At 49.4% G+C, this 576,716-nt stretch overlaps 1 protein-coding gene and 1 pseudogene across 3 annotated transcripts; both read left to right on the top strand.

The window, feature by feature from the left end:
* The first annotated feature begins 109,925 nt into the window (after nucleotides 1-109,925).
* LOC146788775 (protein eva-1 homolog C-like) lies at nucleotides 109,926-565,900 on the top strand. Of its 3 annotated transcripts, XM_085630331.1 has the most exons (8): nucleotides 109,926-110,158; nucleotides 295,730-295,938; nucleotides 310,008-310,131; nucleotides 333,397-333,537; nucleotides 423,218-423,361; nucleotides 429,034-429,105; nucleotides 479,107-479,196; nucleotides 561,972-565,900. In XM_085630331.1, exons 1-8 carry the CDS (start codon nucleotides 110,053-110,055, stop codon nucleotides 562,361-562,363), a joined length of 1,278 nt encoding a protein of 425 aa, XP_085486457.1. In that variant the 5' UTR covers nucleotides 109,926-110,052; the 3' UTR covers nucleotides 562,364-565,900. The 3 variants fall into 3 exon arrangements, with proteins under 3 accessions (XP_085486457.1, XP_085486458.1, XP_085486459.1); XM_085630332.1 differs by lacking the exon at nucleotides 479,107-479,196; XM_085630333.1 differs by lacking the exon at nucleotides 295,730-295,938 and having other exon boundaries at nucleotides 109,946-110,158.
* On the top strand, nucleotides 405,357-405,475 carry LOC146788776 (5S ribosomal RNA; annotated as a pseudogene).
* Nucleotides 565,901-576,716: the final 10,816 nt, after the last annotated feature.

Here is a 576,716-nt window from a genome sequence, read left to right as displayed (position 1 = left end):
ATCCAGCAGGGTATCTCTTCCTTCGCTTAAGAACCGGCCCCATAGCCCAGCTCCCCAATCCTTCTGCGGGACTCGGTGGGAGGTCATGGCGACTTCGTAGGCCTTGAACCACTGCTGGATATCGTCATTCTTGTAATACTCCTTCACCACATCCTTGGGGATGTGGACTTTGGTTTCTAAAGTGGGTGCGGATGATGGATTACCTGAGGGTCGTGACTCCTCAGTTTTAGCCCTCAGCTCGATTTCCTTTAAGCTGCGCTCATGTTCTAGCTGGAGTTTTTCTTCCTCGTGCTCTCTCTGGCGTCTCTTTTCCTCGAGTTCCCCTTGTAGCCGTAATTGCTCGACGGCTAACTTTTTCTCGGCCAGTTTTATTTCTCCCTCGATTTTCAGCTTGGCCAGTTCAAGTTCGTGGTTGCGGCCTCTCTCTCGGTTGGCTAGTTCCTCAGGGGACAGGTTCCCCTCTGGCCCGCTGTTTCTCACCGGGACGCTTCGTGGTTCATGGGCGGAATCTCCTTCTGTTTGGGTCAGGGACGCCCCTGTCTCGACCCAGGTCTTCAATACTTTCTGGAAGTCTTCCTTTGTGCTTAATCCGGTGGTAGCGATTCCAAGGTCTTTGCAAAATTGTTTTAATTCTCTATGCGTATAATAGTCCAATTGATCCTCTCGGAACGTCGAGCTCATTTCGGTACCTGCGGCACCCAGGGAGGTTTCTCCTTCCATCTCTGTTTGGTAGTGCGTCAGTCGTTTTACTGCACGCTCTCTTTCGGTGTCGGCTCGGATCCCGTCGTCTGCCACCAAATGTTGGAAAGGCGTTCGCTGGAGAAGGGTTCGATACACGTCTTGCCCACCCCTTTGACCCACCTCTCCCAAGTAGGCCGAACCAGGCGCGCACACCCTGAGCTTACACTACTAACAGAGGGACACCACAACGTATTTCTTTGTAAGACGATAGATTCTTTTATCGAAGGGTTCAAGAGATCTTTATGATCCAAATTGCACGTAGTACATCAGTGCCACAAGAGACTACAAATCGGTGGTAGGGGAATGGGGGTAGCGGGACAGTCTTTGAATATAGTGTCTCTGCCAAGTATCCTGCGGACAGCTCACAATCCTCGAGCTGGAGGGTATTGTTCCTCTTGGCGATGTCTTGCCAATCTTCCCGGAGGGGAGAGCCGCGAGTCACTCAGCAGGCACAGGTAGTTCGGAGTCGGGGAGCCGCGAGTCTCTCAGCAGGCCCAGATGGTTAGAGTTCGGGAGCCGCAACCTCGTCAGCAGGGCTCGGATGGTTCAATGGTCGGGGGCCGCGAGTCACTCAGCAGGCTCAGATGGTTCAGAGTTCAGGGAGCCGCGAGTCACTCAGCAGGCTCAGATGGTTCAGAGTTCGGGGGCCGCGAGTCACTCAGCAGGCACAGGTGGTTCGGTGCTCGGGAGCCGCGACAGCGTCAGCAGGGCTCCGGTAGTTCCAGGTCTTCTCTGCCATTCGTCCCTCCGGCACCCCTTATTATACTCCCCAGGCCCTTTGAAGTCCGGAGTCCTCGCAGAGAGGGGCCTTGGTGACTGAGGGGGGTTCGGCGGGATTTCCTGCCGCTCGTGCCTTTGGTCTTTTCAGGTGGTTCTGGGAGGGACCCCAGACGCTCGGCAGGCGAGGCGCCTACGCCACAGGGGCCGGGTGGCCGATCGAGCCCTCCCGGTGGAAGGCGATCCGAGGTGTGACTGGCTGGTGCCTCTCGGTCTGGCTCGGGGGGTTCCTGCTCCCTTGGTCGGACATGCGTGGTAGGGTGTCGAGTCTGAAAGTGGCTCTGGCCGGCCCTCGGGTCTGTGTGGCTGGGGCGGCCGAAGTCGGAGATGCCGTGTCTTGCGGTGGTTGCAGGTTGGCTGGATGGTCGGGAGGGCCTACGCCGTGAGGCCGGTCTCACACCAAGAAAACCAAGACACCAACCTCGCCCTAAAAGAACACATCACCAAGAAAACCAAGACACCAGCCTCACCCTCAAGGAACACACCTAGAAAACCAAAACACCACCCCGCCCTCTAGATACACATCACCAAGAAAACAAAGACACCAACCTCGCCCTAAAAGAACACATCACCAAGAAAACCAAGACACCAGCCTCACCCTCAAGGAACACACCTAGAAAACCAAAACACCACCCCGCCCTCAAGATACACATCACCAAGAAAACAAAGACACCAACCTCGCCCTAGAAGAACACATCACCAAGAAAACCAAGACACCAGCCTCACCCTCAAGGACCACACCTAGAAAACCAAAACACCACCCCGCCCTCAAGATACACATCACCAAGAAAACCAAGACACCAGCCTCACCCTCAAGGAACACACCTAGAAAACCAAAACACCAACCTCGCCCTCAAGATACACATCACCAAGAAAATCAAGACACCAGCCTCACCCTCAAGGAACACACCAAGAAAACCAAAACACCAACCCGCCCTCAAGATACACATCACCAAGAAAACCAAGACACCAGCCTCACCCTCAAGGAACACACCTAGAAAACCAAAACACCAACCTCGCCCTCAAGATACACATCACCAAGAAAATCAAGACACCAGCCTCACCCTCAAGGAACACACCTAGAAAACCAAAACACCAACCTCGCCCTCAAGATACACATCACCAAGAAAATCAAGACACCAGCCTCACCCTCAAGGAACACACCAAGAAAACCAAAACACCAACCCCGCCCTCAAGATACACAGCACCAAGAAAACCAAGACGCCAGCCTCACCCTCAAGGAACACACCAAGAAAACCAAGACACCAGCCTCACCCTCAAGGAACACACCAAGAAAACCAAGACACCAACCTCGCCCTCAAGGAACACACCAAGAAAACCAGAACACCACCCTGCCCTCAAGAGACACAAAACCAAGACACCAACCTCGCCCTAAAAGAACACATCACCAAGAAAACCAAAACAGAACCAGACATTTCTACTAAAATGATGAAGCTATTCCTGCCTGAAAGCAACTTCTAAGCAACCATTCTACCTCTGTACGTTCACATCTGGATTGTGGCAACGCCCCGCTCCATGGCCTCCCAGACTCCATACTGACTCCTCGTTGTACACGCCACAGCAATCCTAATCAAGGGCATTAGAATACGACCCCATCACTCCCACTCCAAGTGGAAGTCCATTGGCTCGCTGTACCAGTCCACACCACCTACAACACTAGCCGCATCACAAGCCATCTTGACTAGTGCCACTGCATACATGACTGACAAACTCACCACCTCTCGTGGCTCTCAGCAGGCCCACAGCCAGGAAGCAAACAGACTGGCAAAAAAGATCTGCAGAAAAGACACAGAGAACAAGGCCTCGGGATTTATTTATGCACCCAGGCTCTGGAACGGCAACCCTGTACCTATAAGAACAACCCTACCCTGCTCCAATTTAGGAAGAGTACATCACAGTGCAGTAACAGTTCACTTCTGCTCTCAGGACACAGCTATGGGCTGTAACTTTGACTCTGTGTGGCGCTCCGCTGCCTTTTGACTAGCTTCTGCTGTACAAGTACCACATAAAGACACTTCAGAAAGGTGAAATGTGGGCCAGCATTCTGTGATTCACAGCAGCCTAGAGCTGACACATTAACCTACTGAGCTGCATTGACTCTTGGTTCTTATTTTGAGGGAGCTTTACGAATTACACAGCTCTCTCTTGGTATGATGCATGTGTGATGAAGTCTGAAGCCAGGACAGGTGCACAGCTCTTAGTGCAGCAGGTGCAGTGGCACCGGGGCCCTGGTGTGCAAAGATCTCACTGAACCCCAGTCATGGCTGCCTTAGTCCCAAACAAGGAGTCGGAGGCCGGTTTTTCTTGCTTACATTAGGATTCATGGAGCCCTTGTTTCTTCACTGAGCCCGGAAGCGGCGGATCTGTGATAGGCAGGCCTGTCAGTGGATGTGGGTGACGCTGCTCATCACTGTAGCAAGAAACACCCACACACACCACATATCAACACACCATCAACCACAGTACAAATTAAAATAGACGCGCCCAATCTGACAGTTCCAGATTCTGTAAAAAGTCTATTCTAGGACATGCTGCTCTGCCCTCATACATGTCAACCTCTTAACTCAACAAGCATAGGTCTCACCTTTATAATGTGAGTACTCAGCTGTTGGTTTTGCCAATGTTTATCTGTTAAGTACTGTCTAAAAAAAGGAAAAGAAAAACAATTTCAAAATACCGGAGGAAAAGCAAACCCATATGCAGTTGTATCTCAAAACTGTACTTAGAATTCAACGTTTCCAATCTTTATCATTGGCATGGTCTATTTTTCAAATAGTTTTCACCCGGGGAAACTCTGGGCAGAATTTAAAAAGAATACGGGTTTGTAATGGAAAGGGAAATGCTTCCCAGGGTCTATTTTACTCTCCACAAGATTCAACCATTTGCTTCCTTGTGGTAGCTCAGGGGTCAGATTTATGAGTCTCCAGGAGAAGTGTCAAGCTAAGTACACTTTGGGGCAGATTTACAAGCCCCTTGCGCCTCTTTGCACCGCCATTGCGTCACTTTTTTGACTCAATGGCGGCGCAAACAATGCGCCCTATTTATGGTGTGACGCATCTTGGGAGATGCGTCGCGTTGTAAAGCACTGCGTCACATTATACCTGCGTCAGGTATAATGTATGCAGGGGGGCGTTCTTACACAGGAAAGCCTCGTAAAAGTGACGCAGTGAAATCTACAAGATTTCACTGCGTCACTTTTAGGACGCCACTGCGTCAAAACCTTACGCCTGCTTCAAGCAGGCCTATGGAGTGACGCAGTGTAGTGAGAATAGGCCACAAAATGCATTGCTGGAGTTGCGTCGTGCTTGCGACACGACTCCAGCAATGCGTGACTTTTGCCCCAACAGATGTGTCAGAATTCCTGACGCATCTGTCAATCCTTCTGGCAAGGTCGATGGTTTAAGGCACTGAAACGCGTTGACGGAACACACAAACACGACCCACAGTGCATGGACGATTTCAATATATTGAAGATATTTATCTACTCCCAGTGACACACTAACTGGGAGTGTGTCTTCTCATTGCTTTTTAAATTCTCCACCTTTGACCAATGTTCTTTTGTATATTTGTCTTTTATGTTATCGTTGTTAATTTGGTACACTGATTGTGTTAGCAATCATTTTTTTGCGTGTCTTTTTGATGAATATATAATTAAATGATCCATGTATTTTTTTTTATTCCAGTGGTATTAAATTCGTTTGATTGGGGTTCCTGAAAGGGATTTTATGCATTTTTAAGTGACTCAGCAAGGGGAATCCTCCAAATGGTTCGGTTGCTTAAACCCTGTCCCCTTGTTCTGAGGGGTTACTCTCTGTTTTTCACATTTGTAGGTATAAGTCCTAATAACATTGCCATCTGGTTTTACTTTAAAGGGTGAGTCCGGCGCAAGTGTTCTGGTGAATGCCTCTTGGGCATTTCCGCTGAGTCTGCAGGGACCCAATGGCAGCGGTGCAATGTTAAGTGATATTTTGCTGCCTGTGGGTGAGGAAATGCGTGCTCGGGCACTGTCACTGGTGACTGCTGGTTGTCGTCAGGCACTGGCGACTGCTGGCTGTCTTCAGGCACTGATGACTGCTGGCTGTCTTCAGGCACTGGTGACTGCAGGCTGTCTTCAGGCAACAGTCTCTGCTGGCTGTCTTCAGGCACTGGTGACTGCTGGCTGTCTTCAGGCACTGATGACTGCTGGCTGTCTTCAGGCACTGGTGACTGCTGGCTGTCTTCAGGCACTGATGACTGCTGGCTGTCTTCAGGCACTGGTCACTGCTGGCTGTCTTCAGGCACTGATGACTGCTGGTTGCCGTCAGGCACTGGCGACTGCTGGCTGTCTTCAGGCACTGATGACTGCTGGCTGTCTTCAGGCACTGATGACTGCTGGCTGTCTTCAGGCACTTATGACTGCTGGCTGTCTTCAGGCACTGGTGACTGCTGGTTGTCTTCAGGCACTGATGACTGCTGGCTGTCTTCAGGCACTGGTGACTGCTGGTTGTCTTCAGGCACTGGTGACTGCTGGTTGTCTTCAGGCACTGGTGACTGCTGGCTGTCTTCAGGCACTGGTGACTGCTGGTTGTCTTCAGGCACTGGTGACTGCTGGCTGTCTTCAGGCACTGGTGACTGCTGGTTGTCTTCAGGCACTGGTGACTGCTGGCTGTCTTCAGGCACTGGTGACTGCTGGCTGTCTTCAGGCACTGGTCAGTGCTGGCTGTCTTCAGGCACTGGTGACTGCTGGCTGTCTTCAGGCACTGGTGACTGCTGGCTGTCTTCAGGCACTGGTGACTGCTGGCTGTCTTCAGGCACTGGTCAGTGCTGGCTGTCTTCTGACACTGATGACTGCTGGCTGTCTTCAGGCACTGGTGACTGCTGGCTGTCTTCAGGCACTGGTGACTGCTGGTTGTCTTCAGGCACTGGTGACTGCTGGTTGTCTTCAGGCACTGGTGACTGCTGGCTGTCTTCAGGCACTGATGACTGCTGGTTGTCGTCAGGCACTGGTGACTGCTGGCTGTCTTCAGGCACTGGTGACTGCTGGTTGTCTTCAGGCACTGATGACTGCTGGTTGTCGTCAGGCACTGGTGACTGCTGGTTGTCTTCAGGCACTGGTGACTGCTGGTTGTCTTCAGGCACTGGTGACTGCTGGTTGTCGTCAGGCACTGGTGACTGCTGGCTGTCTTCAGGCACTGATTCAGCAGAAACAGTGCTCACAAGGAACTCATTTTTCAATCGACTGATAACCTACTGCAGCAATTAATGTATCCTGCTTGACTTAAACTAAATTGGTGAACGATAATAGAATCAGATTTTAGTCCAATAAGGCATTTCAATATTTAAGCAGTTTGTACATTACAACCCACAGGACAATAATGATTTTCCTCCTAACTTTAGCCAAAGTGAGTGTTATTTATTATTCCATAGTAATTTTTATAAATTTTTACACAAAAAGAGCATAAGAAAAATATTTCCTGTCAGTGTATTTACATTATATACATTTACGTATTTGAAGGTAAATAATGAGTCCCAGTGAAATAACCAGAACCAAACCCGTGCGGTATAAAGAGTGTAGTAAAAAAACGTGTAGTGATGGTTATTGGTGCATAAAACAGGAGCCAGTTTGAAAATATAGTACAATCAATTCTTTGTATTTGTTGAGGGCTCTCGATTCAGTCAATTGAAAACTACCAATCGGGCATCTCGATTCAATCATTGGAAAGCCTGCTCGACATTCTACCCCTGCGCCCACAGGTTTTATACCCATCACTATACTGAATCCTGTCCTGTCTTTAGTCCCCAGAATTCTTGTCCTGAAGAGACCCCGTATCGCGAGAGGGTCGATCGTCGTCGGCTTTTTAAAAAGGGAGAGCCCTCAACAAATCCAAAGAATAACACTCACTTTGGCGAAAGTGAGGAGAAAAACATTATTGTCCTGTGGGCTGGAACATAAAAACTGCCTAAATATTGATATGCCTTATTGAATTAGGGTCTTATTCTATTATTGTTCACCAATTTTGTTTAAGTCAAGCAGGATACATTAATTGCTGTGATAAGTTATCACTCGATTGAAAAATGAGTTCCAATTTCAATTCAAATCAATAATCTTTATTCGGATAGAGGTGCATCCATGAAAGCATTTTATCACATAGCTAAAAATAAAATCGTACATAAACAAACATTGTATTATAAGTGATAAAAACAGTGTTCATTGAGAGCTCACTTAATTTAAGTCATATAAAATCATTACAGACAACTTAAGAACTAATCTGCACATAGTATCCATTTAAGTCATATTAAACATAATGAGAATATATTAAAACACCTAGTCCTTGGTATAATGAGTCACTCGCAGAACTGAAAAAAGCTTGCCGAAAAACAGAGAGGGAATGGAGAAGATCCTATGACCCTGCTCTGAAAACTCGGTACTTTACTGAGCTGAAGTTCTACCATAGAGCTATTTGCAGAACACGAGCCGCATTTTACGCTCAAGAATTTGCTACCAGCCCCAACCCATCAAAACTGATCTTTAAGGTACTGAAGGACCTTATGAAAAACAGATCCACCTCAGAGGTGATTTGCACAGACTCCCACTGTGATAAGCTGGCCTCCTTTTTTGTGGAGAAAGTGAAAAAAATCTACCAAGGTTTTGACACACTCCACCAGAACCGAGAGGTTACTGTCCCCGATACGATGGGATATGAGACCCTTGCTATGCTACCTGAACTGACTATTGAGACCTTTGACAGGCTTAGCCTCAGGGTCAAGTCAGGTTCTCCCTTGGACCCGTTAAAGCCAGCCTTTATCAACACACTTTCCCCACTGTGCCGTGACCCCATATTGAATCTTATCAATATGTCATTGTCCAACGGAACGGTACCCACGGCATGGAAACAGGCAGTGGTTACTCCTATACTAAAAAAAGCCAACTCTGACCCCCGGTTGCCAGAAAACTATCGACCCATATCCCTGTTGCCTTGGATTGCCAAAGTAACAGAAGCCCAAGTCAACTCTGTTCTGTCTGAGCATCTGGCTCGCAACCAGATATTGGATCCCAGTCAGAACGGCTTCCGGTCGGGACACAGTACCGAGACGGCATTACTCTACATCACGGAACATCTTCGCGAGGTACTGGACTCAGGTCGTACTGCAGCGCTTTTACTATTAGATATAAGCGCTGCCTTCGATACTGTGTCCCACCATATACTGATCCAACGCTTACAGGAGGCGGGAGTGACTGATCTCGCTCTCCAGTGGTTTCGGTCTTTTCTATCAGATCGTTCTTTTAAAGTGGCCATACCACCTGGCCAATCTGCCACTTATCCCCTGGAGCTGGGGGTACCACAGGGATCCTCGTTGAGCCCTACTATGTTCAACCTCTATGTGAAACCGTTGGCTGGTGTCGTTAAACAGTGGGGTCTTACGATGGCCTCATATGCGGACGACACACAGCTAGCGGTGACACTTAGTGGAGACCCTGAGGTGGAGGCCCCCAGATTCCGAGCGGGTCTGATGGCAGTAGCAAGCTGGCTTCGCACCAACTGCCTTCAGTTGAATGCCACCAAAACAGAGGTGTTGGTACTAGGGAAGCACGCTGAGCTATGGGGTAACCAGTGGTGGCCATCAGAGTTGGGTGTCACTCCCATTCCAGCTTCTGGAGTGAGAAATTTAGGCATCTGGTTGGACTCTGCGCTCACCTTCAGGGACCACACCAAGAAGGTGGCTGCCACGTGCTATGGCATTCTGCGGGGAATAAGGCCGGTTTTAAAGTACTTTGATCCCCCTACCAGACAGCTTGTGGTCCAGGCCTCTATACTATCTCGGCTGGACTACGGCAGTTCACTGCTGTTAGGGGTGAATCAAGCGGAGGCCTCTAGGCTCCAAAGGGTACAAAATGCCGCGGCACGGGCCATAGTGGGCCTCCCTAGACATTGCTCAGTGTCTGGTACCATCACGGCCTTACATTGGCTCCCGGTCAGACAGCGAATCCAGTTCAAAGCGCTGTGCCTGACCTTTAAAATTTTGAAATCTTCTTCGCCGCCGGCACTTGCCAACCTACTCACGCCCTATATTCCTTTGAGATCCTTGAGATCGGAGGGGCTTCACCTGGCTGTCTGTCCACGCTTTAAATTGAGCAGTATGGGTGGCCGCTCCTTTAGGGTGCTCGCGGCAGGTTTATGGAACTCGCTTCCGGTATACATCCGAGCTCTTGAAGACCTGCTCGCCTTCAGGCAGGCGATTAAAACTTTCCTGTTTCCCGTGTTTGTTTAATTTCTTTTTCTTTTATTGTGTGTTATGTTATAGTGTCTGTCAAAGCGCCAGGACGCCCCTTTGCTGGGGCAGCTGTGCGCTATAAAAATATAAATAACATAACATAACATAACATAAAAGAATAGTTCAAATAAAACAACCTTCATAAAGTGCATATTGTATTACAAGTGCGTACTGCAGTTTTATAAAAATTGCCAACACGGATAGTTAATTCATCATTTTCTAATTTAAAGATTTCCATGTACGCTGTATCTAAATGCATAGGCGAGTTTTTCTTAAAAACGGTATCAAAAATCATTTTGCGTAGTCCATATAGAAATTACAAGAAAATAAAAAGTGAAGTGTTGCTTGCCCGCTCCGACCATCACAGGGGCATGGTAATTTACCTGAGTTGGCATTATGCCCCAAAGCGAAGCAAAGTAAGTGTTTCACTGTGCCAGCCCTTAAACGAAAGAGGAGTCCCCTCTCCCAGCGGCCTATTGGTTTTAAGAGGTAACTAAATGGCATGTGTGAGACATCCTCAATTGACATGTGGGTTGCCACAGACGTTCTCAGGGCCTCCCGTTCCTGTCTTGCTCTCCTGTAGTGTGCTTATAGAGCCCAGAGAAGGACTTTTTTGTTCATGCTGTCTGTTTGAGTAGGATTTGAGAACACCTGTGCATGATGAATAGATCTCAGGCTCTCCCTCACCGCAGCAAGCCACGGTATTTACTTTCCCTTCTTGCACTTGAGGAATCTCTTATTATCTCTCTGGTGAGAGATGCTGCTGGGATTTTCTAGATTGATGACCAAAATATAGAGCCTTTATATAGTCCTCCATATCGTGCAAGTTTAGTTCGCTGAGGCAAACATATTGTGATGTGGAGATCGGTGGTCCCAAGAGTTTTCCGAAAAAATCTATTTTCTTTGCGCTGGATGGAATTACTCTTTGTGAACCCCCAGACCTCCACATCATATGTTACTGTTTGTGCTTAATTTATTGTGAAACATTGACATTTGAATGTGTACCTGGCTTCTAATCTCATAAAGAGATTAGTAGAGTGTGTCTAGTGATACATACATATATATTTGATACATATACCTGTGTGGTGTCCTTTCATTTGGTAATTCAAGAGATTATAAGGTAAACCAAGCTGCTTTACATTCCTCAAAGACTTAGCCTGAAGGCTGCTCTCCACAGCTACCACTAGGATAGCTTTCTTTAAAAGGTTGTCTTAAACCTATCTACCATAAGAGTCGGATTGGACTGGTGCAAGGTGGCCACTATAACTAGTGACCAGCATATGCCAGGCCAACTTCTCACAATCCTCACCCAAGCTTTCAGGTCCTTATGCAGGTAGGGTAAAAAATTAACTAAAACGTCATCCAAACCATATTTTAAGAGAACAGACCATAGACGGGACCGGTTAACAAAATCAAAGGCTGAGGTAAGATCCAAAAAAGCCAAATATATTGGGGATCGATGGGCTACATTATACATCCCAATAATTAAGCTAAGATTTAGGCATTGTTCAATTGCGCCTATTTTACTTCTAAATCCTACCTGGCATGGCTGCAGAATGCAATCCTCCTCAACCCAAGTTTTAATCTTATTATATAAAATACTCCCTAAGATTTTCATCGTGTTATCTATAAGGTACTGATCACTGCTGGCTATCTTCAGTCACTAGTCGCTGCTTGCTGTCTTCAGGCACTGGTAGCTGGTGGCTGACTTCAGGCACTGGCCAGTGCTGTGTGTCACTACTGGCTGTCTTCAGCTACTGGTCGCTGCGGGGTGTCTTCAGGCAGTGGTCAGTGCTGGGTGTCTTCAAGTACTGGCCACTGCAGGCTCCCTTTAAGCACTAATCAGTGCTGACTGTCTTTAGGCACCGATCACTGTAGGCTGTCTACAGTCACTGGTCACTGCTGGCTGTCTTCAGGCACCAGCCACTGCAGGCTCTCTGAGGCACCGGCCACTGCAGGCTCTCTGAGGCACCGGTCACCGTCTGTCTTCAGGTACTGGTGACTGCAGATTCTCTTGAGGCACTGGCCAGTCTTCAGACACTGGTGACTGCTGGCTGTCTTCAGGCACTGGTCAGTGCTAGCTGTCTTCAGGCAATGGTGACTGCTGGCTGTCTTAAGTGACCAGACACTGCAGGCTGTTTTCAGGAACTCGTCACTGCTGGCTGTCTTCAGGCACTGGTGACTGCTGGATGTCTTCAGGCACTGGTCAGTGCTGGCTGTCTTCAGGCACTGGTCAGTGCTGGCTGTCTTCAGGCACCAGTGACTGCTGGCTGTCTTCAGGCACTGGCCAGTGCTGTCTGTCTTCAGGCACTGGTGACTCCTGGCTGTCCTAAGTCACCCGTCACTGCTGGTTGTCTTCAGGCACTGGTCAGTTCTGGGTGTCTTCAGGCACTGGTCATTCTGCCTGTCTTCAGGCACTGGAGACTGCAGGCTGTCTTCAGGCACTGGTGACTGCTGGCTGTCTTAAGTCACCAGCCACTGCAAGCTCTCTTGAGGCACTGGTCACTGCTGGCTTTCTTCAGTCACTGCTCACTGCTGGCTGTCTTCAGGCACTGGTGACTGTTGGCTGGTTCCAGGCACTGGTGACTGCAGGCTGTCTTCAGGCACTGGTGACTGCTGGCTGTGTTAAGTCACCAGTCACTGCAGGCTGTCTTCAGGCACTGGCCACTGCTGGCTGTCTTCAGGCACTGTTGACTGCTGGCTGTCTTCAGGCACTAGTCAGTGCTGCCTGTCTGCTGGAACTGGTGATTGATGGCTGTCTTAAGCCACCAATCACTACAGGTTCTCTTGAGGCACTGGTCACTGCTGGCTGTCTTCAGTCATTGTTCGCTGCTGGCTGTCTTCAGGCACTTTTGACTGCTGGCTGTTTTCAGGCACTGGTGACTGCTGGCTGTCTACAGGCACTGGTGACTGCTGACTGTCTTCAGGCACTGGTGACTGCTGGCTGTCTTAAGCCTCCAATCACTACAGGCTCTCTTGAGGCACTGGTCGCTGCTGGCTGTCTTCAGGCACTGTTGACTGCTGGCTGTCTTCAGGCACTGGTGACTGCTGGCTGTCCACAGGCACTGGTGACTGCTGGCTGTCTTCAGGCACTGGTGACTGCTGGCTGTCTTAAGCCACCAGTCACTGCAGGCTGTCTTCAGGTACTGGCCACTGCTGGCTGTCTTCAGGCACTGTTGACTGCTGGCTGTCTTCAGGCACTAGTCAGTGCTGGCTGTCTGCTGGAACTGGTGATTGATGGCTGTCTTAAGCCACCAATCACTACAGGTTCTCTTGAGGCACTGGTCACTGCTGGCTGTCTTCAGTCATTGTTCGCTGCTGGCTGTCTTCAGGCACTGGCTAGTTCTGGGTGTTTTGAGGCACTGGTGACTGCTGGCTGTCTTAACCTCTTCAGTGCCCATGACGAGATAGTCTCGTCATGGAGCACGGTTGCGCTGTGCCCATGACAAGACTATCTCGTCATGAACCCCACCCACTAGTGCAACGCCCGGCACAGGAGGGGGAAAGGGCGTGGCACTGAAGGGGTTAAGTCACCAGTCACTGCAGGCTGTCTTCAGGCACTGGTGACTGCTGGCTATCTTTAGGCACTGGTGACTGCAGGCTGTCTTAAGTCACCGGTCACTGCAGGATTTCTTCAGGCACAGGTGACTGCTGGCTGTCTTCTTTTTTTTTTTTTAAATCTGTTTTTATTATTTTACAAAACAACGCATGGCAATCATACATCAATGGTTAACCTCTGTGCCTTACATCATATTAACTGTCCTAGTGTCCCCACATTCTCACTTGATTAACCATTATTTCTTTACAGTTTTAGCATAATATTGGTCACTTCACTGCAGACATTCTCGATGTGCTCGTGCATGCGTTATTAGGAGCAAGTTGTCAGCCACTTAATGCCAACGTTTGATAGTGCGCGCCATATAAATAACAGTAAGCCATCGCAATCAAACTCCCTCCCCCCTCCCTCTGCAGCCGGTGTGTCCAGGTCACTAATCGCATATTTCAATATTATTATCGGTTCCTTCGTGTCTTGTGTCGGGATATTTGGGGGACAATACCTACTGTTCCCAGTGCATCTCATAGTATCCCAGTCATTCACCACAAGACTCGGCCAATAGTTCAATTCCTGCTCTTTGAGTAATCAAGGGAACCCATCGGAGCCTCCCCAGCAAGGCCCACCTCCGAGTCAGTTTCGGGTATCTGTAGTGCTATTACTAGGGCTTCCCACGCCTTTGCTGCTTCCATAGCCTTCTCATTATTAGCGCGTATAGCCTGTTGCAATCTAGCTGTGCTCTCACTCTTGGCCCATTTAAGTAGCTCCGATTTCCACTTCCCTATACTAGGCCCTCGCCTTGACTTCCACTGGGCCGTGATCTCTCTCTAAGCTAGCAGTAGGCCCAAATCCAGAACCTTGCTTGTGATTTTTGTTTTGGGAGTATGCGGAAACCAATGCAATATACAGGTGCCCATGTCAGTGTCTATGTGGCGCTCTGTAACTCCACAAAGCAGTTCGACTTCCTCCTTCCAGTACGTTCCTAACTGTCCGCAACTCCACAGCATGTGATGTAACTCCGCCCCCTCTAAGTTGCAGCATGGGCACTGGGCGGTATCTATCTGAAAATACCGATTAATCTTGGCCGGAGTCAAATAAGCCCTATGCAATATAAAGAAGTGTATTAATTGAAATCTGACATTCCTAGTACTCTTCCAGGCCCTCCGAATCAATTGCACCTGCGTTGTTTCCGGTATTTCCTTCCCGAGATCCACCTCCCACTTTCTCTGTAATTCTTGCAGGGGTTGCAGGCTTTCTGTGACCAGTCGCCTGTAGATACAAGTAACTGCCTCAAACGTCCCCGCCGCCATCACCACATATTGGCACGCCATAGAGGTCCGTGGTTCTAAAAGCCCTTCCTTCCAATGGCGTTGTATCGCCGAAACCAGGGCTGCATGCAGCAAATGATACCCTCACGGCAGGTCATACCTGACCTGCAGCGTTTGAAAAGGCAGTAATACCCCGTCTTCACACAAATCACCCATTACCTGGACACCCGTCGTCTCCCAGTGTGCCAGTGCCGACCAATCCCCCGCATACGGGAGGGTAGTACACATGCCCAAAGGAATCTCCAGAGCATACGGGCGACTAATGCCGGCTCTACGCTGGCTCCGGTTCCAGCACTGTCTCACCGTCCGCTCCTCAGCGGTAAGTGACCCAAGGTGCAGCTGTTGATGTAATATTGTAAATGAGAGCACGTGACGTGGAAGCCACCGACCCTCTGGACCATCTGGGCTCCGAAACTCTCGAGCCATCGCCTGAGTGAGCCACTGCAGCTGAGTCGCCAAGTAATAAAGTTCGAAGTCTGGCACCCCTAGACCCCCATCTGCTCTTGGTCTCATCATTGTAGGCAAAGCCACCCGCCTTCTGCCGTTTCCCCATAGGAAGCCGCTAACCATGGATCTAAGCTGCCTGAAGATTGCCCCCGGTATCCAAAGTGGCAATGCCCTAAAATAATATAGCAGGCGGGGGAGCGCCACCATCTTCAGGAGTGCCACCCTGCCAGCCACAGAGAGCGGGAGAGCACTCCAAAAAGTCAGGTTTCCTCGCAATCCACCTATGGCCCTTCCCACATTCCCTTCCAGCAAATCAGCAGGGGTATGATATATATTGGTCCCAAGATAGGGTGAGCAATTTGGTTCCCACTGGATTCCCGCTACCTGAGCAGGGCCTACCGCTGATTGAATCACTGGGAAGAGACAAGTCTTCCCCCAGTTAACCCTCAGCCCCGAAATCCCTCCGAACACCCGCAGCAGGCTTGTCACCCCTTCCAGCGCCTCTCTTGTATTGGCTAGGAAAATAAGTAGATCATCGGCATATAGGGATATATACTATTCATCGCCCCGCAAGGCAAAGCCCTGGTAGTGCCGCCCCATTCTAGCATGCGCAGCCAGTGGTTCAATGGCCAACGCAAACAGCAGTGGTGACAATGGACATCCCTGTCGCGTTCCCCGACCTATTGAGCAGGGGGAGGATATCACCATCCCCGTCCGCACCCTTGCCGTCGCACCACTATACAGTAACCTCGTCCATCCCACAAATGCCTCCCCAAGGCCGAATGCACGCATAACTCGGTACAGATAAGGCCACTCCAGGCTATCAAATGCCTTCTCTATGTCCACCGATACTGCTGGCTGTCTTGAGGCACTGGTGACTGCTGGCTGTCTTCAAGCGCCAGTCTCTGCTGGCTGTCTTCAGGCACCGGTCACTGCTGGCTGTCTTCAGGCACCGGTCACTGCTGGCTGTCTTCGGGCACTAGTGACTGCTGGCTGTCTTCAGGCCTTGGTGACTGCTAGCTGTCTTCAGGCATCAGTCTCTGCTGGCTGTCTTCAGGGACTGGTGACTGCTGGCTGTCTTAAGTCACCAGTCACTGCAGGCTGTCTTCAGGCACCGGTCACTGCTGGCTGTCTTCAGGCACTGGTCACTGCTGGGTGTCTTGAGGCACTGGTCACTGCTGGCAGGCTTCAATCACTGGTCACTGCTGGCTGTCTTCAGCCACTGGTCACTCTTCTTTGTCTTCAGGCACCGGTCACTGCAGGCTCTCTTGAGGCACTAGTCTCTGCTGGCTGTCTTCGGGTACTAGTGACTGCTGGCTGTCTTCAGGCATTGGTGACTGCTGGCTGTCTTAAGTCACCAGTCACTGCAGGATGTCTTCAGGCACTGGTCAGTGATGGCTGTCTTCAGTCAGTGGTCACTGCTGGCAGGCTTCAATCTCTGGTCACTGCTGGCTGTCTTCAGCTGCTGGAGGTGCACATGGGTCTGTCTGTTTTTTTCTGCCATGACTAAAGTTGTGAGCTGGGTCACTTCTCAAGAAACAACAATCTTAAATTAAGGTATAAACGATTTCTAAATGATTTGAAATGTATTTTAATTGTGTAAAGGTTAAGTTCTCGAGTTGGTGAAGTTCCTTGTCACTGTGAAATTGAATGTATATGTTTATATATTACCCCGCAGCTTGAAGCAGTGTCATGAAAGATGTCTGAACAGGCCCTGCCATGAATAGAAGGCAACAGTGAGTAAAACTTACTCTTCTGATCAAATGGCCGCTGAAGGCCTCCCTCTGCTGTTTTCAGCACAGACAGAAGGTGATGCTATTACAATCTTGTATGGAATCCTCTCAGCTCCTTTCCATGAGTGCATTCTGTTGGCGTGTTCGATGTCACGTTGTTATCTCGCTCCCTCAAGGGTGAGCGGTCTCTGTGTTTGAATCAGTGGCCGCCAAAGTAACTTGGCTTTATCTGGGAGCAGCCCCGCGTGGCCAGGCTTCCTTTGTTAGTGTAGGTGGAGACTGCTTATCGTGGGTGGGAGTAGAGACAGTTCTGATAATCTAAGGAAGTAGCATCATTGTGAAGCGGCCAAGATGACTTCCCTTCATCCGCCCAGGAGGGGCCACCCAGGGGGTAGGGACCCCTCCTGTGGATGGTTCCACGCAGGCTCCTTTGGGGGAACCTCTCATCTCCGAGTACATCCCAGTGCCTGGCAGGACTGATGCTCCAATAGATTTATTCCATTCAGAGATACGAGCCCCCACCTGCACCGCAGCCAGGCACTGCTTACATCAACAGTCATTATTCAATCCATCAATCAAACATTTATAAAGCGCTGCACCTCACCCGTGAGGGTCTCGAGGTGCTGGAGCTGATGGCTGCTGTGAGGAGGTTTGCTCATTCACACATCCAGGTTGTTAGTTGTCTTCTAAATTGCTCATCTGATGGTGTGGTCCTGAGGTTCAAGGGGAGTTGTTCCAAGCTTTGGCTGCCAGGTGTGAGAGGGACCGCCCTCTGCTATCGGCTCAGTGAATCCGTGGGGTGTAAGAGGGAAGCTGATCGAAGGTTTTCCGGTCAGTAGGTGGACGGTCAGGCATTTATTGATGTAAGCTGGTACTTTGTTGTGCAAGGCCTTGTAGGCATGGGTCAGCATCTTGAACCGACATCTCTTCTGAATCGGGATCAGTGTAGCTTCTTGAGATGGGGTGTGATGTGGGTTCCTCTGGTAAAATCCAGCTTCAGTCTTGCTGCTCAGTTCTGTATTGTCTGGAGTCTCTTCAGGAGACGTGCAGTAATTCCTACGTAGAATGTGTTCCCATAGTACATCCTTCCGGAGACGAGGACCTGCATGACGGTCCGTTTAGTGTTTACTGGGAGCCACCTGGAGATCTTGCAGTGCGTGTGAATGGCGTGGAAGCAGGAGGATGAAACTGCATGTACCAGTTCCCTGATAGATAGCTTGCTGTCCAAGATGATGCCGAGGGTGTGGGCGTGCTCTGTCAGGGTGTGCCGCGTTTCGCGGGCCACCATGTGTCATTCCATGGCGAGGTGTCATTCCCAAAGATGAGGACTTCTGTCTTATCGATGTGGAATTTGAGACAGTTATCCTTCATCTAGTCGGCGACGTTCAACATGCCTCTGTGGAAGTCGGCTCTGCTGCTGGAGGGGTCTTTGGACAGTGAGAGGATGAGCTGTGTGTCAGTGTGGGAGAATATGTTGAGTCCGTGCGTTCTGATGGTGTCGGCAGGGGGGTTACCCCTCTGGAATCCTCACAAATCATCTATGGAATGCTCCAATATCACGACAGTCTCAGCCTAGCTGAGCCTGGCTAAGCGCAATGTGGCAGAGTGTCATCTAATAATGAAGACGTACCCATGGCCAGTGAGGGCTCATGCTCAGGAAGTCTCACCGAAGCCATTTTGACTTGTCCTAAATGTCGAAGAGGAGTCAGATGCGCAAGCTGTGAGCAGGGCTTTATTGGGGATGAAAAAACTGAGGGGGGGTGGGGGGGGGGTGTAAAAGGGGTGTGGCAAACACAATTAGGTGCATGGCCACAATCATGAGAACTAGAACTGTGTGCTTAAATAATTCAGGAATTCGCATTGAACAAATGATGATAAAATATTACAAAGTTACCTGAGACCTGTGCACAACAAAGTCAGGCAAGAGACACAAATTAGCATGTTGAAAACAATGGTGTAGGCTGTGTGTCATGGCACAGACTACAGAGGTTTAATGGCTGCAGCATGGCAGCCTTTTAAAGAGACACTAACCCTACCATTTTTTGATTTTCATGTTCAAACAGGATGTTTATTGCACGGTTTACATTTACCTTCTGATCCTGACCAAAACAGACACCGAGTACACACCCTCCCTGGACATGCATGCAGGGGGACCCCAGGGGGAGCTAAGCCAGCTATGTAATGCCTTAAATTCTGATATTTAATTCACGTCACGTGCGTCTTGCACCACCTACAGGCGCTGGATGAGGTATCGGGGTACGCCCTGGTTCAAGATATTAGCCCAGTCCAGTCTTGACGTCACGAAGGTTTGGACCACTATTTTCCTGGTATGAGAAGGCAGAGGTGGGAGGACTTTTTTTTAGCATGTGGAGTGTGCCAAAACAAGAGGCAACCAATGCTTGAACCTGGGACCTCATGGCGAGGGCACTATCCATGAGAATGCCCAGATTTTTAACCATCATTTGGGCTGAAAGGGGGGGAGGCGGCTCCTTCGCGCACCATAAACTCCAATTGCTCACTACAGGTTGGTCGAAAAACAGACAATCTCAGATTTGTCAGGATTGCATTTCAACTGATTCACTTTGAGCCAGTTGAACACCTTCGTGAGGCAAGATCTAATATTATCTCCATCAAAGTCGACTCCTTTTTCACAAGTGAAAATCAGTTGAGTGTCATCCGCGTAGGATGTAATCTTAGCACCGTTAGCCTCTGCTATGGATGCAAGAGGGGACATATGTAGATTGAAGAGGGTAAGGCTGAGAATGGAGTTCTGGGGTACTCCTACATTCATCCTATATGCATGGGGGCTGAAAAAGGGGGTATCCATATTTGCTGAGATCTGCCTTTCAAGACTCTCATGTGGTCCCGTGTCGAAAGCCGCCGACATGTCAAGTAGTTTAAGGACGGCCCTACCTCTCTGATCCAGTTTTTTCTTTATGTGCTTTATCACTTCCAATAGGGCAGACTCTGTGCTATAATTAGCCCTGAAGCCAGATTGAGACATATGAAGCAAATTATGGCTTTCTGCATGATCTGAAATCACTCTGTTAACGTGTTTCTGTAAAACTTTAGAGAGGGCCGGGAGGAGGGAGATAGGCCTATAGTTAGCCGGATCATTCTGATCGGCACACCGTTTTTTTAAGAATGGTAAGATTTTTGCCTGCTTCCAGATATCTGGCACTTTGCCAGTGGACAGGGATAGATTAAGCACCTTATTGACTGTGGGATTGATAGTAGGAGCTAAAGATGCTAATATTTTAGCTGGGCATGCATCTATTGGGAAGCCGGACTTGAGGCTTTTGAGGTAAATAAGCGACTCGCCCAGTTGTATTTCAGGGAGCGCTAGTAATGCAAGGGGCTGCAAGGAACCAGACTTTTTGTTCAGAGGTTGATATAAGACCTGGTCCTCCTCTATAACTGTAGAGAAAGACTCTTAAATTGCAGCAATCTTATTGTGGGCGGATGGAGCCACCTGCTTGGTCCAATCGGCTGAAAGCGGGAAGTCTTTCTTAACCGCCATAGGGGAGGGAAGAGATTTTATAATATTGAAAATGTCCGTGCTCTTGTTGCAAACAGTTTCAATCTTAGCCTTCAAATAGTTCTTCTTGGCCTCTTTCACCGGAGAATAATAGGATTTTAAGGCGACCTTTCGAATCATCCTATCCTCTGGTGTGTAGTATTTATGCCATTTCCTTTCAAGACCTCTACATGTACTTTTACTAGTTCTTAGGGATTCCTTGAACCATGAAGCGGGTGGCTAGTCCTTCTTGAAGTACGAGAAGTCAGAGGGGCAACAGCCTCTATGTTGGACCTAATCCAGGATTCTAGTGCAGGGGCATCAACTCCAGGGTTACCAGAGAACGCCAGGACAGAAAGTTCTGGAGCCTCCGCCAGCACCGGAAGGGATATTTTGTGGAAGGCTCTGAATTTGTGTTCTGTCCTTGTTGTTTTGGGCGGAGAACCTATACCTCAACTAGGTATCTTAAATTTGATAAGGAAGTGATCAGACCAGGTAATGGGGGACGGTGGGTCCACCACCAATTCCGTGTTGCAAAATATCTGGTTGAGAATATGGCCCATGTTATGTGCGGGAGCAAAGATAAAGGGGTCAGATTACAGGCTAACATTGTTTCAGACAGATAGATTACTGAAGGATTCCATGGCTTGTCCATATGTAAATCAAAATCTCACAAAAGGAGGATCTGGTTATATCTGAGGACAAGAGGGGTAATGACTTCATTAAGTGAAGTAATAAAGTTGCCATTCGCCCCTGGAGGCCTGTAGATCAAGATCCCGGCTATGCATTGTCGGGGGGATAAGGAACAAAGGAAGCCCAAGCATTCTGCACCCACAATTTTTTGTTCAAATTTCTGTATTAGTTTTACAATTTTTATGTATTCCAACAATCAAATTGTTTGTCCTCAAATATTCCATGTAAATGTACATTGTAGTGGTTTCAATAACATATTAGCTCAACAAATTAAGAAAAAAGGGGGGTGGAATATAATAACAGGGTGGTAAGGTGATGGTGGGAAGGGAGAGGGGGGAAATCGCTTCTCACAAAATTGCCTTATCAAATGTGGTTGGTGTAGCCATTGCAGTGTTGGTCACATAGCTTGCCATCCCTCCCAGCGCCTGCGGTCCATGTAGTAGTGTCTCGATGTTATTGCCTGTTGTCTTGGGTGGCTGTCAGGGGCTCATGCTGCTTGCTACGTCCTTTGGTATCCTTCTGGATTAGTTCTCAGGGTGGGAGGTGGTGAGGGGGGAAAGATAGGTGAAAGAGGGGGTGGTACCAATACCATTATTGGGGTCTTTCTGTGTCGTCTCCTGGATTACTCGACCCCTGGGATATATCTTGTGTTTCCAAGTGTTCTTGCCATGCACCTCGGAGGTCTGTGAGAATTGCGTCACAGGCTTCAGCCAGTGGTGTCTTGCATATACCTATGGCATCTTCCCGTCGTAGGGCCACAGCTTTTGCCTACGCCCAACATATCATGGAATTGTACCATGCCTTCGCTGACGGGGGTCAGGCGACTTCCAGTATTTAGTGATGAGTCGTTTTACCCGTATAAGTCCTAAGTCAATGAATCATGTTGTTACTTTATGTTTCTTGCACCGGCGGTATAGCCCCAGTATACACACCTCCCAACTCCAGTCTAGATCTCGCTCTGTGCAACGTGCCATGTATGTGGTAATGGTCTCCCAGTAGGTGGTCAGCTTGTTGCATGCCCACAGCATATGTACAAGGTCTCCTCCTACCAGTTCACAGCCGGGGGCAGTGCGCGTCAACCTGATTAAATATTCTATTAATCAAGGCCGGTGTCAAATATGCTGGTTGTGTTATATAATATTGTATGATCCTAAACGTAGCATTCTTCGGTATGTAAGTGGGGCCATCCAGTATGGTTGTCCATTCCCGATCCGTGCTTTCCCTCTGTAGGTCAGCATCCCAGTGCCCGCTCAATTTGTTGAGTGGGGCTGCTGCGTGCGTTCGTAGGGACTCCGCTAGCCACTTAACAAGATGTCAGCCCATCCCCATTATGTGGAGATACTGTAATGTCAAGTGCGTTTTCGGTTCTTCCGACACACCGCCCCAGAGTGACCTCAATGTCCGGATGAGCGCTGCATTTAACAGAAATTGGCCCCTCGGCAAGTCAAACTCTTCAACAAGTGTGTTAAAGGGGAGTAGGTGCCCATCTTGATATAGGTCTCCCACTGACTGAAGCCCTGCATCCTCCCAAGTGGTCCATTCTGTCGCTGTGATCACTCGTTGTTGTCGCGGCATGCCCAATAGTGGGATAGAGGGCACGCAAGTGGTGGTTGTTTGGTGAGCTGCAAGACCCGTCGAAAACAGGCGTATGCTACGCTCTCTAGCTGCTGGGTTGGATTTGGGCATTCTGCACCATCGATAGGGTCTAACAAGAAAGAGATGCAGTCTAGCGCTTGTTTAAAAATAATGGCCACGCCAACCCCTTTCCCCTTCAATTGGTCTTTCCTCAGAATTTTATATCCCATGGGTATAGCCGAGTGTTAGAAATGAGGGGGCTCTGGTTGACCAATCAGGAAGTATATAAAAATAAGTTTTTATGTAGATTCAGCAGATTCAAATACAAGGCCCAGTAACGTTGAACTGATGGGGCCACAACTCTTGGAAATACGGTAAAGTCTCTTTGTTACGGAAAGTTCCTTAGGCGAGCACAAGGTAACTGTGGGCCTCAGCGCACTTCGTGCTGAGGCGGCGCCCGGGAAGCACACGGCAGATGACAGGGAAAACAGAACGTTGCGGACCCTGGATCCGATGCGAGCTCGCGGTCGAGTTCGTAAGTACAGTACCTTGTTTCTTGACGCGAAGGCGGGTGCGGGAATTAAAATAAACCTTGGGGAAAGATGTACCTTATTATTCCGAGTTCAGGCATACTAAACTCGATCTTCTACCATGTTCCCTGGGTCTGCTAGGATCATAGGGTGTAACAATCCCAGCCGCCCATACTGGCCTATGAGAACAGGGTAGCCTTACAGTAGTGAACAACAAGATGGCGGTCATTCACTACTAGGACATGCCACGCATCCAGGCTTGTTCTACCTTAGGCTTACAACGCACCCTGCCCGTGGGCCTACCAGAGGGGTGACTAACATGAAGTTAAGGGAAGGTTTAGGGACCGGCAAGTGTGGGCACTTGCCAGTCAGCATGTCAGTACCAGACTGCACGCAGGTTCTGCGATGGCAGACCTTAGACATATTTTACCGACCGCTTCTGTGGGTGGCACAACCAGTGCTGCAAGCCCACCAGCGGTGTTTGCATTTACATGCCCTGGCGCTCCTGGCGCACTTTACTGGGGTCTGACAGTAAACCAAACAATCCAATCATGGAATCCAACCAACATATACAATTTACCTAGGGAGCACTCGCACCGCGACCCTGGTTGGCAGTGGCACAGCGTGCTGAGCGGCCAACACCATAAAAACACATGAGGCACAGCGATGAAAAGAGGGAGGGAGACTCACGCCAAGGTGCCAGGTCTAACACCGAGGCAATAATGGGATTGGAGGTCTTGGATAACCATGTTTCTGTGAGGAATAAGAGATCCGGGCAGTCATCTAACAGGAGGTCATGGATTTGTGCCTCATGTTTTGCAGCGAGAGTGCGTTAAGTAGTATTGCTCTAAGATGCTTCGCATATTTATTTGTGCAGCTACCCCAGCGGATACAGGGGGAGGCCTGAGAAGTCTCATTTATGAACAGGGAAGGGTCCAATTGCAAGCAGGGCAATGAAAGTTGCCCAATTGTCTACATCAGCGACTACACACCGGCATGATAGGGGTACGTTTAGGTTAAAGATTTCATCACACTCGTAGTGAAAAGTAGGACGCATACCTGGGAGAGCAAAGGCATCACAGCCGGTGCCGGCCACCTCCAGGACGCTGACGGGCTTCGGGGACCTGTGTTCACTATAGCATGGATTAAATAGGCGGTACGCTGTCAAAACTAGACTGTGTAACTTCCAGGAAGAGCCGGGGTGGAAGTGATGCCTAAGGCCATTGCTTAATTTGAGTCGGTGCTTTCCGGTGCTGAGCACCGGCACTTAATTGGTTTCTGGTGCTCAGCACCAGCACCTAATTGTCAACACCACACTTAGGGCAGTCTGCCACAAGGTGGTGCTGCTCATGTAATTTAGAGATGAGTGGTATAACAGTTGTTTAAGAAAACAATGTACATTAAAACAAATTGCTAATACCTGCCTCCCCAGCTATTCCTTTCGCTTTGGGGACCTGGAATAATCTGAACTGTCGCATTTACATGTGAGAGACATGGTTAGTTGTTGTTTTGGCAACGGTGACAGGGGTGATGGGTGATGCAAGCTGCAGTGGCCTCCTGGTCAGAGCACTGGCGCTTAATATTTTACAAATTAAGCACTGCCTAAGGCACTACAGCTGTGGCGGAATGGGACAAGCGGCCAACCGGTAAGTGAAAATTACGAACACTTAAACAGTGTTGACTGGAGTCTCTCCTCCACGCCACGCAGATTACAATACAATCTGTGAAATCTCCGGAATCCCAGATCATGCCTTGCATAACCTGTTTCCTTATTACTACATCCAGTGCTTTAAATGGGCCGGTACTTACGGGTACTGAGTTCCGGCACTTCTCCTCTGCCAAGGAGAGTACCGGTACTCATGAAAGATAAGGTCACTGATGCTAGTGCTGCTGAGCTCGAGGGTATCAGAGCAGGGAAGATCTGTAGGGCATTGTGACGGCCAAAGCGCCTCCCTGCCTCTTACCTGAGCCACTGCTGAACCATTCAGCAGCTGCTGTTCGAAAGCCTCTCTTGTTCTGAGGCACACTGAATCTTAGCCTCACTAGTGCTGTTGATGGCTTCATTGCATTGGATGTATGACGTTACAACGCACACTTTTACAACGCATGCACTTACAACGCATTTTTTACAACGCATAATCCATTACAACGCATCACTTTAAGACGCAGGACACTACAACGCATTTTTAAAAAATACCTTTACAACGCATTACCATTACAACGCATACTACCTTTACAACGCATACCATTACAACGCATAATATTAAATTACATTTAAGGTAAGTATTAGATAGTATAGGGGTAAAAATTACTATTCTAACTCCAGGGGGTGCAACAGTAAGGTAAGTGTTGGATAGTGTAGGGGTAAAAATTACTATTCTAACTCCAGGGGGTGCAACAGTAGGGTAAGTGTTGGATAGTGTAGGGGTAAAAATTACTATTCTAACTCCAGGGGGTGCAACAGTAGGGTAAGTGTTGGATAGTGTAGGGGTAAAAATTACTATTCTAACTCCAGGGGGTGCATCAGTAGGGTAAGTGTTGGATAGTATAGGGGTAAAAATTACTATTCTAACTCCAGGGGGTGCATCAGTAGGGTAAGTGTTGGATAGTATAGGGGTAAAAATTACTATTCTAACTCCAGGGGGTGCATCAGTAGGGTAAGTGTTGGATAGTATAGGGGTAAAAATTACTATTCTAACTCCAGGGGGTGCATCAGTAGGGTAAGTGTTGGATAGTATAGGGGTAAAAATTACTATTCTAACTCCAGGGGGTGCATCAGTAGGGTAAGTGTTGGATAGTATAGGGGTAAAAATTACTATTCTAACTCCAGGGGGTGCATCAGTAGGGTAAGTGTTGGATAGTATAGGGGTAAAAATTACTATTCTAACTCCAGGGGGTGCATCAGTAGGGTAAGTGTTGGATAGTATAGGGGTAAAAATTACTATTCTAACTCCAGGGGGTGCATCAGTAGGGTAAGTGTTGGATAGTATAGGGGTAAAAATTACTATTCTAACTCCAGGTGGTGCATCAGTAGGGTAAGTGTTGGATAGTATAGGGGTAAAAATTACTATTCTAACTCCAGGGGGTGCAACATTAGGGTAAGTGTTGGATAGTGTAGGGGTAAAAATTACTATTCTAACTCCAGGGGGTGCAACATTAGGGTAAGTGTTGGATAGTGTAGGGGTAAAAATTACTATTCTAACTCCAGGGGGTGCATCAGTAGGGTAAGTGTTGGATAGTATAGTGTAATATTATGCGTTGTAATGGTATGCGTTGTAATGGTAGTATGCATTGTAATGGAATGCGTTGTAAAGGTAGTTTTTAAAAATGCGTTGCAGTGTCATGCGTTGTAATGTCATGCGTTGTAATGGATTATGCGTTGTAAAAAATGCGTTGTAATGGTAGTGCGTTGTAAAAGTTGCGTTGTAAAGGTTGTTCCCCCATTGCATTCATTTAAAAGCTCCTTCTGTTATGATTTAGGGCCTATTCCCAGCAGGTCTTCACACCACCCTCTATTAGCATATCCAGATGTTAATCTGCAGATATGCGAAGTTTGAAACAACCATCAACGGAAATGTAAGCGCAAAATGAAAACTAGATAGAAATGTCTATCACCATGTTTCGCCCCGCCTCCAGCGCCGCCTACTAGCCACTCCCCTAGCTTAATTTAATGAGTACCTGCACTTATTCTTACCCTTTTAAAGCACTGATTGCCACTCGCTTCCAGCTCATCCCCATAGCCTCAGACTGATCCTCAATCCCACACCATCCCCTCAAAGGCTCAGCCCTGATATCCCTCGTTGCTCCATTCCCCATCGTCAGTCCACGCTCCCCTCTTCCATCGCCTCATACAGCTCATCCCCATAGCCTCAGACTGATCCTCAATCCCACACCATCCCCTCAAAGGCTCAGCCCTGATATCCCTCCTTGCTCCATTCCACACCTTCAGTCCACTCTCCCCTCTTCCATCGCCTCATATTTACAGATGGAATAGACTAGGGACTGGATTGAGATCTCGGCGGACGGTTAGTTCATCACAACGGTGACGGATATCCCGTCGGCCGAAAGATAAATCCCACAGGATGTAATGGGATTTATATTTCGGCAGACGGGCTATCCGTTACCGTTGTGACAGAGTAACCTGGCCGCCGAGATCTCATCGGGTCCAGATAAAAATAGCAGACATTCTGTGGGTGCCTTTGTAGAAATATGTGTATATTCATGAGAGTTGGGTCATTTTTATGTGTGCAGCATGAGAGGTGTGCTCGTGTAAGTGCTGAGTGATGGTGATTAGTGTGAGTGAGTGCAGTGTGAGTGGTGTGAGTGTAGGATGAAAGGTTGCCAACGTGAGTGCAGGGCAAGCAAAATCAGTGCAAGGTGAGAGGAGGGCACATGAGAATCCTGGGTGAGAGGAGTGCACGCAGAGTGAGAGGAGTCAGCGCAGGGTGAATGGCGTGAGCAGTGTAACTGCAGGGTGAGGAGTGTGACGGCTGGGTGACCAGTGTGCCTGTATGAGTGCAGGGTGAGCTGCCGGAGTAACTGGTGAACGCATGGTGAGAGGTGTTAGTGCGGGGTAAGTGGTGTGTCCCTGTGCGTTCTGGCAGACCATTGTGCCTGTGCATGCAAAGTGACCTGAGTGAGTGATGTGTAAATGGAGTGCCCATGTGAGTGAAGGGTGGGAGGAGGGAGTGCAGGGAGAGTGGTATGAGTCCAGGGTGAGTGATGTGCCTGTTTGAGAGGTGTGAGTGCAAGGTGGGTGATGTGCCTATGTCAGTGACAGGAGTGTCTATGTGAGTGCATGGTGAGTGATGTGCCTGTGTGAGAGTAGGGTGACAGGAGTGTGTGCAAGAGGAGTGATGTGAGTGCAGGAGAGTGATGTGATCATTTCAGTTTGGGTGCAGGTGACAGTGCAGAGTGGGAGGAGTGAATCATTGGTGAGTGATGTGATTGTTTGTGATTGAGTGCAGAGTGAGCGGTGAGAGTGACAGTTGAGTAGAGTGTCATGTGAGGTCAGGGTGAGTTGTGTACTAATGTGAGTGCAGTGTAAGTGCAGGGGGAATTGAATGGCGTGAGTGCAGTATGATTGCTGTGAGTGCAGGGTGAGTGAGAAAGTTAAGGGTGTGCGGTGAAGATGATGGGTGAATTGTCTGAATGCAGGATTTATTCCCAGACACTCTGAGTAATTTGGCATGTTATGGATGCATTAGCCCCCGCGGCGAACGTGGCGCGGTTTGGCCTGAGCTCCAGGGGCCCCCCTCAGCACAGTACACTGACTGGGTCAGCACTATGCTGGAGCGGGGCCCCTGGCGGATGCACATCTGGGATGTCGTCCACGAGATAGAGAGGTGTGCCAAGTAGGGTGATAACACAGCACAGTTCAGAAGAATGTTTGAGTAGGTTGTTTGGGAGTAGAAGGCTAGAAATGGAAAACGGGCAGGTTTGATGATGAAAGTGTGTCAATGGGGCAGAGCTCCATGCATTAAGATTGAAGGATAGAAAGCCAGCTTCCTCGGGGCTGGGCCGGGTTGGTGTGGATTGGATACGATTATTTCTTCATGCACTTGGCGTCAATGCACAGAAAGGGGTGGTTTTGGGTGTACTGCCTGCCCAACAGCGCAGACCCGACAGGGGAGCTGCACTATGCTCCATGTTCATTGGTAACAAAACACACAAGATGATGGACGGAATGTTGCACATTGGCAAAACATTCACCCCCAGTCACAGATTTGGGTTTAATCCATCGTTATTTTGCTCACCACGCCACCCCAGTTCAGACATGGCCATATGCAAATCAGTCTGACCCTGTGCCTCATGGGAACAGTCCAGCCCAAACTGCCAAGCCATGTCTTCCCTGGACCGGAATCAAGCATCCTAGGACCGGTTTATTATTATTATTATTTAAAATCTTATATAGCGCGCAGCTACCCTTGGGCATCCCGGCGCTTCCCGACAAACATCCAATCCAAGATGGAGAACAGCAATGGCACGTTATCCAGGGAATAAAAAGGTTTTAAGACCTTTGCGGAAGCGCAGTGTGCAGGTCTCAGCGCGTAGTTTAAGCGGGAGCGAGTTCCAGAGCTTTGCTATATTAAAGGAGAATCTTCTTCCCCCAGTGCGGGCCTTTTTTACTCTAGGGACAAATAGGAGGTGTTGCCTCTCTGAGCGCAGCGTTCTGCTTGCTTTGTAAGCCGTGACAAGATTCTTTAGGATGAGGGGGCCTTTCCCTGAAAGGATTTTATGAGCCAAGCAAAGTGCCTTAAAAGTCACTCTCTCCCGCACGGGGAGCCAATGCAATGCCTTTAGTGCCGGCTTCGCAGATTGCATCCTCGGGATGTCCATGAGCAGCCTAGCCGCCGCGTTTTGGACCTGTTGCAGGATCTTGAAGGTAGATTCAGGGGCGCCCAAGAAAATAGCATTGCTATAGTCAAGTCGAGATGTTATGAGACCCTGAATCAGCAACTTCCTTGATGTTAACGGAAGAAGAGGGAAGATTTTCCGAGCCGACCTAAGTAAGGCATAACACACTCCTGCTGTTTTCTTGGCGTGGGTACGGAGTGACAGGTCCGGTTCTAACCAGACTCCAAGGCTCTTAATAGCTTCCTTGGGGGCAGGAGGTTCACCCATACAACCAGGCCAGCTAAGTGGGGGAAGGAGGGTAGATTTACTCCCCAGCAGCAGTAGTTCCGTCTTTGAGCCGTTTAGTTTGAGGGAGGACTCTCCCATCCAAGTGTGGACATCCACAAGACAGGACTTCAAAATGTCCGGGTTGTCGGCCAGATGGGACAAAGAAACGACTAGCTGCGTATCGTCAGCATAACTGACGATTTTGATGTTATAAGGGGAGACTACATCCTCCAGCGGGGCCATATAAACATTGAACAATGTAGGGCTCAACGAGGAGCCCTGTGGCACTCCACACTGGAGGGGGATTGATTTAGATCTCTCCGATCCATCCCAGACCTGGTACGTTCGATCCGATAGGAAAGAACTCAGCCACTGCAGAGCCATCCCAGACACCCCGACCTCAGCCAGCCGCTGTATCAGCAACTGATGGCTCACGGTGTCAAATGCTGCGCTGTGGTCCAGGAGGATCACTGCCACTGATCCTCCTGTGTCTAGGATCCGTCTGGCCTCATCCACGACCGCCACTAAAGCTGTGTCGGTGCCCTGACCCGGGCGAAATCCAGTTTGAGATGGCCGGAGAAGACCATTCAGCTCCAAAAAGGCAGACAGCTGCTTGTTGGCCAGTCGCTCAGCGACTTTGCCAAGGCCCGGCAGCAATGAAATAGGTCTAAAATTCGAAAGGACCGTATGATCCAAATTGGATTTTTTTAATAGAGCCCTAACAACTGCCATTTTCCAAGTGGGTGGGACCAGGCCCTGGGTGAAAGAGGCATTCATTAGATCAGTCACGGGGGCTGCAATGGCCGCTGTTGCCTGTTTAAGAAACTTCATAGGGACCGGGTCCATGGGGGAGCCACTTTTAATCAGCGATAGAGTTTTGATGACGTCGCTCACTAACACTGGGCCGAAGGTGTCCAGGCCGGGAGCGCTAGCTCTATCCTGAGTTCCCCCAGTTCGTTTGCCGTGGTCCTGCGATAACCTGGGCTGGGGAAGAGAGATTAGAATTTTCTCGATTTTCGTGTTAAAGAACTCCGCAAGTTCCGTGCTCTTTTGTTTATCATGCATGGCAACCGGCTCCGGAACTTTGAGCAGTTCTCTGAGCACTCTAAAACTTTCCCTGGAGGAGCTAGAGGCGGATTTAATCCGATCTTCAAAGAAAAGGGCTTTCGCAAGTCGTACAGCTGACTTGTAGCCCCTCATTGCAGCACGATATTCTTCTCTCCTATGATCGTCCCAGTTCTTCCTCCATAGCCTCTCCATCCTTTTACATCCTTTCCTAAGGGTGCGTAGTTCTACCGAATACCACGGAGCCGAGCCAACCCGTTTCTCCCTCTTTTGGACTCTCTTTTTCGGGATCAGAGTATCGAGGGAGGCGGATAGCCAGTTGTTAATGTTGGAGTCGGCCGTGACTGGATCCGACGCGCAAGGAGGGATCGTCTCTTCCAATTTCGAGGTCCACTTCTCCACCGACAGTCTGGACCAAGCTCGGTCCACCAAGAAAGCCTGTTTGGTACGTATCGGTAGTGGATCAATTAGCCAACAGGCTGGGACCAAAAAATGGTCTGACCAAGGGAGAGAGAGGGCGGGCTTTGCCGTGAGGCGAGGGATGTTCGAGAACATCGGATCGAGTAAATGTCCTTTTTCGTGAGTAGGCCCAGAATTGATTAGATTCAAGTCACACTCTTTTAAAACGCTCTGGAGATCCAGAGCTGTTTGGTCAGTGGGCTCGTTGAAGTGAAGATTCAAGTCGCCCAGCACCTTAAAATTGGCCGTTGATGTGGCCAGAGTCGTAACTGATTCAACTAGGGAGCTCACGAAATTGCCCACGACACCTGGGGGACGGTAGATCAGCAGGCCCGATATGGACACAGTCGGGGATATCCTGAGGGAAAAATGGCAGCTCTCACAATCCGAGAGTTGGCCATTCTGTGCCCTACAAACAAACAGACTCCTGTAAATAATGGCAAGGCCACCTCCTCGCCCTTCTGGTCTATCTACATGACAAATCAGGTAGCCTGGCGGAAGGGCCTCCACAATGTCTGCATCGGAACTAGGGGTCAACCACGTTTCCGTTAGCAGCAGAACGTCTAGGGCAGAGTCTTGGATAAGCAGATTGACTTCTGTCGCATGACGCGGGAGGGATCTGCAATTCAAAAGACCTATCGCCAGGTCATTTTTACCTGTAGGGGCCAAGGGATTTCTCCTTACCTCATTGACGAAAGAGGAGGAAGAGCGCCGCGAACGAAGTTCCTCGCTGTTAGGCAATGCATACCGAAGAGCCATAAGTTCTGTGCGATCGTAGGAACGAATCGCATCCTTAGGTTTCGCCATAGTATCCTGCCCTGTGCCCGTCTGGGCCCGGACGGGCACAGACGGGCTGGACTCTGGCGTGACTCCGGCGCTGAGACGGCGCTTCCGCTGCGCGTCACCGCTGCGCGTTGTCATAGCAGCTTTAAGTAGGGGCCCCGCCTCCTGTGTCTCCAACTAGAGCACACACGGAAGTGGCGCCTCTCCAGAGTCCTCTACACTACCCCCAAGATGGCGGTTTCGGGGTTTCACCCCTCTTCAGCCAGGATAGCTTGAATCCAGTGGCTCAGTGAGCACGGGACCCACGTCTGAGCATACCCATGTTCAGTGGTGTCAACGATACTCTAGGGTCATTGTGATCCTCTGTGAAATACCCCAAAAATGGCAGCCTGCAAAGTGTGTGAAGTAAATGTGCACTCTGTTATTGGCACACATGCTGTTGAAGTGCTGTTTATCACAGCCTGGAAAGAAGTGGAAAGGTGAGAAGCAGCACACTGGTTCATAAATCTGTGGTTGCCGGCCAGGGTGTGCATGCCTTTTTCTGAAGGAATACAAGCCGAAGCCTGCTATTGTGGAAAAGCAATAATATTTAGAGATGTCAATTATAAATCTATAACTTAATGTGCAGACACACAAAACTCCAGCATTGTCATTATCATAAAGAAGGAACCCTCTAGGAATATTATTATAATATTGCATTGACATGTTATTAATTGTCACTACATGCCGTTCAAAACATTCCTCACTGGCTCTCAAGGTGTCACCTTTCAGATACATGTAATGAATAAATATCTATTTTGTGCTAAGTATAGAAATGAATTTGATTTATGATTATTGTATATATTGGCTTCAGTTACATTCTTGAGAAAGGTTTTTTTTATCTGTGCAACCCATGTTGGCTGTATGTAGAGTGGTGCTATGAAAAGAAAACAATAGGGAATGGGATCAAATTGAATTAAAAGAATTGTTATATTGAAGATAATAAAACTGAAAATTGTTAAGCATTGAAGCAGGCCTCTGTAGTGTTGCGCTCTAGTGTTTCCGTGGTCACGTGACGGAAGACACTAGCATCGCGGGGCTGGATTTCGAGAAGGTAGCCAGCCCTAGCCAGAGAGCTGGAGCTTCTCCCCGGCGCTCTCTATTAATTAAATATATACTTAAAAAGTATAACGTGTCTGTCTCGTTTATAACCCCAAACGCCTCTCCACAAATTGGCGACGAGGCTTGGGAGACACGTTCACAGCCTGGCCACGACGCGGCAATCGAACACATGCAGCGGCGAGGCATCGAGAGAGAGCGTGGCAGGGGAGCCGCGGGAGCCGGCACATGGACGCGGTAAGCAGCGCGGCAGGGGATAAGTGGAGTGCCACACCAGCAGCAGGCAAAGCAGCTGTGCGGCCTCACACCCTTGCCAGAGGGAGCGGCAGAACTGTGAGTAAGCGGTGCCCCTCCCCCGCAGTGGAAGCGTTGGAGCCAGAAGCGGGGGGTGCGTGCACCAGCATCCACGCGGAGGGTGCAGTGGAGACCAGGAGCAGGGCACAGCGACCCCTCCCACAAGAGCAGGAAGGGTGCTACAACAAGGGCCAGATCACAGGGTCCCACAACAGCCACACAGCAGACCCCGGTCCCAGGGAGCAGCAGCTAGTGGAGGGTGCCACCGCTGACAGGGAGACACATCTAGTCTCCAACTCTAGGGGCGTGGACTGTACCCAAAGCCACCGCCCAGCCAGTCTCGAGCACCGGGTCCCCCAATGACGAGGGCATAGGCTGCAAGGAGAGGGTGAGAGCTACTCAGCACCAGTGGGCACCACAGACCAGGACAAGGCGAGAGCAGACCAGCCTGCCACGGGGGGAGCAAGTAGCCAGGAGGCACCATCCTATACCCCGTTCAATGGCCAGGAAGGAGGCAGACCCACATTGGAGGTTGGGGAGACCAGAAGCAGCTACGCCAGGCACCCACGGACCGGTGGGGGAAAGGCACGCTGAACGACAAGTGGACAACCATCCTGGCGCACCAGGTTCAAGGCAACGTGGCTGAAGACCTCGAGGCCCAGGTAGACGCGGCGGATCCGCAAGACCAAAGTGCGCCAGGGAGCCCTCCACACAGAGCAGACGACGGCCCATCCAGACAGCAAGCCGCCATGTGTGCCCAAACCTTCTCCCTCACAAACCTTGTCCCCTTCCTACCGAAACCGGGGGAATAGGCCATGAAATGGGAGGATTGGAAGGAATACTTCCTGAACTATTGGTCAGCTCTGGAAGACGAAGGCGGTGAAGTTTTTCTGAGCAAGCGGAAAAAGAAGATCCTTTTGCACAACTTGTGTCCGGAAGGCATCAGAGTGTACATGAACTTGGTAAAGAAGACCAGGGCTCAAGAGGACGATGATGTGTTTCAACATGCCATTGAGGACTTGGACAGCCATTATCAGTCAGTGGTGTGCATTGCAATAGACCGCTTCAACTTCTTTCAACGGAAACAGAACATGGGGGAATCAGTGGATGACTACGTGGCGGCGTTGAAGAGACTAGCGATCACCTGCAAATTCGGAGTCCTCCACGATGACTTCATCAGAGATCAAATCATCATGCGCACGGTGAATACATCCATACAGGAGAAGTTGTGGGTCAGCGGAGAAGCGCCCCTCAAAGAAATAGTGGCCATGGTTAAAAAAACGGAACTCTCAAAACGGTGCATGGAAGCCGCAAAGAAAGAAAATGCCAGCAAAGCCATGGTGGGAAAAGTATCGGATGCCACCCCTCAAGAGCGCAAGCAGCCATTCACGGGAAGCTCAAGACAGTCCAAAAGGTATGCTTCCAAGACACCTACGAACCGGAAACCCCAAGGGGAAGACAAGAACTCTTGCTACAGGTGTGGCAGTCAAGCACACGCCGCCAACGACAAACCTTGTCCCGCCTTCAGAGCCAAATGCCTATACTGCGGTATCATGGGACACTTCGAGAAGGTCTGCAGGTGCAAACCCAAGAAACCGAGTGTCAAATACGTGGCCCAAGACTCAGAGACTGAAGAAGGAGGGGCGAAGACGACGACGAAAGTGTCCTGTGCATAGACGACCAGGTCTTAGACATAGACTGTTCACGCACGCGGAAGCCGCTGTGCGAAATTTCAATAGGGGGAGTCCAAGTAGCAATGGTGGCCGACTCGGGTTCCCCATACACCATCATATGACGCAGCATCTGGGACAGAGACCTCGCGCAAACCATAGGCACACACCTCCTGGCCCTGGACATCCGCCCAGTCACTTTCACAGGGGAGCCCATCCCCATGGTGGTGTACCGTCCCCTCCAATTTGAATTCAAAGGCCACACGGAGGAAGGAAAACTCTATGTAGCAGAGAAAGGACCCTCAGTCTTAGGATGGGTGTACCAGGGAGAACTTGGAATCCAACTGAACCCGGGAGGCACAACGCAAGTCCTGGTGACGTCCCCAGCGCAAGCATATGAGGCAGACAAATGGAAGGCGGAGTTCCCGACGGTATTCGGAGGCACCATCGGCAAGTTGACGAAGTTCACTCATAAGATCTGCCTCAAGGAAGGAGCGAAACCAGTGAGCCACAAAGTACAGAATATTCCATTTCAGAGCAGGGAAGCGGTACAGCAAGAGTTACAACGCTTAGAAGATAATGGAATTATTGAACCGATCGAGAGCGCAGAATGGCTGGTGCCCCTGGTCGTAGCCAGGAAACCCAATGGCAAGGTACGCCTCTGCACCGACTTGCGGGAGCTCAACAAAAACATCTTAGTGGATAAATTCCCATTGCCCAGGATCAATGAGATGTTAGCCCTGACGAAGGGCATCAAATGGTTTTCCACTATAGACCTGACCTCTGCCTACCATCAGATCATGCTGCACCCCACCTGCAAGAAACTAACCTTGTTCATTACACCTTTTGGATGCTACCAGTTCCAGCGGATGCCATTCGGCCTAGCGTCTGCCACTGCGGTCTTCCAAAAACGAATGCATCAACTTTTCCGACACACAGACGGGGTGCAGTACTTCCAAGACGACATCCTAGTAATGGGCAAGACCAAAGCAGACCATGATGCCAAGCTCTCCACAGTACTGCGCATCCTCAGGCAGAATGGCCTCCCCGCTGAATGGGACGAGTGCAGGTTTGGAGTGTCATCTGTCACGTACCTGGGACATGAAATAAGTGACAAAGGCATTGCACCAAAACAGGCTAATGCGAAGGCTATAAAGGACGCATCTAAACCCAGGAATAAGGATGATGTGCGTCAGTTATTAAATGAGAAAACCGCATTCACTTGGTCGGAAACAACGCAGGAAGAATTTGAGCAAATCAAAGAAGACATACACGGATTTGACCAACGGGCGTTGTCCATTCTCACCACAGACACGAGTGACAGAGGGTTGGGAGCGGTCCTGATGCATCAATCCGCAGATGGTGAAATATCGACAGTCAGCTTTGCATCCCGGTCCTTGGCCCCGAATGAAGAAAAATTCAGTGTGGTAGAGAAGGAGATGCTAGCAGCAATTTGGGCAATGGAAAGATTCCGCCAATTCCTGTGGGGCTCCATATTCCTGCTCCGGATGGATCACAAGCCATTAGTGAAGGTACTTAACTCAAGTGGACATGCAACGACCACGCCTCGCGTAGCAAAAATGACCTTGCGGCTCTTGGATTATGTGTACGACGTCCAATACATTCCTGTCTCCAAGAACAAAGTGGCCAACTTCCTCCGCAGGGCAGCAGCAATGGAGAATGCACCAGTGTCAAAGGAAGAAGATGATTACACCATAGCATTCATGGAGGACCATGGAGGACCAGGAAGCGGTCATAAGTGCACAAGAATGGAAGATGGCATACGAGGAGGACACAAGCCTCACTGCAATCAAACAGTTCATAATCATGGGATGGCCGGAAAAGAAACACTTAAACACTGAACAGCGGAAATTCTATGAAGTACTAGAAGAGCTGTCAGTAGGAGACAACGAGACATTCGTGCTCAGAGGAGACAAAGTGGTACCCCCAGGACGACTGGTAACCCGGTTGCTTACTATTCTGCATGAAGGACACTTGGGAATAGTGAAAACAAAACAAAGAGCTAAACAAGCATACTGGTGGCCGGAGCTGGTTAGCCAGGTGGAGAGGCATGTAAACAGTGCAGCAATGCAGACAAAACACAGACCACGATGCGACCCCCGTTAGGCAAGTTCTCCAACCCTGCCAATCCATGGGAAGAATTGTCAGTGGACATATTGGGCCCCATATTAGATGCAAACAGTGTACCCAAGTATGCCATCGTGCTCGTCGACCGGTACTCCAAGTAGCCGGAAGATAAGATATGTGAGACTGTGGACACCGATGCAGCACTGGCCTTCCTCACATCCACATTTCTGAGAGAAGGGATTCCACGAGTCATAACTTGTGACTATGGACCCCAATTCACGTCTGAGAAATGGAACGCATTCATGGAAAGGAACGGAATACAGATAAAACACACCCCGATATACCATCCAGCAGGGAATGGCCTGGCCGAAAGATTTAAAAGGGTCATCATGGGATCCATCCAAGCAGCCATCAACGTAGGGAAGAACTGGGAGAAGGAACTCAAGTGCACTGTTTGGGCCTACCGAATCACTCCCACTAAGACAGGGTACAGCCCATTCAAAATATTGAGAGGCCGGGACCCATTCACCAAAGACAATGTGGCGTGGAAACAACGCACAGTACAAAGCAGATGGTCTCCGGCGGTAGTGCGCAGCAATCTGGAAAATGCGCAAAAGATCTGCATGGACCACTACAAGAAGAAGCCCAATGTCAAAGACGCAACACTGGAAAAGGGGGAATGGGTCAGAGTGAAGCTCGCTCAATTGAGGAGAAAAGGCGACAGCAAGTACAGCGCGCCTCTGCAGGTCAAAGAAATGTACACCAGGTCAGCCTTATTGAGTGATGGGACGATATGGTCCCGAGACAGAATGTCCAGGTGCAACAAGGTTATGAAGTGGGCCAAGACAGAAGAGACCCCACTGGATGAAAGTAACTACGGGAACCTGGAGGAAGAGGAAAATACCGGAGACACAGAAACACCTAGCGGGGGCACAGAAGGCACCAATACAGAAGAGGCGAACACCACCACGACACAGGTGAATCCAGGAGACGCTGAGTGGTGGGCAAGACAAATAGAGCAAGGTGCGAGCGGCACTGGCACCAGTGCCCCAACACAGGAAACAATCAACGCTGCCCCACACGGTGGCAGTAGAGACATGAGGGAAGGCACCCCGCCGAGACAGACACGCACAGGTAGGACCGTGGTACTGCCCATAAAGTATCGCGAGTTCGACATGAAGACCTAATCACATCTTGGACTGAACTATCCTAGTCCTTACCCAGTAGTTTTGTATTCTTTCGTTGTGTTGTTAAAGGGGGGAGATATGTAGTGTTGCGCTCTAGTGTTTCCGTGGTCACGTAACAGAAGACACTAGGAACGCGGGGCGGGATTTCGAGATGGTAGCCAGAGAGCTGGAGCTTCTCCCCGGCGCTCTCTATTAATTAAATATATACTTAAAAAGTATAACGTGTCTGTCTCGTTTATAACCCCAAACGCCTCTCCACTGCCTCTAGTTCTCTAATGATTACAAGAATTGTAATATAAGAGCAGAGAGCGCCTACAACATTTTTTATTTTGTCTAACGGGGCACCAGGGTAGAAGCTGGTATCCCGAGAGTACACCGTGCTGGACAAATCTCTCTTAATTCCCCAAAATTTGGGAACTTAACAATGTGCTTGTGTTTCTTCTCTTCTGGCAGCGGCGCATCCTTATTCGACGTCATGCCATGCCTGGCATTTCAGGAGCGTAGCAGGGGCCCCTGTGGCCCCTGCAGTGGAGGCAGGGCCTCAACTCTTCAGTGGGCTCCGGCATAAGGCCGATGAATATCTGTGATATACGAGAGACTCACATAATCACATTGTGTAGGGTGTGTGTGTGTGTGTGGGGGGGGGGGGGGTCATTTTGCGTTACGCCCATGTACGGACGGTCGATCCCCTCGGATACTGCGCCTTTGTACTGCAGTCAAACACGTGTCTGCTCTTTCAGAAGAAGGAACCGGAAGGGAGGGTCTGAAGGAAGGAGCACACTGGGAGACTTACAACAGCAAGAGGTGTGTGTGTCTAAGGGAATGTTTTGTGCTCTCTTATTTTGTGTTTGTTTAGAATCGAAAAATAATGAGTTCGCTAGTATTTCCTTTTAATTGCAAATAAAACAGTTTACAACTAATGCCACTTAGATTCAGTGGCATAAAAGGAGGGTGGTCATTTATGAAAGTGAAAGCCGTTCTAGCTTGTAATCGTTTTTGGAAATACTGTCTGAACGTTATTTAAGGTCTGTTGGCGCCATCTACCTGTCATATTTATAACTGCGCCAAGCTATCTGAAAGGGTGGAGGTCTGCCGTCCATATAGAGATGATCGCAGTCTTCTTAGAGCGCGTACACCGGCCATAAAAGGCAGACGCTGCATGTATGAACATGCTTTCTCGAACCACAACTGTACAGGGTACATTTCTCACTATGTGCATGAGTCTGCAGTCTGCAGCCGCCCCCCCCCCCCCCCCCCCTCGCATCAGAGGCTTTAATCAGCCTGTGGGATTTGTCCAGTAGCTTTGACACCCTGAGACCCTTTCATGGGAAAAGGGGCCCTCCTTTCCCACGAGGCGCCCCCATGTGGTCATAATGCAGCACGGCCTGCCCCGCAGCCCCGACTGGTGAGCATGAAAGACCGGGTAGGGACCCAGCTCTTCTTTCCACCGAGAAAGGGTGTGAAAGCACACACCCTGAGAAACTTCCTGTGCAGCTGGAGTTTTGGCGCGAGCCTCAGATCTGGAGCTCTGGACTGCTCCTGACCCTTGGCAGCTCTTTATTCTAGCTCATCTGCTTCCTGTTACCTCATTTCCTGTTCTGCTGCATGGCCTTCTACCCACCATCCTTTCTAGTGCCCGTTAACCCTCTCCAGTGGTAAATGTGAGACAGTGGTTGCAGGTCGATCCCACGGGCACTCAGTTTGGGGGACAGGAACTTATTTTTCCTAATCAGACATTTGATCCACAGCAAGGGAGAGATGAAACATAAGAGGGGTAGCTAGGAAGAAGAGAAAGAAGAAAAAACACTGATAAAGGGGAAAAGCAAGAAGCTGCACGAGTGACACAAAGGGCCAGGGGAGTCCAGTGGTGGATGACAGAGGCGTGCAGTAGAATTCAGACTAAGCAGCCTTGGCGTTCTGTGCGCCAACATTTGATAGCACCGGCCACGGAATTCTGAGCAAACTTATGGGCCCCTGCACTTACTCTTGTACAAATTAAGCACTAACTCTTCCTGGGTACAATTTACACTGGGATCATTCCAGTCTCCCACCAAGTATCACTGCATCATGAAGTCTTGTGAACTGAGTTCCTTCACCAAAAGCTGCCCATCTTCTCATTGTCAGGGTGACCACACTACAGGCTGCAGCGACTTGTACCGCAAGTGCCTTAAACACCCCTGGGACGGTGGAAAAGGGGTGTACCTATCTCTTGTTGTTGGGAAGTGGACTTGTTTCCATGTTGTCAGTTATGATCCTTTATCCTTTCAGACCCTGGAGGCTGCTACGGCGGGTCACCCTGCCCATTGGCAGAAGCCTCTTGTTGGCTATATATCTACTGCCACGGGTGTCCCTACCCATAGCCGGAAGCCCCATGTTGGCTATAACTGCTGCTGCTAGTGTCCCTGCCCATAGTCGGAAGCCCCTTGTTGGCTATAACTGCTGCAGCGGGTGATCCTATCCATAGCTGAAAGCCCCTTTTTGGCTATAACTACTGCAGCACGTGTCCCTACCCGTAGCCGGAAGCCCCTTGTTGGCTATAACTGCTGCCGCGGGTGTTCCTGCCCATAGCCGGAAGCCCCTTGTTGGCTATAACTGCTGCCGCGGGTGTCCATGCCCATAGTCGGAAGCCCCTTGTTGGCTATAACTGCTGCCACAGGTGTCCCTACCCATAGCCGGAAGCCCCTTGTTGGCTATAACTGCTGCTGCAGGTGTCCTTACCCATAGCCGGAAGCCCCTTGTTGGCTATAATCGCTGCCACGGGTGTCCCTACCCATAGCCGGAAGCCCCTTGTTGGCTATAACTGCTGCCGCGGGTGTTTCTGTCCATAGCTGGAAGCCCTTTTTTGGCTATAACTGCTGCAGTGTGTGTCCCTACCCATAGCCGGAAGCCCTACGTTGGCTATAACTGCTGCCGTGGGTGTCCCTACCCGTAGCCGGAAGCCCCTTGTTGACTATAACTGCTGCCGCGGGTGTTCCTGCTCATAGCCGGTAGCCCCTTGTTGGCTATAACTTCTGCCGCTGGTGTCCCTGCCCATAGTTGGAAGCCCCTTGCTGGCTATAACTGCTGCTGCGGGTGTCCCTACCCATAGCCGGAAGCCCTTGTTGGCTATAACTGTGGCTGGTGGGTGTCCCTGTCCATAGATGGAAGCCCATTGTTGGATATAACTGCTGCCGCGGGTGTCCCTATCCATAGCCGGAATCCCCTTGTTGACTGTAACTGCTGCTGTTGGTGTCCATACCCATAGCCAGAAACCCCTTGTTTGCTATAGCTGCTTCGGGGGGTGTTGCTACTCATAGGCAGAAGCCCCTTGTTGGCTATAACTGCTGCAGGAAGTGCCCCTACCTATATTTGGATGCCCCCTGTTGGCTGGTAATACCCGTAGACACCAGAGAGTTTAGGATCTCCCAGTTGTCCAGAGTGCCGCAGCCTCCTCTACTCTCCAGTAACATTCTAAAGCTGCCAGTTAAATCTAGGCACAGACGTCAACGTTTCGAGTATTCACGGATGAATGTCCTCCTCGTGTACTAGTGCCGCGAGGCCCAACCAGCTAAACTCAAACCAGAAGTAGAGACCCACGGGGAGTGAGTGTTTACGAATGTGTACGAGCAGCAGTGAGAGGGGCGAGCTGCTCATATATATATATATATATATATATATATATATATATATATATATATATATATATATATATATATATATATATATATATATATATATATATTACCTACTGGCGGTCACCAGTAGGTAGTTATAGTTAGGACCCTGTTTCCATAGGAAAACCGCAACATTCTATTTGGAATAACTTTGGCGCCGGTCGACGAATCCTCGCGAAATTTTCAAAATAGGTGGGGCGCTACGCTCCGCTCCTACCCTAAAAGTCTCGGGGGGATTCGTCAAGCGGGGGCTGAGAAAAAAGGGGGGTCCCAAAACGCGTTTTTCCCATGCATTTTTCCATAGGACCTTTAGACACAGCTACAGCCCGAACGGCTGAACAGAGTTACTTGAAATTTGGCAGAGAGGTAGTCCTCAGGTCAAGGAAGTGCCTTTTGTAGGTCTGGTGTAAATCTGTTCAGTAGTTCCTGAGAAAATAGCATTTAAATCAATATATATATCTGTGGCAGCTTACGGTGCGCTTACGGTGCGCTTACGGTAAGCTTACCGTACGCGTACGGTGCCGTGCGCGTGCGCGAATCTGATTGGCTGTTAGATCTTAGTAAACATTCGAATCGGTCGAAACCAGGAAGTGGCGCCCGCCATTTTCTCTCTCGCACTCTGAGAGGGGGTTGAAAAACAAAGGCCAAAAACATGTAAAGGAGCTGTTTAGACAGCTCCTAAGCACCTAGCCATTGTGCCAGTGAATATATATATATATATATATATATTCACAGAAAAAAACATAGGTTTCAGGCACGTTATAGTTAGGAATTAGCATTTAAAAACCTCAGAAATTCACTAAAAAAACCATAGGTTTCAGGGGTGTTATACTTAGCTGGACTTTTCACTTGTACAAAACCATTGAAATTCCCCCGTTATAGTTAGTTCAGCTAACTATAACTCGCGCGCCCGCAATGCACTGCTGATGACGTCACATATTACATCACTCATGACATGGTCAGTGACATCACTCATGACATCACTGATGACATCTCAAATGGCATCACTGATGACATCATCCTTGTGATAGAGTGGCAGACCTCCTCTCACCCTAATATAACCTTTGATACACACATTCAAAAATAGAGACTAAAATTTTCAAAACAATGGACATACCAATACAAGTTACAACAACCTCTTCAGTAATTTTAAGATCCACATACACATCCACTCATTCACCAACAGTCCTATACAGTCACTCATACATGCTCATCATATGTACTCATACACCTATACATCCTGTTACACAATGCCACTCATCCATAGAGTTACTCACACACATAGTCACTCATCCTAACTATATATATATATATATATATATATATATATATATATATATATATATATATATAAATATATATATATATATATATATATATATATTCACTGAAAAAACCATAGGTTTCAGGGGTGTTATAGTTAGCTGGACTTTTCACTTGTACAAAACCATTGAAATTCCCCCGTTATAGTTAGTTCAGCTAACTATAACTCGCGCGCCCGCAATGCACTGCTGATGACGTCACATATTACATCACTCATGACATGGTCAGTGACATCACTCATGACATCACTGATGACATCTCAAATGACATCACTGATGACATCATCCAGTGAATGTGTGTTTTTCTGAAAATTAATTATGTTTTATATATGTATATCTCAAGGTCGATGGAAGAGTAAATGGGTATATAAGTGTCTAAATGGATGATTTGTTTTTGAAAAATTGATTGTGTAACTGACTGATTAAGTGTATCATAGTGAATACATGGCTTAGTGAGTAATCTTTAAATATGTAAATATCTGTATCAGTCTCTCACTTTGTGTATAAGTGGCTGCATGGGTTGGTGAGTAGCTACATGGGTGTCTATATAGGTTATTAGTTGGTTTTTTGAGTATCAGTCTGAGTGTCTGCATGGTTTGGTGGGGGCATTACGTAGTGCATAGGTGCATGAATGAGTGACTCACTGTTTGTATGTGTTGAAGAAAGCATGTGTGCAGGACTGTATGGGTGGATGAGTGTGTGTATGGGTGTGTTAGTGAGTGAATGACTGTCTCAATAGTGTCTTTATGAGTAACTACATATGTTTTAAACTAGTATATGTGACTATTGGTGTATATAAGTGAGTATATGTGAGAGTGAGAGATTGAAAGAGTTCCTGTATGAATAAGTATGTGTTTCTATAAGTGATTGTTTAAAAGACTAAGTATGTGTAAGTTTCCGTAGAAGTAAGTGTGGTGGTGTGTGTATAACTGTATATGCAAGTAAATGTATGTTTGATTCTTTATTAGCATGAGTGACTATGTGTGTGAGTAACTCTATGGATGAGTGGCATTGTGTAACAGGATGTATAGGTGTATGAGTACATATGATGAGCATGTATGAGTGACTGTATAGGACTGTTGGTGAATGAGTGGATGTGTATGTGGATCTTAGAATTACTGAAGAGGTTGTTGTAACTAGTATTGGTATGTCCATTGTTTTGAAAATTTTAGTCTCTATTTTTGAATGTGTGTATCAAAGGTTATATTAGGGTGAGAGGAGGTCTGCCACTCTATCACAAGGATGATGTCATCAGTGATGTCATTTGAGATGTCATCAGTAATGTCATGAGTGATGTCACTGACCATGTCATGAGTGATGTAATATGTGACGTCATCAGCAGTGCATTGCGGGCGCGCGAGTTATAGTTAGCTGAACTAACTATAACGGGGGACTTTCAATGGTTTTGTACAAGTGAAAAGTCCAGCTAAGTATAACACCCCTGAAACCTATGTTTTTTTCAGTGAATTTCTGAGGTTTTATAAATGCTAATTCCTAACTATAACGTGCCTGAAACCTATGTTTTTTTCTGTGAATTTCAAAGGTTTTTTAAATGCTAATTTCTAACTATGCCTACAGAGATAGGACATGTGAAGAAAGAAGAAAAAATGCACAGAAAGAAAAAAAAGTGCAGAAAGAAGTAACAGAAGTCCTCAAAGACAAAGAAAAGTGCAGGAAGAAGGATAACGTGCAGAAAGAACAAAAAGAAGAGCAGAAAGAAGCCTTGTTGCAAAATCATCCTGTACCCTCAACTTTTTCAGACGGATACTGGTGGTAACTGAGTCTGACTAACCAGTCCTAGAGCCAGTGCTATGTTAAAAGACACTCAGAACACAGTGAAAACACCTACATACACTAGGGAACATTATGCGTTGGGGTCCCCCTGTGATTAGCATGACCTCCTCTGTAAGCCCCTAGTATATAATAGGGCAGGGGGATTAAAACTACCTCTTAAAACAGGCCACAGGGCGTTTTTGCACACGTTAACTCAGACCCCGTCCCCTCCCTTCACCACTGTGTAAACATGCCCTGTGTCCGTTTTTAGTTGGGAGATTAAGTTAATTTGAATCCTGAGGGTCCCTAGGGTCCCTAGGGTCCAACTAGCCCACTAGGTACCTCCAGTAAGTGCCACAGAGCTGCGTTGCAGAGAGGTGTAAAAAGTGGCACGGCCTGGACCACCTCTCTGCAATGCAGCTCAGTGGCGCTTACTGGAAGCACTTGGTGGACTAGTTAGCCCCCAGGGGCCCTCAGTATTGAAGGGAAATTATATCCCCAATTTAAAACGTGCCATAGTGCGTGCTTGCACACGTCACCTCAGGCCCCGTCCCCTCCCTTCACCACTGTGTAAACGCGCCCTGTGGCTGTTCTAAGTTGAGAGATTAAGTCCCCTTGAATCCTAAGGGTCCCTAGGGTCACACTAGACCACTAGGTACCTCCAGTAAGCGCCACAGAGCTGCGTTGCAGAGAGGTGTAAAAAGGGGCTTGGCCTCAGAACACCTGTCTGCAGCGCAGCTCCCTGGCGCATACTGGAGATGCCTGTTGGGCTAGTTGGCCCGCAGGGACCCTCAGTATTGAAGAGGAATTAATTCCCCAACTTACAACTCGCCAGGGGGCGCGTTTGCAGAGTGCTGCAAGGAGGGGGCGTGGCCTCCGGCACGATGCCAGTCTTTTATTTATTTTAATTTTTTAAGAAGGCGGGCTGTGTGGTTCCCCTTCTTATTCTAATTTATTGGCCCTGATGACCCCATCCCCCAGGGCCTGTCTCCTAATTATATTTTTTGACCCCAATCCCCAGGGCCGGCCACTGTTTTTTATTATTTTAAAAAAATATATATTTATAGACACACCTAGGACATGCTGGACAAACCGTACGTACCTATCACCATGACGATTTGCGTGATATTCATGAAAAGGCGACTATGCATACAATGAATCCACGTGGAATGTATTTACACCACTAGTGAAGCTCTGACATGTCTGATGCCCTACCGTGCCTAATCCCGGTAGAAACCCTTGTCGTTTATTTATACAAACATGGGTAGCTATTGACGGGCACATTTAATACACATGCACACCAAGCCATTCAAAGGGGATTCGACAAAAATGCGACCAAAACTATGCAAGAAACCCCCCTCACGGTTAATAAAACACACATCCACTGCCGGATGTGTAATACTTTTTATTTTACTCTCTGGAAAGGGGACGAACATCACTTGAGAGTCACAGCGCGCTCCTGGCAGAGCCCAATGCTGTGTTACACCCACCATTGCCTGCTGAGTGCCACACACCTCTGTGTTGTATTCCACTAGCTAGTGCATATGCTATGACACTCTCTAGCCCATGCGCACTGTAACACCACCCCGTAAATATGTCATGCCACACTTGTCTTCGCACGGGTTATATTGCCCCATCTAACGTGCCTTCCTTGATGCCTATGTTATAACGCACAGTGCTATGCCATACATATTACAATCTGGGATCCATATCTTTGTCACAGTGCATATGCAACGTTACACTCCCCAGCACATATTTTATATTACAACTTTAGAGACTAGTTAGGTTACACAACACTGCCCTGTGCATATTACACTCCAAGGCGCATATCGCATAGCACGCGCTAGTGCCTGTGCTATCTCGTGCTCTCCAATGAATCTGTCATTGCGCACAATGTATTGCATATTATATTTCACGCCCGGTTCATCTTATATCACACTTTTTGGCGCATAGTTTATACCATACACTATATCTAGTTTTCATTTTCAATCGTGCTCTTAGGACTATGTTCTATATAACACTGTGTTCAACTACCCTTTTCACGGGCATTACATTTTGCGATAGGGGTGGAGGGTCAGGGGGTGTTTCTGCCAAGTGAGCCCGGAGTCACAGTCACAAACGTCCTCTTCTTCCTGAATAAAAGTGAGATTATGCTGCATACTTGTTCATATTTTAAGTAGTTCGCACAGACACACGGTTTAAAAGCAATAAAGTTCCTAGTACCCGCCTTCTCTGAACAGTTAGCTTGCTGCCCCATCCCCCTCCTCCCTATCCTCTGTTGTGTGAATCCATGGACTAGCCTCCTCCCTCCTGCCATGCATGGTCTGATGTGCTGCCACTGCCCTCAATTTAGTATGATGTACCAGTCCACTCCTCCTGCCCTCCATTGCCCAATTCTATGCCCCATCATTGACCTCCTGCTTAAACTCTATGTTTAGCTTGCTGCCCCTATTCTCCTTCCCCCTGCCCTCCGATGTCTTTGTGCATGCCCCTGCTCCATCCTTTTTGCCCACCATGTCCCATGGACCTGCCACTCCTATCTACTCTGAGTGTTCTTTTGAGCTGCCACTCCCCTCCCACCTGTCTAGCATTGTCAGATGACTGTAACCTGTCCCTGCCACCTCCACCCTGCCTGTCCACATGCCATGCCCCTATCCTCTTCCTCCTGTCCTACATGTTCCATTGTACTGCCATACCCTTCTGCCCTCCCTGGTCTGTTGTGCTGCAATTGCTCCTCCTGCCTGCCCCGTGCGGTCTGTTGTGAGGCCCCTTCCCCTGAACTTTCTTGTCTGTGCGCAGGTCCTGACCCTTCCTTCTATCCTCCATCGTCCTTTGTGCATGCCCCTGCACCCTCCTTCTTGCCCATCATAGCCATTGTGCTGCCACTAACCCTCCCACTTGCCATGCATGGTCTTCTGTGCTGCCATGGCCTCTCCCACCTTCCCTGTGTGGTCAGTTAGCTGCCCCTGACCCCCTCCCACCTTCCCTCCATGGTCTGTGTGTATGCCATCACAGTCTCACTATTGCTCTTCATGGTGTGTCTTGCTTCTAGTGCCCATCCTGCCTGACCTCCATGGCTATCTTGCTGCTCCTGCCCTGCCCCATTGCCCCAGCCCTCTGTTTACATGTGCAGACCCCTACTCCCTCCCTCCTGGCTTGTCTGTTCCATTGTAATGCCCCTGATCCGTCCCTCCTGCCCTTTATGGTCTGTTATGCTGCAGCTTTCTCTCCTGTCTGTCCATTATGGTCAGCTAGCTACCATTGCCTCTTGCCCCTCTGTTCTCTGTTGTCCATGTGCATGGTCCTGTCCCCTCCCTCTTGCTTTCTATGGATTGTTGTGCTGCACTCCCCTCCCGCATGCCCTGTGTGGTGTATTGTGCTGCTGCAAACCCTGATGCCTGCCCTGCAGGGTCAGTTTGGTGCACCTCTCCATGTCCCTCCTGTCCTCTGTTATCCAAGTCCATGTCCCTACCCCATTTCCTTCCATGATCCAATGTACCATACTTGCGAACATTTTGAACTTGGTAAGAGGGAGATTTTGAAAAAAAAACTGGGGTATTGATTTTCCCCTGTGAGTTACATAGAAAAAGAGGAGATTGTAGACAGGAGACAGATCAAATAAAGCCCATTTGAGCTTAAAAACATTGGACGTTTCCTGGCTGAATCGGGTCTGTTGGCATGTATGGTTGTACTACCATTGCCTCTTCCTTCTGCCCACAATGGTCTATTACATTGCCACAGCCTCTCTTGCAAGTCCTGTATTGTTGGTTTGTTGCCCCTGCCCCCCTTTCCACTGCCCTCCATAGTCTGTTGTGCTGCCACGGCCCTTCCTGCCTGCTCAGTGTGGTTAAATTGTTGCCTTTGCACCCTCCTACCTGCCTTCAATTTTCAGAGTCCATGCCCCTGGCCTCTGCCTCTCAACAGTATCCTAATGAACAACTTGATTGCTAACATTCTATATTTATTACAAAAGTGTGGAACGCCTGACGTCATCTTGATGTAATCAAAACTGTAATACCTAGAGCATTTCCTTTAGAAATTACATATATGAGAGGGTCGTATTGGCATCAAAATTATGGTTAGTGCTCTAAAAGACTAAAATAAGGACATATTTTCTGAGTTTTCAAATAGCGACAAAGCACTTTAAAATTATTTGTTATCGTTATGTTTTTTTATCCAGTTGACCACTTGATTAAATGTTGCACTTAGGGGAGAGGATGTGGTGTTACTTCCAGAACTGCAGACTTTGCAACTGGGGAACCAGGTTGGAGTTTCTGCTTCAGCTCGACATTCTGTGATTCTGGTCAACTCACTTAGTCTCCCCATGTCTACAACCAAAATGAATTTGTTCTTGTGTGATGTAACCAATGCTCATGTAAAGCACTCCAATACCTGACAAGTCTGCACTACATAACACTGCAAAAACACAAAATAATAAGTGTTTTGCACACTTCTGTCATTGGGCTATATTTGGGCTACATCGGGGTGATTTTGGGCTACATTTGGGCTCTTTTGTCTCCGGTGGCCATCTTGGGAGATTTATTTGTTATGAAGTTTCCTAATTTCCTCATGTACTGCAGTCTCCTCAGTAGGAAATGCTTTCAGTTTTTTACTTTGATTCCATCATGAAGGTATTCAGATATGTCACACATATGCCATAAATTCTGAATGTTAGCACTCTAGTTGCTCATTAGATCACTGTAGTAAAACTACTGTTCACCATGGAAGTCTGCTCCTGGTATTAAAAGTGCATGTTTCAGTCTGCATGTCAGAATTTTTTAATGAAATAGAAGAGGATTTGAGAAGTCACTCAAAATGTGCCCTAATTTTTCTTTCTGCAGCACTAATCATACTTTCTATGGCAAAATGAAACCCCTCATTGTGTTCCTTTTTAAATTAAATGTTTTAAGTGTTACCAGTTTATTCCAATCAAGATGGCTTCAGGTGTGCCATACTTTTGTCATAATGAAGACAGTAAGTGCTCTAGTTGTTTTTAAGAACACTCTGGGACATTCTGTCATTGGGCTATACTTGGGCTACATCTGGGTGATATTTGGGCTACATTTGGGCTCTTTTGTCTCTGGTGGCCATCTTGGGAGACTTATTTGTTATGAAGTTTCCTAATTTCCTCATTTACTGCAGTCTCCTCAGTAGGAAATACTTTCAGTTTTTTACTTTGATTCCATCAAGAAGGCATTCAGATGTGTCACACATTTGCCATAAATTCAGAATGTTAGCACTCTTTTTGCTCATTAGATCACTGTAGTAAAGCTACTACTCACCAGGGGAAACTGCTGCTGGTATTGAAAGTGCATGTTTCAGTCTGCATGTCAGAATATTTTAATGAAATAGAAGAGGATTTGAGAAGTCACTCAAAATGTGCCCTAATTTTTCTTTCTGCAGCACTAATCATACTTTTTATGGAAAAATGAACCCCCTCATTTTGTTCCTTTTTAAATTAAATGTTTTAAGATTTACCACTTTAATCCAAGCAAGATGGCTTCAGGTGTGCCATACGTTTATCATAAGTAGGACTGTTAGCGCTCTAGTTGTTCTTTGGAACACTCTGGGAAGCTGCAGTAGAACACAAAGGAATCAACTGACAGTCTCTGCCCTTGTTGGATGTACATGTTTTACTGAGAATGTCAGACTTCATTCTCACATGACTGAGAAAGATAATGTGAATTTACAGAAAATAAGCTCTCAGTTTAGCTTATAGATCACCTTCCAAACCTCTGTGGGAAAAGCATGAGAAAATATTTTTCTCTCAATCATGATATCCCAGCAGAAGACTATTTCACATGGTGAAATCACCTTAGAACATACCACAATTCCTAAAATGAGTATGGTACCATCAACAAATGATTCATAATGTAACTAAAGTCTTAAAACCTTCTATTAACTGCAATGCTTTTTAATGAGGTGCTATCATGTATATTGGTCCCAAGATGGCTGCCAACACTTCTTGGATGAAGTGCTGACAGCCAATCAGATGTCAGGATGAGATGTGTGGTTAGGCTCCGCCCACATATATATATGATTTTACTTTTGATTTTCTCAGGAACTACTGAACATATTGACTCCATATATGCAAAAGGCACATTCCTGAGCTGAGGACTACCTCTCTGCCAAATTTCAAGTAATTCTGTTCAGCCGTTCGGGCTGTACCTTCGACTAAAGGTCCGATGGAAAAATGCATGAGGAAGACGCGTTTTGGGACCCCCCTTTTTTCTCGGCCCCCGCTTGACAAATCACCCCGAGACTTTCAGGGTAGGAGCGGAGCGGAGCGCCCCACCTATTTTGAAAATTTTGCGAGGATTCGTCAACCGGCGCCAAAGTTATTCCAAATAGAATGTTGCGGATTTCCTATGGAAACACGGTCCTAACTATATATATATATATATATATATATATATATATATATATATATATATATATATATTCACTGAAAAAACCATAGGTTTCAGGGGTGTTATAGTTAGCTGGACTTTTCACTTGTACAAAACCATTGAAATTCCCCCGTTATAGTTAGTTCAGCTAACTATAACTCGCGCGCCCGCAATGCACTGCTGATGACGTCACATATTACATCACTCATGACATGGTCAGTGACATCACTCATGACATCACTGATGACATCTCAAATGACATCACTGATGACATCATCCAGTGAATGTGTGTTTTTCTGAAAATTAATTATGTTTTATATATGTATATCTCAAGGTCGATGGAAGAATAAATGGGTATATAAGTGTCTAAATGGATGATTTGTTTTTGAAAAATTGATTGTGTAACTGACTGATTAAGTGTATCATAGTGAATACATGGCTTAGTGAGTAATGTTTAAATATGTAAATATCTTTTTCAGTCTCTCACTTTGTGTATAAGTGGCTGCATGGGTTGGTGAGTAGCTACATGGGTGTCTATATAGGTTATTAGTTGGTTTTTTGAGTATCAGTCTGAGTGTCTGCATGGTTCGGTGGGGGGTATTACGTAGTGCATAGGTGCATGAATGAGTGACTCACTGTTTGTATGTGTTGAAGACTGCATGTGTGCAGGACTGTATGGGTGGATGAGTGTGTGTAAGGGTGTGTTAGTGAGTTAATGACTGTCTCAATAGTGTCTTTATGAGTAACTACATATGTTTTAAACTAGTATATGTTGCTATTGGTGTATATAAGTGAGTATATGTGAGAGTGAGAGATTGAAAGAGTTCCTGTATGAATAAGTATGTGTTTCTATAAGTGATTGTTTAAAAGACTAAGTATGTGTAAGTTTCCGTAGAAGTAAGTGTGGTGGTGTGTGTATAACTGTATATGCAAGTAAATGTATGTTTGATTCTTTATTAGCATGAGTGACTATGTGTGTGAGTAACTCTATGGATGAGTGGCATTGTGTAACAGGATGTATAGGTGTATGAGTACATATGATGAGCATGTATGAGTGACTGTATAGGACTGTTGGTGAATGAGTGGATGTGTATGTGGATCTTAAAATTACTGAAGAGGTTGTTGTAACTTGTATTGGTATGTCCATTGTTTTGAAAATTTTAGTCTCTATTTTTGAATGTGTGTATCAAAGGTTATATTAGGGTGAGAGGAGGTCTGCCACTCTATCACAAGGATGATGTCATCAGTGATGCCATTTGAGATGTCATCAGTGATGTCATGAGTGATGTCACTGACCATGTCATGAGTGATGTAATATGTGACGTCATCAGCAGTGCATTGCGGGCGCGCGAGTTATAGTTAGCTGAACTAACTATAACGGGGGAATTTCAATGGTTTTGTACAAGTGAAAAGTCCAGCTAACTATAACACCCCTGAAACCTATGGTTTTTTCAGTGAATTTCTGAGGTTTTTTAAATGCTCATTCCTAACTATAACGTGCCTGAAACCTATGTTTGTTTCTGTGAATTTCAAAGGTTTTTTAAATGCTAATTTCTAACTATGCCTACAGAGATCGGACATGTGAAGAAAGAAGAAAAAATGCACAGAAAGAAAAAAAAGAAGTGCAGAAAGAAGCAACAGAAGTCCTCAAAGACGAAGAAAAGTGCAGGAAGAAGGATAACGTGCAGAAAGAACAAAAAGAAGAGCAGAAAGAAGCCTTGTTGCAAAATCATCCTGTACCCTCAACTTTTTCAGACGGATACTGGTGGTAACTGAGTCTGACTAACCAGTCCTAGAGCCAGTGCTATGTTAAAAGACAATTAGAATACAGTGAAAATGCTGCAGATCGGCGCATATAAAATCTCCCTACTTCCACGGACAGAGTAAATCCACAGTCGCACGCACATACACTCATCATACGCTAGGGCCCATCACACTGAAATTCACACTATTACTCTATCCACACTGAATATAGGAGAGAAACCTAAACCAATCTGCATCTAAACGAGGTCAATGCGACCATAAGTTATTGTCCTGAGTCATGACTTTAAACATAGGGAAAACATTCGAAACTCAATAAATGACAAAGAAATAATCACCCGACACTGAAATTCAAACAAATGGTTGTTTATCTAAATTAGTTCAAATGAAAGTCAATCAATAGCAAAATCATTATTCTCATAGTTAATTCTGAATATCCGTTGAGCCGCTGAGCAGAGCGAGCAGGAAAGGATGTCACTTGGTAACATTTAGAAAACCTCCGCTAAGGAAAAATCACAAAAATAAAAACACGGAAGAAGGAAACTCGAGTTTGCAAGCGATACTTTTATGAATGCTCTTCCTTGGTACCATAGCAGAACCACCGCAGATTTATCATTGTTCATTGTGGCTTAATTCTTCTCCAAGGACAATTGGATTCATGCCCAGAGCTGCTGTCCTCACGGAAACTTTTAATTCAGGCGGAGGCTGTGGTCAGGTGACTTTCAACCATGTTCAGCAAGGCCTCTCGTCAAAATTCAACCACTCGAGCGCAGGCTGTAAATAGCAGCCATCTTTGTTTAGGCCAAAACGGACCATCTTAATTAAAAGAAACACAAAACGTTACCACATCATAATGATTATACAGTGTTAATCCCCACTAATACCCTTATGTGTATGTAGTTACCTAGCCGTTTGCAACATAAAGAAGCATTAGCACATGTTATTTTAAAAGCGCAAACTCGAAACAAATAGCACTTTTGCGACACTCATTTAATAAAATTGCACATTATTATTAAGCAACATATATGCATTCCCACGTGTAGTTTCTCTCATTAGTAATGTTGGTTAATTAAGACGTTTAACAAAACAAATAATTAGTGATTATAGATTAGTAATTTTAATCATAACATATAAACAAAACTGGAGCTTAAAACTCAATACATTTTCAACAGAAAACTCTGCTCCAGCAATCCCCCCTTTGGTGATATATTATCACCACAAAAACCAACCCAAAAAAAAAAATTTAGTCCCAATTTTTAGGAGAAATTGAAAATGTCTTTTATGACACAACATTAAACACCAGACTCTCTCACATCATCCCTCTTCGACTCCAAGTAAACACTCTCCCTCAATTCTTCTAATTCTATTTCTTGTGGGTCTCTCTTTGACCTCTTTTGTTTTTTTTCAGCATTTCCTCTAATTATTCTCTTTTTCCCTCCCCTGTTTTTACAACGCAAACACCCCAATCTTAGTAACAATAAAGCAACAATTACGCATGTCAATGGAAATAATATTTTACCAATAATGGTACTACCTATCTTAGCAATAAAACTCTTAACAGCAACTATCTTATTAGCTATTTTAGTCCAGATACTCTCAGCTTCCAGTGGTACTAATTCCTCATGCAAATCAGTAATATTTTTGATATAGACCTTTAGATCTTTGCTTTCATCAGGAATGTAAGTGCAACAATGTTGAACTTTCAGCATTCCACAAACTCCACCCTCCTTGGCCAATAGAATATCAAGGGCAAGTCGATTTTGCATAGACATGGCACGTACGGCAATCATCTCCGTATTTACCAAAAGAAACCCTCCAGCGGTACTTGTCGATAAGCGATCCACCACTGTTGACAGTTTCCGAATCCCATATGCATTTAAAGAAATTCCCACTGCTGGAATTAAAGCTCCAAAAATATCACCTACGATTTCTGACCAAGTTTCTCTCTTAAAACGTGTTAGTAAATTAATATGTTCTACATCTTCTATTCTATCTATATGAAAAAAAATCTTTGGAAAGACCAGGCCCACATAACATGTGCCATACCAATGGTCAGGCAACTTGTAATAAGCCTTGTTCCCACAAACATAATACACTCCCGGGAAAACTGGATCTTCTCCACCTTTAAAACCCCATCCTGTTGCAATGAAGTATGTATCATGACATTCACTAGTCCCAACAAAGTAATTATCATATTGGGATTTCCTTCTGGTAATGCATAGTTTACCCTTCTGTGGTGCATCTAAAGCCAAAGTTGGACTGGCCCCATTCCTCAATTCCTTTCCCATCTCAATATCCCAAATTGTCTCACTCACTTCATATTTCCCTGCCTTTTCATGCATGCTCATTCTCCTTTCCTCTACCATGTCTAGGAAAGCCTTCTCCTCTTCTTTCAAACTGCAAGTTAAATTGTTTCTAAAAATGTAATCTAATGTTAATTCTTCTTTCTCAATAAAAATCTCACCAAAAATGTTAGCTTCTTTAGCTGGATTCAGCTTTTTATTCATAGGCAATTGCCCAAAAATGTTATCTTTGTTAGACATCTCATAATCTATTTTCCCTAACAAATAAAAAACACTGCTTAGCACACTACATGAAATTCCATACGTAGCTGGTAAATGGTGATAAGTAACACCCTCTGAAACGGATGCAGGTAATTGCATACAAACGTAGCAATCCCTAACCTCCATTGTCTTTACGTATTCGTACAACAACTTTGAAATAACATTGCTAGAAAAACCATTAATTGACCTATCTTTATGTAAATAAATGTTACTAATTCTAGTTGGAACTACTTTCTGTGAACTCTTCTCTAGATTGGTCACATTCTCAGTATGTATTTCAAAAGTACCTATTGTAACTCTAAAAGTAACTAGTAAAGCTAGTACACCCCATAATAGCATTAATAATCCAGTACAGCAGCAGCACATTCTACACCATCTTTTCAAGAAGGCACATCTACTTTGATTATTTTCTGTGTTAGCCATTTTACTACTTTGGCAGTGTCTTTTGACTTAGCCTCTTCTACTCCACTACTGAAACACTAGAGCACTAGATTATTTCAAACAGCTAATTTCAGATTTTCTTCTTTTCACTCTTCTCCAAGTGACTCCTTCAGTTCACTCAATTTGGATTTTCATCACTTTTCACTTCTTCTTCAGCAACATCGAATTGTATCAGATCTTCAACAACATCCTGAGCATCCGACTCTTCTCCAATGTCAGTCAAGATAACTTTCAGGATTCCAACAGTTTTCTCCTCAACCACTTCTCGTACGGTCCCCTCTGGATTTCCTTGACTCTCTGTCTCTTCACCTACAGACAGTGCCACGTACGTCCATTCCGGTGACCTATACTTCTGGTTAGGTTTTCTGATTCTCTTGATCTCCTCTGGTTCTTTTGAGACCTTTTGTTTTTCACCCTTTGCTTGATTCTGACTAGACACCTCGTTCACCTGTTCAGCTTTCGATGAACTTGAACTTGCGCTTGCTCGTGTCAGTCTGTACCTCAGCCTCTTTATTCTGTTAGGCCAAAGATCTCCTCTTACAACCCTCTTTGGTCTCACTTCTTTATTATTTCTTTCTCCGATCCAAGTTCTCTTTCTCAAAACTCGACCCTCTGATTTCTCATTTTCACTCTCATCTGATTCTGTCTCATTTGCCTCTTGTTCTTCAACAATTTTCTTTCGCTCCACAGTCTTTTCCACCACCAATTGAGATTTCCCTATTTCTGTCCCTCTCGGGTCTCCGACACGCAATCTTCTTGCTGTCTACTTGTCCCTTCACCTGGCTTATCAGGAATGTTCCCTACACCTCCTCGGGGGTCTTCCACAATCTGTCCCTCTCTAACTTCTTCTGACCCTGCTTCTTCAGGTGTAATCTCAAGTGGATTTTCAACCTCCTCATCTGATTCAGGAGTAGTCTCTGTGGAATTGCTCTTTTCTCTTCTTTCTTCTCCACTACTTGTTGGAACTTCAGGCACTCTTACAGAATCCGATCTCTCCTCTGAGACTCCCAATGTTTCTCTTGAAGCCTCTCTTGGAAAGAAAAAAGAATCACCTGACTCTCTTTCTCCTTCACCCCTTTCAGGATTCTTTCTCCTTCTCACTGGTTCAGTTTCTGCATCATCACTGGAATCTGACTCTTCAAATTACTCCTTACCAGTCCCATCTTTTGGATTTGGAACTCTCAGAGTATGACTTGCATGCACCCAGTTTTTCACACCAGCACCCTTTACTGCAGTCGTCGTAGTCAGAATGACTTGTCTTGGCCTTCCCCACCTTGGAACCAAGCAATTTCTTCTTCTGTGCACCTTAATCCTCACCCAGTCCCCTGGACTCAGATCATGGGCTTGCTTCTTCTCAAGTGTGGTAGCGTCTTCTCCAACCTGGTGAAACACAGAATGAACTGCGTCAGCCAGGCCTTTACAGTAATCCAAAATCATGTCATCAGTTATTGTCATCAACTTGTTGACAGGCACGAAAGCATGTCTCATCGCACGTCCCATTAAGATTTCGTGCGGACTCAAACCTGTGGTTCTATCTGGAGTAGACCTAATAGTCATCAGCACTAGAGGCAAGACATCAGGCCATTTCATTCCAGTGGCTAAACACATCTTACCAATTCGGTTTTTTATTGTGCCATTCATCTGCTCAACGACACCAGAAGCCTCTGGTTTGTATGCACAATGTAGCTTCTGCTGTATGCTCAATGCTTCACAAATTAAACCCATGAGCTCATTGTAGAAGTGTCCACCTCTATCAGACTCAATTGTCACTGGGAACCCGTACCTAGGAATCAACTCTCTTAACAGTAACTTTGCAACTGTTATTCCATCATTTCTCCTAGTCGGATAGGCCTCCACCCATCTTGAGAACAAACAGACTACCACTAGAACATACCTCAATCTCTTCACTTGGGGCATTTCAATGAAATCTATTTGCATTCTGGTAAAAGGACCTCCTTCTCTGCCTATCGTTCCTAGGCTCACCACTGTCTTTTTCCCAGTATTGAACTGCTGACAAATCAAACATCTCTGACAGATGCTCTCTGCAATTAACCTGAACTTTGCATTGTACCAGGTTTGCTTAAAAGACCTAATCATTGCGTCCCTCCCCAGATGTCCCTGGCCATGATACATTCTTGCCATTGTCGACAACATGGAATTGGGCATGACTGGTCTACCATCTCTATAGATCCAAACATGATCTGTCTCTCTTGGGGCACAACCTGCCTTGATCCAATCTCTCATTTCCTCATCTCCTGCCTCATCCTGCAACTGTTTCACTTCATCCCACGTTTCTAGGACATTAGTAAACATCACAGAACAAAAAGACATCTCCCTTTCTCGTGCCCTATTAATCGAATGATTGTTCTTTGCACAATACTGTGCTATGTCATTGGCAAAACGATTACCAAGAGTAACAAAATCATCTCCTTGTCCATGTGCAGCACACTTCACAACTGCTAGTTCTTTAGGCAGCTGTATCGCCTCAAGCAACTTTCCAATCACTTCAGCATTCTTTATTGGAGTCCCACTCGACGTCAAGAAACCTCTCTGTAGCCAAAGCTGGCCAAAGTCATGAACGACTCCAAATCCGTACTGACTATCAGTCATCACAGTCACTCTCAGATTTTTCCCAATTTTGCAAGCTTTCGTCAATGCCACCAATTCAGCCACTTGAGCAGATCTTACTCCTTTCAAAGGCGAAGCTTCCATAACTTCTGAAACCTTGCACACTGCATATGCTGCACTTAGCACACCATCATCAGTTCTCAAACATGATCCCTCCACAAATAGCACATGATCATTCTCAGGCAATGGCAAATCTCTTATGTCTGGTCTTGGTTTCGTGCAGTAGTCAAGCACATCCAAACAATCATGATCAACATCATCTCCCACATTCACATTTTCAGCATCCGGTAACAACGTTGCTGGATTCACATTTATACATCTCTCAAGAGTTACATTTGATGCTCCCAGAATGATTTTCTCATATTTAGTCAATCAACTATGTGACATGTACTGAGTCCTGCTTCTTGTCAAAAGAATTGCCACATCATGAGGTACGAATACCCTTACAGGATATCCCATTATTATGCCCTCACTCTGTTCCAAGCTTCTGCATGTAGCAGCTACTGCTTTCAGGCAACCTGGCAAACCCACAGCTACGGGGTCAAGTGTCGATGAGAAGTACGCAATCGGCCTTCTCAGTTGTCCATGCTTCTGAATGAACACTGAAAGTGCACATCCATTTCTCTCACTGCAATACAACTCAAACTCTTTCTCATAGTCTGGCATTCCCAAAGCAGGAGCTTCACACATTCTGCTCTTCAACTCTTCAAATGCTGCCATTTGTTCTCCATCCAATTCCAATGGGTCTCTCACCTCACTTTTAGTCAATTTAATCAGTGGCTTTGCTATCAGGGAGAAATTACTTATCCACTGACGACAATAACCCACCATCCCCAGAAACATCCTCACCTCTCTCTGGGTCATTGGGGCTCTCATTCCTCTGATAATTTTGATCCTGTCATAGGTCACTTTCCTTAGACCCTTTTCACTATTATGTCCAAGATAATGCACCTCTTTCTTGCAAAATTACAATTTGGCTGGAGATACCTTTAACCCTCCATCTGCCAGATGATTCAGTAAAGCTATGGTATCTACTTCACAAGCTTCACGTGTCTTCGATGCCACAAGTAGGTCATCGATATACTGCACTAGTACTGAGCTTTCGGGCATGATCAAACTCTCCAATGATTTTTTCAATAACTGATTGAATATCGAAGGACTCTCTGTATACCCCTGTGGGATACGACACCATGCTAAAATACGCTGGCCAAACTGAAATGCAAAAATCGGCTGGCTGTCATGATACAATGGAATTGAAAAGAAAGCATGACACAAATCAATCACTGTGTACCACTCAGCATCATGAGGAATCTGATACAAAATCACTGAAGGATTTGGCACAATGGGACAACATGCCACCACAATTTTGTTAACCTTTCTCAAATCTTGTACAATCCTGAACTTTCCATTTGGTTTCTTTAGCCCCATTATCGGTGAATTACACGGGCTACTCAGTAACTCTCTCAAAACACCCTGTTGAATCATCTTGTCGATTATAGGAGTAATTCCCTCAAGTATCTCCGGTGTCAATCTGTACTGAGGAATATTAGGATAAACAATCCCCTCTTTCACTGAAATCTTCACTGGATCTACATTATTCATCAATCCCACATCTTCTCCAGTAAAATCCCAAACTGCTGTTTTCACTGTGTGTCTCAACTCCTGAGGCAAATCATCTGGGTTAAACACAGCATATGTACCAACAATCTCACTCTCTCTATTATCTAGTCATCCGGTACAAAACATCCTCATCTGGTGTCTCAAAAGCTATTCCATCCTGAGTACAAAAAATTGTACAATTCATCTTGCACAATAGGTCCCTACCTAACAAGTTCACTGGACTAGTGTCACAGACCACAAACCTGTGCATGTCTGAGAATTTCCCTATTCTTACCCTTACTGGTTCGGTAAGACGAGTCTTAATCTGTGTATTGGCTACACCAACCACTTGGATTGCTTCGTCCGAGAGAGGAAGATTTCTAATATCTGCTGACCTGACAGTTGATCTCGTCGCTCCTGTGTCTACCAAAAAAGTAACACTCTCCCCATTTATTTTCCCATCTACAAATGGTCCTGCCTGGTCTATTTCTAGAGTTGCACCAAGTATGCACTCTTCCTCCTCTCTTCGGCACCGTCAATAGTCCCCTTCAGACTCACTCCCCTCATTCTTTAACCAGTACTGCTGTACCAGGTTAGAACGTCTCGGTTTGTTTACCTGCTCATCATTGTAGAATCCTGAGTCCTGGTTATACTTTTGGGACCCTCTACTCTGCGGCAAGGGCGGTTTTGGCTCTTGGCTCTGCTGTCTGACAACCTTCTGCTGTTGCTGCTGATGATTACACCCCTCGTTCTGCACCTGTTGATTTAAGGTTTTATTCTCATTACTCACTAATGGTGGATTGGTACACTCGGATCTCCAATGCCCCAATTGTCCACAGTTGTGACAAGGGAACTTTTTCTTTGCCTCCTCAAGATTCCCCTTTCCTTTTCCCGCATATCTGGGCCTATTTCCTGGATTATTTGCCTGTTCCACCAACTGTGCTTCTTGTCTCTCAGCAACTTTCACCTGTGCCCACATTGCCTTTTCTTTCAGCTTTCTCTGTTTTGCTTCAATCTCATCACTGAAGTACTTTGCATGTCTCAAGATTTCATCAATCTTTTTACTCTGCCAATCAACTGTATGCTCACGTATTCTTTCACTGATTTCAGGTCTCAGGCCATATACAAATCTGTATACAAAATGACTCAAATCCTTATCACCCAGGTGTTCATCTCCACTGAACTGTTTAAAAGCCAGTATCAGCCTTTCGTAAAAAGCATGAACTGATTCTTTTGCTTCCTGATGTGTTCGATCTATCTTAACCCAGTCTGTCTCTTTCGGGGGTACTTTATTTTTCAGGAACACAATAACCTGATCGTATTTCTTCATAACCTCTGGATCTGGTGCTCCTGTTTTCGGATCTCTTGGATACTCCTTAGCAGGCCAATCTACAACTATTTTACACTCTGCCCACAAGTCTGCTGGAACAATTATATCAAACAGACTACTCAGGTCAATCCACAGCACTTTTGACAATTTCACAAACCTGTCTACCTGCCTATACCACTCGACGGGCTTTTCTCTCAGTCGAGGGAAATCATTCGTAAACGACAAAATATCCTGTCTAGTCCATGGGACATGTACATATCCTCCTCCAGGAATCTCTCTCATAGGATAAGCATCCACTGTTTTCTCTTTTTCTCTCATGGGAAAAGCTGAGTAAGTCCTATCCACTGAATCTTCCCTTTTCTTGTACCATCTATCCTTCCATTTTTCCACATCACCCCATTTACGCAATAAGGCAATCATTTCCTTAATCTGTCCTGTTCTGCCAGCACCATTTAGATTTTCAATATCTTTGTCCGTAAAATCCATCCTGTAAGACTTCTGCAAAGCTTTCACCTTATCCATGTCAACCCCTTGTTCACTCGCTATTGCTCTTAACCTGTCATGTGTACTCTTAGCCCTCCAGGTGATACTCTTACACATGAATAACAACTCTCCATCATGATGGTTTTTCAGTATATCTGTAGGAATTGTTCCCGCAATAAGCTCCTCCAATTCTATGCGCAACCTGGCTACATCAATTGCCTGTGAATCTTTATCCTTCTTTTGAAGAACTTTCAACCAATCATTCAAATCTTCAGCTGTTATTTCAGTAGACTTTTTCACTGCACCCACTTGTTCTGCCATCCTCTGTGGTTCCAAAATCGTTCCTCCCAAACAACCAGTATTCAATCCTGAATTAGGATGTACATCTAATCCTCCACTACATGTGTCATGTCTTGACTGTCTCAAATTATTTCCTCCCGTTCTCATTCCTGATTCCTCCAAAGTGCAAGTACCAACCAAACCATTTCCAACATAGGAAACTGTCAAACCACTTTCACCCATTCTCTGTTTATCAAAAATAGGCACAACCGGACCTATGGTTACAGGTACTGTACCAGCTTCTAGATTTTTCGTCAGCTCTCTAATTTTCTCAGTCAGCTCAGATGTGGTTCTGGCTAATTCTCTTGTTTTTTCGTCACTGTCTCGATTCTCTCTCTCCCGCTCTCTCTCTCTCTCCCTTTCCGAGAAAGAGCTACCACTTTTCAGATCAGGTGTCACAACCTCAGTTTTAATAATCCTCAAAGTATCTCTTACAGGAGTAGCAACTGGCGTACTTTCTTCTGGTTCTGGTCTATACGGAGGTGGTCTCTTGTAAATCATGTCATCCAAGACCTCATCCTCATAATCATTAGCCCCATACCTTCTCACTTCTGCATTAGGCACCCTTTCTGTAGCCTTCCTCTCTTCCTTCTCATCAACGGTCCTCATAGGATATAATCCCTCTGACATACTAGCATCTCGCCATCTCCTCATTCGATCATGATGAGTTTCACGATCATATTTCCTCCCGAACATATACCTATAGTTGCCTCCACTCCTCTGCTTTTCTCGCTCATGCACCTCATCTTCCCATTCCACCAACGCCTCGAACTGTGTCGGCCTTGGTCTAGGCTCTAGACACATCATCTTTTCCCGTAAATTTCTCAACACAGCCAGATTAAATGAACCATGTTCCGGGAACGCTAAAACACCATCCTCTTTAGTATACTTAGCCCAGTTATCTAACCAAATACAGGTATGATACCCATATTTCGCAACCATGAAGGATGCAGGAGTTCTCGTTGGAGGTAGCAATTCACCTTCTCTAGTTATTATGTTTTTATCCTTGTCGAACCACCTTTTAATTTTACCGAACAAGGATTTCTTCTTCTTTTCCTCAGGTTGGTAATACATTTTAACGTTTACCAATATTCTCTAGTCCCTTCCGCAACTGTACGATCTTTTGTCCAATAACAGCGCGACTCACACTAACGCACCAATCCTGGAGCGTCTACGTCACCCTGTACTCCTTCCAATCCCTGCGCGGCTCACACTAACGCACCAATCCCAGCGCGAGCACTGTTCTGATCCACTACCCAATCACAGCGCGGTCTGTATGACGTCAGTGGTCGCTGCAGTCGCTTCTGCTCTGTCTCCTGTCACTCGTCTACCCCTCCTTTACAAAACCTTTTCAGTAGACTTCGTCTCAGATTCTACAAAATGTATTAGTTACAACATATAAACATCTCCATTGTCTGCTTCGCTAACCACAGAATAGTAAAGAAAATTCTTTCTCACAAGAATCCCGCTTCTCTCTAGAACAGCGCTTACCTCTGCTCCACTACGGAATAATTACTTTCGTTGACACAGTAGCACATCTACTTGTCGATGAATCGAAACCATCCTCTGCTACCAGGAAACTGCTGCAGATCGGCGCATATAAAATCTCCCTACTTCCACGGACAGAGTAAATCCACAGTCGCACGCACATACACTCATCATACGCTAGGGCCCATCACACTGAAATTCACACTATTACTCTATCCACACTGAATATAGGAGAGAAACCTAAACCAATCTACTTTTAAACGAGGTCAATGCGACCATAAGTTATTGTCCTGAGTCATGACTTTAAACATAGGGAAAACATTTGAAACTCAATAAATGACAAACAAATAATCACCCGACACTGAAATTCAAACAAATGGTTGTTTATCTAAATTAGTTCAAATGAAAGTCAATCAATAGCAAAATCATTATTCTCATAGTTACCTATTCTAGCTAAATGGGTCAGGACAGGTCTCTCAGTAAAGTCTCTCGAGCTGCCGTCCTCAGCATAGGTTCAGGAAGATGTGGCCTCAAAATCCCGAATGCAATGACCGCAAAGAACGCAATGAACACGGACCCTCTCTAGTCTAGTATATTTATAACAAAAATAACAAAATAAAAGTTACAAACAAATTCTGAATATCCGTTGAGCCGCTGAGCAGAGCGAGCAGGAAAGGATGTCACTTGGTAACATTTAGAAAACCTCCGCTCAGGAAAAATCACAAAAATAAAAACACGGAAGAAGGAAACTCGAGTTTGCAAGCGATACTTTTATGAATGCTCTTCCTTGGTACCATAGCAGAACCACCGCAGATTTATCATTGTTCATTGTGGCTTAATTCTTCTCCAAGGACAATTGGATTCATGCCCAGAGCTGCTGTCCTCACGGAAACTTTTAATTCAGGCGGAGGCTGTGGTCAGGTGACTTTCAACCATGTTCAGCAAGGCCTCTCGTCAAAATTCAACCACTCGAGCGCAGGCTGTAAATAGCAGCCATCTTTGTTTAGGCCAAAACGGACCATCTTAATTAAAAGAACCACAAAACAACGTTACCACATCATAATGATTATACAGTGTTAATCCCCACTAATACCCTTATGTGTATGTAGTTACCTAGCCGTTTGCAACATAAAGAAGCATTAGCACTCGTTATTTTAAAAGCGCAAACTCGAAACAAATAGCACTTTTGCGACACTCATTTAATAAAATTGCACATTATTATTAAGCAACATATATGCATTCCCACATGTAGTTTCTCTCATTAGTAATGTTGGTTAATTAAGACGTTTAACAAAACAAATAATTAGTGATTATAGATTAGTAATTTTAATCATAACATATAAACAAAACTGGAGCTTAAAACTCAATAAATTTTCAACAGAAAACTCTGCTCCAGCAAAAACACCTACATACACTAGGGAACATTATGCGTTGGGGTCCCCCTGTGATTAGCATGACCTCCTCTGTAAGCCCCTAGTATATAATAGGGCAGGGGGATTAAAACTACCTCTTAAAACAGGCCACAGGGCGTTTTTGCACACGTTAACTCAGGCCCCGTCCCCTCCCTTCACCACTGTGTAAACACGCCCTGTGTCCGTTTTTAGTTGGGAGATTAAGTTCATTTGAATCCTGAGGGTCCCTAGGGTCCAACTAGCCCACTAGGTACCTCCAGTAAGTGCCACAGAGCTGCGTTTCAGAGAGGTGTAAAAAGTGGCACGGCCTGGACCACCTCTCTGCAATGCAGCTCAGTGGCGCTTACTGGAAGCACTTGGTGGGCTAGTTAGCCCCCAGGGGCCCTCAGTATTGAAGGGAAATTATATCCCCAATTTAAAACGTGCCATAGTGCGTGTTTGCACATGTCACCTCAGGCCCCGTCCCCTCCCTTCACCACTGTGTAAACGCGCCCTGTGGCTGTTCTAAGTTGAGAGATTAAGTCCCCTTGAATCCTAAGGGTCCCTAGGGTCAAACTAGACCACTAGGTACCTCCAGTAAGCGCCACAGAGCTGCGTTGCAGAGAGGTGTAAAAAGGGGCTTGGCCTCAGAACACCTGTCTGCAGCGCAGCTCCCTGGCGCATACTGGAGATGCCTGTTGGGCTAGTTGGCCCTCAGAGACCCTCAGTATTGAAGAGGAATTAATTCCCCAACTTACAACTCGACAGGGGGCGCGTTTGCAGAGTGCTGCAAGGAGGGGGCGTGGCCTCCGGCGCAATGCCAGTCTTTTATTTATTTTAATTTTTTAAGAAGGGGGCTGTGTGGTTCCCTTTCTTATTCTAATTTATTGGCCCTGATGACCCCATCCCCCAGGGCCTGTCTCCTAATTATATTTTTTTGACCCCAATCCCCAGGGCCGGCCACTGTTTTTTATTATTTTAAAAAAATATATATTTATAGACACACCTAGGACGTGCTGGACAAACCGTACGTACCTATCACCATGACGATTTGCGTGATATTCATTAAAAGGCGACTATGCATACAATGAATCCACGTGGAATGTATTTACACCACTAGTGAAGCACTGACATGTCTGATGCCCTACCGTGCCTAATCCCGGTAGACACCCTTGTCGTTTATTTATACAAACATGGGTAGCTATTGACGGGCACATTTAATACACATGCACACCAAGCCATTCAAAGGGGATTCGACAAAAATTCGACCAAAACTATGCAAGAAACCCCCCTCACGGTTAATAAAACACACATCCACTGCCGGATGTGTAATACTTTTTATTTTACTCTCTGGAAAGGGGACGAACATCACTTGAGAGTCACAGCGCGCTCCTGGCAAATCCCAATGCTGTGTTACACCCACCATTGCCTGCTGAGTGCCACACACCTCTGTGTTGTATTCCACTAACTAGTGCATATGCTATGACACTCTCTAGCCCATGTGCACTGTAACACCACCCCGTGAATATGTCATGCCACACTTGTCTTCGCACGGGTTATATTGCCCCATCTAACGTGCCTTCCTCGATGCCTATGTTATAACGCACAGTGCTATGCCATACATATTACAATCTGGGATCCATATCTTTGTCACAGTGCATATGCAACGTTACACTCCCCAGCACATATTTTATATTACAACTTTAGAGACTAGTTAGGCTACACAACACTGCCCTGTGCATATTACACTCCAAGGCGCATATCGCATAGCACGCGCTAGTGCCTGTGCTATCTCGCGCTCTCCAATGAATCTGTCATTGTGCACAATGTATTGCATATTATATTTCACGCCCGGTTCATCTTATACCACACTTTTTGGTGCATAGTTTATACCATACACTATATCTAGTTTTCATTTTCAATCGTGCTCTCAGGACTATGTTCTATATAACACTGTGTTCACCTACCCTTTTCACGGGCATTACATTTTGCGATAGGGGGTGGAGGGTCAGGGGGTGTTTCTGCCAAGTGAGCCCGGAGTCACAGTCACAAACGTCCTCTTCTTCCTGAATAAAAGTGAGATTATGCTGCATACTTGTTCATATTTTAAGTAGTTTGCACAGACACACGTTTTAAAAACAATAAAGTTCCTAATACCCGCCTTCTCTGAACAGTTAGCTTGCTGCCCCATCCCCCTCCTCCCTATCCTCTGTTGTGTGAATCCATGGACTAGCCTCCTCCCTCCTGCCATGCATGGTCGGATGTGCTGACACTGCCCTCAATTTAGTATGATGTACCAGTCCACTCCTCCTGCCCTCCATTGCCCAATTCTATGCCCCATCATTGACCTCCTGCTTAAACTCTGTGCTTAGCTTGCTGCCCCTATTCTCCTTCCCCCTGCCCTCCGATGTCTTTGTGCATGTCCCTGCTCCATCCTTTTTGCCCACCATGTTCCATGGACCTGCCACTCCTATCTACTCTGAGTGTTCTGTTGAGCTGCCACTCCCCTCCCACCTGCCTAGCATTGTCAGATGACTGTAACCTGTCCCTGCCACCTCCACCCTGCCTGTCCACATGCCATGCCCCTATCCTCTTCCTCCTGTCCTACATGGTCCATTGTACTGCCACACCCTTCTGCCCTCCCTGGTCTGTTGTGCTGCAACTGCTCCTCCTGCCTGCCCCGTGCGGTCTGTTGTGAGGCCCCTTCCCCTGAACTTTCTTGTCTGTGCACAGGTCCTGACCCTCCCTTCTATCCTCCATCGTCCTTTGTGCATGCCCCTGCACCCTCCTTCTTGCCCATCATAGCCATTGTGCTGCCACTAACCCTCCCACTTGCCATGCATGGTCTTCTGTGCTGCCATGGCCCCTCCCACCTTCCCTGTGTGGTCAGTTAGCTGCCCCTGACCCCCTCCCACCTTCCCTCCATGGTCTGTGTGTATGCCATCACAGTCTCACTATTGCTCTTCATGGTGTGTCTTGCTTCTAGTGCCCATCCTGCCTGACCTCCATGGCTATCTTGCTGCTCCTGCCCTGCCCCCTTGCCCCAGCCCTCTGTTTACATGTGCAGACCCCTACTCCCTCCCTCCTGGCTTGTCTGTTCCATTGTAATGCCCCTGATCCGTCCCTCCTGCCCTTTATGGTCTGTTATGCTGCAGCTTTCTCTCCTGTCTGTCCATTATGGTCAGCTAGCTACCATTGCCTCTTGCCCCTCTGTTCTCTGTTGTCCATGTGCATGGTCCTGTCCCCTCCCTCTTGCTTTCTATGGATTGTTGTGCTGCACTCCCCTCCCGCATGCCCTGTGTGGTGTATTGTGCTGCTGCAAACCCTGATGCCTGCCCTGCAGGGTCAGTTTGGTGCACCTCTCCATGTCCCTCCTGTCCTCTGTTATCCAAGTCCATGTCCCTACCCCATTTCCTTCCATGATCCAATGTACCATACTTGCGAACATTTTGAACTTGGTAAGAGGGAGATTTTGAAAAAAAAACTGGGGTATTGATTTTCCCCTGTGAGTTACATAGAAAAAGAGGAGATTGTAGACAGGAGACAGATCAAATAAAGCCCATTTGAGCTTAAAAACATTGGACGTTTCCTGGCTGAATCGGGTCTGTTGGCATGTATGGTTGTACTACCATTGCCTCTTCCTTCTGCCCACAATGGTCTATTACATTGCCACAGCCTCTCTTGCAAGTCCTGTATTGTTGGTTTGTTGCCCCTGCCCCCCTTTCCACTGCCCTCCATAGTCTGTTGTGCTGCCACGGCCCTTCCTGCCTGCTCAGTGTGGTTAAATTGTTGCCTTTGCACCCTCCTACCTGCCTTCAATTTTCAGAGTCCATGCCCCTGGCCTCTGCCTCTCAACAGTATCCTAATGAACAACTAGATTGCTAACATTCTATATTTATTACAAAAGTGTGGAACGCCTGACGTCATCTTGATGTAATCAAAACTGTAATACCTAGAGCATTTCCTTTAGAAATTACATATATGAGAGGGTCGTATTGGCATCAAAATTATGGTTAGTGCTCTAAAAGACTAAAATAAGGACATATTTTCTGAGTTTTCAAATAGCGACAAAGCACTTTAAAATTATTTGTTATCGTTATGTTTTTTTATCCAGTTGACCACTTGATTAAATGTTGCACTTAGGGGAGAGGATGTGGTGTTACTTCCAGAACTGCAGACTTTGCAACTGGGGAACCAGGTTGGAGTTTCTGCTTCAGCTCGACATTCTGTGATTCTGGTCAACTCACTTAGTCTCCCCATGTCTACAACCAAAATGAATTTGTTCTTGTGTGATGTAACCAATGCTCATGTAAAGCACTCCAATACCTGACAAGTCTGCACTATATAACACTGCAAAAACACAAAATAATAAGTGTTTTGCACACTTCTGTCATTGGGCTATATTTGGGCTACATCGGGGTGATTTTGGGCTACATTTGGGCTCTTTTGTCTCCGGTGGCCATCTTGGGAGATTTATTTGTTATGAAGTTTCCTAATTTCCTCATGTACTGCAGTCTCCTCAGTAGGAAATGCTTTCAGTTTTTTACTTTGATTCCATCATGAAGGTATTCAGATATGTCACACCTATGCCATAAATTCTGAATGTTAGCACTCTAGTTGCTCATTAGATCACTGTAGTAAAACTACTGTTCACCATGGAAGTCTGCTCCTGGTATTAAAAGTGCATGTTTCAGTCTGCATGTCAGAATTTTTTAATGAAATAGAAGAGGATTTGAGAAGTCACTCAAAATGTGCCCTAATTTTTCTTTCTGCAGCACTAATCATACTTTCTATGGCAAAATGAAACCCCTCATTTTGTTCCTTTTTAAATTAAATGTTTTAAGTGTTACCAGTTTATTCCAATCAAGATGGCTTCAGGTGTGCCATACTTTTGTCATAATGAAGACAGTAAGCGCTCTACTTGTTTTTAAGAACACTCTGCGACATTCTGTCATTGGGCTATACTTGGGCTACATCTGGGTGATATTTGGGCTACATTTGGGCTCTTTTGTCTCTGGTGGCCATCTTGGGAGACTTATTTGTTATGAAGTTTCCTAATTTCCTCATTTACTGCAGTCTCCTCAGTAGGAAATACTTTCAGTTTTTTACTTTGATTCCATCAAGAAGGCATTCAGATGTGTCACACATTTGCCATAAATTCAGAATGTTAGCACTCTTTTTGCTCATTAGATCACTGTAGTAAAGCTACTGCTCACCAGGGAAAACTGCTGCTGGTATTGAAAGTGCATGTTTCAGTCTGCATGTCAGAATATTTTAATGAAATAGAAGAGGATTTGAGAAGTCACTCAAAATGTGCCCTAATTTTTCTTTCTGCAGCACCAATCATACTTTTTATGGAAAAATGAACCCCCTCATTTTGTTCCTTTTTAAATTAAATGTTTTAAGAGTTACCACTTTAATCCAAGCAAGATGGCTTCAGGTGTGCCATACGTTTATCATAAGTAGGACTGTTAGCACTCTAGTTGTTCTTTGGAACACTCTGGGAAGCTGCAGTAGAACACAAAGGAATCAACTGACAGTCTCTGCCCTTGTTGGATGTACATGTTTTACTGAGAATGTCAGACTTCATTCTCACATGACTGAGAAAGATAATGTGAATTTACAGAAAATAAGCTCTCAGTTTAGCTTATAGATCACCTTCCAAACCTCTGTGGGAAAAGCATGAGAAAATATTTTTCTCTCAATCATGATATCCCAGCAGAAGGCTTTTTCACATGGTGAAATCACCTTAGAACATACCACAATTCCTAAAATGAGTATGGTACCATCAACAAATGATTTATAATGTAACTAAAGTCTTAAAACCTTCTATTAACTGCAATGCTTTTTAATGAGGTGCTATCATGTATATTGGTCCCAAGATGGCTGCCAACACTTCTTGGATGAAGTGCTGACAGCCAATCAGATCTCAGGATGAGATGTGTGGTTAGGCTCCGCCCACATATATATATGATTTTACTTTTGATTTTCTCAGGAACTACTGAACATATTGACTCCATATATGCAAAAGGCACATCCCTGAGCTGAGGACTACCTCTCTGCCAAATTTCAAGTAATTCTGTTCAGCCGTTCGGGCTGTACCTTGGACTAAAGGTCCCTATGGAAAATTGCATGGGGAAAACGTGTTTTGGGACCCCCTTTTTTCTCAGCCCCCGCATGGCGAATCCCCCCGAGACTTTCAGGGTAGGAGCGGAGCGGAGCGCCCCACCTATTTTGAAAATTTCGCGAGGATTCGTCAACTGGCTCCAAAGTTATTCCAAATAGAATGTTGCGGATTTCCTATGGAAACACGGTCCTAACTATAACTATCTACTGGCGACCGCCAGTAGATAATATATATATATATATATATATCAATCAAACATTATAGTCAGATGTGATAAAAATATCAGTTTATATATTTTTTAAAACCTTAGAAATTCACTGAAAAAGACAAGGTTAAAGTGACTTTATAGTAGCTGAATATCTCAATGACAGCGTTAACATTCTGAACTAAAAAAACACAGAAATTCACCAATTATAGTTAGCAGACATAACTATAACTTGCACCCCCTCATGGACTACTTATTAGCTCACATATTACATCACTCATGACATGTTCTATGACATTTTTTGTGACATCACTGATAACATCTCAAATGATATCATCGATGACATCACTGATGACCAGGTCCTGTTGCCAACCCACCTGGAGGCTGCCATCCCTGCCAGGCAGCCAATCTAATGCCCAGTCAGCCTTTGCTCGAATGTGGTTTGAGGTTGCCCGCAGAGCCTGGGTTGCAGACAGGCCCTGCATCCGACTCCCCACAGGCAGTCAATGTGAGAAGGTGGCCTGATATATGCTGTCCACTAGTTCTAGTGGGCACCTTGTATCAGTCCAAACAACCTTTTATGGTGATAGGTTAAAGACAACCTTATGTGAAAGCTATCCTAGTGGTAGCTATGGAGAGCAGCCTTCAGGCTAAGTCTTGAAGGAATGGAAAGCAGCATGTTTTACCAGTCTATAATCTCCTGAATGATCAAATGAAAAGACAACCACACCAGGTATATATTCAAAATATATGTATTTAAGATAAATCACACCCCTCTAGTCTCTTTATGAGACTGGAGTTCGAAGTACTTCAGTTACAAGTGTTTAAGCATCAGTAAAAGCACAAATACACGTTTGGGCCCTAGGGGCGTACCAAACCATATACTAAAATAGTGGTATAAGAACCACGACTGAGATAGGCAAGGGGCCTATCACCTCTAGAATAGCTGGGACCCCAAGGAACCACCCAAGGTAGGGTCGTCGGGGACCCACGGGAGCCGTATGCAGTGTGGAAACACAACCGCGGGTTCCTATTACTTTCTATGGGGAATGTCGCGGTTGGAATTTTAAAGATTAGGGACACTTCAAATCGAACTAGGACCAAACCCTTTTGTACTTAGACAGTTCTAAGGCTAGCACCCTCGAGTGTACCGGAGTACTTGAGTTACCTCACCCAGGGAAGCTGGGTGCATAGGTGTATTTTAGTGTCGGGTCGCGTCGTCGATTCCAATGGAAGCCTGCAAAGAACTGCTGCTGCCGAGAAGAAGAGAAGTGTCCAGAAAGAATCCAAGCCTGGATCTAGGATGTAAGGAACCTGAAAGCAGAGGGGACAGAGCCTGGGTCACTTGCCAGTGACCTAGGGCAGGATGGACCAATGCCCACAGATGTCGGGTGCTTCAGGTGAGTTGTCGAGTGTCTTGACTCTTCAGCCACGAGGTCCAGGAGGCGTCGACGAAGTCTACAAGCAGGATTCGAGCTGTCCCATGAAGTCTGTCGAGTGCTGCGGTATCGGCGACCAGAAAGGACCCAACAAGCCTTGGCAACTGCAAGTCTCAGGAAATCAGAGAAAGGACTGCGGTGCAGACCAGCAAGGTCTGATGGTCTCACCCATTAAGAGTAAGTAAGCACAAGTTTGGAGCAACCAGAAAAGCACAAGTAGAAGTGGAGTTGCCTTCGCGGGGACCTGCTAGCCAACGGGCTAGTGATTGCGAATGAGCCTCGAGCGGTTGCACTTGGAGCTGGCCCACGGGTCACTCGCGGAGTGGAGGCCAACAATCTTCGGTGCAGGAGGTGCTCAAGGATAGGGCTACTCGGAGCCCAAAGCACAACTTTGAAGATGACCAGGAAGGTGTTGTTGCTGCAAAAGTTTACGGTGTCCAGGGGTCACGGTTCCACGTTACCCACGATAGCCACGGGCCTCAGCTTTGCTGTGGACTCAGGGTAGCCTCGGGGAAGTCTGGAAATCCACCTCTGGGATGCAGAGACTTCGGCTTCTAGCAGGAGCTTCAGTAATGCAAACCGGTCAGTTGCTTCTTTGGTGCCTGCCAAGCAGGGGAGTCACTCCTTGACCCCAAGGGAGATTTCTTCCGTCTTCTAGTTGTGATAGAAAGTCGAAGGTCCAGGATATATGTTTCAGAGGTTCATCCAGGGTAATCTAAAGTCCTAGGGATTCCTATACTTATACTAAGTTTAGGGGATGGACTACCTCTAAGGCTCCACCTATGGGTGGGCCTGGGGTGGGGGTGGTTACACCCCTTCCCTTTGTCCAGTTTCGAGCCAGAGCAGGGGCTGAGTGCCCCTGCAACCAGTTTGAACTGGGCTATGCACAGGGACACCTTGTGTGCCCCAGGCAGTGTCTCAAAAGCATTCACTGAATGTACCCACCCTGCCCCAATACACATCAGCCTGTCTGGGGAGGTGGTTACACCTCCCTGTGACAGGAACCCTATTGTCCAGGCCTCCCCTGCCAGAGTTTCCCCCAGCAACAGGAGGCCAGACCTATGTCTGTGGCAGTGGCATCCATTTTGTGATGCCAGGGCTTTGAAAGGATTTAACCGGGTTTAGTCAGTGTGAACATGTCTCTCCCTCTAGAAGGGTGGAATGCTACCCCTGCCACCAGAACTGGCGGGGGGGGGGGGGTGGTATTCCCAAGCGTTTGACACCAAACACGACATGTTTTGAGGCAGCCATTCCAAAGTTGGCATTTACCGCGAAGTTATAATGCACTTAAGAGTATATGGTATGGCTGTATCACAGAACAGGCATAAGGAAGTATTTCCGAATGCTGCAGAGGGGCTCAGCTCATGCTTGGGCACCCTCTCACATAAAACCAAGCACTCTGCCTTCAGGATTGTCAAGGCCTGCCATAGGAGTGGCTTATAGGTTTATATGTGTCTGTATAAGGTAGTGATATAGGTAACCTATACCACAGTAAGGGGTGCAAGCACACCCTTACCCAGGTTGCAGTAGCAGCTATGTGGTGTCATTTTGGAGTGCTTCCTAGGGGTGGCATAATACATGCTGCAGCCCCTGGTAGGCCTCTGAGGTACCTATGCCCTAGGTACATAGTATACCATATACTAGGGGCTTATAAGGCACTCCAGAATCCAATTAGATATGTACCTAATGTACATGGAAACCATTTTAGAGAGGAAGCAGCTAGGCTGTGGTCCTGATTAGCAGGGCCACAGCCAGACTAAAGTCGAAAAAGAGTGAAACACCAGCAAAAAGTCGGGGTACCCATGTGAAGCAGATCCTACTCTCCTACAGTCAACCCCACGGTGCACACCGCATTTGGACATGTGCAGTGACTGGCTGACCATAGGGCTTGGTCTGCCACCAGACCCTGTGGCTAAATCTCCATCAGGCTGCCAACCACAAGCTACGCACAACCTTTGGTATGTGCAGTTTAGGGTTCACCTTTGGGCCCCTGGGACCCAATCCCCTGAGACTAAGACATATATATTAATGGGAGAGGGTGTGCAGCTTCTCCTCTGACCCCATTCCCCGGGGCCAGTTCCAATAAGAAAGCAAGGGTGGCCACGTTGCCCCCTTCACAAGCCTTAAAAGAGCCCGGAGACCCAATCACCAGGGGCCAGATCCAATTAAAGAGGGGAGGGGTCATACTGCTTCCCCCCTCATCGAGCCTTCAATGCAGTTAAAAAGGGGAGAGGGACTCGCTCCCCCATCCGCAAGTCCCATTTGGCCCTGGGGACTCCCATGCCCCGGGGCCGTTTCTAATTTAAAAGGGGAGGTCCCCATCCCCAGCCCTTCTTAGACCCGGGGGACCAAATCCCCTGGGTCCAGAGGTGGGTACCCCATTGCCCACCCAAGGCACCCACATACCATATATTGGGAGCTGCCGGGGAAGCCACAGGCCCCGTGGCCCCACATGGCTCCCCACATGGTGCGGGAACCAGCATTGATCCCGCCAAGAGGGAGCAGCTATCTTTGCGTGCTCCCTCCGGGTGGCACCAATATGTGTTCTGTTTCCCTGCCCACATTAGTGCAGGCAGGGAAACAGGACACAAGCGTTCTCCCACCTGGAGGGAGCATTTTTAAATCTCCTGCCAATTTGGGAGCAGAGTTCTGTGTTTGCTCTCATTAGGAGATTTAAAAATGCTGCCCCCCAGACCGGAGCAAATACAAGTTTCCCTGACAGTGCATTTTTCTGATGTTGCTGCCTGCCAATCCGAGCACTCACTCCATCGGGAGTCTGAATCCTGCGGGAGTGAGATGGCCCAAGGGAAATAAAAGTTCCCTGTGCCAATCAGAACACAGTAATTTCAGATTGGTGGTCCCACGACACTCTCGCAAGTCTCTTGTTGTCCCAACTATCCAGATAAAAAATATTTTTGAACCTTAATTTGTCAAAAACTACTGACTCAGACACGCTCTGTGGGAGCTAATTGGCCCAGGGAGAAGCAAGCCTCCTGGGCCAATCAGAATGCTCTATTTTTTAACTGGCACTCCTTCAAGACTGTCGCAGGAGTCCCTCGGACCCAACTGTCCAGATATACAAATATTTTATACTTTAATTTTTCAAGAACTACTGAACGGATTTACACAAGATCACAAAAAGCACAATCTGTGGACCAAGATCGAGCTTCTTATTGAATTTGGTGTAATTCTGTTCAGCAGTTTTTTTGCGAAAAAGCTTCTGACAAAAGTCTATGGAAAATGCTTGGAGGTTTGTGTTGTGGGGCCCCCCTTTTTACTTAGCCACCGCTTGACGGATCATCCCAAAACTTTCCATGCACAAACAAGGCAACAAAGAACACTTTTTGGGGTACATTTTGAGAAGATTTGTCAAACGATGCCAAAGTTATAAGCAACGCAAAAAAGACATTTGCTATGGAAACGCTGACCTAACTGTATCTACCCAGTGGAGACCGCCCCAGGGCAATATCGACAGAAGAACCATCTCCGAAATGTCAGTGCTCGGGTAGAACTAATCAGTAGCCTTGTCCTACAAAGGTCCCCGTTGATTCGCTAAAAGTAGCCCCGTCTTCATCCTCCTTTGTTCAGTGTCTGGGTCTAAACCCTCCTAAAGGAACGCAGGCAGCACACGTCCACTCCATGCTAAACCAGGGACATGGAAAATGGATCACTCTGGCCCTAGTTCTCAGACTTACACAACACACTAAGTCTTATTACCATAGAAGTGTTCCACACGTGGTGCACATGCATGCTCTCGATATGCACTCAGGACGTCAGCACAAGGTTCTGGGTTTCACATAACAACAGAGCTTTACAGAAGAGGGGTCAGTAGACCGTGCTTCCCCTGACACAGACAGGAGACATTGGTGGCATTACTGATTCACAGAACACGGCCTGCTGCCATCATCGCTTTGCGTGACTTACCCACGGCAGGAGCAATAGTCCTTTGCCTATGATGAGGGCACGTGTGGGGCATCCCTCCCGCAGACAGGACGGGTCCTGGAGACTGTAAGTAAGTAAGATATGTCAAGTTCCTTGCGATGACCGAGCACAGACTGTTAAACTCACTAAAACCAGCGATCAACTACACAGACAACAAGTAGGAGGTCATTAGGACGCCAAGGAACATGCTGCCCTGTATCAGGGAAAAATACTGCTGGACAATTTCTCTGGGTTTTCTACTGTACGTTTTAAAAAATGATGATTATAATGAACAAACTTTTATGCTTTTTTAAAAAAAAAATATGTAAAATGTTTGCACTGGTTTTAATTAACTATGCATAATAAACTTACTTACTTACTTACTGGAGACTGACGCTTGTGCCCACTGTAAGATCCTGTGATATCAGGGCCAGGATAAAACTCAGGGTACCAGTTTCACAAGCAGGGATGTGTGTTAGGGATAGGTGAAATCTAAATGATGCTGGCGTAACTTGCGTACTTTGGGGAATTTTACTTACGCTTGTTACTTGAAATCCTCAAAAGTGCTCCATTACACCACTTTGAGTATTTCTGCGCCATTTTCAGTAAAAAATTACAGTGATCGTGAAATTCGAGGTAAAAATGTACTGTGAATATACGCAACAACATGACGCAAAAGACTGTTATTCATTGTGCTTTTGTTTAAATGTGTTCTTGAACCAAAAAGTCATGTGAAGGTGCATTTAATGCTAAAATATAGTGCAGAGTGACTGATGTGCTTTTGGGGTCATTATGCATATTAGCATGTCATTTTGCATAGTTATGCAAAGGCACTTGTGTGAATTTCGCAGACCCCTGCTACATGCCTGTCTATATGCCAGCGGACTCTCAGGTCCCGACCCTCTCCGTGGTTTATTCCCTTCCACGTGCACACCACTGAGTGGCATGTTTCTGGAATTACTTATCTGCCCTCCAGATCTCACCCGTTCTCATATTTGTTTACCTAAAAATTGTGTTTATTATATAACATCATCCTACAAATCCCAGCTAAATTCACCAGCGAGGCATATTCCGGTCATTTAAATGCCGAGAGGTCCAGACAGCTGGCACTGATGGTGGCCTGTACATGCTGCCCTCAGAACTGTCCAGTTTTTCTACCTCCAGTTGTTACTGAAGTCATCAAAGCCCAGTGGCCGAGGGGCGAGGAGCAGCGCCGTCCCACCTCTTAGCATAAGTGCCTCATAGGATGGTTTGAGAAGGACCCCTGCTTTCTACATCAAATCACAGCAGTTCTCAAATACCGCGTGGCAGCAGCAAGCCATCAGGCTGAGACAGTGCGCCCTCCATGGTCTGACTCCTGCATCGCAACACGCGTGGGAGCCCGCACGGGTGCCATTCTCATACTAAAGAGAGTGCGACAACGGGTGGCCAGAGGGGGCTTCCGTTTGAAATAGTGAAGTCACATCAGTCCAGCCCTCAAAGCCCGTCCATGGTATCTGGTACCTGGGAGAATTATGTTCAAACCCCGGCATGCTTTTCAGGACACGGGGGGAGGTTTGGACCCAGCTACCCACTCTTATGAACACTACCCTAAACCCATCCAGGATGAACAGAGTCCAGGGTGTTCCACCACTGAACTCTCTGAGGCACGAGCCAGCACCCTTCACACCATGGCTTTTGTGCGTTCTTCCTGGTTTGTCATTGTTTCCATGGGTGGTCCCCCCAGGCCCTGGCATTGTTTCCATGGGTGGTCCACCCTGGCCCTGATATTGTTTCGATGGGTAGTCCACCCTGGCCCTGGCATTGTTTCCATGGGTGGTCCCCCCAGGCCCTGGCATTGTTTCCATGGGTGGTCCCCCAGGCCCTGGCATTGTTTCCATGGGTGGTCCACCCTGGCCCTGATATTGTTTCGATGGGTGGTCCCCCCAGGCCCTGGCATTGTTTCCATGGGTGGTCCCCCCAGGCCCTGGCATTGTTTCCATGGGTGGTCCCCCAGGCCCTGGCATTGTTTCCATGGGTGGTCCCCTTAGGCCCTGGCATTGTTTCCATGGGTGGTCCCCCCAGGCCCTGGCATTGTTTCCATGGGTGGTCCACCCTGGCCCTGATATTGTTTCCATGGGTGGTCCCCCCAGGCCCTGGCATTGTTTCCATGGGTGGTCCCCCCAGGCCCTGGCATTGTTTCCATGGGTGGTCCCCCCAGGCCCTGGCATTGTTTCCATGAGTGGTCCCCCCAGGCCCTGCCATTGTTTTCATGGGTGGTCCACCCTGGCCCTGACCTTGTTTTGATGGGTGGTCCACCTTGGCCCTGGCATTGTTTCGATGGGTGGTCCCCCCAGGCCCTGGCATTGTTTCCATGGGTGGTCCCCCAAGCCCTGGCATTGTTTCCATGGGTGGTCCCCCAGGCCCTGGCATTGTTTCCATGGGTGGTCCCCCAGGCCCTGGCATTGTTTCCATGGGTGGTCCACCCTGGTCCTCACTTTGTTTTGATGGGTGTTCCCCCCAGGACCTGGCGTTGTTTCCATGGGTGGTCCACCCTGTCCCTGGCATTGGTCCATGGGTGGTCCACCCTGGCCCTGGCATTGTTTCGATGGGTGGTCCACCTTGGCCCTGGCATTGTTTTGATGGGTGGTCCCCCTAGGCCCTGGCATTGTTTCGATGGGTGGTCCACCCTGGCCCTGGCATTGTTTTGATGGGTGATCCACCCTGGCCCTGGCATTGTTTCGATGGGTGGTCCCCCCAGGCACTGGTACTGTTTCGACGGGTGGTCCCTCATGCCCAGGGCATGTCAATGATGGGTACATTGCACCCCTTGTATTCCCACAAGGGTTTGGTGATGGGGCGACAAGTAGTCCTCTGTTTACTTCCAGCTTGTCATTGAGAGCCAGTGTGTGTTACCGGGTGCATTTACTTTGCCAATAAAGCGCCATTTTAATTACTGACGTGCGGCTCTTTTCTTTAGGACCTGTGTGTGTCTCAGATGTCCTAGGCTGCCATAAAGAACAGAGCTCTACCCACTAATGTCCCTTGCATGTTGTAGTGTCGCGGTCTAGTCGACGCGCGCACTACGTGGTGACGTTGATGTGCGTAGCGGCCGTTCGGACGCTACTGCGCATGCGCGAGGCATAGCGCGCGAGTGAGAGACGCGATCGGAGCGTATTGCCCGGCGCTCTCTCGGAAAGTGATCTAATTGTAAAATAAAGGTTCCTACAACCTGCAGAGCGCTTCCTGAGAGTCATCGGGGGAAAGCTACAGATAGCCAGGCACCCAGATACATTACAGTGGCGACGAGACTGGGACAAGGAGAACCCTACGTGCAAAAGGTGGGAGGTGCCCCCCAATCTGCATCAGAGAAGAAGCCTACCAGGAGGGATACCACCCTACGCGGTAAGAAGACCGGCGGGGTTGAGGACAGACACCTACACACCGGGAGAGCGCGGCAGAGGCAGATAAAAGCCGGGGAGTGGCACGTGGGCAGCAAAGGAGCCAGCCACGAGGTAGAGGATATCGCAGGCGGACAGCGGAACCGCAGAGGAGATCCTGGCGGAGTCAGGGGACGACGGAGCAGCTAGCTCGAACGCAGTCCCAGGTACCCGAAGCAGGGGAGCGGGGACAGACGCACCAGGTAGCCCAAGGAAGCAAGTGGACGCCAAAATGAGTGCACAGTCATCGACTCTGACGACGCCGATTCCATTCCTACCACGCCCGGGAGAACCCATAATGAAGTGGGAAGACTGGAGGGAGTACTTCAAAAACTACCTGGAAGCGCTAGAAGATGAGAACGAGGAGGCGTTCTCTAGTGCCAGGAGGAAGAGGATACTTCTACACAACCTGGGACCAGAAGGAATACGGGTGTTCCAAAACCTCACACCGACCACCAGGCAAGTAGGGGACACAGACGTGTTCGCCCACGCCATAGATGACTTGGACAACCACTATCGGCCAGCGGTGTGCACCTCCATCGACCGCTATAACTTCCAGCAGAGGAAGCAAGAAGCTGGGGAATCCGTAGATGACTACGTAGCGGCGCTGCGGAAACTGGCGATGACGTGCAAATACGGCGGACTGCAGGATGAATTCATCAAGGACCAGATTGTCATGCACACGACAAGTAAGTCAGTACAGGACAAACTATGGGCGAATGGAGATGCGACGCTGAACGAGGTGATCGCCATAGTGAAAAGAGCGGAGCTAACAAAGCGCTGTGCGGAAGCGGCCAAGAGAGAACCGACCCCCAGACTCACAGTCAACAAGGTGGACGACGCGGACCATCAGACACGGGGAAAACCAACGACGGGGGAGTACAGAGGTGCGACCAAAGGGAAACCAAAACCCGGACAGACAGGGAAACAAGAAAAAGGCGAGGCCATGAGATGCTACAGGTGCGGCAGCGCGAGCCATGCTGCGCACGACAAACGGTGCCCCGCATTCAGAGCCAAGTGTGCGTTCTGCGGCCTAGTAGGTCACTACGAAAAAGTATGCCGTAGGAAAGGGAGACAGCAGGCGGTGAAGTTTGTGACACAGGACGAGGGGGACGAAGAAGAAGGCCGTGAAGAAGACGAAGAAGTCCTGTGCATTGAAGACCAGGTACTGGGCATAGAGGGGAGAAGAACGCGCAAACCCCAGTGCGACATGATTATCGGAGGAATACACATCACCATCGTGGCGGACTCAGGATCTCCATACACGATCGTCCAACGTTCAGTATGGAATGAGAGGTTCAGACCCACGTGGGGCGCGCAACTAGAACCCCCCGACATTCGACCCATCACCTACACAGGGGACCCGATCCCGATGGTAGGGTTCAAGACGCTGAAGTTCCAGTTCAAGGAGCGGAGCGCGCTCTGCAAGCTATACGTCGCGGAGAAGGGACCGTCAGTCCTGGGCTGGATGGACCAAGGAGAGTTGGGCGTACAACTGAACCCAGGAGGGGACACCCAGGTGATGGTGACACTGCACGGAGAAGAGTCGACGGCGGAAAAATGGCGGAGCGGCCACCCGAAGGTTTTCGGAGGGAAGATTGGGAAACTGGAGAAGTTCTCCCACAAAATCGCCCTCAAGGAAAACGCCCGGCCGGTGGCGCACAAGGTCCGGAACATCCCGATTGCAGTGAGGGAGGCGGTGCAACTGGAACTCCTCCGACTGGAAGAAGGGGGAATCATTGAGCCCATCGACAGTGCGGAGTGGTTGGCGCCTCTGGTGGTGGCTATGAAACCGTCAGGCAAAGTGCGTCTCTGTGTGGACCTCAGGGAGTTGAACAAGTGCATAGTGGTTGAAAGGTTCCCCTTGCCACGCATAGAGGAAATGCTGGCCCGCACGAAAGGAGTGAAATGGTTCTCCACCATTGACTTGCAATCGGCATACCACCAGGTAGCGCTACACCCGACAAGCAAAAAATTGACGTCGTTCATCACGCCGTTTGGGTGCTACCAATTCTGCCGCATGCCCTTTGGTCTCGCCTCGGCAGCGGCGGTATTCCAGAAGCTAATGGCCCGCCTATTCAAGGACATTGAGGGAGTGCAATACTTCCAGGACGACATCCTAGTGATGGGGACAGAGCTGGAAGAACATGACAGGAAGCTGTCGGTGGTATTGAAGATCCTGGAAGAGAAGGGCCTAACGGCAGAGTGGGAGAAGTGTCACTTCGGGATGAAGTCAGTCACCTACCTAGGGCACGAGATAGGGGCGCAAGGAATAACACCGAAGAGAGGGAACGTGAAGGCCATATGCGAAGCACCACCACCCACCTCCAAGGAAGAAGTACGGTCATTCCTAGGGATGGCGGAGTACTATAGTAAATTCGTCCACCACTTTGCCACAAAAACCCACCACATGAGGCAACTCACGAGAGACAAGACGGCGTTCATCTGGACAGAGGAGACGCAAGAGGAGTTCAACACAGTGAAACGGGAAATCGGCGGAGCGATCCCGTTGCAAGGATTCGATCCCCAGGGACGGTCAATATTGATGACAGACGCGAGTGAAAAGGGACTTGGAGCGGTGCTCATGCAGGAAAGACCAGAAGGCGGAACGGAGATGATCAGCTTCGCGTCCCGGACGCTGACAGCGTCGGAACAAAAGTTCAGTGTGATTGAGAAAGAGATGCTGGCGGTAGTGTGGGCTATGGCGAAGTACCGTCAGTTCCTGTGGGGAACCAGATTCCAGGTGAAGACGGATCACAAGCCTCTCGTGAAGGTACTGACATCGGACGGCCATGCCAGCGCCACACCCCGGATTGCGAAAATGACACTGAAACTCCTGGAGTACAGGTACGACGTGGAGTATATCCCGGGCTCCAGAAACAAGATAGCGGACTACCTCAGCAGGGCATCAGCGATGGACAGCGCCTCCAATGACAGGGAGGACGACGATGAGATGGTGGCCCTGATGGACGACCCGGAAAAAGCCATCAGCAGGCAGGAATGGAAAAACGCGTATGAGGCGGATGGTGATATGGAGGACATCAAGGCGTACATCGTGCGGGGATGGCCAGAAAGAAGGAGACAAAGATCAAAAATCAGGCAGTTTTACGAAGTCAGAGAAGAGCTGTCGGTGGGTAACGACGGAGTGTTTGTCTACAGAGGTGACAGAGTGGTGCCACCGGAGAACATCGTACCTACCCTGCTAGCCATACTACACGAAGGCCACCTGGGAATTGTGAAGACAAAGGCCAGGACAAAACAAACCTACTGGTGGCCAGGGATGGACACGCATGTAGAGAGGCACGTGAGAGACTGTGTGCAGTGCCTGGGGGCGGACAAGACACTTAAACCCATGAGACCACCCTTAGGGAAATTCACGAACCCCAGCAACCCATGGGAAGAGGTAGCAGTGGACATCCTGGGGCCAATACTGGGCGACCAGGGGATCCCCAAATACCTATGTGTACTAGTGGATAAATACTCGAAATGGCCAGAAGTACACATCAACGAGATCATGGACACGGACGAGATACTACGCTTCCTCAAGGCGGTGTTCCTCCGGGAAGGCATACCCAGGAGCATTATCAGCGACAACGGCCCCCAGTTCATCTCCGACAAGTGGGTCACGTTTGCGAACAGAAACGGCATAATACTCAGACACACCTCGATATACCACCCATCCAGCAATGGACAAGTAGAGAGGTTTAACAGGGTGCTGATGGGCTCCATACAGGCGGCCATCACGAGAGGCAAAGACTGGGAGAAAGAAGTGCTCAGCACGATATGGGCGTACCGTATCACCCCCACCGGTACGGGGTACAGTCCCTTCCAGATCCTACGGGGAAGGCAACCCTTCACCAGAGACAATGTGGCGTGGCAGGAGAAGACTATCACCAGCAAATGGTCTCCAGCAGTGGTGCAGCACAACCTGCAGAAGGCACAACGCATCTATACAGAACACTACAACCGCCACAAGAGGACAAAAGAGACGGCGTTGGAAAAAGGGGAGTGGGTCAGAGTGAAGCTGGCAGTCCTTAAGCGGAAAGGAGAAAGCAAATACTCCCCACCCCTCAGAGTAGAAGAAGTGTATGACCGGGCGGCACTGCTCAGCGACGGAAACGTGTGGTCACACGAGCGCATGGCCAAATGCAATAAGATCTTACAGTGGCCCCGAGAGTACACGGAAGGGGAAACCCCGACAGAAGGGCCGATAAGAGACACAGACTCATCCGAGGGAGGCCACGGAGAGAACATGAGCGGTGAACAAGAGAGAGAGAGAGACAACTCTGGGGGAAGACCCTTGGGGGAGACCACCGAGAAGATGGCGAGCTAAAAGAGAGAGAGGGCCAGGGCACTCCGAAAGGTACCGATGGAGGCCCGGTCGCAGAGGGAAGCCGAGAAGGACATTCCACTCCGGTAAGACACACCCGGGGGGGAAGAGCAGTGGTGAGACCATCTAAGTTCAGAGACTTTGAAATGGACTGACCTCCTGGTCGGGGACTGTGAGTGTGTGGTAGGAAAAGGGGGAGATATGTAGTGTCGCGGTCTAGTCGACGCGCGCACTACGTGGTGACGTTGATGTGCGTAGCGGCCGTTCGGACGCCACTGCGCATGCGCGAGGCATAGCGCGCGAGTGAGAGACGCGATCGGAGCGTGTTGCCCGGCGCTCTCTCGGAAAGTGATCTAATTGTAAAATAAAGGTTCCTACAACCTGCAGAGCGCTTCCTGAGAGTCATTGGGGGAAAGCTACAGATAGCCAGGCACCCAGATACATTACACATGTTCATTTCTTTTCCTGTCATGATTTTATTGCTGGAGTTAGAATCTTTTTTTTGATTTTCACAAAGTGATGATGTGAAAAAACATCGGCTTTCTTAAAGATGTGATAAGTGTACAGCCCCTTTGTCATAAGTATCTTCTGTTTAATATTTTTCTGTGTGTTGGGATGAAAGAGGGCCCCCGGCAGGGCTCTGGGGAGTGTGTAGACATCTCGAGTTGCCCATGGCACGTTCTGTTGTGTTTTAAACTCCTGGCCCGACGCAACAGTCAAGCATGTGTACGGACGGTCTCCCGAGCCACAAATGCCGCCAAGAGTGCCGCTGACCGCGGCCCCCGCAGGGGGCCAATCGGCGCCTTAGTGGCCCCGGGGCACCGGTCACCCCTCCCCTCCCACTGGGGGGGGCGGGGACGCAGACCGGAGCCCCCCTCCGTTGGCAGGGCCGGAAGTGACGCGCAATGCGTGTCACTTCCTGGCCCAGGTGTGAGGGGGAGGCTATTTAGCCTTCCCCCACCCTCACTGGCGACCTCTTTGTTGCCCACCTCGCCTTTTCCTCACCTCGCTGCATCGGTCCGTTGTCCGCGCCGTCTTCGTGCGCCTCCGGCCCCCACGGCACTCTTGATTGTCGTCGCCTCCACGCTTCTTGTTCTGGTGAGTCTTGCTGCACCCACTCCGCCCCGGCCCTGTCCCTGGGCAGTACCAGGTCGACGGGGCCCTGTGGCAAGGATCGCCACGGGCGCAGGGGGCGCAAGATGGGGGCATGGGGGGTTGAGAGGCGGGGTTGGGCTAATGAGCACGCGCTGTTGTGAACACGCTCGGACCGTTGCGGAAGATGGGGAGTGCGGGCCACGCATGGCTGATGCCATTGAGTTGCGGCCCCGGCCCCTTTGGTTGATGGTGGTGCCCTGCGGCCTGCCTGCCCCTGGGCGTTGAAGAGCCGGGGGCGGGCCCCGGGCCGCGTCCTTTCGTTGCATCAGGGGAAACGGGGCGAGTAGTGCAGGGCTGCCCTCGGAGGGCGGCGCCGCCCACCGGTGGGGGTTGCGTCCAATGAGCTGCTGAGGCTCGTGATGCTGACGACTGTATTGCCGGAATCGAAGGGGAAAGTGGTCCGCGGCTGCGTGGCCGCCTCTGGTGCAGTAATACAGAGGGGGCGAGACGCGAGGTCGCGTCCACATTCTGTGAGTCACTTAATCACGAATTCACTCAATTTCCCGCGCCTAACTATATGTATGTAAATATGTATTTAAATACGGTGCTATGTAAAGCGTTCGCTACGAAGAGTTGGCCTAACGGCTAGGGCGCTCGACCTCGGACCTCGGGAACTAGGTTTGAGTCTCGGTAATGCCTGCTGAACTTCCTGTGCTTTGGGGCAAAACACTTAATCACCCGTGCCTTACAAAGCGTGAATGTAGGTCCTCATGTAACGTAACGGGTGCTATGTAAGGCGCTGTAATACTTGATTGGTTTGGGATCAAAACTCGGCAAATATTTTCAATGCCTTCGGGTCGAGCTCGCGCTATATAAAATATGCATAAAAGCGTAACCTATACATGAACCGCGCCTCATGGCTTCAAGGTCCGAATCTGGTTTGTGTTTTCGCGGCTCAGGGCCGCTTTCGCATCGCGAGATAGGCCAGCCACTGATTCTACTAGGGCCTGTGTAATGTGACGCGCCTGGTTCGATCCCTGGTTCGGCAGACACCTTCATCCCCAGCGAACGGATAGGGCCCAAGGGAGAGTGGGGAGTGGTGCCGGTTTCTGAGGCTGGGCGTTTGGACGGGAGCGGTGGGAGCATCCCTGTCCCATGGTGTGTCCTCCTGTGCGGGACCTTGTCCGCCCGTCGTGGCATCTCCTCACCCCCGCCGCACTGACTCAGGGGGTGCGAGGTCTTCGAGCTTCGGAGCCGCGTCCGCATCGCGCGTCGATAGGCCACCCTGATTCCGCTCGTAGGGAGCGAATGCGTCTGTCGGCTTTTACATCGGTGCTCGGGTGCAGCGCTTTCAGACCTTCGCGATGTACAACTATAGTTGGGTTTTGATTTGAATAGCGAATGGCCCTGACAACGATACAGGGTACTTAACCAGGGGCGAGCCGCGAGGTCGCGTCCACATTCTGTGATTCGGGGCAAATCACTTAATCACCCCGTGCCTAAATGTGTATGTAAATACGGTGCTACGGGCTCCAATACCTTCGGGTCGAGTTCACGCTAGATAAAGAATATATGCATAAAGAGCTACATGTAGTCAAGGACCGAGGCTCAGGTCCTCGATCTCAATCTGGTTGGTGTTTCGAGTCTCGGGGCCGCGTTCTGTGATTCGGGGCACATCACTTAATCTCCCCGTGCCTAAATATGTATGTAAATACGGTGCTACACGCTCCAATACCTTCGGGTCGAGTTCGCGCTAGATAAAGAAGATATGCATAAAGAGCTACATGTAGTCAAGGACCGAGGCTCAGGTCCTCGATCTCAATCTGGTTGGTGTTTTCGAGTCTCTGGGCCGCGTCCGCATCGCGCGATGATAGGCCACCCACTTATTCTACTCGTGGGGGAGCGATTGTGGTCTGACGGCTAGATTTCCAACTTTGGTGCAGGGAACCAGGGTACGAGCCTCGGGGTCGATGCCACATCCTGTGATTCTGGGCGAATCACTTAATCTCCCCGTGCCTGAATGTAACCGGTGCTCATGTAAAGCGCTCTAATACCTTCGCGCTATATAAATCTACATTAAATACATAACATTTGAATGGTGCTTGGCCCTGACAATGATACAAGTGACCCCAAGGTACGGGGCAAAAGTACAAACTCTTCTCTCAGGTAGGCATTGTCGTACAAGGCGTATTAGGTCCCCGGAACATTACGTCACCTGCCTTCCGCCTCGGGACCCTGACGGCACTACAATACGTGGGCAGGCTTGGGGGGGTACTGAGAGTACGTTTGCATGGCCATCGGGACATGCTTGCCAGAGAACCAGGTCGAGCGCCTCCTATACCTTGTTTCAATTGCGCCCGGGTGGCGCATCTAATCAATAAAAAAAAAAATATATATATACTCACCTCTCCATTCTCTCTCCTAGATCGTGCTTGGTGTCCGGTTGACCGACGGAACCCGCTCGTGACTGGACAAGGGTGTAAGTGGCGCAGGGGGCAAATTACTGATTCCTTCGCGCTGTTGAAACATGCACAATTAGAACACTAGGCGGGCTCTCCCCACGTTGCCTGTGATATGTGTCTTATCCCCGGTTTTGAATGAGGGAATGGAACTCTTGCTAGCCGGGGCCATCCCTTAAGTCCCATAGATTCTTGAAAGCTCCATTAAGGTCCTGGGGTGTATTGCTTGCTGGCGGTGGACCTCGCGCACGTTAGTTGGTATGAGAGCGGCCGGCCAATAACCCGCGCACCCGGCGCACGGTGGGAGCGGGCATGAGTGTGTGTGGGTCCTCGGCCTTGGGACGCTTGCTCGCAAAGTCACAGGTTCAAGTTACATTGATTCTGTATCGGTTGGCGTACCTTTCGTTTGGTCCGGCAGAGCACACAGGTTAGTGATCGCCCGCGGGGCATACTTCACAATGGCGGTCGCCCTCGCGAGTAAATTAAGGGGGGTGCGGCCGGCTTGAAGCCGCATACCCTGTGCCGTGGGAGCCGGTAGGAGACTAGCGTGGGTTCACAGCCCCAATGCACCAGCACTGCAAGGCTGGGAGCTGCCTGGGTCCCCGCTGATCGCGGGCGGTGCAACACCTGTGGCGCTCCCTGGTAAAGGGTATCGCCCCCCCTCCCGTCGGCTATGCTGCCGTTGAGGGAGGGGGGGGCATGCAGTGGGCTGCGTGCGGCAGGCGCAATGGACCTGGCACGGGGATCGTTTAGTATGGTACGAATCTTGTAAGCTCCCCGTGCTGGAATGTGTAATGTAAATAGGGTGCTCAGGTAAAGCGCTCCAACACCTTCAGGTCGAGTTCGCGCTATATAATTCTGCAACATGTATTGCTGACTTCCTATATGGCAGATAAATGACACAAGTGCGTGCATTGTTCACATACGCGATTATGGGCATTAATAAACCCCCCGCACCTCAATGGAAAATCTGCTGCGGTGCTCGCGTGATCCGGTTTGGGGAGTGGGTAATATGGTACGAATTTCTGAAGCACCCCCTGCGTGAAGATGTAATGTAAATACGGTGCTCATGTAAAGTGCTCCAAATGCCTTCCGGTCGAGTTCGCACTATATAAATATGCATCATGTAATTCCTAAGGGCCTGGATAGCTCAGTCGGTAGAGCATCAGACTTTTAATCTGAGGGTCCAGGGTTCATGTCCCTGGTCGGGCGTCTGCTTTTGGCTTCCGATAAGGCAGATACATGATACCAGTACATGCACTGTTCACATCAGGCGATTACGGGTATTACTAATCCCCCCACGCACCTCAAGGGTGAATATGGTGCGGTGCTCGCGTGACCTGGAATGGGGTTCGTGTTCTATGGTACGAATCTCTCACGCTCCCCGTGCCTGTATGTGTAACGTAAATACAGTGCTCATGTGAAGCGGTGCAATACCTTTGGCGTCGAGTTCGCGCTATACAATATGCAACATGTATGTGCTGGCTTGCTATAAGGCAGACACATGATACAAGTGCACGTATTATTCACAAGAATTGCTTGTGCCCACATTCGCGCGCATTAGATGATTACGGGCATTACGACTCCCCCTGCACCCGAATGGGTTATTCGGTCGGTGCTTGTGTCCGGCGCTCGAATAATTTCGCGCTCATTACGGTTTGAGCTAATCACTAATCGACCGTGCCCGAATAGGTATGTTAATACCTATGGCTCATGTACTGCACTCCAACACCTTCGGGCGGGTCACGCTGGGACTCTGGGCAGATAATTTAATATCCGCGTGCCCGATGATGCATGTATATACAGTGCTCACGAACGGCGCGCCATTACCTTCGGATCGAGTTCACGCTGGGTTGCGACGCTGGGTAAATCAATGAATATTGCCGTGCCCGATTATGTATGCGAGCTGCTGGACCTGGTATGCTTGGGTTCCCGAGGGTTGAGGACCTGGCGGCTCATGATCTCACTCCCGTGCCCGAATATGTGTGTAAATATGTTGATCATGCACAGCGCTGCCATACCATTCGGGTCGAGTTCGCGCAATATGAGAGTGCTAATTACAGCGAGGGTCGCGCAGTACGATCCTGACCACACGTGTCCACGTGTAGCTCGTCTCCAACCTTTTGCTGAAAGGGGGCTTGGGTCGTTTGTCGTTGTTGTTGTCTCGACACCCACCCCCATTGCCTTCGGCCTCACGCTCCCAAGTGCATCAGTCCTTGGGTAGGTCGGACCAGAGTCGGGATAGTCCTAACGTAGAACGGTCATTGCCATATTAGTAACAGTTAAACACGGGTCGCTGCCGACAGTCTATAAGAGGTATGCTTATGCCCGCAACTCTGCCCCGCCAACATGCTTATGTGGGCCGCCTTCAACTGTCACTCATAGTGGCACTGACATGGGGGAAACCACACATAACTAACTGTAACCTAGACACCCAGGTGGGTGCCTAGTCGGGCAGGGCAACGCAACCGAGATGGAATGGTAGTTATTATCTAATGCTAAAGGAAGTCTGGATTGAGCCACTAGATGGGTGTAGATATGGGTTTAGCTCAGTGCCCCATTCGCATTGAATACGGGGACGCACTGACTTAGCACCACATAGGTTACCAGCGTGATTGACCAGGTGGTTGCGGGTGCGCCGCTCGCGAGCAGATTTTAACCCATGGTTATTCGGTGTCTTGGAGTGTACCTCTGTCTCAAATCCACCGATAGTTCATTGTTAAGCCGATTAGCCTGCAGCACACTGAGCTGGCCACCATAACCAAGAGTTAGGCCTGCAGGAGAAGTAGCGGAAAGAACCGTATAGGAATAGGTCCAGGTGTACTTTGGGGGGCATTCCACTGCAACCAAAGACAGATTTCGGGTTGCTTCAGTGAAGACCTTCCACCCGCGCTTTAGCCAGGGCGGCTTGTGGGTGATATAGTTGTTATATAGCAAGGGTGCGGTCGTTCAAAAAGTTTGGTAAACACCACGTAGAGCCTCATGGCGTCAGGGCATTATGGACCATGCAGCATTCGCAACATTCAGAATAGGGCCGGTATTTGCACCAAAGTTTCCGGTTGGTTCCCACAGACTTGTCCGCCCCAGAGGTTACCCTTTAGGGGTAGAACCTGAGACTAAGGGGGCATCTCCTGCTCGGGCGTCACAAATAAGCGTTAGCTACGCGGGGATGGAGTACCATGCAGGTCCTGCCACCACTGGGTTCCCTCCAGTCGATGGGATCATTTTAGGTGGGCCCACGAAGTCTACGGTTCCTGGGAAGCTTCCAGCCGTGGGCAGTTAGCAACAGATGAAAGTATAAGCGTGTGGGTATCGGACATCTGCTTTCTGGGAGCACCGTGCCCTGGGAGCACGCGCGTTGCCCTAATTCTGAGGCCTACCCATAAAGGGGCCGAGTAGCAAAACAAGTAAATAGGCTCCATAGGTGGGCCTCGGGCCTCACAGCTGGGCCCAGGGAAAATAGGGCTTTTCTTAATGTCTAGAGGACCATTGCGGTTGGGGGTACCCCCCACCGGATTCACTGGTCGCGTACCGCAGATGCGGGAGACTGGGATCCGGGTTTACGGACACGTTACCGCGCTAGGGGTGCTGCCAGCAAACATAGGGTGCTGCTGGCACAGTAACTGGGGTGTCAGCGGGGCAATCGCAAGGGGACAGTATGTCAATAGTACATTTGACACGCCCAGGGTGCACTAAATCTCCACTTCAACGGAGCAGGAATTTGGCACTGCTGGGGATGCTCTGGGTTTGTGGGGGAGGGCACCCCCCGCCACCCTCCTTCTGAGGAGCATGATGGGAGGGGCGTAGTAGGACTTAGTCAATCCTCAATGCTTGAACTTTACTGACAGCGCGCAATGTTTAAGCCAGACAGATTCCCGAAGCTGGTATACCTAGGGGGTTACATCACTGAGGGATCTGTAGGGGCACAATTCCCATAAGGAATAGGGGATGGTGGGCAGGGGCGAGAGTCGCCCCTTGACCATGGTCACGCGCTGGCAGCCAGGAGCACTCCGGTGCTCCAGGTTTAGCAATCAGAGGACTGGCCAAAGGTTAAGTAAAAACCCTTCTCGCCTTCATAGCCAAAGAGGGCAGGCCCAGAATTGTGAAGAGGGTAACCTGCCCGCATGAGGGGCGAAATAGTTCTTGGCATATCTCCCCAGGCCTTGGGGGCATAGATGGGGCCATCTACACCAGGAGCTATAGCTCACTGGTAAGTCTTGGGCCTGTGGATATAAGGGATCTCACAGGGTTTGAGTCCTGCTAGCGCTGTCACACTGTCTTGAGGTGGCAGAATTTCAAACTCTTCTTTCTGCTAGGATGGTTCCCTTCCAGCTAGTTGCAGGAAGCCCTAGATAGGAGAGGTTGCAGGTAAGACTATAGCAGGTGGTGGGGGGCCCTGGCTGCGACGGTGAGCCGCCTCCAGGGCTGTGGCGGAGTTACAGGGCGATCTGGAAGCAGGCCGGTACAAAGGGTACCTCTGCGCGGCACCATAGGGGGTGCCTGAGCCAAAACCGAGGAGCCTCAAGGGAGGTCCCGGAAGCCGTGTCGGCGCCCCGCTAGTCCTGCGGGCGGTTGTGGGCCTGAACAACCGGGGGCTTGCTATGCGACGCTCCGCCCCGAGAGGGGGGGGCGTGAGTAGAATTACCAACGGCACGTGATCGTAGAAAGAATCACCTGGAGGGCAGCACCGGCGGGCATCGCTCCCGCGCTGCCCGGTTCATCAGGCGGGCAGGCGACCCAGTTGGTTGCCTGCCCTTGGATCACCCGTAAGATAACCCACCCATTACATATCTTGGAATTATGTAATAAACCTGCAGCATTTGTTACCCAACACCAACTGTCTCGTGTGTGTCATTGGGTAACCTAATTTGGGGGAGGGGGGACAGCGGGGTGCCCCTGGGGGTACTATGCCGCTGACCGCGGCCCCTGCAGGGGGCCAATCGGCGGTCGGCGCCTTAGTGGCCCCGGGGCACCGGTCACCCCTCCCCTCCCACTGGGGGGGGCGGGGACGCAGACCGGAGCCCCCCTCCGTTGGCAGGGCCGGAAGTGACGCGCAATGCGTGTCACTTCCTGGCCCAGGTGTGAGGGGGAGGCTATTTAGCCTTCCCCCACCCTCACTGGCGACCTCTTTGTCGCCCACCTCGCCTTTTCCCTCCCTACCGCTTACCCGGCAGAGGCGTGGGTGGGGGGGGGGGTTTTCTGAGCGTTGTAATGTTTTCTTTTTTCGTTGCAGGCGGAGTTACAGGGCGATCTGGAAGCAGGCCGGTACAAAGGGTACCTCTGCGCGGCACCATAGGGGGTGCCTGAGCCAAAACCGAGGAGCCTCAAGGGAGGTCCCGGAAGCCGTGTCGGCGCCCCGCTAGTCCTGCGGGTGGTTGTGGGCCTGAACAACCGGGGGCTTGCTATGTGACGCTCCGCCCCGAGAGGGGGGGCGTGAGTAGAATTACCAACGGCACGTGATCGTAGAAAGAATCACCTGGAGGGCAGCACCGGCGGGCATCGCTCCCGCGCTGCCCGGCTCATCAGGCGGGCAGGTGACCCAGTTGGTTGCCTGCCCTTGGATCGCCCGTAAGATAACCCACCCTTTACATATCTTGGAATTATGTAATAAACCTGCAGCATTTGTTACCCAACACCAACTGTCTCGTGTGTGTCATTGGGTAACCTAATTTGGGGGAGGGGGGACAGCGGGGTGCCCCTGGGGGTACTATGGGGCTCCGTGGTCTGGAGGGGTACCCGATGTGCCCCCTCCTTTACGATGCATGCCACTGCCAGCTCACTGCTCTGGAGGACTGACAGGCGTGGCAGCAACAAAAGACCTTTGTGCACCTATCGTTTGTCAAGGAGATTTGTCTACTGGTCTCTCCTCGGTTTTTAAATGAGTCTGCCAGTGCCCTGCATCTGGGTCCTTCACTTTGTCCATGTGTGTCATGGATGACGTGCGTGCGTGTCTGTATAGTATGTTGGGCATGGATGTAGCTTGCCCTGAACTAGTATTATGGAGGTTAGAAAGGTGGCCTTACCATAACCGTATATCGCAGCCAACTTTTCACTCAGTGCTCAGTTCTACCAGTTCTGAGGCTGTCCGCGGCCCACGCAGGGGGCCCCCATAGGAGGGCAGCCATCTTAGTGCCACACAAGGGCAGGGGGCCCCCATAGGAGGGCAGCCATCTTAGTGCCACACAAGGGCAGGGGGCCCCCATAGGAGGGCGGCCACCTTAGTGCCACACAAGGGCAGGGGGCCCCCATAGGAGGGCGGCCATCTTAGTGCCACACAAGGGCAGGGGGCCCCCATAGGAGGGCGGCCATCTTAGTGCCACACTAGGTCACAGAACCCGACAGGTCTAGTATTCGCACCCTCCTGGGGTCCGGCGTTATCTGTGTCATTTCAGGGCACCAGTGGGCGGGGCCTGGTATATCTACTTCCCCCGCCCACCACAAAGCCTATTGGCGGTGAACCACAAGGGTTACACACACTTGGCAGAAGCATCCGATGTCTCTGGTATTTTACCAGACGGCATAGGGGCATCCATGACTAGGGCCTTCCCATCAGTAAGGGGCCGCCATGTGCAATAGTGGGGCAGGCACCAAGAAATGACGGTCTTGAGGGGTCATGGTGGCAGGGCATGTACACACACTATACATCAATGGGAGTATCGATGATCAGGCATGCTTCTTCCTCCCTTAGCGGCAAGACTCGGCCAGCAGGACTTTCAGGCACTGAGGCAGGAATACTCAAAGTACGATCTGGGCTCACAACCAAACTGGGCTCCAAGAGAACAAACATTGATAACGATGCTAAGTAACCCGCTGCTGCAGTCCATTGTGGCTCGGTGTCTTGCTTCAGTGACATGCAAGTGCGAGAAGGGAGAAGTATCTAGGGGACACTCAGTGAGGCAGAAGGGTCCTTGCAGGACCCACAATGAGGTGGGCTGCTTTAGGTCATAAACCTGGACTTTCTTACCCACCTCAGAGACATGTAGAGGTACAGCCGTGATAACATTTTGTGCTCAGTAGGTCTGCAGGACCAAGGCGGGGTTGTATCTTTTCAGAGGGATGAGATATAAGTTAAGTACCTATTGGCTGACAACAAAGCACTATAGGGTAGGCGGCGCACAAGAAAACGATTCTAGTGGAACCATTAGATTCCCCCCCTAATGTCAGCAACTGTTCACAATGCCAGCAGATAAACAGCCGGGGACGACTGGGGGGCAGGGTACAGATTAAACTGAACATGCAGATTTCTTGTAAGAACGGAGGGACTCATGGCAAATCGATGAGGCCGCCCTGGCATAATGTCACATATATCTATGCTCATATATACTTGAGCGGTCACAGCATAGAGGGATAGTCACCAACATTGAACGGGCTAGTGGGTCTGCCTTATCATGTCTTTGACACACACTTTGTGCGATCTGGAGCTTCTACAGGCAGAGTACAAGTTGCACCGTCATATTAGTTCAGAACACACCAGTCAAGCTTCAGTTAAGCACTCCGCTTGGTGGGTTTCGGAAGTGTCATTCAACGCGAGTGCTGTGGTTCCAAATGCTGGGGATACACTAGGTTAGAGGACATAAAGGCCACAAGATAGCACAAGATTGGCTCCATTTATTTGACAAAGGGCAGGGAACTGTACAAAGGGTTCTCCTCCTGTCATCCCCATTTGCTGGCTGCTGGTACACTTTAGCAGAAGTTTGGAATTGGACGACTTATGCCAGGGTTGGGCATCAGCTTGGCGACACAGCACCCAAATAGCTCTATCGGTGAGGGGCCTGCATGCAATATGGGCATGGAACAGGCAGAATACAGGGGGTGCAGGCCCCCCCCCCATAGCACATTAATGGGAAGGGTGGTTGACTTGCATTGCTATAGTTGTTTACATGTGCCCACATATGGGCAGAAGGGTCAGTAGTGGCAGGAAAGTGCAATAGAGTGGGTTTTCAATAGGTCTTCCTCTTGTCCGTAATAGATGTGTACCCGGTAAAGAGGGAGGATGGATAACAGGTTCATGCAGTTAAGCAATCCTGGTGGGCTGCGTAAGTTGTCACTCCAAAAGGGTGCGGGTTGTGGAAGCTGTCAAGGCAGATGCCAAAGGCATTTCACTGGTCATACACGGGCAACAGAGTACAGTGCGAGGAACCCGCAATTACAGGGGGTGTTTAGACAGGGGCTGCGTAAGTTGCCGTTCCAAGGAGTATGTGTTGCAACTCCAATAAGGTGCAGTAAGAAGGGGTCGGTGCACAAATGCTGACAGTAACTACAACACAGCGTGCGTACAAGAAGAAACTGGTTAATGACCACTGCTGGTGCGGTACACGGTTATCAGTTCGCCCCCCCTTTGGGAAAATTCAAGTATGGGGGTAAACTGGGGCTTAGTCAACCCTAAACGTAAGGCACATATGGCACGTAGTGCTCACTGGATTAAGTCAGACATCCCAGGGTTATGAAGAGCAGTAGCTTTGGAACTTAAGAAGGAGCAGATACATTCCTCATAGGTTTTACTCCATGCCCTCAAATCCAGAAGCGTTGCCAAACCCTTTTGACACCCTGGCATACCGTTAGCAAAAGCTGCTATGGGCTACTACTTGTGTGGGTACACAGCATCGGTCACAAGACTCCACCCTGTTACCGCCCAATGACCCTCTCCAGGGGGTCCATATTTCTCTTGGTGCCGCACATGGTCATCAGGTTGAACACCTCAAATATGGACTTGCCATGCAAGGGGGGTAACCAACGGCTTAGTCAACCCCCATATGGAACTGCAAATAATGGCACTCAGTCCACAATGGCGTATACCACCCAGAAGCCTGGTCATGTGGAGAGCAGTAGTTTTAATTTTCTATGATAATATCTCTGGCTGGCGCTGTACTCCCATACAGCGGAGGTCAGTGGGTAGAGAGAAGGGTATTGTGTGGCCACAATTAATAACTGTTAACAATTATTCTGATGGCCTGGCAGGCGAACTCCACCATGTTTACCAGCCAAGCCTTATACCAGGGACTGGGCGGTAATGGGTAAACACACAAATCAGCAACACCTAACAAGCAGGCCCTCATTGGCACAAAGGGCATCATAGGGATTTCGCCCTGAAAAGTGGTTAAAGTAGGGGTCTGTTGTTTGCCACCCCGGGGAGGCCATTGAACATGCCCACGGGGGTAAGTAAAGCTGTGGTTAAAACAGAGAACAGTTGTTCTCAAGTTTAGCGGAGGCCATCAAACTTGCCTACCGAAGGGTAAATAAGCGATGCACAATCCCACCAAGCATGAGGGCTTGGTTGAACTCCAATTCAAAATAAAATCAAATCAGAAGGGCTCGGTGAATTAGGCATGGTCTCTTTAGTGCATACATCACAAGGTTCCCCCGATAGGGCCGGGAAACCCCTGCAGATGTAGATGGGAATTGTCCTGCTAGAAGGACTGATAACCTGTCAGAGGTAGATGGAAATTGTCCAGGTCTGGAGGGGCCATTGAAATTTCTTGCAGGAGGGTAAACAGGGCCATGCGCAAATCACGGAACAGAGGGATTTTGGCTTTATCGGACACGTGCTCTTGCATGAAAGGATCATATGATGTTTCAATGTGGATGGGGTCCACCTGTCTAGAGAGGGCATGGACCTGTTTCTGTTGGACCTGGGTGATGCCCTAGAATCAGCAGGGTGCAAGTAAGAATGCCTGCCTTAGTGGGGGCTCCTGGGTGTGATGGGTGCCACACCCAGAGCTTTGGCGGAGTTACAGGGTGATCCAGAGGCTGAATGGTACATAGGGCTACCCTCTTGAGGAGAACATGAAGGGTGCAAATGCCAAACAACCCCAGGAAATCCTTACGGCAGGACCCTGGAGGAACGACTGTGCCCCGTTAGTCCTTCGTGTGGTTGTAAATCTGAGCAACTGGGGGCTTGCCTGGATACGCTCCGCCCCCTCAAGGGGTGTGAGTAAATGGGTGGACTGGTGGTCCACAGGATGTAAGGGGGAAATTCCCCCAAAATGGTTAGCACCGATTGGTTAGGCCACGGTGCAATTTGGCTCTTCAGGTGGGCAGCGCAGCTTAGGGGAATCACTGCTGCCTGCCCTTGGATCGCCCATAAGTTGACCCACCATGTTGGCATATTTCTTATGCAAAATAAACCTGCAGCAATGTTTTCTCCAACAACTAATGTGTCTTGTGTATTCTTTATTATGGTATTGCTGTGTTTGAAAGTGTGGTGTGTTGCCAGATTGGCACTATGAGGCTGCCCGCGACCCACTCAGCGGGCCCCCATAGGAGAGCGTCCACCTTAGTGCCACATAAGGGCACAAAACCTGATAGGTCTAGTGTTTGGACCCTCCCAGGGTCCGGCGCTACCTGTGTCATTTCAGGTGCACCAGTGGGCAGGGGGCCTGGTATATCTACCTCCCCCACCCATCTGGTGATTCTTTTTGCGCCGAGACACCACATCGTCTTCCTCCTTACCGCTTACCAGGCCTGTCGGCTGGAAGGGTGACTAGGGTAGGAAAGTTGATAACTTGTTATTTTGCGTTGCAGGCAGAGTTACAGGGTGATCCAGAGGCTGAATTGTGCATAGGGGTACCCTCTTCAAGAGCACAAGAAGGGTGCAATTGTCAAACAACCCCAGGAAGTCCTTACGGCAGGACCCTGGATGAACGACGGCACCCCGTTAGTCCATTCGGGCGGTTGTAAACCTGAGCAACCGGGGGTTGCCTGGATACGCTATGCCCCTCAAGGGGTGTGAGTAAATGGTTGGACTGGTGGTCCACAGGATGTAAGCGGTAATCCCCCCAAAATGGTTAGCACCGATTGGTTAGGCCACAGTGCAATTTGGCTCATCAGGTGGAAAGGGTAGCTTAGGGGTGTCACTGCTGCCTGTACTTGGACCGTCCGTATGTTGACCCACCATGTTGGCATATTTCTTATGCAAAATAAACCTGCAGCAATGTTTTCTCCAACAACTAATGTGTCTTGTGTATTCTATATTATGGTGTTGATGTGTTTGCGAGTGGGGTGTGTTGCAGATCTTGGCACTATGCCTCTCTGTGACTTGGAAAGACTCAGTGCCAGATTACAAGTTTGGCGGTGTACCCCTATCCTGCGGAGGCAGTGGTACCCCCATCATGTGGCGGCAGCGGGACCAAGTACTTTGCCAAACAGGTTGCCTCCCCACCTGCCTCATTTCAACTTTCCCTTGTGGCCTTACTGCGGTGGAGTACTGCCGGCAGGACATGTTGGCATGAGCAAGTATACAACAGTGGCCAGACTGCTGACTGCTAGACACACGCACAACATGATACCAGCCAGTCGGCTGTATGTTGTCATCTGAGACGTGCTGTTGTAAATAGAGTTCATTTGACTCAAAGGAATGGTAGCGCATTACATGTGTGCCAGTGCCCGTACACACTGGCACAATCACCCTTGGCACCATTTTAGGGCATGGTTGTATCTCTCCCAGGAAAAGGTTGGCAGAAAGACGTTTCATATTCAGGCGGGCAACCAGACCGACAAAAGGCAACTGCGGTTCAAGAACCACCAGGCTTGTTCTCAGGCCTGAGCCTCATGCCTCAGATCCTTGATGAGAAACTTTTAAATAACTTGCTGAGCTCCGAAAGTTTACATTATTGTATCCGTTTGAAGGTCAGTTGTTTACTATCTCACAGTTTTAATTTTTACACCCGTTCGGCCACCCCTTCTGGCAGTCTGACACCTGGCCTTGGAATGCGATGTGTGCTTCGGTGGGCTGCTGGGAGCCGTGTTGGTGGGTGCGTCCAGTTGTGTGGTCTGTGCAGGAGGTGGGGTATCCTCGATGCAGCGGTGCTGCCCTGCTCCTGGAGGGCGATTGCCTAAGATGTCCATGTACTGTTGTAAGGCGTCGGTGTCGAAGGTGTGGAGGTCCTCTTCAGCATCACTGAAGAGTTGTCTGGTCTGTTCTGCTGGAGGTGTTGCCTGTCCCTCTGCAATGTGAAGGGGGGATGCTTGTTGACATTGTGTTGGCATGTATGTTGACGCATTGTGCAAGTTTACATTCAGACTGCATGACAGTGTACATTGTGACTGTTTGGGGGAGCAGACTATTTGATGCTGGACAGTGGACATTTGGACTACATGACATAGGTGAGGCTGTACACGTACATTTTCACCTCACAGTTTCCTGCTATGTCAGATGTGATTGGCCAATTTCTACGCACAAGCGGACCCAGTTGTGTCCTCTCTTCTGCAGTGTAAGTGTTGCACTGTGTACCGCGTTGTCGTCCATGTGGATGTGCTGTCATTGCTATGTGTGTGTGCTGCATTGTGGGAGAGTCGTCCCTGCAGCTGTGATTTTGCTGCCCCTTATCCCTTGGAGTCGGTGTGCCTTTGACTTTTGTGCTTTTAAGGTGCTGTGATGTTGGCGACTTGGGTCATTTGGGCTTTTGGTCGGTTTTGTACTCTTGTGCATTGTTTGTCTGTATTGTTGACGTCAGTGGTTGTTTGTGCACGTGGATGTGTCAGAGTGTGACCTGTTTTTTTCCGGATGTGGTCCACACTCAGCCACCTCAGTGTTGTGGCGTGCACAATATCATGGTGATTGTACCCCAGGCATGCTGATCGTCATGTAGTGTCAATTGCATTGTCAGTGTGGCTCACAAATACGTATCTTTGCTGTGTTTCGCACGGGTGCATGTGTGTGTTGTGGAATTGGCGATGTGTGGGGTGGGACCCCTTTGGGCATTTGGTGGACGGGGGCCTACTTGATGTTTGTATATGTGTGCTGCAGTGTGCCACGGGGATCAGGGACATGATCCAGGGTCATTGTGGGTGTGTGGTGTGCTACACATCATTGTGCCTGTGTGCCATTGTGCCCGTCTCCCCCATCCCCCTAGTCCCTGGTAGTTACTCACCTTGTTGATGTTGTGTCAGGTCATGTCGAGCTGTGTCTGGAATCCCGACTCCTTGCACCGTCTCCACACTGATGACTGTGGCCACCATTTGCTCCAGCTCCTCCTGTGGCGCAGGACTCCCACCTCCAGTCACCATTGCTGCCTTCCTGTTGGCAGTGGATTTCTACTTGGTTTGGCTTTTCACATCATGCCAGCGCCTCTTGACCTCCTCGACACTCCGACAGCATTCAGGATGGAATGTCATTTTTCCGTCTGTGTTGCCAATGACACGGTGGAGGTGCTGGACAGTTGTTGTTAGTGTTCTGTCACCTCCTTGACGAAGATCCAGTTGTCATGCGAACTGTACCCCAACTTCTTCTTCCTCCTCTCATTGGCCTTCCCCAACCACGAGGTTCCTTGCTGGTGGTCTGTGGGGCTTGTGGGGTTTGCGTTGATCTGGGCACTCGGTCTGGGTGCATCCATGGTGCTACGCAGTTTATTTTGTTTTTGTTGTGTTTTTCTTGTTCTGCTTTTATAGTGCATGTAGGAGAGTAGGATCTGCTTCTTATAGTTACCCCCACTTTTTGCTGATGTTTTACTGTTTTCGACTTAATCTGGCTGGGATCCTGCTATCCGGGACCCCAGCCTAGCTGCTTTCTCTCTAAATTGATTGCATGTACTTTAGGTACACCACAGATTGGATTCTGGGGTACCCTTACAAGTCCCTAGTATATGGTATATTACATACCCAGGGCATAGGTACCCCAGAGGCCTCTCAGGGGCTGCAGCATGTATTATACCACCCCTGGGAGACCATTCAAAATTACACCACAGGTCTGCTACAGCAGCCTGTGTAAGGTAGTGCATGCACCCCTTACTTAGATATAGGTTCACTATATCTATACTAATCACTGCACATATACACCTATCATTCACCCCTATCGTAGGCCTTATCAATCCTGAAGGTAGGTTACTGGGTTTTATGTGAGAGGGTGCCCATGCATGAGCAGAGCCCCTCTGCAGCCAACCATATACTCTTAAATGCATTATAACCTCACGGTAAATGCTAACTTTATAACGGCTGCATGGAAACATGTCGTGTTTGGTGTCAAACTCCTTGCAATCATACCGCCACACCAGTAACTGGTGTGGGAGGTATGATTCCACCCTACTAGAAGGAGAAATATGACTACACCGGTACACCCGTTACCAGCTTTACAAACCCTGGCATCACAAAATGGATGCGGCCAGCCACAGACACGAGTCTGCCCTACTGCTGCTGGACAAAACTCCGGCAGGGGACGGCTGGACAATAGGTTTCTTGTCACAGGGAGGTGTGGCCACCTCCCAGAGAGGCTTTAGTGTATTGGGGCTGGGTGGGTGCACTCAGAATGCTTTGATGTCTGCACTGGGGGCCTATTTGGTGTCCCTGTGCATAGTCCAGCTCAAACCGGTTGCAGGGGCTATCAGCCCCTGCTCTGGTGCGAAACTAGACAAAGGACATGGGTGTAGCCACCCCTCTGTCCTGACCCTCCCATATGTGGGTCCCCAGAGTTTGTCCCACCCCTTCCTTGGGTATAAAGTAGGAACCCCCGGCTACAGGACTTTAGATTTACCTGAACGAAACTCTGCTACAGAAACCAAGTACTTCAACTATCTACACTTTGTTGGATGACCTAAGAATCTCCCTTGGAGTAAAGGAGTTACTCCCCTGCAAGGCAGGCACCAAAGACGCATCTGACCGGTTTGCATCTATGCAGCTCCTAAAGGACTCCGAAGATGTTGCAACACAGGAGGTGGGTTCCTAAGCTTCCCTGAGGCCGATCTGTGCTTTCAGCAAACCTGAGACCCGCAGCCCTCGTGGGAACCATGCAACCCGAACTCCCGGACGCCGTGCACATTTGCAGCAGCATATGCTTTTGGCAATCCCTGAGGCTGTGCTTTGGGTTACTTGTAGTCCAGACCCTGAGCAGTGATTCCACTGAAAATTACTGGCCTACACTCCACGAGTGTTCCGTGGGCTGGTATTTTGTGTTTCCTTTCGAGGTCCCATCACGATCCCTGGTCCGTCGACCTGTGGGTCCCTGAGAAGGGTACTTTAGCTTTCAGTGGGCATTCCTGGTTGCTCCAGACATGCCCTGACTCTCCATTGCTTGGAGAGTCCCCAGGACCTTTCTGGTCCACACAAAACATCTTTTCTCTGACAGCGTGGGTTGCAGTTGCCAAGCCTTGTGGGTCTCCAATCCGGACACTGACCCCCCAGCACTCGACATCCTTTATGGGACAGCTCGCCTGCAGACTTTGGTTGTCGTCAACATCTCCTGGTCCCCGTAGCTGCAGTGTCAAGATTCACCTCTTCGAACATGAAACACCCGACATCGGTAGGCATTGGTCTACCGAGCCCCTGGTCACTCTGAAGTGACCCAGACTCGGTCCCCTCAGCTTTCAGGTTCTCCTCAGCTCCGATCCAGGCTTGGATCACACCAGACACTTCTCATCTTCCCGGCAGCAGCACTTTGCAGCATCACACCATTGAAAACGACGAAGATTCCCAAAACCATTTGACACCTATGCACTCAGCTTCCCTGGGTTAGGTAACATGAGTACTCCGGTGCTCACATGGGTGCTGGCCTTAGAACCTTCTAAGTTTTAAAGGGTTTGCTCAAAGTCCTCTCCTAAGTGTCCTTACTCTTTAAAATTCCAACCGCGACATTCCCATAGGATTGTATGGAATTCGGGCTGTGTTCTCACACTGCACACATCCCCCGTGGGTCCCCTGTGTCACTACCTTGGGTGGTTCCTTGGGGTCCCAGCGATTCTATGTGCTCTAGGCACTGTGTCTTCTTATGGCTCTCCTTTCCAGACAAAGGTAGAGACAAGTTCCTCACTGTTAGAGAAGAGGATGCTGATAATTACAAAGTCTTGAAGAGTGCTCTGATTAATGGGTTTGGCTTAACCACTGAATAATGCAGGTTAAAGTTCAGAGATACTCAAAAGGCACAGACTCAAGACTGGGTTGACTTTGTAGATTGTGCTACTAAGGCACTGGAAGGCTGGTTACTTGGCAGTAAAGTGTGTGATTTTTAAGGATTGTACAATTTAATTATGAGGGAGCAGATCCTTAATAATTGTCAAAATTAGCTGTTGCATCAGTACATGTTGGGCTCTGATCTGACCTCTCCCCAAGAATTGGGCCAGAAGGCAGACAAATGGGTCCGAACCAGGGTGAGGCAGAAGGTTCAGAACCAGGGTGGTGACTCCAAGAAGCAAGATTCTAAAAACTCTGATATGGGTGGGGAGAAGGGTAAAGACCAGAAGTCTTCTCATGGGCCCTAAAAATCTGCATCTGGTGGGGAGTCACAATCCAACAAGGGAAAAGGCAAGAAGAAACCATGTTGTCAAGTCTGTAAACAGAAGGCCCATTGGACAAGTGATTGTACCATGTCCAAGGACTCAACTCCAGCCACCATTGCCTCTAAGGCAACTGTTTCCCCTAGTTCAGCTCCAAGTGGTGGTAGTCAGAATAAGGGTGTAGTAGGGATCTGAGATGGACTCTGGTCTATTCATAGTTCCTACTCAGGCTATACTGATCTGTGATGGAGGCATGGATATTGCCTCCCTAAATGTCAGTCCCAGTAATCTGGGCAAATACAGACAGCAGCCTTTGATAAATGGAAAAGAGGCCTTGGCATTCAGGGACACAGGAGCAAGTGTTACCATGGTGACAAAAGATCTTGTGGCTCCTGAGCAAATCATACTTGGTGAGATGTACCAAGTGACCGATGCTAGCAATGTCAGGACAGACCATTCCTTGGCAGTTGTTAATTTCACCTGGGGAGGTGTTACTGGCCCTAAGAAGGTTGTGGTTAGTGCAGACCTCCCTGTTGAATGCTTGCTGGGCAATGATTTAGAAACTTCAGATTGGGCTGAAGTGGAGCTCAGGACTCATGCAGAAATGTTAGGAATCCCTGCAGATGTGTTTGCTATGACCAGGTCACAGGCAAAAATGTCTAACACTGAACAGGCCCTGGATCCTGGAAAAATGGACCAGGTGCCTTTCAGGAAAAGGAGCAGTAGGGGTAAGGCAGTATCTTCCCCCCTGACTCAGAATACAGATCAGTCTTTTGAGAGAGATGATCTTAGTCTTGAAGAAAGAACTGTCCCAGAGGAGCTTGAGCCTGATCAGGTTGAGTTCTTGGGGACAGGGTGCCCTTCCTGGGCAGATCTGAGCCAGGAGCAACTGAGCTGCCTCTCTCTTGAACCCCTCAGACAGCAAGCTGCTGCTGAGGCTGCTGGGAGTGCTAGTGGGTCCCATAGGATCTACTGGGCTGATGGACTCCTTTACTCAGAGAGTAGAGACCCCAAGCCTGGTGCCACCAGGAGGTTGGTTATACCTTTGAAGTTTAAGGGCTTCCTATTGACACTAGCACATGACATCCCTTTAGCAGGTCACCTAGGCAAAAACAAGACTTGGGACAGAATTATCCCTCACTTTCATTGGCCTCTCATGTCTGATGACACCAAGGAGTTTTGTTGCTCCTGTGTCACCTGTCAAGCCAGTGGTAAGGCAGGTGGTACCACAAAGGCCCCCCTGATCCTGTGGTGGGGGCTCACTTTGAGAGGGTTGGGATTGATATAGTTGGTCCCATGGATCCTCAAACAGCATCTGGGCACACATTTATACTGGTGGTGGTGGACCATGCCACTAGGTATCCAGAAACAATTCCCCTTAGAACCACCACAGCTCCTGTGGTGGCAATAGCCCTCCTGGGAATCTTTTCCAGAGTAGGTTTCCCTAAGGAGGTAGTATCAGACAGAGATGCAATCTTCATGTCTAGTTACTTGACTGCTATGTAGAAGGAGTGTGGAGTAAATTACAAATGTGCCACCCATTATCACCCACAATGCAATGGGTTAGTTGAAATATTCAATAAAACCCTCAAGGGCATGATTAAAGGTTTCCCAGAAAAGCATAGGCACAGATGGGACATACTTTTTCCCTGCCTTCTCTTTGCCTACAGAGAGGTTCCACAGAAGGGCGTTGATTACAGCCCATTTGAACTTCTGTTTTGACATCCAGTTAGGGGTCCATTATGTCTAGTGAAGGAGGGATGGGAGTTACCTCTCAAACCCCCTAAACAGGATATTGTGGACTATGTACGTGGTCTCTGCTCCAGGATGGCTGAGTACATGAAGATGGCAACTAAAAACCTTGAGGCTAGCCAGGAATTGCAAAAGGCCTGGTATGACCAAAAGGCTGTGCTGACTGTTTACCAACCAGGGCAGAAAGTATGGGTGTTGGAGCCTGTGGGCCCAGCAGCCCTCCAAGACAAGTGGAGTGGCCCTCATACAATATTTGAGCAAACAGGAGAAGTAACCTACCTGGCGGACCTTGGAACTCCCAGGAGCCCCCTAGGGTGCTCCATGTCAAGAGGCTAAAACCATACGTTGACAGGGCTTACATGGGCTTGCTCATGGCTACTGATGAGGGACAGGAGGAAGAAAGTGATCCACTCCCTGACCTGCTCTCACAGAACCCTGATGATGGTTCAGTTGATGGTGTAGCCTTGGCAGCCAGCCTCACTGTCCAGCAGCAAAATGATTGCAGAAAAGTTCTTAATCAGTTTAGACATATGTTTTCACTGACTCCAAGTAAGACTACCTGGTGCACTCATGAAGTGGACACTGGGGACAGTCTGCCTGTTAAAAATAAGATTTACAGGCAACCTGACCATGTCAGGGACTGTATCAGGACTGAAGTCCAGAAGATGTTGGATTTGGGAGTGACTGAACCCTCAGATAGCCCTTGGGCTAGTCCAGTAGTCTTGGTACCCAAACCTCACACCAAAGATGGTAAGAGAGAGATGAGGTTTTGTGTAGACTACAGAGGTCTCAATGCAGTCACTAGGACTGATGCCCATCCAATCTCTAGGGCAGATGAGCTTATAGGTACTTTGGCCTCAGCCAAGTTTCTAAGCACATTTGACCTAACAGCTGGCTACTGGCATATCAGACTAGCTGATGATGCAAAGTCAAAGACCACATTTTCTACCCCTAGTGGGCACTACCAATTTGTGGTGATGCCCTTTGGTTTGAAGAATGTACTTGCCACTTTTCAAAGGTTGGTGAACAAAGTCCTTACAGGCCTGGAAGCCGATAGTGCAGCATATCTAGATGATATTGCTGTCTTTAGCTCCACCTGGGAGGATCACCTGGTCCACCTGAGAAATGTTTTGGAGGCCCAACAGAAAGCAGGCCTAACTATCAAGGCCACCAAGTGCCAGATAGGGCAGAGTCAGGTTGTATACCTGGGCCACCTTGTGGGTGGAGGCAGGTATCAAAATTCAGACCGTCGTGGACTGGGTTGCTCCAACCACCCAGACTCAGGTCAGAGCTTTTTGGGCCTGATTGGGTACTATAGGAGATCTGTCAAAGGTTATGGATCCATAGTGACCCCTTTGAATGACTTAAGTTCTAAAAGAATGCCAAAGAACGTTCAGTCTTGACTACTCCAAACAATTCATTGTCCAAACAGATGCATCTGAGTTGGGGCTAGGGGCTGTGTTATCACAAGTGAATGATGGGGGTCAGGATCAGCCAGTAGCTTTTATTAGCAGAAGGCTGACCCCCAGAGAGAAACGTTTGTCAGCTATTGAGAGGGAGGACTTTGCTGTGGTTTGGGCTCTGAAGAAGTTGAGGCCATACTTGTTTGGCACCCACTTCATTGTTCAGACTGACCATAAGCCCCTCTTATGGCTAAAACAGATGAAGGGTGAAAACCCCAAACTGCTCAGGTGGGAAATTTCCATACAGGGGATGGACTATACAGTGGAACATAGACCTGGGAGTAACCATGCCAATGCAGATGGACTCTCCAGATATTTCCACTTAGATCATGAAGATCCAACTGGTCCTACACAACTCCCCCCCCTTATGTTGGGGGGGGGGGGGGTTGTGTAGGAGAGTAGGATCTGCTTCTTATAGTTACCCCCACTTTTAGCTGATGTTTCACTGTTTTCGACTTAGTCTGGTTGGGATCCTGCTATCCAGGACCCCAGTCTAGCTGCTTTCTCTCTAAATTGATTCCATGTACTTTAGGTACACCACAGATTGGATTCTGGGGTACCCTTATAAGTCCCTAGTATACGGTATACTATATACCCAGGGCATAGGTACCCCAGAGGCCTCTCAGGGGCTGCAGCATGTATTATGCCACCCCTGGGAGACCATTCAAAATGACACCCCAGGTCTGCTGCAGCAGCCTGGGTAAGGTGATGCATGCAGCCCTTACAGAGATATAGGTTCACTATATCTATCCATATCACTGCACATATAAACCTATCAGTCACCCTTATGGCAGGCCTTATCAATCCTGAAGGCAGGGTGATGGGTTTCATGTGAGAGGGTGCCCATGCATGAGCAGAGCCCCTCTGCAACCTTCAGAACCTTTATTCCGGGGTTGTTTGTGATGCAGCCAACTCTTCCTTCCTCTTCTCTTCCTTCCTCCCTCGTGTCTTTCCTTCCCTCCTCTTGTTGTCTCTTCCTTTCTCCATCATGTTTTTCCCTCCCTCCTCTCGTTGTCTCTTCTTTCCTCCCACGCGTCTTTCCCGCTCTTCTCTTTGTCTCTTCCTTCCTCCCTCGCGTCTTTCTCTCTCTCCTTTCCTCTTCTCTTCCTTCGTCCCTCAAGTCTTTCTCTCTCTCCTTTCCTCGTCTCTTCCTTCGTCCCTCGCTTCTTTTCCTGGCTCTTCTTTGCCCCTGTATCTTACTTCTCCTCCTCCTGCCATTCCCCTTTTCTACCTTAGGCTGCTGGATACTTTCCCTTCTGTATCACCCTTTCCACTGCCTTCCCTCCTCTCGCCTTCTCTTCAGACATGTCATCCGATGAGGAACCCTGAGAGCAGCTCTATCCATCCATCACTCCGTCCCTCTGTCTATCTATGTCCTCCTTATTCTCTCTTTCTATCTCTCGTTCTCTTTTCTATATCTTTGCCTCGTAATTTCTTGCTTCCTTTTCTCTCTGCCCTCTGTCTCCTTCTCTTGCCCGAATTCTCTCTCTCCCTCTTTCTATGCCTTCCTCACTATCACACACACACACACACACACACATACTCTAGTTCTCTATCTTCAGCCCCCTTCCTTCTCTCCCCCTTGCTCTCTTCTCTATCTCTCCGTTTTCTCTTTCTTTCTTTCTTTCTCTTTCTATCTCTCTATCTTTTGTCTCCTCTCTCCTCTCTCCTCTCTCTCGCTGTCCCTCTCTTACACACAATGCAGTTCTCTCTCCCGGCTCCCTAGGAGCAGCGCTCCCTGTGCCCCAGCTGTGATCCTCGGCCTTGCCTCTGGCTCACGTGCCCGGGATGGGCACGGAGCTGTCCATTGTCCTGGCCATGCAAAGAGCCGATTGTTCCTTGGTGAATGGAGCTAGAGGCAGCGGCGGGGCAGCCCCGGGCAGAGGAGGCGCAGGGGGGCAGAGCCCAGGCAGGGCAGGGTTCTGTTAGCAGAGACCTGGGCAGAGCAGTGTTTGGAATCGCAGCTAGGGCAGGAGCAGTGCTGAGGAGCCACCCCGGTCAGGGTGGCAGTGCCAGGTGCAGTGAAGGAGGAGAGACGCCCTCGCCATGACGGCGGCGTGTCTGGCGGCCCAGGTGCATGCTGGGGGGCTGCTCGTCCTCCTCGGGTTCCTGTACCTGCCCCTCGGGCTTCGAGGCGCCCCGGAGTTCGAAGGTAAGAGGCGGCGCAGGTCGCAGGTAGAAGTAGGGGTAGATAGGGCAGATGAGCTGTGTGATCTTGGCTCACGGTGCCAGCTGAAGGAGTAAAGAAGCGCTCGGGAAAAGTAAACTACACCTCCCTAGCTCCCCCTCGGCGGGGCCCAGCGGTGTAGCCTTTTCTTTGTAAATGACACCTGCACCCCTGGGCATAGGAAGTGTGGGGGACGCGGGGGCTATATCCCCCCAGATTTTGGAGTGGGGGGGACACGGGGGACAAGGGTGGGGGGGACGAGGGGACAAAGGAATTTCCCCTCTCCCTTCTGTTATCGCAGGGCCATTAGCACGCGAAAGCGCTACCTAATGGCCCTGCACTTGTCCTGCCTGGAGTCAGAGGCCACCCGCCCTCTGCCTTTTGTTATGCTGCAGGAAGGCTCAGCCGTTCTGGGAAGGGCAGAGAACGGATTAAAAATAAACGCTGTCTCTTTTCCTTCATGGCAAGGACCGTGTCCACTCCTCCTGATCTGCCTCTGGCGGCTGCCCTCCTCTCTTTATTCCTCCATCTCTTTCTGTCTCTGTCTCGCTCCTGCTTACGTGCTGATTTCAAGAGGCAGCTCTTAAGGTCCTCTCTCTTGCCTCTCCTTTTCTTTATTTGTTCCCCTGTGAAATTGATCCAAAAAAGGCTGAACACTTTGGCTGTAAATGTCCTCATTTTCTGACCGTTTTCTATTGAAAAGAAAAACCTCGGAATGGAGAGAAAAAATAGTTAAATACCTAAATAAAGCAATACAGAGTGGACAGCAGACAGACCAGACTGTTATTTACACCCACACACATTAGCGCCACTTTACAGAGTTTGCCAGTGAAAGCGCTACTTTCTTTTTATCTTCTTTCTTTGAACAACATTGTTTCCCCAGGGTGGGTAAGTGCACCATTCCTAAAGGGACTGCAATACCTGGTTGATGAGTAGTGTGGAAACGTTTAATACGATCGTTTTCAACTTTTTAATTATTTTAGCTTATAAAATGCGGCTCTGTGTTTGGGGATGTGGTCTTTTTTAAACCAAACTGCATACATTTTGAAAGGATATAAGCAATGGACATTGAAAGGGGTCCCTTCCTGGTCCTGTAGCCATGTCTTGAACTTTTCAGGCAAAATCACTTACTGATTTCTGAATAATGAGTTTAAAACCGTTAAGGTAACCACGTTTTTTTCAGATTACAGTTCACATACTTTGCTTATTCTTGCATTCCCTATGAGTGTTTGTTTTTCCAGGGTGTTATTCATTTTTTTTCAGGCAGCATTTTACTGTTGTCTAGTGCATAATTTGAATTTAGTCGCAGCACAATTGAGTTGTGCTGAAGGCAGTGCGAGTTTCTCTCAGTGGGGCAGTGTTCAGTGTGGGAGAGAATGTGGCACTCTGGCCAGAGCTGCTGAATTTGGAACTGGAGAACCATGTTCAGACCTTCATGACCAGTTCACCATACCACACTCCTGACAGAGCTTATTCCGATGCTACACCTTAGAAGGCCCGATAGACCTTAGAAGCCCAGGTGTCTTAGCACCCGCAGGTGGACCTGTCCACCACAATCCATACTGCAGTTCACTTCCAGTCTTACGGGCAGGCATATGAAGAAGCACATCCTAGATCGACAGTGAATCTGTCACTGAGGTCACAAGACCCTTGAGGCCAGTCCACCTCACCCATTGGTACCTCCATTGGCCTTTTTCCAGCACTAGCAGTGCAACTTGCCAGGGGTTGGCAATGTAGGATTTGCATGCACACCAAACTTAGGGGGTGATTATAATGGCAGTGGGACCGCCACGTCACCCCGTCGGTGGCGGTCCCACCGCCATTGGTGACTGCATCACAGCCCGCCATATTACAATGGCGGGTGGTTACCTGGCGGTCGGAAAGACCAACCGCCACGCACCCGACGGGCTTCTTGAGCCCGCCGGTGTGGTGGAGGGGCTCGTGGTTCCTACAATGCTGGTGGTGCTTACCATGCACCGCAGCAGGGATTTCGATGTCCCTTACCCGCCAGCTTATCAATGGCGGTTCACCTGCCATGGAAATGCTGACAAAAGGGACATTGGGGGCCCGTAGCAGGCCACTTTACCCCTGGCCCTCAGACATGGGTCCTGGGGGGAATATTTAACATGTTCCTTTTTTTTTTACTTTGCGGCGGATGATGCAGCCAGCAGCACCTGCTGCAATGTAAAAGATAGGCACTGCGGACACCGTAGTGGCAGTCGCATTGTAATGCCTATCGTGGGGCCTCCACCTTGAAGGCCAGCGGTCCCATTCCCCGATTCGATGGCGGTGGAAGTCCGCCTGCCATCGTAGTCAGCCCCTAAGTTTGCATTTTATGAATATGATTCAGCGGGAAATAAATTGATGTTTGCAATTTAATTGACTTTGGTTGGCCTCTTATCTATGAGATTTCCCTGTTGAATGTGCCTTTACATTATACATTTTCGGTTGTATGAATTGATTGCATACTACACTCTCCTACAGGTATTCATTTGAGTGTCATTAGGAGTGTCTGGGACCAATTGTTTTATTAGGAATTGTTTTTTTTACTAACCTTTGCAAAGGGCCCTAAACTTCACAGCAACACAAGTCACATTTCTTTTAGTAATTTGGGATCCGTTTGAGCTACAAAATTGTTTTGGAGGAAATCGTTAGATTATGCAGCAGATGATGTATTATGTGGCAAATATGATACAGCCATAGTTATGGGGAAAACATTTTTCCACTAAATTTTGCCCCAACATTGTAGTTGATCAATTTGTAAGTTCCCCAAACCCAAAAGTCGAGTTTGGGCACAATTTGCATTTTAAAAGCAGCCCTATAACACAGGGCTACTTTTAAACTGACCTCAGGCTTCAGCAGTGCACACATGCAAGCGCGGAAAGGGCTGCTGGCCTCTAAACTGCCATGCCTTATTATATTCTAGGGACTTAAAAGTAGTTCTAACCCCCCTGCCCTATTATGTACTAGGGCCTTATAGGAGAGGTCATGCCAATCATAGGGGTACCCTAACCCATAGTGCACCCTAGTGTATGTAGGTGTTTTCACTGTATTTTTAAGTGCCTCTTTCAGAAAAGCACTGGCTGTTTAGGCAGAGGCCAGGGTCAGTCAGTCAGGTACCACCAGTACCAGTCAGCAAAAAGTTGGGGAGTGCCCAGGGCGGCTTTGCAACACTAGAGAAACACAAACTCAGAATGTAAAACATAACACCATGGTTGGGGGGTTCTCTTCAATAATCAGAATTGATTTCTATCCTAATGAACCCATTTTCCAACATTAGGATAGGGAAAGACTGGGGAAAAATTATAACGTTCTAATCTATACATTGAATTTTTTATGCAGCTCTTTGATGACGGTTAATAGCTCACTGTTCAATGTTAGGATTTTAACTTATAAACTTTAAATACCAAAAGAATATCTCAGACAAAAGCAGTAACTCACTGACCTATTGAATTAAAACTTTCACTAGACAAGCCTTCGATCTCTCTAAAAAAAAAAAACATTAATCACCAAAGTTATCTTCACATTTTTATTGTTGCCTGAAAATTGCTGGAGACCAGGAATGCAGCAGCAGGTACTTTTCAAACCCTAATGCACTTGCAAACACGACGCCCCCACCCTAAGTCAGCGGCCTTTGTTTGCTTTGTGCATTAAGATGCAAGATTCATATATATGTTTTTTTTTAACATTTGGTCTCATTACTATATGAATGTAAATAACAATAAAGCATATATGTAAACTGTGACTACATGCCTGCTTTTCTCAATATTTCACTTTGAAAGTATGCGATTATATTTGTTTAACGGGCGGTGATTTGTATAGGGTCACTGGAAAGTGCACAAGGTTGTCCCTGTCCCCCCCAGAATATTAGTGTCTCCTACGCCCCTGGCTGCACCCACCTGCGGGCGCCCCCACCTGTCTAGCTAAACCCCCAAACAACTACCGATCAGACCTCCGTGTGCCAGTCCACCCCCCCTCCCCCCCCTTTCACTCCGCAGAGCTCCAGGTCCACATGGGTACAAGCAGGGGCGCACGCACACTCAAACCTCAGGGGGTGGGGGGCATATTCCGAACCTGGGTCACAGTGTCTTGCTGGGGCTCCCTTCACTGCTCTTGTATGCTGGACAATATGGGGTCATTTTTGGGTACAATAACCACCCGTGGGTGCGTTTGCAAGCATGCTCGGCCACGGGTCCAGGAATCTTCCTCTGGGTGGGCCAAGGGTCCGTTCGGGTGCGCAAAGGTGGGTCGACATGTTGTCCGTTCTGGAGGAAGCCAACAAGCCCTGGATTTTCCTCACATCTTCTTCCACACAGGCACACAGTGCGCCTAGAGAGAGTCATTTGAGAGTTAGAGCTGATGCCTACACCCAGCAGCCCAACTCTTCTCGTTCCCAGCAGCCAGGCTCCAGCAGCAGGGTTCCCAGCAGGGTGTAACAGTGGTTCAAGCTTAAGGGGTCCCTGTTGCCACACCGAGGCCTTGACATTTCGCACCAGGAAGGCTGACACTTAAAGCTTGATCTGGGCTTGAGCCTGAGGTCCTGTTGGAACTGCGAGCCCATGACGAGCCGAGCTTTCATCTGCCTTCTGCCGGTCACCCTCATTCTACCCAGGATGTGGCGTTGCGGCAAGAGCGTCCAACTTTGGAACTGAACAAGCTAGCCCGAGTCTCGGCGATGGCTCAACATCCTGTGATTCTGGGCAAATCTCCAGGGCCTAAAAGAAATGAGAGTGACCTCGTGTGATGTAACTGGTGCTCATGTACAACGCTTCAATAATTCCAGGTCGACTTCACACTATATAAAAATAGCAGATAACCGCACAAAGAGGTGAAAACAAAGCATTAGCGTAAAAAGCAGCCACAAATAGAAAGCCGGCTGATTTGTAGAAAGTGGAAACGTAAAACCTGGATAGATTGCAGCACTGCAGCGCTATAGTGTGACACATTGATCTCGAAGTTTCCAGGTGTTAAATACACTTTTTTGAATTTTGAAGAGTCTGTATCATATTTTACGTGATGTTTGTAGTATGTGTTGCAGAGCAAACATTTCCAGGGCTCGCCTTGTGCATGGGCTCTAGGAGCCAAGCCAGAGCCTTCCCTCGGCTCGCCCTGTTAATGTGTTGGCTCGCACACCCACACCCCCAAACCACACCGCCCAATCTCAGTTTTAAAGACATAAAAAAAAACTAATTTAGACGTTCCGACCAGGCGCCTTCTCCTTGGCCTCTTCTGCCGTGACTGGGTGGCCCAAAGGCAAAGTTTGGGTGGGCCTGGCCCACCCGGCCCCCCTGCTAGAACCGGGCCTGCTCGACCATACATCGATCTTAGTTTAATGTCCTTTAGTGGGGTTTGAGGGGTCTCCATCAAGGACTTTTAGCAGAATAAAGGGTGTAAGTTACGTTTCAATGTACGTTGGGTCAGTAGAGCCAGCAGTAAGCACAATTTCAAGAACAACAAGCATTGGCATAGCCAATAGGTCTCGCTTTTGGGACCTTAAACGTATTTAGTTATGCAGCACAATATCATTGGTGCAACAACATCAACTGTAGCATGGCTAAACACTTATAAGGTCCCAAAGGCGAGACCTATTGACTATGCTAATGCTTGTTTTTATGTTTCAATTGAGTAGAAGGGAGATTGTGTCTTTCCTTCTCGTTCTACCATCCCCAATATCGATGCCAGGCAAAAATCTTACAATGGCGTCACATCAGTCAGTTAAAACAAGTTACTTCAACAAAAACTGGCTACAGCAATATGCTTTCCAAGTTTACACGTCATAGAACCATGCCTGAGGGAATGCCCGACTAGTTAATGGGTCCATCAAGTCCAAGACATCCTATGCACGGGTAACCCACTAATTGCTGTCTGTTCACTTAAATATCCCGTGGCCACTCCTGGTGAAACGTGAATGTGTATATTGTGCACAGTAGTGCACGCTCAGTGAAGCAGAAAAGCATCATTCAGGAATAGGCTGCGGTGTTACAGCTTCTAGATTGTAACGTCTCTTATGCCAAACTGTTGATGCAATCACTGGCATACATGGAAAAGGTATACGCAGGTATGCTACGAAGAGATGGGACAACATGCACCGCTTCTGTCAAAGCCAAGGCAGAAGGGGATACCTTGGCGGCCAGCCAAGCAAACCCTCTGATACACCATTGTAGTGCATTTCACCAGCTCGAGTAGCACTGTGCCAAGCAAACCCTCTGATACACCATTGTAGTGCATTTCACCAGCTCAGGTAGCACTGTGCCAAACAAACCCTCTGATACACCATTGTGGTGCATTTCACCAGCTCAGGTAGCACTGTGCCGAACAAACCCTCTGATACACCATTGTGGTGCATTTCACCAGCTCAGGTAGTACTGTGCCAAACAAACCCTCTGGTACACCATTGTGGTGCATTTCACCAGCTCAGGCAGCACTGTGCCAAACAAACCCTCTGATACACCATTGTGGTGCATTTCACCAGCTCAGGCAGCACTGTGCCAAACAAACCCTCCGATACACCATTGTGGTGCATTTCACCAGCTCGAGTAGCACTGTGCCAAACAAACCCTCTGATACACCGTTGTGGTGCATTTCACCAGCTCGAGTAGCACTGTGCCAAACAAACCCTCTGATACACCATTGTGGTGTATTTCACCAGCTCGAGTAGCACTGTGCCAAACAAACCCTCTGGTACACCATTGCAGTGCATTTAACCAGCTCAGGTAGCACTGTGCCAAACAAACCCTCTGGTACACCATTGTGGTGCATTTCACCAGCTCAAGTAGCACTGTGCCAAACAAACCCTCTGATACACCATTGCAGTGCATTTCACCAGCTCAGGTAGCACTGTGCCAAACAAACCCTCTGATACACCATTGTGGTGCATTTCACCAGCTTGAGTAGCACTGTGCCAAACAAACCCTCTGATACACCATTGTGGTGCATTTCACCAGATCAGGTAGCACTGTGCCAAACAAACCCTCTGATACACCATTGTGGTGCATTTCACCAGCTCAGGTAGCACCGTGCCAAACAAACCCTCTGATACACCATTGCAGTGCATTTCACTAGCTCAGGTAGCACTGTGCCAAACAAACCCTCTGATACACCATTGTGGTGCATTTCACCAGCTCGAGTACCACTGTGCCAAACAAACCCTCTGATACACCATTGTGGTGCATTTCACCAGCTTGAGTAGCACTGTGCCAAACAAACCCTCTGATATACCATTGTGGTGCATTTCACCAGGTCAGGTAGCACTGTGCCAAACAAACCCTCTGATACACCATTGTGGTGCATTTCACCAGCTCAGATAGCACCGTGCCAAACAAACCCTCTGATACACCATTGCAGTGCATTTCACTAGCTCAGGTAGCACTGTGCCAAACATACCCTCTGATACACCATTGTGGTGCATTTCACCAGCTCGAGTAGCACTGTGCCAAACAAACCATCTGATACACCATTGCGGTGCATTTTACCAGCTCAAGCACCACTGTGCCAAACAAACCCTCTGATACACCATGGTGGTGGATTTTACCAGCTCAAGCAGCACTGTGCCAAGCAAACCCTCTGATACACCATTGTGGTGCATTTCACCAGCTCGAGTAGCACTGTGCCAAACAAACCATCTGATACACCATTGTGGTGCATTTCACCAGCCCAAGCAGCACTGTGCCAAACAAACCCTCTGATACAGCATTGTGGTGCATTTCACCAGCTCGAGTAGCACTGTGCCAAACAAACCCTCTGATACACCATTGTGGGGCATTTCACCAGCTCGAGTAGCACTGTGCCAAACAAACCCTCTGATACACCATTGTGGTGCATTTCACCAGCTCAAGCAGCACTGTGCCAAACAAACTCTCTGATACACCATTGTGGGGCATTTCACCAGCTCGAGTAGCACTGTGCCAAACAAACCCCCTGATACACCATTGTGGTGCATTTCACCAGCTCAAGTAGCACTGTGACAAACAAACCCTCTGATACACCATTGCGGTGCATTTCACCAGCTCAGGTAGCACTGTGCCAAACAAACCTTCTGATACACCATTGCGGTGCATTTCACCAGCTCAAGTAGCACTGTGCCAAACAAACCCTCTGATACACCATTGTGGTGCATTTCACCAGCTCAAGTAACACTGTGCCAAACAAACCCTCTGGTACACCATTGCGGTGCATTTCACCAGCTCAGGTAGCACTGTGCCAAACAAACACTCTGATACACCATTGCGGTGCATTTCACCAGCTCAGGTAGCACTGTGCCACTGTGCATTGTGGTGCATTTCACCAGCTCGAGTAGCACTGTGGCAAACAAACCCTCTGGTACACCATTGCGGTGCATTTCACCAGCTCGAGTAGCACTGTGCCAAACAAACCCTCTGATACACCATTGTGGTGCATTTCACCAGCTCAAGTAGCACTGTGCCAAACGAACCCTCTGATACACTGTTGTGGTGCATTTCACCAGCTCAGGTAGCACTGTGCCAAACAAACCCTCTGATACACCATTGTGGTGCATTTCACCAGCTCAAGCAGCACTGTGCCAAACAAACCCTCTGATACACCACTGTGGTGCATTTCACCAGCTCAGGTAGCACTGTGCCAAACAAACCCTCTGATACACCATTGCAGTGCATTTCACCAGCTCAGGTAGCACTGTGCCAAACAAAGCCTCTGATACACTATTGTGGTGCATTTCACCAGCTCGAGTAGCACTGTGCCAAACAAACCCTCTGATACACCATTGTGGTGCATTTCACCAGCTCGAGTAGCCCTGTGCCAAACAAACCCTCTGATACACCATTGTGGTGCATTTCACCAGCTCAAGTAGCACTGTGCCAAACAAAGCCTCTGGTACACCATTGTGGTGCATTTCACCAGCTCAGGTAGCACTGTGCCAAACAAACCCTCTGATACACCATTGAGGTGCATTTCATCAGAGCAGGTAGCACTGTGCCAAACAAACCCTCTGATACACCGTTGCGGTGCATTTCACCAGCTCAGGTAGCACTGTGCCAAACAAACCCTCTGATACACCATTGCGGTGCATTTCACCAGCTCGAGTAGCACTGTGCCAAACAAACCCTCTGATACACCATTGTGGTGCATTTCACCAGCTCGAGTAGCACTGTGCCAAACAAACCCTCTGATACACCATTGTGGTGCATTTCACCAGCTCGAGTAGCACTGTGCCAAACAAACCCTCCGATACACCATTGTGGTGCATTTCACCAGCTCGAGTAGCACTGTGCCAAACAAACCCTCTGATACACCATTGTGGTGCATTTCACCAGCTCAGGTAGCACTGTGCCAAACAAACCCTCTGATACACCATTGTAGTGCATTTCACCAGCTCGAGTAGCACTGTGCCAAACAAACCCTCTGGTACACCATTGTGGTGCATTTCACCAGCTCAGGTAGCACTGTGCCAAACAAACCCTCTGATACACCATTGTGGACATTTCATCAGCTCAGGTAGCACTATGCCAAACAAACCCTCTGATACACCATTGAGGTGCATTTCATCAGAGCAGGTAGCACTGTGCCAAACAAACCCTCTGATACACCATTGCGGTGCATTTCACCAGCTCAGGTAGCACTGTGCCAAACAAACCCTCTGATACACCATTGCAGTGCATTTCACCATCTCAGGTAGCACTGTGCCAAACAAACTCTCTGATACATCATTGCAGTGCATTTCACCAGCTCAGGTAGCACTGTGCCAATCAAACCCACTGATACACCATTGTGGTGCATTTCACCAGCTCGAGTAGCACTGTGCCAAACAAACCCTCTGATACACCATTGTGGTGCATTTCACCAGCTCGAGTAGCACTGTGCCAAACAAACCCTCTGATACACCATTGTGGTGCATTTCACCAGCTCGAGTAGCACTGTGCCAAACAAACCCTCTGATAGAAGTGTGGCTCACTGGTTAGAGTTGGCAGACCTGGAAGCAGAGGTCAGCCCGGGACCAGGGTTCAATACCCAGCTTGGCTGGGTCTTGAGTCCATAAATTGTCCATGGACTCGATAATTCTCGCTCCAGTGCATACTCGATTCATGGGTTCACACTCTGCGACTCTGGGCAATAGCTTGCTTAATCTCCACAATGGCCCCTCGCGGCGGGATGCCTGGCTTTCACCTTGTGGATGCCCTGCTGGGTTATCTCACAGGGGAATACCAGGACGGGTTCCCTAAGCAAGCGCTTAGAGACCGGTTGGTGATTTGCGCTATATAAATATCTGCACATTTACATTTACATTTACACCATTGTGGTGCATTTCATCAGCTCAGGTAGCACTGTGCCAAACAATCCCTCTGATACACCATTGTGGTGCATTTCACCAGCTCGAGTAGCACTGTGCCAAACAAACCCTCTGGTACACCATTGTGGTGCATTTCACCAGCTCAGGTAGCACTGTGCCAAACAAACCCTCTGATACACCATTGTGGTGCATTTCACCAGCTCAGGTAGCACTGTGCCAAACAAACCCTCTGATACACCATTGCAGTGCATTTCACCAGCCCGAGTAGCACTGTGCCAAACAAACCCTCTGATACACCATTGTGGTGCATTTCACCAGCTCGATTAGCACTGTGCCAAACAAACCCTCTGGTACACCATTGTGGTGCATTTCACCAGCTCAGGTAGCACTGTGCCAAACAAACCCTCTGATACACCATTGTTGTGCATTTCATCAGCTCAGGTAGCACTGTGCCAAACAAACCCTCTGATACACCATTGTGGTGCATTCCATCAGCTCAGGTAGCACTGTGCCAAACAAACCCTCTGATACACCATTGCAGTGCATTTCACCAGCTCAGGTAGCACTGTGCCAAACAAACCCTCTGATACACCATTGCAGTGCATTTCACCAGCTCAGGTAGCACTGTGCCAAAAAACCCTCTGATACACCATTGTGGTGCATTTCACCGGCTCGAGTAGCACTGTGCCAAACAAACCCTCTGAAACACCATTGTGGTGCATTTCACCAGCTCGAGTAGCACTGTGCCAAGCAAACCCTCTGATACACCATTGTGGTGCATTTCACCAGCTCGAGTAGCACGTGCCAAACAAACCCTCTGATACACCATTGTGGTGCATTTCACCAGCTCAGGTAGCACTGTGCCAAACAAACCCTCTGATATACCATTGTGGTGCATTTCACCAGCTCGAGTAGCACTGTGCCAAACAAACCCTCCGGTACACCATTGTGGTGCATTTCACCAGCTCAGGTAGCACTGTGCCAAACAAACCCTCTGATACACCATTGTGGTGCATTTCATCAGCTCGAGTAGCACTGTGCCAAACAAACCCTCTGATACACCATTGTGGTGCATTTCACCAGCTCGAGTAGCACTGTGCCAAACAAACCCTCTGATACACCATTGTGGTGCATTTCACCAGCTCGAGGAGCACTGTGCCAAACAAACCCTCTGATACACCATTGTTGTGCATTTCACCAGCTCGAGTAGCACTGTGCCAAACAAACCCTCTGATACACCATTGCAGTGCATTTCACCAGCTCAGGTAGCACTGTGCCAAGCAAACCCTCTGGTACACCATTGTGGTGCATTACACCAGCTCGAGTAGCACTGTGCCAAACAAACCCTCTGATACACCATTGTGCTGCATTTCACCAGCTCGAGTAGCACTGTGCCAAACAAACCCTCTGATACACCATTGCAGTGCATTTCACCAGCTTGGGTAGCACTGTGCCAAACAAACCCTCTGGTACACCATTGTGGTGCATTTGACCAGCTCGAGTAGCACTGTGCCAAACAAACCCTCTGATACACCATTGTGGTGCATTTCACCAGCTCGAGTAGCACTGTGCCAAACAAACCCTCTGATACACCATTGTGGTGCATTTCACCAGCTCAAGTAGCACTGTGCAAAACAAACCCTCTGATGCACCATTGTAGTGCATTTCACCGGCTCAGGTAGCACTGTGGCAAACAAACCCTCTGATACACCATTGTGGTGCATTTCACCAGCTCGAGTAGCACTGTGCGAAACAAACCCTCGGATACACCATTGTGGTGCATTTCACCAGCTCGAGTAGCACTGTGCCAAACAAACCCTCTGATACACCATTGTGGTGCATTTCACCAGCTCGAGTAGCACTGTGCCAAACAAACCCTCTGATACACCATTGTGGTGCATTTCACCAGCTCGAATAGCACTGTGCCAAACAAACCCTCTGATACACCATTGTGGTGCATTTCACCAGCTCGAGTGGCACTCTGCCAAACAAACACTCTGAAACACAATTGTGGTGCATTTCATCAGCTCAGGTAGCACTGTGCCAAACAAACCCTCTGGTACACCATTGTGGTGCATTTCACCAGCTTGAGTAGCACTGTGCCAAACAAACCCGCATTTGTCAGAAAAGTTGGAAACCAGGAAGAGGGAGCCCCGGAGACGCCGCGCTTCAGGTAAGTGGTGTTTAATTTTCTTTATTATAAATTAATGTTATCTTTTATAAAGGAGGGCGGGCGGGAGGCGGGTGGTGGGCGGCAGGCAGCTACGCTTCGACCTTGTGTGCGTAGGCGCTGCCTGCTTCGCCTACTTCGAAAACTGCGAAGCAGGCAGCGCTAAGTACACTACGTGGGCGAAGCGTAGTTGTCAGCCCAGGGTTAAAAAACATACACAGACAAATGACAAAAGAGACAAACATGTAAAGATTAGACATAGTCTTATGGGATTGTCATCGTTGGACGTACAGATACTTGTGCTCTGTGCGATGCACTTAATTGGTAACGCTGGCCATCTGTGCTACTGTGAGGACAGAAAGTGCATATAACATGAAAAAATTCGATCTCTAAAACACAAGCATATAGCTGCCTATCATTAAAGGATATGGAGAACCCAGGACGGTCATTAGAGTTAAGACAAAACCTATGTGGTAGAACACTATGCGCAAAAGACTTAGGACACAGTGTTGTTGGGCACTAGATAAACGAAAGATGAATGATATCTCACTTGAGGTGTAGTCAATCTCTACACCATGGGTCTCAGGAGGGGGGAGGAAGCTACAATGGCACACCCTAGGGATAGGAAATAAAGAAAAGGGGGAGAGGAGTAAGTTAAACCTAGAATAGCAGTGAAAATACCAACAAAATTCCTACCGTCCGCCCTTTTTTAGAGAGGGGCCGGAGAGGAAGAGGGAAAAGGAGAGGGCAGAATCCAGTTCAGTGGGAACAGGACGACCCAGTGGGCAACAACACTCGCAGCAAGTCCCAACAAGAGAGCACAAGTGCCCAGGGAGTCTAATTGTCAACCTTTCCAACGTTTCGCTATCTCCTTTAGAGACACAAGTCCTTGAGAAAGGCCTGGGTTTTGTACCCACTGCTCGTTTCGACAAGTTTCGTCTCCATTGCGAGCTTGCCAATTTCTTCAGGAAACTGAAATTGAAAGCTTTTTTTGAAGGTAAAGAAGAAACTGCTTCAGACATCAGCCAGGTAGACACTGGTTTAAGGAACAAATCAACTTTCACACCACCACCTCCTGCAATACCAGCAGAAATTACTGCTTTTGAGCAGGCGGTCTCTTGGGAAATTGAGAATCTGGATGAACCTAAACAATTTAAGAACTTAAGTGCCCTGGAGTTCAAGGCTCTTGATAATCTCAAAGCAAACTCCACATTTACAATCATTCCCGCTGACAAAGGTGGGGGTGTTGTAATATTAAATACAGTGGACTATGATAATGAATGCAAACGGTTATTGAGTGATAATAAAACTACCAACCGCTTACCACAGATCCTTCTGGGGAGCTTAAAGCTCGCATCTTAAATCTTGTGAGAGAGGCAGAGGCCAATGGCCACATTACGAGACATGAGGCAGAATTTCTGACTACAGGGGACAGCGTGGTGCCCTATTTTTAAGGCTACCAAGAATCCCCAAAAATAAAATGCCCCCTCCAGGACGCCCCATTTTCTCGGGCATTGGCTCTCTACTGGAACCACTGTCGCGTTTTTGCGACCACTTCTTAAAACCTCTGATCCAACAAACCCCCATCTATCTTAAGGACACCAAAAACCTCCTCAATCTATTACGAGAACAACCTATGGACACTGAAACCACTATACTTGTGACCATGGGCGTCCGCAGAAATGTTTCCGGGGGGGGGGGGCAAAATTATAACTTCATACCATCCTCCGACATGATTGAGCACAAGTTATAAATACATTTTTTAAAAATCTAATAAGACAAAGAGCTTAAATAAACAAAGAAACCCATAGGGGGCAAGAGAAAAATCTTGTGAGGTGCCACAGCAGACGACCTGGCAACTACAATGAAACAGAGGGAAAAACTAAAAATGGCCGGAAAAAAACAAAAAAAATCTAAATCAGGTTGATGTGGTCTATAGAGATAAACATCCTCAAACCTTTCAATGATGATACAGTGGACGATTGTGTCAAATTCAAGAGCTAGTAGGATCAGCCTCGCTAAGCCACATCGTCTCAAACAATATTAATGAAGCAACTCATTAAGTACCAACGCCATGACCGGTTCCATCTATCTACTTGGACAGAAACTCAGAGGAGTGTCCAGAGCATTGGATTTTTCAAGATGGCGGTAAGTTGTTCGGACATTATTTGCTTTGTCTATTTTTTCCAAAGTGGGTAACAGCACCATGAGATCAGAGATATAAACATTTGGAACATCCAAACCATCTTTTGAAGGCAGAGGGCTAACACCACTGGATTTCCAAACTTTGGGGACAAGTCCAGCTGTGAACAATGCATTGGGAAAGCCAGGTTTCAACATGGACAGAAGAATGCCTACCTCCTCTTTAGAGTCTGTGGAAAAGCAAGAGAGGGAGATCTCAGTGCAGAAGTAAAGGCCGGGTGCAGGAAAACTGAAACAAGGAAAGCAGGGGACTGATAAATGGGTAGGTTTTAGGTGTACTTTGCAAGTCATTGAACATGGAAGTGGCAGGGCTACATGTCCTCCAATGCACACCTCTTTAGAACAGAGGCAGAGACCAAAAGGCAAAAAATAGGGATGGACAGAATGGAGTTCATGGGTTTGGTGAGATGGAGTTCTGAGAGACTTGGGAGTTACATTCAGCTGGGAGTAGGGGGGCAAGAAAATGGAGGACAAGCTTGATACCGTATTTTACGTTATTCTTGAGCTTTGCTCATTCTAGCGAAGAAACCGTGTTTTGAGGTCACTTAATAAAAAGGTGATGTGGTGAGAGTAAAAAAGTACTGTAGATGGAGCAGGGGAGGAGGGGGGGGGGGGTTATGAGGTAGCCCCAGCTCTTTCTGGTGTTGCAAATCAAGGACACAGATGCCCAGGGCTAACAGATACATTTAGGAGAAAAGTAATCTGCTAAAGAGGCAGGGCCGGAAGCAAAAAATCATGCTGGGGATTGATGAGGGAGGATGAAAAGGTGGAGATCGACGAATACCGTTGCTTCTAGTTTTAACAAAAAGGGGGTGGGGTAGCCAGTCAAGTGAACATTCTACCTCTTAATTTGTCTTGAGTGTCCGGGTCAGACATAATCCCCGGAATCACTGAGATATGGCAGTGCTGGCCTGATACTGGTAAGTTTGAGAAAGGACTAAAAGATCAGTGTGAAGAAGGTGTCTGGCAGGCCTAAGAGGAGACCAATATGCCAATGGAAAGTGGACAGGGTCTAGAACCCAAAGAGCTAGGTAAAGTGGTGTGGTGAGAGAGCTGAGAGTCACATACAGGCTAGGTTATTGCATAGTAGAAGGAAATGGTATGATGTATTAGTTTTTGCTGTTGACCGTTCAATTAATTTATAAACTAAAGGGGTAGGGAATTATTTTTAGTTTTTTCTTGTCTCAATAATAACACAAACTTTATTCAACTTTAAAGTTTGCCCGTGCTGATTTCATTGCTCCTTTTCGTTCTTCAATGACAAGCCAATTAGTTTGATCCCAAAGAGATACTTCTCCAGGTGCTAACCCAAGATAAGTGGCTTCAAATATGCACACCCCATGTTGACACCATTGCATACACACACATACGTAGTCTCCACACCCATTCCTGCCTAAAGAGCTGCACTTCACACCGACAAGGCCCCTATGGAGCTGCAGGTTACATTTTGTTAAAAATAGTGACACCTCACACAGATCCGGAAGCATAGCGCTTTGCAGACACTTCTTCAAAAGAACTGCATCTCTCAAATACACCAAGGAAGACTTCTTCCTTTCTGAGACACTGCCCGTTGGTGCTACATATGTAAGGCGATAAGATGCCTGCAAGTTACGGGGAGAATATCTTTTCCAGACCTAGGCTTTGCTTTTACATTATTAGCTAGTGTGTTTGACCAATTGGTTGAACTAAAATTAACCTAGACTACAGCTCCCAGAATGCACTGGTATGACAAATCAAAACTGGAAAAGTTGTGCCCTGGTGAGAGTCATCTGGTCACCCTGTACATATGACTGACCCTGCCCCGAAAAATGTATATTTGCAGACAGTGCCCAACCAACACAATGTCACCAAAGCTCTGCATTTCACGCAAACAAAGACCCACATAAAGGGTGAGCCTCACACCAATGCTTATTTCTTCCAAACAACATTAATATCGACACCCGGTAAAATAACAATGCCTCAACATGGAGTACTTAATACCAGCACAGTACTCCCAGAGACGTAGCCAACACAAGTGGGTTTAGCTGCAACTCCCCGAAGAGGCGCTCCTCAGAAATAACCCCCAAAGCACACACAGAAAAGAGCGAAACGTTAGGGTATGTGGTGGATGTGTTGTGCAGCTAATATTATGACTGAAGTGTAAGCCAGGTAAAATATAGATGTAGGGCTCATCCCCAAAAGTTCAAGAAGGGCTCAGACACGCAACCACTTGCAGTGAAATGGCAGCAAAACACGCAATATTGCAACAGATTATAGCCGGACCAAACGATGGGGCCCGTTCAGAAACTATTAGATGGAGAGTATGAAAGCTGAAGCAGGCCCCACTTGAACGGACAGGATTTTTAAAAATAACCTTTATATTTGTCTGCATGTGAGGTATGGTGTCTGATAAAAAAACAACTAGTTAAAAAAGAGCTGTACTGCGCAAGCACTTTTAATTTCTGACAGGCAGCTGAAAGTTTGACAACCATATCTCAGCCCTTACTGGTCTTAGCCGGCTCCATTCGAATATCAAAATTAAATTAAATTCCAAAGCTCAGCACACAGCCTCACACTCATCCAAGGGTTAATGAAGCCACTCAGTGCTGATTGATTCTGGAAGTTTCCATGTTCGGACCATGCAAGCATGATCCGTGTTTTTCAGGCGCTGTGGAAACAGTTTAACTCCCTGCCTTCAAATCTTTGCACTCGCACCACGCACTTAATCTAAGCAGGGAAAAGCAGAGAAACTGGTGGCCCGGCCTACTTACTATAAAGTTGTGACACGTACATGGATCAAGGCTGCTAAAGGATAAATTAAAATGCGTGTTGGTATTCTAGCAGCAGGGAGCTTTCGACGTTGATAGTAAGTACTCTGTATGTTGTATGTGTATTATAAATGTTTCACTAACGTTATGTTTAGTAGTGTTTTTATTTAGGCTAAAATAGGTTGAATTGAAAGTGAGGTGGAGCGCTGGTGACTCAGAGGATACGATGACCCTTCGGAGATGAGGGTGATGGAGCTCGGGGTGGGGTTCGTCCCAGATGGAGGTAGGGTGACCAACAGGCATGGGTGCAAATTCAGGACAGTGAGTGTAAAAATTCAGGACAAAGGCTCAAAATTCAGGAAAAAAATTCAGGACCGCCGGTCAAAATTCAGGACAAAAATGTGATACAAAAGGCACGTAGACACATCAGAGGAAGTCGCGCAACAGTATATAAGTTAGTAAATAGAAGTCCAATGTAAGTACAAGTTAAAATAAGTTTGTTGGGTTAAGACAATCACGTTCTTTTGGTATGCGGGCAGCTTTGAGCAACTGTGCTGGTCTTTTTGTGCTATTCCATATCATCACAATCTATTTATGTGGTTACTGCTCTGGGTTGTCCAGTCTAATGTTCTGTTTACAGTTCATGGTTCTAGACAGGCATGTTTGGTGACAAAAGTGGTCAGGAAGATTTGCTCAGATGGACTTTGTTACCAGCATCTCATATATGAGTGCCATAAAGCGGCACGCATAGGATGTAGTTAATAGGGACCTGCAGTGCCAGCCTAGAGGGCAGTCCTCCGAGTGACCAGCTTTATGTGTCCGATCACTTTAGGTATTCCATGACTGTTCAGCTGGTGATGATTGATTTAGTGGCTGGTACAGACTGAGTGATGGACAAGACCCATAGCGGACGGGTCTTGTGTGAGGGTAAGAGCATTAAGCAGGAAAAGGGAGTTCCTAACCAGCCTCCATGAGCTATAATTGGCTGCACACTGCTGAGCGTTATAGTATTATTGCCAGAACAGTAAGATAGAAGTTGACATCGCTATATAACGCCCTGGTTAGCCATATTTCAGTCCTCCTTGCTTTACCTTTATATTGAAGATTGTATACTGCTTGGGCTGTTTCCTTTCTGTGAGCTCTAACTGCAGATTCTCAATGATGCACAGAAGTGTGCTACAGACTCGAAGTTGTTAAGGCATTATTGTAGGTCAGAAGGAGGCTCCATCTTTTACATACAGAACAGGTTCCTTGAAATGGCGACAAAATACCAAGATGCAGTTTTACTGATAAAACTATATAGCGCTCAAACAATAATGTGTGGAAAGTTGGTTTCAGTAAATATGTATCATTTGAACATCACCAAGTGAATTGTCTTGATTGTTTTGAACCTATTAAAATTTCCAGCACACTTCTGAATTACAAACAAGTGGTCAATTTGTGGTTTCCTAACTGCTGATATGTTTTAAAATATTTGCACAGTTCATTTGCAGGTATTAAACAGATGTTCTGTGTTACAAAAAAAGCTGACAGCTTAGTCTTTGGATTCACACGCTGTTTACGGCCACAACAAGACTGTCAAGTAGTCCACTTTACTATTCTGTCTTTGACTGCAAAGTTAGAGAGCGGTCAAGTAGGCGTTACAAGGGTGGTGCAGGGGCGTTCCCATGCATTGCAATGTAAATCCAGATTTATAAAGACTGGTTTATGCCAAAATGGTGTGCCTATCTGAGCTGGGCGTAGTGAGAAGAAATATCTTTATTCTTCCTCGTTACTTGTATTCTGCAGCACACAGGCAAAGAGGAAATAGCCGCAAAGGATAGCCTTCCCTTCCGGCACAAATCTTACTTGACGACAATGTTTTGGCACGAGGCAGCCACAAGGGCCCCAGTACTAGAAGAGAGCAGAACTGCACCATATATTTGAAAACAGGGGGCTCTTGCGCTCTCTCCATTCAAGCAACACAGCGCAGAACTTCACTGGCTGAGCCGTGCTGCATGAAAAGTTAGTAAATATGAACCCATCATGAATTTGGCACAGGTTTTCACACGTAAATTTTGTCTTGGGCATTGTACAGCACTCCGCTGTCTTTTTGGTTAGGGTCACACTACAGAAATAACATGTACATACATACAGATAGAAAATCAAAGGTTGTTGGGAAAAAAGGCTATTTTTCAAAGAATGGTGGAGAAATGCATCCAGGGCTCAAGCTCGGAGCATTTGTCTGGCAGGTTACAGTGGGGCCCTGCAAGGTTTAGGGATCAGTGCACACCGGTTTTGCTATGTTAGACATTTCTAATTGTGCCCTTTGTTCTTCATTAACGGGAAATGGTGAAATAAAAACTGTACAGAAACATAGGTTATATTAAAATAAAATCCCTCCGTTCATAGGTTATGCCTTCCTCTAGTCCATCCTACATTCAACCCTTGAAGTGCTTTTACCTCATGGCCTGGGGCACAGTTTGGCTGCATAAATGATGGCTATGACCCTGGCAGGGCCAGCTTTAGTGCTTGTGGCTCCCGGTGCGACAATCTTTGTTGGCACACCCTCCTCTGAAAGAAGTGGCATAACGCAAAACTATGGGGGGCCCCCTGCAGAATTAAATGTGGGCCCTCTGAGTCTCCCATATCTCACATAGGAACATTGGCTTTAGGCTGTACAAGGGCTCCTGAAGGTTTGGGGTTCCCTTGAAGGGTTGCCACCTCCCCCACACTGCAGGGGATGCAGAGGCCTTCAGCCTTCATTGCACCCCTTCACCAAAGACCTCTCTCCCAGAGACCCTCACTATCAACCTCCAATGGTGCCCCTCAACTCCATATAGACCATATCTTCTGTGTATTTCATTTCTTTTATAGTGCTAGTCAGCCCAATGTAGGGTGTTGAGCTCTTTAGCTCACACACATTGTTCAGAGACAATGACTCATATATGTATGTAAATCAATGTATAGGAAATGTTAATTATGACAATGGGGGCTGCAAGGTGTAGGAGTCACATGTCATCAATACTGGTAGGTACTATTTGCAGGGCCTCTGGAATTATGCAGCAGAGGAGGGCCAAATTATGCTGCAGGCTTGACTAAATTATTTGGCAAGAAAAGGGGAATTCTGCAGCTGCAAATTTTGTGATAATATAACTACATTATTTTCTCATGTTTGCACTTTTTAATACTTTCTGGGCACAGTTTGGACCTCATTGGTACCCGTATAACACCCAAATATAGCAATATGCACAAGAAAGGCGACCAGTCAACCTTTCCAAAGGGCCTTTGCAACCATTCACGTCGTCATCTTTTAAAATCTCACACAGAAGATAGGCATCCCCCGTACAATCACCATTTTGGGTGAGAACAATAAAAACATAACTCACAAGATTTTGCGCATCACTTTAGCTACATGTTTTTTGTTGGGTAAAGTGGGGGAAAAATATGCGCTGGTGTCTAGCCTTTTGGCTTTGTCAATGCATGTTATTTTCTCGTGATTTTTGTACAACTAGATTGTTGGCAAAGTTGGTGGTCCCTTGAAAATATATATTAACAAAATATTGGCTAAAAGCTAAATCTTTTTCGGTCTCTAAAAGCATGCATTGCCGTAGTGGTCCATGGCACAGAAGGAGATTTCTCTGTATGTGGAAGCGCTCCGCGTGAAACAGTAGAATGCAGTCACTCGTAATTAAATTAGCTAGTGGCTGACGTGTGAGGACATAATTCCCCGTGCTGTATGTGGTAATAAGTAAAAGAAAAATAATGTGAATGTCACAACAAACGGCTGTGAGGGAAGAGGGCTGACTGAATGCCCCTATGAGTAAATATATTTTACATAGCCTTTTAGTAAAATCTTAAGGTTTTGACTAATGCCAGATCTAAAAGAAAAAAGATCTTATCAACTTTAAGATGACCACCTAGGAGCTTGTATGCATTTATCTTCGAGTACAAACAGCTTTCTTTATTCTTTCTTGTATGTTGGTGGTCATGTGCAGAGTATATTGTGTAGACCAAATTGAGAATTTTGAAAACGCAGTATTTCTCCGATTGATGTCCAGCAAAGGTTTCGATGAAGCCCTAGAATTAACACCTGGTTGCAGTGTTTGAGGATCTAATTTCCGTTTGCTTTTTTTTTTTTAACTGTTGAAACTAGTATTTATTTTTTGCAAAAATATTAAACATTCCTTCTGAACCGAGTTTCCCAGCCTCATGCAGTTTTGCACAACTGGACTACTGCAATGCAATATGTGAGAACATTTACATGTATATGTAAATGTTCTCACATATTGCATTGCAGTAGTCTAATTGTGCAAAACTGCATGAGGCCGGGAAACTTGGTTCAGAAGGAATGTTAAATATGTACAAATAAAAAATAAATACTAGCTAAACAGTTAAGGCTAAAAAAATGCAAACGGATCTAATAGTAATAGTAGATTTTTTTAATCAGATGTGGGTGGAATAATCTACTGGCTCCAAGCGAGTCACTCGCCTTGAAGACACATTAAATGCAGACGGCCCATTGTCATTCTTTATGTGATGATCAGCAGCAGACAGAATGACAATGGGCCTGTCCACAGTCTTCTCGAGGTCGGGGAGGGGCTGCTACAGTCTCTAGAGTTCAAAGAGAATTGCGAGAGGCCCCAAGTGAGAGAACGTTTAAACTCCTGGGGCCTCTCTGCAGGGGAACAGCACAGCTTGCTCTAATCGTGATAATTACGGACCTAAGACCCTAGGTGGAGGGAGGTGGGTGGCTGCCTGCTCAGAACACATGGGCGTCCACTACTGCAACGTGCGCTGCCTGAGTGACAATACCACATTGTCACTGGGCCAGCACCAGACGGCCCGGCGATCCGGGGGGGGGCAAGCGCCCCCTCTTGTTCCCTCCTGTGGACGCCCATGCTTGTGACTCTCGATATCGAGATTTTGTATACTAGCATACCCCAGGACGATACCATCAGAGACTTGGGTGAGGCCCTGGATCATACCACCTGGGATTATCAAACACCCAAATCCTTCATTCTGGAATGTGCCCCTCTAGCATTGAAAAGAAACTTCTTTGAATACCAAGGGGACATCTTCTTACAGACAACTGGCACTTCGATGGGCAGTACCTTTGCCCCTAGTGTGGCGGGCCTCTACGTTCATGATTTTGAGCGCAGACACATCCTAAGTACTGGCAACCCTTTTTCCTCTTTCATTAGTTTTTGGAAGAGGTATATAGACGATGTTCTTCTGATCTGGCAAGGCACAGAGAATGATCTTATGGCTTTCCTTGAATGGATTAATACTCTGGATCTAAATGTGAAATTCACCCACACTAGCAGCTCACATTCTGTAGTGTTCCTGGATGTAGTCATCTCAAAATCCAATCGATGTCTTACCACCTAGACTCACTACAAACCCACGGCTAGGAACAACCTCCTAGAATTCTCAAGCTTCCACCCGAGGTCCCTGAGGGAAAACTTACCCTATGGCCAATACCTCCGGGTGAGAAGGAATTGCAGTAATCTGGACAATTTCCACAAACAGGCATCGGATCTGAAACCAAACTAAAACATAGGGGTTATCCAGACAACATTCTTAACAAAGGCTACAAAAGAGCGCGGAACCAACCCAGGGAGGCGTTACTAGAAGAGAACCCAAAAGAAAAACAAGAACTACCTTTGACATGTGTAACAACTTTCAGCAGTGCATCTAACACTGTGAAGAAAGTGGTTAACAAACACTGGAGTATACTTACCAGCAACAACCGACAGTGGGAGAAACCTCTTTTTTCCTTTAAAAAAGGACACAGTCTCAAAGACAACCTAGTCCACACACGCCCAAGAGAAAACCCGGTGAGAGATCTTACTATCACCGAGGCTTGGGGCCTACCTAAGGTCATGGGTCACTATCCCTGTGCTTCCCGCACTATCTGCCATCTCACCAGTCATACCAAAACTCTCAATCTTGAACAAGGAAAGATTTGGACACAGTGAGCCCACACCAATTGTAATTCAACCAATGTAGCTTATTTGATTACTCGTCTGTGTGGACTACGTTATGTGGGCATGACCACAAGCAAAGTAAAACTGCGTGTAGGCGAGCACCGGAGCAATATCCGCTGTGGCCGGATCACAACCAAACTAAGTGACCACTTCATACAACACAATCACACCGCAAACGACCTCAGGTGGACAATAATTGAGCAAGTACAATCAGAACGTAACACCCAGAAAATCCTTTTTGAAAAGCAACAGAGGTGGGTGTACCGGCTGGACACTCACCGCCATGGCTTAAATACAATATCCCCTAGGTTACAGTTTTGCAACACTAATTTTGACTAATTATGACTAGCCCTTACCTGTGATAGAGAGTATTTTTTTAGTTCTACACTCTCTACTCCCTTGAATACCTCCAGGTGCCACCTGACATCTGGTGCCCATGCAACTAACTGGACGTTTATCCTTATTCTCTATTCTCTCTCTGCTCTCTCCTCTTCCTCCTCTCTTTTTCTCCCCCCTGTTTTTTCTTTTCCCTTCTTCTCTCTTTATTTACACCCATCTGGATCCTTTCTTGGCACATTGACAAGTGCAAATAAACCCCGTATGAATATTAACCCCTCAGACTATCTCTGCACCGTACATCTGACGGGCATACGTCTTTCCCCAATGCCCTGGTATTTTCTCCCCTTTTTTCTCCCCTTTCCTTTGCACCCCTATTGGGTTTAATCACTGAACATAGCTCAGCCTCTCCTTTGCACATTCTAGTATGGATCCTTAAACTCGCTCTGAGCGGCAACTTTCACCGACGCGCATCCGATACTATGACGGGCGTGCAAGCGATTCCTAAAGGCTTGAGGAATCCCTGTTGCGGTCACTCCTTTTGAGTCTCCTGTCTCCATGACAGCGAGGACTCCTGTAGACTGATTGGCAGTCAGTATTCCGTCATCACAGCCTCCGTGAACACGCCCCCACTGCCTCGCCTCTCGAGCACGAGGATTATTCCGCTTCCTCATAAACACGCCGGTTTCCCCTTCATTCGCCATCGGGGTCCGGTTTCAGAGGGATCGCTTAGGTGCCAAGCGGGTGCCTAGCTGAGCGGGTGTGAGTTCTACGACCAGGGATCAAAGATAAGTACCGGGGGTTTTTCTCTGTTATTCTAGGTTTAACTTACTCCTCTCCCCCTTTTCTTTATTTCCTATCCCTAGGGTGTGCCATTGTAGCTTCCTCCCCCCTCCTGAGACCCATGGTGTAGAGATTGACTACACCTCAAGTGAGATATCATTCATCTTTTGTTTATCTAGTGCCCAACAACACTGTGTCCTAAGTCTTTTGCGCATAGTGTTCTACCACATAGGTTTTGTCTTAACTCTAATGACCGTCCTGGGCTCTCCATATCCTTTAATGATAGGCAGCTATTTGCTTGTGTTTTAGAGATCGATTTTTTCATGTTATATGCACTTTCTGTCCTCACAGTAGCACAGATGGCCAGCGTTACCAATTAAGTGCATCGCGCAGAGCACAAGTATCTGTACGTCCAACGATGACAATCCCATAAGACTATGTCTAATCTTTACATGTTTGTCTCTTTTTTCGTTTGTCTGTGTATTTTTTTTCTTACCCAGAATAAACTCGGTTCCTCTCCAATGCGGGAGACACCATATTATTATTTTTCACACTTATGACCTCTGGTTAAGGTGGGCCTTAGCGTGCCCATATCGCCGAGGTTCTCACATCTTTCTTTGGTCCTGACGAATGCCTGTTTAAACATAACGCTTAGGCAGAACATGTTGACCACATCATAATGACCTTGGCTGAACAATTTATTCCGCTTTTACGTCCTGCACTCTGTTTTTATATATGTCTGTTTGGCTTTTAATAAAGTTTATTTTTTGACACAAACTAGACATTTTTAACAATCACTTTCACTACTCACCACCCACACACTACCAGCTCCGCAGTAATTCTGGCGTCGAAGCACACTGGGGTGGCATTCGGCCTCTCCCGGTGGGGCCCGATGATGAAGCATGACACCAACCAGGTTGGTGAGTGAGGGCTTTATTAAGAAACCTATTTGGATTCTACAGTTGTGCTCTATCGACAGACTCAAGGCACACTCTTTCGTTGATTTGATTACTTGTAGCCCAGACCACGAGCAGAGAATCCACCGAAGATTGCTGGCCTACCCACTCCGAGTGACCCATGGGCCGCCATTTTGTGATTCAGCTCGAGGTACCTTCGCGATCCCTTTTCCATCGACTTGTGGGTCTCTGAGAAGGCAACTCTGATTTGCCTTGGGCTTCCCTGGTTGCTCCAGACGTGCCCTGACTCTCCATTGCTGGGTGAGTCCCTTGGACCCTGCTGACCGCACCAAAGCCATTGTTCTCTTTCTGCGTGGGTTAATGCTGCTGAGGCTTGTTGTGTCCAATCCGGGCACCGACGCTGCAGCACTCGACATCCTTCGTGGGACAGCTCGAAGACAGGTTGTCTTTAACCTATTGTGAGAAGTTGGCCTGGTATATGCTGTTCACTAGTTATAGTGGGCACCTTGCACCAGTCCAAACAACCCCTTATTGAGGATAGGTTAAAGACAACCTTTATTGAAAGCTATCCTAGTGGTAGCTATGGAGAGCAGCCTTCAGGCTAAGTCTTGAAGGAGTGTAAAGCAGCTTGTTTTACCAGTCTACAATCTCTTGAGTGCTGTGGAAATGTGGATTTTCCTAATCAGTTATGTCCCCTATCTTGGACCCCAACGGTTCTATGTGCATGTCACAAGGACATGTATGTTCTCTCCAGCTCCAGTTTCCAAAACGCAAACATATGTGCGTCCACCGTCAACATGTTCTCTGTCAGATCCGCCATCGATGGGCTGGATATTCGATTCCTAAGTATGAAAGGCCACCGACTTTATATGGCTAAGTTACTCTATTTTTACAGTTCAGGCAAGTAGGCCCGATTCTGTCCTCAAAGCCTTCCCTGCTCTCTGTCTCTGACAGCTTCAGCTTGAGCTCGCATCTGTATCCATGAACTTTGTCCTACTCCCTGTGCAGCTAACGGTGCCTGCCTCGGCCAGTTTTCGCCTGCCTGCCAAGAAGCTGTATTTCACCTTCGAATTATCTACTTTGCTCCTCAGCCGATGCATTCCTGTCCAGTGATTTAGGTAAACATTTCCTTTAGCTACCAAGCAAAGGACTCAGCCTTTCCGTCCTCCTGCAAGTGATTCATAGCCCTGCTGCCATGGAGAATTTTCTGCCCCTCGCATCTCATATAGACACTTAGACGCTTGTACACGCACACAGTCAGTATAGAATAGATTCTGTCCGAGAGTCTCTTCTTGTGGATAACATAGTTCTCTAAACATAGGATGTTAGATATGATTTGGGATTAGGTTGACTTGACCCCCCAGACTTCTCGTCTCCACATGTAAAGCTAAACGTCAAGTCCCCTTCACCCCCTAGTTGCACGTCAATCACACGTCATACTGCTGCGCACGCATCTATGTTAAGTATTATCGTATAGATCCACCTATGTAAGATAACCAGAGCCAATCATGTTTCTTTTCGCTCCTTATTACGCCTAGTTTCGATTACGTACCTGTTATGTCACTTTTCTTATCAAATGTTACGCCTTCTACATTCGTTTCATTGTAATGTACTTATTATAAAAATACATGTCTATCAATAAAGTATTGTACTTCACTTCCTGAACCCTCGTGGTGACGGAACCTGAAGGCCGCGACTCGAGTCGGCCATTTTTGATGGAATAAAGCCCATTTAGAAAACCTCTTATACCACGGATTCTGCCTCTTGTTATTTTGAGCTATTTTACTTTACTTAAGATTCCGTATGAAATTCAGTATTAGGTAACAAAGAATATTTACCACATAATGGCGCCCGAATAGGGACACTTTCTCATCTCACGCGCCGGCGGTGCGTTGCAGGCCCGGTCTCCTGCCACAGCTGGACGGACCATAAACGCGTACCAGCAGGATTTCCTGTAAGCTCCCTCCGGTCAAGCGGGGGCGACTGAGGCTGCGATCAACCCAGACGAGGCGGTGAGAAGTGCGAAGTATCCCGACCAGAGCCTAGCTGAGAGAGCAAGATCCGAGGTATACAGAGGCCCACCAGGTTTTCGAAGTCCCGATGTCCAAAGGGTCCGCTGTCCGCAGTCATCGAGTCCCGTTCTTTCTCTGAGGCCTTCCGTTTCAAGGAGCTACTCGGTGAGTACCATCGCCGGGGAGGCGTGTTGACGCGCACATAGGTTGTGCCGGTCAAGACGGATTTGGGTACACAAATCCGGTCTGCACTGTTTAGCAGTGTATATGTACTGTTTAGCAGTATATCAAGTATTCCGAAGTATTCAGTTTTTGTCAAGAATTCTGCTTGGTGATTAGTTATGCAGACTGTCATCATCGTCGGTCATTTTTAAAATGTTTAATGTTTAATGTTTAAAGTGTTCAAATGTCTTGCATATTGTGGTATGAATGATTGTTCATTGTTCACCGTTCATTATTGTGTTTTCCGTATTAAGTGAATTCAAGAGTAAGTATCAGATCAGTTGTCGAAATGCCGCTCTTCTCGAGGTTAAGACAGATTACTACCAGAAAAGGGGTGCTCGAAGAAGCAGTTCCTATTCCTCCTAGGGACACCCCAGGGCATTTTATGTACCATAAGCATGGCTTAGATGCCATATTGTTTCTTGATCTATGGGTAGATTATACCAAGGGATTGCCGGAAAGTCAAAGGTGGCCCGCAGCGGGAACCTGGGATGCAGAGTGCATCATGAAAGTGGAAGAAGAGTTATGGAAAAGAAAGGTCAGACAGTCACAGAAAGACGCCGTTGAATTATGGCGTAAAGAATCTCATAGACGTACAGAAAAAGCACGTAGACAGGAAGAGAGGAGTAAAGAAAGTTCAAATAAAGTTCAAGAAAATCTATTAATCGAGGAAGGTATCCGAGTGAAATCAGAACAAGTAGATAGACAAAGAAACGCTCTTATGAGTGGTATGTACCCCCTCCTAGCCGAAGGACTACCTAAGGCTGTTCCAGAGACGCCAAAAGACTTGCCACCCCCATTATTTCCAATTAGGGTACATCCAAAAGGGCATCCCAGAACCGCAGAAGATGTTTTTCTTTCCTCATATCTAGACGACGCAGCTCCCGAGTATGCTAACCCCACACCACATAGACCGTCTGGCGGAGGGGTTCAACGTCAGGATCAGGTATCTGTCCCCGTGCAACAGCAAGTCCCGACGCAAGCTTCGGCAAGCACATCTGTTTCCGCATCTGTCTCCGCAATCGATTCTACAGTGGTATCGACGCCCATAGTTGCTGTGTCACGTTCGACGAACCCATTCACACCCGACGCCCCAGATGGGGCCACGGGAGGTGCTAGCAGTACCTTTACACCGCCCAGAATAAATAAACTTGTTTTTCAAGAATCAGCACATTCACGTACACCCAAGTTCGTAAGTGAACGTACGCTTAAAGAACTCCTTGTAAATTGTAGATATGACCCGGTGGTTGGTAAAGAGGATGAAATGGTCCTGGCATCATTACGTATCAGGCGAGCCGCAGAGTATTTAGCGAGGTTACCAGGAATGACTACGCATCTAGATAACATATATCATTTTGTTCAAACAGGACGAGATCCAGGATGTATTAACAGAGCTATGGAATTCCAGAAAGTAGAGATACAGGGGGAACTGCTACGTTTCCTCATAAACTGTGTGATCAGAAATCAAGACCGACCGGGGGTAGACCCGAATACAATGCTTACTCTTACAAGATGGAGCCAGAATATATCAGAAGGGAGACACGATAAGAAAAATTGTATAATAGCCATGTGCCGAAAAATCCGTAAAGAAATAGAGCGTATTCATGAAGAGAGATTGGGAACAGACGAGTTCGAGCAAGATGAAGTGTCCGAATCAGGGAATCCCGCAAGACAGTCAGAAACCATAGCATATGTAGGCAGAGGAAGATCCTGTGAAAATACTAGATATTTTTCTGATCCCATACACTCTGTATGTCCAAATAATAGCAGAACGTATCCGACGCCTGTAATAAATCTGAAGTCTCCTGAACATTCGTTTCAAGCCGCAGATAAAATACTACGAGAACGAAGGGGTTACCACCTCCTCGATTCCATGGATGAGCAAGAATTAGCCAGATCAGCTGTTCACTGGATTGACAGTCCTGAAAAATACGGTGATGAGACCGTAGCACACACGTTTTTTAACCTTAGTACAGATGAACAACGTTTAGCTGGAATCTATATGATTCAGCAGCTTCTTATACTATATAAGAGCCAACATGCTGACCCTGGTCCTTTACCTGATATATTAACGGAACTACTCACGAACAGATGGAGAGGTTCTGGTAACAAGTTAATTAAAGAAATATTAGTGTCACGTAAACAGTATGTCCTTTTTGTAAGTCCGGATTCTTTCTCGCTGCCCCGCAGAGAAGGAACGCCGTATTATATGGATAGACAAAATCCCTTACGAGAAGTGCACCCAATAAAAGGCGAAGACAACGAGTTTCACCGTGTGTTTGTATACACACCCATATCAAAAATTGAATTGTTAGAAATGAAGAAAGTAGTACCAAGTCATGACAAAGACCCAGCGGGTTTCCACCGAGAAATTAAGGACATGTTGCTGATGGGAGAGTATACCTATCCTGATATTATGACGATATTAAAGGTGCTCTTACCTGCTGGCATTTATGAAAAACTGAAAGAAAAAGAGTGGGAAGTGGGAGACCAAAAGATAGATTGGACAGCATTAGAAACGGAAGAAAAGGCCCGAGCTGCAGGTTCAGGGCTCGGGGATAAAGTCAAAGCATTACCAGGTCTACTAGTACAAGTACTGCCACGTTTATTAACTACGAAAAAGGAAGATTGGGGTGCAATCACGGCCTGTAAACAAAAGCACGATGAAGACACAAGTGACTATTATGCCCGATTTGAAAAATGTTTTGGAATAAATAGTGGTATAAAAACAAGTAGTGAGTCGTATCCACATTTATTTGTGACAAAATTAGTAGAAAATGCTTTACCTCCAGTAAAGAATAGAATATTGAAATTCGAGAGTACCTGGCAAAGTAACACTCCGTCGCAAATGCTACAAATGTTACAGTATCATCACAATAGAATTAGAGATGAACAAGAACACGAACAAAGACGCATGAAAGATACAAAAATGAAAATGCTAGTGTCTCAGACAGTACCGGCTGAAGGACATAGAAAGGGTACGACACAGTCCGATTCAGCAGGACCGGTAAAAGGAACATGCAATTATTGCAAAAAGCCAGGTCATTACGTACACGATTGTCCAGTTCTAAAACATAATATCGCCATAGGTAAAACACAAGAAAGATCACGGCCACATAGACAAGATCAGAATGAACAAGGAGCTATGCCGCATTCCCAGGCCATGCCAGCCGCACAACAGCCAATACAGTTTGTGCCAGCTGCACCACCGTTGCCTGCTACTGCCACACAAACCACAACACGACAAATGTATCAGACTGCACAGTATGAATATCCTGAGTATCAGCGTTACGCATGAACCAGCCTAGAGAGGGAAGTTGACTTACCGCTTATCGAGATTCCTGTAGATCAAGAAGGACCTTATGTACATAGTGAATTATTAGGTCAGGATAGAAAATTCTTACTCGATACAGGGGCAAGTCGAACAACTATAAAACGTAGTGAAGTTCCAGGGGCACCCCTCTCAGGCTCTCAAAATATTTCCCTTGGTTTTTCAGGCAAACCTATTGTTAATGAAGTGTCACAGCCTCTGCCACTCACGATAGGACCTCTGACCCGAACTACAGATTTATTGCTTACTAAATCATGTCCAGAAAACCTATTAGGAATAAAAACGTTAAAAGCCCTAGGAGCTATAATATGTTGTTCTCCGGAAGGAGTAAGATTGTTTTTACGTGATTTTAAAGGTCACTATGTATCTAGAGACATGGATCCCCGATTACAGACTTTACCTACACGTCTATGGGCACAAGGCCCTACTGATGTTGGTTGCATGAATATTACACCATATCGAGTCACGCTAAAGGCAGGAGTGGTGCTACCACGAATGCGACAATACAAGTTACCACCAGATGCTGTAGTGGCTTTACTACAAATCATTGACGAGCTCATTACCCAAGGAGTAGTTGTGGAGACAGACTCCAATATATGTAATTCACCGATAATACCGATTCTTAAACGAACAGATCCGAAGGCCCCGCCAGTATATCGATTGGTTATTGACCTGCGCGAATTAAACAAATGCATTGTGCCACAATTCCCTGTGGTCCCAGATATCTCGTCATTACTGACAGCTATTGATTCCGAAGCGACATTCTTTACTGTAATCGATCTCAAGAATGCCTTCTTCAGTGTCCCAATAGATCCGGAAAGCCAATATTTGTTCGGATTTAGTTTAAATGGACGTAGCTTTAAATTCTCACGCGCACCTCAAGGATTTACAGAAAGCCCCAGCATCTATAGCCAAGCATTGAAACGAGAACTTGACAGTATCCACATGCCAGTTAACACGGCTCTGTTTCAATACGTCGATGATCTGCTGATCACCGCAAGAAGCGAAGCTGAATGTGAAAAAGCGTCACTGACAGTTTTACAATTTCTAGCCGAAAAAGGACACAAGGTTTCCCCTTCTAAGCTGCAATTCTGTGTCCAGCGAGTTGTTTATCTTGGACACTCGCTGGACAAGGAGGGAAGGCAGCTTACACCCGACCGTATTCAGTTGATAGTTACCATGCCAATACCTAAGACACAAAAGGAGGTGCGGGCTTTCCTAGGCCTCACTTCATATTGTAGACAGTGGATCCCGCAATATGCATTCCTAGCAAAACCACTCATTCAGTTGACAACCCAGGAGGCAGCCACATCGACTGTTCTCCCTTGGACTCAGGAACATACACAAGCTTTTGAAAGCCTGAAGAAAGCTTTATGTCAAGCACCTGTTTTAGCAACGCCATGTTACAGAAAACAGTTTACACTCTTTGTTACAGAACGCGAAGGTACTGCTTTGTCAGTACTCACACAGGAACAAGCAGGAGCACACAAACCATGTGCTTATTTTTCTAGTACATTAGACCCAGTAGCTCAGGCTTTGCCTGCGTGCCTGAAATCAGTAGCAGCGACAGCTTTAGCAATCAGACAAAGCGATGCCATAGTATTAGGACATCCATTAACAGTTCAAGTACCACACGCAGTAGAGGTTCTTGTAAATAGAACACAAACACAACACTTGACCGTAGCACGACTTACAGGGTATGAACTGACACTGTTTCAGCCGCATATAGAAATAAGACGCTGTAACACATTGAATCCTGCCACACTTTTGCCAGTAATCGGAACAGACCCACTAGCCCATGACTGTATTGAAGTCATTACTGTAACGACAAAACCCAGACAAGACTTGACCGATGTTCCATTGTCAGAACCAGACTTGACATTTTATGTCGATGGTTCATGCATGAGAACAAGTACAGGAGAGTTAGTAGCCGCTTATGCAGTCACAACCGATACTGAAGTTGTTGAAACTAATCGTATAAATACTTTGTCAGCTCAAGCCGCAGAGCTCATCGCTCTGACACAAGCCTGTATTCAAGCCACGGATAAAAAAGTCAACATATACACTGATTCACGTTATGCATTCGGAGTTGTACATGACTTCGGCGTGCTGTGGCGAGAGAGAGGTTATTTAACTTCTCACGGTGCCCACATTCAGCACGGACCCCTCATTCATGCATTATTAGATGCAATACATCTACCCACTGCAATATCAATTATGAAATGTAAAGCCCATACAAAAGTTACTGATACCATTTCCCAAGGCAATGATCTAGCCGACAGAACAGCTAAACTGACTGCTCAAACTCAAACCCCCGATATGACAAAGACAATAGTCCCGACACCGACACATTGTATGACAGTTAAAGATCCTACTCTTGACGTAATTGACATACAGACACATGCTACACCAGACGAAATAAAGAAATGGACTGAATTAGGAGGGATCCAAACGGACCAAGGATGGATGATGAAGGAAAAGTCTGTATGGTTCCTTCCTGATTCAATGGTCCAAGCCATAATTAACACTATACATAGTCCAGCACATCTAGGAGAGAAAGCTATGCTAGACAGCATTCAACACATTTGGTTTAATAAGCATTTACGAGCAGCAGCCAAACAAAAGGTCCGTACCTGTATGATCTGCTGCCAGTTCAACCCAGGAAAAAGTGTTCCCGTAGAACAGGGTGGATTTCAGCCTCCTGATCACCCTTTTGAAGTCCTACAGATGGATTATATCCAGATGGAACGATGTCGAGGATTCAAATATGTTCTCGTAGTTGTTTGCGCTCTGTCCCGTTGGACAGAGGCGTACCCGGTTTCAGATTACACTGCCCCGACTACTGCCAAACAGTTGGTTCGAGAATTCTTCCCACGATACGGTTTACCACGTGTTGTCTACTCAGATAACGGCCAGCCGTTCTCATCCGAATTAATGAAACACGTTTCACTTCTGTTAGGTTATCAGTGGAAATTCCACTGTGTCCGACATCCCGAGGCAGCAGGTCTCGTAGAAAGACATAACCAGACACTGAAAATCAGACTGTCCAAAATATGTAGAGAGAAAGGTGTCGACTGGATAGTAGCATTACCAGTTGCACTCTTTTACATGAGAATGGTAGCACACTCTAGAACAGGGCTATCCCCGTATGAGGTGATCTTCGGTAGACCGCCGAATATGTGGGGGACGCCTATACCACGCAAAATAACTGATATTGACTGTAATATGCTGACAGATTACTTGGCTTCCTTGATGTCTGCACTACAATCTTCTCGTTCACAGGTAGCTGCAGCTTTTCCCGACAACACTGAGGCGAAACCCCATGACGTTGTTCCGGGTAATCTTGTCTTTGTGAGAAATTTCGACAGGAAAAATCAACTGGAGCCCAGGTGGAAAGCACCCAAGTTGGTCCTGTTGACCACAAGAACAGCCGTGAAGATCGAGGGACGCAAAGGTTGGATTCATTCAAGTCACATAAAACAATTTCATGGACTACCTTCAGATATAGACACTGTGCCCTGCACTCCCTCACAGACTGATTCAAAACTTCCTTTGGTGGAAAAAACTGAAAGCGAACTTTACAAAGTTAAGTTAAGGCCTAGGACGTCGAGCAATTTGATTGTTTAAGTCCTCTCCAAGGTGAAGCGGTTGAATTGTCTCTGACATGTATCCCCTGGACCTAAATAGAGGAAATACCGGAAAAATGTTGAAACGACAGGCGTATTGTAAATCACTGCGTAGCCACTGCATAGTGACATTATTAATTTTGTTTTTATTAAGTCTTTTAATAATTATTACAAGTATGTTGTTGCACATATATTACCCTATTTCTAGACATGTTTATAATGTTGCTGCTGAACATTCTTTTAGTGACTTACCTCCGCATGAATTGTCTTATAGACTTGCGCTGCGCAATAACACCTTCATTAGCATGTTACATCATTCCCATCAGACTAGTAATGCCACCAATTGTTGGGTGTGTGGCCGACTCCCTCCCTATCAGAATAACAAAGGAGTTCTGCCTTTCTTTCCACATCCGTTCACACACAATGGCTCCTGTGGAGCATGGTTTAGTTTATTAAATTCCATAGACCCAGACACAGCAGTTTATCAGCAACATTGGATATGGGGAAATCTGAATCTAGTTTTATTCAAAGTCTGTCATCCTAATAAGGAGGGTCGCCCCAGTAGAACAGGAACTGATCTAGAAAATGAAGTGTATAAATTAGGTAATTTTACACCTAATCTTATGATTTTGAATGTCAAATCCGAAGTTGAACTAATTCTGCCCACTATGTCAGTATTTCCAGTTAAGGGTGAATTATGTGTGAGAAAAGTTGGTTCCATACATATGGGCCATAGCCAATGCGTTACTACAATAGAATATAGTGATCAAGGTAAATCGTCATTTAGAGCTTCTCGCCATTCTTACTTTATATGTGGTCAGACGGCATATATGCTTCTGCCTCTAGATTGGGATGGTACCTGTTACATAGCATTTCTTCTGCCACCTGTTTTCCTAGCTCCCCCTGATTATTATCGAAATGTTCATTTAGTACACAAAAGAGAGCGTAGAGATCTCCCAGTTGTCGATTATACTGAGACGGCATGGGACAAGTATGTAGATTTCAATAAAGGTATCTTTCCCTATATAGGTACCGTATCAAATAGTAAGCTGATACGCAGACTCACCAAGACTCTCGAAGCTGTAGTAAACGAGACTATAGCCGCCCTAGGCAATCTGACAGAGGAACAATCAGTGATGAGAATTGTTGTTCTCCAGAATCGTCTTGTCCTTGACGTCATCCTGGCCGATAGGGGCGGAGCTTGCAGGGTCATCGGATCCAGCTGCTGCATATTCATACCAGAAAATTCGCCATCTGTATATAAAGCTATAACGCGCCTTCATAAGATTGTAAGCCAGATACACGAAAATCCAGGCACTTGGACGTGGTCCGGGTGGTTTTGGAGTGTGATATCAGCCTGGGGATGGAGAGTTCTATCCTTCCTAGGTATTGGCCTTCTTATGCTCTTCAGTTGTTGTTTATGCCTGCAATGTGGACCAGCGATTTGTGGTCTGTGTGCCACATCATGCATTCCATATCAAAATTCTCGTTCAAAATGCCGGAAGAAGAAGGAAGAAGAAATGATGCTCCATGAGCAAATCGATGGAATGATGAAGATTGATATCTCTTGAAGGGCAAGTAGGGGACAAGGAGGGAATGTGGAAATGTGGATTTTCCTAATCAGTTATGTCCCCTATCTTGGACCCCAACGGTTCTATGTGCATGTCACAAGGACATGTATGTTCTCTCCAGCTCCAGTTTCCAAAACGCAAACATATGTGCGTCCACCGTCAACATGTTCTCTGTCAGATCCGCCATCGATGGGCTGGATATTCGATTCCTAAGTATGAAAGGCCACCGACTTTATATGGCTAAGTTACTCTATTTTTACAGTTCAGGCAAGTAGGCCCGATTCTGTCCTCAAAGCCTTCCCTGCTCTCTGTCTCTGACAGCTTCAGCTTGAGCTCGCATCTGTATCCATGAACTTTGTCCTACTCCCTGTGCAGCTAACGGTGCCTGCCTCGGCCAGTTTTCGCCTGCCTGCCAAGAAGCTGTATTTCACCTTCGAATTATCTACTTTGCTCCTCAGCCGATGCATTCCTGTCCAGTGATTTAGGTAAACATTTCCTTTAGCTACCAAGCAAAGGACTCAGCCTTTCCGTCCTCCTGCAAGTGATTCATAGCCCTGCTGCCATGGAGAATTTTCTGCCCCTCGCATCTCATATAGACACTTAGACGCTTGTACACGCACACAGTCAGTATAGAATAGATTCTGTCCGAGAGTCTCTTCTTGTGGATAACATAGTTCTCTAAACATAGGATGTTAGATATGATTTGGGATTAGGTTGACTTGACCCCCCAGACTTCTCGTCTCCACATGTAAAGCTAAACGTCAAGTCCCCTTCACCCCCTAGTTGCACGTCAATCACACGTCATACTGCTGCGCACGCATCTATGTTAAGTATTATCGTATAGATCCACCTATGTAAGATAACCAGAGCCAATCATGTTTCTTTTCGCTCCTTATTACGCCTAGTTTCGATTACGTACCTGTTATGTCACTTTTCTTATCAAATGTTACGCCTTCTACATTCGTTTCATTGTAATGTACTTATTATAAAAATACATGTCTATCAATAAAGTATTGTACTTCACTTCCTGAACCCTCGTGGTGACGGAACCTGAAGGCCGCGACTCGAGTCGGCCATTTTTGATGGAATAAAGCCCATTTAGAAAACCTCTTATACCACGGATTCTGCCTCTTGTTATTTTGAGCTATTTTACTTTACTTAAGATTCCGTATGAAATTCAGTATTAGGTAACAAAGAATATTTACCACAGTGCCTAAATGAAAGACAACCACACCAGGTATATATATAAAATATATGTATTTATTAATAAACACACCCCTCTAGTCTCTTTATGAGATTAGAAGCAAAAGCACATAAGTTACACTTCAAATATTACAGTAAAGTAGCACCAATACACGTTAGGCCCTAGGGGCGAGACAAACCATATAGTAAAAAAATGGTATAAGAACCACGACTTAACTAGACACAAGGCCTAGAGCCTATATAATCACTGGAACCCAAGGAACCACCCAAGGTAGTGACACAGGGGACCCACGGGGCTGTGTGCAGTATGAGAACACAGCCAAGAGCTCCCGTTAGCTTCTATGGGGAAGGTCGCGGTTAGATTTTTAGAGTTAAAGGACACTTAGAAGTGGACTAGGACCAAACCCTCTTGGACTTAGACAGTTCTAGGGTCAACACCCACGGGAGCACCGGAGTACTCGAGTTACCTCACCCAGGGAAGCCGGGTGCATAGGTGTCTAATGATGTCGGGTCGTGTTGTCGTTTTCAATGGGAGCTGGCAAAGAAGTGCTGCTGCCGGGAAAATGCGAAGTGTCCGAAGAGATCCAAGCCTGGATCGGAGATGTGAAGAACCTGAAAGCAGAGGAGATAGAGTCTGGGTCACTTGCCAGTGACCAGGGGTTCGATAAACGAATGCCCACCGATGTCGAGTATTTCAGGTGAAGAATGTGAAGCTTGACTCTTCAGCCAGGAGGATCAGGAGGCGTCGAGGACAACCAGAAGCTGGATTCCAGCTGTCCCATGAAGGATGTCCAGTGCTGCAGCATCGGTGCCCGGATTGGACACAACAAGCCTTGGCAACAGCAACCCACGTAGAAAGGAGAAAGATGCTTCGGTGCGGACCAGCAAGGTCTGTGGGACTCCACCAGTGAGGAGGAGTGAGGGCACATCTGGAGCAACTAGGGAAGCCGAAGGAAAATCAAAGTTACCTTCACAAGGGCCCACCAGTCAACAGACCTGGGGTCGCAAAGGGGCCTCGAGTGGAATCACAAATTGGCGGCCCACGGGTCACACATAGTGGGTAGGCTGAAAATCTTCTGTGAATTTTCTGCTACAGGGCTCAGCTTTGCTGGGTATCAGCCTCTGGGAAGTCTGGAAATCTACCTCGGGCTTTGCAAAGTCTTCGGCATCCGGCGGGAGCTTCGGAGATGCAGAACGGACAGATGCTTCTTTGGTACCTGCCAAGCAGGGAGTAACTCCTTTACTCCAAGGGAGATTCTTCAGTCATCTGGCATTGAACAGATCGTAGAAGGTCCAGGATTCAGTTTCAGAGTTTCGTCCAGGAATATCTAAAGTCCTGTTGCCAGGGGTTCCTATCTTATACTCAATAGAGGGGTTGGACTAACTCAGGGGACCCTCCTATGGGATGGTTTGGAAAGAGGGGTGGCTACACCCATTTCCTTTGTCCAGTTTCATGCCAGAGCAAAGGCTGGTAGCCGCTGCAACCGGTTTGAGCTGGACTATGCACAGGGACACCAAATGTGCCCCGAGTGCAGGACTTCAAAGCACTCTCAGAGTGCACCCACCCAGCCCCAATACACTAAAGCCTGTCTGGGAGGTGGTAACACCTCACTGTAACAGGAAACCTATCATCTAGGCCTCCCATGCCGGAGTTTCGGTCAGCAGCAGGATGCCAGACTCGTGTCTGTGGCTGAAGCATCCATTTTGTGATGCCAGGGCTCTTTTAAGCTGGTACCAGGTATACCGGTGCTGTCATGTCTCTCCCTCTAGAAGGGTGGGATCATACTCCCACACCAGTTACTGGTGTGGGGGTATGATTCCAAGGTGTTTGATACCAAACACGACATGTTTCCGTGCAGCCAGTCCAAAGTTAGCATTTACAGTTTGGTTATAATGCACTTAAGAGTATATGGTCAGGCTGCATCACAGACAACACCGGAGAAGAGATTCCGAAGCCTGCAGACGGGCTCTTTACATGCATGCATCCTCCTCGGGGACCTGAATTTCCACCTCGAGAACAACAACGACGCCAACTCCGCCACTCTGATCGAAAAACTCGCCAACCTCGGCCTCAGACAACTCGTCACCGCACCCACCCATGCCGCAGGCCACACGCTGGATGCCGTCTTCTCCACAAGCACCCACGTCGCCTTCGACCACACCTCCGAATCCCACTGGACTGACCACCGCTGCATCCACTTCACCTTCAAAAAACCAACCACGCACCATCGCACCCAACAGCTGCCTCGCCGCTGCTGGAACAAAGTCACCGAAGACCAGCTGATCACCACCCTCGCCCAGAACCCACCTATCAACCCCACCTGCCCTGACGCCGCAGCCCGCAACCTCAGACAGTGGATCGATGACTACGCCAACACCCTCGCCCCACTCAAGAGACCCTCCAACAGCTGCGCCAGCAAGAGAGCCACCTGGTTCACCGACGAGCTCCTGACCTCCAAACGCGCCTGCCATAAGCTGGAGAAGAAATGGCTCCACAAACGAATGCCAGAAAACCACGCAGCCCACAAGGACGCCACCCACAGACATCACCACCTCATCAGACTAGCCAAGAGATCCTCCTTCAAAGACCGCCTGGATAACAACGCACACAACAGCAAAGAGCTCTTCCGCATCGTAAAAGAACTCTCCAATCTCAACGCCAATGCCAACGACATCCCGCCCTCACAAGAACTGTGCGACTCACTGGACATCTTCTTCCACCGCAAGATCGCTAACATCCACGACAGCTTCAACACCACAACCGCACCGACGATGCATGACTCCACCCCCCCCCCGCGAACACCAACAGTGCCAACCGCCTGACCTCCTGGGCCAACACCAACGATGACGAGACACGCAAAATCATGAACTCCATCCACTCAGGATCTCCGTCAGACCCATGCCCACACCACGTATTCAACAAAGCAGACGCAGCCATCGCACCCCAACCACGGAAGGTCATCAACATCTCCTTCGAAACAGCGACATTTCCGGAAAGCTGGAAGCACGCCGATATCAACGCCCTCCTCAAAAAGCCCAAGGCAGACCCCAAGGACCTCAAGAACTTCCGACCCATCTCCCTGCTCCCGTTCCCGGCGAAGGTCATCGAGAATATCGTCAACATTCAACTGGCCCGCCACCTGGAAGACAACAACATCCTGGACCCGTCCCAATCCGGATTCAGATGAAACCACAGCACCGAGACAGCCCTCATCGCCGCCACAGACGACATCAGACGCCAACTGGACAACGGCGAAACATCAGCCCTCATCCTCCTGGACCTGTCAGCCGCATTCGACACGGTCTGCCACCGCACCCTAAAGGCACGCCTCTAAGAAGCCGGAATCCAAGAGAATGCCCTTGACTGGACTACGTCCTTCCTCTCCGGCAGAACCCAGAGCGTCCACCTCCCACCTTTCCGGTCAGAAGCCACCGACATTATCTGCGGCGTCCCCCAGGGCTCATCCCTCAGCCCGACACTGTTCAACATCTACATGGCCCCCCTCGCACAAGTGGCCCGCCACCACAACCTCAACATCATCTCCTACGCCGACGACACCCAGCTCATCCTCTCCCTCACCAAGGACCCTCACACCGCCAAAACCAACATCCACGAGGGTATGAAGGCAATCGCCGACTGGATGAGGAGCAGCCTTCTGAAACTGAACTCGGACAAGACGGAGGTCCTCATCCTGGGACCCACCCCCTCAGCCTGGGACAACTCCTGGTGGCCGACCGCTCTGGGGACAGCACCGACACCCACCGACCACGCACGCAACCTAGGATTCATCCTCGACTCCTACCTCTCCATATCCAAGCAGGTCATCGCCGTCTCCTCCTCCTGCTACAACACCCTACTCACGCTCCGCCGGATCTATAAGTGGATCCCGACTGAAGCAAGAAGAACAGTGACACAGGCACTCGTCAGCAGCAGACTGGACTACGGCAACGCACTCTACGCAGGAATCCCAGCCAAACACCAACGGCGGCTACAACGGATCCAAAACGCCTCCGCCAGACTGATCGTCAACGCCCCCCGCCGCAGCCACATCACCCCCCTCCTGAGAGACCTGCACTGGCTCCCCATGGACAAGAGGATCAGCTTCAAGCTCCTCACCCACGCACACAAAGCACTCCACAATGCCGGACCAGCCTACCTGAACAGCAGACTCAGCTTCTACACCCACACCCGCCAGCTCCGCTCCCCCAGCCTCGCCCTCGTAGCTGTCCCCCGCATCCAATGTACGACCGCCGGCGGCAGATCCTTCTCCTACCTCGCCACCAAGACCTGGAACACCCTCCCAACCCACCTACGACAGACCCAAGACCTACTCGCCTTCAGAAGACTCCTCAAGACCTGGCTCTTCGAGCAGTAGCACCTTGAGACCCTCAGGGGTAAGTAGCGCGCTTTACAAGTACCCTGATTGATTGATGGGCACCCTCTCACACAAAACCAAGCACCCTGCCTTCAGTATTGATAAGACCTGTCATAGGGGTGACTGATAGGTTTATATGTGCAGTGATAGGTGAGATATAGTGCATGCACCCCCTTACCCACGTTGCATTAGCAGACCTGTGGTGTCATTTTAGAGGGCTTCCCAGGGGTGGCATAATACATGCTTCAGCCCCTGGTAGGCCTCTGGGGTACCAATGCCCTGGGTACCTAGTATACCATATACTAGGGACTTATAAGGGTACCCCAGAATCCAACCTAAGGTACTAGGAATCAATTTAGAGAGAAAGCATATAGGCTGGGGTCCTGAATAGCAGGGCCCCAGCCCGACTAAAGTCGAAAAACAGTGTTAAGGCAGCAAAAAGTGGGGGTAACCATAAGAAGCAGATCCAACTCTCCTACACAACCCCCCCCCCCCCAAACGCAGGGACATTAAACTAACCTTGACCAGTTGAGTCTACATGTCCTAAGTGGAAATATCTGGAGAGTCCATCTACATTGGCATGGTTACTCCCAGGTCTATGTTCCACTGTATAGTCCATCCCCTGTAGGGAAATGGACCACCTTAAAAGTTTGGGGTTTTCACCCTTTATCTGTTTTAGCCATAAGAGGGGCTTATGGTCAGTCTGAACAATGAAGTGAGTACCAAACAAGTATGGCCTCAACTTCTTCAGAGCCCAAACCACAGCAAAGGCCTCCCTCTCAATGGCTGAACAACGTTTCTCTCTTGGGGTCAGCCTTCTGCTTATGAAAGCTACTGGCTGATCCTGACCTTCATCATTCAACTGTGATAGTACAGCCCCTACCCCCAACTCAGATGCATCTGTTTGCACAATGAACGTTTTGGAGTAATCAGGACTTTGCAGAATGGGAGCAGTGCACATGACCTGCTTCAGGTCATCAAATGCCTTTTGACACCTAGCTGTCCACTGAAACTTTTTGGCCATTTTCTTGGAAGTAAGGGCATTCAATGGAGTCACAATGGATCCATAACCTTTCACAAATCTTCTGTAATACCCAGTTAGGCCTAAGAAGGCTCTCACCTGAGTCTGGGTAGTGGGAGCATCCATTATGGTCTGGATTTTGCTCTGTAGTGGTTGAACCTGGCCTCCACCTACAAGGTGGCCCAGGTACACAACCTGACTCTGCCCTATCTGGCATTTGGTAGCCTTGATAGTTAGGCCTGCTTTTTGCAGGGCCTCCAAAACATTCCTTAGGTGGACCAGGTGATCCTCCCAGGTGGAGCTAAAGACAGCAATATCATCTTGATATGTTGCGCTATAGTCTTCCAGGCCTGGAAGGAGTTTATTCAACCACCTTTGGAAAGTGGCAGGTGCATTCTTCAAACCAAAGTGCATTACCACACATTGATAGTGCCCACTAGGGGTAGAAAATGCTGTCTTTGGCTTTGCATCATCAGCTAGTCTGATCTGCCAGTAGCCAGCTGTCAAGTAAAATGTGCTTAGAAACTTGGCTGAGGCCAAAGTATCTATCAGCTCATCTGCCCTTGGGATGGGATGGGCCTAAGTCCTAGTGAGTGCATTGAGACCCCTGTAACACACAATACCTCATATCTCTCTTTCCACCTTTGGTGTGAGGTTTAGGCACATGGACTACTGGACTAGCCCAAGGGCTATCCGAGGGCTCAATGACTTCCAAATCCAACATCTTTTGGACTTCTCTCCTTATACAGTCCCTGACATGATCAGGTTGCCTGTAGATCTTATAATTCACAGGCAGACTGCCCCCAGTGTCCACTCCTAGAGTGCACCAGGTGGTCTGACTTGGAGTCAGAGAAAACATATGTCTAAACTGGCTGAGAACTTTTCTGCAGTTGCTGGACAGTGAGGCTGCCTGCCAAGGCTACACCATCAACTGATTCATCATCACGGTTCTGTGAGAGCAGGTCAGGGAGTGGGTCACTCTCTTCCTCCTGTCCTTCATCAGTAGCCATGAGCAAGCCCATGTCTGCCCTGTCAACATATGGTTTTAGTCTGTTTACATGGAGTACCCTATGGGGACTCCTGTGGGTTCCAAGGTCTACCAAGTAGGTGACCTCCCCTTTCAGTTCAACAATGGTATGGGGGCCACTCCATTTGTCCTGGAGAGCTGCTGGGGCCACAGGCTTCAACACCCACACTTTCTGCCCTGGCTGGTAAACAGTCTGCACAGCCTTTTGGTCATGCCGGGCCTTTTGCAATTCCTGGCTAGCCTCAAGGTTTTTAGTTGCCTTTTTCATACACCCAGCCATCCTGGAGCGGAGACCAAGTACATAGTCCACTATGTCCTGTTTAGGAGGTTTGAGAGGTAACTCCCATCCCTCCTTCACCAGACACAAAGGACCCCTAACAGGATGGCCAAACAAAAGTTCAAAAGGGCTGTAACCAACCCCCTTTTGAGGCACCTCCCTGTAGGCAAATAAAGGCAGGGCAAGAGTATGTCCCATCTGCGCCTAAGCTTTTCTGGGAGTCCTTTGATCATGCCCTTTAAGGGTTTGTTGAATCCTTCAACTAAACCATTGCATTGTGGTACTGTGAGTGATAGGGTGTGGTGAATTTGTAATTAACTCCACACTCCTGTGGTAAATATTCTTTGTTACCTAATACTGAATTTCATACGGAATCTTTAAAGTAAAGTAAAAATAGCTCAGAATAACAAGAGGCAGAATCCGTGGTATAAGAGGTTTTCTAAATGGGCTTTATTCCATCAAAAATGGCCGACTCGAGTCGCGGCCTTCAGGTTCCGTCACCACAAGGGTTCAGGAAGTGAAGTACAATACTTTATTGACAGACATGCATTTTTATAATAAGTATATTACAATGAAACGAATGTAGAAGGCGTAACATTTGATAAGAAAAGTGACATAACAGGTACGTAATCGAAACTAGGCGTAATAAGGAGCAAAAAGAAACATGATTGGCTCTGGTTATCTTACATAGGTGGATCTATACGATAATACTTAACATAGATGCGTGCGCAGCAGTATGACGTGTGATTGACGTGCAACTAGGGGGTGAAGGGGACTTGACATTTAGCTCTACATGTGGAGACGAGAAGTCTGGGGGGTCAAGTCAACCTAATCCCAAATCATATCTAACATCCTATGTTTAGAGAACTATGTTATCCACAAGGAAGGACTCTCGGACAGAATCTATTCTATACTAACTGTGTGCGCGTGTACAAGCGTCTAAGTGTCTATATGAGATGCGAGGGGCAGAAAACTTTCCATGGCAACAGGGCTATGAATCACTTGCAGGAGGACGGAAAGGCTGAGTCCTTTGCTTGTGAGCTAAAGGAAATGTTTACCTAAATCACTAGACAGGAATGCATCGGCTGGAGAGCAAAATAGATAATTCGAAGGTGAAATACAGCTTCTTGGCAGGAAGGCGAAGACTGGCCGAGGCAGGCACCGTTAGCTGCACAGGGAGTAGGACAAAGTTCATGGATACAGATGCGAGCTCAAGCTGAAGCTGTCAGAGACAGAGAGCAGGGAAAGGCTTTGAGGACAGAATCGGGCCTACTTGCCTGAACTGTAAAAGTGTAGTAATTTAGCTATATAAAGTCGGTGGCCTTTCATACTTAGAAATCGAATATCCAGCCCATCGATGGCGAATCTGACAGAGAACATGTCGACGGTAGACACACATATGTTTGCGTCTTAGAAACTGGAACTGGAGGGAACATACATGTACTTGTAACATGCATATAGAACCGTTGGGGTCCAAGATAGGGGACATAACTGATTAGGAAAATCCACATTTCCACATTCCCTCCTTGTCCCCTACTTGCCCTTCAAGAGATATCAATCTTCATCATTCCATCGATTTGCTCATGGAGCATCATTTCTTCTTCCTTCTTCTTCCGGCATTTTGAACGAGAACTGTGATATGGAATGCATGATGTGGCACACAGACCACAAATCGCTGGTCCACATTGCAGGCATAAACAACAACTGAAGAGCATAAGAAGGCCAATACCTAGGAAGGATAGAACTCTCCATCCCCAGGCTGATACCACACTCCAAAACCACCCGGACCACGTCCAAGTGCCTGGATTCTCGTGTATCTGGCTTACAATCTTATGAAGGCGTGTTATAGCTTTATATACAGATGGCGAATTTTCTGGTATGAATATGCAGCAGCTGGATCCGATGACCCTGCAAGCTCCGCCCCTATCGGCCAGGATGACGTCAAGGACAAGACGATTCTGGAGAACAACAATTCTCATCACTGATTGTTCCTCTGTCAGATTGCCTAGGGCGGCTATAGTCTCGTTTACTACAGCTTCAAGAGTCTTGGTGAGTCTGCGTATCAGCTTACTATTTGATACGGTACCTATATAGGGAAAGATACCTTTATTGAAATCTACATACTTGTCCCATGCTGTCTCAGTATAATCGACAACTGGGAGATCTCTACGCTCTCTTTTGTGTACTAAATGAACATTTCGATAATAATCAGGGGGAGCTAGGAAAACAGGTGGCAGAAGGAATGCTATGTAACAGGTACCATCCCAATCTAGAGGCAGACGCATATATGCCGTCTGACCACATATAAAGTAAGAATGGCGAGAAGCTCTAAATGAAGATTTACCTTGATCACTATATTCTACTGTAGTAACGCATTGGCTATGGCCCATATGTATGGAACCAACTTTTCTCACACATAATTCACCCTTAACTGGAAATACAGACATAGTGGGCAGAATTAGCTCAACTTCGGATTTGACATTCAAAATCATAAGATTATGCGTAAAATTACCTAATTTATACACTTCGTTTTCTAAATCAGTTCCTGTTCTACTGGGGTGACCCTCCTTATTGGGGTGACAGACTTTGAATAAAACTAGATTCAGATTTCCCCATATCCAATGTTGTTGATAAACTGCTGTGTCTGGGTCTATGGAATTTAATAAACTAAACCATGCTCCACAGGAGCCATTGTGTGTGAACGGATGTGGAAAGAAAGGCAGAACTCCTTTGTTATTCTGATAGGGAGGGAGTCGGCCACACACCCAACAATTGGTGGCATTACTAGTCTGATGGGAATGATGCAACATACTAATGAATGTGTTATTGCGCAGCGCAAGTCTATAGGACAACTCATGTGGGGGTAGGTCACTAAAAGAATGTTCATCAGTTATATTGAAAGCACGTTTAGAAACAGGATAATACATATGCAACAATATGCTTGCAGTAACTATTAAAAAACTCACGGAAAACAAAATTAATAAAGTCACAATACAGTGGCTACGCAGTAATTTACAGTATGCATGTCGTTTCATTATGGTTCTGGACTCTTCATGATTCAGACCTAAGGGATACATGTCGGGACAGATTCAACCGCTTCACCTTGGAGAGGACTTAAACAATCAAATCGTCCGACAGTTTGGGTCTGGACCTAAGTTTCTGCTTATAGAGTTCGGTGCTACTGGCCTCAGCCAAGGGTAGCTTTGAGTCAATGGGGAAAGACGCACGGGGAGGACTGTTCATGTCAGGAGGAAGTCCATGAAATTTCTTGATATGGCTGGAATGCACCCAGCCTTTTCTTCCTTCGATCTTCACAGCTGTTCTGGTCGTCAACAGGACCAACTTGGGAAGTTTCCACCTGGGCTCCAGTTGGGTTTTCCGATCAAAGTTTCTGATGAGGACAAAATCACCGGGAATTACATCATGGGGTTTCACCTCGGTGTTGTCGGGAAAAGCTGCGACTACCTGTGAACGACAAGATTGTAGTGCAGACATCAAGGAAGCCAGGTAATCTGTCAGCATATTACAGTCAACATCGGTTATTTTACGGGGTATAGGCGTCCCCCACATATTCGGTGGTCTACCAAAGATCACTTCATAAGGGGATAGCCCTGTTCGAGAGTGTGCTACCATTCTTATGTAAAATAGTGCAACTGGTAAGGCTACTATCCAGTCAACACCTTTCTCCTTACATATTTTAGACAATCTGATTTTCAAAGTTTGATTATGTCGTTCCACGAGACCTGCTGCCTCGGGGTGTCGGACACAGTGGAATTTCCACTGATATCCCAACAAAAGTGAGACATGTTTCATTAATTCGGATGAGAAAGGCTGGCCGTTATCTGAATATACAACACGTGGTAGCCCGTACCGTGGGAAGAATTCTCGAACTAACTGTTTGGCAGTAGTCGGGGCCGTGTAATCTGATACGGGGTACGCCTCTGTCCAACGGGAGAGAGCGCAGACAACTACGAGAACATATTTGAATCCTCGACAACGTTCCATCTGAATATAATCCATCTGGAGGACTTCAAAAGGATGGTCAGGAGGCTGAAATCCACCCTGCTCTACGGGAACACCCTTTCCTGGATTGAACTGACAACATATCATACAGGTACGAACTTTTTGTTTAGCTGCTGCTCGTAAATGTTTGTTGAACCAAATGTGCTGAATGCTGTCTAGCATAGCCTTCTCTCCTAAATGTGCTGGACTGTGAACTGTAGCTATAATGGCTTGAACCATGGAATCAGGGAGAAACCATACAGATTTCTCCTTCGTTATCCATCCTTGATCTGTCTGGATCCCTCCTAGTTCAGTCCACTTCTTTATTTCTTCTGCTGTGGCATGTGTCTGTATGTCAATTACGTCAAGTGCGGGATCCTTAATTGTCATACATTGTGTTGGTGCCTGAACTATTGGCTTTGTCATGTCTAATGTGCGATTCTGAGCAGTCTGTTTAGCTGTTCTGTCAGCTAAATCATTGCCTTGAGAAATGATATCAGTAACCTTCGTGTGTGCTTTACATTTCATAATCGATATAGCAGTGGGTAGATGTATTGCGTCTAACAAGGCATGAATGAGGGGTCCGTGCTGAATGTGGGCACCATGGGAGGTTAAATAACCTCTCTCTCGCCACAGCACGCCGAAGTCGTGTACAACTCCGAATGCATAACGTGAGTCAGTGTATACATTAACTTTCTTATTTGTGGCTTGAATACAGGCTTGTGTTAGAGCAATAAGTTCTGCTGCTTGGGCTGACAAAGTATCTATACAATTTGTCTCAATAACTTCAGTGTCTGTTGTGACTGCATACGCGGCCACTAAATCTCCTGTACTTGTTCTCATGCACGATCCGTCTACGTACAACGTCAGGTCTGGATCTAACAATGGAACGTCTGTCAAGTCTTGTCTAGGTTTCGTCTTTATTTCAATGATTTCAACACAATCATGAGCTAGTGGGTCTGTTCCAATTACAGGTAATAGTGTAGCAGGATTCAATGTATTACACCGTCGGATCTCTATGTGTGGTTGAAACAATGTCAGTTCATAACCGGTAAGTCTTGCTATGGTCAAGTGTTGTGTTTGTGTTCGGTTCACAAGAACCTCTACTGCATGTGGTACTTGTACTGTCAATGGATGTCCTAACACTATGGCATCGCTTTGTCTAATTGCTAAAGCTGTCGCTGCCACTGATTTCAGGCATGCAGGCAAAGCCTGAGCTACGGGATCTAATGTACTGGAAAAATAAGCACATGGCTTGCGTGATCCTGCTTGATCCTGAGTGAGTACTGACAAGGCAGTACCTTCGCGTTCTGTGACAAAGAGTGTAAAATGTTTGCTATAACATGGTGTTGCTAAAACAGGTGCTTGACATAAAGCTTCCTTTAGGCTTTCAAAAGCTTGTGTATGTTCCTGAGTCCAAGGGAGAACAGTCGATGTGGCTGCCTCCTGTGTGGTTAACTGAATGAGTGGTTTTGCTAGAAATGCGTACTGAGGGATCCACTGCCTACAATATGAAGTGAGGCCTATGAAAGCCCGCACCTCCTTTTGTGTCTGGGGTATTGACATGTTAGCAATTAACTGGATGCGATCTGGTGTAAGCTGCCTTCCCTCCTTGGACAGCGAGTGACCAAGATAAATAACTCGCTGGACACAGAATTGCAGCTTAGAAGGAGACACCTTGTGCCCCTTGTCGGCTAGAAAATGTAAAACTGTCAGAGAAGCCTTTTCACATTCAGGTTCGCTTCTCGCGGTGATCAGCAGATCATCGACATATTGAAGCAGTGCAGTATTGACTGGCATGTGGATACTGTCAAGTTCTCGTTTCAGTGCTTGACTGTAAATGCTGGGGCTTTCTGTGAATCCTTGGGGAGCGCGTGAGAATTTAAAACTGCGCCCATTTAAACTGAATCCGAACAAATATTGGCTTTCCGGATCTATTGGGACGCTGAAAAAGGCATTCTTGAGATCAATTACAGTAAAGTATGTTGCTTCGGAATCAATTGCTGTCAACAATGATGATATATCAGGGACCACAGGGAATTGTGGTACAATACACTTGTTTAGTTCACGCAGATCAATAACCAATCGGTATACTGGTGGGGCAGTAGGATCAGTTCGTTTAAGAATCGGAATTATCGGTGAATTACATATATTGGAGTCTGTTTCTACAACTACTCCCTGGGCAATCAGCTCATCAATGATTTTCAGCAAAGCCACTACAGCATCATGCGGTAACTTGTATTGTCGCATTCGTGGTAGTACCACTCCTGCTTTCAGTGTGACTCGATAGGGTGTAATGTTCATGCAGCCCACATCCGTAGGGCCTTGTGCCCATAGATGTACTGGTAAAGTCTGTAGTCGGGGATCCATGTCCCTAGACACATAGTGACCTTTAAAATCACGTAAAAACAACCTTACTCCTTCCGGAGAACAACATATTATGGCTCCTAATGCTTTCAGAGTTTTAATTCCTAACAGATTTTCTGGACATGATTTAGTAAGCAGTAAATCTGTAGTTTGTGTCAAAGGTCCTATCGTAAGTGGTAGAGGCTGTGATACTTCATTAACAATAGGTTTTCCTGAAAAACCAAGGGACACATTTTGAGAGCCTGAGAGGGGTGCCCCTGGAACTTCACTTCGTTTTATAGTTGTTCGACTTGCCCCTGTATCGAGTAAGAATTTTCTATCTTGACCTAATAATTCACTATGTACATAAGGTCCTTCTTGATCCACAGGAATCTCGATAAGTGGTAAGTCAACTTCCCTCTCTAGGCTTGTTCATGCGTAACGCTGATACTCAGGATATTCATACTGTGCAGTCTGATACATTTGTCGTGTTGTGGTTTGTGTGGCAGTAGCAGGCAACGGTGGTGCAGCTGGCACAAACTGTATGGGTTGTTGTGAGGCTGGCATGGACTGTTGCTGAACTGGCATGGACTGTCCATGCTGCATAGCTCCTTGTTCATTCTGATCTTGTCTAACTAATCGTGGTCTCTCCTTTGCAATGCCTGTAGCTATATTACGTTTCAGGACTGGACAATCGTGTACATAATGGCCTAGTTGTTTACAGTAATTGCAGGTTCCTTTTACAGGAACTGCAGAATCACCAGAATGTGTCACACCCTTTTTGTGACCATCTGCTGGTACTGTCTGAGAAACTAGCATTTTCATTTTTGTATCCTTCATGCGTCTATGCTCGTGTTCTTGTTCATCCCTAATTCTATTGTGATCATACTGTAACATTTGTAGCATTTGCGACGGAGTGTTACTTTGCCAGGTACTCTCGAATTTCAATATTCTATTCTTCACTGGGGGCAATGCATTTTCTACTAATTTTGTCACAAATAGATGTGGATATGAGTCACTACTTGCTTTTATACCACTATTTATACCAAAACATTTTTCAAATCGAGCATAATAATCGCTTGTGTCTTCATCCTGCTTTTGTTTGCAGGCTGTGATTGCACCCCAATCTTCCTTTTTTGTAGTTAATAAACGTGGCAGTACCTGTACTAGTAAACCTGGTAACAGTTTAACTTTATCCCCGAGCCCTGAACCTGCAGTTCGGGCCCTTTCTTCCTCTGCTAATGCTGTCCAGTCTATCTTTTGGTCTCCCACTTCCCACTCTTTTTCCTTCAGTTTTTCATAAATGCCAGCAGGCAAAAGCACCTTTAATATCGTCATAATATCAGGAAAGGTGTACTCTCCCATTAGTAACATGTCTTTAATTTCTCGGTGGAAACCCGCTGGGTCTTTATCATGACTAGGTACTACTTTCTTCATTTCTAATAATTCCATTTTTGATATGGGGGTGTAAACAAAAACACGGTGAAACTCATTGTCTTCGCCTTTTATTGGGTGCACTTCTTGTAAGGGATTTTGTCTATCCATATAGTACGGCGCTCTTTCTCTGCGGGGCAGCGAGAGAGAATCCGGACTTACAAAAAGGACATACTGCTTACGTGACACTAATATCTCTTTAATTAGCTTGTTACTAGAACCTCTCCATCTGTTTGTGAGTAGTTCCGTTAATATATCAGGTAAAGGACCAGGGTCAGCATGTTGGCTTTTATATAATATGAGGAGTTGCTGAATCATATAGATTCCAGCTAAACGTTGTTCATCTGTACTGAGATTAAAAAACGTGTGTGCTACGGTCTCATCACCATATTTTTCAGGACTTTCAATCCAGTGAACAGCTGATCTGGCTAATTCTTGCTCATCCATGGAATCGAGGAGGTGGTAACCCCTTCGTTCTCGTAGTATTTTATCTGCGGCTTGAAACGAATGTTCAGGAGACTTCAGATTTATTACAGGCGTCGGATACGTTCTGCTATTATTTGGACACACAGAGTGTATGGGATCAGAAAAACATCTAGTATTTTCACAGGATCTTCCTCTGCCTACATAGGCTATGGTCTCTGACTGTCTTGCGGAATTCCCTGATTCGGACACTTCATCTTGCTCGAACTCGTCTGTTCCCAATCTCTCTTCATGAATACGCTCTATTTCTTTACGGATTTTTCGGCACATGGCTATTATACAATTTTGCTTATCGTGTCTCCCTTCTGATATATTCTGACTCCATCTTGTAAGAATAAGCATTGCATTCGGGTCTACCCCCGGACGGTCTTGATTTCTGATCACACAGTTTATGAGGAAACGTAACAGTTCCCCCTGTATCTCTACTTTCTGGAATTCCATAGCTCTGTTAATACATCCTGGATCTCGTCCTGTTTGAACAAAATGGTATATGTTATCTAGATGCGTAATCATCCCTGGTAACCTCGCTAAATACTCTGCGGCTCGCCTGATACGTAATGATGCCAGGACCATTTCATCCTCTTTACCAACCACCGGGTCATATCTACAATTTACAAGGAGTTCTTTAAGCGTACGTTCACTTACGAATTTAGGTGTACGTGAATGCGCTGACTCTTGAAAAACAAGTTTATTTATTCTGGGCGGTGTAAAGGTACTGCTAGCACCTCCCGTGGCCCCATCTGGGGCGTCGGGTGTGAATGGGTTCGTCGAACGTGACACAGCAACTATGGGCGTCGACGCCCCTGTAGAATCGACTGCGGAGAATGTGGAAACAGATGTGCTTGCCGAAGCTTGCGTCGGGACTTGCTGTTGCACGGGTACAGATACCTGATCCTGACGTTGAACCCCTCCGCCAGACGGTCTATGTGGTGTGGCGCTAGCATACTCGGGAGCTGCATCGTCTAGATATGAGGAAAGAAAAACATCTTCTGCGGTTCTGGGATGCCCTTTTTGATGTACTTTAATTGGAAATAATGGGGGTGGCAAGTCTTTTGGCATCTCCGTAACAGCCTTAGGTAGTCCTTCGGCTAGAAGGGGATACATACCATTCATAAGAGCATTCCTTTTTCTATTTACTTGTTCTGATTTCACTCGGATACCTTCCTCAATTAATAGATTTTCTTGAACTTTATTTGAACTTTCTTTACTCCTCTCTTCTTGTCTACGTGCTTTTTCTGTACGTCTATGAGATTCTTTACGCCATAACTCAACAGCGTCTTTCTGTGACTGTCTGACCTTTCTTTTCCATAACTCTTCCTCCACTTTCATGATGCAGTCTGCATCCCAGGTTCCCGCTGCGGGCCACCTTTGACTTTCCGGCAATTCCTTGGTATAATCTACCCATAGATCAAGAAACAATATGGCATCTAAGCCATGCTTATGGTACATAAAATGCCCTGGAGTGTCCCTAGGAGGAATAGGAACTGCTTCTTCAAGCACCCCTTTTCTGGTGGTAATCTGTCTTAACTTCGAGAAAAGCGGCATATTGACAACTGATCTGATACTTACTCTTGAATTCACTTAATACAAAAAAAAACACAATAATGAACAGTGAACAATGAACGATCATTCATACCACAATATTTGAACACTTTAAACATTAAACATTAAACATTTTAACAATGACCGACAATGATGACAGTCTGCCTAACTAATCACCACGCTGAATTCTTGACAGTAACTGAATACTTCGGAATACTTGATATACTGCTAAACAGTACATATACACTGCTAAACAGTGCAGACCGGATTTGTGTACCCAAATCCGTCTTGACCGGCACAACCTATGTGCGCGTCAACACGCCTCCCCGGCGATGGTACTCACCGAGTAGCTCCTTGAAACGGAAGGCCTCAGAGAAAGGACAGGACTCGATGACTGCGGACAGCGGACCCTCTGGACATCGGGATTTCGGGAAACCTGGTGGGCCTCTGTATACCTCGGATCTTGCTCTCTCAGCTAGGCTCTGGTCGGGATACTTCGCACTTCTCACCGCCTCGTCTGGGTTGATCGCAGCCTCAGTCGCCCCCGCTTGACCGGAGGGAGCTTACAGGAAATCCTGCTGGTACGCGTTTATGGTCCGTCCAGTTGTGGCAGGAGACCGGGCCTGCAACGCACCGCCGGCGCGTGAGATGAGAAAGTGTCCCTGTTCGGGCGCCATTATGTGGTAAATATTCTTTGTTACCTAATACTGAATTTCATACGGAATCTTTAAAGTAAAGTAAAAATAGCTCAGAATAACAAGAGGCAGAATCCGTGGTATAAGAGGTTTTCTAAATGGGCTTTATTCCATCAAAAATGGCCGACTCGAGTCGCGGCCTTCAGGTTCCGTCACCACGAGGGTTCAGGAAGTGAAGTACAATACTTTATTGACAGACATGCATTTTTATAATAAGTATATTACAATGAAACGAATGTAGAAGGCGTAACATTTGATAAGAAAAGTGACATAACAGGTACGTAATCGAAACTAGGCGTAATAAGGAGCAAAAAGAAACATGATTGGCTCTGGTTATCTTACATAGGTGGATCTATACGATAATACTTAACATAGATGCGTGCGCAGCAGTATGACGTGTGATTGACGTGCAACTAGGGGGTGAAGGGGACTTGACATTTAGCTCTACATGTGGAGACGAGAAGTCTGGGGGGTCAAGTCAACCTAATCCTAAATCATATCTAACATCCTATGTTTAGAGAACTATGTTATCCACAAGGAAGGACTCTCGGACAGAATCTATTCTATACTAACTGTGTGCGCGTGTACAAGCGTCTAAGTGTCTATATGAGATGCGAGGGGCAGAAAACTTTCCATGGCAACAGGGCTATGAATCACTTGCAGGAGGACGGAAAGGCTGAGTCCTTTGCTTGTGAGCTAAAGGAAATGTTTACCTAAATCACTAGACAGGAATGCATCGGCTGGAGAGCAAAATAGATAATTCGAAGGTGAAATACAGCTTCTTGGCAGGAAGGCGAAGACTGGCCGAGGCAGGCACCGTTAGCTGCACAGGGAGTAGGACAAAGTTCATGGATACAGATGCGAGCTCAAGCTGAAGCTGTCAGAGACAGAGAGCAGGGAAAGGCTTTGAGGACAGAATCGGGCCTACTTGCCTGAACTGTAAAAGTGTAGTAATTTAGCTATATAAAGTCGGTGGCCTTTCATACTTAGAAATCGAATATCCAGCCCATCGATGGCGAATCTGACAGAGAACATGTCGACGGTAGACACACATATGTTTGCGTCTTAGAAACTGGAACTGGAGGGAACATACATGTACTTGTAACATGCATATAGAACCGTTGGGGTCCAAGATAGGGGACATAACTGATTAGGAAAATCCACATTTCCACACTCCTTCCACATTGCAGTCAAGTAACTTGAAATGAAGTTTGCATCCGTGTCAGATACTACCTCCTTAGGAAAGCCTACTCTTGAGAATACACCCAAGAGAGCTCTTGCCACTACAGGTGCTGTAATGGTCCTTAGGGGAATTACTTCTGTGTACCTGGTGGCATGGTCCACCACCACCAGTATAAACCTGTGCCCAGATGCTGTCTGAGGATCCATGGGACCAACAATGTCAATCCCAACCCTCTCAAAGGGAACCCCCACCGCAGGTAGTGGTATCAGGGGGGCCTTTGTGGTTCCACCTGCCTTCCCACTGGCTTGATAGGTTACACAGGAGCGACAAAACTCCTTTGTGTCTAAAGACATGTGGGGCCAGTGAAAGTGAGGAACAATTCTGTCCCAAGTCTTGTTTTGGCCCAAAAGTCCTGCTAGGGGAATATCATGGGCTAGTGTCAGTAGGAAGCCCCTAAACTTCAAAGGTATTACCAACCTCCTGAAAGCACCAGGCTTGGGGTCTCTACACTCTGAATAAAGGAGTCCATCATCCCAATAGATCTTATGGGTGCCACTAGTATTCCTAGCAGCCTTCTCAGCAGCTTGCTTTCTGAGGGGTTCAAGAGAGGGGCAGGTTTGCTGTTCCCGGTTTAGATCAGCCCTGGAAGGGTCCCCTGTCCCCACAAACTCAACCTGGTCAGGTTCAAGCTCCTCTGGGACAGTTCCTTCTTCAGGTCAAAGATCATGTCCTATATTCTGAATCAGGGGAAAGGCACTGCCTTAACCCTACTGCTCTTCCTCTTGGGATGCACCAGGTCCATTCTTCCAGAATCCAGGGCCTGTTCAGTTTTAGACATTTTGGCCTGTGACCTAGTCACAGCAAATATATGTGCAGGGATCCCTAGCATTTCGGCATGTGTCCTGAGCTCCACTTCAGCCCAAGCTGAAGTTTCCAGATCATTGCCAAGCAAGCACTGTACTGGTAGGTCTGCACTTCCCACAACTTTTTTGAGGCGAGTTACCCCTCCCCAGGAGAAATTAACAACTGCCAAAGAATGGTCTGTCCTGACATTGCTAGCATTGGTCACTTGGTACATTTCACCAAGTATAATCTGCCCAGGATCCACAAGATCTTTTGTCACCATTGTGACACTTGCTCCTGTGTCCCTGAATGCCAAAGCCTCTTTTCCATTTATCAAAGGCTGCTGTCTGTATTTGCCCAAGTTACTGGGACTCACAAAGGGGGACATATCCATGCCCCATCACAGACAAGCACAGCCTGAGTTGAAACTCTGACTAGGACAGAGTACACCTCAGAACCCAGGGTTAACCCTACTACACACCCTTATTCTGAGTATTACCAGCACCAATTGTAGCTGCACTAAGGGGGAACAGTTGCCTTAGGGGCAATGGTGGCTGGAGATGAGTCTTTGGACTTGGTGCAATCACTAGTCCAGTGAGTTTTCTGCCTACAGATCTTGCACCAGGGTTTCTTTTGGCCTTTTCCTTTGTTAGATTGGGACTCCCCCCTGAAGAAGATTTTTGGGGACCTTGTGAAGACATCTGGTCTTTACCCTTCTCCCCACCCTTGTCAGAGTTCTTAGAATCTTGCTTCTTTGGGTCACCACCTTGGTTCTGAACCTTCTGCCTCGCCCTGGTTCTGACCCATTTGTCTGCCTTCTTTCCCAATTCTGGGGAGAGGTCAGATCAGAGTCCACCAGGTACTGATGCAACAGCTGATTTTGACAATTAATAAGGATCTGCTCCCTCATTATTAAGTTGTACAATCCTTGGAAGTCATGCACCTTGCTACCAAGCAACCAGCCCTCCAGAATGGGAGGTTATCATACTTGGAGGGAAGAAGCCCACTGGCTGCTGGCAGGGACCCACTGGTTCCTGGCCTTAAAGAGATTACTAGTGAGGTGTGGTGTATGCACTGCCTACGCTAGAGTGGCCTACTAAACTCTCTTGAGTTGTAAAAAGAGTGTGCTAAGCTCTTGACACATAACTCTAAATTCAGGAGAATTTACTGTATTCTAAGCTTGTATTATATGTACCTTAGGTACCTTTAGTGGTTTTCAGTTAGGCACTCAATTGAGATTATCTGGTAAAACAATAGCAAGCTGGAAACCCACACGCTGCACACCAATGTGAGAAGTTGGCCTGGTATATGCTGTCCACTAGTTATAGTGGGCACCTTGCACCAGTCAAAACAACCCCTTGTTGTTGATAGGTTAAAGATAACCTACACATTAGGCCCTAGGGGTGAGCCAAACCATATACTAAAAGAGTGGTATAAGAACCACGACTTAACTAGACACAAGGCCTAGAGCCTGTAGAATCGCTAGAACCCCAAGGAACCACCCAAGGTAGTGACACAGGGGACCCACGGGGCCGTGTGCAGTGTGAGAACACAGCCAAGAGCTCCCGTTAGCTTCTATGGGGAAGGTCGCGGTTAGATTTTGGACTAGGACCAAACCCTCTTGGACTTAGACAGTGTTAGGGTCAACACCCACGGGAGCACCGGAGTACTCGAGTTACCTCACCCAGGGAAGCCGGGGGCAAAGGTGTCAAATGGTGTTGGGGTCCCTTGGTCCCTGTGAAGGTAACTTTGATTTTCTTTGGGCTTCCCCAATTGCTCCAGATGTGCCCTCACTCCTCCTTGCTTGTAGAGTCCATCGGACCTTGCTGGTCCGCACTGAAGCATCTTTTCTTTTCCTGCATGGGTTGCTGTTGCCAAGGCTTGTTGGGTCCAAACCGGGCAGCGACACCGCAGCACTCGAAATCCTTTGTGGGACAGCTTTAATCCAACTCCTGTTTGTCTTTGACGCCTCCTGGTCATCGTGGCTGCAGAGTCAAAAATGTGACTTGTGGAGTGTGGTCGGCTGCCGGAGAAGATGGCCGCATCATAGGACTTCATAGGATTTCGCCTCCACTTGTCCACGTACATCCTGTCCAATATCCTGCTACACGGGAAACACAACAAGCGGGTGTGACACCGGGACCTAAAGACTCATCTCCGGGAGGTAGAAGACGGCGGTCACGGTAAATGGGCGCCGGCGAGATCACGGCATGGTGAGATGTGGGAGCCTCTGTGTGGCGTGAGCATGAGGCTGGCCGCAAAGTGGCAATTTCGGCATCGCAATTTCGGCGAGCCTGGGCCACTACTGCGGATGGTTCGCTTCCTCCCCACAGGCCCGCACCATAGTATGACGCGCCAGCTCCAGCGGGGAAGAGTGTAATAAGAGAAGGGACCCGAGACACCATCCCTCGGGCAAACTCCCTCCTGGCTGTGATGTAGTGCCTAATTGGGGGCCTGGAAGCATGCAAACTGAACCCTTTGGCTTGAGTGAGGCGGGAGCACTCAGGAGTGGACTGCTGGGAACTGTGAGGTGAGGCCTGGCTTTGGGGGACAGCGCGATCAACATGGGGGTGTAAAGGCCCAAGAGTGTGGTTTGGGAGTGAACTTTTCCGGCCCATAATTGTGGACAGTAAGAGACTGTGGAGAGATGGCGCAATAACCCGGATGAGACACAACCCACGTGCTGTAAAGGCCTTAAAACAATGGCGACGTACAAGCAGCACACGTCCCTTTCAACCATCCACCACTACTGGTGAGCCTCAAAGGGGAAAACCGACAGGCCACGTGAAGTTTCCACAGTAGGCTGCGGCGTGTACCGCCACCACTTTACAGAACTGGCCAAAACCCTGCAACCCCGGAGGTGATAATGGCAACCAGCAAAGGGGGGCACAGTTCGCACCAGCCCAAGATAGATACGTTTTCATGGCAGAAATTGCAGGAGGGGGCAAAGTCAAGGCCCGGATCGGACCAGGATGCACAGAAAAAGATGACGGAGCAAGAATCCCCCACGTTGCATGATGTAATGGTGACGATCACCAGTGGGCGCACCTCCTTGGATGGACACCTAGACTCGGTCTCTACGGACATATTCCTGCTCCGGGCACACCTCAGAAAGATTGACTCCAGGGTCAAGGAGGTTGAGGACGTCTCTCGTGACCTAGCTGCAGATACGGCAACTCTCAAGAAGCAAGTCTCGGAGCTGCAAACCTGCACGGAAATCTTAACAGCATAGTTGGATGACTACGAAGGTAGATTGAGACAAAATAATATTTGAATTTTGGGCATGCCAGAGAAAGCTGAGGGACCAGCAGCGGACCTTTTCGTTGACTAATTGGTAAGAAACACCTGCAGCCCAAAACACTTTCCAACTACTTTACTATATAGAGAGCGCACCGTGTGCCGGTAGGCAGGCCTATGCCAGGTGCCCCCAACCCCCCAGACCTATCCTGGCTTGGGTTTTCAACTTTAGAGATCGGGACAGTATTCTCAGCACGCAATGCTCCGCCTCTCATGTATGAGAATAGCAATATACAATTCTTCCCAGACTATACCGCTAAAGTGCAAAGGCTCTTTCCTGGAGGTCAAGAAAATCCTCATGGAGAGGGAACCCAAATATGCCAAGCTGTTTCAGGCAAAATTGAGAGTCGAGGTGGATGGAAAAAGCTGGTTCTTTACAGAACCGGGAGAAGTTTGGGATTGGCTAGATGGTTGGAGGCAAGTGGGAGACCGAAGACACCTGAACCGGCAGGAGCGGCGAACAGGGAAGCCACAGAAGCGTCAATATCCTACCCAGGAAAATGAGGACCAACCAGCCACGAACAGAATCTAATTTGCACATTGGAACTTAAGGACTGCACTATGTGAGTGATAGAAACATGGGATCACACATTCCGCTGCTCTGCAATGGGACCTATTGGCGCTGTCCCGGACATTCTTACAGACTAGCGGCCTGGTACGAGAGACTGTCACGGTACGCCTGAGGGAAGACGGACACAACGATCAGCACTGGGTGGAGAAAGGAGTTGCTGAGTATAATAACAACTGTATATGTGTATCCCCGGTAGCACATTGTATGTTTGGGCATGGGGAGGTGGTGGGGGCAGTTCGGCTCACGACTCCTCCAACACTGGGATAGGAGGGCGACGGGCATTTTGCACTGTTGGGGAGGCGGGTATATGGTTACCGTCATGCAGGGAGGTGCCGGGCATGGGGGGGGGAGTTGTGAAATTGTAATTTCTATTGTTTATACACAGCAGGGTACCACAACACCGTTGGCACGTTCAGAGTCAGACACATGGTAGGTCTCCGAGATACTAGAGCAACCCCGGGCACGAGTGGAATGCACCCAGGCCATGAGCGAAACTGCTCGGTCCGTCATTGTTGGGGAAAATATAGATGGCCTGATGAGATGGTGTATGAAACGGGAACAAATGGGGGGGGAGGCTGAGAATTTAACATCGTTTTTAATGCTCTCCTGGAATGTAAATGGGCTTGGAGACAAACTCAAGAGAGGGATATTGCTCCAATATATCAAACGACAAGCCCCAGACATTATGCTTCTCCAGGAGACCCACCTGATGGGGAATGCATGCGAGGCACTTAATAGATGGGGTTATAAGCTAGTGGTACACTCGGGGTTCACATCTGGCTCCGGAGGGTTGGGGATTACGTTGCGCAATAGGTTTCCCTTTACGGTGACGGATGTACACACTGATCCTCAGGGAAGATTCGCAAGATTTATTGGATCCTGGGAGGGCACAAGCATAAATTTGCTGGCGGTTTATATTCCCCCTGCCCTTCACAACATTGCGCTACCGGATATTAGCAAAAAGATTCTGGAATTTCCTGAAGGGGCACTGATAATAGGGGGATACCTGAATATGACCCTTAATGATCAACTAGATGGACTCCCAGCCCGTATTAACAAACGCTCACGCAATACCATGGCGGAATTCCTGACAGCTATGGGGCTAATAGATGTGTGGCGTGAATCCCACCCCAATGAACAGCAGTTTACGTTCCATTCCGGAGTGCATAAGAGCATGTCCCGGATTGAACAGATATTAACCGCTGCAGGAGATATACAGCATTTCTCGGAAGTCAAACACCTAGCTAGGGGAATCTCGGATCATGCTCCACTGTGGGCAAAGTACAGCCTAACCAAGAAATTCATGAGACGATCCTTATCCATTAGCCCGTTGTACCTGGCCATTCCACACATTAGAGCAAACGTCGAAAAAACAACTGAATACTATTTGAAAGAGAATGTTGGGTTGGTAAAGTACCACAAGATTGTATGGGAAGAAAATAAGGCAGTCATAAAGGGGCAGGCTCCTTCCCTTGCGGCCGGACATGAGAGGGAAAAAACGGCCAGTTGGAGGCAATTGAAATGGAAATATTGACTCTGGAAAGGTCCCCCGCCTCCTTGCTCCAGAAAGATACCCAACACTCACTGGCTCTGAAGAGACAGGAATACAAGAACTTAGTAGCAGAGTCAGCCAATAGTAACCTCCGCAAGGTACAACATAAAGTATATGAACTGGGGGATAAGGCAGGTAAGTTACTTGCCTGGCTAGATAAGAGGGAGAAGGCCGGGAGATGGGCCATGGCCATAAGAAGCTTGGAGGGAGAGTGGCTATGAGATCCGCAAGATATCACGGAGGCCTTTGCAAACCACTACGCGCAACTCTATTCCCCAGAGGCACGAGGCACGAGGCACAATAGAGGATTCATTGGACCTAATACAAGATGTCCGAATCCCAGTTCTCCCAGAGGTGGACAGGGAACAGCTCGGGAAGATTTTACAGTGGAGGAAATAGTGGATGCCATACAGAGTATACAATCCGGTGAAGCCATGGAGCTTAATGATATCCCAATAGAACTCCTCAAATTGTCTGCCAAAAAGGTGGCACCCCATCTCTTAAACATGTTTCAAATGTATGAGATGTATGCCCGTTGACAACCACTTGGGCCAGAGGGGTGGTATATAGCAGATGGAGCCACAACAAGAATTTTTCCCCCAGTCCCATACGTTTTAGGACCGCAAACATATAAGGCCACTCAAAAGTGTCGAAGGCCATGCGGGCATCCAACGATAGTATAGCCGCGTCCTCTTGTATGGTCTCTCTTCGGCCGAGAACAGCATGTAGCCGCCTCAGGTTTAAGGCGGTATTCCGGCCAGGCATAAAACCAGACTGGTCTAGATGCACAAGCCTAGTATCCACTGGGATCAATCGGCAAGCGAGCACCTTGGCTAAAATTTTAACCTTTACGTTCAGGAGGGAGATTGGTCTGTGCGAAGAGCACTCCTCTACTGGCTTGCCAGCCTTATGAATGACCACTGTAGACGCCCATCTTTGGTCTTTGGGAAGTTTTCCCACCTACTTACTTTCCTGGTAAAGATTGCTTAACGAGGCACTATATACTAACCCAAAGAAGCAGCAACTCACAGGGCCGACAGCACAGATAGTCGCAATCTGGCATAGAGTAATGAAACAATTGGTGTGGGGTGACAGGGTGACGCTCGAAACACCACTATGGTGGGCAGAGAACCTGGGGAAGCTGGGCAGGTGCCAAGGGTTTCGTGAGTAGGAAATCATCTGTATCTCAAAGGTTAAGGATCTGTGGGTAAGGGGGGCAATTATCCCATTCTCAGAGCTCCGAAAAAATATGAACTAGCTGATTTGGAGTTATTTCAATATTCCCAAATAAGACTCGCGCTCAGGGGGGCAATGGTAGGGGGGGGGGGGGTCTTGCAGTAGGCTTCTCCTCTGAGGGACAGGCTAATCCCTGAATATATGCCGAGCAAGGCCATATCATTGACATACAAAAAAATCCTTAATAACCAACCAGACCCGTTGCTAATTCTCTGTGAAAAGTGACAGGCAGAGGTTGGGGAGCTGGAGGAGGAAGATTGGAGGGAGGCACTTTTATCGCCTCGAGAGGTGGCAATATCATCAAGACTACGACTTGTTCAATTAAAAATACTCCACAGGTCACATATCACATGCACTGCACTGGTTAAAATGGGCAGACTTGAAGATGCGGGCGTAGAAGAGCATGTGGTGGCATTGGCCCCTTTTTCCACATCATTTGGGAGTGTGCATCCATCCAAAGATACTGGAATGCAATAATGACATGCATGAAAGAAGCATATGGAGAAACAGTTGTCCAGACCCCCACAGTGTTCCTCCTGAATGTGGGGGAACCTACTGACCTTGATCGTGCTGGGCAGCTATGGACTACTATGGGATTGATGATAGCGAAACATAATATTGCGCGGAGGTGGAGGGTGGCGGAGGTGCCTACTCTGGCTGAATGGAAGCGGGAGATGGATCGGTGTATGATGGCTCGGTGTATGATGGCAGAAGCGGAAGTATACAAAAACAGAGGTTGCCCCCGGAAATGAGACTGAGTCTGGGGAAAGTGGAATGCTTTCCGGGGAAATATATGCAACCCTCCAAAAGCTTGTTGGGTGCTGGAGGGGAGAAAGATAGACGGAGGGGAAGATTTGATTACTGTTTCAAGATGTGATGAAATGGGCCATTGATGTCTTGCCTACGAAGTGCAATGTAAACCTGTACCCGGGAGGGCTAAAAGTGAGGTACTGCTGTGTAATTGTATTTCTCAAATGTTTAATAAAAAGATTATTTAAAAAAATAAAATGTGACTTGTGTTGCTGCAAAAGGGAGGGCTCTTTGCAAAGGTTGACTGATCACCTTTCTCACTGCTGCATTTGTATGTTACACAGGTACTAACCAGGCAAAATCTTGCCAGAGACTGTTAGCATGTGTAAAATTTTCAAAACAATAAAGTATCAGTAAACATACTACCTTACGGTGCAGCCTTTTTTTGGCTGCATAATTTAGTCAACACTGCTGCATAATTTTGTTCTCCATTGCTGCATAATTCCAGTGGCCCCCAAATCAGGCAGCACATGTCAAAAGTGCTTGTGCAGAAAGCAGAGAGACTGTGAAGTTTGCGAACTTAGTTTGGTTTGAGTGCAAATCCTGCATTGCCGAGCCCTGATGAGTTGCAGCTAATACTGCTGAAACAAGGCCAATGGAGGTACCAATGGGTGAGGCGGACTGGCCTCAAGAGCAGGGCAGGGCCGGCCTTGGCACTGGTGGTGCCCTGTGCATTGATGTTTGTTAGTGACCTACAATGACCACCTCTACCACCCTTTAACAGAGCCCCTCAAGTCTCCATACCCACTCTCTCAGATGCATTTAATTTGTTTTACAGCGCCACTCATACAAGTGTAGTGTGTCAGAGCACTTTACATCACACACATTACACAGAGACATTTATATGTGTGTAAATCACATAAGATAAAAAGAGTCACATGAAAATCATACTACTAGGCAGTATAGTTTAAAAGTGGTTGGTCTGGAAAAACACAAACTCAGAATTTAAAACATAATACCATGGTTCGGGGTTCTCTTTAATGATCAGAAGTGATTTATATCCAAATGAACTCTTTTTGCAACATTAGGATATTCTATGACTTGGGGAGAAACCATAAAGCTCTAGTTTATACCTTGCAATTTGCATGTCTTTGCGCACCCACTGCCGCTGTCGCCTCCTTGCTGCCCCTCTGCGACCTCGCTGTCCTCGAGCACCCACTGCCGCTGTCGCCGCCTCGCTGCGCCTCAGCGACCTCGCTGTCCTTGTGCACACACTGCCGCTATTGCCACCTCACTGCGCTTCTGCAACCTTGCTGTCCTCGTGCAACCACTGCCGCTATCGCCGCCTTGCTGCCCCTCTGCGACCTCGCTGTCCTCGAGCACCCACTGCCGCTGTCGCCGCCTTGCTGCCCCTCTGCGACCTCGCTGTCCTCGAGCACCCACTGCCGCTGTCACCGCCTCGCTGCGCCTCAGCGACCTCGCTGTCCTTGTGCACACACTGCCGCTATTGCCACCTCACTGCGCTTCTGCAACCTTGCTGTCCTCGTGCAACCACTGCCGCTATCGCCGCCTTGCTGCCCCTCTGCGACCTCGCTGTCCTCGAGCACCCACTGCCGCTGTCGCCGCCTTGCTGCCCCTCTGCGACCTCGCTGTCCTCGAGCACCCACTGCCGCTGTCACCGCCTCGCTGCGCCTCAGCGACCTCGCTGTCCTTGTGCACACACTGCCGCTATTGCCACCTCACTGCGCTTCTGCAACCTCGCTGTCCTCGCGCACCCACTGCTGCTGTCACAGTCTCGCTGTGCCTCTGTGACCTTGCTGTCCTCGCGCACTCACTGCCACTGTTACAGCCTCGCTGTGCCTCTGCGACCTCACTGTCCTTGCACACCTACTGCCACTGTCACCGCCTCGCCCTGCTACCTAATGCTCCTACTGCTGCTCCATAAAAGGTTGCCATTTTTATGTAATTTTGCTGCCATTTTCACTTCCTCCGGGTTAGTTACACGTCCCCTCCCGGACCTCTCTGCCCCTCTTCTCAGCCCTCCCCTTCTGCTTGTGTTTGCCCATCGAGCGCCTCTCTCCGTTTTCATGATCCCCTCTGAACCCTATAATGTATATCAAAGTGTTATCTTCCAAATTGTGGGGCAGATTTACAAGGAACTGACACATCGGAATAGATGCGTCAGTTTCCATTTGTCAGCGTCAAATGTCTTTGCGCCAGCATGGATGCACCGTATTTACAATATGAAGCACCATGGCTCAAGGATTAACAGATGCATCAGAAATACTAACGCATCTTTTGGCCCAAAAGTCACGCATTGCTGGAGCTGTGTCACAAGCACGACAAAACTGTAGCAATGTTCTTTGTGTGACCCTGGGCGGTGAACTGTGCTCCACTCGCGGAGGTTGCGGAGTTTTCCGCACTCTGTGTCTCGCGTAGTTCGCCGAGTTCCGAAAAACTCCGATCCACATAGCGTAGTGGAGTTTTTTTCCTCGCTCACATTCCTCAACGTCAAGTTGGCGAGGGAAAATCAACCTCCCGGCGAGATTTTTCCAAGTTCATGATCGTCAACATCAAGTTGTCAAGCGCGAGCAAGGAAAATCAACATCCCGGCGAGATTTCTCAACGTGGGGGGGTCAGGTTTCTCATTGCAAGTGGACGCGTATGCTTGCGACAGCTCACTTTGAGACACTGCCCGTTCACGTTGAGAACTGCTCGAGTAAAAATGTACTTGAGTGGCAGAAATGGAAAGCAGGAACCGCTTGCGCTGCGAATGGTGCCGTTGACAATGATTGCGAGCGGTGGACAAGCATCCGACAAATCACATAAGATAAAAAGAGTCACATGAAAATCATACTACTAGGCAGTATAGTTTAAAAGTGGTTGGTCTGGAAAAACACAAACTCAGAATTTAAAACATAATACCATGGTTCGGGGTTCTCTTTAATGATCAGAAGTGATTTATATCCAAATGAACTCTTTTTGCAACATTAGGATATTCTATGACTTGGGGAGAAACCATAAAGCTCTAGTTTATACCTTGCAATTTGCATGTCTTTGCGCACCCACTGCCGCTGTCGCCTCCTTGCTGCCCCTCTGCGACCTCGCTGTCCTCGAGCACCCACTGCCGCTGTCGCCGCCTCGCTGCGCCTCAGCGACCTCGCTGTCCTTGTGCACACACTGCCGCTATTGCCACCTCACTGCGCTTCTGCAACCTTGCTGTCCTCGTGCAACCACTGCCGCTATCGCCGCCTTGCTGCCCCTCTGCGACCTCGCTGTCCTCGAGCACCCACTGCCGCTGTCGCCGCCTTGCTGCCCCTCTGCGACCTCGCTGTCCTCGAGCACCCACTGCCGCTGTCACCGCCTCGCTGCGCCTCAGCGACCTCGCTGTCCTTGTGCACACACTGCCGCTATTGCCACCTCACTGCGCTTCTGCAACCTCGCTGTCCTCGCGCACCCACTGCTGCTGTCACAGTCTCGCTGTGCCTCTGTGACCTTGCTGTCCTCGCGCACTCACTGCCACTGTTACAGCCTCGCTGTGCCTCTGCGACCTCACTGTCCTTGCACACCTACTGCCACTGTCACCGCCTCGCCCTGCTACCTAATGCTCCTACTGCTGCTCCATAAAAGGTTGCCATTTTTATGTAATTTTGCTGCCATTTTCACTTCCTCCGGGTTAGTTACACGTCCCCTCCCGGACCTCTCTGCCCCTCTTCTCAGCCCTCCCCTTCTGCTTGTGTTTGCCCATCGAGCGCCTCTCTCCGTTTTCATGATCCCCTCTGAACCCTATAATGTATATCAAAGTGTTATCTTCCAAATTGTGGGGCAGATTTACAAGGAACTGACACATCGGAATAGATGCGTCAGTTTCCATTTGTCAGCGTCAAATGTCTTTGCGCCAGCATGGATGCACCGTATTTACAATATGAAGCACCATGGCTCAAGGATTAACAGATGCATCAGAAATACTAACGCATCTTTTGGCCCAAAAGTCACGCATTGCTGGAGCTGTGTCACAAGCACGACAAAACTGTAGCAATGTTCTTTGTGTGACCCTGGGCGGTGAACTGTGCTCCACTCGCGGAGGTTGCGGAGTTTTCCGCACTCTGTGTCTCGCGTAGTTCGCCGAGTTCCGAAAAACTCCGATCCACATAGCGTAGTGGAGTTTTTTTCCTCGCTCACATTCCTCAACGTCAAGTTGGCGAGGGAAAATCAACCTCCCGGCGAGATTTTTCCAAGTTCATGATCGTCAACATCAAGTTGTCAAGCGCGAGCAAGGAAAATCAACATCCCGGCGAGATTTCTCAACGTGGGGGGGTCAGGTTTCTCATTGCAAGTGGACGCGTATGCTTGCGACAGCTCACTTTGAGACACTGCCCGTTCACGTTGAGAACTGCTCGAGTAAAAATGTACTTGAGTGGCAGAAATGGAAAGCAGGAACCGCTTGCGCTGCGAATGGTGCCGTTGACAATGATTGCGAGCGGTGGACAAGCATCCGACACTGTGCAATCACTGGGAACGGCATTTTTCTATCGTTCTCCGCCGCTTGAGGAGGTACGCGTAGTGCGGTGGAGTTTTTTCTTTGCACTTCGCGGAGTTCCGCGAAGTGCAACTCCGCAAACTCCGCCCAGGCTTAATTTTGAGGCCTATACTTACTTACTGCGTCACTCCTTACGCCAGCTTCAAGCAGGTATAAGGAATTGACGCAGTGGCATCCTAAAAGTGGCGCTGTGAAATCTTGTAGATTTCACTGTGTCACTTTTACGAGGCTTTCCTGCGTGGGAACGCCCACCCTGCATACATTATACCTGACGCAGGTATAATGTGAAGCAGGGCTTTACAACGTGACGCACCTTCCTAGATGCGTCACGTTGTAAATAGGCCACATAGTTTGTGCCTCCGTTGTGTCAAAAAAAGTGATGCAATGGCACTGCAAGGAGGTGCAAGGGGCTTGTAAATCTGCCCCTGTGTTTCAAAGGCAGCGACCCTGAGCTGTGCTGTTTGATTTGTGAAACTGTTTATACACATACTGTGTACTGCTGCTTTTAAGGGCTATTTGTAGTCCATGAGAGGAAAGCTTGTTTTTGCTGCTACAATAACGCCTGCGTGTTTCACACCGTCTCTTCTTTAGTGAACCTGTTTCGAAAGATGAAAGCAATAAAGTCTACAGCGTTGTTAAAACGCGGCAAGGGCAACTCCTAGTGCCAGAGAACGCTTTATCCATTCGGTGCAGAACTAGTGCACGCGTGCTGTTGACTCATGAAGTTTAACTCAGCTGATCTACCTTTTGGGTGTAGCTGTTCCCATTTTTAAACTCTACACTTGATTCATATTTTGAGGTATCCCTGCTAACAACAGGGCTCCACACTCAAATGGTAATTTTTGTTTTATAGAGTGCTTCACCCGCCGTTAGCTGCGTCGGTTTCAGAGAGCTCAAGTGCTGGAGGATGTGATGGGTAGGAGTGGGCTGAGAGTTTGTTTACACCCGCTGTCTGCCCGCTAGATAGCCCCTGAGCTGCACGTAAGCTGAGGGTCTGAGGCTGGACAAGGGAACAATCCTGTGATGTCATTGTGGGTGTCAAAAGATGTGACAATGTTGTAAAGCGCTCTGAAAGACTCAGGTCTATAGAAAACTATTTAAATGAATAAAGATCATTTTTTACGCCGCCCTTCCTTCCATCGCTCCTCTTCACTCTGTTTTGCGGCTCCGCTCCATCTCCTTTCCAGAGGCTTGACCCAGCTCCTCTGATAGAGTACAAAGCAAACGATTAGAACTAATCGCCTCTATGTGCGTGATCTGTCCCCTCCGCGCACACACACTCCCGTCCACATGTGTCAGATGTTGGTGGGCTCTAAAGAAAGTCTCCGCAGGGTGACTGACCCACCTCACGCATGGAGACGCTGTGAGACTGCCCCTTCTGAACTCAGTCTGCAGCTCCATACCTGGTGCTTCAGTCAGTGCAGGTCGCACTGTGAGATGCCATCACTGTCCCTCCCACACCAGGGCAGCCCTTCTCACTTTATTAGGTCTCGCCTGTGAGACTGAGGGGTATATTCACAAGAACGTGTGATAACTACCGCAAGAGTAGCCGAACGCAACTCTCAACATCGCAGCCCATCGAGGGAAAATTATCCCATGTCAACGTGGAATTCACAACAAGGCAGTACCATGTGATAGTCTGCCTAAACCGAGGACAATGTCCGCGATACAACCATCTTGATGGAGATAAAAACACAAACCACAACACCAAAAATACCTGTGATGGGCCAAAGCGCGATGAGGAAATCAGGAATAAGCAGCACCAGGCCTGCAACACACACCTGGCAGGTGGGAAAAATCACCATAAAAGTAGAAAAAATACCTAAAGACAAACTGACCAACACTCAAGCACCATGGAGGCAGCCAGAGCTGGCACAGAGGACGAGCGCAACCCCACTAGCACCCCGGACGACCAGCCCGGGACCTCGGGGACAGGGAAAGGCAAGGACAAGAAGAAGAGAAAGATGAAGTTCAGTCCGCAGGCGAACAGGATCATAGTCACGGAGGTGATGGAACACCATCAACAACTCTTCGTCACCTCCAACGTGTCATTAGGCACCAAAACTGGAATATGGCGGGACATCGTTAACAAGGTGAATGCCGTCGGAGAGCACAAGAGGACAATGGGCGAGGTCAAGAGGCGATGGAATGACATCAAGAGAAAGACCAAGGAGAAACTCGCAGCCAACCAGAAGGCAGCAATGCAGACTGGAGGTGGGGGCCCAGCGCCACAGCTCATGCTGGATGATAAGGAGGAGCTGGTGTCGACAGTCATCAGTGTGGACACTGTGGCCGGAGTCGGGGGACCGGACACTGCTCGACAGGACGCAAAACAACCGCAACAGAGTGAGTGACCATGAGGTACTGGGGGGACGGGTGAAGATGGCCACGATGGCACACATGCACAATCAAGCAGAGCACAGTGCACACCCTCAATGACTCTGGGTCATCGTCCAGATCTATAGACAATGTGCAATGCCATGCTGTCTGAATGTCAACATGTACCATGCGGCTACATACATCTGGACACATTGCAATACACCCTCTCCCCTTCAAATTGCAGGGCCACCGTCAACACCCCCTGCAGAGCAGTCCCAGCCACTCTTCACTGATGATGAGGTGGACAACCCCAGCATCAAAGCACAAGCCCTCCTGAACATCATTGACATCATCTGCGACTCACCTTCCAGGATCAGGGATGACCAGCTGTATCGAGGAGACCCTCCCCACCACCCAAACCACCCAGCAGGAGGCACCCATGGCGCCAGCAGTCTCCCAAAACCCCCAGGAACAACACACGGTCTTCCAACACCGTGTGCTGGAGGCCCAGAGGGAGACGGCTGAGCAGGTGCGGGTGGGGTTCGACCTCATGGCCACCAAAATGGACGCCATCCATGGGTGTCTGGGCCCACTCCATGGTCTCCAACAAGCCCTGACTGACATCGCTGGGGTCCTGACACGGAGAGAAGAACACCTGTCCACTCAGAGGGGCACCAGTGATACCAGCCGTGAGCTGCCACACATGCGGAGGCTCATGGAGGACATGATGCGGATGGAGGCGGAAAGGATGGCAGCCACCGCTGTACATCAGCGAAATGTAGCTGGGATCTACCATGCCCTGCAGATCATCATCATGGCATTGCTGCTGCCCCCACACCATCGACATCTCCACCCCCTAGTGTGCCATTGCCTCACAGTGCGGCAGACGTATCCACTCCGGCACCTGATGTGTCAGTGGCACACAGTGACTCAGCCGGTACTGCAACACCCACAGGTGGGGCAGAGCAAACATCTGGGGACGAAGACGCAGATGGGTTTGTGATCAGGAGGCACTAGCATTCATATCCGCCACCTGGCCTGTTCCTGCTTGGTGCCGCACATGGTCTCATGACCTTCCACTGACCCTCGATACACTTCGATGCACTCACCTTGGACAGCGACATGGACTGCCATATCTGTTTGATGACCAATGACATGGCGACCAGTACTGCGGACTGTACCCTTCCTCTTCCGCAGTACTTGTCATCCCCGGATGGACTCTGTCTGGCCCTCCACGGGCCCATATTGTGTAGTGTGCTCGGCATTGCCCTGTACTATGTGTCATGTCTTTCATCATTCATCTGTGAAAGTGTGGATGAATGTAGGGACAGTGATGTCCCTTGCGTCAATGATGCTCATCCTGTGGAATGCCAGTCAGAGGGTGCTACATTGCATATTGTGTACCGGGCCCCGTGAACACTACAACAGGGACACATGCATCAGTCACTTCCATGTCCGGACATGGACAGAACCACGCCCAGAGCCCACGAGTCATTTTTGCAGGCCCAGCGCTAGTCTGGCGTACGTTAGGCCAGACCACTCCGCTTACGCTCCGAGGGGGGACCTCATTGCTACCCATCGCAGGCGTGCACGCTGGTGGTGTGCAGGTCACTGGTCTAGTTGTCCGCATGTCACAGCCACTCCCTGAGGGCAGGTTTGCACGCACACCACACCCATCCAGCACAGGCATCACAGGCCATGTGTCTCCGCCACCATAAGGGGCCGACGACGTCACATTCCCCTCTGCCGGTGGTGACTGGAAGACGGACGCTCCACGGTTCTCAATCATAAAGGGCCCATGAGTTGTTGTGGACAGGGTTAGTGGCACCCGAGGCCTTGCGGCCATCACGGGCCTACCACCACGTGGTGCTGACTGGGGTTGAACAGGGTTAGTTGCACCCGGAGCATTGCGGCCGGCACAGGCACCCCGCCACGGGACGGTGACTTTGGGTGCACTGAGTCAGTGGCACCTTAAGCTGCTGAGCGGGTGTGCAGCCTGCGATGATGCCCCGTCCCGGCGGTCCAGAGAGCTCAGGTTTTGTGTGCCCTGTTGGTCCGCAGAGTTGGCCAGCGGGCAGCGTGGGCCTACCGCCACATGGCGTCGCTTCCGAGATCCCAGAGTTAGTTGCACCCATTGGGCTGAGCAGGTGTGCAGCCTGCGATGATGCTGGGTGCACTGGTATGTCCAATGCCATGGAGTAATCAAGACCCAGCACCAAACGTGAGACCTGGTGGCCTGCGGAGCGGGGCTGCATGGTGCTAAGGGTGCGATGTCCATGGGCCCCGGGCTTGTGGCTTGCAGCGGCACGTGGTGGGACCCCCTGTCTACACGCTGGTGGCGGAAGGTGAGCAGTGAGGTCTGGGTGTGCATGGGCGGGCATGCTCTGATGTGCAGCGGGATGGGCTGGGGTGCCTCTGCCTGGGTGTGCGTGGGCGGGCAGGCGATGTTGTCTTTTGCAATTGTGTGTACTGTGCCAATCATGTATCTGGACTCTGTTTCAGATGATGGCTCTGTCTCAGATGTGTGACCTGGTGTACTGCTATACATACCGGTAAGTGGTTGGAGACCCACCGGTGGCAGCAGGTGAGCAGTGTGATCTGGGTGCGCAGGGGCGGCACTCTCTCTCTCTCTCCCCCCTCTCTTCTTCTTCTCTCTCTCTCTCTCTCTCTCCCTCTCTTCTCTCTCTCTCCCTCTCTCTTCTTCTCTCTCTCTCTCTCTCTCCTTCTCTTTTTCTATCTTCCCCTCTCTCTCTCTCCCTCTCTCTCCCCCTCTCTTCTTCTCTCTCTCTCTCTCCCCCTCTCTTCTTCTCTCTCTCTCTCCCCCTCTCTTCTCCTAAATGGGAGGTAATGGGCGCCCAATTGCCTCCAGAAAAGCTACTCAGGCACCCGCTGGGCCGCTGGCAGTATCCGTAACAATGCACAAACAACGCGAATCGCCCCCCCCCCCCAGACTGCTCAAAAAAGCAGCCCAAAGCTGGAACTAGGTTACCGGCCCCTCGGGCATTGCCCGAGTGCCCGTGTTACCAATCCAATGCTGCTGTCCAGCTATACTCATTACAAGTTATCTGGGCCCATGCACACTGGAACCCATGGCAGATCCGCGCGACTTTATTTTGATTTGCGGATGTATTTTCGATTGGCCCCTGCCTAGTCTGATTTGATGTCTTAGCTGGTTCATCTTTAACAGCCCCTGTCTCACTCTCTTTAATGAGTAGAAGAAACGGGATCCCTCCTCCACCGCCAACTATCCGAGGACCTGCACCTGACTTAGGGTCCCCTGCAAGTGTTGCTATATTTTACAAGTAAGCAGTCACAAGTGCAGTTATCTTTAAAGCAATTGAGTCAGGATTTGATTGGTACAGCAGGTGCAGTGGAACCGGGGCCAACAGTTGTCAGAACTCCTCTAAACATCTAATATTGCTGTTTGTTATACGTAAACAGGCATTTGTAAGTGCAGTTATCTAACAAGCACGAGGGTCCTGATTTCAATAGTCCAACATGTGCGGTAGCACCGGGGCCAAAAGCTCCAGGCAAACCACTAAGCACAAAGTATTGCTATATTTTACAACTAAACAGGCAGTCACAAGTGCAGTTATCTTTCAGGCACTAGGGCCATGATTTGAATGGTGCAGCAGGTGCAGTGGCACTGGGCTCAAAAGTTGTCAGAACTCCTCTAAACACATATTCATTTTTCAAACTTGTACTATTACTTACCCACAATATAGCACTAGTAATAGTACAATATATCGCCTTTTTGTACATAACAAGTCATAACACTTTAATAGACCTTCCGTAACTTATATTGTACAACTACTCAGCAAGCTACAACTGACAACAAAAAACAGCCTATTAATAATCATATAGATGAAACCTAATGCATTTACCACTGCTTGTTTAAATTACTATTGCCTCTCAAATTTGGATTTGCACGTGTTGTTGGTTTAAAAGCTGGCTCACCGGGGGTGTCTTGTGTGACATGGTGCTGATTCAGCCGGCCGTATAGACGTTTTCAGAGGCATGTACATGATGGGCGACTCACGTCATGAAATGCGAATAGCTCTGCTCATTAAAGACACACACTCTCTGATCACCTTCTAAGGCCATCGGTAAACTACAAATTGTGCATTGTATTTCTGGAGTGTTTTGTGCCACAGATTCAATTGCAAATGCTTGTTGAGCCCCCGCCACTGCGACCGTCACGTGACATACTGGAGGAGCCCTTCCCAGCCCAGCCCTTCACACGCTTCCAACAAGCATTTACAATGCAATGGTCTCGGCATTGGTAAAGTTAGAGCTATTGGCATTGCTCATGACATTATTTTTGTTTATGTTTTTGTTTTTAAAACATTTAAAGAAATGGCATTGTTATTTACAATGTCAATAGCTTAATCACTCTCAAATGCGAGACCTATTGCATTTGCACCCACACACAGAGCCACCTACACACACACTGATTAAGCTATTGACATTGTAAACAACAATGCCGTTTCTCTACATGTTTTAAAAACAAAAACATAAACAAAAATAATGTCATGAGCAATGCCAATAGCTCTAACTTTACCAATGCCGAGACCATTGCATTGTAAATGCTTGTTTTAGTCTGTAAGCACTATTTTCTTGAATGAGTTTCTCCTACTGCAAACACGACATGCTTTCCTGAAACATTCAGAGCGCCAGGCGCACAACACCCATTGGGCTCACCGGGCTTCAGCCCCCCCCACCCCGTCATGTGTGTTAGCCCGGCTGAGACGGTCTGGCGTCCTTCTAATTGCAGCCGGACCCGAGTACTTCACAGGTCTTTAAAAGACCATCTACTCGTTAATGAGGCTTTTGTTGTGTTTTCACCCCTTCTTACAGCCACTCTGCCTATGGCTGGAAGACTTAGCCCCCCCTCCCCCCCCCCGAAATCTCTTTCAGCCCCCCCCTAAATTTGGCTCTAGTTGCCCGCCTGCAGAGCGCCATGCGCGCTTTAACTTTCCAAGCAGCCCAGGACAGTGATAGCTGTTCTTTGAATAGGTCTTGCTTTTACAAGAGTTTGAGCTATTGGTATTGTAAATGACAATGCCTTTTATTTATGTTTTAATTAGCAAAACAGATAAACAATAGGCATTGCCACTTACAATGCCAATAGCCTAAACTCTCACAAATACGAGACCTATTGCATTGTAAATGCTTGTTTTGTTTGTTGTTGAGGGGTTGGACTGGCCTTCATGTCACGGCGTTTTAACTTAATCTGAAGTCACTCTCGAATAAAACTATATCAAACTGAGCTAGCGATTCCATTTGGAAACAAACTTGAGGCGTTCAGTGAGTCCTTGCACCTCGCGCTACACTGAGCGCCTGCAAAGAAATCATCCCGGAGCCGCAGAGCATCACGGGAAGCCACATTCTACCTTCACTTTATTAAAAGGTGTCAGGGGCGCTAAGGCGGGTGAGCTCCCAGTGTGTTTGTGTGTGAGGGGGGGGGGGGCTGCCTGTGGCCTATATAGAAGCATTGGCCTAGTGAAGCTGTGAGGGGACAGCTGCAACCTGTGGTCACACCGGCCGTTTATATACTCACATCTTTAAACTGAAGTGTTATTACCCCAGCGTTACCTATGTTACCCACTTTGACGGATGAAAGGCTGAGTCTGCCCTGCAATAATTGCAATTTGTGACTTGTAGTCAGTGTCACATATGCACTATACTCTCAGCTGAAAAGTATGATTGAGGGACTCGGGTATGGACTTTCTCCTGAGAAGTGTTACACTCAGCCCCAGCAGCCTGCCAGCATGCACACGCCCTTCCTGGCCAGAGAATTGGTCACTCTACTCCCATTCAGAATCTTGGCCTCTCTGCTGAGATTTCACATGTCCCACGGCTACTAAGCCCATCCCCCATGTCATGTTTCGTCCAATCGAGACTTTTTAGCCAACTGAACATTGCATTGTGGGAAATGTGTGTGCGCGTTTTTTTTTTTTTTTTTTGTTTTTTTTTTAAGAAAACAGTTATGAGCACCGCAGCATGCAAAGTGCTGCTGGCTGTAGCAAAGACAGAGTGAAAGTGCCTCTCAAGAGACGGGGCCTCTTGGCAGCGATACTACAGAGTTCGGCCGCACCCCAATCATCCCCCCCCCTCCCTCCGGGGCTGGCCGAGAACTTTGCCAGGGTCGGTTTGGGTTCCCAGTCCGGCCCTGTCCAGCACTGGTGCCCTCGGGGCCTGTTTTACCCTCGCTACAGGCAGCCCTGACTCTGGGATCTCCCTGCACATATTTAACCCATTCTGTACACGGTCGACTATTCCGTGTTCCCCGCGGCCCATTAAAAGGCAGGAATGCGCAGGAATCTGTAAAAACACCTCTCACGGCAGGGGGGACACAGAGAACGGAAAAGGCGTGAGGGTGAAAGTGCGGAGGTTATATACAGTGACAGAAAAACAGGAGAGAGGAGCGATAATGTTAAATGGAAGAAAATAGGGTGGAAAGGGAGATGCAAAAAGGAAAACGGAGGTAGAAAGATGAGAAAACTATAGCGTGATGGAGCATGAAAGTGTCAGGGAGGAGAGGAAATGGATGGCAGAGTGGTGAAAACAGAAACGGAGAAGGAAGACAGCCAGTGGAGGGAAACCCTGAAGAGTGAAGGAGAAAGTGATGGGTGAAATACAGACATAGAAGCCGGGCAATGGGTGAGTGCCAGCCTTCTTTAAAGGTTAACAACTTTTATTAACGTGTGTATGGGCTGTTGGGGGGGCTCACTCTTTAGGATTGAGAGAGAGAGGAGGACTCCATGAGGGGCTGATGACAATATGAATGGATAACAAGCCGAGGGCTGATCAGTCTGTGACAGTAACTGGAAGACACCGGAGCTCGGGCACAGCACTGCGGGGCTGCACCAGGGGAAGCACAGCCTGTAGCGCCCGGTTTTTATTCGGTTGGGTATTTTAGCGGCGATACTTTAACCCTGCTGCGGACACGCCGGTCTAGGCGCCCGCTTCTATAAATAACGCCGGCGCGAGGCATGCACCATCTGAGGACCTGGAGGCCGGGGATGCGAGAAGATGTAGCCGGGATGAGGTGCCGGTGCATCCCAGCGGGTAACAGAGGGCGGAGGACAGCGGCCAGAAGGTACGGATCTCCGAATCAATGAGCTATGTTAACAAGGCAGAGCAAAAGGCAAGCACACCACTGCCTTTCTCCGAGGCAGAGCAGAAATGCCTCGGAGAAACGCAGTGGCGTTTTCGGATTCGGGGGCGTGTTTTGCTTTTATCTCCTCTTGCCATTGGCTGGAGGAGATAATTAGACTTTCTGCAAAAAACACGCCCCGCGATCCGAAAAGGATGGGGCCTGATCGGAGTGACGGGACCTCTTCTCCAATGGCTGGCCAGCATTGAAGAAGCCAGCCAATGGAGAACAGGGGAGAAGAGGGGCGGGTTCAATCCCCTCTTCTCCAAGTCATTAAATCTCGGATCGAGACTGCGCAAGCGCAGCCTTCGAGCCGAGACCTAAAAACTCTTAAAGAACATTGTGTGAGCTCCAGTCAGTTCATGGTTTAACCCTTCGCCGGGCTCGCGCTTGCCACATCCAGGGTGACATATAATATGTTTAACCGCATTCTTCGGTGCCAGAAAAAGCAATAAAACTAGCCTGATGATACACAGATCTTCCTACGTCATGTGCACACCCACACCTGTGGTGTATCCTGAGGGCCCCCGCAGTGCCTTGTGCGAAGGTGGTGGGTTCCCTCATCTCCAACTTTCTTCAAAAATTATATTTTAATTGTATCTAGGCATCTGTGGTATCCAACAATCTGTCTCCTCTGCTTTTTGGCTAGGTTCGAGCTATAAACAAATCACATATATTCATGCCGCAAAGTGATGTACAGTGCAACGACGCAGGCTACGTCAAGGTATTTAAAGATTGAAGGGCACGGAGGTTTTGTCCATAAAACAGAGTCGACAATGCTCATGCATTTTTTGTATTGAAGATGCTTTAATGACTGACGCTCTTTCGTTTTATACAGTTTCTTAGACAGGGATTTAAGTGGGATGAATGATGGTGGGTCTCGAAAAGTGGTCGTGTCCTTTGTGATTGAGGGCGTGGCTTATAAACACATATAGTGTGCCGCCCGACTGGTATTTTGCTGTTTCTGTCAGTACACCCAGTTATATATATAAATCCAGGGCTTTAAGTGGGCCGGGTCTCGCCGGGTCTGAGCACCAGCAGTTTTTTAAAGGGGGCCTTGAAATGGGTCTCTATCAGGCCCTGTTTTGTGCCCTGGCACAGGCGGTCCGTTTTTTCTCAGACTGCAGTGACAGCAGGCACATCGATGTGCGCTGCTCACTTTTCACTAGCGGAGAAGTTACGGCATGACGTCATGTCAGGTGAGCATTGTAGGGCAAGGGAAATCCTTTAAAGAGTCATTTTCTCTCTAAATTTCCCTTCTCTTTTGAAACTCAGGAGCAGCAACATCGTCCTGGTGTCACGGGCTCTAATTGGAAGATTTGTTCGATATTACATACAAGCCATAGTTGCTGCTTATTTATCTTATGCATTTAACAACCATTGACAAAGCCAATAGTCCTGAGTTGTAGGTATGATGTTACTTGTTGTATCATATATCTGGATGCAATGACAGTAACAGAAAATACAAGTATTTACCTTACATATTTTTAAGCCATGCCCTTAATTACATTGGCCACGCCCCTTTGAGAGACCCCTCAGTTTTTTCATCCCACTTAAAGCCCTGTCTAAATCTCTTATGTAACGTGCTCGGTTCTATTGTACAGAGCTCTGACACCTTTGGGTAAAGTCTGCGCTATATAAAACTGCAACAAATAAATAAGTAAAATATAATACAGGTAACATTACACCTAAAACAAGCCAGGACTATTGGCTTTGTCAATGTTTGTTAGCTGCATAACCTAAGAAGCAATAATATGGCTTTGTTGTACATAATACTGAAAATGCTTTAAGGGCATATTATCAAGCCAGGTGATAAAATTATCGCCGCTTTAGCGGCAGAAAACTGCCGCTAAAACGGCGATAATGGGCTTGATAATACACTCTATGGAATTCCAATTGAAGCCCGTGTTAGATGTGAAGGACATCTAACCTGAGCTTCAATTGGAATTCCATTGAGCATATTATCAAGCCCATTATCGCCGTTTTAGCGGCAGTGTTCTGCCGCTAAAGCGGCGATAATACGCCTGGTTTGATAATATGCCCCTTAGTTCGTCGAGACAGTGAAAAAACGACGAGTCTCTTTGACAGCACAAGAGAGGCAGTGGAGGGTGGCGCTGCTGCAGAGTTAAGATTTTTTTCTGCACCCTTAGGGTGAGGGCAACAATGGAGAGGCCGTTAAGGACCCGTCTCAACGCCTGCTTTTTAGAACTGCCGGTGCTCAGCACCGACGGGACCCGGCCCACTTAGAGCCCTGATCTTAGAACAGGAAGAGAGGATTTCGCGGAGTTTCCTCGAAGCCCTGCAGCCTTCCAATAATCACAGAATATCCCTCCTCACTCCTTTTCACAGCTGCTCATGGTGGTGGCCTCTTACTCCAACAAAACAGACAGTTTGATGCACAACAGCATCACCTGCTGGCCGAGGGACGTGTATGCAGAACCCCAGGCAGCTGCAGCCTCGAACAAGCATTTGCAATGCAATCGGGGTCGCCTTTGGGACCTTATAGGTATTTAGCTATGCAGCACATTAGCCTGGGGGCTGAAACATCTACTGTTGGGACCCAATCCCACTCTCTGAATACTTCAAACCTTGAATACTTCTACGTGAATAATGATCAATACATCTTCAAACTGGAAATAAGGATTGCTAAAGTGTGAAGTAAAAATGGCTACTGCCCAAAAGTCATGTTCTCACCACACTCCCATGCATAGAGGACACCTCCTAAAAGGCCTAAGGCATCAAGAATAATGTAGGTGTCAACCACTCATCTGTGTACAACTCCTCTTCGGTAGAGGTGTCCCTGGTGCAGCAGAAACCATGTAGTGTGGATGGTGGACTAAGAACAAGTACATGCAGGACTTGAACTAGACAGAGGACAGTAAAATGAAGTCCCGTCAGCCCTGCTTCCCCATCCTCCCCCTGCAGTGTGTTATTGAAGCACCACTGTACCGTGAATCATGAACTTGGACTTCTGTTTCTACTCAAACTATTCAAGAGACTTATAATAAAAATGGGCACTGTCTGAGGTATTATCTCTTTCACACAATGTCCTTCTTTTAGCTGAAATGTAAGTCCTCAGCATTTCATGAATACACAGGAATCAACTTTCATTGTAAACTCCCTTGCATGTCTACCACATGTGGGATGAGCATCTTGTTGCTATGTCCTGGGCCAGCTACGTTTGGGGACGAGGTCTGCGCTTTATAAACACCAGCCATAACATTAAAAGATAAAGAAAAACACCCCACTCAAATGATTGCTTCACGTTACATCTTAAAGCTCATGACACAGTGTATGGCGCAGTGCAAGAGGGGAAGGTGCGCCAGTAAAAAAGTCCGGGTCCAAACAGTATCTTTGATATTTCCTTTTTAATTTTCTTGTAAAAGACTCACAGCCAACGCGTTTTGTTCCACACTGGAACTTCTTCAAGGCAAAAAAGGATTCTTTTTGGCAAAAAGAAGCGAAATGCAATGTAACGGTGTCCCGCGTGCATGAGTAAATTCTCACAATCGATATTCAATAAGTTGGATGTTTATAAAAATGTCACCAACGTCAATGATAATAACTTCAAATTAATAGTGGTCAAGGTGTTGGCTCCATAATACGAGCACGATAGAAAGGATTCCAATATTCTGGGAAATCCAACAACCCCAAAAAGTCCTGCGGAATCGTAGCAGCAAATCGCCGTTTTTTGCCTTGAAGAAGTTCCAGTGTGGAACGAAACGCGTTGGCTGTGAGTCTTTTACAAGAAAATTAAAAAGGGAATATCAAAGATACTGTTTGGACCTGGACTTTTTTACTGGTGCACCTTCCCCTCTTGCTCTTCTTTCCCATAACTGGCCTACAGTGGAGTCGATCTACGGCGTACTCCAGAAGATTTGTGCACAGGAACTGAACTTTACCTTGAACGTCAGGATTTTGAGTGCTAAACTTGTAGTCAGCCGTAGTTTGTTTTTTGTGTATGGCGCAGTGCCGAACTCACCAAATGACTCACCGAATGACTCTTATGTGTACTAAGACACAATTCAGATAATTCTCAAGCTACAGAACTGGGTCTCGAACTGTTGGGTTTTAAAAGTTAATGCAGGCGTTGGCGCCGCCAAGATCCCAACCCATGTCAGTGCCCCCTCTGTCAGTGGCGTAACAATAATTGAGGGGGCCCCCCTGCAAGGTACGTGGAGGGGCCCCCTCCGGGCTCCATCAGGAGCTCTCCGGCCGAAGTGCAGTGCTGTGGGGGCCCTCTGGAGCTTGGGCCCCCGCACTGCGGGGGATGCGGGAGATGCGGGGGCCTGTGTTACGCCCCTGCCTTCTGCCCCTGTGACTCTGAGTCTTCTCACGACAGCTCTACCCTCCTGTCTGTCTTTAGTGCTGAGCATGGGGAGCCGAAGCGCTTGAGTGCACGGGGTTTTGAAGTGCAGCACACGGCGGGTGTTGCTGTCCATGGCAGGGATGACGTCATCCTCCCGGCAACTGGTAAAGCCTCCTAAATATCATAGTCAGTACTGCAATATTCTTGTCCACCTTACGACGAGTCCTAAACAAGCATTGGCATAGCCAATAGGTCTCGCCTTTGGGATGTATAAGTGTTTAGCCATGCAACGGTTGATGTTGTTGCACCAAGGATATTGTGCTGTATGATTAAATACTTATAAGGTCCCAAAAGCAAGACCTATTTGCTATGCCAATGCTTGTTTTCACTGCTGTGCATGCCGCACCCAGGAGGTGGCACTGATCAACCCTGCGCTTTGTGGTCATTGTGGCCTGCAGGTGGTCGCGCCCTGGGCTGGTCAGCGGATGCACGATGTTTTTTCCATCCAAGTCTAAGAGGAGACCGTTATGTTTCATATAGGTACCCCAATATAGGCTCAGGGAGTCCCTTAACCTTTTACCTATATTCTCCCTACCATCACACTACATAACAGCCCGTCGCTCTGCACCCCTGTGATTCCCCAGCATGGCCTCAATTCGAAGATTATTGCAGCTATCGGCTGGCTTAGCCCGTCCTGGCCGACCTGCCTGCTCGGTATTGGTGTGGGCAGTGTACGGGTGTGAGGTACACGCAGAGTTCATTTTAAACTGCATATAAAATAAAGGCGGGCACACACTTTAAAATGAAAGACCAGTGCCATTTAAATATTCAGCAGGATATACATTCTCTCACCTTACGAAGCTTCCACCTTTTCTATTAAAAACACTTTCATCACATCCACCATTCTATGTAGAAAAATTAGAAGAAAATTAACGTTGTCCGTTTTCTATTTTGTTTTACGTCTGGAATCTTACGTCGTTCGGAATGCTGCGTAGTGTTACGTAAGTTACAGTGAAGTGCCGGCCGCAGAGCTGTGCGGCGTTTCTTGTACTTTCACTTAACATTTGTAATAACACGAATGTGCCCTCTGGCATTGCTGCGAGCTGGAAGATGAGCCTTACTGCCAGTAACACGCAGCCTGCTTGGGGCCAGGATTCTTTATGTGTCGTCTTGGTTAGAGTCTTTCCATTTCTGTCGCTTTGCAGCATTTTTAAGAACTTCTTAGTGTTACTCATCGCTCAGATAAATGGGTGTAATATCTGTTATCTACGTTTCCCTCATCTTCATTGCTTGGTTTTTGCTCGCGAGAAAGTGTCACTCAGTCGTTGAAGGTCACTCATAATTACACCGAAATGATGAACATGTCACACGGAAGCAATCTGAAGACATGGCTTCTGAGCATATGACTCATCCCGCAGAGCAGGAGCTGGGCCGCGGCAGCTCCGCCACCGTGGAGCACAGTGGAATCCCAGATGCCTGTTGTGCAGCCCGAGTACCTCTAGAGGGCGCCCAAATCTCACAATGAACAAAATCAAAATAAAACTCAGCACGCACGTTGAAGTCGGCCTGGAGACGTACGAGCCATTGATCCGGACCCATCCCAGCGTCCTTGGCATCTGCCACGTTTGAGGATAGTGGAAGGACATTGGAAATGTCATTGGGCAGTGCAAGTCAATAGAAAACACAAGAAAGTGAGGAAGCAGCACTGGAGCCTGGAGACAGGTGAGACAGCAAGGACGGTCCGCCTCCGCCCTCTTTAGCGTCCAACCCCAATCCCCACGTATGCAGGAGGAATCAGCAGTCCGGTTAGTTAGAGCCAACGGATGGAGGTACCCCCTGCTGAAAGAGGGCAGTGACAGCCCCAGTTAACCCTTCAACGGAGCACGAGCCCCATTCAAGACAGCATCCACAAAGAACCCTCTGACTCCACCCTAGGTGGGAGACTTCCAAGTCTACAATATCCCAATTCTATGCACGCAGGGAGACCGCAAAGAGAAGACCTTCGAGCAGCCTCTAAGCGGGGCTGCAGGAACAGGCCCTGACGGAAACCAGGGCCTAAAAATGCAAACAGCTGCCAGACACACAGTTCACACACTAGCAAGCGGGGGAGGGGGGGGGGGGGGGGAGGCATGAGTGCAATCGGGCCACCAACACTCAATGACTCAGGCTCTGTACAAACGCAAAGCTTGTAGCACAGAGAGGCCCAGCTCTGCAGGAACAGGCCATAGCAAAGGACAGTAACATGTCTGACATTCGCCCAAGGTGTGCAGGCGAAACAGAGGGGCCAAGCTTGCAATGCCACCCAGCCAAGGAGAGACTGCAGTGGGCAGCCCAGGTATGGCCTGACACCCAGGAGCAGCCATGCACAACGCTGTAGGTAGAGAACTACCAAAGACTGCACAACTATTGTTGGGCTGCACGACATACATGCGGGACCATCGAGGCGCCACCGCACAAGACAGTCTTCACCGGCACAAACAAAACCTCCGTGAAACCAGGGAATCCCCAGTGAGAAAGAGACCCAGAGAGAGGCAGCGCTGAGGCTTCCCACTGCCCACAGAAGAGGGTCCCAGAAGAGAAGAAGAGTGTCAGGCAGCTGAGAAACCCTCGCAGCAAAGGGCCAGTCACACAAACCCACCCCCGGAGGGGGGAGCTCGATGAAGGCCTCGGAAGAGGAAACATGCGACGCGTGACCAGTCGCATCCACCTGCACAATGTGCCTGGGTCATTCATTACTTTAGCGTGAGGGCCTCGCGCCCGAGACTTTACACGTTCTAGCATAGAAAGGCTCCTTTAAATTTACATTTTGGGGGGCCGATTTCAAAATGCCGTTGATCATGGGGGAACAAATTGGACTGTGCACTTCGATTTGGAGAAGTTGTCTAGAAGAAAATCATCCGTCTCCCGTTTGACTTGCTTGCTTGCTTGCCAACCTTGTTAAAGGGGCATGCCCTCTGAGCGACCTCCCCGTAGGCCGCGGCGTCATCAGAGAATCAGGCCCCGACTGGATAATGGTCTAGATAGGATTACGTTGTGATTATCCTGTGCACCGACAGTGGGACAGTGGGGCCTTTGCCTGGCGGCTCATCATAAGGGCCAAAGGCACCATAGCGAATGCCTGGCTGTGAATCTGAAACGGGGGAGGGCCCTCTGGTGACTCTGGCGGAAGAAGTGGGGCAGGAATGCTTGGAAGTGGGGCAGGAATGCTTGGAAGTGGGGCAGGAATGCTTGGAAGTGGGGCAGGAATGCTGGGGGGTGGAGATGGGGATGGCCTATGCAATAGGGAAATTAAGTTGAGTCTCCTTTTCGAGGAAGGGGCTCTATAGGGGGCGGTGCTGATTTCTCGGTTGACAAGGAGACTGGAGGAGATGCTGGGCCACCGAGAGACTTCTTCAGAGACAACATGCAAATTCCCAAGTCCAACAGTAGATGGCAGCAGCATGTTACACATCTTAATGTGCAGCCAAACATGCTACGAGCATTTTCAGCCTCAGTTAGCTTCCTGTATGTGCATCAACAGGGGTTTCACACGGAATTCAGTATGACGGTTTACCAGTCCAGATGAGATCTGCCCCTGCTACAGGCGCCGTGTACAATTACAACCAAACAGATTATCCTTAGAAGTGGTGGAAATGAAATTAACTGAGGAAGGTATGAAATATATGCAACTCTTTCCCGTAAAGCTGAAGGTAATTAAAAACAAGCATTGGCTGTGCACGGGGCCGCGAGACACGATATGTGGTGGGGGAGGGGGAGAAGCGGGAGTTGTGTGCGCGCGTGGCCAATGCTACGAAAGTCATCGCGATCACGAACGCTGTGAAAGCGAAAGTGATCGCGATGACGCGCTAATGGCGTTCCTAAGTGCTGCTTGCTGCCCTAGCGTATGGCGACAGCGCACGTGCATGCCCACGTGCACGCAAGCGCTAGGCCAGCCAGCAGCACTTAAAAAAGCCACATACAAAATGTCTCTCCGAGCCAGCGCATGCGCTGGGATCAGCGAGACCTAAAAACGAGAGGAGCATTTCAGGATTTTGTATGAAAGAACAATAATCAAAGATCAAACACACCCAACGGCCTGATGGCGAGACCCGTTAGGAAAAAAAATAAAGGTTTGATGTAGCAACCTTCCTGCGCCTGTGTGCAATGATGGGCAAGGAGCTCAGTGCTTGAAGGGGACACTCACAGTAAGGAAGCGAGAAGGCTACAAACAATGAGCAAAGACGCCGAATGACCAAGAATACAGTAAAAACACCTTTGGGTCCTGGGCCTCTTTCCATGCTTGTGGTGAAAACGTCTGCGATACCGGCCTACACTATTGTGTGATAAAGACATTACATACTGCCCGTTATAAAAGAAAATGGCGGTCCTTTTGTGCCACTTATATCCAGTCTTACACAGGGGACAGCTCTTGTTTCCTGGTGGTTTTCTGCAAGTTGGACACTGTGTACTGATGTGAAGTGGCTCTCTTGTTGTCTTGAACATATTCTCTTCCAAGACATTTTTAGGTCTCGGCTGGAGATAGCAGCGTGCATGCGCTGCTCTCGGCATTCGAGAGCTTCTTGGAAACAATCCAGATTCCGAAGCTCTCGGAGGCGGAGTTGATGCCCCGCCCATCTTTTTAATTGGCTAGCGTCAGCTTCCATTCAAAACGTTGCCTTTTGATTGTAAAGGAGGCTTTTTAGTCCCTCCTTGTTGCCGCCTTGTCTCCCTTTGGCCGCGCCCACCGGGATTTGATCTTCACATTCGTATCCCCGTATCCCGTAGTGCCGGCGCGAGGCCGAGAGCTTCTTGGAATCAATCCAGATTCCGAAGCTCTCGGAGGCGGAGTTGAAGCCCCGCCCATCTTTTTAATTGGCTAGCATCAGCTTCCATGCAAAACTCTGCTTTTTGATTGTAAAGGAGGCTTTTTAGTCCCTCCTTGTTGCCGCCTTGTCTCCCTTTGGCCACGCCCACCGGGATTTGATATTTACATTCGTATCCCCGTAACCCATAAGAGTGCCGGCGCCGCCTGCGCTCCTTGCAGTCAGTCTCCTCTCTGGCTGCCGCAGCGGCTCTCCCTCACCCTTTCAGTCCTTTGTGAGTGTGTGGCTTTTTTTTTTGCTAACTGTGCCTTATTATGAATCCAATCCGAAATGCAAGCTCTGCCAGTAATTGTGCTCCGCGATATATTCATTCCCGTTTCTACGGGCAAACAGCTCTTGATTGTAAGTGCTTCAATTTGAAGGAGGCTCTTTGGCGCGCAGCCTCTGTATCCTTGTGTGACCCTCTGCCACAGAGAAATCATGTGTCATTTAAATTAAATGCTTCTCTCGAGCTGGAAGGTTACATTTTTTAATGAAATTACTGTGCGTAGACGGGAGAAGAGTGACACGGGGAAATGAAGATATGAAACGGCCCCCCAAGAGTGTAATTAGGAGTCAGATCACAAAGTATGGAGAATAGAAAGAGGCATGAGAGGGAATCGAGGCTAGTCAGCCTGGGCAGTCGACACACTCGACATACGGAAGCACCGGAAGCAGGCTTCTAAGAAAATCTTAGGACCCTCACACTTTTTAGGTCTCGCCTGGCATAGGCTGCGCACATGCGCATTCCCGCTGGTGAGATTTAATGATTTGGGGTATTTTCGGAAAAGGGCATTAAGCCCCGCCCCTCTTTTCCATTGGCTGGCGTTACCGTTTATGCTAAACGGTGGCCAGCCATTGGAAAAGAGCTGTTCCTGATGTTTTCGTTCGACTTTTTCGCCCGTCCCACTTGGACGGGCTCACCTGCTTTCCTTTACAAGTAAAAGGTTTCTTATTTTTATGGGGCCAAACACATGGCCCCATAAAGATAAGAAAGCTTTTACTTCAGAAGAAAAGCAGGCGAGCTTGTCCAAGTGGGACGGGCGAAAAAGCCAAAAGTAAACGTCATAGGCTGCTTGCTTTTTTATGTATGCGCCTCACGACTCCACCACCGGGGGTATGTCTCACACCTGGACGCACGGTCTCACTCGTGCCCCGCCTCAGTAGTCTCATCGGGCATCCAGACTTTCCCGATAAAGGGTGAATTTATCGTCTTTCACACCCCGCTCCCGGGAAGCTTTGGACCACGCAGATCATGGCCCCGTTTTGGACAACAGAGAACTGCCCTTTCTGGTATCACGTTTATAATTTTACAAATGGGCTTCACCTTCCTGGTCGATAAAAGAAAGCTTTGCTGCCGGAAATGGTCAGCAGGGAACCCATGGACCATGCATCAGCTGTTCACGCCTCTCTGATGTCTCTCTCTGACAAGCTGCACATGGCATGCCCCGCTGGTCTGTGCAAGGAATGCGGGGCTTAGCTCTGCTAAGACCATCACAGACCTTTGTGCTTGTGGGCATCCGAGGGGCAGGTCAAAGGTGAGGTGAAACTGAGCTGCCCTCACCCCGCAAAGGAGATCACAAGTTCCGGAATGCCAACGATAACATAGCTGGGAAAGCCTGCACCCCCAACACCCTGCTCTCCCAGGGGGAGATAATTAAGGCAGAACTGTCCTGGAGGTCTTAGAAGCACCCCCACCCCACCATACACCCCCACCACAACTGGCCACATGTCATGTGAGTCGTCTTCAACTGATCCCCTTGCTTTTTTAGCCAATTGTATTTGGGAGTCTTGGATTGTAAGTAGGAGCCCCGAAGCCCAACATGGCACGTGATGTTGCCAGAATGGTAAAAAAAGACCGACTAAAGGTAAGCCTGGTGACCATGCGGCTCTCTCGGAGCTCAGCACTCTGAAAGAGGCCAACATTTGCATGGGCAACGGTAGTCGAACAGCTGTTTCCTTCTAGAGTTGCCAAGGATTGAATGGGCGCGATTGTGGCCTAGTCGGAGAGAAGCTGACCTTGGAACATTTAACAAAAAAAAGAATGTGATTCTGTACTAATCAGTTTATCTCTTTGTGTTTCAAAATATAAAGGCGTGCAATGTAAATATGTAAACAAGCACTGATAAAGCCAATCGGTCTCGGCATTGAAAGGCGTTAGCCAGCTCTTTGGCTTTGCCAATGTTTTTTTAAATACAGTTTAGCACATTTGTCTTAAGTATTGTCCATATCCAAGTATAGGAGGTTGGTAAACAGACCATGTACGTAATAGATAGTTGTGTTAGAATATATAAGAATAATAACAAACATCTGGAAACGAATTATGGACCAGTTGTAGCATATAATGGCAAGGAATACTTTATTAATTGAAAAGGTTTAGGGTAGATGAATCAACTTTCAAACACATTTAACCGAATCTTGGCAGACTGTACATTTGATGTTTGAATGGCTTTGGGAGATATTTAAACATCAGCTTTAACATTCTCCCAAAACAGAATAACAGCTCATGATGTTTGTCTCATGTTTCGTTCGTTTTGTTAAAACAATGGAAGTTTAGGGTGTGAGTGGCAAGCATTGGCATAGCCAATAGGTTTCGCCTTTGGGACCTTATAAGTATTCAGTTATGCAGCACAATATCCTTACTGCAACAACATTAACGTTGCATGGCTAAAGACTTATAAGGTCCCAAAGGCAAGACCTATTGGCTATGCCAATGCTTGTTATTATTATAAGCTCCGGGCGAGCCCCCTTTTAGCTAAATCCGGCTTCCAGCGCACTGTGCAGTCATGGCCTCGAAGGCGAGTTTTTCACTTTGTAAACACTGGCCAGTAAGACCTCGCGTGCAAACGATGTGGCTCATGGATAATTAGCTGGCAGCTGGAGATGTTGGATATAAAAAGGGGACTGCACCTTATGATGACGTCATTCTGTACTTGTTGCGAACTGGCGCGCCAACTGAGTATTTCGTCACCGACTTACATTTGTCCATATTTGATGTCAAAAGTTTGCCACTGTTTTTCCCCTCAGAAAAGGGAACCAGTTTCTCTTTTATGGATTTGCAAGTGTGTAATATTTAATTTGTGCGGCAAAGAGCATTGGTGTGTGGGTTAAAAACTACTCTTATTGGTGCGACGAAAAATAGCAGTTCATTTCCGGTTCCAGTCATTTACATATTTCACATTTGTTCTGATATTTTAAAAAGTGCGTACAATCGGGCTGAAACGCATTATTGGTCATTTAAAAAAACAGAGGAGTAAGAAACCTCCTTGGAAATCCTGGACACCACAGTCTGCACGGCTCAGCGCCTTCTCGAGAAAAAACCCCCACAAATCCCTGTGCGTCGGTGTTTAGCAGAGAACGCCAATTCTATGTCAGTACCGGAGGCTCCGTTTATGCTTCTAATTTCTTTACTAGAAATCTCAGCAGCCAATCAGATAACAGTAAAATTAAAATAACACTACAATACCCATGAGCATACTGGGTATCACCTTACAAACATAGAGTAACCACTATAAAAGGTCCACAAGAGAATACCATATCCTCTTTCTTTGCTGCTCCGTAGCCAGTTAAGTGCTTTCCCAATTATTCCTTACATTATGGTGTTTTCTAGCTGTTGCATTTTTGATTGCCTTGTGTGCTTTGTTGCTGTTATCACCGCGTGGCATCTGTAGTGCATCATGCTTCTTTGAATCGGTGCTCCGGCGTCTCCGATCGTATTTTCCTTTCAGGGTGCCTGTATGCTGTTGTTGCCACGTGGTATACGCGGCACGTTGTGTTTTCATTTGGTGCTCCGGCGTCTCCGCTTGCGCGTTCGTATCGGGAGCGTATGTTCACCTCCCTGGCTCGGGGCGCTTTGCGCCCGCGTTGTTTTTACAATTTGTGGAGTGGGAGTGCAGGGCTAGAGGACATTCGTACTGTTAACGCGCTGTCCTCTTTCTATAGCGAGCAGGCGGCCGTTTCGCGCATGCGCGGTGGCTATTTTCTTTGTTTTTACCGGCGTATTTGCCGGTTTTGCTCCTTTCTGTAGCACGGGAGCAGCGCTGGATTTGCTCTATTGCCCACAAGCCTGTCGCAACCCTATCCTACGCCCAAACGAGCAAATTGACGGCTTTGGGCTGTATAATTTTGCATAGGCATTGCCTAGAGTGGTTGTTGGCAAGCCCTCCCTCCACATTTAATTTATATATTTTCACAGTTCATTTGTATCTGTGCAGTTGGCTTGCCTGGGGTGTTCTCCACTCCCCCTTATTTTGCCTGTGGCAATTCATTTGTTTACTGTGTTTCTCTTCCTCCAGTGGGCAATATTTACACTTTCAGTGTTATCATGGATGAATGTTATGATGAGGAGGACTATTTCTATGGTGAAGGGGCCTCTGGGTCCATAGAGCAGGATTTGGTTGAGGCACTTGATGTGGGTGTCCAACATTCAGTTACTAAGGCGCTGGTCTGCGCAATTGAGCCTTTAAAGCGCCATCTTTGCTCGTATGCTTTACAACAGGGCTGGCTGCCTTCTTCTTCTTCTGGCTCTATCTAATGATCATTCCTATGTTCATTCCTCCAAAGTTGTTCCGGTATCACATTCTCGGCAGCGAGACGATGGGGACACTTCTTCTGCCGCGTCTTCAGACCATGACGTTTCTCCTCCTCCTGCTAAAAAGGCTCGTAAAGAGCATTTTGTTGATGCACCTACTCATCCACAACTCCTTACTTTTGACCCTAATGATATTGTGCATCCTAATTCATCTTCCTGGCTCCCATCTGCAGAGGTAGCGGATTATGTCCAATCCCATATTTGCCAACCTTTGGACAAAGATGTGTGGACGCGTCTGCGTTCGGAATGTCCTCGGCCTGACTTAGCGGATAAATTGGCAGACACTCCTGAGGTAGACCCCTCCATGATGACCTATCTCAAGAAGTACGCTACAGATCCCAAAAAGGGAATTGATAGAGCTTGGCATTCTTGTCAAGACAAGTTGTTAGACTTGCTTGGTCCCCTCACAAAAATTTTGGATCTGGGTTTTCGAGCTAAGGAGTCCGCTTCCGCCATTGATACTGATGATTCAATTGGTTGGGCTCAGAGGGCCATCTGTCATCTGGGTAACGCCAACTATCCAATGTCCTGCGAACGCAGGCGTTCTATTCTTTCGAAATTGGATCCAAAATTGGCAGAATTGTCCTCTTCTGAGTCTGGGCCGTTGGCTCAGGGTTTACTGTTTGGGCAACCTTTTCTCAAAGAATTGACCAAATTTGTTGCCACTTTCAGTGGTCTAGATAAGGCTCAGTCCTCCCTTTGATGGGCTTTTCGCCCGGTTTTTGGACGGGCCGGACGATATAGGGGACGATCGTTCTGCTGCGGTTTTAACCAAGGTGCCCAGCGTGGCCCTCAGACCCAGCGTGGAGGTTCTCAGGACTCAGGCTATAACAACAGGTCCTCCTTCTATCCCACTCGCAAAGGACGCAGCAGTTCCGGAAAGGATGTTATGGTGGAAATCAAGGAGGACATCATGATTCCTCAGCTTCAGGTGAGTTTGATCTCAGCTTCAGAAGTGATGTTGGGGGGCAGAATTCAATTTTTTCTCCCCAATTGGCAACTGATCTCGAGCGATGCATGGGTTGGATACTGTCAAAGGTTACAGGATAGAGTTCTTCAGTTTTCCCATTCAACCTCATCCTCCATTGCCCCTAGTTTTTTCCCTTCAAGATCAGGCTGTCATTTCCGTGGAAATAGACTCTCTTCTGAAATAAGGGATCATAGTTCGGACCACCCGTCATCCTCAGGGCTTCTCCAGCAACATCTTTCTGGTTCAGAAAAAGGGGGGTGGTTCCAGACTAGTTCTCAACCTCAAAGACTTCAATGGCTGGGTCGTTTACCGACACTTCAAGATGGAGGGCATCCATCTTCTGCGGGAGCTTCTTCAGGAGGGGGACTGGATGGCCCGTCTAGATCTGAAGGATGCGTATCTGTCAATTCCCATTTACGGTCCTTATCGTTGGTTTCTGCAATTCCAATGGCAAGGGGTTTGGTTCGAGTACACGGTTCTCCCTTTCGGCCTCTCGTCAGCACCTTGGTGCTTCACGAAGCTCCTGAGGTCTGTTGTGGACTCTCTGAGAGCCCGGGGTGTTCGTCTGATCATTTATTTGGACGACATTCTCATCATGGCTCGCTGCCCTCGCCTGTTACAGACTCATTTGGAGTGGTCAATAGATCTTTTACAGTCACTCGGATTTCTAGTGAATCCACAGTAGTCAGTTTTCATCCCGTTGATGGAATTCCTAGGTTTTCTAGTCAATTCCCTCACTTGTCAACTCCTCTTGCCCAATCAGAAGATCAGATCCATCAAGAGGGAGTTGAGATTGATTTTACACAAACAGGTTGTATCATTGAGGTCTGTAGCTCGGATAGTCGGTCTGCTAGCCTCCTCGATCCAAGCTATATTTCCGGGTCCTCTCCATTACCGAGCACTTCAGCGACTCAAAATCCGCCATCTCCAGAAAGGCCTCAAATATTCAGATCGGATTCCTCTTTCGGAGGAGGCGAGGTGGGAGATGATGTGGTGGTTAGAACACATGGAATCTTGGAATGGTCGAGCCCTGTTCGGAGTGTCTCCAGAAGTGGTGATAGAGTCCGACGCCAGTCTGTGGGGATGGGGAGCCCGTTGCGGTCCGATAACTACGGGGGGCCGGTGGTCCCCAGACGAATTGTCTCTCATATCAATTGTCTGGAGCTTCTGGCAGGGTCATTTGCGATTTGTTGTCTGTCTCCACGCATGACAAACTGTTGCATACTTCTCCGCATGGACAATGTGTCAGCGGTTCGGTATGTCAACAAATTAGGGGGAACGAGGTCCAAGATTCTAGCAGAAATCGCCAAGGATTTCTGGCACTTTTGTCTTCAGAGAAACATCACAGTGATTGCGGAATATCTTCCGGGGTGCAACAATCTGATTGCAGATTGGAATTCTCGTCACCTCGGAGATTTCAGCGATTGGAGGCTTCATCCTCGTGTATTCAGGCTCCTAACCCGCTTTTGGGGTCAGTGCCAGATCGATCTGTTTGCCTCTCGACTCAACAAGCAACTTCCAATGTTTTTCAGTTGGCGCCCGGATCCGGAAGCTCTGGCTACAGATGCATTTCTGCAGGACTGTTCGCCTCATCTATGTTATGCCTTTCCCCCATTTGTGATGATCCCCAGGGTCTTAGCACGCACAAAGCATTACCAATCGGAATTGATTCCGGTCACTCCTCTTTGGAGGGCTCAGGCTTGGTTCCCGGTTCTTCTGGAGATGATTTGTGCAGTGCCGCTCCTTCTTCCCCAGTGGTGGAATCTGTTGCTGGACCCTCTCAACAACCCGCATCCACTGATAGAGTCAGGTCAACTCCTTCTAGTTGCTTGGCAGGTTTTCGTGGATCGCTGGAAAATCCCAGGCCTTTTGCAAGACTCTACCAGATTTATCAGCTTGGCTTGGTCTCCCAAGACTCACAAACGTTATGCCGCCGCCTGGAAACGATGGTGTAGTCGGTGCGATCAATGGGAGGTGGATCCCGCTTCAACAGATATCTCTATGATTGTGAATTTTCTTGCATCCATTGCTTCTTCCAGTCTTGCTTTTAGAACGGTTAATAATTTTGATCTGCCATTTCTGCAGACCATGTAACTATCAATGACAAACCTCCTGGTGAACACTCTTTAGTTTGCAATTACTCAGGGGTATCAGGTTTGTAAAACCGCCTCACCCTAAATACGTTGATTTATGGGATGTTTCTTCTGTTTTGCGATTCTTGGAGGCTTGGCTCTCCAATACTAATCTATCCCGCAAACAGCTTTCAGCAAAATTAACTATGTTATTATGCTTGGTTTCTTGTAAACGTGTTTCTGATATCCGTGCTCTTGAGTTTCACCAGAAGGTGTCACTTTTGCTATCTTTAGACGCACTAAGTGTAATACTGCCTCTGTTACTTACCCGAGTTTTCCCAATAATCCAAAACTTTGTGTAGTGCAATGTATTAAGGATTATGAGGTAAGTACTGCTGAATTTCGAGAAGATATGCATGGTCAATTGTTGATTGCTCTGCAAAAACCTTTTCGCCCGGTGATCCCGGCTACATTGGTATTGATGTTCAAAAATGTGGTGCACATTCGGCTCGTGGAGCTATGGCTTTCAAAGCTTTTTCTAAGGGAGTTAGTTTAATGGACATTATGAAGGCAGCTGATTGGTCCTCTGACTCTATGTTCAAGACCTTTTATTATAAACCTATTGTGGATATTGCATCTGTGGTGGTGGCGCAGCTTTGAACAAGCATAATCGGAGCCTCCGGTCCTGACATAGAATTCAAAATTTGCGAACATATGTGACAATTTTCAATTCTATTAAGGACACGGAAACGAGGATTATCCCATCCATGTTTTCTGTATTTCGAATATTGTTTACATTGTTTGCATTTATCGCATATGCATATTGTATATTACATATATACTCCTTGTTCCCCCCCCCCTCCTTTTTTATTGTGATTTTTCTACCATGGGGGAATGGTATATTTCAGTGCTTGATCTTTTTTTCTTCCACGTTCTTCATGTTGGAGTGATTTTTTCACTTTACCTGTTATTTCATCAAAGAAAGAGGATATGGTATTTTCTTGTGGACCTTTTATAGTGGTTACTCTATGGTTGTCAGGTGATACCCAGTATGCTCATGGGTATTCTAGTGTTATTTTAATTTACTGTTATCTGATTGGCTGCTGAGATTTCTAGTAAAGAAATGAGAAGCATAATCCTCGCCTCCGTGTCCTTAATAGAATTGAAAATTCTTGTCACGTATGTTCGCAAATTTTGAACTGTCCGTCTCAGTTTGAGGGGCAGAGAAAGGGGCCATCAGGTGAAGAAATTAACAGGTCTTGTTCCGTCCCAGTTTGCACCATTGATTTGTGAGTGCTGGGGGTGGGGTAACTTTCAATGGAATTCGCTAGCATACCCCAAGTTGCAGGCCCTTGCGGGAGAGGGTGGGCACTTGGACTAAGGCTCTAATTGGTTCGTCGGTTAATGATTTGCTAAGAGGGAGGAACGGCAGGGGACCATCAGATAGATACAGTTTCCCCAACACCATACGAATGGATGAATTTATAGGAGAACAAATGTTTTACTGTTTTCTGTTTGTTTTCTTTTTTCAATTTTTATTTAGTGCCAACTCGCACTAAATACATTGGAGCGCTTTACATGAGCACCAGTTACGTTTCACAAGGATACATTAATTTTGGGTGGGCAGGGGGAGATTAAGTGATTTGCCCAGGATCACAGGATGGTTCTTTTGCAGATTTATATAGCACGAACTTGACCCGAAGCTATTGGAGCTCTTTCCATGAGCATCAGGTACCTTACACAAGGACCGATGTTGAGCAGGCGTCATTACTAAACACATTTACGTACAAGATAGACGTGCACGCACAATGTTTTCTAATATTCGCCTGTAAGCAGAGAACAGTTCCATGTTGTAATCTGCCCGGACACGGGCACTGGGGGTAATAATTGTAGGCCGCGGACACACTCAGGCCACTCGAGCCTGGATCGGAGACCGCGCCCCCGAGCGGGCGGCTCCTTTTATTGGACCCCGCAGGCCACGCCTGGCCCGCGGATGCGGTGTGACGTCTAGTTACACCACTAGACCATAGAATGTTACATCCCTATCTAAATCAGTCAATGAAAACACAAAATACAAACTCAGATCATTTAGACAGTTCAAACAGTTCAGCTCAGCTCACAGAGGGGTGGTACTTGCGTGCTCTCCGTTGGCAGCCGATGGGCACCTTCAGCAGGCAAAGTCCTTCAGCCGCTGGCTGGGGCGAGGATTGGGCCTCAGGCTGTACCTTTGCGGAGAATCTCACAGTCGCGGACCAGTGGGAGGTCCGCTCTCTGGGACTGAGTTGGGTGCTAGTATTATGGTGGCCTTGGTGGTTTCGGGTGTCGGTGTAGGTGTACTCCCGGGAGTGTCTCAGAGTGTCCTGGGGGCACCTCTTTGAACCAGGACACATTTCGGGACACCTCCTCTCCTCCCTTTTGGGCTGTCACCATGGTCCCTCGCTTCGCAGTGACTGTCCAGGGCCCCGGTTCATAGTTCGTTTTGAATTTTCCTCCAGGGCGGCGGTCCTTCAGAAGAACGGTGGATCCTGTGCAGAGTGTCCTCGGCGTGGCATGGCGGTGAAGGCTTGACCGTTGGTTTCGTCGGGCTCTTCTGGCTTGTACGGCCTCGGCCTCCATTGGGGGCGGCGACCAACCTGGGCATGTAGGGAGTAAGTCTCTCCGTGGGCCGTGGAGCATCAGTGCCCATGTGGTAAATATTTAAATTACCTGTACTATTTTTTATGCGGTAAAGTCTAGTAAGAATAACTCAGTCAAAATAAGAGGCAGAATCCGTGGTATTAGAGGTTCTGAAAAGGGCTTTATTCCTTACAAAGGAATCATAGTTCGAACCAGGCAATCTTATTCCATCACCACGAAGGTTCAGGAAGGGATAGGCAATACATTATTGACAAGTAACAATATATATATGAAAAGCATTGCATTAAGACAGATGCAGGAGGCGTAACAGCTGATAGTACAGATAAGAATACACATACGTAATGAAAATGGGCGTAATAACAGGCGTATACTAGAAACGTCATTTAAAATGATGTCACAAGTGGGTGGATCCATAAGAGAATCCTGCAGTGTCAGCAGAAATATTTGGCAGAGATGCGCGCGCAGCCGCATGACGTGTGATTGACGTGCAACTAGAGGGTGAAGGGGAATTGACATTTAGCTCTACATGTGGAGACAGAAGTCTGGGGGGTCAGGTCAACCTAATCCCAAATCGTATCTAATATCTTTGTTTAAGGAACTGTTTTATCCAAAAGGAAAGGTCTCTCGGACGGAATCTATTCTATACTGACTGTTAGTGCATGTACGAGCGTCTATGTGTCTACATGAGATGCGAGGGGGCAGGAATCTTCCATGGTAACAGGGGCTATGAATTACTTGCATAAAGACAGCGAGGCCGAGCTCTTTGCTCGGTAGCTGGAAGGATGTTTACCTAAACTACTAGACAGGAATGCATTGGATGAGGAGCGGAGCAGATAACTTGAAGGCTGAATACAGTTTTTTGGCAGGCAACAGGCCGCGTCAGGCACCGTTGGCCGCGCAGGGAGTAGGACAAAGTTCATGGATACGGATGCAGGTCCAAGCTGGAGCATTTCAGAGGCAGAAGCAGGAAAAGGCTTGATGGCAGAATTCAGGGCCTACTCGCCTGAACTGTAAAATGTGAAAAGTGAACCATATAAAGTCGGTGGCCAATCATACTTAGGAATGGAATATTCGACCCATTCATGGCGGATCTGAAAGAGGACATGTTGACGTTGGACGCACATGTATTTGCGTCTTCATAGCTGGAACTGGAGGGAACATACATGTACTTGTAGCATGTACATGGAGCCGTTGGGGTCTAAGATAGGGGACACAATTGACCATAAAAATTCATATTTCCTCATTCCCTCCTTGTCCCCTACGGACCCTTATGAAATATCCATCTTCATCAATCCATCAATCTGTTCATATAGCATCATTTGTTCTTCTTTCTTCTTCCGGGATCTTGAATAAAAATTCGAAGGCGGGATACACGATGTGGCACACAGACCACAGATCGCTGGCCCACATTGTAGACACAAGCAGCAACTGAATAGAATGAGAAAGCCAATACCTAGGAAGGATAGGATCCTCCATCCCCAGGCTGACAACACGCTCCAGAACCAACCGGACCAAGTCCAGGTGCCTGGATTCTGGTGTATCTGACTTACGATCTTATGGTGTCGAGTTATGGCTTTATATACTGACGTCGCGTTTTCTGGTATGAAAACACAGCAACTTGATCCGATGACCCTACAAGCTCCGCCCCTATCGGCCAGGATGACGTCAAGGACAAGACGATTTTGAAGAACAACAATCCGCATCGCAGACTGCTCCTCTGTTAAGTTGCCTAAGGCGGAAGTAGTTTCATTCACTACTGCTTCAAGGGTTCTAGTTAATCTACGTATCAACTTACTATTAGTGACTGTACCTATGTAGGGAAAGAAACCTTTATTAAAATCTGTGTATTGCTCCCATGCTGTTTCGGTGTAGTCGACAATCGGGAGATCTCTCTGCTGTCTATTGTGTACTAAATGGGTATTCCTATGGTAATCAGGCGGGGCTAGGAAAACAGGTGGCAGAAGGAATGCAATGTAACAGGTACCATCCCAATCTAGGGGTAGGCGTATGTATGCGGTATGACCACAGATGAAGTAGGAGTGACGAGAAGCTCTAAATGTAGATTTGCCTTTATCACTGAATTCTATTACAGTGGTACATTTACTATTGCCCATGTGTATTGAACCATTCTTTCTTACACATAATTCGCCTCTAACTGGAAATACTGACATAGCGGGCAAGATTGGTGTAGCTTCGGATTCAACATTCAGGATCATGAGATTAAGTGTAAAGTTACCTAATCCATATACTTCATTTTCTAGATCAGTTCCTGTTCTTTTGGGAAGTCCCTCCTTGTTAGGGTAGCAGACTTTAAGTAAAACTAGGTTCAGGTTTCCCCAAACCCAGTTGTCTTGATAAACTACTGAATTTGAATCTAGGGAATTAATCAAACTAAACCATGCTCCACAGGAGCCATTGTGTGTAAATGGATACGGAAAGAGAGGCAGAACTCCCTTGTATTTCTGATAGGGAGGGAGTCGGCCACATATCCAACAATTTGTAGCATTGCTGGTCTGATGAGAATGATGTAACATACTAATGAATGTGTTGTTGCGCAGCGCAAATCTATAGGACAACTCGTGCGGGGGTAATTCGCTAAAAGAATGTTCGGCAGTAGCATTGAAAGCACGCTTGGAAATAGGGTAATACATGTGTAATAATATACTGGCAATGATAATCAGAAGACTTAGAAAAAACATAATTAACAATGTCACTATGCAGTGACTACGAAGTGATTTACAGTACGCATGTTTCTTGAGCTGTTTCTGTCTATTTCTCTCTCTATTTCGGTCTAGAGGATACATGTCAGAGACAAATTCAACCGATTCACCTTGGAGAGGACTTAAACAATCAAATTGTCTGACTTGCTAGACCTTAGTTTCAGTTTATAGTTTTCTTTTTCAGTCTTGTCAACCAGCGGGAGTTTCGAGTCAGTCTGTGAGGGAATGCAGGGCTGATAATTCAAGTCGGATGATAGTCCATGAAATTTTTTGATATGGCTCGAGTGCAACCACCCTTTACGTCCCTCAATCTTCACAGCTGTCCTTGTGGTCAATAAGACGAGTTTAGGCGACTGCCAGCGAGGCTCCAGCGGGTTCCTTCTGTCGAAGTTCCTTATAAGCACAAGATCTCCCGGAACCACGTCATGGGGCTTCACCTCAGTGTTATCGGGAAAAGCTGCAGCTACCTGTGAACGACAAGATTGTAGTGCAGACATCAAGGAAGCCAGGTAATCTGTCAGCATATTACAATCAACATCAGTTATTTTACGGGGTATAGGCGTCCCCCACATATTTGGTGGTCTACCGAAGATCACCTCATACGGGGATAGCCCTGTTCGAGAGTGTGCTACCATTCTCATGTAAAAGAGCGCAACTGGTAAAGCTACTATCCAGTCGACACCTTTTTCTCTACATACTTTGGACAGCCTAATTTTCAAAGTTTGATTATGCCGCTCCACGAGACCTGCTGCCTCGGGATGTCGGACACAGTGGAATTTCCATTGATAGCCTAACAAAAGTGAAACATGTTTCATTAGCTCAGATGAGAACGGTTGGCCATTATCTGAGTACACGACACGGGGCAAACCATACCGTGGGAAGAATTCTCGAACTAACTGTTTGGCAGTAGTCGGGGCAGTGTAATCTGAGACGGGATACGCCTCTGTCCACCGGGAAAGAGCGCATACAACTACGAGGACATATTTGAATCCTCGACATCGTTCCATCTGGATATAATCAATCTGGAGGACTTCAAAAGGGTGATCGGGGGGTTGAAATCCACCCTGTTCTACAGGTACGCCTTTTCCTGGATTGAACTGACAACAAATCATACAGGTACGTACTTTCTGTTTAGCTGCTGCTCGCAAGTGTTTATTGAACCAAATGTGTTGAATACTGTCTAGCATAGCTTTCTCTCCTAGGTGCGCTGGACTATGTATTGTGTTAATGATGACTTGAACCATTGAGTCGGGGAGAAACCATATAGATTTTCCCTTCGTCATCCATCCTTGATCCGTTTGGATCCCTCCTAATTCAGTCCATCTCTTTATTTCTTCTGGTGTTGCATGTGTCTGTATGTCAATTATATCAAGGGCGGGATCCTTAACTGTCATGCAGTGTGTTGGTGTCGGAACTATTGTCTTTGTCGTGTCAGTTGTATGAGTCTGATTCTGAGCAGTCTGTTTAGCTGTCCTGTCAGCTAGGTCATTACCCTGAGAAATAATGTCAGTCACTTTTGTATGGGCTTTACACTTCATAATCGATATTGCAGTTGGCAGATGTGTGAGAAGTTGGCCTGATATGTAGTGCTCACTATTCTAGTGATCACTGTGTATCATTCCAAACGACCCTTATTGATGATTGGTTGTAAGTCAACCTTTTAGACCAGCTATCCTAGTAGCGTGGATACGAGCAGTCTTTAGGCTAAACTCTAGAGGGCGTGTTAAGCCAGCTGTTTACCATCACATATACCCCTTGAACACCAAGCGAAAGGACACCACACAAGTTGTTATGAAAATAAAAGGATATTTATTTATAACAAGACTACCCTGGCTCTTTATGAGTCAGGGAGCTAAGCACACTACAAAACTCTTAGGAAAATACTTCAGTTGCACAATTTACACAGATGCCCGAGGGGCACGAGAAACCATCTACACTAACAGTGAAATGCGAATGGTTAGAGTCTGGAGGTACTGATTCCGGAGTGATCCGATCAGTGGGACTAAACGAAAAAGGAACTGGACACTTGTAGAGCGAACCTGCGATGGAGCACCGAGATGCTCGAGTTACCTAGCCCGGAGGCTGCGGCTGGGTGAAGTTCGGCAAGATGTCGGGAGTCCTCGTGTAGTCTCAGGAGCCTGAAAGAAGAAGTTGCTGGCAGGCGACCAGTGACGATGTTCGGAGCGATCCAAGCCTGGATCGGTGATGAAGGAAACCTGAAAGCAGAGGGGACTCAGTTCTCAACCGCTAGCCAGCGATCGTGTGGGTACCAGGAGGGTACCGGCTGAAGTCACCTCGACCAGGTGAGTGGGTGACGTCGGACTCGGCTGTTCCTCGGACCAGGAGGCGCGGCGGCGACCAGGATGGAGGGCGAGCTGTCCCACGAAGGTGTCTGCTGTCGATGATGCTGGGCCCAGGCAGGGGCAGCGGATCTTGGCAGTGGCAACCCAAGCGGGGGAGTCAAGATGGCGTCGGGAGTGGACCAGGAGGGTCCGTGGTACTCCTCTGTTGAAGGGGAGCAAGAGCCAGTCTGGAGCAACCAGACTAGTGATGAAACAATCGTGGTGCGTCGTGAAGAGGGCCACACGCCGGTCGGCAAGTGGTCGAACAACGCGGTGAACAACAAGGAGCGGAAGGGCCCCCACGCAGATCTCGGGGATGCTGGGGAGGCAGACTTCGATGCTGGAGCTGCTCAGGGTTAGGGCTTCTCAAACCCTAGGTGCACTCACTCGAGGGTCCCTCGGTGGGCGTGCTAGATAAGCGTCGTGCAGGTTCTGAAGATAGCCGGTCCCGCAGGTCTCGTCACACCTACGACTCTCAGCTGGGCTGATGAGGTAGGTAAAAGGTCAGAGATGGCAGGGACTCGGGTCTCGTCGAGCTGGGCAGTCTTGATCCGTAGGAGAGACTTACAGCAAACCGCAAGCGCTTAGATGGTGCCTGCTGGTGCAGGGTGGCTACTCCTTAGCCACAAGGGAGAGTCTTCAGAAATAGTCAAGAGTTCCTTTCGTGGAAAGTAGTTCGTGATTCGGAGTTATCCGATTATCTGATTATCCGATTTGGGAAGGGGACTCGCTCCTACCTTTATTCTAAGAAAAGGGGCTGGCCCGTGACTAGGTTCTACCTATGGGTGGAGCCAGGAGGGGGGTGGTTACACCCCTATCCTTTGTCCGGCTTCGCGCCAGCTCAGGGGCTGGTGTGCCCCCGAAACTGGTTTGAGCCGGGCTATGCACAGTGAGCACCGGGGTGCCACTTGCAATCACCTCCCTTTCAGCCCTGCCTACCTGGGATACACAAACCCTGTCTGGGACGGTGCAAACACCGCCCTCGACAGGAAACCCTTTGTCCAAGCTCCCCTTGCTGGAAGGTCCCCCAGCAGCAGGAGGTCAGACTTGTGTCTGGTGGCAGCATCCATTTTGTGATGCTGAGGCTTGAGTCAACTTTAACCGGGGTTCAAGGTTACTTCCATGTCGTGTCCCTCTAGAAGGGGGGAATGCTAACCCCGGCACCAGGACTGGCGAGGGGTTCGTATTCCCATTCGTATGACACCTTACTCGACATGTATAGGTGATGCGATGCCAAAGTTAGCAAATAACCGCAAGGATTATAATGCATTAAAAGTAGTTGGCCCGCGTCACCATGGAACGGCTATTAGGACTTGGTTCCGCAAGCCGTCGACGGGCTCAGCTCGCGCCAGAGCACCGTCCCACATGATTCCCTGCACTCTGCCTTCAGGATTGATAAGGCCTGCTATAGGAGTGACTGATAGGAATCCATGTGTCCATTTTAGGGTTTAGGTGTAGGAATACTACACCTACAGCAACGGGTGATTACACCACGTGGCCCCAGCTGTCGTGCAGCCAGTTGTGTCAGATTTGGGCGGCCATTCCAGGGGTGGCATAATACATGCTTCAGCCCCTGGTAGGCCCTGGGTACACCGATGCCCTGGATACCTGTGGTATGCTGAGACAGGGACTGACAAGGCGGCCCAGTTCCAATTGGTGGATGCACCTAACGTACATGTGTGTTAATTTCGAGAGAGAACAGCTAGGCTGTGGGTCTGATTGGCAGGCCCACAGCCGGAGAAAGTCGTAAACCAATGAAGCAAAAGCAAAAAATCTGGGTGATCATAGGATTGCAGACCCTACTCTCCTACATGACCCCCCCCCAAACTTTGGGACAATAAGCTAACCTTGACCAGGTGAGTCTTCTTGCTCTAAGTGGAAATACCTGGAGAGCCCATCTGCATTGCCATGATCAGTGCCAGGTCTATGCTCCACTGTGAAGTCCATCCCCTGTAGGGAAATGGACCACCTAAGTAGTTTGGGGTTTTCACCCTTCATTTGATTTAGCCACAAGAGGGGCTTATGGTCGGTCTGAATCTTGAAGTGAGTGCCAAACAAGTATGGCCTCAACTTCTTCAGGGCCCAAACCACAGCAAAGGCCTCCCTCTCGATAGCTGACCAATTCTTCTCTCTGGGGGTCAGCCTCCTGCTAATAAAAGCTATGGGCTGGTCATGACCATCAAAATTCAGTTGCGATAGAACAGCTCCCACACCCAGCTCCGAAGCGTCTGTTTGGACAATGAATGGTTTGGAGTAGTCTGGACTCTTTAGGATAGGTGCTGTGCACATGGCCTGCTTTAGGTCATCGAATGCCTTCTGACAGCTTGCTGTCCACTGAACTTTTTTGGCATCTTTTTACTTGTCAGGTCGTTTAGCGGGGTCACAATGGATCCATAATTTCTGACAAATTTCCGGTAATAACCAGTCAGGCCCAAGAAAGCTCGAACCTGAGTCTGGGTGGTTGGAGGAGCCCAGTCCTGGATGGCCTGTATTTTGCTCTCCAATGGTTGAACCTGGCCTCCACCTACAAGGTGGCCCAGGTATACAACCTGTGTCTGCCCTATCTGGCACTTGGTGGCCTTGATAGTGAGGCCTGCCTTCTGCAGGGCCTCTAACACTTTCCTCAGGTGGACCAGGTGATCCTCCCAGGTGGAGCTAAAGACAGCGATATCGTCCAGATACGCCGCACAGAAGTCGTCCAACCCAGTGAGAACTCGATTCACCAGCCTTTGGAAGGTGGCAGGTGCATTTTTCAAACCAAAGGGCATTACCACGAACTGATAATGCCCACCCGGGGTAGAAAATGCTGTTTTGGGCTTGGCCTCCTCAGCTAGCCTGATTTGCCAATACCCAGCTGTCAGGTCAAACGTACTTAAGTAGTTGGCCGAGGCCAACCGGTCGATAAGTTCGTCTGCTCTTGGTATCGGGTGGGCGTCGGTCTTAGTGACCGCATTGAGACCTCTGTAGTCCACGCAAAACCTCATCTCTTTCTTACCGCCCTGGGTGTGAGGTTTCGGCACGAGCACTACGGGACTAGCCCAGGGGCTGTCCGAGGGTTCAATGACTCCCAGCTCCAACATTTTCTGCACCTCTGTCTTGATGCAGTCTCTGACATGATCAGGTTGCCGATAGATTTTACTCTTTACGGGCAGACTGTCCCCAGTGTCGACTTCGTGGGTACACCACTTGGTCTGACTGGGTGTCAGAGAGAACATATGTCGAAAGGATTGAAGAACCTGTTTACAATCCTCTTGTTGATGTCCAGAGAGGCTGCCACAAAAGACAACACCATCTACTGATCCATCGTCAGGGTTCTGAGAGAGCAGGTCTGGGAGAGGGTCACTCTCCTCCTCCTGTCCCTCATCTGTGGCCATGAGCAAGCCCATGCCCTCCCTGTCGACATATGCCTTGAGCCTGTTTACATGGAGCACCCTGTGGGGGCTCCGGGGAGTTCCCAGGTCTACCAAGTAGGTGACCTCTCCCTTTTGCTCAATGATCGTGTGGGGCCCAGACCATTTGTCTTTGAGTGCTGCTGGGGCCACTGGCTCCAGCACCCACACCTTCTGTCCAGGCTGGTACACAGTTAGGACAGCCTTTTGGTCGTGCCAAGCTTTCTGTAATTCTTGGCTCGCCTCCAGGTTTTTAGACGCCTTTTCCATGTACTCCGCCATCCGCGAGCGGAGACCGAGCACATAGTCCACAATGTTTGATGCCGGCTTTCTGAGAGGTCTCTCCCATCCTTCCTTTACCAAACAAAGGGGTCCCCTTACAGGATGTCCGAACAGAAGCTCAAAAGGGCTGTAGCCAACCCCCTTCTGCGGGACCTCTCTGTAGGCGAACAAGAGGCAGGGTATCAGGACATCCCATCTCCGCCGAAGCTTTTCAGGTAGCCCGTGAATCATCCCTTTTAGGGTCCTGTTGAATCTCTCAACAAGCCCATTGCATTGTGGGTGATAGGGTGTGGTGAACTTGTAGTTGACACCACATTCCTTCCACATAGCAGTCAGATATCCCGACATGGAGTTTGCACCTCTGTCTGAGACGACCTCCTTAGGGAAGCCCACTCTGGAGAATACTCCAAGTAGGGCCCGTGCCACCACAGGTGCCGTAGTGGTCCTAAGGGGAATAGCTTCAGGATACCTGGTGGCGTGGTCCACCACCACCAGTATAAACTTGTGCCCTGATGCTGTCTGGGGTTCCATTGGTCCGACAATGTCGATCCCCACTCGTTCAAAGGGTACCCCCACCACTGGTAGTGGTAGGAGGGGGGCCTTTGTCGTGCCACCTGACTTACCACTGGCTTGGCAAGTGACACAGGAGCGGCAAAACTCCTTCGTATCTTCGGACATGTGGGGCCAGTGAAAGTGTGGAACAATTCTGTCCCAAGTCTTATTCTGGCCTAAGTGACCTGCAAGGGGAATCTCGTGGGCCAAGGTGAGAAGGAAACCTCTCAGAGACAAGGGGATGACCAGCCTCCTGGTCGCACCAGGTTTGGGGTCTCTTGCCTCAGAGTACAGGAGTCCATCGTCCCAGTACACTTTGTGGGTACCTGTGGCGTTCCCTGCAGCCTCAGCAGCGGCCTGCTGTCTGAGGGGTTCAAGTGAGGGGCAGTCTAACTGTGCCTTCCCCAGGTCTTCCCTGGAGGGTCCCCCTGAGCCCAGAAACTCAACCTGACCAGGTTCAAGCTCTTGCGGCTCAGTTTCCCTCAGTTCTTTAAGGTCAGCCTCCTCGGAGACTTGATCCACGACCTGGGGCAAGGGGGAAGGCGAAGCCTTACCCTTACTGCTCCTTTTCTTGGAAGGTGTCTGGTCCGTTCTTCCAGGATCCAGCACCTGTTCAGTGGGGCATCTTTTGGCCTGTGACCTGGTCACAGCAAGGACATGTGCTGGCAAACCTAACATTTCCATGTGAGTCCTCTGCTCCACTTCTGACCATTGTGACGTTTCCAAATCATTGCCCAACAGACATTCTACGGGGAGGTCTGAACTAACCACAACCTTTTTCGGGCCACTTACCCCTCCCCAGGAGAAATCAACAACTGCCATACTGTGATTGGTAGTGACGTTGCTGGCATTGGTCACTAGGTAACTGGTACCTAGCATGATCTGTCCAGGGTCCACAAAGTTAGGCGTCACCATGGTGACACTGGCACAAGTGTCCCTGTAGGCCTGAGCCACTCTTCCATTTATCAAAGGTGTCTGCCTGTATTTGCCCAAAGTATTGGGACTGGCATCAGGGGACATATCCATATCCCCTGTACAGACAAGGACGGCCTGAGTGAGCGTGCCGACTAAGTCGTCACTCCCCTCGGTTCCCAAGGTTAACCCAACTAATGCCTTGGGAGGCGCACTACCACTGCTGACTGTACTAGGGGGCGCAGGTGCCTTAGGGGCTGCAGTGGTAGGAGTTGGCCCTCCTTTCTTGGTGCACTCACTAAACCAGTGAGTCTTACTTTTACAGTATTGGCACCACCTTTTTGACTGGCCTTCTTGAGTCTTCTTCTTCTGTGAAGCCTGACCCCCACCCTCTTTGGTTTGTTGGGGACCTGTCGAAGACTTCTGGTCATTTTGTTCGTTCTTGTTACTACCCTTCTGGTCTGCTTTCTTCTGACCACCCTGGTTCTGATTCTGGTTCTGCTTGACCCTTGTTCTGACCCATCTGTCTGCCTTCTTTCCCAATTCTTGGGGAGAGGTCAGATCCGAGTCGACAAGGTGCTGATGCAACAATTGGTTCTGACAGTTGTTTAAAATCTGTTCTCGCATGATAAGATTGTACAATCCTGTGTAATCAGTCACCTTGCTACCCAGCAACCAGCCTTCCAAAGCCTTAGTGGCACAATCGACAAAGTCAGCCCAATCCTGAGACTGAATTTTCTGGGTGTCCCGGAACAGCACCCGGTACTGTTCCGTGGTTAAGCCGAACCCATCAATCAGTGTGTTCTTCAGGACTTGGTAGTTGTTAGCATCCTCAGCTCTTGTAGTGAGGAGCTTGTCCCTTCCTTTACCTTCAAAGGAAAGCCACAGTATAGCTGCCCACTGACTTGGGGGGACGCACTGGACAGTGCAGGCCCTCTCCAAGGCAGTTATCCACTTGTGGATGTCGTCCCCTTGTTTAAAGGGGGGCACTATTTTACTCAGGTGTCTAGTGTCTATACCCCTGTCTTTCTCTCTATTGAGAATGCTGCCACCAGCGGGATCTAACCCACTTAATTTCTGCTCTCGGGCCAAGGCAAGTCTTTCTTTGGCGAGGGCAAGTTCTTCCCGCTCGATCCTCAGATTGACCTCCCGCATCTTCGCTTCATGCTCCCTCCTCTGAGGGGAAGTCATTCCTCTCTGAGAAGGTGCCTGAGAGACATGTGTATGAACCGATCTGCCAGATCCTCTGGAGAGAGACCTAGCTCGTCCGTTCCCAAGGTTAAGCCTGCTTGAGCGTGGGCCCGGGGCTCCCCCAGTTCCATTCTCATGCCTGCTTAAGTTGGTCCTTGTAAGCCTGCCGACTACCACTGGACCTTTGTCTGCCTCGTCTCCCGATAACTCGTCCTCGTCCTCCTCCTCTGTGTGGAGGTCGAGGTCTGGGTCACCGAGGGTTCCCTCTAAGGGGGGCATGTTCCCATCTGCACTGGGGGGACCTGGGTTAGAGGACCTCCTAGCATCGTACGCCTCTAAGAGACCTATCAGTATTGCGATGGTAGGGTTAGAACCCTGGTTTAGCTTCCTGGAGGCACACAGTTGTCTCATCTCCTTGAAGCTAAGAGTTGCATATCGTGACACGACCTGTGGAGGGTCACTGACCACTAGGGGAGTCCCTGCAGACTCTCCGTGGACCGACATGCTTTTCTAGTGAGGTGTAAGTGTTGCACCTACCTACCTACACTATGGGTTTACCTACTGATCCCTTGCTAAGAGTTGTAGTCAGGGTGTGCTAAGCCCTGTTACACTACAACAGCCGGTTCAGTAGAACTCGGAGTATTCTAAGTTAAGTTATATGTACCTGGGTACTTATGTGATCTTTCACTGCGATATTCTTAGGCTACGTGTGTGGTAAAACAACAGCAAGCTCAAATCCCAACCGCTGCTCACCAATGTGAGAAGTTGGCCTGATATGTAGTGCTCACTATTCTAGTGATCACTGTGTATCATTCCAAACGACCCTTATTGATGATTGGTTGTAAGTCAACCTTTTAGACCAGCTATCCTAGTAGCGTGGATACGAGCAGTCTTTAGGCTAAACTCTAGAGGGCGTGTTAAGCCAGCTGTTTACCATCACATATACCCCTTGAACACCAAGCGAAAGGACACCACACAAGTTGTTATGAAAATAAAAGGATATTTATTTATAACAAGACTACCCTGGCTCTTTATGAGTCAGGGAGCTAAGCACACTACAAAACTCTTAGGAAAATACTTCAGTTGCACAATTTACACAGATGCCCGAGGGGCACGAGAAACCATCTACACTAACAGTGAAATGCGAATGGTTAGAGTCTGGAGGTACTGATTCCGGAGTGATCCGATCAGTGGGACTAAACGAAAAAGGAACTGGACACTTGTAGAGCGAACCTGCGATGGAGCACCGAGATGCTCGAGTTACCTAGCCCGGAGGCTGCGGCTGGGTGAAGTTCGGCAAGATGTCGGGAGTCCTCGTGTAGTCTCAGGAGCCTGAAAGAAGAAGTTGCTGGCAGGCGACCAGTGACGATGTTCGGAGCGATCCAAGCCTGGATCGGTGATGAAGGAAACCTGAAAGCAGAGGGGACTCAGTTCTCAACCGCTAGCCAGCGATCGTGTGGGTACCAGGAGGGTACCGGCTGAAGTCACCTCGACCAGGTGAGTGGGTGACGTCGGACTCGGCTGTTCCTCGGACCAGGAGGCGCGGCGGCGACCAGGATGGAGGGCGAGCTGTCCCACGAAGGTGTCTGCTGTCGATGATGCTGGGCCCAGGCAGGGGCAGCGGATCTTGGCAGTGGCAACCCAAGCGGGGGAGTCAAGATGGCGTCGGGAGTGGACCAGGAGGGTCCGTGGTACTCCTCTGTTGAAGGGGAGCAAGAGCCAGTCTGGAGCAACCAGACTAGTGATGAAACAATCGTGGTGCGTCGTGAAGAGGGCCACACGCCGGTCGGCAAGTGGTCGAACAACGCGGTGAACAACAAGGAGCGGAAGGGCCCCCACGCAGATCTCGGGGATGCTGGGGAGGCAGACTTCGATGCTGGAGCTGCTCAGGGTTAGGGCTTCTCAAACCCTAGGTGCACTCACTCGAGGGTCCCTCGGTGGGCGTGCTAGATAAGCGTCGTGCAGGTTCTGAAGATAGCCGGTCCCGCAGGTCTCGTCACACCTACGACTCTCAGCTGGGCTGATGAGGTAGGTAAAAGGTCAGAGATGGCAGGGACTCGGGTCTCGTCGAGCTGGGCAGTCTTGATCCGTAGGAGAGACTTACAGCAAACCGCAAGCGCTTAGATGGTGCCTGCTGGTGCAGGGTGGCTACTCCTTAGCCACAAGGGAGAGTCTTCAGAAATAGTCAAGAGTTCCTTTCGTGGAAAGTAGTTCGTGATTCGGAGTTATCCGATTATCTGATTATCCGATTTGGGAAGGGGACTCGCTCCTACCTTTATTCTAAGAAAAGGGGCTGGCCCGTGACTAGGTTCTACCTATGGGTGGAGCCAGGAGGGGGGTGGTTACACCCCTATCCTTTGTCCGGCTTCGCGCCAGCTCAGGGGCTGGTGTGCCCCCGAAACTGGTTTGAGCCGGGCTATGCACAGTGAGCACCGGGGTGCCACTTGCAATCACCTCCCTTTCAGCCCTGCCTACCTGGGATACACAAACCCTGTCTGGGACGGTGCAAACACCGCCCTCGACAGGAAACCCTTTGTCCAAGCTCCCCTTGCTGGAAGGTCCCCCAGCAGCAGGAGGTCAGACTTGTGTCTGGTGGCAGCATCCATTTTGTGATGCTGAGGCTTGAGTCAACTTTAACCGGGGTTCAAGGTTACTTCCATGTCGTGTCCCTCTAGAAGGGGGGAATGCTAACCCCGGCACCAGGACTGGCGAGGGGTTCGTATTCCCATTCGTATGACACCTTACTCGACATGTATAGGTGATGCGATGCCAAAGTTAGCAAATAACCGCAAGGATTATAATGCATTAAAAGTAGTTGGCCCGCGTCACCATGGAACGGCTATTAGGACTTGGTTCCGCAAGCCGTCGACGGGCTCAGCTCGCGCCAGAGCACCGTCCCACATGATTCCCTGCACTCTGCCTTCAGGATTGATAAGGCCTGCTATAGGAGTGACTGATAGGAATCCATGTGTCCATTTTAGGGTTTAGGTGTAGGAATACTACACCTACAGCAACGGGTGATTACACCACGTGGCCCCAGCTGTCGTGCAGCCAGTTGTGTCAGATTTGGGCGGCCATTCCAGGGGTGGCATAATACATGCTTCAGCCCCTGGTAGGCCCTGGGTACACCGATGCCCTGGATACCTGTGGTATGCTGAGACAGGGACTGACAAGGCGGCCCAGTTCCAATTGGTGGATGCACCTAACGTACATGTGTGTTAATTTCGAGAGAGAACAGCTAGGCTGTGGGTCTGATTGGCAGGCCCACAGCCGGAGAAAGTCGTAAACCAATGAAGCAAAAGCAAAAAATCTGGGTGATCATAGGATTGCAGACCCTACTCTCCTACAAGATGTATTGCATCTAACAGAGCTTGAATAAGGGGACCGTGCTGGATGTGGGCACCGTGAGAAGTTAAATAACCTCTCTCTCGCCAAAGCACGCCGAAGTCATGAACGACTCCGAATGCATAACGTGAATCTGTGTATATGTTGACTTTCTTATTTTTGGCTTGAATACAGGCTTGTGTCAGGGCGATGAGCTCTGCTGCTTGAGCTGACAAGGTATCGATACAATTCGTTTCAATAATTTCAGTGTCTGTTGTGACTGCATAAGCGGCCACTAACTCTCCTGTACTTGTTCTCATGCATGAACCGTCTACATACAATGTCAGATCTGGGTCTGATAATGGAATATCGGTCAAGTCTTGTCTGGGTTTCGTCGTAATAGTAATGACTTCAATACAATCATGTGCCAGTGGGTCTGTTCCACTTACTGGCAAAAGTGTGGCAGGATTTAATGTACTACAACGTCTGATTTCTATGTGTGGCTGGAACAATGTCAATTCATAACCCGTCAGTCTTGCTATGGTCAAGTGTTGTGTTTGGGTCCGGTTCAAGAGAACCTCTACTGCGTGTGGTACTTGTACTGTCAATTGATGTCCTAACACTATGGCGTCGCTTTGTCTGATTGCTAAAGCTGTTGCTGCGACCGATTTCAGGCACGCAGGAAGAGCCTGAGCTACGGGATCTAATGTACTAGAAAAATAAGCACATGGCTTGTGTGATCCTGCTTGTTCCTGCGTGAGTACTGACAAAGCAGTACCTTCTCGTTCTGTAACAAAAAGTGTAAAACGTTTGCTGTAACATGGTGTTGCTAAAACAGGTGCTTGACATAAAGCTTTCTTTAAGCTTTCAAAAGCTTGCGTATGTTCCTGAGTCCAAGGGAGGACAGTCGATGTCGCTGCCTCCTGTGTTGTCAACTGAATGAGTGGTTTTGCTAGAAATGCATATTGAGGGATCCACTGCCTACAGTACGAAGTGAGGCCTATGAATGCCCGTACCTCCTTTTGTGTCTTGGGTGTCGGCATGTTAACAATTAACTAGATACGGTCGGGTGTAAGCTGTCTTCCCCCCTTGGACAGCAAGTGCCCAAGGTACACAACTTGCTGGACACAGAATTGCAGCTTTGAAGGGGACACCTTGTGCCCCTTGTCGGCTAAGAAATGTAAAACCGTCAGTGATGCTTTTTCACATTCAGGTTCGCTTCGGGCGGTGATCAGCAGATCATCGACGTATTGAAGCAAGGCAGTGTTAGCTGGCATGTGGATACTGTCAAGTTCTCTTTTCAGTGCTTGGCTATAGATGCTGGGGCTTTCTGTGAATCCTTGAGGTGCGCGTGCGAATTTAAAACTTCGTCCATTTAAACTGAATCCGAACAAATATTGGCTTTCCAGATCGATTGGGACGCTAAAGAAAGCGTTCTTGAGATCAATTACAGTAAAGAACGTTGCTTCTGAATCTATGGCTGTTAGCAATGAAGAGATATCTGGGACCACGGGGTATTGTGGTACAATGCATTTATTTAATTCTCGCAGATCAATAACTAATCGATATACTGGTGGTGCTTTTGGATCAGTTCGTTTAAGAATCGGAATTATCGGGGAATTACATATATTGGAGTCCGTTTCTACAACCACTCCTTGTGCAATGAGCTCGTCAATGGTTTGCAGTAAAGCCACAACAGCATCTGGCGGTAACTTGTATTGTCGTATTCGTGGTAATACTACTCCTGTTTTGAGTGTGACTCGATATGGTGTAATGTGCATACAACCTACATCAGTGGGGCCTTGTGCCCATAAATGTGCAGGTAGATTCTGTAACCGATGATCCATGTCTCTAGACACATAGTGACCTTTAAAGTCACGCAAAAATAGTCGTACTCCTTCCGGAGAACAACATATTACAGCTCCTAGAGCTTTCAATGTTTTTATACCTAACAAGTTTTCTGGGCATGATTTTGTGAGCAATAGATCTGTAGTCCGTGTTAATGGACCGACCGTTAATGCAAGCGGTTGCGATACTTCATTAATAGTGGGCTTTCCTGAAAAACCAAGGGAAATATTTTGTGAGCCTGAGAGGGGTACCCCTGGGACTTCGCTGTGACGAATAGTGGTTCTGCTTGCCCCTGTATCGAGTAGAAACTTTCTGTCTTTCCCTAATACTTGACTCTGTACGTAAGGACCTTCTTGATCTACGGGAACCTCAATAAGGGGTAGGCCAACTTCCCTCTCTAGGCTATTTCATGTGTAGCGTTGATACTCTGGATAGTCATTTTGTGCATACTGGTACATCTGTTGTGTCGTGTTTTGTGTTGCAGCAATAGGCTGTGGCTGTTGTTGTGGTTGTTGTTGTGGTTGTGGTGCGGTCTGTTGTGGAACTGGCATAGGCTGTATATTCTGAGGTACTTGTTGTTGGATCTGATCCTGTCTAGGCGGACGTGGTCTCTCTTTCGTTATACCCGTAGAGATATTATGTTTTAGAACTGCACAATCGTGTATATAATGACCTGGCTGTTTACAATAGTTGCATGTCCCTCTAACAGGACCTACTGAATCATTGGACTGTGTCGTACCCTTTTTATGACCGTCAGCTGGAACGGACTGAGCAACAAGCATTTTCATTTTCGTGTCTTTCATACGTCTTTGTTCATGTTCTTGTTCTTCTCTAATTCTATTGTGATGATATTGTAACATTTGTAACATCTGTGACGGTGTGTTACCTTGCCAGGTACTCTCGAATTTTAATACTCTACCTTTAACTTGGGGCAGGGAATTCTCAACTAATTTTGTCACAAACAGATGTGGATACGACTCACTACTTGCTTTTATGCCACTATTAATACCAAAACATTTTTCAAATCGGGAATAGAAATCACTAGTGTCTTCATCTTGTTTTTGTTTACAGGCTGAAATTGCACCCCAGTCTTCCTTTTTCGTAGTCAATAGACGTGGTAGTACCTGCACTAATAATCCTGGTAATGCTGTAGTCTTTTCCCCAAGCCCTGAACCTGCAGCTCGGGCTTTTTCCTCGTTTTCTAATGCTGTCCACTCTATCTTTTGGTCTCCCACCTCCCATTCCTTTTCTTTGAGTTTCTCGTAAATACCGGCAGGCAATAAAACCTTTAATATTTTCATAATGTCAGGATAAGTATACTCTCCCATGAGTAACATGTCTTTTATCTCACGGTGGAAACCTGCTGGGTCTTTGTCATGGCTAGGTACTACTTTCTTCATTTCTAATAATTCAATTTTAGTTATGGGCGTGTACACAAACACGCGTTTAAAAGTATTGTCTTCACCTCTGATTGGGTGTACTTCGCGTAAGGGATTCTGTCTGTCTATGTGATACGTTTTTCTTTCCAACTTGGGGGGAACTGAAACATGTTCTGGGCATACGAAGACAATGTACTGGTGTCGATATTCTAGAATTTCTTTAATTAAATCAGTACCTGAACCTCTCCATTTATTCGTGAGTAATTGTATCAATATATCAGGTAGGGGACCAGGATCGGAACGTTGGCTTCTATACAATATAACGAGGTGTTGTATCATGTATATACCGGCTAAACGCTGTTCGTCTGGGGTAAGATTCAAAAACGTGTGTGCTAACGCATCATCACTGTATTTTTCAGAACTGTCAGCCCATTGTACTGCTGACCTGGCTAATTCTTGTTCATCCATAGAATCGAGCATATGATACCCCCTTCGGTCTCGGAGTAATTTATCAGCAGCCTGGAATAAGTGTTCAGGGGACTTCGCATTTAGCATAGGGGCTTGAAAATGTCTGTTACATTCTGGACGTATCGGACGTATCGGGTCATTAAAGTATCTGGTATTGTTACAAGGTCTTCCCCTACCTACATAAGCTATCGTTTCTAATTGTCCTGTGGGCATTTCTGATTCTTCCTCCTCCTCTCCCTCTGATTCAGTTTTGTCTGCCTCCGATCTGGCTTTATGTGTTCGTTCTACTTCTTTGCGGATCTTTCGGCACATAGCTACTATACATGTCTGTTTATCATGTTTTCCTTCTGATATATTCTGACCCCATCTGGTAAGTACTTGCATTTCATCCTGATCTACCTCGGACCTATCTCTGTCTCTGATCAAGCAGTTTATGAAGAAGCGTAACAGTAGTCTCTGTACATCCACTTTCTGGTATTCCATGGCTTCGTCAATACTTTCAGGGCCTTGCCCTGTTTGGACAAAGCGATATATATTGTCTAAATGTTTAATCATTCCTGGTAATGTCGTTAAATACGTTGAAGCTCGTCGTATACGTAGTGATGATAGCAGCATTCTGTCATTTTTACCGGGCACTGGATCATATCTACAATCTACAAGATGTTCCTTAAACATGTCGGACGTTGCTATTTGTGGTGTACGTTGGTTTGCTAAATCTCTAAGAGACGATTTGCTTCGTAATGGTGGCGTGGCGAAAATTGCTGCCGCACCTCCTGTCGCACCTTCTGAGGTGCTAGGCATAAAAGGATTTGTGGGATGTAAGGTAGAAACTGTGGATGCGGGAAAAGCGGTGGAAACAGATGGACCTATTGGAATGTGCGGAGGAGTTTGTGGTTGCGGAGTTGGGGGCGGATGATCTCGGTGTTGAGCACCATCGACAGGTGGCGTGTGTGGTGGAACATTAACATATTCTGGAGCTACATCGTCTAAATAGGAGGAAAGGAAAATATCTTTTGCAGTCTTGGGATGTGCTTTAATCGGGAGTAATGGGGGTGGCAAATCTTTCGGTATTTCCGGGGTGGCCTTAGGTAAACCTTCGGCCAAGAGAGGATACATACCATTCATAAGAGTGTTTCGTTGCCTGTCTACTTGTTCTGTTTTTACTCGGGTACCTTCCTCAATTAATATATTTTCTCGGGCTTTATTTGAGTTCTCCCTACTTTTCTCTTCCAGTCTGAGTGCTTTCTCTGTGCGCCTATGCGATTCTTTACGCCATAGTTCAATGGCATCTTTCTGTGACTGTCTGGCTTTCTTTTTCCATAATTCTTCTTCTACTCTCATGATGCAATCTGCATCCCATGTCCCAGCTGGGGGCCATCTCTGACTCTCTGCTAAATCCTTGGTGTAATCCACCCATAAATCAAGATATAATACGGCATCTAGGCCATGCTTATGGTACATAAAGTACCCTGGAGTATCCCTAGGTGGAATGGGAACAGCTTCTTCGAGTACTCCTTTTCTAGTTTTGATCTGTCTTAATTTTGAAAAGAACGGCATCTTTGAACCTTGCTACTTGATTCTTACTTGAACTGGGCTTGAACACAATTAATACAATAAACACAATAATGAACACTCATTCATACCACAATTTTTGAACACAGTAAAACACTTAACATTTAACATTTAACGAACAATGATAATTAAGAGAAAACTAACTACTGACATAATACTAATACTAGATAATACTGGATTATATACATGAACATACCGGATATACTGCTAAACAGTACAGATACACTGCTAAAACAGTGCAGACCGGATCTGTGTACCCAAACCCGTCAGGACCGGCACAAATTAATGTGCACGTCTAAATGCCTCCCCAGCAATGGTACTCACCGGGTAGCACGGAACGGAAGGCCTCGGAACTGAACTGAACTGGACCGGACTAGACTCGACTCGACTCGGAAACTTCGGAACCTGGTGGGCCTCTGTATACCTCGGATCTTGCTCTCTCAGCTAGGCTCTGGTCGGGATACTTCGCACTTCTCACCGCCTCGTCTGGGTGTTGATCGCAGCCTCAGTCACCCCCGCTTGGCCGGAGGGAGATACAGGAAATCCTGCGGGTACGCGTTTTTGTCCGTTCAGCTGTGGCAGGGGACCGGGCCTGCAACGCACCTCCGGCGCGTGAGATGAGAAAGTGTCCCTGTTCGGGCGCCAATTTATGTGGTAAATATTTAAATTACCTGTACTATTTTTTATGCTGTAAAGTCTAGTAAGAATAACTCAGTCAAAATAAGAGGCAGAATCCGTGGTATTAGAGGTTCTGAAAAGGGCTTTATTCCTTACAAAGGAATCATAGTTCGAACCAGGCAATCTTATTCCATCACCACGAAGGTTCAGGAAGGGATAGGCAATACATTATTGACAAGTAACAATATATATATGAAAAGCATTGCATTAAGACAGATGCAGGAGGCGTAACAGCTGATAGTACAGATAAGAATACACATACGTAATGAAAATGGGCGTAATAACAGGCGTATACTAGAAACGTCATTTAAAATGATGTCACAAGTGGGTGGATCCATAAGAGAATCCTGCAGTGTCAGCAGAAATATTTGGCAGAGATGCGCGCGCAGCCGCATGACGTGTGATTGACGTGCAACTAGAGGGTGAAGGGGAATTGACATTTAGCTCTACATGTGGAGACAGAAGTCTGGGGGGTCAGGTCAACCTACTCCCAAATCGTATCTAATATCTTTGTTTAAGGAACTGTTTTATCCAAAAGGAAAGGTCTCTCGGACGGAATCTATTCTATACTGACTGTTAGTGCATGTACGAGTGTCTATGTGTCTACATGAGATGCGAGGGGGCAGGAATCTTCCATGGTAACAGGGGCTATGAATTACTTGCATAAAGACAGCGAGGCCGAGCTCTTTGCTCGGTAGCTGGAAGGATGTTTACCTAAACTACTAGACAGGAATGCATTGGATGAGGAGCGGAGCAGATAACTTGAAGGCTGAATACAGTTTTTTGGCAGGCAACAGGCCGCGTCAGGCACCGTTGGCCGCGCAGGGAGTAGGACAAAGTTCATGGATACGGATGCAGGTCCAAGCTGGAGCATTTCAGAGGCAGAAGCAGGAAAAGGCTTGATGGCAGAATTCAGGGCCTACTCGCCTGAACTGTAAAATGTGAAAAGTGAACCATATAAAGTCGGTGGCCAATCATACTTAGGAATGGAATATTCGACCCATTCATGGCGGATCTGAAAGAGGACATGTTGACGTTGGACGCACATGTATTTGCGTCTTCATAGCTGGAACTGGAGGGAACATACATGTACTTGTAGCATGTACATGGAGCCGTTGGGGTCTAAGATAGGGGACACAATTGACCATAAAAATTCATATTTCCTCACCCAGGTGCTCCTTTGGGTGGTGCAGTGTGGTGAGCTCCGATATTCCTGCAAGAAGTCGTGTAGTCGTTTTTACGGGTCTGCTTGCTCTACCACTGCGATGCGGAACACTTTGTTCAGCGTACGCATGAAGCGTTCCACATCGCGGTTGGCTTGGGGCCACTGGGGGGTTATTCGCCTGTGGTGTATTCCCCTCTGTCTTAGAAACGTGGCGAACTCCGCTCCTTGAAAGGGTGGCCCATTGTCACTACGGATTTCCTGTGGGAACCCGAACATGGCAAACACTTTTTCTAGGACGGGCTCTATCTGGGCAAATGCCGTGGACGTCACTGGCTCTACTATGGGGTATTTCGAGAAGGCGTCCACTAACACCAGCGTGTGCTTTCCTCTGGGGAAACTTCCAAAGTCTATGCTTACTTGTGACCACAGGATGGTGCATGCATCTTCGGTGATCACCGGTGCAGGCCTCTCCAGGTTTCCGGTCAACTGGCATAGGGGGCATCGCCTGACGTACTCCTCCACCATGATTTCCAGCTCCGGGAACCAGACCTTCTCCCGCATTCTGGCTTTCATCTTTGTGATTCCCTGGTGCCCTCCGTGGGCCAGTTGCGTCGCCTTGTGTCACAGGGTCCGCGGTATTACCAGTCTGGGTCCTCGGAGTAGGATCCAGTCGCTTGTAGCGCTGAGTTCATGTCTTATGTGCCACATTTTCGTGGAGTATTCACGCTCTCCCGGGCTCCATGAGTTGGCTAGCCGCAGGTAGTTCGTCCACGACCCCTCCTGGACTGCTTTTAGAGTTCGGCTGTAAATGGCGTCTTCGGTAGCAGCATCCTTAATGTCTCCTAGAGTCATATTCACCGGGCATGCTGCTGTGGATATGAGGTGTACGTAGTGTTCGACATCCGCATTGTCTCCTTGTGTGTCGGCCGGGGCCGGGTGTCTGGACAAAAAATCGACAGGGTTCTTTGCTCCTGGTCGGTATACGACTTCCATTTCATACGGCTGCAGCTGGACTGCCCATCTCTCGATGCGCGGCGGCGGGTGGGGTGCCGTCCCTTTGAAGAGTGGCACAAGCGGCTGGTGGTGAAAATGGTTCGAGGCCCATCTAATGGCCAGCGCCTCTCGCTCAATTTGTGCGTACCTGGCTTCGGTCGGGGTGAGTGACATGCTGGCGAATGATAATGCTGCCCATCGCCCTTGTTCCTGTTCCTGGGCCAGCACAGCGCCAAGCCCTACGGGGCTGGCGTCCACGAGAACTTCTGTTCTTTTTGCTGGGTCGAAATAAGCGAGTGTGGCTTCCCCCAGAAGAGCATCTTTTATCCCTTGAAACGCCTCTTCCTCCTTCGGTCCCCACTTCCACTTGGCGTCCGATCTTGTGAGGGCTCTCAGGGGTTCTGCTCGCGTGGCTAGTCCGGGGATGAATCTCCCACAGTATGTTGCCATACCCAGGAAACTGCGTACTTCCGTTGGGGTTGTTGGCGCGGGTGCATCTTTAATGGACTGTGACTTACGGGGGTCTACCTGAATGCCTTCTTGGTTGAACACATAACCAAAGAACTCTAACGATGGCTGGAAAAACTGGCATTTGTCCTTGTGAAGGGTCGCCCCGTGTTCTTTGAGGCATGTCAGAGTGTTGCGGAGATGCTGGTAATGCTCTGCGGCCCAGCCGAATGAATGAGAATATCGTCACTTACGTTCAGCACGTCGGGTAGCCCAGACAGCATTTCTTGTATCGTGTTTTGGAACACCTCCGCCGCGGACGATATTCCAAAGTTGAGCCTTTTGTACCGTCGTAGGCCTAGATGGGTGCTGAAGGTGGTGATATAGCGGCTTTCCTTGGAGAGTGGGAGTTGGTGGTATCCTCAATTTAAGTCAATTTTCGAGAACTACTTCGAACCGTTTACATCCGCGATATCATCATCCATAGTTGGCGTGATGTGACGTTCCCTTTATATGGCTTTATTTGGTAATCGCATGTTGATACAGAGGCGTATCGCTCCCGGCTGTTTCGGCTTCTCCGCGATAACCATTGGTGACACCCAGGGCGTCGGGCCGGACACCTTTACAATGACGCCTTATCTTTCCAAAGTCTCTAGCTCTTTCTCGACCAGCGGCCGCAGGTGGAAAGGGACTCTCCTATGTTGCAGCGCAACCAGGACGACGGTCTTGTCAATGTGTAGTTTGACCGGGTTACATCTTATGCATCCGAGGCCCTGGAATAGCTCCGGGAATTGATTGAGCAGCTCTTCTACCTGGTGGACCTGTACTCTCCTCGCAAAATATATTAGACCCAGATCTTCTGCGGTGTGGCTGCTTAGCAGGGTGTCTGCTTCCCTATCGATCACATGTATTGTCGTCGTGACCTCCAGGTCGTCTGCCTTGACAGGGAATGTGATTTTTCCCTTCAAAGGAAGGGGCGTGTCTGCTCCGTATGCGTAGATTTTGGTTTTGGATGGCTTTACCGGAGGACAAGGCTTTAGGCGTCGGTATTGTTGGAGGCCCATGACGTTCACTGTGGCCCCCGTGTCGATGACTGCCTGCACTTCCGTTCCCGCCACGTGGACCATGCACGTTGGTTGAGGTCTTCGGCGTAGCTTGAGTTCCCGCGCGAATGAGATCAGGTACACTTCACCCTCGTCATCGTCTGACGACTCTCCACTCGTCCCCTGATATCTCCCTCCTTTCATCTTTGAGTCTTCTGGCGGCCTCACCTCAGTTACCTATAGGTGTCGTACTGCCTTTGTCGGGGGCCTCCGGTTTCGAAATGCTCGGCCTCTCTTGCGTCTTCGCACACGGAGGAAAATGGTTGGGAACCCCGCAATTGGTGCACGTTTTCCCTTGCGCGGGGCAGTCCTTTGCGGCGTGTGGCTCATGCCCGCAGTATCCACACCTTGATTTGGTCTCTTCGGGTTTTTGACTTCTGAATGAGTCTCCTCTTGGCTTAGCTCGAAGGGCGTCTGCACGTTCTACCTTGATGTTCTCGGCCCGTTCTGGGGGTTTTGTGAGCGCCTTGTCCATTTCATTTGCTCTGGCTGCTGACAGGTCATGTGTTCTTGCTAGTACTAGCATATCTTCGAGCGCGATTTTCGGTTGGCGCAGGATGAGCCCTCTCAACGTCTTGTCTCGGCACCCTTGGATTAGTTGGGCGCGTATTTCTTTGGGCTGATCATCTTCTGTAAACGTGCTGGCGAGCCTGCGAAGCCTGGCATAAAATACGTCCATCGATTCCCCTTCTCTCTGCTGAGACTGGCGCAGCTTAAACCGCTCGAAATCGAGGTTCAATTGGGGGTCAAAATGGGCGTCGAGAACGGCTACCGCCGCGTTGTAATCCGCGGCTGCTCCCGTGTTGGGTAGGTGTTTGAATAGTTTGAATATTTCATCTCCCGCGTAGTGCAGGAGTAGGGATCTCTTCACTGCGTCGTCCGTCTCTCTGGTTGCGATGAAGTAGTTGTTGAGTCGCTCTATCCAGATCTTCCATCGGGGAGAGGCTGTTGCAGGGTCCTCCAGCTCACTCAATGGGGGCAGGACTCCTGATGCCGCATGTTGGAATGGAACGTGGGCTGGCACGGCAGCTTGACCGTGTGCGGCCCCTGGGCCTGGCGCTGCTCCCCCATCGTTGTCCCCCATCGTTCTCTTGGGGCAGGTGGCCTACCTCGCTTTGCTTGTCTGTAATACTGGTAGTGGCGGCGTAATGTAAGTGGGCCCCTTTATGTTGCGTGTCTCTATGCCTTTCTCTGGCTTGCTGCAGCTTGGCTGTATTGAACCCCTGGTGGGGTGCGCTGTGGGCCTGCTTTGTCCTTTCCCCAGCAGCCTCCTTTGGGGCTCAAATATGGTGGTTTGCCTTGTGCTTGTTGGTGTCTGGGACCACGTGTCCCTAGCAGCCTCCCTTGGGGCACAGTCCGTTGGTGTGCCTTGTGCTTGTTTAGTCCTGGGGTCTGTGTGAGATTGCACTCACCGTCTTTCTTCTTCCGGTACTGACGATGCTGCTCGACCGGGTGCTTCCTCTGGGGCCTGGTGCAGGTGCGCGCTGCCTGTCGGCGCTCCGCTTCTTTTCCGTTTTTTTTTTCCTCTCCCGTGTTCCGCGATGCGTCGCGGGCGCTTAGTGGCTTGGGCGCGGGTCTTTGGATGTCCCGCCTCGTCGCCAGTGTAATCTGCCCGGACACGGGCACTGGGGGTAATAATTGTAGGCCGCGCTGCTGTGCGTCGCGGACACACTCAGCCCACACTCGAGCCTGGATCGGAGACCGCGCCCCCGAGCCTGCGAAGCCTGGCATAAAATACGTCCATCGATTCCCCTTCTCTCTGCTGAGACTGGCGCAGCTTAAACCGCTCGAAATCGGGGTTCAATTGGGGGTCAAAATGGGCGTCGAGGGCGGCTACCGCCGCGTTGTAATCCGCGGCTGCTCCCGTGTTGGGTAGGTGTTTGAATAGTTTGTATATTTCATCTCCCGCGTAGTGCAGGAGTAGGGATCTCTTCACTGCGTCGTCCGTCTCTCTGGTTGCGATGAAGTAGTTGTTGAGTCGCTCTATCCAGATCTTCCATCGGGGAGAGGCTGTTGCAGGGTCCTCCAGCTCACTCAATGGGGGCAGGACTCCTGATGCCGCATGTTGGAATGGAACGTGGGCTGGCACGGCAGCTTGACCGTGTGCGGCCCCTGGGCCTGGCGCTGCTCCCCCATCGTTGTCCCCCATCGTTCTCTTGGGGCAGGTGGCCTACCTCGCTTTGCTTGTCTGTAATACTGGTAGTGGCGGCGTAATGTAAGTGGGCCCCTTTATTTTGCGTGTCTCTATGCCTTTCTCTGACTTGCTGCAGCTTGGCTGTATTGAACCCCTGGTGGGGTGCGCTGTGGGCCTGCTTTGTCCTTTCCCCAGCAGCCTCCTTTGGGGCTCAAATATGGTGGTTTGCCTTGTGCTTGTTGGTGTCTGGGACCACGTGTCCCTAGCAGCCTCCCTTGGGGCACAGTCCGTTGGTGTGCCTTGTGCTTGTTTAGTCCTGGGGTCTGTGTGAGATTGCACTCACCGTCTTTCTTCTTCCGGTACTGACGATGCTGCTCGACCGGGTGCTTCCTCTGGGGCCTAGTGCAGGTGCGTGCTGCCTGTCGGCGCTCCGCTTCTTTTCCGTTTTTTTTTTCCTCTCCCGTGTTCCGCGATGCGTCGCGGGCGCTCAGGTGGCTTGGGCGCGGGTCTTTGGATGTCCCGCCTCGTCGCCAGTGTAATCTGCCCGGACACGGGCACTGGGGGTAATAATTGTAGGCCGCGCTGCTGTGCGTCGCGGACACACTCAGCCCACACTCGAGCCTGGATCGGAGACCGCGCCCCCGAGCGGGCGGCTCCTTTTATTGGACCCCGCAGGCCACGCCTGGCCCGCGGATGCGGTGTGACGTCTAGTTACACCACTAGACCGTAGAATGTTACACATGTATACCATGGACACTTCACAGCCGACACCAGACACAGCAGATTTACCTTTGGTTACCACGGCTGCCATCTGAGAAATTCGAAGTGTATGCAGCTGATCGAAATACGGAAGCATAAGAGAAGGCATTGTTTCCAGTTTGGAGTGTTGGCAGGGCCCATGCCACACAGAAGTCAGTCTTTGTTGTGGTTGTTCTTTCAGCGCGGCTTAGCTTGAATGTTCGCCAAGTAAAGAAACCCCGTGTAGGGTTTAAAGGGTCGGGACGGGAGGTGCCCCACGTCTCTGTGACGCTGCAAAAGAGCATGCATCGGGCTCCTGCTGGCACCGGCAGCAAAGCTGGATAGAAGGTCTGTTCTCTGGCCATAATGCACACCGAGCAGGGCGTAGCTGTGCTTGAGATGAGTCATGCCAGGCCAGTAGAACATTACACCGGTCCCAGGACGGAGAGGAGGGTTCAGTAATGGAACCATTCACACTTCGCCTGTTGAAGAACCTGTTTTATTTATTATGGCGTTTGCACTGACGTGGTTTCATTTTATCGACTTTTCACGTCCAATCTTTTCTAGACTGCTGGAGTTACTTACCGCATTAAAAAATATATATATAACGAGGGCGTCTCTGAAAAAAATACGTTAATTTCCTTTGCGTTTTCTGAAAGACGACCATCTGTAAATATTATGTAAAGAACGAGTCCGTCGCACGCCATGAAAGACGGTGCGTGGATGACTCGACTTGAAGTATTGTGTACACTTTCGCTTCAAACAAAACAGACCGGAAAACGTATTGGTGGTTTTAAATTATTTTTTAGTACATCTTGCCCCCTGCTCTTTAAATCCTAATATATAAAATGCATTCCTAAAACAACATTTTCACCCACCCCCAAAAAACTACGCAAGTGCCTTGATGTGCTGCTAATGAAATGCAGTCCTGACTATATAGCACTTATTTAAGAGCTTGGGATTGTAAACATATGCTCTAAGGACTTTTCGCAGCCCAGTAATTATACAGGAGATCCAGTCCCGAGTGGGATACGGGAGAAACAGTCTCCCTGCTGAATGGAGTCGATCTGGGGGCGACTGGGCATTCCCTGTTTCGGTTGAGAAATTAAACACACAATTCGAGTCCCTCATTTCTTCTGCCGAACAGCAAGTTGCATTGTTTAGGGACCTGAGAAGAGAAGCCTTGTTTGGTGACGTCACTTGTTTTGGTTCATGAAGCCTTCGCCTTGAAGTGAAGCTGAATAAAAAAAAAAGCATTAAAAATGCAATAGGTCTCGCCCATCATTAAGCTAACGCCATTTGCTTTGCTATACAATACCATTAGCAAAGCAATTGGCTTTAACTTAATCAAAGCCGAGACCTATTGCATTTTCAATGCTTGTTAATGCATGTATGGAGTCCTTAGCAATAGAAACTGTAGCTATCTATCCCCTGTACATAAACACCCTACACCAAGACGTAGACGTGCACGCTCGATCTATCGACTTATTCAAAAGCAGCATTGTACACCGAACTGATACCGCTTACCAAAGCAAGCTAAGATTATTTTTTTTTATTTAAAGCTGTGTTTGAGACGTTATTGTCTAAAGTTGTGACTTACTAACTAGCAGGGACTGTAGGAAAAAGAAACTTTGAGCTCAACTGCTTTGTATGTCCAAACTATTACTGAAAGAGAAGTCTCGCTACAAAGCACACTGTCAACTAAAGCTAATCTGGTATGCTTGCATTTCACCAGTTTCTACCCCTGTTCGCCAACTGGGCATACCTGTACTTCACAAACTGGCATGGCTCAAGGATCACAATAAATACATTTGTAAGATCTTTACAAGCCTGACTCCAGGAAACACCAAACATCTGAATTATGATCGCTTTACAACTAAGTTTCCTCTGAACATGTCCTACTTTTAGTTAGAAAAAATCAAGTTTAGGTAGAATGGATCACTTGTCCTGTAGTATCAGGGTCTTCGATGTTGGGAAACTGTATAAGAAAACCCTCATATGAGTACACAGGTCGGGGGCGGTGTATCTTGATTCTCCGCCTTCGTGTACTGTCACAGCATCTTCATTGGGTTTCTTTCGTTAGTATGCTGTCCTCCACCTGGAGGTAGACCAACTGATTTTACAGTAGCGTCCAGGTATTAAAAAAAGGGAAGAGAGGGATGTGCAAGGTGCTCATAAGTGGTGAGGTTAAAATTCCCTACTGCACTCAAAATGCTACAGAAATTTTATTGAGAATACGAGTGGAGTGGGAAATTAAAACAAAAATGATGTTATAATAGACAAAGTTACTGGTCTATTACATCAGTGAGTAAGGTCAGTGAATAGGGTCAACATGTTTCAGCCTTCTCGCTCATTCTTAAGGCTTTCGTCAGGACCGAGGTATGAAGGGGGCCCGTTGTGCCGCCTTTTATTGAGTGATCAGGTGATCACATGTATGTTAATTCCTTTGAAGAGTTATTGTCTCTGTAATAAAAAAGAATTGTTTGCATTTGTTATAATCGTTTTACCCTCTATTCAGCATTAGTAATATAGTGACCATTTGTCCTATATGATTAATGAGGCTATGACAGTGATAACGTAGTTCGTTATTTATCGTGCTGTCATTTGAGCAATTCGAAAGGGAAATTGGCGCGCTAAAAACATTTTGAGCAGTCTTGGGGAGGCCTGCATGTGGGCCAGTGGAGGAGGGATGTCTTAAGTGCAGCCAATAGGCTTGATTTCGGTAGCGTTTTTGTAGGCATGTCAAATCTAGTGAATCAAGCAACACACGTAAAGCATTAACTCACTTTGTTTCGATGTGAAAGGCAAATATGCGGGTATCGAATGCGTGTTATGATGCCTAGTATTAAGCAAATGAGTGCGTGTTTGACGAAAAGAACAGTCGGTACGCTGTGCCGTCCGTGCCATTACTGTTAGTTTAATTGTGATCGCATGTAGTATCAGTTGCGATAGCACTTGTGTGGACCTGTCTGATCTAGCAAGTAAAGTGATAAACATGAACTCACTTTGATTCAATTTATGCGGAAAGCTTGCGGATATCAAGTGCGTGTTATTCAGCCTGCAATTAAGTAAGTACAAGTGTGTATACTTATCTCGATGGAGAATATGTGCGCGTTTAACACAAAAACAAACAAACAAACACACGTCCCGCTATGCCGTCAGAGCCATCGCTGTAAGTTTAATTTGGGTAGCATATTGCAGTCTTAATTACCTTTCTAGATGCCTCGTTGTGGCTTCCTCGGGACATCAGGGATCAAAGAACCTGTTCCTGTAGGATTAAATGTTATTTAGTAGGAGGTTCTTACCGCGTTAGTCTTTTGCCTCGTGGTTGCGAGGAGCAAGGGCTTACCGGTTCTTCATTACACGTAACTTGTGCTGACTCTGATCGCGGTGTCCCGGTTAACGCGGGGCCGCGTATCGATCGTATTTACATACTTTTGTTAAGCTTAAAGACTGAGAAAGGACTCTCATTCCTTCATTATGGTTGGCACATTGGTTGGCAAACATAATCATTGTTAAGAGGAAAGACTATGGTACAGATTACAATTTTCTTTTAGTAAGTCTTCTAGTTGTAGAAAACATGTCAATTGTTTTGGAAATTAGCGGTGCATCAAATATGATGGCGGTTTGATCGCTGTTGTTTTAGAAAAAGGATGCTATATTCCAATATTTAGTTTTCAATAGCTATTCTTTTACGAGTGGTGAAGGGATGCTGTGTTCAATTTGCTCTAGATTGATAGGTTCATCATGGGAAGACTGGTTTCTGTTGTCCTCTCTGAGAATGGAGCATTATTTGGAATCGTCATTCACCAGATATCATGCCAGTGTGTGCCAAGGGATAAAATCGTTCAACCCTTCTGTGTCTGTTTTGAGACGATGTATCCAACGTTGTTCTTTTTCGAACAGAACGCGTTCAGCATTATTGGTTGTCACGTGTAAGGTTTCCAAAACTACCCACTTAAGATCTTCTGAGCTGTGGTTTTTCTCTATGTAGTGCTTGCTCATTTTTGTCGTTGCTTTTTTACAGTTCACATTGCTCTTGTGTTCTCCTATGCGGAGTTTGACTTTGCGGCATGTCATGCCTATGTACCTCCTCTTACATGGACAGGTGATCATGGATATCACGTGGCTGGTGTTACAGTTCGTTTGATGCCGAAGGGTCCATATAAAGTTGGGTAACAATTCAAGTTTTTTAGTGGCTGTTGTGAGTTTGCATGCGACACATGACCCACATGGGTAGTGGCCCGTGATGGGACTCATGTTCCAGATTGCTGTTATACTCTCTTTGTTCTTGATCGAGGTAGGTCTGGTGTGTACCAGTTGGTCCTTCAAATTTCGTGTCCTTTTATTGGCGAACCTCGGTTTTGGCCATTGCAGGGTATTCGAGGTCAGAATTCTCCAGTTGCGATTTATTATTTTCTTCACAGTGTTGGTGGAGGTATTGTAAGTTGTGACACATGTTAGAAGGTCTGCGGGTGGTGTCTTTGGTGTTATTTCTAGAAGACTCTCCCTTGGTTGATTACGTGCCCTCTTTTGACACTTTTTGATGATTTTGTTTGGGTAATCTCGCTGGTGTAGTTTCATTTCCAGATTTTTGGCTTGGTCTTTATAGTTTTCGATAGTACTGCAGTTACGTCTCAGGCGTAAAAACTGGCTGTAAGGTAAGTTCTCCCTCAAGGGCCGGGGATGGAAGCTGTTGTACGAGAGTATGCTGTTCCGTGCAGTGGGTTTATAATATGTTTTGGTCTGTAGAGTATTGTTCTCTGTGTAGATGGTTATGTCAAGGAAGTCAAGTTTTTTCCGATTTGACGTACAGGTGAACTTCAAGCATTCGTCCCTACTATTCATCCATTCTAGAAAAGTATTCAAAGTCTCCTGTGAGTCCTCCCATATCATGATTATGTCGTCAATGTAACAACGCCAGAATCGTATGTGTGATTGATAAGGGTTACATTCATTCTGTATGAACTGTTGCTCGAAGGTGCTTACGTACAGCCCGGCTACACTGGGGGCAAAGGTACTACCCAGAGATGTACCGTGGCATTGGTCAAACAGCATCCCTTCGTAAGCAAAATAGTTCTCAGTGAGTGCCATCCGGCAACATTCCAGTACGAAATGTCTAGGTGTACGGTAGTCCCATGTTCCAGAGAACAGGATATTCTCAAGAGTGTCTAAGGTCTTCTTTTGCGGTAGACTGGTGTAAAGACTCTCTACGTCGAGTCCTACTAGATACATAGTTGTTTCATCATATACCTGGCCTTCAAGTTGGTTAAGAAGGTCTCGTGTGTCTTTGAGGTATGTAGAAGTGCTTTGTACCAGTGGTTTGAGGAAATGGTCGGCGAATTGCGACAGTGGTTCTAGCACCGACCCAATTCCTGAGACGATGGGGCGTCCTGGAGGAGGTACTCTATCTCTGTGCGTTTTTGGTAAAGAGTAAAAGTAGGGTACTATAGGGCTGTCAGTTCTTAAGAAATCTGCTTCATTTTTAGAAATCCAGTTGTTCATTTCTGCCTCTTCTACCATTAGGTCTATGGTTCTCTTCAATCTTGCAGTTGGGTCAGTAGTGAGTTTCTTATAGAATCTCTGATCAGCAAGTAGTTCTAGGCATTGTTTGTTGTAGCCCTCTTTACTCAGTAGTACTATTGCTCCTCCTTTATCTGCTGGTTTTATTACTAAGTCACTATTTTCCGTAGATCTTCGAGGGCTCTCTGTTCTTTCTTGGTCATGTTCACATAGTGTTGCTTGTCTTTGGTTTTGATGTTTTCCACCTCCTTCATTACTGCCTGTTCGAACGCTTGTATTTCCACTGGAACCATATGTACTGGGGGACAAAATGAGGATTTAGGTCTTAAGTTGGTATCATACTCAGAGGTTTGTTCTTCTTTATTCATAAAGAATGCTTTTAATTTGATCTTTCTGCAGAATTCTGCTATTTCACAGCGTGTCTTGAAGATATCTAGAGGTGGTGTTGGGACAAAGCCTAAACCTTTGTTTAGAACTTTTAGTTCTTCAGTCGTCAGCATTAGATCTGTAAGATTTATTACCAGTGACTCGCTGAGCTCGGCCCGGGTTGTTCCTTCGACATGCTGCAGGTATGCACCTGTCATTCCTGGTCGTCCCATGTAACTACCCTTCTTTTTCCCCTTCTTGGATTCGGGCGCCTCCCTAAAAAAGGAGGAGGGGGAGCTGGTATATTCATCATGGGACCCATTGCTGGGGGACCTGTATAGTATGGATTCATCCAACCATTGAAATTTGACATGTAGGGTTGGAAGTTAAGTTGTGGCGGTTCATAATATCTGGGGGTCTGCCATCTGTTCCCACGTTGACGTTGGTTGCGTTTATAGTGGAATCTGCCTCGTCGTTGATAGTTACCATCATCGCTACCCCAATCTGAATTGTTGCTTGATGAGTCCCCCATAGAGTCTTCTTCACTCTGTTCAGGAGCAGTAGACCGAGATCTTTATCCATCTGGCACAAACTTTGACCCAAACTAATGAATGGGACGAACTGACTGAAATAAAGAAAGACCACGTTAGAACTGCTATTCATGGCATTATTATGAAAGAATATTTAAGAGCAAATGCAGCCCCAAAAGGACTCTGGGTACAAAATGCCCCTCGCATATTTCTCAAAGACATTGCTTTCCGAAAAGACTGGTCTCTAATCTCCTGAAAATGTACCAGAGACTACCTAGTACTTATCATCAAGACTGCAACAAGACTAGTTGAAGCATTGACAATAAAAATACAAGTAATTGAAGCAAAACTAAAAACAACAGTTCAGATCTCGGTCTACAAGAAAAGACTAGAAGAAATAAATAGAGAAATGAATGAGACAAAAGATTATATAACTCAAAATAAGATCCAGAAATTGAGTAAAGATCTCAAACGTTTCTCAATAGAAAAAATGCACCCCTATACAAAGGAAGATTATACTGCTCCTGAACAGAGTGAAGAAGACTCTATGGGGGACTCATCAAGCAACAATTCAGATTGGAGTAGCGATGATGGTAACTATCAAAGACGAGGCAGATTCCACTATAAACGCAACCAACGTCAACGTGGGAACAGATGGCAGACCCCCAGATATTATGAACCGCCACAACCTAACTTCCAACCCTACATGTCAAATTTCAATGGTTGGATGAATCCATACTATACAGGTCCCCCAGCAATGGGTCCCATGATGAATATACCAGCTCCCCCTCCTTCTTTTTTAGGGAGGCGCCCGAATCCAAGAAGGGGAAGAAGAAGGGGAGTTACATGGGACGACCAGGAAAGACAGGTGCATACCCGCAGCATGTCGAAGGAACAACCCGGGCCGAGCTCAGCGAGTCACTGGTAATAAATCTTACAGATCTAACGCTGACGACTGAAGAACTAAAAGTTCTAAACAAAGGTTTAGGCTTTGTCCCAACACCACCTCTAGATATCTTCAAGACACGCTGTGAAATAGCAGAATTCTGCAGAAAGATCAAATTAAAAGCATTCTTTATGGATAAAGAAGAACAAACCTCTGAGTATGATACCAACTTAAGACCTAAATCCTCATTTTGTCCCCCAGTACATATGGTTCCAGTGGAAATACAAGCATTCGAACAGGCAGTAATGAAGGAGGTGGAAAACATCAAAACCAAAGACAAGCAACACTATGTGAACATGATCAAGAAAGAACAGAGAGCCCTCGAAGATCTACGGAAAAATAGTGACTTAGTAATAAAACCAGCAGATAAAGGAGGAGCAATAGTATTACTGAGTAAAGAGGGCTACAACAAACAAGGACTAGAACTACTTGCTGATCAGAGATTCTATAAGAAACTCACCACTGACCCAACTGCAAGATTGAAGAGAACCATAGACCTAATGGTAGAAGAGGCAGAAATTAACAACTGGATTTCTAAAAATTAAGCAGATTTCTTAAGAACTGACAGCCCTATAGTACCCTACTTTTACTCTTTACCAAAAACGCACAAAGATAGAGTACCTCCTCCAGGACGTCCCATCGTCTCAGGAATTGGGTCGGTGCTAGAACCACTGTCGCAATTCGCCGACCATTTCCTCAAACCACTGGTACAAAGCACTGCTACATACCTCAAAGACACACGAGACCTTCTTAACCAACTTGAAGGCCAGGTATATGATGAAACAACTATGTATCTAGTAGGACTCGACGTAGAGAGTCTTTACACCAGTCTACCGCAAAAGAAGACCTTAGACACTCTTGAGAATATCCTGTTCTCTGGAACATGGGACTACCGTACACCTAGACATTTCGTACTGGAATGTTGCCGGATGGCACTCACTGAGAACTATTTTGCTTACGAAGGGATGCTGTTTGGCCAATGCCACGGAACATCTATGGGTAGTACCTTTGCCCCCAGTGTAGCCGGGCTGTACTTAAGCACCTTCGAGCAACAGTTCGTACAGAATGAATGTAACCCTTATCAATCACACATACGATTCTGGCGTCGTTACATTGACGACATAATCATGATATGGGAGGACTCACAGGAGACTTTGAATACTTTTCTAGAATGGCTGAATAGTAGGGACGAATGCTTGAAGTTCACCTGTACGTCAAACCGGAAAAAACTTGACTTCCTTGACATAACCATCTACACAGAGAACAATACTCTACAGACCAAAACATATTATAAACCCACTGCACGGAACAGCATACTCTCGTACAACAGCTTCCATCCCCGGCCCTTGAGGGAGAACTTACCTTACAGCCAGTTTTTACGCCTGAGACGTAACTGCAGTACTATCGAAAACTATAAAGACCAAGCCAAAAATCTGGAAATGAAACTACACCAGCGAGATTACCCAAACAAAATCATCAAAAAGTGTCAAAAGAGGGCACGTAATCAACCAAGGGAGAGTCTTCTAGAAATAACACCAAAGACACCACCCGCAGACCTTCTAACATGTGTCACAACTTACAATACCTCCACCAACACTGTGAAGAAAATAATAAATCGCAACTGGAGAATTCTGACCTCGAATACCCTGCAATGGCCAAAACCGAGGTTCGCCAATAAAAGGACACGAAATTTGAAGGACCAACTGGTACACACCAGACCAACATCGATCAAGAACAAAGAGAGTATAACAGCAATCTGGAACATGAGTCCCATCACGGGCCACTACCCATGTGGGTCATGTGTCGCATGCAAACTCACAACAGCCACTAAAAAACTTGAATTGTTACCCAACTTTATATGGACCCTTCGGCATCAAACGAACTGTAACACCAGCCACGTGATATCCATGATCACCTGTCCATGTAAGAGGAGGTACATAGGCATGACATGCCGCAAAGTCAAACTCCGCATAGGAGAACACAAGAGCAATGTGAACTGTAAAAAAGCAACGACAAAAATGAGCAAGCACTACATAGAGAAAAACCACAGCTCAGAAGATCTTAAGTGGGTAGTTTTGGAAACCTTACACGTGACAACCAATAATGCTGAATGCGTTCTGTTCGAAAAAGAACAACGTTGGATACATCGTCTCAAAACAGACACAGAAGGGTTGAACGATTTTATCCCTTGGCACACACTGGCATGATATCTGGTGAATGACGATTCCAAATAATGCTCCATTCTCAGAGAGGACAACAGAAACCAGTCTTCCCATGATGAACCTATCAATCTAGAGCAAATTGAACACAGCATCCCTTCACCACTCGTAAAAGAATAGCTATTGAAAACTAAATATTGGAATATAGCATCCTTTTTCTAAAACAACAGCGATCAAACCGCCATCATATTTGATGCACCGCTAATTTCCAAAACAATTGACATGTTTTCTACAACTAGAAGACTGTAGTAAAGAAAGTGAAGACTTACTAAAAGAAAATTGTAATCTGTACCATAGTCTTTCCTCTTAACAATGATTATGTTTGCCAACCAATGTGCCAAACATAATGAAGGAATGAGAGTCCTTTCTCAGTCTTTAAGCTTAACAAAAGTATGTAAATACGATCGATACGCGGCCCCGCGTTAACCGGGACACCGCGATCAGAGTCAGCACAAGTTACGTGTAATGAAGAACCGGTAAGCCCTTGCTCCTCGCAACCACGAGGCAAAAGACTAACGCGGTAAGAACCTCCTACTAAATAACATTTAATCCTACAGGAACAGGTTCTTTGGTCCCTGATGTCCCGAGGAAGCCACAACGAGGCATCTAGAAAGGTAATTAAGACTGCAATATGCTACCCAAATTAAACTTATAGCGATGGCTCTGACGGCATAGCGGGACGTGTGTTTGTTTGTTTGTTTTTGCGTTAAACACGCACATATTCTCCATCGAGATAAGTATACGCACTTGTACTTACTTAATTGCAGGCTGAATAACACGCACTTGATATCCGCAAGCTTTCCGCATAAATTGAATCAAAGTGAGTTCATGTTTATCACTTTACTTGCTAGATCAGACAGGCCCACACAAGTGCTATCGCAACTGATACTACATGCGATCACAATTAAACTAACAGTAATGGCACGGACGGCACAGCGTACCGACTGTTCTTTTCGTCAAACACACACTCATTTGCTTAATACTAGGCATCATAACACGCATTCGATACCCGCATATTTGCCTTTCACATCGAAACAAAGTGAGTTAATGCTTTACGTGTGTTGCTTGATTCACTAGATTTGACATGCCTACAAAAACGCTACCGAAATCAAGCCTATTGGCTGCACTTAAGACATCCCTCCTCCACTGGCCCACATGAAGGCCTCCCCAAGACTGCTCAAAATGTTTTTAGCGCGCCAATTTCCCTTTCGAATTGCTCAATTGATAGCACGATAAATAACGAACTACGTTATCACTGTCATAGCCTCATTAATCATATAGGACAAATGGTCACTATATTACTAATGCTGAATAGAGGGTAAAACGATTATAACAAATGCAAACAATTCTTTTTTATTACAGAGACAATAACTCTTCAAAGGAATTAACATACATGTGATCACCTGATCACTCAATAAAAGGCGGCACAACGGGCCCCCTTCATACCTCGGTCCTGACGAAAGCCTTAAGAATGAGCGAGAAGGCTGAAACATGTTGACCCTATTCACTGACCTTACTTACTGATGTAATAGACCAGTAACTTTGTCTATTATAACATCATTTTTGTTTTAATTTCCCACTCCACTCGTATTCTCAATAAAATTTCTGTAGCATTTTGAGTGCAGTAGGGAATTTTAACCTCACCACTTATGAGCACCTTGCACATCCCTCTCTTCTCCTTTTTTGATACCTGGACGCTACTGTAAAATCAGTTGGTCTACCTCCAGGTGGAGGACAGCATACTAACGAAAGAAACCCAATGAAGATGCTGTGACAGTACACGAAGGCGGAGAATCAAGATACACCGCCCCCGACCTGTGTACTCATATGAGGGTTTTCTTATACAGTTTCCCAACATCGAAGACCCTGATACTACAGGACAAGTGATCCATTCTACCTAAACTTGATTTTTTGTATTACCATTGGAAGCCGGATGGATCACTGCTTCTTATTCCCTCCCCTTTGATATTTACTACTTTTAGTTACGCCTACTAACTCCCCTCTGCTGGGAATTACCAGGCACACTTCTGCGTTATGGCAGACCTTTTGCTGTTCTGCTCTGAGAGAAGCTGTGCACAGCCCAGTTCCAGTAGAGCATGGCCTCTAGAAAAGGCTGTGCACAGCCCAGTTCCACGAGAGCACTGCCTCTAGGAAAGGCTGTGCACAGCCCAGTTCTACGAGAGTACTGCCTCTAGGAAAGGCTGTGCACAACCCAGTTCTACGAGAGTACTGCCTCTAGGAAAGGCTGTGCACAGCCCAGTTCCATGAGAGCACTGCCTCTAGGAAAGGCTGTGCACAGCCCAGTTCTACGAGAGTACTGCCTCTAGGAAAGGCTGTGCACAGCCCAGTTCCACGAGAGCATTGCCTCTAGGAAAGGCTGTGCACATCCCAGTTCCATGAGAACACTGCCTCTAGGAAAGTCTGTGCACAGCCCAGTTCCACGAGAGCATGGCCTCTAGGAAAGGCTGTGCACAGCCCAGTTCCACAAGAGCATGGCCTCTAGGAAAGGCTGTGCACAGCCCAGTTCCACGAGAGCATGGCCTGTAGGAAAGGCTGTGCACAGCCCAGTTCCACGAGAGCATGGCCACTAGGAAAGGCTGTGCACAGCCCAGTTCCACAAGAGCACGGCCTCTAGGAAAGGCTGTGCACAGCCCAGTTCCATGAGAGCACGGCCTCTAGGAAAGGCTGTGCACAGCCCAGTTCCACGAGAGCATGGCCTCTAGGTAAGGCTGTGCACAGCCCAGTTCCACGAGATCATTGGCTCACAGCCCAGTTCCAGTAGAGCATGGCCTCGAGGAAAGGCTGTGCACAGCCCAGTTCCACGAGAGCATTGCCTCTAGGAAAGGCTGTGCACAACCCAGTTCCACGAGAGCATGGCCTATAGGAAAGGCTGTGCACAGCCCAGTTCCACGAGAGCATGGCCTCTAGGAAAGGCTGTGCACAGCCCAGTTCCACAAGAGTACGGCCTCTAGGAAAGGCTGTGCACAGCCCAGTTCCACGAGAGCATGGCCTCTAGGAAAGGCTGTGCACAGCCCAGTTCCACGAGATCATTGGCTCACAGCCCAGTTCCAGTAGAGCATGGCCTCTAGGAAAGGCTGTGCACAGCCCAGTTCCACGAGAGCATGGCCTCTAGGAAAGGCTGTGCACAGCCCAGTTCCACGAGATCATTGGCTCACAGCCCAGTTCCAGTAGAGCATGGCCTCTAGGAAATGCTGTGCACAGCCCAGTTCCACGAGAGCATTGGCTCTAGGAAAGGCTGTGCACAGCCCAGTTCCACGAGAGCATGGCCTCTAGGAAAGGCTGTGCACAGCCCAGTTCCACGAGAGCACGGCCTCTAGGAAAGGCTGTGCACAGCCCAGTTCCACGAGAGCATTGCCTCTAGGAAAGGCTGTGCACAGCCCAGTTCCACGAGAGCATGGCCTCTAGGAAAGGCTGTGCACAGCCCAGTTCCACGAGAGCATGGCCTCTAGGAAAGGCTGTGCACAGCCCAGTTCCACGAGAGCATGGCCTCTAGGAAAGGCTGTGCACAGCCCAGTTCCACGAGAGCATTGCCTCTAGGAAAGGCTGTGCACAGCCCAGTTCCACGAGAGCATGGCCTCTAGGAAAGGCTGTGCACAGCCCAGTTCCACGAGAGCATGGCCTCTAGGAAAGGCTGTGCACAGCCCAGTTCCACGAGAGCATGGCCTCTAGGAAAGGCTGTGCACAGCCCAGTTCCACGAGAGCATTGGCTCTAGGAAAGGCTGTGCACAGCCCAGTTCCACGAGAGCATGGCCTCTAGGAAAGGCTGTACACAGCCCAGTTCCACGAGAGCATGGCCTCTAGGAAAGGCTGTGCACAGCCCAGTTTCACGAGAGCATTGCCTCTAGGAAAGGCTGTGCACAGCCCAGTTCCACGAGAGCATGGCCTCTAGGAAAGGCTGTGCACAGCCCAGTTCCACGAGAGCATTGGCTCTAGGCAGTGGCGTAACGAAACCTGAGGGGGCCCCCCTGCAAAGCACATGGAGGGGGCCCCCCCTCCCCCGGCGGCGCGGCCCACCATCTACCACTTTGCTCTAGCGTATTTTGATTTGAAACCTCCAACATTTAAATGAAATGCCTCTATATTGTCTTTCTTTAAGTTCTAATGAGAAAGTGGGAAACACTCTTAACATACAAGCTATGCCATTTGTAACAATACTGTCAAAAGCAGATTATTTTAACATCGGCAGCAATCAGAACAATGCCAAGGAGCGATCCTATTGTCTCAGGAACTGCCTATGGCTGAAGAACAAAGAACAACTATGAAGGGTCTGAAATAGAATTGACAATACCGTGAAACTTTGAAAGACCAACCCAAACCTGCAATTCCATAAAAACTCGACTGACAATATACATGAGAAGTACACAAGCTATAACTCAGTATCCTGCGAAAGTCAAGAGAAATAGACTGGTGAATTATCTGCAGCCACACATTCTCGACTGTCAAGGGTTGTGCGTGATAATAACGTGAACTGAGGAAGCAATTTCAATCATAATGACTTTATTAGTAAGCACTGCAAAACAGGCAGGCAAACAAGGCTGAGGAAGAATACTGTTTGGATGCTTCAGAACATTGATGCAGATGTTTGTCTGTTTTGATTTATCATTTCTGTAGTGTAAACAATGCTAAATACAAGATTTAAGGTACACGTATTACAGACAAGTGCAAGCATCACCATAAATAACACTGCATGTAGAATAAAAACAAACCATATCAGCAAGTACCTAATGACAATCTATACAAACTGTAGTTGGTAAAGCAAAAGAAAAAGTGCAAATACTCTCATACTGCAAAATAGAGCAATCGCCAGTCCAGCAATATACAAAAATCAAGCATGTTTTGTAAAACAATACAACGTTCTTCTTGCATCAAGGTGAAAATACTTTCAAAGTGCATGGTAAAAACAAGTCCAGCAGCTTCCCTCACAAGGACTGACCTGAACCACCAGACTGGGCCTTACTTCATAACAAACAGAGGGCTCAGACCTCAGTGTGTCAACACTGGCGGTATTTACAATTTACTAAGAGTATAGACAGGCCTGCTAAATTACAGATTCACCATTGCCTCCAAATGGCTCTATCGTCACGCGTGACACCGCCAGCCAGGCCTGCATTTTAAGCCAACAGCGCCTTGCATTCTGGGAGTTGTGCTAAGACCATCTAAGTAAGGGGTTAAACATTCCAGCATGCAAAGTGTTGTTGGATAAAAGCTACGAATGGACACGACAAGGTGCCAATGTCACTTGGCAACTATGTTTTATACAATCACAAGGGGAAGTTTAATTTCCTCAACACAAGCTGCAGAAGTCTGGCGTCAAATAGCAAACACGTTGTGTGGAGAACCCAGAAATGTGCTGTGTGTAGCCCCCGTGTATGGACCTGAGGTGTCATTCTCTAAGAGACCCAGTGGTAAAAGCCCACAGTTGTCTCTAATGCAGGTTAGTGCCAGGCAGTGGTCGAAGTGGGGTAAAAAAAGTAGGGGAACTGTGTGAGGAGAATCAGAGGGCGGGAATAACCAATGGATTGGGTCAGTGGGCGGAGTGAGAGGTGTGGCAGAAACAGCAAAATATCCCAATTTATAGTATTTCTTTCCCATTTCACTAACCGGTTACAGCTTATTACATTATTTAATTTAACCAATAGATACACATGTTTATTTAAGGTTAAATATGTGTTATTGACATTAAAATACATTCACAAAGTGGGATACGTTTCCAATCACAGAATGTCCCAAATATCCTTAAAAGTGGAATCGCAAGCCATTTGTCTCCCAACCATGGAGTTTCTGTCATCAGCACTTCTCCTCCCTTTTTCCACAAGAGCAGTTCAAACATGAATGGCAAAATATCTTAGTTTGCAAATGTTTTCCACATAACTATGGCTTTGCCATGTTTGCCACATAATACATCATCTGGCAAACAACAGGGTTATACCCAATTGACCCTTTCAATACCTGGGTAAGGAACAATAAAGTGCAAACAACAAATGGTACAAAAGGAAGAGATAAGGAAATAATTTTGGTCAAGAGCACGCTAATTAACTCTATATCTAGTTTATTAATCTAGACAGATTTTATCAAAATATTTAGTCTTTCCTGCATCAAAAAATGACAACGGACCTTGATGGAAGCAACAAAGCAAAAATTACAACGTTACAAATATACATAAATTGAACATGTGCAGAACGTCACAAACATGGAAAGACTTATACACACAAAAAAGTTAACCCCTAAACAAACATATAATTTTCTGTTAGTGTCCTCCTAATAATTTCAGGACGAACCACTGGAAGGTAGTCCACAGAGTGCGCTGCGACTCAACAAATTATTGTCGGACTTTCTCAGCACACTCAACAGTGAATAACCACACTGTGCTTATTTTCAAGGACTCCTCCTTCAAAACCGGGTCTACGCAATTGCGTTTCGGCCATACATTTTCCTCGGCCTCCTCAGGACAGGGTTAATACAAGGAATGTACACACAAGAGACAAGATGGCCCAATGGACGCTCCAACGTGCGGGTCATCCGGGTCCCCAGATACCCAAAAGGGTGCCGAACCTTCCTTCAACAGGAAGTCCTCCCTGATCACACTGGATGTCGACGACTTGTTTAATTTTTCCAATAGGCTCGCTACTTAGACAGTTATCCGACTAAAAAGTCCGGAACACACAGCCACTCCACTCGACAATCCCTAAGGCGCCGGTCTGCAACATAATACATCATCTGCTGCAGAATCTGACGATTTTAACTAATAAATTGTTTATAGCTCAAACACATCAAAAGTTACTAAAAATGTGACTTGTGCTGCTGTGAAGTGGAGGGCCCTTTGCAAAGGTTGAATGGTCACCTTTCTCATTGCTGCAGTTGTATGTTCCACTAGTACTAATAAGGAAAAATCTTTTCAGAGACTGTTAGCATGTGTAAAAATTTTAAAATAATAAAGTATCAGAAAATTTACAGCACCACTAATACCAGTGTAGGGTGTCAGAGCACTTTACATCACACATATCACACAATATTTCATATGTGTGTAAATCACTGTGTAGGAAATGTTACATAAGACAAAGGACTACAAGGTGTAGAAGTCACATGACAACCGTACTAGTAGGCAGCATAGTTTAATAGTGCTTGGTCTGCAGAAACACAAACTCAGAATTAAAAACATAATACCATGGTTGGGGGTTCTCTTTAATAACAAGAATTGATTTCTACCCAAATGAACCTTTTTTTGCAACATTAGGATAATCGAAGACTGGGGAAAAAATCATAACGCTCTAATTTATACCTTGGAGTTTGCATGTAGCTCTTACACGACAGTTAATAGCTCACGGTTCTATGTTAGGATTTTAACTTATTAACTGCAAGTAACAATAGGGTCTCTCTGACAAAAGCAGTAACCCACTGACCTATTCACATTATGTGCACTTTGTGATCTGCATGGTACATGTTCTTTGCAGCATGCACATTACACCTCTGCATTCCTTTTCATGAGTCAAACCTTCCACTAGACAAAACACCATCTCTCTCTACTAAGAACATTAATCACTGGAGTTATCAAGACATTTTTATTGTTGCCCAAAGTGTTGGAGGCCAGGAAGGAGTCAGCAAGTGCTTTTAAAACCATATTATACTTACAAACACGATGCCCCCACCTGAAGTTAGCGCCCGGTGCGGTCGCACTGTCCTAGAGCCACCCTGCTCAAGGGTCCTGTGACCTCAGTGACAGAGTCACTGCCACTCTATGGTGTGCTGCTTCATAGGTCTGTCCCCAAGACTGGAGGTGAACTTCATGGATAGTGGTGGACAGGCCTTCAAGGTTAATCCACACTTGTCACCGCTAGGGTCCACCTGCTAGTGCTAAGACACCAGGGCTTTTAAGATCTTGCGGCGCCTTCTAAGGTCTAGCACAGGAATGTGCTCCCTCAGGAGAGTGGTCTGGGAGCATGGTCATTAAGGCTGAACCTGGTTCACCAGTTCCACTACAGCAGCTCTGACCACAGCGCCACATCCTCTCCCCCACTGAACACCATACTGCCCCACTGAGAGAAACTTGCACTGCACTGACCCGCTATAAACACCTGGATGTGACTCAATTCTAATTACGCACTAGACAAGAGCAATATGCGGCCTAAAAAAAATTAACATCCTAGAAAAAGCAAACATTCATAGGGAATGAAAGATTAAGTAAAGCATGTGAAATGTAAGCAGGGACAACAAGGTTACCTTTTTCCTTTTACACTCATTATTCTGAAATTAGTGAGTGCGTTTGCCTGAAAAGGTAAGGCCTTGACTACAGGGCCCGGAAGGGACCCGTTTCAGTGCCCATTGCTTATATTCTTTCAAAACATTGGCAGTATGGTTTAAAAAGACCACATTCATGAACACACAGTCGCTGTACACATTTTGTTTTCCAATTCACCCATCAAGCAGGTATTTCAGTGCCTCCAAGCAAGGTGCACTTTCCCACACAGGGAAAACAATGTTGTTCAAAGGCAGAGGAGTAAACAGAAGTATCACTTTACTGGCAAACACTGTAAAGTGGCGCTAATGTGTTTAGGTGTAAATAAATCCATCTGGACACCTTGCAACCACTCTGTCTTGCTTTAATTATTTATTTATTTTTTACATTTGGAATGTTTTATTTCTCTCCACCCCAAGGCTGCACTTGTGTCAGAAAAAGACGGTTCCAGCAAAAAAAAAATCTTTTTGGGATCCATTTCACAGGGGAGCAAATAAACGAAAGGAGGAAAGAGAGGGTAATACCCGTTTCCTGAAGTCTTGGTTTTCACTAACTGAGGAGCGAGACAGAAAGAGAGAAGACTCGGAGGCTTAGAGGCCGTCACCGTGGCGTGCGCGCACAGTTTAATTTATGGGGACTTGGGGAGGCCGTGCGCGCAGGCGCACCATTTTATAAGAGGCTTGCTTGCAGGCGCAGCCGCCATCCGCTGAGAGTGAGGGGGCCCCTGGAGCGTGGGGGCCCCCCCCCCGCACCGCGTGGCTCTAGGAAAGGCTGTGCACAGCCCAGTTCCACGAGAGCATTGGCTCTAGGAAAGGCTGTGCACAGCCCAGTTCCACGAGAGCATGGCCTCTACGAAAGGCTGTGCACAGCCCAGTTCCATGAGAGCATGGCCTCTAGGAAAGGCTGTGCACAGCCCAGTTCCACGAGAGCATGGCCTCTAGGAAAGGCTGTGCACAGCTCAGTTCCACGAGAGCATTGGCTCTAGGAAAGGCTGTGCACAGCCCAGTTCCACTAGGAAAGGCTGTGCACAGCCCAGTTCCACTAGGAAAGGCTGTGCACAGCCCAGTTCCACGAGAGCATGGCCTCTAGGAAAGGCTGTGCACAGCCCAGTTTCATGAGAGCATTGGCTCTAGGAAAGGCTGTGCACAGCCCAGTTCCACGAGAGCATGGCCTCTAGGAAAGGCTGTGCATAGCCCAGTTCCACAAGATCATTGGCTCACAGCCCAGTTCCAGTAGAGCATGGCCTCTAGGAAAGGCTGTGCACAGCCCAGTTCCACGAGATCATTGGCTCTAGGAAAGGCTGTGCACAGCCCAGTTCCACGAGAGCATGGCCTCTAGGAAAGGCTGTGCACAGCCCAGTTCCACGAGAGCATGGCCTCTAGGAAAGGCTGTGCACAGCCCAGTTTCACGAGAGCATTGGCTCTAGGAAAGGCTGTGCACAGCCCAGTTCCACGAGAGCATGGCCTCTAGGAAAGGCTGTGCACATCCCAGTTTCACAAGAGCATTGCCTCTAGGAAAGGCTGTGCACAGCCCAGTTCCACGAGAGCATGGCCTCTAGGAAAGGCTGTGCACAGCCCAGTTCCATGAGAGCATGGCCTCTAGGAAAGGCTGTGCACAGCCCAGTTCCACGAGAGCATGGCCTCTAGGAAAGGCTGTGCACAGCTCAGTTCCACGAGAGCATTGGCTCTAGGAAAGGCTGTGCACAGCCCAGTTCCACTAGGAAAGGCTGTGCACAGCCCAGTTCCACTAGGAAAGGCTGTGCACAGCCCAGTTCCACGAGAGCATGGCCTCTAGGAAAGGCTGTGCACAGCCCAGTTTCATGAGAGCATTGGCTCTAGGAAAGGCTGTGCACAGCCCAGTTCCACGAGAGCATGGCCTCTAGGAAAGTCTGTGCACAGCCCAGTTTCACGAGAGCATTGCCTCTAGGAAAGGCTGTGCACAGCCCAGTTCCACGAGAGCATGGCCTCTAGGAAAGGCTGTGCACAGCCCAGTTCCATGAGAGCATTGGCTCTAGGAAAGGCTGTGCACAGCCCAGTTTCACAAGAGCATTGCCTCTAGGAAAGGCTGTGCACAGCCCAGTTCCACGAGAGCATGGCCTCTGGGAAAGGCTGTGCACAGCCCAGTTCCACGAGAGCATGGCCTCTAGGAAAGGCTGTGCACAGCCCAGTTTCACGAGAGCATTGCCTATAGGAAAGGCTGTGCACAGCCCAGTTCCACAAGAGCATTGCCTCTAGGAAAGGCTGTGCACAGCCCAGTTCCACGAGAGCATTGCCTCTAGGAAAGGCTGTGCACAGCCCAGTTCCACAAGAGCATTGCCTCTAGGAAAGGCTGTGCACAGCCCAGTTCCACGAGAGCATGGCCTTTAGGAAAGGCTGTGCACAGCCCAGTTCCACAAGATCATTGGCTCACAGCCCAGTTCCAGTAGAGCATGGCCTCTAGGAAAGGCTGTGCACAGCCCAGTTCCACGAGATCATTGGCTCTAGGAAAGGCTGTGCACAGCCCAGTTCCACGAGAGCATGGCCTCTAGGAAAGGCTGTGCACAGCCCAGTTCCACGAGAGCATGGCCTCTAGGAAAGGCTGTGCACAGCCCAGTTTCACAAGAGCATTGCCTCTAGGAAAGGCTGTGCACAGCCCAGTTCCACGAGAGCATGGCCTCTAGGAAAGGCTGTGCACAGCCCAGTTCCACGAGAGCATGGCCTCTAGGAAAGGCTGTGCACAGCCCAGTTCCACGAGAGCATTGCCTCTAGGAAAGGCTGTGCACAGCCCAGTTCCACGAGAGAATTGGCTCTAGGAAAGGCTGTGCACAGCCCAGTTCCACGAGAGCATGGCCTCTAGGAAAGGCTGTGCACAGCCCAGTTCCACGAGAGCATGGCCTCTAGGTAAGGCTGTGCAAAGCAGAGTTCCACGAGAGCATGGCCTCTAGGAAACGGTTTACACAGCCCAGTTCCACGAGAGCATGGCCTCTAGGAAAGGCTGTGCACAGCCGAGTTCCACGAGAGCATGGCCTCTAGGAAACGCTGTGCACAGCCCAGTTTCAGGAGAGCATTGCCTCTAGGAAAGGCTGTGCACAGCCCAGTTTCAGGAGAGCATTGCCTCTAGGATAGGCTGTGCACAGCCCAGTTCCACGAGAGCATGGCCTCTAGAAAAGGCTGTGCACAGCCCAGTTTCATGAGAGCATGGCCTCTAGGAAACGCTGTGCACAGCCCAGTTCCACGAGAGCATTGCCTCTAGGAAAGGCTGTGCACAGCCCAGTTCCACGAGAGCATGGCCTCTAGGAAACGCTGTGCACAGCCCAGTTTCATGAGAGCATTGCCTCTAGGATAGGCTGTGCACAGCCCAGTTCCATGAGAGCATTGCCTCTAGGAAAGGCTGTGCACAGCCCAGTTCCACAAGAGCATGGCCTCTAGGATAGGCTGTGCACAGCCCAGTTCCACGAGAGCATGGTCTCTAGGAAAGGCTGTGCACAGCCGAGTTCCAAGAGAGCATGGCCTCTAGGAAACACTGTGCACAGCCCAGTTTCATGAGAGCATTGCCTCTAGGAAAGGCTGTGCACAGCCCAGTTCCACGAGAGCATGGCCTCTAGGAAAGGCTGTGCACAGCCCAGTTTCATGAGAGCATTGCCTCTAGGATAGGCTGTGCACAGCCCAGTTCCACGAGAGCATGGCCTCTAGGAAAGGCTGTGCACAGCCCAGTTTCATGAGAGCATGGCCTCTAGGAAACGCTGTGCACAGCCCAGTTCCACGAGAGCATTGCCTCTAGGAAAGGCTGTGCACAGCCCAGTTCCACAAGAGCATTGCCTCTAGGAAAGGCTGTGCACAGCCCCACCCCAGAAAAGTTGCTTCATGCAGCCCTGATCTCAGAAACGGTACATTCTTTCTCACTCGATGAACTGTGGCAACACGCCTCACTTTAAGAGATGCAGGTTCTGCCCACACACTGCATAAATTGTTCAGTTGCAAGAGATTATAAGGTTTGGCACGGTCCACATTGGAAATACAGACTTTTTTTGTAACAGCTTGTGAGAAGTAACACGTCTTTACCTGGGCGCCTGCAGAGCTTTGGAGATGTTGATATTGGAGACCTCATCGCCATAGACTAGCAGAAAGTCAGAGTGCACCAAGGATTTGGCATCCACATCCCTCAGGACATCATCAAGCGATCGACACCGCTCAGAGGTCTCCACGTGCACCACATGTGGTGAAGTTGGGCGGCACTCCTTTGATTTCCTGTAAGAAAGACAAGGAAAGGTGTTGGAAGGCGTCCCCCGGGGAGGCTGCAGAATACTTTCCTGACCACCCGGAGGCTCACCTTGCCCAGAGTTAGGCCGAGCAAGAGCGGGGAGGCCCTTCCTGGAAGGGTCTCGTATCTAGGATCGCACACGCTGCACGTACCCTTTTTGGATAGAGGGACACCACACAGGAATTCTTTGCAAGACAAGAGACTTTATCGTTAGTTGTCGGGGATCTTTATGATCCGGAAGGCAGGTGCAAAATTAGTGCCACAAGCGGCAGCGATCTCGTGATGAGGGGTAGGGGGTAGCGGGACAGTCTTTGAATCAGTGTCTCTACGGAGTATCCGGCGCACAGCTCTCAATCCTCGAGCTGAGGGGATGTTGCTTCTCTTGGCAATCTCTGCAGTTTCTCTTGGAGGAGCGGGCCGCGAGTCACTCAGCAGGCACCGGAAGTTCGTAGTTCGGGGAGCCGCGACGGCGTCAGCAGGGCTCAGATGGTTCAGAGTTCGGGGAGCCGCGACAGCGTCAGCAGGGCTCAGATGGTTCAGAGTTCGGGGAGCCGCGACAGCGTCAGCAGGGCTCAGATGGTTCAGAGTTCGGGGAGCCGCGACAGCGTCAGCAGGGCTCAGATGGTTCAGAGTTCGGGGAGCCACGACAGCGTCAGCAGGGCTCAGATGGTTCAGAGTGCGGGGAGCCGCGACAGCGTCAGCAGGGCTCCGATGGTTCAGGGTTCTTCGGTGCGGGGAGCGATCGAGCCGCGACCAGGTCAGCAGGCTCTCGTCAGTCCAGGTCTTCTCTGCTCCCCGTCCCTTCAGCACCCCTTGTTATACTCCCCCTCCTCTTTGAAGTCCGGAGTCCTCGCGGAGAGGGGTCTGGTGCCTGGGGGCGGTGTGTCGGCATTTCCTGTCGCTCGGCCCTTTGATCTGTTCAGGTGGGTCCGGGAGGGACTCCAGACACCCAGCAGGCAAGGCGCCCGCTCACCGGGGGCCTGGTGGCCGATTGAAACCTTCCTTGGGGAAGAGACCAGAGGTGTGACAGGGACGGCGCCTCTCGGTCTGGCTTGGGGGGTTCCTCTCTCCCTCGGCCGGGCATGCGTGTAGGAGATCTGGCCGGCCCTCGGGATGTTGGGCCACGGGGGCTGGAAGTCTGTGACATCGAGGTTCGGCGTGGTTGCAGGGTAGCTTGCTGGTCGGGAGGGCCCACGCCACGAGGCCGGTCTCACAAAAGGCAAGTACAATACATGTGTAGACATACATATATGCTGGTTATCGTGATGGTCACTAGAAATTGCATTTGGAAACAAAGCACAGACGCAATGTGGAATGATCTGACGCAGTGTGAGCTGCAGGCCTGTCAAGATTCTCCTGGCAGACCAAAAGGAGAGCTAGAGAGCATTGCAAATACCTTTATCCCCCTGTGTGGAGCCAGTCATAAGACTGTCTTCACAGCCTTATCCAAAATGTATTCATTAGGTTAGAAAATGCTCTCTTGCAACCTCAAGCAAATACCTCCTGGTTGCTCTGGGGGTGCATTCCCCTCCTGCAGTATGCAAATGAAGTAGTCCTACGGGCATGCCTGCTCTGTGGCTATAGCTGAACAATTTCCACTTCTGACAAGCATGATGTAGCCAGGTCAGGGTATCTCTTAAATGTTAACATAGTTAAGCTTTATGCGAGATACCACCTGCCAATACAGGCCGCAGAGAAAACTCTCGGGTGCAAATAGTGAAAGACACCGAAGTCTACAAATGATTACAAGAGCTGCACAAGCAAGCACAACACCAATCGCAGTATAGCCACCAGACTTTACACAGTCGGGGTTGGGGTCGGTTCGCAGCTCAAAGTTCTCTAACACACAGAACGGGTACATTGCAGGCAACAACGCAAGCTTCTCTCGCAAAAAAAAGCATCCCTCATGTTTGAGCATCTTGAAGTTTAAAGATCAGCCGTGTAACGAGCAGCTTTAAATAACCCAGGTGCCCTGCAGAATCCAAAACTCTTAGAGCCTCGTAAGGGTAAAGTTTGCAATACTCCTCATCTCCAACAGGCAGAGAGGTCTGGGTGTGTTCTCCTGCGCCTCTCGCAGCTCCTCCCACCAGGACTCCACTTCTCCCAGGCCCTCTCACATTAAGCTAAAGTTCTAGCCCCAGCTCTCTTATTGAACTAAAGTGCCCGGTGTACCTGCCACCCGTATGTGCTTGGCATCATCCTGTCCCAGCTCCACTCACCCGAGCCCGGTCCTTGCGCACAGGGCTGAAACGCCAACTGAAGCGATCCACCACCAGCACGGCTTGCAGGGGCTGCTCCTCCTCCTGTTCAGCCCCAGCCGGCCCTCAGCCCCCACTGCTCGGGCATTTGCCTCCCCGACTTGTTACAGTGGCCGCCATGAGGCCGGAGGGCCAGGCGCAATGACGTCAAAGACCAAGGCCCTGACACCTTTGGGCGTCAGGGGGGGAGAAGGCATCGGACTGCGGGAGGGGGGGGGGGTCGCCATGGGAAGAAAGTAGTCTGCAGTAAAGGGGCCAGTAGCCATGGAAGGACACAAATGACGACATGGCCGTCATAAGGAGGGACTAACAAGCCTACAACCTTCCAGAAGGCAGCATTTACGACACAAGCCAATCAAAAAGATGGGCAGAGAGTGGACGGAGCTTCCACAAAGCTTCCACGCTATACTAAATACTGCATGTATGAATGAATGAATGAATGTGTGTTTTTTATATAGCGCAGCATTCACTCCAAAGAGTGTCTTGGCGCTTTAGCGGAGTAAGGGCAACTGAAAGGTTCAGAGAGGGGACAAGAACTTAGTGGCAAAGCTTAGATAAAAGACAGCACGGTATTTTCTGGGATAGCGAAGATCCATGTTTTTAAAAGCTTCCTAAAAGTAGGTTCCGTTTGTGTGTGTCTAAGTTGAGTGGGCAGGGAGTTCCAGGCTTTGGTCCCTAGGACCGCCATTGTCTTTCCACCTCTAGATTTTAGTTTGAAATTGGGAACTGTTAGAATATTCTCTGAGGATGACTGCAGAGTACGCTGTGTGGTGTATGGCTTGATTCTGGAACTTAGGTATTCTGGTCCGGTTATTCTTGTAGCTTTGTAAATAATGGTCAGATCTTTGAAAAGGATCCTCTTATGAACAGGCAGCCAGTGAAAAGTTTTAAGTGCTGTTGCTGAGGAGTCTCTGGGCAGTTTGAGTACCAACCTCGCTGCAGCATTCTGAACCACCTGCAATCTTTTCAGGGCCATTTTTTTGGTTCCTGCATATAGACTATTGCAGTAGAACTAGAGTGATAAAATTAGGGCTGCTGCAACCGTCTTCCTGGCAGGCACCGGGGGTAGATCAAAACATTTCTGAGAATTTTTATTGTTTGGAAACAAGTGCCTGCCACTGCGAGAGCTTGCTTGTGGAAGTATTTATTTTTTTAACATACTTTATTGAAACACCTCAGCCATGGAAAAACAGGGCATTTGCGTTGCTTGTGGAAGGATAATGTGGGATCAAAATGTATTCCCAGATTTCTCACTGTGTCTACTGTTTTAGGAGGAGGAGCCGAATTTGAAGGCCACCACTGGCATGCCTTGCAAAGAGAGCAGCGCATGCGCTGCAACACCAGGCTTGACCTAAAAACGCATGAAATACATATCAGCCCAGGCATTTTCCAAAGTAGCACAGTTGGTAATCATTTGGATTCATTAATTTTTATTCTCACGACCAAAAATGTCGTACCTGATTTAATTGGGTTTCCTGCTGGTGTAACCTGAAATGGTATGAAAAATGTCTCCGAGTGTGTGTGGTGAATGGACCCAGCTGTGTTCAGAGGCCTTTGTTCTAAGGGGCCGTCGTGCTCTCTAGTCCAGGTGCTGCTTTGTGCGATTCTAGAGTTTTGATGGGGCAGTGAATGAGAGTTTTCACCTCGTCTCCCTCAGCGGCGAAGCAGGACCTTGGTAGGTGTGACAGCCAGGAGTCCTGCGGGCTGTGATTTTCGAGACCATACTTCCAATGTTCAAAGGAAAACGACATTCCCCAGAATGCAATATACTGTTGGCTAAACGGGCAGGATGGCTGAAACAGCACAACATGGAGCTACTGGCCGCTGATTTCTATACTCTGCTGATTGAAGAGCAGATTTAGTGTTTGGCCTCATTATGAGCGGCCAGATAAACGGCGAAGCAAGAAGAGTTACCGCACACACTGACATTAACCAGGCCGCTGTAAGTGGGGTTATAAAGGCATCCACTCGATAACTAGATCTCAGTTCTGGCGCTCGCTTCCGAAACTATGTGATCGCGGGAAAATCACTTAATCTCGCTATCCATAGCTCGCTTCTGTGGTAAAATTAGCACCACCTGAAGCAGACCTACCACGTAAAGCGCTGTGCACACACTGCACATTTAGATTTGCAGTCCTCAACACTGATTCTTTCCTAGAGCAGTGGCTTCATAGATAAGCAGAAACCAATAGCGCCCTAGGCATGGGCCACTTACTAAAAGGCTGCTACGCTCGTGCTGTCGGAGCCATGATGCGCCGTCCATAATGTCTGTGTTCGCAATCAGCCTGCAAGCAAAGCATTGGCCAATAAAGAAAATAGTGCACACCCACTTACAACACAGACCGTGGAACAAGCAAAGTAAAAGGTCCAGTCCTTATGGGCGGCAACAAATGCAGACAAGGCGGTACCAAGGCAGGACTAACAAGCCTGTTTACGAATCAGAAGCAGACATTTAAGAAGGACAGTGACACAAGCCAATGACAAATATGGGTGGAGAGTGGGTGGGGCTTCCACTGCATACTCGGTTACAGCATGCCTCGCAGAGCGAGCAGCGCAAGCGCGCTGTCGCTAGGCTCGACCTAAAAATGATGAGGTTCTAGGGGTCATTGCTAGGTAAGGGCCCAATGTTATCCTGCGGCAGCCAGTGTTAGCCCAGATGTCATTCTAGATGGTGTAGTTCAGTTGTGTGTGTGCGAAGAGGCAAGCTGTGAGGTGGGGCGCTGCATGTTTACAGCACAGAAAGCACCTGCCTCAGCTCACAGAAGCCCTACCCCTTGTGTGGGCAGGGGAGGCAGCTGGCATCGCCGTCCTGAGGCCAAGACAAACTCCAGACCTTCTCATGGAAGTGATCCTTTAGCCTCACTGAAAGCATCAAGTGGGTTAGTCACTGCCTGTGTGAACGTTATAAAAGGAAAGTGTGGGCTTCAGGGAGGTCTCGAGTGTGGCAAGAGAGACCCTCAGCGCACACCGTGCTGCTCATACCGTGCTGTACACACCGCGCTGCTCACACTGCACTGTTCATAGAGTTGTATTGAGATGGAGCTCTTAGGTGGCGTCTAATACGGCTGCCTGACCAGGCACTCGTTTGCTGATTCACTTCGGTTTCTGGCACCCATTCAGAGTCCTGGTGGAAGGTCATGTGTTGCAGCTGGGTCTGTATGAGGTGGGTGGGTGAGGTATGTAATGTTCAGACATGTGTCCCAGATATGGTGCAGCAAGTGGTGCACATGGCGTACACAGCTGCCGAGTTTCAGAGGTCCCTGCGTGGTGTGCAGAGCCCGTCCAGGGTGGACGGACTCTGAATAAATACAGTTGTACAAGAAAATAGCATTTGTTTTTTAGATTTTTAACTTCAGGTGACTTCCATAGAAATGGCTAATGCACTACTGACAATACTGTAGCAAGGAACCAGGACCTATAACATGAAAGTGACATCGACCTATGAAGGTATAGGGAAATGTTCACAAAATCTTCCTCAGGGTCCCACCCCAGGTCTCTACAGAATAAGACCTGTCACACTGTCCCTCAAAGCTCTATCATCTCGCCCATGCTTCTCAACATCTACATGAAGCCATTATGGGTGATAATCAATCAGTTTCACCTCATGTGCTATAACTATGGAGATGACGCACAAATACTCCTTCAACTGGAATGCCCCAAAGACATTGGAAACTCACCAATTTTCAGTTGTCTCAGAGCCGTGGATCAGTGGATGAAAAGGAGCAACCTCAAACTGAATGCTTCCAAAATGGAAATACTCACCTGTGGCAAGTGGAAAAATTATAACCCACTCGCCACCTGGCCTGATGATCTGGGAACACCGCCTAAAGTATCAAAGGAAGTAAGAAACCTCGGAATGACCATGGACTCAAAGCTATCAATGAATGTCCAAGTTGACAAACTCGAAACATCAAGCTTCGTTACTATAAAAACTCTGTGACGCATCTTTCCCCACCTGAGATTTCCACACAAGGTCCAGACTGCCACCTCCCTTGTTCTGTCAAAACTCGATTACGCCAACGGCCTCTACCACAGATCATCTGTAACAACTGTGAAAATACTGCAACGGATTCAGAACTCTACTGCCAGACTACTCTTACATATAAAGCCACAAGCCCACGTCTCCCCTGCCTTGAAAACCCTGCATTGGTTACCGGTTGCCACAAAAGCCACGTTCAAGCTGCTTTGCATCACCCACAAAGCGATACATGGAACAGGACAGCTCTTCATCAGGAATAAAATCATCAAATAAATTCAACAAAGGAACCTCCTCTCCAGATTGGCACCTCGCCCTAAAATCCCAAGATACAAGAATAAAACATGGGTGGCCCATCCTTCTCTGTTCAAGCAGCCAAACCATGGAATTCATTACCCCCAAACATAGGAGGCACAGATAACTACCCTAACTTCAGAAGACTACTCAAGAGTTGGCTCTTCCCCACATAACCACCATAGTCAAACAGAAATATACACCATATCCCTCTGTATATAAGCAGTTATTTGGATTATATATGTGTACCTAGATAAGAGTATTCCTTTGTATAAATGTGTACAATAATCTTCTTTATAACTATATAGATTTTCATTTGTTCTGCTTAACAAATGTACATGTTACTTATGGTTATATTTTTCTGTTTAACTGTATGTAGGTCACTGCACAAATACATGCATTTTTATAATAACTATTCATTTACAATTGTTTACTATTGGGGAAGATGTGCATATATATATATATTCACTGAAAAAACCATAGGTTTCAGGGGTGTTATAGTTAGCTGGACTTTTCACTTGTACAAAACCATTGAAATTCCCCCGTTATAGTTAGTTCAGCTAACTATAACTCGCGCGCCCGCAATGCACTGCTGATGACGTCACATATTACATCACTCATGACATGGTCAGTGACATCACTCATGACATCACTGATGACATCTCAAATGACATCACTGATGACATCATCCAGTGAATGTGTGTTTTTCTGAAAATTAAATATGTTTTATATATGTATATCTCAAGGTCGATGGAAGAATAAATGGGTATATAAGTGTCTAAATGGATGATTTGTTTTTGAAAAATTGATTGTGTAACTGACTGATTAAGTGTATCATAGTGAATACATGGCTTAGTGAGTAATGTTTAAATATGTAAATATCTGTATCAGTCTCTCACTTTGTGTATAAGTGGCTGCATGGGTTGGTGAGTAGCTACATGGGTGTCTATATAGGTTATTAGTTGTTTTTTTGAGTATCAGTCTGAGTGTCTGCATGGTTCGGTGGGGGGTATTACGTAGTGCATAGGTGCATGAATGAGTGACTCACTCTTTGTATGTGTTGGAGACAGCATGTGTGCAGGACTGTATGGGTGGATGAGTGTGTGTATGGGTGTGTTAGTGAGTGAATGACTGTCTCAATAGTGTCTTTATGAGTAACTACATACGTTTTAAACTAGTATATGTGACTATTGGTGTATATAAGTGAGTATATGTAAGAGTGAGAGATTGAAAGAGTTCCTGTATGAATAAGTATGTGTTTCTATAAGTGATTGTTTAAAAGACTAAGTATGTGTAAGTTTCCGTAGAAGTAAGTGTGGTGGTGTGTGTATAACTGTATATGCAAGTAAATGTATGTTTGATTCTTTATTAGCATGAGTGACTATGTGTGTGAGTAACTCTATGGATGAGTGGCATTGTGTAACAGGATGTATAGGTGTATGAGTACATATGATGAGTGAGTACATGTATGAGTGACTGTATAGGACTGTTGGTGAATGAGTGGATGTGTATGTGGATCTTAGAATTACTGAAGAGGTTGTTGTAACTGGTATTGGTATGTCCATTGTTTTGAAAAGTTTAGTCTCTATTTTTGAATGTGTGTATCAAAGGTTATATTAGGGTGAGAGGAGGTCTGCCACTCTATCACAAGGATGATGTCATCAGTGATGTCATTTGAGATGTCATCAGTGATGTCATGAGTGATGTCACTGACCATGTCATGAGTGATGTAATATGTGACGTCATCAGCAGTGCATTGCGGGCGCGCGAGTTATAGTTAGCTGAACTAACTATAACGGGGGAATTTCAATGGTTTTGTACAAGTGAAAAGTCCAGCTAACTATAACACCCCTGAAACCTATGGTTTTTTCAGTGAATTTCTGAGGTTTTTTAAATGCTAATTCCTAACTATAACATGCCTGAAACCTATGGTTTTTTCTGTGAATTTCAAAGGTTTTTTAAATGCTAATTTCTAACTATGCCTACAGAGATAGGACATGTGAAGAAAGAAGAAAAAATGCACAGAAAGAAAAAAAAGAAGTGCAGAAAGAAGCAACAGAAGTCCTCAAAGACGAAGAAAAGTGCAGGAAGAAGGATAACGTGCAGAAAGAACAAAAAGAAGAGCAGAAAGAAGCCTTGTTGCAAAATCATCCTGTACCCTCAACTTTTTCAGACGGATACTGGTGGTAACTGAGTCTGACTAACCAGTCCTAGAGCCAGTGCTATGTTAAAAGAAACTTAGAATACAGTGAAAACACCTACATACACAAGGGAACATTATGCGTTGGGGTCCCCCTGTGATTAGCATGACCTCCTCTGTAAGCCCCTAATATATAATAGGGCAGGGGGATTAAAACTACCTCTTAAAACAGGCCACAGGGCGTTTTTGCACACGTTAACTCAGGCCCTGTCCCCTCCCTTCACCACTGTGTAAACACGCCCTGTGTCCGTTTTTAGTTGGGAGATTAAGTTCATTTGAATCCTGAGGGTCCCTAGGGTCCAACTAGCCCACTGGGTACCTCCAGTAAGTGCCACAGAGCTGCGTTGCAGAGAGGTGTAAAAAGTGGCACGGCCTGGACCACCTCTCTGCAATGCAGCTCAGTGGTGCTTACTGGAAGCACTTAGTGGGCTAGTTAGCCCCCAGGGGCCCTCAGTATTGAAGGAAAATTATATCCCCAATTTAAAACGTGCCATAGTGCGTGTTTGCACACGTCACCTCAGGCCCCGTCCCCTCCCTTCACCACTGTGTAAACGCGCCCTGTGGCTGTTCTAAGTTGAGAGATTAAGTCCCCTTGAATTCTAAGGGTCCCTAAGGTCAAACTAGACCACTAGGTACCTCCAGTAAGCACCACAGAGCTGCGTTGCAGAGAGGTGTAAAAAGGGGCTTGGCCTCAGAACACCTGTCTGCAGCGCAGCTCCCTGGCGCATACTGGAGATGCCTGTTGGACTAGTTGGCCCTCAGGGACCCTCAGTATTGAAGAGGAATTAATTCCCCAACTTACAACTCGCCAGGGGGCTCGTTTGCAGAGTGCTGCAAGGAGGGGGCGTGGCTTCCGGCACGATGGCAGTCTTTTATTTATTTTAATTTTTTAAGAAGGGGGGCTGTGTGGTTCCCCTTCTTATTGTAATTTATTGGCCCTGATGACCCCATCCCCCAGGGCCTGTCTCCTAATTATATTTTTTTGACCCCAATCCCGAGGGCCGGCCACTGTTTTTTATTATTTTTAAAAAATATATATTTATAGACACACCTAGGACATGCTGGACAAACCGTACGTACCTATCACTATGAGAATTTGCGTGATATTCATTAAAAGGCGACTATGCATACAATGAATCCACGTGGAATGTATTTACACCACTAGTGAAGCTCTGACATGTCTGATGCCCTACCGTGCCTAATCCCGGTAGACACCCTTGTCGTTTATTTATACAAACATGGGTAGCTATTGACTGGCACATTTAATACACATGCACACCAAGCCATTCAAAGGGGATTCGACAAAAATTCGACCAAAACTATGCAAGAAACCCCCCTCACGGTTAATAAAACACACATCCACTGCCGGATGTGTAATACTTTTTATTTTACTCTCTGGAAAGGGGGCGAACATCACTTGAGAGTCACAGCGCGCTCCTGGCAAAGCCCAATGCTGTGTTACACCCACCATTGCCTGCTGAGTGCCACACACCTCTGTGTTGTATTCCACTAGCTAGTGCATATGCTATGACACTCTCTAGCCCATGTGCACTGTAACACCGCCCCGTGAATATGTCATGCCACACTTGTCTTCGCACGGGTTATATTGCCCCATCTAACGTGCCTTCCTCGATGCCTATGTTATAACGCACAGTGCTATGCCATACATATTACAATCTGGGATCCATATCTTTGTCACAGTGCATATGCAACGTTACACTCCCCAGCACATATTTTATATTACAACTTTAGAGACTAGTTAGTTTACACAACACTGCCCTGTGCATATTACACTCCAAGGCGCATATCGCATAGCACGCGCTAGTGCCTGTGCTATCTCGCGCTCTCCAATGAATCTGTCATTGCGCACAATGTATTGCATATTATATTTCACGCCCGGTTCATCTTATATCACACTTTTTGGTGCATAGTTTATACCATACACTATATCTAGTTTTCGTTTTCAATCGTGCTCTCAGGACTATGTTCTATATAACACTGTGTTCACCTACCCTTTTCACGGGCATTACATTTTGCGATAGGGGGTGGAGGGTCAGGGGGTGTTTCTGCCAAGTGAGCTCGGAGTCACAGTCATAAAGATCCTCTTCTTCCTGAATAAAAGTGAGATTATACTGCATACTTGTTCATATTTTAAGTAGTTCGCACAGACAAACGTTTTAAAAACAATAAAGTTCCTAATACTCGCTTTCTCTGAACAGTTAGCTTGCTGCCCCATCCCCCTCCTCCCTATCCTCTGTTGTGTGAATCCATGGACTAGCCTCCTCCCTCCTGCCATGCATGGTCTGATGTGCTGCCACTGCCCTCAATTTAGTATGATGTACCAGTCCACTCCTCCTGCCCTCCATTGCCCAATTCTATACCCCATCATTGACCTCCTGCTTAAACTCTGTGCTTAGCTTGCTGCCCCTATTCTCCTTCCCCCTGCCCTCCGATGTCTTTGTGCATGCCCCTGCTCCATCCTTTTTGCCCACCATGTTCCATGGACCTGCCACTCCTATCTACTCTGAGTGTTCTGTTGAGCTGCCACTCCCCTCCCACCTACCTAGCATTGTCAGATGACTGTAACCTGTCTCTGCCACCTCCACCCTGCCTGTCCACATGCCATGCCCCTATCCTCTTCCTCCTGTCCTACATGGTCCATTGTACTGCTACACCCTTCTGCCCTGCCTGGTCTGTTGTGCTGCAACTGCTCCTCCTGCCTGCCCCGTGCGGTCTGTTGTGAGGCCCCTTCCCCTGAACTTTCTTGTCTGTGCACAGGTCCTGACCCTCCCTTCTATCCTCCATCGTCCTTTGTGCATGCCCCTGCACCCTCCTTCTTGCCCATCATAGCCATTGTGCTGTCACTAACCCTCCCACTTGCCATGCATGGTCTTCTGTGCTGCCATGGCCCTCCCACCTTCCCTGTGTGGTCAGTTAGCTGCCCCTGAACCCCTCCCACCTTCCCTCCATGGTCTGTGTGTATGCCATCACAGTCTCACTGTTGCTCTTCATGGTGTGTCTTGCTTCTAGTGCCCATCCTGCCTGACCTCCATGGCTATCTTGCTGCTCCTGCCCTGCCCCCTTGACCCCAGCCCTCTGTTAACATGTGCAGACCCCTACTCCCTCCCTCCTGGCTTGTCTGTTCCATTGTAATGCCCCTGATCCGTCCCTCCTGCCCTTTATGGTCTGTTATGCTGCAGCTTTCTCTCCTGTCTGTCCATTATGGTCAGCTAGCTACCATTGCCTCTTGCCCCTCTGTTCTCTGTTGTCCATGTGCATGGTCCTGTCCCCTCCCTCTTGCTTTCTATGGATTGTTGTGCTGCACTCCTGTCCCGCATGCCCTGTGTGGTGTATTGTGCTGCTGCAAACCCTGATGCCTGCCCTGCAGGGTCAGTTTGGTGCACCTCTCCATGTCCCTCCTGTCCTCTGTTATCCAAGTCCATGTGCTGCAGATCAGAGCTTATAAATTCTCCCTACTTCCACGGACAGAGTAATTTCACAGTCATACGCACATACACTCATCATACGCTAGGGCCCATCACACCAACATTCATTCTATTACTCTATCCACACTAAATATATGAGAGAACTCCTTGATCAATCTGCATCTAATTTGAGGTCAATGCAACCAAATTGAATTGTCTCGAGTCATGATTTAAACAATAAGAACACATTTGAGATCTCAATAAATGACAAAGAAATAACCACCCGACACTGAAATTCAAACAAAAGTTATTTTATCTAAATTAGTTCAAAGAAAAAGTCATTCAATAGCAAATCATTATTCTCATAATTACCTATTCTAGCTAAATGTCGTATTTTAGGTCAGGACAGGTCTCTCAGTAAAGGATCAAAGTCTCTCGAGTCGCCGTCCTCTCAATCAGCATCGATCCTCTTGAGCATAAGTTCAGGAAGAAGTGGCCTTAGACCCTCTCTAGTCTAACAATATTTATACTAAAATTTGCATACTAAAAGTTACAAACAAGCTCTAAGCATCCATTGAGCAGAGTGAGCAGGAAAGGATGTTAACTTGCAACATTAGAAAAATCTCCGCTCTCGGATATCTCAAAAATAAAAACACGGAAAAAGGAAGTCAAACTAAATATGCAACATCCATGGATGCTCTTCTCCGGAATTATAGTGAAGCCACCGCAAGTTTATCAAAAATGTTCATTTGTGACAATTGTTCTCCTCCAAGGATATCTGATATCCCAGAGTTGTCATCCTTTCATAACTTTTAGCTCAGTCAGAGGCCGAGGTCATATTATCAACCATATTCAGCAAGCCCTCTCTTCATATTAAATCTCTGTAGATGTCGGACATTTCTCAACAGGCCAGAATGGACAACTTAATTAAAAAGAAACACAAAACAACGTTACTACATTATATTGATTAAACAGTGTTAATTCCCACTAATACCCTTATGTGTATGTATTTATCTAGCCATTTGCGACATAAAAAACCATTAAAGCATATTATTTTAAAGCGCAAACACATAACAAATAGCACTTTAGCCACACTTATTTAATTAATTTGCTTACCAACTTAGTTCACTTATTAATTAAGCCATGCAATTGCATTCCCACGTATAATTCTTTCATTAGTAAGGTTGATTAATTAAAACACTCGACAAAAATTAATACTTAATAATTAATCGTTAGTAATTTTAATTATGACATACGCAAATATAAACTGAAGTTTGAGTTTAAATAGAAAACCCTGCTCCAGCAATCCCCCCTTTGGTGATATATCATCACCACAAAAATCCAACCCAAAACATTTTTCTTAGGAGAAATTCAAATGTCTTTTTGCATTTACATTACACTCCAGTTTCTCTTTCATCATCTCTTTTCGTTTCTAAGTACATGCTTTCCCTAAATTCTTCTAATTCTATTTCTTGTGGATCTCTCTTTGACTTCTTTTGTCTCTTTTCAACATTTTCTTTTACTATTTTCTTTTTACCTTTCCTGTATCTACAACATAAACACCCTAATCTAAGAATCAATAAAGCAACAATCACACATGTCAATGGAAATAATATCTTACCAAAAATGGTACTACCTATCTTAGCTATAAAATTCTTAACAGCAATCATCTTATTAGCCATTTTAGTCCAGATACTTTCAGCTTCCAGTGGTACTAATTCTTCATGCAAATCAGTAATATTTTTAATATAGACCTTCAGATCTTTGCTTTCATCAGGAATGTAAGTGCAACAATGTTGAACTTTCAGCATTCCACAGACTCCACCCTCCTTTGCCAATAGAATATCAAGGGCAAGTCGATTTTGCATAGACATGGCGCGTAAGGCAACCATCTCTGTATTTACCAATAGAAACCCTCCAGCGGTGCTTGTCGATAAGCGATCCACCACTGTTGACAGTTTCCGAATTCCATATGCATTTAATGAAATTCCCAATGCTGGTATCAAAGCTCCAAAAATATCTCCTACAATTTCTGTCCAAGTTTCTCTTCTAAAGCGTGTTAGTAGATTAATTTGTTCTGCATCTTCTATTCTATCCATATGGAAAATCTTTGGAAAGACCAGGCCAACATAACATGTGCCATACCAATGGTCAGGCAACCTGTATAAAGCCTTATTCCCACAAATATAATACACTCCCGGGAAAACTGGATCTTCTCCTCCTTTAAATCCCCATCCCGTTGCAATAAAGTATGTATCATGGCACTCACTAGTCCCAACAAAATAATTATCATATTGGGATTTCCTTCTGGTAATGCATAGTTTACCCTTCTGTGGTGCATCTAAAGCCAAAGTTGGTCTGGCCCCATTTTTCAACTCCTTTCCCATCTCAATGTCCCACACTGTCTCACTCATTTTCTATCCTCCTGACTTTTCATGCATGCTCATTCTCCTTTTCTCTACCATGTCTAGGAAAGCTTTCTCTTCTTCCTTCAAACTACAAGTTAAATTGTTTCTAAAAATGTAATCTAATGTTAATTCTTCTGTTTCAATAAAAATCTCACCAAAAATGTTAGCTTCTTTAGCAGGATTCAGTTTTTTATTCATAGACAATTGCCCAAAAATGTTATCCTTATTAGACATCTCATAATCTACTTTCCCTAACAAATAAAAAATACTACTTAACACACTACATGAAATCCCATACGTAGCTGGAAGATGATGATAAGTAACTCCCTCTGAAACGGATGCAGGCAATTGCATACAGACGTAGCAATCCCTTACTTCCATTGTCTTTACGTATTCGTACAACAATTTTGAAAAAACATTGCTAGAAAAATCATTAATTGACCTATCCTTATGTATGTATATATTACTAATTCTAGTTGGTACTACTTTCTGTGAACTCTTCCCTATGTTAGTCATATTCTCAGTATGTATTCCAAAGGTGTCTATTGTAACTCTAAAAGTAACTAATAAAGCCAGCACACTCCATAGTAGCATTAATAGTCCTGTACAGCAGCAGCACATTCTGCACCATCTTTTCATAAAGGTACATCTACTTTGATTATTCTCTGTGTTAGCCATTTTACTACTTTGACTGTGTCTTTTGACTTAGCCTCTACTACGCCACTACTGAATTTCTAGAACACTAGATCGTTACAATCTGTTAATTTTTAGATTTCTTCTTCCTCACTCTTTTCCAAGTGACTCCTTTAGTTCACTCAGTTTGGATTTTCATCACTTTTCACTTCTTCTTCAGCGACATCAAATTGTATCAGATCCTGAACATCTGTCTCTTCTCCAATGTCAGACAGGATAACTTTCAGGATTCCAACAGTTTTCTCCTCCTCAACCACTTTCAGTAAGGTCTCCTCTGGATTTCCTTGACTTTCTGCCTCTTCTTCTTCTTCAGACAGTGCCACATACGTCCATTCCGGTGACCTATACTTCTGGTTGGGTTTTCTAATTCTCTTGATCTCCTCTGGTTCCTTTGGTTCTTTCCGTTCTTCTTCTTTTGCTTGATTTTGACTTGACACCTCGTTCACCTTTCGATGAATTCACTCGTGTCAGTCGATATCTCAGCCTCTTTATCTTGTTGGGCCAAAGATCTCCTTTTACACTTCTTTTCTGTTTCACTTCTCTAGTGTTTCTTTCTCCAATCCAAGTTCTCTTTCTCAGAACTCGACCCTCTGGTATCTCATTCTCACTCTCATCCGATTCTGTCTCATTTGCCTCTTGTTCATCAACAATTCTCTCTTTTTCCCACAGTCTTCTTCTCCACCGATAGAGATTTCCCTACTACTGTCCCTCCTCGGGTCTCCGACACGCAATCTTCTTGCTGTCTACTTGTCCCTTCACCTAGCTTATCAGGAATGTTCCCTACACCTCCTCGGGGGTCTTCCGCAATCTGTCCCTCTCTATCTTCTTCTGACCCTACTTCTTCAGAAGTTATCTCAGGTGGATTTCTCTCAACCTCTTCATTTGACTCAGGTATAGTCTCTGTGGAATTACTCTTTTCTTTTCTTTCTTTCTCTTTATTTTTTCCACTGCTCGTTAGAACTTCAGGCACTTTCCCAGAATCTGAACTCTCTTCTGAGGTTCTCAATGTTTCTCTTGAAACTCTTGAAGCTTCTTCTTGTAAGAAAAAAGAATCACCTGACTCTCTTTCTGACTCTCTTTCCCCCCTTTCAGGATTCTTTTTTCTTCTCACTGTTTCAGTGTCTGCATCATCACTGGAATCTGACTCTTCAAAGTACTCCTTTCCAGTCCCATCCTTTGGATTTGGAACTCTCAGAGTATGACTTGCATGAATCCAGTTCTTCACTCCAGCACACTTCAGAGCAGTCGTCGTAGTCAGAATGACTTGTCTTGGCCTTCCCCACCTTGGAACCAAACAATTTCTTCTTCTGTGCACTTTTATTCTCACCCAGTCCCCTGGACTTAGATCATGGGCTTGCTTCTTCTCAAGTGTAGTGGCGTCTTCTCCAACCTGGTGAAACACAGAATGAACTGCGTCAGCCAGGCCTTTACAATAATCCAAAATCATGTCATCAGTTATTGTCATCAACTTGTTGACAGGCACGAATGCATGTCTCATTGCACGTCCCATTAATATTTCATGTTTACTCAACCCCGTAGTTCTGTCTGGAGTAGATCTAATAGTCATCAGTACTAGAGGCAAGACATCAGGCCATTTCATTCCAGTGGCTAAACACATCTTGCCAATTCTGTTTTTGATTGTGCCGTTCATCTGTTCAACTACACCAGAAGCCTCTGGTCTGTATGCACAATGTAGCTTCTGCTGTATGCTCAATGCTTCACAAATTAAACTCATGAGCTCATTGTAGAAGTGTCCTCCTCTGTCTGACTCAATTGTCACTGGGAACCCGTACCTAGGAATCAATTCTCTCAACAGCAACTTGGCCACTGTTATTCCATCATTTCTCCTAGTTGGATATGCTTCCACCCACCGTGAAAACAAACAGACTACCACCAGAACATACCTCAATCTGTTCACTTGGGGCATTTCAATGAAATCTATTTGCATTCTGGTAAAAGGACCTCCTTCTCTGCCTATTGTTCCTAGGCTCACCACTGTTTTCTTTCCAGTATTGAACTGCTGACAAATCAAACATCTTTGACAGATGCTTTCTGCAATCAGCCTGAACTTTGCATTGTACCAGGTCTGTTTAAAGGACCGAATCATAGCATCCCTCCCCAGGTGTCCCTGGCCATGATACATTCTTGCCATTGTTGACAACATAGAATTTGGCATGACTGGTCTTCCATCCCTATAGATCCAAACATGATCCTTTCCTCTTGGTGCACAACCTGCTTTGATCCAATCTCTCATTTCCTCATCTCCTGCTTCATCCTGCAACTGCCTCACCTCATCCCATGTTTCCAGTACATTAGTAAACATCACAGAACAAAAAGACATCTCCTTCTCCCTTCCCCTGTTAATGGAATGATTGTTCTTTGCACAATACTGTGCTATGTCATTAGCAAACCGATTACCAAGAGTAACAAAATAATTTCCCTGTCCATGAGCAGCACATTTTACAACTGCTAGTTCTTTAGGCAGCTGTATCGCCTCAAGCAATTTCCCAATCACTTCAGCATTCTTTATAGGAGCTCCACTCGAGGTCAGGAAACCTCTCTGTAGCCAAAGCTGGCCGAAATCATGAACAACCCCAAATCCGTACTGACTATCAGTCATTACAGTCACTCTCACATTTCTTCCAATCTTGCAAGCTTTTGTCAGTGCCACCAATTCCGCTACCTGAGCAGATTTAACTCCTTTCAAAGGTGAAGCTTCCATAACTTCTGAAACTTTACACACCGCATATGCTGCACTCAGCACACCTTCTTCTGTTCTCAGACACGATCCATCCACAAACAGCACATGGTCACTCTCAGGCAGTGGCAGATCTCTTATGTCTGGTCTCGGTTTTGTACAGTAATCAAGCACATCCAAACAATCATGATCAACATCATCTCTCACACTCACATTTTCAGCATCTGGCAACAGTGTCGCTGGATTCACATTCACACATCTCTCAAGAGTCACATTTGATGCTCCCAGAATGATTTTCTCATATTTAGTCAGCCGACTATGTGACATATATTGAGTTCTGCTTCTTGTCAAAAGAATTGCCACATCATGAGGTACGAACACCCGTACAGGATATCCCATTATTATACCCTCACTCTGTTCCAAACTTCTGCATGTAGCAGCTACTGCTTTCAGGCATCCTGGTAAACCCACAGCTACTGGGTCAAGTGTTGATGAGAAGTACGCAACTGGCCTCCTCAGACGTCCATGTTTCTGGATTAACACTGAAAGTGCACATCCATTCCTCTCACTACAGTACAGTTCAAACTCCTTCTCATAGTCGGGCATTCCCAGAGCAGGAGCTTCACACAATTTGCTCTTTAATTCTTCAAACTAATAATTAATCGTTAGTAATTTTAATTATGACATACGAAAATATAAACTGAAGTTTGAGTTTAAATAGAAAACCCTGCTCCAGCACATGTCCCTACCCCATTTCCTTCCATGATCCAATGTACCATACTTGCAAACATTTTGAACTTGGTAAGAGGGAGATTTTGAAAAAAAAACTGGGGTATTGATTTTCCCCTTTGAGTTACATTGAAAAAGAGGAGATTGTAGACAGGAGACAGATCAAATAAAGCCCATTTGAGCTTAAAAACATTGGACGTTTTCTGGATGAATCGGGTCTGTTGGCATGTATGGTTGTACTACCATTGCCTCTTCCTTCTGCCCACAATGGTCTATTACATTGCCACAGCCTCTCTTGCAAGTCCTGTATTGTTGGTTTGTTGCCCCTGCCCCCCTTTCCACTGCCCTCCATAGTCTGTTGTGCTGCCACGGCCCTTCCTGCCTGCTCAGTGTGGTTAAATTGTTGCCTTTGCACCCTCCTACCTGCCTTCAATTTTCAGAGTCCGTGCCCCTGGCCTCTGCCTCTCAACAGTATCCTAATGAACAACTAGATTGCTAACATTCTATATTTATTACAAAAGTGTGGAACGCCTGACGTCATCTTGATGTAATCAAAACTGTAATATCTAGAGCATTTCCTTTAGAAATTACATATATGAGAGGGTCTTATTGGCATCAAAATTATGGTTAGTGCTCTAAAAGACTAAAATAAGGACATATTTTCTGAGTTTTCAAATAGCGACAAAGCACTTTTAAATTATTTGTTACCTTTATGTATGATCAACTTCATCCTTCACACCCACATTTTCAGCATCAGGCAATAATGTCGCTGGATTCACATTCATACATCTTTCAAGAGTCACATTTGATGCTCCCAGAATGATTTTCTCATATTTAGTCAGCCGACTATGTGACATATATTGAGTTCTGCTTCTTGTCAAAAGAATCGCCACGTTATGAGGTACGAATACCCTTACAGGATATCCCATGATAATACCCTCACTCTGCACGTAGCAGCTACTGATTTCAAGCAACCTGGTAAACCCACGGCTACAGGGTCAAGTGTCGATGAGAAGTACGCAATAGGCCTTCTCAGTTGTCCATGCTTTTGTATTAACACTGAAAGTGCACATCCATTTCTCTCACTGCAGTACAACTCAAACTCTTTCTCATAGTCAGGCATTCCCAAAGCAGGGGCTTCACACATTTTGCTCTTTAACTCTTCAAATGCTGCCATTTGTTCTCCATCCAGCTCCAATGGGTCTCTCACCTCACTTTTGGTCAGCTTAATCAATGGCCTTGCTATCAGGGAAAAGTTACTTATCCACTGACGACAATAACCCACCATCCCCAGAAACATCCTCACTTCTCTTTGGGTCCTTGGGGCTCTCATTCCTCTGATGATTCTGATTCTGTCATCAGTCACTTTTCTCAGACCTTTTTCAATATTGTGTCCAAGATAATGTACCTCTTTCTTGCAAAATTGTAATTTGGCTGGAGATACCTTTAACCCTCCATCTGCCAGATGATTCAGTAAAGCTATGGTATCTACTTCACAAGCTTCACGTGTCTTCGATGCCACAAGTAAGTCATCGATGTATTGCACTAGCACTGAGCTTTCAGGCATGATTAAACTCTCCAATGATTTCTTCAGCAACTGATTAAATATCGAAGGACTCTCTGTATACCCCTGTGGGATACGACACCATGCTAAAATACGCTGTCCAAACCTAAATGCAAAAATCGGCTGGCTGTCATGATGCAATGGAATTGAAAAGAAAGCATGACACAAATCAATCACTGTATACCACTCAGCATCATGTGGAATCTGATACAAAATCACTGACGGATTTGGCACAATGGGACAACATGCCACCACAATTTTGTTAACCTTTCTCAAATCCTGTACAATCCTGAACTTCCCATTAGGCTTCTTTAGCCCCATTATCGGTGAATTACACGGACTACTCAGTAATTCTCTCAAAACTCCTTGCTGGATCATTTTCTCAATTATAGGCGTTATTCCCTCAATTATTTCTGGTGTCATTTTGTACTGAGGAATATTAGGATAAGTAATTCCCTCTTTCACTGAAATCTTCACTGGATCTACATTATTCATCAATCCCACATCTTCTCCAGTAAAATCCCAAACTGCTGTTTTCACTGTGTCTCTTAATTCTTTAGGTAAGTCATCTGGATTAAAGACAGCATATGTACCAACAATTTCACTCTCTCTATTATCTAGAGTCATTCTGTACAAGACATCCTCATCCAGTGTCTCAAAAGCTACTCCATCCGGAGTACAGAAAATTGTACAATTCATCTTGCACATAAATCCCTACCTAACAAGTTCACCGGACTGGTGTCACAGACCACAAATCTGTGCATGTCTGAAAATTTCCCTATTTTTACCCTTACTGGTTCAGTAAGACGAGTCTTAATCTGTGTGTTGGCTACACCCACTACTTGGATTGCTTCGTCCGAGAGAGGAAGATTTCTCACATCTGCTGACCTGACAGTTGATCTCGTTGCACCTGTGTCTACTAAAAAAGTAACACTTTCTTCATTTATTTTCCCATCCACAAATGGTCCTGCCTGGTCTATTTCTAGAGTTGCACCAAGTATGCACTCTTCCTCCTCTCCTCGGCACCGTCAATAATCACCCTCAGACTCACTCCCTTCATTCTTTAACCAGTACTGCTGTACCGGGTTCGAACGTCTCTGTTTGTTTACCTGCTCATCATTGTAGAATCCCGAGTCCTGGCTGTACTTTTGGGACCCTCTATTCTGCGGCAAGGGCGGCTTGGGCTCTTGACTCTGTTGCTTAACAACTTTCTGCTGTTGCTGCTGATGATTACACCCCTCGTTCTGCACCTGTTGATTTAAGGGTTTACTTTCATTACTCACTAATGGTGGAATTAATACTCTCGTTGACACAGTAGCACATCCGTCTACTCTGCCCTTCTATCACACATCCAGCAACTGCTTCCTCCCGGACTGTTCCTAGGAGCTTTCACAATTAACTAAATGCTCATACATTCACGCACTTTCACACAAAAAAAATATCGTACACGCATACGGAATCCTGCCTTTCCCCAGAACAGCGAACAATCTGTCCCGTTACAGAATTATAACACACGTTAACTAAGCAGCATTTACCTCTACCCAGTCCTTCAAGCAAGCTCAGAGTATACCTATTACTTCTCCAGTGGTAAGCTTTAACGGCGAACCTTACGGATCCCTGGGACTTAAGACCAGAGTTTCACAGATAACCTTTGCTACCATACACACTCCTCTTATACACAGAAATATCTCTAGTAGTAACACACGACAATGTCACTAATTCCGAACCCAGACAATGTGACGCGCAACTTCAATTGTCACACGTTTTTCCTGCATACGTACAGGTAATTCCAACAATCCCGTCTTTCCCGAGAGCAGCACACACTTCCCTCTGCCCTACTACGGAACCGTCACCAGCTCCCAAGTTCCAGAAGCACTACATAAAACTCAACATGACGACTTCTACATTTAGTATTAGTAGATATATCAACATCAATAATCAATGAAACCGAAAGCCTATATACAAGCAACCTATCAAATCAGAACAATAATCAAAACCATTACTCTGCTACCAGGAAATTGCTGCAGATCAGAGCATATAAATTCTCCCTACTTCCACAGATAGAGTAATTTCACAGATACACGCACATACACTCATCATTCACTAGGGCCCATCACACCGACATACACTCTATTACTCTATCCGCACTGAATCCTGAGAGGAAACTCCTTGAACACTCTGCATCTACACCAAGGCCGATGCGACCAAATTGATATTGCTCTGAGTCATGATTTAAACAATAATAGTCACAATAAGAAATTCAATAACTGACAAAGAAATAACCACCCGACACTGTAATTCAAACATAAGGTAATTTTATCTAAATTAGTTCAAGTGAAAGTCAATCAATAGCAAAATCGTTATTCTCATATTTACCTATTCTAGCTAAATGTCATAAATGGGTCAGGACAGGTCTCTCAGTAAAGTCTTTCGAGTCGCCGTCCTCACAGCATCGATCCTCACCAGCATGGGTTCAGAAAGAAGTGGCCTCAAAAATCCCGAATGCTAAAGACACGGACCCTCTCTAGTCTAGTATATTTATAATAAAACTTGCAAAATGATAGCAACAAAATAAGTTCTGAATATCCGTTGAGCCGCTAAGCAGAGCGAGCAGGAAAGGATGTAGCATCGCTACATTTGGAAAACCTCAGCTCAAGAAAAATCACAAAAATAAAAAGACGGAAGAAGGAAACTCAATCTTGAAAATGTTACATTAATAGAAGCTCTTCCTCGGAACCATAGCAAAAGCCATTACAATTGTGAATAGTTCATTGTGGCTTCATTCTCAACCAAGGACAACTCAGCGGATTGGCAGCACGCCTGGAATCGCTGTCATCATAGAAGTTTTCCAAATTGTGCAGAGGCTGTGATCAGGTGACTTTCAACCATGTTCAGCAAGGCCTTCCGTCACATCTCATTCACTCGAACGCAGGCTGTAAATGGCAGCCATTTTCATTTAGGCCAAAACGGACCATCTTAATTGAAAGAAACACAAATAACGTTACTACATCATCGCAATGATTAAACAGTGTTAATGCCCACTAATACCCTTATGTGTATGTAATTATCTAGCCATCTGCGACATATTTAAGCATTAATACACGTTATTAAAAAAGCATGAATACAAAACAAATAGCACTCATGTTATTTATTTAAACGCACATATTATTGAGCAACATATATGCATTCCCACGTGTAGTTTCTCTTGTTAGTATGTTGATTAGTCAGAATCTATCACGCAAAACGATAATTAGTAATTATAAATTAATAATTTTAGCTATGACACATAGACAAAACTGGAGCTTAAAACCCAATAAATTTTCAACAGAAAACCCTGCTCCAGCATTAGCACTCTTTTTGCTCATTAGATCACTGTAGTAAAGCTACTGTTCACCAGGGAAAACTGCTGCTGGTATTGAAAGTGCATGTTTCAGTCTGCATGTCAGAATTTTTTAATGAAATAGAAGAGGATTTTGTAGTGTCGCTGTCTAGTTGACGCGCACTACGTCAGGGTAGGAATGCGAGTAGCGGCCATATTGGACGCTACTGCGCATGCGTGAGTTAGCGCGGCGCGAGGGAAGCGTTCGGAGCGTGTTGCCCGGCGCTCTCTCGGTGATAGAAGCCTAATAGTTAATAAAGGCATATTAATACCTCTACCTAGTCTCCTGCACGTCCTTGGGGGTAACCTGCAACTACACAGTGCACCCAGCAACATTACAGTGGAGACGAGGCTCGGACAGTGAGGACCCTGTGTTACCCAGGAGGAAGGTGCCCCCCAACCTGTACATCGGAGGAAGACCTACGAAGGGGGACGTCATCCCACGCGGTAAGCAGACCGAGGGGGTCGAGGACAGACGCCAACGCACCGGGAGAGCGCGGCAGTGGCAGACGGACGCCAGAGGGAGGCACGTGAGCAGTGAGTGTGCCGGCCACGAGGCGGAGGAACGTCACAGGCGGACCGTAGGGAGGCAGCGGAGTCCCTGGCGGAATCGGGTGGAGACGGCGCAGGCAGCTCCAACGAGGTCCCGGCAACCCGAAGAAGGGGGGAGAGGACAGACGTGCCAGGTAGCCCGAGGAAACAGGCGGAAGCCCAAATGAGCGCACAGGCGGCAGCATTAACGACGCCAATCCTGTTCCTTCCACGGCCAGGAGAACCCCAAATGAAATGGGAAGACTGGAGGGAGTACTTAAAAAATTACCTAGAAGCGCTGGAAGATGAGAACGAGGAGGCGTTCTCCAGTGCCAGGAGGAAGAGGATACTCTTACACAATCTGGGACCAGAAGGTATACGGGTATTACAAAACCTAACACCGGTCACCAGACAGGCAGCGGACACTGACGTGTTCAAACACGCCATTGAAGATTTGGACAACCACTATCGCCCCGCAGTGTGCACCTCCATCGACCGCTACAATTTCCAGCAGAGGAAGCAAGAAGCGGGGGAAACGATAGACGACTACGTGGCGGCGCTGAGGAAACTTGCGATAACGTGTAAATATGGGGCGTTACAGGAAGAATTCATTAAGGACCAAATCGTAATGCATACGACAAGTAAGACGGTGCAAGATAAACTGTGGGCGAGTGGAGATGCGACGCTGAAAGATGTGATTGCCATAGTGAAAAGAGCAGAACTGACCAAGCGCTGCGCAGAGGCCGCAAAGAGAGACCAAGCCCCGAGACTCACAGTAAATAAGATGGACGACGCGGACCAGTATGGACGGGGAAAAACAGCGCCTGGAGAGTACAGAGGAACATACAAAGGGAAAGGAAAACCGGGACAACCGTGGAAGCAAGAAAAGGGAGAAACGGCGAGGTGCTACAGATGTGGAAGCTCGAACCACGCACCGCACGACAAACGGTGCCCCGCCTTCAGAGCCAAGTGTGCGTTCTGCGGCCTGGTCGGCCACTACGAGAAAGTGTGTCGAAGGAAAGGGAAACAACACGCGGTGAAATTCGTGGCGCAAGACATAGGAGAAGAAGAAGAAGGCCAGGAGGAAGACGACAACGTCCTGTGTGTGGAAGACCAGGTACTGGGCATCGATGGGAGGAGAGCGCGCAAGCCCCAGTGCGACATGCTCATTGGAGGAGTAGGAATAACCATAGTGGCGGATTCGGGGTCTCCTTACACGATCGTCCAAAGATCGGTGTGGAACGAGAGGTTCAAACCCACACTGGGCACACGTCTAGAACCACCCGACATACGACCGATCACCTACACGGGGGAACCCATTCCGATGGTAGGGTTCAGGAGGCTACTGTTCCACTTCAAAGAACGGAGCGCCCACTGCAAACTGTACGTCGCGGAGAAGGGACCATCAGTCCTTGGGTCGATGGACCAAGGAGAGTTGGGCGTACAGCTGAATCCAGGAGGGGACACCCAAGTGTTGGTAACTTTGGACGGAGAAGAGTCGACGGCAGCGAAATGGCGGTGCGGACACCCGAAAGTATTTGGCGGCAAAATCGGAAAACTTGAGAAGTTCTCCCACAAGATCGTCCTCAAGGAAAATGTCAGCCCTGTTGCGCACAGAGTAAAGAACATACCGATCGCAGTGAGAGAGGCAGTGCAACAGGAACTCCACCGGCTGGAGGACGGGGGAATCATCGAACCGATCGACAGCGCGGAGTGGTTGGCGCCACTGGTAGTGGCCATGAGACCGTCAGGCAAGGTGCGCCTATGTGTGGATCTCCGAGAATTAAACAAGTGCATCGTGGTAGAAAAATTCCCCTTACCACGCATAGAGGAAATGTTGGCCCGCACGAAAGGCGTGAAATGGTTCTCCACCATCGACCTACAATCGGCATACCACCAGGTAGTGCTGCATCCCTCGAGCAAGAGACTGACGTCATTCATGACGCCGTTTGGATGCTATCAGTTCTGCCGCATGCCCTTCGGACTAGCTTCGGCAGCAGCAGTGTTCCAAAAGCTGATGGCCCGCCTATTCAAGGGTATAGAGGGAGTGCAATACTTCCAGGATGATGTCCTAGTAATGGGGAAGGAGCTGGAAGACCACGACGAGAAGCTGGAAGTGGTATTGAAGATCTTGGAGGAAAACGGCCTGACAGCAGAGTGGGAGAAGTGTCATTTCGGAATGACATCAGTCACATACCTGGGGCACGAGATAGGAGCACACGGGATAACACCGAAGAAAGGGAACGGGAAGGCCATCTGCGATGCACCCCCGCCCACCTCCAAGGAAGAAGTACGGTCATTTCTAGGGATGGCGGAATACTACAGCAAGTTTGTCCACCATTTCGCCACGAAAACACACTACATGAGACAACTCACGAGGTACAAGACTGCGTTTGCATGGACGGAAGAGACGCAGGAAGAGTTCGACACGGTGAAACGTGAAATCAGCCAGGCGATCCCGCTGCATGGGTACGATCCCCTGGGGAGATCCATATTGATGACGGACGCAAGTGAAAAAGGGTTAGGAGCGGTGCTCATGCAAGAAAGACCTGAAGGCGGGACGGAGACGATCAGCTTCGCGTCCAGGACATTGACGTCACCGGAACAAAAGTTCAGTGTGATCGAAAAAGAGATGCTGGCCGTGGTATGGGCCATGGGAAAGTACCGCCAGTTCCTGTGGGGCACACGATTTCAAGTGAAAACGGACCACAAACCTCTAGTGAAGGTTTTGACATCCGGCGGCCATGCTAGCGCCACACTCCGGATTGCGAAGATGACGCTGAAACTCCTGGAATATCGGTACGACGTAGAGTACATACCGGGCTCGAGAAACAAGATAGCAGATTACCTCAGCAGGGTGTCAGCAATGGAAAGTGCCACCAATAGCACTGAGGAAGAAGACGAGATGGTAGCCCTGACGGACGACCCAGAAAAATCCATCAGTAGACAGGAGTGGAAAGACGCGTATGCAGCGGATGGAGATCTGGACGACATCAAGAAGTACATCGTACAAGGGTGGCCGGAGAGGAGACGACAGAGGCCCAAGGTCCGGCAGTTCTACGAGGTCAGAGAGGAGCTGTCGGTGGGGAACGACGGGGTGTTTGTATACAGAGGAAACAGAGTGGTACCACCGGAGAACATAATACCGGATCTGCTATCCATAATACACGAAGGACACCTGGGAATCGTGAAGACGAAAGCCAGGACCAAACAAACGTATTGGTGGCCGGGAATGGATATGCAAGTAGAGAGGCACGTAAGAGACTGCGTGCAGTGCCAAGGAGTGGACAAGATACTAAAACCAATGAGGCCGGCTCTAGGGAAGTTCACGAGTCCCAGTAACCCATGGGAAGAGGTGGCAGTGGACATCTTAGGACCTATACTGGATGATCAGGGGATACCCAAATACCTCTGTGTGTTAGTGGACAAGTACTCAAAGTGACCAGAGGTACACATCCAAGAGGTCATGGACACGGACGCAATACTGCGCTTCCTCAAGGCAGTATTCCTCAGGGAAGGCATTCCCAGGACCATAATCAGTGACAATGGTCCCCAATTCACCTCGGACAAATGGGCCAAATTCGCAGAAAGGAACCGCATTCTACTCAGACACACGTCGATATATCATCCGGCTAGTAACGGACAAGTAGAAAGGTTCAATAGGGTGCTCATGGGCTCCATACAAGCTGCCATCACGAGGGGCAAAGACTGGGAAAAAGAAGTGCAAAATACAATCTGGGCATATCGCATCACCCCCACCGGTACGGGGTACAGCCCCTTCCAAATCCTACGAGGAAGGCAACCCTTCACCAGAGACAATGTTGCTTGGCAGGAGAAGACCATCACCAGCAAGTGGTCTCCAGCGGTGGTACAACACAACCTGGAGAAAGCACAACGCATTTACACGGAACACTACAACCGCAACAGGAAGGTGAAGGAGACAGTATTGGAAAAAGGGGAGTGGGTCAGAGTGAAGCTGGCAGTTCTGAAGCGAAAGGGAGAAAGCAAGTACTCCCCACCCCTAAGAGTGGAAGAAGTGTACGACTGGGCAGCGTTGCTCAGTGATGGAAACAGGTGGTCCCACGATCGCATGGCCAAGTGCAACAAAATCTTACAATGGCCCCGGGAGGACACGGAAGGGGAAACACCAACAGAAGGGGCAACAAGGGAAGCAGGAGCTTCTAAAGGAGAGTGTGGAGAGAACATGAGTGAAGAACAGAACGGAGAGAGAGACATACCGGAAGGATGGCCCACGGAGGAGAGGACCCGGGAAGACGGTGAGAATGGAGAGAGAGAGGGCCAGGGCACTCTGGAAGGAAGGAGAGGAGGCCCTGTCGCAGAAGGAGGCCAAGAAGGACATACCACCCCGGTAAGACACACCCGGGTAGGGCAAGCAGTGGTGAGACCATCCAAGTTTAGAGACTATGAAATGGACTGACAACCCGGTCGGGGTACATTGTGTTGGATGGTATAAAAGGGGGAGATATGTAGTGTCGCGGTCTAGTTGACGCGCACTACGTCAGGGTAGGAATGCGAGTAGCGGCCATATTGGACGCTACTGCGCATGCGCGAGTTAGCGCGGCGCGGGGGAAGCATTCGGAGCGTGTTTCCCGGCGCTCTCTCGGTGATAGAAGCCTAATAGTTAATAAAGGCATATTAATACCTCTACCTAGTCTCCTGCACGTCCTTGGGGGTAACCTGCAACTACACAGTGCACCCAGCAACATTACAGATTTGAGAAGTCACTCAAAACAGTGCTCTAAAAGACTACAATAAGGACATATTTTCTGAGTTTTCAAATAGCGACAAAGCACTTTTAAATTATTTGTTACCTTTATGTTTTTTTATCCAGTGGACCACTTGATTAAATGTTGCACTTAAGGGAGAGGATGTGGTGTTACTTCCAGAACTGCAGACTTTGCAACTGGGGAACCAGGTTGGAGTTTCTGTTTCAGCTCGACATTCTGTGATTCTGGTCAAATCACTTAGTCTCCTCATGTCTACAACCAAAATGAATTTGTTCTTGTGTGATGTAACCAATGCTCATGTAAAGCACTCCAATACCTGACAAGTCTGCACTATATAACACTGCAAAAACACAAAATAATAAGTGTTTTGCACACTTCTGTCATTGGGCTATATTTGGGCTACATCTGGGTGATTTTGGGCTACATTTGGGCTCTTTTGTGTCCGGTGGCCATCTTGGGAGATTTATTTGTTATGAAGTTTCCTAATTTCCTCATGTACTGCAGTCTCCTCAGTAGGAAATGCTTTCAGTTTTTTACTTTGATTCCATCATGAAGGTATTCAGATATGTCACACATTTGCCATAAATTCTGAATGTTAGCACTCTAGTTGCTCATTAGATCACTGTAGTAAAACTACTGTTCACCATGGAAGTCTGTTCCTGGTATTAAAAGTGCATGTTTCAGTCTGCATGTCAGAATTTTTTAATGAAATAGAAGAGGATTTGAGAAGTCACTCAAAATGTGCCCTCATTTTCTTTCTTCAGCATTAATCATAATTTCTATGGCAAAATGAACCCCCTCATTGTGTTCCTTTTTAAATTAAATGTTTTAAGTGTTACCAGTTTATACCAATCAAGATGGCTTCAGGTGTGCCATACTTTTGTCATAATGAAGACAGTAAGCGCTCTGGTTGTTTTTGAGAACACTCTGGGACATTCTGTCATTGGGCTATACTTGGGCTACATCTGGGTGATATTTGGGCTACATTTGTCTCTGGTGGCCATCTTGGGAGACTTATTTCCATCAAGAAGGCATTCAGATGTGTCACACATTTGCCATAAATTCAGAATGTTAGCACTCTTTTTGCTCATTAGATCACTGTAGTAAAGCTACTGCTCACCAGGGAAAACTGCTGCTGGTATTGAAAGTGCATGTTTCAGTCTGCATGTCAGAATTTTTTTATGAAATAGAAGAGGATTTTGTAGTGTCGCGGTCTAGTTGACGCGCACTACGTCAGGGTAGGAATGCGAGTAGCGGCCATATTGGACGCTACTGCGCATGCGCGAGTTAGCGCGGCGCGAGGGAAACGTTCGGAGCGTGTTGCCCGGCGCTCTCTCGGTGATAGAAGCCTAATAGTTAATAAAGGCATATTAATACCTCTACCTAGTCTCCTGCACGTCCTTGGGGGTAACCTGCAACTACACAGTGCACCCAGCAACATTACAGATTTGAGAAGTCACTCAAAATAGTGCTCTAAAAGACTAAAATAAGGACATATTTTCTGAGTTTTCAAATAGCGACAAAGCACTTTTAAATTATTTGTTACCTTTATGTTTTTTTATCCAGTGGACCACTTGATTAAATGTTGCACTTAAGGGAGAGGATGTGGTGTTACTTCCAGAACTGCAGACTTTGCAACTGGGGAACCAGGTTGGAGTTTCTGTTTCAGCTCGACATTCTGTGATTCTGGTCAAATCACTTAGTCTCCCCATGTCTACAACCAAAATGAATTTGTTCTTGTGTGATGTAACCAATGCTCATGTAAAGCACTCCAATACCTGACAAGTCTGCACTATATAACACTGCAAAAACACAAAATAATAAGTGTTTTGCACACTTCTGTCATTGGGCTCTATTTGGGCTACATCTGGGTGATTTTGGGCTACATTTGGGCTCTTTTGTCTCCGGTGGCCATCTTGGGAGATTTATTTGTTATGAAGTTTCCTAATTTCCTCATGTACTGCAGTCTCCTCAGTAGGAAATGCTTTCAGTTTTTTACTTTGATTCCATCATGAAGGTATTCAGATATGTCACACATTTGCCATAAATTCTGAATGTTAGCACTCTAGTTGCTCATTAGATCACTGTAGTAAAACTACTGTTCACCATGGAAGTCTGTTCCTGGTATTAAAAGTTCATGTTTCAGTCTGCATGTCAGAATTTTTTAATGAAATAGAAGAGGATTTGAGAAGTCACTCAAAATGTGCCCTCATTTTCTTTCTTCAGCATTAATCATAATTTCTATGGCAAAATGAACCTCCTCATTGTGTTCCTTTTTAAATTAAATGTTTTAAGTGTTACCAGTTTATTCCAATCAAGATGGCTTCAGGTGTGCCATACTTTTGTCATAATGAAGACAGTAAGCGCTCTGGTTGTTTTTGAGAACACTCTGGGACATTCTGTCATTGGGCTATACTTGGGCTACATCTGGGTGATATTTGGGCTACATTTGTCTCTGGTGGCCATCTTGGGAGACTTATTTACATCAAGAAGGCATTCAGATGTGTCACACATTTGCCATAAATTCAGAATGTTAGCACTCTTTTTGCTCATTAGATCACTGTAGTAAAGCTACTGCTCACCAGGGAAAACTGCTGCTGGTATTGAAAGTGCATGTTTCAGTCTGCATGTCAGAATTTTTTAATGAAATAGAAGAGGATTTTGTAGTGTCGCGGTCTAGTTGACGCGCACTACGTGAGGGTAGGAATGCGAGTAGCGGCCATATTGGACGCTACTGCGCATGCGCGAGTTAGCGCGGCGCGAGGGAAGCGTTCGGAGCGTGTTGCCCGGCGCTCTCTCGGTGATAGAAGCCTAATAGTTAATAAAGGCATATTAATACCTCTACCTAGTCTCCTGCACGTCCTTGGGGGTAACCTGCAACTACACAGTGCACCCAGCAACATTACAGATTTGAGAAGTCACTCAAAATGTGCCCTAATTTTTCTTTCTGCAGCACTAATCATACTTTTTATGGAAAAATGAACCCCCTCATTTTGTTACTTTTTAAATTAAATGTTTTAAGAGTTACCACTTTAATCCAAGCAAGATGGCTTCAGGTGTGCCATACGTTTGTCATAAGTAGGACTTTTAGCGCTCTAGCTGTTCTTTGGAACACTCTGGGAAGCTGCAGTAGGACACAAAGGAATCAACTGACAGTCTCTGCCCTTGTTGGATGTACATGTTTTACTGAGAATGTCAGACTTCATTCTCACATGACTGAGAAAGATAATGTGAATTTACAGAAAATAAGCTCTCAATTTAGCTTATAGATCACCTTCCAAACCTCTGTGGGAAAAGCATGAGAAAATATTTTTCTCTCAATCATGATATCCCAGCAGAAGGCTTTTTCACATGGTGAAATCACCTTAGAACATACCACAATTCCTAAAATGAGTATGGTACCATCAACAAATGATTTATAATGTAACTAAAGTCTTAAAACCTTCTATTAACTGCAATGCTTTTTAATGAGGTGCAATCATGTATATTGGTCCCAAGATGGCTGCCAACACTTCTTGGATGAAGTGCTGACAGCCAATCAGATCTCAGGATGAGATGTGTGGTTAGGCTCCGCCCACATATGTATATGATTTTACTTTTGATTTTCTCAGGAACTACTGAACAGATTGACACCAGACCTGCAAAAGGCACATCCCTGACCTGAGGACTACCTCTCTGCCAAATTTCAAGTAATTCTGTTCAGCCGTTCGGGCTGTACCTTGGACTAAAGGTCCCTATGGAAAATTGCATGGGGAAAACGTGTTTTGGGACCCCCCTTTTTTCTCAGCCCCCGCTTGACGATTCCCCCCGAGACTTTCAGGGTAGGAGCGGAGCGGAGCGCCCCACCTATTTTGAAAATTTCGCGAGGATTCGTCAACCGGCGCCAAAGTTATTCCAAATAGAATGTTGCGGATTTCTTATGGAAACACGGTCCTAACTATAACTATCTACTGGCGACCGCCAGTAGATAATATAGAATTCTGAGTTTATATAATACAACTTAAGTCTAGATATATAATCTAGATATATTACCATACTCATATCTGCATACCTTCCATGTGCTTATCTTTTCTTTATATTTATTAATATACTCCAAATTCAGCATCTCCAATGCACCATCCTATTTCTCACCCCATACCTCTCTCAATATATCCTCTATCTCCACTCTCTGACTACTATGATCCCCCAAAAAACTTTAGACTCTTCCGTGCTCGACCCCTCCTTGCATCATCTAAAATCCCTTTCACTATCAGGTATCCCAAACAAGCCTTTCTAAACTTTGTTGTTGTTGTTGCAGAGTTTTCTATAGCGCGAACTTGACCCGAATCCATTCAGGAATCAGAGCGCTTTGCATAGCATCAGTTACGTTACATGAGGACACACATTAATTTATTGTTAGGCACGGGGAGATTACGTGATTTGCCCAGACTTAGACCCTTCCTTCTGACTCTTCGTCCCACTACTCATCGTTATGACTAACAGACTCACTTGTCCACCGCTCAAATTAATTTCATATTTCCCTATTCACCAGGCCTAAGATGGCCTGGTTATCCCAATGACATCTCCCTGTTCTCTTAGCAAAACTAACAGATTCCCCATCTAATGCCCACGGATCATGCGAAAACAAATGTAAATTTATAGAAAGAGTTAATAACTTATCTTCACTACAGAAAGAATTAGAGACCTTTAGGTCTTTTAATAAGAAAAAGGAGAAACTTCCCACTGCCACATAGGCTAAAATACATTTAACAATACAGATCTCCTACCAGAACTATACGAGGGGGAAGTTCTACATCATTAGCTTTTTTAACATAGGAAAAGACAGCCTTTAGGGGAACATCATAAGAGGCATTGGCGGAATATAGCCATTTATCAACATTAGTGGTGGGCTTTTTATGTTACTATCAAGATTATACAACATTACTGCCAGAAAAACATTACTAGGATCTCTATAGTAATCATAATTCCATTTTATCTTATTTGACAGTAGGCAGGCCACCCCTCCCTTTGCATGTCCCCTCCTGGACGGGGTTGCTTCACAAGCTAAAGTGAGATAATCTCTACATATCCGTTCCTCTGTGCACCAGGTCTCCTGAAGACAGATCACGTTTGCATCTAACGTACGTAAATATAGCAACTTTCAACACTATTGCACCTCAATTTGAAGTTAGCCATATGCAAATCAGTCTTGAGCCTGCTCCAATCGGAACGGTCCATCCAAAGCACCAGGCAGCAGGAGCACTAAGTGTGATGTATGTGCGTAGCAGTGGGTCTCGTGCTCACGGTGCGATAGGACTCCAGCTGTACCTCATGGAGGAGACCTCAGTCGGTCGGATCTGGTCTGGGGTGCTTGTGTTCCCATCCAGAGGTGACCTGGTCTGGCAGTTCGGCTGGACTGTTCCTATTGGAGCAGGACCAAGAGTGATTTGCATAAGGCGGGTCTCTGTCTAGAATGAGAAGTTAATGTGTGATTTATGAGTGTGTTTATTTCTAAGTAAAATACTCTTCTGCTTGTTACTGCCCGCACTCCATAGGAGGTGGAAGGGGACATGAAACAGCCGCCATCATGAGGTGAGAGAGACATGTTTACAAGGGGCAGAACCAAACCCACTCCATATGTGTTTTAAAAAAATAACTACAAAAGCTCACATAAAGCAAGGTTGAAAGAGAGGATGTAGCCTTATGGCTTGAGCCGTCGACCTCAAAGCTGGGGAACCTGGTTCGAGTCTTGGCAACGACGCTCAACATAAATGAATGTGTCCTGTAACGAAACTGGTGCTCATGTAAAGCGCTCTGATACCCATTTTCTCGGGTCTAGTTTGCACTATATAAAACTCTTTAAAAAAAAAGCTGTCTGTTGCCTGACCTAAAACACCAGCAGGCCTCAAACAATTTAACACCACTGTGTCTACCAACGCTGAAACATGTTCTCACTTTGGGCCTCATTATGATGTCGGTCGGATCGCAATCGACAAGCCGTCGGTTGCGGTCCGACCAACATCTGGTGCCGCTGTCCGACTGACACATTTTGAGGCGCGGCGGTCGGAGGCAGTGGGCGGAGGGACCGACTGACACATCCAAAAGGCTCAAGGAGCCCGTCCGACCACCGTCGGTCAGAACATAATACCCTACAAAAGGGCAGTGCCTACTCAGGCAGCACAGTAGGGATTAAAATGTCCCGTTCATACAGCCGTTGAATGGCGGTCTGACCGCCATTAAAAGACTATCAGAAACAGATGTTGGGGGGCCCTAGCCCCCTATCAGCACCCCCATCCCTCTGCAGCCTCTGCTATGAGGCCTGGATGGCACCTGTGGTGCCCCCCCAAACATCTGTACCCCGCATGCCCAGCACCACACAGTGCATTTTTCCAATGCTGCTTGTGCTAAGCCCCTTTTCCGTCTGGTTTCCATTTTGAGAGGATGTCAGTCGGAGGAGCCTCCGGCCGGCATCCTAATCGAAGCCTTTGTGCCGTTTTTAGGTCTTGCCTTGCTATCGCGTAAGTGATCGCAAAGCGAGACTATTGTAAGGCGCTCCCAAAAGTGCTCCGAAAAGCGGATTGCATGGCGAGCACGCGCACAATCACGCGCATCGTGCCGCCATGCAATCCGCTTTTGTGAAGCGCTTCAGTCCACTGGCGACGGGCGTGCGGTTACGCGCACAATGACGAGCAGAGGCGCCATATGGCTTTCCTCTCTCGTCATGGTGCGCGCACATCGCACACCACTCGCCAGTCAGCCTGCTTTCACTTTTGTGCCTTTGTTAGGTCTGGCTTGAGAGTACCACTATCTGCAGGACGTCTTGCTAGCAATTCTTTAAAAACACTCATAGAGTTGGCTTTAGCTCCTCCCACAGGAGTATACCCCTCTCACCTCCTGCTTTTCCCTATTCCCCATTCCAGAAAGTACTTCCGTCGGTATACATTAATTACTATTTCACATCTGAAAAGCATCACAGTCACCACTATGTTTGTCTTTTTCTCCTAAATGCATTTTACAGAAAGCAATCCTTTTTTTGCTCAATTTTGCCCAGCATTGGCAGAGCCGGTAGGGCAGGCTTAAATGTGATCAACAGCATTTGTGCATGCAACGCACGTAAACCGCATTTGTGAATGCCTGTGATTACACGTATTGGAATATTTGTGCCAGACCTTTTGGATTTGCTAATGCTTGCTTTTATTCTTTCACTGCCTGTCATCATTTGCCTTCCCTTCTTTCACTCTAGCGTCTGTCGTCAGTCTTGTTCCTGCCCGTCACCTTCACTCAGCCTCTCTCTCTCTGCCCCTCATATCGCTCGTCTGTCTCAGGGACACGTTGTTTTTCTTCCCCTCGAGGCGCGGCGCGCAGGCCCTGGATGTGCCTGCAATGTACAACACCCAAGGCGGACGCCTTGCTGTACACGATTTGTGGCGGCGCATCGGTGAGAAAGTGTCAGACCTTGACTTTCTCACGCTAAGGTCATTTGTCAGGCGACTCACTGCTTTTTCCCAGTTTTTGATAGTCACGCCCTCATCGTGACGTCATAGCGCGAACGCTCCTTGCAGAAGCCGGAATCCCCTGCCCGATGCCACCCGTTCGTGTTTAATAAAAGAACAAGCATTTGCAATGCAATAGGTCTCGCATTTACACGAGTTTAAGCTATTGGCATTGTAAATGACAATGCCTTTTATTTATGTTCAAAAAACAAAAATAAAAGGCATTGTCATTTGCAATGTCAATAGCTCAAACTCCCGTAAATGCGAGACCTATTGCATTGCAAATGCTTGTTAAACTCAGTTAGCTTTATATTTAGTTAATAATAAGTAACAAGCATTGGCATAGCCAATAGGTCTCGCCTTTGGGACCTTATAAGTGTTTAGCCATGCAACAGTTGCATAACTAAATACTTATAAGTTCCCAAAAGCGAGACCTATTGGCTATGCAAAGCAGCCGCGAAAGTGAAAGTAATCGCGGTAAAGCGCGGCGAGCGCGCCCGCGCACATGCACTGTAGCTCTAGGCTGGCCTGGTAGCACTTTTGTTCCTGTGAGGCACAGGGTCAGACTGATTTGCATATGGCCAAGTCTGAACTGGGGTGGCAGAGTGGGCTAAAGAACGGTGATGGATTAAACCCAGATCAGTTGACTGGGGGTGAGTGCTTGCAATGTTCAACACTCCGTCCATCATTTCCTTTGGTTTTTGCTTTGTTCGCCATAAGTTGGCAGGGTATGCTCAGACGTGAGTCCCTTGCTCACTTTGCCACTGGATTCAAGCAAGCCTGGCTGAAGACGGCTGTAATGCCAGAAACCGGTCCTAGGAAGCTTGTTTCCGGTCCAGGGAAGACATGGCTTGGCAGTTCGGGCTGGACTGTTCCCATGAGGCACAGGGTTAAATCTCATATGGTGCCTGTACGGTTGGGACAGAGTCAGTCACGTCAGTCGAGTCTCTTAAGGTACCAGCAGGGATGGGTCGGAGTCAGTCACAGGTCAATCAATCCTCTGCAGGTGTTGTTGGAAAGGCGTTCTCCGGGGGGCTTCGGAATACGTTCCGGACCACCCTTTGACCCACCTCTCCCAGAGTTAGGCCGAGCAAGGGCGGGGAGGCCCTTCCTGGAAGGGTCTCATTCCTAGGATCGCACACGCTGAGCTTGCACTCTCGGACAGAGGGACACCACACAGTAGTTCTTCGTAAGATAGCACTTTATCGTTAGCTTTCAGGGACCTTTATGGTCCGAAATGCAGGTATTGAAGCAGCGCCACAAGCGGCGACGATTTCGGGATGGGGGTAGCGGGACAGTCTCTGAGTTCAGTGTCTCTGCGGAGTATCCTTCACACAGCTCTCAATCCTCGAGCTGGGGGATGTTGTTTCTCCCGGCAATTCCTGCCGATTCGTCTAGAGGAGAGTGCCGCGAGTCACTCAGCAGGCACAGGTGGTTTCGGAGTCGGGGAGCCACGAAGGCGTCAGCAGGGCTCAGATGGTTCAGAGTTCGGGGAGCCGCGACGGCGTCAGCAGGGCTCAGATGGTTCAGAGTTCGGGGAGCCGCGACAGCGTCAGCAGGGCTCAGATGGTTCAGAGTTCGGGGAGCCGCGACAGCGTCAGCAGGGCTCAGATGATTCAGAGTTCGGGGAGCCGCGTCAGCGTCAGCAGGGCTCAGATGGTTCAGAGTTCGGGGAGCCACGACAGCGTCAGCAGGGCTCAGATGGTTCAGAGTTCGGGGAGCCGCGACAGCGTCAGCAGGGCTCAGATGGTTCAGAGTTCGGGGAGCCGCGACCAGGTCAGCAGGGCTCTCGTAGGTCCAGGTCTTCTCTGCCTCCCGTCCCTTCAGCACCCCTTGTTATACTCCCCCTCCTCTTTGAAGTCCAGAGTCCTCGCTGAGAGGGTCTTGGTGCCTGGGGCCGAGGTGTCGGGATTTCCTGTCGCTCAGCCCTTTGATCTGTTCAGGTGGGTCTGGGAGGGACTCCAGACGCCCAGCTGGCGAGGCGCCCGCTCACCGGGGGCCTGGTGGCCGATCGAAACCCTCCTTGGGGAGGAGACCAGAGGTGTGACAGGGACGGCGTCTCCTGGTCTGGCTTGGGGGCTTCTCGCTCTCTCGGCCAGGCATGCGTGGTAGGGTCTTGGGTGTCGCTGGGGCCTTGGCCGGCCATCGGGTTGTTGGGCCATGGTGGCCGGAAGTCTGTGACATCGGGGATCAGGTGCGGTTGCAGGGTTGTTTTACTGGTCGGGAGGGTCCACGCCACGAGGCCGGTCTCACACGTGTCCAGTAGGGTTGGGGAAGAGTCAGTCACAGCTCAGTCGGGCCTCTTAAGGTGCCTGCAGGGTAGGGGTGGGTCAGTCACAGCTCAGTCGGGTCTTTTAAGGTGCCAGTTGGGTTGGGTCACAGTCAGTCACAACTGCGACAAGAGCCAGCTGGAATGGATGACTGTCTGTTTCAATCTGCAGGTTACCTGGAGAAGGTGCTGAAGAACCACACTGCAAGCGCCTGTGAGGGGGGGCAGCTGGGGGTCACCTGCCCTCACAAGACCTCAATCAGTGTCCTGTCTGCCTTCTATGGGCGCCGAGTGCCCAGCCAGAACCTGTGCCCCAGCCCAACCGGCAACCTGAGTGACGTCAGTGAAGACACCTTCTGCTCCTCGCCAGTGGCCATCCAGGTACAAGCACTGTGAATCACGACTGTGGGTGGGCAGGCACTGCTCCACTGCACTGGGCTCTAGAGGCACTGGTGCACTGCCGTGTGCACTGGAGGCACTGCTCAACTGCGCTGGGCTCTAGAGGCACGGGTGCACTGCGGTGTGCACTGGAGGCACTGCTCAGGCACTGCTCCACTGCACTGGGCTCTAGAGGCACGGGTGCACTGCGGTCTGCACTGGAGGCACTGCTCAAGCACTGCTCCACTGCACTGGGCTTTAGAGGCACTGGTGCACTGCGGTGTGCACTGGAGGTACTGCTCAGGCACTGCTCCACTGCACTGGGCTCTAGAGGCACTGGTGCATTGCGGTGTGCACTGGAGGCACTGCTCAGGCACTGCTCCACTGCACTGGGCTCTAGAGGCACTGGTGCACTGCGGTGTGCACTGGAGGTACTGCTCAGGCACTGCTCCACTGCACTGGGCTCTAGAGGCACGGGTGCACTGCGGTGTGCACTGGAGGCACTCCAGTGTTCACTGCAGTAGTAGAGCCGTGCCTCTAGTGCCCAGTGCAGTGGAGTGGTGTCTGGAAAGTGCCTGTAGTGCCCACATCAGTATAGCCGTGTATGTAGTGTCGACTGAAGTGGAATAGTGCCTGCTCTACTGCAGTGAGCTCCCCAGACACTGTTCACTACCCCACTGAAATGGGCACTGCAGACAACGATCTCGTGCATTGGTACCACAGGTTGCGTCCAGGCACCGCTCACAGACATGGGGACCCCAGGCACTGCACACTGCAGTCCAAACTGGCACCACTGCACTGCCAGAGAGAGCACAAGCAGAGCCCAGGGAGAAGAGGCGACACTGGCTCTTAAGAATAGTGCCAATATCGGCAACAGTTATCACAACACACATAAGTACATAAATAAAAACACACGACACTGAATGTAAGTGGAGAAATATTGCTGCAGGTTTATTAGCATAAGCAATATGCAAACATGGTGGGTTATCTTACGGGCGATCCCAGGGCAGGCCAGCCCCTATGCCGCCTGCCCGTCTGATAAGCCTAGAGTCACCATGGCAACGCCAATTGGTGTATACCTAATTTTGGGAGGGTCCCCCCCTCCCACCTGTGGACCACCAGTCCACTTGCTACACACGCCCCCCCGTGATGGGTGGGCGGAGCATACATGGCAGCCCCCGGTTGCTCAGACCCACAACCGCCTGTCGGATAGCGGGGCGCCGTCGGTCTTCCAGTGGACACGCTAAACATCCCTGGGTATCCTGGCTTAGCACCACACGGTGCTGCTGCATGCTATACCCCTTGGTATGTGCAGACCCTGGATCGCCCTGTAACTCCTCCTGCAACACAAAGTGAGAATTGTTAGAAAACCTGGCCCCCCCTTTGTCCCTCCGGACGCCGGGTAAGCGGATGGGCGGGCAAGGCGAACGAGCGGACAAGAGGGCGAGGAGGGGGCGGAGACAGAATATGTACCCCCCTGGCTCCTCCCCGCCGGAAGCAGCTATCTGCTGGGGTCTCCCTTGGTCCATCCCAGGGACACGACCTCCCACCCCTGTGCCTTCCTGTGGCACTAAGGCGGCCGCCCTCAAAGGGGCGGGCCGCTGCGCACCCCCCCCCGGGCAGCCTTACATAGTGCCAATATCGGCAACAGTTATCACAACACACATAAGTACATAAATAAAAACACACGACACTGAATGTAAGTGGAGAAATATTGCTGCAGGTTTATTAGCATAAGCAATATGCAAACATGGTGGGTTATCTTACGGGCGATCCCAGGGCAGGCCAGCCCCTATGCCGCCTGCCCGTCTGATAAGCCTAGAGTCACCATGGCAACGCCAATTGGTGTATACCTAATTTTGGGAGGGTCCCCCCCTCCCACCTGTGGACCACCAGTCCACTTGCTACACACGCCCCCCCGTGATGGGTGGGCGGAGCATACATGGCAGCCCCCGGTTGCTCAGACCCACAACCGCCTGTCGGATAGCGGGGCGCCGTCGGTCTTCCAGTGGACACGCTAAACATCCCTGGGTATCCTGGCTTAGCACCACACGGTGCTGCTGCATGCTATACCCCTTGGTATGTGCAGACCCTGGATCACCCTGTAACTCCTCCACAGCCTTGGGAGTGGCCACCGTCACTACCAGGGCCCCCCACCAAGGTAGACCTATTTCCTTACAACCTGCTGCAGCCAAAGCTTCCCCTAGGTCCAGTAGGAAAAGAACCGTGCCTAAACTAGAGAGGTGCACCCCATCTCCCTCCCGGCACCCTGTGGACTTGGCGTGTATAAGACCATGCCTGATGAAGCCCAAAACCTCTTTGCTCTGCGCAACTGCGCATGGCTCCAGGTAGACCTTTTTACCTACAGCAACTGATACCGGGCTTCTCCCAGGTCCAGCCAAGACAATCTACGCCCAACCGGACCGGCGGGCGGCCTGCCCCTCAGGACAGGTGCCCTCATCCTTTCTAACTCCCCCGTGGATTTTGACTGAAATGACCGTAAACCTATAACTAGGCGTTGGTCCAATGTAGCCTTTGAATGGCTGAAGAACAATCCCCTTGACAAGACACTCCTGCCTGGCAGTGCCAATGCGGGAGGGGTAAGAGTTGACAAGCCCGCCTTACCTCCTCCTTCACTCAGTTGGAGTATGTCCATCGCATTCCATCAGTCACCACCAAATGAGAAGCCTTGCCCTCCCAAACTTTTGCTAGTATACCAGGGAGAGACAGGACTGAGTGACCACAGAGGAGGACCAACGTGTAAAATTCTTCACTATCTTGGATACTGGGTAAGCCAATTGTTCTCCTGCTAATTGGTAGCCCAAAAGCATTACCCCGGGGTTTCCCTCAATCATGTGGACCATATCGCCCCCGAGGAAGGCCACTTCCACAACCTGCATAGCTGCCAGCCAGTGCTGAAGGGCAGGATACGTTACCCGGTACCGATACTCGCATCCATGGTACCTGTTTCGTCGAACTCAAGGACGGGCTACTAAGTGAGCAACCAGGCTCCGCCCACTCCTGCCTGGCAGTGCCCATGCGGGAGGAGGTAAGGGTTGACAAGCCTGCCTTCCTTCCTCTTTCACTCCGTTGGAGTACGCCCATCGTATTCCATCAGTCACCACCAAATGTGAAGCCTTGCCCTCCCAAAATTCTGCTATTATACCAGGGAGAGACAGGGCAGAGTGACCACAGAGGAGAACAACGTGTAAAATGCTTCTCTATTTGAATACTGGGAAAGCCAAATTGTTCTCCTGCAGATTTGTAGCCCAAAGTGTTACCCCGGTGCTTCCCTTAATCATATGGACCATGGCCCTGTTGGAAGGCCACCTGCATAGCTGCCAGCCAGTGCTGGAGGTCGGGAGAAGTTACCCGGTACTGATGCTCGCATCAAAGGTACCTGTTTCGTCTAACTCAAGGGCGTGCTACTAAGTGAGCAACCAGGCTCCGCCCTAGTACCCCAAGGCCAAACCCAAGCCCCTCCAAGTTCTGCTGCTTCACCTGCCTGTTAACACGAATCCCAGGGCAGACCACCGGCCTATAACCCATGCTTGGCCATGCCTGAGCTAAAATACCTCCGAACAGCCTGACAACAAGCTAACCACCAGCATTGAGTTCTGAATGTTTCTGACGCTGCCAAGAAACATGCGCATAACTAAAGCAACTGGCACCATGCCATAAAAGTAACAATTCAACCTTCTATGAAACAAACGTGCCCTTGTGGCGATCCGAGTAGTGCTCCCTCCAAGCCAGCAGCCCTACTCAGGCAACCCGCACCCTCTTGGCACTGGCACACCCCGCCACAGCTGCCCTTGAGTGCCTGGTCGTGTGTAGCCACAACCTAGGTTTCATCACTGCGTCATACCGGGGTATGATGACCCATCTAACTCGACTGCTGAGTGCCCATTGCACCATCGCAAGTATGCCTTTGCCTGCTCAGAGTCTGGCTGTAAAGTTGGAAGGCATTGACCCCCCAGCCCAGGGTGAAGATGGCAGCATTACAGTACCTGGTGCTATAGACGGTCCCCGTACCCTGATGGGACAGAATGCAAATCCCTTGCTCCTGTTGAGCACGAACCCAAAACCAATTGCTCACCATGGTTTAATACCTTCCTGCTGCTAATCATTTCCTAGCTGAATGTTGACAAATCCATGTTCTGTAATGGCACTACTTCGCAGCCTGCACCATTCTGCCAGTGCCGAAAAGACCTTTGTCATGCTGCCTGGCCTCATCAATCTTGCCCTGTTCTAGCAGCGCCCGCTTCAGCCGTGGAGCAAACAACTCGCCGGTACCCCCAAACTGGCCCTGATGCGAGACAAACCGGGCCAAGGCACAACAGTGAGTGTACTAACTAATAGCAGGTCTAACAGCGTCAACAGGCATCCTCAGCTTACAATAGGCGTGATGGAGTGAGGGTATCCAGTGAGAATCAAGATGACAACTTCCCACCTGACCGACCGTGGTGGGAACCACTCCTGTATATTCTAGTACACATGGTCCCAGTTCACCTGTCACTGCCTGATGTACGTGACCTAGGTACATGGTCCCCTAGCATGGCGGCATGCCATTGAGACCAACATCCAGTCCCCGATAAGTACCACTATCTGCCTATGCTACAATCTTGCCTGGCGTTCCTTCATGCCCAGCTATACCAGGCGATGAATGCTCTCCTCCGTCACTTGACCCGACCACACCTAGAAATACAAAACAGCGAGAGGAGGCAGCCTGTGACCTGCCCCAAAAACCACCATCCCGCATCAAACCGACCCGATGGAAAGACAAGCGCCTAATGCTCTACACCCCTGGAAGACCCAGGAAATAACCCATCGTACAAAAGCGAGTAAATAACAACGGACATCCTTTCAGCATCTGGAGGCCTAGCCCTTCCGAAGTAACCTGGGATCCCAACGCCAGGCCTCAGCACCTGTGGCGCGAGTGATCTTTGCCCACTACCGTGCGAGCCAGGGCCCCCGGTGCTTTTTTTTTTTTTTGATCACTGAAGCACACGAAAACCCCTAGCTGTTCCTTGCTGCTAGGTCTTCCTACCCTCAGGAGGCCAAGAACGACCAGGTAACAATAACACTCACTCAACACTAGGCGTTCCAAGTCCACTCGGCCTAATTTGCCATTGCAACAAAGCATTGCAACCAGGCCCCCCCCAGAACCGCTGAGGCAGGAATACTCCCAATCAACCTCCCATCTCACATCAATACTGGCTAGACTAAGCCTCTATGGTGCATAGGATAATGCGACATCATTGTGGCTAACAGGCATAGCCTCTTGATAAATGCCTCTGTTCAGGCATGGTAAGGCCGGGTCACCAACACTGCTAGCCAAACTTACTAAAGTTTACACTCCCAAGCCCTTTCAGTGTGAATATTTTTTTTTTTTTTTTTTTTTTTAATTCAGAGGGCACCCGGGATACCTACGGGCCCCGAGACCATCCCGAGGAAGGGTGTGCATTACCCACAGTGACAGCCGTGGTCATTATCGGTGAGGGTGAGCCCAGGCAAAGTCAGGCAGATCATTGCTTCCCCAGGTCTGTTTACAACATCTAATGAGTTACCAAATACTTTAAGGACATCTGCATGCATAACCACCAGAGTACGATGTTGGGCCGGTAGCGATGAACGACGTACACAAAAGGCTGGTAAAGCAGTGGCCACCAAGAAATCACACAACAGGTCAACCTGCCTGGCCCACTGCAGGCAATAGCCGGGAAATCACATCTCCTTCCGGGTCAAGGGACGTTGACGGACACAACAAAACGGGCCCCTCACCCTATGCCATTGACCGACTCGGGCCCACGAGGTAATCTACTGTGGCGGAGGACACCTACCCCTTGGTGGATGCTGTATACACATTAGCCCTTCAGGAGCATGCCTCCAAGGTGGCCGACTCACCACGTGTACTTCGACAGTCCCAGCCCGGTAGAACTCAAGCAACGTCACCCAATCTCTAAGACAAGCGACAAGCCGTTGTCATGCTCAACCCCCAGTCCTAGTTGCCCGGTGCTAGCAAGTGCTTACATAATTATCTGTTTGCTCCAGGCCCTCTGCTACCCCTGGAGGATGTGGCTGTGAGGAACAATAATGCAGCTGGGTCGAGTAAAACCGCACCCAGAAGAGGCAAACGATGTGGCACAATACGGCCATCTAGTAATGGTATACTTCATTATTTTCACATATTATTAAAAACTTGGTATACTTTCTGGGCATAGGTTGCACTTCATAAGTACCAGCATAATCCTAAATACCGCAAAAATCTATAGAAAGGTGACCAGGTGCTGGCCTGACTCGGACCCCCGGGCCGCCGTTCCTGGTCGCGGGAGGCCCCCGCCCGCGTGGACAGCGAGACGCGGCCGCCCCCGCATGCCTCCCTCAGGGCCACGCCCTGCACCACGAAGGAACACAACGTTGCGTGTGGGGTGGGGAATGGTGGGCAGCTCAACGGATGCGCGCACAGCCGCCCCGACCAGGTGGGGACAGGGCAGACTGTGCCCCACCCAGTGCCTCTACCTGCCTGCTGGACCCCCAGTGGAGCCGTCCTCGAGGCCCAGCAGTCCCGCTCAGGCCCGCCGCGGTGGGACAAACGTACGCGTGTGAATCAGCGTGCAGGGAATGTTACAAAGCAAACGAACTCAAAATGTAGGAACCCCAAGACATCCCTACTAGTGGGCAGCATAGCCCAAGATTGCTTGGTGTGGAGAAACACAAGCTCAGAGTCGATTACTAGCTATATAAACCCTTTTTACAATGTCAATCAATGTTCTAACACTGTATGCCTTGCGGTGTGTTTGCAGTTCTGGGATGAACGTCTGAGCTCACTGTCGAATACCAGGACTTCATTGTTACAAAATGCAAGCAACAGAGGGGTGCCTCTCCTGAAAACAGACACCTGCTGATCCACTTACGTCACACACACTCTGTAATCTACTTGGCACACGTTCTTTGCAGCAGGCACATTAACCCTCTGCCCCACCGCGCAAGGCAAAGGCGGCTGTAGGGAACACCAACCAGACAAGCACATGGTGCTGCAGCGAACTGCTTGTAAACATGCCTGTGTCAAGAAAAGCAGATGCAGCCCTTACGATAGAACACAAATTCCAATCACTGCAAAAGCCGAAAACCACAACACTAAATAATTCACAGCGTACAGACACTTTGTGTAACTGTGCAACACCAATCCATGTTTTAATAATGAATGCATTGCGGTGTGTATGCAGCTCTAGATGAACACCCGTAGCACACTGTAGAATAATAGGAGCTCAAGCCATCAATTGCAAGTACAAAAGGCTGCCTCTCAAAAAGCGGAATCAATCATGTGCGCACAAATATGCTGGCCCTAGTGAGATCCCAGTCCGAGGCCCCGTCTTCCACAATGCTCCACCGAGTGAGGAGGGCGCCCCGCCATGCACCATAGGCACAGGAATGTCACTATCTTGCTTCATATCACCTGCTGAGTAGCCTGGCTGTCCTGCCAACGGTACCCACAAGATTGGATAAACAGTCCGATACTCCAAAAGGCCTATTTTGAGTAAAGAAAGCCTGGCGTGCGGTGGAGTGACCTCCTGCAATGCAAACCGAGTGGAAGATGTGGGCGTCGATAGACAGCGTCATCAGCAATGCAACTAGTAAAGCCTGAGGCTGCCAAGCGACAGCTGCATAGCAGCATGGGTGAGCAGCATATCAAGACCTGCCAGGCGTTCACGTCCGTCCCGTAATGCCCGGGGGCTGGGGATAGGAACGACCCTTAAGCAGTGCACACCAGCGCCATGCTGCTAAAAAGCGCGGAGGCTACCCCAGTCAGGAGCAGGGGCATCTGGTCAATGAAGGCGGGAGGGCACGAAACCCGAACACCCTTGACGGGACATCAACCGACACAACTATCGCGTCCCAACTATAGCCACCAAAATGGCGTGTACCCACCACAGCCCACCCACATAGCACACCATTGGGAACAATACAAGAAAATCTACACCGAAGAAAACAACACCTTCGCAAACGACAATTCGGGCACGCTAAGATGTCAAACAACATTCCCGACAGATATCACATCACACACCCATTGAGAGAGGCCACGGGGCACGCAGGACATGCGTGAGCTTCACCTCACAGTGGAGTGAGTACAGGCTCAGGAGTGCATGCCATCACTCCCTAAAACTGCGCCCCCTAGGCCACAGCCAGTAGAACGGGAGGGAGCCGTGGCGGAGGGCCTCGCGGCACTCGCAGCCCCCCCCCAGCACACAACATCCGGCCCATGCTGGCCGGAACCCTGCTACCGGCTCCGCCGGATTAACCAGAAATGAAAGGGGAGCAACGGGGCGCCCCCTCCCCCGCAACACGCATCATCAAGTCCCCGCGGGCAGGGGCCCTGAAACCGGCACTCCACAGTGCCGACAAGCGTAGGAAGGAGCGTCCCGACCATACTCCCGCCCCCACCCAAAGAGCCGTTGGGAACCCTCATGGCAGTCGCAGCACCCCCCTATCCACAACATGACCCATCTGGCCGGGGGCCTAACACGGCCCGCCGTAGGAAAAGCAGCAGAGTGGAGCACCACGTGACACCCACAGCCCCCTCCACTCACGCACTCAACATCTGGCCCCCACGGGCCGAGGCCCCCGAGCCAGCTCGACAACAAGGGGAGGGGCCGTAACCCAAGAGGAGGGGGGAGGGCTGCGGAAACAAGACACTCCGGCCCGATGTGAGCTGCCTCTCGCCCCCAGATCGCCGGCCGCTGCCCTGGCCTGAGGAGAGGTGCCGCTGCCCTCTGCACCCCAGGAGCTGTCCACCCCCCCCCCCCCCTCCAAGGCAGCCCGCAGCCACGGCAATGGCCGCCTTTCCTAGGAGTAAGGGGGGCGGTCAAAACAGTCACCGGAGAACAGCCTCCGACGTGGTACTGCAAGCTATGCATTGCAAGCAACAAAGGATGCCTCTCTTGACAAAATAAAAGAAGTAACCAGCTGACCCATTTACATCATACGCACTCTGTAATCTATTTGGCACTCGTTCTTTGCGGCCGGCATATTAACCCTCTGCACGCACTTGACCGATGTCAAAACCACAACTATACAGAGACACAGCATAGCATAATAAGCTACAAACCCGGCGCCCCCAAGAAGCCAGCACATGGTGCGATGGCCCCGGTCGCATCGCCCTAAATCCGGCCCAGCCGGGGGCCTCCCACACGCAATCCAAGAGCTCTATGCTCCACCAAGGCTCTCACTCTCATCCCAACAACACTCACCGGGATAACAGAGATGACGAACGACCCGGACAAAACCCGCCGCAAGACCCCGAGGGCGAAAGCGGCGTCAAGGCGAACGAGCGGACAAGAGGGCGAGGAGGGGGCGGAGACAGAATATGTACCCCCCTGGCTCCTCCCCGCCGGAAGCAGCTATCTGCTGGGGTCTCCCTTGGTCCATCCCAGGGACACGACCTCCCACCCCTGTGCCTTCCTGTGGCACTAAGGCGGCCGCCCTCAAAGGGGCGGGCCGCTGCGCAACCCCCCCCCGGGCAGCCTTACAAGGGCCACTGGCACCATGCGTGTCAGCAGCTGCAGCGTTTTAGCAGAATTAGGGGTTTACCACGCTTGCCACATAATCTACTCTGTGATTTGCAGATTTCTACCACAATGTTTCTTGTTAAAACGAATTTAAATGTACTTTTACAAAAGCACTATACGGTCAAAGGTTAACTGGTCATCTTTCAGGTACAGATTACTGTTTTCAGGTGTTAAATTGATACCAATGAGTTGAAAGTATTAATTAATATGTGTTGAAATAACAAAATGGCGAAACAACACTGCTACAGAAGGAGATGTTTTATGCCGCATAGTTCACCTCCATGTGTACAGAATTTAGTCACCTTTACCACATAATTTGGACCTCCGTTACTGCATAAATCCGGTGACCATGTTCCTAAACTGGCTGCCCCTTGCTGTCAGCAGACAGACACCAGGTATGAAACTGTGTGTCCTTTGACACACTGCACACAATGCCAGGCTGGCGGCCATAAGTGAGACATTCATTCTCAGACTGAGGCCCACTCACGATGCTTCAGTTCTACGTTGGGCTCTACTCAGGCACTTGGGGTCGCATCTCAGTCCATCGATATTTTTCGCACCATGCCACCTCAGTTCAGACCCACTCATATGCAAATCAGCATTGACCCTGCTCCAATGGGAACAGTCCAGACCGAACTGCCAGTCCAGGCTCTGCCCCTTCAACCGGAAGCAAACATCCCAAGACCTGTTTGCCCGAGTTAGGGCTCATTAGCCAGGCACAGCTTGGGTCCAGTGACACAGTGGGCACCGGACCCACACACGGGCAGACCCGGCGCACTGAGGACCACACTGAAGTATACATAGCGCCAGCAGGAGGCAACACTCCCCACCCCCCCACAGTACGCATACATAAAACACACCACACAAATTTTGTTAGGGTAAAAAACTGCTGCAGGTTTATCACATACACCATTATGTAATATGGTGGGTTATCGTACGGGCGATCCAAGGGCAGGCAAGCAACTTGGCCGCCTGCCCGCCTGATGAGCCAAGCAGCACTGGGGCGAACCCCATCTGTGCTGCCCCTTCGGTGATCCTCTTCCCGGATCACGGTCCCTTATTACTCACGCACCTTTCAGGGCGGAGCGTAGCAAGGCAAGCCCCCGGTTGTTTGGGCCCACAACCGCCTGAAGGACTCACGGGGCGCCGACACGGTTTTCCAGGAACCTCCCATGAGGCTCCTTGGCTCTGGCACCCCTATGGTGCCGTACAGAGGTACCCATTTGCTTCCAGATCGCCCTGTAACTCCGCCACAGCTCTGGAGGCGGCCACCGTCGCCGCCAGAGCCCCCCACCAAAATAGCTATATTCTTGCCCGCTAGCTCTCCTGTCTAGAGCCTCCTGAAAATCTAGATGCAAGGGAACATCCCTGCTGGTTAATGATGCCCCATCTATATCCCAGTGGCCCTGGATGTTAGCATTGATCAGCTGTGTCTGAAGAAACAAAACGCCCTTTGTGTCTGTGAAGTTGTGCCAAGCACTATACACCTCACGCCGCAAAGGTCCACTGCGTCACAAGACTCAGCCCGACCCACTCAGGGCGGGACAGTTTCAGACACCCTGGCTCAAGATGCCCCACCTATTTGCTGATCACACTGGATGCCGCCCTTCTGGCACCGTGTGTGGCTGAACACATGTGTCTCCGATCTCTGGGACAGCAGCTCATTGTTAGGAGACCGTTAGTACCCCCGCTAGCCAATTAAGCTATTAGGGCGGGAAGGGTTATACTTCACCTTGGCACCGTCCCTTTCCTTGCTAAATCAATGCGCACATGGATGTCCATAACGGCGTATGAACATTGAGCACGGCTGCACCCCAGCAATCGCCCTGCCTCCCATATACTTGATAGGAATTGCGACCGCTCAGCTCCCTCTGGTGAAGCCCCCTAATCATACCCGCTTAGAGAATCTGTCTGATTTGGTAGAGGGCGCACTGTCTGTAATCTATTGCCTAACCTTTGATGTGGGAGATGTCACACACCGCCTAGGTCATGGGAACCTAAAGGAGCACACCATATTCCCCCGGGCGTACCTCTAGATGGGACTGGCTCCACCCATCTGTAACGCCAGAGACACACCTCTTAAACCTCTTTACTGGTTATGCCGCTTGGCACCCTTCTGGTTGCAGCTTTGTGTATTTGTAAAGCGCGCATGCCCCCGGGGCACGATGACGCTGCTAGCCAGTGTATGTTACCCACTCGCTGATACTTATCTATCCTAACTGCCCTTATTTGAATTGGAGGGTTGCAGGATGCTACCCCAGGACTGAAGACTTAATGCTCCCACCCAGTTTGACCCCAGAACGTGGGGGAAACCCCAGTAGTGACCATGCCTTACATGGTACATCTACCCCAGCGCTTGGCTATCAATGTGGTAGGGACCTCAGTCCCAAAAGATGCCCCTTCTATTGTCTGGTTCTAGCCCGCAGCTGGATAACCCGGGGGGGGGGGGGCAGACAAGTCTGTGTAACCAGAGGGGACAGTGTGTGTAAATACCTGCCCTTTCCTGAATTTTGGGATGCCAAGAGGTCGAAAATATCCTGTCGCCATTTGGCACTGATGCAGTGTTTGCCAAACTTTTCCGCGCCACAGCACACTTGTTAGCTGACAACTAACACCACCCACCTGCTGCCCTAGTTAAAGCTCGGGTGAATATGTCTACTGAAGCTACCTGATACCGGCTGATACTTATCTATTGCTGCTGCCCTACTTGGGTAAATGGAATTCTGGATGCATCCTAAGGACTGTGGACCTACAGCTCCAACCTAGTTTGACCCCAAAACTTAGGCGCGACCCAAGTAGCAATCATGCCCTCCATTGACGGTTCCCCAGCGTTGGCACAGCATAGTTGGAACACCGGAGGCAGAAGGTGCCCCCACCCGTCTCAGTTTTAAACCAAAGGAGGAATGCCCGAGGGGCAGACAAGTCTGTGGGAAGCGAGGGGACATTCTGACAACTACCTGCCCTTGCCAGGAAAATGGGAAAGCCAGGTGGACTATAATAGCCTGGCGACATAGGCGCTAACCCAGCGTGCCAAAAAGTTAGACAAGTAATTGGATATGAGGACAAGGAGCGAAACATGAACAACTATACCTGCCCCTTCTGAAATAGAAATGCCAACTGTACGGGTGATCATCGGCAATTGTGCCTCGACTACGTCTTCCCCGCCTGCTGAAAGGCAGAACCCCTTCATAGAGCTCCTGGGATGGTGAGAACAAAACGTTCAAATCCCCAGACCCGGCTAGCCCTGAGGGGATAACCAGGGAGCAGACGAGTCTAAGGTTAACCAGGGAGCAGCAAGTCAGTGGGAACCAGAGGGAACATACTGCGCACAACCTGCCCTTACATGGATAGTTGGGATGCCAAAAGGTCAATAGTACCCTGTCGCCGTCGACTCTAACGCAGTGTCTACAAACTTTCTGTACCACAGCATACTTGTTGGATGAAAACTTTATTAAAGTAAACATCATTCTGTACTTGCCTTTGTTATTTTGTCCATCACACTATTGTAGTCACGACATAAGAACCACAGTATTATGGTCGGATGATATCTTTGAGTGGACATTCAGGTGGAATACTCTTAGAAACAGGTGTTGTTTGTTGCACCCGTCCAAAAACGAAGAAGTGCTGTGTGGTCTGTTGACATGAGTGGCATTTATCAGGGTTTCATGTGAATGCCCCTAGAAGTGACACTTGCTCAATCGTGTGATGTCGTGATATCAGGCATCCCTGGCTCTGGGTTACTGATGGACTGCTTACTGGAATAATAGAATGAACACTCTGGCCATATTATCAAGATCAGCGTTAAAAGTATCGCCGCTTTAGCGGCAGAAAACTGGCGCTAAAGAGGTGATAATGGGCTTGATAATATGCCCTTGAGAATTACCATAGAAGCCCATGTTCTGGTGTCAACACGGGCTTCTATTGGAATTCACATGGGCATATTATCAAGCCCATTATCGCCGCTTTAGCGGCAGTTTCCTGCCGCTAAAGCGGCGATACATTTACCGCTGATCTTGATAATATGGCCCTCTGTGTTCTCATCACTTACGTGCACAAAGTAGGTCTCTGGTTTGTAATGCAGTGATACTACGGGTGTCTTTGTACCATGGCAATCTGCCTTTAAACAACTTTGTAACTCAAATCATCTGTTATTTATTTCACTATGGACTGTAAATATTATTGTGGTTTGTACTGTGAGGTGCTCTCATGTCTCAATGGGGCCTTCTTTGCACCAATATAAAACATCACAAATAAATGCTTACATTTGACTCATGGGATGTTGCTTTTGGGGAAGTTAGAGAAGCCTGAGAAAAAGCTACAATAGTTGCAGTGTGAGGGCTGATTCAGCAGACCCCCACTGCATCTCCAGATCTCCTGAGATCCTGGATTGATTCTGAAGCCAGTGGTAGGTCTCCAACCCTCTGGGGCCTTCTCTCCCCAACATCTCAGCTCAAAGCTCACACACTCATCATGCGTGGCTTTAATCCTCACTTCTCTCTCTTGCAGAAGGTTCTGGATGAATGCCAGGACCAGCGCTTCTGTCAGTTCTCCGTGAACAGCCGGATGTTTGGAGTGGACCCCTGTCCGGGCACCTTCAAGTACCTCATCGTTTCATACAAGTGTAAACCAGGTAAGTCTGCGAGCTTCATCCCTGACAACCTCTGTTTAAAGTATAAACTGGGTAAGGCTGCAAGCTTTATCCCTGTCACCCTCTGTTTAAAGTATAAACTGGGTAAGGCTGCAAGCTTCATCCCTGTCACCCTCTGTTTAAAGTATAAACTAGGTATGGCTGCAAGCTTCATCCCTGTCAACCTCACCCTCGGCCTAAAGTAAACATTGGGTAAATCTGCACGCTTCATCCCTGTCAACCTCATTGTTACCTACAAGTGAAAACCTAGTAAACTTAATCCCTGTCAACCTCATTATTGTTTACAAGTGTAAACCCAGTAAACTTAATCCCGCTCAACCTCATTGTTACCTACAAGTGTAAACCTAGTAAACTTAATCCAGCTCAACCTCATTATTGCTTACAAGTGTAAACCTAGTAAACTTAATCCAGCTCAACCTCATTGTTACCTACAAGTGTAAACCTAGTAAACTTAAGCCAGCTCAACCTCATTGTTACCTACAAGTGTAAACCTAGTAAACGTAATCCAGCTCAACCTCATTGTTACCTACAAGTGTAAACCTAGTAAACTTAATCCAGCTCAACCTCATTGTTACCTACAAGTGTAAACCTAGTAAACTTAATCCACCTCAACCTCATTGTTACCTACAAGTGTAAACCTAGTAAACTAAATCCAGCTCAACCTCATTGTTACCTACAAGTGCACACCTAGAAAGGCTAATCCCTGTCAACCTCATTGTTACCTACAAGTGAAAACCTAATAAACCTAAGTCCTGTCAACCTCATTATTGCTTACAAGTGTAAACCTAGTAAACTTAATCCAGCTCAACCTCATTGTTACCTACAAGTGCAAACTTGTAAATTTAAGTAAACCTAATCCCTGTCAACCTAAACATAGTAAACTTAATCGCTGTCAACCTAATTGTTACCTACAAGTGCAAACCTAGTAAGGCTAATCTCTGTCAACCCACTGGCGTAACTAAAGCTGAGGGGGCCCCCCTGCAAGGTACACAGAGGGGCCCCCATTCCGGATTTAATCCGGAGCTCTAAGGCCCGAGTACTGGGCAGAGGGGACCCCCTGCAGCTCGGGGGCCCCTCGCTCTGCGGGGGATGCGGGGGCCTGTGTTACGCCCCTGTGTCAACCTCATTGTTACCTTCAAGTGCAAACCTAGTAACTTTTCAGGCTTGATTGTTGTCAACCTCATCATGTCCTACAAGTGTAAACAAGGTAAGTTTACAGGTTTTAGCCCTGCAAACATCATTGTTACCTATAAGTGTAAATAAGGTAAAATTGCAGGCTTGAGCCTCGCCAACATCATGGTTATCTGCAGGTGTAAACAAGGAATGTTTGCAGGCTCAAGCCCCGCCAACATCAATTGATACCCACAAGTATAAACATGGTACATTTGCAGGCTTGAACACTGCCAACATCATTGTTACATAAAAGTTTAAACAAGGTAAGTATGCAGGCTTGACCACTGTCAACATCATGGTTACCTACAAGTGTAAACAATGTAAATTTGCAGGCTTGAGCCCTTCCAAAAACATTGTTACCTACAAGTGTAAAGAAGGTAAGTCTGACGGCTTGAGCCACACCCACATTATTGTTACCTACAAGTGTAAAGAAGGCAAGTTTGCAGGCTTGCGCCACACCCACATTATTGTTACCTACATGTGTAAAGAAGGCAAGTTTACAGGCTTGAGCCACACCCACATTACTGTTACCTACATGTGTAAAGAAAACAAGTTTGCAGGCTTCAGCCCCGCCAACATTATTGTTACCTACAAGTGTAAACAAGGTAAATCTGAAGGCTTGAGCCACACCCACATTATTGTTACCTACAAGTGTAAACAAGGTAAATCTGAAGGCTTGAGCCCCGCCAACATTATTGTTACCTACAAGTGTAAACAAGGTAAGTCTGAAGGCTTGAGCCACACCCACATTATTGTTACCTACAAGTGTAAAGAAGGCAAGTTTGCAGGCTAGAGCCACACCCACATTATTGTTACCTACATGTGTAAAGAAAACAAGTTTGCAGGCTTGAGCCCCGCCAACATTATTGTTACCTACAAGTGTAAACAAGGTAAGTCTGAAGGCTTGAGCCCTGCCAACATTATTGTTACCTACAAGTGTAAACAAGGTAAGTCTGAAGGCTTGAGCCCTGCCAACATTATTGTTACCTACAAGTGTGAACAAGGTAAGTCTGAAGGCTTGGCCACACCCACATTATTGTTACCTACATGTGTAAAGAAAACAAGTTTGCAGGCTTGAGCCCCGCCAACATTATTGTTACCTACAAGTGTATACAAGGTATGTTTGGAGGCTTGAGCCCTGCCAACATCATGGTTACCTACAAGGGGATCAAAAACGCAAGGGGGAGAGTAGAGGTAGGCAAAATAGGGACTTGTCCTCCACAATGCTATGCAAATAACCAAAAAGAGTCCCTTCCATATCAGAGATAAAGGAAAATGACTTTAGCTGGAACTTGAAGAAAGAAATACATTTTTCTTTCAGGAAACCCTCACCCACCCGGTTGCCCCTTGGTGGCATGCTTCATCATAGGTTCCATCCCTGCCCTCTACAGACAGGGGCGTGCTACTACCAACGGATACACAGGAGCACTAGATTGAAAAATATGGGTGTCCCTGTACAGCTGACCTGACCACCTATGTTGTCTTAGAAAGGAGTGGGTTTATTTAAAGTTGAAAAAAGTTTAAAAATACCAGATTAGTAAGTCCAAAACAAATTTTATTTCCTACCCATAAAGTGGTATACCGAAATCTGGGGATGTGCGGGAAAAACTTTAAGCATGAATACCTATTGTTTCCCTGTATGGTCGACTAGTTTCATGCCCGACCCCAAGTCATTTCATCAGGACCAAGAAAGGAGAAATGAGGCTCCCACTCCAGTTGTCACAATGAACACAATAATAGTAATAAAATGTACAAAAAACAAATATACAGCACCTAATTGGTCTGTTTAAATATCAAAAAACGTGCATGGGTACACAAAAGACAGGAAGAGGTTAAAAATACAGGACCCTTGGGTCTATAATGCAACTCTTACAAACATTCGGTGGTGATTCAGTGGTTGTGGTGATGAAAAATTACCAAACCCTGCCTGCTGGTGTGAGTAAATCCGTGATGAAGAGACTCCCAAGACAATACAAACATATAACATATAAGGCTCTGGGCACATCGTCATGTTACCGGCAAAGTCATGCTATGGTGAATTACATACTTTAAATGCTACCATCATTTGGCCCCATGAGCCCTTCAAGGAGCTAAGGAGGGACGCCTGTGGTCACACCTTAAAATTACAAACATACAAAAAATCCCAGTAAGTCAAGAAACTTTCAAAGTCAGAGTTAAAAGGTAAGTATTACTGCACCAAAGAGTAAGCGCATGTTGTCCATACCTTGGGCAGGGCACTCACTCCGTCAAGGCTACTCCCTCTCAGCAGCCGCGGTCGGTAGTAGGAGTAACTGCAGGGCGGTGATGTGGGGAGGGGGAGGGGCAGGGTGGGGGGTAGTAAACTATGGATTACGGAGGTTTACAGGTAAGTTAACATGTGTGCACTGCATCCCGAAATGCGATGCAGTGAACGCAACGAAATTCGATTTATTAATTTATATGTTAACTTACCTGTAAACCTCCGTAATCCATAGTTTACTACCACCCACCCTGCCCCTCCCCCTCCCCACGTCACCGCCCTGCAGTTACTCCTACTACCGACCGCGGCTGCCTCTCAGTAGACCTGTGTGTACTTGCTTGAGGCTCCGATGTTCCTGGAGCCGCGGGCGGGGTTCCTATTTTACCAGCGTGCGATCCTAATGGTGATGCTAGTTCTCACTTCTGGTTTTTTTATGGCTCTCCTGGGTAGTTGTGTGCTTTCAACTTGGAGCTGAAGTCGATAGCTTCTAATTTGTAGTCTTTCAGTTCAGAGCAATTCCGCCGCAGTCGCAGGAATTGCCGGAACAGCAATTTTCCCTCAGATGTCTCGGTGATAGCTGTCAAAGCTTAAGAGGCAGTTCTTTGCTGTGGCCTTGAAATGTGTTGTTGTCTTCAGACCGGTTCCATCAGCAAAGACGTTGAGGTCCAGGAAAACCATTGCAGTTCTGGAGATTGTGTAGGTAAATTTCAAAAACTGATTCTGCAGTGCCCTTTTTAGGTCTCGGCTAGCGAAGGCTGCGCTTGCGCAGTCTCGCTCGCGAGATTTAACGTTTTTCAGAAGAGGGGCTTGAACCCGCCCCTCTTCTCCCCTTTTCTCCATTGGCTGGCCTCTTAAATGCTGGTCAGCCATTGGAGAAGAGCTTTGTCTCTCCAAACAAGCCCCATCTTTTTCGTATTCGGGGGCGTGTTTTTTCACATCTTTCTCTTTTTCGTACTCCCTGCCCCTTTTACACGTGGTGGGCGTGTTTGTTTTGTTTTTACATCGGAAGGTTCGGCCATTTTATGCGCGTTCTTTACGGAGCGGAACGTGGGGTCGCCTCTTCCTTGCTGCTCGGCGTTTCCTGGATCGGCGTTTCAAGTCCGGCGTTTCCTGGCTCGGCATTTCAAGGCCCTTTTCAGGTAAAAGCACTCACTGATTTCTGAGGTCTCGGTACGGGAGCCTTTAGCAACATATTTTGTACATATTTTAAAAATCAATCTCTAAAGCTCTTATTTTTTTTGCATGGCTGGTGTTAGAAACACAAAATATATCATTGTTTTAGGGGTAAGACCATTCCCCGTGAACCCCTCCCGTCTGCAGCGCACAGTGTGTGCAGAGCGCCCCACGCCCTGGCTGTCACCACCACAATCGGCCGATTGTGGCCCACACAATAGAGTTCACAGAGCCCCGAACAAAACACAATGCACTCCGCTTTCACATGATTCTTTTTGTTGCTGATGGACACATCCAGGCGAGGAAAGAACACACGGGACCGGCTTTAGCGTTGGTGGCGTGTGTGGTGCGACAATCGTTCCTAGCACCAACCCCCTTCGTGGACTTCGTGGGCTTCAGCTGCACCCCCCACTCTTTCCCCTCCTCCTCACCCCTCAAGCTCGGCGTTTCCTGGCGTTCGAGGACGGGTGGCACAGAAGTAACAGGACTCTGTCTTTTCCTTCTTACTTAGTTGCTGATCTGTTTTTAAACGTGTGTTTTTAAACTGTGTATTGCTTACTTTGCACTCTAGCACTTTAGGGCGACGTGCAGCGGACCTAGCGCTGTCACGTGACACCCTCTACCGGATCCCATCGCCGCTGGCCACGCCCACCTCTTGGCCACGCCCCCTTCCCGCCCTACTTATAGTGCTGATTCACGAGCGCTCACCTGGTTCCTGTCTCCTGAGGCGAAAAGCCGGGAGTTGCTGATCTGTTTTTAAACGTGTGTTTTTAAACTGTGTATTGCTTACTTTGCACTCTAGCACTTTAGGGCGACGTGCAGCGGACCTAGCGCTGTCACGTGACACCCTCTACCGGATCCCATCGCCGCTGGCCACGCCCACCTCTTGGCCACGCCCCCTTCCCGCCCTACCTATAGCGCTGATTCACGAGCGCTCACCTGGTTCCTGTCTCCTGAGGCGAAAAGCCGGGAGTTGCTGATCTGTTTTTAAACGTGTGTTTTTAAACTGTGTATTGCTTACTTTGCACTCTAGCACTTTAGGGCGACGTGCAGCGGACCTAGCGCTGTCACGTGACACCCTCTACCGGATCCCATCACCGCTGGCCACGCCCACCTCTTGGCCACGCCCCCTTCCCGCCCTACTTATAGCGCTGATTCACGAGCGCTCACCTGGTTCCTGTCTCCTGAGGCGAAAAGCCGGGAGTTGCTGATCTGTTTTTAAACGTGTGTTTTTAAACTGTGTATTGCTTACTTTGCACTCTAGCACTTTAGGGCGACGTGCAGCGGACCTAGCGCTGTCACGTGACACCCTCTACCGGATCCCATCGCCGCTGGCCACGCCCACCTCTTGGCCACGCCCCCTTCCCACCCCAACGGTTTACTATTTAAATGTGCATCCCCAGAACGCGCATCACCTATACCCCGGACCAACTACGCAGTCTCCAGGGACCCTGGCCTATCACAGTCTCTACTTGTTCTCGCATTTCCTCCCTTGGTCTCTCCCCCGCCGCTCCCCCTCACATCCCCCTTCCTACAGTCGGCCCCTCTCTCTCGCCTTGTAGCATTGTTCCTCCTGCAGCCCCTAAAGCCCTCACGGTGTTTTATCTTAACACCCGGTCTGCAGTCGCCCATGCGCATGAACTCTCGGTCCTGCTGGATCTTCATGCTCCGGATCTTCTTTTCCTAACGGAGACCTGGTTCTGCGATGACTCCCTCCCCGCCCTACTATCCTCCTTACCGGCCACTTACTATGCCCTTAGGGCTGACCGCCCTACTGGCAGAGCAGGGGTGGTGTAGCGGTCATCGCACGCGCCGATCTTCCCTTTCAAATTCTATCCCTGCCTGATATCACGACCACCGAATATCTGGTGATTCGCACCATTTCCACCTCTCCCCCTCTGACCTGTTTTCTCACTTACCGTCCTCCTCAATCCCCTCTACAGTTTCTCCCTGACTTCTTGGATGTTTTGGCCACTATCACAGTCAACACTTCCTCTATTCTACTTCTTGGCGACTTCAATTTCTGGCCCTCTGACCCTGCTGAATGTCCCTCCTCTAAGGAATTTTCTGATACCCTCCAATCCCTCAACTTCACATCCTATGTTCACTCCCCCACCCACATCAAAGGTCATATGCTTGACCAGATCTGGTCCCTGAACTGCCCTGTGGAATCTCTCTCCATCTCGCCCTGCTCCTGGTCTGACCACTACCTGATTTCATTCTCCCTTCCTATCCTCCCCCCTGCTAAGCCCCCCCGCCCTAAAAACACCTGGGTCCGATCATGGGGCCGAGTCAATCTGGAAAATCTCTCCTCCCTTCTTACCTCCTCCCTCCCTTCCCTGCAGAGCCTTTCCACTCTCTCCCAGGTTAAGGCCATAGACCAGTGGCTCTCCTTTGGCCGCGATTCCGTCGCCCCGCTGAAGCGCATTTCCTCTAAGCGTGAGAAGGACGCCAATCGGTGGTTCAATGTAGAGCTTAAGGCCACCAAACTAAAAGTACGCCGCGCGGAGCGGGCATGGAGGAGAAACTATTGCCCCACTCTAAAACTGGAGTATACCGCCATCCTTACCCAGTATAAAAAAGACATCCTGGAGGCCAAAACATCATATTTTTCCTCCAAAATCCTAGCCACGGAAAACCAGTCTAAGGAGATATTCACGATCATCCACAACCTGGCGTTCTCGGACAGAACCACTCTTAAGCCTGCCCCGTCCGAAGAACTCTGCCACTCCCTCAATAACTACTTTATTCATAAAATCGCTACCATTAAGGCCAACATCCCTCCCCCCTCTCCCTCCTTTGTTGACCCCCAATGTCCCCCTCCCAAGGGTGAACTTACCACCCTTCCCCCCATCACTAGGGAATCTCTGACCTCCCTAGTTCCCCTGGTCAAATCTGGTTCTCCGCTTGACCCCTGTCCTGCCCACATTCTCCGCCATATCTTTGTTACCTGCCCAGACCCCCCCCCTTCATCTCCTCAACAGCTCTCTTGCTCAAGGTGTAGTTCCTAACCCCTTGAAGTCCGCGGTTATTGTGCCTATTTTGAAAAAACCTGGGGCAGACCCTTCTGTCCCTGCCAATTTCCGCCCCATCTCCCTCTTGCCATTTTTGGCTAAGGTGCTCGAGCGCCATGTCACCTGCGCTCTGAGCTCCTTTGTGGAGATGCATGGAGCTCTCGCCTCCCGCCAGGCTGGCTTCCGCCCCGCACACTCCACGGAGTCCGTTGTCATCTCGGTCCTGGACAACCTCAGGGAGGGTATGGATACCAATCAGCGCCAGGCCCTAGTGCTCCTCGATCTCTCAGCCGCCTTTGATACGGTGGATCACACCATCTTGCTTTCCCGTGTCAGGGCGGCGGGGATCGGGGGGACTGCTCTGGTCTGGCTCTCCTCCTTCCTGAGGGACCGCACCCAGGCTGTTCACCTGGGTGACTTCACAGCGGACGCCCGGAAAGTTCAGTGCGGGGTTCCCCAAGGCTCTTCCCTTTCCCCCCTTTTGTTCAATCTGTATGTCGCCCCACTTATCTTTTCCCTCCAACAGATGGAGGACGCCGTATTCAACTATGCGGATGACCTCCAGCTTGTTTTTAATCTATCCTCTTCCCCCTCTTCTGTTCTTAACTTTCAATCTGTCATGCTCCATATCAGAGACTGGATGAACCACAATCACCTCAAACTTAATCCCGACAAGACCGAACTGGTATTGACGGGTGGTTCATCCAGCCCCTGGTCTCCTCTTTTCTGGCCCCCCTCTCTTGGCCCCTCTCCTGTACCCTCTTCCTCTGTCAAAACACTAGGCATAAAAATCAATTCTCAACTCACCCTTCACTTCCAGGTTAGCTCTGTGATATCTTCTTCTTTCCTTTCACTGCGCACTATACGCAGGGTGTCCCGTTTCTTCACTTTCCCCGCCCTTAAGCTCATTATCCTGGCCATGGTGGTGTCCCGCCTGGATTACGGCAACGCCCTATATGCCGGCATTCCCGCATATAGCCTGCGACGCCTTCAGCAGATACAAAACCAGGCGGCCCGCCTGGCCTTCAATCTCCCTAAATTTCACCACTCTACCCCTCTTTTGAAATCTTTACATTGGCTCCCGGTGCGAGCTAGGGTCCAATTCAAGCTCGCTTCTATCACCTTCTTGGCCCGACTTGGTTTGACACTGGCGTTCATCTCTTCCGAGATCATTCCATACGTTCCCACCAGGGAACTACGCTCGTCCTCCCAGTCCCTCCTCTCCATCCCACGCTACCGGAGAAAGAAGTGGGGAGGTTCAAAATTTGCCACCCTTGCCCCAACCCTCTGGAACTCCTTTCCCCTTGAACTTCGCTCCATTACCCTGTACCCGCAATTCCGTAAACACCTCAAGACCTTCCTGTTCACGAAGTCCTTTAAATAATACGCCAGCAGCTTCCCTAGTCTTCTAGCCCAGGAGCTTGTTAACTATAGCGCCAAGAAACCGCTGGTAGACGTGCGCTCTACAAGTAATTTTAAACTCAAACAGTGTCCGCTTCGACGCTTCAGCTGCCCCCCCGCCCCCACTCTTTCATTCCTCCCTCTCTTTCTGTCTAGCATTTCTTCTCTTACTGAAAACCTTGACTTCAAGACGGGGTTCTCACTCTCTTTCCTCTACTTTCTTTTATTTGCTCCCCTGTGAAATGGATCCGAAAAAGAAAATCATTTTTGCTGGAAATATCGTATTTTAATTCTAAGGTGCAGCATCTGGAATAAAAGGTTAAAAATATGAAAAATAATTAAATAAAGTAAGACAGTGGTAGCAAACTGGCCAGATTGATTTTATTCACACCTAAACACATTAGCGCCACTTTTACAGAGTTTGCCAGTGAAGCGCTATTTTTTTTCTTCTTGTCGTTGTTTTCCCGGGCTTGGAACTAGTGCACCAATCCTGGAGGTACTGCAAGGTGTGGATTGGAAAACAAAATGTGTACTGCGGCTCTGCGTCCAACTGAATAAATCTAAAAGACATGACCTATTTATTGCCCGTGCTAGTGCTTGTTTTGTTCCTCATGAAAAGCGGTTCTGTGCACAGATCGGCTGAACGGCACGAGTAAAGTATACTGCACGGGCCCTGGGGGGTGCCTTTGGAAGCTGGCAGAGAAGAAACGGATGGAAGAAGTACAGAGAAGAACGCTCGCAGATGGAGGAGGGGTGTCTGCGTGGGGGGAAGTGGGTGTTTGGCAGTTTCTGGGCTTGTCCATGATCTGCAGCCACGTGTGATATGCTTTGAATGCCACAATTCCAACTGATGATTTCCCGTGAATCTCCCGCCTTCAGGCTTTCCCTTCAAAACGTTGCAAGAAGCCTACAAGCCTCATTGGGACTAAAGCGTCATTATTTCCAAGCAGCCATGCGAACATTCATAGAGCACGCGCCAGGACACGACGCTGCGCTGTCGAGTGGGATGCAGGGGAGACAATTTAAAGAGACTATTCAAGTTTTGACACTTAAAATAGGCTATTGCGTAAGCAAGCATGAAGAAATGGTAAACTAGAAGTAAAAGAGCCGTTTTGTCGAGCGCCAAGTGAAACTTGTTGCATTGTAATTGCATTCATATAGCGCTGACTGATACTGCCGATGCTTCGACGCCCCTTGCGGTGGATAGCGCGCTGCTCTGGAACCTAAGGTTAGTGGTCATTTCGGTGGTTCTTCGCTATCGTTGGCTAGTAGCATACATCTTGTGCTCTCAAGGAAACCATCCCGTGCATTTCCCGCAGTTCCTTTGTGGTAGATTAAATTACTAGGCGCTAAGTGTGATGTGATCTTTAGTGCGAGTTCATGCAACTCGTGAGTGAGCTGCACAGATAAGCTCGCGGAGGCATTGTTGGGTTCTAGGATACAGTATTAGAAGATCTATCAGGGGAGGTGTGGGCCATTTGTAAAATGCCAAATAAAAAGTAGGCAGCTAGGTGTGTGACTTACGTAGGCTACACTCAGAGAGAGAGTGATGCATGCAATAGGATATTCGCTTGAACGAGATTTCAGTCAGTGGAGTTAACATTTAATGCTTAACCATTTGAAACTTCTCGCAATTTTCTGGGAAAGAGAGGATTTCTTATTGTTCTTGTTGTTAAGAAAAATGCAGAAAGCCCAAGAAATCATTAGGAATGCATTTCATTTATGTCACACATTTTCTTCTTCAAAAAGCTAAAGTACACCTACAGTAGAGAGGCTGTCAGTCCACATGTCTTTCTTAAGGACACAGGACCCTCATCCTGCCATCCAGTGCAAATTCATTTGTTGTCTCTTTTTTTGCATGAGAAAAAGGGTAGAGTCGGTGTGCACGTAGCTACCAATAAATGTGTTCACTCTTTAAAGGTTTTATATTTCTAAAGGGATATTCTGTTTTTTCCCCCCAGCATTGCATTAAATGCTTCCTTTAAGGCAGTCTGGTGGCTGGCTTTTGTGTTTTAAGAGGGCATATTTATATGTAATTCTCGGTTCATCATGTCCCATGGCATAGCCATGTTATGTGTTATTGTGGACTGTCTCTTCCCCCTATCAAATTCATCATTGCCAGCCCTCATCTCCTTTTTAGGTCTCGGCTAGCAAATGTGTATGTGTGTAGATCTATGTGTGTGTGTGGTTCTGTATGTGTGTGTGTGTGGCTGTGTGTGCATGTGGCTCTGTGTATGTATGTGTGGCTCTGTGTGTGTGGCTTTGTGTGTGTGGCTCTGTGTAAGTGTGGGTGGCTGTGTGTGTGTGTGGGAGGCTCTATGTGTGTGTGTATGTGTGTGCCTCTATGTGTGTGGCTCTGTATGGGTGGCTTTTTTTGTAGGTGGCTCTATGCATGGGTGGATCTCTCTGTGTGTGGGTAACTCTGTGTGTGTGTGTAGGTGGCTCTGTGTGGGTGGCTCTATTTGTGTGTGGGTTGCTCTATGTGAATAGCTCTGTGTAGGTGGCTATGTGTGGGTGGCTCTGTGTGTGGGTAGCTTTGTGTGTGTGGCTCTGTGTGTGGGCGCAAATGCAATAGGTCTTGCATTTGAGAGAGATTAAGCTATTGACATTGTAAATAACAATGCCGTTTCTTTAAATGTTTTAAAAACAAAAACATAAACAAAAATAATGTCATGAGCAATGCCAATAGCTCTAACTTTAACAATGCCGAGACCATTGCATTGTAAATGCTTGTTTAATTTGATAAACTTGCTTTGTTTGAGCGAAAGTTCCAAGTCTTTCAGTGATTTGTTAAGTTCCTCCAAGTTCTTCTTCAGTGAGCTTGTTGACTGGTACCTCCAGATCTTGAATTTGGATTTTCATTTCTTGGGCTAGTCTTGTTGCAGTTTTTGTGATTAGGATAAGCCAATCTCTCGTGCAATGCCACAAGATGAGTGACCAGTCCTTTTTGAAAACCTTATCTTGTTGGAAGATGAAAGTCCATTCCTAACAATAAGACCCTGTGGTGCCGCTTTGGCACGCAAAAATTCAGTCATCATAATCCCATAAATCAGGGTCTTTATTTGATTCCTTTCGTCCCAGTTGTTATTTCCAAGGCCTAGAGTGGGATCCCCAGTTCCCTCCAGAGGGATGCCGGCTGCCAGTATCCTTTCTACTTCTGCAGCCGAAAAAGTGAGGCCCGTGATCTCAGCCATGTTTGGTGTTTAGTGCGTATGGTAACAAAACGTGTGCCAGTGACCCCTGAGGTTGTTGTCCTTTGGGTCACAATAGGAGAAAGAGGGAGATAAACTCCCGCAGCTTGGTTATTTGTGTACCTACAAGGGTAACCAAGGTACGTTTGCAGGATTGAGCCCCGCCAACATTATTGTTACCTACAAGGGTAACCAAGGTACGTTTGCAGGCTTGAGCCCCGCCAACATTATTGTTACCTACATGTGTAAACAAGGTACGTTTGCAGGATTGAGCCCCGCCAACATTATTGTTACCGACATGTGTAAACAAGGTAAGATTGCAGGATTGAGCCCCGCCAACATTATTGTTACCTACATGTGTAAACAAGGTAAGATTGCAGGATTGAGCCCCTCCAACATTATTGTTACCTACATGTGTAAACAAGGTAAGTTTGCAGGATTGAGCCCTGCTAACATTATTGTTACCTACATGTGTAAACAAGGTAAGTTTGCAGGATTGAGCCCTGCCAACATTATTGTTACCTACATGTGTAAACAAGGTACGTTTGCAGGATTGAGCCCTGCCAACATTATTGTTACCCACATGTGTAAACAAGGTACGTTTGCAGGATTGAGCCCCGCTAACATTGTTACCTACATGTGTAAACAAGGTAAGTTTGCAGGATTGAGCCCTGCCAACATTATTGTTACCTACATGTGTAAACAAGGTAAGTTTGCAGGATTGAGCCCTGCCAACATTATTGTTACCTACATGTGTAAACAAGGTAAGATTGCAGGATTGAGCCCCTCCAACATTATTGTTACCTACATGTGTAAACAAGGTAAGTTTCCAGGATTGAGCCCTGCCAACATTATTGTTACCTACATGTGTAAACAAGGTACGTTTGCAGGATTGAGCCCCTCCAACATTATTGTTACCTACATGTGTAAACAAGGTACGTTTGCAGGATTGAGCCCTGCCAACATTATTGTTACCTACATGTGTAAACAAGGTAAGATTGCAGGATTGAGCCCCGCTAACACTTGCTACCTACATGTGTAAACAAGGTACGTTTTCAGGATTGAGCCCCGCTAACATTATTGTTACCTACATGTGTAAACAAGGTACGTTTGCAGGATTGAGCCCTGCCAACATTATTGTTACCTACATGTGTAAACAAGGTAAGATTGCAGGATTGAGCCCCGCTAACACTTGCTACCTACATGTGTAAACAAGGTACGTTTGCAGGATTGAGCCCCGCTAACATTATTGTTACCTACATGTCTAAACAAGGTACGTTTGCAGGATTGAGCCCCGCTAACATTATTGTTACCTACATGTCTAAACAAGGTACGTTTGCAGGATTGAGTCCTGCCAAATTTAGCATTTCCTACAAGAGTAAAAAAGCATGTTTGCAGCCTTCACCTCTGCCAACGTCATCGTCTCCTATCTGGGTCCCCAAGGTAAGCTTGCAGGTTTGACCCATTTCAGCCTCCTCCTGTTACAAGCGCCTTGATACCTATAGGTTTAGAACGCTACATAAGTTTCTTTTTTCATTTCATTTAATTTGATTTCATTTTATCACAAGTGTAAATGTGATAAGTGTGTAGGCCTAACCTCTGTCAGCCTCATAGCTTGATAAACCAGGCGCGTGCGCAGACGCCACTCCTGCCCCTCGCACAGGTCAGACACCACTGAGGTCAGGAGGTTCAGCACTGAAGTCTGCTGCTTGGTACCAAAAAGGGAGCTTTTATCCTGGTTAGTGGTGCATGTCTTATACCTTACCTCCATCCAGGGTCTCTCCCTCCATCGACACCCTTCTCCTGTCGCAATATCTCCTGCTACTCAGCTAACTCAACCCTGCAGTGCTGCCTGTGCCTGCTGCTGAGCTGGGCGTTGTTTCCACGGTCGACGTACAGACCAGGTCATGGCTCAGCCAAGATACATATCTCTGTCTGGTCTGTAGAATGTCTTGATAGGGTATTTACTTTACAAACAAAAAGCAGTTTTTGCACAGGAAGCGTGCACTTTTTGTAGCACAAATAGCAATTTGCTCGCCCTTGCGGCACTCTGCATCGAGGGGGCATCCCGTGGGTGGTGCATGGGAGTTCCAAGGACGGGCTCTTTGTGAGGTCATAGACACTATTAAAATCACACTAGACAAAGGAGACAGTGCCACCTCTCCTTACTAGCTCGATCCACGACATTTGACATGATTTCATACCCCATTTTACGACAATGTCTCTCTGAGGTTGGCCTAGCTGCGATTACTTTGAGGTGGCTGTAATCCTTTCTAGGGGAAGGGGACAAGAAGTGTGGCTTGCCCCTTGTTTGTCATCAGTAAAGAAGCTTGCCTATGGGGTGCCCCAGGGCTCTTCTTTGAGCCCCACACTCTTCAACATCTACGTAGCACCCCTCGCCACATTCATGGAATCCTGCGTCTTAAAGACTAGCTCTTACGCTGATGATGCTACGCTGCTTCGGAGAGTCGAACCCTCTTCACCCGTCACAGCGGAGGCGTGTAAAGCCTGCTTTGATCCTACCCTGCATGGATACCATATCGGGTGATAAGCTGCGCTTTATAAATCCTGATTGATTGCATTTGTTGACCCAGTGCCACCTGCGATGTAACGCTGATAAAACAGAAGTCCTGGTGTTTGTCCGTATGAAAGAGCAATGGCTGCATTGCTGCTGTCCTGAGGACCGGTCGCCTTTCCCTGGTCCCGCTTTACTAGCCAGGAATCTGAGGGTAAAAAGAGATGACAAGCTGTTCACCTCAAACCACCTCAGTGGCTAGCACCTGATTCCCTTTACTCAGAGCCCTCAGGACGTTCTTGGATCTCCTGCCGTGAGACAGTAGTTCATGTGTAGTATCCTGCATTCACACTGTAAGGTGTTTTACCTCCCCTGCTCAGCCAGCGCCTGCGCTCTGACTCACTGGAATGTTGGAGTCAGGATGAGCCTCGAATGTTGGGACCGAGGAGGTGAAGTGACAGATGGCCACGGGCTGAGCAGCTGACGGGCAGCTCCTGGAGGCTCTGAGAGCGGAAGTGACAGATGACCAAGGGCTGAGCAGCTGACGGGCAGCTCCTGGTGGGGCTCTGAGAGCGGAAGTGACAGATGGCCAAGGGCTGAGCAGCTGACGGGCAGCTCCTGGTGGGGCTCTGAGAGCGGAAGTGACAGATGGCCACGGCCTGAGCAGCTGACGGGCAGCTCCTGGTGGGGCTCTGAGAGCGGAAGTGACAGATGGCCACGGCCTGAGCAGCTGACGGGCAGCTCCTGGTGGGGCTCTGAGAGCGGAAGTGACGGATGGCCAAGGGCTGAGCAGCTGACGGGCAGCTCCTGGTGGGGCTCTGAGAGCGGAAGTGACAGATGGCCAAGGGCTGAGCAGCTGACGGGCAGCTCCTGGTGGGGCTCTGAGAGCGGAAGTGACAGATGGCCAAGGGCTGAGCAGCTGATGGGCAGCTCCTGGTGGGGCTCTGAGAGCGGAAGTGACAGATGGCCAAGGGCTGAGCAGCTGACGGGCAGCTCCTGGTGGGGCTCTGAGAGTGGAAGTGACAGATGGCCACGGGCTGAGCAGCTGACAGGCAGCTTCTGGTGGGGCTCTGAGAGCGGAAGTGACAGATGGCCACGGGCTGAGCAGCTGACGGGCAGCTCCTGGTGGGGCTCTGAGAGCGGAAGTGACAGATGGCCACGGGCTGAGCAGCTGACGGGCAGCTCCTGGTGGGGCTCTGAGAGCGGAAGTGACAGATGGCCACGGGCTGAGCAGCTGACGGGCAGCTCCTGGTGGGGCTCTGAGAGCGGAAGTGACAGATGGCCAAGGGCTGAGCAGCTGACGGGCAGCTCCTGGTGGGGCTCTGAGAGCGGAAGTGACAGATGGCCAAGGGCTGAGCAGCTGACGGGCAGCTCCTGGTGGGGCTCTGAGAGTGGAAGTGACAGATGGCCACGGGCTGAGCAGCTGACAGGCAGCTCCTGGTGGGGCTCTGAGAGCGGAAGTGACAGATGGCCACGGGCTGAGCAGCTGATGGGCAGCTCCTGGTGGGGCTCTGAGAGCGGAAGTGACAGATGGCCAAGGGCTGAGCAGCTGACAGGCAGCTCCTGGTGGGGCTCTGAGAGTGGAAGTGACAGATGGCCATGGGCTGAGCAGCTGATGGGCAGCTCCTGGTGGGGCTCTGAGAGCGGAAGTGACAGATGGCCAAGGGCTGAGCAGCTGACGGGCAGCTCCTGGTGGGGCTCTGAGAGCGGAAGTGACAGATGGCCACGGGCTGAGCAGCTGACGGGCAGCTCCTGGTGGGGCTCTGAGAGCGGAAGTGACAGATGGCCAAGGGCTGAGCAGCTGACGGGCAGCTCCTGGTGGGGCTCTGAGAGCGGAAGTGACAGATGGCCAAGGGCTGAGCAGCTGACGGGCAGCTCCTGGTGGGGCTCTGAGAGCGGAAGTGACAGATGGCCACGGGCTGAGCAGCTGACGGGCAGCTCCTGGTGGGGCTCTGAGAGCGGAAGTGACGGATGGCCATGGGCTGAGCAGCTGACGGGCAGCTCCTGGTGGGGCTCTGAGAGCGGAAGTGACGGATGGCCAAAGGCTGAGCAGCTGACAGGCAGCTCCTGGTGGGGCTCTGATCTACAACATGTCCACTTGATGTTCTGAACCTTGCTACCTGTTATCTTCTTGAATAAAACATCTTGAATTTCTACCTCCTGTGTGGAGCTTCATCACTACATCATGCTCTCATATCTTCGAGATCGGGCAACGCCAACAGCCTGTATTTGAGTCTCCCAGAAAGACTGAGCAGGAAGCTTCAACGAGTTCAAAGTGTGGCTTCTCGTCTTTTCTTGGACATCCCTCAGAGGATCCATATTTCCAAGTCTCTCGAAGAGCTGCACTGGTTACCAGTCAAGAAGAGGATTCTTTTCCATCATACATTCAAGAGAGGCTCCCCAGATGCTGATGAGGAGAATCCGGCACTCTCAGCCGTCCAGACCCTGCCTTCGGCCACACCTTTGCTGGCTGCCAACACCGAGGTTTAGCCGGGAAAGACTCGGTGGCAAGTCTTTCATGGTTTTGGCTGGTGGGGAATGGAACAGTTTACCACTTTCTCTCTGCTCTATTTCACATAAACCGTCTTTTCGTAAACTTCTAATAACTCATTTCTTTTCAACACATTAGCATTTCTGTTCAAGCATTGCCCAAGTGCATGGCACTGGATGGATTCTCCCCTTTATTATCCTCCTCTCTCGCCTTTCTAATTAAAGCTCAACTTGTTCCCTGAAGCCAGTCAGACCAGTGCTTAATTTGAGCCAGTGGTTGTGGGTGCTCGGCACCATCACTGAATTGTCAACACCGGCACTTATGGCATTCTGCTACAAGGTGGCACTGTTGCCTTATACAGGGACAGATACGATAACAGTTCGTTATTAATTTAAAATACATTAAAAATGACTAATACTGCCACCCAAGCCACTCACAGCTTTGGGGGCCTGGAGTAGTCTCAGTTGTCACTTTTGTAAGAGTGTGATGGTTAGTAGTTGTGTTGGCGCTGTCATTGGCAGTGCCTACAGAGGCAAGGGGTGGTGCAAGCTGCAGTGCCCTCCTGGACTTTGAGTCAGACCTCCTTCTAGGCACCCTGCCATCTGCAGCAGGCAAAAGGTGTCACAGTCCCTCACTTACAGCTACAAATGCTTCGAGGCGCCCCTTAGGAGCAGCCTGAGGTCAAAGGTAGCCAGCTCATTGGTATCTCCAAGTACCTACAGTGATGCGTTGGGGTCAAACTCTACAGCACCCTCTTAGTCCAATCAGAAAACAAATTCACAATCTTGTGATCTGACCCTGGGGAGAACGAAAAACAACGACCCCCCCCACCCCGCTCCGCCCCCACCCTCAGCCAGCCGACTCCATTGATCCCTTAACCTGCAGCTGTCCAAAATCAAACAGGAACAATGACAGCAATCACTTGTTTTTATATAGCGCTCTGCATTGCACCTCTGTGGTTTCAAAGCGCTGTAATCAGTAGGTCTTGTTACCCTATTTAAGGGTACTGTGTCTACCGACCACGCAAGGAAAGAAGGGGGATTTGACCTTGCCAGGGTTCTCGACCTGCAGATAATAGGTATGCGTTAGCTCGCTGAGCCATCTTAGTGCCTTATGCATCTATTCAAGGACATGTCCCGTCACATACACATATGTGGCCATCTTCATTGTGTGTCTGTGTGTTTGCACTGTTGTCCTTGCACGGTAGTGGTGGCGTGCAGCGGAGACGCCTGCACACTTCCTGCTGCCTGTCCTGTGCTGTATGTGTCCTGCCCTTGAAGGAAGCTGGCACTTTTGGCGGGCGGATGTGAATCGTGCACTTTTGGCGGGTGGAACTTAAGCTTTAGCTGTAGGCGGGTGGCAGTGAAGCTCTCACTGCTGACCGATGGCAGCGTAGCTTCCGTTGTAGCTGGGTGGCAGTGAAGTTCGTTCTGGAGGCGGGTGGCAGCGAAGCTTGAACTGGAGGCGGGTGGTAGAGAAGCTTGCACTGTTCCTGGGTGAATCTTGAGCTGTAGGCGGGTGACAGCAAAGCTCTCACTGCTGAAGGATGGCAGCGTAGCTCCCGTTGTAGCTGGGTGGCAGTGAAGTTCGTGCTGGAGGCGGGAGGCAGAGAAGCTTGAACTGGAGGCGGGTGGTAGAGAAGCTTGCACTGTTCCTGGGTGACTCTTGAGCTGTAGGTGGGGGTGGCAGTGAAGCTCTCACTGCTGAAAGATGGCAGCGTAGCTCCCGTTGTAGCTCGGTGGTAGTGAAGTTCGCGCTGGAGGCGGGTGGCAGCGAAGCTTGAACTGGAGGCGGGTGGTAGAGAAGCTTGCACTGTTCCTGGGTGAATCTTGAGCTGTAGGCGGTTGACAGTGAAGCTCTCACTGCTGATGGATGGCAGCGTAGCTCCCGTTGTAGCTGGGCGGCAGTGAAGTTGGCGCTGGAGGCGGGTGGCAGCGAAGCTTGCGCTGTTTCCCCGCGAATCTTGCTCTATAGGTGGGGGTGGCAGTGAAGCTCTCACTGCTGATGAATGGCAGCATAACTCGCGTTGTAGCTGGGGACAGTGATGTTAGTGATGGAGGCGAGTGGCACTGAGGCTTGCGCTGTTGGCAGGGGAAGCTTGCGCTGTAGGCAGGTGTCAGTGATGTTTGCATGGTTGACGGATTACAGTGAAGCTTGCGCGCTTCTGCTGTACATCTGAAGGAAGCTCCAGGTTGCGTCTCTGCCCTCAGCCGCCTTTGCTCACGCACGGTAGGTACGGTGTTAAGAGGGTGCTGCGGGACCCGCGCAGCGGGTCCGGCGAGTTGCTGGCGCTGAAAAGGAGTCTCACTGTAAATCCCACGACGAACTGGCAGCAAAGGTAAATCCCCATAATATGCTCACCTCTGTGCCCAAGAAAATGGTCAATATTGAGCCCCAGAATATGATCTTAAATATTTTGATGCTTTGCCCTTCAGCGTGTCCTTGAATATAAGCTTTCTTTGTGCAGACCAGCCGTCTGTAGTTGTGGAATATGACTCACCACGGGGCATACAAATATGTGGCCATCTTGATTGTGTGTCTGTGTGTTTGCACTGTTGTCCTTGCACAGCAGTGGCGTCGTGCAGTAGAGAAGCTTGCACAGTTCCTGCTGCCTGTTCTGTGATGTATGTGTCCTGCCCTTGAAGGAAGCTCGCACTTTTGGCGGGCGGCCGTTAAGCGTGCACTTTTGGCGGGTGGAAGTTAAGTTTAACTGTAGGCGGGTGGCAGTGAAGCTTGAACTGTAGGTGGGTGGCAGTGAAGCTTGAACTGTAGGTGGGTGGCAGTGAAGCTTGCACTGGAGGCGGGTGGCAGTGAAGCTTTCGCTGTTTCTGGGTGAATCTTGAGCTGTAGTTGGATGGCAGTGAAGCTCTCACTGCTGACGGATGGCAGCATAGCTCGCCTTGCAGATGGGTGGTAGTGAAGTTCGCGCTGGAGGCGGGTGGCAGCGAAGCTTGCGCTGTTTCCAGGTGAATCTTGCACTGTAGGTGGGGATGGCAGTGAAGCTCTCACTGCTGATGGATGGCAGCGTAGCTCCCGTTGTAGCTGGGTGGCAGTGAAGTTCGCACTGGAGTAGGGTGGCAGCGAAGCTTGCGCTGTTTTCAGGTGGCAGTGACGCTTGCATTGTTGACGGATGACAGTGAAGCTTGCGTGCTTCCGCTGTACGGCTGAAGGAAGCTCCAGGTTGCCTTTCTGCACTCAGCCGCCTTTGCTCAGGCACGGTAGACGTGCTTCTTCCATGCAATAGGGGTAACACATGCCGGTGCCTCGAGCCCACCACTCGCTGACTCGTTTGTGTTTAGCCAGGCCATGGGTCTGACCTAGGTGATTCTATGCAGGTTTAGAGGCTCCTGTAGGTTTCCTACACGCCCACCAACACATGCCTGTACATTCTGCCACATGCCCACTCCTAGGAGTGGCCCAGAACTGATGCGTTGTCTTCACCTGCAACCCAGAGGCCACGAGTGTTGTGTGCAAAAGTGAATTCACACAAGCAGCAGCTGTTTTGAATCACTCGTGCTTGTGCTGGCCTCCACCTTGCGGGAGCGAGCAGCGGTAGCGCGAGAGCCATATGTTTGCAATTAGCTCTCGCGCCGCTGCTCGCTCGCGCAAGGTGGATGCCAGCACAAGCACGAGTGTGGGGTTAAAGGAGCAGACCGATGGCTAAAGGCCCTCCTAAGTAGCGCCTCCGTGCTGCCTAGGCGAGACCTAAAATATGGGAACTGTTATGCTCTGCGCAACGGGGGTGGGCTGAGTGATCAAGGGGATGTGCTCAAAGGCGTGGTTAAAAAAACAAAACATTCTGTAACTTTTTTTATTCTTTCACACACAGCTTAAATGAAATTTAAATGCAAATTGTGTTAATCAGTGGTAAAGTCACCATCGTACACTAGGAAACCTCTGTTGGTTAATGCACTGCACCAGAAAGCCACAAAATGAAATCCTGGTTGGTGCAGAGGAGAATAGTGACTTGCATGTTTAGTGCTGCAAGCTCTCAGTCTGTAGCAGAAAGCACTGTGAACATGTCAGCCATTGTTTTAAACTTACATTACACACAGTAGGATAGGCTGGTACAACATGGGCAAAAAGGATGAAGTTTAAAAAGTGCATCCCATCTATAGATTTTAGTAATACCAGACTGTACACAGTCCAAATCACACACTTCACGGCTTAACTGTTATCGCCCAGTCAACACCTCTCAAAAAGAATAAATGTGTGTCATCAGGAAGCTTAAAGTGGTTCCATCAATTAACGCCAATACCGGCTTCCAGACGCCCAGTACATTTCAAGTTTGACCTGTTGCGCATATTACGTTTTATTCAGGGAAGCAGGCACCCTGGCAGGAAGGCTTGTTCAGCTCTCTGCCCCTCCCTTGATTTCATAGCACAGGAGACCCCCTCCCTTCCACTTTAGCTGAAGCATTTCAACCATCGGAATAAACCATCCCGAGACATCCCTCATCATTTCGACCACTGGGCTTGAGTGTCCAAGAGGACCTCGAGCTGAGCCAGAGCCTGGCATATGGCTCGAACCTGGCTCGAGCTTTCAGTGCAGCCCCACCTCTAGGCGGTGCCTTGTGGGCGATGGGAACAACCAGTGCATGTGTGGGGAGCTGGCTCTGCCCTTAGTGCACTAAAATGAACCACACTGTGCGGAGAGTCCAGTGGATCCCCAACTGGTAAACAGAGGCAAAAGGAGATAATGCTAACGCTCTCTTTGTGGTAGTGTGGGCGAGCAGTTAGGCTTATCAGAGGGTAGTGATAACCATGTGTTGTGCTCACAGAGGCAATGAATGAGACACACTCAAAGAATAAATCTAAGACCTATTTGTATAAAAATAACAATTATCTTTATAGAAATTTGAGAAGCTAGACTTCAAAATCAGATAGATAGTTTGTATACTTTTTGTGATTCTAAGAAAATGTAGTGCAGTTTGAAATATGCAATTCTTACAGTATCGCAGCGCACGGCAGAAAATAACATCAAATATTTACCGTCACGGTCAGTGCAGAAAGCACCGGTTATCGTGGGCTTTTAATGGAGTTTGGTAGTCCACCAACAAACAACCACTGCGGTCACTGGGAGGAGGCATTGGAGTTCAATGGAGTCGGGGGACCGCCACACAGTTACCGTCGTGGTCCCTGGAAGCAGTAATCCACTTAGGGGTTTTGGTTGACCTAATGTGAGAAGTTGGCCTTGTATATGCTGTCCACTAGTTATAGTCGGCATCTTGCACCAGTCCAAACAACCCTTATTGATGATAGGTTAAAGAACTTTTATTGAGAGCTATCCTAGTGGTAGCTATGGAGAGCAGCCTTCAGGCTAAGTCTTGAAGGAATGTAAAGCAGCTTGTTTTTACCAGTCTATAATCTCTTGGGTGGCTAAATAAAAGGAGACCACACCAGGTATATATATAAAATAGATGTATTTATTTCTAAACACACCCTACTAGTCTCTTTATGAGGCTAGAGGTAAAAGCACATATGTTACACTTCAAATATCACAGTAAATTAGCACAATATACGATAGGCCCTAGGGGCGAACCAAACCATATATTAAAAAAGTGGTATAAGAACCACGACTTGACTAGACACAAGGCAGAGAGCCTGTAGAATCGGTGGGACTCCAAGGAACCACCCAAGGTAGTGACACAGGGGACCCTTGGAGGACATGTGCAGTGTGAGAACACAGCCGCGAGCTCCCGTTTTTAAAGATTAAGGATGCTTAGAATTGAGTCAGGACCAAACCCTTTGGGACTTAGGAAGTTCTAGGGCCAACACCTACGGGAGCACCAGAGGCCTAATTTATGGGATTTTGGTATAGGGTTGACAATGACCCGCGTGACGCATGTTGGGGCTGGGCTTGGGATTATCAGAGGTCCCCCGAACATGCTTCTGTGGCCCTTACATGCTTCTGTCGTAAAGTAGCAAGCTTCAGGTGGTACTTAGGTTCCATTTCCGTGTACCGCTCCCAAGTTGGGTCCGCGCGGCCATGTTGTCTCTCAAGGGATCTTTCCAGGTTGGCAGTAACAGGTTCCCTTTCTCTCCCTCTAGATAACCACCGGGTGAGGACAGTCTGCGAGGATGAGAAGTTGCACCTGCACTGCCGGAACACCTCGGTGCTTGCCGTCTACTCTGCCAGCTTTGGGCGACCCCTGCGCGGGAGTCCCGAGTGCGTCTCTGGCCCTGAAATTGGTAGGTCTGGGGCCGTGGGTTAGGGGAGGGAGAGGTAGGCGAGCCAACACATTAACAGGGAGAGCCGAGCCGGAGCCGAGCCGAGGGTCGACTTGGTCTAAGAGCCTGTGCACGAGCTCAGCCCTGAAAATATTTGGCAAGTAAATCATGCAACAAACATTACATTAGAGCGTCATGATGCCTTTTTCAAAATTCAAGAGCGTATATATTTTTTAATACAAGGAAGCATTTCACATTAGTACATCAGATTATTTTAAAAGTGAGGCTTTATAAACATGAACTAAGAAATAGTCCTGCCCTTAACCTCATAATCAAAATGTTTTTAATCAACTAAAGGGTTCATTTATGACCTTAGTGGTGCAGGGCAGCGCAGCGAGTCACCTTGCTGCGCTGCACTGAATCACATGGAAAGGACAGAAATGCGTAATTTTAATCCAATACGGCCCATTCCTGTTCTTTCCCCTTGCACTGGCATCGTTTTGGCATTTAGCAGGCACCTTCCTGCACAAAAAGAACCCTGAGAGGCGTTTGCCTCTTTCTACGTGTGCTGCAGAATGCGGCACATATAGAAAGAGGGAAAAACAAGGAGAAATAAAGATATTTCTCCTTGTTACGCCTCTCCTGGGAAGGCTTGTCTTTTTGGAACAATCACAGGTTTACCTGTTCTGCAAATCTGGGGATGCATTAAAATCCATGGATGTTGCGTGGAAACACCCACACAACGCCCATGGAACGCCTCCCTGGCTCAGAGTAAGGCAACGCAGTGATTCGTGCAGTGCTACGTTACTCAAGGAGGCCGTGCGTGGCTTCATAAATCTCATTTTACATTTGAGCCGCTCTTGCGCACATTGCAGGCGCAAGAACGACGCAAAGGGGCTCATAAATATACCCGTAGGAGACAAGTCAGTTCTCAGGTGCACCTTCTTTGTGGCCTAGATTCTTATCACATTATATTATATTTTATTGAAAGCAAACACACACAAGTTTTCTAACATGCACATCCTGAACTCACGTAGTTGAAGGTGCTCTGAAATGTGATAATGAACAAAACAGAGGCTTAGTAAAATTAAGATTTGCCTAGGATCACACAGTTTGGCTATGCAGGGATACAGGGAATGACCCCAGATTCTTCAGTTTCACACTGTGCAATTCTATCACTAGAGGCCGTGTCTCTTTTTGACATCAAAGGTTAATGCTTCCTCCAGTAATTCTTGGAGGATGACATCAGAGCATAGGTGATCGGCAGAATACACTTTGCTTTGGGCAATTTTACATAGAATGAACTTTAGCCACGAATATTAGAGCACTTTACAACAGTCTGCGTTACACATTATGTTTTCAGCCCATTCCAATTTGCCAGGATTCGTAGCATTCAGACCCAAGGCCATAATTCAAACCAGGGTTACCCATGATACATGGTCGGCAGCTGTAGCCGCTATGCCACATCGTCTCACCTTAAACCTCGGCTTAGTTTGGGCTCAAGGCTCCAAAAGGACCCCGAGCCGAGCCACAGCGAGACATATGGCTCGAGCCTGGCTCCAGCTTCCAGTGGCTCCCCCACCTCTGGGCAACAGGCCCGGTCCACACCATTACCACCCGGAGACAGCAGGGGGTGTGCAGGGGCGCAGCTTGGTCAGTAAGATTAGGGGGGGGGGGTGAACTTCAGATTTCCCAACAACCATGCTGGTATACCTGGTGAAAATGCAGTATAAGAGAGGCAGGGTAGAAGGAGGGCTCAAGGTGCAGGGCATATTGTTAGGAGCACTTAACCACAATGTTTTTCAATCTAACCAATATTTTTAAGACCTTCAAAATAGAGACGAGAGAGACTGTGTGTCTTTTTGTCTGTGTGTCTGCAAACTCCCAGGCTAAACCCAATATACAACTCACCATCCCCGTTGCACTTCTACTCAACTGTTTCCTTCAAAATACGATTTGTAGGGTGGTGCGACACCCCAAACACCTCCTATGAAGCCACGCCCTCGAGGGTGTGGGCCGCAGTCCTGTCTGTGTGTAAAGAGCCAAGAGTCAGTGGTTTTGTAGTCACTGATGTCTTGATTTTTAAATCTGACCCAAGGGTGCTGGCTCAGATCATTGAATTCGCTCCAATGGAGCTTCTTCTGACTGCGGTGCCAGACATCATAGAGTGCCTTGAGAACGGCGCACGCGTGTTGTGGGAGGGTCCGGCGCCCCGGGCAGGGTCAAGAATGCTCAGAATGAGGAGGTTTTTAACCACTGGTTTCTATCACTTTTGTCCCCCCTGCCCACATGTTGCTTGGTTTGATGATTTTACCACTGCTTTCCACACCCTCGATCGACCGTGGGAGACTCTACTGTGCAAGGATGCCGAGCTGGCTGGTGCATATGGATCCAGCACCCGGTGCAGTGGCACCGGTCGCACCGCCCTAGAGCTGGCCCTGCGTGTTGTTGGAGGGTCCGGCGCCCCGGGCAGGGTCTACAATGCACAGAATGAGGAGGCGGTATTACTTCAAAATGGCGGCCGTCGGTGCAGTTTTTGATACAACACGACGTACGTGGCCTAAAGCTCGCTATTAAATCTTCTGAGATTTTAAGATTGATGCTGCCCAAGGTACTGTCTGCACTATTCTTGTTTGATACATTGCTGTGCTTATAGCAATCAAGTGCTGTGGAAGGCTGCTTTCTCTTCACAATTGGAGGCTTCAAAATGGCGGCAGCTGACTGGAACTTCATCTCATTCTGAGTTCTCAATACAATGTCTGCCAGTCTAGTATTGAGGCTTGTCTCAGTGCTGGCTGTTCATTCCATGTGACGTACTTTGGCAATGATAGTGCCTTGCTTTGGTGTTCCTTATTAGATGGTCGTCACCACAGAGAAAAAATGTGGCTGAATTCTAAGAGCTTTAAAGTGGTTTACCTCTCTTTCTAATATGATTCTCTGTGCATGAAATCTGCTCATTAAACCACAGTTTCTTAAACTTCATCTATCCCAACTATGTGTTTGTTTTCATTTAAATTATTAGGATTATATATTGGCGACTGCTGACTGAATCTCACTGTCTTGAGTATTATTTGCTGACATACGCTCATCTGATTACTGAGTCGCAGTTCAGTGTCGCAGCAGTGTTGGCTTATTATTCACCCTGATTTCAGTGGCTTGGTGGCTCACCCATATGGCCTGTCTGTTCTTCTCAGTTTATATTAAGCTTCACTACTATTACTTCCAATGGCGGAAGGTTTGGGAGGCATTAGTAAGGACAGAGATTCCAAAGGAAACATGAAACTCTCCACACATAGGCTGTCCTGGCGTGTCCCTATGTTTCCAAATAACTATTCTCTTCTTGTTGCTGAATAACATTTGGAAATGTCTTTGCGTATTTAAGTTTTTATAAGTTTCCATATATCTTTCACTATATTGTTCCTACTGTATTCTGTATAATTGCCCTAGTTGTGTTTGTGCTTGATATCAAAGTTATACTACATTTTCTTGTAGCTGTACTGGTGCTGTTTTATCCTGGATAGCTAGGATTTTATATTTAGTACAATACCCCAGACTCACTGGCTACAGGTAGTCCTGACTCTGCCTCAACCTCAGAAGCTATATTGCTCAAGCTTAATACCGTCCATGATATAGCCCAAAGTACTAAAACCAATACAGATTTACTTAGGTGGAGGTAGCAGCAATTCCTAATGGCCATAAAGAACTCTCATTACATGTTTCTAATGCTGAAACAAGAATAAGCTGAGTTAAAGATTTTATAAATAAACACGCAAAACATATCCAAAATTTAGAACGTTCCATTACATCACTAAGGAGAGACCTAACAGAACAGGAAGATCGTAATCGCAGAAGTAATCTTTGTATTTTTGGATTACCAGAGGAATTGAATTCTTACTTACTTGGATCTCAAATATCCTGCATCTTTCTTTTAAACAAGAGTTTGAGATGGAACAAGCTCAGAGTTCCAACTTTCAAACCCAGAAACTTGTATTCGCCAAGGTTGTTGATTTTTAAACCTTTGCAACATCAATATAATGAACAAATCTTACACAAATGAGGAAGATCAAGACTGTTCAATGGGAAGGTCACAAAATCACTATTTCATAAGACTTTGCCAGATATACCGTCATTCGTCGCAAAGGCTTCCTCAATCTACGTAGGAGACTTTCTGATATGGGAATTCCATTTTCTTTCTCTGGGCCCTCAAGAATCCGGATCATTTTCAAAGGCCACCCACAGATTTTTTATGAACCCCCAGATCTTTCTACATTTTTGGACAATCAATCTGAATCCCATATGGACTCAGACTCTTTACCTGGCTCTTATCGCTCCTAGTTATATGTATAGGTTGTCCTGGTGTGTCCCTATGTTTCCAAATAGCTATTCTCTTCTTGTTGCTGAATAACATTTGGAAATGTCTTTGCATATTCAACTTTTAATAAGTTTCCATATATCTTTGACTATATTGTTCCTACTGTATACTGTATAATTGCCCTGGTTGTGTTCGTGCTTGATATCAAAGTTTTACCACATTTTGTTGTAGCTGTACTGATGCTGTTTTATCCTGGATAGCTAGGATTTTATATTTTGCACAATACCATGAACTATATTAATTTCTATTTTGTTCTTTTTGTGGGGGGGGGGGTCATACTTTTATTGAGATGTCGTATATAAGTTGGTATATCTAGCTGATATGGTCCCGTTAAGGTATGTTATTCTAATTAATTGGTTTTGTCTCTATACTATCTCTTATTACTCTTACTATGGGTAAGTATCCTATTTTCCACCTTCTTCCTCTCATCCTTTATTTCCACTTCATCGTTCTCTGGAACTCTCTCTCTATATGTTATATGCTATTTATTGATTTCCCTGATCACCTTTGGAATAGGTGTTTATCTACCAATGATTTCCTATTACTTCATATACCGCTTTTGTTCTGGTCTCAATGCCACATATTAGGTTCTGTTATTATGAGATACATCTCTATCAATTGGTACTCTCAGTTTGCTAATACCTGATAGTTGTATAGCTATTTTATAATATTGTACATATCAATTTGGAATTAATTTGAACGATATGCTATAGACTGATTGAAGTATATATCAGCTAGATTTATATGGTTTCTACAGGTATACTTGTTTGCTTATGAAATATCATCTTAATGCAGATGTTCCGTTTACATCATCTTTAACTTCCTTCTACTAAATATTTTGTTCCAATTGACTGGCAATGTTTATGAAATTACTTTCTAATTAATTGTATATCTTCCTTTATAATTTCTCTTCTATAGGTAAGTATTCTATATTCTATCTTCTGCCTCTTACCTGTTTTCCTTTACCTCAGCTTTCTTTCTATATATACGTTTGGCTGTATGTTCTTGTCCACTGATAACCAATGAATTGTGTCATTATCTACCGAGGTTCCCCTAATATTTTATGCGTCTACTTTGTTCTGCTCTTAGTACATTATTAATGTTAGGTCACTATGAGTTACGCCATTAATAGTCATGCTCTTAGATTGCTTTAACTGTATAATGTTATAGTTACTTTAGAACGGTGTAAGTATCAACTTGGAACTTATCTCATTGATATTTATAGATGAACTGAAACATGTTAAAGCTGGAATTTATATGCGAACATAATACTGATTTGTTTGCTTACGGAATGTTATCTCTTTGCAGACATTCCCTTTATATTATATTTATTTAGTCCTCTGTTACCTAATATTACACTCAAGGTATATCCTTGATATGAGTGTGCATGTAGAACGACAACATTTGCTCTGTTACTCTGCGGTGTGTTCCGGCTTGTGTTGTCTACACCAATGACGGTAGCCCTTGCTGTTGCTCATCCACGTTGATTCCCCTGCAACTTGTCTCTCACAGACTTCCCCTGGTGGGATTGGGCTTCGATGTTGCTCTGGATTTTTCTGGAGTACATTTGATCCCTCTTCTCTTTTTCCTACTCTTTGTTCCTCCCTTTTATCCCCTGCTTAATATTGGGACATCTGTTCACCTCCTTTGTTTTTTAAGTATATTTTCATTGTCATTGTACTCTTTCACCAGAAGTACTTAATATTTAACTTCTATAAATATAAATGCCTGGTATAAATGTAGTGTCCCTTAATGTTAGGGGTTTGAATCACCCGGTTTAGAGAACTAAGATTTTAGACGATTGTATTTATCAGGTGATTTGGTCCTACTCCAGGAGACTAAGATAGAAAGAAGCTCTTCTCATGAGGAAAGATCGGGTATCAGATGCTACATGTTCTGAGGCTTCTGGGAAGAGAAACAGGGTTATTACTCTTATCTCTAAAAGATCTGGTTTATCTATAGTTGCAGCTGAGCATGCGGCTAATGGAAGATGGTTATTTACACGTCTGACTAATGGTTCGGATGATCTATATGTTATGAATCTATATGCTCCGAATATAGATGATCCAGATTTTTGGCGTGCGATAAATAAAAAACCTTCTGATATTCCACAAAATTCAAGAACAATTGTTGGAGGAGACTTTAATCTTCCTTTCGACCCTATTTTGGAAGGCACTCTGCTTTTAAATTTCGACCCCCCTGGAGCACACAAACATTTGCTTAATATGTATTCGTCACATCATCTCTTGGATGCTTGGAAGTTATACAATCCAACGGGTAGTGACTTCACTTTTTTCTCTTCCCCTCATTCTAGTTTCTCTTGTATCGATTATCTTCTTGTTCACGCTTCCCTTTTAAAACATACGACAAATGTAATGATTTATCTAATAGTTGTCTCTGACCATGCTGCAGTCTCGTTAACCATCCTTAATCTTACAGATACTAAAGGACCCCATAATTGGCTTCTAAACACAGAACTCTTAGATGATATTTCTGTGGTTAAGGAACTTAGGGCCAGATGCATCAACACAGAATGGGCAAAACCCTTTAATGCATCTGGCCCTTAATGACCAGATTGTTAGTTTTTTAAAAGACAATAAATGTATGTATGACGTTACTACGCATATATTCACAATGCGGTATTTTACATCGCGTTCCTTACAACGCAAGTCGTTGCAACGACTTGCGCTGGAGGGCGCTGGACTTAGGAATGGTATGATTTACTATTCCAACTCCAGTCTACGTTACAGTTACGTTGTAATGCCCGCGATGTAAACATACTGTGGTGTAACAACCTCGTTGTGAAGGTCGTTTTCCTAATGAATTGTCAGTGGACTACCCAATAGTACTATGTGATGCCTTTAAATGTACTATAAGGGGTCACATTATTAAAAAGATGTCCAAGAGGAACAGTGATATTAGGAAATCTCTTCAATCTCTAGGGGACGATATTAAGCGGAAAGAGGAATTATATAGACATACTAATGATAAATCTCTCTTGCAAGATATTAAACATTTAAAATACTCTTTCAACTCCATAGTTACTAAAAGACCTAAAATTGGAGTACACGCTCAGAAACTCGTCAATTATACTACGAAATAGAGCTGGCAAGTTGTTAGCTGCCAACCTCAAATATCAGAATACCAATACTGCTTATATTTCCAACATTACTGATAAAACTGGCTCAAGAAAGTTCCATACCCAAGAAATTCTTGGAGTTTTTTGAGAATTTTATGAAAATCTATATACTCCTCAAAGCCAAGGTACTAGGCTTAACTGCCAGCAGTTTCTTAACTCTCTTCCTACTACTATCTCGAACGACAATATGATTGAGATGGGTACGCCAATAGAGAATGATAGAATTATTTAAGCTATCAGGGCGACTCAATCGGGGAAAGCTCCAGGGCCTGACGGCTTCCCATTGCCTTTCATAAAATGTTTACTTCTTCCATAATTAAATACCTTAAAAAGATTTTTGGCAATTGTGTTCTTTCTGGCAAGGTTTTGGGTACTGCGGCTACTATCGTAGTCTTAACAAAAGAAGGTAAAGATCATTCTGATCCCAAAAACCTCCTGCCCATTTCCTTGTTGAATATGGAAGCAAAAATCGTTGCAAAAATTTTAGCAAATCGTCTAGAGTGTTCTATTCCTAATCTTATTTATGACTGTAGGAAAGTAGGATCTGCTTCTTATGGTTACCCCCACTTTTTGCTTCTTGTTACACTGTTTTTTACTAGTTTGACTGGGATCCTGCTAATCATGACCCCAGTCCATCTGCTCTCTCCCTAAAATGTAATGTAATGTACTTAGGTACACTCCAGATTGGATACTGGGGTACCCTCGTCATTCCCTAGTATATGAGAACCATGTACCCAGGGTATAGGTACCCCAGAGGCCTCCCATGGGCTGAAGCATGTATTATGCAACCCATGAGAGGCCATGCAAAATGGATCTACAGGCCTGCCATTTCAGCCTGTGTAAGTTGTTGCATGCACCACTTACTTAAGATATAGGTTTACTATATCTAAGGGTCACTACACTTAAAACCTATAAGTCACCCCTATAGCAGGCCTTGACAATCCTGAAGGCAGGGTAATTGGTTCTAAGTGAGAGGGTGCCACTGCATGAGCAGGACACCCCTGCAGCATACGGAGTCCATTTTCCCGAGTTGTTAGTGCTGCAGCCGTTTACAACATATAGAGTGGCATTATGCGACCTTGTGATGACCAACTCTAAAATGGCTGAAAGTAACCCTATTGTCTTTGGTGTCAAACATTGTTGAATCATACCCCAACACTGGTAACCGGTGAGGGAGGTATGATTCCACCCCTCAGAAACAAGCTTTGTGAGGTCTCTGGTGTTCCCGGTATCAGCCTTCTAGTCCCAGGCAGACCAAAATGGTTGCTGCAGACCAGAGACACATTTCTGCCCTCCTGCTGCTGAACCAAACTCGAGCAGGTGAAGGCAGAACAATAAGCATCCTGCAGGATATAGTGTATTAGGGCTGGGTGGGTGTGCTTGCCAGCGCCTTAAAGTCTGCATGAGGGTCACATTCGGTGTCCCTGTGCATAGTCCAGTTCAAACCAGTCCTGGGAGCTGTTGACTCCTGCTCTGGTGCAAAACTGGACAAATGATATGGGAGTATCCTCCCCACTGTCCTGACCCTCCCCTGGGAGGGTCCCCTGAATCTGTTCAACCCTCTCCCGTCAGTACAAAAGGGCTTACCTGGCTGTAAGACCTTAGATTCGACATGGACAAGATTCTGATCAAGAAACCACTGAACCTCGGCTGTCTGGACACTCTGGACTTCCCTGGACTTTGTTTGTGCCCGACTTCATCTCCCACTTCATCCTAAGCATTGTCTGTGCCCGCGACCATACAGGATCAGTGCAGGACCTGTTGAGCATCAAGAACAACCAAATACATCTCCCTTGGAGTGAAGGAGTCACTCCCCTGCAACCGCAGGCACTGTAACGCAACTGACCGGTCTGCTGATCCTGAGCTCCAGCGGACTCCGAATGCTCCAGCAACACAGGAGGTGGGTTCCATGTCCCTTGACATCTGAGCTGCCCTCTAACCAAGTTTGAGGACAATATCCCTCGTGGGGGCTGCAACATCCATAGCCCTGTGCACCGTGTACTTTTGCAAGTGCATATGCTTGTTGGCATTCCCAAAACAAGTACACTGGGCTCCAAGTAGCCCCAACCTCTGGCACTATTTCCACCAGAGAGCTTCAGCCTCCTCACACTGAATGCTTTGTGGGCTGTTGCTGTGCAATTCTGCTCGAGGTCCCCTCGTGACTCCTGTGCCTCTGGCCTGTGGGTCCTCTTGAGGGTCAACACTTCTTTTCTTGGGCTCCCCTGGCTGCACCAGGCTTGCCCCGACTCCCCTGTGTTTGGTGAGTCTCCTGGACCTTGCTGGTTCTAACCGTAACCTTTCTTGACCATCTTCTTTCCCGCAGTGGCATTTCCTTGAGGTCCACAATTGAGATCGACTGCAGTTTCCGACACCACTTCAGCCCTATGCACCCGAATTCCCTGGGACAGGTAACTCTGGCACTATGGTATCCATGGGCGGGGTGTCTCTTCAACCTCCTATGATCCAAAGGGCTTCCTCGTAATCCACTGGGAAGGGTCCTTAAAGTTTAAAACTACAACTGCAACTCTCCCACAGAATTGTACGGCGCACAAGGTCATGTTCCCACACTGCACCTGTCCTCCGTGTGGGTCCCTACTTACCTTGGGTGGTTCCTTGGGTCCCAGCACTTCTACATCCTCTAGACACTGTCTTGACTTGAGTCGTGGTTCTTATACCACTATTTTAGTATATGGTTTGATCAACAGAATCCCTCGTGGGGACTGAAATACTGAGTGCTCTGTGGGCTGTTGCTCTGTAATTCTGCTCGAGGTCCCCTCACGACTCCTGTGCCTCCGGTCTATGGGTCCCCTTGAGGGTAAAACTGCTTTTCTTGGGCTCCCCTGGTTGCTCCAGGCTTGCCTCGACTCCCCTGTGTTTGGTGAGTCTCCTGGACCTTGCTGGTTCTAACCGTAACCTTTCTTGACCATCTTCGTGGGTTGTTGCTGCCAAGGTTTGTTGGTGCTCCAGCCAGACATCGACACCTCAGCACTTGATATCCTTCATGGGACAGCTTGTATCCAGCTGCTGGCTGTCCTCAACGTCTCCTGGTCCCGGTGGCTGCAGAGTCAAGAACCCCCTCAACGCACCTGAAGCACTCCACATTGGTGGGCATTTGTCTACCAAGCCCCTGATCACTCCTGAGTGACCCAGACTCTGTCCCATCTGCTTTCAGGTACTCTTCAACAAGAATCCACCTTTGGATTTAAACGGACACTTTTCTTCTTTACCGCAGTGGCATTTCCTTGAGGTCCTCCAATGAGATCGATGGCGGTTTCCGACACTACTACAGCCCTATGCACCCGGCTTCCCTGCGATAGGTAACTCTGGTACTACGGTATCCACGGGTGGGGTGTCTCTTCAACCTCCTATGATCCAAAGGCCTTCCTTGTCATCCACTGAGAAGGGTCCTTAAACTGCAACCGCGACTCTCCCATGGAATTGTACGGTGCACGCGGTCCTGTTCCCACACTGCATCCGTCCTCCCTGGGGTCCCTACTTATGCACCGTGGGTGGTTCCTTGGGGTCAAAGAGATTCTATATCCTCTAGACACTGTCTTGACTCAAGTCGTGGTTCTTATACCACTATTTTAGTATATGGTTTGCTCTCTCCCTGGAGCCCACTGTGTATTAGTATAGCCTTATAGCCCGCCGTAGCGGGCTACACCGGCTATTAAAGGCCCCCTCCAGCCTTTAACAAGGGAACGGGACTTTAATAGCCAGTATAGACCAGCTACGAAAGGCTATAAGGTTATTAGAACATCCGGCAACTAGAGGGCAGAATGTTCTAACAAATAAAACAAAGGTGTTTCAGAGCCCGAGGGGGTTTAAATCCCTCGGAGCTCCGAGAGGCCTTTGTTCACAACAATAGCTGTGAACAAAAGCAAAATTGAAATATTGCTCTGCGGGCCTTTACCTGCCCGTAGAAGCAGGGAGTACTCCAATGTATTCAATTGAGTTCTCCACATTCCAATGTTCTAATGCTACTTACGATTGTTTCTGTGATACAGTATTGTGTGCTTTGTGTTTATCTGTGTGTAGCAGATACTGTGAGGTATTTAGAGTGTGTTATAATAATAAATACATATTTTTATAACTACTGTGTGGTTCATTTAACCAATACAATAAGGTTGCATTCTGGTAAAACAAGCTGCTTAACATTCCTTCAAGACTACGCCTGAAGGCTGCTCTCCCCAGCTACCACTTGCCCTGGACGCCAAAAAGGCATTTGACAAAGTCACTTGGCCTTTTTCACAATCCGTGTTAGAATCTCAAAGTCTTGGTAGCTCTTTTATTGATATGGTTATGGTTCTTTATGCACAACCGAGGGCTAATATTAGGATTAATGGCGCAACGTCCTCCTTTTTTACCTTCGTCAAGGTACCAGGCAAGGATGCCCGCTTTCACCCCTTCTTTTTCTTCTGTCTATTGATCTACTTCTCCTCTTACTTAATCTGAACCCGGACATTAAAGGATTCCAACTTGCGACACATACACTTAAAACGGCCGCTTATGCTGACGATGTTCATATCTTTTCAGAAGACATTGAATCAGCAATCCCCTCTATTTCTAATCTTATTAGCGCTTTTTCAGCTGTCTCTGGCTGTACTCTGAACAAAGAGAAAACGGAATCCTTTGTGTCTTCCTTCGTGCATGGGTAACTCAGGCTTTAAGTGGCAATCTACAGGCATTAAATATCTGGGGATCTGGTTCTGCACAAATCTTACAGATACTGTTATTTATAATGAATCCCATATCATAAATAAAGTTAAGGATCTTTTGTCCTCTTGGTCTCCTAAATACATTTCTTGGTGGGGCAGGATACAAACTCTTGAAATGATGATCACCCCAATAATGAATTTTTTATCATCTATGCTACCAATAAAGCTTTCCTCTTCTTTCTTTCATGAGATTGACGTAATCGCTTCAAGATTTTTATGCTGTAAGAAGAGAGGTAGAATTCCTTACAAATTTCTTAGGAAACCCTCTATATTGGGTGGATGTAACCTCCCAGATTGGAATCAATATCAGATTTCTTTCTTGGTTGCTCAGTGAGCAATTTGGTTTTCACCACTACCCCAACATATACCTCCATGGATTTTTAGAGAACGTGAATTGTGTGTTCCCTTTTCCACTCTTTCTTTGCTAACAACCTCACAAAGAACGCTAGCACACTCTCAACGTATTATATTGGATAGGTTAATGTATTGAAATACATTGATCGGAAAGTTTCAAAGCCTATTCGTAAGTCAAGCTGGACATCTTTATGGTCTAATCCTTAGCTTGCTACTGACACTGATCCGAACCATCGCTCTTTCATGGGCCGGCAAGGGCATCCGACTGGTGAAAGATCTTTATGATACTAATCATGATCCTCTTCCATATTCCTTCTTAGCCAAACTATAAAATCTTAATACAATAGATGTTTAATACTTAAGTTAAAGGTGAAACTTTCTAAGATACCTACAGAATCTACAGATTCATTTCCTGTCTCACTTCTTTCTACATGGGTACTTTCAGCTAATACTGCTTCTAAAATTTATAAATTCTTATCTGCTCCTCTACCTTCACAGTCCACAGTTACTTCTGCTAAATGGTCTCACCATTTTGAATAGGACTTTTTTCAACATATTTCACAGGATACCTGGCAATTGATAGGGAAATTATCTTTACATATCTATTAAACTGGACTCCCGCTTGTTTGCACAAGCTGAAATTATGAGAGAGTGATCTTTGTTGGAATTGCAACTCACTGCCAGGCACCCATCAACACATGTTCTTTGAATGTACACTATTAGACTCATTTGGGGCCCGATTCAAAAACATTTATCATTTATCTTTAATACACCTATAGTTCTCTCTTTACCTATGATTTTGCTTAGTCCATGGGCTACAGTTACGCCTTCACGTCTTGACAATACGGATTTGGAGCTTTTAGATTTGCTCTTATCCATTGTAGTCAAAATTATACTCACAGAATGGAAATCCTTTCACCTCCTTTCTTACCATACGTGGTGGACGTGGGTTTCATATCTTCGTGGAGCTAATACTTTTGTTATTTGCCCTCAATTGCTAGTAGTTTATGGCGTTCTTTGGATAACTACATGGACTTATCTACTCAGGGTTTGGCAGCTCAATATCCTTTTGAGCCTGTTTCTTAATTTATTTTTTCAGACCTGCAGCAGATGTCCCCTCCCACCATCTCATCCTTTTTTCCTTCCCTCTAGTATCCTGTCCTCTTTCTCTCTCTCTTTTTCTCCTACCTTCTTTTACCTCTTACCCCTCGCTGGCATATCTTATTACCGGGCAATACAAACCCGCACATGATTTTGCTGGGATATATGTTGATGTTCTATCTGTCCCATTTTCCTGGGATTTACACTTAATATTTGATACATTTGTAATATCTGCTATCTGTCATGGCATTTATCTGATCATATTTATATGATATCTTTGACATATTTTTATGCCAGTCCCGTTGTTCTTTGTTCTTTAGTCCTTTTAATTTCTTCATTATTTGCTTCTGATTTTTATGTATTGCTACTGTCTTGCAAATGTATTTCTATTTAACTATAGCATTACAAATATTTGAACTAAGCTACAAATCCAAAAAATGAACATGTTAAAACCTCTTAGTGAAATGAAACAGATGAGAAAAACTAATACAGACATGTCAGACCCAACTCAGTGCCCCCAGACCCTACATCCAAAGCAAGAATGCCTTTCTTTGGGGTTGTCAAAGACCCCCCCTCTATCACAGAAGCTACGCCCCTGATTCCAGTGCAGGGGGTGCAGGAGGGCAAGAACCCTGATGCTGGAGCAGGCAGACAGGTGTGAAGCAGTCAGATGGCGTGATGAATGGGGGGCAATGCTAGGGCTGTAGAGCTAGAGGATTTGAGGCAGGGTGTCAGTCAGAGGGTAATGGTGTGGATTGAAGCATATTGAGGCAGGGTGGCAGTCAGGGGGTAATGGTGTGGATTGAAGCATATTGAGGCAGGGTGGCAGTCAGGGGGTAATGGTGTAGATTGAAGCATATTGAGGCAGGGTGGCAGTCAGAGGGTAATGGTATGGATTGAAGCATATTGAGGCAGGGTGGCAGTCAGGGCGCAATGGTGTGGATTGAAGCATATTGAGGCAGGGTGGCAGTCAGAGGGTAATGGTATGGATTGAAGCATATTGAGTCAGGGTGGCAGTCAGGGGGTAATGGTGTGGATTGAAGCATATTGAGGCAGGGTGGCAGTCAGGGGGTACTGGTGTGGATTGAGCATATTGAGGCAGGGTGGCAGTCAGAGGGTAATGGTGTGGATTGAAGCATATTGAGGCAGGGTGGCAGTCAGAGGGTAATGGTGTGATTGAAGCATATTGAGGCAGGGTGGCAGTCAGGGGTAATGGTGTGGATTGAAGCATATTGAGGCAGGGTGGCAGTCAGGGGGCAATGGTGTGGATTGAAGCATATTGAGGTAGGGTGGCAGTCAGAGGGTAATGGTGTGGATTGAAGCATATTGAGGCAGGGTGGCAGTCAGGGGGTAATGGTGTGGATTGAAGCATATTGAGGCAGGGTGGCAGTCAGGGGGTACTGGTGTGGATTGAAGCATATTGAGGCAGGGTGGCAGTCAGAGGGTAATGGTGTGGATTGAAGTATATTATGCCAAGACATGTGTGCCGGGCCCTGCTGCGCACAGCCAGATTCTGTAGCTTCATATTTGAAGGTGGGGAGGAGAGGGCGTGGCCCCGGGACCAAGATGGATGAGACCAACTGGAGCTATCATGCACAAGACACGATGAGGGGAAGGCCATCGGGAGCCACTAGAAGTCTGGGACCTAAGGCCCCCCCACACCCAGCAGAGGCACACTTTGGACCATACCATGGGGCCTAGTTCCCTGCCAACCCCCTCCGGCCCTGGTGACCAACCTCCCTCAGACCTACAAGATGCAAAGGTCAGGGTGCAGTGGTGCCTCCCAGTGCGGATGTGTCAGTGGCAAGCATCACTGGCGGTCCTCGCAGGTCAACACGTGCAGCAAGTTCTGCACCACTTTAAGGTAGGGTCACAGGTGGGTGCTCTGGGAGAGTGGTCCCAGCACACTGTTTGTCCTTCCCCGGTGTCTCTGCTGGTCACATTGTTCTGGGAAACAACATCTTTTGAGCTTGCTGTTTTTGCCTCAAGGAGTGTTGATGCTAGTCCGTCAGCAGTTAAATGGTCGTCTTTGAATGCGAATGGCTATGTCTGGCCTTTTGCCGACTGGACTGCTTAACCCTAAAAAAAGGCACTGGTCTTCCCAGTGCACTATGACAACGGCCAGTAAAATTATGTGCAAAGGAAGGAACACCTTTTGCTGTGGAGTTTACTAAATTACGCAGCGAGAAAACACAAATTATGCCGCATAATGCAGCACATTTTGTGATAGTTAGTATTACCTGAATGTTTTGTTGCCACTGTCTGGGCAAAGGTTTCACCTCCCTAGTACCAGTCTGACACTCAAATACCCCAAGAAGCATCAGAAAGATGAGGTGTCAACTGTTGCCCGGGTCAAGTCTTCCAACGCAGAGACCCCTTTTCATTTCAGGTTATTGACCATGTGCCAGGGGATAAAGTGCTGTCTCATCCAACGCACATTTCTGACACGTGCTTGTACTCTGTAAATGTATCATGAATGTGTCTGATAAGCAAGATCAAAAACACACTCAGACATAAGTCCGTGACTATTCAGCTTAGAAGTTATTCTAGGAATGCCATAAATCTTATGACTGTTTCCCTCCATAATTCTTTTGTTTTATCTATTTTATCACTTGCTTTCACGCTTCTTTCTTTTAGCTTTAAGTTCTTAAACATGTGGAGCAGAGGCTCCATTATAGCTATAGTCTCCATATTAGGTAGCCTGTCCTTCCTGCTTGTTGACCTTTGGCCCCGAATCCATCTTAGGTAAAGGAGGTCACCATCTTAGAGCATGGAAGTCGCCATCTTAGAGCATGGAAGTCACCATCTTAGAGCATGGAAGTCACCATCTTAGAGCATGGAGGTCACCATCTTAGAGCATGGAAGTCACCATCTTAGAGCATGGAAGTCACCATCTTAGAGCATGGAAGTCACCATCTTAGAGCATGGAAGTCGCCATCTTAGAGCATGGAAGTCACCATCTTAGAGCATGGAAGTCGCCATCTTAGAGCATGGAAGTCACCATCTTAGAGCATGGAAGTCACCATCTTAGAGCATGGAGGTCACCATCTTAGAGCATGGAAGTCACCATCTTAGAGCATGGAAGTCACCATCTTAGAGCATGGAAGTCGCCATCTTAGAGCATGGAAGTCACCATCTTAGAGCATGGAAGTCGCCATCTTAGAGCATGGAAGTCACCATCTTAGAGCATGGAAGTCACCATCTTAGAGCATGGAAGTCACCATCTTAGAGCATGGAGGTCACCATCTTAGAGCATGGAAGTCACCATCTTAGAGCATGGAAGTCACCATCTTAGAGCATGGAAGTCACCATCTTAGAGCATGGAAGTCGCCATCTTAGAGCATGGAAGTCACCATCTTAGAGCATGGAAGTCGCCATCTTAGAGCATGGAAGTCACCATCTTAGAGCATGGAAGTCACCATCTTAGAGCATGGAGGTCACCATCTTAGAGCATGGAAGTCACCATCTTAGAGCATGGAAGTCACCATCTTGGAGCATGGAAGTCGCCATCTTAGAGCATGGAAGTCGCCATCTTAGAGCATGGAAGTCGCCATCTTAGAGCATGGAAGTCACCATCTTAGAGCATGGAAGTCGCCATCTTAGAGCATGGAAGTCACCATCTTAGAGCATGGAAGTCGCCATCTTAGAGCATGGAAGTCACCATCTTAGAGCATGGAAGTCACCATCTTAGAGCATGGAGGTCACCATCTTAGAGCATGGAAGTCGCCATCTTCGAAAATGTAGCCCACCATCTTTCACAAATTATGCAGAATCATTGTCATGTCTTCCATTTGACGCAGATGTTTCTGACTTTATCTTTTGAAGAACTGTGAAAGTGTCAGGTCATTCAACTGATGACATGCATATAACACAAGAGGCAACATCAGTCTGTGTCAAGTGTCTACGTGTCACCATGTTGACCTCCAATAAGAACAAGTACAGACAAATAAGGCCTGATTGAGATCCTGGTGGTCGGACCTCCACGCAGCTGTCGGTGGCGATCCGCCCGCTGCATGTCTGATGTTCTGACTGCCGGATTAAGACTTGGGCGGACAGACAGCCTCAACACCACTGCCACTGCCAGGATCCTGGACACCGATGGGGTGGCGGTGGGGAAGGCAGCAGTCTGCCGCAGCGGTGATGATCCTGGCACTGCCGTGCAGATTACGAGCTGCCTTACCGACCAGGGCGTCCGATGGGAAGACTGACAAGTCAGAGTTGGGCTCATAGTCAAAATAATGTAGTCTTCATTGACATCTCTTATATCAGAAATTCCAATCACTGATAACATTTAGTGTGTAGTATTTCGTCACAGACGCAGATCACAGGTCCAGATAAGCACGGCGCCAGATTCCACCTCGACAGGAGACACCTCCAGCAAAGCTCCTAGAGGTTCTGCAGAGCGTTCCATCCCGCCTTTATGAACTGGTGCCAAGAGGTATTCTCATACAGATGCAATCTCTGAACTCTTGGCCTTGTTCTCAAAATAGCTGACAAGCTATTCCAAACAGAAAACAAATGCTGTGTCCTGCTATATGCACAACCTCCAAAATTCAAACGTAATCATTATTAATCTGTTACAACCAGAAAGCACCTAGAGGTAGCGTAGTGAGGGTGTAGGGCTATACATTGTGGTGTTACGATTTTCTCTGCTATTGAAAAGCTTAGATGTTTTTTATTATCTTCTGTGATGTTACCAATATTATGTGCACTAGTTCTCAGCATTTTAAAATAACACATTTTAAAATAAATATGTTGAAATACATATTCCGTTTCTAGTGATCTTGAGTGTGTAAATCATTAATAAATGATTGTTTGGATTACCCCTTCCCCTTGTTAGTAACCCATAGAATTGACACACCTCATTTATGTACTGGGTGCGGTTCTGCCTCCCTACAACAACCTTTTTTCACATTCATCTCCAGTGTTTTCAGTTATATTCACTTGTGTCACTATCCACAGCTAACATGGCACATATCAGTCCACAGCTTGCATGATTCATCAGTTCACAGCCAGCATGGCAAACATCAGTCCACAGCCAGCATGGCAAACATCAGTCCACAGCTAGCATGGAAAACATCAATGCACAGCTAGCATGGCAAACATCAGTCCACAGCTAGCATGATTCATCAGTCCATAGCTGGCATGGAAAACATCAATGCGCAGCTAGCATGATTCATCAGTCCATAGCTAGCATGGAAAACATCAATGCACAGCTAGCATGATTCATCAGTCCATAGCTATGGTAATCATCAGCCAACAGGTAGCATTGGTAAACATCAGTTCACAGCTAGCATGGTAAACATCAGTCCACAGCTAGCATGGTAAACATCAGTGTACAGCAAGCATGGTAAACATCAGTCCACAGCTAGCATGATTCATCAGCCCAAAGATAGCATGGTAAACATCAGTCCACAGCTAGCATGGTAAACATCAGTCCATAGCTAGCATGGTAAACATCAGTCCACAACTAGCGTAGTAAACATCAGTCCACAGCTAGCATGATTCATCAGCCCAAAGATAGCATGGCAAACATCAGTCCACAGCTAGCATGGTAAACATCAGTCCACAGCTAGCATGGTAAACATCAGGCCACAGCTAGCATGGTAAACATCAGTCCACAACTAGCGTAGTAAACATCAGTCCACAGCTAGCATGATTCATCAGCCCAAAGATAGCATGGTAAACATCAGGCCACAGCTAGCATGGTAAACATCAGTCCACAACTAGTGTAGCAAACATCAGTCCACAGCTAGCATGATTCATCAGCCCAAAGATAGCATGGTAAACATCAGGCCACAGCTAGCATGGTAAACATCAGTCCACAACTAGCGTAGCAAACATCAGTCCACAGCTAGCATGATTCATCAGCCCAAAGATAGCATGGCAAACATCAGTCCACAGCTAGCATGGTAAACATCAGGCCACAGCTAGCATGGTAAACATCAGTCCACAACTAGCGTAGTAAACATCAGTCCACAGCTAGCATGATTCATCAGCCCAAAGATAGCATGGTAAACATCAGTCCACAGCCAGCATGGCAAACATCAGCCTACAGCTAGCATGGTAAACATCAGTCCAAAGCTAGCATGGTAAACATCAAAGAGCAGTATTGTTCACTCGTTGTACAGCCTCCTTGTTATGAGTTACCTAAACAGGTATGGTTATGTTCCTTATGCCAGCATCTATGTTTCCTTTTGTTAAACTCTCAGACATGTATTAAAAGTATGTGTTTGAAAGTTCATATCTTTTCACTGGTGTCTCCCTGCCATATGATTAAAAATAGAGGGTAGAGAAGAGAACCCTGCTTCTCTTTTCCATCAACATTTTTTTCACTCTAATATTGCCAGTGATTATTTCTAAAATAAAAAATGCTGGTGCCCAAAACATTTCTCAAATGACGGCAGCCCGCACCGGTGGATATTGGAATTGGCAAATTCCAAAGCTGTCTGAATTCCACCTCACGCCTCTTTCTTCTATCACCACAATCTCCTTTACCCTTTATCTCACTACTGCAGGTTCTTTCCCATTCATGCTTACAAATTTAGTCACTGTTTATCCGTCTTTCTTTCCCACTTTTGTGTTTTCCTCTCTCTTGCTTTGGATCAAAATCTGTTGGGGAAATATAGTACTGTTCCCTGTGGGCCCCACCTGCAACCACCGGCTCAAAATAAGCCCTGCCTATTGCAACTTTGGGATAGGACCTTCAGCAAGACTACATACACCTCACATCAGATATTGTGGAAAAGTCCTCGTTCATATGGATTGCAATGCATGTGCATTATATATATATATATATATATATATATATATATATATATATATATATATATATATATATATATATATATATATTCACTGAAAAAACCATAGGTTTCACACATGTTATAGTTAGCTGGACATTTCTCTCATACAAAACCAATGAAATTCCCCCGTTATAGTTAGTTCAGCTAACTATAACTCGCGCCCCCGCAATGCACTGCTGATGACGTCACATATTACATCACTCATGACATGGTCAGTGACATCACTCATGACATCACTGATGACATCTCAAATGACATCACTGATGACATCACTGATGACATCAACCTTGTGAATGTCTGTTTTTCTGAAAATTAAATATGTTTTATATATGTATATCTCAAGGTCGATGGAAGAATAAATGGGTATATAAGTGTCTAAATGGATGATTTGTTTTTGAAAAATTGATTGTATAACTGACTGATTAAGTGTATCTTAGTGAATACATGGCTTAGTGAGTAATGTTTAAATATGTCAATATCTGTATCAGTCTCTCACTTTGTGTATACGTGGCTGCATAGGTTGGTGAGTTGTTACATGGGTGTCTATATAGGTTATTAATTGGTTTTTTGAGTATCAGTCTGAGTGTCTGCATGGTTCGGGGGTATTACGTAGTGCATAGTTGCATGAATGAGTGACTCACTGTTTGTATGTGTTGAAGACAGCATGTCTGCAGGACTGTATGGGTGGATGAGTGTGTGTATGGGTGTGTTAGTGAGTTAGTGTCTCTATGAGTAACTACATATGTTTTAAACTAGTATATGTGACTATTGGTGTATATAACTGAGTATATGGGAGAGTGAGAGATTGAAAGAGTTCCTGTATGAATAAGTATGTGTTTCTATAAGTGTTTGTTTAAAAGACTAAGTATGTGTAAGTTCCCGTAGAAGTAAGTGTAGTGGTGTGTGTATAACTGTATATGCAAGTAAATGTATGTTTGATTCTTTATTTTCATGAGTGACTATGTGTGTCAGTAACTCTATGGATGAGTGGCGTTGTGTAACAGGATGTATAGGTGTATGAGTACATATGATGAGTGAGTACATGTATGAGTGACTGGACAGGACTGTTGGTGAATGAGTGGATGTGTATGTGGATCTTAGAATTACTGAAGAGGTTGTTGTAATTGGTATTGGTATGTCCATTGTTTTGAAAATTTTAGTCTCTATTTTTGAATGTGTGTATCAAAGGTTATATTAGGGTGAGAGGAGGTCTGCCACTCTATCACAAGGTTGATGTCATCAGTGATGTCATCAGTGATGTCATTTGAGATGTCATCAGTGATGTCATGAGTGATGTCACTGACCATGTCATGAGTGATGTAATATGTGACGTCATCAGCAGTGCATTGCGGGGGCGCGAGTTATAGTTAGCTGAACTAACTATAACGGGGGAATTTCATTGGTTTTGTATGAGAGAAATGTCCAGCTAACTATAACATGTGTGAAACCTATGTTTTTTTCAGTAAATTTGCAAGGATTTTTAAATGCTAATTCCTAACTATAACGTGTGTGAAACCTTTGGTTTTTTCAGTGAATTTGTACGGTTTTTTAAATGCTAATTTTTGAATTATTTAATTAAAAAAAATGTTTTTATATTAAAAATAAAATTCCTATGTATTCATTTATATATTATCTGTATCTTTTTATTTGTTTTTGCTTTTTTAAAGAAATTTAAATCAGGATAAAGTTGAACAGTTTTTTTAATTTTTGCAAATAATTTTTCTCCACTTTTTTTTTTTTTTATATAAATTCTTGGAGTGCGCGCTCTGAGCGCGCTCCTAGTACAATTTCGTAAGTTTTTTATGAATACCGTCGTACGTTATTTACGTACGCATATATACGTCATAGTGCGCGCTGAGAGCGCGCACCCAGTACGTATGCGTACGTACGTATGCATGCGTGCGTGCGTCCTACGCGCTCCACGCGGTTTACTTCCACATACGCTTAAATTACGCGCAACAACGTTCGCGTATACGCGTGTTCAACGTATGCGCGCTACGTACGCGCATATGACGTATGCACATGCGCTCCTACGCGTTCGCGCATGCGTAATCACGAGGTGCGCTTTCAGTTCCAGATTCTTCCCAAACCACACCTATTCCCCTCATTATTAGTTCTGATTCCTTTGGAGAAGGAGCTATTCTGTTGTTGAGATACAATGGCTGAACAGCAACCATCTTCAGACAGTGACCAGGACACTCTTGAGAGGCAGAGGAGCAGGAAGCAGAAAGACAGCTTTATATGGCAGTTTTTCACTTTTCCAGAGGGACAAAAAAAGGTAAATGCACCTAAATTTACATGTGTACTTTGTCAAAAAGTCTTGTCACGTGGGAATCCTAACAAGAAGTATTCTTTTAGCATTCACACTATGTTGAGGCATGTTGACAAAATGCATCCAGTGACTTTTCGTCGAGCTTCTGGAGCAAACCCTCCACCTGCTCAACCGACGACATCTGCAGCAGCTCAGCCGAGCACATCTTCGGCAGCTCAGCCGAGCACTTCTTCTGCAGTGGTGACTTTGCCTTCTTCCACACCTCGTTTTGGACCACCTTGTTTTGCGAGGTTGTCCACACGCTGCACTGATTGCGGTAAACTTATTTCTGGGTGTGAGACCAGTCTTGATCTCATTCAGAGAAAATTTGATGCGCATGAGTGCAGTAGGCCATAGATGTTTTTTCTTTTTTTTCGTTTTTCTCTTCCTGTTTCCCTCCATTAACTCAAGGGCTCTTTTAAGAGCCACTTAAAAACTAAACCCCAAAAATTTTTTGGGGGGATTTTTTTTTTTTTTTTGGGGGGGGAGGGGGGGTGCGCGCACCCAAGGTTTTTTTTTAATTTTTTTTTTTTTTTTTTTAATTTAATGTACAAAAAGAGGTGAAGAAATGGAAGCATGAAAAGGGAGGATTGAGAAATCCTAATATTGTTCACTTATTTTTTTTAAAAAAAGAAATTTTTTTGAAAATTTTTTTGAAAGTATTTTGCAAGGGAACAGAATTATTATTTTTTTTTTCTTTCCAGTTCTGCAAAAAAGAAAAAAATCATACATTACAAAAAGCATTACATGTTTTTACATATTTTACAAAGCAATTTTTTGCCCTCTTTTTGCTGTTTTCAGAATTTTTTATTTTTCACTTAAAATAGTGAAAACAATTGTATTCATCATTTAACAGCGGGCAAAAAAAAAACAATCTGAAAGATTGTTTAAAAAAAGCCCTAAAACTTTCCTCACTGAAATATACCTTGTTAGAAATATTACATATATATTACAAGTACTTTTCTAGATGAATAAAATTTTTCTAGATAAACCGTCTTTAAACCTTGTCGCAAAAGCACACATGCCAAAATAATTTCTGTCAAAGGAGTCCACAATTGTTTTTATTACTTTTCCTTTAGGCCAAATAGTAATTTCAAAATCCTTTTTAAGTGATATCTTTAATTATAATCCTTTAAAATTACAAAAAATGCTTTGTTCAGATGCAATTTTTAGTTTTCAAAATTTAGGTTTCAGAAAAATTAAATAAGAATTGGGTAAATCATAAGGCAAACGTTGCTTGAAAATCAATTGGGAATCATTACACGGTGTCCAGCCTTTTTCACATTTAAGATAAACTGTGTAATGTCCAGAAGTTACAGTAGGTCCTTCATGAAAAATTATTGCAACTGTAACAAAAGTTTTTCCAGAAATTGATAATTGTTGTCCTGTGTGGGAGCCGGCCTCGTGGCGTGGTCCTGTTTCCCCGCGCTAAGCCGCACGAGGTCCCATGCACATCGGGGCTCCTCCATCTTGGATTGCACGTCACTCCACGTGACCACCTGTATGACCCTGCTCTACCCGGCCTCGGTCCCAGCGAGGCCCGACATCGAGACGCCAACCCCTGGCCCGGGGGATACCACGTGAGCCCTTCCCACTCCCAGCGGAGGGCAGTATCGCTGGGACCCCCAACCGTCCTTCCACACCTAGGTGCGATCGCCCCACAGCTCTCGGGGGCCTGGCGCCTCTCCTGCTGGGCGTCTGGCCGCTCCCTCCCCGGCCTCTCCGCCCCCTCCGGGCGCACGGGTCCGGACATCAAAGGGCTCCCGTCCTATATCTGGGGCGACCCGACAACAGGGCAGTAGTTGTATCCTGGAGTCAAGAGCCCTGCTGATCGGATCGCGGCTGACCCTACGGAAGAAGACTCACCCTGAACCAACCCTTGAGCCCTGCTGACGACGTCGCGGCTCCACCGTGCTTAAAGACCTTCACGAACCTTTGGGGCCCTGCTGACGCTGTCGCGGCCCGACCTTGTTGAACCTTACCACCAGAGCCCAGCTGACCTCGTCGCAGCTCGACCTAAGCGGAACTACCATCTGAGCCCTGCAGACGACGTCGCGGCTCTCCACGTCCGAACCGCTCTGAGACCAGCATCCAAGGTCTGGCGCAGAGCCCTCCCGTGCCTGGCTGGCACTAAGACTGTCCCGCTACTCTATCCTCTCGAACGAACACTGAGACTCTGACAGGATCCCTCGATCCCTCTGTAAATATTGCACGTATTACTGCTGATAAAGAACCTAATCTCGCAACTGCTATTGAGTCCTGTGTGGTGGTGTTACTGGGCCTAGTACGATCATAGGAGAAAGACCTCCCCGAGGGGGCTTCTCAGCGGCGCTCGGCTATAACTTTGCGGTAGGAAGGTGCCGGATTAGTCTCCCCGACTACCCGGTGGGCCTCCCTCCAACATTTGGTGGCCAGCGACGGGATCCGAGCAAACGCAATCGTACAAGCAAGTAACGCAACCACTACCTGACCAGACGAGAAGAGAAAAAGGGAACCATGGATGGCCAAGAAGCAACCGTGGCCGCAACCTTCCAGTTGGAGAAACTGGAGGAATACACCCACAAGGAACTCAAACAATTCTGCAAAGACAAAGGGATCCCAACCACAGGATTGGGCACCAAGGAAAAAATGCAGAAAGCCCTGAAAGCCTGGGCAGAAACCGAGACCCCTCCAACCCGAGCCGAAGGGACCTCGGCCCGGGACGGAAACCTGCCGACCACGGCCCGACAAACGGGGAGCGAACCATCCCAGACACCAGCCTTTCCCCCGAAGAGATACGAGAACGGGAAAGGGCCCGGACACACGAAATGGACCTTGCCCGACTCCGGCTGGACGGTGAGCTCCTACTAGCAGAGAAAAAGATAGCCCTGGAGCAACTACGACTACAAGAAGAGATCGAGGAGAAGAAAAGGCATCGGGAGCTAGAGGAGAGACGGCTAACCCTCGAGCACGAGAGGAGCCTTAAAGAACTTGAACTAAAAGCTAAAACTGGGGAGACCAGCAACCCCGGAGCCCGGGACGCTCTGCCCCCGACCGAGCCAAAGGTTCACATCCCCAAGGATGTCGTCAAGGAGTACTATAAAAATGACGACATCCAGCAATGGTTCAGAGCGTACGAAGTCGCCATGACCTCCCATCGGGTACCCCGGAAGGATTGGGGCGCCGGCCTATGGGGGAGGTTCCTCAGCGAGGGACGGGATACCCTCCTGCAACTCCCCGACGCAGTGATGACCTCGTACGACCACATGAAGGAAGCCCTACTCACACGCTACGGACTGTCGGCCGAGATGTACCGGCAATGCTTCCGGGACTGCAAGAAGATCCCCGGTACCACATGGGTCGAATACGTGGACTTCTTCAGCCGAGCGTTGGAAGGATGGATCATAGGGAGCAAGGTCACCTCCTATAACGAACTATTCGACCTCATTGTCTGGGAGCACCTCGCCAACAACTGCTTTGTGGAACTAAGGCAACACCTCCTGGACAGTAAACTGACCGAGCCCCAGAAGCTTGCCACCGAAGTGGACCGATGGGTCAACACCCGGGTCCCCCGGAACCCCGTGGGGGACTACCAACGGAGCACCACGGGACCTCCCCGCCAGCGCGGCGGAGGAGGGGGGTCCCACCGCAGTCGAGAATTCCCAGCTGGACCGCCCGAAGTCCGCCACGAGGGCAAACAACCAACCCCGCTTCCCCGACCCAGGGCCGAAGAGGGACCCCTATCGCCCGGTCTGGACCACGACCGACAGTAACCTGCTTCGGATGTCAACAGACCGGCCATTATACAAGTGACCCGGCTTGCCCCGTGAACCGACGGAACGGGACCACGGGGCCACCTCCCCGACAAATTGCCGCCGCCGCCCTAGGGGAGGGAGAGGACGAGGAGGAGAACCACGACGACGGGTCCCCCGAGTGGGAACCAGCCGCCATGTCGCTTGTATGCCTGGGCTCCCGAGAAATGGTGCCCCGCGCCACCATCCCAAGCAACACCCAGAAGTACCAACAGTGGGTCACCATCAATGGGCAACGGGCCGAGGCCCTCCGGGACACTGGGGCCAGTGTGACCGCTGTCCGCTGCCATCTGGTGACCCCCGAACAGATCCTACCACATGTCCTCTGCCCTGTCCGGACCGCCGACAACACCGAGAGCATGTGCCGGATGGCCCGAATCCCCTTCGAGTGGGGAGGAGTGTCCGGCACCCTAAAAGTGACTGTCCGCGACGACGCCCCGGTAGACTGCCTCCTGGGGAACGACCTAGAGAGCTCCCCCTGGGCCCAGGTGGAGCGCCGAGAGCATCTGGGGATGCTAGGACTACCCGAGTGGGCCTGCGCCACCACTCGGTCCATAACCGTCCAGCCAGCTGCGGCCCCGGCCCCCGACAAGCCGGCGGGCCCCGAACAATCCACCTCCTCCGGCCCGGAGGAACCTGACGAGGAGGCCGGGCCGTCCGAACTTTCTCCCAACGAGGCCGCTCCCCTCAGCGAGATCCCTGAGCTGGCCCAGTGGCGCCACGACGGGGGCCCCACCCGCGAACAATTCCAGCAAGAACAGAAGGGCTGCCCGTCCTTCGAGGGGGCCCGACAGCAGGCGGCCGCCCAGGCTGCGGGGGACCCCTCGGGAACCCACTGGGTCTATTGGGACAATGACTTGTTGTATAGCGAGCAGAAAGTCGCCGAACTAGGGGCCAGCCGGGTGCTGGTGGTCCCCCTCCGATTTCGAGAATTCCTCTTGAACCTGGCACATGACGTGCCCCTCGCCGGACATCTCGGGCGGGACAAGACGTACAGCCGCCTCGTGACCCATTTCTATTGGCCCCGAATGAGACGAGACGTGGACCAGCACTGCCGGTCCTGCCCGACCTGCCAATCTAGCGGGAAGACTGGGGGACGAGTGAAAGCCCCCCTACAACCATTTCCAGCCGTCCGCACCCCATTCGAACGAGTGGGGATCGACATCGTGGGGCCCCTCGACCCCCGAACCGCCCTGGGCCACCGCTTCATCCTGGTACTGGTGGACCACGCCACCCGGTACCCCGAAGCTGTTCCCCTCCGAACTGTGACCGCTCCAGTGGTGGGCCGGGCCCTGATGGGCATCTTCTCCAGGGTGGGGTTCCCCCGAGAAGTGGTGAGCGACAGGGGGACGAACTTTATCTCGAAGTACATGAGATCCCTCTGGCAACAATGTGGGGTCACCTATAAATTCACCACCACTTACCACCCCCAGGGGAACGGACTGGTAGAGCGGTTCAACCGAACCCTGAAGGGGATGATCAAGGGCCTGGAAGAGCCCCTCAGGAGGAGATGGGATGTCCTGTTGCCCTGCCTCCTGTTCGCCTACCGGGAGGTACCACAGAAGTCCCTGGGCTTCAGCCCCTTCGAACTGTTGTATGGGCGCCCCGTCCGAGGGCCCCTCAGCCTGGTCAAGGAGGGTTGGGAGGCGAACGTCCAAAGTGCCCCGCCCGACGTCTACCGGTACCTCCTGACCTTGCGGAACCAGACTCGAAAGTTCCGTGCCCTGGCAGAAGCCAACCTTGAAGCCAGCCAAGAAGATATGAAACGCTGGTATGACGAGAATGCCTCAGCCGTCGAGTTTGAGCCGGGCCAGCAAGTCTGGGTCATGTCACCCGTGGACCCCTGCGCCCTGCAGGACAAGTGGACCGGGCCCTTCAAGATAGTTGAAAGGAAGAGCCCCGTCACGTACCTGGTCGACATGGAGTCTCCGAGGAACCCCCTCAGGGTCCTGCACGCCAACCGGCTCAAGCCCCATTTTGCCCGAACTGAACTAAGCTTACTACTGGCTACCGACGATGGGGGTGAAAGTGACTCCGAGCCCCTACCAGACCTCCTGGGGTCCTCGAGCCAAGACGGCTCCTTGGAGGGCGTCCACCTCTCCGCCACCCTGACACCAGAACAGCGCCTTGATTGCCAGAAGCTACTGCAACCCTTCGCTGCCCTCTTCTCGCTCACGCCCGGGGTAACCCCCTGGTGCGTCCACGACGTGGACACGGGGGATAGCCCCCCTGTACGACACCGCGCTTATAGAGTGTCTGACGGAGTCCGGGCCTGCATAAAGACCGACGTCGCCAAGATGCTCGCCCTCGGAGTCATCGAGCCTTCCGACAGCCCGTGGGCCAGCCGGTAGTCTTGGTGCAGAAGGCCGCCGCCCCCGGCACGGCCCCCGAACTCAGATTCTGTGTCGACTACCGGGGCCTGAACGCAGTTACCAATACCGATGCCCACCCTTTGCCACGAGCCGATGAGCTGATTGATCGCTTAGGGGCCGCCCGCTACCTAAGCACCTTTGATCTCACCGCTGGGTACTGGCAGATCAAGCTCACTCCCGGCGCACAAGAACGATCAGCTTTCTCTACCCCCGACGGCCACTACCACTTCCGGGTGATGCCCTTCGGCATGAAGAATGCCCCAGCGACCTTTCAGAGGCTGGTAAATAAGGTCCTGGCCGGTCTCGAAGCCTTCAGCGCGGCCTACCTCGATGACATTGCTGTCTTCAGCGACCACTGGGCCGCGCACCTAGGACACCTTGGGGAAGTCCTGGCCGCTCTCCAAAGAGCCGGGCTCACAATTAAGGCCAGCAAGTGCCAGATCGGTCAAGGATCTGTGACCTATCTGGGCCATCAGGTGGGGAGTGGCCAGGTGGCCCTCCTCCGGTTAAAAGTGGACGCCATCCAGGCGTGGGAGCCCCCCGCCACCCAAACCGCTGTCCGGTCATTCCTGGGCCTCACCAGCTACTACCGACGCTTCATAAAGGATTACGGCAGCATTGTGGGCCCCCTTACAAAACTCACTTCAAAGAAACAACCCAAGGCGGTGCACTGGACGCCCCGCTGCCAGACCGCGTTTGATACTCTCAAAGCAGCCATGTGCGCTGCCCCTGTGCTACAGGCCCCCGACTACAGCAAGGAATTTGTAGTCCAGACCGATGCCTCGGAGTACGGGGTCGGGGCAGTCCTCTCCCAGCTGGACGCCAAGGGCCTCGACCGACCGGTGGCCTTTATCAGCCGCCGACTGCTGCCGCGAGAACAGAGGTCGAGCACCATCGAGCGGGAGGCCTTCGCTGTGGTATGGGCTCTCAAGAAGCCCCGGCCCTACCTTTTCGGTACCCACTTCAGGGTCCAGATTGACCACCGGCCCTTGCGGTGGCTCATGCAAATGCGGGGCGAAAACCCCAAGCTGTTACGCTGATCCATCTCGCTGCAAGGGATGGACTTCACTGTTGAACACCGGCCCGGCAACGACCACGCCAATGCTGACGGCCTGTCCCGATTCTTCCGCCTCGGCGAGGAGAACCCCCAAGAAGATGGGTGACTCTCCCTGCCTTCAGCTGTGGGGGACGCGTGTGGGAGCCGGCCTCGTGGCGTGGTCCTGTTTCCCCGCGCTAAGCCGCACGAGGTCCCATGCACATCGGGGCTCCTCCATCTTGGATTGCACGTCACTCCACGTGACTACCTGTATGACCCTGCTCTACCCGGCCTCGGTCCCAGCGAGGCCCGACATCGAGACGCCAACCCCTGGCCCGGGGGATACCACGTGAGCCCTTCCCACTCCCAGCGGAGGGCAGTATCGATGGGACCCCCAACCGTCCTTCCACACCTAGGTGCGATCGCCCCACAGCTCTCGGGGGCCTGGCGCCTCTCCTGCTGGGCGTCTGGCCGCTCCCTCCCCGGCCTCTCCGCCCCCTCCGGGCGCACGGGTCCGGACATCAAAGGGCTCCCGTCCTATATCTGGGGCGACCCGACAACAGGGCAGTAGTTGTATCCTGGAGTCAAGAGCCCTGCTGATCGGATCGCGGCTGACCCTACGGAAGAAGACTCACCCTGAACCAACCCTTGAGCCCTGCTGACGACGTCGCGGCTCCACCGTGCTTAAAGACCTTCACGAACCTTTGGGGCCCTGCTGACGCTGTCGCGGCCCGACCTTGTTGAACCTTACCACCAGAGCCCAGCTAACCTCGTCGCGGCTCGACCTAAGCGGAACTACCATCTGAGCCCTGCAGACGACGTCGCGGCTCTCCACGTCCGAACCGCTCTGAGACCAGCATCCAAGGTCTGGCGCAGAGCCCTCCCGTGCCTGGCTGGCACTAAGACTGTCCCGCTACCCTATCCTCTCAAACGAACACTGAGACTCTGACAGGATCCCTCGATCCCTCTGTAAATATTGCACGTATTACTGCTGATAAAGAACCTAATCTCGCAACTGCTATTGAGTCCTGTGTGGTGGTGTTACTGGGCCTAGTACGATCATAGGAGAAAGACCTCCCCGAGGGGGCTTCTCAGCGGCGCTCGGCTATAACTTTGCGGTAGGAAGGTGCCGGACTAGTCTCCCCGACTACCCGGTGGGCCTCCCTCCAACATCCTGTAAACTTCTTTATTAAAGTTTCCAATTTTGAACCATCAGCTCTACAACGTTGCATCATTAAAATTACATACTGACTATATTTCTGTAAAAATAACGTGGAAAACATGTCAGATTTGCATTCAGAACATTCCATGTTGTGATTGGCATCTTTAACTAATTTACTAAAAGTCACTGATTTACTCTCTGGTAATGGTAAAAATATGAACCTTTCTGAATCAACATTAGTACTACATGTGTTCATACAGTTTTCACAGCAATGTTCCCATTTGTAAGAGACACCAAATAAGTTTTCTACTTCTACTCCTTCATCTTCAAGTACACTCAAAATATATATTAAGAATGCCTGTGCATCTTGCTGGACATTTTCTTTAAACTGTGTAGAACCACAACATACATCTAAAAGATTTCTAACATCAGTAGCACTTTCTATTTCAGTTTTATCATTACTCAGCTTCTCATAAAGGAGACTCAGCAGAGAACACAATCTTTTTCCATGATTTACTATTATCTGTTCTAGCAACTTTTCAAGATAAAATACAACATTCAGCACTACATTTGCATAGCAGTTGACACCAGAGCTATTTTCAAAATGGCAACCAACAACGTCTTCAACACTGTCCTTTTTCTTTTTCCTTGCTATCACATCACTGTCCTTTTTTTTTTGTTCTGTTCATCCACATTACAGATATTTTCAAATCTCCTTTTCCGAGAAACAACATGTTTTTCAATCACAGGATACTGACCTAAATGAGGAGCATAGGTTCTTCTTAATCTATTATACTCCTTTACACAGTTTGTATCAGCACTAACTTTTGAGTCATCAAAGTCTATCATAAATAAACCAGATAATGTTTTTACTTGTGACAGAGCAACATATGCCATACCTTCTTTGAACACAGTAGAACCAATGTTTACAAAAGCACTATCTACAGTCAATCCTTGAGACTTGTGAATAGTTACAACATATGCTAGAGAAAATGGAAACTGCTTTCTACGCACATATAAGTCTTTTACAAGCATGAAACGAACTGAACAACGACAAATGTCTTTAACTTCTTCTATCTGATCAAATTTTATTTTTAAACATTCAATTCCATCCTTTTTTCTGGTAATTAATAAAACCCACAACTCTTCCCATAGCTCCATTCACTAAACCTTTTTCTACATCCAAATTTCTCCTTAAAATCACTCTACAATTCATGCAAACATATAGATTTTTTTCTAATCCAGCTGTTTTGGAAATGTTCTTCTCTAGTGAATCCAATTTATTTTTCAGTTTGCCTGTTAATGTAAAAGTAATTCTTTCATGCTGAATTTTGTCCTCTGCTTCCATTTTCTTAATCTCTTCCTTTTCCAATTTCAAAAGTTCCTCATTGAATATTGAGCACTCACGTAGTGTTGGCATTAAGCAGATTACAGTATTTTTTTCTGCAATGTTCTGGTATATTTTCTCTGCAACTATTTCTTCATTTGGAAATAAATTATGTAGCAACCGACTCTGTAATGCTTTTTTCCAACTTCTGTGAGTAGTCCAATTCTGATATCTTTCAGAATACTTGCATAATCTTCGTCGTTTGCTTGTCTCATATTGGTAGTGAGTTCTTTGTACTCAAAGAACGACCAAATATTCGCATTACCAATGCATCCTAATGACTTCTTCGTGTCTTCATGTGTCACAGTATTAAACACTGGTTGTCCTTTAACTGGAGTGAGCTGCAGAAGATCCCCAAAAACTATGACGTGTTTACCTCCAAATAACACGTCATAGTCTCTCTTAAGAATTTGTTGCATTCTTAAATGCACAAAGGCAAGCATTAAATTTGAAACCATGCTCACCTCATCAATAATGAGAACTTGCATCTTCTTCAACACTCTTGAAACTTCGAAGCATGCTTCTCCAGTTAGCTTGTGGTATTCTATTTTGTTCTCATGCTCCACTGGTAACATTAGCAAGCGATGTAAGGTAATTCCTTTTATGTTATAGGCTGCTAACCCAGTTGGAGCAGTTACCACACAAGACAAATTTGAAGCTGTTTTTTGCTGTAGGTAGCTTCTGATGACTTTTATTAAGAAACTTTTACCAGTTCCAGCTTGTCCACTCACATACATCCTGATTGGTTCAAATGATGTGCATGAGCACTCTTTCTTTTCATGTAGTAATCCATGATCAATTTTTTTGGTGACTTCTTCATAAATTTCTTTTTGTTCTTCATTCAGTTGTTGTTCCAGATTTAGTAAGTCGATTGAATCTTCCTGTGCTTGATTCATAGCCGTTTCTACTTCAGTCATGGCTACTGCAGCTTCATTTTCTATGATTGGTTGTCCTAGGGGATCTTGACTAAGTGTTCCTGAACTTTGGCTGTCTTGAGAACTGTCTCTAGCTACTTCAGCTGCAATTTTTGCTTCCTGTTCATTTTCTTCATTTAACATTTGGACATAAGTTGTGAAAGTACTGCATTCTATGCTGTCTTTGCTAGCATTAAAAGAATCTTCATAGTTTTGAAATTCTCCCAGTAGTTCGTCCTCTGAACGCCATGGTTTAAAGAGCTGTAAAAGAGCCAACTAGTAAAATTCCTTTTTGTCAGTAGTGTCGCAACTCAGCTTCCTGTGATTTATCAAACTTCCTTTTGTTTGCTTCACCAAACATCCATCCTCACCAATGACTTTATATTTTCCATTGTTGATGTCTTCTGTGTCTTTCCGTGAATAAATGTAGTTCTGCAGCACTTCATAGAGACACATGTTCTCAAGATGATGACTTCTTTTTGGGTAATATGTGTCCAACATGTTTGTTTTCAAAATATCTGTACTTTCTGGGTCATTCTTGGCCAAATATTCAATTTCTCCAACAGATTTCAGTACCCGATTTCTCATTCCTGCAAGGCCTAAACTTACCCAAATTATTCTTCTGGATTTTGAGTAAAGACTTGCAGATGATAACCTATCTGAGCATTCGTAGGATCCAATTTCTCGATGCGATAACATCTTTAAACTGAAACTGTACAGCTTCTTACTGACAGTCTTCTCGTGAGAAATCTCTTCCCACATTTCCTTCAATTCTGTTTTCTCAGATTTAGTGATGTAAGATGTGACATACCGAGCAACAGCAATAGAATTGTCTGCCACATACTGAATATCCATGTTAGCATTCCACATGGATAAAATGACTGGGTTGAAGTCATTTATAAATTTTGACTCTTCTTTTCTTCTTAGGTTGTATGTATTTTTGGGAGATTTTATGGTTATAGTATGTCGCACAGCTGACATAAAACTGTTGACTCTTCCTTTTGAAAGAACAGGTCTAGGAAATCCAAATCGACACTTTGTGTAGAATTTATCTTTGGTCTTGTACTTCCGTGGACAGTATTTTCCACACCGATGACTTTGGAAACGTAAAACTTGTTCTTTTAACTTTTTCTCTTCTGTGCTTTTAGGTATAGCACATGTTGCATATTCTTCAATGAAAGATAACACTGCTTCATCAGCATCTGTTCCAAACTTTGGGGCATCCTTGATCCACAACAGCATATAAATATGAGGAGCACCTCTTGCCTGGTACTCTTTTCTCCAAAAGAAATCCACTACTTCTCCAAGAGGTGGATTTTTTTTATTGCAGATGAAGGACATCATAGCCTCAAATCTATGATTGAAATATCTGCAAACATTAACCGGATCCAATGAGCACAGTTCTCCAGCTGTCTTGTATTCAATGTTTTTAATGTTTTAATTTGCCTCTCGTAGAAAATCCAGTAAATCATCCCAAGCGTACTCGGCACAGCTTAGGGTTAGAAACCATGTAGGAGTTCCTAAATTCCGTAACATGCATTTTAATTCACCATGGCGTCGGTACCAATATTCATTTGTCCCACGCTGACAAGCCATCAGATTGATCAGTTGTGTTTCCAAATGATCATCTCGGTGCTGCACTTTCTCCATAAAATCCTTAGCAGACACATTTTGTAGATGTACTCCACTTTTTAAAATGTGATTTACTGCATAAGATAATGCAGACAAGTCGCTTTCAAATAAAAGATGAAACAAATAAGGAATACTTTGACGAAATCTTGAATCTTCAGCATATAGTCTTTTAGTCCGATACTCAGAAGCTGGAATCTGTTCTGGGCGTTCATCGTATCGTCCACCTTTTCCTGTAGGAAACAGCTGAGGAAAACATCGAGCTTCCAAGCTCTTCTCCCATACACTCACAGGAGTTCCTTTTGCTTTCTTCATCTGAAACAGATCAATAGTGTCTCCCATAACTTCTTTTGAATGAAGAGGATGTATGCTAAAATGTTCATAAATTTCTTCTTCCTTTGACTTGTCCACTTTTTCAATTTGACCAGTTGGTGTTCCTGTGTCTTCTTGTAAATCTTCTTCTTCTTCATCTATATAAATTGATTCATACCATTTATTATTCCTTTTCAAATATAAATTTGCTCTTTGTACTTTCCGTACATCTACCAGCTCCTGCCAAATCTTCTTATTCTTTGTAGGTACACCATTAACCAGAATTACTAATGGTTCACTTTCCAAAGTATCTGCATCAATAGTTTCCATATTTTTTTTCAAATCCAAGGGCAAATACACCACTCTTCCTTTTAAACCTCTCAGTAAATCAGAAGGAGGTAATTTACCAGTTTTGGGCTCCATACGTACTATGGTCTGGAACGGATGAACACATTGAATGAGTATAGACTCATATGTATTTAATTCAGAAAGTTCGGCAGGAATAGCATCCAATTCTAAATTATTATGTACAGCTCTGGTCGGCATTCTATTTTCTTCTAACTTGTTAAAACAGTAGTTACAAATACGCTGATCTTCACCCAATTCAAAACAATTTTCAAGAAATATATATGTTGCAAAATCCTTCCACTTATAATTATCTTCATTTTCACTTTTTTTATACAGATCAACATTCCTTGTTTGAATTTTATAATGACTTCTGCGGCAACAAATACAAGTAATATTTGGTCTTTCATTAGAGGTGATAGTAAATTTTGTCATTTCATCCTCAAAATTTTTAGTAATAATGAGTTCTACATTCTGTTCCTCATTTTCCTCATTTACTGTGTCCTTTTCTGCACTTTCTTGTTCTGGACCAAAGTAACAAAACTGAATCTCATCAGTAACCTTCACTACATCTGATACAGATCCACGGAACAGAGCATTATTCAACTCATTCAACTTTACTGCTGGACTTTTAGCAAAATACAATGTTCTCACAAACTTTCTCATTTCAGTATGATGAACAGCCAGCATCCTAAAATGATGAAAAACACTTTTACACACTTTTCTAGATAGACAAGCCAGAGAATGTCCCTGCAAACCAGTATTTTCTCTCACTCTGCATGGATCTAGTGTTTGAAGCACCTTCATCTTCTGTTTTACAATCTTTTTACTATATTCTCTTAGAAAGTCACGTAATTTATCAATAGATTCCTGACGCACAGTACAAATACTACTACAGTTCCAAGTGTACACTGGGGCTTTTGGACGTCTCCCCATAGCCTCAGCAGCCATTACTTCTTCCTCATTTCTTGGGACCATTTTCTCTTTTTCCATCACACAACCATCCTTAACTTCATATGCTCTACCATTGGTGTCAACTGCATGCAACAAACTATTACTTTGAAGATAACTCTCTTCATTAAAAAATGGTTCAGTACTTGAACTGTGTTTCCATTCTCCCAAGAACACTTCACAAAAGTTACTTTTTTTCACTTCTCTTTTCCTTTTGCTTTGTGACTTCATTGCATTCACTAATTTATCTAATCTACGCATCCTATTCAAAATTAGAATAAAAAGATTTCTTTTTATTTCCAAAGCCTTACTTACAATATTTTCTATAAAAAAAAATTTCTTTATAAATTTAGTTTTTTTCTTATATTTTTTCACATCTTTTAGCAAATTTAACATCACTCTTCTCTGAAACATTTTCCGACGAATGTTTTTAAAATCTAATTTTCGTGTTAAATCACTTTGACATACTTCTGATTGTACATTAGCTGTTTTTTTTGCTGTTGACTGTGTTGTTGCTTTGTACATAAAACACTGTTTGTTTTACAGTTATTTTTGCCATTTTTTTGGTTTTTGAAAATCTTTTTTAAGAAATCTCTGCTCTGCTTACCAGTAGACTTTTTCTTTTTGCCATCACCAGCTTCTCCTCCTATTTTTTTTTCCCCAGTTTTGTCCAGATATACTTGTTGTTGCTTTTCTTTCCTCTTTCTTGTCCTTAAAGGCATTTTTTTTTCACTGTTGCTCAGCAATACCTGCAAGGAACTTAACAAAAAATCCTTTTTGTAATTATAATTCATTAAAATATTTTTTTTTACTTTTCATTAATTTCAAATGTTTTTCCATTTGTCTCTCATTTGTGATTTACTAATTTGTGCACAGTGCTAACCACCACAGTTGAAAAAAAACAAGCTGCCCCTTTCCTGCAAGTGCATGTTTTACAGAACAACTGCAACACAAATTATATCTGTGGCCACAATTCCTGTGCGCACACAGCCTCATGGTGTGCTTCTAAGCAGAAAACAGAATTTGATTTGCAAATTCAAAGCACATTTACTACTCTGGTAGATCAAGTGATAATTGCTGTTACAGCCTTACACATTTTCCTTGTAGATCACAGAGGCAGAAAAGAGCACATTTCCTAACAGCTACTTCATACCATAAGCATCTGCAACCTGGGTGAGTGTTTAGAGTAGAGCAAAGAAAATGAGGCCTTGGTGACGTTGAATGTGTTTGCATTACACACAGTCCTGAGTAGTACGCATGGGAGTGTTGGAGAAGCTGCTGCGTGTGTGCCAAGAGTGTGTTTCTGCAGACTATGTATTGTCAGCTGCAAGAGAGATGGGCAAAGAGATTTCCAGAACTGCATGAAGACTGCAGGGATGTATGTAACAGTGAATGTGTGCTAAGGGATAATTTGTGTAAACACAACAGGCTGCCCCTTTCCTGGGACTGCAATTCTTACTGAACAACATCTTCACAAATTAAATCTCTGCCCACAATTCCTGTGCGCACACAGACCCATGCCATCATTTTAGGCACATAACACAGGCTGCCCCTTTCCTGGGACTGCAATTCTTACTGAACAACAACTTCATAAATTAAATCTCTGCCCACAATTCCTGTGTGCACACAGAGTCATATCATCATTTTAGGCACATAACACAGGCTGCCCCTTTTCCTAGGACTGCATTTCTTTCAGAACAACAACTTCATAAATTAAATCTCTGCCCACAATTCCTGTATACACACAGACTCATGCTATTTTTTTGGAACAAAACAGTGTTCCTGAATAGTACCAAATTACTGTTACAGCCTGACACATTTCCCTTATCATTTACAGAAGCCGAAAACAGCACATGTCCTAACAGCTCCTTAAGACCATGACCATGTGTAACAGGGTGAGTGATTAGACTAGATCAATTTAAATGAGGCCTTGGTGACGTTGAATGTGTTTGCATTACACAGTGCTATCTGAAACAGCACACAGAGCTGAGTACTACACATGAGAGTGTTGGAGAAGCTGCTGCGTGTGTGCCAAGAGTGTGTTTCTAGACACTGTGTATTGTCTGGTGCAAGACAGATGAGCAAAGAGACTTCCAAAACTGCATGAAGAATGCAGGGATGTATGTAACAATGCATGTGTGCTAAGGGATAATTTCTGTAAACACAACAGGCTGCACCTTTCCTGGGACTGCAATTCTTACTGAACAACATCTTCACAAATTAAATCTCTGCCCACAATTCCTGTGCGCAAACAGACTCATGCCATCATTTTAGGCACATAACACAGGCTGCCCCTTTCCTAGGACTGCAATTCTTACTGAACAACATCTTCACAAATTAAATCTCTGCCCACAATTCCTGTGCGCACACAGACTCATGCCATCATTTTAGGCACATAACACAGGCTGCCCCTTTCCTAGGACTGCAATTCTTACTGAACAACAACTTCATAAATTAAATCTCTGCCCACAATTCCTGTGTGCACACAGAGTCATATCATCATTTTAGGCACATAACACAGGCTGCCCCTTTTCCTAGGACTGCATTTCTTTCAGAACAACAACTTCATAAATTAAATCTCTGCCCACAATTCCTGTATACACACAGACTCATGCTATGTTTTTGGGAACAAAATAGTGTTCCTGAATAGTACCAAATTACTGTTACAGCCTGATACATTTCCCTTATCATTTACAGAAGCAGAAAACAGCACATGTCCGAACAGCTCCTTAAGACCATGACCATGTGTTATAGGGTGAGTGATTAGACTAGATCAATTTAAATGAGGCCTTGGTGACGTTGAATGTGTTTGCATTACACAGTGCTATCTGAAACAGCACACAGAGCTGAGTAACACACATGAGAGTGTTGGAGAAGCTGCTGCGTGTGTGCCAAGAGTGTGTTTCTAGACACTGTGTATTGTCTGGTGCAAGACAGATGAGCAAAGAGACTTCCAAAACTGCATGAAGACTTCAGGGATGTATGTAACAATGCATGTGTGCTAAGGGATAATTTGTGTAAACACAACAGGCTGCCCCTTTCCTGGGACTGCAATTCTTACTGAACAACATTTTCACAAATTAAATCTCTGCCCACAATTCCTGTGCGCACACAGACTCATGCCATCATTTTAGACACATAACACAGGCTGCCCCTTTCCTGGGACTGCATTTCTTACTGAACAACAACTTCACAAATTAAATCTCTGCCCACAATTCCTGTGCGCACACAGAGTCATGCCATCATTTTAGGCACATAACACAGGCTGCCCCTTTCCTAGGACTGCATTTCTTTCAGAACAACAACTTCATAAATTAAATCTCTGCCCACAATTCCTGTATTCACACAGACTCATGCTATGTTTTTTGGAACAAAACAGTGTTCCTGAATAGTACCAAATTACTGTTACAGCCTGACACATTTCCCTTATCATTTACAGAAGCAGAAAACAGCACATGTCCTAACAGCTCCTTAAGACCATGACCATGTGTTACAGGGTGAGTGATTAGACTAGATCATTTTTAATGAGGCCTTGGTGACGTTGAATGTGTTTGCATTACACAGTGCTATCTGAAACAGCACACAGAGCTGAGTACTACACATGAGAGTGTTGGAGAAGCTGCTGCGTGTATGCCAAGAGTGTGTTTCTGAAGACTGTGTATTGTCTGGTGCAAGACAGATGAGCAAAGAGACTTCCAGAACTGCATGAAGACTGCAGGGATGTATGTAACAGTGCATGTGTGCTAAGGGTTATTTTCAGTTTTGAACATATGGCATCTACATGTGCCTTTGCTATTTTGAAAGGGAAATCTACCCTGTTGGTTTCAAATTTTTTAGCTTTTGCCTCCAATTTGCGATTAACTGATTTCTGCTGAGTGCTAACCACCACATTTGAAGAAAACAAGCTGTCCCTTTCCTGCAAGTGCAAAATACATCTCTGGCCACAATTCCTATATTCACACAGACTCATTCTGTGTTGGTAGGCACAAAACACAGGCTGCCCCTTTCCTGGGTCTGCAATATCAGAGCTCTACACCTCTCTCCTCTCTGCAGAACCAGTAAATGGCAATGTTTCCCTCTCTTTTTTCACACATATACATGGTAATTTCAAATCTCAGTGCTTCCCCCTTTTTTTCAAATGAAATCACACATTTCTCTTGGTTGAAAACTTGAACCCCTTTCCAAATGTACCCTTCCCCCTTCTTGTCTCCTGCCTGCTACCATAGCAACAGCTCATGGAACACTGCTGTGAGGAGAGAGGTCAGAAGTTCAGCATACAATGTTTCATATCCAAAGAGCAAGAGTGCTTGACTTTTCAAACCTAACAGCAAATCCATAGTAATGTTCTGTGGTAACACATTTTTCTGAACCAATACAAAACATGCTTTTAAAAATTTAAACATACAGCCTAGTTTTAACTGTAAAATGGTTTGAATCTGCCAATGAGTTCTTTTTATAAAAAAAGTATGTGTGCCTCCATTTTACAACTGTCTTTCATTTCATATTGCCTTTCTACTGAAAGACACCTCCAGATCTCCTTGGAAGATGTTCACAGTGTGGATTGTAGGTCACAGGTATGTCTTCTGGAGTGAAAACTTTGCAGAAAAAAGAGGTATGGTGAGAGACCTTGCTTTGCCAAATGTAGACATTAACCCCTCCCATGCTCATGACGGAACGATTCCGTCATGAGCATCGGTTGAGCTGTGCTCATGACGGAACCGTTCCGTCATGGCCCCGCCCGCGCTCGAACCCTTCAGCACCGCGGGGGAATCCGCGCAGCGCTGAAGGGGTTAAATGGATTGGTCAGAGAGGGTTAAAGTGGCACCAATTAATGCCTTTGGTGAAAACCTTTCTACATCTCCCACAGCCTAACCTTATTATTGTGCACTGTGGTGGAAATGACCTAGGCACTTTAACTGGGGTAGGTCTGGAAATGCTTATTAAGGACACCTTTGTGCAATTGATGTCACTTTTTCCACAAACTGCCTTTGTATATTCTAACATATGCCAAAGGCAAAAGTGGAACTGGTCCAACCAACATTGTCCACAGATTGACAAAGCAAGGAAGCACGTCAACAAATCTATTTCTGCTTTCCTCAGAGACTTTGGTATGGGTTCTATATACCACAACAACTTGCGTTACAACATGCAAGACATTTATAGAGGAGATGGTGTACACTTCACTGATGAAGGCAACAGAGTCTTCCTCTTGAACTTTAGACTCTGCATCGGTACTTACTTGTAGGTACCGAAAAACACACAATAAACACAAGGGCTCTTTTTAGAGCCACCTTATATGCAATTTTTTATAATTTCTTTTTTTTTAAAAAAAAATTCGGGTGCGCGCTGGGTGCGCGCACTCGGCGATATTTTTTTTCAAAATATTATTATTTTTTTTTGCCCTACAAGGTCCTACTGTGACCCCCTTACAATGCCTAGTGGGTCAATATCTCCCCACTCTGCCCCCTTTTCACGTTCTCCCCCTTTGTTTCTCACCCCCTCTTTATGCGAGAGACAAAATGGCGGCCGCCGCTTCCTGATTTCCACCGATTCGAATGTTTACTGACATCTAACAAGCAATCAGAAGTGCGCTCGCGCACGGCAGGGTGCACGCACAGGGCTTGCTCAGTGCGCGCACGCTGCGCGCACGCTGCGCGCGTATAGATATATGTATTGATTTAAATGCTAATTTCTCAGGAAATACTGAACAGATTTACACCAAACCTGCAAAAAGCACTTCATGGACCTTATGGCTACCTCTCTGCCAAATTTCACATAATTCTGTTCAGCCGTTCGGGCTGTAGCTGCGACTAAAGTCCCTATGGAAAAATGCATGGGGAAAAAGCGTTTTGGGACCCCCCTTTTTTCTCGGCCCCCGCTTGACGAATCACCCCGAAACTTTCAAGGTAGGCGCGGAGCGGAGCACCCCATTAGTTTTGAAAATTTCGCGAAGATTCGTCAACCGGCGCCAAAGTTATTCAAAATAGAATTTTGAGATTTCCTATGGAAACTCGGTCCTAACTATAACTACCTACTGGCGACCGCCAGTAGGTAATATATATATATATATATACATATATATATATTTATTTTTTTCACTGAAAAAAACATAGGTTTTACAGATGTTATAGTTAGGAATTAGCATTTAAAAAGCCTTAGAAATTCAGTGAAAAAAACATAGGTTTCAGGGATGTTATAGTTAGTTAGACATTTGACTCATATAAAACCAGAGAAATTCGCCCATTATAGTTAGTTGAGCTAACTATAACTCGCGCGCCCGCAATGCACTGGTGATGACGTCACATATTACATCACTCATGACATGGTCAGTGACATCACTGATGACATCATTGATGACATCTCAAATGACATCATTGATGACATCATCCAGTGAATGTGTGTTTCTGTAAAGTTTAAATATTCTTCATATATATCTATGCCAAGGTGTATTGAAGATAGAGTGGATTTACAAGTGCCTGAATGGATTATTTAGTAGGTGCGTGACTGACTGTATAAGTGAGTGATTGAACATGTGTTACTGAATGTATGGGTTAGTGACTAAACTGTGTGAAAGTCTGTATTAGTGTCTCAGTTGGTGTATAAGCGGCTGCATGGGTTGGTGAGTGTTAGACCTGGCACCATTGGCGTGAGTCTCCCTTCCATTTTTTTCGCTGTGCCTCCTCTGTGGTTTTTGGTGATAGATGCTCTGGGCGCTGCGCTGCGCCACTGCCATCCAGTGCCGCAGCACAGATGCTCCCTGTGTAAAGATGACATATAAATTGATGTATCCCTGATTGGCTTATTTGGTCTACCTGTTAGTCCCTAGTAATGTGGACTGTGTGTGCCCAGGGCTGGTAAACCAAATGCTGCTCGTGGGCCTGCAGCGCTGGTTTGCGCAACCCACAGAAGCAGCTTGTAAAATTTGTTTCAGACCTGCCACTGCAGTGTCTGCGTGCAGTCTAGAACTGCCATCTTGGCTGGGAAGTGCACCCACTTCCCAGCCCCTGAACCTTCCCTTGGCATCATGTAAGCCACCCCTATGGTAGGGTGCCTTGTATGCGGAAGGTAGGACATGTTCTGATGTGTGTAGCATGTCCTGGTAGTGAATTACACCCAATTACTTTTTTCACTACTGTAAGGCTACCTGTTCTCCATAGGCCAGAATGTGAGGTTTGGCTATTACATTCTATAGTTCTAACTGACCCATAGAACATGGTAGAAAAACGAATTTAATATGCCTGAGCTCAGAATATTAAAATACATCTTTTAGTGAACTTTATTTTTATTTTCTGTGTTTGAAAATACCACTTTTAGAAAGTAGGTCGTTTCTTGCCTAAGCCTTCCAGTGTTCTCTGCTGTTATGTGTATTGGCTGTCTCGTTTTGGAGGGACAGGGTTGAATAGAGAGATCTGCATTGGAGTGTGGGGAGGGGTAGCTCCTGGACCTGAATAGGGCTGTGCCTGGCAAGGTGAATGCTGGCTCCACCTCCCACTGTGCGTCTGATGGCAGACCCCCTCCTTTTGAAAGGAAGGATGCAGCCTGGTAAACAAAGAGCTCCAGGGCTGGGCAGAACTGGTTCTGGCTGGGTTCAGTGACTTGCAGCTTCTGAGAACAAAGACTTTTGGGGTATAAATATCTGTGCTGAAACCCCTACATGTGGTATTGCCCCTGGATCTCAAGACCAACCTCTGTCCGTGGAACTGAAGGAAGCTGCAGGAGAGGACTGTCCTTGTGTTGTGTGCTGTTCCCTGGATTGGCCTGCAATAGTTTTCATTGGACTGTAAATAAGAGGGAAAAGGAGCTGTAAGAGAACTTTTTAATCTTGAACCTGCAATCACCCAAGAGCTAGAGAGAGAACTAGCCTCCTGACTGAAGTCTCAGGCCCAGTAGACTTCATTTTGTCGCTAAGGCCTGTTAGCGAGCCGCCGCAGCCGAGGAGCGTCAAGAAATTCATTGCGTTGCTGCCGCTGATGGCTCGCTGGCCTGATCATCGTCCCGCACGTTTGTGGGCCTCAAAATTGTCACTAAAGCCTGTTAGCGAGCAGCCACAGCCACGGAGCGACAGGAAATTCATCACGCTGCTGCCGCTGAGGGCTCGCTGGCCTGATCATTGCCCCGCACGTTTGCGGGCCTCAAAATCGTCGCTAACACCCGTTAGCGAGCTGCCGCGACCCAGAGCATGAGGAAAAACATCGCTATCCTGACATAGCGGCATTTTTGTGGATTATTGGCAACAACATCCAGTAACTGTGAGTAAACTGAACTTTGCATTCCCCATTTGAACTATTTTTGCAGCATCCAGAGAGAATTATTTTTGTGCAGTATTGTGGCTTTCTTGTTATTTGGTCTTGTGATAAGCCTATATATAAAGATAACTATTTTTGATACCTATTGTGTTGTATCCCTTTGTAGTGTTCCTCACTGTATTACTGTGTATGGTCATAGACGCTTAACACACTGCCTCTGAGATTAGCCTAACTGCTCGTGCTACGTTACCACAGGGTGGAGCAGGGGTTGTTAAAGCGGTGCAGCCCTTCACTCTGACTTAGGAAGAAGGGTCCTGCTTGGACAGTGACCATCCACTGCCAACCAGAGACCCCCATTTCTAACAGTGAGTAGCTACACGAGTGTCTATATGGGTTATTGATTTGTTGTCTGAGTATCTGTATGGGTGCCTGAGTGTCTGTATGGGTGGGTGGAGGGGGTGTGTGACTCTGTACATACATGTCTGAGTGGGTGATTCTTTGGTTGTATGGATTAAAAAGTGCATCTGGGAAGGGCTGTATGGGTGAGTTGGTGTGTGTCTGGGTGTGTTGGTGAGTGAATGAATGTCTCACTGGTATATGTGTGAGTAACTACATATGTTTTAAGGCAGCATATGTGAGTGTTGGAGTATATAAATGACTATACGTGAGAGTAAGTTATTTGAAGAGTGTGTGTATAAAAGAGTGTCTGCTTGTATCAGTGATTGTATAAGACAGTAAGTATGTGTTAGTATCTGCATAAATAAGTGATGTGGTGTGTGTATCTATATATAACACAGTTGGTGTGTATAACTGTATACATGAGTAAATGCCTATGTGATTGATTCTTTGCATGACTGACTAGGTGTGTGAGTAACTCTATGGATGAGTGGCGGACTGTGACTGTATGTATAGGTGTATGAGTGCATATTATAGTGCTGTATTGATGAGTAACTGCACGTATAAGTGAGTGGATGTTAGTGTAGACCTAGGAAATAGTGAGTGGTATGTAGTATCTGGCATTGTTGTGTGTATGGTTTCAAAAATAGTAGTTTGTATTTTAGAGTGCGTGTATCAAAGTTTATATTAGGCCATTAGTATGTGCATCAGATTATCACGTGGATGATGTCCATCAGTGATGTCATTCGAGATGTCATGAGTGATGTCACTGACCATGTCATGAGTGATGTAATATGTGACTTCATCACTAGTGCATTGCGGGCGCGCAAGTTATAGTTAGCTCAACTAACTATAACCGGCGAATTTCTCTGGTTTTATGAGTCAAATGTCCAACTAACTATAACGTCCCTGAAACCTATGGTTTTTTCAGTGAATTTCTAAGGTTTTTTAAATGCTAATTCCTAACTATAACGTCTGTAAAACCTATGGTTTTTTCAGTGAATTTCAAAAGTTTTTTAAATGTTAATTTCATGTTTTAATATTTATAAAATCTATATTTTTTCTATTTTTTTGTGTAATATTTTGGAAGTCTATTATCCTTTTTTTTTTTAAATTTGAAAAATTATGTAATTTTTTATATCTTCAAAAAAAGTATGTATATATATTTTTTTTTTTTCAGAAAACTAGACTCCCGTACCAGTAGTGTACCAAGCTCCATCACCACGCGAATTCTATCCGCGATATTGCGAAACTCGTTAAGGATGCACATTCTGTATCCGACGGCTTCGTAGCACCGTGTCCCACCTAACATCATATACGTATAAGGTCGCGCCAGCTCCTAGTTTGGTTTGCGACGGCTGCGCGGTACCAATACGCACATTATGTCATCTACATATAGGGTCGCGCCGGCTGCGCATTCCGTATGCGACGAGTGCTCGCTGCCAGGCCCTGTGTTACGTCATAGACGTATGGTATCACGCCGGGTACGCCATTCCCTCATTTATTTTTTTATGTCTCAAAACTATATCTAAATAAGTTTAAAGTGTATATGAGAGCAAGCGATAATCTAAAATATTTTCCACATTTATATATTTCTAACTGTAATAAACTTATATTATGGTAAATATATTTTCTCAAAATCGCTTCAGGTGCGGCCTCCTTGCGTGCTCGGTGCGCGATTGCCATGTGACCTTAAAAAAAAGCTTTTGATTGGTTCATAACATTTCCCATTGTAACATTTGGAGGACCCCACCCATTTTAGTCATTCTCTCTACACTGGTTGATGAGAGACACCTCTTCTGCTTACAGAGCTTTTTTGAAAACATTTTTGCTGTGTACACATATCTTATAGTACACACAACATGCAACGATAATCATGCTCTGTACAGTATCCTTCCACATGTGATAGCCATGCATCTGAAACGTTACATCAAAAAACAAATGTGTGTTACACGATGCCCCTGGTGTGTGTGTGCACCCATTATTGTGCTGCCTTTCGGCCTAGGTATTGGTGGCTCGAAGGGGTATCATCAGCCATGGGCAGAGTGCACATCCTAGATCACATGTGACAAACAGTAAAGAGTGATGTGTAGATTTGTGTTGCAGTATGCTCTGTTGTCAGACTTTACCAGTATAGTAGTGTGTCATATGTGAGACTTTCAGATTCACGTTTGACATGCATTGCTCGACTGTGATGAGCGTTATCACTGTGTATGACGTAGCCTCACTGCTGATCCTCCCTCCATCCGAGCACACTCACATGTGTGCGCTTTGCGATAGCAACACTTTCAATAATGCCGCACACCATTGACATGCGTGTCTGCGCATATCCACAAGCTTGACAACGACATGTGATGTTGTCCATTCAATGTTTTCGGACAGCATCTCATTAGCGATAGTTGCCACCCTCCCGGTACATGCTACATTAATGTAAATTGCAGCTTGTGCGATGTCAAAACTGCAACGGGGACACACACATAAGTAAACTTCCTGGCCAGGCAGGAACTGAACAACGCCCAGGTCCCCGGAATAATAATTCACACCCCTACGCTGGCCTGCCATACGCAAACCCAGCCCACTTTGCATACGTATAAATAGGATAACGACGACACCACATATCACAGTTCTTCCACACTTCTTCAGGTGATGTGGCCGCATCCACCTCGCATATCACAATGCGCAATAAAAAAAAGGGATCCATGAGGTGTACATCATCCTGGCAATCAAAACTACATCTGAATTGTGAACCCTGCTGGCTGTCGTGTTTGGACACAAACCAATGACAGCAGGTGAGCAGTGGGGCCTGGGTGCACAGGGGCTGCAATTGAGCACGGTGCGGTGGGAGGGATAGGGTGCATCAGCCTGGGTGCACAGGTGCAAACAAGCGATGTTGCTGTGCGTAATGATGTGATCTCTGACCTCATTCAGTCACATATCTGTCTCACTTTAAGGACCTGCTGGACCGTATTGTAGGCCTGAGCCAGCGGGCAGCGCTTCCCTACAGACACGTGGCGTTGGCTTTTGGGGCACTGTAGTGAGCTGATTACTAAGTGTAAATGCACACAGGCTTCCGCCACTGCATTGCACGCGCACATTAGGCTTCTAGCATGCGCTCTGTTCCTTTGTATGTGAACGTTGGCATAACATATTATTATTTAACCTTGTGTATTCTCGTGCACTCCAACTCTTCTTTGAACCACGATTACCACTAACAGTTGGTAGATCGTACTTCAAGAAGGAAGGATGCACTCAACTGGTGTTCTCTATTAAGCTTGCAATAAACCTTCATTTACCTCAAGACGTTTCCACCATTATATTTTTTCTCCCTTTTCAGACACTGAGTTAGTTGAACGAAAAAGCACGCAGCAGTTGATAAACCAGTACTGATGCTCTGGCCTTTCTGACGCCTTCCATCGTGGTAGCAAGACACCGTCCCAGACCGGAGACCTGCTGTGCCACCCTGAGAGGCACACCGGAGTCGGAGCTCGCACCGGCACGTCGTTGGACACACCAGTTGTGGCAGGTGAGCAGTGAAGCCTCGGTGCGCAGGAGCTGCAATTGAGCACAGAGCGGGGGAAGGGGCTGGGGTGCAGCAGCCTGGGTGCACAGGTGCAGGCAAGCGATGTTGCCGTAGATAATAATGTAATCTCTGGCCTTATTCATATCCTTTTCATTTTAAAGACTTGCTGGACCGCACTCTTTCTCGAGAACCCCAGCCTCCCAGACACACGGGTGACGGGAGGAGAACAGTGAGGGCTGGGTGCAGTAGGCCGACGCTCTGCCTCCTCCTCCCTCTGTTCTTTTGACTCTCCCTCCCCTTCTCCCTTCCGCCCACTCTCTCTCTGTCCCATTCTCACTTTCCTCCATTCATTCTCACTACCTTTCTTTTTCTCTTAGACATGGCACACATACTTATGTTTCTTTTTTGTCTTGCAGGTTTTGTACGCTGCTTACGGAGGAGTCCCACCCACTTCTTTCAAGTTTTACTTTTGTTCGAATAAAGTTACGTTTCCATTTATTTGTGTTGTTTTAATAAAAAATGTTACCAATAAATAAGTGATTGTATGGGTCTTCTTTTTCTGACAACACTTGTCTGTAGTTTGTTGTGAAAATCGGCGGTTGATAGGAGGTTATGAGGTAAAACATTTCTAATTTTGCGGTGCACCTACACAATATAAACCAACAGACTATTACATAAATGAAGCCTGGGTAATTATACAACGGCAAGAGTTCTATGAGTGTATCACTTTATAACACCATGAGTACTGCCCGTGTGATTTCAGAACCAATAAGGCACTGCCAAGGCCACCGAGGCTTCAAGGACTGGCGAGACCCACACTGCAATTTAAGTAAAGCCCTGGAGGTTGCCGATTCCCGGTCTTGAGTTGGCCTCGAATCCCCCAGAACAATTTGTAAACAATACTCAGGGAGGTGTCGATCCCCTAGTCTGCGAAACATCTCTGTGTCCTCCCGCGCCTAATTTACACGTGAGATTAAGGTCCCCAGTGCTGCAGAGACCCCGCAATATAATAATAGGATTGGCCCCGGAACATTACCCACCAGTGGGCTCATTTAAATGAACGGGCGAGACCCCGCTTCATATTTTTTCTCCATTTTTACCCTCTGGATCCGCTTTATTGAAGCGATGTGAGGTTTTCCTCCTCCCGCTTCAACGAGGCAAACAAGAATTTACTATCACAGGGTGGAAGCAATGCTCCCGCCCTGTAATAGCAAACATAAATCTCCCGTGGATGCACACCCTGGGATATTGTATGACCTGTGCCTGAGAGGTGGCGCTCCATAGGGCCATGATGCATTGCTTAATGCATAACTACAGAATTAGTATAAACGCATACTAACACTACTTGCCCACGTGTAGTACAGCAACTAGAGTGTAGTGAAGAGGCAGAGGAAGCCCAAAATCAAAAAATATAAATCCTACCACAGGTAGGATCACATAGTTTGATCAGCCGACGACCCTGGGATGAGTAGAAACAGCTTCAGCAGAACGCAAGCAAGCTCAAAATCTTGGTGAGTGCTCCCTTCTTTTTACCTTCTCCCGCTCGTCGCCAAATTTATGTAGTGAAGAGGAAGACAGCAGTGGATCCGATAAGTAGATTTATTGCAGGAAAAGAAGACAGCTTAAACAGCTGCCAAAAAGACCAGACAGCAAGGCAACTGTCTTCTCCAGCACCATGTAAAAATTCCCCAAGATTCCCCTCATGACAGCCCTACATTCTAACATTACATACTTACATTATAGTAGCATTACTTACTAACATTCCACTATGACTTACATTGGAATACTACACAGAGCACATGACTTTACAGCAATGAGCTCATGTTTTCATCCACGAGTCCTGAGACCGGTAGGGGTGAGTAGTTCACTTCCCACTCCCTGTATTGTATAAACGCAATCTAACACTACTTCCACAGGTATGCTACAGTGCGCCCAGAGAACTTCACTTTAAAGCAATGAGCTCACGGTTTAATCCCCAAGTCTTCAGACCAGTAGGGGTGAGTAGTTCGCTTCCCACTCCCTGTATAGTATAAAAGCATACTAACACTACTTACACAGTTATACTGCAGCGGCCAGTATGCTACAGCGCCCACAGCCCATCACTTTACAACAATCAGCTTGGTTTGATCGCAGAGACTTCACACCGGTAGGCGTGAGTACCTCGCTTCTCACTTCCGGTATAGTATAAACGCACAGTAGAAGTCAGTATTTCGCTTCCCACTCCCTGTATGGTATAAAAGCCTACTACCACTACTTCCACAGGTATGCGACAAAGACCAGAGCACATCACTTTACATGGTTTAGGCTCTCGGTTTCATACCTGAGTGTAGTAGCATCTCATCTCAGCACCATGTCACTCTGAGCAACACCACACTTTCAGTCCGGTAGGAGTGACTACTTCGCTTCGCACTCCCCCACAGAGGTTACAGTGCTCCTATCCTCCTGTTTCCTACTCTTTTTGCCCTTTTTCCCCCTTACTCATTTCAACGGAATCACAAAATGGCTGCCAACACTTCCTAGTTGCAACTGCTCGCACCGCTCGCAGCCAATAAGCATCAAGCTCATGCTCGTAACGCCTCAGCCAATCAGATGGCAGAGTTCCCAAATATCGATATCTGCAAATTTCGATATTTCTCCAAAACTACTGAACGGATTTACACCAAATAAACAAAAGCATGCTTTCTAGACCAAGACCATTCTCCCTGCCACATCTGGGGTAATTCCGTTCACCTGTTCGACCTGTTTCCTTGTCTAAAGTTTCCTAAGTAAATTAACATGGAGAAAACACGTTTTGGGACCCCCCTTTTTTCTCGGCCCCCCCTTGACAAATCACCCCCAAACTTTCAACATAGGAGCCGATATGAACAAAGAATTAGTTTGGAAAATTTCATGAAGATTCATCAAAGGCCGCCAAAGTTATCAGCAAAACAAAAAATGCTCTTCTTATGGAAACTTGGTCCTAACTATAACTACCTACTGGCGACCACCAGTAGGTAATTTATTTATATATATATCCCCAAAGTGATCCTTGAGTTTCGAAAGCGCTCGCCAGTGGATGCTCAGCACAGGGGCCGGATCCTGGCCCAGATTAATTTTTCAAACAAAGGATGCGGCACTATGGGAGTTGTAGTGTTTTTTCAACATAATCAAAAAAACGTTATACCTACGTATATGAAAGACATTGCGCATTATGTCAGAAATGTGCAATTATTGTTTGTAATCACTTGATTTCACATTTCCCCAAGGAGAAAGGGGTGGAGACAGAGTCAGAATATTACGCCAAATGGAATCCCGCTTCATTATAAGACTCAGGACCAAGTGCCCTAGAGGCATCAACAACGACGAAGAATTTTTTGTACATCTTGAGTAATAAGACTGCTTATATGTAATTGTCAACTGTTTTTCTGTAATGGACTGAAAAATTTTAGATGCATAAAAAATAGGTTACTATACCTGGTATACTAGATAAAGATATGCTAACAGTTTAATGTAGTTTGGTAATGGCAAGCACTGATGCTATGAAAATGTCGTGTTATGCTGGCTAGAACATCCAAATTGCATCTATAATAATGATTCAGGTATTATACCTAGGAACGATGTGTCCACAAGGGGAGAGCGGTTGAAACACACTAAGCTAACGTAACCTGAAAGAACAGGCTTAAACATGCTTGCAAAGCGAGAAACCTAGAAAATGTGAAATCAAGTTATTACAAACAATAATTGTACATTTCTGACATAATGCGCAATGTCTGTCGTGTACATATGTATACAGATTTTTTTTATTATATTGAAAACACACTACAACTCCTATAATGCCACTTTAAGGCAAAGATGGGTAGTATATAAGTGCAAGTGAGGAAAGACTAACCGTGAGAAAAGCCGAGTCAGGCTAAAACTAGGGGTGGGCGGAATTTGCGAAAGTGACTTTCGCAAATTATCGCGAAAATGTTAAAAATCTCCGCAAACACGCGGAAATATCGCGAAGATGCAGAAGTTTTTTTCCCGCCCGTTCGCGGTATTTTCTGCGTGGTCGCGGCTTGCCAACTTACCCATGCGGTTGCTCGCGGGCGTGGCCATCTTGTTTTCACTTTTCTTGCGGTGCATGATCGCGAGAAGAAAGAAGTGATCACGCGACCAATGACATTACTGCGAGCGCGAACTGTCGCGAGACAGCGCAAATGGATACCAACAATCCAACATCTCGTGGAGAACGCGACCGGATCGGGAAAACTTGTCGGCGAACGCGGGGATTCAGGTAAGGCGATCGCGCGCGCCAAGAATGTCTTATTTTACAGCGCGAGCAAGAAACAAATTATCGCTAAGCTGCGGAAAGCGGAAATTTTGACATTTTCGCGCTCTCCGCGGAAAGCGAAAATGTCAAATTATCGCAATTTCCGCGAGCGGAACGGAAATTTAGCCCAGGCCTAGCTAAAACGCGTTGGTGGAGTGTAATTTGTATATAAATTAAGGAAATTCTGCTCAAGAGTGCCGCATTCTTTGTTTGAAAGAAAGAAACATATATATATATATATATATCTATATAGTATTTTCTAAAAGAACGAAATATCCATTACTCGAATCACAACGCGATGTTAATGGAAATGATTAAATTATGTTTGACACAGAATGTATTCATGTTTGGTGAAGAGGTATATCTACAAAAAGAAGGCACAGCGATGGGTTTTTCCTTTAGCCCAAGCTGTGCCTGCCTCACCATGGGATGGTGGGAGCAAAAAATAGCCTGGAGTTCAGAAAATGATACACATGTGGAAAAAATCAGATCATGGTTGAGATATATCGACGACCTCATGATAATTTGGGATGGATCAAAGGAAGAATTTGAGACATACTTCAAAATTCTCAATAACACAAACACAAACTTACATTTCACATATGAGATCAGTGAAACAAGAGTGGTCTTCCTGGACACTGAAATCTACATTATGGATGACAGAATCCATACTACATTACATCGCAAAGCCACTGCAAGTAACGCAACGCTACATGCGGAAAGTTTTCATCAGTCCTCCTTAATTAGTAATATTCCATATGGTGAACTTTTGAGGATACGACGAATATGCTCTGACAACCAGGAATGGCAAAAACACAGTAAATTGGCAATCAATAGATTCAAAGCACGGAAATACAATAAAAACATACTGATATCCTGTTTAGAGAAAGCGGAGAAGAAACAACGGTTTGAAGTCATACAGGAGAAGAAGAATCCAAAAACATTGGACAAAGACGGAGTGATCCGACCAATTACAACCTACTCCACGGATTCCAAACAAATTGAAGTCATTCTCAGAAAAAATTGGAGTATCCTATGCCTGGATCCAACAATGGCAAAACTGGTGGGGAAACATCCCAGAATTACATATCGAAGAGCGAAAAACTTGAAAGATGATTTAGTCCACAGCTAAACCCAGAAAACGGAATACCTGGATGGCCAACAATGGGTTCTTCAAATGCTCAACTTGTAAGGTGTGTCAGATTGCACACAATACAAAACAGGCACAAATGGCAAATAACAAAATGTGGAAAATCAATCAACTAATTAATTGCAAAAGTCAATATGTAATTTATGTGATAGAGTGCCCCTGCAAACTAAAATACATTGGCAGCTGTTAGAAAAAACCCACTCCCACACCGGAAGGGTGGTGGTGGTGTTCTCCCAGACACGCTGTGGTAGCTTGGCTCGAGCGGTAAGGAAGGCACCGTGTTAAGCATACGTCATACCCACACAATAACCATGCGTGCATCCATTCCAAAAACGACACTACACCTTAAAAATTATGAAAATATCTCTGTGTTTATCTTCTTTTCTCTTAGTTGCTGATTAAATAAATAATAATACAATCACAGTACACAAGCTTCTCCTTAAAAAGTGCAGGTCAAATAAATAGTAACACTTTACAGGTGCAATAAATAGGATCAGGTCAAATAAATACTGTGAGGGAATAAATACTGTACAGAAATAAGTTAGCTCAGGACAATAAATACATTACAGGAATAACTTAGATAAATACAATAAATACAGTACCCTCAATAAATAATATCAGCCAACCATGACATTTGTAGAATCAGATCACATTTAAAATACTATGGGCTGATTTGGCCCAGTCACAGCTTGTGGTTAGGTGGATGGCCTGTGGGTGTCTCACCTAGCTTGAGTAAGGCTGAGGCTAAAACTGAGGTAGATCAAGGGTAATCTAGGAATCTGGCTCTCCCAAACTACACAACCCCTCACACAGGTCACTGTATCAGTCTCAGTCCACCCCTGGCACTTCCAGGCTGGTTCTAACACCTCTTTATCCCTTAGGATGGTCTCTTAGAGCTCCACAGGGCCTTAGGCGCCCTCTATTCCACTTACTGCCCTTTTTATGAAGCTCCGACGCCGCTGGAGTCGTGTCGACGCCGTGAGGCGGCTTCGGTTCGATGTCGGCGGCCTCGGCGCAATGTCAGTTCTTGACGACGTCGATAACGTCGGGCTGTCTTGGCTCGATGTCGACTTCGGGCAGCTCCGGTTCGATGTCTGCGGCCTTGGCTCGATGTCGACCTCCGATTCGATGACGTCGGGCTGTCTTGGCTCGATGTCGACTTCCGCCGGCTCCGGAGTGCGACCTCCACTCCCGACCTCCGGCACGGTTCTCTTCAGGTTCCGGCGACTCCAGAGTGCGACCTCCACTCCCGACCTCCGGCACGATTCTCTTCAGGTTCCGGCGACTCCGAAGTGCGATCTCCACTCCCGACCTCCGGCACGCTTCACCTCGGTCTCCGGCGACTCCGGAGGGCGGACTTCACTCCCCCGTCGACGCCGCTCACTTGACCTCAGGTGTCTTCCTCCTCGACCTCTGGTACTCTCCACGACCTCCGTCGGCGCCCTCTCTCGACCTCTGGCGGCTCCGGGTACGACGTCTGCTTTCCAGTCAGCGCCGCTTCTCCACCTCGGGCTCCAGGTCTCAGGCTTCTCGACGTCGGACTCTAAGGCCTGTTCCTGCTGTCCAGGTCCTTAAGATGGGGTTTCTTGCTTTTTCCCACACAGGGCTCCAGGCTGGGCTCAGTCAGTAGGGACTAGTATCAAGGGTGGGTTTATGGACCCCACTCCAGGCACAAGTTTCCACCCCTGCTGCCTCACTCCTTCCTCCTTCAGGTTTCTGCTGCTCTCTCTTCACCAGTCAGGTGCCAACTGCCATCTCCAACTGTCAACTCTGGCTTTAGCTTCCCAACATTCTAAACCGCCTCCAACTGTCACAGGGTTCCAGAATGTTGCAGAAGGTTCTGGTAGGTTCCAGTGGGTTCTGATGATGTCACAGGTGGCCACCATTTTGTGCTCCAGGCCCTCAGACAGAAGTTCCAGGTGTAGATAAAATGGCTCCCTGAATCTGCATCAATACTAAAAAGTCTGGTGGTTCCCAAAAAGGAAAAAATACTAACAGGGTTTGAGGCAAAAGTGGGACAGAATAAATAATGATGAGGAGGGACCACCCAAAGGGCTGACAGGTCTAACACGCGTCCCCCCCAGCTGAAAGTGGGGAGAGCTACCCAACCCCTTGGGAGTTCTCATCACTAAGGCGGAAATACCTTGAGAGACCGTCTGCATTGGCGTGGTCCACTCCAGGCCGATGTTCCACCTGAAAGTCCATTCCCTGTAGGGAGATAGACCACCTCAACAACTTGGGATTCTCCCCCTTCATCTGCATCAGCCAACGAAGGGGTCTGTGGTCGGTCTGAACCAGGAAGTGCGAGCCAAACAGGTATGGCCGCAACTTCTTCAGAGCCCATACCACTGCAAAGGCTTCAGGCTCTATTGCACTCCACTTCTGTTCCCTGGGAAGTAGTCTCCGGGATAGGAAGACCACGGGTTGATCCAGACCCTCTTCATTGAGTTGCGATAACACTGCCCCAATGCCATGTTCTGATGCATCTGTCTGGACAATGAACTCCTTGGAAAAGTCTGGGGCCCTTAAGACCGGGGCCTCGCACATGGCTTGCTTCAGCTTCACAAAGGCCTGCTGACAAGCCTCCGTCCAGACTACCCGTCGAGGTTGTTTCTTGGACGTGAGCTCCGTGAGGGGGGCTACGATGGTACCGTACCCCTTCACGAAGCGGCGGTAGTATCCCGTGAGGCCCAGAAAAGCTCGGACCTCAGTTTGTGTCTTGGGGGGTTCCCAGGCCATGATGGCCTCGATCTTCGCCTTGAGGGGTTGCACCGCTCCCCTACCCACCAAGTGTCCAAGGTACACTACCGACCCCTGCCCGATCTGGCACTTGCTGGCCTTGATCGTCAATCCAGCTTGTCTCAGGGCCTGGAGAACAGCTTGCAGGTGACGCAAGTGATCCTCCCAGCTGTTACTGAAGACGGCTATGTCATCCAGATAAGCAGCAGAGAAACTCTCCATTCCGGTGAGGATCTGGTTTACCAGGCGCTGAAACGTGGCAGGTGCGTTCTTGAGCCCAAAGGGCATCACACAGAACTGGTAGTGGCCATTGGGCGTGGAGAAGGCTGACCTTTCCCTTGCTCCATCAGTCAAAGAGATCTGCCAGTACCCAGAAGTAAGGTCAAAGGTACTTAGATATTGGGCAGCTCCCAGCCGGTCAATCAATTCATCCGCCCTAGGGATCGGATGAGCATCAGTTTTGGTTAATAAATTCAGTCCCCGGTAGTCCACACAGAACCTCAGTTCCGGTTGGCCACCCGGTGGTGCAGCTTTCGGTACTAGTACCACCGGACTGGACCAGGGGCTGCTAGAAGGTTCGATCACTCCTAGCTCCAGCATCTTGGTGACTTCACTGTTAATGCTGGCCTTCACCTTGTCTGACATCCGGTAGATCTTGGACTTCACAGGTGGGCTGTCTCCTGTGTCCACATCATGGACGCACAGGTGAGTCCTACCCGAAACAAGGGAGAACAACGACGGGTACTGCCCCAGGACCTGGCGGCAGTCCTCCTGCTGTTCAGGAGTTAGAGATGGGGAGAGTATCACTCCCTCCACCGACCCATCCTTTTCTTGAGACGCAAACAAATCGGGGAGAGGCTCGCTTTCCACGTCCTCTGCTCCGTCAGTCACCATCATCAAGATGACTTCGGGCCTCTCGTGGTGGGGTTTGAGGCGGTTGGCGTGCAGCACCCGTAGGGGCTGACGAGGGGTTTTAAGGTCCACCAAATAGGTAGCCTTACCCTACTTCTACAATACCTCAAAGGGTCCTGTCCAGCGATCCTGGAGGGCGCTAAGCTCTCCTGGTTCGATCACCCACACCTTCTGGCCAGGCTCCAATTCCACCGGGTGAGCGTTGTGGTCATACCACGCCTTCATTACTGCTTGGCTGGCCTCCAAGTTGTCAGAAGCTTGCTTCCACAACTTAGCCATTTGGCTCCGGAAGGCCAGCATGTAGCTCACCACATCCTGGGGAAGCTTTCTGGGAGTTCTTTCCCATCCGTCTCTCACCAGGTTGAGAGGTCCACGTACAGGGTGCCCATACAAAAGCTCGAAGGGGCTGAAGCCCACTCCCTTCTGTGGCACTTCCCTGTAAGAAAACAATAGGCAGGGTAGGAGGACGTCTCATTTCCTCCGCAGGCTTTCAGGCAGACTTCTGATCATGCCTTTCAAGGTTTTATTGAACCTTTCCACCAGACCATTGGTCTGGGGGTGGTAAGGAGTGGTGAACCGGTAGGTCACTCCACACTCCTTCCACATGGCCCGCATGTACGCTGACATGAAGTTGGTCCCCCTGTCGGACACAACTTCCTTGGGAAAACCCACTCGGGTAAAGATTCCCATCAGGGCCCTAGCCACAACAGGTGCTGTAATGGTCCTCAGAGGTATTGCCTCTGGGTACCGTGTGGCGTGATCCACCAGAACCAGGATAAACCTGTGACCAGCTGTAGTAGGTGGATCTAACGGACCCACAATGTCGATGCCCACCCTTTCAAAGGAGGTGCTAACGACAGGAAGTGGTTCCAGGGGAGCTTTTAGCTTCACCCCTGTTTTCCCACTGGCTTGGCAAGACACACATGTCCGGCAGTAGGTATCGGACGACACTTTCATTTGAGGCCAATAAAAGTGTGGGACAAGACGGGCGAAGGTCTTGTCTTGTTCAAGGTGTCCTGCCAAGGGGATCTCGTGAGCCAACTCCAGAAGGAAGGCTCGATAACGTTGAGGGACTACCAAGGCTCGTGACGATCCATGTAGGGGTGCCTTGGGTTCACTGTAGAGGAGGCCATCCTCCCAGTAAACACTGTAGTTCCCTTCAACGTTCCCTGCTGCCTGGGCTGCGGCCTGACGCCTCAGCCCCTCAAGGGTAGGGCACTCCCTCTGGCCCTGGCAGAATTCCTCCCTGGACGGGCCTCCCTCCACGTGCCACTCGGCCGGGATGGGTAGGTCCTCCAGTTCGGTGACATCCCCCACCGCAGACTCCTGGTCCACCACCTCCGGTGGCCTATCCGTCCTACGGGGTGTGGACGCCGAGGCAGGCTCCTCCTGTCCTCGGTTCTTCCCTTGACTGGCAGCTGGCTGGGCCTTTGTTCCAGGCTCCAGCCGAAACGAACTCCCTCTCCGGGTAGTCGCGGACCTTGTGCTCACACAGGCCCAGTCAGGTGTACCCAGCATCTCAGTATGAGTCCGGTATTCCACCTCCTTCCAAGCATTGTGCTCCATGTCATTCCCCAGCAGACAATCAACTGGCACGGCAGGGCTTACGGCAACTCGAAGTGAACCTGCAACCCCCCCCCATTCAAAGGGAACCTCGGCCACCGGATAGTGGCCTGTTCTGCCGTCAGCCATCGCGGCTGGGTGGAGTACATCGGGAATTACCTGCTCTGGAGACACCAGTTGGCTACGCACCATAGTCATACTGGCTCCTGTGTCTCTCAGAGCCTCCCCTCTTTGGCCGTTGATGGTGACCCACTGCCCATACTTTACGGTATTTGCGGGCACCTGGATCTTAGGAACCATCTCCCGTTCTCCCAGGGACACTAAAGTGACACCCGCCCACTCCCTTCCCTTAATTAAGGGCATCTCCTCCCCGAGCACTACACTAGCTACTCCGGGGGTCTTTCCTCCAATGGGAGGGGGTGGTCGTTTCGGGCACTTCGCATCTCCCTTGTAGTGTCCAACGCCACCGCACTTGTAGCAATGGACAACCCTTGGCTGCTGACTCTGGCCAGGATTAGGGTTTCTGGGTGGGTTAGCCCTAGGGGTGAATCCTGTTCCCTTCCCTTGGAAGTTATTTTGGGGGCCTTTGGAGAACTCCTTTTTCTTTTCCCCTCCCTCTTTCTTCTGGGGGGCGCCCTGTCCGGCCTTTTGAGTATCCCCTCCAGTCCCCCTTGTGGACACCCGGGTACTAGCCCAAATGTCCGCCTCCTCAGCAAGCTTCCGGGGATTGGTCAGCCTGCTATCCACCAGGTGTTGACGCAGTTCAGGGAAACATTTTTCGAGCAGGTGTTCCTTCAGTACTAAATCAAACAAACCCTCGTAGTTCCTCACTTCACTGCCCTGAATCCAACCCTCTAGTGCCTTCTTTGCATAGTCCAGGAAGTCCACCCAATTCTGTGTGCCCAGTTTGTGACTACCCCGGAACTTCTGTCTGTACTTTTCGGGTGTTAGTCCAAACTTCCTTATGAGCGCCACTTTCATGGTGGGGTAGTGGGTCTGCTCATCCTCCTCGAGGGCCAATAAAGCATCCCTACCAGCTGGAGGCATGTACCTGTACAATCCCCCTCCCCAGTACTTCTCTGGAACCCCTTGGGCCCTTAACGAGACCTCATAGGCCGCTAGCCACTTGGCAATATCGTCGCCCACTCCATAGCTAGCTACTATGTCCTTTGGCAGGTAGGGTTTGGGTTCCCTAGTGAACTCTCTTTCTTGGTCTTTGCTGCCACCATTAGGAACAGTGTGTGCCCCGACTCTTAGGATCTGAAGATCTATCTCTTTCAGCCTTAGCTCATGAGCCATCCTCTGTTCCTCCTTCTCTTTCTCCAGCCTTGCTAAGTCCCATGTGAGCTGTCTTTTCTCCCTCCGGTCTGTTAACTCCACTTCAGACAAGCCACCGCTAGAGGCACTGCTGCCCTTCCTAGAAAGTGTCCTGGGCCCCGCTAACAGGTTCCCCACCTCAGGTTGGTACAAACCAGCTCCCTCACTGTCGGGCTCTCTATCCCTGTCCTCCTCCTCAGCCTTGCTTTCTCGTCGTGCCTCCCCCCAAGCCCTTAAGCTGGTTTGGAGTGCACCCTTCGTTGCTCCTGGGGGACAATACACCCCCTTCCGCTGACAAAACTCCCTGAGTTGGGCCACAGTATAGGTTTCCAGGTCTTCTAGCACAAACTCCATTTTGCCCACTCAGGTCAGAAGACAGGTTTTTACAGAAGCAATGCAGGGGGGTACCTTTAATAATACCTCCTCCCACCACCAGAGTAAATTTGGAAAAAACAAAAACTCACAATTAGGAAGGCCGCTTTGAGAAAACTCCAGGTGTAGGCCTATGGACTACCCACAGTTATTGTCGAGTATGCGTAGGCACAGCTCAATTCCGCCGCTGAACACCAATCATGTTAGAAAAAACCCACTCCCACACCGGAAGGGTGGTGGTGGTGTTCTCCCAGACACGCTGTGGTAGCTTGGCTCGAGCGGTAAGGAAGGCACCGTGTTAAGCATACGTCATACCCACACAATAACCATGCGTGCATCCGTTCCAAAAACGACACTACACCTTAAAAATTATGAAAATATCTCTGTGTTTATCTTCTTTTCTCTTAGTTGCTGATTAAATAAATAATAATACAATCACAGTACACAAGCTTCTCCTTAAAAAGTGCAGGTCAAATAAATAGTAACACTTTACAGACGCAATAAATAGGATCAGGTCAAATAAATACTGTGAGGGAATAAATACTGTACAGAAATAAGTTAGCTCAGGACAATAAATACATTACAGGAATAACTTAGATAAATACAATAAATACAGTACCCTCAATAAATAATATCAGCCAACCATGACATTTGTAGAATCAGATCACATTTAAAATACTATGAGCTGATTTGGCCCAGTCACAGCTTGTGGTTAGGTGGATGGCCTGTGGGTGTCTCACCTAGCTTGGGTAAGGCTGAAGCTAAAACTGAGGTAGATCAAGGGTAATCTAGGAATCTGGCTCTCCCAAACTACACAACCCCTCACACAGGTCACTGTATCAGTCTCAGTCCACCCCTGGCACTTCCAGGCTGGTTCTAACACCTCTTTATCCCTTAGGATGGTCTCTTAGAGCTCCACAGGGCCTTAGGCGCCCTCTATTCCACTTACTGCCCTTTTTATGAAGCTCCGACGCCGCTGGAGTCGTGTCGACGCCGTGAGGCGGCTCCGGTTCGATGTCGGCGGCCTCGGCACAATGTCAGTTCTTGACGACGTCGATAACGTCGGGCTGTCTTGGCTCGATGTCGACTTCGGGCAGCTCCGGTTCGATGTCTGCGGCCTCGGCTCGATGTCGACCTCCGATTCGATGACGTCGGGCTGTCTTGGCTCGATGTCGACTTCCGCCGGCTCCGGAGTGCGACCTCCACTCCCGACCTCCGGCACGGTTCTCTTCAGGTTCCGGCGACTCCGGAGTGCGACCTCCACTCCCGACCTCCGGCACGATTCTCTTCAGGTTCCGGCGACTCCGGAGTGCGATCTCCACTCCCGACCTCCGGCACGCTTCACCTCGGTCTCCGGCGACTCCGGAGGGCGGACTTCACTCCCCCGTCAACGCCGCTCACTTGACCTCAGGTGTCTTCCTCCTCGACCTCTGGTACTCTCCACGACCTCCGTCGGCGCCCTCTCTCGACCTCTGGCGGCTCCGGGTACGACGTCTGCTTTCCAGTCAGCGCCGCTTCTCCACCTCGGGCTCCAGGTCTCAGGCTTCTCGACGTCGGACTCCAGGGAAACCAATAAACAGGTCAGATTCTTGCTTTTCTTTACTTCTAAGGCCTGTTCCTGCTGTCCAGGTGCTTAAGATGGTTTTTCTTGCTTTTTCCCACACAGGGCTCCAGGCTGGGCTCAGTCAGTAGGGACTAGTATCAAGGGTGGGTTTATGGACCCCACTCCAGGCACAAGTTTCCACCCCTGCTGCCTCACTCCTTCCTCCTTCAGGTTTCTGCTGCTCTCTCTTCACCAGTCAGGTGCCAACTGCCAGCTCCAACTGTCAACTCTGGCTTTAGCTTCCCACTAAACCGCCTCCAACTGTCACAGGGTTCCAGAATGTTGCAGAAGGTTCTGGTAGGTTCCAGTGGGTTCTGATGATGTCACAGGTGGCCACCATTTTGTGCTCCAGGCCCTCAGACAGAAGTTCCAGGGGTAGATAAAATGGCTCCCTGAATCTGCATCAATACTAAAAAGTCTGGTGGTTCCCAAAAAGGAAAAAATACTAACAGGGTTTGAGGCAAAAGTGGGACAAAATAAATAATGATGAGGAGGGACCACCCAAAGGGCTGACAGGTCTAACAGCAGCACAGTGTGCGAACTAAAGAAACGTATTTTAGAGCATGTGCGAGCAACAATCAACAAGGATCGCAGCTACGCTGTGGCTGAACACATGGAGAAACACCATGAGGGTGATAGGAAAAAACTAAAATTTTATGGTGTGGAGATGGTCGAACGCCATGTGAGAGGTGGCAATCGCGAAAAAAATCTTGAGACAAAAAGAATCTCGACATATCCTGTCCTTCAGAACTCTGACTCCGTATGGTCTAAACAAGGATGAGGAGATGCACTCTCACCTGTAATGAACTAAGAACCAAAAAGAACAAAAAAGTTGATAATGATTGTCCCAAGTGACTGGCAGTCCCACCACGTTTTCAAATAACATTGTTATACTGGACAAACGATGACAAAGAGTCCCTTGTTGGTCTGTAGAAATTGTAGATCATATTCACTAGGAACAGTATAAATGTAACCATGGGAATGGAAACAGGGGAGAGATAAAATCCTTTTTTGGCCTGGCATCTAAGCAGTGTAAAAGAATGGGTTGATCACAAAAATCTTACAATGTAAAACATTAAGTAATTCTATATTCACATACGGGGTTTGCCCACCGGAGGGCAAAATATACAATACAGGGGTATACTATACGGCAACATATCATCGTGGTTTGGGTATTATATCAGATATGCAACAAACACATATGTATACAACAAGCCGCAACCCCTGTAAGATTCACCCTTGGTAGATTGATACCCACCGGAGGGTTAAATTTGTTATACATAACGATTGACCTAATGTGGCTTTAAAAGTACAAAACGTAACATGTTTAAACAACCCTTTATTATTCATGATTTGTATCGATCTGTAAAAAAAGTAAAAAAATGAGTTTGATTAAATTTAAAACTGCAAGACCCATAATGCTAAGCACGTCACAGGATATGGCGTAATACCTGTGTATGTACCTTTAAATAAGTAACATGTGACATTGTGCTGCATACCCGTGATCAAGGTCTGAGGGCAGACCGAAACGTGGGGATGTTGAGCTGTGTATGGAGTGCATTTAGAAATAAAGTAAATGCAAATTAATACCTGCGAGTGCGTGTGGAATTTCTCCTTGTGAGAAGTAGAGACGATTTGAAACGGCTTGGCTCTGCCGTATCCACTATCCGCACCGTCGTCAGAGCGCCTGTGTCTTGAATTGGAGCCAAACGAGGAGTGATATATATATATATATATATATATATATTAGTTATTAAAAATTGAATTTTCAGATTTCCTATGTAAACACGGTCCTAACTATAACTATCTACTGGCGACCGCCAGTAGATAATATATATATATATATATATATATATACCTGGGCAATGAACTCTGGGGATTGTAGTTCCTATGAACTACAAACAGTGAGCAATTAACTTAACAAGGGGGTGTGGCGATTTCCACCCAATGGAACTGTGGCAGGGTGATTTTAAACGGGGGAAGGAGTCTCCAGTGATATTGATGGCATCTGAGGAAGGCCGAATCGCGGCCGAAATGCATTATGCCTTACATCAAATAAACCGCTTCCACCAGTTTCCCCGCTGTGGCCTCTGCTTCTTTACTTGGTGGAGGAGTTGCTGCTATATTTTGCGCGGTATCCAGAAACGCGCTACAGGGGCCCCGTTCTTCAAAGTGGCCCGGGCTCATCTGGTTTCTGCTTCGGCGGCTTGTTTTCACATCCAAGGTATTGGAATAGCCTGGTGCCCGCCTCTCTACATAACGGAATCCGAGGCGGCTGCAACGCGGTCCGTGACTTCACGGAGGACCGGAGAGCATTGTCCTCTTGATCCCTGCCCGGCTGACGATGATTGTTGGGAGGCTGGAACGTTTGGGGACTGGAGGAGGCAGGTTGTGATTCTAACAAGCTGGATATTGACTTTTGTTTCACCGTTACTTTGCCGCATATCGCAGAATCCACACGGACACACCCCGTGCAGCACTTACCTGGGCAATGAACTCTGGGGATTGTAGTTCCTATGAACTACAAACAGTGAGCAATTAACTTAACAAGGGGGTGTGGCGATTTCCACCCAATGGAACTGTGGCAGGGTGATTTTCAACGGGGGAAGGAGTCTCCAGTGATATTGATGGCATCTGAGGAAGGCCGAATCGCGGCCGAAATGCATTATGCCTTACATCAAATAAACCGCTTCCACCAGTTTCCCCGCTGTGGCCTCTGCTTCTTTACTTGGTGGAGGAGTTGCTGCTATATATATATATATATATATATATATTATCTACTGGCGGTCGCCAGTAGATAGTTATAGTTAGGACCGTGTTTACATAGGAAATCTGAAAATTCTATTTTTATTAAAAATGGAATTTTCAGATTTCCTATGTAAACACGGTCCTAACTATAACTATCTACTGGCGACCGCCAGTAGATAATATATATATATATATATATATATATATATATATATATATATATTATCTACTGGCGGTCGCCAGTAGATAGTTATAGTTAGGACCGTGTTTACATAGGAAATCTGAAAATTCTATTTTTAATAACTTTGGCACCGGTTGACGAATCCTCGCGAAATTTTCAAAACTAATGGGGCGCTCCGCTCAGCTCCTACCCTGAAAGTCTCGAGGTGATTCGTCAAGCGGGGGCTGATAAAAAAGGGGGGTCCCAAAATGCGTTTTCCCCATGCATTTTCCCATAGAACCTTTAGTCGAAGGTACAGCCCGAACGGTTGAACAGAATTACTTGAAATTTGGCAAAGAGGTAGTCCTCAGGTCAGGCATGTGCCTTTTGCATATATGGTGTCAATCTGTTCAGTAGTTCCTGAGAAAATTGCATTTAAAAGCACATAAATATCTATAAGCGCGCACCGTGCGCGCACCATAACGTGCGCGAGCGTAATTCTTATTGGTGGTTACATGTCAGTCAACATTTGAATCGGTCGAAATCAGGAAGTGTTGGCCGCCATTTTGTGTGTTTTGTGTGTGACAGTAAAAAAAGGAAGGTGGAGAACGTGAAAAGGGGGAAGGGTAGAGAGTTCCTGACCCCCTAGCCTTTGTCAGGGGGTCCCTGAAGGGCCCCGAAGGGTGAAAATAACATTTGATTTTTTCTTATCAAAAAATCGCGGGGTGTGCGCACCGTGCGCGCACGGTGAAAAACCTTAAAAAAAAAAAAACATTTTAAATGAGCCATTCCATATTACAGGATATAGTCAATCTATAACTATATACATAGGTAGCTTATTGTAAAAAAAAATATATAAAAAATATAATAAAACATACATAACTTAGCATTTAAAAAACCTTACAAATTCACTTAAAAAAACATAGGTTTCACACACGTTATAGTTAGGAATTAGCATTTAAAAAACCTTGCAAATTCACTTAAAAAACCATAGGTTTCACACATGTTATAGTTAGCTGGACATTTCACTCGTAAAAAACCATTGAAAGTCCCCCGTTATAGTTAGTTCAGATAACTATAACTCGCGCGACCGCCACTCTATCACAATGATGATGTCATCAGTGATGTCATGAGTGATGCCACTGACCATGTCATGAGTGATGTAATATGTGACGTCATCAGCAGTGGATTGCGGGCGCGCGAGTTATAGTTATCTGAACTAACTATAACGGGGGAATTTCAATGGTTTTTTACTTGTGAAATGTCCAGCTAACTATAACATGTGTGAAACCTATGGTTTTTAAGTGAATTTGCAAGGTTTTTTAAATGCTAATTCCTAACTATAACATGTGTGAATCCTATGGTTTTTTAAGTGAATTTGCAAGGTTTTTTAAATGCTAATTCCTAACTATAACGTGTGTGAAACCTATGGTTTTTTAAGTGAATATATATATATATATATATATACACACACACCATCCTGCTCCAAAAGAAGAAGGCACGTACTCAAGGCTGTCAGGATATGGCACTTTTTATTTTCTCGGATCTCCCGCGACCCACGACCAGAGAGATTCGTTTCGGCTTCACAGAAGCCTTTTTCAATCTGATTGGCGCCATACAATTGTGAGAATATATAGCCCATCCCACTTTAGGCTCAAGTAAACATAAAGAAAATACTTTTCCTTGCTAATCCTGGCTTGATACAGACATCCTGTAAAGTTTAAACAAATTCATGCATACTAATGATAAAATGCAGCTGGTAAAACAAAGTTATATATCTAATATGGGTAATAAAATCACATTGTATATATAAAGTGCATAGTGCAACAATTTGTAAAGCATGTTACAGCGTCTAACATCATCAGTCTGCATATTTACTACATAAGCATCATATGTGTTTGGACGTGTACACAGGATTAAATGAGTCACCTGCCTATTGAGGGAGCATATCTTGAATCCAAAATTAGGCGCCAATCCCTCTGAAAAATAAACCTTAAATAAATAAAATTATGAATACAAATATATTAAAACCGTGCTGCAACTGTCCCAAACGCGTTTAAACTGAGACCTTCTTAAACCCGTAGCGTTGCCTCCAATGGAGACTAGTCCACAGGCATTCAACCTGTATCTATAGCTGCGGAACTAATGCTGAAGCATGTCAAAATGTAATCGCATCTGTATATTATTTAAAACACAAGCGGCAATAGATTACAGGTGCACCACAGGGCCAAACAACACAAAATGTGTTCAATTCTGACATAAGTGTCCATCTCCCGGGGAACGCTCTTATCCCCAAGAGGACTACCTCTCCCATAGTGCCGCGTGGCAGGCTTGTAAATATCACAAGTTCATGGGCATGCATCTATGCGAAAATTCGAATTTTAACTTCATAATAAGCACAACCATGTTCTAGGAAAACGGCAACTAAAGTCATTTAGATAAGCTTGGGAACTGGCCCACCGGTATTTGACCTGTGACCTACCTACACCACGGGAATAGTGTTGCTGTGTGCCCGCAATGCAGTCACATTACCTCCTCGTTAGTCTTCCTCGCCACATGACTAACAAAGTGAGCTTCAGCTCCACACCAGAACCCTCCAAAGCAAAAAGTCAGCCTCCCATGCCTCCCATCCCTTCCCAATATGGCCGACCCATTACCATCTGACGTCTATAAGAGGCGGGCTGGCCCAACCCATCAGCCTGTTTTTTTAGTTCTGCGCACATCTCTCCAGATGCACCAGGTAAGTGGTGCATGTGGTAGCAGGTACATGGGTCTCGGGTTGGAGGTGCTGCTCTAGCGGACCCTAGGATCTTGGGCTCTTTTTCCCCCCTTTTCCCCCAGTGTGTTTTGGCCGGTTAGGCTGTGCTCCAGCAGGCCATGGGTTTAAAGGGGGGGGGTGGCGGGTTACGGTTTGGGATAGTGGCCGGCGCTCTGCCGTGCCACCGCTCGTTGGGCTCCCTGTATGGCCAGTCCTTTTGTGGGCTCCCTTTGCTCTGTGCCCGGTTTATACGGTGCCCGCCTGCCTTTCGTGGTGCTGCTGCGGCTGTGTTTGCGCCTCCCGCCTCCCCCTTCAAGGCCTTGCAGCGGTCAACGGTGGTGCTGCACGGCTGTTACCCCCTGAAGGTCCCTCAAGGATAGCACAGCAGGACTAGTCCCTCTCTATTGTTCACCTCTGTGTCGGGTTCCAGTATGCCTTTGGGAAGTCCTTTGACTGGGTGCCCCGCATTAGTCGCTTGTGCTGCTCACGCCACCCGCCTGCCCCTAAACGCTGCGTTGCGGCGTTCAGCTGCAAGTCTACGCGGCGTTGGGTTACCCGCGTCCCCGCTGGGGAGGGTGCTTGTTTCCTTTTTCACACTTGAGGTGTTGCGGCGGGCGGCAGATGTGCTGCTCTGAATACCCCGCACGTTGTCCCCGCAGCGTGGCTCCTGTGTCGGGTTCGTCCTCCCGGGGCGGGGTCGGGTGCTAGTTCCCGCGCTGCTACACCAATGTTGCCGGTCAGTTTCACCGGCTTTTCCTGATGGGCCGACGTAGCTCAGCAAGTTAGGCAAGGGCATGTTGATGGTGTAACTTCATGGGTTCGCTCTAACGCACGAAAGGCCATTTGCTTAGGCGATTGATATCGCTTGTTTATTCCCTGTTCACGGGTCTTCTCAGTCTTGGCTGTGATGGTGCCGTTTTTCTTCCTGCGTATTTCCCGGCCTCAGTTGGTTGGGGCTGGGTTGATGGCATTCAGGAGTTCCTCGCTAGGACGGCCTCTGTGGGGTGGGGCCTGACTCCCCCGGCTTCACTCTGGGCTGTGTTCCTCTGGTGCGCCGGTTCCGGCAGCGGCTTCTTCCGGTTTTTGCCCGGGTTCCGGTCTATGGGTTCCGTCTGTGGGCTGGTGTTGTTCCCATCTGGGGGGTTCGGCAGTGGGTGCGGGCTGCTGCCTCCTCTGTGGTGAATCTCACATCTTGCCCACCCGTGGTTTGTTGGAGTGTCTTGTGCCCACGCCCTTCATTCTCCCCACGCTGCAACCTGGACAGCCTCGTTTGCGGCTGCTGTGGTGGTGTGCGGAAGCTCTGCGATTACGTTGTTTTGGGTTTGTGGTGGCCCTGTGCTGGACGGCAGGTGCACCTCCGCTGGGTGAGTGTTCTTTGCTCATTTATTTCTGTGTTCTTTTACATCTCTGCCACTTGTTGCTGCGCTGGGTCTCTGTTGTCTTCCCGGATTTTTCGTTTGTTGTGGCGTGTTTTTTCCGGGAAGAGGCCAGCATTGGGCTCGGCCGGTTGACCTTGGCGCTGGGAGCCTGGGTTCCTGTCTCAGCACCAACGCTCAACATCCTGTGCCTCTGCGCACATCACTTATTCTCCCCATGCGGTGGGTCATTTTTCTCTTGTGTATTAGTGTTCTCTGGGGTTTTCTACCTCTGCTTTCCACAGTGGTGGCCTATGTTCGTACTCGTGGTCATGGGTTCTTCCCTTGGCGCCACTAGGTTTCTTTCTTCTGTGGCTGTTACTTGGGTATCATTGGGTAGCGGTGGCCACTATTCTTCAGTGCCGGGATGCCCTTCTGGATGTCCGTGCTCGTCAGGTTTCCTGATTGGATGCCCTATTACGTGCGCTGCTTGACACGGTGTTGGGTCCTTCCAGACTGGTGCTCGCTTCGGTGGCACATATTCTGGATTGGTTCCCTTCAGTGATGGGTGGCATGGCCCCTGCGCTTGACTGATACGCACATTCGTGTTGCGTTCCTTGTTTGTTTATCATTTCTTCTGAGTACCAAGGGGTGGTGCTCCGTTCCTCTTGTTGGGCTGTATGTTTTACCTTTTATGTGCTGGTAAATCGCGCATCTTTGGACCTTCGGCCCGGTGGGGTGGATGTTTCCCCTTCCCTGGCTTCGCTTCCGGGTTTTGGTCCTGCAGCCCTTCCGTCCTGTATTCACCTGCTCTCCACTGTTGTGCGGGGTCTGTCCTGGTCGGTCCTGGTTGTTGTGGCCTTCGTGGGTTCAGGGGTTGTGTGCGGCTGCATATCAGATTGGGGTGGACCTCTGTTTGCTCCTGTTCTTCCTTCGGGCTGCTTCTGTGGTCTCCGGGTGGACTTTGGCTTCTGCTCCTGTTCCTGGAGTCTGGTTTTTCTTGCCTTGGGACGCAGCGGTGGCGTCCCCTCCTCCTCCTGCTCCATGGCTCGGCAGACGTCCCTTGCGCCCTCCTCCTGGTCATTTTTCTGCATCACTTCTTGGGGGTTGGGGCTCTGTTGCCCCTAATGGGTCGCTCCCGTTGTCCGTTGTTGGGCTCCCCGGGTCGGTCCCACGTGCTGTGGCTCTGTGGTTGAGCTCCACCCTTGGGTGGCTGTCCCCCTTCGTCCCCCTTCGTCTGGGTTTGTGTGGCCCCCCGACTGTTCGTCTCTGGTTTCTCTGCCCTGGTATGATCCTTCTGTAGGCTAGGTTTTGGGCTCCTTGTGCCTAGGTGACTAGCGTGCTTGCCGGAGCTGTCCATTGGGGGTCCTCCTCGTCTGGTTGGTCCCGGTGCTTTATGGGGTTTCCCGACTTTGCCTGTTCCCGTGGGTGTCCCTTCTCTTGCCCCGGTGGCTCCCTTCATGCCCTGTCTACCGGTACGTCCGGTGGTCTTTGTGTTCTGGTCTCCCCTTCCCGGGTGTTGGCTGCCTTTTCGGCCTTTGGAGCGGGCATGGGTTCCCGGTCGGTGCTGGGTCGGTTGGTACACTTTCTTGGCAGTTTTCTCGTCTGCCTTCTGTTGACCGATTCTTGGCTTGTTTGGGGTTTTGCCCCTGCCCCGTGGGGGCTTCTTGTTGCTCTCCTGGGAGATTTGGTCACTGCCTCGTTCTCCGGGGGGTTTGCCCCTTTGGTATTTTGGCAGAGTGATGCTGTCCTTGCCTCGGTCACTTTCTTCCGTCCCGGTGCTGGCTTTTTTCTGCCTTCTTTTCCAGGCTTTGCGCTTCCTCTGGTCCCTTTACTTTTGTGGGTTCTGGGCTTGTTTGCCTGGCCAGGATTTTTGTCCTGTTCGTGGGGCTCGCCAGGGTACTTCTAAATTGGTTGTTGTGCCTCTGTGGGCTCTGGCGCACTCGCTTCTAGGGGGTGCTGGTTCTCCCAGTTCTCAACCCCGGTCGGGGTCCGGCGCTCCCTGTGCGGTTCTACGGCCATAACACCCTGAAAGCACCTGATCTCGTCTGATATCAGAAGGTAAGCAGGGTTGGGCTTGGTTAGTACTTGGCTGGGAGACCGCTTGGGAATATCAGGTGCTGTAGGCTTCCTAGAGCCTGCCGGCTCAGGGTTGCTCCCTGGGGGTGTCGCTCCACCCGGCTCTTCTGTATTTCTCGCCTTTGGTGTGTTGCTGCCTGTGGCCTTGCCTCTGTGATCACTCCCGTTCCTGTCGGATCTCCGTTATTCAGCTGGGTCGGTCCTGGTTGCTCGCCTCGGCGGCTCCTTTGTTGCATGTGGAACGTTGCGGGAGCGGTTTGCTTGTCCCTTGCGCTGAGCTGTCTCGCTCGTTTGTTCTGCTTTCCCCTTCCTTCTGGGTTCGTTATGCTTTCTTGTGGCTGAGGTCCCCTGGTGGGCGTTCGCCCTCCTGTTTGGGGCTTGGCCTTGGTCCTGGTTCTTTTTCCGCTCTTCGGCCTCCGTAGGCGGCCTTGTGGGCTTTCTGCTTTTTCGCTGTTGGTTACCCTTGGTGGACGGGTCACTTCGTTGTAGTTTCCTGCGGTCCGTTTTGCCTTGCGCCTGTCTGGGCTCTGTTGGTGCTGTCGCGCTCCCCTCCCAAGGATCCTCTGGGCGCCTGTGGTCCGTGTCCCGCCTGTCTCTCCTTGCTGGTGGGGTTTGGGTGACCTTCATTTTTGCGGGTGGGGTGCTGGTTCCTTTCTGCGCCTCCGTCCTTTCTTGCGGCTCCTGCCGGTCTGGGTTGGTTCCTTCTGGTTCCTCTGCTTCGGCCCTCGATTGCCGCCGGGCCTGGTGGGTTTTGTTTTCTTCTCCCTTCCGGTCATTGGTTTGGGGGTTGTTCGACTCTGTCGCTGTTGGTGGTCCACCGTACTTTTGGACGGGCTTCGGTTGGACTGTGTCTCTTGCTGCTGTGGCTTTTTTTGTTGGGTCGCTATGGTGGGGTTGCCCTCTGTTTCTTCGGTTACTCTGTTTGGGTATTTTGCTCCCCTCTCGCTTTTGGCTGTCCATTGGGCGGTCTTCGTGTGTTTGGACCGGCTGGCTGCTTTCTGGAGCCTGTTTGCTGTTGCTTTTGGCTCCGTCCGGTCCTGTGCCGTGCCTTTTCTGTCCTCCTTTGGTCTTGGTTGGGCAGATTTCTGGAGGCGTTTTGTGTCTCGATGGTCCGTGTTTTCAGACCTCTCGTTGTCTTTCTGTCCCGGGCTGGTACTAACTGCTGGTGGTTGCCTCTCTCTTGGGTGGTTCTCCACTCATCTGGTCTGTTGGGTTTGCCCTCTTCTGTGGGTGTCCCATTCTGGTCCGTTGGTTTCTTGTGAGTTTCCATGAAGCCGCTTGGCTTTGGTATGTGCTCACTTTGTTAGTCATGTGGCGAGGAAGACTAACGAGGAGGTAATGCCCCGGTTACTTACCGGTAATCTTCATTACTCTGAGTATAGTCTTCCTCGCCACATGAGTTCCCACCCCTCCCTCCCTGTCTGGTTTTTGGCTTCATGTTGTGCTTGGTAGTTTCAAGCTGAGGGGTTGGGCCGGCCCGCCTCTTATAGAGGTCAGGTGGTAATGGGTCGGCCATATTGGGAAGGGATGGGAGGCATGGGAGGCGGACATTTTGCTTTGAAGGTTTCTGGTGTGGAGCTGAAGCTCAGTTTGTTAGTCATGTGGCGATGAAGACTATACTCGGAGTAATGAAGATTACCGGTAAGTAACCGGGGCATTACTCTGTATTAGAAAACATTAATGGCAGTTGGACATGGTGATTACCGTCGTACCCCGGGGCATAATTAGTGAAATTCCGACGCAAGTGTCCACCACACGGTACGTATTTCACTCCCCACTGAACTACCAATCCCGTGATGCAGTTTGTCGATTTTATGAAAAACCAAAATTCGCGGGCATGTGTCCCAAATGAAAGTCTGTGTCATAAAAACATTTTACCGGGAACCAAAAAAGCATTAATGAAAAGGACAGTAAAATAGAGTCAATCAATCAATCAAGAGGCTTTATTCGAGAAATTCTCATAAAAGCAGTACACACAATGAAAATTTTTAGAAAACATTGTTAAAATCATACCTCATAAAATGTACAGACAATCAGAATTCGGAAAACTAGATATAAACACAATGTATTAGACAGTAACCAATATTACGTTCTTTTAATTAAATAGCTCCTAAACGATGACACTCTGCCTAATGGACCATGCCCACCCCAAACATTGAGCGGTTGCTACAGTCACTTGGAGACAGGAGCTCGTGCAAATAACTCTCATAGCTACAGAGCTGCTGGGAGCACCTACATTTTTACAGGCCGGTGCTAACCAAATACGTCGTGGGGCTGCGTAGGCTTTGCAGGAAAACAAGAAGTGCCCAATGGACTCTTTTGTAATTCCACAGGCAGGACAGGTAGTATCGGTAGAACCCCTCCACCTCCCGGTTAAAGACCTTAAAGGGAGGGCACCTATCCTCAATTGAAAGAAAAGTTTCCTATCCCTTGGGTTAGTTATAATGTCCCAGAATAGTTCCAGTGTAGGGAGGGGCTTAACCTCCAAGAAACGACCAGACATAGAACCGGCATCAGATTTTCTCCATGCCTGCTCAGACACATGGGCCCAATACAGCTCCTTGATTGCTTGCTTGCTTGGAAAGGATGCTTCTAATGGGGAATCCCATAGGAGCTTTAGCCCAAGCACACATAACAATGTTCTAAGTTTACTCAACCATTGGATCTTATGGAAGACATCGGCCTTAATCACTGCTAGAAAGCCCTCAGCATAATGCTTAAGTTCTGGTGTAGTCCAGAGCCGCCTCCAATATAAAATCGGGCGTAACCTTGCCAGGTCACCTATTGCCTTCCTTCCCAAATCATGTCTGAGGGGGATCAGAGGTGTACTTTTAAGGAGACCGGTTAATGACCTAAAAAACTTATTCTCAGACATCTGCATCGAATTGAGGTTACCAAATCCCAACAATTCTGCACCATACAGTGCAGATCCCAGGGTTTTTGCTTCATACACCTGCAAAGCTGGTGCAATAGGTTTCGACTGTGATTTCCTATGCTCGAGCCCGAGGACTCCAGCCACTTGCCTATGCTTTAGAGCAGCCAAGTCAATGTGCTGAGCCCATCTTAAATCATCTGTTATGTAAATGCCCAGATAAGTAAAGGCTCTAACTGCATCTAGGGGGCGTTGGCTCAAATACCACTTGGATCTGACACTGCGGTGAGGGTTAAAAAACATGAGTTTAGTCTTTGCCACGTTGACTTCCAAACCATTATTCTTACAAAAATCATCAAAAATACAGAGGGCACTTTGCAGACCACTGGGAGTCTTTGACAGGATCAGCGTATCATCGGCGAACATCAAGATCGGTATCTTGATGCCCGCCAACGAGGGTGCGTCCACATTCGTGGATAGCATTCTTGCTACTACCCCATTAATAAATAGTGAAAAGAGCAGCGGGGCCATCGCACACCCTTGTCGCACACCCCGTTCTACCGGAAAATCAGCAGTAGTCTCACCCTGCCTACCCCACTGTATCCTGGCGAAATTTTCCTCATGTAACCGCATAGCCATAGTCAGTAGATCGTCAGGCAGACCCAGGCTTCTTAATTCAAACCACAGCTTGGACCTAGGCACCAGGTTGAAGGCAGCCCGCAAATCTACAAAAGCAGCGTACAAGCTGCCATCGCCAAGTACCACAGTCCGCCACTGTACCAGAGTGAATCAAAACACCTGGTCCATCGTGCTGGTAGCCCTCCGAAACCCTGCTTGGTAGGGTGATAGTGCATTATGCTCATCAACCCATTCCATGAGCCTGTTTACCACCATCCTTCCCACAACCTTTTGTATGGTCGCTATCAAGCTAATTGGCCGGTAGTTCCCAGGCGACCCCCTATCGCCCTTCTTAAATATGGGAATAATGATTGCACCCCTCCAACTCATCGGTACCGGTGCTCCTTGAGCGACTGCATTAGCGAGGAGAAGGATGTATCTACCCCATTGTTCCTTATCATTAGTAAAAAGGTCTACCGGGACCCCATCCATTCCAGGGGCTCTACCCGACGATGCTACACTTAACGCCAACAGGACCTCTTTGAGACAAAAAAATGGCTCTTTGGGATAGACAACCTTAAACCCGTCCATCTCCCTGCCAGGATTAGATTCGGCATATTGAGGTTTAAAATATTTGACCCAATCCTCCTCCTGGACATTATTATCAGGGCAGTCAGGCTCACCACCCCTCCCCCATTTAACAATACTCCAGAAAAGCCTGGAATCCTTGGAGCCACAGGCTTCCAGTAGCTCTCTCCAGTGCCTCTCATCCCACTCCTTTTTTGCTGCGACTATACAATCTTTATAATTACTTCTGGCACCACGAATTACCGCCAGGTCCCTAGTCTTAATAGCACTGCCCAAAGCAAGCCTTGCCATCCTGCACTGTGCATTGTACCACTTCGCAGTCTTGGTTAGGGACCTACTATTATTCCTACCTACCTTCTGGAAATGTGACTTAATGATTAAAAAGAGAGTATCGTGAATTGTTGTCGCTTCCTGCGACCCCTGGGTAACAATGGCAACCTGCTCCAAGGCCTCAATTGCTCTATCCACCTCCATATTTATACTAGCCATAGAATCTTGGTTGGCCAGTACACAAGGCCATTTTAACCGGCGTGTATCATTGGAAGGAACTGGTAAGGGGAGACCTTCCCACTCTGTTCGAACATTCCCGCTAGGCAAGGTCCACCATCTGTGACAAATACACAGAGGGTCATGGTCACTTTCCAACCTGTGCATGACCTCCATATCATTAACCTGCTTCCAAATTTCCAAACTACACATGACATAGTCTATACTACTCCTGCTCCGACCATTATCAAAAGTGCAAGCCCCCACCCTGTCACTCTTGGCTCTCCCATTCAACGCACGGAGGCCTCTCTCTAGGCAGATGGCGTTTAGGCAAATGACATCATCAGACCATCGTTTTATCGGGTCTAGATCTAGTGGAGGGACACCCCAATTCCTATCCTCTTCTGACCCAATACAGTCATCACCTGTGTCTAGTGGTTCGAATGTACGATTAAAATCGCCAGCAATTATGATATTATTAAGCAGGGAGTGTGTCTCTATGAGAGCCACCAAAGAAGCTAAAACTTCTGACTTTCCACCCTTGTTGCCCCTGGCATATACATTGTATAAATCAAGTCGCCCTAACGGTCCCAAATCAAGATTTATAAGTTGGATATCCTTACTCCCTGTCTCAATAACTCTTATGATAAAACGCAGGTTTTGCCGAACCCAGATCGTCAGACCTCCCATTGGTCGACCCTTTTGGCCCTTAGTAGCTGGTATAGAGTAATTCAAATAGCCCTGAAGGAACATGGGTTCGCACATCCATGTCTCTTGAAATAGACATATATCAAAACCATTAACAAAGTCAACCCAGTCTTGGGACTCCTGTTTGTGACGCAAGCCCGCAATGTTTCATGACATTAGACTTCCTGCCCCTTCCCTACCATCGGTTGGAGCTTCCCTAACTAGAACTGACAAAGGCGATGGCACATTAAAAGTTGTAGTTAGGCCTTTTTCATCTACAGAGCGACTCTCACCAACCATCAAAACCTCCTCCCTACAAATATTACCATGATCAATAATGGAATCGCGGTCAGTGAGGGGGGCAGACTGAACTATTTGTGTACTAGAGGGTTCAATGAGTTGTGGCTTCACGTGGGTAGGACTCCCAATCGGGCGGGCCCACATGCCCCGCAAGGGCTGTAATCTTCAATCGCACCCTTCCATGCCAGTGAACACATCAAACCTGTTCACTGTCTCCAAGGGTGTGAAAGGTCTCAAATGATCCATTCTCCTGTTAGTGGTTATGTTAAAACTAGGAGGTACGGTATTCCACCCAAAGGGATCGGCAACAGTTACTGGGTATTGTGCTTGCACAAAATGCCCAGTGTTGTACGGTGCTAAGAAATTTGTGTAGGTAGGTGCTTGTCCGCTTATGTAGGTTGGAGGGAACACAAGTGATCTGGGATAGAAGTATGTCAGGGCACGAGGGATGATGCAGTTATTGCCATTGCCCGTGGGCCAGTTTAATATGTAATTGACCACACGTGGGTCTCTGAAATTAACTACAACTACGTCTCCCTCAAGGTCTTTGCTTCTACCACCCAGCCATGGGAGTCGCCGAACATGCACTATTTCACCATTGATGTTTTTTGTGATTGGTCTGTATTTACTGAACCAGTGCATGATTTTATTTTTTAACTGGGCGAACCCTTCCCTTTTATTGTCTGTCAGTATAGGGACCCCCGTCAAGACAACCACGAAGGGCACAGCTTCAGGGGGAAGTTCAACTAGTGGACCTTTGTTCATTGGTGCCCTTACGTGTCTGGTGCTTCCCCCCTCCTCCCGCGTTTTTCCTACAAGTACCTTTTCCATTCCCCTCGTGGGTTCACTGGCAGGAGTTACAGCTAGTTTGTTTGCCTGCAATGGGGGAAATAACCTTTGTTGATTAGATTTTGCTAGATTGGGAAGTTGTGATGTAACTTTGGTGGGTTGGAATAAAACTTTAGAGGCAGAACTGGTTGGTTGTGCAACCAGGGTTATGGGTGGCACCGCCGTACTCACTGTGGCCCTAGTTGCACCGTCCTTACTGCTAATAACAGACTCGATGGCCTCGAGTCGCTTCTCCACCCTCTTTAGCCCCTCAATAATTGGTAGAAAAAAGACCTAATTAGTTGTTCCATGCTATCTGGTGGGACGGTGGGAAATGCTGCTTTCAGCACGGATTCAGCAGAAATGGCAGTAGGTACAATGGTACTAACTTCCTTATCGATATGTGGAGGTTTAAGGGGGGGCTTCCAAGTTAGACAAGTTGACTAGTACGGCTACTGACGCCTGATCTGTTCTAATGGCCGGCTTGGAAGGCCTGCCAAAGTCGATGTGACTAATCTTGGATTTTTGTTGTTCCCCCCCTTTACGTCTTCTTTTGCCTGGTGGTGGGCCATAACCCTTATGCGGCAATAATTTATTCATCTTATTTCAGACAGATTTTCCCCTACTAGTGGTCGGATTGGTCAAATTGGCAGTTATGTTGACGGGACTGGGAAGGGGAGTATAACTCATGGGCTGTTCAATGGAGAGACAAGGTGTAGGTGTGCAATCACGTAGCAGGAGTGGAACACTCTCTAAGGATGTAAGGTCGGCAATACCACTGAGACTTCCTCCACTGAGGGAGAGGGCGTGAGGCGTGAGATCTATTGAAGCCCTATTTTTCAGACATTCAACCGAGCGACGGCGCTCCGCCCTACGCTCTTCTAGTGTTGATTCCCTATCTAAATCGATGGGAACCCTTGTGAAGTAACTGTCGAGAGTGCCATTTAACGGCCCCCCCGGCTTTTCTAGAATGACATTGTCCAGACTCTGGGCCATAGCAACGATGCTAACAAAAGATACAAATGGAAAGGAAAAAAGATGAAAGGGAATGAGCCCTGCCCGGCCTCGCTCGGCCTCAGAGGGCCTAAGAGGGGCTTAGCCCCGGGCACTCCCGCGCGCTGCCGCGCAGCGGGGATCTAGATCGTTTAAGTAGGGCAGGGTTACAGGCCGTGGGCGTAGCAACAGGGAGAGCGGACCAGGTGTTGGCAGTCGGTCTGGCAGGGACTCCTGGGAGATGGAGTCCCTGCTGAAACGCTCGCAGCCCTGCTGCACCCTTTTAGCCACAGACCACGAGTCCTTCAGGCAGATTGCACTGTCTCTCACCCCAGGCGGCTAGGAATGGTGGTAGGTTTAGAATCAAGCGTCTTCCTCCCGGTAAACTAGTCTCCTCCAAAGGTTTAGACAAGAGGTCCCACTGAAGCAGGGCAGGCAGGTGTCTGTAATCCTCTCGGGCGGCCGTGGGCGGAGCAACAGGGAGAGCGGACCAGGTGTTGACAGTCGGTCTGGCAGGGACTCCTGGGAGATGGAGTCCCTGCTGAAACGCTCGCAGCCCTGCTGCACCCTTTTAGCCACAGACCACGAGTCCTTCAGGCAGATTGCCCTGTCTCTCACCCCAGGCGGCTAGGAATGGTGGTAGGTTTAGAATCAAGCGTCTTCCTCCCGGTAAACTAGTCTCCTCCAAAGGTTTAGACAAGAGGTCCCCAAAAAGAAAATGTCTCAATGTCTTTGTTAACAGGCAGCACTGAATGTGAATTCAAACCAGGCACATATTCGGGGTCGGAAGAGACCAATAAACAAACAAGCATTTGCAATGCAAACGGTCTCGCCTTTGGGACCTTCTCTATATTTAGCTATGAAGCACCTTGGCCTGGGTGCTGAAACATCTACTGTTCTTCAACATGTATACAGCATGCTTCTCTCATGACAGATCGTGTCGGCTGCCTGTTATCAATATAAGCAGGAACCCAGCAAGTACAATCTAAATTATTTTTAAAATACTAAAATTGAACATGGTCTCCATCCCTCTCCAAAAACCTTTGGAAGTCTCCTTATGTAGATATAATAGGATCTTCTAGAAGCCCTGCAGAGTGTTTCTGAATAACCTGAAAAGGGAAATCGGCTGCATTCTGATACCTGAAAATGTGACCCCTTATTAAACCTTCTTGCTTTAAACAATATTTGTGTAAATGTACCCAATGCAAGGGTTAATCTGACCTAATTAAACCGTCGGCCTTAATCTCTTACTAAAAACAGAAAGACTAAAATAACATGCATCCTTTGTTTTGTTTACAAACTGATCTCACTATTAAAAAACAAGCATTTGCAATGCAATAGGTTTCGCATTTACCCGAGTTTAAGCTATTGGCATTGTAAATGACAATGCCTTCTATTTATGTGTTAAAAACGAAAACAAATATAAAAGGCATTGTCATTTGCAATGTCAATAGCTCAAACTCATGTAAATGCCAAACCTATTGCATTGCAAATGCTTGTATGCTAGTGTGACTGAAAAGTTGTGGGAAAATGTATGTATCCCTTAAGGCCATACTTAAACTTAAAGAGTACAAACTTATTTTGTGAAACTTAAAGCAGAAAATTTGTACTATTCAATGTATTGTAAAATACATATGTTTGAAGACTGGCTAGGCAGCTCTTAAGCAACGTAGAGCAAATGTCCACCGCTGTAATGTTATTTTATACTGTGGCTATTTATATAGCGCCCATTCATTTGGCCCCACAGCACTCCATTGCTCTTTGAATTTGTTTTACGGTAAATGTTTAGTGTTACAGCACACGCTGTCCCGTCAATTTCCACGCTGCGATTTTGTTTTCATTTTTGTGTCAGCCTACGGAGGATGTGTTTTATCAAACTAGATTCAAGTCCGTCCAGAGCAGGCCAACACAGATAGGTGCTGCAATTGGAGAACGAGTCCTCAGGCGCCATTTTATTTAAACTAGTGTTTACGTTAAACAATACATCCTGAGTGCTTCATGTTAACTTCGGACAAATCATTTGGCTGGGGATTAGGGTGTAATGCCGCTGAAACGCAATTTGATTTGATTTTCTAAACTGCCAAACTAAACAGTATAAAATAGGCACGTGTAAAAAAAAATATGATTAATGAAAAGGCGGCCTAAATTTTAATACACTGAAATAAAGCAATACAAAAAGGCTGCCTTTCTAAATGGCTTCCAGAATTATAGCTCCCACAGTATCGAAAAGCTCATTTGGGCGAACCAGTCGAGATTATTACTCTTGGATGCTAATGGGGTTTAATGGAGCATAGGTTTTTAGTCGTTTAACTTGCATGCACCAATTACATGCCCTGTAGCTAGCAGAGGTCTAAAGTTATGCAAGGTGTGTTGTTGTGTCTTACGCATTGAAAAGCAGATCACAAAAGGGGCCTTGGTGGGGTCAGTGAGTTAGGAAGAAAGGCTTGTTTGGAGATGAGCCCCCGCTGCACGAGAATCCTTGACTGCTGTTTGAAAAGAAACAAAAATAACAAAATCTTCGATTGCATTTGTGTGTAAATAGTTTACAGTGGGGGCAGAGACAGGGGAGGGCCTGCTTGGAGATGAAAGGAAGCAAAAGAACCCCACAAAAATGGGCACATGCTGGAGTTTGTCTCATCTCAGGTGCCACTGTCTCCCCACCTCAGGGCAGAGGTCTGTGCATTTGAAGACAGGCGCAAATATATCAGGCAGCAAAAGGCGTGCCCGGGCGCGGGCAGGCCAAGGGAGATGTGTTAGCACAGGGTGAACGAGGAACATTCCTAACATGTTTCGAAAACGAAACAAATACTCCATGCACAACAGAGCGAGAAACCTCAGTGTATAGTGCTTCAGATCAAATCTAGAAAGCAAAACGCCCACAATTACACTAACAAGCTGTTTCCGCATTAAAGCACACATGCATATCTCCGGTCCCTATGCTTGCGTTTCGCAATGGAAAACAAGCGTGTGTCTGCCTTGTATAGGGTGTGAGCACGTGGTGGGAGCGTGTAAGGCAGAGAGGAGACGCCATGTGCATGCACATCGCCTGTCCATGCGCGCACATGGTTTGTCTCCCATTGCGCACCAAACCGACAACAATAGTCTCGCCAAGGCGAAGCAGCACTTGCGCTGCGTTCTCTAGGCGAGACCTAACAAGGACTGAGTGAAACTGAGAATTAATTCTGGTGTCCAAAGAAAGATAGCAGACACAAGTGAAAATAATGCAAAGTTTTCTGAACCACGTCACATAGTGATGGATTTCAGAATCAGGTTCACTGCCAACTGAGGCTGTTTTGCCTGATGTTTACCTGATGGTATTATTCACAAGACTGATATCAAAATTACAAAAACTGCATGCAATAATCACCAGTATTGGCCTGGGATTAAATTTAATAGTATTTCCTCTTCTGGTCAGATGGCAACTTAAATGAAGACAAGAGAGGAGCAGGCGGTGCACTGCGGGAACCCATGTGGGAAAGTAAATGAAAGGCACCCGCTGCTCGAAATGCTTTGCATTCCACGCGTGAAGTGAATGTAGTTAGGTGCCATGGCATGTACACATAATTACAGCATGGTACGCATCTGTAGATACAATGCGCACAGATGAAATTACAGTAAAACGCGGAAATGCAACTTATTTAAAAAGAAAGGTGTGGCGGTATGCTGGATGAAATGAATAATTAAATACCGCTCAGTTGAATCTATTAGGTAAATGAATTGTTATGTCATCTGTGAGCATTGCATCTACAGATGCATGCCATGCTGTAACTATGTGCACATACCATGGCACCTAATTACATTCACTTCACGGTGGAATGCAAAGCTTGTAGAGCCCCTCGTGAGTTTCATTTAGTTTCCTGTTTGGGTTGCAACAGTACACCGCCTGCTTCTGCCCGTGCTACACGCCCAGCGGCCATATAGGTGGAACCAGTGTCATTTGTTGTTGCAGTACACATGCATAGATCAAGCAAACAAGAAACGAGGCACCCACTAAGAGAACACATTACCGGCGGGCCGGACTGCTCTATCAAGGTTCTGGTCATCGTAGAATTGGCATCCAAGTGTATGTATGTTTGCCTTTTCCAAGTGAAGAATGTAATTTGATGCCACAGCACGCCTACATAAACATAGCATGACGTGTCCCCACAGCAGCAATTCACACACAGAAACAAATACAAAAAAAGGACAGCATACTCACAGCAGCAATTCACACACAGAAATGAATACAAAAAAAGGACAGCATACTCACAGCAGGAAATCACACGCAGAAACTAATACAAAAAAAGGACAGCATACTCACAGCAGCAATTCACACGCAGAAACTAATACAAAAAAAGGACAGCATATTCACAGCAGCAATTCACACGCAGAAACTAATACAAACAAGCATTTGCAATGCAATAGGTCTCGCATTTGCGATAGATTGAGCTATTGGCATTGTAAATGACAATGCCTTTTATCTATGTGTTTTGAGAACCTGCAAGCAGTGAGTAAACATGCACTTTGCACTTATACCCCTTGCTTACGAGAAGCAAGACTGGCAGTAAAAGAGGCGCAGTTACTGCCAGCCTTGCTTCTTGTTAGCAACAACTATAAGTACAAAGTGCGTGTTTACACACCGCTTGCAGGTTTTCAAAACATATAAATAATAGGTATTGTTATTTAAAATGCCAATAGATTAAACTCTCACAAATGCGAGACCTATTGCATTGCAAATGCTTGTTTAAAAGGACTATCCAGTAAACATTGTAGCACATGGTGTTGTCCTGGGCAAGTTATCTCTTCTTGTTTACGCATCTGGCTTACCCTGAGCTCTCAAAATCGAGGTCACTTACAAAGGTCCAATGTGCAGTATTATGTGCCTTATAGACAACTGGGTAGTTTAGATGTAAGTAGTTCCCCTTTTAAAGCCCAACACTAATCATATGCTCCTTACGGGCACTGTAAGAAAGAAGCAAAGGCCCGCTGAAGAAAAATCCCTACCCCCCTCAAACGCTTTAATGGAAACGTTTTCAGCACAGGCACATACCAAGACAGAAAAGTAAAAAAAAATGCGAGATCCATTCATAAGCGGCCTGAAAATATACACTAAATTGGTTTATGACAAATTGGTTTAATGCTTGTTGAGTTGTAGATACACAGTTCTGTTAGAAGTATGTGCCACGTAAGATGGTCAACAGACTGAGAATACTTAGGTTTATGACACAATACATGAAAAATGATGTTCTGCTTTACTTGTGCTAATGTCGTGGTACGATTACTTCCTTTTTTATATTTAGCTTCAAAATAAAATGGAAAGAAGTGAATTCTCACCCTCAGTACTGACTACGGGGGCCAGGAGCCATACACAGTAGATCGACACCAGCGATCGCCTCCTTTCCTCGCGTCCGTGCCGTATCGCCACCATCATGTTGTGTGACTGGAGCCCTCTCCAGAACAACGAGGGAGTGGTGGACGGATGGCTTTAATCCAAGAAATTCACTCAGCCAAGGCGAACGCCCTTCCTGCGGCCTGAGTCACCACGAGCTCAATTACCGCCCTTCCCATGGGGTCCGGCACACACTGCAGAATAGAGGCGCGAGGGGTTGCGCGCATATAGCTGCAGGCCCGTGATGCATGCGAGTGCGACCAGCTCCTCGATGTGCTGTCCGCGATGGGAGCGCTCGAAAGTTAAGAGACGAGTAAGCGTGCACATGGGCTGTTCGGGCGCCGTGAGCGTGCACATCCCTGTCCCCCTTCGGCCACCAAACCGATCACTATAGGTCTCGCCAAGCCGAGTAGCGCATGAGCTGCATCGCTAAGCGAGACCTAATAAAGGACAGCATACTCAACCCAGCGCGCTTCTGTTTGTCCAGTTTTGTTCATAGATTCTAACTAACATATCAGAAACTACCTGAGAGGGGTAATGGAACTGCAACACAAAAGCGTGGAACAGTTGTATTTTACAAGGCATTTGCCATACTTCTCTACACAGCTCATGTATCCTGATAACCAGGCCACACGTCTCAGAACAGGGAAGAAATTGTTTTCCTCTCCTTTCACTTTTCAAGGATTTTGGGTAGAAAGGGGAACCATTTCTTGTAAAACATTTATATAGAAGGAAAACAAAAGTTAAGGAAAACAAAAGTTAAGGGAAAAATCATATATGAAATGTTCAAAAGCGAAGCATTGACGCTTTATACACCGAGTAAATTGCGCGGATGAAGGATTAGAAAAACAGGTCCCAATGGAGAAAGTACAAGAACAGCAAGTTCTTGAACACGGTACAGGCAGTAACTCAGCACGCGTTGGTCAGAAATGCTGAAATGTTGTTGGTGGACCAGACATAGGTGTAAATTACACACTTAGCTGCTTTTAGGCACGCTTAATCCCCAAAGTTTTCATAAAAGTACAGCACGTGAGCCCTGTTATGCCCTTAGTCATGTGCAACGTTATCTAAAACCTTTCAGTGTCTCCCGTTCGTATCTTTACTCGTGTCCTTGTGATCTGCATCAAAGATCATACAAAATACTATAAGGGGGCACAGATGTGCACTGTGTCAGTGCCTGGGGTTGCCATTCGTGTACAAAGCAGGTGTACTTGCAAATTGACAACTCTCCCTTAATTAGAAGGGCAGATTCCTCCTTCGTAAGCAAAACTTTGGGGCGAGAGTCGAGAGGGTGGGCGGGAAGGCGGGATTAGGAGAGCGACAAATTTAAACAAAATATGTTAACGACCGGTGGGAACGGCATTTAGTGAAATGTTTTCAAACTACTGAGCGAAACCAATTTTTCTCTTAGTAACGGGAGGTGGACACACGTAATGATGAGTGGACACACGCAATGATGAGTGGACACAATATGTTTAACTTATGTTGCGAGTATCTACAATGAAGTAATCTGAATCAAAAAACAAATGTAATAGACCTTTTCCTGCCCCATCCGCCCTCCCCCTAGGAGATGTTTCAAATGTTGACAGTGGGTGAGATGGGGAACAGATGTACTGCTGATCACGGGCCAAGGAGTGCCGCCGAGGGTGCAGCCCGGTAGTGCCCAGAGGAGCTTCGGCAGCACCTGGAGGGGTGCCCACTGCAGCCCGGGAGTTTCCAGGGGGATCTTAGGTGGGACTATGAGTGCCGCTGAGGGGGTGGCCAGTGGGGTCTGCACACTGCGATCTGGGGATTCCCAGAGGAGCTTCAGTTGGACTGTGTGCACTGGTGCACACTGCAGCTCGGGAGTGACAAGGGGAGCGTCGGCGAGCGATGTGTGCAGCTGAAGGAGTGAGTGCCCTGGTGCACAGTGTCTGCCACCCAGAGTGTATGGATGAGTTTCTGGAGGTGGGAGGCCCGGGCACAGCGGAGCCTGCTCAAGTTTCTCCAACAGCTCAACAGAAAGTATGCATAAAGTTTACTCGGGAGCTGCCCATCGCACTAGTGCACGCTTCCACTAAAGGAAGTGCCCCGCTCTCCCCGTCATGCCACAAAGAGAGGCGAGCTTTCCCATAACAAGAATGCGTGCAGCCCTCTGCCCTGCACTGGTGCCCCACAACCGGGAAGAGAGTGTTAGTGGCATGTTTGTCCTGTTTCGTTTCCCTGCTTGTGCTGTCTCTGCCTTCCGCCGTGAATTGGCCCGTGTTGCAAACATCAACGTAACTCCTTCAGCATGAAAAACGTTGTATGCGCATGTGTTGTGGACAGGTCAGGCAAAATAGAGTGCGAACTCCCCCAGCCAATCCCAGCATAAAACAGGCATTTATAAATGCAATAGGACTTGTGTTTAAGCGAGACCTATTGCATTGTAAATAAAAGTGCATGCCTCGAAGAAGGTACGATTAAGCGTAGGAGGGGGGTGGTGGTGGGCAGAGAAGCCACGGACTACGGGAGGGAACAGGGGGAGGCAGGAGAACAAAAACGTTTTGAAAGTAAAGGGGCCGATAGCTATGGCAGGAGAAAAATGACGACATGGCTGTCAGGAGGCGGGATTAAGTTGCTGAAAACCAATCAGATTGCAGCATTTAGGATTTCAGCCAATCACAAAGATGGTTGGAAAGTGGGCGGAGCTTCCACCACTAAACTGTATACAGCATCTCTCGACGAGATAGCGCATGTGCTGCCTAGCCGAGACCTAAAAATCGAATATGCCAAACAGTCCTCACCGCTTCCACATAGGTGTCCGCGGTGCCCGGTCACCAGAGGGCGCCAGACTCCTGGGCAAGGCATTTCTAGAGTGGGGAAATGCGGACCCCGTGCTGGCAGTCGATAGGCCGCCCGCTGCGGGATCTTGGTCTCCCAACTGCTGTCATCCTCGGTCCTCTTCCTGGCACACACCCTGGCGGCTCCACCTATTGGCACTCCCATGCTCCTCCAAGAAAATGCGGTCAATGGGGAGAGCCACAACTGACTGGTGTTACGTGGACAGCGTTTGAACCGCTAACGCTGACTTTGAATGAACACACCATCCTGCTCCAAAAGAAGAAGGCACGTACTCGAGGCTGTCAGGATATGGCACTTTTTATTTTCTCGGTTCTCCCTCGACCCACAACCAGAGAGACGCGTTTCGGCTTCACAGAAGCCATTTTCAATCTGATTGGTTCCATACAATTGTGAGTATATATAGCCCATCCCACTTTAGGCACAAGTAAACATAAAGACAATACTTTTACTTGCTAATCCTGGATTGATACAGACATCTTGTAATTTTTAAACAAATTCATGCCATACTAATGAAAAAATGCAGCTGGTAAAACAAAGTTATATATCTAATATGGGTAATAAAATCACATAGTATATATAATATATATATCTGTCGATCCTTTTTTCAATTCATAAGCAATGGAAACACCTTAATTCAACAGTGAAAAACTCCTCATTTATAGAAGAGGTATACCTTGGACAGAAAGAGTGCAAGTTTCCTTCTGCAGAGGACAAAGATAGGTACGGCAGCAGCAGTACAAGATTCCCCATCACAGGACACATACAGACATACGCCCATAGCTCACAGAAGGCAGCACGCGCAGTCTTCCATCCTCTGCTTTGCAGACCCAGCAGGGCAGACTGGCGCAACCATCCCTCACTCACAGGAGGCAGCACGTGCAGGATTTCATCCCCTTTGGAATAGACCCAGAAGGGCAGACTGGCGCAAGCGTCCCTCGCTCATAGGAGGCAGCACGTGCAGTCTTCTATCTCCAGAGGAACAGACCCAGAGGGACAGACTGATACAATCTTTCCTCGCTCACAGGAAACAGCACATGCAGTCTTCCGTTCTCAGCATAACAGACCCAGAGGAACAGACTGGCGCAAGCGTCTCTCGCTCACAGGAGGCAGCACGCGCAGTCTTCTATCTCCAGCGGAACAGACCCAGCGGGGCAGACTGGCGCAACCATCCCTCGCTCACAGGAGGCAGCACGTGCAGTATTTCATCCCCTGTGGAATAGACCCAGTGGGGCAGACTGGCGCAAGCGTCCCTCGCTCACAGGAGGCAGCACGCGCAGTCTGGTGCAAGCTGATCTTACTCACAGAAGGCAGCATGTGCTTTCTTCCATCCCCAGCAGAACATTCCCAGTGGGGCAGGCTCCATCACTCACAGAACAACTACAGTTAAAGCTACAAGCATGTGTGACATTCGAGTTAGAGACAGACCTGTAGAGTGGGTGCTTAACTCGCTGAAGGGATGTATGGTAAGACGGGTGAGTGAAGTGTAAGTTTGGATCCCATTCTCACTTAGATATTAAACGTCAACATCTTGAAAGTCTTTACATTTCCACACATTGATACATAGCTGATAAATCATAGGTCATTGCTATTTGGAGCAAACCAGTCACAGCCTAAGTAGCTCTGCTTTGTACAGGTGACAAACACAACATAAATGTTTGAATGGACAGGCAGTGTCCAATCCTAGCTTCATTGCTGAGGGTTGCCATTGGTGGGTTGTATGTGGGGGTACGTGAAGGGGAGTGAGGCATGTGAGTGGCCAGTTTACTCAGTGTGTTTGTGTCTGGCCCCTGGAGTGTAGCTTGAGGGGGATGTTTGGGGGGTTACACCCTCCTTAATACATGTATTTTTGGATAAATAGTTGGGTACTGGTGTTTTCAGATGGGCATGTGAGATGTCAGTCTGATTTCACCAGGGATGTTTACATACAAACATACTAAAACGCACACACACTCTCGCTCCCTGTTTTGAAAGACCTCAAAATATTGGTTATTTGAAAGAATATTGTGTTTTCTCCCTTAGAACTGCTACCACTCCGCATTGCTCTCATTTTGCATGGGCGCTAATGCCCCTCTCATGCATCCTCCTTGTCGTATGATGTACTGAACATTATATGCCAGTCTGATTGTCAGAAAATCTAAAGGCTAAGCTACTCCCCTGGCAGGAATCCTCCAGTGGAGAGTGTTTGGAGCCAGGACCCCCTGTAACCGGTTTCCTTGTCTTTCTCTACAGAATGTCTGTCTCCAGCTGCCCTCAGGAAGGTATCCAGGAAGTGCCACAGGAAGCAAAACTGCACCATCCTTGCTGACGCCTACACTTTTGGGGATCCCTGCTTCCTGGGAGTCAAGAAGGAGCTCAGTGTCTCATACACCTGTGGTAAGAGTGAGGCTTATTGCGAGCCACGGAATACCAGGGACTGACATTGACTGAAAGGGCCCCCGGCCTTGAAGTACAGCGCCCTCCATCTCCCGGTACATGCACCTACATACAGAGGCAGAGTCCCACCAAAAAAACTCAGTCCTGAACTACAGCTCCCATCGTCTCCCAGTACATGCACCTGCACACAAGGGCAGAGTCCTGCCAATGCACCGCAACACTGAACTGCAGTGCCCTCCGTCTCCCAGTACATGCCCCTACACACAGAGGCAGAGTCCTGCCAATGCATCTCAAGACTGAACTGCAGCGCCCTCCGTCTCCCAGTACATGCCCCTACACACAGAGGCAGAGTCCTGCCAATGCATCTCAAGACTGAACTGCAGTGCCCTCCATCTCCCAGTACATGCACCTGCACACAAGGGCAGAGTCCTGCCAATGCATCTCAACATTGAACTGCAGCGCCCTCCGTCTCCCAGTACATGCACCTACATACAGAGGCAGAGTCCTGCCAATGCACCTCAACATTGAACTGCTGCGCCCGTTGTCTCCCATTACATGTACCTACATTCAGAGGCAGAGTCCTGCCAATGCACCTCAACATTGAACTGCAGCGCCCTCCGTCTCCCAGTACATGCCCCTACACACAGAGGCAGAGTCCTGCCAATGCACCTCAAGACTGAACTGCAGTGCCCTCCATCTCCCAGCACATGCACCTGCACACAAGGGCAGAGTCCTGCCAATGCATCTCAACATTGAACTGCAGCGCCCTCCGTCTCCCAGTACATGCACCTACATACAGAGGCAGAGTCCTGCCAATGCACTTCAACACTGAACTGCAGTGCCCTCCGTCTCCCAGTACATGCCCCCACACACAGAGGTAGAGTCCTGCCAATGCCCCTCAACACTGAACTATAGCGCCCTCCGTCTCCCAGTACATGCGCCTACACACAGAAGCAGAGTCCTGCCAATGCACCTCAACACTGAACTACAGCGCCCTCCGTCTCCCAGTACATGCACCTACACACAGAGGCAGAATCTTGCCAATGTCCCTCATTCATGAACTACAGCGCCCTCGGTCTCCCAGTACATGCCCCCACACACAGAGGTAGAGTCCTGCCAATGCCCCTCAACACTGAACTACAGCGCCCTCCGTCTCCCAGTACATGCGCCTACACACAGAGGCAGAGTCCTGCCAATGTACCTCAACACTGAACTACAGCGCCCTCCGTCTCCCAGTACATGCACCTACACACAGAGGCAGAGTCTTGCCAATGTCCCTCATTCGTGAACTACAGCACCCTCTGTCTCCCAGTACATGCGCCTACACACAGAGGCAGAGTCCTGCCAATGCACCTCATTCATGAACTACAGCGCCCTCCGTCACCCAGTACATGCGCCTACACACAGAGGCAGAGTCCTGCCAATGCACCTCAACACTGAACTACAGCGCCCTCCGTCTCCCAGCACATGCTCCTGCACACAAGGGCAGAGTCCTGCCAATGCACCTCAACACGGAACTGCAGCGCCCTCCGTCTCCCAGCACATGCACCTGCACACAAGGGCAGAGTCCTGCCAATGCACCTCAACACTGAACTGCTGTGCCCTCCGTCTCCCAGTACATGCACCTACATACAGAGGCAGAGTCCTGCCAATGCACCTCAACATTGAACTGCAGCGCCCGTTGTCTCCCAGTACATGCCCCTACACACAGAGGCAGAGTCCTGCCAATGCACCTCAACACCGAACTGCAGTGCCCTCCGTCTCCCAGTACATGCCCCTACACACAGAGGCAGAGTCCTGCCAATGTCCCTCATTCATGAACTACAGCGCCCTCCATCTCCCAGTACATGCGCCTACACACAGAGGTAGAGTCCTGCCAATGTCCCTCATTCATGAACTACAGTGCCCTCCATCTCCCAGTACATGCGCCTACACACAGAGGTAGAGTCCTGCCAATGTCCCTCATTCATGAACTACAGCTCCCTCCATCTCCCAGTACATGCTCCTACACACAGAGGTAGAGTCCTGCCAATGTCCCTCATTCATGAACTACAGCGCCCTCCGTCTCCCAGTACATGCCCCTACACACAGAGGCAGAGTCCTGCCAATGTCCCTCATTCATGAACTACAGCGCCCTCCATCTCCCAGTACATGGAACTACACATAGAGGCAGAGTCCTTCCAATCCACCTCAACACTGAACTACAGTGCCTTCCGTCTCCCAGTACATGCGCCTACACACAGAGGTAGAGTCCTGCCAATGCACCTCAACACTGAACTGCAGTGACATCCGTCTCCCAGTACATGCGCCTACACACAGAGGTAGAGTCCTGCCAATGCCCCTCAACACTGAAATACAGCACCCTCCGTCTCCCAGTACATGCACCCACACACAGAGGTAGAGTCCTGCCAATGCACCTCAACACTGAACTACAGCGCCCTCCGTCTCCCAGTACATGTACCTGCACACAACGGCAGAGTCCTGCCAATGCACCTCAACAACAAACTACAGCACCCTCCGTCTCCCAGTACATGCGCATACACACAGAGGTAGAGTCCTGCCAATGCACCTCAACACTGAACTGCAGTGCCCTCTGTCTCCCAGTACATGCGCCTACACACAGAGGTAGTCATGCCAATGTCCCTCATTCATGAACTACAGCGCCCTCCGTCTCCCAGTACATGCCCCCACACACAGAGGTAGAGTCCTGCCAATGCACCTCAACACTGAACTGCAGCGCCCTCCGTCTCCCAGTGCATGCACCTACATACAGAGTCAGAGTCCTGCCAATGCACCTCAAAATTGAACTGCAGCGCCCGTTGTCTCCCATTACATGTACCTACATTCAGAAGCAGAGTCCTGCCAATGCACCTCAACATTGAACTGCAGCACCCGTTGTCTCCCAGTACATGTACCTACATACAGAGGCAGAGTCCTGCCAATGCACCTCAACACTGAACTGCGGTGCCCTCCATCTCCCAGTACATGCACCTACATACAGAGACAGAGTCCTGCCAATGCACCTCAACACTGAACTACAGGGCCCTCCGTCTCCCAGCACATGCACCTACATACAGAGACAGAGTACTGCCAATGCACCTCAACACTGAACTGCAGTGCCCTCCGTCTCCCAGCACATGCACCTGCACACAAGGGCAGAGTCCTGCCAATGCACCTCAACACTGAACTGCAGCGCCCTCCGTCTCCCAGTACATGCGCCTACACACAGAGGTAGAGTCCTGCCAATGTCCCTCATTCATGAACTACAGCGCCCTCCGTCTCCAAGCACATGCACCTACATACAGAGGCAGAGTCCAGCCAAAACAACTCTCTCCTGAACTACAGCGCCCTCCGCCTCCCAGTACATGCACCTGCACACAAGGGTAGAGTCCTGCCAATGCACCTCAACACTGAACTACAGCGCCCTCCGTCTCCCAGTACATACGCCTACAAACAGAGGTAGAGTCCTGCCAATGCACCTCAACACTGAACTGCAGTGCCCTCCGTCTCCCAGTACATGCGCCTACACACAGAGGCAGAGTCCTGCCAATACACCTCAACACTGAACTGCAGTGCCCTCCGTCTCCCAGCACATGCACCTACATACAGAGACAGAGTACTGCCAATGCACCTCAACACTGAACTGCAGTGCCCTCCGTCTCCCAGCACATGCACCTGCACACAAGGGCAGAGTCCTGCCAATGCACCTCAACACTGAACTGCAGCGCCCTCTGTCTCCCAGTACATGCGCCTACACACAGAGGTAGAGTCCTGCCAATGTCCCTCATTCATGAACTACAGCGCCCTCCGTCTCCAAGCACATGCACCTACATACAGAGGCAGAGTCCAGCCAAAACAACTCTCTCCTGAACTACAGCGCCCTCCGCCTCCCAGTTCATGCACCTGCACACAAGGGTAGAGTCCTGCCAATGCACCTCAACACTGAACTACAGCGCCCTCCGTCTCCCAGTACATACGCCTACACACAGAGGTAGAGTCCTGCCAATGCACCTCAACACTGAACTGCAGCGCCCTCCGTCTCCCAGTACATGCGCCTACACACAGAGGCAGAGTCCTTCCAATCCACCTCAACACTGAACTACAGCGCCCTCCGTCTCCCAGTACATGCCCCCACACACAGAGGCAGAGTCCTGCCAAGGCACCTCATTCCTGAGCAGGTGTCTTTAGTGCTCGTAGAAGTTCATGCGGTGGTTGATGTCGGCTGGGCCTTGGTTGTGCAGGGCTTGGTAGGTGTGGATCAGCAGCTTAAATTGACATCTCTTCTGTATGGGGAGCCAGTGCAGTTCCATGAGTTGACAGGTGACGGAGGTCCTTTTGGGGATGTCGAGGATGAGTCTGGCCACTGATTTCTGTATGGTTTGCAGTCTCTTCTGGAAGCAAGTGTTAATTCCTGAATAGAGTGTGTTGCTGTAGTCCAGGCGGCTGGTGACTAGGGCTTGAATGAGGGTTTGTCTGGTTTTGATGGGGAGCCATTTATAGATTTTCCAGAGCATGCAAGAAGTGAGGAAGCAGGCAGATGAAACTGTGTTGATCCTGCTTTTCAAGTTGAGTTTGCTGTGCAGGATAATGCTGAGGTCAAGAGCATGATCTCACGGAGTGGGTGAGGGTCCTAGTTTTGGGAGGCCACCAGGAGTCGTTCCACCAAAAGGTGTTGTTACCAGAGCTCAGCACTTCTGCTTTGTCTATGTTGAGTTTCAGTCAGTTATTTTTCATCCACTCGGTGATGTTCATCATACACCTGTGGAAGTTGCCTCTCATGATGGTGGGGCCTTCAGAGTGCGAGAGGATGACTTTGGTGTCGTCTACATAGGATATAATGTTTGTTCCATGGGCTCTGACGATGTTGGCCTGAGGGGTCATGTAAGTGTTGGACAGCATGGGGCTGAGGAACAAGCCTTCTCTCTGGGTTCTTCCAGTGAGAAAGGATGCAATCCACTTGAGGGGATCTCGTTGGATTTTGATGTGATGTAGTCTTTTGATCAAGATGTGGTGGGATACAGTGTTGAGTGCTTCTGAGAGGTCGAGGAGGATCACGGCTGCTGTTTCTCCTTGGTCAAGGAGGGTCTGATGTCGTTGGTGGCTGCCATCAGGGCGGTTTTGGTGCAGTGGTGTGTGCGAAATGTAGATTGGGAGGTGTCCAAATGGGATTGGGCAACAAAACCCATTTTACAAGTTGGAAATGTTTTCCGACATACATTTTTTTCAATGTAAGACGCGTGCATTTTGCAGTTGCAAAGCTAGAGATGTTGTGAACCGCTGGGTCTGCCATCGCAAAATACCTTTGTACACTTGGCTCCTAGTCCTGCCATCGCTCCTCGTCCATGGCCTGCAGCGCCCTGGCTGTTCGAGTGCAGAGACTAACACACACAGAGGCACAGATCTGCCAGTGTGCCTCAATCCAGGACCATAGCACCCCTGATGTTCACATTCAAAACATGATCGGCTCCACCAGCCATAAAGAGCAGGCTTCAGCTACTGCACGACAGGGACTTCTGTTGTCATGCTTCTGTCCACACCGGCCTGTGGAAGCATATATTCCATATTTGCACTCACACATGTCTGCGCTGCTCTTGTCCTTCAGAGTCTGACTTGACAAGTTCTCTGGGGTCTGGTACTGCTTCCCTCTTTCACACCCTGCACTTTTCTTTCAGTGCCCAGACAGCTGCTGGAGGAGGTGGGCCGTGACTCCCCTGACCCCTTCGCCCTCTCTGACTACACACATGGTGAGTGGAAGAAGTGACCTAAGCCCAGGACTGGGAGTCAGTGGTGGCTTGTGGTGGGACCTGGACTGATCTAAACCAAGGACTGGGAGTCAGTGGTGGCTTGTGGTGGGACCTGGACTGATCTAAACCAAGGGCTGGGAGTCAGTGGTGGCTTGTGGTGGGATCTGGCCTCACCTAAACACAGGACTGTGAGTCAGTGGTGGCTTGTGGTGGGATCTGGCCTCACCTAAACACAGGACTGGGAGTCAGTGGTGGCTTGTGGCGGGACCTGGACTGACCTAAACCAAGGACTGGGAGTCAGTGGTGGCTTGTGGTGGGATCTGGCCTGACCTAAACTGGGAGTCAGCGGTGGCTTGTGGGGTGACCTGGACTAATCTAAACCCAGGACTGGGAGTCAGTGGTGGCTTGTGGCGGGATCTGGCCTGACCTAAACACAGGACTGGGAGTCAGTGGTGGCTTGTGGGGTGACCTGGACTGGCCTAAACCCAGGACTGGGCGTCAGTGGTGGCTTGTGGGGGGACCTAGACCTATCTAAACCCAGGACTGGGAGTCAGTGGTGGCTTGTGGTGGAACCTGGATTGACCTAAACCCAGGACTGGGAGTCAGTGGTGGCTTGTGGTGGAACCTGGACTGACCTAAACCCAGGACTGGGAGTCAGTGGTGGCTTGTGGTGGAACCTGGATTGACCTAAACCCAGGACTGGGAATCAGTGGTGGCTTGTGGGGTGACCTGGACTAATCTAAACCCAGGACTGGGAGTCAGTGGTGGCTTGTGGCGGGATCTGGCCTGACCTAAACACAGGACTGGGAGTCAGTGGTGGCTTGTGGGGTGACCTGGACTGGCCTAAACCCAGGACTGGGCGTCAGTGGTGGCTTGTGGGGGGACCTAGACCTATCTAAACCCAGGACTGGGAGTCAGTGTGTTAAATGGTAGCGGCAGTTTCAGTCGATAACCTTTCAAGTATTTGCCCGGCGGTAATCGCCTCTTATACCACTCGATAATTTACCAATGAAAGAGGCAGGCGCCGGAGACTGGAAGGCAGGAAACAAAGTTTTATTCCGTCGGAGCAGAACACATCAGATCAGACAGCAAGGTATCGTCACGAGGTGCTCTAACTGCATCTCTGAGACCTGGTCTCTTATACACTGGTTTATTGCTTTATTACATATAGTACATTCTTGAGATTCCCTTGATGCCTGAAAGAACATCCCCTGAAGCCCCGGCTCAGATCTGATCCCACACATAGATACAGTAGAAGTACCCACCCTACCCGCAGTGGGAGATGGCTATCGCGCAGCAGGGAATTCCGCTAATTCCCGGGGGTGTGTGCAACTGGCCGGGTCTCAGGGGGTAGGGGCTTTGATCTACTGTAATCCCTTTGATGTGGGGTGTTTCCCTTACAGTAGGGGCAGTAAGCTGCATCCGCAGGGCTAGGTGATGGCCTGGGACCAGTTCAGACAATGGGGCGCAGAGGAAGGGGGTTATCAAAGGAGAGGCATGACCATGTATGGGTTGTCGGTTGGAAGTGGTTCCGTAGCAGGGTCGCGCAGAAGGAGAGGGTTTATGGCCTGTATGAGAGAGCGGGGGTGGCCGGCGCGCGGGGGGATGCTTGCAGCGCCAGGGGAAAGCGCTGGCGGTCGAGAGTGAGCGGGGAGAGAGTGGGGTGCCTAAAATGGCGGCCGTGCATTCGTTGTGCGTGGCGCTGGGGAGAGGCAAGATGGCGCAGATAATGTTCAGTTTGCACGCTAAATTTCCACAGTCCTCCCTTTTAACATGTCTCGCCAGCTTGCCTAGTTTGGATCTATCCCCATAATACCCCGTACCTCCACCTCGTTCAGAGCTTTCATCCGCTCGGTTTCAAAGTCCAAAGTCTTAGGGCAGATGCAGTTCATAAAAAGCGAACATAAAGGTGGCAGACACTGAATCCCCAAGCAACATCCACATAGTATCACAATCGGTATCAGGATAAATGAAAACAGCCTCCATCCCCAACCTTTAATAGTGTCCCAAAACCAACTCCCCAGTGACCATTCTTCTTGTTCTTGATGAACCTCTGCGGACAGTCTGTGGAGATGTTCAATTGCTTTGTAGACTGAGGGTGAGTTATCCGGTACGTAGGTACAACAGCTGGACCCAATGATGCGGCATGCTCCTCCACGATCTGCCAGAACCACGTCTAGAACAAGGCGGTTCTGGAGAGCCACCAGGCGGACGGCCTGAAGCTCAGCGGTGTTGTTGGCGAGGGCGCCAGCTGTAATGTTCATTGCCGTTTCGACTGCCTGGGTTAAGTGGCGGATGGCACGGCTGTTTGCCATTGGACCCCAGAGTGGAACAAGGCCTTTGACTGCGTCCATGAACTGTGCTCCGGTGGAGTCGGCCTGCACAATGTCTTTGGCCCGTTTCTGTCGGTGATGGTTTGCTGGAGCCACATACGTCGGAGGAAGGACAAAGGCGATGTAGCAGGTGCCTCCCCAACCTTTCGGAAGCCAGGTGTAGGCCTTAGTACCACAGACGAAGTACATATTCGGGGAGGCAACAAAGGAGGGTGGGTCAACTGAGTCCAATGTTCGGGTGATGAGGCAGGAGCTGTGGCCCACCAGCTGTGCCCCCAGGCCTTCGAGGCATACAGACCCAGTGATGTTGATGACGGACAGGGCCACTGTTAGGGTGGCGGCCGTCCGCTTCCGGAGGTAAGAGAAGGTGGGTCTGGCTGGATTGTTGAACACTTGCATTTCAACTCGTTCTTTGGCAGGGATGTCCATGTGAAAGGAAGTGTTCGATCTCAGAGGGCAGAAGAGGGCAGAAGTTCTTCCAGTTTTGTTCAGCCAGAACCCATGGTAAAAGTGTGACATGGTTCTGCCGGAAGTGGCATTGTCCTTGTAGCTTTCTTGCAGGAGGATTAGCCAGGCGAGGCAGGAACCATGGACAGAAAAAGGTGAAGGGATGAAAGGGATTGAGTGCCCAGTGGCATGTGGTAGCAATCCACAGATCCAGCAGTTAGTGGCGTTGGTGGCAAGATTGTGTTGGTGGAGTAACTGCACAAAAGAGTTATTCCAGAACTCCTTACGCCTTTCTCGGAGTTGGGGTGAAAGTGAGATCAGATGGTGTTCTTTCGTGGTGGTAGGTTGAACGGTAGTCAGCAATGTCTTATGAGCGGGTGTGCTCTCCTCCATGATCCAGAAGGTAACCACGAGGAGAAGGCAAAAGAGAAGGGAAATGAAAAGTGCTATTGTCTTAAAGCTGTGCATTCGGCCAGTCTTTGGGTTGTTGAAGTGGATCTTCGGACGTCCGGTTGCTTCCATCATCTTCATGTCGGGCGCTTCCATCACCTTCAAGAGACTCGGTAGCGGGCAGAACCACAGACTTTGTTTTAGTTTCTCTCCTGGTGGCCTTTTAGGTGACTAGGCTACCGTTCTGAGATTTCCACTTAGCCTGTGGTCTGCTTAGCCGAACTTCTCTCCTTTCGTCGCAAGTTATACCCTTCTTTGGATGGCACAGTGGGATCGGGATATTCAATCAACTCAAGGGTCTCTGTATCCGGGCAGCGGCTCAGGGATGGTCGGTCTTTGTCCAGTAGTTCCTCTTGGGCGGTGATGTTGTCCGTGGTTGTCAGGGTCGGTGATACCTTCTTGCAGTGGTGTGCATGCAGCCAATTGCGTTTCCCCTCCACTCGAAGAGCTGTTCGGGTGGTGATCAGGACTTGCAGGGGGCCCGTCCACCGGGGCTCCAGACTCTTGGTGCGCTGGAAGTTACGCACTAAGACGAAGTCACCGGGTTGGATGTCGTGTCCCGGGCCCCTGGAAACATCGGGAATGGCGTGCAGCACCTGCTGATGGATAACAGACAACGTCTTAGTTAGGTTATACAAATAGTCAGACATGAGGACGTCCGGGACGTCGTGGATGGATGATGGTTTTGGTGCAGTCCAAAGGTTCATGGGCCGCCCGAAGACGACCTCGTAGGGGGTTAAGTGGTGTTTGGTGGGGGTGGAACGCATTGATAGCAATGCTAGTGGGAGAGCGTCTGGCCATCTTAGTCCTGTGGTGGCGACTATTTTTGCTATCTTAAGCTTCAATGTGGCATTGTGTCGCTCAACCAGGCCTGCAGATTGGGGATGGAAGACCGCATGGAACTTCTGTTTTACACCCAACCCTTTTAAGATGAGTTGGATAACTTCGGCTACGAAGTGGGGGCCATTGTCGCTCCACAAAATTCGACAAAGGCCGTATCGGGGGAAGAACTCCTTCAGTAGTACTTTTGCGGTAGTCATAGCGGTGTTGTCGTGGGTTGGGTAGGCTTCCACCCACTTGCTGAAGGCACACACAACGACAAGCACATACTTTAAACCTTGGCACCTTTCTAGCTGGACGTAGTCCATTTGTAGGACTTCAAAGGGGTGATTGGGGACCCCAAACCCTCCCCGGGGTACAGCAGTTCCTTTCCCAGGGTTGTGTTGGAGGCATACTAGGCATTGTTGGACCAGACGTTTGGCTGAGTCTGGTATTCTGTCGTTGTGCCAGACTTTGGAGATGAGTTCGATCATGGGGGCAGACCCTATGTGTGCGGGGGAGTGTGCCATGGTCAGCATGGGGATCAAGTATGAGTCGGGTAGCAGCCATTTGTTCGAGTCTTTAGTTCGCCAACAACCGTCATCGTCCTTCAACCCTACCCGGGCCCATTCAGTTAATTCGTGTGGTGTGCTGGCTAGTTGGATATCCCTAATCGTTTCCCTAGCATCCTTCCATTTCTCAGTTTGTGACCTGGTCACGTACATGCGGGTCGTGGACCTATTCTCGGCTGTGGTTCGGGCAGTAATGTCAGCTAGTGCATTTCCCTGTCCTATAATGTCTGTCACCTTCTTGTGTGCCTGGCATTTGATCACAGCTAACCGTGTGGGGAGGAGGACTGCTTCGGTCAGGGCAGAGACTAGGTCTCCATGCAGGATGGGTGTGCCATGAGAAGTCAAGAATCCCCTCTCTTTCCATAAGAGCCCGAAGTGGTGAACTACCCCAAAGGCATACTGACTGTCTGTGTAAATGTTTGCGGTTGTCCCCGCTGCCAGGATGCAGGCTCGTGTGAGGGCAATTAGTTCAGCCGCCTGTGCGGATCGCTGTGTGATGCGGGCTGTCTCAACAACTGTTCGGGCTGTGGTGACTGCATAGGCAGCTGAGGTGGTGCCATCAGGGAGCTTGATGCATGAGCCATCCACCCACAGTTCTCCGTCAGGGTCCGGGAAGGCAGTATCCCGGAGGTCAACCCTACTCTTGGTTTGCTCGTCGGTGAGGGTCACGCAGTCATGTATAGGGGATGCATTGGGGTCAGCGTCAGGGAGAGGTAGTAGAGTAGCTGGATTCAGAGTGGTGCATCGTTTCAATGTGATATGGGGTGCAAGCAGAGTCAGTTCATACCCAGTCAGTCGTGCGCTAGTCAGGTGTTGAGTCTTGGTTTGGTTCAGGAGGGTATCAACAGCATGGGGTACCAATACTGTGAGGGGGTTCGAGAGCACGATCCCCTCACTTTGTCGGATAGAGACAGCAGCGGCGGCTACTGCTCGAAGGCAGGCGGGCAAGGCTCTGGCTACGGGGTCGAGAGTGGCAGAGAAGTAGGCACAAGGGCGTTGCTTAGGGCCTATGGACTGGGTTAGGACAGACAACGCACATCCCTCCCTTTCGTGGGTGTAGAGGGAGAAAGGTTTAGTGTAGTCTGGGGTTCCTAGGACTGGGGCCGAGCAGAGGGCGTCTCGTAATTCTTTGAAGGAGGATTGGCATTCGGGTGTCCAGGGGAGGGGGAAGGGGACATCCTTAGCCAGCAGGGAAAGCAGAGGCTTTATGGTGAGACTGAAGTTTGGCAACCACTGTCGACAAAAGGAAGTGAGGCCCACTAGGGATCGTACTTGCTTCTGAGTTTTGGGAACAGGGGTTTCTAGGATGGTTTGAATTCGGTCAGGGGTAAGTTTCCTCCCGTCTTTGGATAGTAGGTGGCCTAGATAAGTTACCTGGGGCTGGCAGAATTGCAATTTCTTTCTGGAGACCTTGTGACCATTCTCCGCAAGGAAGCGGAGGAGGTGAATGGTGGCTGTGACGGCAAGAGGAGTGGTGTCGGCCGCCAAAAGAATGTCATCGACGTACTGTATCAATACCACTCCATCGGGTAGTTGGACTGCATCCAGTTGCCTCTTGAGGGCTTGGCTGTAAATACTGGGACTCTCAGTGTAGCCTTGGGGTGCCCTGCAGAATCTGTACGAACGGGCTTTTAAAGTGAAGCCGAACAGGTAGCGGCTGTCTGGGTGGATGGGGATGGAAAAGAATGCGTTCTTGAGGTCAATAACAGTAAAGATGGTGGCGGTGGATGGAATCAGGGTGAGGATGGTGGTGATGTCTGAGACTACGGGGTACTGGGGTATGACTACTTTGTTAACCTCTCGCAAGTCAACAATGAAACGGTAGGCTTTCTCATCCCCCTCGCCTTGCTTCTTTACAATGGGTAGGATAGGGCTGTTGCAAACATTACTCACTACTTCTTCTACCACTCCTGCCTCGACCAGGGACTCGATGATTTCCACCAATGCCCTCTCGCCTTCGGGTGATATCCGATACTGTGGAAGCTTTGGGAGCACTGCGTCCGGTCGGACGGTTATGTGTACCGGGTCGATCACCATGCGCCCTACATCTGAGTCGGTTTTAGCCCATAGATGTGAAGGTAATGTGTCGAGTAGGGACATATCAGCATCGGTTATAGAGAGCATACGCCGTGTGTGACAGGGTCTGGACAGATCTGGGTTATCGTGTAGGATGACTCGAACTCCGTTTGGGGAGCATCTGATAGTGGCTCGAAAATGTTTTAGCAAATCAAGTCCCATAATAGCATCGGGGGTGTTGGAGGAGAGCAGAAAGGTCGTGTCAGTGGTGTTATCTTCTAAGTCAAAGGGGATTGGTGCTGATAAGGGGTTAGTGGAGGGCGTTCCGTCAAAGCCTATTGAGGTTACGTGTGAGCCAGACAAGGGTGCCCTAGGAATCAGTCGTTTAGATAACGCACTACGTGTCGCCCCAGTATCTACCAGGAATGGAGATTTTGTGCCCAAGACCTTAGCGGTGACGTAAGGACCTTGCTGGTCAACACGGAGTTCGACTGGATCCCTCCCTTGCCCCTGGCGGTCCTATGCGAAGTCATGAGTGCTCTCATAGTCGGACTGTTGACACTGGTTTTGTTGGGGGCGATCAAAGGTGTTTGGTCTGCCTGGCCTATCGTTGATGGTGTTGTTCGTGTGCCCTCGTCCCTGTCCTCTATTTCTGGGGTCATATGCTGTGTCTCTGGAGTCCCTATTCTTGTTTATTTCCAGAAGGACCGGGCACTGGGATTTCCAGTGTCCGAACCCTCTACAGAACGCACATTGATTTTCATCTAAGTCTCTCCGTCCGTTGTAGGGTGTAGGTGTATGGTCTCTAGGGGGTAGCTTTCTAGGGGCGGTTGGTTGGTAATTCTCTTTTGGGGGTTCCCTTCCTATGGTCACCCCTTGCAACTGTGCTATCATCACCCTCTCCTTTAATTCCTTTTTCTTCTTCTCTGACGCCCTATCGTTCTCGTTCTTCTGGTTTTCGTAGTATTGGGCCATCTGGAGAATTGCTGCGGGTTTGGAGGCTGCCCAACTACTCTCGCTGGTCTGTAGCTTCTGGGAGACTTTTTGAGACAGACCCTTTACATAATTCTGGACAAAGAGGTGGTGTCCGGTTGCGGTGGTCATGTCTTGGCCACTGTAATCGGAAAACACAGTCTCGAATCGGGAGAAGTATTCAGACACATCCTCCTGGGGTTTCTGGCGGCAAGCCGTCACTATCGACCAGTCTACCTTTCTTTCTGGGATTAGAGTCTTCAGCTTTTGTACAATCTTGTCTGGGAGCTCTAAGATGGCTTTCGGGGGTTTCTGTCCAGGTTCTCGCTGCTTGTCTATGGTATCGAGTTGTACCCAGGTATATCCGAACGGCTCGGCGTGGTCAACTTTCCGGATTTGTTTCCACACATCAGCCGGCAGGCATAGCCCAAAGAACAAGTCGATATCTGCCAACGTCATTATCGTTGAGCCTAAGGCTGTACCCAATTCAGTGTAGAAGGCGGTCGGGTTCTTTCTCAAGTCGGGTAGAGTCTTTCTAAAGGTCAAAATATCTTGCCGGTCCCACGGCTGGTAGACCCAGTTATATACAACCCTTCCCTTCGCATCTTGGTGGTTGATGTCGTCGTGTGTTCCCTGACCCCGTGGGGGGACCCAGTAGGGGGCAGCTTCTTTAATGGGCATCATGGCATCGGCCCTTCCTCCCTGGGGCTTGGTTGCTATGGGGGTTTCTGTTTTGGTGGTCTGTCCATGTTCTTTGAGGTGTCGGTAGACCTCGAGTGTACGAGTGAAGAGGTTCGTTACATCGCCCTCTCCTTCTTCCCCAATGTCTACCTTCCTATATAGGGCCGCTAAGCCTTTGGGACCTTTATCGTGGTATCTGTCCTCATATGCATTCAGGGCGTGATAACAGAGTCGTACGACGAAGTGTCGTCTGCGGCTGTCGGCATACGAGCTATACACGTCTGTTATATACTCCTCACTTTCTTTTCGCTCCACCAGCGTCCCTACTATTCTATCGATTCCTGATCTTTCATCCTTAGTTAATCGATTCATTCTGGTGGACTCTTTCTTTCCTATCTCATGGTCGTCTAGCGTTGTAGTCGACGTTGGGTTCGGCACAAGAGGTTCAGCCGGCGCGGAGGCCGTGGGGGCCGAGGCCCTTGTACTGCTTTCGCTCGTGTTCGGGGGTTGTGGGTGTTGTACTATTGATTGGGAGGGTGCATACGGAGGGGGCATGTAAATGATCGGGGGACCTAACAGTAATTCGTCATTCGTTCGCTGCTTGGAGGACAACTCAGGGTAGAGCAAAGAAGGGGTCCTAACAGCGTACTGGCCTGAGGTTTCGGGCTCCTGTCTTAGTTTAGTTTCCCTTCTCTCTTTTATGTCTTCTTCTAACTTTTTAGCGGCAAGGTGAGCTGCCTTTCGTAATTCCTTTTCTGCTTTTACTTCTTCCCTCTTTTTCCGTTGCGTTGCTTCTTTGCGCCACATGCCGATACTGTCAAGCATAGTAGGCGTCGTCTTATTGCTACGCAGAGCTATTTCTAGCGCTTCTATCTTATGGTCGTCGAAGGATCCCATCAGTGGCCACTGACTTTCGGGGTCCTTCTTGGTATATTTATGCCACAGCTTGCTATAAGCTACGGCGACTAGTCCATATTTAGTGAACATGTCCTTATTAGGGGTGCCTTCCAGTGGAGCCGGATGGTTCACCTCTAATAAGCGGTCCGGGCAGAACCAACTACCAATCAGTGGGGAGAAGATAGGCATGACGGGTTTCAACGGGGACAAAAGTCAGCACTACCTATCTTTTCACTGCTTGCAAAGACTAGACAGAATATCTCTATTCTTCGTTATTTGTAAGCAGAGAATACCTCCAAAGAACCAATATCGAACAACTAGTGTTCGGACAATCAATCAATCAATCAATGGGGAGATAAAGATAGGCACGACGGGTTTCAACGGGGACAAAAGTCTGCGTTACCTACCCTTCACTATTTGCAAAGACTAGACAGAATATTCCTATTCTACGTTATTTGCAAACAGAGAATATCTCAAAAAGCACTATTCTTCAAAACAATCAATGTTCGGACAATCAATCAATGGGGAGATAAAGATAGGCACGACGGGTTTCAACGGGGACAAAAGTCTGCGTTACCTACCCTTCACTATCTGCAAAGGGAGAGAGAGAGAGTATTTCTACTCCTCCCCGTTTGTAGACAGCGAATATCTCAAAAAGAACAATCAATGAGCACAATCAATGAGCAATACTAGTATTCAAACAATCAATCAATTATTTCGCACTTTTGTCGTATTTCACGACCTTACCCGGACCGCGTGGACAGTTTCTCGTCTTCCGCCTCCAGCGCCCGATCGTCCTCTATTCTCCGTATTTGCCGCGGCACTCCTGATGGTTCCCAGTCAGGACCGTAGATCACTCGAGAGAGGTCTGCTCGGAACCAGTGAAGTTCGGATGATCGGCTGCCAGACGAGGGTCTATTGGGCAGGAGCTCTCCCGATCGTTGCAGTCGTTCACTCTGTCGTCGGGACCTCTCCCACTGGATCCACGTGTCGCTGATGGGCCCCACGTTTGGGACGCCAATTGTTAAATGGTAGCGGCAGTTTCAGTCGATAACCTTTCAAGTATTTGCCCGGCGGTAATCGCCTCTTATACCACTCGATAATTTACCAATGAAAGAGGCAGGCGCCGGAGACTGGAAGGCAGGAAACAAAGTTTTATTCCGTCGGAGCAGAACACATCAGATCAGACAGCAAGGTATCGTCACGAGGTGCTCTAACTGCATCTCTGAGACCTGGTCTCTTATACACTGGTTTATTGCTTTATTACATATAGTACATTCTTGAGATTCCCTTGATGCCTGAAAGAACATCCCCTGAAGCCCCGGCTCAGATCCGATCCCACACATAGATACAGTAGAAGTTCCCACCCTACCCGCAGTGGGAGATGGCTATCGCGCAGCAGGGAATTCCGCTAATTCCCGGGGGTGTGTGCAACTGGCCGGGTCTCAGGGGGTAGGGGCTTTGATCTACTGTAATCCCTTTGATGTGGGGTGTTTCCCTTACAGTAGGGGCAGTAAGCTGCATCCGCAGGGCTAGGTGATGGCCTGGGACCAGTTCAGACAATGGGGCGCAGAGGAAGGGGGTTATCAAAGGAGAGGCATGACCATGTATGGGTTGTCGGTTGGAAGTGGTTCCGTAGCAGGGTCGCGCAGAAGGAGAGGGTTTATGGCCTGTATGAGAGAGCGGGGGTGGCCGGCGCGCGGGGGGGATGCTTGCAGCGCCAGGGGAAAGCGCTGGCGGTCGAGAGTGAGCGGGGAGAGAGTGGGGTGCCTAAAATGGCGGCCGTGCATTCGTTGTGCGTGGCGCTGGGGAGAGGCAAGATGGCGCAGATAATGTTCAGTTTGCACGCTAAATTTCCACAAGTGGTGGCTTGTGGTGGAACCTGGATTGACCTAAACCCAGGACTGGGCGTCAGTGGTGGCTTGTGGTGGAACCTGGATTGACCTAAACCCTGGACTGGGAGTCAGTGGTGGCTTGTGGGGTGACCTGGACTGGCCTAAACCCAGGACTGGGAGTCAGTGGTGGCTTGTGGTGGGACCTGGACTGGCCTAAACCCAGGACTGGGAGTCAGTGGTGGCTTGTGGTGGGACCTGGACTGGCCTAAACCCAGGACTGGGAGTCAGTGGTGGCTTGTAGTGGAACCTGGAATGACCTAAACCCAGGGCTGGGAGTCAGTGGTGGCTTGTGGTGGAACCTGGACTGACATAAACCAAGGACTGGGAATCAGTGGTGGCTTGTGGTGGAACCTGGACTGACGTAAACCCAGGACTGGGAGTCAGTGGTGGCTTGTGGCGGGACCTGGACTGATCTAAACCAAGGACTGGGAGTCAGTGGTGGCTTGTGGCGGGACCTGGACTGATCTAAACCAAGGACTGGGAGTCAGTGGTGGCTTGTGGTGGGATCTGGCCTCACCTAAACTGGGAGTCAGTGGTTCTTGTGGGGGGACCTGGACTGACCTAAACACAGGACTGGGAGTCAGTGGTGGTCTGTGGGGGGACCTGGACTGATCTAAACCCAGGGCTGGGAGTCAGTGGTCCCTTGTGGGGGAACCTAGACTCCTATTTTGGAATTGGGACTTATCTTTCATCATCAGACTTAGATCTAAAGAGAATGGCAGAGAGGTGAGAATGGGAAAAGTGACAATGGCGAAGTCTGGAATGAAAAAGAATCCATAAAAGTGAAATGAACAGAGCGGAAGTGTTGGTTGTTGAAGACAGAGGCATGGGGTAGATGCCTCCTTTAGCGCCCACGGGGGGCTACGAAGAAAGACTTTGAGCCCTTGAGTTCATTGTTATATATTAAGTGAAGTTTAAACCCACAGGCTGCTGTACTGGTAGACGTAGTGGGAACTGTACAGTTGTAAAAATATGAATATTTAGGTCGAACCTACAGACAGCTTTAACTTTGTGGCAACAACTTCTGTCATTCCATAGAACACAACATACAACACACACACACGCGCACACACACACTGCATACACACACACACACACCACACACACATACCACACACACACACACACACACACACATACGCACATACACTACATTCACACATATATACTACACACATTCAGATTACATACAGATACATAAACAGAGATGCGCTTTTGGGCAGCCCCTTTCAGCCATTGGCTACAGTCGTTCTGATGGCTTTAGGCATTGGCTTAAAGAGTGGTCTATCAGCGGCAGCATCAACATACTCTATTTCATATATATGAACTACTAAAGAAAACCTAGGGGCATGTTATCAAGAAACGGCGTTAAAATTATCGCCGCTTTAGCGGCAGAAATCTGCAGCTAAAGCGGCGATAATGGGCTTGATAATATGCCCGTGAGAATTCCCATGGAAGCCCATGTTCTGGTGTCAACCTGGGCTTCTATTGGAATTCTCTGCGGCATATTATCAAGCCCATTATCGCTGGTCTTGATAATATGCCCCGTAGTTTGCACACTCTTCAGCGTTAATTCATGTTTACGTGCTATTTTGATTGGGAGGGAGCCCGTGGTCTATTTTCTTTCCCATTGGTCCTAAGAGGTCGCCCATGGCCTCTTCATCCCACCTGCCTTCTCTGCTATTTCTCATTTTATTTATTTATGTTGTTTCTGTTCGCAGGGGAAGCAGCCGCTTAGTGCTGCCTGGTTGATTGTTTTCTTTTTCGCCCTCTCATTCTCATATAGTTTGTAGTTTTATTTTACCATTCTATGTTGACCAATTGCCGTGTTGGATCTATAAAGGAGAGAAAAAGGCAAAAACGCTGTCGGTGAGCCAAGGCGCATGTTTCACACATGTCTTGTGACCCAAGAGATCAGGAGTCAACCATGTTGGAATTAAGCCATTTTAGCTTTTTTGGTTTGACCAATCCAACATGGCTGATGGATATTTCAGAACAATAAAATAAAAACATTTGAAAAGCCAATCTGTCAGCATTTACCTCTCAAAGGTGAGACCTGTTGGTTTTGCCAGTGTTTGTTACCTCTTATCTATCTCTAGCTTGGAATGCTTAAGAGGGCCCATCAGCAGGCATGGGGTCCAACTCCTTGCTAAGGTCTTCCTTGTCCCGTCGAGGGCCCCTGTACAAGCAGGCATGCATCACAATCCCTGCTCCTGACTCTCACATAGGAAGGCGCTGGGAGGAGAGCGGGGAGGAGCTATGAGGGGGCAGCCGGGGTCTGGGTGGAGGCAGCTGTTACTACAGCAGGGCAGTGTGTGTGGGAGCAGGTAAGGTCCATGGGGGAGGGGGGGGGGGTGGTGGGAGCTGTTACTACAGCAGGGCACGTGTGTAGGAGCAGGTAAGGCCCATGGGGGGGAGGGGTCAGTTTCGGTTTGGGTGGGAGGAGCTGTTACCACAGCAAGGCACTGTGTGTAGGAGCAGGTAAGGCCCAAGGGGGGGGGGGGGGGGGGGGGGTCAGACTGGGCCTGGTTGGAGGGATCTGTTACTACAGTAAGGCACTGTGTGTGGGGGTGTGACCCCAGGAGCCCACTGCATTACAGTTAACTCTCGTAACCTTTCTGCTTAGACAGATGCGTTTAAAGTTGGTGTTCCCTAGAATGACTCTTGATGTCCGGGCTGCAGGTCACGACTGCTGAGACAATCTGACCTCAGAGTGACGTCAGCAGGCCATCAACTCACCCCCGGACCAGCAGGTCCGGCGAGAACTTCTCGTGCGTGCGGCTAAGTTTAGAATCGTGGAAATATTTGTGTCTCAAAACAGGTTTTGTGCACGTATTTGCGCCCCTTGCTCGAGGCTTGTGATTGCTCACGCACCCTTGGCGGTTCCCTCCCAGAGGTGCTCCCAGGGGTGATGTTAGTCAACCATCATTTATATCAAAGCCGGCTCCTATCCCTCGGACCCCCTTTATTGGGAATACATTAATCACCCCAGTTTTTGAGCCATCACACTGTTTCCAAATGAACGGCCGCACGTGTGTGCTGGGCACGCGGGTTGTGTGATGTCTGGTCCACACATGAACACCCTGCCTGGGGAAGCAGCGGGTATATGAGGCGCTCCAGACGTCAGGGCGGAACACGTTGGACATAAACCCTTCTCTGTACTCGCGATGTCTGTGCCCCCTAGGACCCGTGCCCCAAAGGACCCCAAGGCCCCGAGCCCTGTGCCCACGAACCCCGATGCCTCTGAGCCACCGAGGCCTGTGCCCCAGACCCAGTTCTAGCGGGTGGGCCAGGCCCACCCAAACATGACCTTTGACCCTCCCAGCGGCAGAAGAGGCCATGGGGAAGGCCAAACATTGGGACGCCTTTTCACTTTGTTTACATTCATTATCAATCTGGGATATCACCTTTCCAAAAGAAAATGCCAGCTATTTGTTGTAGTTTTAAGAATGTACACAAGCAGGGGCATGACCCTAACTAGAACCACGAATACAATTGTATGTATACATTTGTACCATGAATTTTCCGTCTGTTTGTACTATATTTAATAGTACAGAGTCTGCAGCTCGAGAATCCATTTAAAAGTGTTTTCCATTTATATTTGCTGTTTGAATTAGATAGAGATAAGGACAAAAAATTCTTGCTTTAGGTGGTTTTGCTAATTTTTATACCAGCTGGGACATTAAAATACCAGTGGTGCCAGTAAAAAATCGGCCAGGTGGCAACCCCGGTCAGGTGTAATTAAAGAACCTCTACAACACATTTTAAAGTGCATTGGGGCATATCAACAACAACCGGCGATAATTATCGCTCAGCGCACTTAGCGCTCGGATAATTATCGCCGGCTAGCGTGGATTTTTATCGCTGAGATAGCGTGCTATTTGCAACGCTTATCTCAAAAGCGATAAAAATCCTCACGCTAACTGCCTAACGTGAGATTATCGCTGGAAACCCAGCGATAATCTCGCGTAGTGTGGCGTTAGCTTGCTGATAGGGACTCACAAACTTAGCCATGATATCCACCTTCCATAGAATATCATGGCTAAGTCAGTCCTGAAGCAGGCATAAGGAAAGTAGCGATAACAGGGGTTATCGCTACTTTTCCTGACGCTATGCTTCATAGCGTGGGGCTTGCTGATAGGAGAAATGTCGCTTAGCAACATTTCTCCTGTCATGTTAGGTCAGGAACGCCCACTTTGCATCTCATTAGAGATGCAAAGCTGGGTGTTAGGAATCCCCACGCTAAAGCAAGGTTTCACGCGTTAGCGTGGCCTTGCTAATTAGGCGATAAAATTATCGCCGCTTTTCGGCCGAAACGGCCGCTAAAGCGGCGATCATTTTATATCGCCTCCTTGTAAATATGCCCCATTGTTTTTTATAAATACTGTTATAAGTGTGCACTGTAAAGGGGAAACATGCTGACTTTGGGTGACTTTCTCTATTTTTACACTGGCGGAGACATTAAAATGTTCATGTCGGAAGAGAACAGCAATGTCGCAACCGTACTTCATGCCGGAGGCAAGCTGCAGCTGGGTGTGTGTATGGGGGAGTGGTGCCAGGGTGTCACCTGCCAATGATGCGGCAGACGCAGTGGCACCCGGGCCCAGACCTGTGAGCGTCGCTTTGCACCTCAGTTATCTAACATGGCGTGTATTTATCAAATTCATGTTCACCCACGGGTATCTTGACACTGACTAACAGAGGTTTATTGTTATCCAACTCAATGGCACTCATTTTATTGTCTTCAGAAGGATGAAAGGCTGCGTGGGCCTGCCGGGTTGAACACAGGCCCCTGAAGTGGACGCACACTGTTTCAGTGTGTTGATTCGGAAGGTGTTTATGTATTTTAGTCTGTGTATGATGCACACAGTGATATACTGTAGTATGTGGCATACATTATGATATTGCAAACACAAGGAGATGATGGACGGAGCGCTGAAACTTTTCAGACACTCACCCCCAGTCACAGATCTGGGTTGAATCCATCATCATCCTTAAGCTCACTTCACCACCCCAGTTCAGACCCAGCTATATGCAAATCAGTCTTGACCCTGTGCCTCATGGGAACAATCCAACCCGAACTGCCAAGCCATGTCTTCCCTGAACCCGAAACAAGCATCCTGGGACCGGTTTTGGGGTAACAGCCCTCATCAGCCAGGCTAGCTTGAATCGACTGGCAAAGTGAGCAAGGGACCCACATCTGGGCACACCCTGCCAACGTAGGGCGAACAAAGCAAACACAAGGAGATAATGGACAAAGCGCTGAAACGCCACAAGAAAGGAACATAGCGGCTCCTCACCACCACAAGAAAGGAACATCGCAGCTCCTCACCGCTACAAGAAAGGAACATAGCAGCTTCTCAACGCCACAAGAAAGGAACATAGCGGCTCCTCACCACCACAAGAAAGTAACATAGCAGCTCTTCACCGCTACAAGAAAGGAACATAGCAGCTCCTCACCACCACAAGAAAGGAACATAGCAGCTCCTCAACGCCACAAGAAAGGAACATAGTGGCTCCTCACGTCCACAAGAAAGGGACATAGCAGCTCCTCATCTCCTCAAGAAAGGAAAATAGCAGTTCCTCACCGCCACAAATAAGAACAATTGTGGTTCCTCACTGCCATAAGAGAGAAACATAGCAGCTCGTCACCTCCACTAGAAAGGAACGTAGCATCTCCCCACCGCCAAAAGAAAGGAACATAGCAGCTCCTCACTGCCACAAGAAATGAACATAGCAGCTTCTCAACGCCACAAGAAAGGAACATAGCGGCTCCTCAACGCCACAAGAAATGAACATAGCAGCTCCTCAACGCCACAAGAAAGGAACATAGCGGCTCCTCACCCCCAGAAGAATGGAACATAGTGGCTCCTCACCACCACAAGAAAGGAACATAGCAGCTCCTCCCTGCCACAAGAAAGGAACATAGTAGCTCCTCACGTCCGCAAGAGAGGGACATAGCAGCTCATCATCTCCTCAAGAAAGGAACATAGCAGTTCCTCACCGCCATAAATAAGAACCATTGCGGTTCCTCACTGCCACAAGAGAGAAACATAGCAGCTCGTCACCTCCCCTAGAAGGGAACATAGCATCTCCACACCGCCAAAAGAAAGGAACATAGCAGCTCCTCACTGCCACAAGAAATGAACATAGCAGCTTCTCAACGCCACAAGAAAGGAACATAGCGGCTCCTCACCACCACAAGAAAGGAACATAGCAGCTCCTCACCGCTACAAGAAAGGAACATAGCAGCTCCTCACATCCACAAGAAAGGAACATAGCAGCTCCTCACCACCACAAGAAAGTAACATAGCAGCTCTTCACCGCTACAAGAAAGGAACATAGCAGCTCCTCACCACCACAAGAAAGGAACATAGCAGCTCCTCAACGCCACAAGAAAGGAACATAGTGGCTCCTCACGTCCACAAGAAAGGGACATAGCAGCTCCTCATCTCCTCAAGAAAGGAAAATAGCAGTTCCTCACCGCCACAAATAAGAACAATTGTGGTTCCTCACTGCCATAAGAGAGAAACATAGCAGCTCGTCACCTCCACTAGAAAGGAACGTAGCATCTCCCCACCGCCAAAAGAAAGGAACATAGCAGCTCCTCACTGCCACAAGAAATGAACATAGCAGCTTCTCAACGCCACAAGAAAGGAACATAGCGGCTCCTCAACGCCACAAGAAATGAACATAGCAGCTCCTCAACGCCACAAGAAAGGAACATAGCGGCTCCTCACCCCCAGAAGAATGGAACATAGTGGCTCCTCACCACCACAAGAAAGGAACATAGCAGCTCCTCCCTGCCACAAGAAAGGAACATAGTAGCTCCTCACGTCCGCAAGAGAGGGACATAGCAGCTCATCATCTCCTCAAGAAAGGAACATAGCAGTTCCTCACCGCCATAAATAAGAACCATTGCGGTTCCTCACTGCCACAAGAGAGAAACATAGCAGCTCGTCACCTCCCCTAGAAGGGAACATAGCATCTCCACACCGCCAAAAGAAAGGAACATAGCAGCTCCTCACTGCCACAAGAAATGAACATAGCAGCTTCTCAACGCCACAAGAAAGGAACATAGCGGCTCCTCACCACCACAAGAAAGGAACATAGCAGCTCCTCACCGCTACAAGAAAGGAACATAGCAGCTCCTCACATCCACAAGAAAGGGACATAGCAGCTCCTCATCTCCTCAAGAAAGGAACATAGCAGTTCCTCACGCCACAAATAAGAACAATTGCGGTTCCTCACTGCCACAAGAGAGAAACATAGCAGCTCGTCACCTCCACTAGAAAGGAACGTAGCATCTCCCCACCGCCAAAAGAAAGGAACATAGCAGCTCCTCACTGCCACAAGAAATGAACATAGCAGCTTCTCAACGCCACAAGAAAGGAACATAGCGGCTCCTCACTGCCACAAGAAATGAACATAGCAGCTTCTCAACGCCACAAGAAAGGAACATAGCGGCTCCTCAACGCCACAAGAAATGAACATAGCAGCTCCTCAACGCCACAAGAAAGGAACATAGCGGCTCCTCACCACCAGAAGAATGGAACATAGTGGCTCCTCACCACCACAAGAAAGGAACATAGCAGCTCCTCACTGCCACAAGAAAGGAACATAGTAGCTCCTCACGTCCGCAAGAAAGGGACATAGCAGCTCATCATCTCCTCAAGAAAGGAACATAGCAGTTCCTCACTGTCATAAATAAGAACCATTGCGGTTCCTCACTGCCACAAGAGAGAAACATAGCAGCTCGTCACCTCCCCTAGAAGGGAACATAGCATCTCCACACCGCCAAAAGAAAGGAACATAGCAGCTCCTCACTGCCACAAGAAATGAACATAGCAGCTTCTCAATGCCACAAGAAAGGAACATAGCGGCTCCTCACCGCCACAAGAAATGAACATAGCAGCTCCTCAACGCCACAAGAAAGGAACATAGTGGCTCCTCACCACCAGAATAATGGAACATAGTGGCTCCTCACCACCACAAGAAAGGAACATAGCAGCTCCTCACTGCCACAAGAAAGGAACAAAGTAGCTCCTCACGTCCGCAAGAAAGGTACATAGCAGCTCATCATCTCCTCAAGAAAGGAACATAGCAGTTCCTCACCGCCATAAATAAGAACCATTGCGGTTCCTCACTGCCACAAGAGAGAAACATAGCAGCTCGTCACCTCCCCTAGAAGGGAACATAGCATCTCCACACCGCCAAAAGAAAGGAACATAGCAGCTCCTCACTGCCACAAGAAATGAACATAGCAGCTTCTCAATGCCACAAGAAAGGAACATAGCGGCTCCTCACCGCCACAAGAAAGGAACATAGCAGCTCCTCACGTCCACAAGAAAGGAACATAGCAGCTCCTCAACGCCACAAGAAAGGAACATAGTGGCTCCTCACCACCAGAAGAATGGAACATAGCAGCTCCTTACTGCCACAAGAAAGGAACATAGCAGCTCCTCACCGCTACAAGGAAGGAACATATCAGCTTCTCACCTCAGGAAGAAAGGAACATACAAGCTCCACACCTCAGCAAGAAAGGAACATATCAGCTTCAGCTCCTCACCTCTGCAAGAAAGGAACATTGCAGCTCCTTACGTCTGCAAGAAAGGAAAATAGCAGTTCCTCACCATCACAAGAAAGGAACATTGCAGCTCCTCACGTCCGCAAGAAAGGAAAATAGCAGTTCCTCACCATCACAAGAAAGGAACAAAGCAGCTCCTCACTGCTGCAAGATAAGAACATAGCAGCTCCTCACCATCACAAGAAAGGAACAAAGCAGCCCCTCTCTTCCACAAGAAAGGAACATAGCAGCTCCTCACCGCTGCAAGAAAAGAACATAGCAGCTCCTCACCGCTGCAAGAAAGGAACATAGCAGCTCCTTATCGTAACAAGAAAGGAACATAGCAGCTCCTTATTGTCACAAGAATGGAACATAGCAGCTCCTCCCCACTGCAAGAAAGGAACACAGCAGCTCCTCACTGCCACATGAAAGGATCATCATGGCTCCTTACCGCCACGAGAAAGGACCATAGCGGCCCAGCAAAGCCACAAGAAATGACCATAGCAACTCCTCACTGCCACAAGAAAGAAACATAGCAGCTCCTCACCGCCATGAGAGGGGAACATAGCAGCTCCTCAAGAAAGGAACATAGCAGCTCCTCACCACCGCAAGAATGGAACATAGCAGCTCCTCACCGCCACAAGAAAGGAACATTGCAGCTCCTTACGTCCGCAAGAAAGGAAAATAGCAGTTCCTCACCATCACAAGAAAGGAACAAAGCAGCTCCTCACTGCTGCAAGATAGGAACATAGCAGCTCCTCACCATCACAAGAAAGGAACAAAGCAGCCCCTCACTTCCACAAGAAAGGAACATAGCAGCTCCTTATCGTAACAAGAAAGGAACATAGCAGCTCCTTATTGTCACAAGAATGGAACATAGCAGCTCCTCCCCACTGCAAGAAAGGAACACAGCAGCTCCTCACTGCCACATGAAAGGATCATCACGGCTCCTTACCGCCACGAGAAAGGACCATAGCGGCCCAGCAAAGCCACAAGAAATGACCATAGCAACTCCTCACTGCCACAAGAAAGAAACATAGCAGCTCCTCACCGCCATGAGAGGGGAACATAGCAGCTCCTCAAGAAAGGAACATAGCAGCTCCTCACCACCGCAAGAATGGAACATAGCAGCTCCTCACCGCCACAAGAAAGGAACATTGCAGCTCCTTACGTCCGCAAGAAAGGAAAATAGCAGTTCCTCACCATCACAAGAAAGGAACAAAGTAGCTCCTCACTGCTGCAAGATAGGAACATAGCAGCTCCTCACCATCACAAGAAAGGAACAAAGCAGCCCCTCACTTCCACAAGAAAGGAACATAGCAGCTCCTCACCGCTGCAAGAAAAGAACATAGCAGCTCCTCACCGCTGCAAGAAAGGAACATAGCAGCTCCTTATCGTAACAAGAAAGGAACATAGCAGCTCCTTACTGTCACAAGAATGGAACATAGCAGCTCCTCCCCACTGCAAGGAAGGAACACAGCAGCTCCTCACTGCCACATGAAAGGATCATCAAGGCTCCTTACCGCCACGAGAAAGGACCATAGCGGCTCAGCAAAGCCACAAGAAATGACCATAGCAACTCCTCACTGCCATGAGAGGGGAACATAGCAGCTCCTCAAGAAAGGAACATAGAGGAGGAGCCTAGCCTGCAACAGAGATGGCCGCCTGAGCCCTCGGCTCCGCCGACTCGTCCGCTTCCCTCCCGTACCGCTTCTTCTCCTGATTGCGGAATCGTGCCTGTTGTGCGGTAACGGGTCTGGGAGGCGACGCTGCATCCGATGGTAGGCTCCCCGTCGTTCCTCCTGCACCGGGACTGAAGAAATGCCCTGAACTCCTGCAGACGGCTGCTGAGTGGGTCCGGTCCTTTGTTCTCGGCAGCGTCCGGCTGGAAGGCAACAGCAGCGGCCATTACATGAGAATCTGAAACCGCCGGCGAGACACGACAAACCACCGAGATCCTCAGAAGTGGCGCAACAGTTTCTTTTGGAGTCTCGCCGCTACGCTGCTTTACTACCACCGATGCAACAAATGTATCCCCCCTTTTTGGAAGTTTCTCTTTGATTTCTCGCTACGTAGTGTAATGGAAGGGGCCATTTGTATTGAGTGATCGGCGCTTATACACGGCGCCTGGTTGGACCGTCACTGTGCTGTCCCTGTGCGTGGCGCTGGACTAGAGGTTGCTGCCCTGTCCCCGTGGTTTGGCCCTGTCTTTCTGGGAGCTGACCTACTAAACAACGCCTGGACATGTATGCTAAAGACTGGGCTCGAGGGTCGCCATACGCTTGCGGATTCCGGGGACAGGGAGCTGGCATCTCTTCCTCTCACGTTATGCCCGTGAGCATCGGCGACGTCCTGGAAGCTTTGGCTGCTATGCGAGCTGCTTTTTGTTCCAACGCCCGTGACCTGGAGCGCCGGTTGGACGACGCTGTGCCCGTTCTCTCCTTGGCTGACCGGACGGGCGGCTGTGCGCGGAGCGGATCGCCGAGCCCAGGACTCGGCAGTCGTGTGCAGCCTCTCCGGGGAGACGTAGAGGAACTGACTGTGAGTGCACTTAACATCACCGCCGCTCGGACTGTCGCAACTATGGAGGACACAGTGCATTCTATATTTGGACGGAAACTAGAAGTTCGCCGTCGGATGCCAGGACTACCACCGCCAGCGGGTGCTGCTGACAAGATTGCTCTGCTTACTTTGAACATGTTGCCCGGGAGTGAGTTGCCTAATTTCGGTGGGCTATCACTGTACGCCTGCCCGTACTGCACTCTTGGGGATAACACTGTCCTGCTTTGGATGGCGATTACTGGCTGTTGCCATCTCTCTAGGTGGTCACATCGGATGCTCTTCCTACTCTACGGGGCTACGCCGCAACTGCACTTTGCTGGCGCACTGGAACGTAGGGGTCAGGGTTGAGTTTGTCTTTTTCTTGCCTTGATACCGGTCACTACATTCCTGGGACTGTGCTGGACTGACGAGGAAGCTGGACTTTGGGTATGGTTTGCATAGGGGTCCGGGAAGCGATGGCCGGATACACTCCTGTCGATTATTTTTGTTATCATGGGTTGGCCCTCCTCCGTTGATAAATGTTTTGCACCGTTCTGGCGAGTGGGGCAGCCGGGGACCTAGTTTTCTCTGAGTGACCGGGACATGTATCGGTGGTGCTAGAAGACTATTGCGGGGGCTTACGCTTATCAATCATGGCTTGAAGATTCCTTGTTGATATTTTGGATGTTTCGGTTGGGTGTTGCTGCCTTACTTACCCTGCGCGCTGCTGCTGTGACCCCAGTTTTCTCGTCATATTGGGCATGTTATTATTATTGGGTGTCAGACTACTGTTGCTATTATTGGTGCGAGATGGCGGAGCTGGGGGACGAATAGTGGGCTCCTCCCCACCTTTCTCAATTTTATGAGAGTCTTAGGCTTCTATCCTTTTCTTACTTTCTATATTTCGGGACTCCTTTTCTTGGGCGACAGGCACACTGCTAGGGGGGGACAGGCCGTAGCCAGCTGCAGGGGTGCATGGTGGGGGGTACTTGGGGGGTGGGGTTGCTTTCTTTTTTGTTTTTCTTTTTTGTTCTATGGGCCTTCTATTCTTTGTCCTTTTTCCTTCCCTGGGGTTTAGACGTTCCTTTCTGGGTGCCACGCAGCGACTCTGGTGTTTTCTTCTGCTATAAGATTATCTATCCTGATTGTCCAACACCAGTATTGACTTGTTGTGCTACGATATCCTGCTTATGTCTCTCCTACAAGGAAAACTTTTAAAACTAGACCTCAGTCCTTCTGTAATGTATCCTCTGTGCTTTCAGTAAGTTGTAATGTACCGTATGTGTGAGCCCCCAGGGCTCTTTGTTGATTTGTATTTGTTTTTTCTCTCAATAAAGGTCTTTCAAAAATAAAAAAAATAAAAAAAGAAAGGAACATAGCAGCTCCTCACCGCCGCAAGAATGGAACATAGCAGCTCCTCACCGCCACAAGAAAGGAACATTGCAGCTCCTCACCGCCACAAAAAAGGAATGTAAATGTCCAGTATTTGTAAAGTGCGAACAATTACCCGAAGGTGTCAAGGCGCTGGGGGCCGTCTGGAAGATTAAGCGAGCTATTGCCCAGAGTCACATGGAGCTGGGCAGACCCCTGCCGCCGGAGCCGGGGATCGAACCGTGATCCCCAGCGTCCAGCATCAGTCGCCCTGGCCGCTGCTCCACACCTCTTCCAGGAACATAGCAGCTCCTCACCGCCACAAAAAAGGAACATAGCAGCTCGTCACCACCACAAGAAGGAATCATAGCGGCTCCTCACCACCACAAAAAAGGAACATAGCATTCCAGGGCTGACCGCATGCAAAGTATGTGGATGGAGAACCAATAGTCACCAGGACAATCTTCCCAGGACTACAAGAACCCCATGGGTTTAAGGAGCCAAGAAGCATCATGCTATCACACACAGATGCACATTTTGGAACTGAGACCCCAATATATCTCAGGTGGTTCTCTATTGGGGTGGGGAGCAGTAAGGCATAATACCTTCACCCCATATAGAGCTTTTGGTCTGCGGGACACCAAACCTAATAGGCATGGGCCCAATGGATATGGTGAGACAAAAAGCATAATTGTCCATCCATTAATGCATGTAATGGGCTACCAGGACCTCAAGAATGGAAGGGGATGAGGTGGTGTGAAGCATAATCCTTCCATCCTAAATGCACATAAAGTTTAACTTGACCCATACACCAGGCAGGCATTGCCTCATTGGAAGGTGATCTGCAGAGAGGATTCATGCCCCCTACTCCCACTTGCTCATTCTGGCCTGCCAGGACCTCAATCTCGCAGGTGCTGCAGAGTACGGGTCAGGAGTGTGGCTGTGAGTGACTGCTAGGTGCATGGGCTGTGAGTGTGTGCAGGGAGCACAGTCTGTGAGTGTTGGACAGGCCACATGAAGGGCTTGCTCCCTCCCCGCATGACACGGCCCGAGCCCCGGCCCTCCAGGTGTGACCCACAGGACCAACCCGCAACCCGTCCCCAGACGGAACTCCTGCCCTCGAACATCTATGAATCATGGGGCCGACACACTACCGGCTCCCCCGTCCGGACCAGCCGCCATCTTGGACACTACACCACGAGGCCGCGTGGCCTCAGCTCGACCCTAACCCTGGGCCTGGCCAGGCCCCGCCATCCTGGCACCACCCTCCACCCCGGAGGTGAACGGACCACTTGGCAGGTCGGTGAGAGAAAGGAGTGTCAATGGCTCTCCCCCGCCAGGTGCCGATCGCCCTCCAGCTCCCCCGGGCGCTGGCTCCACCTCCTGCTGGGTGTCTGGACTCCCTCATCCCGGACCCCCCGACCTCCAAGTGCGAGGGTCCGGACATCAAAGGGCGCCAGACCTATAACTAGGGCAGCTCCAGAGCAGGGAGGCAGTTGTATCCTGGAGTCGAGAGACACAGAGAAGAACTCATCCTTGACGGACTACCGGCGCTGCCGTAGCCCTGCCTTGTGAACTATCGTCCTGCCTGCTGGCGCTGCCGCGGCCATCTGCATCCTCCATCCTCGTCGGGACCTGCTGGCGCTGCCGCGGTCCATTGTAACCACCATCTTCATCGGGACCTGCTGGCGCTGCCGCGGACCGTGTAACGACCACCTTCATCGGGACCTGCTGGCGCTGCCGCGGACCGTGTAACGACCACCTTCACCGGGACCTGCTGGCGCTGCCGCGGCCCGTCCAAGCCGAACACCGAGCTCGAGGATTGTGAGCTATCCACCATCGCATCTACCAGATTGGTAACCAGACTGTCCCGCTACCCCCTTTCCCAAACCCAGAGACTAAGAATCGAGGGGACGCCTGAGTCCAGACCTCCTAGTACCATTCCATCGTACCTTAAGAATCTGCTTATAAAGAACGTTAAAGCCTAATCTTGTGTGGTGTACATCTGTGGGGGGGAAGTTACTCGTCTGTACGATCGCTGGAGACGGCTCTCCCCGGAGACCTCTCCCCTTATCCTCGGCCGACCCTCCCGGTCCGTCTAACATTGGTGGCCAGCGGCGCGATCCGAATCAACGCGTAATCGTACAGAGAGTAGCTCACCCCACAACAAAACCACAATGCCAACCGAAGAGAGCGGATCCACCGGGAAATTCCAGATGGAAAAATTGGAAGAGTACAGCCATCGTGAATTAAAACAATTCTGCATGGAACTAGGCATTGCTACCACCGGCCTGAGTACCAAAGACGATTTCAAGCACGCCATTGAGTCGTGGGCAGAAACCGGGGTCACCAGATCCCCAGACCAGAACAGTGCAGCATCAGAGAGGATCGCCACGGCTTCCGAGGAGCAAGGAACGGGCCTCTCACAGGAAGAGATCCAAGAAAGAGAAAAAAACAGACTACATGAGCTAGAAATGGCACGACTCAAAATGGACGGTGAATTAAAATTAGCCGAGCAAAAACTGAACCTAGAGCATCTGCGGCTCCGAGAAGAACGGGAAGAAAAACAGAGGCAGAGAGAGCTCGAAGAAAAAAGACTAGCGTACGAACACGAGCGCAAACTGGCAGAAATAGACCTAAGGAAGCAGAACAAAGAACCGGAGGTGCCCGAGCGACCACGCACTCCGGGAGCGACAGAAAAGAAAGTCCACATCCCCAAGGATGTCGTTCGAGAGTATGTCCGAGAGGACGACATACAACAGTGGTTCAAGGCCTACGAGATCGCCATGACCTCCCACCGGATCGATCGAAGTGACTGGGGAGCCGGCCTATGGGGGAGGTTCGTCAACGAAGGCCGTGATGCCCTGCTACAGCTCCCGGACCATCAGATGTCATCCTATGACCACATGAAGGCTGCCCTCCTCACCCGATATGGGCTCACGCCCGAAATGTACCGCCAGAGGTTTCGAGACTGCACCCGGATCCCGGGTACAACTTGGGTGGAATACGTCAACTATTTCAGCCGAGCCTTCGAGGGTTGGATCAAGGGAAGCCACGTAACGACTTACGAGCAACTTTTCAATCTCATGGTGTGGGAGCACCTCTCTAACAACTGCTTCGTCGAGCTCAGGCAGCACCTCCTCGACAGTAAATTAACTGACCCACGGCAACTCGCCGCCGAAGCTGACCGGTGGGAAAGCACCCGAGTGGGCCGGAGAGGGCCCCACGAGCAGAACCGGAACCACCAAGGTCAGCACCGTCCCCGAGGAGGAGGAGGAGGCCAGGGGCGAGGGAGAGATACCGTCCCGGCCACTCCCGCTGCCAGCACCCCGCCACCGGCCGGCCGGGGCAACCCCCCGATGCGCCCGGGGTTCCGAGCCAACGTCACGTGTCACCGATGCCAGCGAGTCGGCCACTACGCCAATGACCCGAACTGCCCGCAGAACCAAACGCCAAAACCCCGCCAGGTAGCTGCCACCGCCCTGGGGGGAGAACAAATCTCCGAAGAACACGAAGAATATGAGCAGGCACAGCAAGAGTGGGAACCGGCCGCCATGGTTCTAGCGTGCCTAGGGGGAAGAGACATGGTTCCGCGGGCTCCCCTACCCGCCAACACCAGGAAATATGGCCAGTGGGTGAACATTAATGGGCGCCGGGCCGAAGCCCTACGTGACACAGGGGCCAGTGTGACGGCCGTCCGCTGTCACCTGGTAAAACCAGAACAGATCCTGCCGAACATTCTCTGCCCCGTCCGTTCGGCCTACAATTCCGAAAGTCTATGTCGGATGGCCTGCGTCCCCTTCGAATGGGGAGGAGTCTCCGGCATGTTGAAGGTGACGGTCCGGGATGATGCCCCCGTGGACTGTCTCCTGGGGAATGATCTTGAGAGTTCCCCGTGGGCCGCCGTCGAAAGAAGAGAGCATTTGGGGATGTTGGGCCTCCCGGACTGGGCGTGCGTAACCACCCGGTCCATGGCCGCCCGTACCATCCCCCGACCAGAAGAACCAGAATGGCCAGCACCTCCTCCCCCGATCGCTCCAGTAGAAGACACCGACTATACCGACCCCCCAGAGCCAACCCCCGAAGGGGTCGCCCAGCCCCAGGACCTTCCCGACCTGGCTCAGTGGCGTCAAGAAGGGGGGCCCACCCAGGAACAGTTCCGTCAAGAGCAAAAGACCTGTCCCTCCCTCGAGGGACTCCACCAGCAAGCCCTCGCCCAGAGCGCAGGGGACACCACCGGAGCCCATTGGATCTATTGGGACAACGACCTACTCTACAGTGAACAGAGAATCGCGGAGTTAGGGGCCAGTCGAGTGTTGGTCGTGCCCCTCCGTTTTAGAGACTTCCTGCTAAGTTTGGCCCACGATGTCCCTCTGGCTGGACACCTGGGCCAGGACAAAACCTACAGTCGCCTGGTGACACACTTTTTCTGGCCGAAGATGAGAAACGACGTCCTCAACCACTGCCGGTCCTGCCCCACGTGCCAGGCCAGCGGGAAGAGCGGCCGAAAACTCAAAGCACCTCTGCAGCCCTTCCCAGTTGTCACCACCCCGTTCGAGAGGGTGGGAATAGACATTGTGGGGCCCCTGGACCCCCGTACAGCACAAGGACATCGGTTCATCCTGGTACTGGTGGACCACGCCACCCGCTACCCCGAGGCTGTGCCCCTGCGAACTGTAACAGCCCCGGTGGTCGGCCGGGCCTTAATGGGGATCTTCTCCCGGGTGGGCTTCCCCCGCGAAGTCGTCAGCGACAGAGGCACAAACTTTATCTCGAAATATATGAAGTCCCTCTGGCAACAGTGCGGGGTCACCTACCGATTCACGACCCCCTATCACCCTCAAGGAAACGGACTAGTTGAGCGGTTCAACCGCACGCTCAAGGGAATGATTGGGGGGTTGGAAGAGCCCCTCCGTCGCCAGTGGGATGTACTACTTCCGTGCCTCCTCTTCGCCTATCGGGAAGTCCCCCAGAAGTCCCTCGGCTTTAGCCCATTCGAACTCTTGTACGGGCACCCTGTGCGGGGGCCCCTCAGCCTAGTCAAAGAAGGTTGGGAGATGGCCCCCCTAAAGACCCCTCCAGACGTCTTCAAGTACCTCCTGACACTACGCAACCAGACCCGGAGGTTCAGGGAAATGGCCAAGGCAAACCTTGAGGCCAGTCAGGAGGACATGAAAAAATGGTACGACCGAAATGCCTCCTCCATCGAATTTGAACCTGGCCAGCAAGTGTGGGTGATGTCCCCCACCGAACCATGTGCCTTGCAGGACAAGTGGACGGGGCCCTTCAAAGTGGTTGAACGCAAGAGCCCCGTCACCTATCTCATCGATATGGAATCTCCCCGGAACCCCCTCCGGATCCTCCACACCAACAGACTCAAGCCCCACTTTGTGCGCTCAGAGCTCAGCCTCCTGATGGCTACAGACAGTGGGGCAGAAGAAGACTCCGAGCCTCTCCCGGATCTCCTGACGACTCAGGAGAAAGATGGTTCCGTGGACGGGGTCCGGCTTTCCGATGCCCTCACCCCAGAGCAGCGCCAAGGCTGCCGGGACCTCCTGCTACAGTTTTCTACCTTGTTCTCCCTTACCCCAGGGGTCACCCCCTGGTGCTTACACGACGTAGACACTGGGGACAGTCCCCCTGTCAGGCACCGGGCCTACCGCGTACCAGATCGGGTACGGGCCTGCATCCAAGAAGAAGTATCCAAGATGCTCGCGCTCGGAGTCATCGAGCCCTCGGATAGCCCCTGGGCCAGCCCGGTCGTGCTAGTCCCCAAAGCTGCTGCCCCCGGCACCACTCCTGAACTCCGATTCTGCGTCGACTATCGGGGCTTGAATGCTGTCACCAGGACCGACGCCCATCCCATCCCCCGAGCGGATGAATTGATCGACCGCCTGGGGGCTGCCCGCTACCTCAGCATCTTCGACCTGACAGCGGGCTACTGGCAGATCGGCCTCACACCCCGGGCCCAAGAACGTTCCGCCTTTTCTACCCCCGATGGCCACTACCACTTATAGGTCATGCCCTTCGGCATGAAGAACGCCCCAGCTACTTTTCAGCGGCTAGTGAACCAGGTCTTGGCGGGGCTCGAGGAGTTCAGCGCCGCCTACCTGGACGATATCGCTGTGTACAGCCGCCACTGGTCCGACCACCTCCACCACCTCCGAGAGGTCCTGCAGGCCCTCCAGCGGGCCGGCCTCACAATCAAGGCCGGCAAGTGCCAAATTGGTCAGGGATCCGTGACCTACCTCGGGCACCAGGTGGGAAGCGGTCTGGTGGCCCCTCTGCAACTCAAAATCGCTGCCATCCAGTCCTGGCAGCCCCCAGTCACGCAGACCGAGGTCCGAGCCTTCCTGGGGCTCACCGGCTACTACCGGCGGTTCGTGAGGGACTATGGCAGCATTGTGGGGCTCCTCACGGGACTCACCTCCAAAAATCAACCGAAGAAGGTTAACTGGACCCCCGACTGTCAAGCGGCCTTCGAAAAGCTGAAAGCCGCCCTGTGCACTGCCCCTGTGCTCCAGGCCCCCGATTACAGTCGAGAGTTTATTGTGCAAACGGATGCCTCCGACCATGGCATCGGGGTAGTCCTCTCCCAGCTGAACCCCGAGGGACTGGACCAACCGGTGGCCTTCATTAGCAGACGCCTCCTGGCCCGAGAACAGCGCTGGAGCACAATCGAGAGGGAGGCCTTCGCAGTGGTGTGGGCCCTCAAAAAGCTCCGGCCCTATCTCTTCGGTACCCACTTCCGGGTGCAGACAGATCATCGACCCCTGCAGTGGCTAATGCAGATGCGGGGGGAAAACCCCAAACTATTGCGCTGGTCCATCTCCCTGCAGGGGATGGACTTCACTGTGGAACATCGGCCGGGCCAAGACCACGCCAACGCAGATGGCCGTCACGCTTTTTCCGCCTCGACGAGGAAAGTCCCCAAGAGGATGGGTGACTCTCCCCGCCTTCAGCTGGGGGGGACGCATGTTGGACAGGCCACATGAAGGGCTTGCTCCCTCCCCGCATGACACGGCCCGAGCCCCGGCCCTCCAGGTTTGACCGCCAGGACCAACCCGCAACCCGTCCCCAGACGGAACTCCTGCCCTCGAACATCTATGAATCATGGGGCCGACACACTACCGGCTCCCCCGTCCGGACCAGTCGCCATCTTGGACACTACACCACGAGGCCGCGTGGCCTCAGCTCGACCCTAACCCTGGGCCTGGCCAGGCCCCGCCATCCTGGCACCACCCTCCACCCCGGAGGTGAACGGACCACTTGGCAGGTCGGTGAGAGAAAGGAGTGTCAATGGCTCTCCCCCGCCAGGTGCCGATCGCCCTCCAGCTCCCCCGGGCGCTGGCTCCACCTCCTGCTGGGTGTCTGGACTCCCTCATCCCGGACCCCCCGACCTCCAAGTGCGAGGGTCCGGACATCAAAGGGCGCCAGACCTATAACTAGGGCAGCTCCAGAGCAGGGAGGCAGTTGTATCCTGGAGTCGAGAGACACCGAGAAGAACTCATCCTTGACGGACTACCGGCGCTGCCGTAGCCCTGCCTTGTGAACTATCGTCCTGCCTGCTGGCGCTGCCGCGGCCTTCTGCATCCTCCATCCTCGTCGGGACCTGCTGGCGCTGCCGCGGTCCATTGTAACCACCATCTTCATCGGGACCTGCTGGCGCTGCCGCGGACCGTGTAACGACCACCTTCATCGGGACCTGCTGGCGCTGCCGCGGACCGTGTAACGACCACCTTCATCGGGACCTGCTGGCGCTGCCGCGGACCGTGTAACGACCACCTTCACCGGGACCTGCTGGCGCTGCCGCGGCCCGTCCAAGCCGAACACCGAGCTCGAGGATTGTGAGCTATCCACCATCGCATCTACCAGATTGGTAACCAGACTGTCCCGCTACCCCCTTTCCCAAACCCAGAGACTAAGAATCGAGGGGACCCCTGAGTCCAGACCTCCTTGTACCATTCCATCGTACCTTAAGAATCTGCTTATAAAGAACGTTAAAGCCTAATCTTGTGTGGTGTACATCTGTGGGGGGGAAGTTACTCGTCTGTACGATCGCTGGAGACGGCTCTCCCCGGAGACCTCTCCCCTTATCCTCGGCCGACCCTCCCAGTCCGTCTAACAGTGAGTGACTGCTGGACGCACAAGCTGTGAGTGTGCTGGGAGCATGGTCTGAGTGTGTGCATGATACACAGGATGTGAGTATGTGCTGGGAGTATGGTCTGGGAGTGTGTGCATAATAAATGGGCTGTGAGTAGTTGCTGGATGCATGAGCTGTGAGTGTGTGCTGGGAGCATTGTCTGTGAATGTGTGTATGATACACACTCTGATAGTGTGTGCTGAATGCATGGGCTGTGAGTGTGTGCTGGAAGCACAGGCTGTGAGTTTGTAGCAGAAACACAGGCTGTGAGTGTGTGCTAGGAGACCGGTTGGTTACTGTGTGCTGGATGCACAGGCTGTGAGTGTGTGCTGGATGCACAGGCTTTGAGTGTGTGCTGGAAGCACTGACTGTCGTTGACACTCCAATGTGAGGATTGATCCAACATAAGAAGTGCCCCCTCATACCCATGTGCGGGACTTTCTAGCTAGTGGTGGCCACTGAGAAAAACAATAGCACAGAGGGTTTAGACTCAGATTAGTGTATGAGGGTACAGTGTGCCACCTGCCAAAGGGTTTAGATTTCAATTAGTGTCAGTACGTACAGTATGTCACCTGCATGAGGGTTTATACCCACATTAGTGTATGTAGGTATAGTGTGCTCACTGCCTAAGAGTTCAGACTTGGATTAGTGTAAGTATGTACAGTGTGCCCCCTGTCTGAGGGTTTAGATTCGGAATAGTGTATGTAGGTACAGTGTGCCCCCTACCTGAGGGTTTAGACTCAGAATATTGTATGTGGATACAGTGTGCCCCCTACATGAGGGTTTAGACTCTGATTACTGTATGTAGGCTCAGTGTGCCCCCCACTGAAGGTTGAGACTTGGCTTAGTGTATGTACCACCAGGGTACCTCCTACCTGAGTGTTTAGACTCAGATTAATGTATGTAGGCTCAGTGTGCCCCCTACCTGAGTGTTTAGACTCAGGTTAATGTATGTAGGTACAGTGTGCCCCTTACCTCAGGGTTTAGATTCAGATTAGTGTATGTGGGTACAGTGTGCCCCGTAAATGAGGGTTTAGACTCAGATTAGTGTCTGTGGGTACAGTGTGCCCCATGTCTGAGGGTTTAGACTCAGGTTAATGTATGTAGGTACAATATGCCCCCTGTCTCAGGGTTTAGACTCAGAATAGTGTATGTAAGTACAATGTGCCCACTACCTGAGGGTTTAGACTCAGGGTAATGTATGTAGGTACAATGTGCCCCATAGAAGAGGGGTTAGACTCAGATTAATGTATGTAGATACAGTGTGCCCCCTGCCTTAGGGGTCAGACTCAGATTAGTGTATGTGGGTACAGTGTGCCCATGCCTGAGTGTTTTGACTCAGATTAATGTATGTAGATACAGTGTGCTCCCTACCTTAGGGTTTAGACTCAGGGTAATGTATGTAGGTACAGTGTGCCCCCTACCTGAGGGTGTTGACTCAGGTTAATGTATGTAAGTACAGTGTGCCCATGACCTGAGGGTTTAGACTCAGGGTAATGTATGTAGGTACAGTGTGCCCCCTACCTGAGGGTTTAGACTCAGATTAGTGTATGTGGGTACAGTGTGCCCCATGCCTGAGGGTTTAGACTCAGATTAATGTATGTAGATACAGTGTGCCCCATAGAAGAGGGTTTAGATTCAGATTAGTGTATGTGGGTTCAGTGTGTTTCATGCCTGAGGGTTTAGACTCAGATTAGTGTATGTGTGTACAGTGTGCCCCCTACCTGAATGTGTAGTCTCAGGTTAATGTATCTAGGTACAGTGTGCCCCATAGAAGAGGGTTGAGACTCGGATTAGTGTATGTAGGTACAGTGTGCCCCATGCCTGAGTGTTTTGACTCAGATTAATGTATGTAGATACAGTGTGCTCCCTACCTTAGGGTTTAGACTCAGATTACTGTATGTGGGTTCAGTGTGCCACCTCCATGAGGGTTTAGACTCAGGGTAATGTATGTAGGTACAGTGTGCCCCCTACCTGAGGGTTTCGACTCAGGTTAATGTATGTAAGTACAGTGTGCCCATGACCTGAGGGTTTAGACTCAGCGTAATGTATGTAGGTACAGTGTGCCCCCTACCTGAGGGTTTAGACTCAGATTAGTGTATGTGGGTACAGTGTGCCCCATGCCTGAGGGTTTAGACTCAGATTAATGTATGTAGATACAGTGTGCCCCATAGAAGAGGGTTGAGACTCGGATTAGTGTATGTAGGTACAGTGTGCCCCATGCCTGAGTGTTTAGACTCAGATTAATGTATGTAGATACAGTGTGCTCCCTGCCTTAGGGGTTAGACTCAGATTAGTGTATGTGGGTACAGTGTGCCCCATGCCTGAGTGTTTAGACTCAGATTAATGTATGTAGATACAGTGTGCCCCCTGCCTTAGGGGTTAGACTCAGATTTGTGTGTGTGGGTACAGTGTGCCCCATGCCTGAGTGTTTAAACTCAGATTGATGTACGTAGATACAGTGTGCTCCCTACCTAAGGGTTTAGACTCAGATTAGTGTATGCAGGCTCAGTGTGCCCCCTCCATGAAGGGTTTAGACTCAGGGTAATGTATGTAAGTACAGTGTGCCCACTACCTGAGGGTTTAGACTCAGATTAGTGTATGTGGGTACAGTGTGCCCCATGCCAGAGGGTTTAGACTCAGATTAGTGTATGTAGGTACAGTGTGCTCCATGCCTGAGTGTTTAGACTCAGATTAATGTATGTAGATACAGTGTGCTCCCTACTTTAGGGTTTAGACTCAGATTACTGTATGTGGGTTCAGTGTGGCACCTCCATGAGGGTTTAGACTCAGGGTAATGTATGTAAATACAGTGTGCCCCCTACCTGAGGATTTCAACTCAGGTTAATGTATGTAAGTACAGTGTGCCCACTACCTTAGGGATTAGACTCAGATTAGTGTATGTGGGTACAGTGTGCCCCATGCCTGAGTGTTTAGACTCAGATTAATGTATGTAGATACAGTGTGCCCCATAGAAGTGGGTTTAGACTCAGATTAGTGTATGTGGGTACAGTGTGTTCCATGCCTGAGGGTTTAGATTCAGATTAGTGTATGTGGGTACAGTGTGCCCCCACCTGAGTGTTTAGTCTCAGGTTAATGTATCTAGGTACAGTGTGCCCCATAGAAGAGGGTTGAGACTCGGATTAGTGTATGTAGGTACAGTGTGCCCCATGCCTGAGTGTTTAGACTCAGATTAATGTATGTAGATAAAGTGTGCTCCCTACTTTAGGGGTTAGACTCAGATTAGTGTATGTGGGTACAGTGTGCCCCATGCCTGAGTGCTTAAACTCAGATTAATGTATGTAGATACAGTGTGCTCCCTACCTTAGGTTTTAGACTCAGCTTAGTGTATGTGGGCTCAGTGTGCCCCATAGAAGAGGGTTTAGACTCAGGCCCCATAGAAGAGGGTTTAGACTCAGGGTAATGTATGTAAGTACAGTGTGCCCACTACCTGAGGGCTTAGACTCAGATTAATGTATGTAGATACCGTGTTCCCCATAGAAGAGGGTTTAGAATCAGATTAGTGTATGTTGGTACAGTGTGCCCCATAGAAGAGGGTTTAGACTCAGATTGGTGTATGTAGGTACAATATACCTCCTGCCTGTGGTACTAGACTCAGATTAGTATATGTAGGTTTAATGCTCCCTGCCTGGCATTTGGGACTCAGGTTAGTGTATGTAGGCTCAGTGTGGCCCTAGTCCATGCTGGCCTGGATATTGGGAGCTATGGGGTCATTTTCTTTTTAACACTCAAGGTTTGTCACTCACTTATCTTACATTACCTAACCTGCTACACCTACCGTACCTACCCTTCAAACTTTCAATAGCTAATGAACCATATCTACCAGGCCTGACATAACTAACGTACTGTACCTATTGTATCATAGGTACCTACCATAGGCCTATCTTACCAAGCCACTCTACCATACCTATCTACTATGGGGCAGATTTACTTACATGTCACGCAACAGAGGCTGCAAGCAAAGTTACTGTGCTGCGTTGCGTGAAAGCAAGGGAACAGAAAAAGAGTCCACATCTACTTTGATATGTCGAATTTCTGATCTGTCCTCGCACTGGTGTACACTCTGCAGCCTAGCTGCAACACAGGCACCCTTGCACCATAGTGCACAGGTGTCTGCGTTACAGGCAGAATTATTGTTTTTGGACACCTTTCTGCAAAAAAACAATCTTTAAAGGCACTTTCCTCTTTCTATGTGTGCCACAGAATGCAGCATGCATAGAAAGAGGAAGTAATGTCCTGGTTTTGTCTCATTCAGGGCGGCTTAGCTTTTTGATGTTTTCCCAGATTTAAAGGCTTTAGTAAATTTGGGAATGTGCCAATATCCATGGGTGGATGCATGAAAACACCAATGATCCACCCATGGAACGTGTCCCAGCCTGAAATGGAATGTAGCGCAGCTCAGTCAACTGCCTTGTGTTACATTCCTCTGCAAACACATGCAAGGTCACACAAATCAGACCTTTCATAGCTTTATAAACATGACTGAATCCTCTGTGTCATTTTCGCATCACCTGGGGTGACACAAGGACAGTGCAAAGGGTTCATAAGTCTGAGCCTCCATGTGTAATTTGCTGCTCAGAGTGGTCTCCTGGTCAGAGTGTTATTTGCTGCTTAGAGAGAGAGAGGCCTCGTGGTCACTGTGATTTCCTGCTTACTGAGGCCTTCTAGTCAGTTTCTGATTTGATGCTTAGAGAGAGCTCCTGCTTTCTGAAGCCTCCTAGTCAGTTTCTGATTGAATGCTTACTAAGGCCTCCTAGTCATTTTTAGGTCGAGCCTGAGCCAGCGCGCAAGCGCAGCTCTGGGGATGATCTGTGGTAGTTCAGTACGGGAGAGAAGCCCCGCCCACTCCCCTGCCCTTATTTTTCATTGGCTTGTGTGTTTGTCCTTTGTAAATGCTGTCTTCTGATTGATTATGAGGCCTGTAAGTCCCTCCTTAGTAGGGCCGTGTCGTCATTTGTATCCTCCGATGGCATCTGGCCCCTTTACTTGGCTGTTACACGGGGTGTGTTCTATTTCCTTTTGAAGCCGCTGCCCACCGCAGGAGATGGACCAGGTAAATGTGGAGTGTGTAGAGGGGCATGCATAGCGTCACACAGCTTTTCAAACAACATGGGGGATGTGGGGTCAAGACTCGCGCAGCAGAACATGTTTTGGTGACTTCTAACCCCCTCCCGTTGTCGTGCCTTCTTCCCCCTCCACCCTCCTTCCCGTTGTCCGTGCCTTCTTTGTCCCTCCCCGTCCTTCCTCCCTCCCGTTGTCCGTGTCTTCTCCTCTCCTCTCCGCCGCCCTGTTGTCCGAGATGCCAAGTTGTCAACCATTTGCAATGTAATAGGTCTCGCGTAAATTGGAGACCTATTGCATTGCAATTGCTTGGTTTTTTTTTGTTAACAAAAGTTTTCAAGTCTGATACATTTAATACGATCGTAATAACCATTTGGAAAACTCCTGCGCCTGTGCTGTAGATGGGCGATCCTTTTAGGGTGGGCATTCGAGGTTTGGAGTTAGTTTTATGGAAATAGTATGCTTGACTATCCAAGTGAGAAGAATGCATCTCCTGCAGACAAATGCCTTGTTCTAAAGTATACTTTTATATTCATAAAGTGCTATGGGTCTGGCTACTGGTAAACGCAAAGGGGCAGATTTACAATTCCTGGCGCATCCCTGCAAATCAGCAGAGATGCGCCAGGAAACTTGCAACACGCATCACAATCCTTGCGCCACCACGGATGCGCCGCATTTACAATGCGGCGCATAACAGTACAAGGAAATGCAGATGCGTGCAGCATCTGCCATCCTAACATTGGCTCAGTGCTGGAGTTGTGTCGCGGGCGCGACGCAACTCCAGCACTGTGCCAACCCGGCCTATCTTGCACACACCTTACACCTGCTTCAAGCAGGTGCAAGGTTTTGACGCAGCGGGGTCGGAAAAGTGACTAAGTGAAATCTTGTAGAAATCTTTTCCGAGGCGTTCCTGCACTGGAACGCCCCCCCACCCTGCACCGGAACGCCCACATGACGCAGGTTTCATGTGGCGCAGGGCTTTACAACGTGACGCATCTCCCTAGATGCGTCACGTTGTAAATCCCCCGCAGCATGGCGCTAGCTTGACGACGACGCTGCGTCACAGAAGTGAAGCAACGGCGGCGCAATAGTGGCGCACGGGGCTTGTAAATCTGCCCCATACTTTTTAAAATCCACATGTAGTAAAACTCTCATGCTAGTATATTAGCTCGTTATTCACCAAGGTAGTAACGCTCCTGTGCGCCAAAAATGTAGTTGAAATGGGTCGTGCATTTGATTTGTTTTTTATTGGTTAGTTTATAAGCATAGCAGTAGCTTTCAGTACTCGTAAATTAAAACACACAAAATCCACCACAAGTATCTGTCTATTGTTAGCTAAACGATGCAAGTGGACCCAGTTTTCAACCCCTGTCGTGCACTACATTTGTAAAGGAAAATATAGACATGTCTTAACTAAACACTCACAAACACGTTTTGGGGGAGACGTTATTTTGCAGTTTTCGAGAAAGAGAAATAACTGATGAAAGATCTGCCTGGATAGAGATGGGAACAGAGAGGTGGATGTTTTGGGGTGGGAGTTGAACCAGAGCATTCCATGCCATCCAGTAAGGTGTGCCAGCCAACGAAGGGACAGAGACTCGAGCCTCGGAACCAACATGCAGAAGGACCCATTTATTTCCTCGGATTATATCACTGCATTTAGAGGCATTTATCGGATAGTTTTTAAATATGAACTTTTAAACATTCATGCCTCTGCATGTCCCCCGCCCCAAATGTAGTTGTTGTTTATGAAATACGAGGCAAAGCACTTGTCTCGTTCACCCTATATGTGGCCTATATTCTTTTTGTGTGCTGAGCAACAATATAGTAGGGGCCACTGGAATTATGCTCTTATCTTTCACTATTTAGAGATTTACCACATAATCCATTATCTTCTCCACAGCGTGCAGATTTTAGCAAAAATATATTTTTTTCTAGTTTAAACGGATGAAGTGTTTAAAAAAAATAAATAATTACCACTCATGCCGCTGCACAGTGGCAGGCCTTCTGACACACATACACGGGTCACCCTTCAGTCCGTGTTTGCTGTTTTGAGGTGTTAAAGATATTTAGGTGAAACCTTTAACCATGCAGTGTTAATGTGTAAAAATAATTGAGCAAAGCTGCTTCAAAATGTGGTGCATAATAATGCATAATTTGCTTTGCCACATAATTTGTTCCTCCCATGCCGCTTAATTTGAGCGGCCTTGATTATAGTATATTACACCCAAGTCATCCTGCACAGCGCACATCCTAGGCTCACATGCCTCAAAGTGCTCTCATGTGCATTAATAAAGGAGTCTCCTCAGGAGTGGAGAACTGGTCAGTGGTATTTGTCAAAATGATGCGGACATTAATTAGGATTGGAAACTTCCTAGTGAACAATTTCTTGACGCATGAATTTAGGACGTGGGTGGCGAGCAGAAGCCACATGAAAAGCTAGTATCATTTTTAGGTCTCGCCTGACCCAGCGCTTGCGCTGGCGAGACTTTAGTAAGGGCTTCAAAAAATGCTACCACCGGCCACAGCTTGCAGGACATATGCGCGGGCGCGCGCTTGAGCAGAGGCGCCATATGGCGTGATAATTGCTGCGCGCGCTCCACTCGCTCACATGCACTGCAAGCTGTTGCCGGCGGTAGCATTTTTCCCTCGCGATCACTTTTACTTTGGCACCGCAGTTATTTTCCCTAATGTTTCCTGCTATTTTAAGCATGTTCTATAGAGCTTACAGCGTTTTTTAATGGTGTTTTCTCTCATTCATTTATTTGTGCAAACATGTGACAGTGTGAGGGCCATGCTTTAAGATAGGCGAAAACTGTATTCCAATTTTTATTTAGCCAAATCACAAATATACCCACCTACGTATGCAATCCATTCATCGTTGAGGATGTCATTCGGCAGTTGCCCCCATCATTGAGTCTAACGTTGTAATAAGTCATTAACTAGCATCATGAATATTGTGGCTTTGAAATGTGAAAACACGGATTCAGACTAGGTACTTCTTTTCCTTTGAAATTTCTTCTGTCCACGGCCCCATTTAATACGCTGGAGTCCCGTGGGAAAGTATGGGGCTGCCCTACGAAATGTATTGCTGTTTTACAGAGATATACCACTGCTGTATGTTTTCCCACTCTGCTGAGAAATGCTTTCACTGGCTGTTGGACCCGGCCTCGTGGCGTGGTCCTAGACCTTTTTCAGGCCGACCGGGGACCTCTTCACCCTTCGGGGTCCCCCCTAGATTGTACACATCTACCCGCACCAGCCAACGTGACCCGGCTCCCCCCGGCCGCGGCCCCAGCGAAACCCCGACATCGAGGCACCAAGATCCGGCCAGGGGGCACCACATGGCCAATCCCCCGATCCCGGAGGAGGGGAGTTTCGATGGGACCCCCAACCGTCCCCCAACGCCTGGGTGCGATCGCTCTCCGGCCTCCCTGGGCACTGGCGCCTCTCCCGCTGGGCGTCTGGCCTCTCCCAGCCCGGCCTCTCCGCCCCCCGGACGCAAGGGTCCGGACATCAAAGGGCTCCAGACCTATATCTGGTGCGAACCTGCACCAGGACAGTAGTTGTATCCTGGAGTCGAGAGCCTGCTGATCGGATCGCGGCTGACCCTACGGAGAAAGACTCTTGCCTGGAACTGTACCTAGAGCCCTGCTGACTGCGTCGCGGCTCCACCTTGCTGAGAATAAGATCCTCACGGAAACTTCGGGGCCCTGCTGACGCCGTCGCGGCCCAACCTCGCTGAACTACCATCGGAGCCCTGCTGACGCCGTCGCGGCCCAACCTCGCTGAACTACCATCGGAGCCCTGCTGACCTCGTCGCGGCTCGACCTAGCGGAACTACCACCCGAGCCCTGCTGACTCCGTCGTGGCTCGACCTCTTCGAGCCGCCCTTGTGTCCGGCACCCGACGCTCCAACTCCCAGAGTCCTTCCCAGCTTGAGGCTTAATACCTGGGTGCAGGGTACCCCCGTACCAGGCTGGTACTGAGACTGTCCCGCTACCCCTTCCCCACAAAGACATTGAGACTCTTTTCGGATCCCTCGATCCACCTGTACATATTGCCAAAGAAACCTACGATAAATTACCGATAAAAATGTATGAGAACTGATACCGGTGTCAAGTCCTGTGTGGTGGGGTTACTAGGCTAGTACGATCATAGGGGAAGGACCTCTCCTAGGAGGCTTCTCAGCGGCGCTCGGCTACTTCCTTGCAGTAAGGAGGCCCACTGGATGGTCCCGCCGACTCCCCAGAGGTCCGCCTTCCAACATTTGGTGGCCAGCGACGGGATCCGAGCCGGACGCTAATCGTACAGCAAGTAACTCACCCGCTACCTAACCAGACGCAGAATAACCATGAGCAGCCAGGAGACCACCACGACCGCGGGGTTCCAACAAGAACGGTTGGAGGAATACACCCACAAAGAACTCAAACAGTTCTGTAAAGACAAAGGCATTTCGACCACCGGATTAGGCTCCAAAGAGGACATGCAGAAAGCCCTAAGAGCCTGGGTAGAGTCCGAAGTAGCATCGCCCCAAAGTGAAGGAACGTCAGAACTAAACGTAGCGTTACAGCCAACCACGGCCCCAGCAAATGGGGGAAGAAACAGCATTGAAACCGGCCTATCCCCAGAAGAGATAAGGGAGCGGGAGAGGGTCCGGACCCATGAGTTAGAACTCGCACGACTCCGGCTGGACGGAGAACTCCTGCTGGTGGAAAAGAAGTTGGCCCTAGAGCAACTACAGTTGCAAGAAGAGATTGAGGAAAAAAAACGGCACAGAGAACTGGAGGAGAAAAGGCTAACCCTCGAGCACGAGCGGAGCCTCAAGGAGCTTGAACTTAAGTCCAAAAAGGGGGAGACCGGCACCCCCGGAAACAAGGACCCTCCTCCGCCGACAGAGGCGAAGGTACATATCCCCAAGGATGTCGTCAAAGAATACTACAAGAACGACGACATCCAACAATGGTTCAAAGCCTACGAAGTGGCCATGACCTCTCATCGGGTACCCCGGAAGGATTGGGGTGCCGGCCTATGGGGACGATTCCTCAGCGAGGGTCGAGACACCCTGCTACAGCTCCCGGACGACGTGATGACCTCGTACGATCACATGAAGGAGGCCTTGCTCACCCGCTATGGCCTCACCGCAGAAATGTACCGCCAGCGCTTCCGAGACTGCAAGAAACTCCCCGGTACCACTTGGGTGGAGTACGTCGACTTTTTTAGCAGAGCCCTGGAAGGGTGGATCAAGGGCAGCAAAGTCACCTCCTACGAGCAGCTGTTCGACCTCATTGTCTGGGAGCATCTCTCCAATAACTGTTTAGTCGAGCTGTGACAGCACCTCCTCGACAGCAAACTGACCGAGCCGCGGAAGCTCGCCGCCGTGACCCGTCGTTGCACAATGGCGCCACGACGGGGGCCCCACAAGGGAACAGTTCCAGCAAGAACAGAAAACCTGCCCCTCCCTCGAGGGGACCCGACAGCAGGCGGCCGCCCAGGCTGCCGGTGACCCAACGGGAACTCACTGGGTCTCTTGGGACAATGACCTGCTCTAAAGCGAGCAGAAGATCGCAGAATTAGGGGCCGGTCGAGTGCTGGTGGTCCCCCTCCGATTCCGAGGTTTCCTCCTCAATCTGGCACATGATGTGCCCCTCGCCGGGCACCTGGGGCAAGACAAAACATACAGCCGCCTGGTGACCCACTTCTACTGGCCCCGAATGCATAGGGACGTGGACAATCACTGCCGGACCTGCCAGACCTGCCAAGCCAGCGGGAAGACTGGGGGACGGGTCAAAGCCCCTCTCCAGCCCTTCCCGGCAGTCAACACCCCGTTCGAGCGAGTAGGGATCGACATAGTGGGGCCCCTGGACCCCCGAACCGCCCTGGGTCACCGCTTCATCCTCGTTCTCGTCGACCACGCCACCCGATACCCTGAGGCCATCCCTCTCCGAACTGTGACAGCCCCCGTGGTGGGCCGGGCCTTGATGGGAATCTTCTCGAGAGTGGGGTTCCCCCGGGAGGTGGTGAGCGACCGAGGAACAAACTTTATATCGAAATACATGCGGTCCCTATGGCAACAATGCGGGGTCACCTATAAGTTCACCACCCCGTACCACCCCCAGGGGAACGGACTAGTCGAACGTTTTAACAGAACACTGAAGGGGATGATCAAGGGCCTGGAAGAGCCCCTGAGGCGGAAATGGGACGTCCTGCTGCCCTGCCTCCCATTTGCCTATCGGGAGATCCCGCAGAAGTCTCTGGGGTTCAGCCCCTTCGAACTCTTGTACGGATACCCTGTCCGAGGTCCCCTCAGCCTGGTCAAGGAAGGCTTGGAGACGAACATCCGAAATGCCTCTCCCGACGTCTACCGGTACCTCCTGACCCTGCAAAACCAAACCCGGAGGTTCCGGGCACTGGCCGAGGCCAACCGCGAGGCCAGCCAAGAGGACATGAAACGCTGGTATGACCAGAACGCCTCCTCCATTGAGTTCGAGCCAGGCCAGCAAGTCTGGGTCATGTCGCCCGTGGACCCCTGTGCCCTCCAGGACAAATGGACCGGGCCCTTCAAGGTGGTGGAGAAGAAGAGCCCCGTCACCTACCTAGTCGACCTGGAGTCCCCCAGGAACCCCCTCCGGGTTCTACACGCAAACCGGCTCAAACCCCACTTTGCCCGAACGGAACTAAGCCTGCTGCTGGCTACCGACGATGGGGGCGAAGGCGACTCCGAGCCCCTACCCGACCTCCTGAGGACCTCCGACCAAGACGGCTCCATAGAGGGCGTCAAACTCTCCACCACCCTGACCTCGGAACAGCGCCACGACTGTCAACAGCTGCTGCAACCCTTCGCTGCCCTCTTCTCCCTCACTCCCGGGGTCATTCCCTGGTGCGTCCACGACGTCGACACCGGGGACAGCCCCCCCCCGTGCGACACCGAGCCTACAGGGTGCCCGACCGAGTGCGTGCCTGCATCCAAGCCGAGGTCGCCAAGATGCTAGCCCTCGGGGTCATCGAACCTTCTGACAGTCCCTGGGCCAGCCCAGTGGTCCTGGTGCCGAAAGCCGCCGCCCCAGGCACCACCCCGGAACACAGATTTTGCATGGACTACCGAGGGTTGAATGCCGTCACCAAGACCGATGCCCATCCCATTCCTTGGGCAGACGAACTAATAGACCGCCTAGGAGCCGCCCGCTACCTAAGCACCTTCGACCTCACTGCCGGATACTGGCAGATCAGGCTCACCCCCGGCGCCCGTGAGCGATCCGCCTTCTCCACTCCCGATGGGCACTACCACTTTCGGGTGATGCCCTTCGGCATGAAGAATGCCCCAGCGACCTTCCAAAGACTAGTGAACAAGGTCCTGGCCGGACTGGAAGCGTTCAGCGCCGCCTACCTGGACAATATTGCCGTGTTCAGCAGCCACTGGGCCGAGCACCTGGGGCACCTCGGGGAGGTTCTGGCCGCCCTCCAGAGGGCCGGACTCACGATAAAGGCCAGCAAATGCCAGATAGGCCAGGGATCCGTGACCTATCTGGGTCATCAAGTGGGGAGCAGCCAGGTGGCTCCCCTCCAGCCAAAAGTGGACGCCATCAAGGCCTGGGAGCCCCCAGCCACCCAAACCGCTGTCCGGGCCTTCCTGGGCCTCACAGGATATTACCGGCGGTTCATCCAAAACTATGGGAGCATTGTGGGACCCCTCACGGAGCTTACGTCCAAGAAGCAACCCAAAAAGGTGAACTGGACGCCCCGCTGCCAGGTGGCCTTTGAGACCCTCAAGTCAGCAATTTGTACCGCTCCTGTGCTGCAAGCCCCCGACTACAGCAAGGAATTCATAGTACAGACCGATGCCTCGGAGTACGGAGTTGGGGCGGTCCTGTCCCAAGTAAATTCGGAAGGCCTTGACAGACCAGTGGCCTTCATCAGCCGGCGACTGCTGCCCCGAGAGCAGAAATGGAGCACCATCGAGCGAGATGCCTTCGCCGTGGTATGGGCCCTCAAAAAGCTCCGGCCCTACCTTTTCGGCACCCACTTCCGGGTCCAAACCGACCACCGGCCCTTGCGGTGGTTAATGCAAATGAGAGGTGAGAACCCGAAGTTGTTGCGATGGTCCATCTCTCTGCAAGGGATGGACTTCACAGTGGAACACCGGCCCGGCAACGACCACGCCAATGCCGACGGCCTGTCCCGTTTCTTCCGCCTTGGCGAGGAGAACCCCCAAGGAGATGGGTGACTCTCCCTGCCTTCGGCTGGGGGGGACGCCTGTTGGACCCGGCCTCGTGGCGTGGTCCTAGCCCCCTTTTCAGGCCGACCGGGGACCTCTTCACCCTTCGGTGTCCCCCCTAGATTGTACACATCTACCCGCACCAGCCAACGTGACCCGGCTCCCCCCGGCCGCGGCCCCAGCGAAACCCCGACATCGAGGCACCAAGATCCGGCCATGGGGCACCACATGGCCAATCCCCCGATCCCGGAGGAGGGGAGTTTCGATGGGACCCCCAACCGTCCCCCAACGCCTGGGTGCGATCGCTCTCCGGCCTCTCCGACCCCCGGACGCAAGGGTCCGGACATCAAAGGGCACCAGACCTATATCTGGGGCGAACCTGCACCAGGACAGTAGTTGTATCCTGGAGTCGAGAGCCTGCTGATCGGATCGCGGCTGACCCTACGGAGAAAGACTCTTGCCTGGAACTGTACCTCGAGCCCTGCTGACTGCGTCACGGCTCCACCTTGCTGAGAATAAGATCCTCACGGAAACCTCGGGGCCCTGATGAAGCCGTCGCGGCCCAACCTCGCTGAACTACCATCGGAGCCCTGCTGACGCCGTCGCGGCCCAACCTCGCTGAACTACCATCAGAGCCCTGCTGACCTCATCGCGGCTCAACCTAGCGGAACTACCACCCGAGCCCTGCTGACTCCGTCGTGGCTCGACCTCTTCGAGCCGCGCTTGTGTCCGGCACCCGACGCTCCGACTCCCAGAGTCCTTCCCAGCTTGAGGCTTAATACCTGGGCGCAGGGTACCCCCGTACCAGGCTGGTACTGAGACTGTCCCGCTACCCCTTCCCCACAAAGACATTGAGACTCTTTTCGGATCCCTCGATCCACCTGTACATATTGCCAAAGAAACCTACGATAAATTACCAAGAAAAATATATGAGAACTGATACCGGTGTCAAGTCCTGTGTGGTGGGGTTACTAGGCTAGTACGATCATAGGGGAAGGACCTCTCCTAGGAGGCTTCTCAGCGGCGCTCGGCTACTTCCTTGCAGTAAGGAGGCCCACTGGGTGGTCCCGCCGACTCCCCAGAGGTCCGCCTTCCAACACTGGCCCATTAAACAAATTGCTCTCTTGTTGAGAACTGTGCTTAAAGTCTGATACCTGCATTTTGCATTCCCGCTCAGAAGTCGAAGTGGGGTTCAGAGGTTTTTGGGGGGCGGATTTCCCCTTCACAGCATGTCAACCCTTTCTCACACCTTAAAAATGGATGCTTCCCCCCCCACGCTTGCAAAATTGTAAAGGGCCACACTTAACTCATTCACACCCATGAACCTTAGGATAATGCCACTGTCAACATTGAAGCCTATGTCTGTTGAAATGTGGTCCAACATATGGTCTATAGCTGCTAAGGTATCTATAAGTACCCAACATTAAGAAAACCCTGACAGATTATTCCTAGATGGTGTTTTACTCCATCCAGACTAAAGGTGCTGTTTGGTGGCTCTGACCTGTGTTGCAAGTAATTCCATATGTGGCAGTTCTGCGTTTACATTCAGTATGATTGGAAAGCCCTGGAGCTGTGGAATGTTAATAATTTGCCAAGTAAGGTGCGGGAAACCCCCTTGTTGCGGGTAAAGGCAGCAGCAATTCCAACAAGCATTGGCATAGCCAATAGGTTTCGCCTTTGGGACCTTATAAGTTTTTAGCCATGCAACAGTTGATGTTGTTGCACCAAGGATATTGTACTGCATAACTAAATACTTATAAGGTGCCTAAAGCGAGACCTATTGGCTATGCCAATGCTTGTTGAGTTCTTGAATCCCAGCCAGAGCTCGGCATCTGGATTAACCCTTAAAGATCTTGTCCACTTCTGCCATCAGGTTAACTTTTACGTAGGAGCATAAGCAGTGCTTAATTTGTAAACGAACAAGTGCTGGCATCAAACGTTTTTCTAAGAAGCCTGTGGCGGGTGATAAATACCAAGGCTGGATAGTCCTGTTTCCACCTCATGCATCTTTAATCCACCATCAGACACTCCCTGCCTCTTTATCTCACTCTTGCACATTCTTTTTCAACCCTGCTTTTTAGGTCGAGCCTAGACCCAGTGTGCATGGAATAGAAGCCCCGCCCACTCTCCTCCCATATTTGTCATTGGCTTGTGTAATTGTCCTTCATAAATGTAGGCTTCTGGTTCAGTTACAGGCTTGTTAGTCCCTCCTTTGTACCGCCTTGTCTTCATTTGTAATCTCCCATGGCTACTGGCCCTTTTACTTCGGTTCTCACACGGTACATGTTAATTAGTCTGTAAACACTATTTTCTTTATTGAGTTTCTCGTACTGCGGCACAACGTGCTTTGCCTACATTCAGCGTGCCTATGCGCGGGCTCTCTTTTCAAGCAGCCGGGACAATGGCGGCCACTTCTTTCCAATGCCATAGGTCTCGCATTTAAATGCTAGCAGCTGTTAAGAGCTCTTAACACCTCCCTCTTCATGAGCATGGTGCACGCTTAATCTTTAACCATGACGGCCACTTCGGGAGGCCGAACGCTCACAAGTTCCATTCTAATGGCTCAGCACGACTGTCATTGGCTTGTTTTTTGGAAGCTTTGCCTTTATGCCTAGAATCAGACGGCCTGCAGCTGTACTCTGCTTGCTCGGCTCCATCAGCGATGCCGCAGCAGTGGCTGAGGCAGGGGAGTGAATCGCGAGGCGACAGTACCGAACAGTTAGTGTGTGATTTAAAGGGCTGATGAATCTAAAGAGAAGCAGGTTGTGGGGCTGGTACGTGTTGGGGCTGGCTGGAGTGATAGGTATGTGCCTCATAGAGACGAGCACAGACTGATTAGCGAGACCTCAGTCTCCCAAACAGACGAGGGGTAGCGAGGCTGCTGGGGATGGACTTTCAGAGATCGAGAGAACCTTGCTGAAAAGGGCTGCTCAGTCAGCTGGCAGCTGCTGTACACAAGAGGAGTGGTCTACAGCCAGACAATGGATTCTGTCAACAATGCCCCCTCCCTTTAATGAATAATGCACTTGGACTTTGCATAATTTCAGGAGCATTATTACTGTTATTACGTGTTTTTTTTCTCAACAGGCAGGTTTAATGTTTCGGTCGTTTTTTCGCTGTAAACTTGTTCCCTGCTTTTGTGATGGCGGTTGGCATTGCTCTGTCGACAGTCATAACTTTTGTCTTGTTTTGAGTTTAACATACAAGATGATGGACAAAATGTTGCACATTGGCAAAACATTCACCCCCAGTCACAGATCTGGGTTTAATCCATCGTTATTTTGCTCACCACGCCACCCCAGTTCAGACATGGCCATATGCAAATCAGTCTTGACCCTGTGCCTCATGCGAACAGTCCAGCCCGAACTGCCAAGCCATGTTTTTCCTGGACCGGAATCAAGCATCCAAGGACCGGTTTCGGGGTTTCACCCCTCTTCAGCCAGGATAGCTTGACTCCAGTGGCGTAGTGAGCATGGGATCCACGTCTGGGCATACCCTTCCCACATAGGGCGAACAGCAAACTCACAAGATGATGGACGGAATGTTGCTCATTGGCAAAACATTCACCCCCAGTCACAGATCTGTGTTTAATCCATTGTTATTTTGCTCATCACGCCACCCCAGTTCAGACATGGCCATATGCAAATCAGTCTTGACCCTGTGCCTCATGCAAACAGTCCAGCCTGAACTGCCAAGCCATGTTTTCCATGGACCGGAATCAAGCATCCTAGGACCGGATTCGGGGTTTCCCGTGCTCTCCATGCCACTGGAATCAAGCTATCCTGGCTGAAGAGGGGTGAAACTCCGAAACCGGTCCTAGTCCTGGGGTGGCGTGGTGAGCAGAATAACGATGGATTAAACCCAGATCTGTGACTGGGGGTGAATGTTTTGCCAATGTGCAACATTCCGTCCATCATCTTGTGTGTTTTGTTTTGAGTTTGAACAGTGTTGATTATGTTGAGCGGGAGCATTGGAATAACACTTCTCCGTCATTATTTGCTGTTCATTCTTTCCCTCCACCCACTGGCTTGGAGATAAGAGGGTGGAACGGTGGAGTCTTATTTTGCATTGAACCTCTGGGACGCTGGGCATACAGCAGGAATGGCACCGGGTCCGCTGCTGCGTATGCACCCCAATCTGGTCCGTGAGGAGCACCCCGGTCCAAAAGAAGCAGTTGGTTTTAGATTTTTAATGATGCTGCACATATACATTTTATATTCGCTCCAAATTACAGGTGTTGCTGTTAACCAATTTTATGGTACTTATTTCACTGATATCGGAAGGATGGAAGGCTGATCGGGCCTTGCAAGGATTCACACTCGTGAGCTGTACACATGTGTTTTAGTGGCACAGATTACTAGGCTGAACCATCCAGCTAGCAGCTCTTGCTTGTACCGTGTAAGTGCTGCATGGAAATAGTGTTTTCAATTCCACCTCTGTACTTGAACACCACGTTTTTGGCTATTTAGTCATCAAAGTTCGACAGTCTGCATACATGCAAAGGTGTCTTTAAGTGCCTCCATCTGTGGCGAGGGGGGGGGGGCGATTAGAGTCACAAGAAGATGTGCCATTAAGGACTCGGGAGCTTATGACTTGTTAACGTATTAATAATTGTCTACAGCGTGCTATAGACGCTCCATTGCCTTAGCAGTAAAAACAATATTCACTTCTGGATGAAATGCGGAGTCTTCGCTCCAGAAACCAGCCATGTGATCTGGATCTTATGCACAGCGCTGCTTGTTTGATTTACTTTTGGCCAATCACTCTCCAAGAGAGCATTTCGGCAGTACAACCCCCACTGCTCCCTCCATCCTCCCTTGGTGGGTAGAAGACATTGCCATTTACAAGGCCAATCGCTCTAACTTACAAAAATGCGAGACCTATTGCATTTCCGATGCTTGTTTGATTTGTTGCTCAGAAAGGGATCCTGGTCAGTGTGTGATCTGCTGCTGAGAGAGGCCTCCTGGTTAGTGTGTGATGTGTGTCCCTTGTGCTCTGCAGGCGGCTGGTACACTGGGCCCCGGCTCTCCAGACTCCATGAAGAAGTGATGATCTTGACTAGTTCTCTGGCTGTGTTTGCCCACATCTGGGGTATGTGGTTTCTTTATGTTCAAGAGATCTTCATTGTAAGAGCTTTCAGTATCTTCCCAGTTTGGGTTTAATACTTATTGAGTAACATCCTGTGCTCCATCGGTTCTTAACCTGTTACCTGTGGACCCCTGGCACTCCCCAAAGCCTTCTCGGGAGTCTGCGATTGCTTAAAATATTAAATAATAATAATACATTAACAAATTGTATATAATTAAAGTAGAAAAGTCAAAAAGTAAAAATTTCTGTAAATGTGAAGGAATTTGAAATTGGAGGCTAAAAATTAAATGAGTGTCCTCAGATTTTCATCTGAGCGGTGCAAGCGCTTCCAACAGAACATAATATAGACAATGTGTCGGCTCAACTAGATTTAGAAAAGCTCCAACCTGCCCATCAAAATAAAATTTTACGTTTAGTATATTTGTTTGTTAAATAAAATATTTCATAATTTGTGTACTTGATGAATGCTTATGTCTAAATTTCTATGTTTTGCTTTGAGGTTCAAGTCATCTAAATTGCTTAGACTGGAGTCCTCGGTTCCAGTAATGGCTCAATGGGGGTCTCCGGAGACCAGTAATGATTCAGTGGGGGTCTACGGATACGGGTAATGCTTAAATGGGGGTCCACAGAAGACAAACGGTTAAGAACCACTGTAGCAGGGATTCTGCCAGTGAAGCAGAACTGCGCCTTGGGGTAACAGGACATCAGAATGCAGGGACTGATCCCTCTACCATGTCAGTATATGTAGGCCCAAATCCAGCACGCTCACAGTGCCTCGCCTGGCCTCCTAACCTTCCCAGAGTAACAGGTGATTGTGGCAAATGCAACTAAGCAACCTAATCAGCATTACTAGCAGGCTGTATAAAATAAACAACCCAACCATGGCAAATAATATATCTTTGTAGGCCTAGCCTCACTATGGGCCTCATGTAGGTAGCCCAATACCGGTCGGTAACGGCCGATTTTCGGTAAATATACCGTTACCGACCGGGATTTAGGCTTTTGCTATGTAGGGGGATAATTTCTGTATTCGGTAATTTACCGAATCGGTAATTTTACCGATTCGGTAAATACCGAACACAGAAATGAGATGTAGGGGGACTGTGTGGTGGGTGTGGGGATTCATTATTTACCACCAACTAATAGTTGGTGGTAAATGACGAATAGGTGTGAAAATGCATTTTTGTGCACTGTGAAGTGTGCAATGTGGCAGACATACATGCCCCTAGGGCATGTATGTGCGCCACATGTGCACACATGGACGAATCAGGGGTGCAACAGGGTGTCAATGTGACACCCTGCCACCCTTGAATGTGCTCCCCCCATTACCGAATCGGTATTTACCGATTCGGTAATGAGGCATACCTTCCCATTAATCAATGGGAAGGTATGCCTCATTACCGAATCGGTAAATACTGATTCGGTAATTACCGAATGTCTCCGATTCGGTAACATTTACCGAATTATTACCTACATACACTTTACCGATTCTTAAATACCGAATCGGTAAAATTCGGTATTTAAGAAGCGGTAAAGTGTATGCCACCTACATATGGCCCTATGTGAGCACAGGGCTGTGTTAGTGATCTCTGGGATGGGCAACAGACCCCATAGCTGGTGTGTGTAGTTAGGTGGTCCGCATCACAGATGTAAACCTGGTTAATGCAAGGCTGCCGGAATTCTCCTCTCTGCCCCCCAAGGGGGCGACTCACATTTTATATAAGAACGACTGTGTTGTAAAGCTGCAGATGTGCTACCATGCTATGTCTAAAAACGTTAGGAGATGTTGCTGACCGGCAACAAGAAATCAGTACAGCATGTTTTTCGAGCTTATAGTTAATGTTCAGACTGAACCCCCAGAAGAATCGCTAAACAACAAACAACATGTGCAGCGTATTTCTAAAATAATATCACGGCAGCAGAACACATGTATTATGTGTGGTTGTGCAAAGCAGAGGCTTAGTCACACATTTTTGTAAATTGTAAAGCACAAAGATTACAAGTGGATGTCTGTTGGTAGGTGGACCTCTGGGGAGTCGGCGGGACCACCCAGTGGGCCTCCTGACTGCAAGGAAGTAGCCGAGCGCCGCTGAGAAGCCTCCTAGGAGAGGTCCTTCCCCTATAATTGTACTAGCCTAGTAACACCACCACACAGGACTCGACACTGGTATTCGTTCTCAGATATTTTTATCGGTAATTATCGTAGGTTTCTTTGGCAATATGTACAGGTGGATCGAGGGATCCGAAAAGAGTCTCAATGTCTTTGTGGGGAAGGGGTAGCGGGACAGTCTCAGTATCAGCCTGGTACGGGGGTACCCTTGCGCCCAGGTATTAAGCCTCAAGCTGGGAGGGACTCCGGGCGTTGGAGCGTCGGGTGCCGGGCACAAGGGCGGCTTGAAGAGGTCGAGCCGCGACGGAGTCAGCAGGGCTCGGAGGGTCAGTTCAGCTAGCTCGAGCCGCGACGAGGTCAGCAGGGCTCCGATGGTAGTTCAGAGAGGTTGGGCCGCGACGGCGTCAGCAGGGCTCCGATGGTAGTTCAGCGAGGTTGGGCCGCGACGGCGTCAGCAGGGCCCCGAGGTTTCTGTGAGGATCTTATTCTCAGCAAGGTGGAGCCGCGACGCAGTCAGCAGGGCTCGAGGTACAGTTCCAGGCAAGAGTCTTTTCTCCGTAGGGTCAGCCGCAATCCGATCAGCCGCAATCCGATCAGCAGGGCTCTCGACTCCAGGATACAACTACTGTCCTGGTGCGGGTTCGCCCCAGATATAGGTCTGGAGCCCTTTGATGTCCGGACCCTTGCGTCCGGGGGGCGGAGAGGCCGGGCTGGGAGAGGCCAGACGCCCAGCGGGAGAGGTGCCAGTGCCCAGGGAGGCCGGAGAGCGATCGCACCCAGGCGTTGGGAGACGGTTGGGGGTCCCATCGAAACTCCCCTCCTCCGGGATCGGGGGATTGGCCACGTGGTGCCCCCTGGCCGGATCTTGGTGCCTCGATGTCGGGGTTTCGCTGGGGCCGCGGCCGGGAGGAGCCGGGTCACGTTGGCTGGTGCGGGTAGATGTGTACAATCCAGGGGGGACCCCGAAGGGTGAAGAGGTCCCCGGTCAGCCTGAAAAGGGGCCCAGGACCACGCCACGAGGCCGGGTCCAACAATGTCTACTTCTTATTAACACACACAAAGTTATAGTAGTGGTACACTGATCACCTTGGGCACTCGAGAAGTCTCACCATACTGCACAGAATGTAAATGTAAATGTGCAGATATTTATATAGCGCAAATCACCAACCGGTCTCTAAGCGCTTGCTTAGGGAATCCGTCCTGGTATTCCCCTGTGAGATAACCCAGCAGGGCATCCACAAGGTGAAAGCCAGGCATCCCGCCGCGAGGGGCCATTGTGGAGATTAAGCAAGCTATTGCCCAGAGTCGCAGAGTGTGAACCCATGAATTGAGTATGCACTGGAGCGAGAATTATCGAGTCCGTGGACAATTTATGGACTCAAGACCCAGCCGAGCTGGGAATTGAACCCTGGTCCCGGGCTGACCTCTGCTTCCAGGTCTGCCTACTCTAACCAGTGAGCCACACTTCTCCACAGAAGCAGGTACCTACCTTGCAGTTACCTTTTAACTCCGTGATTTTACTGTTGAGCGCTTTGAATTTGTTTTTTTTAATCCTGCATGAACTATATGACAGGCTTGAATCTTACCTGAGTCTTTGGTCAGCCTTTCGGCAGCCCTCCGGTCCACAGCAAACGTGTTTTTGTCGATTGATTGAGTGGAGAGAGCCTGCATTTTAGATCCCTGTGGTGTTCCGGGCGCCATTTACAGCAGTTAGCGCTCTAGTGGTTCGTCCTCCGGGTACATAAAAAGACCGCGTTCGCGGCCGCACCAAAGACGCACCTAAGGCATGCCCGTCGACGCCCGTCCATGCCTGGATGATGGCAGCTGCCAGGAGATGCTGCCTTTTTTTCCAATGATATCCCCTCCACACAGGCTACGGTACTCTAGAGGGAGGTTGCTGAAACTGGGGGACCTGTCCTCCTGTGCTAGGGGCAAGGACATCACTCGGGGGGAGGATGACATATTTTTGGGGAAATGCCCACTTTGTGGTTGGTCTGTGGTTAAGCAACATCAAACATCCTGCAGTCTGCCCGTGTCTCCCAGGAACAACCAATCACTGAAGAAGCAGTCCTTGGGGCAGACAAGCAGACAATAGCAGAGCAAGTGGTTCCCTTCCAGGGGCTGTAACTCAACGCCAGGTCTATCCCGAAGCATGTAGCAGAAATCTGGGACTTGTTAGATGACTTAAAGCCACATCTATGTCTTTTTACCGAAACTTGGTTGCAAACGATGCCACACCGGCACTGGCAATAGCATTCCCCGCGGAATACTCTGTTGTCCGTTTGGACAGAACAGGAAAGAGGGGTGGTGGTCTAGCTATTGCCACGCACCCTCCTTACCACATTAAGATCCTGGATACGGTTTCCTCCCCCAATTTAGAGCTGTTGATCTTTCGGGTGGAGCGCGCCCTGGCGACAGAATGGATGGGAGCCTTAGCTTATCATCCTCCAGGAGGAAGCAAGAAAGCGTTCTGCACATCGCTATTAGAAAGGGTGGCCCCGTTCACTTTGCAAACGGACACGTTTTTATTGGTAGTTGACTTTAACCATCATTTGGAGGTTTTGTCCAATGCAGACTCTGCCAGTTTAGTCGCAGCTATGGAGTCACTTGGTCTCTCTTCAAGAGTCCTCAACCCCACACATGTTGCTGGTCATTTGCTGGATACTTTCTTCACTAAAATGTTATGTTAGGTTATGTTATTTTAATTTATTAAGCGCACAGATACTCGGAAGTGTCCCGGCGCTGACAACAGAAGAAGGCAGCAAGACTACAGAAATCTATTAAAACAGCAATGTCTTCAGGGATTTTCGAAACAGGTGAGGATCACAAATAGCCCTCAGGGACAAAGGAAGAGAGTTCCAAGCAATGCAGGCTCTGCGGGCAAATGAGTTGCCCCCCATTCGAACACGCTTAAATTTAGTGGTCTCCATAAGCAGCAATGAGGAAGATCTCAGCTGTCTCCTAGGAATGTAAAAGGAGAATCTGTCCTGCAGATATTTGGGGCCCCGACCATAAAGGGCCTGTTGAACAATGGACAGCATTTTGAATTTAAGCCGAGATACCACAGGGAGCCAATGAAGTGCCTGAAGTTGAGCCCGAGCGCTTTGCCACCGGGCCACACCACCCAGAAGCCTGGCTGCCGAATTTTGGACCACCTGCAATTTAGTAACAAGGTAGCCCGGGCAGCCTACCAGGAGGGCATTCGCGTAGTCGAGGCGGGAAAGAAGCAGAGCACGCACCACCGTCTCTCTATCCTTAGCTGGGAGCAAGGGTAGAAACTTCTTGAGACTCCTCAAAAGGCCAAAGCAGGTGCCAGCAAGTTTTTTTATATGCGAGGCAAAGTTCAGGTTTTCGTCGAACCAGACGCCAAGATTTTTAACGGCTCCCTTGATAACCGGAGGACATGGAAAGCCAGAAGGCCAGAGTCTTGATCTAAACTCTGAGGAAAAAGAGCTGAACAACAGGACTTCTGACTTAGCCTCGTTGCATTTTAGCTGAGCGTTGGCCAGCCACTGAAAAACAGAGGACAGACACTGATGAGGTCTGGTCACCGAGTCGTCCGCCTTATTCCAAGTAAACAGCAGTTGGGTATCATCCGCGTAGGCCATCACTTTAGCCCCCAAAGACTCCGCCAGATAAATCAGCGGAGTCATATAGATGTTTAAAAACAGAGGGCTAAGTGACGACCCCTGCGGAACTCCTGTGGTGACCCTTAAGGGGGCCGCAGCACACGGAGGAAGCCAAACCTGCTGCGTCCTGTCCTCCAAAAAAGATCTAATCCACAACAAAGCTTGTCCAGAAACTCCGATGTCCGAGAGGCGGTCAAGGAGCATGGCGTGAGGCACCGTGTCGAACGCCGCCGAGAGATCTAGCAGTATTAGGGCTGCTTTCCCGCCGGCGTCCAAGCAATCTCGAATGGACTCCGAAACCTCCAACAGAGCGGATTCGGTGCTGTAGGAGGCACGGAAGCCCGACTGCGCAGGATGGAGAACCTCAGCCGCCTCGACAAAATTCGTCAGTTGGAACGTGACCGCCTTCTCGCAGACTTTGGCCAAACTAGGCAAAAGCGAGATAGGGCGAAAGTTTTCTGGGAGCAGCGGATCAAGGGATGGCTTTTTTAGAAGTGGTAAAATTAGAGCCTGTTTCCATACCATAGGGACACATGCTTCCCTTAGTGATTGATTGACCAAGAAATTGACCTCGGTGTTGACGGTATCTGCCACGTCCGAGAGTAGTCTGGCAGCGCACGGATCGTTCGGCGAGCCGGACTTGAGGGCTTTCAGGATTTTGAGGGAGCTGGGCAAATCTATCGGACAAAACTCTGAGAGGCTGCTGATCGGAAGAGCCCTGGGCAGGGAGGGGACCTGTTCGGGACTAGCCGACATCGTTAAAGGCCAAAATGTCTCCTGGATACTAATGATTTTGTCCCTGAAGAAAGATGCCAGGGAGTTACACCAGGAATCCGAGACAGGGGCGACAGCAACCTGAGCACTGGGAGCTAGGAAACTCTGCACTATGGAGAAGATCTCTTTGGCGTTGTTATTAGCCCGTTCAATACGGGCAGCATAGTGCAGGCCCTTAGACTCCCTAATAGCTCTATAATAGAGTTTTTGTGTAGATCTGAGAAGCACTTTGTCCAGGTGTTGGTATCCACCGGAACGCCAAGACCTCTCTGCCACTTTGCAATTGTGCTTAAGACTCCTCAGCGCGGGGGTAAACCAAGGCTTAGAGGGAGCCTCTCTTCTCAGCTTAGCCTGCCCAGCTGTCGAAGCCAACGCCACAGCACCTGAGATCCACTCATCGAATTGAGTGACATTAGCATCCAGGTCTGTGCCAAAGGAGGGCCGAGAAGCATCAAGAGCGAGGCTGAGCTGAGTTGAGACCACCTTTTTGGAGAGGGGCTGGCGTTTGCTGTTGGACGGTTTCCGAAAGTCATGTAACGACCAGGAAAAAAAGATGGGGAAATGATCCGACCATGCCACAGGGAGAGGTTTAGAGACCGAGGTGGGAAAATTGGTGCCGATCATATCAAGAGTGTGGCCACCCTGGTGAGTAGGAAACAGGACCAATTGGGAAAGATTTACAAGGTGTAATGCATCTAGAAAGGCAGCCGAATCTGCCTCTTCACTGCAGTCAAGGTGGATGTTGACATCTCCGAGGAGAACAAACTTAGAAAACTTCAGAGCGCGCTGAATTAGTAGTAGAACCTCCCCTAAAATTGGTTTGGACTGACCATTCGGCGCTAAGTTTTTCTTGGACGCTTACGAAATTGGCCGTACATTTGCATGTCCGTAGGGGCTTCAATAACAGAAGCATTCAATTGCACCGCTCAAGAGGGTAAAAATTCAGGACAGGGCAGCCCCAGCCCTTTGGTATAGAGACACGCTCAAGAGAGAAAAGGCCCTATGCAGGATTAAGGAAAGAAAATGAAGGAAATCACAATCTGAGCTAGATAGAGTGCTCCATCGTATCGCACACAGAGCTTATTTAAAAAGCTGCAACTCAGCCAGAAGAGCACATTTAGGTACTCGCATCACAGAAGCGAAGAATTCTTCTAAGGAACTCTTTAAGATTCTTAAAGAGTTCACTAACCCTAAAACCAACAATCCGCTACCTACGCCCACTCAGGAGTTATGCGAGAACCTAGCCAGTCATTTTATTCAAAAGATCGATATAATCTATTGCTCCTTTGGGCCTGTGGAGGTCGATCGCAAAGGAGCCCACCCCCCCCACCCAGGATAACCCCGGCCCGTCGAGCCTAGAATCCTTTTCTGTCATCACTGGTGAGCAAGTGGGATCCGTATGAATGCTAGTAAAATCTGGATCCCCACTAGATCCGGTTCTGCCTGTCGTTATGTCAGAACTCACTCTGGGGTTAGGAGAGGTGCTGGCTGAAGTTTGTAACATCTCGTTAGCGACAGCTACGTTTCCTCGTAAGTGGAAAAATGCACACATTAAACCATTACTGGAAAAGGCGCTAGCACATCCTTCTGAGCTTCAAAACTATAGGCCGATCTCTCTTCTCCCTTGCTGCTCAAAGATCATGGAGACACTAATCAATCGTCATCTTTCCGGCTATCTGGAACAGAATAACCAACTGGACTCATCCCAGTTGGGTTTTCACGCCTGTTACAGCACTGATGCGGCGCTGCTGGAAGTCACCCACGCCATAAGGATGTCTCTGCATATTGGGACTCCATCAATGTTAGTTCTCCTTGATCTGTCGGCAGCCTTTGACACCATCTCTCATTGTATCCTCCAGGATAGGCTCCGAGAGATTGGTGTCAGAGGCATGGCCTTTAACTCCATCCAAAGCTATTTGAACGACCAAACTCAATGTGTCCAGTTGGATTCCTTTGTGTCACAGACCAATCGGTGAGACAAGGGTGTACCGCAGGGATCCATCCGAAGCCCACCCTGTTTAATATATATGTAGCCCCTTTGGCCGCAATTATCAGAAGGTCTGGGTTTCAGACTATATCGTACGCAGACGCCACGCAGGTGATAGTTTCCATAGAGGCAGATCCTGCAGTGACCAAAATAAAGTTTAAGAACTGTACGTCTGATATAGCCACCTGGATAAGGAAGAACTACCTCCAGCTTAATTCCATCAAAACAGAGATCCTGCTGTTTGGTAAGGCTGAGGAACTGCGGTCCCCTGACTGGTGGCCATCAGAACTAGGGGAGGCCCCATCCCCCAAAGGATGTGCCAAGAATTTAGGCATCAGAATCGATAATAAGTTGTTCATGGAAGAACAGATAAAGACGTTGTCAGGCACCTGTTTTGGAATAATGAGGATGCTTAGAAAGATCTACCCGTGGATCCCTCTTTCGGCATGAAAAACCCTTATCCAGTCGCTCTTGGTTGGTCGACTGGACTATGGCAACTCTCTGCTGGTTGGAATAAGGGAAGACTTATTATCAAAACTGCAGGTAGTTCAGAACACAGCAGCCTGCCTTGCCCTTAATAAACCAGCATGGACCCCATCGTCACCTCTCTTACGCCAACTACACTGGCTTCTTATTACGAAAAGAGCTATCTTTAAGCTGCTATGTACTATCTTAAAGTCTCTCCAGGGAACAGGTCCTTCTTATCTTATGAAGAAACTTGAACTGCACGTACTCGCGCGGCAGTTAAGATCTAACAATCGCAACCTGCTCTGCATGCGGAGAATCAGAAAGGCAAAGGCAGGTGGTAGGGCCTTTTCTCATCTAAACCCCAGCCATTGGAACAGTCTCCCTGAGGAAATCCGGTCCTGCCCGAACCTGCCACGTTTTAAAAAACTGCTGAAGACCTGGTTGTTTTAAGATTCTATGGCTCATTAGGTGACCTCTTCTCAGGCGCCGAGAGATCCCCTTGGGGATGATTCGCTGCGCCCTACAAATGAGGATAATAATATTAAATATGAGTGTGCGCACTTTTTTCACTATGGAAATTACAGTGATGAATAATGGTGAATGGGTTGGTATCTAGAGGTTAGATAATGGAGCACCGGCACAATCCTGAGGCTGGTATCACTGGCCCAGCTCTCAAAGGGGACACGGGGTGTATGGCGCCAAAATATGAATCAAACCCCAGTCATATCTTGTGCTGGACCGAATGCTACAAGAGATCCCACCTCAGTACCTGCAAACAAAGAGGAACTGTGATACTCAAACCACACCAAGCATTGTTAGAAACACAGCAATTCTGGAGCCCTTACCCACCCCAGCATCTGCAAACAATACCCACCTCAGCATCTGCAAACAAAGAGGAACTGTGATATGCAAACCACACCAAGCATTGTTAAAAATACAGCCAATCTGGAGCCCTTACCCACCCCAGCACCTGCAAACAATACCCACCTCAGCATCTGCAAACAAAGAGGACTGTGATATGCAAACCACACCAAGCATTGTTAAAAATACAGCCATTCTGGAGCCCTTACCTACCCCAGCACCTGCAAACAATACCCACCTCAGCATCTGCAAACAAAGAGGAACTGTGATATGCAAACCACACCAAGCATTGTTAAAAATACAGCCATTCTGGAGCCCTTACCCACCCCAGCACCTGCAAACAATACCCACCTCAGCATCTGCAAACAAAGAGGAACTGTGCTATGCAAACCACACCAAGCATTGTTAAAAATACAGCCATTCTGGAGCCCTTACCCACCCCAGCATCTGCAAACAATACCCACCTCAGCATCTGCAAACAAAGAGGAACTGTGATATGCAAACCACACCAAGCATTGTTAAAAATACAGCCATTCTGGAGCCCTTACCCACCCCAGCACCTGCAAAGAATACCCACCTCAGCATCTCCAAACAAAGGGGAACTGTGATATGCAAACCACACCAAGCATTGTTAAAAATACAGCCATTCTGGAGCCATTACCCACCCCAGCACCTGCAAACAATACCCACCTCAGCATCTGCAAACAAAGAGGAACTGTGATATGCAAACCACACCAAGCATTGTTAAAAATACAGCCATTCTGGAGCCCTTACCCACCCCAGCACCTGCAAACAAAGTAGAATTGTGATACTCAAACCACACCAAGCATTATTAGAAATACAGCCATTCTGGAGCTCATATCCACCCCAGCACCTGCAAACAATACCCACCTCAGCATCTGCAACCAAACAGAAACTGTGATATTCAAACAACACCAAGTATCGTTAGAAATACAGCCATTCTGGAGCCCATACCCACCCCAGTATCTGCACACAAAGAGAAACTATGATATTCAAACCACACCAAGCATTGTTAAAAATACAGCCATTCTGGAGCCCTTACCCACCCCAGCACCTGCAAACAAAGAGGAACTGTGATACTCAAACCGCACCAAGCATTGGTAAAAATACAGCCATTCTGGAGCCCTTACCCACTCCAGCACCTGCAAACAAAGTAGAATTGTGATACTCAAACCACACCAAGCATTGTTAGAAACACAGCAATTCTGGAGCCCATACCCACCCCAGCACCTGCAAACAATACCTACCTCAGCATCTGCAAACTAAGAGAAACTGTGATATTCAAACCACACCAGGCACTGTTAGAAACACAGTCATTCTGGAGCCCTTACCCACCCCAGCACCTGCAAATAATACCCACCTCAGCATCTGCAAACAAAGAGAAACTGTAATATGCAAACCACACCAAGTATTGTTAGAAACACAGTCATTCTGGAGCCCTTACTCACCCCAGCACCTGCAAACAATACCCACCTCAGCATCTGCAAACAAAGAGGAACTGTGATATGCAAACCACACCAAGCATTGTTAAAAATACAGCCATTCTGGAGCCCTTACCCACCCCTGCACCTGCAAACAAAGTACAATTGTGATACTCAAACCACACAAACAATGTTAGAAATACAGCCATTCTGGAGCTCATATCCACCCCAGCACCTGCAAACAATACCCACCTCAGCATCTGCAACCAAAGAGAAACTGTGATATTCAAACCACACCAAGCATCGTAAGAAATACAGCCATTCTGGAGCCCATACCCACCCCAGCCTCTGCACACAAAGAGAAACTGTGATATTCAAACCACACCAAGCATTGTTAAAAATACAGCCATTCTGGAGCCCTTACCCACCCCAGCACCTGCAAACAAAGAGGAACTGTGATACTCAAACCACACCAAGCATTGTTAAAAATACAGCCATTCTGGAGCCCTTACCCACCCCAGCACCTGCAAACAAAGAGGAACTGTGATATTCAAACCACACCAAGCATTGTTAAAAATACAGCCATTCTGGAGCCCTTACAAGCTCCAGCACCTGCAAACAAAGTAGAATTGTGATACTCAAACCACACCAAGCATTGTTAGAAACACAGCAATTCTGGAGCCCATGCCCACCCCAGCACCTGCAAACAATACCTACCTCAGCATCTGCAAACTAAGAGAAACTGTGATATTCAAACCACACCAGGCATTGTTAGAAACACAGTCATTCTGGAACCCTTACCCACCCCAGCACCTGCAAACAATACCCACCTCAGCATCTGCAAACAAAGAGAAACTGTAATATGCAAACCACACCAAGTATTGTTAGAAACACAGTCATTCTGGAGCCCTTACCCACCCCAGCACCTGCAAACAATACCCACCTCAGCATCTGCAAACAAAGAGGAACTGTGATATTCAAATCACACCAAGCATTGTTAGAAACACAGTCATTCTGGAGCCCATACCCACCCCAGCACCTGCAAACAATACCCACCCCAGCATCTGCACACAAAGAGGAACTGTGATACTCAAACCACACCAAGCATTGTTAAAAATACAGCCATTCTGGAACCCTTACCCACCCCAGCACCTGCAAACAATACCCACCTCAGCATCTGCAAACAAAGAGAAACTGTAATATGCAAACCACACCAAGTATTGTTAGAAACACAGTCATTCTGGAGCCCTTACCCACCCCAGCACCTGCAAACAATACCCACCCCAGCACCTGCAAACAATACCCACCCCAGCATCTGCACACAAAGAGAAACTGTGATATTCAAACCATACCAAGCATTGTTAAAAAGTACAGCCATTCTGGAGCCCTTACCCCCCCCAGCACCTGCAAACAAAGAGGAACTGTGATACTCAAACCACACCCAGCATTGTTAAAAATACAGCCATTCTGGAGCCCTTACCCACCCCAGCACCTGCAAAGAATACCCACCCCAGCACCTGCAAACAAAGTAGAATTGTGATACTCAAACCACACCAAGCATTGTTAGAAATACAGCCATTCTGGAGCCCATACCCACCCCAGCACCTGCAAACAAAGAGGAACTGTGATATGCAAACCACACCAAGCATTGTTAGAAACACAGCAATTCTGGAGCCCATACCCACCCCAGCACCTGCAAACAAAGAGGAACTGTGATATGCAAACCACACCAAGCATTGTTAGAAACACAGCAATTCTGGAGCCCATACCCACCTCAGCATCTGCAAACAAAGAGGAACTGTGATATGCAAACCACACCAAGCATTGTTAAAAATACAGCCATTCTGGAGCCCATACCCACCCCAGCACCTGCAAACAAAGAGGAACTGTGATACTCAAACCACACCAAGCATTGTTAAAAATACAGCAATTCTGGAGCCCTTACCCACCCCAGCACCTGCAAACAAAGAGGAACTGTGATACTCAAACCACACCAAGCATTGTTAAAAATACAGCAGTTCTGGAGCCCTTACGCACCCCAGCACCTGCAAACAATACCCACCTCAGCATCTGCAAACAAAGAGGAATTGTAATATTTAAACCACTGCAAGCATTGTTAAAAATACAGCCATTCTGGAGCCCATACCCACCCCAGCACCTGCAAGCAAAGAGGAACTGTGATACTCAAACCACACCAAGCATTGTTAAAAATACAGCCATTCTGGAGCCTATACCCACCCCAGCACCTGCACACAAAGAGGAATTGTGATACTCAAACCACACCAAGCCTTGTTAAAAATACAGCCATTTTGAAGTTCAAACCTAAGCACACATTGTCAAAACAAAGAAGAGTTGTGCTATTCGCACCATACCAAGCATTGGTAAAACAAAGGGACATTCTGCAGTCCAAACACAACCAGGCATCGTAAACAAAGCGTTAATTTCCAAACAGAAATCATCAAGCAAATGGATATTCTGTATCATAAACCTAACCAGGCAGCGTTAAAAAAGAAACATTCTCGAGTCGAAACCTCAAGGGACATCTTCAAACAAAGAGACACTCTAGAGTCAAACAGAAGCAGGCATCATAAAAGAAAGGGACAGTGTGGAGTCTAAACAGAAGCAGGCATCATAAAACAAAGGGACAGTGTGGAGTCTAAACCCAAGCAGGCATCATAAAACAAAGGGACAGTGTGGAGTCTAAACCCAAACAGGCATTGTAAAACAAAGAGACATTCTAGAGTCTAAACAGAGCCGGGCATCATTAAACACAGCACGATTCTGGAGTCCAAACCGAAACAGGTATTGTCAGAAGACAATGCTTGAGTCTAAACTCAATCAAGCATCAAAGGGACATTGTGGAGTGTAACCCCAATCAGGCATCGTAAAACAAAGAGACACTGTGGAGTCCAAACAGAAGCAGGCATCATAAAACAAAGGGACATTGTGGAGTCTGAACCCTAGCAGGCATCATAAAACAAAGGAACATTGTGGAGTCTAAACCCAAACAGGCATCGTGAAACAAAGGGACACTGTGGTGTCCAAACCCAAGCAGGCATCGTAAAACAAAGAGACATTGTGGAGTCCAAACTCAAGCAGGCATCGTGAAACAGAGCAACAGATTAGAAAGCAAACGCTTTTTGTAAACCAGGTTAGGAAAGGCAGCCTGCTTCACTGCCAGGAAGCAGGGGTCGATGGTGCAGGCAGGAGCACAAGGCAAAAATGCAGTACTCCCAGATGCTCATGTTTGACATCTGCAGCAAAAGAAACAGGTGTGTCCCAGCTGCCCTAGCGTGTAAATCACCGCAAAAGGCAGCTTTGATCCTAATGTTTAGAGAGGGAATATGTCCCTGACTCACTGATGTGGTTGCACGCCGCTGAGTGCGATAGTTGCAGGATTTACTGGTTGGTTTTATCATTTTATTACACATTTTATGAGCATTTTACAAGAAAAGTGACGGAGCGTGGCGTTAGCCTTATTGGCTTAATGCCGCACTCTGCCACTTTTGAAACGCAGGGCTGCACCGTATTTACAACAATATTTTCCAACCCTGCATTTTCCTCTGCACTGGTGCTATATACAGCTGCTTAGCGCCAACGCAGGCACCCTTGCCCCAAAGTGCAAGGGGGCCTGGATTGTGGGAATGATTGTTTATGTGCAGGAAGGTGTCCCTTCCTGCACATCAACAATCTCAAATGGCGATTTGCAACTTCTATGTGCGCTGCTTTGTGTAGCACACATAGGAGGTGTAACTCACATTTTCAAAATGAATGTTTGGTGCTGAAATGGATCCCTTCCTGCACATGAACAATCACTAATGGGGATTTGTAACTTCCTTGTGTGCTGCATTGTGCAGCACATATAGAAGCTGCAACTCGTCATTTTCTAATGATTGTTTATGCGCAGGAAGGGGCACCTTCCTGGACATAAACAACCAATGGCATTTTGCTGTTTCTACGTGTGCTGCACGATTGAGCACACATAAAAACAGCAAAAACGAGGAGAAAGAAAGCATTTCTCCTTGTTGCGCAATGTTAAGACCATGGTTTTCTTCGTATTAATTTTGTCGCTGCCTCTATTTACGTCACCCTTGTAAATATGGGTATGGGAGCCGGCCTCGTGGCGTGGTCCTGTTCCCCCTCGCTAAGCCGCACGAGGTCCCATGCACCTCGGGGCTCCTCCATTTTGGATTATACGTCACTCCACGTGACCACCTGCGTGACCCCGCTTCATCAGGCCTCTGTCCCAGCGAGGCCCGACATCAAGGCGCCAACCCCTGGCCCGGGGCATACCACGTGAACCCTTCCCACTCCCGGCGGAGGGCAGTATCGATGGGACCCCCAACCGTCCTTCCACACCTAGGTGCGATCGCCCCACAGCCCTCTGGGGCCTGGCGCCTCTCCTGCTGGGCCTCTGGCCGCTCCCTACCCGGCCTCTCCGCCCACTCCGGGAGCAAGGGTCCGGACATCAAAGGGCTCCAGTCCTATATCTGGGGCGACCCGACAACAGGACAACAGTTGTATCCTGGAGTCAAGAGCCCTGCTGATCGGATGGCGGCTGACCCTACGGAAGAAGACTCATCCTGAACCCACACTCTGAGCCCTGCTGACGACGTCGCGGCTCCACCGTGCTTAAAGACCTTCACGAACCTTTGGGGCCCTGCTGACGCTGTCGCGGCCCGACCTTGTTGAAACTTACCATCAGAGCCCAGCTGACCTCGTCGCGGCTCGACCGAAGCGGACCTACCACCGGAGCCCTGCTGACTGTGTTGCGGCTCGACCCAAGCGGAACTACCACCCGAGCCCTGCAGACGCCGTCGCGGCTCTCCACGTCCGAGCTGCTCCGAGACCAGCACTCAAGGTCTGGCGCAGAGCCTTCCCGTACCTGGCTGGTACTAAGACTGTCCCGCTACCTTATCCCTCTAAAGACATTGAGACTCTTACTGGATCCCTCGATCCCACTGTAAATATTGAACGTACTACGATTGATAAAGAACCAAGTTAAGCAACTGATACGGAGTCCTGTGTGGTGGTATTACTGGGCCTAGTACGATCATAGGAGAAGGACCTCCCCTAGGGGGCTTCTCAGCGGCGCTCGGCTATAACTTTGCGGTAGGAGGGTGACCCGGAGTAGTCTCCCCGACTCCCCGGTGGTCCTCCCTCCAACATTTGGTGGCCAGCGACGGGATCCGAGCCAGACGCAATTGTACAGGCAAGTAACGCACCCACTACCTAACCAGACGGAAAGAAAAGGGAACCATGGACGGCCAGAGGCAACCGTGGCCGCAACCTTCCAGCCGGAAAGGTTGGAAGAATACACCCACAAAGAACTGAAACAATTCTGCAAGGACAAAGGGATCCCAACCACAGGATTGGGCACCAAGGAAGAAATGCAGAAAGCCCTGAAAGCCTGGGCAGAACCCGAGACCACTCCACCCCGAGCCGAAGGGACCTCGGCCCGGGACGGAAACCTGCCAACCCCAACCCCGACAGATGGGGGGCGAACCGTCCCAGAAACCAGCCTTTCCCACGAGGAAATGCGAGAAAGGGAGAGGGTCCGGACACACGAAATGGACCTCGCCCGACTCCGGCTGGACGGTGAGCTCCTACTGGCGGAGAAGAAAATAGCCTTGGAGCAACTACGGCTGCAAGAGGAAATCGAGGAAAAGAAACGGCATCGGGAACTAGAGGAGAGACGGCTAACCCTCGAGCACGAGAGGAGCCTCAAGGAACTTGAACTAAAAGCTAAAACGGGGGAGACCAGCACCCCCGGAGCCCGGGACGCTCTGCCACTGACCGAGCCAAAGGTTCACATCCCCAAGGATGTCGTCAAGGAGTACTATAAAAATGACGACATCCAACAATGGTTCCGAGCGCACGAAGTAGCCATGACCTCCCATCGGGTACCCCGGAAGGATTGGGGTGCCGGCCTATGGGGGAGGTTCCTCAGCGAGGGCCGGGATACCCTGCTGCAACTCCCCGACGCGGTGATGACATCATACGACCACATGAGAGAAGCCCTACTCACACGCTACGGACTATCAGCCGAGATGTACCGGCAGCGCTTCCGGGACTGCAAGAAGCTCCCCGGTACCACGTGGGTCGAATACGTGGACTTCTTCAGCCGAGAATTGGAAGGATGGATAAAAGGAAGCAAGGTCACCTCATACAATAAACTGTTCGACCTCATTGTCTGGGAGCACCTTGCCAACAACTGCTTTGTTGAACTAAGGCAACACCTCCTGGACAGTAAACTGACCGAGCCCCGGAAGATCGCCGCCGAAGCAGACCGATGGGTCAACACCCGGGTCCCCCGGAACCCCGTGGGGGACTACCAACGGAGTACCACGGGACCTTCCCACCAGCGAGGCGGAGGAGGGGGGTCCCACCGCAGTCGAGAATTCCCGGCCGGGCCGCCCAGAAGCCCGCCACGAGGCCAAGCCACCAACCACACGTCCCCGACCCTGGGCCGAAGGGGGACTCCTATCGCACGGCCTGGACCACGACCGACAGTGACCTGCTTCGGCTGCCAGCAGACCGGCCACTATGCGAGCGACCCGGCCTGCCCCGTGAACTGACGGAACGGGACCGCTGGGCCCCCTCCCCAGCAAATAGCCGCCGCAGCCCTGGGGGAGGGAGAAGACGAGGAGGAAAACCACGACGGCAGGTCCCCCGAGTGGGAACCAGCTGCCATGTCGCTTGTATGCCTGGGCTCCCGAGAAATGGTGCCCCGAGCTGCCATCCCAAGCAACACCCAGAAGTACCAACAGTGGGTTACCATCAATGGACGACGGGCCGAGGCCCTCCGGGACACTGGGGCCAGTGTGACCGCTGTCCGCTGCCACCTGGTGACCCCCGAACAAATCCTGCCGCATGTCCTATGCCCTGTCCGGACCGCGGACAACATCGAGAGCATGTGCCGGATGGCCAGGATCCCCTTCGAGTGGGGAGGAGTGTCCGGCACCCTAAAAGTGACTGTCCGCGACGACGCCCCAGTGGACTGCCTCCTGGGGAATGACCTAGAGAGCTCCCCCTGGGCCCAGGTGGAACGCCGAGAGCATCTGGGGATGCTAGGACTGCCCGAGTGGGCCTGCGCCACCACCCGGTCCATGACCGCCCAACCAGCCGCTGCCACGGCCCCCGACAAGCCGACGGGCCCCGAACTATCACCCTCCTCCGGCACGGAGGAACCTGACGAGGAGGCCGGGCCATCCGAACTTTCTACCGACGAGGCCGCCTCCCTCAGCGAGATCCCCGAGCTGGCCCAGTGTGGCGCCACGACGGGGGCCCCACCCGCGAACAATTCCAGCAAGAGCAGAAGGCCTGCCCGTCCCTCGAGGGGGCCCGACAGCAAGCGGCCGCCCAGGCTGCGGGGGACCCCACGGGAACCCACTGGGTCTATTGGGACAATGACTTATTGTATAGCGAGCAGAAAGTCGCCGAACTAGGGGCCGGCCGGGTGTTGGTGGTCCCCCTCCGATTTCGAGAGTTCCTCCTGAACCTGGCACATGACGTGCCCCTCGCCGGACACCTCGGGCGGGACAAAACGTATAGCCGCCTAGTGACCCATTTCTATTGGCCCCGAATGAGAAGAGACATGGACCATCACTGCCGGTCCTGCCCGACCTGCCAAGCTAGCGGGAAGACTGGGGGTTGAGTGAAAGCCCCCCTACAACCATTTCCAACCGTCAACACCCCGTTCGAACGAGTGGGGATCGACATCGTGGGGCCCCTCGACCCCCGAACCGCCCTGGGACACCGCTTCATCCTGGTACTGGTCGACCACGCCACCCGATACCCCGAGGTCATCCCACTCCGCACCGTGACAGCTCCAGTGGTGGGTCGGGCCCTGATGGGCATCTTCTCCAGGGTGGGTTCCCCCGAGAAGTGGTGAGCGACAGGGGTACGAACTTTATTTCAAAGTACATGAGATCCCTCTGGCAACAATGTGGGGTCACCTATAAATTCACCACCCCTTACCACCCCCAGGGGAACGGACTGGTCGAGCGGTTCAACAGAACCCTGAAGGGGATGATCAAGGGCCTGGAAGAGCCCCTGAGGAGGAGATGGGATGTCCTGCTGCCCTGCCTCCTGTACGCCTATCGGGAGGTACCACAGAAATCCCTGGGCTTCAGCCCCTTCGAACTATTGTATGGCCACCCCGTCCGAGGGCCCCTTAGCCTGGTCAAGGAGGGCTGGGAGGCGCAAGTCCAAGATGCCCCTCCCGACGTCTACCGGTACCTCCTGACCCTGCGGAACCAGACTCGGAAGTTCCGGGCCCTGGCAGAAGCCAACCTCGAAGCCAGCCAAGAAGACATGAAACGCTGGTATGACGAAAATGCCTCAACCATCGAGTTCGAGCCGGGCCAGCAAGTCTGGGTCATGTCACCCGTGGACCCCTGCGCCCTGCAGGACAAGTGGACCGGGCCCTTCAAGGTAGTTGAGAGAAGGAGCCCCGTCACGTACCTAGTCGACATGGAGTCCCCGAGGAACCCCCTCCGGGTCCTGCACGCCAACCGGCTCAAGCCCTCTTTGCCCGAACTGGACTAAGCCTGCTGCTGGCTACCGACGATGGGGGCGAAAGTGACTCCGAGCCCCTACCAGACCTCCTGGGGTCCTCGGGCCAAGACGGCTCCTTGGAAGGCGTCCGCCTTTCCGCCACCCTGACACCAGAACAGCGCCATGACTGCCAGAAGCTGCTGCAACCCTTCGCTGCCCTCTTCTCTCTCACGCCCGGGGTGACCCCCTGGTGCGTCCACGACGTGAATACTGGGGACAGCCCCCCTGTGCGACACCGCACTTACAGAGTACCTGACCGAGTCCGAGCCTGCATACAGACCGAGGTCGCCAAGATGCTCGCCCTCGGAGTCATCGAGCCGTCCGACAGCCCGTGGGCCAGCCCGGTGGTCTTGGTGCCGAAGGCCGCCGCCCCCGGCACTGCCCCGGAACTCAGGTTTTGTGTCGACTACCGGGGCCTGAACGCAGTCACCAAGACCGATGCCCACCCCTTGCCACGAGCAGACGAGCTGATCGATCGCTTAGGGGCCGCCCGCTACCTAAGCACCTTTGATCTCACCGCTGGGTACTGGCAGATCAAGCTCACTCCCGGCGCCCAGGAACGATCCGCCTTTTCCACCCCCGATGGGCAGTACCACTTTCGGGTAATGCCCTTCGGTATGAAGAACACCCCAGCGACCTTTCAGAGGCTAGTGAACAAGGTCCTGGCCGGACTAGAAGCCTTCAGTGCGGCCTACCTCGACGACATTGCCGTCTTCAGCGACCACTGGGCCGCGCACCTAGGACACCTCGGGGAAGTCCTGGCCGCTCTCCAAAGAGCCGGTGTTGGAGGGAGGACCACCGGGGAGCCGGAAGGACTACTCCGGGCACCTTCCTACCGCCAAGTTATAGCCGAGCGCCGCTGAGAAGCCTACTAGGAGAGGTCCTTCTCCTATAATCACACAAACAGGCGTTTAAAGGAACCCTGGTGTACAGGCCACCTGGAGCTCGAACCAAATTTCTAGCTGCACTCATTGAAATTATGGAATCAGCAATAGAATCCCCGACTTATACAATTCTTGGGGATTTTAATTTTCCTCTGGAAAACTTGGAAAACAAAGATACACTCCAACTTATTACTGATATGCAGGCAATAGGACTGCAGCAGCTGGTGAAGGGCCCCACGCATGAAGCCGGACACACGCTGGATGGCCTGTTTACGAATGACCATGGCATTGAGTTGGTAGCAACACTACCTTTGATCTGGTCTGACCACCAAGCCATTATTTTTAGGATCCGGATGCTACCACTCAAACCCCCTCAGACCAAAGATAGGGCACCAGTGGGGGCGCGGATGTGGAAAAACGCAGACATACCACATCTCTCAAATCTCTTGCTGTCATCTGCTCCAGAAAGCGGAGACAATATTGAAACTATGTCCATTAAATTTCAGGAATGGATCTTAAAAGCAGCGAATGAAGTTGCTCCTGAAAAAACTTATCGCCCCAATAGAACCACTCCATCTGCCCAGTGGTATACAGAAGAGCTGCGACTTCAGCGTCAGTTCTGTAGAAATTTAGAAAGGCGCTGGAGAAAGCACTATAGTCCATTGGCTAAGCAAGAATACAAAAGTGCTCTGGCTATATATAAGAAAGCTATCACCACACAAAAGAATCTTTTCTTCACTGGTCGTATTGAGCACGCCCAGAACTCAGCTAGGATGTTATTTCAGGTGGTGAACTCTCTGTCTAGTCCTCCAGCTGGCTCCACAATAGAGAACTCGCAGGAATTCTGTACCGCCCTAGCCACATTTTTTACTACTAAAGTAATGGATATTTACTCCACTTTTTCTAAAGAGCCGGTAGGAAGAACCACTGATTTAACTATTCAACCAGCACTGAAGCACCCTTCCTTTACCCAGTTTCAGTCAGCTACCGAAGAACAGGTCAACGCACTTGTTGGCAAAATTAAATCAGGCTCTCCGTTGGACCCATGTCCTCCGACCATAATGAACCAACTACACAATGTGGTTACCCAGCCGCTGACCAACATATGCAACTCCATCTTTAGGACAGGTGTCTATCCACAGACCTGGAAGAAGGCTATTGTTAAACCCCTGATTAAGAAGCCATCTTTAGACCCTACCATCACTTCCAACTACAGGCCAATTGCCTGCCTTCCATTTCCTGCCAAAATAGTGGAGGCAATAATGAATAAACAGCTCTCTGAGTTTATTGAACAACATAAGCTCTTAGATGACACTCAGTTCGGGTTCCGGAAGGGACACGGAACTGAGACAGCATTGATAAAGGCCTCGGATGAAATTCGAGAGATCATGGATTCGGGAGGTGCTGCAGTGCTCATCTTATTGGACCTGTCAGCTGCTTTTGACACGGTCGACCACGTCATCTTGGTCGACCGTGTCGCAGCCCTTGGAATTAGTCATCTGGCTAAAGACCTTATAGCCTCCTTCCTTGTTAATCGCAAACAGGCAGTCAATCTGGGCAACTACTACTCGCCCACTTCTGAACTGCCCTGTGGAGTCCCTCAAGGATCCTCGCTAAGTCCCACGCTTTTTAATATCTATGTTGCGGACTTGGCGAGGGTTATTAAATCACATGGGATGCGATTAACTACCTACGCGGATGACACCCAGCTTGTGCTGGCGGTGCATAAGAACGGTCCAGTGGTAGCAGCTAAGTTTCAGGAGGGGTTACTGGATGTACAATCATGGATGCACAGTAACTGCCTGAAACTTAATGCAGAGAAAACCGAAGTTATGACTTTCGGTAAGATCTCCCCCGAATGGTCTCCAACTTGGTGGCCCAGTCAGATGGGCTCCCCCCCGATTCCAGCTGTCAAGGTTAGGAATTTGGGAGTGATCTTTGATAACAGGCTATCTTTTGGTTATCATGTCAACAAGGTGGTCTCTGCTGCATTCTTCGTGCTGAAGAAAATAAAAAAACGCATGCCATACCTACCCGCTTCGGCAGGGAAAACACTGATTACCACCTTAGTGTTTTCGAAGCTGGACTATGGAAACGCCCTCTTCCTTAGCACTCACAAATACATCCTGAACAAATTGCAGTCCGTGCAAAATGTGGCAGCACGAATTCTGCTTAATATTCCTTGGCGACACTCTACTTCAGCAGCCATACGCCATCTACATTGGCTAAGAGTGGAGAGCAGAATTAAATTCAAGGCTCTCTGCATCGCCTACAAGGCCATTCATCAGACTGGACCAAAGTTCTTAAAGGAAGCTTTTCAGGTGTACATACCTGGAAAGAATCTAAGATCAGCAGCAAGCCACCTATTGCATGTTCCCCGAACAAGAACGGCCACATGGGGAGATAGACGCTTCCTGGTAGCGACCCCCATACTGTGGAACACACTCCCCTTGTATATTAAAACAGCACCAACACTCATTGCCTTCCGTAAGGCTCTGAAAACTTGGCTATTTAATCAATAAGTTCCTGTCCTCAATTTTGTGTATCCTAGAGCATCTCATTGCGCCTAGACACCCTAGGGTATTAGTTGCGCATTAAAAATCCCATAAATAAATAAATAAATAAATATAATCGTACCAGGCCCAGTAACACCACCACACAGGACTCCGTATCGGTTGCTTATCTTGGTTCTTTATATAAAAAAAGGAGCACGTTCAATATGTACAGTGGGATCGAGAGATCCAGTAAGAGTCTCAATGTCTTTGAAGGAATGAGGTAGCGGGACAGTCTTAGTACCAACCAGGTACGGGAGGGCTCTGCGCCTGACCTTGGATGCTGGTCTCAGAGCGGCTCGGACGTGGAGAGCCGCGACGGCGTCAGCAGGGCTCAGGTGGTAGTTCCGCTTGGGTCGAGCCGCGACACAGTCAGCAGGGCTCCGGTGGTAGGTCCGCTTCGGTCGAGCCGCGACGAGGTCAGCTGGGCTCTGATGGTCTGTTGCAACAAGGTCGGGCCGCGACGGCGTCAGCAGGGCCCCAAAGGTTCGTGAAGGTCTTGTAAGCACGATGGAGCCGCGACGTCGTCAGCAGGGCTCAGCAGGTAGTTTCAGGAAGAGTCTTTCTCCGTAGGGTCAGCCGCGATCCGATCAGCAGGGCTCTTGACTCCAGGATACAACTGACATCTTGTTGTCGGGTCGCCCCAGATATAGGTCTTGAGCCCTTTGATGTCCGGACCCTTGCGCCCAGGAGGGCGGAGAGGCCGGGTAGGGCGCGTCCAGACGCCCAGCAGGAGAGGCGCCAGGCCCCAGAGAGCTGTGGGGCGGTCGCACCTAGGTGTGGAAGGACGGTTGGGGGTCCCATCGATACTGCCCTCCGCCGGGAGTGGGAAGGGCTCACGTGGTATCCCCCGGGCCAGGGGTGGGCACCTCGATGTCGGGCCTCGCTGGGACCGAGGTCGGGTAGAACAGGGTCACGGAGGTGGTCACGTGGAGTGACGTGTAATCCAAGATGGAGGAGCCCCGAGGTGCATGGGACCTCGTGCAGCTGAGCGAGGGGGAACAGGACCACGCCACGAGGCCGGCTCCAACACGCGTCCCCCCCAGCTGAAGGCAGGGAGAGTCACCCATCTCCTTGGGGGTTCTCCTCGCCGAGGCGGAAGAATCGGGATAGGCCGTCAGCATTGGCGTGGTCGTTGCCGGGCCGGTATTCCACGGTGAAGTCCATCCCTTGCAACGAGATGGACCATCGCAACAGCTTGGGGTTCTCGCCCCGCATTTGCATGAGCCACCGCAAGGGCCGGTGGTCAGTCTGGACCCTGAAGTGGGTGCCGCAAAGGTAGAGCCGGAGCTTCTTGAGAGCCCATACCACAGCGAAGGCCTCCCGCTCGATGGTGCTCCACCTCTGTTCTCGTGGAAGCAGTCGGCGGCTGATAAAAGGCCACAGGTCGGTCGAGGCCCTCGGCGTCCATCTGGGAGAGGACCGCCCCGCCCCCGTACTCGGATGCGTCGGTCTGCACCACAAATTCCTTGCTGTAGTCAGGGGCCTGTAGCACCGGGGCAGCACACATGGCCGCCTTGAGGGCTTCAAAAGCGGTCTGGCAGCGGGGCGTCCAGTGCACCACCTTGGGCAGTTTCTTGGAAGTGAGCTCCGTAAGGGGGCCCATAATGCTGCCATAATCCTTAATGAATCGCCGGTAGTAGCCTGTGAGGCCTAAGAAGGCCCGGACAGCGGTCTGGGTTGTGGGGGGCTCCCACGCCTGGATGGCATCGACCTTCAACTGGAGGGGCGCTACCTGGACACTCCCCACCTGGTGGCCCAGATAGGTCACAGATCCCTGACCGATCTGGCATTTGCTGGCCTTAATTGTGAGCCCGGCCCTTTGGAGAGCGGCCAGGACTTTGCCGAGGTGTCCCAAGTGCGCGGCCCAATGGTCGCTGAAGACTGCAATGTCGTCGAGGTAGGCCGCGCTGAAGGTTTCTAGCCCGGCCAGGACCTTGTTTACCAGCCTCTGAAAGGTCGCTGGGGCGTTCTTCATACCGAAGGGCATCACCCGAAAGTGGTAGTGCCCATCGGGGGTGGAAAAGGAGGATCGTTCCTGGGCGCCGGGGGTGAGCTTGATCTGCCAGTACCCAGCGGTGAGATCAAAGGTGCTTAGGTAGCAGGCGGCCCCTAATCGATCGATCAGCTCGTCTGCCCGGGGCAGGGGGTGGGCGTCGGTCTTGGTGACTGCGTTCAGGCCCCGGTAGTCTACACAAAATCGGAGTTCCGGAGAAGTACCGGGGGCGGCGGCCTTCGGCACCAAGACCACCGGGCTGGCCCACGGGCTGTCGGAGGGCTCAATGACTCCGAGGGCGAGCATCTTGGCGACCTCGGTCTGTATGCAGGCCCGGACTCGGTCAGGTACTCTGTAGGCGCGATGTCGCACAGGGGGGCTGTCCCCGGTATCCACGTCGTGTACGCACCAGGGGGCAGCGAAGGGTTGCAGCAGCCTCCGGCAGTCATGGCGCTGTTCTGGGGTCAGCGTGTCGGAGAGGTGGACTCCCTCTAAGTAACCGTCTTGGCCCGAGGACCCCAGGAGGTCGGGCAGGGGCTCGGAGTCGCTTTCGCCCCCATCATCAGTAGCCAGCAGCAGGCTTAGTTCAGTTCGGGCAAAGTGGGGCTTGAGCCGGTTGGCGTGCAGGACCCGGAGGGGGTTCCTCGGGGACTCCATGTCGATTAGGTAGGTGACGGGGCTCTTCCTCTCAACCACCTTGAAGGGCCCGGTCCACTTGTCCTACAGGGCGGAGGGGTCCACGGGTGACATGACCCAGACATGCTGGCCTGGCTCGAACTCGATGGTCGAAGCGTTTGCGTCATACCAGCGCTTCATGTCTTCTTGGCTGGCTTCGAGGTTGGCTTCTGCCAGGGCCCGGAACTTCCGAGTCTGGTTCCGCAGGGTCAGGAGGTACCGGTAGACGTCGGGGGGGGCATCTGGGACGTTCGCCTCCCAGCCCTCCTTGACCAGGCTGAGGGGCCCTCGGACGGGGTGCCCATACAATAGTTCGAAGGGGCTGAAGCCCAGGGATTTCTGCGGTACCTCTCGATAGGCGAACAGGAGGCAGGGCAGCAGGACATCCCACCTCCTCCGCAGGGGCTCTTCCAGGCCCTGGATCATCCCTTTTAGGGTCCTGTTGAACCGCTCGACCAGTCTGTAGGAGAGTAGGGTCTGCAATCCTATGATCACCCAGATTTTTTTTGCTTTTGCATCATTGGTTTACGACTTTCTCCGGCTGTGGGCCTGCCAATCAGACCCACAGCCTAGCTGTTCTCTCTCGAAATTAACACACATGTACGTTAGGTGCATCCACTAATTGGAACTGGGCCACCTTGTCAGTCCCTGTCTCAGCATACCACAGGTATCCAGGGCATCGGTGTACCCAGGGCCTACCAGGGGCTGAAGCATGTATTATGCCCCCCCTGGAATGGCCGCCCAAATCTGACACAACTGGCTGCACGACAGCTGGGGCCACGTGGTGTAATCACCCGTTGCTGTAGGTGTAGTATTCCTACACCTAAACCCTAAAAATGGACACATGGATTCCTATCAGTCACTCCTATAGCAGGCCTTATCAATCCTGAAGGCAGAGTGCAGGGAATCATGTGGGACGGTGCTCTGGCGCGAGCTGAGCCCGTCGACGGCTTGCGGAACCAAACCCTAATAGCCGTTCCATGGTGACGCGGGCCAACTACTTTTAAGGCATTATAATCCTCGCGGTTATCTGCTAACTTTGGCATCGCATCACCTATACATGTCGAGTAAGGTGTCATACGAATGGGAATACGAACCCCTCGCCAGTCCTGGTGACGGGGTTAGCATTCCCCCCTTTTAGAGGGGCACGACATGGAAGTAACCTTGAACCCCGGTTAAAGTTGACTCAAGCCTCAGCATCACAAAATGGATGCTGCCACCAGACACAAGTCTGACCTCCTGCTGCTGGGGGACCTTCCAGCAAGGGGAGCTTGGACAAAGGGTTTCCTGTCGAGGGCGGTGTTAGCACCGTCCCAGACAGGGTTTGTGTATCCCAGGTAGGCAGGGCTGAAAGGAAGGTGACTGCAAGTGGCACCCCGGTGCTCACTGTGCATAGCCCGGCTCAAACCAGTTTCGGGGGCACACCAGCCCCTGAGCTGGCGCGAAGCCGGACAAAGGATAGGGGTGTAACCACCCCCCTCCTGGCTCCACCCATAGGTAGAACCTAGTCACGGGCCAGCCCCTTTCTCTTAGAATAAAGGTAGGAGCGAGTCCCCTTCCCAAATTGGATAATCAGATAATCGGATAACTCCGAATCACGAACCACTTTCCACGAAAGGAACTCTTGACTATTTCTGAAGACTCTCCCTTGTGGCTAAGGAGTAGCCACCCTGCACCAGCAGGCACCATCTAAGCGCTTGCGGTTTGCTGTAAGTCTCTCCTACGGATCAAGACTGCCCAGCTCGACGAGACCCGAGTTCCCTGCCATCTCTGACCTTTTACCTCCCTCATCAGCTCAGCTGAGAGTCGTAGGTGTGACGAGACCTGCGGGACCGGCTATCTTCAGAACCTGCACGACGCTTATCTAGCACGCCCACCGAGGGACCCTCGAGTGAGTGCACCTAGGGTTTGAGAAGCCCTAACCCTGAGCAGCTCCAGCATCGAAGTCTGTCTCCCCAGCATCCACGAGATCTGCGTGGGGGCCCTTCCGCTCCTTGCTGTTCACCGCGTTGTTCGACCACTTGCCGACCGGCTTGTGGCCCTCTTCACGACGCACCACGATTGTTTCATCACGAGTCTGGTTGCTCCAGACTGGCTCTTGCTCCCCTCCAACAGAGGAGTACCACGGACCCTCCTGGTCCACTCCCGACGCCATCTTGACTCCCCCGCCTGGGTGGCCACTGCCAAGACCCGCTGCCCCTTCCTGGGCCCAGCATCATCGACAGCAGACACCTTCGTGGGACAGCTCGCCCTCCATCCTGGTCGCCGCCGCGCCTCCTGGTCCGAGGAACAGCCGAGTCCGACGTCACCCACTCACCTGGTCGAGGTGACTTCAGCCGGTACCCTCCTGGTACCCACACGATCGCTGGCTAGCGGTTGAGAACTGAGTCCCCTCTGCTTTCAGGTTTTCCTTCACCACCGATCCCGGCTTGGATCGCTCTGAACATCGTCACTGGTCGCCTGCCAGCAACTTCTTCTTTCAGGCTCCTGAGACTACACGAGGACTCCCGACATCTTGACGAACTTCACGCAGCCGCAGCCTCCGGGCTAGGTAACTCGAGCATCTCGGTGCTCCATCGCAGGTTCGCTCTACAAGTGTCCAGTTCCTTTTTCGTTTAGTCCCACTGATCGGATCACTCCGGAATCAGTATCTCCAGACTCTAACCATTCGCATTTCACTGTTAGTGTAGATGGTTTCTCGTGCCCCTCGGGCATTTGTGTAAATTGTGCAACTGAAGTATTTTCCTAAGAGTTTTGTAGTGTGCTTAGCTCCCTGACTCATAAAGAGCCAGGGTAGTCTTGTCATAAATAAATATCCTTTTATTTTCATAACAACTTGTGTGGTGTCCTTTCACTTGGTGTTCAAGGGGTATATGTGATGGTAAACAGCTGGCTTAACACGCCCTCTAGAGTTTAGCCTAAGACTGCTCGTATCCACGCTACTAGGATAGCTGGTCTAAAAGGTTGACTTACAACCAATCATCAATAAGGGTCGTTTGGAATGATACACAGTGATCACTAGAATAGTGAGCACTACATATCAGGCCAACTTCTCACATTGGTGGCAGCGGTGGGATTTGAGCTTGCTGTTGTTTTACCACACACGTATCCTAAGAATATCGCAGTGAAAGATCACATAAGTACCCAGGTACATATAACTTAACTTAGAATACTCCGAGTTCTACTGAACCGGCTGTTGTAGTGTAACAGGGCTTAGCACACCCTGACTACAACTCTTAGCAAGGGATCAGTAGGTAAACCCATAGTGTAGGTAGGTGCAACACTTACACCTCACTAGAAAAGCATGTCGGTCCACGGAGAGTCTGCAGGGACTCCCCTAGTGGTCAGTGACCCTCCACAGGTCGTGTCACGGTATGCAACTCTTAGCTTCAAGGAGATGAGACAACTGTGTGCCTCCAGGAAGCTAAACCAGGGTTCTAACCCTACCATCGCAATACTGATAGGTCTCTTAGAGGCGTACGATGCTAGGAGGTCCTCTAACCCAGGTCCCCCCAGTGCAGATGGGAACATGCCTCCCTTAGAGGGAACCCTCGGTGACCCAGACCTCGACCTCCACACAGAGGAGGAGGACGAGGACGAGTTATCGGGAGACGAGGCAGACAAAGGTCCAGTGGTAGTCGGCAGGCTTACAAGGACCAACTTAAGCAGGCATGAGAATGGAACTGGGGGAGCCCCGGGCCCACGCTCAAGCAGGCTTAACCTTGGGAACGGACGAGCTAGGTCTCTCTCCAGAGGCTCTGGCAGATCGGTTCATACACATGTCTCTCAGGCACCTTCTCAGAGAGGAATGACTTCCCCTCAGAGGAGGGAGCATGAAGCGAAGATGCGGGAGGTCAATCTGAGGATCGAGCGGGAAGAACTTGCCCTCGCCAAAGAAAGACTTGCCTTAGCCCGAGAGCAGAAATTAAGTGGGTTAGATCCCACTGGTGGCAGCGTTCTCAATAGAGAGAAAGACAGGGGTATAGACACTAGACACCTGAGTAAAATAGTGCCCCCCTTTAAACAAGGGGACGACATCCACAAGTGGATAACTGCCTTGGAGAGGGCCTGCACTGTCCAGTGCGTCCCCCCAAGTCAGTGGGCAGCTATACTGTGGCTTTCCTTTGAAGGTAAAGGAAGGGACAAGCTCCTCACTACAAGAGCTGAGGATGCTAACAACTACCAAGTCCTGAAGAACACACTGATTGATGGGTTCGGCTTAACCACAGAACAGTACCGGGTGCTGTTCCGAGACACCCAGAAAATTCAGTCTCAGGATTGGGCTGACTTTGTCGATTGTGCCACTAAGGCTTTGGAAGGCTGGTTGCTGGGTAGCAAGGTTACTGATTACACAGGATTGTACAATCTTATCATGCGAGAACAGATTTTAAACAACTGTCAGAACCAATTGTTGCATCAGCACCTTGTCGACTCGGATCTGACCTCTCCCCAAGAATTGGGAAAGAAGGCAGACAGATGGGTCAGAACAAGGGTCAAGCAGAACCAGAATCAGAACCAGGGTGGTCAGAAGAAAGCAGACCAAAAGGGTAACAAGAACGAACAAAATGACCAGAAGTCTTCGACAGGTCCCCAACAAACCAAAGAGGGTGGGGGTCAGGCTTCACAGAAGAAGAAGACTCAAGAAGGCCAGTCCAAAAGGTGGTGCCAATACTGTAAAAGTAAGACTCACTGGTTTAGTGAGTGCACCAAGAAAGGAGGGCAAACTCCTACCACTGCAGCCCCTAAGGCACCTGCGCCCCCTAGTACAGTCAGCAGTGGTAGTGCGCCTCCCAAGGCATTAGTTGGGTTAACCTTGGGAACCGAGGGGAGTGACGACTTAGTCGGCACGCTCACTCAGGCCGTCCTTGTCTGTACAGGGGATATGGATATGTCCCCTGATGCCAGTCCCAATACTTTGGGCAAATACAGACAGACACCTTTGATAAATGGAAGAGTGGCCCAGGCCTACAGGGACACGTGTGCCAGTGTCACCATGGTGACGCCTAACTTCGTGGACCCTGGACAGATCATGCTAGGTACCAGTTACCTAGTGACCAATGCCAGCAACGTCACTACCAATCACAGTATGGCAGTTGTTGATTTCTCCTGGGGAGGGGTAAGTGGCCCGAAAAAGGTTGTGGTTAGTTCAGACCTCCCCGTAGAATGTCTGTTGGGCAATGATTTGGAAACGTCACAATGGTCAGAAGTGGAGCAGAGGACTCACATGGAGATGTTAGGCTTGCCAGCACATGTCCTTGCTGTGACCAGGTCACAGGCCAAAAGATGCCCCACTGAACAGGTGCTGGATCCTGGAAGAACGGACCAGACACCTTCCAAGAAAAGGAGCAGTAAGGGTAAGGCTTCGCCTTCCCCCTTGCCCCAGGTCGTGGATCAAGTCTCCGAGGAGGCTGACCTTAAAGAACTGAGGGAAACTGAGCCGCAAGAGCTTGAACCTGGTCAGGTTGAGTTTCTGGGCTCAGGGGGACCCTCCAGGGAAGACCTGGGGAAGGCACAGTTAGACTGCCCCTCACTTGAACCCCTCAGACAGCAGGCCGCTGCTGAGGCTGCAGGGAACGCCACGGGTACCCACAAAGTGTACTGGGACGATGGACTCCTGTACTCTGAGGCAAGAGACCCCAAACCTGGTGCGACCAGGAGGCTGGTCATCCCCTTGTCTCTGAGAGGTTTCCTTCTCACCTTGGCCCACGAGATTCCCCTTGCAGGTCACTTAGGCCAGAATAAGACTTGGGACAGAATTGTTCCACACTTTCACTGGCCCCACATGTCCGAAGATACGAAGGAGTTTTGCCGCTCCTGTGTCACTTGCCAAGCCAGTGGTAAGTCAGGTGGCACGACAAAGGCCCCCCTCATACCACTACCAGTGGTGGGGGTACCCTTTGAACGAGTGGGGATCGACATTGTCGGACCAATGGAACCCCAGACAGCATCAGGGCACAAGTTTATACTGGTGGTGGTGGACCACGCCACCAGGTATCCTGAAGCTATTCCCCTTAGGACCACTACGGCACCTGTGGTGGCACGGGCCCTACTTGGAGTGTTCTCCAGAGTGGGCTTCCCTAAGGAGGTCGTCTCAGACAGAGGTGCAAACTTCATGTCGGGATATCTGACTGCTATGTGGAAGGAATGTGGTGTCAACTACAAGTTCACCACACCCTATCACCCACAATGCAATGGGCTGGTTGAGAGATTCAACCGGACCCTAAAAGGGATGATTCACGGACTACCTGAAAAGCTTCGGCGGAGATGGGATGTCCTGATACCCTGCCTCTTGTTCGCCTACAGAGAGGTCCCGCAGAAGGGGGTTGGCTACAGCCCTTTTGAGCTTCTGTTCGGACATCCTGTAAGGGGACCCCTTTGTTTGGTAAAGGAAGGATGGGAGAGACCTCTCAGAAAGCCGGCATCAAACATTGTGGACTATGTGCTCGGTCTCCGCTCGCGGATGGCGGAGTACATGGAAAAGGCGTCTAAAAACCTTGAGGCGAGCCAAGAATTACAGAAAGCTTGGCACGACCAAAAGGCTGTCCTGACTGTGTATCAGCCTGGACAGAAGGTGTGGGTGCTGGAGCCAGTGGCCCCAGCAGCACTCAAAGACAAATGGTCTGGGCCCCACACGATCATTGAGCAAAAGGGAGAGGTCACCTACCTGGTAGACCTGGGAACTCCCCGGAGCCCCCACAGGGTGCTCCACGTAAACAGGCTCAAGGCATATGTCGACAGGGAGGGCATGGGCTTGCTCATGGCCACAGATGAGGGACAGGAGGAGGAGAGTGACCCTCTCCCGGACCTGCTCTCTCAGAACCCTGACGATGGATCAGTAGATGGTGTTGTCTTTTGTGGCAGCCTCTCTGGACATCAACAAGAGGATTGTAAACAGGTTCTTCAATCCTTTCGACATATGTTCTCTCTGACACCCAGTCAGACCAAGTGGTGTACCCACGAGGTCGACACTGGGGACAGTCTGCCCGTAAAGAGTAAAATCTATCGGCAACCTGATCATGTCAGAGACTGCATCAAGACAGAGGTGCAGAAAATGTTGGAGCTGGGAGTCATTGAACCCTCGGACAGCCCCTGGGCTAGTCCCGTAGTGCTCGTGCCGAAACCTCACACCCAGGGCGGTAAGAAAGAGATGAGGTTTTGCGTGGACTACAGAGGTCTCAATGCGGTCACTAAGACCGACGCCCACCCGATACCAAGAGCAGACGAACTTATCGACCGGTTGGCCTCGGCCAACTACTTAAGTACGTTTGACCTGACAGCTGGGTATTGGCAAATCAGGTTAGCTGAGGAGGCCAAGCCCAAAACAGCATTTTCTACCCCGGGTGGGCATTATCAGTTCGTGGTAATGACCTTTGGTTTGAAAAATGCACCTGCCACCTTCCAAAGGCTGGTGAATCGAGTTCTCACTGGGTTGGACGACTTCTGTGCGGCGTATCTGGACGATATCGCTGTCTTTAGCTCCACCTGGGAGGATCACCTGGTCCACCTGAGGAAAGTGTTAGAGGCCCTGCAGAAGGCAGGCCTCACTATCAAGGCCACCAAGTGCCAGATAGGGCAGACACAGGTTGTATACCTGGGCCACCTTGTAGGTGGAGGCCAGGTTCAACCATTGGAGAGCAAAATACAGGCCATCCAGGACTGGGCTCCTCCAACCACCCAGACTCAGGTTCGAGCTTTCTTGGGCCTGACTGGTTATTACCGGAAATTTGTCAGAAATTATGGATCCATTGTGACCCCGCTAAACGACCTGACAAGTAAAAAGATGCCAAAAAAAGTTCAGTGGACAGCAAGCTGTCAGAAGGCGTTCGATGACCTAAAGCGGGCCATGTGCACAGCACCTATCCTAAAGAGTCCAGACTACTCCAAACCATTCATTGTCCAGACAGACGCTTCGGAGCTGGGTGTGGGAGCTGTTCTATCGCAACTGAATTTTGATGGTCATGACCAGCCCATAGCTTTTATTAGCAGGAGGCTGACCCCCAGAGAGAAGAATTGGTCAGCTATTGAGAGGGAGGCCTTTGCTGTGGTTTGGGCCCTGAAGAAGTTGAGGCCATACTTGTTTGGCACTCACTTCAAGATTCAGACCGACCATAAGCCCCTCTTGTGGCTAAATCAAATGAAGGGTGAAAACCCCAAACTACTTAGGTGGTCCATTTCCCTACAGGGGATGGACTTCACAGTGGAGCATAGACCTGGCACTGATCATGGCAATGCAGATGGGCTCTCCAGGTATTTCCACTTAGAGCAAGAAGACTCACCTGGTCAAGGTTAGCTTATTGTCCCAAAGTTTGGGGGGGGGTCATGTAGGAGAGTAGGGTCTGCAATCCTATGATCACCCAGATTTTTTTGCTTTTGCTTCATTGGTTTACGACTTTCTCCGGCTGTGGGCCTGCCAATCAGACCCACAGCCTAGCTGTTCTCTCTCGAAATTAACACACATGTACGTTAGGTGCATCCACTAATTGGAACTGGGCCACCTTGTCAGTCCCTGTCTCAGCATACCACAGGTATCCAGGGCATCGGTGTACCCAGGGCCTACCAGGGGCTGAAGCATGTATTATGCCCCCCCTGGAATGGCCGCCCAAATCTGACACAACTGGCTGCACGACAGCTGGGGCCACGTGGTGTAATCACCCGTTGCTGTAGGTGTAGTATTCCTACACCTAAACCCTAAAAATGGACACATGGATTCCTATCAGTCACTCCTATAGCAGGCCTTATCAATCCTGAAGGCAGAGTGCAGGGAATCATGTGGGACGGTGCTCTGGCGCGAGCTGAGCCCGTCGACGGCTTGCGGAACCAAACCCTAATAGCCGTTCCATGGTGACGCGGGCCAACTACTTTTAAGGCATTATAATCCTCGCGGTTATCTGCTAACTTTGGCATCGCATCACCTATACATGTCGAGTAAGGTGTCATACGAATGGGAATACGAACCCCTCGCCAGTCCTGGTGACGGGGTTAGCATTCCCCCCTTTTAGAGGGGCACGACATGGAAGTAACCTTGAACCCCGGTTAAAGTTGACTCAAGCCTCAGCATCACAAAATGGATGCTGCCACCAGACACAAGTCTGACCTCCTGCTGCTGGGGGACCTTCCAGCAAGGGGAGCTTGGACAAAGGGTTTCCTGTCGAGGGCGGTGTTAGCACCGTCCCAGACAGGGTTTGTGTATCCCAGGTAGGCAGGGCTGAAAGGAAGGTGACTGCAAGTGGCACCCCGGTGCTCACTGTGCATAGCCCGGCTCAAACCAGTTTCGGGGGCACACCAGCCCCTGAGCTGGCGCGAAGCCGGACAAAGGATAGGGGTGTAACCACCCCCCTCCTGGCTCCACCCATAGGTAGAACCTAGTCACGGGCCAGCCCCTTTCTCTTAGAATAAAGGTAGGAGCGAGTCCCCTTCCCAAATTGGATAATCAGATAATCGGATAACTCCGAATCACGAACCACTTTCCACGAAAGGAACTCTTGACTATTTCTGAAGACTCTCCCTTGTGGCTAAGGAGTAGCCACCCTGCACCAGCAGGCACCATCTAAGCGCTTGCGGTTTGCTGTAAGTCTCTCCTACGGATCAAGACTGCCCAGCTCGACGAGACCCGAGTTCCCTGCCATCTCTGACCTTTTACCTCCCTCATCAGCTCAGCTGAGAGTCGTAGGTGTGACGAGACCTGCGGGACCGGCTATCTTCAGAACCTGCACGACGCTTATCTAGCACGCCCACCGAGGGACCCTCGAGTGAGTGCACCTAGGGTTTGAGAAGCCCTAACCCTGAGCAGCTCCAGCATCGAAGTCTGTCTCCCCAGCATCCACGAGATCTGCGTGGGGGCCCTTCCGCTCCTTGCTGTTCACCGCGTTGTTCGACCACTTGCCGACCGGCTTGTGGCCCTCTTCACGACGCACCACGATTGTTTCATCACGAGTCTGGTTGCTCCAGACTGGCTCTTGCTCCCCTCCAACAGAGGAGTACCACGGACCCTCCTGGTCCACTCCCGACGCCATCTTGACTCCCCCGCCTGGGTGGCCACTGCCAAGACCCGCTGCCCCTTCCTGGGCCCAGCATCATCGACAGCAGACACCTTCGTGGGACAGCTCGCCCTCCATCCTGGTCGCCGCCGCGCCTCCTGGTCCGAGGAACAGCCGAGTCCGACGTCACCCACTCACCTGGTCGAGGTGACTTCAGCCGGTACCCTCCTGGTACCCACACGATCGCTGGCTAGCGGTTGAGAACTGAGTCCCCTCTGCTTTCAGGTTTTCCTTCACCACCGATCCCGGCTTGGATCGCTCTGAACATCGTCACTGGTCGCCTGCCAGCAACTTCTTCTTTCAGGCTCCTGAGACTACACGAGGACTCCCGACATCTTGACGAACTTCACGCAGCCGCAGCCTCCGGGCTAGGTAACTCGAGCATCTCGGTGCTCCATCGCAGGTTCGCTCTACAAGTGTCCAGTTCCTTTTTCGTTTAGTCCCACTGATCGGATCACTCCGGAATCAGTATCTCCAGACTCTAACCATTCGCATTTCACTGTTAGTGTAGATGGTTTCTCGTGCCCCTCGGGCATTTGTGTAAATTGTGCAACTGAAGTATTTTCCTAAGAGTTTTGTAGTGTGCTTAGCTCCCTGACTCATAAAGAGCCAGGGTAGTCTTGTCATAAATAAATATCCTTTTATTTTCATAACAACTTGTGTGGTGTCCTTTCACTTGGTGTTCAAGGGGTATATGTGATGGTAAACAGCTGGCTTAACACGCCCTCTAGAGTTTAGCCTAAGACTGCTCGTATCCACGCTACTAGGATAGCTGGTCTAAAAGGTTGACTTACAACCAATCATCAATAAGGGTCGTTTGGAATGATACACAGTGATCACTAGAATAGTGAGCACTACATATCAGGCCAACTTCTCACACAGTCCGTTCCCCTGGGGGTGGTAAGGGGTAGTGAATCTGTAGGTGACCCCACATTGTTGCCAGAGGGATTTCATGTATTTCGAAATAAAGTTCGTACCCCTGTCGCTCACCACTTCTCGGGGGAACCCCACCCTGGAGAAGATGCCCATCAGGGCCCGGCCCACCACTGGAGCTGTCACAGTGCAGAGGGGGATGGCCTCCGGGTATCGGGTGGCGTGGTCGACCAGTACCAGGATGAAGCAGTGTCCTAGGGCGGTTCGGGGGTCGAGGGGCCCCACGATGTCGATCCCCACTCGTTCGAACAGGGTGTGGACGGCTGGAAATGGTTGGAGGGGGGCTTTAACTCGACCCCCAGTTTTCCCGCTAGCCTGGCAGGTCTGGCAGGACCGGCAGTGGTGGTCCACGTCTCTCCGCATTCGGGGCCAATAGAAATGGGTCACTAGACGGCTGTAAGTCTTGTCCCGCCCGAGGTGTCCGGCGAGAGGCACGTCATGCGCCAGGTTCAGGAGGAACTCCCGGAACCGGAGGGGAACCACCAACACCCGGCCGGCTCCCAGCTCGGCGACTTTCTGCTCGCTGTATAGTAAGTCATTGTCCCAATAGACCCAGTGGGTTCCCGTGGGGTCCCCCGAGGCCTGGGCGGCCGCTTGCTGTCGGGCCCCCTCGAGGGATGGGCAGGCCTTCTGTTCCTGCTGGAACTGTTCGCGGGTGGGGCCCCCATCGGTGCGCCACTGAGCCAGCTCGGGGATCTCGCTGAGGGAGGCGGCCTCATCGGGAGACAGTTCGGACGGCCCGGCCTCATCGTCGGGTTCCTCCGTGCCGGAGGAGGGTGATAGTTCTGGGCCCGTAGGCTGGTCGGTGGCCGCAGCAGCGGCGGGTTGGGCGGTCATGGACCGGGTGGTGGCGCAGGCCCACTCAGGTAGCCCTAGCATCCCCAGATGCTCTCGGCACTCCACCTGGGCCCAGGGGGAGCTCTCTAGGTCATTCCCCAGGAGGCAGTCCACGGGGGCGTCGTCGCGGACAGTCACTTTTAGGGTGCCGGACACTCCTCCCCACTCGAAGGGGATCCTGGCCATCCGGCACATGCTTTCGGTGTTGTCCGCGGTCCGGACCGGGCATAGGACATGTGGCAGGATTTGTTCGGGGGTCACTAGGTGGCAGCGGACAGCGGTCACGCTAGCCCCAGTGTCCCGGAGGGCTTCGGCCCGTCGTCCGTTGATGGTGACCCACTGCTGGTACTTCTGGGTGTTGCTTGGGATGGCCGCTCGGGGCACCATTTCTCGGGAGCCCAGGCAGACGAGCGACATGGCAGCTGGTTCCCACTCGGGGGACCCGTCCTCGCGGTTTTCCTTCTCTTCTTCTCCTTCCCCCAGGGCAGCGGCGGATATTTGTCGGGGAGGGGGCCCAGCGGTCCCGTTTCGTCGGTTCACGGGGCAGGCCGGGTCGCTCGCATAGTGGCCGGTCTGCTGGCAGCCGAAGCAGGTCACTGGTGGTCGGGGTCCCGGTCGGGCGATGGGGGTCCCCCTTCGGCCCAGGGTCGGGGACGTGTGGTTGGCGGCTTGGCCTCGTGGCGGGCTTCTGGGCGGTCCGGCCGGGAAGTCTCGGCTGCGGTGGGACCCCCCTCCTCCGCCCCGCTGGTGAGGGGGCCCCGTGGTACTCCTTTGGTAGTCCCCCACAGGGTTCCGGGGGACCCTTGTGTTGACCCATCGGTCTGCTTCGGCGGCGAGCTTCCGGGGCTCGGTCAACTTACTGTCCAGGAGGTGTTGCCTTAGTTCTACAAAGCAGTTGTTGGCGAGGTGCTCCCAGACAATGAGGTCGAACAGTTCATTGTACGAGGTGACCTTGCTCCCTTTTATCCACCCTTCAAAAGCCCGGCTGAAGAAGTCCACGTACTCGACCCAGGTGGTACTGGGGAGCTTCTTGCAGTCCCGGAAGCGCTGCCGGTACATCTCGGCTGATAGTCCGTAGCGGGTGAGTAGGGCTTCCTTCATGTGATCGTAGGAGGTCATCACTGCGTCGGGGAGTTGCAGCAGGGTATCACGGCCCTCGCTGAGGAACCTCCCCCATAGGCCGGCACCCCAATCCTTCCGGGGTACCCGATGGGAGGTCACGGCTACCTCGTAGGCTCGGAACCACTGCTGGATGTCGTCGTTCTTGTAGTACTCCTTGACGACATCCTTGGGGATATGAACCTTTGGCTCGGTCAGTGGTAGGGCGTCCCAGGCCCCGGGGGTGCTGGTCTCCCCCGTTTTGGATTTCAGTTCGAGTTCTTTGAGGCTCCTCTCGTGCTCGAGGGTTAGCCGTCTCTCTTCGAGCTCCCGATGCCGTTTCTTTTCCTCGATTTCCTCTTGCAGCCGTAGTTGCTCCAGGGCTATTTTCTTCTCCGCTAGCTGGAGCTCACCGTCCAGCCGGAGTCGTGCGAGGTCCATTTCGTGTGCCCGGACCCTCTCCCGTTCTCGTATTTCTTCGTGGGATAGGCGGGCTTCCGGGATGCCTTGCCCCCCATCTGTCGGGGTTGTGGTCGGCAGGTTTTCGTCCCGGGCCGAGGTCCCTTCGGTGCGGGGTGGAGTGGCCTCGGCTTCGGCCCAGGCTTTCAGTGTTTTCTGCATTTCTTCCTTGGTGCCCAATCCTGTGGTTGGGATCCCTTTGTCTTTGCAGAATTGTTTTAGTTCTTTGTGGGTGTATTCTTCCAGCTTTTCCAGCTGGAAGGTTGCGGCCACGGTTGCTTCTTGGCCGTCCATGGTTCCCTTTTTCTTTTTCCGTCTGGTTAGGTAGTGGGTGCGTTACTTGCTTGTACGATTGCTTCTGGCTCGGATCCCGTCGCTGGCCACCAAATGTTGGAGGGTGGACCACCGGGGAGCCGGAAGGACTACTCCGGGCACCTTCCTACCGCCAAGTTATAGCCGAGCGCCGCTGAGAAGCCTCCTAGGAGAGGTCCTTCTCCTATAATCGTACCAGGCCCAGTAACACCACCACACAGGACTCCGTATCGGTTGCTTATCTTGGTTCTTTATATAAAAAAAGGAGCACGTTCAATATGTACAGTGGGATCGAGAGATCCAGTAAGAGTCTCAATGTCTTTGAAGGAATGAGGTAGCGGGACAGTCTTAGTACCAACCAGGTACGGGAGAGCTCTGCGCCTGACCTTGGATGCTGGTCTCAGAGCGGCTCGGACGTGGAGAGCCGCAACGGCGTCAGCAGGGCTCGGGTGGTAGTTCCGCTTGGGTCGAGCCGCGACACAGTCAGCAGGGCTCCGGTGGTAGGTCCGCTTCGGTCGAGCCGCGACGAGGTCAGCTGGGCTCTGATGGTCTGTTGCAACAAGGTCGGGCCGCGACGGCGTCAGCAGGGCCCCAAAGGTTCGTGAAGGTCTTGTAAGCACGATGGAGCCGCGACGTCGTCAGCAGGGCTCAGCAGGTAGATTCAGGAAGAGTCTTTCTCCGTAGGGTCAGCCGCGATCCGATCAGCAGGGCTCTTGACTCCAGGATACAACTGACATCTTGTTGTCGGGTCGCCCCAGATATAGGTCTTAAGCCCTTTGATGTCCGGACCCTTGCGCCCAGGAGGGCGGAGAGGCCGGGTAGGGCGCGGCCAGACGCCCAGCAGGAGAGGCGCCAGGCCCCAGAGAGCTGTGGGGTGGTCGCACCTAGGTGTGGAAGGACGGTTGGGGGTCCCATCGATACTGCCCTCCGCCGGGAGTGGGAAGGGCTCACGTGGTATCCCCCGGGCCAGGGGTGGGCGCCTCGATGTCGGGCCTCGCTGGGACCGAGGCCGGGTAGAACAGGGTCACGGAGGTGGTCCCGTGGAGTGACGTGTAATCCAAGACGGAGGAGCCCTGAGGTGCATGGGACCTCGTGCAGCTGAGTGAGGGGGAACAGGACCACGCCACGAGGCCGGCTCCAACAGCCGGACTCACCATTAAGGCCAGTAAATGCCAGATCGGTCAAGGATCTGTGACCTATCTGGGCCACCAGGTGGGGAGTGGCCAGGTGGCGCCCCTCCAGTTAAAGGTCGACGCCATCCAGGCATGGGAGCCCCCCGCAACCCAAACCGCTGTCCGGGCCTTCCTAGGCCTCACAGGCTACTACCGACGATTCATCAAGGATTATGGCAGCATTGTGGGCCCCCTTACGGAGCTCACTTCCAAGAAACAGCCCAAGGCGGTGCACTGGACGCCCCGCTGTCAGACCGCTTTTGAGGCCCTCAAGGCGGCCATGTGCGCTGCCCCTGTGCTACAGGCCCCTGACTACAGCAAGGAATTTGTAGTCCAGACCGATGCCTCGGAGTACGGGGTCGGGGCGGTCCTCTCCCAGCTGGACGCCAAGGGCCTCGACCGACCTGTGGCCTTTATCAGCCGCCGACTGCTGCCGCGAGAACAGAGGTGGAGCACCATCGAGCGGGAGGCCTTCGCCGTGGTATGGGCCCTCAAGAAGCTCCGGCCCTACCTTTTCGGCACCCACTTCAGGGTCCAAAGTGACCACCGGCCCTTGCGGTGCCTCATGCAAATGTGGGGCGAGAACCCCAAGTTGTTGCGATGCTCCATCTCGCTGCAAGGGATGGACTTCACTGTGGAACACCGGCCCGGCAACGACCACGCCAACGCTGACGGCCTTTCCAGATTCTTCCGCCTCGGCGAGGAGAACCCCCAAGGAGATGGGTGACTCTCCCTGCCTTCAGCTGGGGGGGACGCGTGTGGGAGCCGGCCTCGTGGCGTGGTCCTGTTCCCCCTCGCTAAGCCGCACGAGGTCCCATGCACCTTGGGGCTCCTCCATTTTGGATTATACGTCACTCCACGTGACCACCTGCGTGACCCCGCTTCACCAGGCCTCTGTCCCAGCGAGGCCCGACATCAAGGCGCCAACCCCTGGCCCGGGGCATACCACGTGAACCCTTCCCACTCCCGGCGGAGGGCAGTATCGATGGGACCCCCAACCGTCCTTCCACACCTAGGTGCGATCGCCCCACAGCTCTCTGGGGCCTGGCGCCTCTCCTGCTGGGCGTCTGGCCGCTCCCTACCTGGCCTCTCCGCCCTCCTCCGGGCGCAAGGGTCCGGACATCAAAGGGCTCCAGTCCTATATCTGGGGCGACCCGACAACAGGACAACAGTTGTATCCTGGAGTCAAGAGCCCTGCTGATCGGATCGCGGCTGACCCTACGGAAGAAGACTCATCCTGAACCCACACTCTGAGCCCTGCTGACGACGTCGCGGCTCCACCGTGCTTAAAGACCTTCACGAACCTTTGGGGCCCTGCTGACGCTGTCGCGGCCCGACCTTGTTGAAACTTACCATCAGAGCCCAGCTGACCTCGTCGCGGCTCGACCGAAGCGGACCTACCACCGGAGCCCTGCTGACTGTGTCGCGGCTCGACCCAAGCGGAACTACCACCCGAGCCCTGCAGACGCCGTCGCGGCCCTCCACGTCCAAGCCGCTCCAAGACCAGCACTCAAGGTCTGGCGCAGAGCCTTCCCGTACCTGGCTGGTACTAAGACTGTCCCGCTACCTTATCCCTCTAAAGACATTGAGACTCTTACTGGATCCCTCGATCCCACTGTAAATATTGAACGTACTACGATTGATAAAGAACCAAGTTAAGCAACTGATACGGAGTCCTGTGTGGTGGTATTACTGGGCCTAGTACGATCATAGGAGAAGGACCTCCCCTAGGGGGCTTCTCAATGGCGCTCGGCTATAACTTTGCGGTAGGAGGGTGACCCGGAGTAGTCTCCCCGACTCCCCGGTGGTCCTCCCTCCAACAATGGGGCAGCCTCAAAGTCAATGGCTGTTGCAGTGGAACGACCACTGCAACACCCATTGCCCCCCATTCCACACAATGGGGCCGATTTCGATGTTGGACGGACTCGAGTCTGTCCGACATCGATTGGGTACTGGGACGATCGACCTACTGTCGGCGTTCCCAACCCAGCAATTAGGATGCAACCGAATACCGTTCGGTCGCAGTCCTATTCTTTACAATGGGAGCATGCATTCCGACCGGACTGCATGCTCTCATTGTAAAGAGAAGAGGTGCAGTTCATCCCTGCAGCCCGTGGCAGGCACCTCAAGGGCTCACCAGGCACCCCTGATGCATGTTTAACCCTGACTTTACTACTCAGCACGTCCATAGCGGTTAGAAGAATCAGATACAATGGGTCTCGAAAACCCCACAGACCTGACGGAGAGAGAGTAAGCCATAAACATGGGGGTTCACAAGGGTGGGTGGTTACCCACAAAGTTAGACCTGTACTCGGCCGTTACGCAGCCGTAACCTTGCTCAATATTGTTGAGTTGACGTTACGCTTGTTACGCGAAATTCCCAAAATGACACTATTACACTAGGGGGCATATGTATCAAGTTCGGTTTTTGCAATTCTCAAATAGCGATTTTTAGGGAATCGCTATTTGAGAATTGCAAAATGGGATGTAATAAAAAATTCGCAAATGTTTTGCGATTCCTTGGCATTCCTTAGTTGCGATTAGCAAATTGCTAATCGCAATTAAGGAAAACCTTCCCATTCATTCCTTTGGGCTAGGAGGCCCATAGGAATGAATGGGAAGACATTCTCATTTTGCGATTCACAATTTGAGAATCGCAAAATGAGAATGCAATTTCAAGGGTGCCAGGGTGTCAAAAGGACACCCTGTTGCACCCCTGAAATATGTATGTATGCACATGTGGCGCACATTCATGTCCTAAGGGCATCTCTGTGTGTCACATGGCACTTTGAAAAATGCCAAAAAGTGCATTTTTCAATGAAATCGCAAATTAACACCAACTTGAAGTTGGTGGTAATTTGCGATTTCTTACGGCCAAATAGCAGTTTTTCTAGGTTTCGGACATTGCATTTAAGGAATCGCAATTTGCGATTCCTTAAATGCAATCGCAAAATAGAGAATCGCAAATTTTGTGATTCTCTAATTTGCGATGTCCTTTTGGGATGATACATCCCAAAAGGCCTTTTCCCGTTCGCAAACGGGCCGATTCTGAGAATCAGCCCGTTTGCGAACGAGAAAAGGGTTTGATACATATGCCCCTAGGTCATGTAATTGCATGCCGCTTACGGGAAAAAATTATAAGCATGACATGGGCACCATATGAAGGACTAGAAAGCGAGCGGCTGCTCTAGGTCTTGTTTGCGTTTTTACGTTATGTTTTTGTAATGAAAAATGCGTTCAAAATGGATGCAGGGGCTCATTGCGCTCTAAAATATAGAGCCGTATGCGGGTTTTACCTTTTGCACAATTATGTGTAGTTTGCGTAATTTTTCACATGATTGACCAGAAGCAGATTGTATGAAGTCTGCACATCTCTAGCCAGTGAGGACAGGTTTGTCACAGACATGCAGTCACAACCCCCGTTGACTCACAGGCACAACCCCCACTGACTCACAGGCACAACCCCGCTGACTCCCAGGCACAACCCCCGCTGACTCACAGACACAACCCTCGCTGACTCCCAGGCACAACCCCCGCTGACTCCCAGGCACAGCCCCTGCTGACTGACAGGCACAACCCCGCTGACTCACAGACATAACCCCCCTGACTCACAGACACAACCCCCGCTGAAACACAGAAACAACTGCCACTGACTCAGAGGCACATCCCCGCTGACTAACAGAGGCACAACCCCAGCTGACTAAGAGGCACAAAAACCGCTGACTCACACTCACAACCCCCTCTGACTTACAGAGGTACAAACCCCGCTGACTCACAGGCACAGCCAATGCTGACTGATAGGCACAACCCCGCTGACTCACAGACACAACACCCCCTGACTGACAGACACAACCCCCGCTGGATCACAGGAAAAACCGCCACTGACTCAGAGGCACATCCCCCCGCTGAATAACAGAGGCACAACCCTAGCTGACTCAGAGGCACAACCCCGCTGACTCACAGAACAACCCCCTCTGACTTACAGAGGCACAAAATCCGCTGACTCACACGTACAACCCCCTCTGACTCACAGGCACAACCCTTGCTGACTCACGGGCACAACCCTCGCTGACTCACAGGCACAACCCCCGCTGACTCCCAGGCACAACCCCCGCTGCCTCCCAGGCACAACCCCCGCTGACACCCAGGCACAACCCCTGCTGACTCGCAGGCACAACCCCCGCTGACTCACAGACACAACCCCCCCTGACTCACAGACACAACCCCCGCTGAATCACAGAAACAACTGCCACTGACTCAGAGGCACATCCCCCACTGACTAACAGAGGCACAACCCCAGCTGACTCAGAGGCACAACCCCCGCTGACTCACACTCACAACCCCCTCTGACTTACAGAGGCACAAAGCCCGCTGACTCACAGAGGCCCAACCCCCGCTGACTCAGAGGCACAAACCCTGCTGACTCTAAGACACAAACCCCCTGACTCGCAGGCATACCCCGCTGACTCACAGGCACAAGGCGCTCTGACTCTCAGGCACAACCACCATTGACTCTAAGGCACAACTCTTGCTGACTCACAGTCACAACCCCAGTTCACTCACAGGCACAACCACCGCTGATTCACAGGCACAAACCCCGCTGGCTTTCAGGCACAACCCTCGCTGGCTCATAGTCACAACTCTAGCTGACTCACAGGCACAACCCCCCTGACTCACAGGGACAACCCCCCTGACTCACAGGCACAACCCCTGCTGACTCTAAGACACAACCCCCACTGACACACAGACACAACGCCTGCTGACTCACAGACACAACCCCTGCTGACTCACATGCACGACCACCGCTGAGTTACAGGCACAACCCCGCTGACTCTCAGACACAACTCTTGCTGACTCACAGTCACAACCCAAGTTGACTCACAGGCACAACCACCGCTGACTCAGAAGCACAAACCCCGCTGGCTTACAGGCACAACCCTTGCTGACTCACAGGCACAACCCCCCTGACCCACAGGCACAACCCCCACTTACTCACAGGCGCAACCCCGCTGACTCACAGGCACTACTGATGCTGACTCACAGCTACTACCCCTGTTGACTCACAGGCACAAGCCCCACTGACTCACAGACACAAACCCCGCTGACTCTCGGGCACAACCCCCATTGACTTTCAGACACACCTTTTGCTGACTCCAAGACACAACTCAGCTGACTTCCAGACACAACCCATGCTGACTCACAGACACAACCCCCGCCGCTTACTCACAGCCACAACCTCGCAGACTCACAGACTCAACCCAGCTGAGTCACAGGCACAAGCCCAGCTGACTCACAGGCACAACCCCCGCTGACTCTCAGACACACCATCTGCTGACTCACAGAGACACAACCCCGCTGACTCACAGGCACAATTCCCGCTGACTCACAGACAAGACCACCATGTGACTCACGGACAAAACCCCCGCTGACTCACAGGCACAACCACCGCTGAATCACAGGCAGAACCCCTGCTGACTCACAGACACAACCCCCGCTGACTCACAGTCAAAAGCACGCTGACTCACAGGCACAGCCCTGCTGAGTCACAGGCACAACCCCTGCTGACTCACAGGCACAACCCCCGCTGACTCTCAGACACAACTCTTGCTGACTCACATACACAACCCCATTGACTCACAGGCACAACCCCAGTTGATTCACTGGCACAACCCTACAGACTCACAGACACAGCCCCAGCTGACTCACATACACAACCCCCATCTGACTCACAGGCACAACCCCACAAACTCACAGGCACAACCCCCGCTGACTCGCAGGCACAACCCCCGCTGACTCGCAGGGAAAACTTTGCTGACTCACAGACACAACCCCCATTGACTCACATGCACAACCACCGCTAACTCACAAACACAAAACTCGCTGGCTCACAGGCAAGACCCCCGTGACTCACAAGCACAACCCCCGCGGACTCATAGGTACAACCCCTGTTGACTCATAGGCACAACCCCTGTTGACTCACAGGCCCAATCCCAACTGACTCACAGGTACAACCCTGCTGACTCTAAGACACAACCACCGTTGACTCACAAGCACTACCCCTGCTGACTCAAAGGCACTACCCCTGCTGACTTACAGGCATGTCCTTTGCTGACTCACAGGCACAAACCCTGCTGGCTCACAGGCACAACCCCCCTGACTCACAGCACAACCCCTGCTGATTTACAGGCACATCCCCATTGACTTACAGGCACAACCCCGCTAACTCCCAGGCACAACCCCCGCTAACTCACAGGCACAGCCCCTGCTGACTGACAGGCACAACCCCGCTGACTGACAGACACAACCCCGCTGGATCACAGGAAAAACCGCCACAGACTCAGAGGCACATCCCCCGCTGAATAACAGAGGCACAACCCCAGCTGACTCACACGTACAACCCCCGCTGAATCACAGACACAACCCTCGCTGACTCCCAGGCACAACCCCCGCTGACTCACAGGCACAGCCCCTGCTGACTCACAGGCCCAACCCCCGCTAACTCACAGACACAACCCCCCCAACTCACAGACACAACCCCCGCTGAATCACAGGAACAACTGCCACTGACTCAGAGGCACATCCCCCGCTGACTAACAGAGGCACAACCCCAGCTGACTCAGAGGCACAAAACCCGCTGACTCACACTCACAACACCCTCTGACTTACAGAGGCACAAAACCCGCTGACGCACAGAGGCACAACCCCAGCTGACTCAGAGTCACAACCCCCACTGACTCACACTTACAACCCCTTCTGACTTACAGAGGCACAAAACCCGCTGACTCACAGAGGCACAACCCCCGCTGACTCAGAGACACAGCCCCTGCTGACTCTAAGACACAAACCCCCTGACTCACAGGCATACCCCGCTGTCTCACAGGCACAAGCCCCTTCAACTCTCAGGCACAACCACCATTGACTCTCAAGCACAACACTTGCTGACTCACAGGCGCAACCCCCCTGACTCACAGGCACAACCCCTGCTGACTCACAGGCACAACCCCCTCTGACTCACAGACACAACCTCTGCTGACTCACAGACACAACCCCTGCTGACAGGGACAACCACTGCTGAGTTACAGGCACAACCCCGTTGACTCTCAGACACAACACTTGCTGACTCACAGTCACAACCCAAGTTGACTCACAGGCACAACCACTGCAGACTCAGACGCACAAACCCCGCTGGCTAAGAGGCACAACCCTTGCTGACTAACAAGCACAACCCCCCTGACCCACAGGCACAACCCCCACTTACTCACAGGCCCAACCCCCGCAGACTCACAGGCACAACTGCTGCCCACTCACAACTACTACCCCTGTTGACTCACAGGCACAAGCCCCACTGACTCACAGACACAAGTCCCACTGACTCACAGACACAAGCCTCATTGACTTTCAGACACAACTTTTGCTGACTCACTGTCACAACCCCAGTTAACTCACAGGCACAGCCACTGCTGGCTCACAGGCACAGCCACTGCTGACTCACAGGCACAACCACCACTGAGTGACAGGGACAAGCCCTACTGACTCACAGGCACAACCCCCACTGGCTCTCAGACACAGTTTCACAGGCACAAACCCCCTGCCTCAAAGGCACAACCCCCACTGACTCACAGGCACAACCACCACTGACTCACAGGCACAACCCCTGCTGACTCCAAGGCACAATCCAGCTGACTTCCAGACACAACCCCCGCTGACTCACAGACACAACCCCCGCCGCTGACTCACAGCCACAACCTCGCTGACTCACAGGCACATCCCCCGCTGACTCACAGGCACAATCCCCGCTGACTCACAGACAAGACCACCATGTGACTCACGGGCACAACCCCCGCTGACTCACAGGCACAACCCCTGTTGACTCACAGACACAGCCCCCACTGACTCACAGTCAAAAGCCGCTGCCTCACAGGCATATCCCTGCTGAGTCACAGGCACAACCCCTGCTGACTCACAGGCACAACCCCCGCTGACTCTCAGAAACAACTCTTGCTTACTCACAGACACAACCCCATTGACTCACAGGCACAACCCCAGTTGATTCACTGGCACAACCCTACAGACTCACAGGCACAGCCCCAGCTGACTCACAGACACAACCCCCATTTGACTCACAGGCACAACCCCACAAACTCACTGGCACAACCACCGCTGACTCGCAGACACAACCCTCGCTGACTCACAGGCAAAACCCCTGCTGACTCACAGGCACAACCTCCGCTGAGTCACAGGCACAACTCCCACTGACTCACAGGCACAACCCCCACTGACAGATACAACTCTTGCTGACTCGCACACGCAACCCTCGTTGACCCACAGGCACAACCCCCACTGACTCAAAGGCACAACCCCCGCTGTCTCACGGGCACAACCCCCGCTGACTCATGGGCACAACCACCACTGAGTGACAGGGACAAGCCCTACTGACTCACAGGCACAACCCCCACTGGCTCTCAGACACAGTTTCACAGGCACAAACCCCCTGCCACAAAGGCACAACCCCCACTGACTCACAGGCACAACCACCACTGACTCACAGGCACAACCCCTGCTGACTCCAAGGCACAACCCAGCTGACTTCCAGACACAACCCCCGCTGAGTCACAGACACAACCCCCGCCGCTGACTCACAGCCACAACCTCGCTGACTCACAGGCACATCCCCCGCTGACTCACAGGCACAATCCCCGCTGACTCACAGACAAGACCACCATGTGACTCACGGGCACAACCCCTGCTGACTCACAGGCACAACCCCCGCTGACTCACAGGCACAACCCCTGCTGACTCACAGACACAACCCCCACTGACTCACAGTCAAAAGCCGCTGCCTCACAGGCATATCCCTGCTGAGTCACAGGCACAACCCCTGCTGACTCACAGGCACTACTGATGCTGACTCACAGCTACTACCCCTGTTGACTCACAGGCACAAGCCCCACTGACTCACAGACACAAACCCCGCTGACTCTCGGGCACAACCCCCATTGACTTTCAGACACACCTTTTGCTGACTCCAAGACACAACTCAGCTGACTTCCAGACACAACCCATGCTGACTCACAGACACAACCCCCGCCGCTTACTCACAGCCACAACCTCGCTGACTCACAAACTCAACCCAGCTGAGTCACAGGCACAAGCCCAGCTGACTCTCAGACACAACATCTGCTGACTCACAGAGACACAACCCCGCTGACTCACAGGCACAATTCCCGCTGACTCACAGACAAGACCACCATGTGACTCACGGGCAAAACCCCCGCTGACTCACAGGCACAACCCCCGCTGACTCACAGGCAGAACCCCTGCTGACTCACAGACGCAACCCCCGCTGACTCACAGTCAAAAGCACGCTGACTCACAGGCACAGCCCTGCTGAGTCACAGGCACAACCCCTGCTGACTCACAGGCACAACCCCCGCTGACTCTCAGACACAACTCTTGCTGACTCACATACACAACCCCATTGACTCACAGGCACAACCCCAGTTGATTCACTGGCACAACCCTACAGACTCACAGACACAGCCCCAGCTGACTCACATACACAACCCCCATCTGACTCACAGGCACAACCCCACAAACTCACAGGCACAACCCCCGCTGACTCGCAGGCACAACCCCCGCTGACTCGCAGGGAAAACTTCGCTGACTCACAGACACAACCCCCATTGACTCACATGCACAACCACCGCTAACTCACAAACACAAAACTCGCTGGCTCACAGGCAAGACCCCCGTGACTCACAAGCACAACCCCCGCGGACTCATAGGTACAACCCCTGTTGACTCATAGGCACAACCCCTGTTGACTCACAGGCCCAATCCCAGCTGACTCACAGGTACAACCCTGCTGACTCTAAGACACAACCACCGTTCACTCACAAGCACTACCCCTGCTGACTCAAAGGCACTACCCCTGCTGACTTACAGGCATGTCCTTTGCTGACTCACAGGCACAAACCCTGCTGGCTCACAGGCACAACCCCCCTGACTCACAGCACAACCCCTGCTGATTTACAGGCACATCCCCATTGACTTACAGGCACAACCCCGCTAACTCCCAGGCACAACCCCCGCTAACTCACAGGCACAGCCCCTGCTGACTGACAGGCACAACCCCGCTGACTGATAGACACAACCCCGCTGGATCACAGGAAAAACCGCCACAGACTCAGAGGCACATCCCCCGCTGAATAACAGAGGCACAACCCCAGCTGACTCACACGTACAACCCCCGCTGAATCACAGACACAACCCTCGCTGACTCCCAGGCACAACCCCCGCTGACTCACAGGCACAGCCCCTGCTGACTCACAGGCCCAACCCCCGCTAACTCACAGACACAACCCCCCCCCGACTCACAGACACAACCCCCGCTGAATCACCGGAACAACTGCCACTGACTCAGAGGCACATCCCCCGCTGACTAACAGAGGCACAACCCCAGCTGACTCAGAGGCACAAAACCCGCTGACTCACACTCACAACACCCTCTGACTTACAGAGGCACAAAACCCGCTGACGCACAGAGGCACAACCCCAGCTGACTCAGAGTCACAACCCCCACTGACTCACACTTACAACCCCTTCTGACTTACAGAGGCACAAAACCCGCTGACTCACAAAGGCACAACCCCCGCTGATTCAGAGACACAGCCCCTGCTGACTCTAAGACACAAACCCCCTGACTCACAGGCATACCCCGCTGACTCACAGGCACAAGCCCCTTCGACTCTCAGGCACAACCACCATTGACTCTCAAGCACAACACTTGCTGACTCACAGGCACAACCCCCCTGACTCACAGGCACAACCCCTGCTGACTCACAGGCACAACCCCCTCTGACTCACAGACACAACCTCTGCTGACTCACAGACACAACCCCTGCTGACAGGGACAACCACTGCTGAGTTACAGGCACAACCCCGTTGACTCTCAGACACAACTCTTGCTGACTCACAGTCACAACCCAAGTTGACTCACAGGTACAACCACTGCAGACTCAGACGCACAAACCCCACTGGCTAAGAGGCACAACCCTTGCTGACTAACAAGCACAACCCCCCTGACCCACAGGCACAACCCCCACTTACTCACAGGCCCAACCCCCGTGGACTCACAGGCACAACTGCTGCCCACTCACAACTACTACCCCTGTTGACTCACAGGCACAAGCCCCACTGACTCACAGACACAAGTCCCACTGACTCACAGACACAAGCCTCATTGACTTTCAGACACAATTTTGCTGACTCACTGTCACAACCCCAGTTAACTCACAGGCACAGCCACTGCTGGCTCACAGGCACAGCCACTGCTGACTCACAGGCACAACCACCACTGAGTGACAGGGACAAGCCCTACTGACTCACAGGCACAACCCCCACTGGCTCTCAGACACAGTTTCACAGGCACAAACCCCCTGCCTCAAAGGCACAACCCCCACTGACTCACAGGCACAACCACCACTGACTCACAGGCACAACCCCTGCTGACTCCAAGGCACAACCCAGCTGACTTCCAGACACAACCCCCGCTGACTCACAGACACAACCCCCGCCGCTGACTCACAGCCACAACCTCGCTGACTCACAGGCACATCCCCCGCTGACTCACAGGCACAATCCCCGCTGACTCACAGACAAGACCACCATGTGACTCACGGGCACAACCCCCGCTGACTCACAGGCACAACCCCTGTTGACTCACAGACACAGCCCCCACTGACTCACAGTCAAAAGCCGCTGCCTCACAGGCATATCCCTGCTGAGTCACAGGCACAACCCCTGCTGACTCACAGGCACAACCCCCGCTGACTCTCAGACACAACTCTTGCTTACTCACAGACACAACCTGTTGGAAGGCGGACCTCGGGGAGTCGGGGAGACCACCCAGAGGGGCCCCCACACTGTACGAAGTAGCCGAGCGCTGCTGAGAAGCCTCCGGGGAGATCCTTCTCCTATCATGTACTAGCACAGTAACACCACCACACAGGACTCAAGGAGGTTGTCTCAAGACGAGCAATTCTTTATCAGCACTTAAAGGTTACGGGATCAATATTTACACGAAAGGGATCAAGGGATCCACAAAAGTCTCAGTGTCTCTTTAGAAGGGAAGGGGTAGCGGGACAGTCTTTGGCAGGAGCTCGGTACGAGGGTACCTGGGGCCCAGTTCTTATCCTCAAGCTGGAGGACCTCCGGATCTCGGAGAGGTCGAGCCGCGACGGCGTCAGCAGGGCTCTGGCGTTCAGTTCGTGGAGAGCCGCGATCAGGTCAGCAGGGCTCTCAAGATGGTTTCTGCTCAGCTCGAGCCGCGACGTCGTCAGCAGGGCTCCGAGGGAGGTTTCAGCGAGGTTGGGCCGCGACAGCGTCAGCAGGGCCCCGATGTTCCGGGGGGCTTCAATGTTTCAACAAGAAGGAGCCGCGACGCAGTCTGCAGGGCTCGTGGTAGTTTCAAGCAAGAGTTCTTCTCCGTAGGGTCGGCCGCGATTCGATCAGCAGGGCTCTCGACTCCGGGATACAACTGCCGGTCTGTGGCGGGGTCGACCCAGATATAGGTCTGGAGCCCTTTGATGTCCGGACCCTTGCGCCCGGGGGGGCGGAGAGGCCGGGTTGAGAGCGGCCAGACGCCCAGCAGGAGAGGCGCCCGGCCCAGGAGAGATGGAGGCCGATCGTACCTCGGTGTGTGGGGACGGTTGGAGGTCCCATCGATACCGCCCTCCGCCCGGGCGATGAGGTGTTCACGTGACACCCCCTGGCCAGTTCTTGGTGCCGCAATGTCTGGGCCTTGCTGGGGCCGAGGCCGGGTTGAGCGGAGTCATGAGGGCTGGTGTGCAGGGTCACGTGGCAGGTGACAAAATGGCGGAGCCTCGAGGCGTAGGTGACCTCGTGCGGCCCGAACGGGTAGCTCGTGGAGGCTAGGGCGGGGAACGGGCCCAATCCCCGGGAGGTCAGGACCACGCCACGAGGCCGGGTCCAACAGGCGTCCCCCCCAGCCGAAGGCGGAGAGAGTCACCCATCTCCTTGGGGATTCTCCTCGTCAAGGCGGAAGAAGCGGGACAGGCCGTCCGCGTTGGCGTGGTCATTGCCGGGTCGGTGTTCAACCGAAAAGTCCATCCCTTGCAGGGCAATGGACCACCGCAGCAGCTTGGGATTCTCGCCTCTCACTTGCATTAACCACCGCAAGGGCCGGTGGTCGGTCTGGACCCGAAAGTGGGTACCGAAGAGATAGGGCCGGAGCTTCTTAAGGGCCCACACTACGGCGAAGGCCTCGCGCTCGATGGTGCTCCATTGTTGCTCCCGGGGCAGCAGCCGTCGGCTGATGAAGGCCACCGGGCGGTCGAGTCCCTTCTCATCAACCTGAGACAGGACGGCCCCGGTCCCATATTCGGAGGCGTCTGTCTGCACGATGAACTCCCTACTGTAGTCAGGGGCCTGGAGTACAGGGGCAGTGCACATCGCTGCCTTGAGAGTTTCGAAAGCTGACTGGCAGCGAGGAGTCCAGTGCACCTTCTTGGGTTGTTTCTTCAAGGTGGGCTCTGGGAGAGGCCCAACAATGCTCCCATAGTCCCGGATGAACCGCCGGTAGTATCCAGTGAGGCCCAGGAAGGCCCGCACAGCGGTCTGGGTAGTGGGGGGCTCCCACGCCTGGATGGCATCGACTTTTGGCTGGAGAGGGGCCACCTGACCGCTTCCCACTTGATGGCCCAGGTAGGTCACTGATCCTTGGCCGATCTGGCATTTGCTGGCCTTGATCGTGAGCCCGGCCCGTTGGAGGGCGGCCAGGACGGCTTTGAGGTGAATGAGGTGCTCAGCCCAGTGGTTGCGGTGCACGGCAATGTCATCCAAGTAGGCCGCGCTGAAGGCCTCGAGCCCGGCCAGAACCTTGTTTACAAGTCTCTGAAAAGTGGCCGGGGCGTTCTTCATGCCGAAGGGCATCACCCGAAAGTGGTAATGCCCATCAGGGGTAGAAAAGGCGGATCTTTCTCGGGCGCCGGGGGTGAGCGGGATCTGCCAGTACCCGGCGGTGAGGTCCAGCGTGCTCAGGTAGCAGGCGGCCCCCAAGCGGTCGATGAGTTCGTCGGCCCGGGGTATAGGATGGGCGTCCGTCTTGGTCACAGCATTCAGGGCTCGGTAGTCTACACAGAATCGTAACTCCGGGGGGTGGCCGGGGGCTGCGGCCTTTGGTACCAGGACGACAGGGCTGGCCCACGGGCTGTCGGAGGGCTCGATGACCCCCAGGGCCAGCATCTTCGGCCTGGATGCATGCCCGCACTCGGTCGGGTACCCTGTAGGCTCGGTGTCGCACGGGGGGGCTCTCCCCGGTGTCGACGTCGTGGACGCACCAGTGGGTCACCCCCGGGGTGAGGGAGAAGAGGGCTGCGTAGTCCTGCAGCAGCTGTTGACAGTCGTTACGCTGTTCCGGGGTCAGGGAAGAGGCGAGTTGGACACCTTTGATGGATCCGTCGTGGACGTTGGACTGCATGTACTTGGAGATGAAGTTCGTGCCCCTGTCGCTCACCACTTCGCGGGGAAATCCCACTCGGGAGAAGATCGCCATCAGGGCCCGGCCTACCACGGGGGCCGTTACAGTTCTTAGCGGGACCGCCTCCGGGTACCTGGTGGCGTGGTCCACGAGGACCAGGATGAAGCGGTGGCCCAGGGCGGTCTGGGGGTCCAGGGGCCCCCCGATGTCGATTGCGACCCGTTCGAACGGGGTGCTGACGGCTGGAAAGGGCTGGAGGGGGGCCTTGACCCGACCCCCCGTCTTCCCGCTGGCTTGGCAGGTCTGGCAGGACCGGCAGTGGTTGTCCACGTCTCTCCGCATCCGGGGCCAGTAGAAGTGGGTCACCAGACGGCTGTAAGTTTTGTCTTGCCCTAAATGTCCGGCGAGGGGCACGTCATGTGCCAGGTTGAGAAGGAACTCCCGGAAGCGGAGGGGGACCACCAACACGCGGCTGGCCCCGAGTTCTGCCACTTTTTTCTCACTGTACAACAGGCCCTCGGCCCAGTAGACCCAGTGGGTGCCGGTCTGGTCCCCGTTGGCTTGTGCGGACGCTTGTTGTCGGACCCCTTCGAGAGAGGGACAGGACTGCTGTTCTTGCCGGAACTGCTCACGGGTGGGGCCCCCTTCGTGGTGCCATTGTGCAAGTTCTGGTAGGGCGCCAAGGGAAGCAATCTCCTCGGGGGAGGATTCAATAGGTCCAGTGTCGGTGTCCGCCTCCCCCTCGCTGCAGGCGGGGGGTGGTGCGAGCCCCTCGGGATGGGCGGCACCGGGGGCCGAGGACGAGCGGGGGGCCCGGGCGGTCATGGACCGGGTGATGGCGCAGGCCCATTCGGATAGTCCCAGCATTCGGAGGTGCTCCCGTCGCTCCACTTGGGCCCAGGGGGAACTCTCCAGGTCGTTCCCCAGGAGGCAGTCTACTGGTGCGTCGTCGCGGACAGTCACCTTTAGCAGGCCTGTCACCCCTCCCCACTCGAAGGGGACCAGGGCCATCTGGCACAGGCTTTCGCTGTTGTCGGCCGTCCGGACGGGGCACAGCACATTGGGTAGGATCTGTTCGGGGGTCACCAGGTGGCAGCGGACAGCGGTGACGCTGGCGCCGGTGTCACGAAGGGCTTCGGCCCGTTGTCCATTGACGGTGACCTGCTGCCTGTACTTCTGGGTGTTGCTTGGGATGGGGGTGCGGGGCACCATTTCTCGGCTGTCCAGGCAGACCAGGGACATGGCTGCCGGCTCCCATTCGGTGGTTCCTCGGTCGAGGGTTTCTTCTTCTTCTTCTCCTTCCCCCAGGGCGGCGGCCGCCAGCTGTCGGGGCGGGGGCCCGCCGGCCCCGCTTCTTCGGTTCAGGGGGCAGACCGGGTCGCTGGCATAGTGTCCGGTTTGTTGGCAGCCGTAGCATGTTACTGGGGGCCGAGGTCCAGTTCTGGCCGGGGTCGCCCCCCTTCGGGCTAGGCTCGGGGAGAGGGGTTGCTGCGGTGGCCCTCGAGGTGGGCTCCTGGGGGCCCCAGCGGGGGGGTCCCGGTTCCTGTTCGGCCCTCCCCCTCCACCGCGTTGGCGGGGGGGTCCGGTGGGGTTCCTCTGGTACTCCCCCATCGAGCTCCGAGGGACTCGGGTGTTGACCCATCGATCGGCCTCGACGGCGAGTTTTCGTGGGTCAGTCATCTTGCTCTCGAGGAGGTGTTGCCTTAGCTCCACGAAGCAATTGTTGGAGAGATGTTCCCAAACAATGAGGTCGACCAGCTGCCCGTAGGTGGTGACTTTGCTACCCTTGATCCATCCTTCTAGGGCCCGGCTGAAAAAGTCCACATATTCCACCCAGGTCATACCCGGGATCTTTTTGCAGTCTCTGAACCGCTGGCGGTACATTTCCGCGGTTAGCCCGTAGCGGGTGAGCAGGGCCTCTTTCATGTGGTCGTAGGAGGTCATCACCTCCTCCGGCAGCTGGAGCAGTGTGTCTCGACCTTCACTCAGGAACCAACCCCACAGGCCGGCGCCCCAGTCCTTTCGGGGCACCCGATGAAAGGTCATGGCCACCTCGTATGCCTTGAACCATTGTTGGATGTCGTCATTCTTATAGTACTCCTTGACGACCTCTTTCGGGATATGTACCTTGGCCTCGGCAGGCGGTAGGGTGTCTCTATTACTGGGGGTGTCGGTCCCCCCGTTCTTTGCCTTGATTTTGAGCTCTTTGAGACTTCGCTCGTGCTCAAGGGTCAGTCTTTTTTCCTCCAACTCTCGGTGCCGTCTCTTCTCTTCTATCTCCTCTTGTAGCCGTAGCTGCTCTAGGGCCAGTTTCTTTTCCGCCAGCTGGAGTTCGCCGTCCAGCCGCAGTCGAGCGAGCTCTAGTTCGTGGTTCCGGACCCTCTCCCGCTCTCGCATCTCCTCTTCGGAGAGGCCGGTTTCTAGGCTCTTTCCTCCTCCGGTTGCCGGAGTCGGTGCGGTTGATGTGGCCACAGTCAGGGGCAGGGGACCTTCTTCCTGGGAGTGGCCTGCCTCGGCCTCCAGCCAGGTCCTCAGGGCTTTCTGCATCTCCTCTTTGGTACCTAGGCCGGTGGTTGCAATGCCTTTGTCCTTGCAGAACTGTTTCAATTCCTTGTGCGTATATTCCTCCAACCGTTCGGGCTGGAACTCCGTGGTCGCGTTATTTTCTTGGTTGCTCATGACTTCTGTTTGTCTGGATGGGTAGCTAGTGGGTTACTGGCTGGTACGTACTGCGTTCGGCTCGGATCCCGTCGCTGGCCACCAAATGTTGGAAGGCGGACCTCGGGGAGTCGGAGAGACCACCCAGAGGGGCCCCCACACTGTACGAAGTAGCCGAGCGCTGCTGAGAAGCCTCCGGGGAGATCCTTCTCCTATCATGTACTAGCACAGTAACACCACCACACAGGACTCAAGGAGGTTGTCTCAAGACGAGCAATTCTTTATCAGCACTTAAAGGTTACGGGATCAATATTTACACGAAAGGGATCAAGGGATCCACAAAAGTCTCAGTGTCTCTTTAGAAGGGAAGGGGTAGCGGGACAGTCTTTGGCAGGAGCTCGGTACGAGGGTACCTGGGGCCCAGTTCTTATCCTCAAGCTGGAGGACCTCCGGATCTCGGAGGGGTCGAGCCGCGACGGCGTCAGCAGGGCTCTGGCGTTCAGTTCGTGGAGAGCCGCAATCAGGTCAGCAGGGCTCTCAAGATGGTTTCTGCTCAGCTCGAGCCGCGACGTCGTCAGCAGGGCTCCGAGGGAGGTTTCAGCGAGGTTGGGCCGCGACAGCGTCAGCAGGGCCCCGATGTTCCGGGGGGGCTTCAAGGTTTCAACAAGAAGGAGCCGCGACGCAGTCTGCAGGGCTCGTGGTAGTTTCAAGCAAGAGTTCTTCTCCGTAGGGTCGGCCGCGATTCGATCAGCAGGGCTCTCGACTCCGGGATACAACTGCCGGTCTGTGGCGGGGTCGCCCCAGATATAGGTCTGGAGCCCTTTGATGTCCGGACCCTTGCGCCCGGGGGGGCGGAGAGGCCGGGTTGAGAGCGGCCAGACGCCCAGCAGGAGAGATGGAGGCCGATCGCACCTCGGTGTGTGGGGACGGTTGGAGGTCCCATCGATACCGCCCTCCGCCCGGGCGATGAGGTGTTCACGTGACACCCCCTGGCCAGTTCTTGGTGCCGCAATGTCTGGGCCTTGCTGGGGCCGAGGCCGGGTTGAGCGGAGTCATGAGGGCTGGTGTGCAGGGTCACGTGGCAGGTGACAAAATGGCGGAGCCTCGAGGCGTAGGTGACCTCGTGCGGCCCGAACGGGTAGCTCGTGGAGGCTAGGGCGGGGAACGGGCCCAATCCCCGGGAAGTCAGGACCACGCCACGAGGCCAGGTCCAACACAACCCCATTGACTCACAGGCACAACCCCAGTTGATTCACTGGCACAACCCTACAGACTCACAGGCACAGCCCCAGCTGACTCACAGACACAACCCCCATCTGACTCACAGGCACAACCCCACAAACTCACTGGCACAACCACCGCTGACTCGCAGACACAACCCTCGCTGACTCACAGGCAAAACCCCAGCTGACTCACAGGCACAACCTCTGCTGAGTCACAGGCACAACTCCCACTGACTCACAGGCACAACCCCCACTGACAGATACAACTCTTGCTGACTCGCACACGCAACCCTCGTTGACCCACAGGCACAACCCCCACTGACTCAAAGGCACAACCCCCGCTGTCTCACGGGCACAACCCCTGCTGACTCATGGGCACAACCACCACTGAGTGACAGGGACAAGCCCTACTGACTCACAGGCACAACCCCCACTGGCTCTCAGACACAGTTTCACAGGCACAAACCCCCTGCCTCAAAGGCACAACCCCCACTGACTCACAGGCACAACCACCACTGACTCACAGGCACAACCCCTGCTGACTCCAAGGCACAACCCAGCTGACTTCCAGACACAACCCCCGCTGACTCACAGACACAACCCCCGCCGCTGACTCACAGCCACAACCTCGCTGACTCACAGGCACATCCCCCGCTGACTCACAGGCACAATCCCCGCTGACTCACAGACAAGACCACCATGTGACTCACGGGCACAACCCCCGCTGACTCACAGGCACAACCCCCGCTGACTCACAGGCACAACCCCTGCTGACTCACAGACACAACCCCCACTGACTCACAGTCAAAAGCCGCTGCCTCACAGGCATATCCCTGCTGAGTCACAGGCACAACACCTGCTGACTCACAGGCACAACCCCCGCTGACTCTCAGACACAACTCTTGCTTACTCACAGACACAACCCCATTGACTCACAGGCACAACCCCAGTTGATTCACTGGCACAACCCTACAGACTCACAGGCACAGCCCCAGCTGACTCACAGACACAACCCCCATCTGACTCACAGGCACAACCCCACAAACTCACTGGCACAACCACCACTGACTCGCAGACACAACCCTCGCTGACTCACAGGCAAAACCCCTGCTGACTCACAGGCAAAACCTGCGCTGAGTCACAGGCACAACTCCCACTGACTCACAGGCACAACCCCCACTGACTCACAGGCACAATCACGCTGTATCATGTGCACAACCCCCGCTGGCTCGCAGACACAACCCCGCTTCCTTACAGGTACAACCCCCGTCTGACTCACAGGCACATCCCCGTCAACGCACAGGTACAACTCCTGCTGACTCACAGTCACAACCCCTGCTGACTCACAGACACAACCCCTGCTGACTAACAGGCACAACCTCTGCTGACTCACAGGAACAACCTCTGCTGACTCACAGGCATAAATCCCACTGCCTCACAGGCACAACCCTTGCTGACTCACAAGCACTACCCCCTCTAACTCGCAGGCGCAACCCCTGCTGAGTCCCCGCCCCCCTCCCCCTCCCCCCCGCTGACTCTACCGGCACTGGACCCAAAGATTCTAAGACTGTATGGTAAATGTTGACGTGGTAGTATAAATATACAACTCACAAAAGCACAACACTGACAGAAGGCTACAGACACCGCATGGAACAAGGTGGCAACATCTCAAGAGGTGCCCGAAGTGTGATAACTGTAAGGAAAGGACATTCAGCCACAATGTCAGCCTTCCCAGTGGTTATTGCATGTCCCGGAGTGTGATAACTGTGAGGAAAGGACGTTTAGCGACCATGTCAGCCTTCCCAGTGGTTATTGCGTGTCCCAGAGTGTGATCCTTCTAAGGAAAGGACATTCAGCCGCAATGTCAGCCTTCCCAGTGGTTATTGCATGTCCTGGAGTGTGATAACTGTGAGGAAAGGACGTTTAGCGACCATGTCAGCCTTCCCAGTGGTTATTGCGTGTCCCAGAGTGTGATCATTCTAAGGAAAGGACATTCAGCCGCAATGTCAGCCTTCCCAGTGGTTATTGCATGTCCTGGAGTGTGATAACTGTGAGGAAAGGATGTTTAGCGACCATGTTGGCCTTCCTGGTGGTTATTGCATGTCCTGGAGTGTGAGGTGAGTTGATGGGTGTCTTGACTCTTCAGCCATGAGGTCCAGGAGGCGTCGACGAAATCCACGAGCCGGATTCGAATTGTCCCATGAAGTCTGTTGAGAAGTGAGAAGGGCCAACGTAGAGGGCATCACCCCCTGACAGGGGAGCCAAGCCCTGCAGAGGGACGAAGAAGGAGCGAGGACCAAAGGGAAGGGAAAGGAATACAGCATGCCACAGACCCAAAGACCTCCTCCAAGGTCAACCTGAAGCAAGCCTGAAGACGAGGAGAACCAGGTACAGCTGGACCAAGGAGCCACAGCCAGTAGAACAAGAAGCCGCAACCAGCAACAGTGTGGGCACCCTGAGAACCATCAACTGGCAGCGGAAAGAAAAAAACAAGAGACAACCAACCAGCCATCCAAGGAAGGGAAAAGATTACCCTAAAAAAAAGCAAACCACCCCACCCTCAAATGAGCAAAAGAGTGGAGAACACCCAGGGGGCGGATGTCAACCTGAAGGGCAGAACAGGAAGAGGAAGATCCGGACAGTGAAACGGAGGCAGTGCAGGCGAGACGGAAGAACCCAGTCCTGGAAGTAGATAACCACAAGACCAATAAAGGGCAGGACACTGCTATTCAATAGGCGGGCAGAAGAGCTGGAGACACCAACTGGAATGACACAAGAGGGAGAATAGAACGACCCCCTGGGGGCCAGAATTGGGCTCAATACACCGACTCTAAAAGGGCCAGGAAAAGCAAGGAGAAAACATCACGAAAAGCCTAATGGAACCACCAGACGCAAGTCCCATTCTCAGTAGGGCCATTCCCATCATTCATGCAGAGGGAAAGTCTCCTGCAAAATCAATCAGTGGACACCATTGACCCAAACCAGAGACCACCTAGACCATATGTACGGGCAGAGAGCTTGCACATACCACCGTCCACAGCCCAGGAAACAAAACCAGAAACGGGAATCAAGAATCCGCAGAATTTCAAGCCGCAGGAACTATGGAGGCCGGATCCCCAATGCCAGCTGCAAAGCAGAATCCACTACGGTGGCAAACCTGATATACAGCAGCTCCAGCACATGCAAGGCAGGGGCGTAACACAGGTCCCCGCAGCCCCCGCGGTGTGGGGGGGCCCCAAGCTCCAGGGGGCCCCCTCAGCACTGCACTTTGGCCAGAGAGCTCCTGATTGAGCCTGGAGGGGGGCCCTTTTTGTACCGTGCAGGGAGGCCCCCTCAATTTTCGCTATGCCAGTGATGCGAGGAGCTACACCCTCCCCAAGACACAGCGGGGCAAAAGACCCCCGCACCCGAGGAGGCATCACCGAGAAGTAGGCAGGAAAACATGCACATAAAGAACCAGGCAGGCCCGCCACACTCTGCCACCTAGCAACAGAGAGGAGGCCCCGCGCACCATTGTTGAACTGCCAAACAGGAAGGACAAGAAGTCAGTGGCAACTAGACCACACACATGGGGGAACCAACAGGGCCTCCCACAACAGAGGCAATGCAGGGCGAGATCCCTGCTCCTGAGCTTAGCAGAGTAGCAGGACCACCAGAACTAGGAGACCTCTGAGCACGAGATCCAGCAGATCCAACCCAAAACCGGCCAGCAGAGGGGCACCAATAAAGTGCTAACAAACACCAAATCAATCCGAACAGATACCACAGGACTGCCTCGCATCCTGGAATCAATGGGGTATAGAAGAAAAACATACACATGATGATGCAAACAAAAAGAAAAGCAAAAAATGGAAATTAATGCTCATCAGCATCCTTCGAGGCTGCCACAGGTTACCCAGAACAATAGAAATGTCCCCCGTGATCTTGCATGCCCAGCCCACGAGCGTAATCACTAAAGAATGACCAGAACCGTTAAAGCTAGGTCTGAGGGCAAAAAACAAGAACAACAAAATCCACACACCAGAAGCCAAGATGACAATCGGCTACAGAAGAAAGAAACAGAAAGTTCTTCCCAAGAAGTTATGTTCTTATACCCTTTGGGATGGGGACCATCTTGGATTGGGAAGGAAAAGTCAAGTTTGGTGATTAGGTTCTCCATGAATGAAGATAAACTCATACGTAAGTACTGTGAGAGGAAGACGGGCGAGGAGGTAATGGTGCTGTGCTATACTGTGTGTCGGGTGACTAGTGCTAGGTTGTGTCTGTGTGTGCCCGTAGGTATCCAGCAGTTAGTGCTGTGTCTGGCACTCTGTGGTTAGGGTCATTGCCAGGTTAGTACTGGCTGTTGGTCCTGTGCTATGCTGTGTGTTGGTGGCCAGTGCTAGGTTGTGATGGTGTGTTAGTAAGTATCCAGCAGTTAGCGCTGTGTCTGACACTTTGTAGTTAGGGTCACTGCTGAGTTAGTGCTGGCTGTTGGTGCTGCGCTATGCTGTGTGTTGGTGGCTAGTCTTAGATCGTAATTCTGTGTGTATTAGTAAGGATCCAGCATTTATTGCTGGTTTCTTGCACTCTGTAGTTATGTACTCATACCACTAAAGAGAGAGTCAGGAGAAGAAAAGGCAAATCTACGGTCTCCAAATATAATACAACAAACACAAAAGAAATAGGTTGCTTATACCAATAAACTGAACAAACAGATCGTGGTAGGGTCTGAAAATTGTAGTACTGTGTTTCACATGATGAGTGAACACAGGAGGGTCTGCACAAGCATCTGTGGTCCCCTCTATACCCGGGGCCCTCTGTAACACGGCCCCAGAAGGTCACCTGGTTGACTGCAGTTACTGGGCCCGATTCACAGAACTAACTTAAGACAAAATCCTAAACTTACTACCATTTTGGTATTCACAGAAGGCACTTACTCATTTTGGTATTCACAAATGGCACTTACTCATTTTGGTATTCACAAATGGCACTTACTCATTTTGGTATTTACTGAAGGCACTTACTCATTTAGGTATTCACAGAAGTTAGGTGTCCTAACTTTAGGACTCCTAAATGCCTTCTGTGAATACCGAAAGTCTTAAAGTTAGGATTTTTCTCAGTTTAGGAGTCCTAAAGTTAGGAGTTCCATGTCATGTGTGATGACCACCAAGGTGCAATTGTTGTGTTAAGAGGCGTAATGCGTAGTAGTGTGAGCGATGAAGACGTATGATAGACACCGACACACGAGATCTATAGTTTTTCTGGTTGGGTAATTTCTTATCTGTGGACTGTAAACCAAAGATTGAGCTTGAGGGTGCGACTCTTTCCAGGTTCTCTTGCCGGGATGTGTGGTGGTGTAGTTGTCTTGGAAATAACCATGTTTTTAACTGTCTTCTGAAGTGTATGTGCTCCTGGAATGTTTGCGTCTTGGCTGGTAGTGAGTTCCAGAGCTTAGTGGCTTGTTCTAAGAAAGCAGGGCCTCCTACAGAATTCTAATGGTAAGGAGGTATGATGATAAATGGTGCATGCCTGCAGTGTCCTGTGTTGTTTGTTTAGAATTTAGCTTGTAGGCATAGTGGTCCTTTTCCTTGGAGGCTGTTTGATGAATGATGCAAAGTGCCTTGAACTTTGCCCTTCCAGCTGCAGTTAGCCAGTGGAGTGACTGCAGGACTGGAGTCTTGAGTTCTCTTGGGTGAAGGAAGAGAAGGAGTCTTGAGCTCTCTTGGGTGAAGGAAGAGAAGGAGTCTTGCAGCAGCAGGTTGGATGAGGTAGAGGCTGTTAACATAGTCAGACTTGGAGATTGTGAGTGTGAGGATGGCTTGCAGTTTCTGTTGGAATCCAGGGTATGGGAAGATGCAACGTCGTGTAGAAGGTGCTCTGTTTACGTTGTTACCATTTTATCAAGTCTAGGTCTGAATCTATGGTTACCCCTAGGTTTCTGACTTCTCTTGGTATTGTTGCAGGGGCATCATGTTCATTAGTCCATATGGTGGTAGGCTGGTATATTTGTCATTGTCTGTAGGTTATAAGTTCTGTCTTTGCAGTATTTATCTTTAGACAGTTATTCTTGATTCCTGTGTTTATGGCCGGAAGGCAGTCATCAGGTTTACAATTGCAGAGGTCTTCCAGTTGGATGTCATCTGCATAGTTGTAGCGGGTGAGGTTGAATGATGCAAATAGGCTTGGTAAGGGGTACAGGTCAAGGTTGACTAATAGAGGGGTATGATGGACCCCTGACGGACGCCACAATAAGGAGTTGATATGAACAGTGGTACCAACACTAGCACTCAGTCACAGCTGAGAGGCCAAGATTTCAGGGGCATTAGCTGAACTCCCTTCTCACCTTTCACATATGTTGTGTCAATCAAGAATTCGTTGTGTAAAAAGATTGCACAACTGTACAGGACTGTGAGTCATATTGTTTTTAAGCAACCAACCTTCATGACATTTCCAATTCCTGATACATAAGTGGTTGTCAATACCAACAGTTGTCAATACCAAAACCTACCAGTCATTCACGAGCAATGTCCAATCAGGAAACTCTAGACTCCAATCTGGCATGGTGCCTTGATCAGCCTGTTGTGCTGGGGCAGAGTTGTCACAAGTAAGGTATGACTTACACTTCACTGGCTTGCTGTAGCCTACACTGGCCACTTATGAAATAATGGATTTGCTCTAGAGATCTTTATTTTATTTTGCAGAAGCCAGATAGTTTGCTAGGTTAATGTTCCAGCTGCAGAGAGGTGTAAATACCCTAACTAGCAGTAATGGGCATATGAAATGACCCAATATAGCCTGCCAAGTTACAAAGGGCTGCTATAAGAGACAAACTATCGGTCAAAAAAGGTTTATTATATAGATAACCCTGCCAGGGTCAACACGCTCATGGTCCTTGAATCAAATGTTGTGGAACCATAAATCAGGGCATCTGAGAATGAAATTATTTATATTATAATCAACCACTCTAGACACCTCTGCAGGTCATCAACTGATATTTTCAGATTTTTGTTTACTGCAATTTAAGATTTGTTTAGTATGAATCTTCTTTTTGAAAATTTTTGACTCCCTTCAAAGTCTCCCTTATCTTTATCTAATTTGTGGTCATTTTTTTTGAAAATTCTTTATATTGGCATTTTGAGGTTTAAACGTACATACAGCGTGTGTCGCAGAGAGAGTTGTGGTACATAGGTATTAGAGTAGACCTCCGTCAACATAGGGAGTACATCAATATCTTGTTCAGTGAGGATGTGGTCTGTGTTGTAGCAGAGCATTGCCATAGAGGGGAACTGGGGGAGAACTGAACTGGGGTGTGCCATGGGGTGTGTAGTGTTTGAGTGGGCGTACGCGATGGGTCCATTATTGCCTACTCGACAGTGCAGTTGCTGCTCGCTCAGGGGGAGGCGGGTGTGTGGAGTGATGTGGGGGGCCGTTGAGTGTGATAGAGTGACGAAGACGGACCCGACTGGTCCGGTGATGGCACAGGGAGTAGTGGTGGAAGATCCACTGTCTCAGGAGCCTGTATAGCAGAAGGCTGTACCGTGTTGGGGGTCTGGATGGCAGTGGCTGTGGCTTCCGGGGTCTGGGATTGTCTGAATTGGTACAATAGGAGCGCCCATTCTAGGGAAATAGGGATTTTGCGGATACCTTTGGCTTCTTCCGCACGGATTACCTCTTCCTCAGCAGCTGCCCATTTAAGAACCGCTCCTGCCCATGCCGCCAGCGGGGGGCCGGATGGATCACGCCAGTGCATGGCTATACAGCGCTTGGCCAGCAAGTGGGCTAGGGATACAAAGCGCATTGGTATTTTGTGTCGTTTCCTCCGTCCCAGTATGCCCAATGCACAGCCCTCCCAGGTGGTCAGGTGGGTCAACCCGGTAAGCTCCTTGAGTGTTGAGTGGATAGATGACCAATAGGTCTGAATGCCCGGACACGTCCAGAACATGTGATAAAAGTCAGCGTCCCCCGCTGGGCAACGAGGGCAGAGGAAGATCGTGTCGGGGTAAAAGCGTTGGAGGCGTGCTGGTGTTAGGTAGGCCCTGTGTAGGATATGGTACTGTATGTTCTTGAACCGGGCATTCCTGGAGACTTTTTTGGGGAATTCTATTGCTCTTTCCCATTCGCTATCGTGGAAAGGTCGACCAATTTCCTCCTCCCAGAGGGTCCGTAGGGGTCCTAGGAGCGGGGGTGTCAGTTCCCTGATCGACTTGTATAACCATGTCGTATGGTGGCGCCCCGGCCCCATTCGTAATATGGCGTGGAGAACCGGGTGTGTGGGGGGTTCCCCCAGGGTGAGGTCGGCGTATGGCCGGTAGTGGCTGAGGAGTTGGCGATGACGCAAGAATTGGCCGGGGGGTAGGTCACACTCGTCCATGAGTTGCCGGTACGACCGCAGCTGTCCGTCGTCGAACAGTACTTCCGCTTCGGTGATGTCCCTTGCCGTCCATTCCCACAGCATGGCGGAAGTAAAGAACCCTCCCTGTCTGGGCCAGCCGACCAGCGGTAGCAATGGTGTGTACGGAGGGCAATCTGGCGCCATGCGGTGTATACGTTGTACGCACTTCCGGGCTATGTCTACTTGTAGGGGGTAAGTCCGTGTGGGGCGAGACCCCGGTATGAGTAGGCGGCGTAACTCCGGTATGGGTATGTTACCTGCGGCAGTACATGTTTCGAGTGTGCATCTGTCCGCAGTCCAGTAGGAGAGCCACTGGAGCTGTGATGCCAGGAAGTAGGCTTCGAATGATGGTGCGCCGAGCCCCCCTTGTGTCGTGGGTAATTGCAGTTTGGCTAGCGCGATCCTATGCCGTCCCTTACCCCATATGAGAGATCTGAGGAGCGTGTCTAAGTCCTTGAAGAAGGAGTGGGGCGGAATTACTGGGAGGTTGGTGAAATGGTATAAGAGCCGCGGGACCAGGATCATCTTAGCCAAGGCGACCCGGCCTATCGGGGCCAATGGGAGGTTCCGCCAAAACCCGATGGAGGATCGTATCCCTGCGAGTACCCTGCGGTGGTTGCCCTCGTAGAGGTCGGCTGGGGAGTGGTATAACCTGATTCCGAGGTATCGGGGACCCGCTGCCGCCCAGTGTAGTTTCTGGCCACCGATCAGTACATCCTGGGGAGATACGTCTGGGTGGAGGGGGTACACCATCGATTTGTCCCAATTCACTTTCAGGCCCGAGGCCTCTGTGAATTCCGCCAGGGCGGTCTCTAGTGTGGTGAGATCCGCTGTCACGTCACGTATGTATATGAGGAGGTCGTCGGCGTACATGGACACGCAGTGCGTTGCGTCCGCTAGTGGAATGGCCCAGTCTTGCCCGTCCCGACGAAGTCGGATAGCCAAGGGTTCCACCGCGAGCGCAAATAATAAAGGCGAGAGGGGGCATCCTTGGCGTGTGCCTCGACGTATTTCAAATTCCGGGGAGATGTAGCGACCAAGACGAACCCGAGATGTGAGGTTAGTATATAACAGGCGCGTGTAGGCGAGGAGCGTGGGACCCAGCCCCGTCCGTCCGAGAACGGCGAAAAGGAACTGCCATGTAAGAGTATCAAACGCCTTCTCGAGGTCCAAAATTAAACACGCCGCCCGAGGGAATCGACCGCCCAACTGATCCTGGATGTGAAAGAGGCGCCGAATGTTGTGAGAAGTATTCCTCCCTGGTACAAAACCACATTGGTCCGGATGTACCAGCGAGCGGAGAATTTGTGAGTATCTATCCGCTAAGATTTTCCCCAGGATTTTACAGTCGGCTGTCAGTAGCATGATGGGGCGATAAGAGGCCAGGAGTTGGGGGTCCCGGTCGGGTTTCGGGAACGTCACTATCACCGACGCTCTCATAGAGCCGGGTAGTTCACCGATCCTGAGTGCCGCGTCCAGTACCGCGAGGAAACGGGGAGTCAACAGAGAGGCGAAGGTGGAGTAGTATTCGAGCGGAAACCCATCCAGACCTGGGGCCTTGCCTCGGGCCTGGGCCCTTACCGCGCTGGTAATCTCCGTGGCTTTTATTTTTGCGTCCAGCCCCGTCTTGTCCTCAGTAGAGATCTGAGGGAGGGGCAGAGGGTCCAGGAAGTGGCCGACGCCCCCTGGGTCGAGAGATGAGGGAACCGTGTATACCGCTGAATAGTGTTGGTAAAATGCCTGAAGGATCTCGTCTTTGGATTGCACCAGGGATCCTTGGGGATTTATAATGGCAGTGATGGGCCGAACCTCCGCGTCTTGTTTAGAGAGCCATGCCAGGAGTGTGCCCGTTTTATCACGGTCCTTGTGCATGCGGGTAGCGTACGTCCGGAAGTTGTGACGTCGAAGATCTGTGCACGCCGCTTGATATGCCGATTTGGCTTGGGCGACTTGGGTCGTTGTCGCTACCGATTGGTCTGCGGCTTTGGTTGCCGTGGCCAGTCGCTGTTCCGCCACTTTTAGGGCGTGTTCTAACATGTGTCTCATCCCGACCCGCTGTTTAATACAGTCCCCACGGGCCACCACCTTGAAGCCGTCCCACTCGACCAGGGTCGACGACGCAGTCCCCGTATTATGAGTAAAATAGTCTGAAATGCTTTGTTGGTGGTCGTGTGTGAAGACCTGGTCTGTGAGGCATTCCCGTGAGAGACGCCAAGTGGGGACGGGGGGGTGCGGAGGTCTCCATTGGAGGCAAAGGAGATGTGCATCGTGATCGGATACAACTCTGCCTAGATAGTCCGAGTGGCATACTTGCGGGAGAAGCGTAGCGGAGCATAGGAAGCGGTCAAGCCGAACTCGTAGATTGTGTGGGATGGAGTGGAAAGAGTAGATGCGGGCCTGAGGGTGGTGTGATCTCCATGCGTCTGTGAGCGACCAGTGCGCCACCCATGTTTTAAAGCGTTCAATTTGTCTGAGGATGGGGGAGTGCGGGGGTGGGGGATGTGAGCGGTCCAGGATACAGTTAAAGTCCCCGCCTAAGATCCAGGGTACATGGGTGAATTGGGCCAGGGAGTGTGTAAGCCGGTCCCAGAATTTATCCTGGTCTACGTTCGGGGCATATATACTTCCCAAGAGGACAGCCCTGCCATCCAAAACCCCCTCCAGCAAGGCGAATCTACCTTCAGCGTCCACCACTCGTCTAAGTTCCCGGAATGGGGTCCCTGGACGAATCCATATCAGTGCCCCCCGGGCGAACGAGGAGTAGGTCGTGGCACAGATTAGGCCGCGCCATTTTGCTCGCAATTTGCCCACTTCAGTCGAGTTAAGATGGGTTTCTTGTAGATAGAGGATGGATGCCTTCTGTCGCTTCGCGTAGGCGTATATCGCATAGCGCTTACGTGGGGTGTGTAGGCCGCGTGTGTTGAGCGTGAGTATGTTTATGTCTGCAGTGCTCGGCAGCTGTGCCATGGGTGTGTGCGTCTGTGTGCGGGTCGGCCGAGGCTCCCGACAGGTAGATTATGTCGTAGCCCCCCGAGAAAGCGGCGCGCCTGTGAAGAGTAGCTAGGTGGTGTGAGAAGTTGGCCTGATATGTAGTGCTCACTATTCTAGTGATCACTGTGTATCATTCCAAACGACCCTTATTGATGATTGGTTGTAAGTCAACCTTTTAGACCAGCTATCCTAGTAGCGTGGATACGAGCAGTCTTAGGCTAAACTCTAGAGGGCGTGTTAAGCCAGCTGTTTACCATCACATATACCCCTTGAACACCAAGTGAGAGGACACCACACAAGTTGTTATGAAAATAAAGGATATTTATTTATAACAAGACTACCCTGGCTCTTTATGAGTCAGGGAGCTAAGCACACTACAAAACTCTTAGGAAAATACTTCAGTTGCACAATTTACACAAATGCCCGAGGGGCACGAGAAACCATCTACACTAACAGTGAAATGCGAATGGTTAGAGTCTGGAGGTACTGATTCCGGAGTGTTCCGATCAGTGGGACTAAACGAAAAAGGAACTGGACACTTGTAGAGCGAACCTGCGATGGAGCACCGAGATGCTCGAGTTACCTAGCCCGGAGGCTGCGGCTGCGTGAAGTTCGGCAAGATGTCGGGAGTCCTCGTGTAGTCTCAGGAGCCTGAAAGAAGAAGTTGCTGGCAGGTGACCAGTGACGATGTTCAGAGCGATCCAAGCCTGGATCGGTGATGAAGGAAACCTGAAAGCAGAGGGGACTCAGTTCTCAACCGCTAGCCAGCGATCGTGTGGGTACCAGCGGGGTACCGGCTGAAGTCACCTCGACCAGGTGAGTGGGTGACGTCGGACTCGGCTGTTCCTCGGACAAGGAGGCGCGGCGGCGACCAAGATGGAGGGCGAGCTGTCCCACGAAGGTGTCTGCTGTCGATGATGCTGGGCCCAGGAAGGGGCAGCGGATCTTGGCAGTGGCAACCCAAGCGGGGGAGTCAAGATGGCGTCGGGAGTGGACCAGGAGGGTCCGTGGTACTCCTCTGTTGAAGGGGAGCAGGAGCCAGTCTGGAGCAACCAGACCGGTGATGCAAATAATCTTGGAGCGTCGTGAAGAGGGCCACAAGCCGGTCGGCAAGTGGTCGGACAACGCTGGGAACAGCAAGAAGCGGAAGGGCCCCCACGCAGATCTCGTGGATGCTGGGGAGACAGACTTCGATGCTGGAGCTGCTCAGGGTTTAGGGCTTCTCAAACCCTAGGTGCACTCACTCGAGGGTCCCTCGGTGGGCGTGCTAGGTAAGCGTCGTGCAGGTTCTGAAGATAGCCGGTCCCGCAGGTCTCGTCACACCTACGACTCTCAGCTGGGCTGATGAGGTAGGTAAAAGGTCAGAGATGGCAGGGAACTCGGGTCTCGTCGAGCTGGGCAGTCTTGATCCGTAGGAGACGTACAGCAAACCGCAAGCGCTTAGGTGGTGCCTGCTGGTGCAGGGTGGCTACTCCTTAGCCACAAGGGAGAGTCTTCAGAAATAGTCAAGAGTTCCTTTCGTGGTTGTTCATGCTTGGGGTGATGGACTCAGTGATGGGCTCAGCAGTGTGATACCCTGGTTGTTCATGCTTGGGGTGATGGACTCAGTGATGGGTTCAGCGGTGTGATAACCAGGTTTGCTCATGCTTGGGGTGATGGACTCAGTGATGATCAGTAGTGTGATACCCAGGTTTGCTCATGTTTGGGGTGATGGACTCAGTGCTGGGCTCAGCAGTGTGATACCCAGGTTTGCTCATGTTTGGGGTGGGGGGTCAGTGCTGGGCTCAGCAGTGTGATACCCAGGTTTGCTCATGTTTGGGGTGGGGGGTCAGTGCTGGGCTCAGCAGTGTGATAACCAGGTTTGCTCATGTTTGGGGTGATGGACTCAGTGATGGGCTCAGCAGTGTGATACCCAGGTTTGCTCATGTGATACCCAGGTTTGCTCATGTGTGGGGTGGAGGGTCAGTGCTGGGCTCAGCAGTGCGATACCCAGGTTTGCTCATGTTTGGGGTGATGGACTCAGTGCTGGGCTCAGCAGTGTGATACCCAGGTTTGCTCATGTTTGGGGTGAGGCTCAGTGCTGGGCTCAGCAGTGTGATACCCACGTTTCCTCATGTGTGGGGTGATGGACTCAGTGATGGGATCAGCAGTGTGATAACCAGGTTTGCTCATGTGTGGGGTGATGGGATCAGCAGTGTGATAGTCAGGTTTGCTCATGTGTGGGGTGATGGACTCAGTGATGGGATCAGCAGTGTGATACCCAGGTTTGCTCATGTTTGGGGTGGGGGGTCAGTGCTGGGCTCAGCAGTGTGATACCCAGGTTTGCTCATGTTTGGGGTGGGGGGTCAGTGATGGGTTCAGCAGTGTGATACCCAGGTTTGCTCATGTGTGGGGTGATGGACTCAGTGATGGGATCAGCAGTGTGATACCCAGGTTTGCTCATGTTTGGGGTGATGGACTCAGTGATGGGATCAGCAGTGTGATAACCAGGTTTGCTCATGTTTGGGGTGGGGGGTCAGTGCTGGGCTCAGCAGTGTGATAACCAGGTTTGCTCATGTTTGGGGCGATGGACTCAGTGATGGGATCAGCAGTGTGATAGCCAGGTTTGCTCATGTGTGGGGTGATGGACTCAGTGATGGGATCAGCAGTGTGATACCCAGGTTTGCTCATGTTTGGGGTGGGGGGTCAGTGCTGGGCTCAGCAGTGTGATACCCAGGTTTGCTCATGTTTGGGGTGGGGGGTCAGTGATGGGTTCAGCAGTGTGATACCCAGGTTTGCTCATGTGTGGGGTGATGGACTCAGTGATGGGATCAGCAGTGTGATACCCAGGTTTGCTCATGTTTGGGGTGATGGACTCAGTGATGGGATCAGCAGTGTGATAACCAGGTTTGCTCATGTTTGGGGTGGGGGGTCAGTGCTGGGCTCAGCAGTGTGATACCCTGGTTTGCTCATGTTTGGGGCGATGGACTCAGTGATGGGTTCAGCGGTGTGATAACCAGGTTTGCTCATGTGTGGGGTGATGGACTCAGTGATGGGATCAGCAGTGTGATAACCAAGTTTGCTCATGTGATACCCAGGTTTGCTCATGTTTGGGGTGATGGACTCAGTGATGGGCTCAGCACTGTGATACCCAGGTTTGCTCATGTTTGGGGTGGGGGGTCAGTGCTGGGCTCAGCAGTGTGATACCCTGGGTTGCTCATGTTTGGGGTGATGGACTCAGTGATGGGCTCAGCACTGTGATACCCAGGTTTGCTCATGTTTGGGGTGGGGGGTCAGTGCTGGGCTCAGCAGTGTGATACCCAGGTTTGCTCATGTTTGGGGTGATGGACTCAGTGATGGGCACAGCAGTGTGATACCCAGGTTTGCTCATGTTTGGGGTGATGGACTCAGTGATGGGCTCAGCACTGTGATACCCAGGTTTGCTCATGTTTGGGGTGGGGGGTCAGTGCTGGGCTCAGCAGTGTGATACCCAGGTTTGCTCATGTTTGGGGTGATGGACTCAGTGATGGGATCAGCAGTGTGATACCCTGGTTTACTCATGTTTGGGGTGATGGACTCAGTGATGGGCTCAGCACTGTGATACCCAGGTTTGCTCATGTTTGGGGTGGGGGGTCAGTGCTGGGCTCAGCAGTGTGATACCCAGGTTTGCTCATGTTTGGGGTGATGGACTCAGTGATGGGCACAGCAGTGTGATACCCAGGTTTGCTCATGTTTGGGGTGGGGGGTCAGTGCTGGGCTCTGGAGTGTAATTACCAGGTTTGCTGATGTGTGTGGGGTGGGCTCAGTGCTGGGCTCTGGAGTGTAATTACCAGGTTTGCTAATGCTCGTTGGGTGGGCTCAGTGCCGTGCTCCGGATTGTAATTACCAGGTTTGCTACTGCTTGTGGGGTGGGCTCAGTGCTGGACTCTGGAGTGTGATAACCAGGTTTGCTCATGTGTGGGGTGGGGGGTCAGTGCTGGGCTCAGCACTGTGATAACCAGGTTTGCTCATGTTTGGGGTGATGGACTCAGTGATGGGATCAGCAGTGTGATACCCAGGTTTGCTCATGTTTGGGGTGGGGGGTCAGTGATGGGTTCAGCAGTGTGATACCCAGGTTTGCTCATGTTTGGGGTGATGGGCTCAGTGATGGGCTCAGCAGTGTGATACCCAGGTTTGCTCATGTTTGGGGTGGGGGGTCAGTGATGGGTTCAGCGGTGTGATAACCAGGTTTGCTCATGTTTGGGGTGAGGCTCAGTGCTGGGCTCAGCGGTGTGATACCCACGTTTCCTCATGTGTGGGGTGATGGGATCAGCAGTGTGATAGTCAGGTTTGCTCATGTGTGGGGTGATGGACTCAGTGATGGGATCAGCAGTGTGATACCCAGGTTTGCTCATGTTTGGGGTGGGGGGTCAGTGCTGGGCTCAGCAGTGTGATACCCAGGTTTGCTCATGTTTGGGGTGGGGGGTCAGTGATGGGTTCAGCAGTGTGATACCCAGGTTTGCTCATGTGTGGGGTGATGGACTCAGTGATGGGATCAGCAGTGTGATAACCAGGTTTGCTCATGTTTGGGGTGGGGGGTCAGTGCTGGGCTCAGCAGTGTGATACCCTGGTTTGCTCATGTTTGGGGCGATGGACTCAGTGATGGGATCAGCAGTGTGATAGCCAGGTTTGCTCATGTTTGGGGTGATGGACTCAGTGATGGGATCAGCAGTGTGATAACCAGGTTTGCTCATGTTTGGGGTGGGGGGTCAGTGCTGGGCTCAGCAGTGTGATACCCTGGTTTGCTCATGTTTGGGGCGATGGACTCAGTGATGGGATCAGCAGTGTGATAGCCAGGTTTGCTCATGTGTGGGGTGATGGACTCAGTGATGGGATCAGCAGTGTGATACCCAGGTTTGCTCATGTTTGGGGTGATGGACTCAGTGATGGGATCAGCAGTGTGATAACCAGGTTTGCTCATGTTTGGGGTGGGGGGTCAGTGCTGGGCTCAGCAGTGTGATACCCTGGTTTGCTCATGTTTGGGGCGATGGACTCAGTGATGGGATCAGCAGTGTGATAGCCAGGTTTGCTCATGTGTGGGGTGATGGACTCAGTGATGGGATCAGCAGTGTGATACCCAGGTTTGCTCATGTTTGGGGTGGGGGGTCAGTGCTGGGCTCAGCAGTGTGATACCCAGGTTTGCTCATGTTTGGGGTGGGGGGTCAGTGATGGGTTCAGCAGTGTGATACCCAGGTTTGCTCATGTGTGGGGTGATGGACTCAGTGATGGGATCAGCAGTGTGATACCCAGGTTTGCTCATGTTTGGGGTGATGGACTCAGTGATGGGATCAGCAGTGTGATAACCAGGTTTGCTCATGTTTGGGGTGGGGGGTCAGTGCTGGGCTCAGCAGTGTGATACCCTGGTTTGCTCATGTTTGGGGCGATGGACTCGGTGCTGGGCTCAGCAGTGTGATACCCAGGTTTGCTCATGTTTGGGGTGGGGGGTCAGTGATGGGTTCAGCAGTGTGATACCCAGGTTTGCTCATGTGTGGGGTGATGGACTCAGTGATGGGATCAGCAGTGTGATACCCAGGTTTGCTCATGTTTGGGGTGATGGACTCAGTGATGGGATCAGCAGTGTGATAACCAGGTTTGCTCATGTTTGGGGTGGGGGGTCAGTGCTGGGCTCAGCAGTGTGATACCCTGGTTTGCTCATGGTTGGGGTGGGGGGTCAGTGCTGGGCTCAGCAGTGTGATACCCAGGTTTGCTCATGTATTGGGGTGGGGGTCAGTGATGGGTTCAGCGGTGTGATAACCAGGTTTGCTCATGTTTGGGGTGGGGGGTTAGTGCTGGGCTCAGCAGTGTGATACCCAGGTTTGCTCATGTTTGGGGTGGGGGGTCAGTGCTGGGCTCAGCGGTGTGATACCCACGTTTCCTCATGTGTGGGGTGATGGACTCAGTGATGGGATCAGCAGTGTGATAGTCAGGTTTGCTCATGTGTGGGGTGATGGACTCAGTGATGGGATCAGCAGTGTGATACCCAGGTTTGCTCATGTTTGGGGTGGGGGGTCAGTGCTGGGCTCAGCAGTGTGATACCCAGGTTTGCTCATGTTTGGGGTGGGGGGTCAGTGATGGGTTCAGCAGTGTGATACCCAGGTTTGCTCATGTGTGGGGTGATGGACTCAGTGATGGGATCAGCAGTGTGATACCCAGGTTTGCTCATGTTTGGGGTGATGGACTCAGTGATGGGATCAGCAGTGTGATAACCAGGTTTGCTCATGTTTGGGGTGATGGACTCAGTGATGGGATCAGCAGTGTGATAACCAGGTTTGCTCATGTTTGGGGTGATGGACTCAGTGATGGGATCAGCAGTGTGATAACCAGGTTTGCTCATGTTTGGGGTGGGGGGTCAGTGCTGGGCTCAGCAGTGTGATACCCTGGTTTGCTCATGTTTGGGGCGATGGACTCAGTGATGGGATCAGCAGTGTGATAGCCAGGTTTGCTCATGTGTGGGGTGATGGATTCAGTGATGGGATCAGCAGTGTGATACCCAGGTTTGCTCATGTTTGGGGTGGGGGGTCAGTGCTGGGCTCAGCAGTGTGATACCCAGGTTTGCTCATGTTTGGGGTGGGGGGTCAGTGATGGGTTCAGCAGTGTGATACCCAGGTTTGCTCATGTGTGGGGTGATGGACTCAGTGATGGGATCAGCAGTGTGATACCCAGGTTTGCTCATGTTTGGGGTGATGGACTCAGTGATGGGATCAGCAGTGTGATAACCAGGTTTGCTCATGTTTGGGGAGTGGGGGTCAGTGCTGGGCTCAGCAGTGTGATACCCTGGTTTGCTCATGTTTGGGGCGATGGACTCAGTGCTGGGCTCAGCAGTGTGATACCCAGGTTTGCTCATGTTTGGGGTGGGGGGTCAGTGATGGGTTCAGCAGTGTGATACCCAGGTTTGCTCATGTGTGGGGTGATGGACTCAGTGATGGGATCAGCAGTGTGATACCCAGGTTTGCTCATGTTTGGGGTGATGGACTCAGTGATGGGATCAGCAGTGTGATAACCAGGTTTGCTCATGTTTGGGGTGGGGGGTCAGTGCTGGGCTCAGCAGTGTGATACCCTGGTTTGCTCATGGTTGGGGCGATGGACTCAGTGATGGGATCAGCAGTGTGATAGCCAGGTTTGCTCATGTGTGGGGTGATGGACTCAGTGATGGGATCAGCAGTGTGATACCCAGGTTTGCTCATGTTTGGGGTGGGGGGTCAGTGCTGGGCTCAGCAGTGTGATACCCAGGTTTGCTCATGTTTGGGGTGGGGGGTCAGTGATGGGTTCAGCAGTGTGATACCCAGGTGTGCTCATGTGTGGGGGGATGGACTCAGTGATGGGATCAGCAGTGTGATACCCAGGTTTGCTTATGTTTGGGGTGATGGAAACAGTGATGGGATCAGCAGTGTGATAACCAGGTTTGCTCATGTTTGGGGTGGGGGGTCAGTGCTGGGCTCAGCAGTGTGATACCCTGGTTTGCTCATGTTTGGGGCGATGGACTCAGTGATGGGTTCAGCGGTGTGATAACCAGGTTTGCTCATGTGTGGGGTGATGGACCCAGTGATGGGATCAGCAGTGTGATAACCAAGTTTGCTCATGTGATGCCCAGGTTTGCTCATGTTTGGGGTGATGGACTCAGTGATGGGCTCAGCAGTGTGATACCCTGGTTTACTCATGTTTGGGGTGATGGACTCAGTGATGGGCTCAGCAGTGTGATACCCAGGTTTGCTCATGTTTGGGGTGATGGACTCAGTGATGGGCTCAGCCCTGTGATACCCAGGTTTGCTCATGTTTGGGGTGGGGGGGGGGTCAGTGCTGGGCTCATCAGTGTGATACCCTGGTTTACTCTTGTTTGGGGTGATGGACTCAGTGATGGGCTCAGCCCTGTGATACCCAGGTTTGCTCATGTTTGGGGTGGGGGGGGGGTCAGTGCTGGGCTCAGCAGTGTGATACCCTGGTTGTTCATGCTTGGGGTGATGGACTCAGTGATGGGCTCAGCAGTGTGATACCCTGGTTGTTCATGCTTGGGGTGATGGACTCAGTGATGGGCTCAGCAGTGTGATACCCTGGTTGTTCATGCTTGGGGTGATGGACTCAGTGATGGGCTCAGCAGTGTGATACCCTGGTTGTTCATGCTTGGGGTGATGGACTCAGTGATGGGATCAGCAGTGTGATAGCCAGGTTTGCTCATGTTTGGGGTGATGGACTCAGTGATGGGCTCAGCAGTGTGATACCCAGGTTGCTCATGCTTGGGGTGATGGACTCAGTGATGGGCTCAGCAGTGTGATACCCAGGTTTGCTCATGTTTGGGGTGGGGGGTCAGTGCTGGGCTCAGCAGTGTGATACCCAGGTTGCTCACGTTTGGGGTGATGGACTCAGTGATGGGCTCAGCCCTGTGATACCCAGGTTTGCTCATGTTTGGGGTGGGGGGGGTCAGTGCTGGGCTCATCAGTGTGATACCCTGGTTTACTCATGTTTGGGGTGATGGACTCAGTGATGGGCTCAGCACTGTGATACCCAGGTTTGCTCATGTTTGGGGTGGGGGGTCAGTGCTGGGCTCAGCAGTGTGATACCCAGGATTGCTCATGTTTGGGGTGGGGAGTCAGTGATGGGTTCAGCGGTTTGATAACCAGGTTTGCTCATGTTTGGGGTGATGGACTCAGTGATGGGCTCAGCACTGTGATACCCAGGTTTGCTCATGTTTGGGGTGGAGGGTCAGTGCTGGGCTCAGCAGTGTGATACCCAGGTTTGCTCATGTTTGGGGTGAGGCTCAGTGCTGGGCTCAGCGGTGTGATACCCAGGTTTCCTCATGTGTGGGGTGATGGACTCAGTGATGGGATCAGCAGTGTGATAACCAGGTTTGCTCATGTGTGGGGTGATGGGATCAGCAGTGTGATAGTCAGGTTTGCTCATGTGTGGGGTGATGGACTCAGTGATGGGATCAGCAGTGTGATACCCAGGTTTGCTCATGTTTGGGGTGGGGGGTCAGTGCTGGGCTCAGCAGTGTGATACCCAGGTTTGCTCATGTTTGGGGTGGGGGGTCAGTGATGGGTTCAGCAGTGTGATACCCAGGTTTGCTCATGTGTGGGGTGATGGACTCAGTGATGGGATCCGCAGTGTGATACCCAGGTTTGCTCATGTTTGGGGTGATGGACTCAGTGATGGGATCAGCAGTGTGATAACCAGGTTTGCTCATGTTTGGGGTGGGGGGTCAGTGCTGGGCTCAGCAGTGTGATACCCTGGTTTGCTCATGTTTGGGGCGATGGACTCAGTGATGGGATCAGCAGTGTGATAGCCAGGTTTGCTCATGTGTGGGGTGATGGACTCAGTGATGGGATCAGCAGTGTGATACCCAGGTTTGCTCATGTTTGGGGTGGGTGGTCAGTGCTGGGCTCAGCAGTGTGATACCCAGGTTTGCTCATGTTTGGGGTGGGGGGTCAGTGATGGGTTCAGCAGTGTGATACCCAGGTTTGCTCATGTGTGGGGTGATGGACTCAGTGATGGGATCAGCAGTGTGATACCCAGGTTTGCTCATGTTTGGGGTGATGGACTCAGTGATGGGATCAGCAGTGTGATAACCAGGTTTGCTCATGTTTGGGGTGGGGGGTCAGTGCTGGGCTCAGCAGTGTGATACCCTGGCTTGCTCATGTTTGGGGCGATGGACTCGGTGCTGGGCTCAGCAGTGTGATACCCAGGTTTGCTCATGTTTGGGGTGGGTGGTCAGTGATGGGTTCAGCAGTGTGATACCCAGGTTTGCTCATGTTTGGGGTGGGGGGTCAGTGCTGGGCTCAGCAGTGTGATACCCTGGTTTGCTCATGGTTGGGGTGGGGGGTCAGTGCTGGGCTCAGCAGTGTGATACCCAGGTTTGCTCATGTTTGGGGTGGGGGGTCAGTGATGGGTTCAGCGGTGTGATACCCAGGTTTGCTCATGTATTGGGGTGGGGGTCAGTGATGGGTTCAGCGGTGTGATACCCACGTTTCCTCATGTGTGGGGTGATGGACTCAGTGATGGGATCAGCAGTGTGATAGTCAGGTTTGCTCATGTGTGGGGTGATGGACTCAGTGATGGGATCAGCAGTGTGATACCCAGGTTTGCTCATGTTTGGGGTGGGGGGTCAGTGCTGGGCTCAGCAGTGTGATACCCAGGTTTGCTCATGTTTGGGGTGGGGGGTCAGTGATGGGTTCAGCAGTGTGATACCCAGGTTTGCTCATGTGTGGGGTGATGGACTCAGTGATGGGATCAGCAGTGTGATACCCAGGTTTGCTCATGTTTGGGGTGATGGACTCAGTGATGGGATCAGCAGTGTGATAACCAGGTTTGCTCATGTTTGGGGTGATGGACTCAGTGATGGGATCAGCAGTGTGATAACCAGGTTTGCTCATGTTTGGGGTGATGGACTCAGTGATGGGATCAGCAGTGTGATAACCAGGTTTGCTCATGTTTGGGGTGGGGGGTCAGTGCTGGGCTCAGCAGTGTGATACCCTGGTTTGCTCATGTTTGGGGCGATGGACTCAGTGATGGGATCAGCAGTGTGATAGCCAGGTTTGCTCATGTGTGGGGTGATGGATTCAGTGATGGGATCAGCAGTGTGATACCCAGGTTTGCTCATGTTTGGGGTGGGGGGTCAGTGCTGGGCTCAGCAGTGTGATACCCAGGTTTGCTCATGTTTGGGGTGGGGGGTCAGTGATGGGTTCAGCAGTGTGATACCCAGGTTTGCTCATGTGTGGGGTGATGGACTCAGTGATGGGATCAGCAGTGTGATACCCAGGTTTGCTCATGTTTGGGGTGATGGACTCAGTGATGGGATCAGCAGTGTGATAACCAGGTTTGCTCATGTTTGGGGAGTGGGGGTCAGTGCTGGGCTCAGCAGTGTGATACCCTGGTTTGCTCATGTTTGGGGCGATGGACTCAGTGCTGGGCTCAGCAGTGTGATACCCAGGTTTGCTCATGTTTGGGGTGGGGGGTCAGTGATGGGTTCAGCAGTGTGATACCCAGGTTTGCTCATGTGTGGGGTGATGGACTCAGTGATGGGATCAGCAGTGTGATACCCAGGTTTGCTCATGTTTGGGGTGATGGACTCAGTGATGGGATCAGCAGTGTGATAACCAGGTTTGCTCATGTTTGGGGTGGGGGGTCAGTGCTGGGCTCAGCAGTGTGATACCCAGGTTTGCTCATGTTTGGGGTGATGGACTCAGTGATGGGCTCAGCCCTGTGATACCCAGGTTTGCTCATGTTTGGGGTGGGGGGGGGTCAGTGCTGGGCTCATCAGTGTGATACCCTGGTTTACTCATGTTTGGGGTGATGGACTCAGTGATGGGCTCAGCCCTGTGATACCCAGGTTTGCTCATGTTTGGGGTGGGGGGGGGGTCAGTGCTGGGCTCAGCAGTGTGATACCCTGGTTGTTCATGCTTGGGGTGATGGACTCAGTGATGGGCTCAGCAGTGTGATACCCTGGTTGTTCATGCTTGGGGTGATGGACTCAGTGATGGGCTCAGCAGTGTGATACCCTGGTTGTTCATGCTTGGGGTGATGGACTCAGTGATGGGATCAGCAGTGTGATAGCCAGGTTTGCTCATGTTTGGGGTGATGGACTCAGTGATGGGCTCAGCAGTGTGATACCCAGGTTGCTCATGCTTGGGGTGATGGACTCAGTGATGGGCTCAGCCCTGTGATACCCAGGTTTGCTCATGTTTGGGGTGGGGGGGGTCAGTGCTGGGCTCATCAGTGTGATACCCTGGTTTACTCATGTTTGGGGTGATGGACTCAGTGATGGGCTCAGCACTGTGATACCCAGGTTTGCTCATGTTTGGGGTGGGGGGGGGGGTCAGTGCTGGGCTCATCAGTGTGATACCCTGGTTGTTCATGCTTGGGGTGATGGACTCAGTGATGGGCTCAGCAGTGTGATAACCAGGTTGCTCATGCTTGGGGTGATGGACTCAGTGATGGGCTCAGCAGTGTGATAACCAGGTTGCTCATGCTTGGGGTGATGGACTCAGTGATGGGCTCAGCAGTGTGATACCCAGGTTTGCTCATGTTTGGGGTGATGGGCTCAGTGATGGGCTCAGCAGTGTGATACCCAGGTTGCTCATGTTTGGGGTGGGGGGGGTCAGTGCTGGGCTCATCAGTGTGATACCCAGGTTGCTCATGCTTGGGGTGATGATCTTCAATTGTTTACAGAAGTAAGAGATGATGGACCTTGCTTGATGTCATTGTGCCACCATCTTTAATCACTCTTGTTTCTTTGCAGGTCTGCCGGAGAAGGTTGGGCTGTATTTCCTCTGTGGTGTGTCTGTTGGACTGGTGTTCCTGCTTTGTGTGGTCACCCCTAAAATGGCATTCATTCAGGAAATTCTTGGCGTGTTTATGGGTCCAGACCTGGGCAGCAGCCTGCAGCTCAATGGGCTGAAACCCTACCATGGGAGTGAGGACGAAGACATCAACCACTACGACAGCTCCTCGGACACTTCCTTCCCTCGCCTGACTCGCTCCTACCGCGCCTCCGCCAACATCTTCAGCCCGGAGCTGACCTCCGCCCTGGAGGAAGGGGCGGATCCGGTGCGTAAAGCCAAGGATGACATTTGGATTCCCAAGGACTCCAGCCCCTACGCCATCAACAAAATCAAGTCTGCCACCAAGTGAGGCCAGGGCTGTTCATAGTGGACAAGAGGAGGAGCAGGGTACCGGCCTGGACCCCGCTACTGATCCAACCGGGACCCCGCTACTGATCCAACCTGGACCATGCTACTGATCCAACCTGGACCCTGCTACTGATCCAACCTGGAACCCGCTACTGATCCAACTTGGATCCCCCTACTGATCCAACCGGGACCCCGCTACTGATCCAACCTGGACCCCGCTACTGATCCAACCGGGACCCCGCTACTGATCCAACCGGGACCCCGCTACTGATCCAACCTGGACCATGCTACTGATCCAACCTGGACCCTGCTACTGATCCAACCTGGAACCCGCTACTGATCCAACTTGGATCCCCCTACTGATCCAACCGGGACCCCGCTACTGATCCAACCTGGACCCCGCTACTGATCCAACCGGGACCCCGCTACTGATCCAACCGGGACCCCGCTACTGATCCAACCTGGACCATGCTACTGATCCAACCTGGACCCTGCTACTGATCCAACCTGGAACCCGCTACTGATCCAACTTGGATCCCCCTACTGATCCAACCGGGACCCCGCTACTGATCCAACCTGGACCCCGCTGCTGATCCAACCTGGACCATGCTACTGATCCAACCTGGACCATGCTACTGATCCAACCTGGACCATGCTACTGATCCAACCTGGACCATGCTACTGATCCAACCTGGACCATGCTACTGATCCAACCTGGACCATGCTACTGATCCAACCTGGACCATGCTACTGATCCAACCTGGACCATGCTACTGATCCAACCTGGACCATGCTACTGATCCAACCTGGACCATGCTACTGATCCAACCTGGACCATGCTACTGATCCAACCTGGACCATGCTACTGATCCAACCTGGACCCCGCTACTGATCCAACCTGGACCATGCTACTGATCCAACCTGGACCATGCTACTGATCCAACCTGGACCCCGCTACTGATCCAACCGGGACCCCGCTACTGATCCAACCTGGACCCCGCTACTGATCCAACCTGGACCATGCTACTGATCCAACCTGGACCATGCTACTGATCCAACCTGGACCCCGCTACTGATCCAACCGGGACCCCGCTACTGATCCAACCTGGACCATGCTACTGATCCAACCTGGACCATGCTACTGATCCAACCTGGACCATGCTACTGATCCAACCTGGACCATGCTACTGATCCAACCTGGACCCTGCTACTGATCCAACCTGGACCCCGCTACTGATCCAACTTGGATCCCCCTACTGATCCAACCGGGACCCCGCTACTGATCCAACCTGGACCCCGCTGCTGATCCAACCTGGACCATGCTACTGATCCAACCTGGACCCTGCTACTGATCCAACCTGGACCCCGCTACTGATCCAACCTGGACCATGCTACTGATCCAACCTGGACCCTGCTACTGATCCAACCTGGACCATGCTACTGATCCAACCTGGACCCTGCTACTGATCCAACCGGGACCCCGCTACTGATCCAACCTGGCCCCGCTACTGATCCAACCGGAACCCCGCTACTGATCCAACCTGGACCCTGCTACTGATCCAACCTGGACCCTGCTACTCATCCAACCTGGACCCCGCTACTGATCCAACCTGGACCCCGCTACTGATCCAACCTGGACCCCGCTACTGATCCAACCTGGACCCCGCTACTGATCCAACCTGGACCCCGCTACTGATCCAACCGGGACCCCGCTACTGATCCAACCCGGGAGTCTCATCCTCTTATCCACGTCTATGGTCACAGTATGGAATCAATTTCCTACCAGAGACTGCACACTCCGCCATGAAGTCTGCTTGGGATCAGAACCCTGTTATGGGGTAGAAGCCGAGCTGTAAAGGGAGGACAGGGCACTTGTATGTACTAATGCAGCCTGCAAACCTACACTGACCTCCCAGACAGTGATTATTGTCAATGACGTGGTTCTGCCGTAATGTTTTATTTATGTTACCCGGCATCCTTCACTTCCCAATACAGCTCACTATCTTGGTGTGAACTTTAACCGCATTTGCTCCAGTGTTGCACATTTATAAAACCTTTAATAGTTGGTTTTGTGGGGAATTCTTCACGAAGTGCATATGTCCAGGGGATTTTCTTACCGTTGCAGCTACCTAAAGCACCTGTCTGTGCCTGTTCACGAACCACTTTGACGTAGCTGGCCCGGACACAAATCGCAGGCAGTCTATGGCACAGCTTTGGTGCTTGGCTCAGGACTTGTCATAGGGCGAATTTCTGATCGGCTGAAAGAGTGGCCAGTTGTATTGCTGAAACATCATGTTAGTTTAGCATTTACGATTGGACATCCTAGCATTTATCAGTAGCAACAAGGACCTCTGTGAGGACCATTCACAGAGGGTGCTGGCTAGCTTCAGCCAGTCACATTAGCTGTAGGTAGCACAGGCATTCTTGGACCACATTTAGACAGGGACGGCCCTTCATTAAGGGCTCCCGGGCTCTGCCCCCCCTCTTTTCCAAAGCATGATGATAGTGTGTCAGGTGAGCAATGGTCAGCCTGGTAGACATTCACATATGAAGGTCAGGCAGCCAGGCACTGCAGATGTACTAATGTGTAGGCGCCTGGCAGCGTGAGCCGAGGTGTGCTGAGCTGAACATTTCACAGCCTTGAGGGCGTGGCCTTATGAGCTCCTTGAAGCCCTGTGAGGTCCTCCCCCTCATGACGAGGGAGCGCATCACTAATAGGAACAAACCTCAGAGCTGCAGGTCTAAGCCCTGAAGTGTCCCAGGCCGACCTTTCATCAGTGATGCCTTGTTACACAGTGGCAGGACATGAGTCGGGGTACACGCAGTACACGCGCCCACCCACTATTTTCACAGGGTGGAGGCTGTCCCCCCTGCCAAGAAGTTGGGCCCCACAGAAATATGTTGAATTTTCAGACACCAGGGCACGTTCAGCAGGACCTGCACGTTGTCTGCTACCCATTCCCAGCAGCAACGTGGAGGCGATGAGGGGGCTTTGACGAAAGACAAAGGCAGAAGTTAAGGGGCCACCAGGCCTCCTTTTGATTGCTTATCGACTGGAACCTCACACTTACATGCACATGCAAGGAAACAGAAGCACACAGCTTGTATCTCTGCACGGGTACTTAAGAGAGGCAGCTTTTTACTGTGTTTTTAACTTTGTTCAGTTACTTCATATACAGGGCATGCACTGTAAGAATGTCAGATGGGTTTGTCTGTCCCAGTATTTACAAAAATAATTTAAATAGCACTATTTTATATATTTTATAGCGCTACTCAATCCAAAGCAGTGTTTGAGCGCTTTACATAACATACACATTATCCATTCCAAATCAATCATGTAAGTGTGCAAATCAATGTTCAAGATGAGTTTCATGAGACAGGGTTACAAGGTGTAGGAATGAAATGCCCTTCATAGCTCACTGGGGTCTACTAGAAGGATTGCAATTTATGAACTGCAAGCAACAAAAGGATCTCTGTGTTCAAAGCAGTAACCCACTTACCTATCTACCTAAAATAAAAATATGTGATCTGCATGTTACAGGATGTTTTTGCAGGAGATTTTTATTTTGTAAACATATTTTATTGCATTTTCAGTTGGAATATGTTATAACATACACATTTCAGAGCACTATTGCATAATTAAGTGGTACAGTTATGCTCACAACATTGTAGAAGATGCACACCACGTGTGCTGCGATAGCACAAATAATAAACCCAAAGACGGTAGCAACAAAATAGAGGTTCAACAAACCCCTTAGGCCCTGTCCCCTATACCCCTCCCCCCCAAGAACACTGGGTGATTATGTTTTGCTTAATCTTCTATACTTCCTTGATTCAAGTTTGGGAGTACACAAAACACAGATCTCTCCAACAAATGCATTAACCGCCAGAGTTATCTCACCATTGTTATTATTCCCTGATATTAACTGGGCACCTCTGCAGCAGATGCCTTCACCCCATGAAATATTTTAAAATGCAGACTTTGCAAACAATGACACAGGCCAGATCTACTACCGTGCCTGTTAGACCCGGCCCTCGTGACATAGCCATACCTGACCCCTGCACCTCACACAGCCCCCGAACCCACGACCTAGCCGATCCTTCCCACCAGAACACACACACACGACCCAGACTTTCCCGTCCGTGGCCTTCCTCCTTTCGGCCACGCCGGGCCCGCGTGCCCACTTCATGCACCAAGATGGCCGCCCGGCCCCAGCACGACCCTGGCCTAGAGGCGCCACTCCGGCTGGAGGACATCGCGCTCCCCTTGGAAGGAGAGAGGGAGGAGCAGTTTCTATCACACCTCTGAGCTTCCCTGGGAAGGTGGGTTTCGATCGGCCCGCCGGCCTCCCCGAGGGCTGGCTCCACGCCTGCTGGGTGTCTGGGACACCTCCCAACCCGGCCCTGAAAGGATCAAAAGACAATGGCAGGAAAACCCCGACAAGCGACCCCCAGGTGACAAGACCCCTGCCTGCACAGACTCCGGACATCAAAGAGGAGTCGCCCTATAACAAGGGGTGCTCTGGGACTGTCCGGCAGATTCGCCTTTGGAAACACCTGAGCCCTGCTGAGTGACTCGCGGCTCCCTGAAGATCGTAAGACCTCCGAACTTGTGCTTGAGCCCTGCTGAGTGACTCGCGGCTCCCTGAAGATCGTAAGACCTCCGAACTTGTGCTTGAGCCCTGCTGAGTGACTCGCGGCTCCCTGAAGATCGTAAGACCTCCGAACTTGTACTTGAGCCCTGCTGAGTGACTCGCGGCTCCCACAGACTCTCTTGGTCCCGCCGGACCCCACGACGACAAGCGTATCCCCCAGCTCGAGGATTGTGAGCTGCGCGCCGGGTACGCTCCTGCATTTGATCCACATCCCCCAAAGACTGTCCCGCTACCTCCTACCCCCTCCTCAAAGACTCTGTGAGCCCGCGCTCCACTGGTATATATTTGCCTTGCTGATCATAAAGATCCTACAACTCCGATCTGATAAAGGTTTATTCTTAAGAACTCCCGGTGTGGTGTCTCTCTGTCGTGTGGTGCCGAGTGTGCGATCCTAGATACGAGATTCCTCCCCTGAGGAGTCTCCCGCCAGTGCCCGGCTACGATACCTCGAGGGTTGGTCTCAGAATAGTCAGGGCCCCCTCCGGGCTCCTCTGAGGTCGCCTTCTAACATTGGTGGCAAGCGACGGGATTCGGGCCCATAATCTAGAGATCGTACCGTGAACGGCTGACGCACTACCGACAAAGATGGCAGAAGGAAACGCCGTGGTTCTCACAGAAAACGACACCAGTACCGTGTTCCGGGCGGAACAACTGGAAGAGTACACACACAGAGAATTGAGGCAATTCTGCAAGGAACTCAAAATCGCTACCACTGGTCTCAACACCAAAGAAGATATGCAAAAGGCACTGAAAGCTTGGGTGTATTCTGGAGCCCCCCGCCCAGAAGGAGCGGTGGAGCCCCACGACGAAGCTGGACCCTCCCAAGGAGAACGCAGCAGCAACCAGGCGCGAAGCTTCGTACCAGACGGGGGCCTATCCCCGGAAGAACTCGCAGACAGAGAAAGAAGTCGCCATCACAAACTCGAATTAGCCAAACTCAAAATTGGGGCGAGTTGAAATTAGCCGAGAAAAAGCTAGCAGTGGAACAGATGCGGGTGCAAGGAGAACTAGAAGAGAAGAAACTCCAACGGGAGCACGAATGAAGGAGACTTCAACTGGAACATGAACGCAGCTTGAAGGAAATGGAGCTAAAAGCAAAGAACGAAGAAGCGCGGCCCCCGGGGAACCGAGAGGTGGCCTCCCCGGCGGAGCAGAAGGTCCACATCCCCAAGGATGTGGTCAAAGAATATTACAAAACGATGACATTCAACAGTGGTTCCGGGCCTACGAGGTTGCCATGGCCTCCCATCGGGTCCCGCAGAAGGATTGGGGGGCCGGGTTGTGGGGACGATTCCTGAGCGAAGGGAGAGACACCCTGCTCGACCTACCAACCTCCATGCAGACCTCCTATGACCACATGAAGGAGGCCCTCCTCACAAGGTACGGCCTCACCCCCGAGATGTACCGCCAGCGGTTCCGGGACTGCAGGAAGATCCCGGGTACCACCTGGGTGGAATATGTGAACTTTTTCAGCCGCTCGTTCGATGGGTGGATCAAGGGCAGCAAGGTAACCACCCGGGAAGAACTAACAGACCTTATGTTGTGGGAACACCTGGCTGCGAACTGCTTTGTGGAGCTGCGCCAGCATCTGCTCGACAGCAAGCTCACGGATCCGAGAAAGCTGGCTGTCGAGGCGGATCGCTGGACCAACACCCGGGTCTCCCGGGGCCCTGTAGGAGAGTACCCCCGAGCCAGTCAGGGACCACCCCGCCAGAGAGGGGGGGGAAACCAGGGAGGCCAGAGAGAGTCCCAGTCTAGTCCCCCGAAGACCCAACCTCCGCCTTTCCCGGCACCCCCACCAGCTGTATCCGCCCCCCCCCTGAGGCGGGGGCACCGGGTGACCATCACTTGTTTCCGTTGTCAGAAGCCCGGGCATTACGCCAACGACCCTGAATGCCCCATGGCCCCACACACCACCCAGGCAGCACCCCCCGCTAGACAGATAGCCAATGTAGCACTGGGGGAGGAGGTTGAGGAGACCGTAGAGTGGGAACCCGCAGCCATGGCCCTAGTATCCTTAGGGGATAGAGAAATGGTCCCTGGAAGCCTCCTGCCCTCCAACACGAAGAAGTATGGGCAACTCATAACGAACAATGGCCACCAAGTAGAAGCCCTCCGTGACACCGGGGCCAGCATCACCGGTGTCCTCAGCCATTTAGTCCACGAAGACCAGGTCCTCCCCAACGTCTTTTGCCCGGTCATTTCAGCAGACAACACGGAAAGCCTGTGTAAAGTAGCCCTGGTACCTTTTGAGTGGGGAGGGGTGGTCGGTAAACTGAAAGTTGCAGTGAGGACCTCCCAACCAGTCGACTGTCTCCTGGGGAACGACCTGGAAAGTTCCCCCTGGAAACAAGTAGAGCGCAAGACCCACCTAGGGATGATGGGTCTCCCGGAGTGGGTGTGCGCCACCACCCGATCCATGACGGCCCGACTGATCCCCCTGGGGGAAGTCGACGACGCCCCGACCACGGAAGATAGGATGGTCCCCGCCGAGGGTCCCCACATCCCCCCACAAGAAGGGTCGATCGCCAGTGACGAACCCCCACCTTCCGACTCCGCCCAGGTCACTGAGTTAAGCGATCTGCCCGAACTGGCCCAGTGGCGCTACGAGGGGGGCCCCTCCCGAGAGGAGTTCCGCCGTGAGCAGGCTACCTGTCCTTCCCTGGTCGGGCCCCGGCAACAGGCAGAGGCCCAGGCCGCGGGCGACCAGACTGGAACGCACCGGGTGTACTGGGAGGATGACCTTTTGTACAGCGAGCAGAAGTCGGTGGAGCTAGGATCCGGCCGGGTGCTGGTGGTACCCCTACGCTTCCGAAACCTCCTCCTGGGCTTGGCCCACGACGTTCCCCTCGCAGGCCACTTGGGCCAGGACAAAACCTACAGTCGCCTCGTGACTCACTTCTACTGGCCCAGAATGAAAGCCGATGTAGAAGCCCACTGCAAGTCCTGTCCCACGTGCCAGGCCAGTGGGAAGAGCGGAGGAAAGCGCAAGGCTCCCCTCCAACCCTTCCCTGTCGTCAGTACCCCTTTTGAGCGGGTCGGGATCGACATCATGGGGCCTCTGGACCCCCCAACCCAAGGACACCGCTTTATCCTCGTCCTGGTGGACCATGCCACCCGATACCCTGAAGCCATCCCCCTGCGCACCGTCACAGCCCCCGTGGTGGGCCGGGCGTTGATGGGAATCTTCTCCCGCATGGGTTTTCCCCGCTAGGTCGTGAGCGATCGCGGTACCAACTTCATCTCCAGATACATGACGTCCTTGTGGCAACAATGCGGGGTGTCCTATAAATTCACCACCCCGTACCACCCCCAAGGGAACGGCCTGGTAGAGCGGTTTAACCGGACTCTGAAGGGGATGATCGCGGGCTTGGAAGAGCCCCTCCGGCGTAAGTGGGACGTCCTGCTCCCCTGCCTCCTATTCGCCTACCGAGAAGTTCCCCAGAAATCCTTGGGGTTCAGCCCTTTTGAGTTGCTCTACCGGCACCCCGTCAGGGGGCCCCTCAGCCTGGTCAAGGAAGGGTGGGAGGCGGCGCCCCGAGGCCCCCCCCCGAGATGTGTTCCGATACGTCCTGACCCTCCGAAACCAGACTAGGAGGTTCCGAGAGATGGCCGAGGCCAACCTGGAGGCGAGCCAGGAGGAGATGAAGCGCTGGTACGACCAGAATGCCACTCTGGTCGAGTTTCAGCCGGGCCAGCAGGTATGGGTCATGGCCCCCGTGAAACCCTGCGCCCTCCAGGATAAATGGACCGGGCCCTTCAAAGTGGTTGAGCGGAAGAGCCAGGTCACGTACTTGGTGGACGTCCAGTCACCACGGGACCCCCTCCGGGTCCTCCACGTGAACCGCCTCAAGCCCCACTTTGTGCGGACGGAGCTGAGCCTCCTACTGGCCACTGATGACGGGTCCGAGGAGGAGTCGGATCCTCTCCCGGATCTCCTGTGCACAAAGAGAAGGACGGCTCCGTAGAGGGAGTGAACCTCTCCCCATCCCTCACTTCCCAGCAGCGTGAGGATTGTCGCCAGCTCCTAGGGCAGTTTTCCGATCTCTTCTCCCTGGTCCCCAAAGTCACCGACTGGTGTGTCCATGACGTGGACACCGGGGACAGCCCACCGGTGAAACACCGAGCCTACAGAGTCCCTGATCGAGTCCGGTCCTGCATTCAGGCCGAGGTCTCGAAGATGTTGACCTTGGGAGTGATCGAACCCTCAGACAGTCCCTGGGCCAGCCCCGTGGTCCTGGTCCCGAAAGCAGCTGCCCCCGGTGTCGCCCCAGAGCTCCGCTTCTGCGTGGACTACCGGGGACTCAATGAAGTCACCTGAGCCGATGCCCACCCCATTCCCCGAGCCGACGAGCTCATTGACCGACTCGGGGCTGCTCGGTTCCTCAGCACCTTCGATCTCACCTGCGGCTACTGGCAAATTGCGCTCACAGAAGGAGCCAAGGAGCGGTCCGCCTTCTCCACCCCGGATGGGCACTATCGCTTTCGCGTGATGCCCTTCGGGATAAAAAATGCCCCGGCCACCTTCCAGCGACTGGTAAATAGAGTCCTGGCCGGGCTGGAAAAATTCAGCGCTGCATATCTTGACGATATTGCAGTTTTTAGTTCCGAATGGAGTGAGCACCTCCAGCACCTCCGGGGGGTGCTAACCGCCCTGCACCAGGCAGGCCTCACCGTGAAAGCCAGCAAGTGCCAGATTGGGCAAGGGTCGGTAACCTACCTAGGGCACCAGGTCGGAAGCGGTCAGGTCGCCCCTCTACAGCCCAAAATCGACGCCATCCTAGCCTGGGAATCCCCCACTACCCAAACGGAGGTCCGAGCCTTTCTGGGCCTCACGGGCTACTATCGGAGATTCATCCGGAATTACGGCAGTCTGGTCGGTCCCCTCACGGGACTCACGTCTAAGAAACAGCCCAAGAAAGTGCAGTGGACCCCTGCCTGCCAAGAGGCGTTCGATGCCCTGAAAGCGGCCATGTGCACTGCCCCCGTCCTCCAGGCCCCCGACTATTCCAAGGAATTTGTGGTCCAAACGGACGCCTCCGAGCATGGAATTGGGGCCGTCCTGTCCCAGGTGAATGACCAAGGCCTAGACCAAGCCGTGGCCTTCCTCAGCCGAAGGCTGTTGCCCAGAGAACAAAGATGGAGCACCATCGAGCGCGTGGCGTTCGCCGTAGTCTGGGCCCTCAAGAAGTTACGCCCTTACCTGTTCGGCACCCATTTCAAGGTACAAACCGACCATCGCCCCTTGCGATGGCTCATACAGATGCGAGGAGAAAACCCCAAGCTACTGCGGTGGTCAATCTCCCTCCAGGGGATGGATTTCACCGTGGAACATCGCCCTGGGACTGACCACGCCAACGCCGATGGCCTCTCCCGGTTCTTCCGCCTCAGCGAAGAGAACCCCCAAGGGGATAGGTAGTTCTCTCCGGCTTTCAGCTGGGGGGGACGCGTGTTAGACCCGGCCCTCGTGACATAGCCATACCTGACCCCTGCACCTCACACAGCCCCCGAACCCACGACCTAGCCGATCCTTCCCACCAGAACACACACACACGACCCAGACTTTCCCGTCCGTGGCCTTCCTCCTTTCGGCCACGCCGGGCCCGCGTGCCCACTTCATGCACCAAGATGGCCGCCCGGCCCCAGCGCGACCCTGGCCTAGAGGCGCCACTCCGGCTGGAGGACATCGCGCTCCCCTTGGAAGGAGAGAGGGAGGAGCAGTTTCTATCACACCTCTGAGCTTCCCTGGGAAGGTGGGTTTCGATCGGCCCGCCGGCCTCCCCGAGGGCTGGCTCCACGCCTGCTGGGTGTCTGGGACTCCTCCCAACCCGGCCCTGAAAGGATCAAAAGACAATGGCAGGAAAACCCCGACAAGCGACCCCCAGTTGACAAGACCCCTGCCTGCACAGACTCCGGACATCAAAGAGGAGTCGCCCTATAACAAGGGGTGCTCTGGGACTGTCCGGCAGATTCACCTTTGGAAACACCTGAGCCCTGCTGAGTGACTCGCGGCTCCCTGAAGATCGTAAGACCTCCGAACTTGTGCTTGAGCCCTGCTGAGTGACTCGCGGCTCCCTGAAGATCGTAAGACCTCCGAACTTGTGCTTGAGCCCTGCTGAGTGACTCGCGGCTCCCTGAAGATCGTAAGACCTCCGAACTTGTGCTTGAGCCCTGCTGAGTGACTCGCGGCTCCCTGAAGATCGTAAGACCTCCGAACTTGTACTTGAGCCCTGCTGAGTGACTCGCGGCTCCCACAGACTCTCTTGGTCCCGCCGGACCCCACGACGACAAGCGTATCCCCCAGCTCGAGGATTGTGAGCTGCGCGCCGGGTACGCTCCTGCATTTGATCCACATCCCCCAAAGACTGTCCCGCTACCTCCTACCCCCCCCTCAAAGACTCTGTGAGCCCGCGCTCCACTGGTATATATTTGCCTTGCTGATCATAAAGATCCTACAACTCCGATCTGATAAAGGTTTATTCTTAAGAACTCCCGGTGTGGTGTCTCTCTGTCGTGTGGTGCCGAGTGTGCGATCCTAGATACGAGATTCCTCCCCTGAGGAGTCTCCCGCCAGTGCCCGGCTACGATACCTCGAGGGTTGGTCTCAGAATAGTCAGGGCCCCCTCCGGGCTCCTCTGAGGTCGCCTTCTAACAGTGCCAATGTATTAGTTGAGGCCCAGATTTTGCGTCAGGATGGCGCCACTTCTTTGGCACAACCGACTCCAAATCTCACTTGGGAAATATCAAAATGCACTAAAATGTGCTCATGATACACCTGGTAAACATATGTGTGAGATCTTAGTATCAGATATCACTTCTTGTGATATCACTTCCAGTGAGGTCACTTCCTGTGATGCCACTTGGAATGTCATGCGATGTGACGTCATGTGCTGTGATGGCACGCGTCATGATGTCACTTGCATACTGCCAAACTTGGTCAGTCCCCCGCTTCGTTTCATAGGACTTGTGCCCTGCATAGTGGGGTGGGATCAGAAAGTCTCATTGACCCCACTCCACCCTGTGAGGAGCTAGGGAAGGGCTTCCTCTTATTGGCTGATATGAGAGGAGGCGTGGAATATTTACGGCAGTCTCTTCCTTCCCCCGAACCCTCCTGGAGCCAGTGAGGTCACTTCCTGTGATGCCACTTGGAATGTCATGCGTTGTGACGTTATGTGCTGTGATGGCACGTGTCATGATGTCACTTGCATACTACCAAACTTGGTCAGTCCCCAGCTTCGTTTCATAGGACTTGTGCCCTGCATAGTGGGGTGGGATCAGAAAGTCTCATTGACCCCACTCCACCCTGTGTGGAGCTAGGGAAGGGCTTCCTCTTATTGGCTTATATGAGAGGAGGCGTGGAATATTTCCGACAGTCCCTTCCTTCCCCCGAACCCTCCTGGAGCCACCAAGGAAGTTTGATTCTCCCTCTGCCACCCGATGCCAGCCTCGCAGCCCGTAAGAGTTTGTTGAATGTTGCATGTTAATGTGTTTGAATGTATGTGTACGTGTATAGGTGCAGATGTAGGTGGAGTGCATGGGTTCTTGTGAATGGATATGTCTGTCAGTGTGCATGTGGATGGATGGGTGTGAGTATGTGTGTGCACCTGTGAGTGGATGGATGGTAGTGAGTGTTCATGTGTGTGCACACTTGTGAGTGGATGGGTGGTAGTGAGTGTTCATGTGTGTGCGCACTTGTGAGTGGATGGGTGGTAGTGAGTGTTCATGTGTGTGCGCACTTGTGAGTGGATGGGTGGTAGTAAGTGTTCATGTGTGTGCGCACTTGTGAATGGATGGGTGGAAGTGAGTGTTCATGTGTGTGCGCACTTGTGAGTGGATGGTGGTAGTGAGCGTACATGTGTGCATGCACTTGTGAGTGGATGGGTGGTAGTGAGTGTTCATGTGTGTGCGCACTTGTGAGTGGATGGGTGGTAGTGAGCATTCATGTGTGCATGCATTGGTGAGTGGATGGGTGGTAGTGAGTGTTCATGTGTGTGCGCACTTGTGAGTGGATGGGTGGAAGTGAGTGTTCATGTGTGTGCACACTTGTGAGTTGATGGGTGGAAGTAAGTGTTCATGTGTGTGCACACTTGTGAGTTGATGGGTGGAAGTGAGTGTTCATGTGTGTGCACACTTGTGAGTTGATGAGTGGAAGTGAGTGTTCATGTGTGTGGGCACTTGTGAGTGGATGGGTGGTAGTAAGTGTTCATGTGTGTGCGCACTTGTGAGTGGATGGGTGGAAGTGAGTGTTCATGTGTGTGCGCACTTGTGAGTTAATGGGTGGTAGTGAGCGTTCATGTGTGCATGAACTTGTGAGTGGATGGGTGGTAGTGAGTGTTCATGTGTGTGCGCACTTGTGAGTGGATGGGTGGTAGTGAGCGTTCATGTGTGCATGCATTGGTGAGTGGATGGGTGGTAGTGAGTGTTCATGTGTGTGCGCACTTGTGAGTTGACGGGTGGAAGTGAGTGTTCATGTGTGTGCACACTTGTGAGTTGATGGGTGGAAGTGAGTGTTCATGTGTGTGTGCACTTGTGAGTTGATGGGTGATAGTGAGCATTCATGTGTGCATGCACTTGTGAGCGGATGGGTGGTAGTGAATGTTCATGTGTGTGTGCACTTGTGAGTGGATGGGTGGTAGTGAGAGTTCATGTGTGCATGCATTGGTGAGTGGATGGGTGGTAGTGAGTGTTCATGTGTGTGCCCACTTGTGAGTGGATGGGTGGAAGCGAGTCTTTATGTGCGTGCACACTTGTGAGTGGATGGGTGGTAGTGAGTGTTCATGTGTGTGCCCACTTGTAAGTGGATGGGTGGTGAGTGTTCATGTGCGTGCCCACTTGTGAGTGGATGGGTGGAAGTGAAAGTTCATGTGTGTGCCGCTTGTGTCCACCCCATTACCACATTATGGACCACAGCCACCTTTAGTAGTCCACCATGGACACAAATTATTTCCTGTATCCAAGTATGGAAACCACACTTTACTCTTCGTCATCCATGGTGTTAATATTGTCAGTTGTCCAAAACAACCCCTGCTCTGGGGTGAAGTGGTTCATGTACCCCTGGCCACCTCCATGCCCACTCTCATCTGCCCATTGTGCCCCCGTCCATCTTCTTGCCGCTCCCCTTTGTTTTCCAACCTCTGTGGAAGCTGCCACCCTTGGATGGCTCCCCGTCTCCTTTCATTCCTGTTGGAAACGTTCGCCGGAGGGGGGTTCGATGCCCGTCTTGCCCACCCCTTTGACCCACCTCTCCCACGTAGGCCGAACCAGGCGCGCACACCCTGAGCTAACACTACGAACAGAGTGACACCACACGTATTCTTTGTAGGACGATAGGTTCTTTTATCGATGATTTCAAGGGATCTTTATGATCCAAGGTGCAAGCAGTACAGCAGTGGCACACGGTACCACAAATCGGTCGTGGGGAATGGGGGTAGCGGGACAGTCTTTAAAGATAGTGTCTCTGCGAAATACCCTGCGGATAGCTCACAATCCTCGAGCTGGAGGGTGTCGTGTCTCTGGGCGATCTCTTACCGAGTCGTCCTCAAGGGGAGCGCCGCGAGTCTCTCAGCAGGCACAGGTGGTCGGGGTTCGGGAGCCGCGATTCCGTCAGCAAGGCTCAGATGGTTCGATAGCTGGGGGCCGCGAGTCACTCAGCAGGCCCAGGTGGTTCAGTGTTCAGGAGCCGCGACCTCGTCAGCAGGG

Source organism: Triturus cristatus, chromosome 10 (genome assembly GCF_964204655.1).
Source record: "Triturus cristatus chromosome 10, aTriCri1.1, whole genome shotgun sequence".
NCBI classification, from domain to species: domain Eukaryota; kingdom Metazoa; phylum Chordata; class Amphibia; order Caudata; family Salamandridae; genus Triturus; species Triturus cristatus.
The sequence above is the reverse complement of the archived record's forward strand: the minus strand, read 5'-3'. Positions and strand labels throughout refer to the sequence as shown.

Bases quoted from the DNA above. Each gene is read 5' to 3' on its own strand.
- LOC146788775 (XM_085630331.1), top strand. From the start codon at position 110,053: ATGACGGCGGCGTGTCTGGCGGCCCAGGTGCATGCTGGGGGGCTGCTC. The intron at 110,159-295,729 runs GTAAGAGGCGGC...TTCAATCTGCAG, and splicing joins AGGCGCCCCGGAGTTCGAAG to GTTACCTGGAGAAGGTGCTG. The intron at 423,362-429,033 runs GTAAGAGTGAGG...CTTTTCTTTCAG, and splicing joins CAGTGTCTCATACACCTGTG to TGCCCAGACAGCTGCTGGAG.